Genomic DNA, 561,964 nt, shown 5'->3' with positions numbered 1-561,964 from the left:
TTAGAGAATTGTAAGATAGTGCTGTGGAAGCACAGAAAAGAGGTCCAAAGCAAGCCCCTTTCTCGGAGGAAGCGTCCAGAATCGTCTTGAAGAACAATTAGGAAATGTTCAGGCTAAAAAAGACACTGAATGTTACTTTAGGACTATGAATTTTTCCTTTGATTGATGAGAACTCGTCTTCGCCAAATGATTCCAAGCAAGAAAGCAAGGTCAGATTTGCGTTTTCCGACCACGGTCGTGCAGCAGCTGTTGCAGGCTCAATCTACGTGGCGCTGCATCCCGCAGGCATCTCAAGGAAGGTTGCGCAAACGCCCAGGGCCGTCAGCCTACAACTCCCGGCAGGCAACGCTACCGGGCTCCTCTCGCCCTCGTTGACCGCCGGATTCCGTAGGAGTACTCTGGGCGTTTCGTCAGTGTTTACGGTTACTCAACCAAATTAGATGTGGGTTGCAGACCCAGGAAATAAAGAATCATGGGCCTGTGCTATACTCGGCTCTGGGAACTTCGCTTTGGGTCCATCCTTAGCCCACAGGAACCTAGATATATTTGTAGTTTCCTAAGTGATGATGTGATGATGGCCAGATGGGGTGGAAATTTAGCAGGCCTCCTTAAGTGTTCCTCTGCTTATTAACCTACCTTCTTCCTCCAAGGAATCGACACATCTACAGCTTAGATGAATGGTCATCTCATCCTGCATAGCCAGTTGTCTACTGATATCTCCTCTCAGATGGCTCACCAGCATCTAAATGAATCTATCCAAAATGGAACTCTTCACCCTAAGCCCCTTACCTCCACCCTGATCTTTCTGGTTTAGACAGGTGGTTCTAATCAGACCTTTGATTCCTTTGTTCTCCTTGTCCAATGCAGACCTGTTGGTTTTATCACTTGTGCCTACCACTGTAGTCCAAGTCTCTTTTATCTCTACCCTGAATGACTCCTTAATAACCTCCTTAACAGGTTTCCCTACTTCTGTTCTTTTCCATTCCCATCTCTTTTGCTTAGCAAAGGGAAGGCACTTTTTAAGAACAGAGCAGACCATGCTCTTCGTGTACTTTTTAACCTTACATTAGCTTTTCATTGTACTTGAGATAAAATCCAAACTTCTTACCATGTCCTCTGCGGTCCTTGTCAAGAAGGGGGAAATTTTTAGGATAGGTGAACTATTTTGAGTTCTTATTGCTTGACTAATGATGAAATTGACAAAATACAGGTTAACAGGAGAAAAAAACAACATAAAGTTTAATTGGAACAGAGGGAGTCTCATAGAAATGGGACCTAGGAAGTGGCAAAGCAGGCAGCTTATAACTTTAGACAAAGAAGCTATAAATTTGTGAAAAATTGACAAGACAGCCTTAGTTTTGGGTGATCAATTAGTGAAGAATCTATAAACAGTTTAGGTTTGGGGTAGCAAATTAAAAGTAACAAGATTTGTTTAACTAGGCTTCTTGCCTGAATTCCCTGTCTCTGGCCAGAGGATGTCCTTTTACCTCCAGATGCGGGGAGTGCACCTTTCCTGTGAGAGATTATTTCCTTCTCCCAGGGATACAGAGAGTCAAAGAATCCCTCTAGCATTGGCCATTTATTAAGTAACGTTAATTCCAAATTATCAAAATAATATCAAGGGACTGTCTCCTGAGAAATCTGTATGCAGGTCAAGAAGCAACAGTTAGAACCAGACATGGAACAGACTGGTTCCAAACTGGGAAAGGAGTACGTTAAGGCTGTATATTGTCACCCTGCTTATTTAACTTATATGCAGAGTACATCATTCGAAATGCCAGGTTGGATGAAGCACGAGCTGGAATCAAGATTGCCAGGAGAAATATCAATAACCTCAGATACGCAAATGACACCACCCTTATGGCAGAAAGCAAAGAAGAACTAAAGAGCCTCTTAATGAAAGTGAAAGAGGAGAGTGAAAAAGTTGGCTTAAAACTCAGCATTCAAAAAACTAAAATCATGGCATCGGTCCCATCACTTCATGGCAAATAGATGGGGAAACAGTGGAAACAGTGACAGACTTTATTTGGGGAGGGGGGGCCTCCAAAATTGCTGCAGATGGTGACTGCAGCCATGAAATCAAAAGACGCTTGCTCCTTGGAAGAAAAGCTATGACCAACCTAGACAGCATATTAAAAAGCAGAGACATTACTTTGCCAAACAAGGTCCATTTAGGCAAAGCTATTATTTTTCTAGTAGTCATATATGGATGTGAGAGTTGGACTATAAAGAAAGCTGAGCACCAAAGAATTGATGCTTTTAAACTGTGGTGTTGAAGAAGACTCTCAAGAGTCCCGTGGACAGCAAGGAGACCAAACCAGTCAATCGTAAAGGAAATCAGTCCTGAATATTCACTGGAAGGACTGATGCTGAAGCTAAACTCCAATACTTTGGCCACCTGATGCAAAGAAATGACTCATTGGAAAAGCCCCTGATGCTGGGAAAGATTGAAGGCAGGAGAAGAAGGGAACAACAGAGGATGAGATGATTGGATGGCATCAGTCACTCAATGGATATGAGTTTGAGTAAGCTCTGGGAGATGGTGAAGAACAGGGAAGCCTGGTGTGCTGCAGTCCATGGGGTCACAAAGAGCCGGACACGACTGAGCGACTGGACTGAACTGAACTTTGTGGTACAGTGGTTAAGAATCTGCCTGCCAATGCAGGGGACACAAGTTCAATCCCTGGTCCAGGAAGATTCCACATGCCTCAGAGCAAATAAGTCTGTAGACCACAACTACTGAAGCCCATGTGCCTAGAGCCTATGCTCCACAACATGAGAAACCATCTCAATGAGAAGCCCACACACTAGAGAGGAGCCCTCGCTCCAGGAAACTAGAGAAAGCCTGCACCCTGTACACACCCGTGTGTGCGCATGTGCTTGCTAAGTTGCTCCAGTCATGTCTGACTCTTTGCAATCCTATGGACTATAGCCTGTCCATGGGATTCTCCAGGCAAGAATACTGGAGTGGGTTGCCCTGCCCTCCTCCAGGGGATCTTCCCAACCCAGAGATGGAACCCAAGTCTCATGCCGCCTGTATTGACAGGCAGGTTCGTTACCACTAGCACCACCTGGGAAGCCCAACAAAGACTCAGTGAAACCCCCAAAATTAATTAATTGATTGATGAAAAATATGGCACCGAGGTACATTTTGGGGCAGCCTACCATGGGCCCCAACACTCTACTGATCTAACCTTGGCCTGCACAAACAGCTCCAGCCATTACCACGTTCCAGAGTTTCTAAGTTCTTTCCTGCAACTATACCTTTGTATTTGTATTTCTATACAGCCAGACCTGTACCACCTCCCTACAGCCGTCTAGTTTGGCTCCTTGGATGCCTTACCCATTCTTATCTTTCAAATCTCAGCTCAACTTTCTCTTTAAAAAGGCCTTTCTTGACTATCCTATCTAAATATATAAACATTTCTCCTATAATTTTCTATCTCAAGACCCTCTTTATTTTCTTCATAACTCTTATTACAATCTATAATTACATTACAATATATTGTCTATCTACTTTTCTAGAATGTAAGTTCTGTGATTGTTTTGTTCAATATTGTTTTCCCAGTATCTTGAACGGAGCCTTACACAAAGTAGTCACTAAATAAATGAGTGTGTGCATGCATGCTAAGCTGCTTCAGTCATGTCCGACTCCATGTGACCCTATGGACTGTAGCCCACCAGTCTCCTCTGTCCAATGGGTACTTGAAGGAAATTGCCTAACTTCTCCCAACTTTGGTTTCCTTATCTGCAAAATGGAGGTAATAATGATTACTATTATTGTAAGAATTTAAATAATAACATATATAGGAGAAGGAAATGGCAACCCACTCCAGTAATCTTGCCTGGAGAATTCCATGAACAGAGGAGCCTGGCAGGCTACAGTCCATGGGGTTGCAAAGAGTCAGGCACGACTGAGCAACTATCACTCACACTCATTCTTAGTAGTGCCCTTCCTAAATACCATGGGGAATACAGTAGTTTCTAGAGAAGCACTTTGAGCACTCAAAGCTTTGTTTTCTAACTGTATTCCTCAGCCACCTGCCTTCCAGTTACTCCTGTGGTTCTAGTGTATATCTTCTGAGAATTAATAGCAATGTTTCGAAGCAAGGTTTCACACTTAACCGTGATTAATATAGTTTATGCCTGCATATGCTCTAGATTTGGAGGATGGTGATACATTTGATAGGAGAGAGTATTTAGATTAGCTATTGTTATATGCATTTTGATACATTTTTAGCTTCTCAATAAAAGGTGATTTCATGCTTCAGTGAATTCTTCACAGATTTTAAAAATAATGTATATGTGTAAATACAAGTATTTTACTAGAAAGTAAATGTCTTTAAGGAATTCCAGGTGTATAACATGGCCCCATAACTTTCTTCGTGCGTAAGGAGGCTAGATAAATGGTGCTTGATGATAATGTACTCCATCTCCTATTGGAAAATTAACATTATTTACCAAGAAGAAACTAGGGGAGTAGGGGGCAGAGATTTGCATTGCTGAAGAGTCAAAAAACCACTGAAGATAATTTCTACATGCAAGAAGGAAACATGTATATTGAGAGCAAAGAGAAGAATGAATGAAGGTGCATGATAAAGCTTTTTTTTTTAATGGTGAAAACTTAATGGTTCATTACTGTTTCTAGAGTTTAACTTCTAATGGGCAAGCTGGGGATTTTAGGTACAGTGATCCAGTTTAGTTTCTCAAAGCCTAGCTGCTATAGCCACAGTATAGAATCTCTTCCTATTAGACTGCTACTCCACTGAAAGGTTGCAGTTACCTAGAATTCTTTTTAAGAACAAACTATGGTTATTTTTAAGTTGTTGCTTTGAGGGAACTGAAGAACCTAATATAGCCCCTGGCCAGTATTGCTCCGAGGTCTCAAGTGTTATTTCTCTGGGAAACTTCGCATAAGGTACAGGAGCTTAAAAGTAGCTTTGTCTTCTTGCCTTAATTCCTAGAAACTATGTACTGGGAATTTCAGGAAATAAACTATGATTTGAGGAATTCAAACACATGGCCTATCTTACTTTCATTTAATTATTTTGAACAACTGAAATCTTGCTAGACGCTGGTTTCTCTGACTGGGTCTTTGTAGCCAACTGCTTCTTATTCAGTCACCTTTTCAGTAATGGGCTGTCAGATAACCAACTCCTTGGTTCTTGAGACAGCATTCTTTTTCTATTAAGATTTCAGTTCTGTCTTTGAATCCTGACTGGATGTCTCTGTTCTTACATTCTCTTGGCTTTTCTTCTTTGATCCACTTGTCAGTGTTATCGCTTGACCTCCTCATGGTTTCCTGTTCAAACCAGAGGGAGTTAGGTAGTTGATGACCAACAACTCCTGCCTTGTGGATCACGTTTTATTAAATTCTGCTTTTGCTGAGATACTGAGCATACTTAAATAACAACCCAAACATTTAAGTTTCGATAGGAATGGGTTGGTTTATCAAGTAGGACAGTGTATTTGTCCTTTAGGAGGAAATACTCAAGAGATTACTCTCTTGAAGATGAATGGGAATTTAACTTTACACGGCTTAGGACAACATGACTGACTGAATAAATGATGCTAAAGTTTCTCCTGGGTCCCAGAATTCAAACCATATTTATAAATGTATAATTCAACTACTGTACGGTTTAAATGGGCTTATTGGGCTAGCCTGGGAAATAATACCGTTTTTACCATTTTCTACAGAGAAAGTATTTTCCAATTTATGTATCAGACAACTCAATGAACTTGTAAAAAACAACCAGTTTTTATGTTGGAACCATCTGTGCAGCAGTTTCTTTACAGTTGTACATAAAGTGTTTTTACTGTAAAATTGAGTTAATGTATACAAATAGACCTTTATGCCATAATAAAGTTACTAGTACTTACTTAAAAAAAAAATATATATATATATATATATATATAAAGTACCTGGCACATGATAAGCCAAAAACAAAAAAAATTTCTTCTTTTCTTTCTCATTGGTAAACATCTAAACAATACTTAGGGAATTCCTTGGTGGTCCAATGGTTGGGACTGTGCATTTTTACTGCTGGGGCCTGGTTAGATACCTGGTCCTGGAACTAAATTTCCACAAGCTGGCCTGCACGGCCAAAAACAAAAACAGTGTTTACACTAGCAATCGTTTGAGTTGATGCAAGAAATTCAAGAGTCTCCATTTGGTAATAGTTATAGCTGACATTTATCTAGGGTTCTCATGCGTTAGACTATGAAATACTTTGTGTGCACCATCTTATTTAATCTTCAGGACAACTTTTTGAAGCAGAAACTAGTATTTCTCACTATTTTATGAAAAAGAAGCCAAGTTAGCATATTTTCTATAGTCTACATCTAATAAGTAACAGAGAAGGACTTCAGAATTCTTTCTGAGCCCAAATCCCAGATTGTTAACTGCTATCTTCCTCACTAATTTACCTCGGTTTTTCATGTGGTCAGTGTGGTTAGTGTTCTTGCACCCCATTTTCACCATACGCTTATTGAGTTGCTTGTTATGAGCCAGGCATTGTATAAATAGGTTGAATTGTAGTTCCTGCCCTCAAGACCAAACCTAATGGAGATGGTTTCGGTCTTATGGACATTTGTGAGAGTTTTGTTACACTAGGCAGGTTATTTTACACTGTCTCTGTAGAGCTCAACCTACTCAAACTAATCAACGCCTCTCTCTTGAAAATTTGCTCATGTTTAGAAATTATTTTTAATACTCTAAGAATAGTTAACGTAAATTCTACCAATGCAATATCATTGGCCTTGTGCATGTCCTGGCATTTTCTCTTTCAAGAGCCTGTATATTTCCTGTAAAAATTATTTTTAATTGAATTTTATTTCTCTGAAAGTAAAACATGGACATTATTTTAAAAGTTAAATACGTTCTAAAGGGCTTATAACAACAACAAAAAAAAGCTATTTTCCTGCCTTATCTCACCCCAGTTGCTCCAGACCTCCATGTCAGAAATAACTACTTTCAACTTAACTACTTTTCTAGCATTTACACATATTTCATTTCTGTAAAGAATTTGTATATACTATGACCTTTTGATTAATCAATTTTCAACTTTATTTATTGACTTCCTCTTAACAAAAGGTAGAATCTTACCATCCCCTCTGCTTTCCCTTTGCCACTCAATATTACAATTTTTCTTAAATCAAAGACCTGTATTTAGGTTATATGCCTATTCATAGCTGAACATTCCAATCTAGTGAGATTATGTTTCCTTTGCTTTTTGCCTATCCTAAAGTTAATCGTTGCCCAATTTTGTTTGATTAGCTTTCCTTGCCTTCTTAATTCTTCCTATATCCTCTCAGGAAAACTTTCCACCAGTTCAGTCACATTAGAAATCTATCAGTTTCAAATTGAGCTGCTTACTGTCTATGCCTGTACCGGCTGCCATCCTAGGGTTTCCCTTGGTTATTTTTGCTGTTGCTGTTGTTTTGGCCATGCTGAGCGGCAGATTGGAGATCATGTTTCTGGATCTGATCTGTGTACACTTTCTTGGTTTACTCTCTTATTTACTCCTGTAACTTCCTGAGAAACAGTACAGAGGAGATAAATTTCTTGAGAACTTGCTTGTCTGAAAGTGTTTTTATTCTACTCTGACTCATGATTTCTAGGTAAATTATACATAGAATTCCAGATTCTCAGTACTTTTATGTCAAGTTTTTTTGTTTTTTTGAAGGGGTGTATTAGCTTCCTACAGCTGCTGTAACAACTCACAGGAAACTTGTTGGTTTTAGAACAGAAACTTGTTCTTTCACAATTCTAGAGGCCAGAAGTCTGAACAGAGTTTCACTGGGTCAAAATCAAGCTGTCAGTAGGGCCAGACTCTTGCTGGAGGCTCTCCGGGGAGAATCTGTTTCTTGTGCCTTCGAGCCTTCTGGTGGCTGCTAGCTTTCTGTTGCTTGTGGTACATCACTCCAGTGTACTTCCATGCTTTCTCCTCTATGTGAACTCTCCTTCTGTCTCTCTCTTATAATGATACATGTGATTACGTTTAGGGACTACCTGGGTAATAGTCCAAGATGCCCTCATCTCAAGTTCCTGAATTTAATCACATCTGCAAAGTCCTTTTTCATTTCATACGGTAACATTCAAAAGAATTAGGATGTGAATCTTTGGGGGTACAGTTATTCAACCCACCACAGGAAGGATATCATAAAAGTCCCTTATTTATTCTGATATTGTTCTGTTAAATGTCTTAGTGCTGATGAGGATTCCGAATTTATATTCTAATGTATTTTTTAAAGAGCTTTGGTTAGCCAATACAAAGATCCCAGATAAGATTAAAGGTAGCTATAGTCTGTTTTCTATCAAAAGTAGATTTCTCTTTCTGTGAGCTGCCATATGGGACTCTCTAGCTGTCAGTGGTTTTATTGTATAACCCATTTATATTCATCACAAACATAATCATCTAATATTTGTGTAATTGTCTGGGTTGTATAACTTGAGTTAGATTTTTGTGAGAAGTCATAAAACATGGCTAGAGTAGGAGATAGTGATTATTCATTAATTACATTCTCACTAATCACTTCAGAAATAACAATGTTGGGCTTTGAAAAGCTCTTTCACTGATTAAAATAATCAATATCTGTTCTATAATCAGTATTTTGTCCACAATCAGTAATTGTTCCACAAATACATTTAAAATCTCAGTGTGGAGCTATTACCTCACATATACTAGGATGGCTATATTTCTTTAGAAATGAATGATAACAAGTGTAAGAATGTGGAGAAATTGGAATCCTCATACACTGCTGGCAGAAATGCAAAATGGTGTGGCCACTTTGCAAAACAGTCTCGCAGTTCCTCAAAAGTTTACACATAGAGTTACTGCATAAATCAGGAATTCCACTTCTAGGTATACACTCAGTAGATTTGAAAACAAAATGTCCACAAATGTTCAATTGCAGTGTTATTCAAAATAGTAAAAAAAAAAAAAAAGTGGAAACAACCCACATGTCCATCCATTGATGAATGGATTTTTTTAAAATGTGGTACATCTAAACAATGGAATATTTACTATTCTACAATAAAGAGAAATAAAGTACTGATAGATGTTTCAATACAGATAAACCTTGAAAAGATTATGCTAAGTGAAAGAAGCTGGACACAAAAGACCACATTTTGTATGATTCCATTTATACAAAATGTTCAGAATAAGAAAGTCCATAAAGACAGAAGGTATATTAGTGGTTACCAGGGTCTGAGGGAGGACATAGTGGAGTGATGACTGCTGATTGGGTTTCTTTTGGGGGCGATTAAAATATTCTGGAGTTAGATAGTGGTGATGTTTGCACAACCTTGTTAATATACTTGAAACCACTAAATTATACACCTTTATATGGCAAATGGTATGGTATATAAATTATATCTCAGTAAAAAAATTCTTCAGCATGATTTTTGGTATTTGCAAGAGAAGTACTTCTGCATCTTCTCTGCAGTGATTAATTTTTAAACACAAAATGTGCTTCTGGCAAAAATATGACTCTAGACATAGACTTACATCCTTCACAAAAAAAGAATTTGTTGTGCATCACAGATATAGATTGATTTTTGTTTTGTTTTTTGTCTTTTTGGTTGCACTACACAGCTTGTGGGATTCTAGTTCCCCAACTAGGATTGAACCCAGCCCCCTGGCAGTGAAAGTGTGGAGTCCTAACCACTGGACCACCAGGGAATTCCTTGTAGATTGATTTTTGATCCATGGTTTGTTGAATCCAAAGATGTGAAACCCGTTGATTTGGAGGACCACCTATATCATACCATTTTGTATAAGGAATGTGAACATCTACAGATTTTTATATCCATGAGAGTCCTGGGACCAACGCCTGTGAGAACTGATGGATGATTGTATATACCCAAAAAACATTGAAAACTTACATCTGCCCAGAGACCTGCAAGTGGATGTTTATAGCAGCTTTATTCAAAACTGTCAGAACTTAAAAGCTGACAAGATGTCCTTTTAGTAACTGCTATAGCCAAAGAAATTAATACTGTTCAGTGGTAAAAAGGCATGAGCTACCAAGCCATGAGACGACATGGAGGAAATTTAAATATGTGTTTCTAAAAGAAAGAAACCAATTAGAAAAAGCTTCACACTGAATAATTCCAACTATATGACATTCTGGAAAGGCAAAGCTATGGATCCAGTAAAAAGATCAGTGTTGGCCAGGGTTTGGGGGAGGTAGGGATGAATAGGCAGAGCACAGAGGATTTTTAGGGCTGTGAAACTACTTTGTATTATTCTATAATGATGGATACATGTCATTATATTTGTCCAAATCCATAGGATGTCCAACACCAAAAGTGAATTCTAATGTAAACTATGGACTTTGGGTAGTAGTGATGTTTCAACGTGGGTTTATCAATTGTAATAAACGTACTTCTCTTGTGGGGGATGTTGATAATAGGGCAGACCATGTACCTGTACGGGTGGGGTGTATTTGGGATATCTCGGATTATTTCTCTCAATTTTCTTGTGAACCTAAAACTGCTCTCAAAGAATAGCTTTCAAAACCTTTTAAAAAAAGTATCTTTGGTCATTTCACAGAGCTTTAACTTTCATCGTTAAAATAAAGAAAAGTGTATTAAATAGGCATCCTATTGTCCTAGTGCAGAATTATATTTTATTGAAATATAAATCTGTGTTTTGTTCTCACTGTATTTTCTTCCAAGCAGGGAGCTAGGCCTTTTTGAAGAATAATTTAAGGATGGCACGTGTTTGCTACTATCTTGGACTTTCTATGTGAAACCTGTTGGAAGTTATTAGTAATCTGGAGAACTTAGAGAGTTTTATATAAACCACTCACAAACATCTGATTTTCCATAGTAATTAGTTTATACCTATGATTATTACTATAGTTTTTATGTCCTTAAGTTTTACTCTAATAACTATGATAGTGGATATGATTTTACAACCATGATTTTAAGTGGTATAAGAAATATCACATTGTTTTATTTAAATGACATTAAATGTGAGTTCTGCTTCCACCTGGAAACTTCAACCTTGATTACTCTTGCAAGTTCCTCACACAACTCACACTATGCGATGTGCAAAGGCCCAGGGGTTCACACAGAGAAAAACACGTGGGGAGAGCCCTCCACGTTTTGATTTATGAGTTACTTCTGATATGTCTGTTGTGCAACTTGCCTCTTAAGACTGGGAATTCTGCTGCTTTGGGGCCACCATTAGGACAAGGGCATTTTTGCTCCAGAACTTTGAAGACAGTGTTTTCTAGGTTCTGCTACTGCTGAGAAGTCTAAAAGTCATTCTGACTCCCGAACATTTGTTGGTGGCTTCTTTTCTCTCTCTCTCTCTGGAACCTTAATAATCAGTTCTCTCCCTCCAACGTGCTGAAATTCTGTAATAACCTGACTTGGTATGCATCTATTTTCACCCACCGAACTGAGCATTTGGTGGATCCTTTCAGTTTGGCAACTCATTTCCTTCAGTTCTGGAAAATAATTTTGACATATTCATTGAACATTTCTACTATGTTTTTTTTTTTCCTGTTCTTTCTTAAATTCCTATATGCGTGTAATAGATTCTCATTACCTAGTGATAACTATTAGTATTTTTTTTATTAGTATTTTTTAATGATGATTTTCCTTCTTTCTTTTTTAATACTTATTTATTTACTTTTGGCTGTGCTGTGCTGGGTCTTCGTTGCTGCAAGGGTTTTTCTCTAGCTGTGGTGAGCCGGTGCTCCTCCCTAGCTGTGGGGCTCGGGCTTCTCATTGCGGTGGCTTCTCTTGTTGCGGAGCACAGGCTCTAGAGCGCGTGGCCATCAGTAGCTGTGGAGCGTGGCGTTAGTTGCCCCGAGGCATGTGGGATCTTTCTGGACCAGGGATCAAACCTCTGTCTCCTCCATTGGCAGGCAGATTCTTTACCACTGAGCCACCAGGGAAGTCCTACTAATATTTTGATATATTTTTTCCAATATCTATACTTATATTTTTAATAATCAAAATCATAGTTAAATATGTAGTTTCACATCGTGAATTTTTTTTTTTCACATCCTGAATTTTTATTTAACATAACTTATTCTTCCAAGCTCTAAAATTGTCTTCATAAATATTTTTATTTGTATGACCTTTTAAGGCTCTTGAGCAACATCTATGCTATTCTTTAGTGAATAATTTTGGGAGTAATTGACTTTAGCTATCATTTTCTCTTTTTATTCTTTTTTAAATTGTTTTCTTTTTTTTTTTGGCTATCATTTTCAGTGATTGCCAGAATCATGTTAGGTTTTTTTTTTTTTTTTTTTTTTGGGTAACAGACTAGATCTTACTTGCAGCCCCTACAGTGGAAGTATGGAGTCTTAACCACTGGACCACCAGAAAAGTCCCCATGTTAGGTTTAATTATTGTATATCTATGGGGTATGAATGCCAAAGAGAACAACAACAAAAAAGCCCTGAAATGCTTAAGTATTGAGTATCTCCAAACCCAAATTTTGGTTATTATTTATAGTGCATTCTAATAGTAGCATCTCAATAGCAAAGATTAGTTGGAAGAGAAAGGGAAAGAAGTTTCCAGTACTCTGACTGTCAAATTCCAGAACATTCCAGACTCCCTCTTGTCTTGAACCTTTGTGATTGATGTTTACACTGTCTAGAGTCTTTTCCCTCATCTGTTTCTATAATTGGCTCCCTCTTACCTTTCAAGTCTTAACTTGAATATCACTTCCTCAGAGAATCTTTCCCCAAACTATTCTGTCTAAAGGAGACCCTTAAGCTCTCTAATGAAACCCCATTTCTTTCTTTCTCCACATAGCAAAAGGAAATGTTGAAATTTTACACTTCATGTTTCCCTTTATCAGCTGTACCCCAGGACTTTTCCCCTGGAGATAGAGCATGTCCCAGAGAATTAGGAAATGCAAAGAGAAAAAACAATATTCAGTATGTGTAATTTTCAAGCTAGGCTCTTAAGGGGAGGCCCTGAGAAGAACCCGAAGTAAGGTAGTAACAGAGGGAGAAACAGGTAACTGCCCCTCCACAACTTTCAACTCCTAAGTGGTACCTTGGACGGACAGAAAGTGATGTAGAAGGAAGAAGCTAATGGAGGTCAGGGACTGTTAAAACACACTCACATGCACACGTACAAATCCCAGGAGAAAATCTGGTGAAGAGTTAGCCCAAGAAAAGGGCCACAGAAGCTGGCTCTCCATTGGCAGCTGCCTATGTAGTCCAAACACTGAACCCCATGCTCTGAGCTTTCGTTGAGCATCCACCTAAACTGTCCCATGTGCACACTCAACAGCCCAGGGCATGCATAAACCCTCTTAATATAAATGGTGAGATCTTTGTTATCTTCCTCCACCCAGAGAGGCAGTAGTGATGATGGAGGGAAAGTCCCAAAACTGTGATTTGGATGGCACTGACAGCATGAACTGTGGTGTTGGAGAAGACTCTTGAGAGTCCCTTGGACTTCAGGGAGATCCAACCAGTCCATCCTAAAGGAGATCAGTCCTGGGTCTTCATTGGAAGGACTGACGCTGAAGATGAAACTGCAATACTTTGGCCACCTCATGAGAAGAGTTGACTCATTGGAAAAGACCCTGATGCTGGGAGGGACTGGGGGCAGGAGAAGAAGGGGACAACAGAGGATGAGATGGCTGGAGGGCATCACCGACTCAATGGACATGAGTTTGGGTAAACTCCAGGAGTTGGTGATGGACAGGGAGGCCTGGCATACTGTGATTCATGGGGTCGCAAAGAGTCGGACACAACTGAGCGACTGAACTGAACTGAACTGACAGTGTGAAGATCCATCATAGTTACTCTAATATTATTTTAATCACATTATATAGTTATATAATGTATTAATTTACATGTTTATCTCTCTTACTATAGTATCAACCCCAAAAGAATAGAAACCTGGCTGCTCTTTATCCTCAACATCTAAAGCAAAGCCTGGGCCTATATTTGTTGAATGGATAAATGAAGAGTACTCTTAACTATAGAAAATATGACTTATAGATTTTTACATTAATATTTCGAGTACTGCACATAAAATAACTCAAACTTACCATTAAGGACTAGCAAGAAGGAGTCATTTAGGAAAACTTTTAACAAATTTTTAATTAATAAATCACTGATCTATAAACATTTTAAAAAATTCGTATTGCATTTAGGTATTTTATTACCATACTACTGTACTTAAGACTAATATACATTATGAAACTCTTTATGATGGAAAATTTTAAACATATACAAAATCAAAGAGAATAGCATTATTATATCCTTCAGACATCTATTATCTTGTTTCAATAATTATCAGTTCCTGACCAAGATTTCCCCTTTTCCCTCATCTTTCACTGAAGATGGAATTATTCTGAATCAAATCCTAGGCATATATTATTTCAGTATGTATCTCAAAGGACTCTATAAGAAAAAAAAAAAAGCTGCTGTGACCAGCCACTAACATAGCCCCCAAAGTAAATTATTTAATATCATGAAAAATCTAGTCAGTGTTCTTAATTTTCTTATTATCTCATAAACACTTATTTTTCACAGTGGGTTTGTTCAAATCAGGATTTAAACAAGAACCAAGCATTTCGTTTGGTTAATATGCCTCCTCTTGCTTTTCATTTTTTAAAAAATTTATTTATTTTTGCTTTCCATTTTTGAAGATCTGTTTTTGAAGATTTTATTGAATTATTGAAGTATATAAATCATAAGCTAAATTAATTTTGAAAAACTGAACACACCCATGTAAAACACACCCCACAAGCTCCTAGCATTCTCTCTTTCAGTCATTGCAGACCCCAGAGCAACCACTAACCTGATTTCTAATATTACAAATTAGTATTGTCTGGTTTTCAACAGGGCTTGAAAAAGGATGGACTCATATAGTTTATACTCTTTTTTGTTGTTGTTGTTGTTTATACTCTTTGGGGGCTGATTTCTTTCATCAGGTTTGTGAAATTCATTCACATCATCCAGTATTCCAAAGTGTGACTATTCTGCAGTTTATTTTTACTATGCATTTTACTGTTGATGGCACTTGGATTGTTCCCAGTTGGGGACTATTAATACTTACGCTACTATGAATATTCTAGTACATGCATCTTCGTGGATATATGTTCACATTTCTGATGAGTATACAGCTAAAGGTGGAATTGCTGGGTCATTAACATACACATATGTGTAGCTTTTGTAGATACTAGTGAATGGTTTTCCATGCCTATTAGTCTCATGCCATTAACATATTATCTCAATTACTATAGCTTTTAAAAAATTTTTTTTATTTATTTATTTGGCTGCACTAGGTCTTAATTGTAGCTTGTGGGATCTTCAGTTTTCATTGCAGCATACAGGAGTTTTTAGTTGCAGCATGTGGGATCTATTTCCCTGACTAGGGCTCCAACCAGGGCCCCCTGCATTACGAGTGCAGAGTCTTAGCCACTGGACCACCAGGGAAGTCCCTATCTCAATTACTATAGCTTAATAGTAACTTTTAATATTTGGTAGTGGGAATTTCCTGACAGTCCAGACATTAGGACTCTGTTCTCACTGCTGAGGGCCTGGGTTCAATCCCTGGTCAAAGAATTAAGATTCCACAAGCCTTGTGGTACAGCAAAAAAAAGAAAAAAGAAGAAAAGAAAAAATTTGGTAGTGTAAATGTTCCAGATTCTGTTTCAAGACTGGCTTGGGTCTTCCTGGCCCTTTGCATTTTCATTTAAATTTTATAACAGCTTGTCATAGCTCACCAATTCCAACTCCCTTTTAATTCACAGGCTTCTCGTTCCTCTCTTTATTTTGCAATTTATTTGCAAAGAAGAAATAAATCATTTGTTGTGTAATGTTACAAACATTCTAAACTTTGCCAATTGTATCTTTATGGTGTGATTTAACAGATTTGTCCCCTGTTATTTCCTATAAATTGTAGTTATACCTAGAGGCTTAGTAAGATTCAGCAAACATGTATTTGACAAACACTGTGTAAGCATTGTGCTTGCTGCCAGGTGAGATACAAAAATGACTAAGAAATCATTCCCAATCTATTGCTTCTTATACATACGGAAGATTAAGATTCAAGTAAGTGCCTCTAGAGAGTGGTTATTTCCAGTAGGGTATGTGAAGAATGGAACTGAAGGAAAGTTTTGTAAAGGCAATGCCTTTTCAACAGCGGTTGAAAGAGCACTGACAAGTTCATGTTGTTGTAAGCATCAGCTGGGGGTTTCCCAGGTGACTCAGTGGTAAAGAATCTGCCTGCCAATGCAGGAGATGGGAGTTCGATCCTTGGGTTGGGAAAATCCCCTGGAGAAGGAAATGGCAACAACCCACTCCAGCATTCTTGCCTGGGAAACCCCATGGACAGAGGAGCCTGCTGGGCTACAGTCCATGCGGCTGCAAAACAGTCGGACACAACTGAACAACTAAACAACAACCTAGCATTACCTGTGACGGTTGTGTGATTTGGAGTTGGTGAACAGGCAGGGGTAGAGGCTAGAACGATGGGGGTGAATAATGGCCCCCCAAAAGACATGGCTGTGTCCTAAACCCAGTAGCCTGTAAATGTTAACATTATTTGGAAAAAAGTGTCTTTGCAGATGTAGTTAAGAATGAGACAGGATCATCCTGGATTACCTTGCTGTGCCCTAAATACAATGACAAATGTCCTATTAAGAGACAAAAGAAGAAAAGACACACACAGGAGAAGGCAATGTAAGGATGCCTATTGGAGTAACAAGGCCTGAAGCCAAGGAGGTTGAAAGAGGCAAAGAACAGACTTTTCCCTAAGACTGTCTGTAGGGAGTGCCGCCCTGCCAACATCTTAATTTTGGCCTTCTGGCCTCCAGACTGTGAGAGAATAAATTTCTGTTGTTTTAAGCCACTAAATTTGTGGTAATTTACTATGGTGGCCACCAGAAACTAAACCAGATGGGCTGGAAGGAGACTGCAGCATTATGACATTGTACCTTACAGCACTAGGAGGGCTTCCTCCTTTCTGCTACCTCAGTTATCATCCCTCCCGGGTTTACCTTTAGCTGAAACTAAATGGTCAAAAAAGATCCCCAAGAACCTCACTGATGAATTATCCACTTAAGGGATCCTTCCTCCGACTCCCCTTAGAAGCAATAATAGGATTCAGGACACTGTTTTTGGCTGCAGTCTCGGGTCTGCCACATCAGGAACCTAAAAGCACTTAAGTTAGGGAAGTGTCTCTGTGTGTGTTTTCAGTCTCTCAGACGCTTCCAACTCTTTGTGATCCCAAGGATTATACCCCACTAGGCTCCTCTGTCCATGGAATTTTTCCAGGCAAGAATTCTGGAGCAGGCAGTCCTTACCTCCTCCAGGGGATCTTCCCCACCCAGGAGAAGATCTTCCCTACCTCTCCTACATCTCCTGCACTGGCAGGATTCTCTTTTTTTGGGGGGGGGGGCGGTGCTGGGTCTTCACAGCTGAGCCAGCTTTTCTCTGGGTGCAGGTGGGGGGTGCGGGCGGGGGCGGGGGGCGGTGGTGCTACTCTCTAGTTGCAGTCTGCGGTCTTATTGCAGTGGCTTCTCTTGTTGCAGAGCAAGGGGTCTAGGGCACCGTGGGCTCAAGAGTTGCCACCACACGGCTCTAGAGCACAGACTCAATAGTTGTGGCACTAGGGATTAGTTGCGCCCCAACATTCGTGATCTTCTCCCATCAGGGATAGAACCCATTTCTCCTGCATTGGCAGGCGCTTCTTTGTCACTGGGTCACCTGGGAAACCCCAAGTTAGGGAATTGCTAACCCTGATTGCGCTTTTCTAAAAAAAAAAAAAAAACCTGTAAAATAACGTAAAGGAAAGTTAAATTCATAACAACAATTACATTGTTCTTGGATGCAAAACATCATAAAGTCATCGAGAAAAAAGTCTTACAAATAGTGCCTGAAGTACACTGAATACTAGTAGTACTACCCATACTTTATTATTTTTTTTAATGTAGTAATAGTACAGAATGGTAGTTTTTATTCTGGATTTGTAAATCCAGGAAGGCCTTGTTTTGCGGTGGCCGGTCCCATGTCCACCTAGGTCTTTGAAGGGTTGCTAGTTTCCCAGGGTGGAAACTCCCCTCAGGTCGCGGCCTCTCTCTGGGGGACTCTCGCGTTTAACTTCTCCCCAGTCCCCTACCCCACAGTCCACGTCCCCATCGCGCTCTAGAGGGAGCCCGCGGGCCGCGCGCCAGTCGCCGATTCGTTTCGTGGGAGGTCGCCTCGCCGGCGGACCTTGTTCCAACACCTGCACCGCCGGGACCGACAGCCAATGGGGGCGCCTCCGCAAACATGGCCCCTTGTGCCCTCACAGTATTCGTGAGTCCCCTGCCCCTGGCTAACACAGACCAGATACACATAGCCGCCCTCACGCGTGAACCCGGCGTGACCCAGCAGGGTCCCTCTTCGCCCGGGGAAGCCTGGTGGCCCGGCTCCCGCAGCCCCCCGGCTACATTCCGTCCCTCCCGCCAGCCGGTGTCTCGGCCGCCCGCCGTCCACGCCTTGTCGGGCTCCAGGGAAAACCCGGAGAGGCGGCCGCTCGGAGGCTCCCGGGAGGCGGCGCGGCGCAACAGACTGAGCATGCGCAGTGAGCGAGGCCGGCTCGGCGCAAGAAGGAAGCGTTCGCGGTGATCCCGGCGGCTCCGCTGGGGTATGCGGTACCGGCTAGCGTGGCTGCTTCACCCCGCGCTGCCCAGCACCTTCCGCTTGGTCCTCGGCGCCCGCCTGCCGCCCTCGGAGCGCCTCTGTGGGTAAGCCGAGCGGAGCGCCCGGGCCCTCGGGGCCCGCGGGTCACGGTGGTTTGGAGCTCGGGTTGCAAAGTGGTGATTCAGCACTTAAAGCCGCCGCCGCTGCCTCCCCTCACGCCGCCGATCCCAGCGGCCTGGGGCCCGGGCGGCCGCGCTGAGGCCGCCCGGGGGCCGGAAGGGCTGCTCGCGGGGCGGCAGCGAGGAGCCTTGCCCGGGAGAGAAGGGCGTCCCTCAGGCGGTGGGGACGGACGGAGGCTGTGACCTGGGTCACCCGGCGTGTGTCACAAGTGCGGGGGGCGCGGGGCACGGGCGCGGACAGTCACCTCGGCCCGCTCCCGGCAGCCGCTCCGGGCCGGGCCACTCTCGGGGGAAGTCTGCGTGTGAGGGGCCAGGAACCCGAGGCGGACAGTCCGGGGACACCGCTTCTCACCTTCCTCTCAGCCCCGCTCTTTCCTGTGCGGACTGAGTTTCCACTCCCGTTTGGAAATGCCAGCCCTGGGAAGTGTAAAAGTTTGCCTGCCTCCGCCTTAGCGAGCAGCCGAGTGTTGGCTTTCCTGTGGGGGGACTGTGGGAGCCGAGAGACACCCTGGAAGCCTTTACAGTGGCTCCCCCGCTTTACACCTGAGACCACCGAGGCCCAGAGAGATTGTGTGATTTCCCCACAGATGCAGAGCTTGTGGCAAAAACCAGGATTGGGACGCAGGTTTCCGCCATCCGGTGGCGTGCTCTCTCCACATGACTGTTCTGTGTACACTAGAAATTTTCAGCGTTGTAGCGAACGCTGAATAATAGCCTTTACTGTGAATAAAGGGGAATTGGCAAAGATGGGCAGTATTGTCTTGCCCTACTTAGATACACTATTTGAACTCCTCCTCTGGTTTGAAAAATACCCTGAATCTACCAAGTGCAGGGCACAGTGATGATCCTCTGTGTAATGAACGTGGCCTGCCTTCAAAGTGGTTGGAATGGATTGAGATGCCACGAGAGTATAGCTAGTAAAAAGGGGTGTACTTGAGAGGGTCGGAAGACTGGGCAGTGTGTTTGAGGATCACGGTTGTGGGGCAAAGATGGGGTGGTCTGGGCTGGCCTTTGAAGGAAAGGTGCGTGGGGATGGGTAATCTTTCCTGGGTGTGCATGTTTGTCTGTGTTGGGAGCACAATGAGCAGATTAGTCAGAGCCTTAAAGAATTTCCTTTGGGGAATCAGGAGGAAACAAGTACTGTGCTATAAAAGTAGGATGATGTTAGCCTGGCCTTTGGATTTGAGTTGGGCTCTTTCTAGTGAATAAAAGGTAGGGAGCCATTAAGAGTTTTTGAGGTGGGAAGGGATCTTGATGAAGACTGCTAGTTTAGGATTTAATTTGGTGGCTGTGAGCAGGATTTTAAGGAAGTTGGAACTGGTTAGGACTTAGTCTTTCCTGCCTGAACTAGGAGAGTAGTAATGGTTCTAAAGGAGGCCAAATGCAAATGAAGAATCAGTGGAACTTTTCCCTCTTCTGTTTCCCACTACACCACAGATTCCACTACAACATACAGAAAGATCCTGAGTTGAGAGAGGGAAGTGGGGGTGCTGAACATAGGCAGGGTACCTCCCTGGGCCTCCTACATGTAAGAACACTTCTTTTGTTTTTTTTTTAAGAACACTTCTTAAAATTATTGCTAATAGGTTGTACAGAATTTGTGATTTTTAAAGAAAGCATCAATTTTAAGTTTACACAACTACAAAGTTTGTAAGTTCTACTTATAATTCGATTTTCTTTTTTTTCTCCTCCTGTTCCTCACTTTCACTGATGAAGCCCAGGGCATGAACTTCAAAGTAAAGTGGTTCTCAGAGAGGGAAATTGGAGATTCAAAGCACAGTAATTGAGATCATCCATCTAGAAAGTTCTTCACTAAAAATTACTGGCTGAGGCTAGTAAGGAAAATGCAGGTCGAATCAAAGGGGTCATGGTGTAGTTTTAGGAAGGAGCATACTAACATCTGAAGTTACCATATATTTAAATCTTAAGGAAGGTAACCAGCCCTACTTTGCATAATAGGAATGTGTTAAAAGATATGGTTATGTAGCTGTTTACTGGAAGAACTGGGATTTAACCCATGTCTGTATGGTGCCAGAGCATGAGCTCTGAACTGTTATTTTATTCTGCCTCTGAACTGTGGTATTCGAGAAGACTCTTGAGAGTCCCTTGGACAGCAAGCAGATCAAACCAGTCAATCCTAAAGGAAATCAACCCTGAATATTCATTGGAAGGATTGATGCTGAAGCTCCAATACTTTGGCCACCTGATGCAAAGAACTGACTCATTGGAAAAGACCCTGATGCTGGGAAAGATTGAAGGCAGGAGGAGAAGGGAGCAACGGAGGATGAGATGGTTGGATGGCAGCATTGACTCAATGGACGTGACTTTGACCGAACTCCAGGAGATAGTGAAGGACAGGGAAGCCTGGTGTGCTGCAGTCCTTGGGGTCTCAAAGAGTCGGACACTACTTAGCGACTGAACAACAACTGCCAATGTTTGGCCATTTCTTTCCTGTTCTAACCTTTTGAGAAAGAGGTGGTCTTAAGGCATTTGTATAAGATTAATTCATTTAGAAAGCAGCCTTATTTTTCCCTTTGTAGCCATATTGGATAAGTTGGGGCTCTGCCAAATTATCTGACCCTGGGGGAACCTGCAAGTCATAGCCTAGTCACCGGCAACCACTTGAAACACCTGAGCATCAATCATCTCACTTTACCGGTAGCTCTATTTGCATTTCTTTGTTCTACAGGCTTAGGAAACAGTGGTGTGCCAGGTGGGACTACCTGTTGAGATTCAGACTTTTAAACCACTTTCAACCAAAACAATGACTTTTTAACAGTTTAAAAGGACAGGATGCCCTTGAATATCTTTAGCCACACACTTTAAAAGTTGCGTTCTACTGTCTGCCTTAAAGGTTAGAGTTGGGCATGGTCTCATTAGGTAGTAATGTGGGGAGCAGAAACTCATTATATGTTTCCTTGAGAATTGGTATCCTTTCCATTTTTTGTTTGGTATTTTAGCTCTCCTAAAGCAGGTACCACAGGCTCAGCCTACCTTTCAGCCAGGATGATAAGGCTAAAGCACGCTCCTTCCATAGCATTAGCTCCTTTAAGGTATGTTGGGTTCTGGAGGCTTGGGCAGGGTATTCCTAATTCGGTTGTTTTTGTCCTCACTCTTTTCTGTCTGTTCAGTCAGCCTTACTTAAATATCAATATTCTGTAGTGATTATTCACTGTGCTCAATGCTGTGGGGATGCAGGGACAGTTGATAAATTCTGTTCTCAAGGAGCATTCAGTCAAATTGGTTTGAGTAGTTTCACTCCTTCATCTCTGACATTTTACTGAACATCTCTACTTTTGTGTTCTGTTCCTTCTTTCAGTTTATTTTGAAAAACAACTCAGTATTATTATAATAGTATTCTTTTAAAATGGTACTTGTAAAATTCTTGTAGAGTTAAAAGCTATAATAGCTTTTGTTCCTCCCAAAGAACTATGTGTTAAATATTTTCTCTTTGCCTGTTAAGAATATGTTACTTAAAAAGAAGTGTGACTCACGAGCTGTTCCCTGAGGGGAAGCTATCACACTGCCTGACTTTTATCCCATGAATGAATCAGTGGTATTCCTTCAAAACTGGTTTTCTCTGTTGATTTTCCTAGTTTTGCATATGTTGGTGTTATCATTTCCTTAGTTTAGCTTGAAAATTGGAGTAATCTTTGAATCTCTTTCCCCTTCACTGCCTATTCCCAAGATCAGACTCTCGAATCTTTCATCCTGAAGTTTCTTGGAGTAGATTTTATCATCCATCAGAATCGTAGTTCAGGCCATACTAAATCTTCAGTGACATCTCACAGCTACAAGTTTTATAACTGATTTTTTCCCAGCCTCCTGTCTCTCTATTAGTTGATCCTTATCATCATATTAGTCCTACTAATACACCACTTTTCCCATGCTATTGACTTGTTTAGACACCACCAGTGGTTCTGCCCTATTTCAAGATGAAGTCCAAACTTCTTTTTTTGTTTTAAATCCAAACTTCCTGACCCAGCATTTAGGCATCTCATAAGCTGGCTTTAGCCCAACTTTTCTACCCAGCTTCACTCGTCTCCAGTCAGACTCACTAATTTACTGATTCTTGCACGTGACCTGTTCATTCTCATTCTGGAATGCCCTTCCCTCTTTTTTTTTCCCCTCTTTTCTTTATATGACTAAATCTCTCCTCCTTTTTAGACACTATAGAGGTCACACAGTTATCTTTCCTTTTTCAGAACTTAATGATTTTAGGATGTTTTGAAATATTCATTTGACATTTAACCATATACTGCCTCATTTATATACTCTTTTAATTATTTAATATTATACATGTCTGAGTATATAGGATGAAAAAGAACAACAAAATGAATACCTGTGTACTCACCATCCAGTTAAGGAAATTTCAGTAACTTTGAACCCCTCTGTGCTCACCTCCCATGGAGAGATGATGTTATTCTATATTTGGATAATCATTCCTTGATTTTTCTTTATTGTTTTATTAATTTTAATATATTCCTAAACAGTGCATTGTTTAGTGTTGTCTGCTTTTGACCTTTATGGAAAATTTTCTTCTCTGAATTACTTCTTTTCATTTAACATTGTTTCTGAGATTCATTCACATAGATTTATGTGTTCAGTGTTGAAAGACAATCTTCTGTGAATATGTCACTAATTATTTTTCTATTCTGTTGTTGATGGAGATTTGAGTTGTTTCTTTTTTTTAAATTTCCTATCACAAATAATCCATGTGGTAGGCTTAACCCAGTACCCAATCCTCTCTACCTACATTCACTAGGATGCTCATCCAGTCACATGTACATGCTTTGTCCCATTTGTAGCCGCTAACCACATGTGCTTATTTAAATGTAAATTAACTAAAATGAACAATTCTGTTCCTTAATCACCCTATCCACATTTCAAGTCATAAGTGTCTTGTGGCTGCCATATGGGGCAGTGCAGATACGGAACATACCCATCATCACAGAAATTTTATGAAACTGACCTGATGTGTATTCGGGCAATTGTCAAATATATATCTCAGGCCAGAACCTCTCCCCTGAATTTCAGATTGAGGTAATAAATTTCCTGCTTGACATTTTCCTTTGGATGTCTGATATACATCCTAAACTGATCATACCCCAAACCTCTCTCCAGATCTTCTACCTCATCACCTGCTTCTGCCACAGTCTTCTCCCTTATCTCAGTTAAAGACATCTCTGCTCTTCCACTTGTTTAGGACCAGCAACTTGGAATCATCCTTAACTACTTTTTTGTTCTATGTCCCTCATCCAGTCAGTCTGTATATCCATATTCAGACTCTTCTCACTGCCTGCACCCTTTTACCCGGATTACTATAATAGCCTCTTAACCAGTTTCCTTGCTTCTGCACTTGCCATTCTACATATAGCCTGCTCTTGTCACCACTGGCAGCATGGTCTTTCTGCCAAGTCATATATCTTTGCTAGGGAATATAGAAAAGTGTGTAGTTGATCCCCATTTTGTTCAGATTTAAAGTCCTTTTAATGGTCAAGAAGGGCCTGTGGGGTCTGGCCTTTCGATACCTCTCTGATCTTGTTTGCAAAATGCTCTCACCTCATCCAGTCACACCGGCTTCCTTGCTTCACTCCATCTTGCTCAGATTATTTGCACTGTCGTCCTGCCCAGAATGCTTGTGTACCAGTGAGGTGACAGTGGGCTTCACAGAGGAAATGGTATTTGAGCAAATGTTTTTGAAGGAAATATAAAATTTGGATGAACAGAGAGGGGAAAGAGAGAGAATATTTTAGACAGAAGGAATGGTATTAGCAGAGGCTCAGAAGTATACTGTCCAATTCACAATATAATCAAGGGACGATGAGATTTTATCCTAAAGGAAATAGAGAGCTTCAGATCCTTTTGAGTAGTAGAGTGACATATGTAAGCTGTGTTTTTGGATGATTAATCTGGCTGTGTTGGGAAGCACAGTTGAAATGCAGGCAGAGATCGACAAAGGGTAAAGAAGTAGTGCAAATAACAAGGAAAGGAGAGTGTCTGCAGAAGATATGTGTGAAAGAAGATGCAACAACTTTGATTGGGTATGGGAGGGGATGGAGGAATCAAAGAGGCCTAACAACTTGGGCCTGAGTAACTTTGAAATTAGCTAGGAGGGATCACCATGCATGCTAAGTCACTTCAGTTGTGTCCAACTCTCTGCGACTCCAACTGTAGCCCGCCAGGCTCCCCTGTCCATGGAATTCTCCAGGCAAGAATAATGGAGTGGATTGCTACACCCTCTTCCAAGGCTTCTTCCTGTCCCAGGGATCGAACCTGCATCTGTTACATCTCCTGCGCTGGCAGCAGGTTCTTTACCACTAGCACCATCTGAGTGGGGCTTCCCAGGTGGCTCAGCGGTAAAGACTCTGCCTGCCAACTAGAAGATGCAGGTTCGATCGTTGTGTCAGGAAGATCCCCTGGAAAAGGAAATGGCAACCCACTCCAGTATTCTTGCCTAGAGAATCCCATGGACAGAGGAACCTGGCAGGCTACAGTCCATGGGGTCGCAGAGTCGGACATGACTTAGCAACTAACTAAAGAACCACCACCACCAGTGTAGGAAAAGCTCTTCTGGAATGATTCAGCTGTAGGCAGTGGGAAAAGTCCAGCCAGATGAGATGTCAGCGCTGCCGGGTGGGTGACTGGTGTTCTAAAGAGGACAGGTTTGTCACGTGCAGCAGCAGAGCATGATAGTGCAGGCAGGTTGACACTTCAAGAGCTGGCTGTGTGGGGAAGTTGAATGACTTGAGGCCCCTCAGGGCTACGGACCAGACTGAGCAGTTCTAAAACCCGGCAAATGATGATCCAGTTTGTAGATCGATAGCTCAGGGAAGAGTTCAATTGAAAAATCATGATGTAGGACTTCTCTGATGATCTAGTGGTTACAACTCTGCACTCCCAGTGCAGAGGGCACAGGTTTGATACCTGGTTGGGGAACTAAGATCCTGCATGCCACACAGGGTGGCCCCTTCCAAAAAAAATAAAATAAAGATTAAAAAAAAATCATAATGATCCTTTGCCCAGCATTACAAGCTACTTAATTTTAGGATGTATAGAGTTACATCTGGGGCCAGGAGCTCGGAAGGAGCAAGAGCCCCTGTAATGGTGTTCCTGGCACATAGTATTGTGTCTTGCTCATAGTAGGAATTCATTATTTGTTGGATGAATTTGACAGGGACCTAGGCTCCTGGAAATAGGAAGCCCTAGTGATAAATGTAATTCAGCTTTTGCTTATAATTCGCTGTTTCTGTCCTCTAAATGTCAATGTAGCCAGTAACTAGTATTTGTGTGTGTGTGTGTGTGTTTCTTATTATAAAGAAATTAGAGGCTGTAGTGTATTTCCAAGATTTCTTCCTGGTCTGAGTTATTCATAGGGACAAAGTGGCTTCAAAAGGGATAGGACATGAGACAGCACAGTGTGGTGGAAAAGAGCTCTCCCTACAAAGGCTCGGTTCAGCTGGATTCTAGTCTTGGTTTGCCACGAGCTTGGCTGTGTGATTGTGGGTTGCTGGACTGATCATCTTTAAAGTTCCTGCTAACTCCATGAATCTGAGACCTCATGTTGATAAAATCTCTAATCTCTGTTAGAACCTCAGAAGGAATTTTGCCTTGCTCTCTAGCTGTGCCTTGGATCTGAGAATAAGCAGGTTCTCATAATCATTTGAAATCATGATGCTGGTATAATTGAATTGCTGGCAGTAGAGATTGTATTGTTTTATGAAGTGATATATAATAAATAATATTCCTTTGACAACTCATCTGATATGTATCAACATTTGTAATCAATTGGTGCTCTTGTTTTAATTGTTTAAGTATCTCTAGTTTCCTTTGTAGTATAACAATAAAGTCTCAATCAAGATCAGTTTATGAGGAAGGTAATAATGCCTTTTTCTGTATGTATTTGTTTTATTTTTAAAATTTTTGTTGAAGTATAGTTGCTTCACAGATAATACTTCTTATTTTGGAGGTTTCTGTCACAGAAATCCAAGTTCACTTGCAATAGTAACTGGATAAAAAATATCCAACAATTCAGTGGCTGCCATAATGGGCTCTGCAACTCGTTTGTTTGTTTGTTTGTTTTTTCTGTCTACAAAAGAAAATGGCTTGTGGGGCAAGCCTGGTGTATAGCTGATTTTCTTAAGGAATGAGATTCTGGATTCAGTACTTGAACTGGTGATTTTTTGTTTTTTTTTTTTTTTAAGAATACATGACGTGCTACCTGCATGTTGTTAAACATCAAACATCCTGCCTTTTAAGGAAAAACATAACGGATCTATTTAATACATAGCTAGTTTAAAAAATTTGTATTTATCGAAGTAATACAGGCAGTTTTTAAGAGTTCAGTAGTACTAAAAGGTTTACAGCAAAAACAGCAGTTCCTTTCTCTTACCCCGTCCCTTAATTTCTGCTCCCCATAGGCAACCACATTCAACTCTTTAAGCTTTTTATTTTGAAATTTATTTTAATATTTTCAAATAATATGCTAATACTGTTACTCTTTGATTTCTTCATTTTAGAAATTATCTGTTGATTTGTTTTTACAATAGATGGAGATTTAATTTTTTTTTTTGGCCTTACCTTGAAGCTTGTGGGATCTTAGTTCCCCAACCAGAGATTGAACTTGGACCCTTGGCAGTGAAAGCGCAGAGTCCTAACCACTGGACCGCCAGGGAATTCCCTAAATCAAGATTTAACTCTCTTCTCTTATCCATCCTTCTGACAAGTTATATCACAAATTTTGGATATAGTAGTCTTCTGTATTTACATTATTATGACTTGGCAAATAATATTCACTACTGGGCTAAATAGTGTAATCTGATTACATTCTTTTTCTTGTTCATATTTTTTGTCTTTGCCTTTTGTCATTTTTTGGTTACTTATATTTCTGCTTCCCAGTTGCTCCCACAGCCACTTAGTACAATTTCCCACATGACAAAACTTATTAAATGATCTATTGATTGCATGTTTTCCCCTTGGAGTCTTTCCTTCCAGACGCTTTCCCTTCAGCTGCAGTCTGGCCTAGTTTTGCTCCAGGCCTGCAGCAAAGTGGTTGCCTGGAATTTCCCTTTTGTTTCTGTCCTGTACCAAATCTATTTCCTGAATCTCATATTTTGTTCTATCTTGGTTTGCTCCTTCATTCAAAAGATACCTGGAGTATTTGAAACATGCATTCTAGTAACTACTTGAGAAAGAAAGCATGTACAAGATAACTTTTTAAAATATCTAGTGATTTCCTAAACTGAAAAGCATAGACCTGAGTTTTAGTATGAATCTGCATATCTGTAAAATAAATCTACAGAGATGAGAGAGAGGATCTGAATGGCTTTCACTCTTCCATCTGGAGCTAGAGTTGTAGAATTCTGAATACTTGAGAGTGAAATGATTTTACAGATTATTTAGCAAATGGTTAAAGCAACAAATTTTTGAAGAGACCCTTTGTGGAACTTTGACAAAAAAAGACCTAAAACTTTTGCTTGTTTCTCCTTTTTTTCAGTTGTTCTTCTCAGACTTCCACTATATTTATTTATTTTTTCAGCTTTATTGAGATATAATTGACATACAGCATGGTTTAAGTCTTAGGTATAGAGCATAATGATTTGACTTACATATATCCTGAAATGATTACTACAGTAAGTTTACTGAACATCCATCATTTCATATAAATACAAGATTAAAGAAATAGAAAAGAATATTTTTCTTTGTGATGTGAATGCTTAGAGTTTACTCGTAGAACTTTCGCATATAGCATTCAGTTCAGTTCAGTTGCTCAGTCATGTCCAACTCTTTGCGACCCCATGAACCGCAGCATGCCAGGCCTCCCTGTCCATCACCAACTCCAGGAGTCCACCCAAACACATGTCCATTCTGTCGGTCATGCCATCCAACCATCTCATCCTTTGTCGTCCCCTTCTCTTCCTGCCCTTAATCTTTCCCAGCATCAGGGTCTTTTCCAATGAGTCAGCTCTCTGCATCAGGTGGCCAAAGTATTGGAGTTTCAGCTTCAACATCAGTCCCTCCAATGAACACCCAGGTCTGATCTCCTTTAGGAAGGACTGGTTGGATCTCCTTGCAGTCCAAGGAACTCTTAAGAGTCTTCTCCAACACCACAGTTCAAAAACATCAATTCTTCTGTGCTCAGCTTTCTTTATAGTCCAGCTCTCACATCCATGCATGACCACTTGAAAAACCATAGCCTTGACTAGATGGACCTTTGTTGACAAAGTAATGTCTCTGCTTTTTAACTTGCTGTCTAGGTTGGTCATAACTTTCCTTCCAAGGAGCAAGCGTCTTTTTAATTTCATGGCTGCAGTCAGCCTCCACAGTGATTTTGGAGCCCAGAAAAATAAAGTGAGCCACTGTTTACACTGTTTCCCCATCTATTTGCCATGAAGTGATGGGACCGGATGCCATGATCTTAGTTTTCTGAATGCTGAGCTTTAAGCCGGCTTTTTCACTCTCTCTTTCAGTTTCATCAAGAGGCTCTTTAGTTGTTCTTCACTTTCTGCCATAAGGGTGGTGTCATCTGCATATCTGAGGTTATTGATATTTCTCCCAGCAATCTTGATTCCAGCTTGTGCTTCCTCCAGCCCAGCGTTTCTCATGATGTACTCTGCATATAAAGTTAAATAAGCAGGGTGACAATATGTACTTGATGTACTCCTTTTCCTGTTTGGAACCAGTCTGTTGTTCCATGTCCAGTTCTAACTGTTGCTTCCTGACCTGCATACAGGTTTCTCAAAAGGCAGGTCAGGTGGTCTGGTATTCCCATCTCTTTCAGAATTTTCCACAGTTTTTTTGTGATCCACACAGTCAAAGGCTTTGACATAGTCAGTAAAGCAGAAATAGATGTTTTTCTGGAACTCTCTTTTTCGATGACCCAACAGATGGCAATTTGATCTCTGGTTCCTCTGCCTTTTCTAAAACCAGCTTGAACATCTGGAAGTTCATGGTTCACGTATTGCTGAAGCCTGGCTTGGAGAATTTTGAGCATTACCTTACTCGCGTGTGAGATGAGTGCAGTTGTGCGGTAGTTTGAGCATTCTTTGGCATTGCCTTTCTTTGGGATTGGAATGAAAACTGACCTTTTCCAGTCCTGTGGCCACTGCTGAGTTTTCCAAATTTGCTGACATATTGAGTGCAGCACTTTCAGAGCATCATCTTTCAGGATTTGAAATAGCTCAACTGGAATTCCATCACCTCCACTAGCTTTGTTCGTAGTTATGCTTCCTAAGGCCCACCTGACTTCACATTCCAGGATGTCCGGCTCTAAGTGAGTGTGAGTGATCACACCTTCGTGATTATCTGGGTCGTGAAGATCTTTTTTTGTGCAGTTCTTCTGTGTATTCTTGTCACCTCTTCTTTTTTTTTTTTTTTGTCACCTCTTCTTAATATCTTCTGCTTCTGTTAGGTCCATACCATTTCTGTCCTTTATCGAGCCCATCTTTGCATGAAATTTTCCCTTGGATCTCTCATTTTCTTGAAGAGATCTCTAGTCTTTCCCATTATATTGTTATCCTCTGTTTCTTTGCATTGATCGCTGAGGAAGGCTTTCTTATCTCTCCTTGCTATTCTCTGGAACTCTGCATTCAAATGGGTATATTTTTCCTTTTCTCCTTTGCTTTTCACTTCTCTTCTTTTCACAGCTATTTGTAAGGCTTCCTCAGACAGCCATTTTGCTTTTTTGTTTCTTTTTCTTGGGGATGGTCTTGCTCCCTGTCTCCTGTACAATGTCACGAACCTCCGTCCATCGTTCATCAGGCACTCTGTCTATCAGATCTAGTCCCTTAAATCTATTTCTCACTTCCACTGTATAGTCATAAGGGATTTGATTTAGGTCATACCTGAATGGACTAGTGGTTTTCCCCAGTTTCTTCAATTTAAGTCTGAATTTGGCAATAAGGAATTTATGCTGTGAGCCACAGTCCGCTCCTAGTCTTATTTTTGCTGACTGTATAGAGCTTCTCCATCTTGGCTGCAAAGGATATAATCAGTCTGATTTCAATGTTGACCATCTGGTGATGTCAATGTGTAGCATAGAACAGTGTTAATTATATTTATCATGCTGTAAATTATATTCCTAGTACCTATTTTTCTCATAATAGATATGTGTACTTTTTGACTATCTTTATACAATTCCCCCTTCCCCCATCCCTCTGCCTATAGTTACCACAAATCTGATCTCTTTATCTATGAGTTTGTTTGTTTTTGAAATGTAATTGATCTCCAACACTGTTGCTGTTACACAATATTATAAATTGATATTTCTATACATTTTAAATGATCATCACAGTAAGTGGTTACCATCTCTCATCATACAAAGATAGTACATACTTATTGAATATATTCCCCACACTGTACATTACATATCCATGACTCATTTATTTTACAACTGGGAATTTGTGCCTCTTAATCTCCCTCACTTATCTCTCTTTTCCCCACCGACCCACTCCCCTCTGGCAACCGCCTATTTGTTCTCTATATCTGTGATTCTGTTTCTGGTTGTTCATTTGTTGTGTTTTTAAGATTCCACATACGAATCAAATCATATAGTAGTATTTGTCTTTCTCTCTGACTTATTTTACTTAACGTAATACTGTCTAGGTCCACCTATGTTGTTGCAAATGACAAGATTTCATTCTTTTTTATATAGTTGAGTGATATTCCATTGTGTGGGATATACACACATGTATACATTTATCTCTCATATCTTCTTTATTCATCTATTGATGTGCACTTAGATTACTTCATAACTTGGCTATTGTAAATAGTTTTATAATGAAACGATATATCCAATAAGGGATTAGTTATATCCAATAAGGGATTAGTATCCAAAATGTACAAAGAACTCATACAATTCAACATCAGAATATACAACCTGATCAAAAAATGGGCAGAGAATCTAATACTTTTCCAAAGAAGACATAAAGATGGCCAACAAGCACATGAAAAGATGCTGATTGTCACTAATCACCAGGAATGCAAATCAGAACTACAATGAGCTAGCACCTCAGATCTGTCAAGATGACTATTATCGAAAAGACAACAAATAAAAAATGTTAGGATGTGGAGAAAAGAACCCTCGTACACTGTTGGTGGAAATTAAATTGGTGCAGCCACTTTTAGCATCCACCGGTGGATCTTTGCAACACTTATTACTGTACTTAATGGTGATTATTTCCCTCTTTATTTATTAATTAAAATTCTGTGAGAAAGAACTTTCTCCCTCATTTGTTCACTTATTCATTTTTATCAGTATGGATTCACAGATATTTATTTTATTCTATTGGTTAAAATTCACTGCTGCCATTATTTGTTACACAAATTGTTCTAGCTTTGACCATTAGGAGCATCTTTGGGTTGGCTACTGTATACTTTCAATAAGGTCCCATCCTTTTTAGAAAACTTCTTTACTTCTGGTTCCACAAGATGTTTCAGGCTCATCTTGTATTTTCTTTGCCCTAGCCCTGAGGTCAACCACTTGTTTCCTTTTGTTGGAAAATGATGTCTAAGGATCACGATCTGGGCATTAGATGTAGTTACAGTCGCTGGGTGTTATTGCTTTTAGTGGATGGTCTAGCTATCCCCATACATACACGTATTTATATTTCTAAATCTGTATGTATCCTAAGTCATGAGTTTGTGTTGGTATCTCTGATTCTAATTTAGTATTACAAAGCTTATTTTAGTCTTTTCTTTTTCCTTATTTAGAATTTCTTCTTCTGACACTGAGTATACTGAATTTCATTATCTACAATTTGTTTACTTATTTGATCAGTTCTGGTATACATATAAGGTACTTTCTTAACCCATACCTCTGTAGGAAACACTTTTGATAACTATATCATAACATTTACATACAGTTCTTTCTATATTGTATCCAATCAAAATACTATTTCCCAATTAGTTGTTAGTTTATTTCTTTCCCACCCTCTTCAGTATAATTATGTTAATTTTTTATACAGCTAGTTTCTCTCGTATTTTTATTTTATTTAGTATTATTATTTTGCGCATTCACATTGACTGATTTAATGGCTTATTTTTTTTAATGGCTTATTTTTATTGTTTTTATTGCAAAATGTATATATATATTTTTATGACTTACCATTTTAACCATTTTTAAGTGTGCAGTTCAGTGGCACTAACTGTATCACATCAGTCTGATTACTTTGTTTGCAACCATCACAACCCTCCATCTCCAGAACTTTTTCATTTTCCCAAACTGAAACTCTATCCAACAAACTCCCAGTTCCCCCTTCCCCTCAGCCCCTGGTGACCATGATTCTACCTTCTGTCTCTGTCTCTGACTACCTTAGATATCACATGTAAGTGGAATCAGACAGTCTTTGTCCTTTTGTGACTAGTTTGCTTCACTTAACATAACGTCTTCAAGATTCATTCATGTTGAGATTCTGTAAACTGTACTTGTCAGAGTCTTGGGAATTCTTGATATTATCACTGCCACTAAGGGGCCCTGAGACGGAGACTCTTGACTTCTCTGCTCCTCTTGAACCAGAATAGTTTTGTTTTATGAATTTATGAAATCTATAAGATTTCAGTAGAGGAAAGCATATTTTTAAAAAATAGTTTAAGAATAGTTAAGAATTATGAATTCATAATTATTCACATTATGAGTAGTGTTCAAGCCTCTACTTTAATACTTGGTGATCAGGTGCTTCTAACAGGACCTGGTCAGTGAAGACTATATTTTAACTGTTCATTAGTTACATAAGCATCAGTGACTGTCCTTACGCCTTCCACCATTAGACTTAGTTTTGCCTGCTGAGGCAACACAAAGTGGGTTTACTCGTTTTGAATATTTAGCCTTGAATATTTGAACATTGTTTTTATAGACTGGTCATGGTATTGTGAAAGAGTCCATTCTGATACAGATCCTTTGGGCACTGGGCGAGAAAATAGATAATTATTCTTTGGCTTGCATTGCTTTTGGGATTCTGGAACCACAAGACCTGAACTCTGCCATTTACCTCTTTGTGACCTGGTAATCATTATTGCCCTATTCAAGCGCTTTTCCTCAGCAGCAGAATGAGGACAATAATAATAGTTATCTCACAAGTTTTTGGTGAGAATGAAATGAGGAAATGCATGTAGTGTGTATGTCTTCATCATATAGTTCAGTTAATGCGAACTAATGACAATAACAATGCCACTGTTGCTATGAAGAGCAGAAGTGTTATGTATTTATTTTATTTTTGAATGCAACAGCAGGGCTATAATTTCAAAGTTGTAGGCAGCCACCTAGATGGGGCTTGAGGGAGAAGTTTTTTTTTTTTTTTTTTTTTAAAGTCTGTATCTAAATAGAATCAGTGTATTAAAAAACAGAGATATCACTTTGCAGACAAAGATCCATATTGTCAAAGCTATGGTTTTTCCAGTAGTCATGTGTGGATGTGAGGGCTGGGCCATAAAAAAGGCTGAGCACCGAAGAATTGATGCTTTCGAATTGTGGTGCCAGAGAAGACTCTTGAGAGTCCCTTGGGCTGCAGGATCAAACCAGGCAATCCTACAGGAAGTCAACCCTGAATATTCATTGGAAGGACTGATGCTGAAGCTGAAGCTCCAATACTTTGGCCACCTGATGTGAAGAGTCGACTCACTGGAAAAGGCTTTGATGCTGGAAAAGATTGAAGGCAAAATGAGGAGTGACAGAGGATAAGATGGTTAGATAGCATCATTGATTCAGTGGACATGAATTTGATCAGACTCCAGGAGATAGACAGGGGAGCCTGCTGGGCTATAGTCCATGGGGTCACAAAGGGTCAGACATGACTTAACGACTGAACAACAACTGCAAGCCCGTTCAAGTCCACTGAGTTTTATCTCTTCAAAGATTCTTTCTGTGCTGAGCTGAAAAGGGTTTAATACAAAGAATAAAGATGACTTAATAGTCTACTATTCAGAGATAGGACTTTCCTGGTAGTTCAGATGGTAAAGAATCCACCTGCAGTGCAGGAGACGGTTCAATCCTTGGTTTGGGAAGGTCCCCTCGAGGAGGGCATGGCGTCCCAATCCAGTATTCTTGCCTGGAGAATCCCCATGGGTAGAGGAGCCTGGCAGGCTACAGTCCATGGGGTTGCAGAGTCGGACATGACTGAGACTAAGCACATCCATAGATAACCTTACTGAACATTTCTGTGGGTATCATTCCAGGGATTTAGTCACTGTACATAAGTTAAGCTTTTTAACTTAATGGAGTGGTTGAGAAGAACATGATGTTTTGATGTCTAAAGACTTAGGTTTGAATCTTGGTCTTTTTATTTAATGACTGTGTGGCCCTAGCCAAATAATGGGAATAATGGGATCTACCTAAGGGGTTTGTTGAAGGTATAATTCCCATAAAGAATTTGTACTGTATAAAATATTGACTGAGCATCAGGAAGAGACTGTCCCAGTGCCCTGGCTGTGCTCCTTTTAAGGCAGATCCTATTACTTGTGCCTTTTCACGCTGTTCATGGGGTTCAAGTTGGGAAAACAGAACATCAAGACTGTGTATTGTCACCCTGCTTATTTAACTTCTGTGCAGAGTACATCATGCGAAATGCTGGGCTGGATGAAGCACAAGCTGGAATCAAGATTGCCAGGAGAAATATCAATAACGTCAGATAGGCAGATGACACCACCCTTATGGCAGAAAGTGAAGAAGAACTAAAGAGCCTCTTGATGAAAGTGAAAGAGAGTGAAAAAGTTGGCTTAAAGCTCAACATTCAGAAAACCAAGATCATGGCATCCGGTCCCATCACTTCATAGCAATAGATGGGGAAACAATGGGAACAGTGAGAGACTCTATTTTGGGGGGCTCCAAAATCACTGCAGATGATGACTGCAGCCATGAAATTAAAAGACACTTGCTCCTTGGAAGAAAAGCTATGACCAACCTCGACAGCATGTGAAAAAGCAGAATTACTTTGCCAACAAAGGTCCGTCTAGTCAAAGCTATGATTTTTCCAGTAGTCATGTATGGATGTGAGAGTTGGACTATAAAGAAACTGAGTGCCGAAGAATTGATGCTTTTGAACTGCGGTGTTGGAGAAGACTCTTGAGAGTCCCTTGGACTGCAAGGAGATCCAACCAGTCCATCTTACAGGAAATCAACCCTGAATATTCATTGGAGGGACTGATGCTAAAGCTGAAACTCCAATACTTTGGCCACATGATGCAAAGAACTGACTCATTAGAAAAGACCCTGATGCTGGGAAAGATTGAAGATGGGACGGGAAAGGGATGACAGAGGATGAGATGGTTGCATGGCATCACTGACTCAATGGACATGAGTTGGAGTAAGCTCTGGGAGTTGGTGATGGACAGGGAAGCCTGGTGTGCTACAGTCCATGGGTTCACAAAGAGTCAGACACAACTGAGTGACTGAACTGAACTGAATTACTTGTACACTGTTTTGCTCACTCAAGGACAAGGTTTCTACAGACTCCTCTCTTTGTCCTGCATAATCAGTTTTCCCCCTCTCTTCATTTAAGCCTTTTCTGATTAGACCTTTAAAAATAAATACGTGAGAGTTTAATGCATAGAGCTTTTTGTGTTTTGATGAGGTTGTCTCCTGGTTTTAAGTGGATTAAATTGGTTGCAGTTACACATTGTTTTTGGATGTTCAAGTCAGAACTATAAACTTGGGTCTTTCATCCTTAGCACTGTTGACATTTTGGGCCAGATAATTTCAACATGAGCATTATGCTGTACATTGTAGAATACTTAGCAGCATCCCTGGATCTATTCACTAGTTGCCAATTGTACCCTTCCACTGTGACAGTTCAGTTATGACACATTGCCAAATGTCTCCTTGGTGAGCAAGTGGTTCTGTTGAGAACCACTGATTATAAACAGTGGCCCGCCTATAGTGATTATAAAGGGATAATTATTTACCTGTTTTTCTGTGGTCTTATAAAGTGACATCCTATTACCAGGCTGTCAGGGAGATGACAGTATACAACTGGAATTAGCATGAACATCTGTTAAGAATGTTAATAATAATAATATGGTGGTCTATTTGCTTCTTACCACCCTAGGAAAACAATAATGGTGATTATAAGGTTACAATTTTGGGTGTCTACCATGTACCAGACACTGCCTGAGAGTAGTTTGTTTGTATCTGTTGTACAGGAGAAAAGCTGTAAGGCTGTCCAAGGCTGATGCAGCTGTAGGGGCCTCTGTCAAGTCAGTGCACCCACATGAACATTTCACATGACCCTTGACTGGCAGTACCAGATGAGGCCCCGAAGCCCTGTTTGACCAAAAAAATTCAGTCGGATCCAGGATCTGAGCAGCAAAGGGGTCATTTGGTAAAGGTGAGGGTATAGAATTACTGAACACTGTCTGGAAGTGGTCACTGAGTCAGTATTAAGCATAGAGAATCATACAAAGGCAGAGGACAGGTGAAGCTTTCTGAACCAACATTATCTGAAGAAGGTGGGACTCTTTTTCTCTCAGATTCAGGGTGCACATCTTGGTGGAACTGAGTGCCCCTGAGATACACCACTCTGTGTAGAATGTGAGTGTAGTTTGCTTTCTTCGGAGGGCTGTCTTGAGAGAGTTAGTTACAGGTTATAACTCTTCCTAGATTGATGTGAAGTAATCTTCAGAGAACATGTAGGGATCTCTGAGCCATCCTTGCAGTTCTGAGATCATGGAGGAGGATGATCCATACGTAAAATTTACATAAAATACGTAAAATGTTCGCTTTATATAGTATCCATTTCTGTTTGTTTTAAATTAAAGAACCCCTCTACTTCAAATCCAGCATTCAAGGTTGTTGTTCAATATAAGTGTTGAAAATTATTGATAGGAGAATTTATTTATTCAAAGTTTAATCATTTTGCTTTTATTTGGATTGCACTTATTGCTTGTTATTATTCATTATTGGGAGTGTCAAGTTTTATTTTAAAATCTTCTCTGGGGTCTAAAGTAATTACCGAAAGCTTGCTTTCAAAGCAGACATAGTGAGTAAGGATTTATTAAAAAGTTTAATACATTTTATTGTTGACTCTGTTAACTGATGTTGTGCTTTACCTGGATCTCCTAGTTGTTGTGGCCTCGATGACATCAACAGAAATAATTGTCTCAGGACACACCTGAGAAGGTTCAGGTAATTATTATGTTACAATTAAACATAGTTAATTGTTCAATTGTTAATAGTTCAATACTATTTTTTCTTATGAGCCTTCTTAGTTTAGCACCTGTTCGATATGGCTAGCTACTTTTCAGTCTCCAAGTGGTACTATTTCCAAGGTGACTTTTGGTGATCTTTCTAGCCTTGAGTGATTCATGTATCTCCCTTCTCTTTTATTTTACTGTTTTATGATATTTTAAAAAACCCTGTTTTAGCTTTTAATTGAAATATATCAGAAGTGTTCAGCTTGATGAATTTTAACAAACTGAATATACATGTATAACCAACATGATCAGCATCTCTGAAGCCCCGCTCATTTTTTCTTCTATTCACTACCCCTTACCCGCAAGGGCAGCTATCACCCTGACATAAAGGCATAGCTTGATGTTACTTCTTGCACTTTAAGTGGGAGAAAAAAGTATTTACTCCTTAGCATCTAACTACATTCACTCAGCCTTGCATTGTGTGCTCAGTTGCTTCTGACTTTTACAACCCCGTGGACTGTATGTAGCCTGCCAGGCTCCTCTGTGCATGGGATTTTCCAGGCAGGAATACTGGGGTAGGTTACCATTTGCTTCTCCAGCATTCCCAACCCAGGAATAGAATCCATGTCTCCTGTGTCTCCTGCATTGGCAGGTGGACTCTTTACCACTGTGCCATCGGGGAAGCCCAACCTTACATTAGTGAGATTCATTCTTATTTTTTTGTTCTTCATTCTAGATTATTCGTTTTCATTGTTGTATGCTATTGTATTGTGTGAACATACCACAGTTTATCTGTTCATCGTGATGGACATTTGATCTTTCTAGTTTTGGCTCTTATAGATAGTATTGCCATGAACATATAAATGCATTTCTTTGGGGGCATATATCGAATACATCAATTGTTAGGTCATATTGTCAGTGTATACTACACCATTCTTTGAAAATGGTTATGTCAATTTGCATCCCCACTGGTAGTGTATGAGAGTTTGGGTTACCCTCTGACTTCTCTGTCACTGGTATTTTTTAACTCTCTTCATTTTAGCCATTCTCATTGGTATGTAATGTTATCTTAGAATATTTCCTGTGGCAAAAATCAGCTGTAAATTTGAGGCATCTGGAGGCTTTAATCTGTCAAACCAAGCTCATGCACGGCCCAAAACCTCGTTTGTTTCTCTTCCCCAAGTAGAGTCCTTCTTCTTGAGTCAAGCATGATCTTTAGACTGCACTCAAAATGAGCAGATACCTCCAGAGAAGAAAGCAGGTGAAGATGCTATGGTTACCTCAGAGGGCCCTCCCCTCTGGCACTGCAGTTTAGCCAATCCTCACTGCTTCCACAACTCTCCAACATCTTTGGAAATACGATTTTGTAGTTTTTGTGGCTTTTTCTAGTTGCTGAAGCTGAATCAGTTTGCCGTGACCTATTATATCCTACCCAGAAAAGGAAGTTGTCAGTAGGTTCTTGGGATTTTCTGTGTGCTCGACTATGTCACCTATAATGTTAGTTTTTTTGCCCCTTTCTTTCTCATCTTTTTTCTCCCCCCTTGCATTATCAGACTGGTCATAATTACCGGTACAGTGTTTAATAGATGAGGTGATAGTGGCATCTTATTGCAGGGATGGTAAATGAATACATTATTTCACCATTGAGTATAATTACTGTAGTTTTTGTTGATTTTTTTTTAGATGAAGGGATTCTCTTCTATTTCTAGTTTGCTGATGTTTTTAAAAAAAATACGTGAATGGCTATTGGAAACTTTTTCTGCTTCTACCAAGATGATTACATGATTTTCTCCTTTTTTCCCCATTCCCGTGGCTGAATGTACGCTTCTGAAACATAAGTCACCCATAACCTTACCACATCTACTGTAATATTATTTTCATATTCCCTTTCATCCATGAGACAGTTCTATACAGAGAGACAGCTCTATTTAAACCTGCTGTACATTTAAGCCCACCATATATCTTCTATTTTATTTTTCATTAGCAAAATAGATAACATAGTTCTCAGCCCAGAGACCACTTTGACAGATTGGAACCATTCTTTCAGGCTCCCACCACTACCTATCTCTGTTTTATACAGGGAGGAATGAGTGAAAAACTGAAAAATTTCCTTAAAGCATTATTTTGATCTGTTTTAATTTTTATTTCCTTGTTTTTATTATTTGGATTTTAAGGGAGGAGAATGGGGTCAGGGAGGGGCTGAGTGGGTGGTAACTGGGAGCTGGGGAAGAAAACTCCTTAGGATTTCCTTAAGCATCACCTGCTCCTCCTCTTCCCACGCATCCTCTTTACAGTTCCAGCTTTCCACAGATGAGTTGTGTGAATCCCCTTGGGCAAGTCACTTAGTCACTGAGCTTTTGTTTCCTCATCTGGAATTGAAGAGAATAGCCATGAACAGCTGCTGTGACCTGCCACTTAGGGAGAATGGAAAGCTTCAGTGAGCAGTTTGTAAAGCATATCACACTTTCAAAATGAGAGTGGTTGTTAGGAATAGTTTTGTACAGTGGCATCTATCTCACATTTTCTAACAACCTGAAAGCTACCTGTTGAAAGAAGGATGCTTATAACACCCTCAGTCCCCAAACTACAACTGTTAAGAAACCTGTAGTTCCCTGAGGCAAGAGGTATAAAATGGAGGTTTTGTTCATTTGCTTAAACCTTCATAAAATTAATTGTTCATAGCTAACCTTGTCACTTTTGGAATGAACAACCATTGATATGTATGTACCAAAACTTGCTCCTTGTAAGGAAAGCTATGACAAACCTAGACACCATGTATTAAAAAACAGAGACATCACTTTGCTGACAAAGGTCCGTATAGTCATTTTCTAGTAGTCATGAACAGATGTGAGAGTTGGACCATACAGAAGGCTGAGCGCTAAAGAATTGATGCTTTCAAATTGTGGTGCTGGAGAAGACTCTTGAGAGTCCCTTAGACTGCAGGGAGATCAAACCAGTCAATCCTAAAGGAAATCAACCCTGAATGTACACTGGAAGGAGTGATGCTCATGCTGAAGCTCCAATACTTTGGCCACCTGATGCAAAGAGCTGTCTCACTAAAAAGACCCTGATGCTGGGAAAGATTGAAGGCGGGAGGAGAAGGGGATGACAAAGGATGAGATTGTTGGATGGCACCACCAACTCGATGGACATCAGTTTGAGTAAGCTCCGGGAGCTGGTGATGGACAGGGAAGCCTGGAGTGCTGCAGTCTGTGGGGTTGCAAACAGTCAGACATGACTGAGTGACTGAACTGAACAAAACAGAAGATTCATTGATAGGATTTTGTTTATACCCAGGTTTATGATCTCTCTGATGCATGAAGTGAGATACACTGGTCCTGTAACTGAAGAGCCATGGGGTAGTTGGTTCCCTGAGACGTTAGTTTTTAGATCAAGTAACATGAATAGTGTTGAGGGGTTATGTGGTCTTATAGTGAGACAGCAAAAACTCATACCACCACTGGCTTGAAATTCTGTCTTAACTAACCTCTGCCTTGAATGGGGAAGAAAGGGTGTTTGTGGGATGGTTCTGATTCCAGACATTTTCTCTCTGGGCACCTCCTCCACATTCAGGAGAGCCAAAGGTAAGCTTCATTTCCGCCTATGGTTTTGGGAGTGGGTGGATGGATTCCACAGAAGGGAGGTTTTGATTTATAGTCTATTAGCCCAATCATTTACCTGTTCAGGTTTATAGGTCATCCATTTAAAAGTTAGTAATGGATCAGGTCTAATTTTAAATATGTCTGGGTCTATGGGACTGGGTAGGGAGCAAACAGCAAAGTAAAATTGCTCAATCTTCTATTAAACTGGCTGTGAAACACATAGAGATATGAGAGAAAAAGACTTTTTTCATCTGAATAAAAGATTATTTGCATAAAAGTGTTTCTTTTGGTATAGGGATTTTTAATTGATCTATTATATTTGGGAATTTATTTTTTTGCAAACCTGCAATTTAGGCCTAAATAATGGTCCATGATCTTGCAGTGGAAGTCCTGGTTGTAGTTCTGTTAACATCACAGTTGTTGAATGCTTCACAGTTTTTCTTCAGCACCATTCTTTTGCTCAGGTATTCTGTTCCTCTTGTTTGGCATGCTTCTGCTCACCTGCTCTCTTCCTGTCTTCCATCCTAGAAAGGGTTAGATGCCCCTTTTATTATTCCCACAGTGCCCAGGGATAACTTAGTCCATCTAAAAAAATAATGACTTGTTTTCATCTTTGTCATAAGTCTGGGTTCCTTTAGAGCAAGGGCTCTGGTATCATCTTTGTGGCCAGCATACATGGTGTGATGTCTGAACCTTAACTGTTTGGACATCAGGACACTGAGGTGGGAGAGGACTGGGAGTTAAGAGCTAAGTCCTAATTGTAACTTTTTGCCCTGTGATCTTGGAAAAGTGATCTTCAATTTCCTTACAAGTAGCTCACCTTGTTATCTTTTTATTTTTTTTTTTTAATTTTTTATTTTTTTTTTTTGTTATCTTTTTAAAATGCAGATTCTGGCTCAGTAGGTCTCTGGTGGTTTCCAAAATTTTGCATCTTAACAAGCGCCCAGATAAAAATAAAAAAAAGGAAAAAAAACAAAAAACAAAAAAAACAAGCGCCCAAGAAGAGCTAGTGCTGCCAGTTCAAGAACTGCAGAAAACTAGACAACATCTAAAGGCTTTTCCAGCTTTTACCATCTGTAATTTTAGTCATTGTTTTAAATTCTGAACAGAATTGCAAGCTATGCTGTAATTATTAAACATCTCTCCATCTCCAGTTTATCAGAATGCAAAACACTGGCAATTCTGTGCCTTATTATGAAGTTGTAAGACAATGTCTGTAAAATTGAAGGTAAATTTACTACTCCCAAGATTTTGACTTTGACAGGTTAAAAATATCAAATAGATGTCTGGAAAAGCATTTGAGTTAGCACTAGCGTGTTATCTAAATGTCGATGCTTGCTTGCTTGCTCTTTGTTTGATGCATATTGGAGAACACTTGCAATAAATAAAATGCTAATGAGGGAGCTGAAATGGGTAGACATGTGATCTCCTGAGTATAAATACAGAGCCAGGCAAGCTGTTGAGGAATTCATCATCAGAGGAGGAGTTCCTGATCATTTCCTTTAGTTCTCCAGAAGGTGAGAATCAAATTATTGTAAGACATATTGATAGAAATGCTTTGGGAAAAGGCAGATTGTGTCAATTGAATATGGATTGCTGGGGATGGGGCTTGTTTGAAAACATTGCTACTGTTTCTTTTGAGTGTAACTTCCTTAAGAAGTCAGATATTTGACTTAGGAGCATTGCCAGCTTAGAAATTTATAGCTCTGTTGATCTTGTGTACAGATGTTGAAAAGTAGTTGAATTAATTTTGATTTTTTATTTACAGAAAAAATCTACCTCTTCCACACCAGGAGTATTAAACAGGCATAGTTTCAGTGTCCAAATGAGTTATATATGTGCCTGTGATGGGCTCTGATCACTTTTTTCCCCTCTAACAAAATGAAAATCTGGACAAAAGAAATTAAACCCTGAGGAAAGTACAGAATGTAGCATATAGTTGAGGGTGGGTATCTTAATTATGATGAAATTTTCACCTCCTACAGAATAAGACAATTTTTCCTACCAAAGTGATCTGTATTTCATTTCCTAACCGTAGTTGCGGATTGAATGGAAGTTTTAGAGCTTATTTATCATCCTCATCATTGCATTTTAATCATTTGTGACCCTTGGTTCCCCTAAACCTAACTAGCTGGGACAAGCACAGTAGAGGGATTTGGTTATAAGTGGTGGCAGTGAAACCAAAATGAATAGCCTTTGGTTTTTGCTCCTGGAATTCCAGCCCTCTTGCTCCTTCTGGTGGAGCTTCATAGGACGGAGCTTAGGCGTTTTCTGTGGTGCACATGGAGCTTTTTTTTACTGTTGCCTTTTAATGCCGTCCTTTTTGCTGGGGGTCTTTTTTTTGGGGGGGGGTCTTAATGGAGGTTGCCTCGTGGCTTATTTAATCTTAAATAAGATTATTTAAATGGAACTCATTTTTGAGGTCGTAATGTATGTTGAACCCAAATTGAAGTTTTTGAAGCCAGCTGTGAACCAGAGGTATTTGCTGCAGTCCAAACAGATTGTCTTTTGGGAAATACCTTAACCAGAATTATTACTGTTACGACCCTCTTTGGAGGCTTTAGCTAGAACATTTTTTTTTACCCTGAGAATTGTTTTTAACAACACAAAACCATTTTTAAAGACTTTACATTTAGACATTTTCATTTGTCTTTGATATTGAACTTAAGTAGCTTATGGCTAATGAAATAGAAAGGAGTTGTTAATATTATATAATATGTGTAATATATAATATTATGCCTTTTCACTTCCAAATTGCTTTTGAATTTTTCATGGTGGCCTTATGACTCCAAAATGTTCATATTATATTTTGTTTTGTTTTTAAAGAAACTACTTTTTACTGTAAAATACAGCAAGATTATTAATACTATAAAGTACTTTTTTAAAATCAGTATTATATTTTATATATAAAGTGAAAGAGGAGAGTCAAAAAGTTGGCTTAAAACTCAACATTCAGAAAACTAAGATCATGGCATCTAGTCCCATCACTTCATGGCAAGTGGATGGGGAAACAATGGAAACAGTGAGAGACTTTATTTTGGGGGACTCCAAAACCACTGCAGATGGTGACTGCAGCCATGAAATTAAAAGACGCTTTCTCCTTGAAACAAAAGCTATGACCAACCTAGACAGCATGTGAAAAAGCAAAGACATTACTTTGCCAACAAAGGTTCATCTAGTCAAAGCTATGGTTTTTCCGGTAGTCATGTATGCATGTGAGAGTTGGAATGTAAAGAAAGCTGAGTGACAAAGAATTGATGCTTTTGAACTATGGTGTTAGATAAGACTCTTGAGAGTCCCTTGGACTGCAAGGAGATCCAACCTGTCAATCCTAAAGGAAATCAGTCCTGAATATTCATTGGAAAGACTGAAGCTGAAACTTCAATACTTTGGCCACCTGATGTGAAGAACTGACTCATTGGAAAAGACCTTGATGCTGGGAAAGATTGGAGGTGGGAGGAGAAGGGGATGACAGAGGATGAGATGGTTGGATGCCATCACCACACAATGGATATGAGTTTGAGTAGGCTCTGGGAACTGGTGGTGGACAGGAAAGCCTGGCGTGCTGAAGTCCACGGGGTTGCAAAGAGTCAGACGCGACTGAGTGACTGAAGTGAACTGAGCTGATGATTATAGTATTGTGCTCCAGAATTCCAGATACTCTCCTCAAAAGAAGATCTAGGGGACTTTTAAAAATTTTTTATATTGGAGTATAGTTGATTTGCAGTGTTGTGTTAGTTTCAGGTATATAGCAGTGATTCAGTTATACATATATCTATTCTTTTTCAGATCCTTTTCCCATATAGGTTGTTAAAAGCACTAAGTAGAGTTCCTTGTGCTATACCTTAGGTTAGGGGACATTCTTACTAAGAGTGAACCTCTTTGGTTTATCAGTTATTACCCAGAAGACTAGTTACTGATGATTTCATAGAGAAAGATATTCTGATAAAAGCAAACTAGATTTTCCCTTCCATAATCTCCAGAGATTTCTAACACAAAAAAATTGAAATTTTATCCAAAATTAGTTGCATGCCTGTTTATGTCCCCTTTGCTTTACCTTTATTATTTTTTTTAGAAATTTTATTTTTTAAAATTTAGTTTTGGCTGTGCTGGGTCATGTTGTGGCTCACAGGTTCTTCGTTGCCATGAGCAGGATTTCTGTAGTTGCAGAGAGTGGGGGCTACTCTCTAGCTGGGGTTCCCTTGTTGTGGAGCACAATCTCTAGAGCATGGGCTCAGTAGTTGTGGCACACAGGCTTAACTGCCCCAAGGCATGTGGGATCTTCCCGGACCAGGGATGGAATCCAAGTCCCTTGCATTAGCAGGTGGATCCTTAACTACTGGACCAACAGGGAAGTCCTGATTTACCTTTAAATCTGGGTGTCTGTCAGTTGTTAAGGGGCAGTTAGATCCATTTCTTTTGTGTTCCAGGTGAAAAGCAAATATGTTAGCACAGGATCATTTTTTTCCTCTGTAGTTTTGGAAAATTGTTTTGCTTCACCTGATTTGTATTTTGACCTGCTAATATAACAGGCTCAATTTTGGTCTCTTAAACAGTTCCCAGCATAGACAAAAGTAGTGTTTACTCTTAGTCTCAAAAACATACATATTGCAGATTTGGAAAACCCCTTCACTGCACTCACACGAACTTATGGGTGCAGTGAAGGGGTGGGTCCCTTCCCATCACTGTAACTCCAGCCTTCCTCTAGAAGAAAGGAGAGGACTAGCAGTGAAGGGGAAGTTCTTTGTAAGAGAAATTATCTAACATGTCTGTTACGATCATTGAACTGTTCCTACTGTGGCATTCAACTCTTCACCGGATTACAAAAATTTCTTGGGGTCCTTCCAGCTCTTCGTTTGTTTGTTTTTGTGTGTTTACTTTTGCTGCCTTCATAAGACAACCCAGGTCTCTCATTTTTATTAGGCCTTCAGAGGATTTTTCCCTCAATGGTGTTGTTCCCTAGGTTCTGAGCAAGTGACTGTCAGTCCTGTGAGTTCCAGATCTCCCCTGTCTCTGAACATCATAAGTTTGAGCAGTGTTTTGGTTGACCCAATAATAATACTTTCTCAATTTATCACCTCACTTACTCTCGTAGATACCCTTGAAGTATGTTGGAAAGCAGTTATTGGTATTTAAAAACTTTTCTAGGTCAGCACAGTAATCAACTTGTGGCCCAATCCTGTCACAAATCCCCATTGATGTGTTCTCCTAGATACAAATGTGGCTCAACAGAAGCAATACTTTTAGCACTTATCTGAAAGAATGATGGTTAAGATGGAGGAGAGGAATGATTATACTCTATAGATAGACTCTAAAGTCTCCTCTAGAGTCTGGATCAAATGGCAGAGTAGGAAGATCTTGAGCACACCTCCTTCCATGGACACACCAAAACTGCAACTACATGTAGAACAATTATCTTTGAGAATCACCTAAGGACTAGCAAGAGGGATTTTCAGATTTGTTATGGCGTGCTGCGATTCATGGGGTCGCAGAGTCGGACACGACTGAGCGACTGAACTGAACTGAACCCCATGGTAGCCACAAACAAAAACCTATAGTATAATACATACACAAAAAATAAAGAGGAAGAAATACAAACATAACTCTAAAGAAAGTCATCAAATCACAAGGGAAAGGAATATGAGAATAAGAAAGGAACAGAGAAGAATTACAAAAACAACCAGAAAACAGTTAACAAAATGGCAATAAGTATATTGCTAAAAATAATTGCTTTAAATGTGAATGAACTAAATGCTCTAATCAAAAGACATAGGATGGCTAAGTGGATATAAAAAAAGACCCCATTTATATGCTGCCTGCAAGAGACTCACTTCAGATTTACACACAGAGACTAAAAGTGAAGGGGTGGGAAAAGATTTTATGCAAAAAGAAATGTAAGAAAGCTGGATTAGCAAAACTTACAGTAGACAAAATAGGTTTTTAAACAAAAACTGTTACAAAAGACAAAAAAAGACAGTAAGTCCCCTACATACGAACCTTTAGTTAAGTTTCCAACTTTCAAAGATATAAACATTCACACATACAATCACGTAAGTTAGTTCACGGGTCTGGTTTACACTGTCACATGCTTGTGTCCTCCACAAGTGGTTTTGCTTTTGTGTACTTTACAGTGTGCATACTGAGTTGCTTCAGTCATGTCCAACTCTTTGTGACCTTGTGGACTGTAGCCCACTAGTCTCCTCTGTCTATGGGATCCTCCATGCAAGAATACTGGAGTGGGTTGCCATTCCCTTCTCCAGGGGACCTTCCCGACCCAGGGATTGAACCCAAGTCTCTTATGTCTCTTGCACAGGCAGGCAAGTTCTTTACCACTAGCACCACCTGGGAAGCCCACTGTGTAGTACTGTATAGAGAAAATAAGAACCATTGTTACTCTAAGTTTAAAAAGCAATTCGAACTTTTTTTCTGCATTGAAAGCTAGAATTATTCATTTTATATTTGGATCTTAGTGTAACTTTGGAATATGAATTTATAACTGAATCTTGAAGTGTGAAACCATGAAGTAAGAAATACTAATGAATCAATGTAAGTAAGAAGTGATGTGCCAATCATCACAAGACAGGTACAAAGAAATGTGAGCAAAAAACAACAACAAGTAAGTGTTGGTGAAGATGTGGAGAAAAGGGAATCCTTTGGTGGGCTATAAATTGGAGCATGCACTACAGAAAACAGCATGGAAGTTTCTCAAAAATTAAAAGTAGAACTACCATGCAGTCTAGCAAATTCTGGGTATTTATCTAAAGAGTATGAGAAGACTGATTTGAAAAATATTGGCAGTCCTATGTTCGTTGTGGCATTATTTGTAGTAACCAAGATATGGAAGTAACCTAAGTGTTTGATGGATGAATGGCAAATGGCAAGATTTCATTATTTTTCATGGCTGAGTAATATTCCTGTGTGTGTATGTGTGTGTGTGAGGTGTGTACAGCACACACACCTACAGGATTAGGTGTGGACCTACAGGAGTATTATGCTAAGTGAAATAAGTCAGACAGAGAAAGACAAATACCATATGATTTCATTTATATGTGGAATCTAAAAACAAATCCAGTGAACAAACAAAGCAGACTCAGAGATACAGAGGGAAAATTCTTGGTTTCTAGTGGAAAGAATGGAGAGGGAGTTGGGCAAAATTGGTGAAGGTGATTAAGAGGTATAAATTTCCAGTCATAAATAAGTCAATGGAAATGTATGGAATATAGTCAGTAATATTTTAAGAACTTTGTCTTGTGACAGATGGTAACTAGACTTATTGTGTGATCAATTTGTAATGAATCACTGTTGTACACCTGAAACTAATATTGTATGTCAGTTGTACTTCGTTGTATACATTTTTTACTCTGATAATATACGGGTTTGCTTGTTACTCCTTGATCATTAAAACAAAAAGAAACCACAATCCAACAATAAGTTTTTTTCTTTTCAGTTTCCAAAAAAAGACTTACAGCAAAATGAATAATCCAGCAATCAAGAGAATAGGAAATCATATCATCAAATCCCATGAAGACAAGCGAGAATACCGCGGACTTGAGCTGGCCAATGGGATCAAAGTACTTCTTGTCAGTGATCCAACAACAGATAAATCATCAGCAGCACTTGATGTGCACATAGGTACAATTTAAAATTGTGAATTAAGCTTTGTGCAGTTTCATTGACCTAATGTTTAGTTATTTGGACTCTCCATATTTGTGCAGTGGAGACCTGGCAGTTACCAGATTGATGTATGTTACTGTGTACAGTAGCCCTGTACAGCCTTTGGTAATCTACCGTCGTCTACGTTAAATCACCCTGCCTTTACCAAGCTTCCTTGGTGGCTCACATGGTAAACAATCCACCTACAATGCGGAAGACCTGGATTCACTCACTGGGTTGGGAAGATCCCCTGGAGGAGGCTTGGCAACCCAGTTCAGTATTCTTGCCTGGAGAATCCCCATGGACAGAAGAGCCTGACGGGCTACAGTCCATGGGGTCACAAGGAGTCGGACTCGGCTGAGCGACTAAGCGCACACACACCTTTACCAGGAGGGTCTTATTAGGTTTCCAGCAAAAGTGACTTAGCAGCGAGGAAATTCATTCCTATCCTTTACAGTAACAGTTCTGCTGACTTTTATTTCATACACACTTGATACACTAGGAATAGCATATTTCCTAAATTCTTGTGTACACTTTTCTTCCACATTTAATGCTGCTTTAATCAAGTTACTCCTTATCTATGTGTACATTTAGTTTTTTTCCTCTCTGAAACAACTTTTTTTTTAATTCAATGGCATTTTAGAATTGGGAAAATAAGATAATAACCATCGTAAGTTGGACAAATGATTATTGCCAAGCACAATTCAGTGTGCCTTGCAAATTGTCATCTAATTTGAAGTCGCTCAACTCTCTTAAGGGAAGTATATATACAAATAGTGACTGAAACAAAATATTTTGCTCAGCCTTTCCCAGCTAGTAGACGTGCTAACTTGTGCTCTTAGCACCACCCTATATTGTCTCCTTCAGTAAAATATAAAAGCTAGAATTTTCTAGCTCTTACAAAACAGTGAATTCAGCTCTTTCTCTCAGTGTGATGTGTGAGGACACTACTGTCCAGAGAGGTTAAGCATCTGCTGAAAGTCACCAAGTAACTGATGTCAGTCTGATGACGACAGATTTTAATTTCTTGGGCTCCAGAATCACTGTGTACGGTGACTGCAGCCATGAAATTGAAAGACACTTGCTTCTTGAAAGGAAAGCAATGACAAACCTAGATAGCATATTAAAAAGCAGAGACATCACTTTGCTGACAAAGGTCCATATAGTCCAGATAGTCAAAGCTATGGTTTTTCCAGTAGTCATGTATGGATATTAGAGTTGGACCATAAAGAAACCTGAGTGCTGAAGAATTGATGCTTTCGAATTGTGGTGCTGGAGAAGACTCTTGAGAGTCCCTTGGACAGCAAGGAGATCAATCCTAAAGGAAATCAACCCTGAATATTCGTTGGAAGGACTGTTGCTGAAGCTTTAATACTTTGGTCACGTGATGCAAAGAGCCAACTCATTAGAATGATTTCCCTGAGGCTGGAAAAAATTGAAGGCAATAGGAGGAGGGGACAGCAGAGGTTAAGATGGTTAGATAGCATAACCGATGAAATGGACATGAATTTGAGCAAAAACTCCGGGAGATAGTGAAGGGTATAGGGGAGCCTGGCATGCTGTAATCCATAGGGTCGCAAAGAGTCAGACACAACTGAGCAGCTGAACAATGACAACAAATTGATGTCAAAAGCTAGGGCTAGCATGTAAGTTGTACCATTTAGAGTAGCCTGTACTTAACTTTCTGTGATTATGGTTGGAGTTACCATTGCTAACAGAAGTTCCAAATCACCTGTGATTCATCTGTCCTTGATATCTTTCAACATATAAACAAATGATTTATTATATATATTTTTCCCCTTCTCTTTCAGGTTCGTTGTCAGATCCTCCAAATATTGCTGGCTTAAGTCATTTTTGTGAACATATGTTATTTTTGGGAACAAAGAAATACCCTAAAGAAAATGAATACAGCCAGTTTCTCAGTGAGCATGCAGGAAGTTCAAATGCGTTCACTAGTGGAGAGCATACCAATTACTATTTTGATGTTTCTCATGAACACCTAGAAGGTGCACTAGACAGGTAATGCTGAAAATACCCTGTGAATCATCCCACTTTGTTGAATTATCATGTTAATAACAATACTTAATATTTTTACAAAAATGTCTTCACAGCTTTATAGCTTAACAAGATATTTTAACCAGTATTTTGTTGTTTTGTTTTGTTTTTTAACCAGTACTTTTTGACCCCTGGGTTTTATAAATAGAAAATAATAAGTGATGTTATATATTTACTTTGTAGTAGAGGAGAAATAATGGCATGACTTTAAACCAGCTTTCAGGTCTACAAAATGTTTTTTTGACTTATAAAATTTTCACCAGCCTTTCCCATTCTTACTAGTATTGCATATGAAGCATATGACGAAGAATAAACTGTACTCATGTCATGGATATCTTTTCAAACATATTTCTGTTCTAGAACACAAGAAATTAAATATTCTGTTCTCCTTTAGTTCCTCAGTCCTCAAGGATATTTAGTGGATACAGAATGTTTTGACCTGCTGTTTCAACCCTAGGGATATTTTGTGAAAGTATTTTCTGGAGCAGCCTCCATTAGGCTAATTAAATTTCTTGGTCAATTTTCTGAGCGGCTAACAGTATCTAATTTTTCATTATATCAATGATTTGATTCATTGTTTGTTCAATGTGTAATTTTTCCCTTGGTGAATTTTTATAGTTCTCTGTGTTACCAAGAAGGTGTAATTCTGCAGCATTTTTGATGGATTTATAATGAAGTTTGATTTCACAGTTTTTAATTCTCAGCTTTAATTGCTTATTTAAATTAATAGTCATTTTTTTCCCCAAATCTAATAGTTTGAATTTGGTCTGTAGCACAAAGAACATTAACAGAAGAACAAAGGCATGGGTTCAGGATACAGGACTGGGTCAGAGTAGTCTGTTTCTTACTTACTCTATCTTATGTTTCAGTCTTTAGGCAGCAGCTTTGAGATGTAATCATCTTTTGTATGTATTCCCAGAAGACTTCCATTAATGAGTTCCTTGGGATCATACACCGAATTTAATTTCCTGCTTTACAAATGCCTCAGCAGATGTTCATATAATAGATCTCTGTATGATGGAGGATGTCTGTTACTTGGATCAGAATGGAAAAAAAAAAGCTACTTGTATAGGGCATCTTTTAAAAGTACTGATTATACTTTGTCAGAATCATGGCCCTTTATGTGGCTTTGTCCAGCTATGGTGTGTAGCTATTAGGTACTTTTCTCAGCCTGAGTGTATTGAGGTAGGTGAAAGTGGTTATATGTCCAGAATTATCTGTTTCCATATATCTTTAATTATAGGCTCCAGATAGAGTTTCCCTTTGGATTGGTATGTGTAAAATACTTAGCACAGGACTGTATTCACTATGTGCTTAAAATAATACCAAGTAATGGTAACAGCTTCTTTGATGGCTGCACCGTGAGGTGCAGTTGCTGAGATGTTGTCTATAAACCCAGGAGTCTCTAGGCCCACTGAATAGTAGTCCCATTCAGACAGTCTCTGCTCTCGGCTTTATCTGAATTCTGGATGTTGTTTTTATAAGATGGGGTCTAAAGTTTCTTAAGAAGAATTACTATAGGAAATCATGATTTAAATTGCAACCTGGTGTAGGAGAGTTAATTTATTAACTAAAGGCATCTGAGTTCAGCTTTTGTACTACTATTAAAGAACAGCCTCAAGAAAAATATAATAGGTTACTTATGTTAAAGTTACATGCCATTTTATTTGTCAAACCACTGCTTTTAAATTTTAAAAATTCTCTTAATATTTCATAAAAGTCCATAATTATATCTTAGTCAAAACTACTGTCATGTCTTTTTCATACTATTATTTTCTTCACTAATTATAAAGTTCTTAAAAAGGAAAAATATTCAAATAGAGCCTTTTAAAAATAGGTCACTTAGTTTGTCCTAAAAGTCTTAGTGAAATTGCACTTAAAACTAAATTTAATATTTATTGCCTGAGAACTATCAGCTGCGTTTTCCTTTCTTGGAGAATTAGCCATGTACAACAGAGATTTTTATAGACATCCCAAATTGCAAATTTTAAATAGATTAGATTGCTGTTGTTTTATAAATCTGCCCCACTGTTTTCCAAGTCTGCCCTGACTTTTTATTGTCGTATTGTGATTTATAATAGGAAATATATATTTGGTCTTTGTCCCTTATCCTAGACCATAGCTCCTGAAACTCTTGGAATTTCCTTAGTGTTGAGAGCCATAAAGTTGTATTTTGTTATTTTAATGAAGTGACTTTAGGAAAGTCCCTTGATAATTTGAGGCTAGGGGTTGGTTGCTAGGGGAATCAGCCCTGTATTTAGAGGGTTGGAACTTTCAGTTCACAAGCTGGAGGTTGATTTCAGACACCAGTGCCCAGTGATTTACTCAATTCTGTTGAAGTTTGGAGAGCCTACAGATTGTTGAACACGTGGAGATGTGGGGAGAGTGGCCTACCTAGAGGGCATGGAAGCTCTGTACCCTTCCCACATACCTTGCCTTACGCATCTCTTTCATCTAGTTGTTCCTGAACCGTATCCTTTTTATAATAAATCCAGTAATCTAGTAAGTAAAATGTTTCTCTGAGTCCTGTAGCTGATCTAGAATATTAATTGCACCCAAGAAGGTGGTTGTGGGAGCCTCTGATCTATGATCTATAGTGGTTGGTCAGAAGCCCAGGTGACAACCTGGACCTGTGGTTGATGTTTGAAGTTGGGGACAGAGGGTAAGGGGTGAGAGGGAGGGATGAGTCTTGTAGGACCTGTGAGATCTCATGATATCAATTGAGTTGAATTTTAGGATACCCAGCTGGTGAACTGCTTGGTGATATGGTAACAACACATGGGAATTGTCAAAATCAGAGGTTAATCTTTTTATATTTTCACTAATTAGGTAACATCTGGGGTAGAGTTCCCTGAATTTACATATGTATAATGTTATTCTTTTCTTATATTACTTAGAACGTATGTTCCTTTTTTCTTGGTAGTAATGGTAGTTTTCTCTGATTCTGTAGAATTCACATTTCCTAAGTTTCAAACATTTTTTAAAACATTTTTCTGAGGCCACTCTTAAAATAACAACTTTCAAATTGTTAATTATGTTTCACACCCTTAGATTTGCACAGTTTTTCCTGTGCCCCTTGTTTGATGAGAGCTGCAAAGACAGAGAGGTGAATGCAGTTGATTCAGAACATGAGAAGAATGTGATGAACGATGCCTGGAGACTCTTTCAGCTGGAAAAAGCTACAGGGAATCCCAAACATCCCTTCAGTAAATTTGGAACAGGTTTGTCAGCAGCGGCTTTAATGCATTAGTTCTCCTTAACCTCATTTAAACCATGGCCTCTTTGCCCAGGATTGTATTTTACAGTTAGGATAGAAGATTGCAGAACTCCTTAGAGTTTAGAGCTGATAAGTGGTTGTTATATCATTGTTCCTCCCTGGTGTTTCTTTCTTTCTTTCCTTTTTTAAATAATTGTTTATTTGCTTGCATCAGGTCTTAGTTGCATCATGCATGAGGATCTTTTGTTAGGGCGAACAGACTCTCTAGTTGTGGTGAGTCGACTCTGAAGCACAGAGACTTTGTTGCTCTGTGGCACGTGGGGTCTTAGTTCCCTGACCAGGGGTCAAACCTGTGTCCCCTGCATTGCAAGGCAGATTGTTAACCCCTGGGCCACTAGGGAAGTCCTGCCCTAGTATTTCTTAAACCATACCCCTATGTGTATGTTGTTTGGCAAGTCTTTGGGGAAACACCTATATTTGACCTAAAAAAAGGGTTAAAGCTTGGGTATTTGAGCTTTATGGAGAAGGTGATAGGTTAATGAGAAGGAAGAGTAACAAAATATGAAACAAGTTTATTGGATAACAAGATATAAAATTATATTTAGGTTTTAGAAATAGTAAGAATGAAGTGTAATAATTCTTTTAACAGATGAGTAACATTTTGGCTAGTAGTTAAAAAAAAAGGATGTCAATAAGAGTTAGGCTCTTGGCTTTGGATTTTTTTTAATTGAAGTGTAGTCAATGTACAATATTATATAATTTTCAGGTGTACAACAGAGGGATTCTGGCATTGGACTTTGAATGTAATATATGAAATGATATTCTTGAAATTGTAATAACAGTGGCTTAACCAGTTATTTAGCCCTCTAGAGGGTACCTCTGGCCATCCCAAACAAATAGGGGTCTAGCTATTTCAGGAGTAGAGCAATTAAAGAGTTGTGAGTAGATATTAACCAGCATTTCAAAGAGAGGAGATAATAGAGCTCTTTATTCTGAATAAATAGAATGTCCACTCCAGGGCTTATTGAATCCCCTACTCCCATTGCCTCTGCCTCTACTATCTACAGATAGATAAATGCATGGTGTCTGCTCCAGGCCTGACTGTAGAAGACACACAAGGTCCCTGCTCTCCAAGTGCTGCAACATCCTAGTAGAAAATTAGAGATGGGATGACAGGGAGTAGCATAAAATAAATTTGGAGATTCCTGATTTTGTAATTGTACCCTTTTTCTTTATTCAGTTTTTCATTAAAAAGTACATCTAAAATATTTAAATAATACAAAACTATGTTTTAAAAAAGCAAAAACAAAAAGTTGCCCTTTTCTTTATTGACTGTTGCCATTCCCACTTTACCAGATGTGATCATTGTGAAAGGTTGCTCTGATTTTTAAAACACTGCTTTGGGGATTACAAAATAGCATAAAAAAATAGATTGTTTAGTGTACTTAAATTTACACTTATAAGTTTATTTTGGGGACTTTTGAAAAAGACTATGAAGCCAACTTTCTTTCAGTTTGGATACCAGTCTAATATATCCAGCAGCAGCCAGAGAATTAGCATAGCAAAATAGGAGTCTTTAAAAACTCCAGTTAGAAGCAGCAATACTGTATTCTTTAGACCTGTAACACTTGGCACCTTGTATCATTGCTAAGGTGAATATTGTGGTCCTTAAAATGCCTATGTAATGATTAATTTTCTGAAAAGTGGCTTTTATAGAGGACATGAACATACATGGTATATCAAGAGGGAATATGAATTTAAAAACCAAATTTCAAAATCACTACATCCAATGATTGTTGTCCTTTAAATAGTCCCTTTAGCAGGTGAGGTGCTTCCACCAACAATGCTGCTATTGTCAGAATGTGTTAGAACTCTTTTTTGCGAGTTGCCTCCTTTAAAATGGTCTCACTGGTGATAAATCACAGTCAGTATAATCAGGAAGCAGCCACAGATCTTCCAGAAATAAATCCAGTGAATAAGGTGAGCAGTATTGCCTCTGGTCACAAACACAAAACAATCTTAAGATATCTTACAGGAAGGTTTCAGGAGTGATAAGTGAAGAAAAACATTGAATGGTCAATTATATAGAGGTGGAGTTTGAGAACATATTTGTTTTCATAACCTCTGACAAGGCTAGGTAGTTAGTCAACAAAGTATGAAGTAATATAAACAGCTGAGAGATGAGTTAGCCAGACTTAGTACAAAAGTACAGAAAATGTGATGTAAGTAATGCAAATACTAAGTTACCTGTTGATTTTAGAAATATAAACTAATGTTGAGTTTTTTTGGAGTAGAGGTTCTGTCCATTATTAAGGTTACAGACAAGTTTGAAAATGTGATAAAACCTGTAATAAATACCCTTACTTAAAGTTATTCTTGCAGAACAAACCTTGTCAGAAATTCATACTTAATTTACGTTTATTATTTTTTAGTAACTTCCAATGATTCTATGAATGTGGCCCATTTTGTCCATCTAGGGAATGTGGTTTATTATTTTAATATTAATAATTCTTTAAAGCTAGGTGTTTTTAAATGAGCAAAGGTCAAGCATTGTGTGCTTTTAAGAAAACCTTACAACAAAATGCTTGTCCTTAACAGTACTTTTTTTTTCCCATTTATTTTTATTAGTTGGAGGCTAATTACTTTACAGTATTGTAGTGGTTTTTGCCATACATTGACATGAATCAGTCATGGATTTACATGTGTTCCCCATCCCAATCCCCCCTCCTTTAACAGTACTTTTTCATGTACTGAAAAGTGGTCAGTGGCTTTCAAACTTTTCTTTATACAACCCACAGTACATTTTACTCATGGCACATGTAAGCCACTGCAGCAAAAGTTTTACCAAACACTACCTATCTTATATTTTCAGATGTAGTCTGGTACCCTCTGTTATATTCTGTTTTTTAAAAAAAAATTTAGATCTTTCAGTACATTAAATTTATTTCCTCACAATCGAGTGGGTTCCACAGTTTTAAGTAATTCAAAGTGATAGGCAGTCATTTCAGTAGACTCAAGAAAAGCATTTGTTAAAACACCTTCATGAACAAAGTAACAAAAAGGCACTCATTCATGAACAAAACAACAAAAACTCTTTGAGTTGATAAAAGCCTATGTCAAACATCATGATTAATTCTAAAGTTTCAAAGGGATTTCTGTTGAAAGACAAAAACAAAGAAGAATACCTTCTAATCACTTTTTTTGTTCAGCTCTGCTATAGGTACTAGTCATTACAGGAAATCAAGGGAGAAAACAAGTGATAAGTAAGAGGTTGAAAGGAAGAAAGAGAAAACATCTTGTTTCCATATGATATGATTGCATAAAAAATTCAAGATCTTCAGATCAATCATCAAAAATAAGATTTTCATCACTGTTGCCAAAAGAAGAGAAGCACTAAAATTGCATTCTTGTATCGTGTATGCGTGCTCAGTCGCTCAGTCGTGTCTGACTCTTTTCTGACCCCACGGACTGTAGCCTGCCAGGCTCCTTTGTCCATGGGTTTCTCCAGGCAGGAATACTGGAGTGGGTTACCATGGCCTGCTCTAGATTGAACCTGAGTGTCTTGAGTCTCCTGTATTAGCAGGTGGATTCTTTACCACTAGCGCCACCTGGGAAGCCCCTTTCTTGTATCAATAGTAATCAATTAGAAAAATACTACAGGAAATATTATTTCATTCATAATATAAAAATAGCTATAAGGTATTTAGAAATAATACTAACAGAGGAGCAAGAAATATATAATGGATATAAAAGAGTGTCTGAGTAAATGGGAAGATAAACCATGTTCATGGATTGGTAAACTCAGTATTACAAGATACATTTCACCCTGAATTTATCTAAATCTAGTATAGTGCCATTTGAAAGCCTGAGGGTTTTTTTTTTTTTTTAATAATCTTATAATCCGATTATAAATTAATAAGAGAGAGTAAAAGGCCAAGAATAACTAAGATAATTTTGAAGAACAACAAAGAAGACACTACTAGGTACCACTACCAGGTACCAAGACTAGTTGTTAGAGTAGTGAAATTGATGCAAAGATACATGAAGATAACAGTAGAACAGATTATGAACCCTAAAAGCATATCCACAAATGTTTGGAAACTTAGACATAAGACAGAGGCACATGACAAATGAGTAAGGAAAGGGTGGACCTTTCAATGACTGGTGCAGGGGTAGCTACTTATTCATGTAGAGATGAATACAATTAGATCTCATCTCACGCCATGCACAAAAATAAACTCTAGGTTGATTGGGCCTAATTATAGAAAAAAAAACTTTATATAACTTTTAGAAGAAAATATTTTTTTTTAATTTTTATTTTATTAGTTGGAGGCTAATTACTTCACAACATTTCAGTGGGTTTTGTCATACATTGATATGAATCAGCCATAGATTTACACGTATTCCCCATCCTGATCCCCCCTCCCACCTCCCTCTCCACCCGATTCCTCTGGGTCTTCCCAGTGCACCAGGCCCGAGCACTTGTCTCATGCATCCCTCCTGGGCTGGTGATCTGTTTCACCATAGATAGTATACATGCTGTTCTTTTGAAACATCCCACCCTCACCTTCTCCCACAGAGTTCAAAAGTCTAGAAGAAAATATTTTAAAAAAAATATTAAGATAGGAAAAGTTCTCAAGCGTACATATCATAAATCATATTTTTAATGGTAAAGCATATATTTAAATATAAATTTGATTACATTAAAACTTAAAATTTCTGTTCAATAGAGACACAAAAAAGACAAGCACATACACAGTGAAGATTTTTACAAAGCAGTATAGCAGATAAGAACTTTTGTAAGTAAGTAAAAGATAAAAACTTACATAAGTAAGTAAGTGAAAGGTAAAAGCAGTTCACTAGAGAAAGAGAAATAGACAAAGGCTAAATTATTTAGAGTCAGTTCCTTTGTTTGAAAGTCATTTTTGTAGTTATGTGCTAGATCTGTCTCCATACACATGTCTTCATTAACTCCCTGTGTGATCCGTCTAGCCTCAGACTTTAGCCAGGAATCCCACCTCCCACTAGCAGATTCCTAGGTGGTGTAAAGCTTGTACTCTGATGGTGGGCTACGCTGAGGTTGAATCATTGTTCTACCACTGACCAGCCAAGAGTGGGCCACTTTCTTAACTTATGTAAACCTCAGTTTCCTCCCATGTCTGGTTAGTGTGAAGTGGTTAGCCAAAAGTCTGGTCCTGATGGTGCTCAGTAAATGAGAGATTCCATAATTACATAATGATAGAGGATCAGTGGCATAGTGGTAAAGAATCCTCCTGCCAGTGTAGGAGACTCAGGTTCAGTCGCTGGGTCAGGAAGATCCCCTTGGAAGAGGAAATGGCAACCTACTCCAGTAATCTTGCCAAAAAGAATCCCATGGACAGAGAAGCATGGTGGCCTGCAAGTCCATGGGGTCATAAAGAGTCAAACATGGCTGAGCGACAGCACACACATACAGCTGTGAAAAAGAGCAAAATTCTGAAAAAGTCTTTGCCATGAAGTGAGGGGCAGCCACAACTTGATGCAGTGGGTTTGATGCAGTGATTGTAGGACAGTGTTATTAGAGAAATGTTCTCCTGTTCTCTTTTTAAAGCTGAACCAATGGTTGGTGATGACATTCCCTTTGCCCCTTCTTTTGTCACTCACATATACCTTTAGTTACAGTTCCATAGTTCCTGATAAATTTTATGCCTTTTCTCTGCCCTGTTGCCTTAAAAAAAATTTTTTTTTCTCTGCCCCTCCATGGAATAAAAGCAGAAGCAGTTGAATTTTTAAAAGTTGTTTGGAACAGGAAAGGAAAAATTTAGTTCTGATTATTATTTAGTGATCTGTTTCTCTAAACCTAACCCAGGGAGGTGGGAGAGGGGTTCAGGATGGGGAACACGTGTAAATCCGTGGCTGATTCATGTCAATGTATGGCAAAAACCACTACAATATTGTAAAGTGATTAGCCTCCAACTAATAAAAATAATTGGGAAAAATAAAATAAACCTAACCCAACAGACACTGTGGGAGCAACTGGGTTTAGTCAGTCAGAGAAGGAAATAAAAGAAAAAAATCAGGATGTGGGTGAGGGAAACAAAACAGGCACTCCTTGATGGAATGAAAGACAAAATGGGAGGGCACCTGGAAATAGAGGGTGGCACTGTATTTAGATACAAGTGACGTTTTTCTTTCTTAATTGTTACGTAACAATTATGTTTTGTAGCACATACCACAAAGGGTTTTAGGAATCTGAGTACAGTATTATACATATGCTCAGATTCTCTCTTTCTCTGTTGACAAGTAATTTTTTAAAGGTCTTCTACATGTAAAGTGCATTAGAAAATGCAAAGAAATGTAAATCAATGTCTTTGCACTAAAGATACTTCTAGTTTAGTTGGAGAGGCAAGTCAAACTCAGAATTTCACTGGAGTATAATCTCAGACTTGATTTTCTCTTCTTTTTTCCTCCTTGCCAATTTTTACTGAGTGCTGCAGTAAACACTTTGCCTGGATTATTTAACTTAATTCTCACAATATCCCCAGTAGGTACATGCCCTTATTATTTCTGTCTTATAGGTGAGTGAACTAAGACTTTAGAGAAGTAATTAAATTGTTTAGGGTCACTCAGCTTTTGATTGCTAGAGCCAGGTCTGATGCCCTTAACCACTGTACTATTCCTCCTGCTTTATGATTGCCTAGAAATAAATTCTCCAGAATCTCAGAGGCGGTGCAAGTTGAATTTTCCTGAAGGGTGGGTAGGATTGTCTTAAGCAGAGGAAGAGTCACTCTTAGAAGAAAAGGCAAAGGAACTATTATTTATTGTATGAGCATTAAGTGCCACCCACTGGGCAGGCGTTTTACCTAATATGATTTCACTTAACCTTCACCACCGTACTGAAATTTTCATCATCCCATTTGACAGATGCCGAAATTAATACTGACAGAATAAGTAGACCAAAGTTTCATAGCCTTGTGGGGGACACAGGGAGGAGGGAAAAGAGGGAGGCTGGTAATAGAAGTGTCTGTAGGTTATAGGATTCAGTATCCAGTCAGCCTGAACTTCAAGTCTGTGTTTCTTGTGATAATGTTAGTGAAAGTGAAAGTCACTCAGTCGTGTCCCATTCTTTGTGACCCCATGGACTATACAGTCCATGAAATTCTCCAGGCCAGAATACTGGAGTGGGTAGCCTTTCCCTTCTCCAGTGGATCTTCCCAACCCAGGAATCGAGATAATGTTAGGTTGACCCCCAAAACCATGATGAAAGGCAAAGACCAATGAGTGAGCCCAGTGTCGTTTGGAGAACCTGAGTTAGAGAAGTTTGGCTATAATAAAGGATGCTTTTGTAGGAAAGAGTAGGGAAATGGATTAGAACCAAAAAAATATTATGAAATATCAACCAGAAGATAGTTGAACACACCATGATACACTGGGATGATTATAATGACACAAAATTTAGACCCCAGTAAAAGTTATTTACTTTTTACTCCTTTTCGTCTCTCCATTCCTTTCTAAGTGAGCAATTTGGAACATATAAAAATAGACAAAATATTGTTAAGAACCCTGCATATACATTACTTTGCCCCTGGCCAGTCCTGTCTGACCCACATTCCCAGTCACCATCTTACATTGTTTTGAAGAGATCCCAGACATCATATCATTTTACTTGCATATATGTCAATATATGTCTGTAAAGATAATGACTCTTTTTTAAAAACATGGTAAAAGTACCATTATCATTAATATCACCAATTATGCAGGTAGTGTTCAAATTTCTAGTGGTCTCATGAAAGTTTTAATTTTTAAAATTTATTTGAATTAGGTTCCACTTAAGTTTCAAATAGTCTATCGGTTTCAGATAGTCATCTCTCCTCCACTGCCTCCCTTTGACTCCTGGAATTTATTTATTGAAAATCAGGATGTTAGTTGTGTAGAACTTTTCATAGACTAGCTTTTGCTGATTGCATTCCCAGCAGCATAGTTTAATATATTCCTCTTTCTTTTATATTTCCACAAGTTGGCAGTTGGATATAGAAGCCTGATTAGATTCATGTTTATCTGTTTTTTGAAGAAGGCTTCATAGATGGTGATGTGTTCTTTCATCGGGGGACATATAGTGTCTAGTTTGCTCTCTGTTTATGTTGATACAACTGTCCTCAAATGCATCACCCCTGTAATTTTAATTGTTACTTTTCTCATATTGATTTGCTTGAGTACCACCATAAAAAGAAAATCTCCTTTTCTGCTGTTTGGCTCCCCAGTGGTGCAGTTATAGAAAAAGCAAGATAAATGTTTGATTCGTTCCCTTTATTTACCAGTTTTCAAAATGTTGAGTTGGTTTCCTGGCATCGTTGAATGATGACTAATTTATTTTTTTTTTAGTACCATGATAATTCAGATATAAAAATATTTGATATGATTTAGCCCACTTATTTATTACTCTCCAGGTTTTTCCATGGCTTTTGTTAGTACCTTTTTATTTTTCCCTTCCTAGGAAATGTGTCTATGGAAAACTAGAAATTTAAGTGTACAGTTACTTTATTGTGGCCTTTAAGAGGCTTTCACTTCAAGTCCCCTTTCTTTAGTAACTCATGTCTTACACTTGCATGTCCTTACCCAGATGCAGAAGAATTGTCCTGTTTAATTTTTTAGGAAAATTCACATATCTCCTAAGACTTTGGTTTCTTCCAGGATTTTTAGAAGATTTCTATAGAAGGAAGAAAGAGCTTTAAAAAAAAAATTATAATAATTCCAAGTAACTAACTGTAGATATATTAAACTAACCTTCAGGATCTTGAGTTTTCAGAGAACAGTTCAGAGTTTCATGATTATAACTAATAAATAGACTTTTCCTTGAGAACCTATGAGACATATAGTTGGAGATGACTTTGATTTCTCATATTTCTAAAACTTCAAACTCAGTCTTTCCCACAGAGTATAAGAATTATTTGGCTGGCTTTAGAATTTTCCAGGAAAATACATTCTGTTTACTTGAAAATCAGCACTCATATTCATTAGTATTGAGTTTGTAAGCCTTTTTTAAAAAATAGGATTTATAGTTCTTGTGAAGAACTGGAGAAGGAAATAGCAACCCACTCCATTATTCTTACCTGGGAAATCCCATGGACAGAGGAACCTGGTGGGTTATAGTCCATAGAGTTGCAGTCAGACATGACCGAGTAACTGAGTACACTAGTTCTTGTGATGAAAATATAGAATAGAACTTACTGATCTTACAGTGTACAAAACTCTCTTCAATATCCATTACCACTTTTCATAAACTTCATAGCAACCCAAGTTCCTGTTAAGTAATTATTGTCTGATAGATGGTATGCTGAGTCTTAGCACAGATTATTCATTTAATCCTCATAGCAATCCTATGAGATTGGTTCTCATGATTCTTATTTATGAATAAGAAAAGTGGAGCTTAGAGAGGTTAAGAAACTTGCCTGTGCCTCACAGCTAGGGTCAGGGTTTGACCCTTTTTCTTAACAACTGGGCAGGTATCCATGTTGAGATATTTGTAGACTTTTCCAAGGCTGCTTAATTAGAAGAGGATGGAGTCAGGATGAGAAACCCTGAATCTCCCAACCGCCAAGTCAGTGCTCTCTCCTAGCAGGCCCAGAGTGGAAGGTCCCTGTGAGTCAGCAACCCTGACAGCCTCAGTCTTCTGCTGGAGCTTACTCTTATGGTGACAGAGCCAGAAAGGTAGGATTCAAGATTTATATAGCAGCATTTTAAATTTGATAGAAGTGCCCCTGCTGAGTTAGTGCTAAATGAGGACAATATATGTGTAGAGACTGAACTGGTATTTGTTATCCCAGCCGTATTCACATTGCTGTCCACATATAGATTCTTAGGCAGAGGAAGGTTATCTGGACCGTTTACCAAGCTTTTTTCCCTACTTTTTTTTTTCTTCCCTACTTTAATGACATGGATCCTATGCTATATTCAGAAGCCAGGAGTCCCTCCTACAATTGAAATCATAACAGAAGTAGCTTCTACTGGTTGTCTGTTTTCTGCTATACAACAAGTATGATATTCAATTCTTTAATGTTTTTACAGATTTATTATTTGCCATAAAAGAGATCAGTACAAAAGCTTTGCCCAGGTCATTCTTTACACACTATTGAAGAAATGGAACGTTTCAAGTATGGTTTGAGCGTCTGTTGCACAATTCCCCAATTGCATTTTCCTCCCTGCTCCCAAGAGATAACATTGCTAAGTCATGCATTTATTTCTAAGCAATGTGTTGTATAGTTTTTTAGTTTTATAAAAACGGTATTTTGTAAGTAATCTCTACAACTTGTATTTTTTCATTCCATGTATATTTGTAGGAGTTATCCATATTGGTGAGTGTGTTTCTGATAAATTTTTTTTGGCTGCTTTCTGAACAATTTATTGAATACATTACTATTCTTTGTCCTTTTTCCTGTTGATTCAATAGTGCTGCTATAAGCATTCTTACCCATGTTTTCTTGTACACAGAGTCCTCTAGGGTTTTAGGAGTGAAACTCTGGGAGTGGAATTACTGTGTATTAGGATATGTACATCTTTAGATTGCACAGATATTGCCAAATTGTTTTTTATAGTAGTTGATCCAGTTTGCACTCCCTCATGCAGCATCTGAATTCTCATTTCACCACTATGCTTGGTATCATCAGACTTTTATTCTGTTAATTGGTTGTTAAATATTAGTCTTGCACTTTTTTACACCTTTTTTTTTTTTTTAATTTGGTGTAAGTCTACCAATGTCAGGACAGCAGATTGAGCCTAAGGAAGCCTTGTTCAAGGTCATGTAACCAGAAGACTTATGACCCTGGATTAGCTGATAGCTCTGCTCACACCAAAGCCAGTGCTTGTTCCTCTGCGTCTCCCTACCTGGGGATGATGCTTCTGATAGTAACAGAGTCTGCTCAGTAATTTAAGTATTCTCTGTGTTATGTCCTGCTTTTCTGTTCATTTCCTCAACTGTTTCTTGAAAACTTCCACTAGCTAGCCTTCTTGTTTTTAAAAAACTTTTAAAAAAGATTTTAATAAAAGGGTTAATAAACTTAATAACTAGCCTGACTCTTTGGCCCATTTACTCCTAGTATTCATGTTTTTCTGTCAATGTATTAAGAGCTGACTGTCTGACCCCAAGAGAGTCATAGTGGAGACCATTTCCTCTTTCTAACTCAGGAGCGTCTTAGGATACAGGACTGGCATTCTGGGCTGTGTTCCCAAATGGACCAGAGTTCCCTTCCATCATTACATATTAGAAAGCCTGAAAACATCTAGGTAGCAAATAAATGAATATGTAGATTTCACAGAATGGAATCTTTTTGGCTAAAAGCCACTTTTCAGAGCAAATGTGATTGAGTCTCTATTTAGCCGTTTGGCCAGAGATACAGAATCACTAGATTTTTGTGCCTTAGTTGAGCCAGGTTGCTGTTTACCAAAAAGCTCCTTTGGCTCATTTTTCTTTTAATTTGTTGTTGAACTATTAATATAATAAATATACTGAAAAGTGTGTGTGGCTCTGATAAATTATTGTGGTTATTTTACTTTTGCTGCTATTTGAAAAATCTGTTGAATGAATATACTGCTCTTATTTATATACAGCTCATTGAATTTTCAAAAACCTCAGCAGACCGTAGACCCAGCACCAGTCAAGAAACAGATTACCAGCACCTTTTTGTACCCATTGGTAGTCATTATCCACCTACCCATTATCCATCTATCCATCACATCTATTCTGACTTTTCATGACTAAGATTAGTTCTGCCTGTTTTTATGTTTTACATAAATGAAATAATACAGTGTTTCTGTGTCTTGTGTCTGGCTTCTCACATTCAACCTGAAAGTTGTGAAATTCCTCCACATTGTTGCATGTGAACAGTGGATTATTCATTCTTTTTACAGTATAGTACTGTTGTGGTCCTCTGGCTCTTTTTACTATGGCATTGTCAGTATTTTTCCAGTGATATATATCTTAGTGTATTCAGGGTATATTTATGCTTTATCTTTGTGTTGGTTTTTGTTTTTTTTTGATCTCCATTTTTATGTTTAAAATATTTATTTATTTGGCTGTGCCAGGTTTCGGTTGTGGCACGCAGGATCTTAGATCTTCACTGTGGCATGTGGGATCTAGTTCCCTGACCCAGGATCGAACCTAGGCCCCCTGCATTTTGAGCACAGTCTTAGCCACTGGACCAACAGGGAAGTCCCTATCTCTGTGTTCTTAAACGAACCTAAAGATAAAGGGTAGGGATTAGAATGGTAAGATATTCAGGTATATTAAAATAAAAGCAGAATGAGCTAGAATTAGTCAACCTGAAAGAATTTTAAGTTCTAGACAAAGGCCATATCCTTTGTCTCTATATATTTTGATTTGAGGTTTTAAGAACCAATATATTGACCAGATTGTGAATAGGCACATCAAATCATACTTGACACTGAAAATGTGATTTCTGTCTAACGCTATCACACTTACAGTCTTGAAATAAAATGTGATTTCTCCAAGCTTGGGTGTCCCAGTGTGTCGATTTTAATGCGCATATTGTAAGAATCTGTGCTTTGCAGTGTGAATGAGTAATGAAGCTCTAGGGCCTAGTCCCTCTGGAACTGAGGCTTCTAGAACCTTTATTTAGTAAAAAAGGGAGGTATATACTCAAGTTTCACCTTAATATGAGAGAACTTTTAACCATTACCCAGAAACAGAGCTTTTTGTTGTTGTCCTTTTCTTTCTTTCCTTCTCTGAGGAGTTAGGACTCTGGATACTTTCTAGATCATCTGGATTCCTCAGGTAGAATGAGGGGATGTTTTAGGACCTCAGGCAGAGCAGATCTGGAGTGAAACTGGATCTTTCTTGAAACTGAGAGGACTGGTGAAGAACCTGGAAACTTGATTAGCAGGTTGCTGCCAGTGAATATGAGTACATTTGATTGCTTTCTAACTAGAAAAAGGTTACTGAGTACTTGCTGGACTGTTTCTTGCACACTCCACTAGATCTGTTGATTGAAGCATTCAGGGCATGAATCTTGGCTGAGAGTACAATGCAGCTCTTCAAGGATAAAGACTGGATCTGAGAACGCCATCTGGTGGCTCTCTCTGGATCCCAGTTTAGTGAAAGAGAGATTCTCTAAATGCTAGTTCATCAGCCACTATAATAACCCAAGCCGGAGGAAAACACGTCGAGAATATGTTCTGCCAGGACCCCATTTAGTTGTATAAGTGAGAACAATAAAAGTTACTATACTAGATTTTAAGATATTTCTAGTCAAGATGCCATTTTTAGAGAGATACCAAAATTACTGAAATTCCACCTCCCAGCCTTTAAATGGCAAGATCTTTATTAGAAATGTAGTACTTAGACAGTTGGACTATTTGCTCTTGACACACACATTTTATCCTAATTGAATTAGTTATTAAATTTCATAATAGATCTCATAGAGGTACTCTGTATACATCGCTTGAGACTTACAAGAATAGCATTGCATCCTATTTTTACCAGTCTAGATCAAATTCATGAGAATTCACATCACAAATTTAATGCTTCAGCCAAGAATAGTACATTTCTTTCCACAAGTAACTTGGCAAGTTCTGAAAAGATCCCTCAGTGACTATGTTCAATTATTTTGGAGCCACCTAGGGAATTGGAAATTAAAGTAAGTGTGAATGGAGGCCATGTGGACCTCATTTTTGTCTTGTAAGTGCTCATAATACCTACCACCTCATAGGAATTTTAAGAACTATAATTTTTATAAAGCACTTCAAGTTCCAGAGGGAAAGCTCTATAGATAAAATTTTACTAGTTTGTTCTATACTGTCCCGTTTATCCAGGTTATGGTCAAACATACTTGACTAATCATTATGAAAGTGTTTGTTTGGACTCTGTTCTTTGAGTTTACCTTAAAGCAATGTTAATAATAATTGTGAAACTTTGAAATTCACATATTTTGCTTTTTATTAGAAATGTTTTTCATTCCTTTCAGGTAACAAATATACTCTAGAGACTAGACCAAACCAAGAAGGCATTGATGTAAGACAAGAGCTACTGAAATTCCATTCTACTTATTATTCATCGAACTTAATGGCTATTTGTGTTTTAGGTCGAGGTAAGAAATATTAAAATTTTTTCATTGACTTGGGTTATCTGATTTTCCATTCCATTTTCACTTTTTCAAGTATTGGAAGAAAGATATAAGATATTTCCTATTATCTGTTCAGAGGCTTTGCAGATGATCTTCTTGGAGAAAATGTGGAGGGGAATTTGTTTTTAAATCACTTCGTTCTAAAAAGAAGCTTGTTGTTCAGTTGCTCAGTTGTGTCTGACTCTTTGTGACCCCATGGATTGCAGCATGCCAGGCTTCCCTGTCCTTCTTCTCCTGGAGCTTGCTCAAACTCAGTCCATTGAGTCGGTGATGCCATCCAACCATCTTGTCCTCTGCCATCCCCATCTTCTCCTGCCTTCAATCTTTCCCAGCAACAGGGTCTTTTCTAATGAATTGGCTCTTCTCATCAGGTGGTCAGAGTATTGGAGCTTTGGCTTAGGTGATTTTAAATGGAGACCTGAAGAAAATACAAATTAATATCGATCGTTGGAAGTTGGAGCTTCCCTGGTGGCTCAGACGGCAAAGCGTCTGCCTGCAATGCAGGAGACCTGGGTTTGATCCCTGGGTTGGGAAGATCCCCTGGAGAAGGAAATGGCAATCCACTCTAGTACTCTTGCCTGGAAAATCTTATGGACAGAGGTCCATGGGGTTGCAAAGAGTTGGACACAGCTGAGCGACTTCACTTTCTCTTTTGGTGCTCTATGCATATAAAAGCAAGAAAAGGAAGGGTAAAAGATAAGATTGAGAGATTTGACCTTATAAAATTCAGAAAACTAAAAAATGAAAAGGCAGATGATTATAAACTAGGAAAACCATGAGAAAGCAACTAAGGTTTGATTCTAAAAGTGCAAATTAATGATAATATGTTGTTTCCCCTATTAAATTACCATAATCTTGGTTTGGATTTTGTTTTAACTAATACCCATTATAAAGAGAGGTATTCTTTTGTGTTTGTTGTGTATACAATTTATGCAATTCCTCCACAATTTACAGAGGAGAATTTAAGATGCATCACCCTTAAAAAATACATTTTTACTTTTAGAAGTGCAGTCTAAGGAAATCATCAGAGTTGTTCAAACAGGTGATGTCCAAAGATGTTTCAGTATAGTATTTATTAGTAAAAAGTTAGATGCAAGCTAAATGTTCATTAACAGGACATTGATTAATAGTGATGTTATAGCTATAGCATAGAACATCTTACAGAAAATAGCATCCCTTCTCTCACTTTCTCACCTCCCAGCTGTTTTATTGTTCTTTAAAACATGTATCAAACATTTATCTTTAAAAATTATCACATATTTAATATTTAAAGAAATATTAAACATTCTTTATTGTCTGCTGTACCAGAATGTAAGTCACTTGAGAATAGAAACTATTTTGTTCACTGATTTGTCTGGGTTAGTGCTTGGTACGTCATAGGTACTCAGTAAATAAATATTAAATGAATAAGTAGTTTTATGACAGTGTATTAATAGCATGGGATAATATTCTTAATGTATTAAATAGAAAACAAAAGCACTCTATAAAAACTCTATGTGCTGTATGATCCCATTTGGGGATTTCTTAAAAGCTCTAATAGACGTAAGTGGGAGACATAAGACAGCATAGAAAAACATACCAGAAATGTAATAACGGGCTGTAGTAGTTAAGAACTCACGCTCTAGAGTCTGAGAGCTTGGGTTTGAATTCCTAATACACCACCTACCCAGTGTGTGGCTGTGAGCTAACAAAGTTACTTCTGTTCCCTGCTCTTCATTTTTGCATTGTTAAAATGGAGGTGGTACCACATATTTGTTGTGAGGTTTATGATATAATGCAGAAAAAGTGCATAGTACCTGGTGAACAGCAAATACTCCATAAATGGTAGCTGTTTGCAGCATTCCATAATCATGAGATTGTAGGAGACTTTTGTTTTCTTCTTTTTTTCTTCTTTTGCTTTTCTAAGTTTTCTAAATTGGCAACTGTTACTTTTGTAGGTAGAAAATAAACTCCTATGTTTACTTTAACTTGATAATAGAATGAGGATATAAAATGGGTCCAAGGAGAAGGCTAAAAAAAAAAAGTATGTGTTATATTCTATGTTCTTTCTGAAGTTAGGTAAGTCTGTGGAGTGTAAAAACAAAAACATCACTTGGTATTTAGAGCTTAGTCCTGGGAGTAGGTTTCTCAGCGTATTTTTGTTCATGTCCTCCTGAGATAAAACACGTGATTTCAGTAAGCACTTACTGGGCAAGTAATAATGACAACAGATGACTCAGACATGAACCCTGCCCTCAGTGTTCTTGGTTTAGTGGAAGTGACAGAATGAGCATCTGAAAGAAACAAAGAGTTTCTTTGTTCCAGTTTGGTCTCTGGTGTGACTGGTGTGACTGACCTTCTGTGCTCAGCTGAGCGGATTTGATGACAGGTCTGGGAGAGGTGTCCTTACAGTACAGTGGTGTGTGGAAGAAACAGGATCTCTTAGAGGATTAATGGATAATCTGCTCCTTCTAGGAGGAGGGAAGAGGAAGAGTAACCATGTGGCAGAATCTCTGTCACAAAGGGCCAAAAAAGTTTTTCTTTGTTTTCCCGTGAGGTCCTCTCTCTCGTTGTGGCAGCACCAATTACCTGGACACTTGACAAATAGGTAGCTGTCAAGTGGAGACCCTAGGATGGCCAAGTCCTGGTAATGTAAAGATGAATGGGACTACTCTCTGGTAGCTCACAGCCTAATGGTGAAGACAGATATTGCTTTATGGTACAGTTGCCTTACCTTTAAAAAGCTACACGGTGAATTTGTGCTTTGAAAAGGAAAGGCATATCCTAGTAGAACCTTGCTGTGAAGGGCCCCACTGTCGTCAGCATTTCAGGTTGACAAATCATTGTTGGCCACCCCCTTTGTTTCCAGTTACATGTCTAATCTGTCTGTTTCTTTATGTCTTTGTGTCAGATGTCTCTGACATCTTTCACTCAAGATACACCCTCTTCACTCCTGAGTTCACTGTCATGTAACGGGCAGCCACGTGCTGGGCCTTTTATTTGGCTCTGGACATTTTAAGGTTCTTCATACAAGCCCAAAAAATTGAAGTAAAAATGCATATGTTTTATAAATAAAGTACACATACCCACATTCATAGACCTAAAAGAGAACTTCACCGTATATATATAGACAATTGTCAAATAGTGATTAAGTGTTTTTTACAGAGTTCATGGAGAAGTTCAAAATGGGTCATAGAATATCAAGGGAAATTTCTTATTTGATTCAAATGCTTCCTGACAGTAATAAGTGATGAATGTTTATACCATTTATAAATAACCTATTTTTGAGGAGACAGAATCAAGGTGAGTGGTTATCTTGTTTATAAAAAGATAACCTTTTCCACTTTTTTTCTTTTTAGAATAATAGTAATACGTGTGCATAGAAAAAAATTTGTCCCAAACAGAAATATATAAAAATGGAAATCAGTTCTTCTTCCTCATCTCACCTTACGAACACTGTGTCCTCTTCAAAGATAGTCACCTTAAATCATTTTTTGTTATACTTCCAAAAGTAGAATTTCATTGATAGATTTAGATTTATGTATATCTGTTTAAAAATTAAATGAGATTATACTACATGGGACTGAAATCTGCAGTTTTCACTTAACAGAAATTTGAGATATTTTCATGTCAGCCCATACAGATCTCCCTCTCATTGATGACTACCTAAAATTCCAACGTAGAGATGTCTTATAACATGTACACATTGATAGATGTTTCAGTCACTTCCAGTTTTTATTGTTTTTATAAAAACAATACTGCAGTGAACATCTCATGTATATAACTTTATAAACTTTGCAACTACATTTCTCTATAAAAAATATAGATAGATGATAATATAGAAGAATTTCACACACATGGCTATATAATCTTAGGCCAATTACAAATCTTTGCTTGAGTTTGACAGAGTGTGATACAGAATCATATGATGTTAGACCTTGGAACAGACTTGTGATCACCCTACCCAGCTTTCATGTTTCATAGAACCTGGAGTGCTTAACCAGTTTGTCTAAATACTCTGACATAATTTGTTGGTGTTAGAGTTGGGGTTAGAATCAAAGTCCTCTGATCCCCTGACCCAGGATTCTTCTCACCATTTTATACTATTCTCCGTCAAAATCAGTTACTTACAGATACTAACATTTGACCTTTAATAATAGGTTTAGACTGTTAAAAAGTTATTGTTATTGTCTGTCAGCCAGTGGTTTAGTATGTTTCTGTTGGAAATTGTAGATAAAATAGTCAGTTTCCAAATGCCACTAATTATTTGTTTCTAATGTTTATTTTTAAATTATTTCAAGATAATATTTGTAAAATAGTTTTTTAGACTATAAAGAGGCAGACATTTGTGAGGTATAATTGTCAATATTGCATAACTACAGAAGTTATACAGACTCTGGTAGGGTTTAACTGAATGCTTCAACTTATCAGATGGAGTTTTTAAAAAATTCCTAGGCTTTCCTTTTTGTAGTCCTGAGATTTTTCAGGAGATCCTAAGGTTCTTCCCACCAGCATTATTGAGATATAATTAAAACATAATATTGTATAAATGTAAGGTATACAACATAGTGATTTTATACATGTACACATATAATCCTAGGGTTTTAAATACTACCCACTAGGTGTTATGATTAGTTTAAGTCCTATTTCCATTGTCTGTTTTCTTGTAGAATCTTTAGATGACTTGACTAATCTGGTGGTAAAGTTATTTTCTGAAGTAGAGAACAAAAATGTCCCATTGCCAGAATTTCCTGAACATCCTTTCCAAGAAGAACATCTTAAAGTAAGTTCATGTATTGCTAGTATTTTTTTTTCTGTTTTAAATTTATGGACATAATATATGCCTAGTTTGCCAAAGAGTACATAGAACATTTTAGAGGTTTCATTATTTATATGGTTTTTAATATTTGTCTGGGTAGTCAAATGAAATCAGTTTCACATATACTAGAGACATGTATCACCAAAAATGTAACAATATGTTCTGATCTTTTCATGCTAAAAGTAGTTTTCGTAGCTATAACCTTGGCAGACTGTAGAAGCTGGTAAGCAGTGCCAGAAGGCAAGCATCCAAAAGTATTGAGCCACATGGTCCAGGGGACCAAACATGGACCGCATACCAACTGTAATAAAATCCCACTAAGAAAGAGCCCAGGTCATTTATTTCTGTTTGGTCAGTATCATTTTCTCTGACAATTGATTCTGTCCTGAATTTTGGGATTCTTCTGTGAAAATCAGGGTGGTGGTTGTTTGTTTAAAATCAGTATTCTTCATAGTTTGTAAATTCTTTTTTTTTTTTTTTTGATAGGATTTGTACATAGCTAATCTTTTGTGGTTTGTTTTTTTCCCCCAGCAACTTTACAAAATAGTACCCATTAAGGATATTAGGAATCTTTATGTGACATTTCCCATACCTGACCTTCAGAAATACTACAAATCAAATCCCGGTCATTATCTTGGTCATCTCATTGGGCACGAAGGCCCTGGAAGTCTGTTATCAGAACTTAAATCAAAGGGTGAGTCTCTTGGGTCCCAGCTTCTGAGGGTAGTACCCCATCTCCATCATTTTTTTTTTTTTTTTTTTTTACTCTGGCTCTCATTTCTCCTAAATATTTCCCTGTGAAGGGATATTTTCAGATGAGACTATTTAGAGTTAATGGGAGAGTGAGGTGATGGTTGTTAGTATGCTTTTTTTTCTTCTTTGGGGTTTTTGTTTTTGTCTTTTTTCATAATTTGTTTTACCCTTTTGGTATTGAGCAGTGAAGTTTAAATATTTCAAAAGATATTGTGGCCCATGTTTGAAATAAGATAGAGGTTAAAAAATGTAAATTTCATATTGTATATTGTTTACCATCTCTATGAAATGAGCTGAAACATTTATCTACTCTTATCCATCAAATCCATCAAAGGGTGTATTAATACTAGGATCAGTCAGTAGATTTCCAAGGTTCCTCTCCACTCAGACTCTGTATATAGCACTTAAGCACAGTAGTCTACTCTTGATTTGGGAAATGATTTGAGGAGTCCCAAGAAAAACTCCCAACCCCTAAAATTCCTTGAATCTTTTGCAGTGCCTGAAACTGCTTTTCTGAACTGATTTTTGCCCAGTCTTTTCTGCAGAATGCCCTTCTAGTCTCTTGGGAATGTATAGAATGAATTTTTTTTTTTAATTCCTTGTCTTAAAAGAAGACACACAAGCAATCACGTTGATTTCCTTTGACTGTTACAGGCTGGGTAAATACTCTTGTTGGTGGGCAAAAGGAAGGAGCTCGAGGTTTTATGTTTTTTATCATTAATGTGGACTTGACTGAGGAAGGATTATGTAAGTATTGGCCATTTTTGAATGAAAATTGATTTTTTATGATTAACTTTTATTAACTTATTTATGCTCTGGATCTGTTTTTTTGTTGTAAAGCTATAAAAACTTTAATTCATACTGTTTTATCTGTTGTAACTTGGCCTCCATTTCATGGGTGATTTTCCCTCCTTAACATCTGATCATTGTTGCACTTGTAAAATGTGTACTTGACTTTTTATTTGCTCATTTATTACTCCAAAGTCCCTTCTGTCACAAATTCCAGATCTTGGAAGGCCATGTAGGTGGGACCCTAAACCTAGTCACAGGGAGGTGAGAAGTCCATTTCTAAGGTCTTCTACCTACCTGACTTACCTTAGGAGTAAACTCCTTGCTTTGAAGGATTTGAAGACTGAATGGTTTTTAAGTGTGCATTCTTTTTCCAGTACATGTTGAAGATATAATTTTGCACATGTTTCAATACATTCAGAAGTTACGAGCAGAAGGACCTCAAGAATGGGTTTTCCAAGAGTGCAAGGTACTTTTGTTTCACCAAAATTTTTTTTATGGAAAGTTTTCAAGAAACAAGTATATGTGAGTTAATTTAAATGTAAGGCCCAGTGAAATTTTTAAAGTTTTTATTGTTCCTATTTTAAACTCTAAAATTTTGAAATGCATAGTAGCTTTAGTTAAGGCCTAGTCTTAACTAGTCTGATTGGTTACCTGACACACAATTAAGGGTTGAGGCATCAAGCAGCCTCTTTTTAGGAGGAAGAGGAAAGAAACAAATAGATTGCTTTTCTATCCCTGAGAAGAAAGCCAGGAGCTTCTTGAGCTTTTATGTACCAGTGTTTACTCCAGTTCTCTGAAGCTGTATCTAAAATTTGTATTGAACTCTCAAAGAAACAGTGAATTATTATATATATTATTGTGTTCTTAAAAGTGATTTTTATTGTTGTATGTAGGGAAAAGCCTGTCCTTTTCTTTCTTTCTTTCTTTTTTTGCATAGAACAAAAGGTATTTGTCTTTTAAATTTTTAAAGACTTCTTTTAAGAGTTTTTTTTTTTAACATCTACTCTAAGATCTATTCAAGACTGAAATGTGTTTTGTTTAAGGGTGTAATCTCTGTTTGTGAAACTTAGGACAGTAACTTCTAATCAGGCTACAGTTCGCTGAGAGGGTCAGTAAAATCATCATCTATGCAACTGATGAATCTCACAGGGTTCCTTCACAGTTTTCCTAATTCTTTGACTAATAGTTTCAACATTTAGCCTATAGAATCATGTTCTATATTTGTTATTTTCATTTGTGTTCTGTACATTTCTAAATCAAGCATAGCCATTTTTTCAGAAAGTGTGATAGTTACATATGGAGGAAAATGGGAGGCAAACCAACCCCCACCACCAAGGAAAAAAGTATTTCTAAATAACAGGTAACTTATGTCTAATTGGATTAACTTTTCATTTTAGGACTTGAATGCTGTTGCTTTTAGGTTTAAAGATAAAGAGAGACCACGGGGTTATACCTCTAAGATTGCCGGAATATTACATGTAAGTTTATTGTTATTTTACTCTATACTTTGGCACGTAGAGTGTTTCAGTGATCCTGTATATGTTACTTTCAGTACTATACAAATCATAAAAATTGAAGCTACAGTGTCAAACTTTAGACTTTGTAGCAACTAGTAAACTGTGATGTGAAGACATATTTAAAATCTTAATTTTCATCATCCTGAAAATCATCATCTGTAATATTTTCATTACATAGACATCATGCTTACTGGCTTTGTTCTACTATGTACTACTTATGTGAAAGCTATAAATCACCCACTTTTCTCTGTTTCTGTTGCTATCACCCTAATATGAGCTACCTTCATTTCTTACCTGTATTACCATCATGGACTCTTACCTTAGTTCCGTGTTTGCTGTCTCCCCAGCTTTAGTGTTTTTTCCCTGCCTCAATGATCGTTTGAAAACCCAAATCAGATTATTTCACTCCTCTGTGTCAAGCCTTTCAGTGGTTTCCCATCAGAGTTGAAATAGATCTAAATTTTTACCTGACCCATAACGATATCTGACTCCAGCCTCTCACTTGACCGAATTCCATATCACTTCCCCTCCCACCTCTCTCATTCCCATTCCACTCCAGCTGTCCTGGCTCTTTGTCTAATCTTTAAGCATTTAGTTTGTTCTTCCCTCTCAGGGCCCTGTCATTTGCTGTTTTTTTCTGCCTGGAGCACTTACAGTCTTTGCATGGCTAGGTTCTTCTCGTTTGGGTCTCCACTCGGATGTCTCTCCTTTAGAGACGCCTTCCCTGACCTCTCAATCATGACCCTGCCCCTTTTAAATTTTCTTTGTAGCATTTTATCAGTATAATGACAGTATTAGTTTGTTTATTGTCCTTCTCCCTCCCAGTTAGAGGCCCCTGGTAGCTCAGACAGCTAAAGTGCCTGCCTACAATGAGGGAAACCTGGGTTCAGTCCCTGGGTTGGGAGGATCTCCTGGAGAAGGAAATGGCAACCCACTCCAGTATTCTTGCCTGGAAAATCCCATAGACGGAAGATGCTGGTAGGCTGCAGTCCATGGGGTCACAAAGAGTCGACCACAACCGAGTGACTTCACTTTCACTTCACTTTCCTCCCAGTTAGAACATGAGCTCTTTAGAGAGCAGGGACGTCATTTGTCTTACCTACCATTGTACCTACGGCAGCACCTAGAACAGTGCCTGGCACAGAGTAGGGTGTTCATTACATACTTGTTGAATGAATGAATCAGTCTGTCTCAGTAATTTGCCCTTACTAAAAAGCATCTTTCACATTATTTTTCTTTAGTAACTGAAAATATAAGGCATTTTTCCTCCATAACAACTTTCTAAATGCTTGTCTGATTTCATTCATAGAAGTTTGAGTAGAAATTCTATTAAAAAATATATGTACTTTATGTTAAGAATCCTATAGATGTCAGCGTTTAATCACCAAATTTTTTTTATCAACACTTAGTTTTTAGCTAGAGGTATTACTTGTTCTCTGAAAAAATGTACTTTTGTTCTCTATAACGTAAGTGTATTTGGGGATTAACTGTAAAATTATCCCACAATATGAAACTGCTTAAAGTGTGGTAAGAAAGAGAAAAGATTCAGAAATCTTTACAATGAAATAAAATTTAATTGGAGGGAAGCAGGGGTGTAAAATAGAGGATTTTATGTGTTAGAGATCTGTTTGCTTTAATAAGTTAAACTGTATCATAGCCTTGCACATTTTACTTTTGTATTTATTTTCCTTTTAAAAAGTATTATCCCCTAGAAGAAGTGCTCACAGCTGAATATTTACTGGAAGAATTTAGACCAGATTTAATAGAAATGGTTCTCGATAAACTCAGACCAGAAAATGTCCGGTGAGTCACTCTACAGATTTTACTGTTACATACTAGATTTTCAGTGATAGTTAGAATCTGAAAATTTGAAATTGTGAATAAAATGCTTTTAAACTTTTTATCAAGCATGATTACAAAAGTAGAGAGAATCAGTATAATGATCCAATACCAAACTTCAGCAATCAGTACATGGCTAGCCTTTTTGATCTTTATCCACACTTCTTCACTCACCCTTCCTCCAGTCTTGATTATTTTAAGTCAGTATCTTGAAAACATGAAGATTCTTTTTAAAAAAAAAAAACAACATAATCATAATTTCATTATGAATAAGATATAATAATAGATTGTCTTAACCTGGCTTCATCGTAACTCTAACTCCCAAAATGTCAGCTCATTTGTCTGGTTTTATAAGCAAGTGAGGACACCTTCTGTTTTTTTAAGTGAAAGTAAGGATTACAGTCTCAATGCTTCTGACTGGCTAGTGGTTAATCAGGAAATCAAAAATTGGAGGAGCTGTTAGGCTAACAAATATTTCTGTTAGAGGAGGATCAGCCCTAAAGAGCTTATGAGCTACCCCATGATATTTCTGCCTTAAAATTGAATTTCATCTATATTTTCTAAAAGTCAAGAATAAAAGGTATACATTTGATTGGCACATATTTTGCATATTTTATTTTTCTCCCCTTTTGAGCACATATTTCCAGAATTCTGGGAACTTGGTGATTGAATAAATATTTTTTTGGAGCAGTCATTTTACGAATAAAATCAACAATCTGATAGAACTTTTTGAAAAGATCTTCTGACAGAACTGTTCTATCAGTCATTTTCCTAGTTACCATTGTTTGAACTTTTTCAGACATATCCTAGCAACAAACAGTAGAGAGATTAAATTAAAGGAAATATTATTGGTGGTTATACAAAATCAGTACATGTGGTAAAATGACATAAAACTATACACACACATTGTACCAACAACAATTTCCTGGTTTTGATATTATAGGTAAAATGTAACCATTGAGGGAAACTGGGTAAAGAGGCCACAGGACCTCCCTGTACTATTTTTGCAACTTCCTAACTATAGAAGTATGTAACTATATAAAAATAAAACATTAAAAAATTTTTTTAAGTATTTACAATAGCAACAAAGGCATAAAATACTTAGGAATTAATTTAATCAAACAGTGCCAAGAGATATTAAAAACCTTGCTCATAGATGAGGAGACTTGATTTTATTAAAATATCCATCCTCTCCAGTTTGATTCACAGACTCAATGTAATCACAATCGAAGTCCTCGTAGGCTTTTTTTCCTTAAGCTATTGGTAAGCTGATTCCAGAATTCATATGGATCTACAAAGGACCTAGATTACTTGGAACACTTTTACACAGGAAAAGAAAAGTTGGAGGACTAAAACTGCCAGATCTGAAAGCTTACTCTAATGCCATGGTACTTAAGACGATTATAGTACTGTCAAAAAGACAGACAAATAAATCATTGATTTTTGTGCCTAGATTTTTGTGCCTTTTTTCTTCTTCTGTTGTCTATCTTTTAAAAATATGATGTAATATTGTGTACTACTAGTAAGAGGGTAGAATTTATCTAGTTGAATCCCTTGTAAAAAGTGATGAAACTGAAGCCCGGAGACTTGCCTAATTTAGATCTTAACTGTGATTTTGGCAAGATCTCAAAGAAAGAGAGTCATGGTATCAACCAGAATTTGTTTCTGATGGCCAGGTCTGTGCAGTTCCTACCAATTCTTTTTTAAATTCATCACAGTTACCTGTGAAGCCTCTTCTCATTTTTGGCTGTCTTCCCTCTTTTCTGTCTCAGGGATTGTTTGCAAAGGTGTCATGAGAATTCGTCCCTTGGGAATGATACTGCCTTTTAATGTCTATAGTCAAGATTATTTCTGAATGGGTCCCGTCAGCAGCGGCAGCTATTCTTTCCTCTGAACACTTCTAAGTGACTGACTTGAACTCAGCAGTCAGCATTCATTCTAGCCCACTGTTTCTTTTTCTTAGTATTGTAAGCTTCAGTATGAAACTAGCGGATCGCTTTCTCTCATATTCCCAAGGATCCTGTCAGTACCACGTGCTATGCTGTGCTTCATTGCTCAGTTGTGTCAAACTCTTTGCGACTCCATGGTCCGTAGCCCACCAGGTTCCTCTGTCCGTGGGGATTCTCCAGGCAAGAATACTGGAGTGGGTTGCCATGCCCTCCTCTGCTAGTACCATATCAGTAGCCAATTCTTTGTAGATGGAATTAAAGAATAGCATTGCCCCCCCCGACACACACATTTAGGAAAAAACTCACGGAGACTAGGTTGGTTTTTTTTATTAGCATAATTAGGTTTCCAGCAGATGGTCTAAGGTGCTGCAGTGTCCATGCCAGTTTTTCTCAGTTGTCTGCAGTTAAACATACTGTAGCTCTCTGTGGTGTACCTCAGTTATTGTGCTTTTTTCTCCTAATTGAGATCCTCTTGTGCTTCCACACTCTGATTTGTAGATTTCTGTATGTTTGACATGTGTCTAAGCTGTCTCTTCTGTTATTTCCCCTTCATAATTTGTTTGAAAATACATATTCTATCATTTTATTTCAGTTTTTAATTCCTCAATGATATGCTAATTCTTGGCCTCTCTTTTTGTTAGGCCAATATTTGGTATTTACCTAGTTTGAGGAGCCTCATGGTAACATTTCACCTGTTACCCATACACTTTACTTTGGTATCTAACTATCCAAATCCCTCAGGGTTATACCTAGTAAATTGTCCTTCTCCCCCCTTTTTAACTTACTCGTAGCTTACATTGTCTGCTTCTTTCTGTGTCATATGGTCATCCTCCAGAACATTTGGCAGCTTTCCCTGAGTTTTTTTCACTTTCTCGCTCAGAACTGAGTTTAAAGTTTCCTTGTTCCAGAAGGCAAGTCCACTGCTGAATGAATGCCCCAGTCTTCATAAGTTGTAATCAATCCCCTTGTTCATTATTCTGATACATGGGGCTGTACATGCTCTGATTCAGGGAAATCAGAGCCATCTATGTAATAAACTTTTTCAAAATCAAGCATGTCATGAAGAGAAGATGGGCATGCCACCTCTCTACCATGTAATTCTACTTCCTAACACATTTTTTTAGGTGTCTCCCTAAGAATTAATCCATTCATTCTTTGAGAAATCAGCAGGGGTGGAAGCAGTTTCCATGACTGAGTCTTAGCTGACTCTGTCATGTATTGAGTGAATGTCCTTAAGAAACATCACATACTCTTCATGTGGCCATGTGAGCTCTGTGCACATTACACGTACCCCTCATAAAGGATTCTCAAATTGCCAGCATGGATACAATAACCGAACTCTTTGATCTGTTAGACCCTTGGATTCTTCTGTGTGTTTCTGTGGAACATATTCTTATTTAGCATGTTTTCTAGAACACATAGTGGTCAGTGGCAGCTAGACCAGATCCAGAATACCATAAACTAGAAGATTAAGTCAGTCGTTCTAACAGACAGGTGAGTCAGATTGCTTGTAATATTGACCCTGAAGCAAGTGAGAAGGCCAAATCTAGCCAGGTAGACTATTTTATCTAGAATGAATAAGAAGTAGACGGTGGTTCTGACGTTCAGGCACTGGGGTTGAGGCAGTCCAGGGATGGGCAGGTGTTTGGAACACAGATTAGGATTCTGAAAATGAATGGGTGTTCAGTAGAGGGGAGTTTTGATTGAAAGGAGTGGACTTTGAGCTGTGATACTGACATTCAGAGACTGGAACCTAACCTCTGGGAGGATAAGTGAGAACAAGCAAGAATAGACATGAACTTAGTTGTCTGAACTGGGACATAAAGAAGTGAAACCAATAACAGGACTGACTACATGGCAAGCCTTCCAAGCTATTGGCTTAGCACTCTGTCAACACGATTCAAAAGGGTTGCTCCCAGTCTGGTGTTGAGCCAGCTAGTCAGTGTGAAATGATTCTAACTTTGATAATTAAAAGGCAGCAACCTTCCCTAGGACAGGAGCTCCACTGGTACAGAGCTTCTTCAGCTTCTTTGCTTATAATCTTCTGACATTTTACCTCTGCCTTCCCTCCCTAAACTATTTTTTTCCCCTTCTCATTTCTCTTCTATGAAGTTCCTACTATCCCATCAGAGAAAGAAATGTTTTTCTTGGTCCTGTCACCATCTTCCCCTGGCAGCAAGAAGGCCAGTGTAAATATAATACATACAGTTAATTGATGGCAGTGTCTGGCAGAAAAAAAAACAAAACAGAGTACAAATTAGCAAGTTACAGTGAAAGAATGTTTTTAGTTTTTTTGATTCTCTGAATGAGCCAACAAGTTTTCTAAGCCATTTTTGTAACCTTGGGCCTGAGCTGTTCCTAGGAAGGAGTACTTTGTTGTGCTTTTTCAAAGACTATTTTTCAACTGACCTTTGTTCCATTTTTTTTCCCCTAGCTACTCTTCTTTTAAGATTCTAGTCAATAGCATTCATAACAAGAATCTTCTTTGCAAGCAGTTTTTCACACCCAAAATGATGGGCTATAATCAAAGGGTAACAGAGACTATGATCAGAGACTGCTGTACGTACATAGCCATTTCACCTAAGCCTCATAGAACTTTACTTGGTCTTAGAAGCCCAACACATTCTTGAACATTTATTCATATTTTCATGAGTCGGATTCTATAAATTTATGTATACAACATGAATTTATAGATTTTTTTTTTCCATCTATTTCTAGGGTGGCAATAGTTTCCAAATCTTTTGAAGGAAAGACGGATCGCACAGAAGAGTGGTACGGAACGCAGTACAGACAAGAAGCCATACCAGACGAGGTCATTAAGGTAGGGCTCGCCCGTCTGTGAGGGAGCCCGATGCGTGAGGGACACAGGAGCGGGAGGCCCCCGGGTCAGCCAGTTCCCAGCCCAGAGTGTGGAGAGCCGTGGCCCAGCGCTGTCTGTGCCCTCCCAGGTGGCGTCAACAGGGAGGTAGAGAGCTGGAGCTTAGGACTTAATGAAGAAATGACACTACAGCTGTCTTCTCACATGTCTGTCAGACCAGCAGGACTGTTAAACAGACTTCAGCCTTATGCAGTCAAAGATTATTGGAGTTCACAGTCCACAGGGATGCAAAGGCACCAAGACAGGCAGGAAGAGATGGAAATAGGGAACCTAAAAGACAGATGCAAGGGTTTCTGAGAGCTCGTGACCTTGCTCTGAACACACATGGGGAGCAGTTTCTGGGATTCATACTGTCTTCACCTTAGGAGGGGCTATATTTTATGCCTCATATTGTATTATTGCTCTTTTCGTCAACATAGGATCATCACAGTTTGTTTCAAAACAGGTATGTGTAGTAAATAGTATGTTGCTGGTGTTACACATCAGGAGTCAGGATTTTGTTTGTGAGTCTTATCTACTTGTCTAGTGCTTTTTCTTTTTTGGTTTTCATTGGCTATGTAGCTTTGAGATTGTGTCCTTTATTCATGCGAAGACATCAGAAAACCTTACTCTAACTAAATACTAGTTAAACTTTAACAATAGACATTTCTTAAAGGTAGCAGGGTAATGACAAAATAGAAAAAAGAAAAAGAAAGTCATTACTGATACTTCTCTGACATAGCTACAGCGCAGGAGGAAATGACTGAAATCCTTTAGTGTGTGAAAATGTGCATCTTACTAAGCTGTGAGGGTAGGTGATCTCCCATGGGTTAGTGCTGGATGTGAACTAACCCCAAAACAAGAGAAAACCCCTGTTCACCAAATTCTGACCGTGACAAACCTGCCCCAAATGGAAATGAAAACAAATTGATCTGGAAGCTCAGCGGTGAAATTACTTGCTGAGTGCTTACCATTCCCTACGATTCAGCCATTCTGGAGACTTAAGTTGCTACTTATAAATAATGTGGTCAATTTCCCTACCATCCCAGTGCCAAAAGATACAGATGCAGGAACCAAAATAGAACTGCAAGAGCTGCACAGCTCTGCGACATCAACTGGAGACCAGATTACTGAACCCAGAAGCATTGGCAGTTGGTTGCTTTTTTTTAAGTAATAAAAAGTCTTACAAGTCAGAATTCATCAGTTGTGGCCTGATCAGTCTCACTTAGCTTTTGGAAGTAGCCCATGGAACAGACCCAGCCTGCAGGTTGGGTCAATCCTATTCTACAGTTAAGCTGACTTAAATCTCAGATTTGTCATTAACCTTAGGCTTGAAATACTGGTCCACTTGGAAATTCACATGGTCATCTGGGAGAGGAGTGGGCCAGGCTTCAGAAGTGAAGTGAAAGAAACCCTCTTTAACCTAGTTTTCAAGCTATACATGCAAGTAACTTAGTGTAGCTGAAAGTTTAACTCTTAGACTAACCACCTCTTGTCTGGCAGTTGTGGAAGTATGTCTCTGTGCAGGTTATTCTCCATTCTCTAAAGAGCTAGAGCAAATGTGATCTTCATACATTAGCCTCCGTGTTCCATAGTCTCCAATTGTTCCTTCATGTCGGCTGGTCATTTTAGAGAGGTGTAAAAAAGAAAGATGGATAGATAAGTGTAAAACCTTGATTAGTTCCAGAGATTCCAACTCAAGTTTCATGAAAAGTCATTGCTAGATTTTGGAAGTAGCCTCTACATATGGTGGCAAAGAATGCTGATATTTATTCCCTTATTGTTTCCCTGGATATTAAGCAAAATGAATGTTTTAAACTCTTAAATCAGATTCTAATCACTTTTGTTTGTGTATTTTTTCACTCTTCATCCAGAAATGGCAAAATGCTGATCTGAATGGGAAATTTAAACTTCCAACGAAGAATGAATTTATTCCTACAAATTTTGAAATTTTGTCATTAGAAAAAGAAGCAACGCCGTACCCTTCTCTTATTAAGGTAATATGTTAGAATCAGTTAAAGTTAGGGGACAGACCTATTACATGGAGGGGACGAGAGAGAGGGTTTCTTTCATTTGGTACTATGTTGATTTAGGGGGCTCCCACCCCAGAGATAACAAGATTTGCAGAGATAATAACTAAAAAAAAATATTAAAAGGCTAAAACTGTCAAAGCAAACAAAACTGCTGTATGGCATAGAATCTAGGGAATTGTTTGCTTTGCAGAAAATAAAGTAGTAAGTCTGGACTATAATTCGTCTGTTGAAAGATATAACTCAGTGTTGAAAGCCTTTCTTCTGTGTTCACTTCCTTACCCAGTAAGGAAGTAGACTTATGCTGCATCATGAAAGTTAAAGATAAGAAAGAATCTCTAAAGCCTGGAAGAGAGCATATCCAGGGGAAGCTGTTGGATTTCCTGCCTTTATAAACAATTCTTTCTCATTTTGAAAGAGTGGCTGTATGAAGTTAGTGGAGTTATAAGTCCATGGAATGAATGATTGAGAAGGGAGTTTTCTTCCTCCAAATGTTCTTGTCATGTCATTATTTCACACCTTGGGTAGATTGTGTGGGAAAATGGATCAAATTATTACAGCACATCCTCTTTTCTAAACTTCAAAACTAACTCTTTATAAACTTACTTCCATAGACAAACATCTTTCTTTCCCTTCAGAAGACCTAACATTAAGTCATTGAGACAAGAGTGTTTAGGACTATGAAATTTATCTCAAGTAACTAGATTACTAGTGAGATAGTCACTTTTCTTTTAAAAATTACATTTTAATGAGTTAAAGGTTAGGTTATTCAAAGAGAAAGCTTATTTACTTTTCCTAATTTTTTGTGTGTTTTAAATAGGTCATCTTAGGATAAAGTAAGGAGAACACTAAACCATTTATGTCTCTTCTCAGAGTTTCAAAGTAGTTTCAAGTGAACTCTAAGACTTTATATAATTTGGTATGAATGAGTGAGTGGAGAGTCGAGGGAGTGGCTTATTTATTCATCCTTGGCTGTATTAGTTATCCATTGCTGTGTAACAAATTATTCTAACATTCAGCAGCTTAAAACCACAAACATTTATTTTTTCTCATGCAGCTTCCAAGAGACAGGAATCTGGAAGTTGCTCTGTTGGGTAGTTCTGGCTCAGGGTCTCCCATGAGAGAGAGAGTCAAGCTGTTGGATGGAGCTTTGGTCGACTGAAGGCCCAACTAGGGCTGGAGAAGTCTCCACCATGTTCAGTTGTGTGGTTTAGGGAAGATCTTAGTTCTTCACTGCATGGGCTTCTCCATAGAGTTGCTTGACACAGCAGCTGGTTTCCCCTAAAATGTGAGATCCAAGAGGGAAAATGAGTGATTGAGATGGGAGCCGCAGAGTCTTTTTATAGTCTAATCTCAGAAGTGTCATACCATCACATCTGCCGTATTCTGTTGGTCAGACAGAGACCAACCCTGGTCTAGTGCAGGAAAGAGGACCACACAAGGTTGTGAATTCCTGCAGGCTGGGATCTATGTGGCCCACCTTGGAGGCTGGCTGTCTCATACCTACCCCCCAAGGGCTCTTGCATCTGCCTTCTAACATCGAGAAAGATAGGGACAAGATAGTTGGTATTGATTTCTCTTGTCTGTCTCTTCCTCCACTGGGTCCCCATCTCTTTGCCCCAGGGTGAGATAAGAGGGTAATTTCTCTCTGCTGCTAGAGTTACCAGTCATCTCTCCAGCTTCCCATCTGCTGTCTCTTGGAGAGTGCTTCAGAGCCATGGGACAGTAGCCTCTCCAGAACAAAACTCAGCTGTTGCCTCTGTTCTCCTCCTCTTGAAGAGAGATTTGATTGAAGATTTTTGTCAAATGTGCCTATATTTCCCTAAATATATTGTGTTTCCATCACAGGATACAGCTATGAGCAAACTCTGGTTCAAACAAGATGATAAGTTTTTCTTGCCCAAGGCCTGTCTCAACTTTGAATTTTTCAGGTATGTAAAATAAATCTAGCTACAAAGCTTCCTATAAAAATAAATATTTCTAAAAATTTTCTTTGCTTCCTTAAGTACCTATGTCTGGAAATAAAAGGAATTAGAATTATTTAGCATAGACCAGGGAAGGCTGAATCTTCTGTTAAATGGTATTTTAGGAGCCAAGGTTGTTAATTCTTCCTTTCCTTTGAGGAGCACACTCTTCAACTGAAATGATTTATGTTAGCTATTAGGAGGATCTTCCTGACCTTGAGGATTTTGAATCTGGGAAGGCTATAGATTCACCAGAAGTTCACTGAAAAAAAGATTAAATAATCCAGGGTGGTTTTTTGTTGTGGTTTTGGTTTTGTATTCCTAGAGCTTGTCCAGAAAAAAAGGTAGTAGTTACTAAATGATCTTGAGTCCCTTCCAGTCCTTTAATTGTCTGGAGCCCTTAGATGTTGCGTCCTCTATTTCTGACTTGGTAGAAGATGTTTAGTAAAATTTATGAATAATGCTACTATTGCAGTGATTCCTCAATATAAATCTTTAGTTCATCTCTGTCTTCTTTATTTGTGTGATAATGTTATCATTCAATTCAAATTTTACTCTGTGAGTTTGTACTCTGTAATTTTATATTTCTAAAATTCAGTGGTCTGTGTTTATTTAAAAAAAAAAAACCCTATCGTCATCTAATAATGTTCACTATGATGATCAACTTTTTCATTAATTTTTGTTTGATTTCCTTGGCATGAAATTAAAGCTGAGATGTGTTTTAAATGTTTTGGAAGAGGGAAAAAGAATCTCTAAGTAGAATGTTAATAGTTCACCAACAAGTATGTTGAGATTGTAGAGATAGCAACATTTTTTATTTATAGCCTGAGATTCATAGATTATCTAGAGCTGCACAGAGATTGTTGCTTTTTATTTTGTTTTTTAAATATCAAACCTGAACTTTCTGATTATAGCTTACTATTGGCAAAGAATATTACAAAGCTGGTTTTAGTTTTTGATAGTTAAAAGTGATATTTTTTAACGCTCTAAGCAGCTTGCCACACTTTGCCATTTGGCTTTTGTGATTTGGCTTCAGAATATCTTTTGAGAGACCATTTGACATTTTTGCATTCTCTAAACTTCCCAGCGTAGTTCTCAGAATTTAAAATGTCTGCTTCCCACCAGTCCATCTTGGTGTTCTGGTCTCTCTAGAAGTAAACGTTGTTAAGTTTCTTGTACGTTCTTATAGAAATTTTCTGTTTGTATACATCCTTTTAATCTTTTCAGAAATAGGATAGTATCATGCATACATATAGGTTTTAAAACTCTGTGATCCATATTTAAGCACATAACATCTGGTTACAAAATAATATGTTTTAAATGAACAAGTGAACCAGGATTTAAGCATTCCACTTGAATCATGTTCTCTTTTAAAAGTTCATTTAGGACTCTCTCCAGTTCACCAGCAAGGCTGGTGTTTCAGAACACTTCTTGGGATTGTGTTCTGAGCTTTAGCCCTATGGCTTTGAACTCCTAGATCTGGCTTTGTCTGGCTTTTCACTTCCCCCTAAGGGTGGCTGTGGGGACAAGCCCTCTTGAGGATTCTCTCTTGTTTTGGTGCTTTTGTTTTTGTGAGCTGTGCCAGTAAGTTTTCTGAACTGCTGTTTACCTAAAGAAGGAAATCTGTCATTGTGTATAATAAATACTTAAAAAACTAAATGACAGAGTACTATTTAGATTTGCCAGGTAGAGAATGTTTGTATAGCTTTGGGATTTTCTCTTTGATATTAATTTCTCTGGGGCTAAGCATTTTACCCCTATTTCTACTTCATTATCAGCTTTTGATAAAATTGTTGCTTTGCTCTCAGTGCATTGGTTATATTTACTGTGCTATGGATAAAATGAAACTTGTAATTTGCTGCCAGACAAACCAAGCCAAGAGGCTGCCTCAAGTCCTTTGCACTGGCTGTTTCCTCAGACTGGAAAGTTCTCCACTGAGATATCCCCAGAGCTTGCTCCTTTGCTTCTCAGGCACAGATGTCACCTTATCAGAGAGGCCTTGATTAGCAATTTTATAGAAATTAGTAATCTTCCTGTCCTACCTATCACTCCTTTTCCTCTTACCCTGCATAATTTTTCTCCATAACACCATAACCACCTGATGTATCATATTTAAATGTGTTATTTGCCTCCTCCAACTAGACTCTAAACTCTGTGAGGTCAGGAACTCTGCCTGACTTGTTCCTTCTTTATTCCCAGTACCCAGAGGAGTGCGTAACATTGTAGTAAGAATGTAGTACATGTTGAATGAAGGAATCTTTTACTTGCTTGTCATAAAGGTAAGCAGTGTAACATAGTCAAGTGAATAGTTCATTTGACTTAAATCTGAATCCTAATTCTGTTCCTACCAGGCCAGGTGACATGAGGAAAATGATCTTATTTGAGAAATGAAGATTTAAAATTAGGTGATCTCTGCAGTCTTGCACTCTAATTGTTTCCTCTCTCTTGTTGCTGTTTCTCACTTAAAAATATCCCTGTTTTATAAAAAAAAATTTCCTATGTTAATATTTTTTTCCTGGTTCTGGCTGCAATTATGTGATGGATATTATCTATTCCTTTACTGACAGTGTTCTAGTCTGTTGGTTTAGGTGGAAACTCAGAGATGTGTTAACATTTTCACAGGTGTCAGTTTTTCTCTTTCAAGTCTCAGTTTGTCTCTTTGAAGTTTATGTAATCATAGCACACACAAACTTCTCAGTCTCATCCTTCTGTCCACCGTGGGTATGTATGGCTTGCTTAGAGGAAGAAAGAGGATGTGCAGATGCTGTGTCAGCTCTGTCGGCCATGCCTTCTCCTACCAGCCTAAACGTAGGCATACATTTTGTCCTGTTCCTACTCCTCACCTACCCAGTGTTTCTGACTTGTCAGTTCTACCACGCCATCTGGGATAATAAGCAATTCCTTTTCCCTCTTCACTACTACCAGTGCACATGGCACATTTCAAGCTTCTTTGTTAGACATCTTGTTGTTGTTGTTGTTGTTTTTACTCATGAGAAGAGACAGATTCAAGAATTCAAAGCGTATCTTCAGGAAGTTATTTTAACCAGTGTTCAGGCCCTTGATCCATCTCGAAAGGCCATATCACATTGGGAAGTAATAAATCAGCTATTTTACTGTCAACATTTTCTTCCAGCCCATTTGCTTATGTGGACCCCTTGCACTGTAACATGGCCTATTTGTACCTTGAGCTCCTCAAAGACTCACTCAACGAGTATGCATATGCAGCAGAGCTAGCAGGCTTGAGCTATGACCTCCAAAATACCATCTATGGGATGTATGTAAGTACCCACGTCTTAGAGCCTTCCACTCATCAACATTTTTTATATTGATTTGATGGAAGCATTTTTGATTGAGGGTATGAGTTTTAATTTCTTTTTAAAAAATCTTTGTGGCTAATCATATTTTCTTATCATTTAATTTTTAAGTTAGCTCTTAAGTATTCAGCAATATACCATTCATATTATGCAAATTTTCCTTGATTTCTTTTTTTTTTAAACATCTTTCATCAGATCATCATATTTTTCTCCTCAAAACAAAATTGGACCCTGATTTAGGTTTAGATCTCACCCATTCTGTATCTGAAGTCTTGGTCTTTGACGATAGAGAATGAAGTCTTCCTGCCATTGTAAAACAGAAGGTTAGCTTATACTGTTTCCCTAGAAATTTAGATCATGAGGCTGCATATTCATACTCTTCGGTCATGTTTCTTCATTACCATGCCACTGCTTGAGGTATCAAAGCATTTCTTTTGTTTTTCTTTTTGTTAGTCGCTACATTTATGCTGATCCTCTCCATTGCAACATGACATACCTGTTTATCAGGTTATTGAAGGATGATTTAAAAGAGTATACATATGCAGCACGCCTCTCAGGTTTGAGCTATGGCATTGCATCAGGAATGAATGCAATACTTGTAAGTAAAATGAAAACCAAAGAAAAGGCGTCACACCGTTTAAGCATTATGTTGAGCTTGGGAAAACTATTAACTTCTGCATTTTAAACCAAGAAGATTGATGGTTTTTTCCTTGCACCTTTTTAATGGTTGGAGAACTCAAGTTAGTGTTAGTTCCACTAACAAACGATTTAGTAAGAGTTTAGTGCATTTTGTGAACATGTATGTATGCTGCATTTATTTGCATGTTCTTCTGCTTGGAACATTTAACATATTAATCCTGAAAGCATGTTGTTCTTCCCATGTATTTGAATATATTAGCATCTGTAAGTGAAAGATACCTGTAGTTGCTGTTGTGGTGCTCAGTTTTACTTATAAGCTTCTTTGTTGTTTTTTTTTTTTTTTTTTCTGTTGACAGTAGTAGTAAGTTCCTGTGTTCAAACACATCTGACATTTTTATTTAATTTATTTTGTAGCATTAACTACTTTAAATGTGTTTTAAAATAAGCATTATTAAATGCATCGCAAGAAATAACTAGATCCTTTCTGTTGAAATCATTTCTCTTGTGTTTCCAAACTTACACCTCATTTCCAAATTAACACTCCTCTTCTGGCACACATTCATCTTCACTTTTCTTGAAAATGTATTGTATGCTTCCATAAAAACTAAAATGAGAGCATGTGCTGTGTGCTCTAATTCTATACAAAAGGTCTTAGGTTTTTAAAATTTTATTGCAGTGACTTTTTTTTCTTCACACAAGTAACTTTTCTGGTAGTTTCTGTTTAATGTATAAGAATGTATGTAACTTAACCATTCTCAGAGACCAGGGAAATTTGGAGCCTAGGGAACAAAGTAAAGTTCAAATAGGAAAGTAATAATCTATGGCTAATTTTTTACTGTTGACTTTTAGTAGCATATTACCATTCAGTTAATCATTTTAATTTGTGACAAAATGGGCTTCCTGCTAGTTGTCAGTCTAGTTCCCACAGTTCATGATGTGCTCTCCATGGTCAGTGACCTTCACTCTTGCTGAGGTTCTTGCCTATCAGTTTTCATCAGGTAGAGACTTCCAGAGATATTCTAGTTGCAGTGTATTCTCTACTGCTGTGGGTGCCACCATGTGGCAACATACAGTAGAAAATAGGCTTTCCCTGCTTTTCAAAATGTTATGGTTTCAGAGACTATTAAATTGTCCTCAGGCAAAATCCAGGTGGTACATACAGGGTATCCTTACTTCACATCTGTTTTGCCACTAGCTTTTGGTACATCAGCAGAACTCATTAAACAAGCAAGAGGTATGACATATGGATCCTTGTTGGGCAGCTCAGAACAGGGAAAGTGGCAAAATGCCACATAATACGAAATTGGGACTGCCTGATTTCCTAAAAGATGATTTTTTGAAATATTTAAATATAAATACTTTGGGGGCATATCCAATAGTTTGCTAGATAATATTCCCCTATGATGTTTACCTTCTTAACACACCTATAAAAACCTTAAGCCTGCCATTCCTTAGAAATTCTTTTAGAACATTAAACTTAAAGTACATTCTATAATTAATGTGATTTAATGAGAACTTGAATTTTGATGATATAGTGTGTGCTGCCATAGTTTGGCACCAGGTAAGTTTTCTTGTTATTGTTTTTGTTTAGGAAAAGCAAAAATATGCTTTTGGGTCTTAGTAAATAAAGATGATTAATGTTATCTTCCTAAATGTTAAACTATATTTATGAGAAAGGAAATTCATTAAACTTGTTTTATTTTTATTTTGATACACCTGGTTTGGGGATTTCCTAAATGTTTAAAAGTCAAATTTAAGTTGTTTCATGGTATTTTTAGACTTTTAATATCCTGAACTCTTTCTGTAGCTCTCGGTGAAAGGTTACAATGACAAGCAGCCAATTTTGCTAAAGAAGATCATTGAGAAAATGGCTACCTTTGAGATTGATGAAAAAAGATTTGAAATTATCAAAGAGGCAGTAAGTTTTCTGAACTTATTTTTATTTTTTTAATTCATCAGGTAATATTGCCATGTTATGAACATTGTTGAGAAAGAGGTGAGGAGGAAAAGAAGCATTCATAACTCTGTGTTAGTCATTTCATCCTATCTTTGCTAGATCCTATATTTTTCCCAGAAAGAAAGCCTGGGAGAGTCTGGTGAACACCTGGCCTTCTTCTCTATAGGGCCTAAGAGCTAGGAATGCACTTTCTTTCAGAAGGGAAACTGAGGTAGATCTAGTAGCTTTCAGGGACTCCTTAAAGATTTTAAGATTTCAACCTCCATTTAAGAAGAAGCTTGATTCTACAGGCTGGGACTTCAGCCTGACATGATAGCCTTGTCACATTAGGGCAGACTATTTAGGCTTGATGTATCTGCCACTTAAATTCAACTCATAGCTGGCCCAGTAGTGGATATATGGGATGTATAGCTGCTTTAAAAGCCAAACTATGACCTTCATTGTACACCCAGAGAAATTATCATCAATTTTCAACTGAAGATTCAGTAGTATATATATACACACACACATAGCCATGTTTCTTGATTAGGCTTTGGGGATGACGTTGTAGTGAAGAATTAAAGGATGCCAAGAGATGGAGGCCTTGAAAACTGGGGATAGCTTCTGAGGGATGAATGAGGTCCCACAGTGAAGGCTGTACATGTGAAGGAAGTACATGTCAGATGCTGGGGGTAAGGGAGCAGGCTAGACAAAGGAAAAGCATGCTCTTTATTTTAAGGATCAGAGGGGAGTTTGTCTAATCACATAACTTCAAAAAGGAGGAAGAAGCCAATATCCCACATCCCAGTAGCACACAATTTATGCAAATTGAAGTTTGATTATAGCTGCTCTTTGGAAATGATTTTAAAAGGATGGGATGAAATTAATAGACCCCTGTCTTCCCTCACTAGTATATGCGATCTCTTAACAATTTCCGAGCTGAACAGCCTCATCAACACGCCATGTACTACCTCCGCTTGCTGATGACTGAAGTAGCCTGGACTAAAGATGAATTAAAAGAAGCCCTGGATGGTGAGACTCTTTCTGCTTATAACTTGATGCTTTCTTGATTGTTTTCTAAAATCATTTTGGTTTATCCTATTACCTACTGTTTATGCTTTCTAATAACTTATAGTTCCATTAAAAAAGCCAGCTGTGTATACTTTCTTTCTTTTCTTTTTTTTTTTTTGACAAAAACAGTGGTAGCCTTTGAAGTGGCTTTTGTATTCAGGCAGTTTAACCATATTTGCTTTTTTCAACATGGACCTACAACAGTTAGTTACTACTGTTCATGGATTTCTGCAAATGACAGTGTTTTGACCCAAGAATTTACCTTGTTAATATTGAAGTTTTCAGAAAAGGAATAAAGGGCTGAGCTTAAAAGAAAAGTCTTATCACATAGAAAGAATGCTTCAGCATCTGTAGATCTAGTCAGTTTGGTTAAAAAGTGGAAATTATGTAAATTAGCCTAAAGAGTCATCTTTTGTTGCTTTTTTCCTAAAATGTTAAATCTAATTTTCAGAGGTTTTGCCTGAAAGTCCTAGATTCCTCAAGGGCAGTGAATTATGCCTTCCGTTTGTTCTTTTTATTTAGTATTCATATTATGCCCTCAGTGTGTGTCTAACGAATGTCTATTCAATGGAATGAAATTACTTCCAGGGTTTTACTGGAAAGAATGTAGACTGATATCATCCTTTATTGTTGTTTTATCTTTTCCACTTCTCAGCACTGTGCTACCAATTAATCTTCCTTCCTACATGCTCAGTAATAAGAAAAAAGAATACTGTTGAATTTTTAATAATCTTTTATGACAAATCATTACTTATTATGTATCACTGTGCCTTTGATGTCTTCAGTGACAAGTCAGGAGCAAAGTATTCAAGGTCATTATTTTATTGGTTGCCTCAGGCACTGGTTAGGAATATAGATTATAAAGTTGATTAACTAGAACAGCATTTACTGACTGCCTGCTCGGCACCAGGTACCAGACTGCAGGTGCTTGAGATTTAAAAATGATCAGTAAAAAAAAAAAGTAAAAAAAAAAAAAAAAAAATGATCAGTAAGGTGGGGTTTCTTGGATCAAGGTGCTCCAGTCTATTGGCAAAGCATAAATGTAAGCAGATTATTTTTGTAGTGGCAAAGAGACTGAGTGCTGAGGAGGTCTAGTGAAAGGGCCTTCTAGGGCAGTGCAGTGGAGTGGAACACATATGTACTTTGGAATTAGGTCAAGATTCAAATGCAGCTTTGCAGCTTACTAGCTTAGTGACTTTGGACAAGAAATTTAAATTCTCTTAAGTTTAGTATCTTCACCTTTCTCCCCGCCTTGGCCACTGTGCAGCTTGTGGCCTGACCAGGGATTGAACCTGGGCCCTTGGCAATGAGAGTATGCAGTCCTAACTACTGAACTGCCAAGGAATTCCAGTTTTCTCACCTTTAAAATCAGAAATAATAGCATGTAATTTATAGTTTATAACATCTATAAAATGCCTGATGCATACATACATGGTAAGCACTTGTTAATTCCCTTCCTATGTCTGTCTTTAAATTTTAATCACTAGCATTAGCATCCATTGTAGCATTTATTAGCATAGTGTCCTAACGGAAAAGCGACAACTCTTCTTTACTGAAGTTCAGTTCAGTCGCTCAGTCATGTCGGACTCTTTGCGACCCCATGAACCTCAGCACGCCAGGCCTCCCTGTCCATCACCAACTCCTGGAGTTTACCCAGACTCATGTCCATTGAGTCAGTGATGCCATCTAACCATCTAACACCAAATCAGTGGATAAAAGTTAAGTAAGGACAAGATATTTGTATAGTCTCAAAGTATTTCCTCCAAAATAAGTATTTAAATTATAATGAGAAAAGTAGGCATTAGTGGGGTGGCTTCCCTGGTGGCTTTCCCTAGTTGCTTGAAAAGTATACATTAGTTACTTAATTACAACCAAAAGATTAAAATGGTTCAGGACTTACAGGACAGACATCTGGCACACAACATCATAATGAGGTGGTCAGTGTTTTCATCATCTGTTAGAGCATGTCAGCATCACGTGCCCCCAATGTGAGAAAGACACATTACCTCTCAGTTGTTCTTCCTGCTGCTGCTGCTAAGTCACTTCAGTCGTGTCCGACTCTGTGCGACCCCATAGACGGCAGCCACCAGGCTCCCCTGTCCCTGGGATTCTCCAGGCAAGAACACTAGAGTGGGTTGCCGTTTCCTTCTCCAGCGCATGAAAGTGAAAAGTGAAAGTGAAGTCGCTCAGTCGTGTCTGACTCTTAGCGACCTCATGGACTGCAGCCTACCAGGCTCCTCCGTCCATGGGATTTTCCAGGCAAGAGTACTGGAGTGCCGTTGCCTTCTCTGGGTATTCTTCCTAGGAGTACATAAATCCAATATAATAATTGAGTCATTAAAGCCCAAATAAAGGGCATTCTGTAAAACTAGCAGTACTGCTCAAAAATCTTAAAGGTTATGAAAGACAAAGAGAGACCAAGGCACTGTTAAGGATGGGAGGGAACTAAGGACTCATGACAACTAAATGCAAGGTAGGATCGTGGATTAAATCCTGGAACAGAAAAGGGTTCGGTTCAGTTGCTCAGTTGTGTATGACTCTTTGCGACCATGAACCACAGCATGCCAGGCCTCCCTGTCCATCACCAACTCCCAGAGTTTACCCAAACTCATGTCCGTTGAGTCAGTGATGCCATCTAACCATCTCACCCTGTGTTGTCCCCTTCTCCTGCCTTCAGTCTTTCCCAAAATCAGGGTCTTTTCAAAAGAGTCAGCTCTTCACATCAGGTGGCCAAAATATTGGAGTTTCAGCTTCAACATCAGTCCTTCCAATGAACACCCAGGACTGATTTCCTTTAGGATGGACTGGTTGGATCTCCTTGCAGTCCAAGGGACTCTCAAGAGTCTTCTCCAACACCACTAATTCAAAAGGGTTACCAGTGGAAAAACTGAAATCCAAATAAAGTAGATTTTTTAGTTAATAGTATTGTCCCAGTGTTAACTTCTTAGATTTGATCAGCATCCTATGGTTGTGAAAAGTCTTAACGTTAGAGAAAACTGGGTGAAGGGTATATAGGAGCTCCCTATGCTATTTTTGCAACTCTTCTGTAAGTCTCAAATTATCTCAGTTTAAAACAAAAAAAAAGACCTCATAGGTGGAGCTTACAATTTCTTACACCTGTTTGCAGATGTCACCCTTCCTCGCCTTAAGGCCTTCATACCTCAACTCCTGTCACGGCTGCATATTGAAGCCCTTCTCCATGGAAATATAACAAAGCAGGTGGGTGATTGAGGTTTTAGTAATCTTTTATGGATCATTGCAACAGAAATTTTACCCTATTTAAGACCACTGACTAACCACCACAGTGTGCCTCATTAGTGTTGACTCGGCCTTCTCTGCCCTCTGCAGGAAGATAGGGGAGGGTATACGAAGAGTTGAATGATCCTGGTTAACTGTGGACCTACTTTCACGGCTGCCTTCTCTGTTGTCTGCCTCGTGTGGTCACTGGAGAAAATGGGAATAATGGTCCCTACTCTAGAACAGCAGGACTGTATAGTGGATAAGAGCATATAGTGTGGAATCAGCCTGATTCAAATCCTGACTCAGCTTCAAATCCTGACTCAGCCAGTTACAAGTTATATAATCTTCTGAAAGTGTCTTCATCTCTCTGTGCTCAGTTTCTTTATCAGTATATTATGTACAAGGATTAAAATAAATAGTACATTCCAAGTGTTTAGCACATGGAAAGCTAAACAGAATTTAGAATTCCCATGGTAGTCTGTCTCAAGAGCCCATACTCTCTGCCACTCCACTATTTTGTCTCCAGAACAATATGCCAAGGTTGGGTGCTGTTAAGTGGCTGAGAAAGGATTCTTCCCTGGGTCAGTTTTATTCAGAATAAAGCCTCATGCTTACGTCTTTTGCTTTGCTGTAACCCCAAATATCTGTGGTGAGGGCCATTCACTTAAACCAACTTTCCATCAGCAATTCCGCTCCAACATCGAGATTGGTGCCGATGATTGTCTAGGTCTCTCTTTCTCCTCACTACCACCTTACTGACTCTGTTGCAAATCAACAACTTGTTTTTATCTATTTGAGCAGGATCAAATGTAGTTAAGGTTTAAAATCCACTTTGATAAAGTTAGTTAGTTTATTTAACACACATGTTGTTTTCATATTGCATGGGCTGCTGTCTAATCAAGATACATTTATGGGTTTGTAATGTGCCATGACCTGCCTTTCTCCACAGGCTGCGTTAGGAATCATGCAGATGGTTGAAGACACCCTTATTGAACATGCTCATACGAAACCGCTTCTTCCAAGTCAGCTCGTTCGGTACAGAGAAGTTCAGCTCCCAGACAGTAAGTGGAAATGTTCTGTCTTTGGGAATGGACTGCTTTGACATAATATTGTGTGTGATTACAGGTGGGTTGAAGTCACTCGGATGATAAAATATAATTTTATGGTAAAGATCTGCTGGGACTCTCTACTAATTTATAACTTAAGATAGATAATTCTGCAAGAAAATTATCTATAGGAGGGCCAAAGAGGTGAAATTGGAGGCAGGCAATTATTTTGATGAGAATGATACTGGGAAGTGACTGGTAATTGAGTGTAGAGGAGTGAAGAAGTGAAAAAAAATCACAGAACTAAAGAAGTATTGACTGGGAAGCATGTAATAAAATTTATTTATAAAAAAAAATGGAAATTAGAATTAGGAGCCCATAGGAATTGACATAAAGAATTGATAATAATATATGGGAGTTTGCAGTGTTGGGTTACTTTTGCATTAACAGTGGTTTCTTTTGATACAGAACTCATTAAGCATTATTTTCAATATTGTTCAGAATTGTATAGTGGAAAGTATATTAGACCAGTGATAAGAAGCATTGGTTTTTTTCCTTAAACTTTTTTTTAAAAGTAATTGCTTCCTCTTCTGACCTCCCGGCACAGGTTTTCTGAACTTTCCTTCTTTAAGCAACTCAGCACTTCTCTCACATTGGGATTGAAGTGCATCTCCATCTCCCTTGGTAGGCTGTACATTTCTGAAGGGTTGGGGTCTGTGTCTGGCTCACTTGAGCAGCTACTAAAGCGTTACCTCAGGATCTCTTTGTTGAATGTTGCAAGACACCTGAGCACTGTGCCACTATTCTGCATAGCCAGTCATCACAGACCAGGTGATGGCTCATTTTGAACTTAAGCTTCTTCCTCAGTCACTATAGCATGGCAGAGAGGAAGAATCAGGAATTGCCATTCAAAAACCATTGAATGTGGTAATCAGGCAATTACTAAACATTGTATTTGCTCAGTCACATTTACTGCTCATGAAATAGTTATCATAAATCATGGCCATCTGTTTATAACTTTGATGAAGTACTTGATCAGCATATCTCAGCTTTCCATCATGCAACTGTATGTCCTTGGATAAGTTGCTCACTTCTCAGGGTCTCAGTTTCTTCATCTCTAAAGTGAGATGTCAGACTGGGGCATCTCTATGCATTGTACACATATGTATAAATTTGTGAATTGACCTTCAGTGTGGGTGTTGGTAAACAATATTGAATTGAATGCTAAATAGATAATGGTACAACTAGTGGTTTAAAAAATTGTTATGCATGGTTATTAAAGCATAGGTTGTATCTCTATTGAGTTTCTTATAGATATTAGCTAGTTCCCGATACAGGAGACCCAAGTTTGATCCCTGGTGTCATTCCACACGCCCCAGGGTGACTGAGCCCATGTGCCACAGCTGCTGAGATGGCTTGTCACAACTACTGAAGCCTGCATACCCTAGTGCCCACACCATGCCACGAAAGAGGCCACCGCAATGAGAAGCCTGCAAACCGCAACCAAGAGTTAGCCCTTGCTCACCACAACCAGAGAAAGTCCTCGAGGAGCAATGAAGACCCAGTGTGGCCAAAAAAATAAATAATTATTTAAAAAAAAAAAAAAAAGATATTAGCTAGTTCTAATTTAGTGTGTACACTGTATTGTAGATTTCATTAACTATGATCTCAATTAGCATTAAAATTTACTTAGTTATAAAGTGGATCTTTTACAAGTGTTCTGCCCTTTAAAGTCACTGAGTGTTTATGAGGGCCTCCCAAGTACAGATCACTGTATTAGAATTCCCTTGGGTAAGTTGAGTTTCACATTCTTAATGAATTAATTGCAGTTTGGAACTGCCAAAAGACACCAACCAAACTGAACAACTTCATACAGACAAACAAAACAGTAAGTTTGTTTAAAGAAGTTTTTGAACATGTCGCTCTCTTATTGAAACTTCCTAGGAGGATGGTTTGTGTATCAGCAGAGGAATGAAGTCCACAATAACTGCGGCATTGAGATATACTACCAAACCGACATGCAGAGCACCTCAGAGAACATGTTTCTGGAGCTCTTCTGTCAGATCATCTCCGAGCCTTGCTTCAACACCCTGCGCACCAAGGAGCAGCTGGGTGAGTGGGCAGCAGGGCAGCAGGGCCCCTCCTTGAGGAGCAGCTGTTGTCCTCAAGAACGCCCCCCACATGTGCAGCCCCCGTCAGGATGCTTGTGCGGACTCCACTTCTAGAAGATAAGCAGTTACTATCTCATGGACAGTAGAGCAGTTCTTAAGGAGATGACGTGTGTTTCCATCACATATATATCTATACAGAGGTCATTTTGGGTGGGGGAAACAGATGCTAAGGGCAGGCTGTTGCGGGTGACAAGGTGGGAAAGAAGCCATCCAGAGATGCTTAGATTTACTGAATTTTAGGTTCCTTAAGAGGTCAGGTATTTTTTATTCATCTTTGTATCCCAAGCCCGGGGCACATAGAAGAAGTCACAGTAAGTGTCTTTTGAGGAAATGTTTCGGGCAGTTTTAGGCACTGTTAAAAGCCTTGGAGATCCTGGAAAATTTGATCAATTTGATCAAAAAATGCAAGCCCCAGTAATGTGCTTTGAATAACCAATGAATCAAAAAAAAAAAAAAAAAAAAAACACAGGCTCAATGAATAACCAATGAAATAGGATTTGGATGAGTCTCTTTAAGAGACTCATCCTTTTTTAAACTTTTAAACTTTTTTAAACTTTTAAACTTTTTAAATCTTTTTTTAAACCACCATAATAGATGCTGGACTGCAAAAATGGGTAAGTTTTAGATGGTCTTTCCCTTCATGGAACTTACAGTCTCATCAGGAAGGCAGACCTGTAAGGAATAATTGTAGTACAGTGTAGCAAATGCTACTGAGTGTTCAAACTCTAAAGGCGATGCTGAAGGTAGTGAGGTGTGGTGCAGAGCAGAGGAGGCAGGCCACAAGTGCGTCTAGGAACGATACAGATGGGAGGTAGCAGAGGAGCTCACAATGGGAACATGACCTTCAGTTACTTGATCTCTAAAGATTTGCAACCTGAATGAAGTTGATCCAGGGGTAGGTTATCTAACAAGAAATGCAATAGTGAAGGCAAGTTCACATAAGGAGCTTGGATGTGAAAGGAAACCAAGCTAGGACAGTGGTTAGGGGATGAAATGAGTCCAGCATTTCATAGGGATGAGAATAACTTTAACATGGATTGAAGGGAATTAACTGACAAGACAGTGAGGTGCTTGGGAATGTTGAATAATGAATAGGGGTTTGTGACCTTCAGCTTTCTAACTGTTCTTCAGAGAGCTCTTCTGCCCTGTCCTTAGGAACTGAAGATATTTTCATTGCTGATTTCTTCAGAGGTGAATAATATAAAGTCCTAAAGTAGATTGTATTTGCTTTGACAGGATAATTTTTGAAAGATTAAAAGTGACCCATGTCTGAGATGCCATGGTCCTGACTGGCTGGTGTTTGTGTTTCAGGCTATATTGTCTTCAGTGGGCCACGCCGAGCCAACGGCATACAGGGCTTACGGTTTATCATCCAGTCAGAAAAGCCACCTCATTACCTAGAAAGCAGAGTGGAAGCTTTCTTAATTACCATGGAAAAGTCCATAGAGGACATGACAGAAGAGGCCTTCCAAAAACACATCCAAGCATTAGCAATCCGTCGACTAGACAAACCAAAGAAGCTATCTGCAGAGTGTGCTAAATATTGGGGGGAGATCATCTCCCAGCAGTACAATTTTGACAGAGGTAAGGCATGATCAGGGCCCCCATATTCACGGCATGGAAGTGAAACATTTGAGGGCGTTGATGCCATTCTGTGAAAGGGTATTCATTTCATAGGTGATGTTTCAGGACAGTTTGGGACGAGGTGGTAGCACTTCTAAAGGACTTATATTTAATGTAACAACAATTTCCTATTAGAAACTTTTTTTTTCTCTCTCTCTCAAACTAGGGCTGAATCTATCTGTATCTCATCACAATGCGCTAATAGTAAATCTGATTTCACTTTATTCGGTATGTCTCTGAGACTCTGAGCACAGATATGTAAGCATCTATTTCTCATAGCTCTAAACAGAAAATGTGCAGATTGAACTCTCTTGAGACAAGTGCTGTCCTAGAGGCACCAGGGTTCAAGCATCTGCCTCTAAGGATCTCCCCAGATTTATCAGTGCTTTTAGATTTAGAAGAGCTATACTCCCCAAAATCTCCTGCTTCTCAGGGTCCTTTACCTTAGAGCAGAGATTAACTTCAGCTACACTCGAAGTCAGAGGGTTTGGGTCATAGTCTCATTCTGACACAGACAAGCCAAAGATCTCAGCCAGGTTGCCTTTCTGGGGCCTCTGTTTCCTTATCTGTAATTTTTCTAGCAGTTGGATTCACTGTTAATGATGATAGTAACTCCCAATTACTGAGCATTTGCCCTGTACCCTGGTATTATGTGATTGTCAATTAGGTGGTTTTTTTTTTTTTTTTTTTTTTAATTAGGTGGTTTTTATACCCAATTTCCAGATGAAGAAACTGAGGCTCAAAAAACCTGAAGTGACTAGACCAGGAACCAACAGCTTACCCATAGAGAGCCAGGGTATCCTCTTACTTTTTACTTGAAATTTTTTCCCTTACTACTTTCTAGAGCAATTGATCACTCAAAAAGATGGATATTTAAGAGTGTTGGAGTGAAGAATATTGTCATTTAGTATAGTATTCTGGGCTGCTTAAAATGGAAATTTTAATAAATTCTTGTTTGATTTCTTTTTCAGATAATATAGAAGTTGCCTATTTGAAGACACTTACCAAGGAAGATATTATCAAATTCTATAAGGTAAATTCACTTTACATATTTAGACTTTGACCAATAAGAAAATGTTACATGCTTTATGTTGTGTGTTGCCACTTTGAACCCATTCAGGCAGGATTTATGAAGGCATTTTTATGGATTTAAGTATTTTCAAGACTTATAACTGTTAGGAAAAAGAGACAGTCCCTATTGAACTTAGTATTGTTTTCCTCTCCGTCTGGACCAAGGACTATGGTGGCCCTTCCCAGCTTCCAGACCACCTACTTAGGTTACCCTCTTGTTTTTTCTCTCTTTTCCCCACGCCAACCCACAGAGAGCATTGGTGAGCTTATCATGGAAAGAAAGAGTAAAGAAAACAAATAGAACTTGAGAATCAGATTATTTTCCAATCTCTGCCAACTATAAATCTTCTCCACTGATTTAGGTGTCACTGAGGAGCCTGGTGGGCTACATTCCATGTGGTCGCAAAGAGTCAGAGACAATTGAAGCAACTTAGTATGCACCCTTGGCTCCTTTTAAAAATAAATGACCACTCGCCTTTTTTTTCCAAAGCACTTAACTCCTTTTTTATTTTTTATTTTTTTTTGAAATTTAATTCACATACCACACAATCATTTATTTAAAATGTGTAATTCAATGGTTTTTAGTATATTCATAGTCACTCGTTAGTCACAAAGTATGACCATAATCACCTAAGAATTTTGAAAAATTTTCTCACCCCAAAAAGAAACCCCAAAGCCTTTAGCAATCGCCTCTCTCCTCTTCTTTCCTTCTGTTAGTTTCAGGTATACACTAAAGTGATTCAGTTATTCTTTTTCATATTCTTTTCCATTACAGGTTAACTGAATGTAGTTCCCTCTGCTATACAGTAGGATGTTAATTGTTTGTCTATTATATATATAGTAATTTATATCTGCTAATTCCACACTAGAGATATTGTTGTTTTAAGTGCCTAATAAAGTTTATCAGGAGAAAAGAGAGGTACTGCCATTAAAGTTATCCCAGTTCTGCTCTAAGAGGTTTATACTGTCTAAATTTTCCCCACCGTAACAGAATTTATAGAAGGGTAACATAAATTTTAAATGGGCATAGAATGTGTGTAATAACCATGCTAAGTGCAGAGATTAAAAATTTATGTAGCAATAGAGCTGTACCTAAGGGGTTACATATATTCTTTGTAATGTACTGGGGCATCTAATTTGTGTAAAATACTTTTATGTCTATTTTTTAGGGCAAGGAACAAAATTCTACTCTGTAATTACCATAGTGCCTTAGAATTATACCCTACCTAGTGTCCTTAGCCACATCTCCTGGTTCATACCTGATGTATTAGACACCGCGTTTTTCATCAGGAGTTCAGTCCTGCCTTGTGCTGGTTTCTCTGGAAGGGATAGTATCTGCTTTTCAAGGTCATTTTTCAGGGGTATATCTTAGCTGTCAATACAAGAGTCGTGTTTGCAGTTCTCATTAGAGCGACTTTGTGAAATTAGTTGTGCAGTGAAAGCTAATCATTTCTAATCCCCTGCTGTTGGTGCTGTGTGGGAGAGTAAGGAAAAGCAAATGACTCCTGAGTTGGAAGTGCTGATACTTTCATAGAGGAAACGGTGACTTTGCACCATCTACCCGTTATTATACCTATTCTCCCCCCAGAACCTGTGCAAAACGAAAAGGCTCCTGGTTTCTGTATGTGCAAACAGATATTCATACAGCCAGTAACACCTTAGCAAGAAGAAAGAAAGTAGCAATTTTAGGTTCAAAATTTGACAGTAAATGACAGTATTTTGAAGGTACCTTTCTCAGCAATGGGATCTGAGCCGTTTTTGACTGTGGAAATGACTGACTGGTCAAGTCACCATCCTAAATGACTCTTGCTCTTCTGCAGTGATAGTCTTTTAAAAAACATATTTTGACAAGAGGGAGGCTAGGCCTGTGAACGGATAGTGCATATCTGGAAAACCTGTGTACCTTTCACTCAGTTTTGCTGTGAACCCAAACTGCTTTAAAAAATAAAATCTATTAAAATATCTGTATATGTGTATGTATGTATGTATGTAATAAAAACACACATTTAAAAAATAAAAACTATATAAGAATCTATTCTGATATATTGGGTTGGCCAAAACATTTGTATGGGTTTTCCCATAACATCTTATGCTTTTCGTGCAGCTCAGTATAAGCGCAGGTAGTCTTTGTGTCTGTGGAGAGAGAGGTGCGGTGGGACTGTGAGGGACAGAGTTGGTGTGGGAGCAGGGCTCCCACGTGTCGGCTGCCAGGCAGAAAGCTGTCCCAAGCCCTGCTCAGAACTGCTGGCCTCACTCCGTGGTCTGTGGGGCAGGAGCGGGAGCATATGGCCCCTGAGCACAGACTCAGGGCTCAGCTCCGTCACCAGCTAGCTAGCTTTGTGACCCTGGCCAAATTCTGTAAGCTTCCGTATTTATGAAATAGAGGTTAATTGGAGTATTCATTGAAATGAGGTATGTAAAGTGATTGGCATTTAGCAGCATTTACTGAATAGTCTCTATTGTTGTTATCACTTTATTAGTAATACGCAACCTTAGGGTTTTTAAATAGTTTAATCAGAATGCTTCAAATAAGAGTATGTTTTCCTCCTTGATACTATAAAGTAAGTACTAATTGTGATTGATTTACTACTTAAGACTGTTACACTTTGTGAGGTTGGTTACTTGTTCTCATTTTGCCTATAAAAGAGGGTGCTCATGTTCAGCACTTTTTGGTTCCTAAGACTTGTATTTTAAGATGTTTATTAGTTACGTGTGTTCAAAAAGAATGATGACCTAATATAACATACTGTGATGTTTCCAGAAGAAATGATGATTTATCTTTCCTTCTATTATTTGAAATTCTATTTGAAATTATTTGAAATAATATTCTATTATTTGAAACAAATTCCATTTCTAAATTCTATATTCTATTTCTAAATTTTATATTCTAAATTCTGTATTCTATTCTATATTGAAACAAATTCTATTATTTGAAATTACAAGTGGTACCTGATTATTGAATTTGTGAAAATAACAGTTATAAGGTGACTTTCTTGTCTTAAAAAGTGAGAGTATTTATTACCAAGCTTACACTAAATCACGAACAGGGTTTCCCTAATATACGCGTGTCCTATAAGATACTAATGGGGTACCTGGAAAAAAGAGTTTTGTGACCATGTAAGTTTGAGAATGACTCTTCTTTATTCTCATTCTTGGGGAATCACAGAGCATGTTAGCTTTTTAAAAAATTCTAAGAGGGACTTCCCTGGTGGTCCAGTGGCTAAGATTCTGTACTTCTACTGCAGGGGGTATGGGTTCAGTCCCTAGTTGGGGAACTTAAGATCCTGCATACTATGCAATGCAGCAAAAAAAAAAAAAAAGTTCTAGGAACCCCCGTAGTAAAGATTTATTTAGCCCAATATTTGTTTAGTTTTGAATAACAAAATATTTCCTAAACTGATTTCACTATGGACACTTTTTTTTTTTTTTTTTGGTACAGAATACCTATAAATGTCTCTTGGGACTCTAGTGTTCCTTAGAATAGAGTTTGCAAGAAAATGCAATTGGTTGGTTTTTAGAAAAATGAGGATTGTCCAAAGTTGGTCAGGAAATTGAACAGTCTGAAACTGAAGAGGATGTTCTGTAACTGATATAGGTTAAGAGGGCAATGAGGGTTTGGGTGAAAAGAGATCAAGACTTACATCTTTGGGGTGGGTAGGAGTGGGGAGGAGGCTCAGGAGGGAGGGAACATATGTAGATACCTATGGCTGATTCATGTTGATGTATGGCAGAAACCAACACGATATTTTAAAGCAATTATCCTCCAATTAAATAAATTTAAATTAAAAAAAAAAAAGAAAGAATACATCTTTGGAAGCAAACTTTACTCCAGTAAGTAAGATGCTCTCAGATGAGACAAACCTGGGCTGAGCTCCTAAAAGAGGCTGTTCTGCCAGCTTTGCTTTGCAACTTCAGCACGGCTTCCATTGCAGCTGCACAGGACCAGGCTTACAGTAACTGTTCTGTAAATAACTGTGAGTCAGTCTGACTTTGCTGCTAGTCTCTTCCTCTGAGGATACAAAATATTACTTCTGGCTGAGGCATCAGGAGAAGCTTCATCACAACTTGAGTCTTCCTTTTGGAAAAGACATAAATATGGACCTATCATTAAGGGAAGAGTGAGGAGACACTTCCCCACAGGATCCTTCTGCCAGCGTACCACTCCTGGCATTCTTGGTAATGACTAAAGGGAGTCCCTCCAGGCAATGTGGTGGAATTGAGAGAACGAGCATACTCACTTCTGACCCCATCCCCTTATGAGTTGTGTGGCTCAGCAAGTTGTTACGCCTCTCTGTGTCGTAGAGTCTGAGTCTCTAGAATAGGAATCATGGTGATGCTTAGCTTAAGAGAATCAACTGGTTTAACACAGGAAAGAGGCTGATACAAGGCGACAGTCAAGAGATGTTATTTCTCTCCTCTCCTGGTAGGGGAGGAGCCGCAGCAGTGCCCTGGTACAGAACCTGGGGAGGTTCCTGGGGAGCGCGCATTGTGGTCATCCCCTACCTAAGCTCAGGCCATTGTCTCTGCACACACCTCAGATCACTGGGTGCAGCCCTGGTCACACCCTGATGAGTACTAGGCTGGGTTTTTAATTCCAGTCCAGGTACCTATTAGTCATAGGAGCATGAACACTCCAGTTTTCTCATCTGTACGATGCCTACCCTCCTAATGTTTGTAGAGTTTAAATGAAATACTGTAAGTGAGGGGAGAGAAAGGGACACATCTTTTCTGTTTCTGACTGTGTGCAGGATCACTCTTTATGGTCGTAAGACAGCACCTCATTTTAAGTTCCCTAGTGGGGCAAAAGCATGACCTTGCTCTCCTTCCCATCCAGGAAATGTTGGCGGTAGATGCCCCGAGGAGACATAAGGTATCCGTCCATGTTCTTGCCAGAGAAATGGATTCTTGTAAGTACTGAGAAGTGACTTTTTAAAAGGGTGTTTTTCAGCACATGATAGCTATCCCATGCCGTAGCCACATCCCTTAGAGAGCACTAGGAAGTAAAGGAGCGCAGAAGGGGAGCTACCTGGAGACAGGGTCTGCTCTATCAAGGCAAAAGGGAGGGGCAAAGGGAGACAAGACCGTGAAGGGGCGAGCCGGCACCAGATGGCATGGTGCCGAGCTGGCCACAGCTCTGTCAGAGAACACAGCCAGTGCTGGCAGGACATCTCCGAAGGAGCGATATGGAGCCGCTGCATGTGGGGAGGGAGGCGAGCAGTCTATCTGCCCAGTTCTTCTCATCTCCTGTCTCTGACCAGCTTGGCCGATGACTCCCCCGACTTTCTTGGTGGTTCTACTGGGTCCTTTCTGGTGGCCAGAGCCTCAGGGACCAGTGAGGTCAAAGCTGGGCAGTAAAGCCGCTACAGCCAAGGCTGTTAGAGCACCATGAGGTCCTGAACCATCGCTGGGGACCTTCTGCACGGGGGGCAGGACAAGCTGACAGGCCTTGGGAGCACACAGCCTGGAAGGATCCGAGAGGACATGAACTGGGCCTGGGGCAGTTTTTTAGTGAGCTGAGTCTGGTTTGGTTTGGTTTGTTTGCTCTTGTGTACAAATAGCGGTGAGTGCAAAGCATTAAACCTTTCTTTTTTTTTTTAAATAGGTCCTGTGGTTGGAGAGTTCCCATGTCAAAATGATATAAATTTGTCACAAGCACCAGCCTTGCCACAAGTAAGAAACATAAATGTCGTGTTAGCTTGCACTGTTAGAGGACTTCCTACTTAAAAGGAGCTTGTTCACCAGGACACATAAGACCCAGAGGTTTCAGGCCACCAGGTATCGGGGCATGTACTTCAGGTCCTCCTTAAAGGCCAGGTTGCCATTCCTTCACTCTTCAGCTGGGAAAACCAGTGGCTTTGCCCTTGTCGGCCTCATCTACTAGCTTGAACAGTTGTGTTACTCTGCAGTGAGTCATCTCCAGCCACATTTGTCCCCGCATTTTCCTTGGCGCTTGTGAATTTTAATCATTTTGAACAGTTGGCATTTACTTGGAAGAAGAGGAAGCTGGCAATATAAGCAGGCCCTTGCCAGGTGGGCACACTGTCCTCTGCCACTCCACCCAAGCCACAGTCCTGAGCCCTTGGTGTGCCCGACCTTGAGCACCTAGGGGAAGCCAGAAGTCTTCCCTCTAACCCAGAGACCCACTGGGAACTCTCACCATAGGTCTGCATAGACCCTCTGACCCTACTGATCCAGGAAGAGAGTCAGCAGGTATAATATGTAATACATGGTGCAGAAACTAGTGTGTATATGCAAAAATAAAGTTTATATCCTGTTCAGTCTGCATAAATACACTAAGAGAAAACTTTTTTTTTTTTTGCAGCCTGAAGTGATTCAGAACATGACTGAGTTCAAGCGTGGTTTGCCACTGTTCCCCCTTGTGAAACCGCATATTAACTTCATGGCTGCAAAACTCTGAAGATTCCCCGTGGGCGGGAAAGTGCAAGTGGATGCATTCCTGAGTCTTCCAAGGGCTAGGAAAACCATCTTGGCCACTTTAATAGTTTCTTGTTCACTATTAGAGAGACAGAGGAAAAAAAGAAAAAAAACTTGTCAAATGTCATTATGTAGAAATATTAAAAATCCAGAGTAATTAAATTACAAAATCTTATAGATGTAGAATATTTTTAAAATACATGACTCTTAAATATTTTAAAAGTTTTCATTACTAAGAGAAATGTCCCTTATATAACAATACTTAAAATGATGAATGATATTCCTATAGAATCTTCCTTCCTTATTCTGTAAAATAGTCATTTGTCAGAAGAAAAATGTTAGCTTTTTTCTAAAAGCCTCTAGGTTGACAGAAAAGACTTCAAAACATATAGAAAGGTAATACATTTTTAAAATTGATTCTCAATTTTGCTTTCTACTTAATAGTTTCATGTAAATAATGGAGAACATTACATTTGGCAGATAATGAACAAAGCAATGTAATTTTCTTTTATTAGTGAAATTGCTGATTAAGGCATGGTTTTAATCTTTTTATAAAATTTGAACATGTTTTTTATTCAAACTAGTAAAATGCTGGAAAACTCTAGAACACCCTACTTATTTACAGTGCTAGAAATACAGACTTACCTGACATCAATTTTGTCCCAAACTGAACTTCTCAGGATTACTGTGATTTGTTTCTTTCTGGTTGAATTATATTGACATTCTTGTTGTTCATACTTGGTTTGCGGTGTTCCATCAGTGTCACTTTTTTCCCATCAACACATTGCTGTATTTATTTAACAAAGACAAATAGGGTCAACTTCAGATCCCACTGAGTGTGTGACATGCTTTTCCAACATCAGCTATTCTAAATATCTGTAACTTTTTACTACGGCGAAATCGCAGTCAGTATACCAACCAAAATATCTGCACTATTGTGAATATAAAAGGCAACATGTACAAAGACACCTTTTGGGGGGTACAAAAAGGAAAGCCTTGGATTCTTAAATAGTGTGATCTCCATAGAGACACTAAATCCCTGTTTTGCTCCCAGTCTAATATTGCCTTAAGAGTTGTTTTTTGAATATATAAACACAAACATACAAACACAAAGATGATGACTGGAGTGAGCTTTTAAAAAATAATTTTTCTTCATGAGATACAATTATAGATGAAATTGTTACCGTATATTTAACAGCCATTTTGAAATATTTACTGTTGTTAAAACTTAAAAAGAAATTGGAAACACACAAGCACTAGTAACAATAAGTGGTCCTGTTGTTGACTAACTCAGGCGAAGTAAAGAATGGTATTTTCCAGTGACATTTTACTTCCATGTGAGTCGATTTACCAGGACTTCTTTCTGTAGAGTCACGTCTCTTTCACATCTTAAGTTTCACATTCGCCATTTTTCCAAATAGTCTGAATTTGGGGCAAGAATGATAATCACAACCGTGGAGGCTGCTTTTGAAAGCGGGGCTCCATTTCTACTGTCAGATAAATGTGGTGCTGTAACTGTCTTTTTATCCCTACCTTCAAGAGCTTCCTTGTACGAAGCTTGTCTTTGTCCATCAGAAGGTGTGTGAGTCACCATCACTCCCTTCTGGTTTTATGCATTTGTAGACTATGCAGCTTTTCATCAAACTGCAAATATATATGAGAGGGGTCGAAAATGAGTCCTGAGTGTATAAATCTACCACTGGAAGAGTAAATAACCCACCTAAACCTTTTCTGTGGAAAATTATGTGCTATCGGGTAACTTAGCTCTTTACAAAAAAAGGTGGGGGTGAAATTTGAGTGTCATTTTTGTGAGAAGGTCACGTGAAGAGCTCTGAGAGGCGTCCCAGGTAGTCTCCAGGAAAGGGAGGTCGCTGGTGAGCGTGCTCCAGTGTTGTCTGCTGTACACGTAGGCTCTCCAGCTACTGTTGGCTCCCTCAGGCTGACTTACACATTCAGCTCAGTAGGTCCAAACTAGTCCACGAGCAATAACAGACTACCTGGACACTGCTCTTTCCTCAGCATAAAGGAGATTTGTGAAACACATTCAGGTGTCAGTTACCCGTGACTTTTTAAAAAGTCTTTTTCACGAGTTGATGTGGAAGAGAGAGCATGTGACACAGTCAGTAGGTGGTGGAGTGCTAGGGTAATCCTGTTTACAATAAATTGCCTCATTTTCACCTCTGCAGTTTGCATTTGTATTATTTTTACAGTTTTCAGTGGCCGATCCTCAACCTGCCTCTCAACATCCCGATTTGACAACGTTTCTTTTTCGTTGTTCCTAATGCAAAAACAGTGGGTTTTTTGTTTTTTTTTTTAAGTGAATCTAGGTAACAGTGACTTACTGTTACCCCTTGAGTCAATTTCACAATCTTAAGAGCAGATCACTGGTAAAATAGAAATCTTGATGTTAGAGGCTGAACTCCTTGCTGTGTGTTGTCATTGACCCCAGATCCAGAAAGATTTGTCCTGAGCATTACAGGGAGAAAAATGTTAAAGGTAGAAAAAATATTTCTCTCCTCTACAGCTAGGTTTCTGCATCTTCCTGCCACATCTCCAGCAAATACCTTGTCCGATCCCTGGCTTCTTACTCCCTGGTCAAAATAATCTTTCTACTCAGGTGGTTACCAGCTGGCTCAACAGGGCTTTTCAAGAGGAAATCTGCTTGTTAGTCAGTTTCCAACCCAGGACAGTAGAGCAGGGCACACAGTCAGCTTTGTGCCCGGGAAGACACGGCTGCACCATCTGAAGGCCACGAGCCACCCCAGACTTTGTGACTTGGTGCAGTTTCCCCTCTCTCACGATGCAGTGTGTGTGGGGAATCACCTGGTCTCCTTCCCATGTTTGCAGAATGTTTATAGTGGAAATCAAGGATTCTCACATACTCATCTTCCCTTGTAAGGGTGTTTCTGCCCTCTTAACCCCGTAGGCTCCTGGATCCCTAGTATTCTGTGCTGCCCGTCCGATGTTCCTTCATTGACCTTGTCAGCCTAAACATGGAACACTCCATGGTGTCTTGTGGCAAAGCTTATTGGCAGTATGAATTGCTACTTTTCTTTCTTCAAATATAGTAACAGCATTTTGAATAGTTCATACCCTAAGTTAACATTAACTGACATTGTAAAGTACTTCATAGACTATAGACCACCCACACAGACATCTCCCACAGTTGATCTTCCACAGTAATCTTTTTGAAATGGGAGGAGGATGATTAAAATCATCATCATCATCATCATCCCAGGTTTTCAGAGGTGAAAATAGGCTCAGAAAGTTTGAACAGTTTGCCCAGGACCGTGTGGGAAGCACAGATTCAAACCTCCACTCAGATCTTTAAACGCTAGTTCTCATTGTTCCATGTGGATTTCTTGTAATAGTAGGTGGTGGTGGTTCAGTTGCTGAGTCGCTTCTGACTCTGAAACCCCATGAACTGCAGCACGCCAGGCTTCCCTGTCCTTTACTATCTCCCTGTCCTTTACTTTGATCTTTAATCACTAGTTCTCATTGTTCTATGGGGATTTCCTGTAATAATAGGTACCAAGTCTATTAAGGTACCTGTGGAACAAAGTAGAAAGGTGGTTACCTACACTTGTGTGAAGCTTTATTTTTTCGCAGATAACCACCTTGGTCTCCCAACCTTTGCCTGTTTCAAAGGGAATAAAACCAGGTCTCAGAGTCTGTGTGGCTGTCCTGTCTGGCCTGTGTCATTTCCCCTCTACTGGGCTCTCCTGTGACCAGTTAACCACCACAGCATGCAGGATCTCCCTCCCTCTTGGAGTTAATCCAGACCCACACCTCCTGACCTGCCCTTAATTTAAGTTCTCCTTCCTTTTGCCCCTGGAGTGATGAGAAGACCTGGAATCCTTCAAGAAATTCTGAACAAGGATTATGAAGAAGAGTCAAGTTCTCCTGTGACCCCACCACTCCAAGACAGTCGTGGGTTTTTGGTGGTGGTTTTTTTTTTTGCATTGTTACTTTGCAGTCTTTTCCTCTTGCATGTAGACTGGGGTCTTGTATTCAGTGTTATGACTTTTTCCTTCCATTGTCTGTCTATATTGGATAATCTTGGGAAAATTGTGATATTTGTTGTTGTTGTTGTTGGGTTTTTCATGTCTTATACTGTAGTTTGTTTATCTGATCCTCTTTGTGGGATGTTTACGGTGTTTTCAAACTTTGATCCATGATAAAACTCCTTGTGCAGAGTTTGTGTGTGATTTTCTGGTCATTTCTTTAAATCACTGGGTTGTGGAATATGAATATATCATTTAACTTCTTTTTGGAAAAATTTTAAATCTAGAGAAAAGTTGGAAAAATAGTATCGTGCCCTCCCCACTGTATTCACCAGTTTAATCACATTTTCTGCACACATTGCTCCCTCCCTCCCTCCCTCTCTTTCATCAGGTTGCAGATGTCATGGCTCCTCACCCCTAAATACCTGATCAAGTTTCTGCTAGTAACATGGTTGTTGTGTAGTCAGGAATTGGGCCTCACCCAGAGGTAGGTCTGGGTTGTGTTCTCTTTGTTTAGATGTTACATACAAGTAAATATGACAACTTAGATGAAAGAAGTACATATCTTGAAAGAGACAAATGACCAAAACAGACATGAAAAGAAATAGAAAATGTGAATATTCCCTTAATCTGTCTTAAAGTGAATTAATCCCTTTTCCACAAAATTCCAAACCCAGATGGCTTCAGTGGTAAATTATATCAGACATTTGAGGGTGAAATTTTAGCAATTTTACATTTTAGAAAACAAGAGGGAACACTTGTATGAGGTCAGCATTACCCTTCTACCAACCTCAAAAAAAAAAAAAAATCCAAAAAAGATATTTCAAGTATAGAAAGCTCCAAACCTATTACCCTTTTAAGAGTCCTGAAAGGCTTAAACAAAATGTTAGCAATTTGTATCCAGTGATGTATAAAAGAATATACAGTTGATTTGCAAGTACTATATCAATATTACATGGTAATAGGGTTCTCCCAGGAATGCAAGGTTGGTACAATATTTGAAAATCAATTATGAGTAGTATTATTTACCATAGTGACAAAATTAAGGAGTAAAAACCACATAATCATTTCAATAGGTAGAGTAAAAGCATTTTACAAAGTTCATACTAACAGCTCTCATTAAACAGGAATAGAAGCGAATTTCCTCAAGCTAGTAAAGGGAATTTAAGGATACCTACTGGTGACATAATATGTAAGGATAATATATTGATGAGTACTTTGACCCTAAGAGTTGCACCAAGATGAGGTTGTATGTTCTCACTACTTTTTTCAAACTTGTAAATGAGGTCCTGGTCAGTACAATAGAGATTGGGAAGGATGAAGCAAAACCATTCACAGATGGCATGAGCACACACAAAAATAATTGAGGACTACAAAGTGCTACTATTAATAACTGAATTAACAAGGCTGCAGGAAATCAACACATCAATTTTATATCAACAAGTCAATTTGTGCCATCTACAAAATTAAAATATAATTTATAAGAGCACCAAAAAAGTATTTAGGGGCAAAAATTTTTTAAATGTGAAGAACCTGTACCCTGAAAACCTCAAAACATTGCTAAAGGAAAGACCCTAATAAAAGTACAAATGCATCATATTCATGGATTGTAGGCCAGTGTTTATAAGATATACATTCTCCATTGAGCTATAGATTCTTAGAGAAGTGCTTGTCAGAATTCTCACAGGCAAACATGTACAGGCTGACTTTAAATTTTGCATGGACATACAAAGAACACTGAATAGCTAATGTACATCTAAAGAACAAATTTATCCTTCCTAATAGCAAGGTTTATATGCAACTATAATCCAGCTAGTGAGTCCTGGCCCAAGATTGACATATAGATCAAAGGAAGAGAAAGAGTCCAGAGAAAGAGCCCTATGTTGATTTCAATTGATTTTTGACAAAAGCATCATGGTATTTGATGGGGAAGAGTAGGCTTTTCAACAAATGGATCAAAAACAACTGGATATCCTTATTGGGGGAAAAAAAGTGAACCTTAACCCTTACCTCACAGTATGTACAGAATTTACTCAAAAAGGACTACAGATTTAAAGATTAGAAAGTTAAAACTGTAAAAGTTCTACAGGAAACACAGAAAATCTTTTCAAAGTTTGGTAGGCAAACATTTCTTAGGATGCAAAAGTCAATAACCATCCAAGGGAAAAAAAGTGGACATATTGAAGTTTCTCAAGTTTGAAACTGTCTTCAAAAGACACCATTTTAAGAAAAGAAAATGAAAAAAGAAAATGGCAAGCTGCTGACTGGGAGGAAATACAAAAATGAGACAAAGGAGTTCTATGTAAGAATATATGAGAAACTCAAGACAAAAATGTTGGGAAAGAGTTCAGTAGATGCTTCACTCAAAGATATGATCAACAAGTACATGGAGAGATACTCAACATCATGAGTCATCAGGGAAATGCAAACTAAAGCCAGCAGGAGAGCAAAACTACAGTGAGAAGGAAGGTCAGTGATTACCTGGAGACGGAGGTCAGGAGATGGGCTTAAAGGACATATGGAAACTTTTTTAGAGAAGACGCATCCACCTCCTCAGTGATTGGGTAAGTCTCTCCTGTCTTGGTTGATGACTCTTGAGTTTTACTCAGTGGTTGGTAAACTCCTTGCTATATAAGGAGTAGGTTTTCCTTGAACTGAAGATGGTTCGTGAAAGTGAAAGTCGCTCAGTCATGTCCAACTCTTTGCGATCCCGTGGACTATACAGTCCATGGAATTCTTCAAGCCAGAATACTGGAGTGGGTAGCCTTTCCCTTCTCCAGGGGATCTTCCCAGCCCAGGGATAGAACCCAGGTCTCCTGCATTGCAGGAGGATTCTTTACCAGCTGAGCCACAAGGGAAGCCCGTTCAAGAAGAGGTACCTGAATTCTCAGTTGGAAGACACTGGAAAGGCTGCTCAGTTGAAAGACCTGAAAAGGTTTGGACTGGGTACTTAGGTAAGTTAACCTGGTGTCTTTCCTTGAATTGGGTGCTTTGAGTTTACTGGAATAAAAGTGAACATAACATGAGAGCTTTTAGCTCCGAAAACAGAGACAAAAAGCTCCTCCCAGCTGGTTACAGATTTCTCAGGCAACTGAGAAATTTACAGGAGGCAAACGTTCATACCATGCAGTGGTCCCACAGGGAAACCCACTCCTTAATGAGTGAAGACACGTTCCTCTGGGCTGCACACATAAGAACAGGCCACCCAGTGCTCTGAGCACCCATGTTGGTTTTAGTCTGCTGGCGTGAGAAACCCAGACACCTTTCCAGGAGGAACTTGCATTATCTCCCTGAGCCTTTAAAACATAAATATTCTACCTGATCTTCTTAGGCATCTTGCTCTACGTTTTGAGAGCTTGGTTTGTTATCAGTGAGAAAACTCTTCTTGGTCTCTGTAGTCTGGAAGGTACTCCTATGGTGTACATTTGGAAGCCAGTTGAATAGACTGGGATTCTGAACAGTCTCTGACTGGCCCCACTAGCTCTCAGCAGAGTTTATCATAAGGGATCCCAATCCATAAAGGGCCTTTATCATGTCAACTTTCATTGCATCCACCAGTATAATAAGGGCCTTTACTTTGATTATTTTTGCAAATAAACTTTCTAGATCCTGTGAGGGCTGCATCCTTTGTACAATCTTTTGGGGACATCTTTCATGTCTTATTTAAGACCCTACTCCTCAATGGCTATGATGGATCCTTTAAACTGGAAAAACCTTTTAAACTGATAAAATTTTAGAGAACTGTGTTTGTAAACAGCCATTTTATCGGTAGCCATGGAAAGACCATAGATTAATTTTACCTGCTTTGAGCTTTATATAAATGAAAATTTAAAAATATAATTTGCTTGTGCCTGACTTTGTGCAAAATTTCATGTTAGATTACCTATTTATCATGTATGTAGCTATAGTTTTTTCCACTTTCATTGTTATACAGAATTCCATTGTATGACTATATCACCATTTATTCATTCTACTGTTGAAGGAAATTTAGGCTTCCAGTTTTTGGTTATTTATAAATAATGCCATAAATGTTCTTAAACACGTCTTTGGGTACACACTTATATGCCTTTCTGTGGGTCAACCTGGGAGTGAAATTGCTGTGTCATAGATATCCATGTATCTTCAACTTTAGGAGATGCCATCTCTCATACCCCTCCCCACCCCACCTCACCAGTGGCCTGGTGGGGAGGGGTATGAGAGTTGTAATTTTTCCCCATCACTTAGCATTGTTAGTCTTTTCAATTTTTAGCATTCTGATAGGTATGGCAGGTGAATACTTTGTAGTTTTGATTTGTATTTATTTGTATACTTAATGAAGATGAGCTATGCTTTGTATAGTTACTATTTTAATATTCCCTTTTAAGAAGTCTCCTGTTCTGACTTTTTTTTTTTTTTTGTACTGCCAGTCTTTTGCTTAGTGAGTCTTAAGAGTTGATCTGAGTTCTTTTGTCAGTTATATTCATTGCAAATATTATTTATCACTCCCTGGCCTGCCTTTTCAGTCTTTCATTAGCATGTACTTTTCTAGTTGTTTTCGGGGAGGGCGAAGAAACATCTGGTCAACCATTGTGAGAGGCAGAATTTGATCTTATTTTAATAACTAAAATCGATCTATTGTCAGTGGGAATTTGAGAAAGTTTTTTGGAAAAGATTACAAGTTGAGAAGGAAGCCAATTCTGGCAATGTAAGATTTAATGAGCAAAAAGATGCAGGGAAAATCAGGGTCTGTGTGCCCCTAATTTACTCTAGGGCTCTGTGTTCTTAGGCAGGTGTTTGTACTCACGGGAAGAGGGAATACTCATTTTAATAAGTTCTTGAGAGAATTAAATGACAAAATATGTGAGAAAGTTTTTGGTAAACACATAGGGTATCAAAATCAGGCTGAAATTACTTGACAGTTTTTCCCAGGGACCAGTCTGAGTGAATGAGTGTGTTGAGTGAGTGACTGTGTGTGTGTGGCGTGCACACATCCAGCACATATTGGGATTATTGCACCACTGGACATCCTAAATTAAAACAGTGCCTGAGAATTATCGCTGATGTTGCAAAGATACACTTATCCACCAGAGGGAGACAAAGCACTTCTCCATGAAAAAAGTCCATCCATAAAACACGTTCTCTGACTTCACAGCTGCATCAGTTCCTATTTTTATGCAATGTGCCAAGCAGGCACAAATATGGAAAGACAGGCAAAATTGTCCTCGGTACTGTTGCTTGCCAACCAAAAAAATTCTTGCCAGCACTGGCAAAAATTCTTGGAACTAACTTAAGAAATAACGTGGAGAAAAATGTATCTTATTCACCCAGAACTAGCATCTATTTAGAAATATTTTCAATTCCTTTTCTAGCTCACTTTTGACATCAAAACTGAAAATAAAAAAGGATGGATAATATTTTTCATATTTTACAGAGTGGAAATTTTTGAAATAAGATTACTCTAGGAATTATGCAAATAGAAATCAACATCAGCATGAGTAAATTAGCTTAAGATATGTTCACAGGATTTTAGGAAATATGCAGACATAATAATGAATGCTCATTTCTAAATGTGAAAGACTTGATTGGCAATTCTCAACTTTGATTTCACCCATCTCCTTCCAAGCTATAAAAGAAGCTATAAAAACTACAATCTTGATCTCTGCCCCCTTTAAGCTGCAGGTGGTCAATGAGATGCAGGTAGAAACCACAAGGGAGGACTTCCATTCTGGGATGAAATGATAAGACTTAGCACAGGAAATTTCTTTTCTCCTTTGTTCCCCCTCCTCCTGCCCCATCTTCCTGGGGACACAAAACTTGGTGGTGGGATAACCATCCCTGTCCATGAGATGACAAGTGTGAGGATAAAGCCAGTATAACTAAGGATGTCAGAGAGGACAGGCAGGAGGAACCTGGTCCTTCCTTGATGAGCATTATCTGAAGCAAAACCTGAAGTCTGACATGTCATTTGGTTATAGAGTGAATATTTTCAACAGACTGGTCCTAGGAAAGTTAGGAAGTCCCGTCGCCCTGACATAGCCTGTGATTCCTTCAAGGTCGGCACCAGGTTAAAGTACACAGACCCTGCTGTGACTGAACACACAGTCAACAAAACAGAAATAGTAAACCAAGTAGTAATAGAAAACAGGTATTTGTATCAACACAGGCCTCATTTGGCCTTAAGGGTGGACAGACAACAAACAAAGGTATCTAACTGGAAAAGGAAATGGGAAAAAGTAAGATTTCTACATTTTGATTAAGCAGAGTAGCAATTTCCTATTTCACGTCCAGGATATTGAGAATAATTGCTGTTCCATAGTCCAGTGCAGGGAGATTTCATGGAACAGAGTTATCTGAAAATCAAGGGTTGTTTAAAGGACTGGGGCGAACAGATGGGAGTGAGATATTATATGATGTCTCCCTGGAAAAGTCGTGAAGGTGTGGGTGGCTTCTCCCTGGAACCGTGATACACCGGCTCCATGAACTGCCACGGGACAGTGAAGGTGCATTTCCAGAAGGCAAGAGGTAGAAGAAAGTAAATCCTTTCAAATGTTGAACTTTATCAGGGCCTGCTCCTAATGCTCTTCTTTCAGGCTTTCATTAAATGCTGGTAACTCTCAAATCCTCATCTCCAAAGCAGATCTTCTGAGTTTTCAGACTCATTTCCAACTGCCACCTGGATGTTTGCACAGTCTGTCAAACTCACCATGTCCAAAAAGGAACCTCTTAAAATATCTTTTCTTCCTGTGTATTCCCTTTCCCATTCTGTGTGTTTTTTGGACAGTTTTTATTCAGTGCTGACTATGTGTCTCTCACTTTGCTAGTGCTAGGGGTATAAGGAAGAATAAAGTCAGACATGGTTCCACTCCACTGCATTTTCAGCCTAGAGGGACAGACTACCACTAAATAAGCACACAGATAATTACGTATTTCAGTCCATCTTGTGATGACAAAGGAATGGACACCAGAGGGAACTTCTAATTAGGAAGAATATTACCTACCTGGTCACCCAGGGTGTTGTCCTCTGCTTTCCCTCTCTTACCATTTACACACAACCAACCAAAACATTTTGCCTATTTGACACCCTAAATATTTATCAAGCCCATCTCCTATTTCCCTTCCTCATTATCCTAGCTGAGACTCTATCTTCTATGTGGTATCATACAGAGTACCTTTTTTATTTCAATGGAATAAAACTAGAAATAGAAGAAAAATAGAAAACTCACAAATATGTGGAAATTAAACAACATACACTTAAATAATGGGTCAAGGAAGCAATCACAAGGGAAATGAGAATAGCATGAGAAAAATGGAAATAAAAATTCAACATATCAAAAAGTATGAGATACAGCCAAAGCAGTGCTAGGCGGGAAACTTATAGCTGTAAAGCATACAATAATGATTCAGAAAGCTTTCAAATCAATCGTTTACATTAAATAGCTAGACAAAGAGGAGAAAACTGAACCCAAAGGTAATAGGAGAAAAGAAATAAAAAAGATTAGAGAAATGATAAAGAATAGAGAGAATGAGCAATATCTAAATTTGGTTCTTTAAAAAGATCTACAGAATTTGTTAGCATGGAGTTGTTAATAATATTCCTCTATTGTTGTTTTAATGTCTGTGGGATCAATAGTGGTGGCCCTTTTTTCGTGTCTGATATTAACAATTTGTGTCTTCTCTTTCTTGGTTAGCCTGGCTAGAGGTTTATCAGTTTTAATGATCTTTCAAAGAACCATTTTGCTTTCCTTGATTTTCTCTATTGATTTCCTATATCCAGTTTCATTGATCTTTGTCCTCATTTTTATTCTTTTCTTCTATTTAGTTTGGATTTAGTCTTCTGGTTTACTAAGGTGGAGGCTTAGGTTTTAGATCTTTTTTCTTTTAGACCTTTCTTCTTTTCTAATACATGCCTTCAATGCTGTATATTTTCCATATTGTTAATATCACTTTTATTGGTCCTACCAGTTTTTATAAACTGTATTCTCATTTAGTTAATAAAATTTTTTAAAATTTCTCTTGAGACTTGTTTTTTCACTTACGTATCAACTATATTATTTAATTTTTGCTATTTGGAGGTTTACCAGCTACCTTTCTGTTTTGATTTCTAGTTTAATTCCACTGTGGTGTACAGTATTACATTTCTGTTCTTTTGAATTTGTTAAAGTCCGTGTTCTGCCCCAGAATGTAGTCTATCTTAGTGAATGTTGGACGTGAGCTTGATAAAGATATATACTCTGCATTTGTTGGGATGAAGTAATCTATAGATGTCAACAGATACAATCAATGCTGGTGCTCTTCCTGTCAGCTACATCTTTACTGATTTTGTGCGTGCTGGATCTGTCCATTTCTGATAGAGGGGTGTTGGAGTCATAGTGGATTGGTTTATTTCTCCTTGTAATTCTATCCATCTTTGCCTCACAAATTTTGACTCTGTTGTTAGGTCCATCCCTGTTAAACACTGTTAAAGCTTCTTGGGGAATCGACCCTTTTATCATTATGTATGTCCCTTCTTTATCCCTGATAATTTTCTTTGCCTGGTTCTGCAGCGGGAAGGCCCGAGCTCGCCCTCTGCAGATTCGCCTCTGCACTCTCTCCACCGCTTGTGAAAGGGACCTGCAGCCCCATTGTGTGAGGAACAACCAGAAACTGTCACGAAATGTCTCGAGTTGCTGTCAGCATTCTGGGCCTTCTCCGTGTCCACATCCCCCGCTCAATGGCTCTCGCCTTGGTGCACCATCTCCGGGGTGAAACCCTTCGCTCTTCCTCCGAGCTCCTCGCGTTCTGCAGTTTGGCCACAGAGTCGAAGCTCTTCCCACCCTCAGTGGGCAACTTGTAAGTGAATTTGTCGTGGTCACAGTCTCTCCTGGCGCTCTGCCGGGCTCCGCGGTCCGAGTCCGGGGAACAGGGGCTCCAGGCGCGGGTGAGGCCGGAGTGCGGTGGACACTCGGCCGCTCAGCAACCCCGACGCTCGCGCCCGTCTGGGCCGTTAAGGATGTTGATTCGTTACCAAACCGCCTGGAAAGCTGGTCACGATTCAAACATCATCAGAGATCATCCAGGTATCACAGGATGAATGGTTCTTACTTTGGTATCCACCTTACAATTCATTTAATGTTTGGGAGAGGGTAATTTTTTTTTTTTTAATGTATTCTCTTACCAAAAAGAGGGACTAACTAATTTCTAGTGCTGCTGCTACTGCTGCTAAGTCGCTTCAGTCGTGTCCGACTCATGTCAGTTTATTTATTTCCTCTAGTTTCTCAGGCCTTCCCCGTCCCTTTCCATTCAGTCGTTTCATCTTTCTGAAACACCATTTTGTCCTTCTTACCCTCTTTCTCCATTCAGGAGCTCTATCATCTGACTTCTTGTTTCACCAGCCTCATCATCTCCCATTTTTCCTACCTCACCTTCCCCTTGACCAACCCTTGTACTTTCCCACTGTCTGCTGCTGCTGCTAAGTCACTTCAGTCGTGTCCGACTCTGTGCGACCCCATAGACGGCAGCCCACCAGGCTCCCCCGTCCCTGAGATTCTCCAGGCAAGAACACTGGAGTGGGTTGCCATTTCCTTCTCCAATGCATGAAAGTGAAAAGTGAAAGTGAAGTCGCTCAGTCTGTTTGACTCTTCCAGACCCATGGACTGCAGCCTACCAGCCTCCTCCGTCCATGGGATTTTCCAGGCAAGAGTACTGGAGTGGGCTACCATTGCCTTCCCCAAATTTCTAGTGCTAGAGCTGCAAGTCAAGACTTGTGAGTGGCAACTCGATACAGAGGTCTCATGCATGTGCGGGACCTCCACTTAGACTCTGGGGCCCAGCAAATGGGTTTGAATTATGGTCAGATATTTATCAGTTGTGCGATCTTAACCCCAATTGCTCTCTAAAGGATTGTTCAGTTAAGTCTGCAAAAGGCAGTTGGATCTTGGTGAATAACAGTGGATTATCAGCTTCATCGGAGGGTCACTCCAACTTAGCTGCTCTTCAAGATGTCATTTCTTTGTTGGAGCAAAGCAACACATTCTTTGGGTCTGGTATGTCTGTCAGAAGTAATTTACCTCCTGAATTTAGTTTACAAACATAAATAATACATGTCATTGTAAAAAATTCAAAACATGTAATAATGAGCAGAAAGAAGAAGGTAAAGGTAGCCAGAAAGCTGTACCCTAAATTAACTCACAGTATTCAGGGATCCTAGTGGACAAGAGGCTCACATTGTTGGTATATCGATTCTCACTTGTTCCCCTCAGCACAGCCTTACCACCTCCAGGGGGAGGCTGGGACCCCCGAGTCCAGAGCTTTGCTGAATGAGCATCTCCAGGGAATAAACCTCCAGTCTTCAGCCAGTGGCAAGGGGATATAGACTCCAGCCCCTCTGTGTTCAGACTTGCCTTGACTCCCCCAGTTTTCCACCCACCTGATCACAACAGGGGGCCTGACCAGGGATCGAACCCAGGCCACCTTCACTGGGAGCACAGAGTCTTAGCCACTGGACCATCAGGGAAGTGCCTATTCTGTTGGTTTCTGCTGTACATCAACATGAATCAGCCATAGGTATATGTATGTCCCCTCCCACTAGAGCCTTCCTCCCACCTCCCACTGCAAACTAGCCAGTGGAAATTTGCTGTATCACACAGGGAGCTCAAATCCAGTACTCTGTGCTTCCAGGCTCTTATTGCTATTGTCTCCCTGCCACTTTTATTTTTCTTTATGGTTGAACTTTTAATTGAATCTGTTTACTCTTATTTCAGTAGAGTTATAAGAGGGAGTAGAGAGAAGTTTTTTGTTCATTTTTTGATGATTAGTGGGAACTATCTCATAAAATTCTCATATACATTTTAGGTACTATTTAAATTTAATCTAGTGTCCTAGAACTTGTTGAGCTGAGTAACTGCTTTATGTGTATGTGTGTGTGTATTGAGGCTAAAGGGGCATCAGTGCTAGACAAATGTTTAATTGACCCTAGTTTTGTACTATTACCATAATTAATCACAAATGTAATCTTCTTTGCTCCTTTTCCCTCATATTTTATAAATAGTTGTTTTTAAATCTATTCTTTACGTTGGCCTTAAATCTATGTCAAAGTTTCTTCCTTTCCAATAACAAATAGAACCTGCCTTGTCTGGAATGTAAAAGTTTTTCAAAATACAGTAGGACCTTGACCTTTTTTGTTAAACATGCTTTTGTCCCATGTACACATATTAAGAAAAATTAAACATTAAAAGCTAAGAAAAATTATAAAGAAAATGAAATTTAACAAAGCTCTTGCAGATGAAGGATTATAAAAATCTATAACATTTCTCCATTTATTTTCTATTTCTTTCTGTTATGAATTAAAAGTACTCTCACATAAGTCCATTTATGTCTATAGTCCAAACAGAATTAACAAATGTTAAGTGCCAATTTTATTCAAATATTTGTTTATTCTAGATTCTCTTGGGTGCAAATGACAGAAACTCATCTCAAACTAACTGACTGAAAGGTAATTTATATTTGAATACCTGGGAGTTTCAAAGATTTATTCAGCTCTAGTTATAACTGGATCAAATGGGGTGTCAAATGATGTTGTCTGGATTCAAGTGTTATATCTATCTGTCCATCACAAACATTGTTTTATAAAAATTTTATCAAGCTGTTGACAATAATATTTAGACAAAGATCTAAGCAAGTGTTTCATATCAGGTGGTTCCCTCAGGAGAGTAATTTATCTCTTGGGTTTTCCTTCTAGTTGTGTAGATTAGAGCCACAGGGTAATCAGTCTGGTAATTTTACAATCAGTTCATTCACTGTTCCCCGCCTGATCTACTTGCTCTGTGGACACTTGCGTGTTGCACCCTGCAATACCTTGAATGTCTAAGCTTACCCCAGCCTTATCAGCCATAGTGGGGTGGAGAGGTTGCTTCAGCCTGTGGGAGATGAAAATGCCAAACTCTTGCTTTCCTAATAAGACATAAGTCAGCCAGTGTCAGCGCTCTGTGAAGACTCTCCCCAAAGTCTCTCCATTCCTCTCAGATTAAAAGTTATTTATAGAGAACCAAAGTTTCCCCCTCACAACATTCTCTTATTCCTAGGGGAAACAGTGCAGGAGGGGATGCTGGGCGAGGAGGGGCCGCTTGCCGGGATCACCCAGTCCCCACCCCAGCTGGGAACAAAGCGAGGCTTTCTTGGACCCCTTGGAGCAGAAGAGGGAGTGGAGGGAAGGGGAGTGCTTGGTCTAGATAAGGGGTGTGATGCCAGCAGCAGCTGGCACCCACGGCCTGCACCCCACACCAGCTGCAGGGTTAGCAGGAGGGGTCCACTCTGCCCAGTCTGTCCCCCAGTCCGCAAACAGGCAATCCTGTCAGGAAAGGATGGCTGGGAGACAGAGAGGTGGGCAGTGATGGGGGGGCTCCCTGTGAGGAACTAGCTGTGACCCAGATCGTGGTGGACCCAGGGACACGATGGGGAAGAGGGTGGTGCACAGTGGTGCTTTCAGACAAAGGCCCTCCTAGATGGAGATGCTCAGCGTCCCTGTCACCAGGAAGGCCCACAGCCCAGGGGACCCCAGGGGGCCCTAAGGTCTCTGCAGCCCTCCACACTCCAGGTCCCAGAGGGTGGTGGGGAAGGCGACGGCATAGACCTGACAAGGCGACAGACACCCTTGCACAGCACCTTGTGGAGAAACCTCTGCTCTGGGGAAGGAGGAGAGCTCAGGGCTCGGGGTGGAGGGAGGCCGGAGCCCCTACCCCTTACCTCTGCAGCCCGAGGCCCAGGGTCAGTGGGTGGGTGGGGGCAGGTTGCACCGGTGGTTTGCTTGAAGGAGAAGTTGAGGGGAGCAAATTGATTATAAGTGAGCCTGGGAGGACTGGACAGAGAACTCTCCAAGCCCCAGTCCAAGCCCCTCCCAAGAAACCCCACGATCAGTCTCCATGGTCCCAGTGGAGTGGAGAGGGGAGGCAGCCCCTGGCCACCAGCCTCCAATCTCTGCACCCCCAGCCTTCCCTTTCCACCTGGAGCGTTCCTCCGCCCTGCTGGCCTGGGCTCCCCGCCAATCCTGAGTGAGAGTGGTGACTCCGTCGACTGAGCAGCTCTGAGTAAACAGCTGTGTGTCTCACTGGAGTTGCCTGTGTTCATCTTACAGAGCTCCGCGCTCAGTGGAAGAGAAGAGGGGATCATGGCAGGAGCAGGGCCACACAGAAACACTGGCTGAGGTTTGGTCCAGGCGTGTGAGCGTGGCCTCAGCTCAGAGCAGCCCTTTCTCTGGTCCTCCAGGGGTGGATCTGGAGGCAATGAATGCTCCAGGAGGCCGTGGAGATGCTTCGACTGTAACTTCGACAGCAACTACTCTCTTGGAGCAGCACCTGACCCGCATCATCTCCTGTCTCTCGAAGCAGCTTGTGGTCTCCATCCTCCATCTGCCGTGTACTGGGCACAGCTCACTGTCTTATCTGCCTCCGCTGCCCACCACGTGAAGGTGGAGGGTCTTCCCTCTGTCTTTGCTTTCAGGTTCATTCAGGTTCCTTTGGCAAACATCAATTTCTTCCCATAGATTTGAACTTGAACTTCCTGGAGAAGCTCCACGGGGAGAGACTGGGGTCTCACCTCCTTGCAGAAGCCTGGGGTTTGGCAGCTGTGAGGCCACCCCTGTGGACGGAGTTCCCTTTGGACAGACCCGGGGCTCCACTCCCCCTGCTGACTTTGCAGGGAGAAGGGTGAGTATGGGGACAGGCTGGGGCTGTGCTGACTGTGCTGGTGGAGAGGGTGCTGTTGGCAGGGGACAGGGGTGGTCGTCTTCGCTGCAGGCAGCTGGCTGTGCTGTGATCCTCCGCCCTCCAGATCTGCCTTCCTCCTCTGAATGCTCTAAGTAGCAGTTAGAGGTGGGGATGTGCTGCGTGTGGTTGGTGGGGACCCCATCCCCTCACGTAGTGGGTGGGAAGGAAGGCTGCTGTTGGTTAGATCAGCTGAGGGCTGAGGCTTCAGCGTGATTCGGCAGCCCTCCAGCTCAGATCTCTTATAACCCAGGGGGGATACTGGAACATTGCCTCCTGTTTCTGGCCTATCAGTGAGTCCTGGATCTCCATCTCCAGGTGTAACCATGGATGCCATGAAGTCAGTCTGCCCAGAGTCCTGATAGCCAGAGAGTGGCTCCATGTAGAGCTTTAGTTCCTCATATCCATGACCCACAATAATCCATGGAATCATCACAATTTGCTCTTATTTTTTACTGAGAATCAGAGATTTCTTAAAACAGCTTTTCACTCCATAACTATCCATCCAAAAGTGAACCTAATGTATTCTGTTCTAGTACCCCTCTGGCAGCTCCTTGAAGTTCTGTCCATCAAAAGGCAAGAATCCATCACACTGTAGCCAGGATGACTTCCTGTGGTTCTTACTACGAGAGTTCCGGGGCAGCATGAGGGGGACCACCCCAGAAGGTGTCCAGCTTGTTGTAAAAGGTGAATTTGTTGCTGAAGAAGTTGAAGTCTGATGTTCGTGTTCATATCCAAGAGCAGATTTTCTGCTTGTAAAGCTCTGTGGCCAGCACCCTCCTGGTGACCACACAGCACACACTACTGAGGACTCTGCCTTCAGCCTCTCTGCTTTCCTACTGCCCTGAGCCACGGCTGCTCACACACCTCTCCTCCACTAGCATCCTCCGAACAAGGCGGGGAGTTTTCTCAGCCTCGGTCACTTTAGAGATTTCACTTTGTTGGGATGATCCAAGCCTTCATGATTCCTGCTTTGTGGGACTGTCTCCGGAGGCTGGAAGAGTTCTGTCCAGTCTCATTAACAATTTTCACGGCTGTCACTTTCCCAGCCGGGATGTGCTGGAGCCCAGCCTCCCTTGCCGACGGTCGCGGAGGTCTGCAGGAGACCATGTGAATCTGAGTGTCTCCTCAGCAGAGAAGGCTCAGGGGCCCCTCAGCACGGCAGACTCACTGCTGTGCTTGGAGTTGAGGTGTCCTAATGTCAGCTTACGTTTGGGAAGAGCTGATGAGAAGCTTGGTCCAAATCAAATCGGTTCAAAATTTACCCCATGAACTGGTCTTTATGGCAAATCAAAACATGATGCCAGAGAAGGATAAAGTGGAACAAAAGGAAATAGCAAGAAACTAGCTTTAAGAAAGAAAAACTGTGGGAAAGGAAAAAATGATAAAAGTGAAAATTAAATCTAAAGAAGTGAAAAAATAATATAGGGGGAAAAAATAAAACCCCCAAACCAAAATAGACCAAAATGCCAAGGAGGAAACAAGCTGACTTTGGTCAAAGTCCCTGAGGTCACTGAAAAGCAGCTTATTTAGCCAGAAGGACTGATAAACTGGTCCTAACCAGGTGCTTATTTGAAATTCTTAGAATTCCGAAACAATAGCTCCTTATGAGGTCATAGGAAGAAATAGACCTATCAATAGGTTTAGGGAAAATCCACAGTGATTTTCTCATTTTTTGATCTCAGGTTGAGACTATTACTCTTTTTTTTTTTTTTTAAAGTGAGGCCCCCAACATGCTCTTTGTATTCTGTCTGCATCTTGTTAGAAATGAAAACCTGTAGGATGTTTCAGTGCCTCTAGTTTGAAAAGTTGTAATTTTGGTTTTAAAACTGGTTTTAAAAAGAGCTCATGATGCCTACACTTAAAATATTCATTTCTTTTTCTTTAAACTCAAAATGATGGCTCTCAAAACAATGCCATAACCTAACTAGCATCATGATGGTGTTTGAAACTGTTCTGTTGCATAATATGAAATGTGTGTGTGTGTGCTCAGTTGAGTCCGACTTTCTGAGTAAGGTACATTATTAACATCTATTAGGGAAGAGAGTTCTCAGACTTTATTTACAGTCTTGCCCAGTTCTTAGATTCCCCCCTCCCATGAGCCAGAGAGCTCCCTGCGATGGCTTCAGCAGCTTTAAACGTAGGGGTTGCAGCTGTGAGTTGAGAAAGCATGTCGTCTTTTTTTAAGCCAAAAATACACAGTGCTCTGCGTCCCTCTGATGCAGCATGAAGCGGGTAGGGGTGGCTGGGTGTTTTCACCGGTAGTTCAGAGGAGGGAACTAAGGCACTCCTGCATGATTTTTTAAAAATTTTTTAAAAAATGTTTATTGACTATAATACAGATACTGAAAAGTATCTGAATTATACACATCATCAGTGGTGATGATCAGTGGTGGCTGCTTACAAACTGAACTCTTCTACTTAGCCAGCATCCAGATCAAGAAACAGGTTGTCATCAGCTGCCCTCCCCTCAACCTCCCACAAGCTCTTATCCGATCACTTTCTCCACAGTGGTAACCACTACTGTGTCTTCTAACTGCACAGATTAAGTTTGCTTGTTTCTGAACTTACATAACTGGAATCACATAGTGTTAGGCCCTTTGTGCCTGCTTCCTTTGCTCGCTGTTTTTATGAGATTCATTTCTTTCGTTTGTTATTCTGAATACTGTAGAGTCATTGTCACTGGGCATTTGGATAGTTTTCGGTTTGGGCTGTTAAGAAAGAGTGCTGCTCTGAATATACTTTTCTAGTGTTCGGTGAATATTTACATGGCTTTCTGTTGGATATATACCTGGAAATGGGGTGGATTGCTTAAGAGGGCTCCATGATTTTTAGTTTTGGTAGATACCACATGTGCCAGTTTACATACCCACCAGCAGTGTATGAGAATTCTGTTTCCTCTCTAATACCTAGCATTGCCTGCCTCTTATCTATGGGTATGTGAAAGTGTGGCATTGTGGTTTTAATTTGCATTTCCCTAATGCCTAATAAAATAGAACACCTTTTCCTCTGCTGATTGGCCATAACTTTCTCTGTAAAGTGCCAGCTAAAGTCTTTTGCCAGTTTTTCTATGAAGTTGACTGCACTATCCCTTAGTGTTTTGTGTGTATGCTTACATACTTTGGATGTGAATTCCCCGTTGAGTAGGGCTCTGTATGCATTTCCTCTCCTCCTCATCCATCTCTGAACTCTGATGCTACCTCCTACTATTTTACTCATAGATCACCCCTTTCCAGCAGTTGGCTTTGTATGCTTTGAACATGCCATAGCGGGCACTCTCCCACCTCAGGGCTCCCATTTCCGCTTGGAATGTTCTTTCCGAGAGAACCACATAAATCTCTTCCCTGTCTCCTTCAAGTCTTTGCTCCACTGTAACCTTAGTGAAGTCTTCCTTAATTTGCTTTTTGGTCTTGCAATACCTCTTACACATCCTATCTGTTACCCCTATCCACTTAAAGAACAACCAACCAACCAAAAAAAAAAACACAAAAAACTGTACTTTGTACTAACAAAGTGTTCAAATACACACTGAATTAGAACATATAAAGGTCTTTCTTTGTGTATCTTATCATCCAACATCAATAATTAGCAACATTTTATAATTTTATTTTATCCATAAATACTTTAGCCTGCATCTTTCATAGATAAGTACCTTTATTTTGGGAAAACATAGTTACTATGCCATCATCGAATGTAACAAAACTAATAGTATATAATAGCAGTCCACATTCAAACTTCACAATTGTTACAGTTAAGTTTGAATCAAATGCACACATACAAACTGCATGCATTGCTTTAAATTATTCAAAATATTTATTTTACACATTTAGTGCTTATTATCTATCTCTCCCATTTGAATATCAACTCTATATGAGTGAGATTTTTGTCTGTTCTTTGCTGCATCTTCAACACCTAAAACTGTTATTGGCACATAGTTGGGCTTGAATAAATGTTTGTTGAATGAATGAATGAAAGAATGAAGTTGGCAACATGAATCTAAGGACCCAAGGAGTTTGTCAGCATAGTCAGATCTGTTTGTTTTCCAGCTCTAAAACTTTAGGCCACTTTAGGCAACTTTCTGAGCTTCAATTTTATCATCAGTAAAAAAGGACCAAACATCAGCTTTGCAGGGTTATTGTGAGAATCTGACAAAATACGTGTACAGTGTTTGGCACCTAGCGCACACTCAGTATAGCTATTTTTATTTTTTATTGGAACTTCCTTTTATTGTTTTTCAGTCTCTGTCTTGTCCAACTCTTTGTGACCCAATGGACTGCAGCACACCAGGCTTCCCTGTCCTTCACTGTCTCCTGGAGTTTGCTCAAACTCATGCCCATTGAGTCGGTGATGCCATCCAACCATCTCATGCTCTGTTGCCCCTTCTCCTCAAGCCCTCAATCTTTCCCAGGATCAGGGTCTTTTCCAGTGAGTCAGCTCTTCACATCAGGTGGCCAAAATATTGGAGCTTTAGCTTCATCAGTCGTTCGAATGAATATTCAGGGTTGGTTTCCTTTACAATTGACTGATTTCATCTCCTTGCTGTCCAAGGGACTCTCAAGAGTCTTCTCTAGCACCACAGTTCGAATGCATCAATTCTTCTGTGCTCAGCCTTTTTTAGGGCTCCCGAGACATAACGGATGTAAGGTGTGTAGTGAAGAACTTGGCCTTACCCAAATTGGTCTGGCCTTTGTCCCTGGTTCCTGGGAGGAAACATTTAAACCTCTGGAATTTCCCAAGTGATGGGAGTGTCTTTGTTATTCTTGGTGGGCCCCTTAGCTCATGCCAGATAGTTCATGCTAATGAGATGACTCAGGCCAAGTGATATCAGTCTGACCTCCAGGGAGTGGGGTGGGGCTGGAATCTAAGTTCCGTCCCATGGACAATAAATCAATGACTCATGCTTATGGGATGAAGCCCCAATAAAACCTCAAGACACTGAAGCTTGATTGAGTTTCCCTGGTTGACCACACTCCATGCATATTCTGTACATTAATATCAACACCAGGAGTATCAGACATTCTGAGGACAATAGAAGCTTTGCACTGGGAACCCTCCCATACTCTTACCTCTGTATCTACTCTTCTGGCTAATTTTGATCTCTGTCCTTTCCCAGAAATAAACTGTAACTGTGAGTATAACATCTTTCAGTGAGTTCTGTGATTCCTTGCAGCAAATCACTCAAGGGCCCAAGGGTGGTTTTTGAAACCCAGACTTGCAGTTGGTATCAACGGAGGCAGGACCCCTGGGTTCTGGCCCAGGCTCAGTAGCTGGCTGGCTGTGTGAACTGGCAAGAACTGCTTGGCCTCACTGCCTCAGTTTGCTCATCTGAAACAAGGATAAACCAAAAGGTCTCTTGGCTCCCATAGCCTTATGATTAAATGAAGTTCTTTTCTTCTCAGTGAGCATGTGTCTCTGCCTGTTCCTCACACGCAGACACAAACAGATGTATGCAGAAGCCAGTCAAATGAGGGGTCACAGCCTCGTCATGTTAGGTGAAGGTGACAAAAGACCCTTTTCCAGGACTTTCCTGGCAGTCCAGTGATTACGGTTCTGTGCCTCCACTGCAAGGGGTGAGGGTTCGATCCCTGGCTGGGGAACTAACATCCTGCATGCCACATTCCATTGACCAGAGCCTATGGGAGGCAGCCCAGGAGTCTCATTCTGAGCCACCCTAGAGCAGCCTGTTGCTGCTGCTGCTGCTGCAGCTAAGTCACTTCAGTCGTGTCCAACTCTGTGCGACCCCATAGACGGCAGCCCACCAGGCTCCCCCATCCCTGGGATTCTCCAGGCAAGAATACTGGGGTGGGTTGCCATTTCCTTCTCCAAAGCACGAAAGTGAAAAGTGAAAGTGAAGTCACTCAGTCGTGTTTGACTCTTTGAGACCCCATGGACTTCAGCCTACAAGGCTCCTCTGTCCATGGGATTTGCCAGGCAAGACTAATGGAATGGGGTGCCATTGCCTTCTCCGAGATCAGCCTGTGGACCTGCCCAAACATGGGAGACAGAGGGTGCAGCCATGATTAATAGATCCCACAGCTGACAGAAACTGCATGAATGAGCCCAGTCAAGACCCAAAGGAACCACCAAAATCACCTGAGGACTTGTAGGCAGTGATAAATTCTCATTGTTTAAAATCGAGTTTGGGGGTGATTTGTTATGCTGCAATAAATGAGACATGAGGAAAACCTGGGCACAATGTTCATCGATTCCTTGCAGCAATTAGAAAGAACTTCTAAAAATCCTTACTTCCTCTGATTTCTTTTCTGGGCCCTTAATATTCTCCTTTGCTGTATTTACATTATCTCTCCCTCAACTCCAAAGTAACCCAGTCCCCACTGGCCTTTGAGAAGAATGTTCTAGACTTCTGTCTACTACTTCTCAACATACATATCCTTCCTGCTCCACAGGCAGCTCCTCCCAGAAGCTCATGATATGTTTTCCTTCATTTAAAGGCTGAATAATATTCCACTGTATATATGTACCACATCTTCTTTATTCATCTGTCAGTGGGTTATTTAGGTTGTCTCCATACCTTGGCCATTGTGAGAAGTGCTGCAGTGAACAAGAGGGCAGAAATCTCTTTAAGATTCCACAGATGAACCTGTGGACATCATGCTAAATGAAATAAGGCAGTCACAGGAGGACAACTACTGAATGATTCCACTTGCATGTTCATTCAGTTGCTCAGTCGTGTCCAACTCTTTGTGATCCCATGGACTGCAGCACACCAGGCCTCCCTGTCCATCACCAACTCATGAGTAAACATGAGTTTACTCAAACTCATGTCCATTGAGTCAGTGATGCCATCCAACCATCTCATCCTCTGTCATGCCCTTCTCCTCCTGCCTTCAATCTTTCCCAGCATCAAGGTCTTTCCAAATGAGTCAGTTCTTCATATCAGGTGGCCAAAGTATTGGAGTTTCAGCTTCAACATCAGTCCTTCCAATGAATATTCAGGACTGATTTCCTTTAGGATGGACTGGTTGCATCTCCTTGCAGTCCAAGGAACTCTCAAGAGTCTTTTCCAACACCACAGTTCAAAAGCATCAATTCTTTGGTGCTCAGCTTTCTTTTTTTTTATTTTTATTTTTTATTTTTTTTGGTGCTCAGCTTTCTTTACAGTCCAACTCTCACATCCATACATGACTACTGGAAAATCATAGCTTTCACTAGATGGACCTTTGTTGACAAAGTAATGTCTCTGCTTTTTAATATGCTGTCTAGGTTGGTCATAACTTTTCTTCCAAGGAGCAAGCGTCTTTCAAGTTCTTGGCTGCAGTCACCATCTACAGTGATTTTGGAGCCCCCAAAATAAAATCTGTCACTGTTTCCATTGTTTCCCCATCTATTTGCCATGAAGTGATGGGACCAGATGCCATGATCTTAGTTTTCTGAATGTTGAGTTTTAAGCCAACTTTTTCACTCTCCTCTTTCACATTCATTAAGAGGCTCTTTAGTTCTTCTTTGCTTTCTGCCATAAGGGTGGTGTCATCTGCATATCTGAGGTTACTGATATTTCTCCTGGCAGTCTTGATTCCAGCTTGTGCTTCATCCAGCCCAGCATTTCTCATGATGTACTCTGCATATAAGTTAATAAGCAGGGTGACAATATACAATCTTGACGTACTCCTTTCTTGATTTGGAACCAGTCTGTTGTTCCATGTCTGGTTTTAACTGTTGCTTCTTGACCTGCATACAGATTTCTCAGGAGGCAGGTCAAGTGGTCTGGTATTCCCATCTCTTTCAGAATTTTCCACAGTTTATTGTGATCCACACAATCAAAGGCTTTAGCATAGTCAATAAAGGAGAAGTAGATGCTTTTCTGGAATTCTCTTGCTTTTTCTATGATCCAACAGATGTTGGCAATTTGGTCTCTGGTTCCTCTGCCCTTTCTAAATCCAGTTTGAACATCTGGAAGTTCATAGTTCACATACTGTTGAACCCTGGCTTGGAGAATTTTGAGCATTATTTTGCTAGTATGTGAAATGAGTGCAACTATGCAGTAGTTTGAGCATTCTTTGGCATTGCCTTTCTTTGGGATTGGAATGAAAACTGACTTTTTCCAGTCTTGTGGCCACTTGCAAGAGGGACCTAAAATAGTCAAGCTCCTAGAAGCAGAGACTAGAACAGTGGTTACCAGGGGCTGGGGGGGAGGAAGGGGAAATGGGAGTTTTCCAACTGGTAAAAGTTTCACTTATACAAGATGAATTAGTTCTGGAGATCTGCTGTACAGCATAGAACCCATAGTCAACATACCATATTATACATTTTAAATTTAAGAGGGTAATCTCATAATCTCACAAAAAACAAACCAAATGAAACAAAAGGGACACAAGGAAACTTTTAGAGGTTCTGGCTATGTCTGTTACCTTAATTTTGGTGATGGTTTTGCAGGTATACACATATGTTCAAACTCATTAAATTGTATGTATTACATATGTGTGATTTTTATACATATCAAATATACCTCAATAAAGGTTGTTTTTTTTAAAGTCAGTAGTTCATGATACAGGTGGAGTCAATCCTTTCCAGCACAGCAGTATGCTGTGGGCTTTGATTAAACTGGCCTGTTGGTTCATAGGAAACCCGTGAAGCCAGTTTCGATTTCTGTAGCATTGGGGGGACAAGGGAGGTTGCTGGAGAGGATCCTGGAGTTCCGGGAGCAGACGCTTAGGAATGAGAGGAAGCCCCACTCTCACTCCAGCCTCTGAGCCTGTGCTCTGGTTCTACATCCTGCCTCTGGAGGTCTGCTAGAGGTAAGTGCTGTTCTGAGGGCCCTCAAAGTAGCTGGTGGCCTAGACTTCTGGAAACTCATTTCCCAAGCGCACTTCCTCCCTGTATTTCCCCTCTCCCACCCTTCCTGCGTCAAGGAATCACCACTGTCTCAGGGTACATCCCTGACTCAGGCTCAAGAATTGCCAAACTGTTTTCTTGAGAGGGAATTGAGAAGGAGAAGAAAAGTATCTGGCATTTTAATAGGATCCCTCTGGTGGCTAGTCTGCCAGGGAGAAAAACAGAAGCAGTGACACCAGCCAAGAGGTGAAAGATGTTGGGAGTTTGGACTGTGGATTGGGTCAGCCGGTGCCAGCAGTGTGGTGAGATGTGGTTGGATTCTGGATGGTATTTAAAAGGTAGAGACAGCAGGATTTGCTGATGAGTTAGATGTGGGGAGTAAAAGAGAAGGTCTTCCTCTAAGCATAACAACCTCCATGTTGTCTCAAATGGAAAAAAAAAAATTTATAGCTGAGTAATATTTCATTGAATACACACACTTCACCTTTACCCATTCATCTATTGCTGGGCACTAAGTTTGCAGTCCATGGGGTCGCAACGTGTGGGACATGGCTGAGCCACTGAACTGATTCTTCCATATTGGGTATTGTAAATAATGCTGCAACAAGTATTGGGATCTATGTATCTTTTCAAAATAGTGTTTTCATTTTCTTTGGGTAAATATCCAGGAGTGGAATTTTTTTAAAAAAGCAAACAAACTAATAGAACAGAAATAGATTCAGAGATACAGAGAACAAACTGGTGATCGATCACCTGAGGGGAAGGAATGGGGGACAGGAGTGAAACAGGTGAAAGACATTAAGAGTTACAAACTTCGAGTTATAAAATAAATAAGTATGGCTGATTCAAAGAATAAAAAAAAAAAAAAAAAAGAAAATGGCTAAGATAAATAAATAAATAAATAAATAAATAAATAAATAAGTCACAGGGATATAATGTACAGCACAGGATATTTAGTCAATATTTTATAATAACTTTGTATGGTGTTTAATCCATAAAATCTATATTGAATCACTATGTTGTACCACCTGAAACCAATATAATATTGTAAGTCAACTGTACTTCAATCAAACAGAAAGGCTTCAAGGGACTGTGGTTAAGCAGTTAAGATTCCTTGCTTCCACTACAGGAGGTGTGGCTTTGATCCATGTTTTGGGAGCTAAGATCCCTCCCGCATGCCGAGAGGTGTGGTCAAAAAATAAATAAAATTTAAAAACATATTTTTAAAAAAGGCTTCAAGATTTTGGGGCTGAGCAACTGGAAGTGCAGAAATTAAGAGGTTGGGATGAGGGGAGAGGAAGGTAAAGAGCTCAGGATGCTGGATTGAAAACCCAGAAGTCAAAGTTGTGATACCAGTTCTGCTAATCAGATACCAGCGCTAATCACAGCTCTTACTGACCACTTGTGTAGATACCAGGTCCCGTTTGAAACTCCTGACACACATCAGCTCATTCCCCTCACAGCACCCTGTAAGGAAGATTTCATCACTCCTGTTTTGCAGATGACATGAAGTGGGCTCTGAGGGGCTAAGTGACTTGTTGCCCAGGGGCACAGAGTAAAAAAGCCAGGGCTCAAATCCAGCCTAACTCCAAAGCCCGCGCTTGCGAGCAGACATGCAGCTGCCTCCTGAATCCTGCCTCCCCTGGCTGGGCCTGATTCTGTAAATGTCTCTCCCTGTCTGACTGGGGACATTTAGTGCTGACAGTCAGTGCCCTGGTTTTGAGATTTGGCTGCAAATGAAAGCAGGACACAGAAAGTGGCAAGATGACCCATATTCTCAGCTTGAGAACATTGTGATGTATTATGAATGGGTCCTTCTGAAGTACAGTTTGAACACCTAGTTAAATAATAATTCATTCTCTGGTATGAGACATTTTGAATGATAGACTCTAATGGAATAATATTATTACTTGTGAATTGGAACATTCCATTAAATGTGACATAACATTCTTTTCCATTGTCCCCAGCTTTCTCCTTCGGGGGAGCAGGAAGTGGTGGGGAAACCTTAGTTTCTATGGAAAACAGAGTTTCCCAAGCCCCTCACATGCAATGTTTTTTTAAATTAAAAGTCAACCACTTAAAAAAGTCAACCACTTTACTATTTTTTTCTACATGTATTATGCCTTGCTTATTTACTGACTTCTTTCATGTTAAACAAATGCTGTATCATTCTAATTCTTTTGCTGTGTTTTTTTTTTTTTTTCTATTGATTTTAAGCTATATTTCTTTGGGTTAATTTCTCAGTGGTTGCTCTAGGATAGTGGTTCTTACTAAGGTGATTTCCCACCTCCAGCCATCTGAATAGAATTTATTTAGAGATATTTTTATTTGCCACAAGTGAGAGTAGGGGCATTTTGCTGGGATGAGGCACAGATGCTGCTAAAATCCTACAATGCAAAGGACAGCCCACCACAACAATTATCTGACCCCAAATGTCAGTAGTGCCAAGATTACAGTACACATCTTAATGTATCACAAGTATTCGAGATTAATACTGACATGATTCAGGTAAAATACAGAAACTTTGTTCCAATAAAGCAATATTTCCTTCCCCTCCTTTGTGCAAAGGTCACATTTATATGCCAGGAATCCAACAATACAGTGTTAGAATTTTTATGCATTTTTGCATTTCTTGAATAGTTTTGAGATATAACTTATGTCCCATAAAATCCGCATGTTCGAAGTGCACAAGTCAATGGTTTCTATTATGCAATCACATTTTACAAGAAATTAACAGAATTGAGAAGTGTTCATATTTAAAAGAAAAGTGAAAGTGAAGTTGTTCAGTCGTGTTCTTTTCTTTGCGACCCCGTGGACTTTGGCCTACCAGGCTCCTCCGACCATGGAATTCTCCAGGCAAGAATGCTGGAGTGGGTTGCCATTTCCTTCCCCAGGGAATCTTCTCTTTTTAATTTGCCTGTATGTTTAACATTTTCCGGGCACTTCATTTAAACCTGTGAATTCAAATTTCTGTCCGTGTCATTTTCCGTCCCTCTGATGGGTTTTGGTCTTTCTTCCTTTATTGATATTTATTCATCTGGCTGCCTCCTGACTCGGTTGCAGGGCCCAACCTTCATTCCAGCAGGTAGGATCTTGCGTGGGGGCGCGTCGGCTCTTTGTTGCGCATGCAGGCTTCGCACCCGGGCTCTAGCGAGCGAGGTCTCAGTGCTTGCCTCCGGCTGGCTTAGGCTCCCCCTGGTATGTTGAATCTTTAGTTCCCCCACTAGGGTTCGAGCCTGCCTCCCTTGCATTGGAAGGTGACTTCTTAACCGTTGGACCACGAGGGAAGTCCCTAGTATTTCTTAAAAGGTTGGTCTGCTAGCAACAAATTCTCTCAGATTTTGTCTATATGGAAGCATCTTTTTTTTTTTTTCCTTCGTTTTTAAAGGATGATGTTGCTGATTCTATAATTATTTGTTAACTTTTTTTTAGTTCTCTATGCCATTTCACTGGCTTTTGGACTTTTCTGACCATGAATTATTAATATATTTTTGTATTGTGGTTCCTCTGTACACAGTAACTTTTCTGTTGCTATTTTCATCATTTTCTCTTTGTTTTGGCTTTTAGGCATGTGTGTAGGCATGATGTGTCTAGCCATGGATTCTTTGTGTCTGTTATTTGAGGTTTGTTGAGCTTTTCATGAAATCTGAAACATTTTTGGCTATTATTTTTTCAAATAGTTGCTATATCTCTTTCTCTTCTCTACTTCTGGAACTCTCTTCACATGTCAGTTGACTTGCTTGATATCCTTCCACAGGTCTTTGAGGCACCATTCATTTTTCTTCATTCTTTTTATTTTTCCCTCTTTATTCATCAGATGCGAAGAGTTGATTCATTGGAAAAGACCCTGATGGTGGGAGGGGTTGGGCGCAGGAGGAGAAGGGGACGACAGAGGATGAGATGGCTGGATGGCATCACCGACTTGATGGACATGAGTTTGAGTAAACTCCGGGAGTTTATGATGGACAGGGAGGCCTGGAGTGCTGCGATTCATGGGATAGCAAAGAGTCGGACATGACTGAGCAACTGAACTGAACTGAACTGATTCATTAGATTGGCTAATTTCTACTGAACTGTCTATCCTTCAGGCTGGCTGATTCTGATTTTGCCTTCTGCCCTTTCAAATCCATTGTTGAGCCTATGTGAATGAAATTTTTCATTTTGTTTTTCTTTTCTACTTTTCTACTCTAGAATTTCCAACTTGTTTTGTTGCGGTCTAGTTGATATTTTCTCTGAGATTCTTGATTTACTGAATTATTGTCATATTTTCCTTTAGTCCTTTAATGATTTCCATGAGTTATTTGGGCATATTTAAAATCGTTGCTTTAAGGGAATACCCTTCAGAGCTTTCTGAAAGGTTGTCGCCTGAGTTATAATCTTCAGGTTGGTTCAAATCAAAATTTCCATTTCTTTCTTCCAAACAAACAAAACACTTCCAAAACAGTTGCTAAAATCAGTGTCTGGGTTCATTCAGAGTCTGTTTCAATAGAGAGGTTTTTTTTCCTTTTGTGGACCATACTTTCCTGTTTCTTTGTGTGTGTCATAGATTTTTGTCGAAAGCTAAAGAAAATTCAGTGTTATATATTCTATAGCACCTAGAGATTCTGATTTCTTTTCCTGAGGGCTTCTTTTAGTTTGTTTCTTCGTTTGTTCTGTTTTGGTTTGACTTAACCTGCACAATCTGTCTTCCTCTCAGTGTATAGCAGTTAATGTCTCTGCTCAGTATTTTTATTCTTATTTTTATTTTTAGCCTGACTTCCTAGGGGAAACTCTGTGTCAACATAGCTAAGTAGTCAGCCAATGATTCTGGCAGAGGTTGTGTTTAAATAACTTGGGCCCAAAACATTTTTACCCTTCTCTGATGGGTCTGTGTGTGGGGTGAGGAGGGCATTCAAAGTTCAGGCAGTTCTCAAGTCGGCTGTAAATTGGCCGTGGCTTTTACATTTCCCTGGGCCCTCCTGTGTCTCCCTGAACATGTGTGTAGTTTTCCAGTCAGCCGGAGATATGTGGAGAGCTTATTTAGGCCTTCTATTGCCCTATCTCTTCCAGAGGCTTCCTATTGAACCTCTGGCTGATCCACTGCTCACCCTACCAGGGACCACAGCCCCAGGCCAGCAAGCCACAGGCTTTCTGTGTTCCTTTCATTCTGGGCGTGGTGCCTTCTGACAGTGCTACCAAGCATGGATGTGTATTTTTTTTTGTGGCCATACTGGGTCTTTGTTGTTTTGTGTGGGCTTTCTCTAGTTGCAGCGAGTAGGGGCTACTCTCTGTTCAGGTGCACGGGTTTCTCGTTGCAGTGGCTTCTCTTGTGGAGACGGAGTATAGGCTCGTGGGCTTCAGTAGTTGGAGCTAGTGGGCTCAGTAGTTGTGGCACACAGACTTAGTTGCCCCACAGCTTATAGAATCGTCCCTGACCAAGGTCAAACCTGTGTCCTCTGCATTGGCAGGGGGATGCTTATCCACTGGGACACCAGGGGCGTCCTCAAGCACGGAATTTTCACTCTCCATTCAAGTCAAGTTTGCAGCCAGCCTGTGGTTTCCCATTCCTATCCTGCCCTTGTAAATCAGATGCGCCTAACCTACCAAGCTGGGTGTGGAATGGGAGCCATCCTGGTCAAGGAGGCTGCAGACTCCTATTGTTCTTACACAAAGTTGCAGCAAATTCCTTAGGAATAAGCATCTCTCAGTTTGTTATTTGCATTTGGTTGATCTCCATCCAGAGACTTGAAATGGTTTGATTTTGATAATTTTCTCCTTTTTTTTTTTTCTTGTGTTTGGTGAGAAAATATTTGCCTACCTCTTCATACTGTCATAACTGAAAGTCTCATTTCTGCACATTTTAAAGATTTTAATATCTGTGGTCAAACTTCTCTCCAAGAGGCTTCTCTTGCACTGTGGGTGCGTGCTAAGTTGCTTCAGTTGTGTCTGACTCTTTTGCGACCCCGTGTGCTATAGCCTGCCAGGCTCCTCTGTCCATGGGATTCACTAAACAGGAATACTGGAGTGAGTTGCCATGCCCTCCTCCAGGGGATCTTCCTGGCCCAGGGACTGAACCCACATCTCTTATGTCTCCTGCATTGAAAGGCAGGCTCTTTACTACTAGTGCCGCCTGAGAAGCCCTACTTGTACCAGTTAGATTCAAAAGCACAAGGAGACAGACTTGTACCTTTTATATTGGTCCTAGTTATCCAGACATTGCCTAACACTAAAGAGGGCTCCTTTGCTGGTTTTAGTAATAAAACTCATTCTCTTTAACGGCAGAATTGTTAGGCATTTGGTGTGTTTCAAAGCCTGGTACATAAGTAGAAGTCAGGAGGTGTGACCTAAAGAGTTTCAAATAATCATAAATAAATGAATATCCTTTGTGTCTTTCTTTGCTTCTCTTTCTTGATCTGTTGCCCTTCAGTTTCCATGGGAATATGGGTTTGGGAAGAAATCGAATCAGATTGGCTTATGCTGTTAGCTTAGAGAGAAGTGGCAGGTGGAGGAGTCAGGGTCTTAAAAATGGCGTATCTGGCCCTAGTAAGCTTTGGTGAAATGAATTCAGATTTCACAAGACAAATAGAATTTGGTAGTTTAATGATATTTTAAAGATAAAACATGCATGATTTTTTAAAAATTCTCAAACAGTATTAAAAACTGCATATGCTAAAAAGTCTTTCTCTCAACTCTGTCCAATTCCCAATTCCCCACCCTAGTGGCAATCACTATTACCAGTTGTTAGCATTTTCTTTTTTTGTTGTTTTTTTGTTAGCATTTTCTTCAAGACATATTCTGTGTAGATTCAAAAGAGAGAGTATGTGAAAGAGAATCGGAGATCCCCTTTTACACAAAAGGTAACTTTTTTTGCTCAATAATGTATTTGTGAGATTATTCCGTATAAAGTATTATTGAGCTCTCTCATTTTATTTTTTTAGGTTTGTTAATTTTGAATTTTAAAACAATTTCAGGTTTAAAAATAAAACTATATAGTACAAGAATTCCTACATAACCTTTCTACAGCTTCCCTGAATGTTAGCATAATCTATAACTACAAGACAATTATCAAAACCAGGAAATGAGTATTGTTGTAATACTACTAGTAATCTCCTGACCTTATTCACTTATCTCTGATTACCTCACTAATGACCTTTTTCTGGCCCAGGATCAAATCTAGGATACTGTATTTAGTTTTCATGTTTCTTTGTTTTTTTTATTTTTCTGGTCTTGGAAAGTTTCTCAGTTTTGTTTTCTGGTTTTGTCTTTCATGACTTGACACCTTTGACGAGCACAGTCCAGTAATTTAGAGAATATTTCTCAATTGGGGTTTATAAGATGTTTCATTATGGCTAAATTCAGGTTCTGCATTTTTAACGTACTGCCATGAAAGTGATGTGTTCTTGTCTTTGCACTGTATCGAGAGGCATATGATGCTGTATTGCATTACCAGTGATGCTAACTTTGAACGGTTAGTTGAGGAGATGTCTGCCTTATTTCTCCACTGTAAAGTTACTGTTTTCCCTTTTGCAGTTAATATGTATCTTAGGAGAGCTACTTTGAGACAGTGTAAACATGCTGTTTTTATCATACATTTGCCCATGATTTTGGCATTCATCAATGATCCTTGTTTGTAACAGTTATTACTGTGTTATTTGCCAAGGGGTGATTTTCTATATTTCAGTCCTTCCTTGTACTTTTATTTAATTGGAATTCTACTCTAAGGAAGAGTTTTTCCTTCTCCTATATTTCAAAGCTTATTCAACTATTTATATCATCAAGGGCTTATTCATTTTACTGTAGTCAATAATTCATCATTGTCATTAGTTTGTTATTCAAACTGTAACAGACTGGGCCATTAGAAGCTCCTTCAGTTGCCTCCTGACTCTGATTCTTTCTTCTAAGTCCCCTAATAATTTTGAATAATAATTAGAATAACTTAAATTTACACTTCATTCTTTCTAAAGCAATTTCATATTTATTGTCATATGATCCTTATGATGAGGCTTTTTATTATTTCTGCAAAAGATGGAATTCTTTGTTTACCCAACCAAGCCTTGTCAAGGACAGAGCTGCATACACCTACCCCCAACCACAGTCCTAGACCAGGGGTGGATATCTTACTCAAACAGCCAACTCAAAGGCCAGCTAATAGCTTGTAACTTATTATATCCTTGCCCTGACAGATATGAAATGGTCAACCCAATGTCTTCTCTTGGAGTTGATTTAAGAGATTGGAAAGTCAGAGTCAGTTGTTGGGCACGCAAACAGGAAGGAAGAGTGGAGGACACAGTGAGAGCTTGCAGAAACCATCCGAGAGACACACCCACCCTGCCCCGGAGAGAGACAGGCAGAGAGCTTCCCATGAAGCCCTGCGGCAGCCCTTGCCCTGTGCTTGGCTTCCGTGTCATCTCTCATCTTCCCACTCGGTATCAGCACAGACACTCTACCCGGGTCACCTGAGTCAGCTTCAATATTTTGTACCCAGAAGACCATGAACTAGAATAATCCCCATTTCAAAGAGGAAAGCCAGGCTCGAGATGTGCAGCATCTTGCCCTCATTCCTGCAGCTGACTGGCTACAGAACTGGAAACTGAGTCCCTGCCTGCTGCTGCATTCTCTCCAGATCTCCGACACGACCTTCAGGGGAGGTGTTTTAGAGGATCCTTTTAAAGTCCTGGTTGGGTTTCTCTAGCCCAGAATAGAATAAGGAGACAAGAAAGGGAGGCTGGCCCACGCTCATGTGAGGAATTTCCCTCAACTAAATCTCATTATAAGTGTCCTTCTCTCCCAAAGGACAACCATGGGTCATATTGATTATCAAAGGTCAGAGAAAGAAATTTGGTTTTAGAGATTTGATAGGTCCAAGACAATTTGATCCAGGTGTTCTGGTCAGAGAAATGTTTTGACTTTCAGTATTTCCAAAGCTTGTTTCCCTAAATAGGAATAAAGTCAATGGAACCTGGCGCCTGCCAGCCAGCCCTGTTGCTTGTGGGTCAGGGGTAGGCTGCGGTGAGGTATATCTTCATGTCCTAGGGCATGGCATGAGCTGCAGTTCACCTCTTCCAACTTCCCACATAGGATCAAGGAGCACCATTACAAAGCAAAACAGACAAAAAAGAGATAGCAGTAGCAAGTCATGGGCCCAAAGAGGTTCTGAACCCCTAATAATCATCACCAGCCCCATCCATCCTAAGGAAAAAGTACAGACTATGAAAGTCTCCTTGATATTGGGCTGGAGTGGGCTTAATAAATCAGGCCTCCCTAAACCATGCTGGCCGGTTTTGTCCAGGACCTATCTCCCCAACATTATTATTTCCCCAACAACACAGGGGCCCAACTAGTAAGAGGGGGTTCTGGGTTTGAATCTTTAAAACCTTAAACTGTCACCCTGCATTTATTGTCCAGGAACCAGTCAGGGCACTATCAAAGCTGCTGCTGCTGCTGCTGCTGAGTCGCTTCAGTCGTGTCCGACTCTGTGCGACCCCATAGACGGCAGCCCACCAGGCTCCCCCGTCCCTGGGATTCTCCAGGCAAGAACACTGGAGTGGGTTGCCATTTCCTTCTCCAATGCATGAAAGTGAAAATTGAAAGTGATGTCGCTCAGTCGTGTCCGACTCTTTGCAACCCCATGGACTGCAGCCTACCAGGCTGCAGGATGGAGATCCATGGGATTTTCCAGGCAAGAGTGCCGGACTGGGGTGCCATTGCCTTCTCTGGCTATTGAAGCTACTTGTCTTCATTTTAGGAAGTGGAGGTAAGCTGGGTGCTGATAGAACCTTTCTCTTCAATCCTTTTCCTTCACCTATAATGATTTCACAGTTTTTGTACATATTTGTGCACATACACATATTGTAGCCTATTTGTTCACCTAACACCATCATTAACATTTTCTCACATCAAAATTTTTCATAAATGTTCTTTCTAACGACCACATCATAACACCCCCCTAGAGGTTGTGCTCTCCTCCTTGATTCCCTCCTCTCTCAATGATTCAGAATGTTCCTCTGTTAGCATTTGGATAGTTTTCCCCCACTGTTTTATTCTGAAATATCAATATATAGAAAAGTTCATGTAACACTAATGAATAGTTTCACAAATAATCCAAGGTGAGCTCTCTTATGACTACTTCTCAGGCTAAGAATCAGATGAAAGCCAGTCCCCAGAGCCTACTGTGTGTTCCCTCCTTCCTCCAAATGTTCAGCTACAATACTGTTAAAGGTCAGTGTAATATGTTTTTAATGATCTAAGGACTTTGCACCGAATTAGAGGAGCAACCTTTGTTCAAAAAGGGACATCTCCTTTTCTTAGCCTTTGCATATAGCTCAGAGGCATCTGACTCTCCAGAGTTGGTTAAAAATTGCACATTTTTTTTTTTTTTTTTTGCAATCATTTAAACACCACAACTTTGCCCTAATACTCTTGCTCAGAGTTACTGGCTTTCAAGTCATTTCTAATGATCATTGCCAGATGCCTAGATCTGCTTGTCCTGCATTCTGATCTAGCATCCCTGTCCCTATAAATGGTTCCCTTTTATGTTTTACCCTGACTCTTCAGATCTCCCCAGTGCTCTTTCTTCCGGACCGTCTCCTCATGTCTAATTACCTCTGTCCTGGAATCTCTGTCAGGCAGTTCTCTCTTCTTCAGTAATGCAGACATTAACCCACTTCAACATCCACTAATTAAACTTTTTTTTTCCTGCCCCAGCCAGACAGGAATACTCTCAAAGTCATGTAGAGGGGATTCAGGCATTTTTGTCATGCTTCCCTCCTCCCATATGTACCTCCTACTTGGAAAAATGAGGCTCTGGTCTGAAAACCGCTGGGTGTTACTCCTCCCTGAAAACATTTTGATCTTTCAGTGTATTTTGTTATGGCTTTAAAACTCCTGGGAGTGTAAGCATCATACATGTCCCCCACTCCACAGCACCCCTGGAGGGAGCAAACAGTTCAGTGTCCTGATAGAGCGGTTCCTACTGCCCCAGCTCCTCAGAGGGGACACAGAGTAAATGTCAGAGAAAAAGCCGAGTGAGATAACTGCAAAAACCATATAGCATAAACCAGAGATATGAGGGACAGGGGGAAAGTAACAAGGTTTTAGAGATAGGAAGGAAAAACAAAATCTGTGAACACTTTAGCGACACAACCTAGGATGTCTCTACTGGAGGTGTGCTGACATTGATCCCCTCTTGTCCCCTGAGTCCACCCATGCTTCTGACTCTCCTCCAGTCAAGTGATCTTTAGGCCACGGTCATTTGAGGTTCTATCCTTAGTAACTGATTATTTGGAAACATTGTCCAAATCGGAGTCATTCTTATTCCTGGCAACTTTTTAGTATCTTTTCCTCATTCTCGCTCTGGCCTCAGCTTTTCTCTCCCATTCTGTCTCTTCTCTTGTTTGGTTCAGAATTCATGAGAGAGAATTCTTGGGACAGGATGTTTAAGAGTCACCACCAGAGTTCCTTGAAATGTTAGATTTGGTTACAAGTGACAGAAGCCCAATCCAAACTGGCTTAAGCAGTAACAGGAATATACTAGCCCTGAAAAGTCCAGGGGAATTCCGGAATCCAGGGCCACTTGATTTAAAGGTTCCAACAAGATGATTTGGACAGTCTTTACCTCTCAGCTCTACCAGCCTTTGGGTTGGCTCCATTATAAGAACCAGGGTGCATTTCTAGAAGACTGGGGAATAAATGCTCATGGAGAGGGTGGAAAAGCCATAGGTGCCTGCTGCATAGGCTTAGGAGCAATAAGCATATCCTAGCACAGTGATTTCCAAACAGGATAATCTGACTATCAGATTCATGTTGTCTCTAGTGATCTTTTTTTTTTTTTTAGATGCAGAGACCCACTGAGTTAGAATACCTGAGTGTGGGGTTTTGCAATCAGTACTTCGTATCTACCTTCCCCATTGACAGATTTGTAGCCAGGTTGAGAATTACTGCTGCAACACGTAACTGTGGTTCAGGACCAAGGATAGCGGCCCATGTGTCTTTCTATCACCAGGATCAGCGTGGACTTGCTCTGCTCATGTAAGAGACACCTGGGTAGAAGGAGAGGTGGGGGAGTCTCCAAAGAGACCTCTCCTGTATAAGTGCCTCGTCAAGGCAATCCCAGATGAGGAATGTGAAGCTGCCCTTCTTTGCCATCCCAGTGCTTGCATCCTGCTTTTTCTGTCCCAGAGCCTTTGTGCTGGCAAAGCCAAGTGCTTCCTTGCCCCTTTGACACCTGCATTCAAGGCCCTGTAAATTTTAATCTCTATTATTCCTTTTATATAGCAGTAAATCTATAGCAGGTTTCTGTGAAAGAGGCACCACTTAGAAATAGGAATGCAGCTGCTGTCTTAACATTCCATCTTTGTCCATAAAGTTGTGTAACAGGGGGAAAAGGCTTTCTTTTAAACATTCATTGGCTTTAAAAGATAATGATGTTACAGCAAAGGCCTCTCTCAGATCTCCCAGATGTCATCAGCTCCAAGAAATCTGGTCTAGAGTGAAAAACTTTGTCCTGCTGCCAACAGAACTGTCTGTCTGTCCACATGTCCTGAGGAAGGATAGGAGGAGGCAGACTGATGGAGAGCATCCTGAGCTGGAACCCTGGGGATGCCTTTTATGGCTCTCCTAGAGTCCATTCCTCTTCCTTCTCTGAGCAACACCCCAGATTTCTTTTGGAAGAATCACCTCTTCCCCAAGGGGAAATTGATCAGAGATGAGGTGTTCTTTAGGTGGTCTGTCCACTGCTTCCCAGACTGTAGCATGCACAGATATGGGGAATCTCTTGAAAAGCAGATCCAGATTTGGGAGGTCCAGGATGAGGCCTGAAATGCTGCATTTCTTGCAAGTTCCCAGATGTTGAAGCTTCTGGCCCATGGGCCCATCCTCAAGCATTTGGCTATTGAATGCTTCCAGATGCCAGAACCAGAACCTGAGTGTTGAAGAACTTGGACTTGCTTCCTGCCCCTGCCTCATGTTACCTGCAAAATCCTGCCTGTTTCTGGTCCAGGCTCTCCAGCCACGCCTCCCACCCTGTGAGCTCCCAACATCTCTGCCTCCAAATCCTCTTTACTTCCAGCAGCCTTGGTTTCTGAGAGATGCCAACCAGAAACCCTAAGCAATGTGGTCTTTGAGCCTCAGTTTTCTAAACTATAGAAGAGGGACACTAATCTCTAGTGGGGAGGTATTCATGATATTAAAGTGACCAAGATGCAGGCCCCACCCTGAGTGAGATGCTGCTAGTTCCCCAGAGCCCTTAAGCAGAAGCCCCACCAGGAACCCTCAGGGCTCTTCCCTCACACCTGCCACTGCGCAGGTCCAGTGGCATTTAGGATGCAAGAACAAAGGAAGCTATTCAAACTTTCAGCTAAGAGATTGATTTTTCTAATTACCAGTTAATGTCATCCCTTCTGGGCCTCAGAAGGCCTGTTTATTCTTATTTAAAATGCAAACTGTTCAGATTTTCTCATGTAACTAGCTTAATGTAAAAGTCTTCACACCCTGAAATGCACTTTAATTAACTGACCTGTCAGGTAGAGTAAGTATCATTAAGTGGGAATGATATAATTTTTCTTAACCACTAATTACCAACTAAATACTGTTTTCTCAATTTACTCTGTTTTTTGCTTTCTTGAGAATGATGATAATTAGAATGATAGTGACTATTTATTAATCTTATTGATGATAAAAATTAAGAACCAATATTTAATGAGTACTTAGGTGTGCCAAGCAATAAGACAAGCATTGTATGTGTGGACTCAGTCACTAAATCGTGTCTGACTCTTTGTCACCCCATGGACTGTAGCCCGCCAGGCTCCTCTGACCATGGGATTGTCCAGACAAGACTATTGGAACAGGTTGCCACTTCCTTCTCCAGGGGATCTTCCTGACTCAAGGATGGAATCTGAGTGTCTCTCATCTCCTGCATTGGCAGGTGGATTTACCACTGAGCCATGTAGGAAGCCCCCTATGATATAACACAGTGTTATAATTCTCACTTTAGAGCTGAGGAAATTGAGGTACAAAGGAGTTTGGTAACTTGCTCAAGCTACAGACTGGTGGAACTGGAACTGGTATCAATTCAGGCAGAGTCTATCCTGGTAACCGCTGTACCAGACTTGAGAAATGCTTGTACAAATGTGTAAAAAGGAAACAACCAAAATGGATTGGGTACATAGGACTGGTATATCCAATACCGTTGAACACTATGCAAATATTAAATAGCCAAGACAGAGTTACATGAATAGACATGGGGAAAAGCCCAAGATATATTGTTTGTGAAAGATAGCATGTTACAGAATAGGTTTATTATATTAAAAACAAAAATCATATAGATGTCTTAATGTGTGCATGCTTACTCGCTCAGTCATGTCCAAGTCTTTGTGACCCCATGAACTGTAGCTCTCCTGTCCCTGGGACTTCCCAGGCAAGAATACTGGAGTAAGTTGCCATTTCTTCCTCCCAGGGATCTTCCTGACCCAGGGATTGAAACTGCATCTCTTGCATTAGCAGGCAGATTCTTTACCACTTTGCCACCTGGAAAGCCTGATGTCTTAATATCTATGTAGAGAAAAAGGAAGATGTATAAAGCATATCTATAAAGGAAGATATACACCAAACTAATTCTAAAAATTAGAATGTGGAAGGGAGAAAATTTTCATTTTAAATTTTGACATGCATCTTTATCAATTGAAGATTTTTACAGCAAGCACATAATATTTAGGACATTAAGAAAACAGAAAAAAAAATTGCTCTATAGAAAAAAACCCTGTTAACATTTTTACCAAAGGAATATATTAACTTTATAAGGTGAAAAACACACAAAAAATGTACATTTTACAAAAGGATTTTTCCCTTGGTAAGAAAATGGAGAAATCTATAGCATCTTGCCATTAGAATCCTGGTTGCAGTTTCCCCCTGTAACACAATTCCTTACTCCCAGGATTAGTGTTATTCAGAAGGTGGTACCTCCTTTCCTAAAAACCACCCTACAATTGAGATGAACTGTGCTGGGTGTTTAGGGACTGGCCACTTTTTCAATTGGAATCTTTCACTGGGGCCTGAACTTCAAAACACAACAATCAAAACAAAGGGAAACAAAATCCCCTAAGACTGAGGTATGGTTTTTCCTGGTTTACCCATAGTTTATGGTACCCGAGGAATGCTCAGCAAAATATAGTCATCAGTCTCAAAGACTTCACTGAGTTATTTTTTAAAGAGATGATGGAAAGATTAAAAAATGGAGAGATGCTAGTTACATGTGGGAAACGGAGTTGAGAATATGCTTTGTTGACCTAAAACAAATGGACCACAGGTTATTTCTCCAGCAAAAATGGGTTTACTTGAGGTCAGGAAAGAATTGTAGTTTGGGGTCAGCAACCAAGTGCAAATGCCCCCACAACCGCAGAAGGAGAAGACTTTACAGAGGAGTGAGGAGGAGGGCTGTGCAGAGACCGTGGCCTTTCACTGGCAGAGTTGTTGCCGGGAAACAAGGGACGAGTCTTCCTTTTTGCTGTTGAGCCCCACTATCATCCAGACCACGAGAGCTCACCATTCTGGTCTCTTTACTCTATTTTGTTTAAGGTTTCTGGTTATTAATTTGTATTTTGTTTTTTTGTTTGTTTTTTTACAGATTCAATTGAAGTGTTTAAAACAAACACATGATATTTAGAAAATTAGGAAAGAAACAGGACAGGGCAGACTTTAACTTCTTATTTTGTCCTTTTATGTTTGACTTTTTATAAATCATAGCATACAATACTGTTATAATACTTTATTTTTATTAAAAAGTGATATATTGTTCATGTGGTTTCTTGAATGTGTAGTATTGGAATTTTCTTAGACTATTTCTAAGTTGACATTATGAAGTGTTTTCTGATTGAAAAAAGTGGAATTTGGCCATTTCTACAATCCTTCACGTTTTTAGACAGTGATTACCTTCCACAGGATGTGTCAGATTTGTGAATTTCCAAAGACAGCCAAACACTGGTGGAGAGAGATTGAAAGAATTTCCTCCTGGCACCTCTATTTTCAGAACTGAGAAACCTATACTAGTGCCTGGTAAATAGGGCATGTTAAGGAGTACATTCTCCAAGTGATAGTTTTGGCAGAATTGTAACCACATGAAGGACTGCATAAGCACTTTGAACTGGAGTCCCAGGAAAAGTCAGTTCTCTGAGAGTAGGGCCCCCTGTACTGATCTGTGTAGCTCCAGTCACCTGGTCTGGAGCTTGTCCTTCACAAAGAATGAAGGGTAAATAGGTACCACGTACAAAATCTACCCACTGTGCAGACTCGCAGACAGACTTGACTTCTCATCTTGATGCAAGATAAGAAGTTTAATTTGTTGGTCTCGGCTGAGTTGCTTCACTAAGCCTCCATTTCCTGCCCTATAAAATGGGCATAATCATAATTATACTTCGTTCTCAGGACTTTATAAAGATTTAATGAGGTAATGTGCAAATTGCTTAGTGGAGTGCCTTGCACATGGTTAGCAATCAATAAATGGTAGCTCTAAAGTTGTTTTTCTCCTTCAGACTTCCAAGTTTTGTTTTATTAAAAAAAAAATGTTTTTTTGGCCACGCCGAATAGGTTGCAAGGTCTTAGTTCCCTGACCAGGGATTGAACCTGTATCTTCCCCCCACAGTGGAAGTGCAGCATCCTAACCACTGGACCATCAGGGAATTCCCTAGACTTCTTGTTTTAAGGATGAGAATATAAGGCCTTTTTAGCCTTCCAACAAAAGCAAACCAATGAGGAATAAAAATAATCTATATCTTTGATGAAATCCTAACTACTCCTGTCAAAAAGCAGATAATGGAGTGGGAACTAACCAAGTAGAGGCAAGGTAAAAATACAAGTTCCCAGAGAGAACAACTGAGACTGGGAGTCATAACACCTCAGAAGGGGGGGTGAAAGCAAATTAGAGTTTTTTCAAAGAGCATTTAGACAAAACCACCTCCAACAATCAAGTGAGACTCACTCCTTCACTCCCACAGGATACCAGAGGTGTATTCTTTGGAGAAACTGAACCTAAGAAGTTCAGAACTTAAGAGCAGTCAGCACGTGGAGGGCAGCAGTTGAGGGCCAGGCTGAAAATGAGAGTCGTGCAGGACCGACTGCTCGTCGGGGAAAGCCCTAGTCCCCCACCTGCTCTCAAGAACACCTGCAGCTTGTCTGTTCACCCCTGACAGTGGACGGCAGGGCCTGTGGGGAGAACACTGAGTGGCTTGAAAACACTGCCTGGAATATTAGATTGGGTTATTTGTCTCTGGTGGCTCAGATGGTAAAGAATCCACCAGCAATGCACCTGGGTTCTATCCCTGGGTTGGGAAGATTCCCTGGAGGAGGGCGTGGCAACCCACTCCAGTATTCTTGCCTGGAGAATCCCTGTGGACAGAGGTCATCCCCCCCAGGAAAAGTTGGCTCTCTATCTTTTCACTACACAGTGAAGTGCACCAATTGACAAGCATTTCTCATCCCTCCAGAGCTCCCGGTCAGCTGTTTAGTGCAGTATTTTAAATATGAAAGGATCACCAGGCTCTCAAGGAAAAGAGCTCAGAGGAAACGAGGCAATGCACGGAGTGAAAGAAAACATTTAAAAAAACAACAACCTAATAATATTCTGAGACGATATTACATCCACAAGCCAAGGTCAAAGACAGGATGCTATTGCTAGATGGAAAATTTAGAGAATAATTAAGAGCTCTTAGAAATTCAAAACAGGATAGTCAGAATGAAAATTGCAACAGAAGGGTCGAAAGTTAAAGTCAAGTAACTCTTGAAAAAGTGTTGGATCATCAAAGGGAGAACATAAAATTAAAGCATTGATTCAGGAAATTAAATATCTGACTAATAGAAATAGCCAAAAAAAAAAAAAAAAAAAAAGCAAGAAAAGATATCAAATGAAGGGGAGAAGGTTATCAAGAAACAATTTAAGGAAATTCCCTATAAACGAAGGGAATGAGTCTTATGATTGAAAGAGCCCACTAAGTATCCATCACATGGTCACACAGTTTCAGAATGCCAGAGATAAAGAGAAGTTCCTAAAAGCATTTAGAGAAAATGCAGGTCATGGTCGAAGGATCAGGATTAAATGGCATTGGCCTTCTCAACGGCAGCATTAGAAGCAAAACACAATGAAGTAACACTTTAAAATTCTGCAGGAAAATAATTTCTGAGCCAGAATTCTTTCAATCAGTGTAAGAGCAGAATATATTTTAAAACATACAAAGTTTTGAAACTTCCCTGCTGGTCCAGGGGTTAAGAATCCCCCTTCCAATGCAGGAGATGTGAGTTCCATCCCTGGTCAGGGAGCTAAGATCCTGCATGTTGTGGGGCTATTGAATCTGAGCTCCACAGCAACTGAGCTCGCATGCTCTGGAGCCCACACGCCACAGTGAAAGATCCCACATACCTAAATAAGACCCAATGTAGCCATAAATAAATAAATATTAAAAAAAAACCCCTATAAAGTTTCAAAAAAACTTTCTTTGTGCATGAGTATGTACTCAGAGAGAGGGAGAGAAAGAAAGACAGAAACAAAAGACAAAAGAAGAAATAAGATCAGGAAAGGAAAAAGGAATCCAGTACCAGGACCACCTAAATGGAGATTTTGTGTAAACTAGAGAACAATCCCCCTTTTCTAAGGATAAATTAGGAAAAAAGATCCCCTCTGGGCAGTTGCAGCTGCCAGGATGCCCAGCTTGTTAAGCCAAGGGTAGACTAGATTTCTACTCTTTGTCGCTTCAGTTCAACTCAGTTCAGTCGTTCAGTGGTGTCTGACTTTTTGCAACCCCATGGACTGCAGCACGTCAGGCCTCCATGTCCATCACCAACTCCCAGAGTTTACTCAAACTCATGTTCATTGAGTTGGTGATGCCATCCAACCATCTTATCCATCCCCTTCTCCTCTTACCTTTAATCTTTCCCAGCATCAGGGTCTTTTCCAGTGAGTCAGTTCTTCGCATCAGGTATTGGAGTTTGAGCTTCAGCATCAGTCCTTCCAATGAATATTCAGGACTGATTTCCTTTAGGATGGACTGGTTGGATCTCCTTGCAGTCCAGGGGACTCTGAAGAGTCTTCAGCACCACAGTTCAAAAGCATCAATTCTTATTTGCTCAGCTTTCTTTACAGTCCAACTCTCACATCCATACATGACCAATGGAAAAACCATAGAGTTGACTAGACAGACCTCTGTTGGCAAAGTAATGTCTCTGCTTTTTCACATACTGTCTAGGTCGTTCATAGCTTTCCTTCCAAGGAGCAAGCATCTTTCAATTTTATGGCTGCAGTCACCATCTGCAGTGATTTTGGAGTCCAAGAAAATAAAGTGTCACTGTTTCCATTGTTTCCCCATCTATTTGCCATGAAGTGATGGGACCAGATGCCATGATCTTAATTGTCTGAATGTTGAATTTTAAGCCAACCTTTTCACTCTCCTCTTTCACTTTCATCAAGAGGCTCTCTAGTTCTTTGCTTTCTGCCAATAAGGGTGGTATCATCTGCATATTTGAGGTTATTGATATTTCTCCTGGTGATCTTGATTCCAGCTTGTGCTTCATCCAGTCCAGCATTTCTCATGATGTACCCTGCACATAAGTTAAAGAAGCAGGGGGACAATATACAGCCTTAATGTACTCCTTTCCCGATCTGGAACCGGTTTCCTGATTTGCCCCATCAGCTAGGCACAAACTGAGGCAGCTCTTTCCACAAGGAGGAGAACTGAAATCCTGTGATTTCAGTCATGACAAACCTAGTCAGCAAGTCTTACAGTTTGGAGCAGGAAGACAAAACGCTCCAGGAAAAAAGTATCTACAAAAAAATGGAACTAATATATTAGAATGGAAAGTACTATTGATAGTTATATGGTAGGTGGTATAGAATTGGGGAAAAGTTTTTAATAAGAACATACAGGGTTAGTCAGATTTAAAAAAAAAGAAGTAATTATGACCTACAGGGAAAAATGAAGAGATAATAGGAAAAAAGGTGTGGCTTCAACATTAAACAATTTACATAGTCCTAATACTGTGACATAACTATATGTTGGGGAAATGGGGAGATGGGAAAATAAGTTTGTTGGCCTTTTAAGAGAGCTAATTCCTACATGGTAGAGTGAGAAATCAATAGATAATGGTGAAAAAAAAAAGGATAAAACGAGAAATGACTGTGGAAATGTATTATTTGGAAATATATAGATAGATGCTTGGGGAAGTACCTGAAATTGTTGAGGCTATATCTTAGGGAGTGAAATTTGAAGATTTGGTGCTTGCTTTTGGTGTTACTTTGATGAAAATAAAAATGAAATTTAATAGATTTTCGTGGGAGTTCCTTGGAGGTCCAGTGGTTAGGGCTCAGTGCTTTCACTGCCATGGCCCGAGTTTGCTTTCTTGTTGGGGAGCTAACATCCTGCAAGGCTCACAGTGCTGCTAGATAGGTAGGTAGATAGATGAATTTTTAGGCCCAGGTATGAAATAACTGCATGTGAATAGCAGTACTTGAAAATTTTAATTTTTTTAAAAATTTTTTATTTGGCTGCACAGGTCTTAGTTGAGGTGTTGTTGCATGTGGGATCTTTAGTTGCAGCAAGTGAACTCTTAGTTGCAGCATGTGGGATCTAGTTCCTGACCAAGGATCAAACCCAGGCCCCCTGCATTGGGAGTGCAGTGTCCATTTAGCCACTGGACCACCAGGCAAGTCCCAGAAATTTTAATTTTTAATCAAAGGACCTAGAATTGTCAGGTCAAATTCAATGCAGTTGTTCTCACCAAGGCTTTAGGCAAATAAGATGTTAATAGAAGTTGGTCCTTGGCATCAGCACTTCATGCCTTCTACTTTTTGACAGCTCAGTAATTCCTGGAACTGTAGAGAAGACTCCTATGGACCATGGGGTGTCTAAATGTCCCCCTCTCCCCAGAATCGCTTATCTGTAGAAGCTGCAAAAGAGATGCACTGACCAGGGTCTATTCCTATTTCTTTTATTAACTGTTGAGCCTTGCGGAAGACCATAAAATCACTGGAGCTCATTATCTACTACTGGATGAAAAATCATCGTAGAGATTCCTCAGAGGAACTGTAAAATTGTTTAAATTGCATTTGGTGAAAATGATAAACATAGCACTAGTGTGTAATGTATGAAAAGAAAAAAATTTTTATAAATATGAGTCAGTTTAGGATAACTCATTTTGAGGTTGAAGAAAGTGAGTCAGTCATGTCCAACTCTTTGAGACCCCATGGACTGTAGCCCACCAGGCTCCTCTGTTGGTGGGATTTTCCAGGCAAGAATACTAGTGGGTAGTCATCCCCTTCTCCAGGGTATCTTCTTGACCCAGGGATCGAACCCTGGTCTCCTAAACTGCAGGCAGATTCTTTACCCTCTGAGCCGCTAGGGAGGCTAAGTTGTGTTATTTCTAACCACAATTTAAAAAGGCACTTTTTGGAGCTATAGCGAGTACTTTGGTGAGAAGCTTTGAAAAGAAATAACCATCATTAATACCTCAGGAAAAGAGGGATGTCAAACTGGTTAAAATTTTGCAGAAAGTTTATGGTCTTGATTAATTACTGTAAGAAGAAGAAAAAGAACCACTAATTGACATGGAATTTACAGCAAAGCCTTCAAAGCCTCTTAGAAATTGGGCAAATTAAATGAATGGCTGTATGAACTAGAAGTAAGAGCTTTCTTATAAAAATAGACTGCGAGCTCCATGAGGGCAGGATTCCTGTTTTATTTCATTCATTGCTGTTGCATACAGGGTAGTCATACAGCAGTTATCTGGCAGAATAAATGAAATGCACTCTTTGCTATAAATGCTTATCTTTTCTGATTTAGTAATATAAATATAGGACTTTATGTATAGTAATAAATTTCTATATGTATAGTAATAAATTTCTGTATATATATGAGGAAATAGAATTATGATTTGAATTATCACTATCCAAATAACTAAAAGTTGGGGTTGCTTGATTGTTCAGCCAAAACCATCAAATTCTTGCCAGTTACTAACACTCTTTTACAGCAGCCTGAGGGCTGAGGTAGCACATTTGGTTGAACCTCAACAACCTTTGTTAAGAATCACATCACGGTAATGAGATACTATTATTGTATTCCCACCAGTGTGGCTAAAATTAAAAAGACTTGTTGACAGATGTCAGATTAGGTTTGCCTCTTGTGAGGGATGTCTTAACTGGGAAGAGGGAATTTTCTCAGGAGAGGGAAATGTTCTGTATGGAGTTGATGTGGTCACACAGGGGAATACAGTTGATCCTTGAACAACATGGGCTTGAACTTTGTGGGCTGACTTACATGTAGATTTCTTTTCAATAAGTTATGTGTATAAAGGCCCACTGAGTTGTTACCTTTAAAATTGTTTATTTTACTACATAAAATTAAAACAAAAAAAATCTCACATAAAATCACTGACATGTGGGAGATGTCATAGTCTTGAAGAATGAACAAATAGAGTAGGCAGGGAGAAGAGAGGAGACCATTTAGGGCACTTACCCTCCATGTTCTCATCTGCTAAATGGGAAGAATAAAGACTGTAGATAAACAGAAAACAAGTTCAACTGGAATTGGCTCACAGGTGAGTCATCTAAACAAAAAACAGTTGAAATTGTCCCTCTTTTGCCCTGAAGACTCAAGCACTTGCTCTCCTCCATCCTTGAAGACCAGTTAACTGAAAAGTTTTCATAAGTAGGCAGATGGTACAATGTCCATTTATTAAATTATGGTGAGAATTACAGTTCTCGTGGATAAACTAGAATACCTGTGACTTCATAATCAGCACATTCTCACCTAGTGATTAAGCAGTGGGGAAAGATGAAGAGATCATTTTATTAATTCACTATGGGTGCCATCAAGGCTAGGATAGGACTCCAAAGATGCAGGGAGCATCTCCTTTAGTCTGGTCTCTGTGAGCAATAGAGAGTTGTGTGGTGGACATGGCATTAGGGCAAGAGGAGCTGAACAGCTCCAAAGTGTGTTGGCTTCAGGGTGTGGGACCTTTATGCCTCCTTCACCATAGGGATGTCCTTAACAGTTGAGCCAGAAATACTTGAGGTCCACCCTCTAAGATGCCTCACATCAGTATCTAATGGTTGTCACTGTGTGTCTCAGTTATTTATTGTTGCATAACAAGTCACTTCATTTAGCTTTACTGGCAATTTCATGTGTCAGAATTCAGGCAGGAAGTGTTTAGCCAAGTAATTTGTCTCTGATCCACATGGAGTTAACTGGGACAGGGCTGGGGCTGGCTGGGGCAGGAGGATTCATTTTCAAGTTGGCTCCACTCACATGTCTTCCTCACCCTCCTCTCTCCTTGATACCATCTCAAATTATGTATATATTCATATATATTCTATGCATGCATGCTCAGGCACTTCAGTTGTGTCTGGCTCTGCAATCCTATGGACTGTAGCCTGCCAGGCTCCTCTATCCATTGGATTCTCCAGGCAAGAATACTGGAGTCGGTTGCCATGTCCTCCTCCAAGGGATCTTCCTGACCCAGGGATTGAACCTGCATCTCTTATGTCTCCTGCACTGTCACATGGGTTCTTTACCACTAGATATGGGAAGCCCCATATGTTGTATATACATAATATATTCATATATATTGTATTATATATATTCAATATCTCCATCTATTTGAAGATATTGAATAGGAAATGCCTGTTGGAAATTTATGGGTGTAATTTGGGCTGGAGATACAAATTTGGGGATTATTACCATATTGCTATTGGTGGATCATGTGATGGATGGTCAGAAGTCTGGATGAGTTCACTTAGGGAATGTAAATGAAAAAAGTTCAAGACTGAGCCCTGGGGCTCTTCAAATGTTGGAGAGATAAATTAGATTTAATGAAAGAGACTGGAAATGAGCAGTCAGTGAGGTAGGAAGAGAATCAGGATTGTGGTACCCCAAAGCCAAATGGAGAAAAAATTGTTTTTGTGACTTCCCTGAGAGTCCAGTGGTTAAGATTCTGTGCTTACATTGCTGGGGGTGTGGGTCTGATCCCTGGTTGGGGGACTAAGATCCCACATGCTGTGAGAAATGGCCAAAATAAAACTGTTTTAAGAATGAAGCTAAGACTGTCAAATACTTTATATAAATTAAGTGAGGTGACCATTGGATTGATCACTGGATTTAGCAATGAGATAATTGGTGACCTTGATTAGAGTAGTTCTGGTGAAGTGTGGGATGTCATGGGTAAAAACACAATTGGAGTAGGTTCAAAAGAGAAATGGCCCAAATGTCTATCAGTGGGAGAATGAATAAATCATATGTGATTTTACCTGTACAATGGATTACTCTTTAGCCATAAAAGGAGTGAAGTACTGAAACATACTACATCTTTTTTTAAAATTGAAGTATAGATGATTTACAGTGTTTCAGGTATATAGCAAAGTGATTCAGTTATATATCCATATATATATATTCTTTTCCAGATTCTTTTTTATAATAATTATAAGATATTGAATATAGTTCCCTGTGCTTATAGTAGGTCCTTATTGTTATCTACCTAGTAATTTATATATTGTGCATCTGTTAATCCCAAATTGCTAATTCATCCTTCCCTGTCTTTCCTCTTTGATAACCATTAGTTTGTTTTTCGGTATATGTGCTGCTGAAACGAGCACAATAATAGCTGTTTTTTTGTTTTCTGTGTCTGTGAGCATATTTCTGTTTTGTAATTAAGTTCATTCATGTTATTTTTTAAGATTCTACAGATAAATGATATATTTGTCTTTCTTTGCCTTCACTTCACTTAGTATGATAATGTCTAGGCTCAACCACATCTTCTTAAACCAGTCATCTGTTTTTGGGCATTTGGATTTTTTCCATGTCATGGCTATTGTAAATAGAGCTGCTATGAACATTGGGGTGCATGTATTTTTTTGAATTTAGAGCTTTTACCTTTTTTGGGATATATGCTCAGGAGTGGCATTGCTGATATGGTATCTCTAGTTTTAGTTTTTTAAGGAGCCTCCATACTGTTTTCCACAGTGCTGGTACCAATTTACATTCCCACCAACAGTATAGGAAGGTTCCCTTTTCTCTGTACCCTCTCCAGCATGTGTTATTTGTAGACTTTCTGATAGTAGTCATTCTGACCAGTGTGAGGTGATACCTCATTGTGGTTTTGATTTGTTTTTCTCTAATAATTAGCGATGCTGAGCATTTTTTCATCTGCCTGATGATCATCTGTGAGTTGTCTTTTTTGAAGAAGTATCTATTTAGGTCTTCTGTCCATGTTTTGATTTGGTTGCGTTTTCTGATATTTAGTTGTATGAGCTGTTTGTATACACTGTATTTGTGTCCTATATAATGAGATATTAACCCTCATTATAGTTTTTTTTTTATTAGTTGGAGGCTAATTACTTCACATCATTATAGTTTTAATTTGGATACTTATTACGTGTCCGTTAGTTGCTCAGTCGTGTCCGATTCTTTGAGACCCCATACACTGTAGCCTGCCAGGCTCCTCTGTTCATGAAATTCTCCAGGCAAGAATACTGGAGAGGGTTGCTATTCCCTTCACAGGTGATCTTCCCGACCCAGGGATTGAACCCAGGTCTCCTGCATTTCAGGCAGATTCTTTACCGTCTGAGCCACCAGGGAAACAATACTATGAATCAGGCTAAATACCCTTTTATATATTTCAATATACTTTATATATATTTTTTGTAATCTGATGACATATTTTGATTATTTAAAAAACTGAGTTTTGTTTATTGATTCAAGGAGATTTTATATGTAAATGAAATTAGTTCTATATGAGTTTGGGCTTTCAGGTGCTTCAGTGGTAAAGAATCCACCTGTCAATGCAGGAGATGCAGGTTTGATTCCTGGATAGGGAAGAATCCTCTGGAGGAGAAAGTCACAACCCGCTCCAATATTCTTGCCTGGAGAATCCCATGGACAGAGGAGCTTGGTGGGCTACAGTGCATGGGGTCGCAGGTTCAGACATGGCTGAGCACAGCGGCCTGTGCAGAAGTCAGGTTGTGACCTTCAGGCCTCATTTGCCCCACCAACCAGCTCCAGCCTGCTCTCTGGCAAGCTCCCCCGCTGCTCCTGATACAGTTCTGGCTTCTCCCCACCAATGCCCTCTTCAAAGAGGCCTGTCTCAGCCGTGCAGGAGTGGGGAGGGATGCTTCATTACCTTACTGTCCATTCTTATTCAGCCTAGAGGCAGTGGCTTTTTTTTTTTTTCCTGGGGTTTTTATTGCCCTGCTACTTTTAAGTCCTTTTTTACTCTTTGAGTATTTTGTGACCACCAGGCTCCTCTGTCCATGGGATTTACCAGGCAGGAATACTGGAGTAGGTTGCCATTACCTTTTCCAGGGGATCTTCCCGACCCAGGGATCAAACCCTGGTCTCCTGCATTGGCGGCAGATTCTTTACCATCTGAAATACAAGGGAAGCCATTTACTTCCTATTAGTTAACAGACAATTCACCCTATTACATTTTCTCTGCTCAAATAACTGGTTTGATTTCTACTTCCTGATTGGACCCTGACTGATGTATACTTAAGGACAGTACATCTTCTAAGGTTTCAAAGTATTCAACAGTGGCTCATGAATGCTGTTAATTGTGGAATAAACAAGTAAAAACAAACAACCCCCTCCCCAATATGGATCTCACATTCTTGTGGAGGTGGTATCATAAGACTAAGATCTGTAGTATATAGACTCTTAAACATCTCAAAGCAGGTTTATTTCTCATTTACCCCAAGATAGTGCCTGGTTCATACAGGTGCTCAACAAACATCTGGTGAAGCAGGATTATGTTGTTGACATCCAGTAACCTTGGTAGGCTTGTTAGCAGTAAGATAAATCCACATGGGGTTGACCAGAACAGTCAAGCCTCTGCTGGAGTCTTTTACATTCAGCTGCAAACACATCTCTTCCCTTTGCTCTTTGTTCCAGGAAGGCAATTAAACAAGACTTTTCATCACTCCACCATTTCTAATGGGTATGTGGGTTGGAGGTAGCCGAGAAGAGGCAACCTTGAGATCCCAGGGAACCAAAGAAAGGTTATGGGCAAAAAAACCCTCTAAATTGGCAAAATTTAAATCTAAATTGGCACAATTGGCAAGGAGATCAAGTCAATCCTAAAGAAAATCAGTCCTAATATTCATTGGAAGGACTGATGCAGAAGTTGAAACTAACACTTTGGCCACCTGATGGGAAAAGCAGACTCGTTGGAGAACATCCTGATTCTGGGAAAAATTGAAGGGAGAAGGGGATGACAGAGGATGAGATAGTTGGGTGGCATCACTGACTCAATGAATATGAGTTTGAGCAAACTCCAGGAGACAGTGAAGGACAGGGAAACCTGGCTTGCTGCAGTCCATGGGGTTGCAGAGTCGGACACTACTGAGCGACTGAACAACAAATTGGCATAGCTTTACTTTCTCTACCAAAGTGTTCTCACTTAATTCTCACAATAATCCAAGAGATAGGTTTTATAATCTTCACCTTATTGATGAGGAAGTTGAGGGTCATCTGAAAGGTAATTTACCCTACAGTTAGTTAAACATCAACTAAAATATGCATCCAGGACTGAAGATGAAGTTTCTTGGTTAGTCTGTCTCTCAGATGGTGGCAGTGAAATGATTTTGACACAATTCCTATGGAGGGGAGTATTTGATGTACTCATTCTAGAAGATTCTAATCTTCATGGCATAAGACCACCCACAGATCTCATCTAATCATAGTCTTAAGTGCCTCTGAGGGTGGGCGAGGGGGGTTTCATTTTAAAAATCAGAGCATATTTGGAATTTAGGCTGGCTTGCTTATAAAATTAAGATAAATTTCTTTATAGTTCTCAAAAAATACAGATTACTTGTATTAAGAGCAAATCTCACTAGTATATCAATTACTATGATTTAAAAAGAATTATGTAGGTATGGAATAAATTATGTTTTGGAAGTTGTTCAACAGACAAAATACACCTAGAGAACATAAAAATTCTTTATTTAACCTAATCCAGCCAGTGTTGAGATAGTCTATGTTAAAAACAAGACATTTAAAAAAATTACAGCACAGTTAGCAAGGCAGTGACTAATTAAGTCACTCAGTTTAATTTTATATTCTTCACAGTCATTTGATAATCATGTAATGATGAACAATATTTTCTGCCACGTTTGAGATAAATTAATTTCTGCAAACAAGAGAATCCTACTAGTTGTCACTGAATTTTATAAAAGAGGTTTAAAACATTAACATTTATAGAAATAACACAGTAAAGCAATGTGAAAATAAATTGGAAAACACAAATATACCCACCCATCCCCAAAGTCTAGAGCATTCCTTTAATCTGTCCCCTGGTGTTTCTCTTACTGCCTCATTCCCTCTTCCTAGAGTTCAGCAATTGAGACACTACTACTCTGTAGGGGCTATTATGAGCTTAGTTAGGGTGCCTCTGTTCCTTTCTCAGTTAATCCTAGAAACAGTCTTCTGAAACAAAGTATTGCTCATATTTCAGAGATGAGGAAAACCATGGCTAAGAGGTAAGTTGCTTGGTCAAAGTCATACCTATAATTATTAAAAGTATAATTAGGATTTCAACCCAGGTCCACCCGACTTTAGTTAGCCCATGATTTTGTTGCTATGGTGGTGTGGGCCACTTTCTGAAGAGGCTGGTACATGGTACTTCTTGAGCTCTTTAGATTTCCAAATGTTCCATCCCGAGGATGAGGCTCCTCTGGTCCCCAGGCACTTGCGATTCCCTCCAGAGCCCTAGAAACTCCTTCTCCCTGCCCCCAAAGGATTAGAGCTGCTCCTTTGGCCTCACAAGCCCTGACGCCAAACAAGCCCAAGCAGTTACTCCCCCATTTTGGGCATAAAGTATTAAATGGAGAACTATGTGCTTGTATAACTTTAGTAAAGGCTGCCAGAAGCTGCTTTATATAACAAAATTATGCAGGAAATATCTTTTCATATCGAAAATTAAAGAAAAGCCAGTATATTTGATAATTATAGCTATATAATCTATTTTTATATATAATCATAGATTTTTGTATTTCCCCTTCAGAACTGTAGCAGGGTTCTTAATAAGGCTGTCAGTCAATATTCCCTTCCTAAGTAAATACAACTTTGAATGTTCAATAGTCATTCACATAAATTTCATGTTATTACTCAAAATTAAGACATTCGTACTATAGAAAGTTACCAGTCTTAAATTACTAAATTAGCATACATCATTGCAGTCTAACAAAGCTCAATCTATATTTGCACAATCCTAAAGAAAAGTGGCCACTTCATTGGTAGGGGGGAACATTCATATTGTCATGCATTAGATACTGTGAACTAGAAAATAAATAGGGTTTTTGGAAATATCTTTAAAAAATTTAATATTAATTCCTGAAAATAACTCCAAGACCATTCAGTTCGCTGAACATTAAAAGGGCCACTACTGAACAGCTTAAAATAAATAACTGCTTTTGAAAAATGAATATAAAACTACTTATACAGTGATTATTAAGGTGCTAGCCTCGATATGACAAGCAATTTAAATTTAAAAACATTAGTAATTTTTTTTCCTCATAATAATCTCACAAAAACAATGACCTTAATATTTGCTCAAGACTTCTTGTTTTCATAATTATTCCTCACTGACTGGTATAAAAACAAAGAGCTCAAGGCCTCACCTTGGTTTACTCACTGCTGGTTTTCTGTCTGTTGAAATTAGACTGTAAACTACATAAAAGGAGGAACCAAATCTGTTGTGTTCACCACTGTATCCCACACAGCACTTTGCATAGTGCCTGGGCAAGCAGGAGGTGATCAACAAATACCTGAATAACTGAATCGATGAGAGAGAAGAGTAAAATAACTATTGATTTTCTGCAAACCGTTCTCTGTGCTCAAACTACTATAAACTGTCAGTTCTATTTTCTAGAAATATGAATTTAAAAAACTTTCTCCAGTGATGGAAGGACTTGATATCTGTGTCTCTGTGTTAGTTTGTCTGTCCGTCTCTCTCTCTGTCTCACACACACACACACACACTGAGATGTCAACATTATATAAATAAAATTTAATAGTGAAAAAGTGATCTGGAAGCCCTGTGAATTTTTACCCTACACATTTTGGAGGACATCACACGGGTTAAGAAAAACACAACAAAATTGCATTTGTTCAGATAATCATTTGAATGTTTACATACATTTTTGGTTTGTTAATTATTTATAACTAATTTACATTTCCTCATATTAACATATACTTGTTTAGCTTATAATCAAATTATGCCAGTGAGAAAAATCCTCACAGTACCTTCATTGAGTTGCTAATTCTAAGAAAACACTGAACATGAACATGTACAAAAGAGGCATTTGAATAAAACAGCATGTGTATTTTTAAATATTTGCAGTTTGATCTTTACATTTCTGTCTTGAGGAAAATATGAACAAAACTCAGGTTCACCATGCTAAGATAATGGTTCAGATGACCGCCATGAAAGAAGTACATAACAAAACAATGAAAACAAATCACATCCTTAGGTTCCGTGATTACTGAGAGGGTTTCCCCTGCCCTAAGTGCTTTATTATATTTCTTAAAAATATGAGAGCAGCAGCTTATTACAAGTCTCCACTACTGTGCATCAATGATGGAATCAGAACAACACAACAGATTCATAAGAATGAGAGGACTGCAGAACAACGAGAAGTCACAGTTTTATGCTTCTTCTTGCTCTGGATAATTTAGAATTTTGCGGTGTGCCTGACGTAAATATTGCTGCTGTTTGAAGTAAACCTTGAACGCTCCTTTAATGGCAACAAAAGCAATTCCACCCTAAAATAAAAAGAAAAATTAGCTTTTTACAATGCAGATTTATAGAAAATAAAAATGATTTTATCACAAAAGACATTGTCATTGTTGCTAATTCAGATGGCTGCAAATGAAACAGTACTCTTTTTTTTTTTTTTTAAATCAGAGACGGAGACAGACACTGCAGGTAATATGTCAGTGAAAAAAGTGAGTGTCAGTTGCTCAGATATGTTCCACTCTTTGTGACCCCGTGGACCTCTGTCCATGGAATTCTCCAGACAAGAATACTGGAGTGGGTTGCCATTTTCTTCTCCAGGGGATCTTCCTGACCCAGGGATAGAACCCATGTCTCCTGCATTGTGGAGATTCTAAAGACAGATTCTTTACCATCTGAACCACCGGGAAGCTCAACAGGTCAGAGATGCCTCTATCATCTCTGAGTAATCTTCCTTCTACTTAGTTCTAATGCTCAGGCATTATATGCAGGCTACCTCCAGAGAGGAGAAGTGGAATAATAATAATGACATCAAAAAACATAAAGGCTTATTTATTACTCTGTGCTAACATTTCAAATGAATGATCTCATTTAACCCTCATAATTCTGAGGTAGCTACCATGACTATTTCCATTCTGCAAGCACAGAGAAGTCAAGCAATTTTATTTAGGTTTCTCAGCAAGGTAATGTCTCTGATAGGATTTGAACTGGGCAGTCTGACCCTAGAGCAGAAGCGCTTCACCAGTATTTTTTGGGAGTGATGATTCATGCCTAATTGAGGACAGAAATCACCCACAGCGTAGTTCCAGAAGACCAGAGCTACTATAGTGGATCCTCCTCTTTTTGTTGCTTTTGGATAACAGTGGGGATCAAACAGAGGCTTAAGGCACAGGAGCAACAGTATAAATATATATATAGTCCCATTCTTTTTTTTTTTTAAACAAATATATAGTTCATTCTCTTTGTATAGTCACTTGAAAAAAGTAGTATTAAAGCCATCTTACCAAGATTGTCCTTTGTAAATTAGAGTTAACACTACTGAACATTAGTTTACCAACTATTGTCGCAATAGTAGGAAAAACAAGGGCTCCACACAAAATTCGGGTGGCAGAGACATGATCTGCTAAAGGATTAGCTTCAGCTGGAATTCGAGGAACAGGACAACCAATCCCTAGAGAAAAAGATGGAGGGTATTAGTGCTAATAAATCTAAAGCTAAAATATCTTTGCATGGTAGGATTCATCCACAAGATTAATTTGGTATGTTCATTACCACCATAATTTAGGGCCTTACCTGGGAATATACTGTTCAAAATTTGTAGTTTATTTGAGTATTTGCGCCAGAGTCTAAGCACATAGTCCTCCCAGCGAATCATCTTGCCTAATATCAGCATGACAGGAATAGTAGGAAGTCCAATTAAAAGGAATAAAGGATCAGCTCTCTCCATAACATCCAGACCTTCTTTATGACCTACAACCTGTGAAACAGACAGCATTTGCTTCAATCATTGCCTTGTCTAATGAAGGGGTGTATGCTTGAGTGCATGCTTGAATTGCACTACTGCTTGAGTAGTTTTAAACTACTAAATTTAGAAACAAAAAGTTTAAAAAATAAGCCAAAGCTGTTTCATATTAAATTGGCATAAAAGCTTTAAAACCCACATTGATTACATTTCAATGGAGCGAAGGGGATTTCTGCTTCTTGCTTATGTTCCTCTTATTTAATTTGGTTAGCTTGGGTTGTAATTTTAGGTTCTCATGTATCTTCCCAAGAGCATTTGTTTTCCTGCTCTTCCTACCAGGAGGTAAGCACAGCCAGCCAAGGGGTGGGACCGATCTTCAGTAGATGGCCTGAAACCTCATTTCTCTTTGGCTTTCTCCCTGTTCAGTGGGAGCGAGTGTAATTTCTCTGGCTGGCCAAATGCTGGCTCTACAGACCAAACTCAAAAATGCAATTCCAAGGTCTAGATTTGAGGGAATGCAATAGAAGGTCCAGTTTTGGCTATAGGTTCCAGGCAGTTTTTCTAATCCAGGAACCCAAAGGTGCCTTTCTATGGGGTTGTAAAGCTTAAACAATCCTTTTCCTCTCATCTGGGTCTTGGGGTTATTTCTCAATTGTTTAAGATCTGAGAAGGCAAAAAGGACATGATTAATTCTCATCTGTGAATCTCCACACCTCCCCTCCTGGTAGAATTCTTTTGACTTGCTCATCAATCTTGGCTTTACATGTCTCTCAACATGGCCATTCTGTTGGTGAGTGTCTTACTTTTAACTAGAATATGTCCCTGGAGTCTCTTTCACAGGTCTCAAATGACCTTTCTCTAGCCAAAAGTCTCAACTGCTCACAAATTAAATATATTTCTCTAAGGGATTATTCTTGGCAGTTATGACAGGGGAGACTATGTCAGAACTTCAGGGTTTGAGGCCATCCGGATATCATAGGTTGATATGAGGATAGTATTATGAAGGATTCTATATAGTTTTTCTGTATACACTTGAGGATTACAACGTGAAGAAAGAACTGTTGATACAGATAATCTGTATCTTTATCTGTCTATATCTCTGAGAAGGATGAGGGAAAAGGAAGGAAACGCAAGGAGAGAAGGGAAGAAAGAAGGTAGGGAAGACTAAAAGCCCTACAGACAACATTTACTTGGGAAAACAAACTCATGAAAAAGTAAATGGGATCTTTTTTTTTTTTTTTCAAATGAGCTGTCCTTTATGTCAGCTATTATAGCAGATTATTTTTTTTAAGGTGGACTTCAAGATGTGAAATAAGGAAGCTGACAGTGATCAGGGCAAATTAAAATTCTAGCCAACAGACTTGATTCAGGTAGAAGCAGTTTATGAAACTATGGGAGCGTACCAAAGTGGACATTATTAAAGCTTCAACTAAGGATACAGCCCAGATTTCTGTACATGACTGATTTATCTAACCAAGATGTAACACTGAAGAGTACGGACCAGCCTCTTCCACATGGTCAAAACCCATGGTGTCAATATCTAACATTCTTCTGTGTCTCCAGGTACAGCTGCCCTAAAGTGAATTAGTCTGGTTCATAATATTTAATAAACACATATCCCACACATTGAGGGCAAAAGTGGATTAGCCCACACTGTCCTTACCTATAATGCTTGCTCCACGACACCATTTTTTATATCATTATTTTCAACATTATGATCACTTTATAACTAAATGTGACTTAAAATACTTCTTGAGTGTTAGCAAATAAATTCAGAAAACTGAAAAATTCTTTGTTGGGTTATGCCTTCTTTTTAGAATTTAGGTTTTAAAAATATAAAGCAGAGTGTGTATTCAGGTATGGACTATATATAGTAAAGGAAAATTTATTACTCATGAGTATCATTAAAATCTTCTAAACAGGTGTCTAAGGATGGGGAAATAAAAAAGAAAATAGGGCAAATAGTGAGCAAAAGTCCATTTTCCCATGTGTGCTCAAGAGGCATGCTTTGTGCATTAAGTTGAGGCTGACCATTACATGCATACTCGCATGCATTCATTCAACTGAATATTGATTATTCATAGAACTTGGTGCTGGGAAATAAAAGGTGAACTAAAGAGACATCTTTTGGAGGTGACAGACAATCAGATCAAACAAGTGTACAAATATAAATGTTAAGGAACTAGGATAGTATAACATCTGCAGTGTCATACTACTTGCTACCACAGGTCAGAGTCAAGGGAATAAATGAAAGCTGAATTAAGCAATGGGGCTGATTTAACTTTGGTCAAAAGGAAACCAGCAAACCTTGTGTAGAATCATGTACATTCTGGTTTTATGCCCTAAGATGGAAAAAGAGATTATTTTTAAGACTTAAATTTTGAGGTTAGATTCAGGAATGATAGAATGCCTTTGCTAAGAATTTCTTATCCATATATAAAATCAAACCTATGGAATTGTAGGTTTAGAGAAACTGTAGGCTAGTCTCCATAGTCAGCTAGGCCTGCAGTTCATCAAAGCTGAAAAACTAAGAGTTTTAATTAAGGTCTGATCCTTTAAAGCACCTCCTATATAAAACCCTACTTTTAAACAGTAGGCTGGAACAGTGATGAACTAAAAGGTCTTCTTAGCATTAAGGATAATTAAACATAACATAATTAAGAGCAGTCAATTCTGTGGTGGTTCTACACTAGAGGCAGATTGGTTGGATTGACAAAGAGAATGTAGTTAAAACAATCAAGAGGCTCCCTTAGCCATCCAGGTATGATGGGGGTGGGGTGGGGGAATGACAGTAAGTCAGGCATTAAAGACAGTGGAAAGAAAGCCATAGATGTTAAGACATATCAAAATGGAAATTGCTTGGACTTGGTCAGTGGACTGAATATAGGGCTATGAAACAGAAAGAGTTAAAGGTAATCCTAAGAATGTAGGCTATTTATTGAGTAGATGGGAAAATAACTGTAGGAATCAAAGAAACACAGAAATTATAACAGGGGATAAATTCAGGCTTCAAACTGAGGAAAAGACAAGTCTGATTTCAATAATACTGAGTGTGAAGTCACAAGAAGTCATTTAAGGAGAAAGGCCATGCTGCTGTTATAGGATTGATTTTACGAAAATATTAAGATGAAAGACATAATCTGAACACAAAACTCATGGTTAAGACAGGTAGAAATCTTTAAGGAAAAGGTATAAAGAGAAGAGTCAAGGGCTTGGGACTAAATAAATCTTGAAATTTAAATCTCTAATTTCTATCAACAATGATGTAGCACTGTTTTGTAATAGCAAAAAACTAGAAGTAACTAAGTGACTCATCAATAAGAGACTGTTGAATGGTTGAAATTCTATACAAACAATGCTATACAGATTTCTCTATACTTTGTGAAAAGGTCTGTAAAATTCACTGTTTTTGGAAAAAGAGGGATTCAGCTCTAATGTTTCCTTTTGGGGGAAAAGAACAGTGTGTGTGGGAGAACATATTTTTTCTTACGTATGCACACATAAAGTCTGGAAGAAGGTTTGGGTTAGGCAGTGGCTACCTGGGGAGAGGGGAACCTGGGCAAGTGAAGGACGGGAGTAAGAAGACTTTCCCCTAGAGAGCTTTTTTATATATTTTCTTATTTTTAAGCCATGGCAAAGTTATTACTTGGTCAAAGTAATAATTTTTAAAACTCCTAACAAAAATCGATTTTTTAATAGATCTTCATATCAAAAGTAACAGCATCTGATAGAATAAAAGTGAACCTGCATCACTGTCACTGCTCCGTAAGTCACAGCCGTCCAATAGATGGAGCCAACCATTATTCCTGCTGCAGCAAATGGACAGGCTTTTGAGATCAGTCTATCTGCAAGATCCAAGACGTAAACAACTGGACCTATAATATAAAGAAAACAAAGTTTCAACATAAGACAGTTTAAAAAAGATCTGTTCAGTATCCACAGACACAACATATTTTTATGAAGTTGAATGCACTGATGCTTTAGAAATAACTTTTATTATAACAGTTATAAATGTTATAAATGTAATGGGAACCTATATTTAATAGATTTAGAATTTCTCAGTCATTTGCATGAATAGCTAAGTTTCACTTCCTAAACCCTAGGAAATAGCCTCTTCAAATTTTTATCTTTAATAGTAAACCTAAGATTAACGCCTCAAACACAGCTGCTTTTTATAAAGGAAACTAGTTCTCTTGTTTCTCTTAATGACATTGAAGACTACAGAATGACATAGCATTTCAACCTGCTCTCCATAAACAGTTCCTGGCCACAGTTAGAATCTATATAGCACTTGGTAAGAGTGTCACTTTTTTGACTTCACTTACTACTTCCTTGATAGTGTGTGAAGGTAACCAAGGCCATTTTCCTGTAGTTACACAAGTCTATCTTACTTTGATATCCCATTTAGTTGAGTGTTATTCTCTAACAAACAATTTTTAATGATCATGCCAGTTTTTGTGGCATTCTAACAGCTGAATGTGCCAATTATACCTCTATTATTATGTATTTACAAAGTCAACTTTGGTTACTACCTCCTCTGGTAGTTATCTGGAATAACTACCTGAAGGAAGTCTAATAACTGCCATTAAGCCTGATATAATTTAGCTCTAGAATCTCCTAGAATAGCAGAAAAGCCTCAGAACAGATTTAGAGCAAGGCCTAATGAGCTGAATATATAAGTTTAACTAAGGGATCATAAAAGTCTTCACTTAGTAATCATCATATTTGTTGAATGCTCTCTATGTACAATGTACTTAGGACATTTCCTCAGAAATGTTTAAGAGCTGTATCTACCCCTGAGAGCTTGCAATCTATAGGAGGATGCTGTACACAAAGCCAATATATTTTTCAGTATACAAAGAAATTCACATAGCAATATCATGATAAAATCACTACAAGAACAAGTATCCATCTACGGAGCTCTAATTCATAGTTCCTGATTTCTGGAGCCAGTAATATCACTAATCACTGTGAGAGAGACCATACTGTGAAGAAGAAAGGGCACTAGGAGAGATGTCAAAGGGACCTATGATTTAAATTCAGCACATAAACTTACTATTGTCAAAGTCTAACTTACATAACATTTAAAATCATGACAGGTTATCTTTTGGGACCAAAGAGAAAAGGTAAGCCTAGTGCAGTGCATACTGACTCTACATTCTACACGACAGCAGGCATTGTGTGATACATTACATGTATCATTAATCAATCTCATAATGTAGGGTTTAACCCTTAAAACACAAATTTGCTGGGTTAAGTTTGTAACTCCCTCAGAAGGCACAATAAAAAAAAATTTTAGTGAGTCTTCAAAGATCCCTGAAATGCTAGTACCAAAAGTTAAAGCCAATGGGTATACATAAAACCTCAAAACCAGCTTTCAAATTCTCTACTGTTAATTCTTTAGTCAGAAAATTGAAGCCACAAGAGAACTACAGACTCTTTACAGCACATTTCCACCTACCAACATCACAACTATCCTATCTGAAGTCAGTCCCTTCACTCTTCAACTCAAAGACATGGCTCCAGCAATTCACTCCTCCCCGCCTACAGCATTTCTCCCCTATCCTTTATTGGATTATTGTCATCAAACATGTCATTATTTCTTTTACTTAAAAAACAAACACACACCTCTTTTCTTGATCCTTTCTTCCCACTGCTCCATTTATTTGCTCCCTTTACAACAAAGTTACTCCAAAGACTTCAGTTTCCATTTTCTCTCCTTCAATCCTCTCTTGAACTCACTCCATCAAAACTGCTCCTCAAGGTCACTAACAAGCTACAAACAGCTAAATCCAGTGGTCCAATCTCAGCCTTCCTCTTATTTGGCCTACCACCAACATCCAACAGATGTCCCCTTTTCCCCAATATATGGTTCTTCATGGCATCTCCAGGACTTCACCATCTCTTGGTTTTCTTTCTATCTCACCAGTCACTAACTTTTCAGTCTCCTTTCCTGGTTCCTCTTTTTCTTGATCTCAGTGAGGCCCATCCTGTCAACTTCTACTTCATCATACTCCATATTTGATTACTCAGCTATATTTTTCTTTTTCCCAAAGCATCACCTAACATACTCTAATTTCCTTATTGTTTCTACCTACTAGAATAGGGGTTGAGAAACTATGGCCCATGGGCTGAATCCACCTTGCTGTTTTTGTAAATGTTTTATAGCAACATGGTGACATGCAAAGGCTACAATACAGCTAGTTGACTCTTAAACAACACAAGTTTGAATTGCATGGATCCACTGATACTGGGATTCTTTTCAACAGCAAATACTATAGTTCTATATAAGGCTCTATTGGTTGACTCCGTGGATTCGGAGGGATATGGAGGAGCTGTGGATGGAGGACTATAAGTTTATATGTGGACTTTCGACCACACAGAGGGTTGGCAACCCCTCCCCCTCCCTACACTGTTCAAGGGTCAGTTGTATTTACTGTTTTTTTTAACAGAAAAAGTGTTCTGGCTCCTGAACTAGAACACAAGATCCAAAGTGAAAGTAACCTTTTTATTTTGCTTATTGATGAATCCCAAATTCCTATGATTCTCAAAAATTTGCTTAACTTTCTACTGAGGTACTTAAACTATGAAACGAAAATCCCTAGGTCTTCCTTTTTCATTATTTTGTATGAAGCCCAAATTATGAGATTATTTTCTACACAGTCAGAATCAGAATCTATTAGAAGAGAAGGTATTTCACCTGCTTCCAACTGACCTCCTCCCATCCCCTATCTTTTCAAAAAGGGTGCTTGGAAAGAGCTACTGATGGAGCAAAGTAATAGGTCATTTAGATGAAAACATAGTTCCTAAAAAGTAATCCATCACTACCAATTTTATCTGCTATGAACACAGACAATATAGAGATGTCTGAATTCTTTCCTTTAAATATCTCAGAAGGTTTCAACACAATAAGCTCGATTTTCAATTTTCTTCTGAATCACTGGATATGAATTCTTTCTGTACAAACTGAACAAACAAACAAATCCTCATACTTCCTTCTGGAAATTTTTTACTCATCCCTTGTGTCATATGCAACAGATGTGCTCGATTAAATGAAGACACTAGCTGCATTTTATAATTCCTATTTCCAGTTTTTCTGACAAAACTCTGTCTAGGCTTTTGTCTTTTAAGTTTTTTTTGCCTAAACCTCTCAAGTCTCTTCCAGACAGACTAGTCCAAGATTAGTTTAGTATTTTAAAGGAGAATAAACGCCTAGTGGTAAACATTACCACAGAAATATAAACTGCCAGGTATGTCTTTCTGACAGCTAAAGATTATCTAGGAATATCTTACTTGATGAATAAGAATAATCACCAAAATCCTCTGGATGTAGTCCCTCAATAATACTTTTCTTATTAGGAAGCTTATCATGTGTTACTATCCCATGACTTGAGGTCATATAAGGAAAAGTGTAACAGTCACTAGATTCTTCTCATTGTTAATATTACAGTGCAAACAGTTGCAGGAAATGAGGAAAGCCAAGACTCTTGCTCTTGAAAACCTCAATTCTAATGGAGAGGAGGAAGTATGACTGAATGTAAATCACAAGTTAAATATTTAAGAGCATAAAAAAGTTTTAGTATTTTAAGAAGGCATTAATGAATTTTTAATACTCAGTTGGCTTCATCACTTATGTTTCCAACAGTACTGTATTTACACAATGAATGGCAATTGGAGAAGCTATGTATAAATACAAGTTTTGAATTCAACAATTTAATTGTTGAATAAAAGGTCGCTAGGGAAACATGGAATTAAAAGAAAATCTATTGTGAATTCTTTTGTACAATAAAGCTATAAAGCTCCTGTAAAGAAAATAACTATACCTAATATTTTGGGTAAGTTCAGATTTTCACATTTCAGATTTGAGTGACATGAGTGAGCTGAGAACTATTGGGAAAACTCCTAAGTCCATGTCTACTGAAAAGAAATAATCAGTTTTATCTGGCAGACACTGCAGAAGTAGATATATCGTAATTGTTGTGTTGTGATTTAAATTCAAGTCTATGTATGCATGGTATTAAAATTTATGAATTAATGACTGAAGGACAGATAATACTTAGTGTTCAAAATCTCCTGGCACTGTTTACAGTCACACCCAGAATTCCCAGGCCCTTTCTTGGGGAAGAAAGGTATCCTCAAAAACACCTCTGACCAATTCTTGAAAAATAATTTCTAAATGCTGCCAGAGTGCTAAAGTTCCTAACACAAAACATAATTTAATGCTTCACAAGGTAAACTTTTATAAGCTCCTGAGAAGGCAACAGCTTCCATGAACTCCAAGGTTTCTATTAAGTAGCCAAATTTATAAGAGAGATTGCAGAGAATTAGCTTTGATCTAGATCCAACTCAAATGCCAACCTGCTAAGCCAAAATATCAACCCCACTTTCAGGTTCAGAATTGTCCAGAACTGCAGATTTTGGAGGCTATCAAGAGTCTTAACAATATAGTTCTAAACTTCTTTCCTTGCACAGCAAGAGTCTTAACAAATAGTTCTAAACTTCTTTCCTTGCACAGTCTTTCTGGAATGTACTGCCCCTACTTTGGTTAAATCTGTATGAAAATCCAACTTCCCAATGAAAACTAACCTAACCTGATAGAGCGGACTAATTGCTCTACCCCACCCTGTTCATGTTTCATGAAGCTTCCTTTACACACTATCCCACAAAATGCACTTACCCCTTTGCTTGTGCATAATGTTAGTACTTTATGTTCTTGTTCAATGTTTGTTCAGTTGTCTCAGTAGCCTTTATGTCTGTCCATGTCAGCATCATCTTAGACTGAAAACTCCCAGGGGGCAGGGGCCATGTCTGTTTAACTCGTTTTGTACAGTGCCTAGGATAGAACCATGTACAGATAGGTGCTTAAAAAATGCTCTTTACTGACGACTGGTACCACTCTCAGGGACTCTCTAAGCTACAGCTATCTTCAGCACATGGTACCTGGCAGGATATCAGGGCACTCTGGCCTGTTCTACAGGGCATTAATTAGAATGTAATGGCATAGGAGCTAGCTGCAGCACTCTGTGGCAAGTATTTGACTCTATCCATTGTTAACACACAACTTAATATCACTACCACCAATTCAACTAAGAGTTAAAAATACGTGGGAATTTTGATGGGATAGTAAAGAGCTTTAACTCTTTCTCTAGTGTTCATCTCTGTTTCCAACACTAACACGCCAGAGGCTAGGTCTAAGAGCCTCAGACAAGCTCATGTAAGTTTCATCTTTAACTGCTCTGCTTGTAGGCTGAGGTGTTACTATTTTTTTAATGTAAAAACAAACATTCTGCAAACTCAGGCTTTAAGTTACTTTGCCTAATAACAAGAAGCTAGTCATTAGGTAAACAGAAGGATATGTTTTGGACAATTATTTATTGAAGCAAACTAGTAATAATTGACCCCAAATCCCTCAAAATAAGCAACACTGAATAAAAGATTCAGAGTCAAAGGAGATGAGTACCATGTCTCAGTGTGTGTGTGTGTGAATATATATAGGGTATGACCAAGAAAAGTAACTAAAGACCATCAAAGTAGTTTAGAGTACATAGTTTGTGCCAAGGGAAAGCTTAAATTTTTCCTCATTAGAATAGAATAGCCCATAGAATATATGAAGGCTATAAAGTCAACTACTAAGTACTTATTAAGCACCTATTGTACACATAGAATTTTACTATGCATTAAAATGTAAACAAAATTTAATACACTAGCCTCTGCCTCCAAGGAGCTACAGTCTAGTTAGGGACAAACAATAAATACACATTAAACAACTGGAAAATTTTATAAAAAACTGACCAATTTAAGACAGTATCATACAAACTATACAGATACATGTTAACAAAATTTTAAGATTATAGAGAGGGTAAGGATACAAAGAGTTTTAATATTATTGTATGTATTTACTAATCAACAGAAGTGAATCTTGACCTTGAAGTCTTTGATCTGAAAAGTCTATGTTAAAAGACCTTTTAACTAGAGATAAAAGATTTTATTCAAAGGGTTTATATATTTTTTAAAAAGCTAGTAGGCTATTAAGAGTTAATTGATAGAAAGTTGGACAGATGTTTGAAAACACGACACAATAGGTAGGAAGTTCCTGGTGAGAGACATGCTAAAATGAATATGATGTTTTAGGAAAACTAAGAACATTTAAAGTCAAAATAAGCCAGAATAGAATCCACGAGATGTTGTATCCAAAGTAAGTATAAAAACAGAGAAAGCATCAATCTAAGGCAGCTTAATATAAAAGAGAGTTGAGTTAAAAATGATAAAGAAATATTAAACCTTATTAGAGAAAAAATGTTTTGTCTGCTTTTAGGAGAAACCATGCCTGAAGGATTATTCTTTGAATTTCAAACTTAAAAGCTGAAAAAGTTAAGTCATGATAAAAGGACCACTACCAATTATCATTAATACATAAAAACAGATGGCAATATTAATTATGCACACACTACATATATACCAAGGAACGGTTATTTTTTCTTTTTGTTATATATTTTTGTCTTCTTCAAACATATATTTAAAAAATTTTCCATGATCGGAATATAGTTTTATTAATTAGAAAAACTACTTTCTAGAGAATAACAAAAGGTTATCATAAAATTCAGGTAACCATACCCCAAGGAAAGTCAACCTGACATTACTGTTTCATTTTCTTTTCCCCTTTATATGAGAAACTCACAGTAGGCTCCTCAGGAGGCAAAACAACAAGGTGGGTGAGGATTCAGTAGGGTCTACGGTGTGAATTTTGACAAAATGCTATCTCTGGACCTCAATTTCTACATATGTAATGATAATGAAAATAATATCTACTTGAGTTTTTGTGAAAAATTAATGCATATAAAACTCAATACAGGATATAATGTTACACTGTAATAATGTCAAGCATTAGTTCTTTCAAAAATGGCATACTAAGTATAACAGAACTCTGGAATAGAGGTATAATCCAAGACAGATGTTTGAGGAAAAATTTATGGAATAAGGTTCTGGAATAAAAACAGACTGTTTCAGGAAAATCTTAGGTAAGAAATAAAGGATAGATCTTTTCTGCCTAAAGGTCTAGGACAAGGAGGAAGAGGGAAATTCATGGAGCCAAGAAATCTGGCAATGGAGAGAGAGAAGACACTAGACTATAATTAGTAATTACGTCAAAAAAATTTTAAGATTCTGTAATTGTGTTTTGGACCTATAATTCAGCTACCTGTATTTACACATGGTGTACACCCAAAAAGGTTTACCCTGTTGGAAGATACTTATTAAAACAAATTTATATTTAAATTTTAGGGAACAAGACTAAAAGTGATCCAGCAATAAATACAAGAAATGCTTACTCTGAAGGTATACCAGTCATCTGCTTCATAAGAGGGTATATGAATGAGGGCCAAAGAAGATGTAATGAGATAGCTAACTACAAACTTTAACATCAGAAGGTACTCAAAGACTGAATCATTATGGAATAGGATTTTGGTTTTTAAATTCTGTTATTTTGATCATCCATAGGAGTTTAGATATAAAGCAAAGTAAAAATAAACACTTCTCTAATGGCCAAGTGTAAATATTACTAGAAACTATTTCTATGAAGAAAGTACTTGAATTATTAAGTCTAAACTGGTTTTCAAGTAATGAAATAAGACAACAGTATATTTTATGAGAGCAGTCAGGTGTAAATGGCTGGATTTACTAATAGGGGGCTGTGTGGTTAGAGGAAACAGTATAGACTATTCTTAGAGAGTAACTGATAGCTTAGCAAACATTAAAAATGTAAAATTCTCATTAAATTGAAGCCATGAAAAACTTCTTTAAATTTGGGGAAAATGTATTTAATGTATATTCAGTACCCTGCTTCATAATGTATATTTAGTACCCTGCTTCTATTCAAAAAAGAATACCCAGCATTCTTTTTTGTTTTCCAATGGTTTAGCCACTTCATTCATACAGAAATGTAAATTAAAACTGTAAAATAAAAACCTTTCTTATCTAATAGATTATACTGACAAACTAAAACGTTAGCCAATCTATTGGCAAAGCTATAGGGGTACAGCTAGACTCATCCATCACTGGTACATGTAAAATGTTATAGTACTTATGGAGGGGAATTTGGTAATAGCCAGCAAAAGTATATGTGCAATTCACACTTTGACTTAGCAATCCTTTCTCAGTTCATCTTTAGTAAGTATTCTAAGCTAACAAACACACAAAAAAGGAGAAGTACAATATCATTCTTCTGTACCATCTAATGAAATAATAGATCTGGAGTTAGTGAATGAAAAAATAATCAGTCAATGCTAAAACCAGTAGGTGGAAGCTGACAGGGAACACTACTGGATGGATCAGATGGTAACACCTGTGTCCACTGATCAGTCTTATCATAAAAAAAAAAAAGACAACTACACATTTTTTCCAGCTTTACTGAGATATCACTGAAACAACATATACAAGTTGAAGGTTTAGAATGCAATAGTTTGATAATATATATTGAGAAATGATTACAATAAGGTTAGTTAAAACCTCAATCCTCTTGCACAATTAACATTTTTGTGGTGATAACACTTATGATCTACTCTCTTAACCTTCATTTATATAATACAGGGTTAATTATGTCACCATACCATACATTGATCCTTAGAACTGATTCAGCTTTTAAATGGAAGTTTGTACCCCTTGACCATATCCCCCATTATTTCCCAACCACCAGTCCCAACGATTCTACTATTTGAATCTGGGTATTTTAGAGTCCACATATAAGTGAGAACATATAGTATTTTCTTTCTCTGACTTATTTTGCTTAACACAATGACCTTAAGATCCAGCCATGTTGTTGAAAAAGTAGCATTTCCTTTTTTTTTTTTTTTAAATGGCTGAATAGTCTACTGTATATACACACACGTTTTCTTCATCATCTGTTGATGGACCTCTAGGCTGCTTCCGTATCTTGGCTATTGTGAAGAATGCTGCAGTGAACGTGGCGGTGTAGATTATCTCTTCCAGACAGTGATTTCATTCCTTCAGATACCTACTCAAAAGTGGGATTGCTGGATCACATGATAGTTAAAAGAATTTATTTTTTTTGGAATCTCCATAGTTTTCCATAGTGGCTGTACCAATTTATATTCCCACTAAAAGTGCACACACTATCCTATTCTCCACAACCTTGTTAACATTTGTTGTCTTTTTGTTAATAGTCATTCTTACAGGCATAAAGCAACATCTCACTGTGGTTTTGATTTTCATTTCCCTGATGATTAGTGATGCTGAGTATCTTTCATGCATCAGTTGACCATTTGTATGTCTTACACGGAAAATTTTCAAGATCTTCATCCATTTTTAAATCAGATTGTGTGTGGGTTTTGTTTTTGGATGTTGAGTTGTATGGGGGCTTCCTTGATGGCTTAGAGGGTAAAGAATCTGACTGTAAAGTAAGAGATGCGGGTTTGATCCCTGGGTCGGGAATATCCCCTGGAGGAGGAAGTGGCAATCCAATCCAGTATTCTTGCCTGAAAAACCCCATGGACAGAGGAACCTGGTGGATTACAGTCCAAAGGGTTGCAAAGAGTCAGACATGACTAACCATGCACACGTACATACATTGAGTTCTATGAATTTCTTATATATTTTGGATAGTAATCCCCTATCAGATAGATGCTTTAGGATGATTTACAAATATTTTCTCATTCCAGGGATTATCTTTTTATTTTGCTGTTTCTTTTTGCTGTGGAGAAATTTGTTAGTTTGATATAGTCCAATTTATTTTTGTTTCTGTTGCTTATGAAGAAAAAAATCCCCAAAATAATTATAATGGATATAATTATAATGGATGTCCAGTTAGTCAAAAAAATAATTGCCAAGACCAATGTCAAGGAAACTTTCTGATGTTTTATTCTCAAACTTTCACACTTTCTGGTCTTAAATTTAAATCTCTAGGGACTCCCCTGGTGGTCCAGAGGTTAAGAATCAATCCATCTTCCAATGCGAGGGACATGGGTTTGATCCGTGGTTGGGGAACTAAGATCCTATATGCCATGGAGCAAATAAGCTCACATGCTGCAGTGAAGAGCCAGTGAAGACAAAAAAAAAAAAAAAAAAAAGAAATTGAATCTCTAATCCATTTTGAGTTACCATGTTGCTTAACAATAGCTTTGTAATAAAGTTTAAATCAGTAAATATAATGCCACCTCCTCTGTTCTTTCTCAAGGACTGCTTTGGCTATTTAGGATCTTTTGTATTTCCATACAGTTTTAGGATTAATTTTTCTGTTTCTGTGAAAAATGCCACTGAACCTGTAGGGATTACATTGACAAGCGAGATGGTTTTGGATAGTATGGACATTTTAACAGTATTAATTGTTCCAATCCATGAACAAGAGATAGCTTTCCACTCATCTGTGTCTTCTTTATTTTTTGAAATGGAGATTTAAAAAAATTTTTAAATTATCTTTGGCTGTGCTGGGTATTCATTGCGGTGTGGGCTCTTCTCTCGCTGCGGCAAGTGCAGGCTACTCTCTAGTTGCAGTGCACAGGCTTCTCATTGCAGTGGCTTCTCTTGTGGCGCACGGGCTTCAGTAGTTGCAGCAAGTGGGCTTACTTCTTTCTTTTCAATTCAGATGTCTTTCTTTTTCTTGACTAACTGTTCTGGGTAGGACTTCTAGTATTACGTTAAATAGGAGTGGTGAAAACAGACATTCCTGTCTTGCTCTTGATCTTAGTGGGTATGCTGCGTATGATATTAGCTGTGGGTTTGTCATATACAGCTTTTATTATGTTGAGGTATATCCTTCTATTCCCAATTTGTTGGGAGTTTTTATCATGAAAGGATGTTGGATTCTGTCAAATACTTTTCTGCATCCATTGAGATACTAAGATTTTATCTTTCATTCTATTAATGTGGTATACCACACTGATTGATATGCAGATACTGAAACATCCTTACACCTCAGGGATAAATCCCACTTGATCATGGTGTTCAATCCTTCAATATGCTGTTGAATTTGGTTTGTTAATATTTTGTTGTGAATTTTTACATCTGTATTCATCAAGGATATTGGCTTGCAGTTTTCTTATAGTGTCTGTATCTGGCTTTGGTATCAGGGTAATGTTGGCTTCATAAAATGAGTTTGGGAATCCCTCCTCTTTAATTTTAAAGAGTTTGAGAAGGATTGGTACTAATTCTTCTTTACATGCTTGGCAGAATTCACCAGTGAAACCATCTAGTCCTGGTCTTTTCTTTGTTGGGAGCTTTATGATCTCCTTCCTTTTTATTGGTCTGTTCACATTTTTTATTTTTCATGATTCATTTTTTGTAGGTTTTATGGTTCTAGGAATTTATCTTTACTTTTAGTTTATCCAATTTGTTGGCATACAGCTGCTCACAGTACTTTCTTAACACATTATTGACCAGAGACTTTTCTATATTTACTTACATAACAAACTGTTGGCCACAGGCATTAGGTTCTGTAAAAATCCCCCCCCGCCCCCCCCCCCCCCGCCGTCAGTAATGTGTTAAGATCCTTTGTATTTTGGAAGTGTCAGTTATATAATGTTTCCTCTTTGAAATACAACTAAACATATGTACCTCATGTTGTGATGTAAAAGAAGTACACAGAAACATCTATGAAATATTCTTGAAAAAAAAAAATCACAGCAACCCCATCAAAGAGATCTAACCAGTATATAAGAAATGCAAGGAATAAAGCAATATATTTCTGACATATTCTTGGTATGGGTAATAACAAAACCCCCAAATGGGAAATTCTTGATGACAGATGATCTTTTTATTCAATGAAAAAATTACAAGGAAGGTAAAATACTCAGTTTTACAAGTCACACTAGGTCTTGGGTCCATACAAAGCCAGAGTTTACCCTCAAACCCTCAAAAGGGTTATATAAACCCTGGATGAAAGGGTAATAAGCTAGAAAAAAAATCCACAGGACAATAAAATGAGCCAACAAAGAAATTTGTCTTATTTTCATACGATGGAAAGTACAATGAGGAGGAGAGTTTCTTCTAAGAATTTGTAAACATAGTCAATTAGCATGCTGATTTCAGGTTAGAAATCTGTCTGTGCTATGGGAGAAAACCCAAACTCATATTAAAATGATCCCATATGAGCAACATCCCTTGGCACCTACCAACAGCAAATGCAAATCAGTCTAGAGTTCCTTCACCTTTAGGATATGCATAGCCTACAAATATAAATACAGTTCCCACTTAAGAGAAATAAAGCATCATGGGCAAGAGCCAGAAGAAAACAAATCAGGCTACCAAAGGCTAAATAATGAAACTATCAATCTGATCATTAAAAAAAAAACAAAAACAAATAATTCTAAATGAAAAAGAAGCGAGAGACTAAAAGATCAGGCACATTTAAGAAACAATTAGAACTTATAGTGGGAACCCCACCTCCCCCCGCAGATCAGACACTGCTCAAGAAAGAATCTGAGAAAAGGGTAACTGTTAACGAAGAAATTATAATGCTACAGGAGAGACCAAAACATGAAAAACACAGAAGAGACATGAAAAATAAAATGTCTAACATAACTCTCATCAGAGTTCTAGAATATGAGAACAGAGAGAATGGGGGAGAAGCAATATTTGAAGAGACAAAGCTAAGACTTGTCAAAGATAGTCACTTAAAAGGAAAGTAAGACATAAAACTTAGTAACAAGTACAGGGGAAAATTTAGTATGAGAGGAAAAACCATTTCAATCCAGATGATGATCAACTAAAGGGGAAAAGAGAAAAAAGGAGAAATAGAACACATTAAATTTGGCAGTAAAAATCCAAGTATATGAGTATCACAGTAAGTGTAAAAAAGAATTCAGAAGAGTTGAAAATAAAAGGATGAGAAAAGATAAGCATATGCAACATTAAAACAAAAAAAAGCTGGTATGAGGAGGGGGCAGAAAGAGTAACTTTTCAGTGAATAAACCTGACAAACACAACCTTACTGAGATGATCAAGGTCAGTATCACAGGTGAGAGGTAACACTGATAGTGTGTGCCAGTAACATGATCAAAATGGTACTTCATCTCTGTGGTCTTGTACCCTAAAACTTGTAACCCCAGTAGATGATGGAAAAAAACATGAGAGAGATCCTGACTGAGATGTTATATGAAACATCTAATCAGTAGTCCTCAAAACTATTAAGGTCACCAAAAACAAGGAAAGTCTGAGAAACTGTTACAGTCAAGAGGAGCATTAAGGAGACAAGATTAAATGTAATATAATATCCTGAAAAGGATCCTGGAACAGAATACAGACATTAGGGAAAAATTAAGAAAACCTGAATAAAGTATGGACTTCAGTTAATAATAATAGCAGTACTGGTGCATTAATTATATTAGGTTGGTGCAAAAGTCATTGCAGTTTTGCACTGTTGAACTTTGCCATTTGATATTAGAATACATTCTTACATAAATGTGGTTATATTATACATCATTTTAATGTGCATATCTCGCTTTGTTTTTCTTGCTAATGACTTATTACTTGTTGTGTATATTTATTTTAGACTATGGAAATAATGTTAGACAAAAATTAAATTCAAGCGATTTTTTTATTTGAGTTCAAAATGGGTTGTAAAGCAGTGGAGACCACTCACAACATCAACACATTTGACCCAGGAGCTGCTAATGAATGTACAGTGCAGTGGTGGTTCAAAAAGAGAGCCTTGAAGATGAAGAGTGTAGTGGCCAGCCATCAGAAGTTGACAGTGACCAACTGAGAGCATCATCGAAGCCGAGCCTCTTAAAACCACACGAGAAGTTGCCAAAGAACTCACTGTCGACCATCCTACAGTCATTCGGTATTTGAGGCAAACTGGAAAGGTGAAAACGCTCAGTAAGTGGGTGCCTCATGAGCTGACCGAAAATTAAAAAAAAAAATTGTTTTGAAGCGTCATCTTCTCTTATTCTATGCAACAACAAGCCTTTTCTCAATTAGGTTGTGACGTGTGATGAAAAATGGATTTTACACAATGACAGCTGGTGACGACCAGCTCAGTGGTTGGACATTACAGAAATAAACGTTTCTCACTGGCAAAAATGTGTTGATTGTAATGGCTCCTATTTTGATTAATAAAGATGTGTTTGAATCTAGTTATAATGATTTAAAGTTCACGGTTTTAAACCACAATTACGTTTGCACCAACCTAATAACAAATGTACCATAATACATAGTGTTAATAACAGAGGAAAACTATGGTATATGGTTTCAGTTTAATTTTTATTACAGCTTTGTTTTCTATTTCTGTATTTTATTGTTCTCAACTAAGCATTAATTCAAACTTCTAATTCAATGCTTCTGTTAATATGGTATATATGCAAGCTCTCCATACTATCTTTGCAACTTTTCTGTAAATCAAAAATTGTCCTAAAATAACAACAAATCAATTTTTAAAAAGCTGGTGTAACTATATTTTCATTCTAGAGTTGGCCCTCCATATCCAAGGGTTCTGCATCTGTGTATTCAACCATATGCACACGGAAAATATCTGGGGCAAAAAATTCCAGAAAGTTCCCCAAATCAAAACTTTAATTTGCTGCATAATGGCAACTATTTACTTACCATTTACTTTGTATGAGATATTTTGAGTAATCTAGAGATGATTTAAAGAATATAGTAGAATGTACATCAATTATATGTAAATACTATGCCATTTTTTAAAAAGGGACTTGAGCATCCATGGATTTTGGTTTCTGCAGGGGTCCTGGAACCAACCTCCTATGGATATCGAGGGGCAACTATATTATCATATCTATATTATGTATAAGACAAAAAAAATTCTTATAGACAAAACAGTCCTTAATGATAAAAAGCTGAAATCACCAGGGTATTTTATTTCTAAACCTGAGGGATAGGTAAATGAATGATAGTTTATTAGTCATCATTCCTCATATGTATTTATGATATATTCCTTCTCAACAAATTTCATCGTTAAAAAAATAACCCGAGTGAACATTCTGCTGAGTTTTGATAAATGCTAAGGCAGCAGTTATAATTAGTTCTGTATATTGACAGCAGCATGTTGGCAAAGGCAATGAAAAGGCAGGCACTCCTCCAATACACTGTTGGGATGATTAAATAGACATAATCTCTACAAAAGCCAGTTTGATGGTATCTATTAATGTTATAACTGCACATACTCTTTGACTTACAGCAATTCCGCTCTAGTCATTTATCTTACAGAAATATTTGCACATGTAAAATTGTTTTATACAGCTGTTGATGACAGCACTCTTTGTAGTAGTAAAAGATTATACAACAAAGTCTGTATGTCCATCGTTAGGAGCCTGGTTATATAATCATACATCTATGTAACAATACTATACAACTACAAAGAGAAAGAAAGCTCTTTATGCACTAATATAAAAGCTCTTTATACACTAATATCTACCATATATTGCTAAGAAAAAAAAAGCAAGCATAGAACATGATGTGTAGTATACTAAGTCTAGAACCTGTTGTGCTCCATGTAACCATGTGCTCCATATTCTGTTTGCCTCTCCAAGTTTACTCCTCCTCTTTCTCCACCCTGCTTTGTGTACTGGGAAGCTGACCAAACAAACTGCATCCTCCAGGTAACCTTGCCCACTTCCTTCTCATGTGTTCAAACAATGAGTGGAATGGCTAGGAAATCAGAGGGTGGTAAAAGTGTCAGGGCAATTTCCTTACCCTGGCATGTTGGTTGTATGCAGCCTGCCTTTCTCTAAGAGCACAGGTCCTATTGAGCAGCCAAAGCTCTTGTCAAGTTCTGTTAACAGATCCCCTGCCTTATACCTTCAGACCTAGGAATGTAAATGGTTTTCACCGTTGCCAGTCACTGAATATTTCCCTATCCCTTTTGTTCCTTTAACTCTACCCTAATGTTTATAGATTGTGTGGGGGTGTGTGTGTGTGTGTGTGTATGTTTAGGGAGGAAGGGGAAAAGAAGGAAAGCGTGGGATGGGGAAAGAGACAGACAGAGCGAGAAAAAGAGAAATGAGAAGCAAGGGGAAGAAAGGATAAGAAAGAAAAAGAGAAGCACCTTGGAATGGAACACCAGAGACCTATAACAGTGGTTGCCGCCAAGGAAGGAAATTTACGTGGCACTGTGGTTGGTGGACATGGTAAAAAGACTTTTCATTAAATACCCTACTTGGAATCTTGGTCCATGTAAATCTATTATCTGGAAGGAAAATATGTACTTTGATTCCAATAGCATCAAATCACAGAAAATCTTTGTTTACATATAAAAAATGTAATCTATTAACATTATCTCAAATTAATGCAAATTCCCAGTCTCTCTATTGTTATGGTACATGAAACTACTACTTATCCATATAAGGCCTGATACCTCACTCACTGACTGCAAGTAACATAAAATTCAGCAATTTAAAATCCTGGCTCCTTACTTGCTAGAAACCCATGCACTTCCATTAAAAAAATACGCTGAGTCTGTTTCCTTTAGCTGTAGAATAAGGACAATACCTACTGTGAGAGCTAATACAATCAACGTAGTGCCTGGCAAATACTCAGAGTCTGTTAGTAAGTGATAGCTACTGATATCACTGTTAATATTATTAAAATAAAACATTATAAAATAAAATAGTAATAACTATTAATTTTACTTGCTAGATTCTCTAGGAAAGTTTTCTCTCAGAAATCATTCCTATCATCCCTAGAGAATATCTTTTCCTTTTAAGCTTTACATGCCACCTAACATTTGACAACCAGTTTTTGAGGGTATTATTAGTTATCCTCAACTCTACACAGAAGTTTGAATTAATGCTTAGTTGAGAACAATAAAATACAGAAATAGAAAACAAAGCTGTAATAAAAATTAAACTGAAAGTAATCTAAGAATTTACACAGAAGAGTGGAGACGGCAACACTGATATCAGTTGAAATCAACTTTAAGACAAAAATTGTTACTAGAAACAAAGAAGGACATTTTATAATGGTGAAAGGGACAGTCCATCAGAAAAACATAACAAATTAGGAACATTTATGCACCTAACAATAGAGTGTAAAATAAAACAAAAATGGACATAACTGGAGAAACAGACAATTCAACAATAGCTTAGACTTTAATAGCTCACTTTTAATGATGAATAGGTAAAAGATCAACAAGGAAACAGAAAAGTTCAAAAATTTATGAGTCTTTATCTTAAAGACAACCTCTTTAACAAGTGGTGCTGGGAAAGCTGGTCAACCACTTGTAAAAGAATGAAACTTGAACACTTTCTAACACCATACACAAAAATAAACTCAAAATGGATTAAAGATCTAAATGTAAGACCAGAAACTATAAAACTCCTAGAGGAGAACATAGGCAAAACACTCTCCGACATAAACCACTCTATGACCCACCTCCCAGAATATTGGAAATAAAAGCAAAACTAAACAAATGGGACCTAATGAAACTTAAAAGCTTTTGCACAACAAAGGAAACTATAAGTAAAGTGAAAAGACAGCCCTCAGATTGGGAGAAAATAATAGCAAATGAAGAAACAGACAAAGGATTAATCTCAAAAATATACAAGCAACTCCTGCAGCTCAATTCCAGAAAAATAAACGACCCAATCAAAAAATGGGCCAAAGAACTAAACAGACATTTCTCCAAAGAAGACATGCAGATGGCTAACAAACACATGAAAAGATGCTCAACATCACTCATTATCAGAGAAATGCAAATCAAAACCACAATGAGGTACTATTACACACCAGTCAGGATGGCTGCTATCCAAAAGTCTACAAACAATAAATACTGGAGAGGGTGTGGAGAAAAGGGAACCCTCTTACACTGTTGGTGGGAATGCAAACTAGTTTACAGCTGCTATGGAAAACAGTGTGGAGATTTCTTAAAAAACTGGAAATAGAACTGCCATATGACCCAGCAATCCCACTTCTGGGCATACACACTGAGGAAACCAGATCTGAAAGAGACACGTGCACCCCAATGTTCATCACAGCACTGTTTCTAATAGCCAGGACATGGAAGCAACCTAGATGCCCATCAGCAGATAAATGGATAAGGAAGCTGTGGTACATATACACCATGGAATATTACTCAGCCATTAAAAAGAATTCATTTGAACCAGTTCTAATGAGATGGATGAAACTGGAGCCCATTATACAGAGTGAAGTAAGCCAGAAAGATAAAGAACATTACAGCATACTAACACATATGTATGGAATTTAGAAAGATGGTAACGACAACCCTATATGCAAAACAGAAAAAGAGACACAGAAGTACAGAACAGACTTTTGAACTCTGTGGGAGAAGGTGAGGGTGGGATGTTTCGAAAGAACAGCATGTATATTATCTATGGTGAAACAGGTCACCAGCCCAGGTGGGATGCATGAGACAAGTGCTCGGGCCTGGTGCACTGGGAAGACCCAGAGGAATCGGGTGGAGAGGGAGGTGGGAGGGGGGATCGGGATGGGGAATACGTGTAACTCTATGGCTGATTCATATCAATGTATGACAAAACCCACTGGGGGAACAAAAAAAAAGATCAGGGGAATATGTTTGGAAAAAAAAAATAAAGTAATTATCATAATATTAAAACTAGTTTATACAGTATATAAATATAATTTTATACAATTATATGTAATATATGATATTTATATAGAATATAAAACTTCATTCATATAAAAAAAATTTGAGTCAACTAGATATTTATACCACACTCTACCACAACCACCAACAGAATGCACATCTTCTTAAGTGTACATGGAGTATTTGCCAGGATAAAGCTTGCTAGAACATAAAACAAGCCTTAATCATTTAAAAGAACAGATATCAAAGTATGTTCTTTGATCACAATGGAATAAAATTAGAATCAATAATAGAATGGCATTTGGGAAATTTACAAATATGTTAAAATTAAACCACACACTCCTAAATAATCAACAGATCAAAGAAGAAATCCAAATGTTGCTTAGAGAAATTTATAGATGTAAATGACTATATTAAAAAACAAGAAAGATCAAGAGAATGAAAAGACAAACTACAGACTGGGATAAAAATATTTGCAAAAGATATTCCTGATAAAGAATTGTTATCCAAAAGACAGAACATTTAAAACTCAACAATAGGGAAAAAAATGATCAAAAGACATTACCAATTATGACACCTTATCAAAGAAGATATGACTGCTAATAAGCATATGAAAAGACATTTAATCATTAGGGAACCGCAAATTCAAACAATACAATATAAATGGCTAAAATCCCCAAAACGGAAAACAAGTGCCGACAAGGATACAGATAAACAGGAACTTATTGCTGGTCAGAATGCAAAATGTACAGCTATTCTGAAAGATAATTTGGTAGTTTCTCACAAAATTAAAAATACTCTTCCCATATGATCCAGCAACTACACTCTGTTATTTACCTAAATAAGCTGAAAATATATGTCCACACAAAAACCTGCACATAGCTGTGTACTACAGCTTTATCTGTAATTGCCAAAACCTGGAAGCAACAAGATGTCCTTCAGTAGGTGAACAGAAAAATAAGCTGTGATATGTCCAGATACTGGGATATTATTCAGTGCTCACAAGAAATGAATTATCTAACTATAAAAGGAATACAGAAACTAAGGCTACATACTATATGATTCCAACTACATGACATTCTGAAAAAGGCATATGAAAACAGTGAAAAGATCAGTGGTTGTCATGGTTTAGGGAAGAGGATGGGGTGAATAATAGGTGGATTTTCAGTGCAGTGAAAATACTATGTATTATACTATAATAGTGGATACACATCATTATATATTTCTCCACACCCATAGAATGTACAATACCAAGAATCAACCCTAATATAAACTTTGGACTTTGGGTAGTGGTAATGTGTCAATATAGGTTCATCAGTTGTAGAAATTTATCACCCTGGTGAAACACATTAATAATGCAGGAGGCTTAAAAACCCATGGACAGAAAAGCCTGGTAGGTTATAGTCCATAGGGTCGCAAAAGAATTGGGACATGAAGTGACTGAGCACACATGCATGTGAGGAGGCAGGGAGTATATGGGGTGTTTTTGTACCTTCCTCTCAATTTTCCTGTGAACTGTTCTAAAATGCAATGTCTGTTTTAAAAAAGATCTCAAACCCTTAATCTATCCTTATACTTTAAGAAACTAGAAAAAGAAAATAAAATTAAACCCAAACCAAGTAGAAAGAAATAATAAAGACTAAAGTGGAAATAAATGAAATAGAAAGAGAGGAAAAAAAAACCTGTAAGTTTGTTCTTTGAAAAGATCAACAAAATAAACAAATCTTTAGCTAGACTGATCAAGAAAAAAGAGGTAAGAGTCATATTACTAAAATAAAGTCATGAATGAAAGAGGGGGCAGCATTAATATTAACCTTACAGAAATTAAAAAATGAAAAGTTCAGGACCAGATGGATTCACTATCACCAAACATTTAAAGAATTAACACCAATCCTTCACAATCTCCTTCCCAAAAATATGAGAGAAAAGATCACTTCCCAACTCATTTTATGAGACCAGTATCATCTAGTTCTTGAAGCACTGAAAGACACCGAAAAAAAAAAAAAAAAAAATTACAGACCAATATCTACAGACAGAAAAATTCTCAAAATACTAGCAAACCAAATCCAGTGATATCTAAAATGGGTTATACATCTAAAATGGGTAGAATTTATCCCAGAAAGGCAACACTGGTTAACCATATGATAATCAATTAATGCAATATACCATATATCAGTAGCATAAAGGACAAAAACTACATGATCACTCCTATAGATTCAGAAAAGACATCTGACAAAATCTAACACCCTATCATGGTAAAAAAAACACTCAACAAACTAGAAGGGAAAATCTTCAATCTGATAGAAATTATCCATGAAAAACCCAGAGATAACATACTTCACGGTGAAAGACTGTTTTTGCTCTAAGATCAAAAATAAGACAAAGATGTCCTTACCACTTCCATTTAACATTGTTCTGGAGTTTGCAGCCAGGGCAACTGTGTTGTGCTAGGCTTAGTTGCTCAGTCGTGTCCCACTCTTTGCGGCCCCATGGACTGTATCCTGCCAGGTTCCTCTGTCCATGGGGATTCACCAGGCAAGAATACTGGAGTGGGTTGCCATGCCCTCCTCCAGGGAATCTTCCCAACCCAGGGATCAAACCCAGGTCTCCCGCATTTGCAAGTGGATTCTTTACCGTCTGAGCCACCAGGGAAGCTCAGGGCAGCTAGGCAAGAGAATGAAATAAAAGCAGCTAGATTGGAAAAGATGAAGCAAGACTGTTTCTATTCACAGATGACATGATATTATATATAGTAAATCATAAGCAATGCACTAAAATACTATTAGAACTATTAAATGAGAACAGCATGGTTGCAGGGTATGAGATAAAAAAACAAAAATCAACTGTATACTGGGGCTGCTAAGTCACTTCAGTTGTGTCCGACTCTGTGCGACCCCATAGATGGCAGCCCACTAGGCTCCCCCGCCCTTGGGATTCTCCAGACAAGAACACTGGAGTGGGTTGCCATTTCCTTCTCCAATGCATGAAAGTGAAAAGTGAAAGTGAAGTCGCTCAGTCGTGCCAACTCTTCGCGACCCCATGGACTGCAGCCTACCAGGCTCCTCCGTCCATGGGATTTTCCAGGCAAGAGTACTGAAGTGGGTTGCCATTGCCTTCTCTGCAACTGTATACTACATACTTGCAATAAGCAATCTGAAAATAAAATTAAGAAAACAACTGTACTGAAAATACTATCAAAAAGAATGATAGAAATAAATTTAACAAAACAAATTTTGGGGAGTAAGGTATAGACTACTAGGTATAAAATAACCTATAAGGATACAACATGGAATATAGTCAATATTTTATAATAACCATAAATAGAGAATGACCTTTAAAAGTCATGAATCACTACACTGATCTGTAACTTATATAATGTAGTATAGCAACTATACGTCAATTAAAAAAAATAACCCCAAAATCCTTTACTTAAAAAAAAAAGGAACGAATGAAATATGAATAAATTTAACAAATGAAGAGACCTGTACACCACAAACATACTGTCCCTGGATCCTTCTGTTCAGCTAAACAAAATAACTATCTCGTCTTAAAATGCATACAAATATTTTATTATTTTTTGAAATATTTTATTTTTAATAGAAGACAAACTTCTCAGCTGATGTTCTTTTCCTGTTTTAAATCTATGCTTCTTTAATATGCACATAAACTAATGATTCCATGAAAATGCAGATCATTAACTATAACTAGGGGTGGAGCTAAGGTTCTTCATTCTTTTAATTAACTCATTTAGCTGCAACCAGCCTTAGTTGTGGCACATGGGATCTTTGATAAGGCATGTGGGATCTTGGTTGTGGCATGTGGGATCTAGTTCCCTGACTAGGGATTGAACCTTGGCCCCCTGCATTAGGAGCACTGAATCTTAGCCACTGTATCACCAGGGAATTCACCAGGTTTTTCTTCCATAACAGCTCCCAGACGATTCTAATGTTGCTGGTTCTGAGACTATATTTTGAGTAGTTTTTAAGTGCCTGTAGTTACATACAACTGTCCTGGTTCACCAGAAAAAAGCGAATGAGAGGAGTGAAAGTCTGATGAACTGTCTAAGTTTTCCATAGCAAGGCATGGTATATTCCCTGCTGACAATTAAGGACAGACACTTGCCACCAGCCTTCCATTCTGGTCCCCAATAAGTACCAGGAAAGATGCAGACTTTGGCCAGCTAGTCAAACAGACTGAGGCTAAATCCATAGGAAAACTCTTTTTTAATACCTGCTACACAAAGACCATCTCAAAGAATGTTAACGATCAGCTCTTCCTCTCTGAATCTTTTCTCTTGTCTCTTATTCCTTCTTTTGGCCAGTGTCTCCTAAGTGTCTTTGGGGGATCAATGGTGGTCCCTGGCAATCAACTGGTTTACTATAGACAATTTGGTTTAAAAAAAAGTGATAAAAGCTTTGATCACAAACATTTCATAAACTGAAAAGATTAATTATGACTTTCAAGGAAATTCTTTTAGGTTCTTAACTGTTATGTTCCAAGGGTCACATATGCTTTACAAGGTTAAGAGGAGACTGACTGTTTCAGCTAACAAACTTCGACATCATGAGTTGTTTACACTGGCTAAATATATTACTTTGCTGTTGTTCTTATCAGTGCGTTGTCTCTAATTTAAGTAATCAATGCCTCAAAAGCATTCACTGAAGAGTAGAAGTGGTGAAAACATACTTGACTCAAAATGATAAATAGTATGATCTTACAGAGTGAAAACAGTAGGATCTTAGAGTGGGCTGTGACCAGTGAATTACAAGTTATTAGTCTGCACTAGGGGATCTCCTTATTCCCATCAAAGTACAACACATTTTAAAACAGGGACTAAATAATTATAAAACAGTAATAAGAAGCCACTGAAGTCTTCATACAATTTTTAACCACTGTAGTAAACCAACTGAAACCTGCATTACAAATTTTGTCATTGACAGCAAAGATTAAAAACTGTAAAAGAACTTTAACTTATTTTAACAAAATCAAGTGTAACTATAGTCATCTGCAAAATTAATGACAAATATGCTCAGAAAGAAAACAATCTACTGGTATATTTCTGTATCAGATGACACTACTGGACATTATATAACAGGTGTCATATTCAGTGAGTAAGAACAGTTAGTATCACAGATGTATGCTCTTAAATATTTTATGAATGACTACAAGAAATCACTAGTATTCAAAGTATGAATCAACCCTTGGCATATATATAACCTGTAAATAATGAAATAAAACTTTAATTCTGATTATCAATGAAAACATGCTTTAGAGAAGGGATTTTCTTTTAACCAACAATTATCTTTGAACCTTAACTTGAAAACATACACTAGGATCAACATAGCCAAAAGCACTAGTTGTGTGTAGCCAGGAACATTATGGCACCTAAAAGTCAATTCACACAAGGCTTCATTTATAGGCAACAGCTGGCGTTTGACAGTTAAATTTTCCATTGAGTCTGTTAAAGATTGCATAGAAAATTGTGAATATATATTCAACTGCAGCCCCTGAGCAGATATCCTCGGCATGTTATGTCAGGAAAAAAGAAGTAAGCACAACACTCTGCTTTTTTATCTTGTCAGGAGGAAAGATGCTACCAAAAGCTATTCAAATGAGGATATATATTTCCACCCCATGACACTGATAAGGTCAGTAAAAAAATTTCTGTGATTATCTGTGGCTTACTCAAGTGGCAGATCTCTGTGAGACATATAGTATAGTGAATAGCTTGAACCCATCATAGCTGAAATTCTTCAGGATAAAATACAAAGACCAAATCATGATACACACAGCTTAACCGTAGTTTGACTTTTCCAACATCTAGCCATGCTCTGTCCTTGTTGTACAATGAAACAGGTGTCTTTATTATTAGTATACTTAGAAAAATGTATTCAGTTACCACTCTAGACCTAAAAAAATGTATTTCCTAGAACTGAAATACACCATAAGGACAGATTTACCCAGTGCCACTTTCCAAACTGAAATATTCAACTTCATTGCTGAGTGCCATACATTTGTCAACTCAACGTTGTAGGTAGTTTTCAGTGAGATTTCTTGCAATAATTTTGGTATTCATCCATCTGAATATCTAAAACATCTAGAAGAATCATCCTATACTTGCTGCTGAAACATCCTATACTTGGTTGTTGGAAATATTCAACCATCTATAGTTGAAAAGTGGGATTATCTGATTTAGCAGAATAAGGAGGACAAGAAACTGCAGCTTTGACTTCCGTGAACCAGGTATCAATGTGGTGAAAGATTGCAGCAGTAACTGCTTTACATGACGTGTAAAAGACCCATCAGTGAGATCCACAAAAGCTAAACGTTCAAAAAATGGTACTTTCTCTACTACACTATTTTTCTTTCATAGAACACTATCACTTCTTCCTATGCATTATGTTAGAGAAATATAGACAACTATGGAAATTTTTATTGCCCTTATTATTAATCTTCTCATATTAGAAAAGCACATCATCTGCATTTATGTAGCTTTATTAAAAAAAAAGGTCTGATTTCAATATGTATAGCACCTAGAAAAAAATAACATATCTAATAATTTCCAATTTCTCCTTGAAACATTCCTCCACAAAGTCATTTTTGCCTTTGGACCTTCCGAAAAACCAAACTGCTTTCAAACACTTCTTGATTGTAGTCAAGGATGATATTAAAAATGTTTAATAACATTTTTATTATATGGCATGGCATAACCACCAGAGAGAATGACACCAGTTTGTAATCACATGGCTGTATTGAAACATGCTAACTAAATACCAGTGTTAGTTACAGCTTCCTTTAAACATTTCTGCTACACTTATTTCAACTCTAGCCTCATTCTCACCGACTATTGGTTATTTCTCGCTGGCCAATTCACAGAAAAAGGAAAGTAATTTTAACAAAAGACAGCCATATAAATTGTATTCCAAAGATGAATTTAACACTGTATTTTATTAAATATTTAATGTCCTTACTTTTATTCCTTAATATAAAAATTAAGAATAAGTATTAGAATAACTATTGTTTTCTTGCTCTCACACCACTGGTTTCCAGAGAATGAGGTTCCTTAGCTTTTTATTATAGCTGTGTTACTTGATTTTATCTACATAATTAGATATCCAAGTTCTTTATCCATTCAACCAAATGAAAACATTTAATACACAAATGGACAGATTTTGGAATATATTAAGTATAATGTAAACTGTTAGCAAAACAAATAAATATCTGACATTTAGAGATAAAACAGAAATGGAATAGAGAAACTCACAAAAAAACAAAGAGATGAGTCACTTAAAGATAAACCAAGGCTCTTAAAGAGTCACATACAATGTAAGAACATGATATATATATATATATATATCTCTGTGTTGGTTTTAGGGATCTTCTTACCCAACTTTGGAAAAACTATTAAGTATTCAGCATTGCACTGAGGACATGCCACTCTGGCTGTACTGTTTCCTCTTTGTTTTTCATCCACCCAGCGCTGTAGACAAGCCTGGTGGACCCATTTTGTAGATCCTCTGCATCTGCATGGTCTCACCCATTCAGCTGTTCTATCATCTTCATCAGTGGCAAAACACACCCAGCAACTTCTGTAAATTAAGAGAGAAAACAATGATATTATCATTAACACTCCAGCCTCCTTTTCATTGCAGCTCCACTTAATGGGATGAACCTACTATATTATATTATAGAACCTTAAATTCTATATTAAAAGACTGAGGGGAAAAATAACCAACACATTTCCAGTACAGTAGTCTCTCCTTTTTTCTGTTTTTCCTTCTGTTCTGCAGAGTCTTGTGTTTTCTGAATTTTGTTTTTACATAACTTCCTCAATCTTTCTAGTAATTTTTCACCTTCTCAAATGAACCAGAATGCAGAGACAATCCTCACGCTGCTTTTATAAGACCTGATAATTCTTGAGGAGTGGTAAGTACAGGAATATGTGGAATTCAGTGTATCTCCAATTTCAACAACATTAATCTCTCTTTTTAAAATATAAATTTATTTATTTTAATTGGAGGCTAATTACTAATTGTAGTGGTTTTGCCATACATTGACATGAATCTGCCACAGGTGTACATGTGTTTCCCATCCTTTCAATTCTGGTTTCCTCAGTATGTATGCCCCCAGCAGTGGGATTGCTGAGTCATATGGCAGTTCTATTTCCAGTTTTTTTAAGAAATCTCCACACTCTTCTCCATAGTGGCTGTACTAGTTTGCATTCCCACCAACAGTGTAAGAGGGTTCCCTTTTCTCCACACCCTCTCCAGCATTTGTAGCTTGTAGACTTTTGGATAGCAGCCATTCTGACTGGTGTGAAATGGTACCTCATTGTGGTTTTGATTTGCATTTCTCTGATAGTGAGTGATGTTGAGTATCTTTTCATGTGTTTGTTAGCCATCTGTATGTCTTCTTTGGAGAAATGTCTGTTTAGTTCTTTGGCCCATTTTTTGATTGGGTCGTTTATTTTTCTGGAATTGAGCTGCAGGAGTTGCTTGTATATTTTTGAGATTAATTCTTTGTCTGTTTCTTCATTTGCTATTATTTTCTCCCGTTCTGAAGGCTGTCTTTTCACCTTGCTTATAGTTTCCTTTGTTGTGCAAAAGCTTTTAATTTTAATCAGGTCCCATTTATTTATTTTTGCTTTTATTTCCAACACTCTGGGAGGTGGGTCATAGAGGATCCTGCTGTGATTTATGTCGGAGAGTGTTTTGCCTATGTTTTCCTCTAGGAGTTTTATAGTTTCTGGTCTTACGTTTAGATCTTTAATCCATTTTGAGTTTATTTTTGTGTATGGTGTTAGAAAGTGTTCTAGTTTCATTCTTTTACAAGTGGTTGACCAGTTTTCCCAGCACCACTTGTTAAAGAGATTGTGTTTTCTCCGTTGTATACTCTTGCCTCCTCTGTTGAAGATAAGGTGGCCATAGATGCGTGGATTTATCTCTGGGCTTTCTATTTTGTTCCACTGATGTATATTTCTGTCTTTGTGCCAGTACCATGCTGTCTTGATGACTATAGCTTTGTAGCTTTGTACCTAAAGTCAGGTAGGTTGATTCCTCCAGTTCCATTCTCCTTTCTCAAGATTGCTTTGGCTATATAAGATTCTTTGTATTTCCATACAAATTGTGAAATTATTTGTTCTAGTTCTGTGAAAAATACCATTGGTAGCTTGATAGGGATTGCATTGAATCTATAGATTGCTTTGGGTAGTACACTCATTTTTCACTATATTGATTCTTCCAATCCATGAATATGGTATATTTCTCCATCTATTTGTGTCCTCTTTGATTTCTTTCACCAGTGTTTTATAGTTTTCATTACATAGGTCTTTTGTTTCTTTAGGTAGATATATTCTTAATTATTTTATTCTTTTCATTGCAATAGTGAACGGGATTTTTTCCTTAATTTCTCTTTCTGTTTTCTCATTGTTAGTGTATAGGAATGCAAGGGAATTCTGTGTGTTAATTTTATATCCTGCAACTTTACTATATTCATTGATTAGCTCTAGTAATTTTCTGGTGGAGTCTTTAGGGTTTTCTATGTAGAGGATCATGTCATCTGCAAACAGTGAGAATTTTACTTCTTCTTTTCCAATCTGGATTCCTTTTATTTCTTTTTTTGCTCTGATTGCTGTGGCCAAAACTTCCAAAACTATGTTGAATAGTAGTGGTGAGAGTGGGCACCCTTGTCTTGTTCTTGACTTTAGGGGAAATGCTTTCAATTTTTCACCACTGAGGATGATGTTTGCTGTGGGTTTGTCATATATAGCTTTTATTATAACATTAATCTCTTAACCTCTTGAACTTGGAGAACAAAAGTATTACACAAATGATTTCACATATGGTCTCATTCAATTTTCACCTGAGAGAGGAAAAAACCCAGTCATTGCTCTTTCTGGTAAAGTATGACTATAAGAGAGAAAGATGATTAAATTTAAAAGCACAAAGGAAAGAATAGATGAAGACATCAGGATAAATTGTTTTTGGACAGTGAGATGATAAATTTGGGCTTACATGTTTCCAATATAGGTATGAGTGGCTTTCCTTTTTTCTGGGAATTAAATTATATTTATTATATTTGAAACCTAGAAATCTCAAGTCTGGGATGCCTGTATTATAAAAAGGATCTTTATTGAGATGGTTAATTTTTAAACTTTTTCCCATTTTGCTCTTAGGGGTACTTCATGAACTCTTTCTTGTGGAATTAGGTTGCAATTCCTTATTTTTTCCTCCCAATTAACACAAGTTTTGACATCTATTTCCATTAGGGCAAATATTACAGTTTAACTCAATGACATCATTCACTCCCTTCTATTACCACTGCACAAGAGGAAAACAACTGCTAATTAAAGCTTGTCACCTACTGTGCACTTTTCACTTAATTAGATAAGTTGGCTTCTGTTACAAAACTAGCTTAACTATGCTCAGTGGGAAAGACTTATATAGTCAGGTACTGTAGATAAGTCTCCAGTCTTTGTAGATCAACATGAATTTTAATCACATGCATCAATTAAAACTTCTTAGAACAGGGGGAAAAAACTGAACTGAATACATGGTAACAATATCCAAAATTGTGTTTTTACTCAGCTTTCAAAATCAGATTTCATATGACCTACCTAGGTAAAACTGGAGGGAGGTAACATTTGTTTAGCATGCTTGACTGTCTGACTCACCTCAGCCAATATGTCTGGGCCCTCGTGCTATATTAAGGTTAAACAGAAATGTCTCCTCCTTCACCTTATTTTTGTTACCTTTACTGTGGTAAAATATACACAACATAAAACTTACACTTTAACCATTTTTAAGACTACAATTCAGTAGCACTAAGTCATTCACACTGTTGTCCAACCATCACTACTACCTGTGATTTGACTGGGTTTCAACCTAGTTTTTTCATAAAATTTTAGTTGACAAGTATAGAGCAAATAGGCCAGTTATTTGCAGTATTAGTATATATATTTCCCCATAACCAAGGTAATTTTGTAAATATATTTGTTTATCGCTGGCAGAATGAAATGTATTATCTTGGTAACAAAATATATGCAGAAATATCTAGAAACTAGACTTCTAGGTTCTTTTAAGTTTTTCATATCAACAATGGAACATACATGTAGCTCAATTAAACGGAATCATAAATTAAGCCAATTTCCAGTCATCAGGAAAAAACAAAATGTAAAAATATTAATTCAGTTCAGTCACTCAGTCGTGTCCAACTCTTTGCGACCCCATGAATCGCAGCAAGCCAGGCCTCCCTGTCCATCACCAACTCCTGGAGTTTACTCAAACTCATGTCCATCGAGTCGGTGATGCCATCCAACCATTTTATCCTCTGTTGTCCCCTTCTCCTCCTGCCCCCAATCCCTCCCAGCATCAGGGTCTTTTCCAATGAGTCAACTCTTCGCATGAGGTGGCCAAAGTACTGGAGTTTCAGCTTCAGCATCAGTCCTTCCAATGAACACCCAGGACTAAGTATTAATTAGGTTGAACCAAATGAACTGCCTATATTTATGTTTTTAACTTGTATTTAAATGGCAGTTTCACATATCAATCTAATGGGAATATTTGTATAGCTATAATCCCTACAAATTCTGGATAAGAATAACCCTATTTCCACACTGCCCCCCCACCCCAATTAATATGAAAAATTTCAAACTTTGAGTATACAGCTTAAAAATTTGGATTTTTAAGGTAATGCTCACTAGAGATTAACTGAAATTATTCTATAGAAGGGATATTTTAAAAAAGAACCCTATTGATAACAATACTCCCAAAAGGTTTGCTGATTTTCAACATCTACCAACTTACCACATACACTTTCCATTTATTCTAATCACTTAACATTACATCTGATGGTCATCTGAGATCAAATAGTACTGCCCACAATATGTAAATTCTCAATAATACCACCAAATTACTCCATCTAAAAATTATAATTTAGATGCAAATAAGTATGAAGACTTATAACTTAATAGTACAAAACAAGCACACAAAGAAATTGCCAGTAACATACACTGTGCATTAACTGATTCCATGTAGTTTCACTGGTTCCATGAAGCTGCATAAAAAAAATAAATGGATGCATGTACCTATCCAGAAAACTCTGTAATTTAATTTGGGCTACATCTAGCAGATACAAGATATTTAAAGTTCCAGTGAAATTACCAAAGGTATATCCTTCCCTATTTTAAGAAGAAGGAAGGATCAATCTGGATAGATCAGAGAAGGCTTCAGGAAGGCGTGACAGAAGAAAATTTGCAGGGACAAGTGATTTTATCATAGGGATTCTCAAAACAAAGTTCTCTAAGACCAGCAGCTCAGAATCACTAGGAAACTTGCAAATTCTCTGGCTCTTCTCCAGACCTAGTAAATACAAAACTCGACAGGAAGAGGGCCTAGAAATCTCTGTTTTAACAAACCCTCAAGGTGACGAGATATTTAGTTTGGGAACTGCTAGTACAGAAAAATGGCAGGTTAAAAAAAAGCAAAGAGACTGGAGAAAGCAAGCTGTGTGAAAGGGATAATTACTGGACTTAAGGTAGAAATAATAACTTCTGATGACTATATTTTTAATATAAATAACAGTACAGAAAATGTTAAGTTCTAAAGAATTTGTTAACTGATACACAACCTTAATAGGTTTATGAGTTTAACCTACATGACATGGAAAGAACATTAGTCTGTGAAATAAGGGCCAGGTATGTGGGAAATTAAAGAGTATAAAAATGGTCACATGGACAGACAACCTATAAGACAGTTATTAGTCTTTAGGGCTGGAAATGAGGGGAGGAAACAATGTCTGTATAGAAATCTTTTCTTAAGTCATTAAAAAAAAACTTATAATAGTCTGACCAGGAATATCACCTAAGAAGGTTTTATAATTATGCTTTCACTCGTTGCTTCCCCATACCCTACTCCCTCCTTGATGCAATCTATTTCAGCTACTTATTCCCCAATTCCCTGCCTTCTTCCATTTAAGGAGAAAAGAGGTTGTTTGAAAATGATGGGTTTATAGTTTCTCAAGATCTCAGGAAAGTAGAAATTTGTGGTTTAATGTACAGCATGATTTCTCTTTTTTAGGAGCAAAAAGTATCCCACACTTTTAAAGGAAAATCACTCTTCCCTCCAGCATCAGCCATGTGTGCAGTTTATTTAGGCAGTTAGTCCCACATCCCCAGATCCTGGAGGAGTAATCCTTAGATTGGTTTAAGGGGAGTATCCCATGTCCTAGAGTCCTAGATTACAGTAACGAGTCTGGGCCCATAAAGCCGGTTTTATTAGAGTGAACTTCAGAATTTTTGCTGGGCAAGTTGGTACACAGACTTTCTTTTCCTCTGGGCTTGAAGGTAGGAAAAATGAGGAGCTAAATGAGGGTGTGAGGCTTTGCTGCCAGGAAAGTCACAATGTGGAGCCTAAAGAACCCAGAGGAAGCTAAAAGATAGAAACTGATGACTTTGTCTGAGACATGGATCAAGCTGTGCTTAAAGCTAAATATACCCTTGCACTGTTCACTTACATAAACCCATAGGTTTTGTTTTTTTTTTTTCTTGTTTAACCTGTTTGGGGCAGATCTTTCAGGTGTAACCCAAACAATCTTGTTATAGAGTGTGAGAAATTGGAAATAAGAGATAGCCCTGAACAATTATATGATGTGAACTCCTAAATAGCTTTTATAATGACACACAGGTGTTTTTGTCAATGGCTTTATTTCCTACTGACCAGACTTGAGCAGGAAATACTTAAATAAATCTAATTTCCACTGCCAAGTACTTTGAGTCGTGCAAGTTTTTCTGTTTCTCACACAGAGCAAAAATACGCTCCTGATTCTGGCTATTAGATCAAGTCATTTCTTAGGAACAGCCAACAAGGATAAAACCAAACACTTTGAAATTAAAAATTCTTACTGACAGTGCTATAATATTTCTACTGCAGGATCAATTTAACTATAATTCTACTTTAAGTTATATTTTAATATTATAATTTATGGGATGGCAATTTTAATACCCTTAGAAGAAAGAACAACTGCTCTGAGGCACACCTCCTCTCCTCCCTCCCCATTATTTTCTTAATAAATTTGAGCATTGGATTTTAATGATTAAAAAAAAAGGTGAGAACAACTGGCTATTTGCCATTTCAACAGAAAAAGCCAAAAACCTTTCAAGTGAACACCCAAGGAGAGGTTGTAATTTCTGACAAAATTCTAATTACGAGCTTCTCTTTGAGTCATTTCCTACCCTTGTTCTCTTCAATCCTCCATGTCTCAGAAAGCAGCGATCAGTGTGATGTACAAGCATCATCTGAGAACTTGCTAGAAACGCAGATTTTCAGGTCCCACCCCAGACCTGCAGAATCAGAAACTCTGATGGGACCCAACATTACATTAAAAAAAATTATTTATTTTAAATTTCTTCAAAAATTATTTTTCTTTTTTGATTGTGGTAGAACATATAACATAAAATTTCCATCTTAACTATATTTAAGTGCACAATTCAGTGGTATTAAACACATTTACAGGTTGTGTTACCATTACCACCACCCATCCCCATATAACTCTTTTCAACTGGTAAAACAAATTCTATTCTTATTAAACTCCCAAGCCCCTGACAGTTACCCTTATAGTTTCTGTCTTTATAACTTTGACTACTCTAAGAACCTCACACAAGTAGAATCATCCAGTATTTGTCTTTTTATATATTCCAGGTTCATCCACATTGTAGCAGATAATACTGCACGTTATCTTTCCTTTTTGAGGCTGAATACTACTACTCTATTGTATGTATATACATCACATTTGCTTATCCCAGTCACAGTAGGGATGCTTTCAGGTTTTAGTTATTGTGAATAATGCTGTTATGAACCTGGGTGCACAAGTATTTCTTTGTGATCCTGTTTTTAATTTTTTTTGGATATATACCCAGAAATGAAATTGCTAAATCATATAGTAATTCTATTTTTAACTTTTTGAGGAGTCATCAATGTTGTATTTTAACAAACCCTTCATGTGACGGATTGTGAGACCTAAAGTTTGAGAACCTATGCTTTGGTCATTCTTCCTTTTTCCATATTTCTTCCCTTTGTAAATTTTCTCAACTCACCATAACATAAAAATGAAATCTGATTTTACATTCAATGTAAACACTTTTAAGCTATTTGATTTTTAATTTAAGTATTAAACAAAATGCTTCAGATCTTTTTTTATTCTAAAGGAAAAAAGCTAGCTAAATTTGGGAAAGAGATTTTGTGAGTTCAGGATATTCTAACTGGTTAAAGAATTTGGGCTTTGGAGTCAGACTGTTTGAGTTCAAATTCCTACTTACTAAAAAAAAAAAAATCCTACTTACTGCTTATTTTAGGTTTAATGACAATCTCTTTCAGAATTTCTGTAAGTCAGGGGGTTCTTAATCTGGGGTCCACAAAAAATTTATGGGGTTAATAAATTTGGATGGGGAAAAAATTACATTTTTAAAATTTTCACTAACTACTGAATGAGATTCAATTTTCTTTCAATTATGAATCTAAGTAAATCATAGTAACATTAGCAGTACAGCAATTAGAAATTAGAACAGTGACCAGTATTTTCATATTATAGCTGTCCAGATCCCCAAATAACATTTAACCCATCACTAATCTGAAATTAATTATCAGAGTCACCAATAATAGATCTTACATTTGTGTTAAAGCTCCTATTACTATGACAGATTTTTAATATTTTGTCAGGTGTTATTTCTACGTAATTGGTTCATTTCTGACCTACATATTTTGTTTTATTCTTTCAAAACATTCTGAGAAGGAACTCATATGCATAACTAAACTTCCAAAGTAGTTCTCAGGATAAAAAAAGGTTTTATGTTATAATTCCCTATTGTAGAACCTCCCCTACTCTGTTGGTGGGAACTAAATTGGTACAGCCACTATGGAAAACAGTATAGAGGGTCCTCAAAAAACTAAAAACAGAGTTGATGTATGATCCAGCAATCCCACTCCTGGGTATGTATCCTGACAAAACCGTAATTCAAAAAAGATACAAGTACCCTTATGTTCATAGCACCACTATTTACAATAGCCAAGACATGGAAATAACCTAAATGTCTACTGACAGATCAATGGATAAAGATGTGGTATGTACACACATGTACATGGATGGACACACACACACACACACACACACACACCCCCAATAGAACAGTTTCTCACTGGCACATAAATTGACTAGTATGGTTATCTAATGAATACTATTCAGCCATAAAAAATGAAATAATGCCATTTGCAGCAACATGTGGAGAAGGCAATGGCACCCCACTCCAGTACTCTTGCCTGGAAAATCCCATGGATGGAGGAGCCTGGTAGGCTGCAATCCATGGGGTCTCCAAGAGTTGGACATGACTGAGCGACTCCCCTTTCACTTTTCACTTTCATGCATTGGAGAAGGAAATGGCAACCCACTCCCGTGTTCTTGCCTGGAGAATCCCAGGGTCAGGGGAGCCTGGTGGGCTGCCGTCTATGGGGTCGCACAGAGTCGGACACAACTGAAGCGACTTAGCAGCAGCAGCAGCAACGTGGATGGACTGAGATTATCATACTAATAAGTCAGAAAGAGAAAAACAAATACCATAATAACATCACTTACATGTGGAGTCTAAAATGACACAAATGAATTTACCTATTAAAAAAAATAGAAACAGACTCACAGACATAGAGAACAGACTTGTGGTTGCCAAGGGGGAGGGATGTACTAGGAGTCTGGGACTAGCAGATGCAAACTAATATATACACAAAATGGATAAACAATAAGATCCTACTGTATAGTATGGGGAACTTTGTTCAGTACTCTGTGATAAGCCACAGTGGAGAAGAACAAGGAGACTGTATGTAGGTGTGTGGCTCAGTCACTCTGCTGAACATCAGAAATTAACACAACACTGTAAATTAACTATACTTCAATAAAGTAAATTAAAAAAAGATTCTCTATTGTAAAGGATTAAACAAGTGATCCTGAAACAGCATAATTGCCTGGCATATATATAACCACCAAATGAACAGCAGTAATGATGGCACAGATAGACAAGAAAGATGTTATCAACTTTATAGTTGCCTAGATTTTATGGATGCATTTTTTTACCTAAATTAGCTCATAAAGTAGTTCTGCCTGGCATGCTGGTATTTAGTGGAAAAAGTCCTGGATTCCTAATCATTCTTTAGTTTTTCAGTAGGCCAACACCATTGCGTAAAATATTCATTCAAATCCACAATTCACGTTCTTCCATTCTTCTTTTTCCTTCCACTAGGTTTTGTAAATGCTGCTTGCTTGCTGATGTCAGCAATTACACTCACAATTTATAATACTTCCACACCTTTCTGCCAGCCAAGCTGAGGCTCATTAGTTTACAGATTAAAAGGAGGTCTAGGAATTATCACAACTGGTTCAGAGATTAAAGAACAAATCAACTATTATACTATGAAGACATGAGAAAGAACTAAAGTAGACAAATCTAAAGTCTATTACTTATTCCTTAAAATAAATATATGGCCTTATTTGTACTGGTAATATCACTGATCTATATGCATAACATGCCTCTCTTTATTTGAAAAAAAAAAGTTAATTCTATGTGACTTTAAACTTAAATTCAAACATTTTCCAATTATAAATCCTTCTTGATAGCAAAACTTATAGTTTGAGGAATACATATCTAGTTTGTCTTAAATCTAAGAATATTCAAGATTTCTCTGAGATTAACTTGAATGTACTAAGTACGTTCACTATTTGATGTCAGAAGAAATACATTTAAGGAACTTACAGTCTAGTTAAGGAACAAATATATGCAGAGAAGAATCACATAAAAACAACCACACAGAACATTAAGTGTCAAGAAACAATGTTGGTGACCAGCTAATACAGAAATCTGATGATGACCATAAGAAACACAGGATGAAACAGCTGAGGTTTCATGAAAAGGCAGAACTACAATTGAGATGACAATCAGGGAACGAAAAGAATAAGGTTATCTGAAGTAAGGATAATAGCATAACCAAGCTTAGAGAGAGAAATGAGCATATGGCCATGGACCATGAGAAAACCAATGTAGTTGGAGCAGAAAAGTTTTAAAATAAAGCTAGATATTACAAACCAGTTGGGAAAGGATGGATGACAAAGGTAACCTACTTCATAGGGTTCATATGTGACTAAACCAGTTTATATGGTTAATTATTTAAAAAGTATATGGGGAAAAAAGGGGAGAAAACTTTACTTATCAATAGAATATTATGTCACTGGTACATAAATTAACTAGTATGGTTATCTAATAAAACAGCTGACAGTAAAGTCTATCTTTGCAGACTTAGACTCCAGGTATTTATCTTGGATTATCAGAAAGATCTGGAAAATCTGCCCTAGAGACTACTGTGAGGAAAAATGGAGGGTAGCAGAACAGAAGAGTTCCAGAATACAGGAGTGAAAGCAATGAAACAAGCTTTAAAAATTGTTATTGTTGTATTATATATGGTGCCTTACCAATGTATTTGCATGAGTGTTTTAAGGAAAGAGAACATGTCCTTAATTCAAAACATGTTTAGTGAACCATGCAAGGAATGCCTAAATTTAACAATGGAAAAAACTGTAAACTGCTTGATTTGTCTCAGGATTAAAAGTATCACATCCCATGTATTCTTAAACAAAAACTATACCATCAACTAAAAACCCCTTTATGTCTGTCCACCCAAGTGGAATGGAAGTTAAAAGTATCTGAATTTATCAAAGAGCTACCACAATTATTAACACATTATGAAAGGGGAAGAGAAATATACCACAGTGAAAGCAATCATTTATTGAGCATATATTCATGCCATGCTCTTTATCTCTGATCTTCATAAAGTCTGCACACATAATTATTTTCCCCCTTAAATAAGGAAACAAAAGCCCAGAAAGGTTAAACAGTCTGTCCAAGGCTTGATGGTTAAATAGAAAGGCATGAATGCAACCTACGCCTCAACTCTAAAACATCAGATTTTTGTAAGTTATATGCCATTAAAAAGAAAAAATCAGCTTTTTTCACTGCACCATACTGCCTTATGGATAATGTATTCTGAGAAATTTTTCCATTTCTCATTTTCAAGGAAATTATAGTTAGTACAAGTCATTATGTGTTTCATTTTTGCTAGGGTACTTTTAAGCAGCCATAAGGAGCTTTCACTAGAAATCTAAACCTCTTACAGTGTACCCTAATGTGCCATATAAATGTTTCCACCTCTCATCTTATAACTATGGCATATAAGGAGCTGGGAGGCATATATATATATACGGCATGTAAAGAACTGCTACAAGAGTCTGAAGAAGAGTGGGAAATAATTCTGGCTGAAATAGTCAGAAAAGCTTTATAAATGAGGCAGAAACTAAACTGGATCTTGAAGAGTGGGTAGAATTTTGAAAGACAAGATGTTGAAAAGAATACACGACAGTGTGCATATCAAGCTGGCCTGGGCAAAAGATGTATACTCACGTACCTCACGTACTCACTTTTAAACAGAAGCAGAGCTTTAAGAAGGTAGCTAGTGCCAGTCATGTACTCTGTGTCTTAAACATACTAGAGAGCACAATAAATATGACTATGAAGGGTCTTGAAGGCCAAGTTAAAAAATTTTGAACTTAACCTTAGTAAGCAATTAAAAAAATACAGGTTTTGAACAAATGAGATATTTTTAAAATGGTGCTTCAGCAAGATTATTCTAAGCACTGATATGTCAGAGTGAAAAGACAGCATGATTCAACAGTGTCGCCAATGTACATTCCCCTTCTTGAGAAATGGAACAGTTTCTGTTCTCAGTGAACTCCCTCTTGAATGTGCATGGTGATGGTAATAAAGGCTCTGAGACATGGGATTGATGCATTAAAAAAAATTATAATTCAGAGTGATGTACTATAATGAGTACATAAAGGTTCTATGGAAATTGTGGAAGAAGTAACTCACTGCCTGAAGGAGATGTACAATGCTTCAAAGTGATAACTGAGCTGAATTCTAAAGATGGTTCAGAGTCAGCCAGGTGTCAAAAGGGAGGAAGTCCTCTAAAGCAAAAAATAAGATATACAGCAGAATATATTCAGAGGACAAGGAAGTGCAGTGCAGAAGAGTATGGTTAAAGTAGGTTAGGGCTGGACTGGATTAATAGAGCTAAGTCTCTTCACAAAGTCTTGAAAGTTTAGAATTTATCCTATTGGTAATGTACAGACTGGCATGTTTTAAAGGATGGGAATGACATGATTATAACTGTGCTCTGGCCAATTCTGGTACTACTCTGTAAGTCAAACTGGAAGAGAAAAACTGGAGTCAGAGAAAGAAGAACCTATAGTATTTGATAAGCAGATGGATTTAGAGAGGAAAAAAAGCAAAAAAAGATGTAGGTTTTATGACTGGTAGATTAGAAGAATGAGTCAGAAATTGGGAAGTCAAGATAAGTAAAAACCAGGGAAATAGCAGTTGTTTAGTTTTAGATAGGTGAAGACACTAGTAATACTGTGTATACACAAATGGAAATGTCTACTGGGCAGCTGGAAAGCAGACATTAAAATGTGGGAAAGAGGTCAAGAATAAAAACATACATTTGGGAGTCAATCAAAGGTGAAAGTGAGATAGTAAGTCATAGAAGTATATCTACTTTTCGAAGAGTTACATGCTGAGAACTGAACCATACTTAAGTGATTGAAGACAGTAAGTGATATGTAAGAGAGGGAAAAAGTAAGACAGACAAATAATACAGCAGACTAGAACACAGTTTCAAGTTAGGGAGTGGAGGTCACCAGTTTCAGCTTCATTAAATACATGTCAAGGACATGAGGACAAAGGAAAAAAGTCATTAGGTTTACTGATTAAGAAATTATTAGTAACATTTAATATACTTTTAGTAGAACTACGGATAAGAAAGGTGGATGAAAGTCAAATTACAACGAGAAGTAGTAAGAATCTAAATGTTACTAGAGTAGTTCAGTTCAGTCGCTCAGTTGTGTCTGACTCTTTGCGACCCAATGGACTGCAGCACGCCAGTCCTCCCTGTCCATCACCAACTCCCGGAGTTTACTCAAACTCATGTCCACAGAGTCAGTGATGCCATTCAACCATCTCATCCTCTGTCGTCCCCTTTTCCTCCCAACTTCTAACTTTCCCAGCATCAGGGTCTTTTCCAATGAGTCATTTCCTCGAATCAGGTGGCCAAATTATTGGAGTTTCAGCTTCAACATCAGTCCTTCCAATGAACATTCAGGGCTGATTTCCTTTAGGATGGACTGGTTGGATCTCCTTGCAGTCCAACGGGCTCTCAAGAATCTTCTCCAATACCACAGTTCAAAAGCATCAATTCTTTGGTGCTCAGCTTTCTTTATAGTCCAATTCTCACATCCATACATGACTGCTGGAAAAACCACACAGCGGTGACTAGACGAACCTTTGTTGGCAAAGTAATGTCTGCTTTTTAATATGCTGTCTAGGTTGGTCATAAATTTTCTTTCAAGGAGTGTCTTTTTATTTCATGGCTGCAGTTACCATCTGCAGTGATTTTGGAACCCCAAAAAATAAAGTCTCTTACTGTTTCCCTATCTATTTGCCAGGAAGTGATGGGAACAGATGCCATGATCTTAGTTTTCTGAATGTTGATCTTTAAGTCAACTTTTTCACTCTCCTCTTTCACTTTCATCAAGAGGCTCTTTATTTCTTCTTCACTTTCTGCCATAACGGTGGTGTCACCTGCACATCTGAGGTTATTGAAAGCTCTCGCAGCAATCTTGAATCCAGCTTGTGCTTCCTCCAGCCCAGCATTTCTCATGATGTACTCTGCATATAAGTTAAATAAGCACGATGACAATAAACAGCCTTGATGTACTCCTTTCCCTATTTGGAACCAGTCTGTTGTTCCATGTCCAGTTCTAACTGTTGCTTCCTGACCTGCATACAGATTTCTCAAGAGGCAGGTCAGGTGGTCTAGTATCCCCATCTCCTTCAGAATTTTCCACAGTTTGTTGTGATCCACACAGTCAAAGGCTTTGGCATAATCAATAAAGCAGAAATAGATGTTTTTCTAGAACTCTCTTGCTTTTTCGATGATCCATACTATGAGTATCCATACTCATATCACGAGTAGTATGTTAATACAATAGATAATATATGTATACTCTTTAATTGCTGAATATCACAGAATTTAATATTTAAAAAAGTAAATTGCAGACTGATATATTTAAATTTTAGAAACAAAAACAGAACTGTGAATTACATATAGTATATATAAAAGCATTAAACAAAAACTGGAAGAACATAAACCCACTTATGATAGCGGACTGGGGATGGGAGAAGATATGGGACTGGGGGATAATGGCCAAAGGGGACTTTATCTGTAATGTTTCTGCTTTTTATATAGAGATGGAAGCAAATACAACTAATTGCTAATGGTTCTTAACTCCAGGTATTGTTCTGTAAATGTAAAAATGGGATTGTAATATGATTGAGGAAAGATGCCAAAGAGAATGAGAAGCTGCTTTAGTGGAAGCTAGAGACAGTTTAAAACTCAGAAGGTAATACAGCTCAATCCTATGAGGACATCTACAACCTCTAAAGGGATGTCCATGTTGTCGGTAACATCCTGTGAGAGAGGATTCTAACTCACTTGCTACTGCAGGAGGCCTGTGGGGAGCAGATTATTCTGTCAATGTTCCTCCCATCTGACTGTTCTGGGGACAATGACTCCGTTCCTTGCCTACTCACCATGTGCGATTAAGTGATGCAAAACAACCTCAACAAATTCCTAAGTGTTCAATGTGAAAGGGGTACACAAAAGTCAAGTTTCCAGAAGCATCTCTCACCAGGCTTTAAACCTGAGGTCCATTTCTGCAGTTTGTTTACAGTATTCTTTGTATTGTCTATACATTTAATCCTCATTTTGAGAAGTAAAAGAGAAAATGAGAAAGTATAACGGTGACAGAGTAGACATAACAGACTTCTTAAAAAAGTATGGCAATGAAGGAAAGGAAAAGAAAATAAGATTCAGAGAGTCTGATGTAAACGGTTTAAATTTATGAATGGTTATAATTTCAGGGCAATGATTTGTGACCCCAATCATTCATGACATTAGAAAACCACCCCCTTACCACCACTCTCAATTTAAAAGGTTCAGATGATAAATTTACATAAAACAGCTGCTTACTGTTTATAAAAATGAAAGGCAATCAAAATATATATCTATATAGACTCTTTCCAGCTGCAAATATGGCAAGAATAAAATTTATTTTAAGATAAACAATTGCTAAACTAGATTTACTTATTCACAAAGGAAAAGCAATTGAACGTCAGCTCTTAGTAAGCTATTAATTAAAAAATCGTGAAAGACTGAATGTATAAACTGAACATACCATCATGTTTGTAAATATAATCTTTATTTTATTTGACATCTGTGGAACACAAACCTCACTAGAATTAAAGCTCCACATGAGTATTTCTGCTTATGTTCACTACCACCATATACTGAGGGCTTAGAATGGTACTGGGCAAATGGATCAATATTTATTAAATCAATTCAATGAATATAAACTTAATAAACTATTAAAATATACTTAATCTTAACCTAGAACCGAAACAATGTTATATATATTTCCTTAATCTTCTCAAGGATAGAACTTGTACTGAAGAAATAAACAAAGCCAAGTTTCTGAAGTAAATTCTGTCCCTCAAAAATTGCCACCCAAAGACCAAGCAAGGGGGAGGCAAATTCAAGCAAGAATTCTGGGTCCTAACAGGTTGACATATTTTAGTCTCTTGAACTTGTCAGTATTCTTCAAATGAACCCATCAAGTATCTCTGTATTCAACTTGCAAGGGGGCTAGCCCAGATTAAGATGATAGTAAATACAAAGGAGATGGGGGATACGGTGTGTGTGTGTGTGTGTAAATTGCTAATTGATTGGTTACATTAGAATCTTTTTTTTTTTTTAATATTTATTCATTTGGCCTCATGTGTCTTAGCCCAATGCACACAGGCTTATCTCTAGTTCTAGCACTCAGGCTTAGTTGCCCCGCGGTATGTGGGATCTTAAGTTTCCCTAACAGAGATCAAACCTACATCCCCCGCACTGGAAGGCAAACTCCCAATCACTGTACCACGAGGGAAATCCCAGTTACACTAGAATCTTAAGTACCTTCTGTGTGCCTAACATACAAATAGCATTTTATTGTTGTATAAAGTACTTATACAGAAAGACTGTACAAGAACAACAACAAAATACTTACACTTGTTCTTATTTATACAGTCCTGTAAGGTAGGACATTACCATTTTTTAAAGATGATGCAGAACCTCAGAATTTAAATCCAAAGTCATATAGCCAGTAAGTGGCAAAATGAGAATTTCAAGATTTCTGTCCAAGCTTACCTCTCTAAAAAGTACTATCCCTTATCATGAACTAATCACTCAGGGTTTAGGGCAGTGGGAATTCCCTGGTGGTCCAGTGGTTAGGACTCTGCTTCCACTGCAGGAGGCCCAGAGTCAATCCCTAGTTGGGGAACTAAGATCCCTCAAGCCGTGTGGCGCTGCCAAAAAAAAAAAAACCCTTTAAAAATGATTTTCAACCACAACAAACATCTGGAAAGCTTTTGAAAATACCCATGCTCAGGCCCTACCCTCCAGAAATCTGTGAACTAACTGGTCCTGGGCAGAGTCAGGTATCCATCCATATGTTAAAATACTCCTCAGGTGATTCCAACATGGAGCCAGGTTGCAAAATGATCTTTGAATATCATCTTAAGAATCTACCTTGAGATATGTCAAAAAGGTAGAGAAGATGAGGGAAGCCAGTATTATAGTCACCTGTTTCAGTATATGCAGCCAGAATTTCCAAGTTTCTGTTGAGACATCGTAAATGTCTTGCTGGCGCTCCTTGGGTTTTTTACTTTTATGCAAATCTCCAAAGAGTGTATGAAAGCCAGATCAGTTTTTGGACACAAAAGTCAACTACATAAAAGTGAAAGCAGCAGGCTCTCAGAGGGGGTAAAAATTAATTACAAAATACCCAGCACTAAAATAGGGTCTCTGATTGGAATTGGCAGTGGCAGAAAATCGTCTCCTCTGGGCATATTTCAGTAGTCCTACATAATTTGCCAGTATGGTAAATTATTAGAACACTACACAACTGGGGAGAATGACAAAAAGTTCATGCATTTGCTCATAAAAGTATTTACTGATGACTTGCTTTGTACAGGGGGTTGAAGAATTTGAAATAATGACGCGTAAGTTTCTGCCTTCCAGGAGCTTGTAAACTACTTATATAAAAAGGGAGTAGTCAATACAACTTGACCTGAATGCTCTCCTAGAACAAGGGCTGGATTAATTACTGGGTCACCCCAACTTAAAAAAGTCAGTACCATGATTTCTATCAACTTAGACGTCTCAAAATTCTAAGCTCCAAAGGAAATGTCTGTCACTCTGGAAGAAGACGGTACTTTTGAGTGATTTGTGTTCTGGGTGTGATCCAAGCATAATTTTATTGGGTATAATTTCATTTAAGGGAGGCTCTTCATTTAACACTTTCCAGTTGGATTCATTCTCAGTACAGAGCTCTACCACACACTGAACTGGGTGGCGAGTGGTCTATTGAGAGTTGTAGGCAACGAAAACATACATTAGCCAATAACATTGGCGTTGCCAGGAAGTTATATCCTTAGTGGAAAATGTGGAGTAAGGGTCTCCAGAAACTCGTGGTAGAACCCAGAGACTAGAATTTCAACAGCAGAGGGCTCTGCAGCCGATTTCACAGAAAGTTTTACCGACTGGAGTCCCCCCCCAGGAACTTGCTCCATGACAAGATGAAACTTTCTCAGGGAACTCAACGCATGGTAAAATACGAGAAATGTTCAGGGTTGGATTTATGTCTGTTTCCCATAACTTCTACTCTGGTCTGACCGTTAAAGTCCCTTGAGGATACTCTTGACCTTATAGTTTGGGGTTGGGGATACGGAGGAAAAGAAGAATGAAGTTTGCCTATTAAATTTTCCAAACGAATGCTTATTTTTCCTTGGCTTTTGGAAAGAGTGTTAAAATTGGAGGAGGATCATTCCCCAGAAAATTAGTTTGGGTCTTCCTGCCAGTGACATCTCGGACAAACACGTTACAACACAGTTTGGGGGGGAGGGGAGAAGGAGAGTGAGAAAAAGAAACTAATTCTCTGGGTTCACACAAGCCCCTCTCACTTCGCAAAGGCGTTCCGACGAAACTAGAGGCCACTCCTTAACTAAGTTTCGCTTCAAGTCTACGCACCCAGGCCGCCCGCTCCGTCCCCCCGCAAGTACGGCCTCCAAACTTTCGGCCCCTCGCCCGGCCCCCAGGCCGTAGAACTCCCGGCACGCCGGGCTCCGCTCCGAAGAGCCCCGAGGCCGGGCGCGGCAGGGCCGGAACGAGGGTCAGCGGCTCGCGTCCTCCCCAAAGGCTGCCCGTACCTGTCCAGCATCTGCTGTAGGGCTTGGTCCGGCATCTTCGGCGGAGCCGGCGCACTCGCCTCTCCGGTGAGCCCGGTCAGGGCCGGGCCCAGGACAATAGCACTGAGAGGCGGCGGACTAGGCCTCAGTCCGGCGGCAGCCGCGAACCCGCCACCCAGCCTCCCGGGGCGGCTCCGCGAGCCCGGCGGTGGCGGTGCGCGGCCCGCGGGCGTCCGGAGGAGGCAGTGGGGAGCGAGGAGGAGGAGCCTAGGGCGGGGAGACGGCGATCGCGGCCGGGGTTCCTGCCCGTCGGCCCGGGGTTCCGGTCCATGGACCGCGGGCGCCGAGTTGCTGCCGGCGGAGGAGCTACCTCTGTGAGGTAAGAGTCACCGCCTCCGTGCGCGCTGGGGTCACGACGCAAGGCGGCCCAGAGCAGCCTGGGAGATGTAGTCCTCGGACCGTCCCCGCTAGAGGCTGCACAGCCCGCCCGGACCACCGCCGCCGCGCCCGCCGCCGCCCGGCCGGCGCCCTCCCGTTTCCTTCCTCCAGGGGGAAAAATGTCCTGCGGGCCGCTTTCCAAGAAGCAGCAGGATGTGCCGCTCCACTGTCAGTAGCATCAAGGTCAGCTCTCCCTGCCTGTTTTCTCTCAGCTCTGGTGCTCAGGTGGGACCGAGCCAGGTGAGGGGTGGGATCTAAAGGGCCATTTCTCGGCGGGGTCTCCAGTCCCGGCCGCGGCGTCTGGGTGGGCCGTGGCGGGGGTGGGGGTGGCAGAAAGCGTCTTCGGAAGCCCTCAGCGCTGGGGCCAGCCTCTGCAGCGTCTGAGCCCATTTCGGGGAGTTACACAATCCCCGCAAGGGGTCGGATGCTCTAGTGCGTGAGCTTATTCCTGAGGGGTCGGGAGGGCAGGGGCTGCCTTGACCAGATGGTTCCCACCCGAACCTCTCAGGGTGTATCTCAGGGCGGGGGGAGAGGGGTGGGGTGTGTGTGCGTGTGTGTCGGGGGGAGATTATTCCCTCCCTCTCTAGGAACCTTCTAAAATGTGCCTGGGCTTTCAAGGGCTCGCCGATAGTCTCCAAATGGAACATGGTCGTGAATAAACAGCTCTTGCTTACTCAGCTGTGGGTTGTCAGGGGTGTTTGTTTCTCTGTCGGCTGCTGGTCAGTGTTAACCATTTCTAGTCGCCTTGACACCTCCAAGCAGGTGGATGCGTGTGGGGGAGAGATCAAAAGGAAAAAATCATAAATCGCTCGTTGAGTTATTCTCTGACGCTCTAGGGACAGCTTTGGCGGGAGGAAAAGAGCTGTTGGCTAAAAGGAAGGCGTCTTTTGGACGACCTGTGGCGTTCTCTAGTGCTGTGATTGGTAGAACGTTTGGTAGTTTCCCCCTGATTGTGCCTAATTTCTGCCGCAAGATGTTTGATTTTTCTTTACATTAAAATGTGTTTTTAAAGCTCTTAGTTTTTACGTAGCATTTTGCAATCAGCTCTTAATTTCTTGCTTACAGTCTGCTTCCTGAATATATTTGAGCTAGAGTGTACATCGTCAGGAAGAAAAATAAAAATAACATGTGACCAGAAGTTATTTGGCCTCTGCTTTCTGAAAGATGCTTTTATGAAAGACTTCGGGAATTTACACGACTGATTATAATTAATGTTTCACCCTTTTCTCATGAAATGAGAAGCAGGCCCATGACAGGGAAGGGAAATAAGTAATTTATTAAGGCGTTTGAGATTTTAAATTCCTATTTATTACTACTTCTACTGGGTAAGTCTTCTCTTACTGTGTGTTTATCTGTTAAAGCAATTGTCAGCCAGAAGGAAATGGATACATACATGCTGCTCAAAAAACAGAATTTTATTCTAGCATATTGATTACATAGATTAGAGCAGACTCCATTTAATTTTATGACTTACATTAAAAGGAATTTTCACCTCATCTTAGAATTTCTGTTTGAACTTCAAACTGGAAAATAATGTGGTACAGTTCTATTGCTAGCAAAGTGGTGTGCAGATTATCCTTTTTTAAAAAAAATTATATTAGCATTTTCATGAAAATTCTGCTTCCTGGCTGTGTCAAAAATCCTTTGAAATAGGAAAAAAAACTTTCTGTTACTCTTCTTAAGACTGTTAGGGAAAAATGAAGCAATTAGCACCTGACCTAGTAATCCCATTCCTCAGTATCTACCCAAGAGAAATAAAGATCTATATCTACACCAAGACTTGTATGCCACCATTCATAGCAGCATTATTCCTAGTAGCCAAAAAGTGGAAATAACCGAAATATCCATCAACTGATGAATGGATAAACCAGTAAATCCTCCTGTACAGTAAATCTGCCTGCAATATAGGAGACACAGTTTTGATCCCTGGGTCCGGACAATCCCTTGGAGAAGGAAATGGCAACCCACTTCATTATTCTTGCCTGGAGAATCATGGACAGAGGAACCTGGTGGGGGCTACGGTTCATAGGGTTGCAAACAGTTGGACATGACTGAAGTGACTGAGCATGTACACACACACACCCAAAATGTTATTAGCTGACAACAAGGAATGAAGTTCTAATACATATGACAATGTGGATAAATCTTGAAAACATGTTACGTGAAAGGAGCTAGTCACGAAACACCACATATTGTATGATTCCATTTATATAAAATGTTAAGAATAAATTCATAGAGACAGAGTAGATTAGTGGTTGCCAAGAGCTGGAGGGGCTGGAGAGAAATGGAGAGAGATTGCTAAAGGTCATGATGTTTCTTTTGGGGTTGATGAAAATGTTCCAGGGTTAGAATGGTGATGATTACACAACTTTGTAAATTATATTGCAAAAATAATATAAAACAAATTTAGATTCTGGTGATGCTGACACAAATCTGTAAATAGACTTTAAAAATTTAATATGAGTTAATTTTATAGTATGTAAATCGTTGTTTGGTTGCTAAGTTGTGTCCAACTCTTTACGATCCCATGGACTGTGGCCCACCAGGCGGCTCTTCTGTCCTTGGAATTTTCCAGGCAAGAATACTGGAGTGGGTTGCCATTTCCTACTCCGGGGTATCTTCCCATCGCAGGGATTGAACCTCCGTCTCTTGGGTCTAGTGCATCTCCTGCATTGGCAGGCAGATTTTTTACCACTAGCCCCACTGTTTGTCAACTTAATTTTCCTTGGCTTTAGGATTTTCAGATTAGAATTAGAATAACTGGAATCATAATTTATTCTGATTCTGAAGTAAAAAGTTCTTAATTGCTTAGATCTCAGTTTGACCCCCTCCAAATAAAAAGTTGAAATGCACTTACCTATTTTACATAAAGATTTATGGTAAATGATATTTAACCAAGAGATTAATAGCATGACCACAAAAATATTTTCCTAAGTGTTATGTTTTGAATTAATCTACTGAAAATATTTAAAGATTCTCCCAACCTTGTAGGATTAGGATCAATAATGTGGAGTTATCCTAAAGAGCTATGAAATGTATTAATAATTTTATAATGGATTTAGAAATATCTGAGTATAGAACTGTAGGATATTTAAAGTAGTATATTACTTTAATGTTCTACCCTGACACTTGTTTTGAACTGTCTGCCAAGGTATCCTAGAGACAGTCCAAAGAAATAATATAAAATATCCAGGTGTCCTCCAAGGAGAATTGTCAATTGCCAAATTTGCTGATAAACTGCAGGTTGAGTTCACACTGCAGGTTACAGAATATTCTTCATTAATTTATTTAGCAGACATTTACAGAGTATTTGTGATGTGCTTGGGTACTCTAGTCACAAATTAACCAATGACTACCCTTTAAGAACAAAGGAAAGCTATGACAAACCTAGACAATGTGTTGAAAAGCAGAGACATTACTTTGCTGACAAAGGTCCATATAGTCAAGGCTGTGGTCTTCCAAGTGGTCATGTACAGTTGTGAGAGCTGGACCATAAAGAAGGCAAAGCACCAAAGAATTGATGCCTTCAAACTGTGGTGCTGGAGAAGACTTCTGAGAGTCCCTTGGACAGCAAGGAGACCAAACCAGTCATCTTAAGGGAAGTCAACCCTGAATAATCATTGGAAGGACTGACGCTGAGGCTGAGGCTCCAGGATTTTGGCTACCTGATGCGAAGAGCCGACTCATTGGGAAAGACCCTGATGCTGGGGAAGATTGATGGCAGAAGGAGAAGAGGGCATCAGAGGATGAGATGGCTGGATGTCATCACTGATGCAAGGAACATGAACTTGGGCAAACTTCAGGAGATGGTGAGGGACAGGGAGGCCTGGTGTGCTTCAGTCCATGCGGTCACAAAGAGTTGGACACGACTAAGTGACTGAACAACAACAGAGAACATAAAAAACTACCTAACGATCAGTCAGTTCAGTTCAGTTACTCAGTCGTGTCCGACTCTTTGCGACCCCATGAATCGCAGCACACATCACTAACTCCCGGAGTTTACTCAAACTCATGCCCATTGAGTCAGTGACGCCATCCAGCCATCTTATCCTCTGTCGTCCCCTTCTCCTCCTGCCCTCAATCCCTCCCAGCATCAGGGTCTTTTCAAATGAGTCAAATCTTCGCATGAGGTGGCCAAAGTATTGGAGTTTCAGCTTCAGCATCAGTCCTTCCAGTGAACACCCAGGACTTATCTCCTTCAGGATGGACTGGTTGATCTCCTTGCAGTCCAAGGGACTCTCAAGAGTCTTCTCCAACACCACAGTTTGAAAGCATTAGTTCTTTGGCGCTCAGCTTTCTTCACAGTCCAACTCTCACATTTATACACTGGAAAAACCATAGCCTTGACCAGACGGACCTTTGTTGGCAAAGTAATGTCTCTGCTTTTTAATATGCTGTCTAGGTTGGTCATAACTTTCCTTCCAAGGAGTAAGCGTCTTTTAATTTCATGGCTGCAGTCACCATCTGCAGTGATTTTGGAACCCCCAAAATATAAAGTCTGACACTGTTTCCACTGTTTCACCATCTATTTCCCATGAGGTGATGGGACCAGATGCCATGATCTTAGTTTTCTGAATGTTAAGCTTTAAGCCAACTTTTCCACTCTCCTCTTTTACTTTCATCAAGAGGCTTTTTAGTTCCTCTTCACTTTCTGCCGTGAGGGTGGTGTCATCTGCATATCTGAGGTTATTGATATTTCTCCCAGCAATCTTAATTCCAGCTTGTGCTTCTTCCAGACCAGCGTTTCTCATGATGTACTCTGCATATAAGTTAAATGAGCAGGGTGACAATATACAGCCTTGACGTACTCCTTTTCCTATTTGGAACCAATCTGTTGTTCCATGTCCAGTTCTAACTGTTGCTTCCTGATCTGCATACAGGTTTCTCAAGAGGCAGGTCAGGTGGTCTGGTATGCCCGTCTCCTTCAGAATTTTCCACAGTTTATTGTGATCCACACAGTCAAAGTCTTTGGCATAGTCAATAAAGCAGAAATAGATGTTTTTCTAGAACTCTCTTGCTTTTTTGATAATCCAGCGGATATTGGCAATTTGATCTCTGGTTCCTCTGCCTTTTCTAAAACCAGCTTGAACATCTGGAAGTTCTTGATTCACGTATTGCTGAAGCCAGGCTAGAGAATTTTGAGCATTACTTTACTAGCGTGTGAGATGAGTGCAATTGTGCGGTAGTTTGATCATTCTTTGGCATTGCCTTTCTTAGGATTGCAATGAAAACTGACCTTTTCTAGTCCTGTGGCCACTGCTGAGTTTTCCAAATTTGCTGGCATATTGAGTGCAGCACTTTCGCAGCATCATCTTTCAGGATTTGAGATAGCTCAACTGGAATTCCATCACCTCCACTAGCTTTGTTCGTAGTGATGCTTTCTAAGGCCCACTTGACTTCACATTCCAGGATGTCTGGCTCTAGGTGAGTGATCACACCATTGTGATTATCTGGGTCATGAAGATCTTTTTTGTACAATTCTTCTGTGTATTCTTGACACCTCGTCTTAATATCTTCTGCTTCTGTTAGGTCCCTACCATTTCTGTCCTTTATTGAGCCCATTTTTGCATGAAATGTTCCCTTGGTATCTCTCATTTTCTTGAAGAGCTCTCTAGTCTTTCCCATTCTGTTGTTTTCCTCTATTTCTTTGCATTGATTGCTGAGGAAGGCTTTCTTATCTCTCCTGGCTATTCTTTGGAACTCTGCATTCAAATGGGATACTTATATTTAAAAAAGTAACCAAACCACTTACATGTGAAATACTACGTGAGGATACGTGGCAGGATATGATGAAGTGCCAAGTGAGCGGCCTAGAAGTACAAAGTGAGGTAGCAGTTTAGAAGAGACTGTTGTGGGTTGGTGAGTTAGAAAACTTTGTGAAATAAGGGAAATTTAGGTGCCACCTTGTAGCAATAGGAGGAATTAGGTAGGTAAAGAGGTGGAAAAGGATTTTGTGTTTAGATAAGGATGAAAAGATGTGGAGAGGAATTAACTTCTGTAAATGGCACTGTACATCTCTGTTGAGCAAGAGTGAAAAATATGGTTGGTTGGTTAAGTCTGGAATAGTTAAAAGGCCTTGAAACCATTAATTCTGTTGACAAGTATTTATTGAACAAGCAATATTTATGTGACAGGCACTAAGCCAGGCACTGAAGATACTACTGGACAAAGACATAGCAACCCACTCCAGTATTCTTGCCTGGGAAATCCCCTGGACAGAGGAGCCTGGCGTACTGTAGTCCGTGGGGTCACAAAGAGTCAGACACGACTTAGCAACTAAACAACAACAACTAAGCCAGGAACTGGAGGCACAATATTGAGAAAAACAAGTACAGTTCCTACCTCTGTAGAGTGTACTCTTTATCAAGGGAAAGAGATATAATCATGTAAAGTCAGTTTTTAGTTTGCAAATGTAGTACATGATATTATTAGAGATAATAGTAGGATTTTGACCTAAACAGGGCGATCAGAAAATTTTTTCTCAGAAAGTGCCCATCATGATAAGGCCTGAGGAAGAGCAAGAGTTAATCGAACAAAGGGAGGAGGGAAGAGCATCCCAGACCAAAGAACAGCTTGTGCAAATACCCTGAGAAGGAAGAATCTTGTGATGAAGAATAGAAATGGAAACAAAAAGGGGGCTTGGGGCAAAATGGGACCAGAAAGGTCAGTCAAGTGACAGACTCGGAAGAGCTTTCTAAGCCAATTTAAGGAATTTTGCCTTTATCCTAGAAGCCTATGAGAAGAGGAGTTTAGGCATTCTGTAGGAAATGGAGAGTTAACTTGTAGTGGTTCCCAAACCTGCTGTGAGTCAGAGAATTACCCTGGTAATTCTGATGCATGTGCCTTGTAGTTGTCCCCCTAAGTGATTACTAGACCAGTGGTGTCTCTGCAGAAATACCGTAGTGGTTGAGAGCCTCAGCTCAAACCTACATTTGAATCTTAGCATTGCCACTCAGGGGCTCAGCAGTTTTGGGTGGGTTACTGAATAAGCTACAGTTTCCTCATCTTCAGGAGAGTTACAGAACCTACCTTACTGGGTTACGAGGAGGATTAAATGAGAAAATCCATTTAAATTGTTGAGGACAATGCTGGGCACATAGTTAAGAACTCCATTGATATTAGCTTTTAATTATTACTAAAAATTCTCAAGTCAGGGTAACAGTGATTTAGGGGGATTAATTTTGCAGTGGTATGCAGAGTGGGTTGGGAACAAAGGCAAGTTAGGACTGGCCTAGGTTTCAGTAACTTAGCCATGGTCTGTAGCTGTTTCAGAAGTTTGCTTTAACACAGCTATAAGTTCTTGAAGAGCCTTATATAGGCTAAGTCGTTTTCAAATAGATGATGTTCCTGGGCCTCTTAAAGGACTTGTATAGGGACACCTTGATCTCCAGAATATATTTTACTGAGCGTCTATGGGATTTGTTTGAATTGACCTTTTCTTAATTCTGGACAGAGGCTTCACTGGCCACTTAGGACAGTCTAAAACCTGTCTATCTTCATTTGCTATGCAGAGAATAGAATTTTAACATCTTATATCAACTCTAGTGAAAAAGATATTTACAAAAAGTGATTGATTTTACAAAAAAACCATCATCCATTAATTAGTCTTCTCTTCCTCCTCATCAATACTGTGGAAGAACCATTACTCTTCATTGGCCTTGCTTAAACTCCTCTCTCTGGGTCAGGTGTCCCTTGGATAAGTGAGTGATATGTCAAGAGTAGGTAAAAATCACAGGATGACATGCTACATCTTCCTTCTTATATCTTGTTCCAGGAGAATCAACTTTATGTGAAAATATATATATAAAGAATTATATTCTTGTTTTAAATAAACATGGATGTCATAGAGCAGCAGTTCTGCTGATAGTTGTCTCAGAGAAAAACACGTTACATGATTGAGCTGCAAGGTGAACCAGCCACTCATTTTTTACCTGAAAGACTAACAATAAACATTTAAAACTTCTGTGCTGTTAAGAAAATGAAAAGACTTTGACTCATTTAAGAATGAGAAAAAATTTTTGGAAATCATATGTCTGAAAAATGACTTATATCTAAAACATATAAAGATTTCTTGTAACTCAACAATAGAAAGGCAAATAACTCAATTAGAAAACGGACAAAGGATCTGAGTAGACATTTCTTCAAGATATACAAATGACCAGTAAGCACCTGAAGGAGATGCTCACCAACATTGGTCATTAGGGAAATGGAAATCAAAACCACAATGAAATACTACATCACTCTCCCTCGCATGGCTATAATAAAAAAGATGAATAATAAATGATTAGTGGTAAGTGTTGGTGAGAAGTGAGGAAAGAAGCTCTGCTGATTGGAAGGTAAAATGGTGTAGTCATTTTGGAAAACAGTCTGGGACTTCCTCAAAAAGTTAAACAATGTTTCCGTTTAACCCTAGGTATATGCCTAAGAGAAATGAAAACCTATGTCAACACTAAAACTTGTACACAAATGCTCATAGCAGCATTTTTCATCATAGCCACAAAGTGTAGCAACCTGAATGCTTATCATTTATGGATAGGGAAAATGTGTCCATACAGTGGAATATTATTCAACAGTAAGGGATGAATTACTGTTACATGCTATAGCATGGACAAAGCTAGAAAACACTGTGCTAAGAGAAATAAGTCAGTCCAAAAGAAAACATATTCTGTGGTTCCATTTACATGAAGTGTTCAGAATAGGTAAGTCTGTAGAGGCAGAAAGTAGATTAAATGGTTGCTGACAATTGAGGGAGCTGGAGTTTTGAGGAGTGATAACTAAAGTGTGTGGGGATGTGCACCTATTTTTGAGGTGATGAAGGTATTCTAAAATTGATTGTAGTGATGATTGCACAACTCTGTGAATATATTAAAAGTCACTTAAGTGTACACTTTAAATGGGTGAATTATTTGGTGTTTGACTTGTATCTCCCTAAAGCTGTTGTTTAACGTTGTTGTTGTTGAGTCACCAAGTCGTATCTGGCTCTCTGTGACCCCATGGGCTGCGGCACGCCAGGCTTGCCTGTCCTTCACTGTCTCCCTTGAGGTTGCTCAGATTCATGTCCGTTAAGTCAATGATGTCATCCAACCATCTTATCCTCTGTCACCCCTTCTCTCGCCCTCAATCTTTCCCAGCATCAGGGTCGTTTCCAGTGAATCAGCTCTTTGCATCAGGTGGCCAAAGTATTGGAGCTTCAGCTTCAACATCAGTCCTTCCAATGAATATTCAGGGTTGATATCCTTTAGGATTGACTGGTTTGATTTCCTTGCAGTCCAGGGGACTCTCAACAGTCTTCTCCAACACCGCAGTTTGAAGGCATTAATTCTTTGATGCTTAGCCTTCTTTGTGGTCCAACTCTCATATCCATATATGACTGCTGGAAAAACGATAGCTTTGACCATATGGACCTTTGTCGGTAAAGTGATGTCTCTGCTTTTTAATGCGCTACCTAGGTTTGTCATAGCTTTTCTTCCGAGGAGCAAACGTCTTTAATTTCATGGCTTTAATTTCAGTCACCATCTGCAGTGATTTTGGAGCCCAAGAAATAAAATTTGTCACTGTTTCCACTTTTTCCCCATGTATTTGCCATGAAATGATGGGACCAGATGCCATGATCTTCATTTTTTGAATGTTGAGTTTTAAGCCAATTATTTCCCTCTCCTCTTTCACTTTCATCAAGAGGCTCTTCAGTTCCTCTTTGCTTTCTGTCATAAGGGTGGTGTCATCTGCATATCTGAGGTTATTGATATTTCTCCCAGCAATCTTGATTCCAGCTTGTGCTCCATCCAGCCCGGCATTTCACATGATGTGCTTTACATAGAAGTTAAATAAGCAGGGTGACAATATGCAGCCTTGATGCACTCCTTTCCCAATTTGGAATGAGTCCGTTGTTCCATGTTCAGTTCTAGCTGTTGCTTCTTGACCTGCATACAGCTTTCTCAGGAGGCAGGTAAAGTGGTCGAATTTAAGAATTTTCCTTAAGAATTTTTAAGAATTTTAAGATTCTTTAAGAATGTCTTTAAGACTTTTCTACCTTCTGTTGTGATCCACACACAGACTTTAGTGTAGTCAGTGAAGCAGAAGTAGATTTTTTGGGGAATTCCCTTGCTTTTTCCATGATGCAGCTGATGTTGGCAATTTGATCTCTGGTTCCTCTGCCTTTTCTAAATCCAGCTTGTATGTCTGGAAGTTCTTGGTTCACGTACTGCTGAAGCCTAGCTTGAAGCATCTTGAGCATAATCTTGCTGGCATGTGAAATGAGTGCATTTGTGCGATAACTTGAACATTTTTTGGCATTGCCTTTCTTTGGGATTGGAATGAAAACAAACCTTTTCCAGTCCTGTGGCCATGGCTGTTTTCCAAATTTGCTGGCATATTGAGTACAGACTTTAACAGCATTATCTTTTAGGATTTGAAATAGTTCAGCTGAATTCCATCACCTCCACTAGTTTTGTTCATAGTGATGCTTCCTAAGGCCCACTTAACTTCACAGGGACATGCCCTTTCGTTGCTCCACGTAGCTGGAGGACATGCCTGGCACCTTGTTTATCCCACTGCTGGTCCTCTTGAGTGTATAAACCTTCACTGGATGTAGGTGTTGATCAATGTACTGCCCAGGGGCCTGGACAAAGGCCCTGTTGGAGTTGTGACAAGGGGGGTCCGGGGAAGGCTGGAGCCAGTCGTGTTGGAGGATGCCCAGGAGTGGAGAGCTCCCTGGTCTCCCCTGGCTGCCCTGGGGCCGATCTGCCGCCCAGATGGATTATGACGGGCCACACCGCTCAGTGTGCAGACACCGGTTGTTTAACATAACAACAGGTGAACCCTTTAAAATCCATTGTTACTTGACTGGTTTAATAACTTAGGACCTATCAATATAACATAATATTATATAGCTGAGCTATTTCTATGTAGGCCATAATGAAAAGTTGGCAGAGATGTAGTATTCAGCAGTTAGGACTTTTTTGTTCCACAGAAATCACCTCTAGCTAATTCAGTCCCCCTTGGGGACATTTGTTAATGTCTGGAGACTTTTTTTGATAGTTACACTAAGGATGCTCTTGGCATTCAGCAAGTTGAGACCAGAGATTCTGCTGAACATACTATAAGGCACAGAACAGCCCCTCACAGCAAAGATAATGTAGCTCAAGATGTCAGCAGTGCTGAGGGTGAGAAGTGCTGAGCTAACTTAAGCAAAAGGCAATTTATTGGAAGAAATTGGGTGAGCTCACAGGATTGAAAGTAAGGCAGGAGAACCAGGCTGGAAGCAGTCAGGTAGCAGCCACCACTGACCACCTTCTTGCAGGAACATTCCATGCTCTCATATGGGTTCAGCTCCCTCCAACTGTTTGTATTCTGCTCACAGATCAAAATCTGAGGAGGGAACATCTAATCAGTCTTCCTTGCCACTTGGCTAAAGGAAGGCAGTATACCTTGAGTGGTGGCAATTCCTCAAAAGGAAGTCCATACATTAGCAAGCACTTATTGAACATATGGTTATGATTAATGTACTGTTTAGGTGCTGGGAACAGAAGGGAACAAAAGAGACAAAAATGCTCTTATGGAGCTTATGTTCTTAGGATGCTAAATCAGGGAAAATCTTTAAGTAATAACTTAAAGAAGGTTGAGTATTTGCCAAACACTAAGGCCAATAAAAAGATACATAGGACTTTTTTTTTTTTTTTTAAGTATTACCTCTGGATAGTGAAACTGAATGTCGGGAGAGGAACCTACTTTTCATTTTATTCCCTTTCAATGTTTTCATTTTTTCCAGGAGCCTGTATTTTATAGTTACAATTTTTAAATTAAATTAAAAAAATAATCAGTGCAGGTGAAGGATGAGTAAAGGCCTTTAAAAAGTCATAGTATGGGGGGTTCTTTGGTGACCTAGTGGTTAGGATTCTAGGCTTTCACTGTCATGGCCTGGGTTCAGTCCCTGGTCAAGAACTGAGATGCCTCAAGCTATGTGGCCAAAAAATGTCACAATATTATGATGGTTCTGTTTATTATGGAAAAACAGAAAGAAAGAGAAAATCTGACAGAAAGTGTAGCCTGTAGTCACTCAACAAATGTTTGTTGATCACCTACCTGCTTTAGGTCCTTTTTGGACAAGGTAGAGTATAGGTAAATAAGCCATCAAGCAGCAGCCACCTGTGAGGCAGTCTGTGAGGTGCTGCATCTAGGAGGGTATCGAAATTTGAAAAAGATCTGAGAGCGGCTCTCAACGAGTGCTTGTTGGCATCTACTTAAGGAACACTTAATATATGGACCCATTACACACGTTATCCCAAATCCTAACAGTGACCTTAACAGATAGATGGCTGTGCCTCCTGTATCACACAGAAGAGCGTGAACAGTGGAAAGATGAAGTCGTAGCAAATAAGTGGCATAGCAAATAAGTGGCATAGCAGAATCCAGAGACATCTGACTTCACTGGAGAACAGTGTATGAGTATGCAAATAGTGCAATAACAAGTAAAGAAGAAAGCAACTGATTGCAAGAGCAATCACAGATCCACCTATGATTAATCTTTGAACAGTTTTACAGATAGGCATCCCAGAAGCTCAGAGAAGGGAAAAGAAGTAGCTGCATGTTGGAGAGGTCTGGGCAGGCTTCCTAGTGGAGGAGTGGTTTGAACTGGGTCTTGGAGGAGGAGTATATGGATGTGTAAAAAGGCAGTGTGTGAGTCTTTACTAAATGCCTGCTTGAGTCTAGAAACATCTTACCTAATCCCCGTGATTCCATTTGCGAGGTGAGGAAACAGAGGCCTCCCCTTAGCCTCACTCCCCTGCAAGCAATAGGCAATTAATAGGCATTAATTTTGGCGGTTTGATGGGTGTGAAGTGAAATTTCATTGTTATAGTTAAATGTTTACTTCTATTTTATAGCTTCTGAGTTTTACCTCTTGGGTAAGATGAATTAATGATGGCAGATAAAATATACGCAATATACTAAAAGACCAGGATATACTCTTTGGGGAGAATAGATATTCAGCATAAGTAGTTTTCTTCTACTAAAGATTTTGTGAATGTATTATAACTGATTTGATACCCTACAGCTGAAATCTCAATAAGTCTGAGAAAATTCACCTATACATTTTATTCAGCATCATTTCTTGAGCTCCATCTGTGTACCAGGCACCGTAGAAAATATTGGAGATACAAAGATGTGAATGATACTTGTGTGTTCTTGTCATCAGATTGTTTACAATTTAATGAAGAGACATATTGTCACATGTTTACAATACATGGAAATCTGTGAAATCTAGGAGTCCTCCTTCAGTCATCCTTCTCCCTCACCTCATCCCCCTACCCTTCAGTCAATCATCAGGTATGGTCCGTTTATCTCCTAAATGCTTCTCAAATCCATTAATTTTTTCCATTGTCCCTCCCTTCACCCCAGTCCAGTTGCCTGACATCTCTTACCTTGGACTGCTTACTAGTCTCATTATCGATCTCCCCACCTATGCTTTCATCCCGCTTCAACTGATTTGAAAATTGACCTCTCCAGTTTACTTTTTCTTCCTTTGATTCCCAAGAAGAATGACTTGTTTAGAAATGTAGAACTGATCATGTTACCTGCTTGAAATCCTTCTCTGGCCTGTTTAAATCCTGGAGAGAAGGAGCCAGTAGAAAGCATAAATTTAGCGATTTGGAGAAAAGGGGAGTAATCCATAAATTATGCCTTTTAAGCTTCATGAGGGCAGGACAGGACCCTACCTGTTTTGTTCACTCTTGTAACCCCAGTTCCTTGCACAGAGCCTGGCCCTTGGCAGGTGTTCAGTAAATATTTAGTGAATTTTTAAAAGGGAGAGACACTTGTAAGGCTAGAATGAACACCGAGATGTTTGGAATTGGAACTATCAGTACAAACTCTTTATTTTATAAATACAGATACATAGATAAACACACACAGATGTGTGCATGCATACTCTTTTGACTGTATCTGCTGGTAGGGCCTAAGGCATTTACTTCCCAGAACCAATGACTATATCTAGTACTGTTTCCAATACAGGTAACAATGGTTCTTTGGAGAAATTGCTAATTTTAGACTGGTAGGAAAAGTACGTCAACCTGGAACATCTACAGTGCCAGAAAGTAGGGATGTGCTCAAAAAATGACAGGGCCATGTCAAAAGGGCCTAAGTGTCAACTTGATGGGGCCCCAGTGGCCAAATCAGGGACATTTTGAATACCCGTATAAATAATAATGAATTATAACCTATAGAATAAAATATGAATCTGTGAGTCTTTGCTGATAAAAATAAATGAATAAATCAGGGGAGAAGGAAAAATTCTTCCTTATAGTGGCATTCCAGCTAATTAAAAGGGTTGATAAAAATAGCAAATCACCACTTGCAAACACTATAGGAATAACTGATACAGGCAAGATCATTGATGGATGCTAAAATCAGTGGGTAAAAATATGTTGATAAACAGGATGTTCACATAGTCAGAAAGTATCTTCCCAAAGATATTTAAGTAAAAAGGAAAAAACAGTAGCTTTATAGTGGAGAAATCTGGCAGACAGTACCTTAACCAAGTGATCAAAGTTATCACCACCACCATGGGTCGTGTCCACATAACCTTTCTTTTGAAAGGAGACATGTGATTTCTGTGATATTATTGCCAAAAATGCATGATATGAATTTGATCATGAGGAAACATCAGATACACCAAAGTTGAGGATCATTCTACCAAGTAACTGGCTAGTGCTTTTCAAAAGTGTCAAGGTCAGGACTTTCCTGGCATTCCAGTGGTTAAGACTCCATGCTTCCCTCCAACTAATAAAAAAATTTAAAAAAAAAAAAAAAAAAAAAAAAAGACTCCATGCTTCTGCTATAGGGGTCACAGGTTTGATCCCTGGTTGGGAAGCTAAGGGCTTCCCTGGTAGCTCAGATGGTAAAGTGTCTGCCTACAATGCAGAAGACCCGGGTTTGATCCCTGGGTTGGGAAGATCCCCTGGAGAAGGAAATGGCAACCCACTCCAGTGTTCTTGCCTGGAAAATCCCATGGACTGCGGAGCCTGGTAGGCTACAGTCCATGGGGTTGCAAAGAGTTGGACACGACTGAGCGACTTCACTTCACTTCACTTTGGGAAGCTAAGACCCCACATGCTGTGCCTTGTAGTAAAAAAAAAAAAGTGTCAGGGTTATGAAAGACAAAGACTGAGGAACTGTCCCATATTTAAGGAGACATGATAACTAAATGCAGTATGTGATTCTCAGTTGGATTCTGAGAAAGGGCATTAGTTGGCTAGCTGGTAAAATATGGACCAGAAATAATAATTATTATTTTTAGACTGCATTAACTTTATTTTTTTAGTTTAAAGCACAGGTTGTTTTCTTGCAAAACCAATTGAAGCTAGTGATAATATATATTATTTCTTGTCATTGGTTTGATGTCTAAAAGATATTTTTCCAAAAGTAAATAAACATAGTAGGGGAAGTTCAGGAATTATGCTAAAAGGAAATCCAGTAGTTTATATCAATTAAGCAAAAAAAAATGAATAGTTCTGGAAAAACATACATGAAATTTAAACAATTATTATTGATTAATATCTGACACAGTGACTTTTTAAAAATTAATTTAATTGGAGAATAATTACTTTACAATATTGTGATGGTTTTTGGCATATATCAACATGAATTGGCCACAGGTGTACATGTGTCCCATGGCCCCCCCATCCTCGACCCCCCTCCCCAGACTGTAAATTAGATAATAGTACTGAATCAGTGTTAATTTTCTGATTTTGATAATTATACTGAGGTAATTTAAGATGTGAGCATTTGGAGAATGTGGGTGAAAAGTGTAGGGAATTTTTTTTGGTAGCAGTTTTGTGATTCTGAAATTATTTTAAAGTGAAACATTAAAAGTAAAAGAAAACCCTGTTTCTAATGGTTTCATATGGCCTTTGCTTACTTTCTCTTGCTTAACTTTACTCCCCAACACCTTCCTCTGCTTCACAAATGAACCCAGCTCTAGCATACTGGCTACTGGCTTTCTTCTTTAGCTCCTTGAATACACCATGCTTCCTCCTCTTCAGATCCTGAAGGTAAGAAGCATAGTATTCTCTTTGCATGAAGCATGCTTCCTGTGAACTTTCTCCTTTAAGGTTCATCTTATTGACTCTAGAAAACCCATCTCTGACCCCCTAGTTCAGGTCCCAACATTATGTGGTTTTATAACATCAGGTACTTTTTCATTGCATTTTAATCACAGCTGCCATGAAATTGTTTATCATGGAATTTACTATTTAAAGTCCTTCTCATTCACTAGAAATTCATGTTCATGAGAGATGGCAGGATTGTCTTTTTTTGCTCAATGTTATTTTCCTGGTGCCCTACACAGTGGCTATTTGAGTAATTAATGCAATTCATGCAATGGAGCATCCCCCTCCCCCACCCCCAAAAAACACAACTTGGATGAAATTGGGCATAGGAGATGTTTTAAGTTTGAAGAAATGAAGGTGGGGACCAGAATTGTTGGCAGTGACAAAAAAGTAGAGATGGAGGTGTCTTATCATGGAAGGTGCCTTAGAACTTGATAAGGGAGGAGCAAGTCAAAAATGACTGGTTTAATCATCAGCTCATAAAGGTACACAGTTGAAATGACACTTTAGTCATTTTTCCAGCAGTATTTTTTGAAAGTGTGTTCCTAAGCACTTGAACATGAAGTCTCTGTGTTTAATAAAAATACTTTATGTGGTAAAATGTTGTTTTATGTATACATACCAATTGGCATGCTAATTAGTGTATTTGGTATACTAAAAGTGCTAATAAAAATACTCTATCAGTTCAATTCGGTTGCTCAGTCGTGTCTGACTCATTGCGACCCCATGAACCGCAACAAGCCAGGCCTTCCTGTCCATCACCAACTGCCGGAGTCCACCCAAACCCATGTCCATTGAGTCAGTGATGCCATCCAACCATCTCATCCTCTGTCGTCCCCTTCTCCTCCTGCCCTCAATCTTTCCCAGCATCAGGATCTTCTCAAATGAGTCAGCTCTTCATATCAGGTGGCCAAAGTATTGGAGTTTCAGCTTCAACATCAGTCCTTCCAATGAACACCCAGGACTGATCTCCTTTAGGATGGATTGGTTGTATCTCCTTGCGGTCCAAGGGGCTCTCAAGAGTCTTCTCCAACAGCACAGTTCAAAAGCATCGATTTTTCAGTGCTCAGCTTTCTTTATAGTCCAACTCTCACATCCATACATAGTCATGGTAAAATACTATGTGCCTTGATAAATATTAAATGATAGAAATGACCATATGAGAATACTGGAGTGTCCCTTTGCAGTAGGTACTGTGGTGTTCCAATCCAGAGCCTTTTTTCATCCCTAAGCTGCTGGGAATTTTAGTTCCTGATGGTGAAAAGCTTTGTTTTTGCTAGGTGTTGCCTTAGGTTGCAGAGAACTGCCTCACTTTAGGTTATCCTCTCAGAGGCCCACAGCCAATGACTGGCTGATTTAAGATGCAAAGACGCAGCCTTCTTGCCTCGTTTGAAGACAAGTCTGAGGGACCTGTCCCACCTAACACAGGTATTGGCTGAATTACAATCACTTTGCAGTCAGTGTCTCTCTCTGACTCTCCTGATCATCCTAATTTCATTGCAGACGTATTTGCCAGTTGCGTCCTGCCTCAATAAATCACTTCCTTGAAAAACTTGGTCTCAGAATCTATCTCCAAGGAACCTAACCTATGATACTATCTAATTAGTCTTCTCCCCCAAATATACACCAAAAGTGCCCAAATTAAATGTACACTTTGAAGAATTTTCAAAAACTCAGCTTCATTTTTATCAGAGAAAGAACAAGAAAATGAGTTTGGATAGAGTGAGAACCACCTACATTTATAGCTTTCTCATGGTAAAGGGAAGTTGAAAGTTTCTTGGATTTTAAAAGAGCAAACAGTTTTGCTCTTTTGGTTGACTGCAGTGCATTCTGAAATGAGAGGAACATTCTCAATATGCTTCATTTAAGTGAAATGAGGAAAATAATGAGTATCAGGGACCAGAGGAGAAATGGAATCATTTCACTAGAGGAAATGATTCAGAGAGAGAGGGAAAATGATGATCTTCCTGAAAGTCAAATATCTATAAATCAAACATGTCAAAATATTGCTAAAACTTTGAGTAACCAAGATTTTTCTGGTAATCAAGCTCTTTATAGCACTTTTGATTTTAAAGTAAAATTTTAAGAATTCTTCCATGTTTTTGTTTATCCATAATAAATAGAGCTTTCATGGAGAGTGTTTAGTTCCCCTTCTGTTCAATTCTTTCTGTCTCTTCACATCACCACCCTTGTTCTCTCCTGCCTGAGTGATACAATAGCTGGCCTCCTAATCAACTGTCTCTCTGTTTCTACTCTTAGCCCCACCAGAGTCTGATTTTCACACACAAGATGATGGCCTTTTAAAAGTATAAATTAGATTATACCACCGCCCTGCTTAAATCTCTCCAGAGGATTCCCATCACACTTGGAAAAAAAATCCAAAATCTTAATTTAGCCTAAAAGGCACTGCACCATATGGCTCCTGACTGCCTCTCAGACCTCATCTTGTACCACTTTCTCTTTGTTTACTTGTTCTCTGGCTACAATAGATTAGATGTTCCTCTAAAGTAGGGGTCAGAAAACTAAGAGGGGCCAAATTTTGTTGGAAACCTATTTTTATACTGGCAGGGAACTAAGAAGGGGTTTTACATTTTCAAAGGATTGTAAAACAACTTAAAACAACAGGAACAAAAACAAAGAAGAACATGCAACATGAGACCTTATGTGACTTGCAAAGCCTAAAATATTTGCTATGTGGCCCAGTTACAGAAAAGGTTTGCCAACTTCTGCTTTAAAGGCTTATTCCTCCTGCATTAAGATCTTCACATGAGCTGGTTTCTTTGTGTCCTCCACTACCAGTCTTCACGTGGCTGAAAGAGAAAGTGTTGCTCAGTTGTGTCCAACTCTTTGCTACAACCCCATGGACTGTAGCCGGCCAGGCTCTTCTGTCCATGGGATTCTGCAGGCAATACTGGAGTGGGTTGCCATTCTCTCCTCCAGGGGATCTTCCCAACCTAGGGATCAAATCCAGATCTTCCGCATTGCAGGCAGATTCTTGACTCAGCTACCAAGAAGTCCTTTTAATTCAGGTGTGAACTTAATTCAGGTGTCACCTCACATTTGAGGCTTTTCAGTCAGTTCAGTCACTCAGTTGCGTCTAACTCTTTGCGACCCTATTGACTGCACGATGCCAGGCCTGCCTATCCATCACCAACTCCTGGAGCTTGTTCAAACTCATGTCTATCGAGTTGGTGATGCCCTCCAATCATCTCATCCTCTCTCATCCCCTTCTCCCTGCCTTCAATCTTTCCCAGCATCAGGGTCTTTTCCAGTGAGTCAGTTCTTCACATCAGGTGGCCAAAGTGTTGGAGTTTCAGCTTCAGCATCAGTCCTTCCAATGAATATTCAGGACTGATTTCCTTTAGGATGGACTGGTTGGATCTCATTGCAGTCCAAGGGACACTCAAGAGTCTTTTCCAACATCACAGTTCAAAAGCATCAATTCTTCAATGCTCAGCTTTCTTTATGGTCCAACTCTCACATCCATGTATGACTACTGGAAAAACCATAGCTTTGACTAGATGCACCTTTGTCAGTAAAGTGATGTCTCTGCTTTTTAATATGCTGTCTAGGTTTGTTGTAGCTTTTCTTCCAAGGAGCAAGCATTTTTTAATTTCATGGTTGCAGTCATCATCTGCAGTGATTTTGGAGCCCAAGAAAGTACACTCTGTTTCTGTTTTCATTGTTTCCCCATCTGTTTGCCATGAAGTGATGGACTGGATGCCATGATTTCAGTTTTTCGAATGTTGAGTTTTAAGCCAGCTTTTTCACTCTCCTCTTTCAACTTTATCAAGAGGCTTTTTAGTTCCTCTTTGCTTTCTGTCAAAAGGGTGGAGTCATCTGCATATCTGAGGTTATTGGTATTTCTCCGGGCAATTTTGATTCCAACTTGAGCTTCATCCAGCCTGGCATTTTGCATGATGTACTCTGCGTACAAGTTAAATAAGCAGGGTGACCATATACACTCTTGACATACTTCTTTCCCAATTTGGAACCAAATTTTCCAATTTGAGGCTTTTAATGGCTACCTAATATAAATACCCTACCAGAGTCCCTTAATCACATCACCTTTTTTGTTCTTTAGGCACTTATCTGGTATTTCTTATTCATTTTTATTTTTTCAATAACCATTTCTCCCATGTAGAAATACCTTTTCTCTCTCATATACTACTTTTGAGTGTTCTTGACCTTGCATTTTAGATAAAAGAGAGGGATAGTAAATACTGGGAGCCTATTGCATGGTTGGTGCTCAGATGATGTGTTGAATGAGTGAACTTCCAGATTATTTCTGCAGATGAAGTTTAGGGCTTGTGCTTTCTCTTTTGTCCTCTCTGGGAGGACCTACAAGTCAGACTGCAATAAAGAGCCACTTTGGAAGGGAACAGATAAACTTCTCTTTTCCTTTTCCTTGCTTTCCCTAGGAAAGCCCATTGATAGAAGAGTGGGAGATTCTCCCCAAAGAGGTGTCTCAAGGACATCTTATTTTAAGAAGAAAAAAAAAAAGAGGAAAAAAGTTTCTTCTTTCAATGTTTTAATTTTTAAGAAGAATTTTTTAGAATGGTATGACTCGTCAAGGTCACATTCTCTAGGAACCTCTGAGGCTTTTGGGTGAAGGTTTAGATAGGGCCCCTGCTTGATAAATGGATTTAACACAAAGAGGAGCCAGGCCTGTGCTCAAAAGAGAAGCTGAGAACAACGTGAATAGGGCTTGTTCTAAGTGATCAGGTATGATGCAGGATGATAAAGGCCCAATAAGCACAGGTCCTGGATTTTTCTGGAGTTTAATTATTTCAGATGATTAGGACACCTGTTTTGACTTTTGGTTGAAAAAATACGGTCACTAAAGCAATGGGAGGCAGTAATTGTAAAGAAAATGTGGGCACTGTCCTCTGGGCATGTCAAGATGTGAGGGATAAGAGTTAAGCTTTAGAACTTGAGGTCTGGAGTCAAAATAGACCTGAGCTTCTTCATCCACTGGGCTTCCCAGTTGGCTTAGTGGTAAAGAATCCGCTTGCCAGTGCAGGATACAGAGGAGATGTGGGTTCGATCCATGAGTCGGGAAGATCTCCTGGAGAAGGAAAAGGCAATCCACTCCAGTATTCTTGCCTAGAGAATCCCATGGACAGAGGAACCTGGCTGGCTACAGTTTGTGGGGTCGCAAAGAGTCGGACATGACTGAGTGACTAAGCACAACATGTAAATAAGTGATCAAATAGTATAAACATCATCGTCACCAGATGGTGAAGAAATTCTCTGAAACTATAGGTGTTGAAACTAATACTAGTACTAATAATAAATCTGTACTCTCTAGTAGTTTAAGAATATATCACATTGATTTCTGCTCCCATTAGTAGGAACTCAAGATATGGAAAGAGGTAAGGTAAGAAATGTCTGGATAGCAAGATCATTGTTGTTAGAAGAAGCATAGGCTTAACACAATTTGTTTGACTCTCAGTATTAAGTGGTAAGGAGACAAAGAAATCTGTATGTGTGTAGACCTTCCAGATAAACCCATCTGCTTGTCAGTGTTAGCTTTGGATTTCATACATTGACCTCTATTACTTTACAGTTTATTAAAAATGCCCTTGTACTTGCTAATATAATTCTGATTAGTTAGGTAGGGCAGCTGTTATTATCTCTGTTTTATTCTAGAGGAATCAAAGACTAAGAAATTAAGACCATGGGTTTTAGAGTCATATTGCTAGGGTTTTATTCCTGGTTCTTCCACTTCCCAACAGTGTAACCTAGGGTGAGTTACCTGAATTTCCCAGAGCCTCGGTATTTTTTGCCTGTGAAATGGGAGTAATGAAGCTCTATACCTCTTAGGATTGTATGAAGTTAGTCATTATGTAAACAAAGTACAGGCAAATAGTATGTGCTCAGTGAATATTTGTAATTGTTATCTCCCAGGGCCAGGCAGCTAATAAATGGCAATGTTAGTCTCTAAATTTAGATAATTGGATTTCATACTGCATGACTTTTCCGCACACCACCTCCCATAATATTAATAACGTTGACTCTCTGCCACTGTGATGATGTATGATGCATAACATTAGGACAGGTGGTCTAATTTGTTTTTCCAAAAGTGGTAGGAGATCCATCTAAAGTATCCCTGTTGGTACAGTTGGCACACATATCTGTTTCTCGGCTTCCTCAATAACAGGACAGCTGTGGCTTCAGGACAGAGATACACCAAAAAGCTTGGGACTGTGTTGGAGCAAAGTGCTAAGGATACCAGTCTGCCACATGAGAAGTCCGAGACAGCCTACAATAAACTGAAACAATGGGAGATTTGTAGCATAGTTGAAAAAGCACGTGAACTAGTAAGTTGGAAAACTCGAATTCTAATCTTGGATCCACCACTTATGGCTGTATCTTGTAACATCTTTGAGCCTCGGTTTCCACTTCTTTATTCATTATTTATTTTTCTAGCTTTATTGAGGTATAATTGACACCCACATATTTAACATAGGGATCCCAGTAGTCACCTTTGGTGCTGTCACCTGTTCATACAGTTTCTTTGTGGAAATGAAGAAAAGGTGCCTTTTCCTCTAGGCAGATAAAGGTCTGCCACTAAGAGTCATGAGCCTGGTGAGCAGAGCCTGTGAGAGATTTCAGTCTCCACTAGCCTCCTTGGCCAGCTTTCTGGTGCACTGCAAAAGCAAACACGAGGGCCCTGTTAGTGCTATTTCTCCACAGCAAGTGAGATAATAAGTTGGAGTCTGGTAAAGTCTAATCCCCTCTGTGAATGTAAGGCACTGATATCACACAGTTTCAGATACCAGGATCTAAGGGTGACGTGGGTAGAAACATTGACCATTGCCCTTCCCTTTGGTTCTGGTGATCCTGGTGACTCATTAACTTGTACAACACATACTGCATACCTGTATAGAGACTATGGCCAAGAAAGATTTTGTCCATGTTTTTCAGGCCTGGACCAGCCTTGTTCTCTAGATCTAAGACTGAAATCAGTTCTTTTGATGATTCATCCTCTTGGGAGCAGTCATGTTTTTAGAACATTCTGGAGTGGGACTGGATCCTGCCCATAGATAGAATCTGCAATCTTTTGGTTAGAATTTATCTTTGGTCTTCAGGCAAAGGTCATTGAATAAAAGCTTTGTGTCAAGGGGAGAAAGGAAAGTTGTTCAGTTGCTCCATTGTGTGCGACTCTTTGTGACCCCATGGACTGCAGGATGCCAGGCTTCTCTGTCCTTCACTGTCTCCCAGAGCTTGCTTGAACTCATGCCCATTGAGTCAATAATGCCATGCAAGCATTCTCATCCTCTTTCTCCCCCTTCTCCTGCCTTCAGTCTTTCCTTGCATCAGGATCTTTTCCAATAAGTCAGCTCTTCACATCAGGTGGCCCAAGTATGGGAGGTTCACCTCCAGCATCAGTCCTTCCAACAAATACTCAGGATTGACTTCATTTAGGATTGACTGGTTTGATCTCATTGCAGTCGAAGGGACTCTCAGGAGTCTTCTCCAACACCACAGTTCAAAAGCATTAATTTTTCAACATGCATCCTTTTTAATAGTCAGTCCAAATCTCACGTGACTACTGGAAAAACCATAGCTTTGACTATATGGACCTTTATCACTAAAGGGATGTCTCTGCTTTTTAATACACCATCTAGGTTTGTCATAGCTTTTCTTCCAAGGAGCATGCATTTTTAAATTTCATGGATGCAGTCACCACCTGCAGTGATTTTGGAGCCCAAGAAAGTACACTCTGTTACTATTTTCATTGTTTCCCCATCTATTAGCCATTAAGTGATGGGACTAGATGCCATGATCTTATTTTTTTGAATGTTGAGTTTTAAGCCAGCTTTTTGACTCTCCTCTTTCAACTTCATCAAGAGACTCTTTAGTTCCTCTTTGCTTTCTGCCAAAAGGGTGGAGTCATCTGTGTATCTGAGATTATTGATATTTTTCCCGGCAGTCTTGATTACAGCTTGAGCTTCATCTTGCCTGGCATTTCATATGATGTACTCTGCATACAAGTTAAATAAGCAGGGTGACTATATACAGCCTTGACATACTCTTTTCCCAATTTTGAACCAGTTGATTGTTCCGTGTCTGGTTCTAACTATTGCTTCTTGACCTGCATACAGTTTGCTCAAGAGGCAAGTAAGTTCGTCTGGTATTCCCATCTGTTTAAGAATTTTCCACAGTTATTGTGATCCACACAGTCAAAGGTTTTTAGCACACTCAATGAAGCAGGAGTAGATGTTTTTCTGGAGTTCCCTTGCTTTTTCCATGATCCAATGGATGTTGGCAATTTGATCTCTGGTTCTTCTACCTTTTCTAAATCCAGCTTCTATGTCTAGAAGTTCTCAGTTCACATGAGATGACCTGGCTTGAAACATTTTTAGCATTACCTTGTTAGCATGTAAAATAAATGCAATTGTGTGGTAGTTTGAACATTCTTTGGCATTGCCTTTCTTTGAGGTTGGAAGGAAAACTGACCTTTTCCAGTCCGGTGGCCACTGCTGAGTTTTCCAGATTTGTTTGCATATTGAGTGCAGCACTTTCACAGCATTATCTGTTAGGATTTTAAACAGCTCAGCTGGAATTCCTTCATCTCCACCAGCTTTGTTTGTAGTGAATCTTCCTAAGGCCCACTTGACTTCACATGCTAGGATCCTTGACTCTAGATGAGTGATCACACCATCATGGTTATCCGGGTCATTAAGATCTTTTTTGTACAGTTTTTCTGTGTATTCTTGTCAGTTCTTCTTAATATCTTCTGCTTCTGTTAGGTCTATACTGTTTCTGTCCTTTATTGTGCCCATCTCTGCATGAAATGTTCCCTTGGTATCTCTAGCTTTCTTGAGAAGATGTCTAGTCTTTTGCATTCTATTGTTTTCCTCTATTTCTTTGCGTCGTTCACTTATGAAGGGTTTCTTATCTCTCCTTGCTATTCTTTGGAACTCTGAATTTAGATGGGTATATATTTCCTGTTTTTCCTTTGCATTTAGCTTCTCTCCTTTTCTCAGTTATTTGTAAGGCCTCCTCAGACAACCATTTTGCCTTTTTGCATTTTTTTCCTTGGGGATGGTTTTGATCACTGCCTCCTGTACAATGTTATGAATCTCTGTCCATAGTTCTTCAGGTACTCTGTCTATTAGAGCTAATCCCTTGAATCTGTTTGTCACTTCCACTGTATAATCATAAGGAATTTGATTTAGGTCATACCTGAATGGCCGAGTGGTTTTCCCTACTTCCTTCAGTTTAAGTCTGAATTTTGCAATGAGTTCATGATCTGACCCACAGTCAGCTCCCTGTCTTGTTTTTGCTGGACTATCTAGAGCTTCTCCATCTTCAGCTGCAAGAAATATAATCAATCTGATTTCAGTATTGTCCATCTGGTGAAGTCCACGTGTAGATTCTCTCTTGTGTTGTTGGAAGAGGGTCATTGAATAAAAACTTTGTGTCAAAGGGAGAAAGGAAAGTTGCTGAACCATAATTTACTCTCTCTTCACACCCATGAAGCCCAAACTATCTGCTTGGCTGTTTATATCAAGTAGGACAAGAGACAAAACATGGTCCACTAGAGAAGAGAATGGCAAACCACTTTACTATTCTTGCCTTGAGAACCCCATGAACAGTATGAAAAGGCAAAAAGATAGGACACTGAAAGATGAACTCCCCAGGTCAGTGGGTGCCCAATATGCTACTGGAAATCAGTGGAGAAATAAGTCCAAAAAGAAAGAAGAGATGGAGCCAAAGTAACAATACCACCCAGTTATGGATATGACTGGTGATGGAAGTAAAGTCCGATGCTGTAAAGAGCAATATTGCATAGGAACCTGGAATGTTAGGTCTGTGAAGGCAACTTGGAAGTGGTCAAACAGGAGATGGCAAGAGTGAACATCGACATTTTAGGAATCAGTGAATGAAACTGGACTGGAATGGGTAAATTTAACTCAGGTAACCATTATATCTACTGCTGTGGGCAAGAATTCCTTAGAAGAAATGGAGTAGCCATCATAGTCAACAAGAGTCCGAAATGCAGTACTTGGATGCAATCTCAAAAATGACAGAATGATCTCTGATCATTTCCAAGGCAAACTATTCAATATCACAGTAATCTAGTCTGTGCCCCGACCAGTAATGCTAAATAAGCTGAACAGTTCTATGAAGACCTACAAGACCTTCTAGAACTAACACCAAAAAGATGTCCTTTTCATTATAGGGGACTGGAATGCAAAAGAAGTCAAGAAATACCTGAAGTAACAGGCAAATTTGCCCTTGGAGTACAAAATGAAGCAGGGCAAAGGTTAGTAGAGTTTTGCCAAGAGAACGCACTGGTTATAGCAAACATCCTCTTGCAACAACACAAGAGAAGACTCTACACATGGACATCACCAGGTGGTCAATACCGAAATCAGATTGATTATATTCTTTGCAGTCAAAGATGGAGAAGCTCTATACAGCCAGCAGAAACAAGACTGGGACGTGACTGTGGCTCAGAACATGAACTCCTTATTGCCTAATTCGGACTTAAATTGAAGAAAGTAGGGAAAACCACAAGACCATTAAGATATGACCTAAATCAAATCCCTGATGATTTTATAGTGGAAGTGACAAACAGATTCAAGGGATTAGATCTATCAGACAGAGTGCCTGAAGAACTATGGACGGAGGTTCTTGACATTGTACAGGAGGCAGGGATCAAGACCATTTCCAGGAAAAAGAAATGCAAAAAGGCAAAATGGTTGTCTGAGGAGGCCTTACAAATAGCTGTGAAAAGGAAAGAAGTGAAAGGCAAAGGAGAAAAGGAAAGATATACCCATTTGAATGCAGAGTTCCAAAGAATAGCAAAGAGAGATAAGAAAGCCTTCCTCAGTGATTAATGCAAAGGAATAAAGGAAAACAATAAAATGGGAAAGACTAGAGATCTCTTCAAGAAAATTAGAGATACCAGGGGAACATTTCATGCAGAGATGGGCACAATAAAGTACAGAAATGGTATGGACATAACAGAAGCTGAAGATATTAAGAAGAGGTGGCAAGAATACACAGAAGAACTATACAAAAAAGATCTTCATGACCCAGATAATCATGACAGTGTGATCACTCACCTAGAACCAGACCTGGAAATCAAATGGGCCTTAGGAAGCATCACTATGAACAAAGCTAGTGGAGATCATGGAATTCCAGTTCAAATCCGAAAAGATGATGCTGTGAAAGTGCTGCACTCAATATGCCAGCAAATTTGGAAAACTCAGTAATGGCCACAGGACTGGAAAAGGTCAGTTTTCACTCCAATCCCAAAGAAAGGCAATGCCAAAGAATGCTCAAACTACCGCTCAATTGTGCTCATTTCACACGCTAGCAAAATAATGCTTAAAATTCTCCAAGCCAGGCTTCAACAATACATGAACCGTGAACTCCCAGATGTTTAAGCTGGATTGAGAAAAAGCAGAGGAACAAGAGATCAAATTGCCAACATCCACTGGATTATTGAAAAAGCAAGAGAGTTCTCAAAAAAATCTACTTCTGCTTTAGTGACTATGCCAAAGCTTTTGACTGTGTGGATCACAACAAACTGTGGAAAATTCTTAAACAGATGGGAATACCAGACTTCCTGACCTGCCTCCTGAGAAATATGTATTCAGGTCAGGAAGCAACAGTTAGAACTGGACATGAAACAACAGACTGGTTCCAAGTAGGGAAAGGAGTACGTTAAGGCTGGATATTGTCACCCTGCTTATTTAACTTCTATGCAGAGTACATCATGAGAAATGCTGGGCTGGATAAGCACAAGCTGGAATCAAGACTGCCGGGAGAAATGTCAATAACCTCAGATATGCAGATGACACCACCCTTATGGCAGAAAGCGAAGAAGAACTGAGGAGCCTCTTGATGAAAGTGAAAGAAGAGAGGGAAAAAACTGGCTTAAAACTCAACATTCAAAAAATGAAGATCATGGCATCTGGTCCCATCACTTCAGGGCAAATAGATGGGGAAGCAATGGAAACAGTGAGAGACTTTATTTTGGGGGGGCTTCAAAATCACTGCAGACGGTGACTGCAGCCAAGAAATTAAAAGACACTTACTCCTTGGAAGGAAAGTTATGACCCACCTAGACAGCATATTAAAAAGCAGAGACATTAGTTTGCCAACAAAGGTCCATCTAGTGAAAGCTATGGTTTTTCCAGTAGCCATGTATGGATGTGAGAGATGGACTATAAAGAAAGCTGAGCATAGAAGAATTGATGCTTTTGAACTGTGGTGTTGGAGAAAACTCTTGAGAGTCCCTTGGACTGCAAGGAGATCCAACCAGTCCATCCTACAGGAAATCAGTCCTGAATATTCATTGGAAGGACTGATGTTGAAGCTGAAACTCCAGTCCTTTGGCCACCTGATGTGAAGAGCTGACTCGTTTGAAAAGACCCTGCTGCTGGGAAAGATTGAAGGTGGGAGGAGAAGGGCATGACAGAGGATGAGATGGTTGGATGGCATCATAGACTCAATGGACATGAGTTTGAGTAAACTCTGGGAGTTGGTGATGGACAGGGAAGTCTGGCATCCTGCAGTCCTTGGGGTTGCCAAGAGTTGGACAAGAATGAGCAACTGGACTGAACTGAATTGAGGGCAAGAGACTCTGCTTGTTTGAGTCACTAATTAGAAGACAATTTAGAGTCAGACAAACCTGAAATTAAGTCCTAGTTCAAACTAATTTTGTTATTTCGGACAGGTAAATCACCTTTCTAAGTTTCCATTTTCTTGTCTCAAATTAGGGACAATAACAGTACTTACTGCATAGATTTATTACGTGGGTTAAATGAACTAATAAGCAGAAAGCGTTTGGCACACTGTGTATGTGCCATAAATGTTACCTCTTATTACAAGGCTCCTTGCAAGAGTCTCTACCTGTTTTTGAGGGAGAACAGAGGCATGAGTTCTAGTGCCTTCTCTTAAAAAACTTAGAGTTCTGGTTGAGGAGTTAACGTAATTATACCAGAAAAGGTAAATAGAAATGCACAGCTATAAATGTGTGGTACAGATTCATGCTCTTTTTAGGAACTGGGGTTTGAACTCGGCCCCAAAGAAAGGTAAAATTAGAATAAGTAGAGAGGATGAGAAGGGTACACCATATGGGACCAGTAGCATCCCTAGGGTTCAGTAGACATATTTACCTGGAGAAGCGGGGCCAATGCTATCTAATAACATAGGTTTGGATTAGGAGGGGAGAGTTCTAAATACTAAGGTAAATGTTTGCTCTTGCCCAATAGATAACTATGAGTGATGTGGTGAAACTTGAACATGAAATTTTCCAGCTGGCAATTGGAATGCTTTTGGGAAAATGCTTAAAGCTGTAGCTAAACCTTTGGGGATGGAGGTTGAAATTCTGGAAGCTGGTGATACTTCTGCAGCAGCTCCTCAAGAGGTGCCTGTTGACTCCAGTCTAATGAGGGCAACTCGTGAACAGCATTTAAAGTGAAATGGGGAAGCTGTCAGGAGATTTGAAGAACAACTTAAAAGATTAGGTAGGGTTTGCTTTTTTGAAGTCTTCTGAAAGAGCTCATGGCCTTTCACAATAGTATTTTAAAATGAAAAATTTAAATATAAAATGGCAGTTATTTTAGGGGAAGAATAACTAACTCATATAAAGATTAATTATATTTTCTGAAATCATTCTGCAATTTTTGCAGTCTCCAGAAGGTTCTTGTAAGTGAGTTACCATGACAAGAGAAGGAAAATGATGAGGCTGTAGTTGACTGAAGGAAGGTGCGTGCATGTTCCATCGCTCAGTCGTGTCCAACTCTTTCCCGCCCTGTGGACTGTAGCTGGCCAGGCTCCTCTGTACATGGGATGAAGGAAGGTATGCTGTATCAAAAACAGTTTGTAGAGGAGAGTACCTTGTGGTTCAGTTCAGTTCAGTCCAGTTCAGTCGCTCAGTCGTGCCTGACTCTCTGTGACCCCATGAATCGCAGCACGCCAGGCCTCCCTGTCCATCACTAACTCCCAGAGTTTACTCAAACTCATGCGCATCGAGTTGGTGATGCCATCCAGCCATCTCATCCTCTGTCATCCCCTTCTCCTCCTGCCCTCAATCCCTCCCAGCATCAGGGTCTTTTCAAACGAGTCAACTCTTCGCATCAGGTGGCCAAAGTATTGGAGTTTCAGCTTCAGCATCAGTCCTTCCAGTGAACACCCAGGACTGATCTCCTTTAGGATGGACTGGTTGGATCTCCTTGCAGTCCAAGGGACTCTCAAGAGTCTTCTCCAACACCACAGTTCAAAAGGATCCATTTTTCGGCACTCAGCTTTCTTCACAGTCCAACTCTCACATCCATACATGACCACTGGAAAAACCATAGCCTTGACCAGACGGACCTTTGTTGGCAAAGTAATATCTGTGCTTTTTAATATGCTGTCTAGGTTGGTCATAACTTTCCTTCCAAGGAGTAAGCGTCTTTTAATTTCATGGCTGCAGTCACCACCTGCAGTGATTTTTGGAGCCTAAAAAAATAAAGTCTGACACTGTTTCCACTGTCTGTCTGTCTATTTCCCATGAGGTAATGGGACAAGATACCATGATCTTAGTTTTTTGAATGTGGTTAGGAGGCTCAATTTGCCATTGGATAAAATCTAAAAATAGTTTGGGTTGGTTTTTTAAGAAAACAAATTTAGTTCCTGTTTATGTTTACAAATTTTTGATGCATAAAACTTTTTATGTAAAATATCTTGGTCTACTGAACATTATTCAGACCCAAGATTAACATGGGTACTTGAAATATTTATGAATATTTGGGATTTTTTATTGAAATATAACTGCATATAACATTATATTACTTTCATGTGTATAACATAATGGTTTGATATTTGATCATTGCAAAATGATCACCACAATAAATCTAGTTAACATTCATCATCACTAATAGTTAAAATTTTTTTTCTTGTGATGGGAACTTTAAAGATCTATTTTCTTAGCTACTTTCGAATATACAATACAGTCTTATTAACCATAATCCCTGTGCTATATATTACATTTTATAACTAGAGGTTTGTACCTTTTGGCAACCTCCATGAATATTAGGTTTTAGATTTAGTACAGTTGAAGTCTAGAAACATAGGGAACATAGATGAAGTCTGCTCATCTTTTTTTCTCTAACAGAATACATGTGCTCAGTTTCTAAGTCGTCTCTGATTCTTGATGACCCCATGGACTGTAGCCCACCAGGCTTATCTGTCTAAGGGATTTTCCAAGCAAGAATACTGGAGTGGGTTGCCATTTCCTCCTCCAAGGGATCTTGTTGACCCAGGGATCAAACCCACGTCTCCTGCTTCTCCTGCATTGGCAGGCGTATTCTTTACCACTGAGCCATCTGGAAACACACATGTACACATTTACATGTCATTCTTTGAAATGAAATCTCCAACAAACATAGGATGTAACTACATAACCATATCTTTACTATTTCATCATCACATGAAATTATGATAAAGAAGAACGATAAAGTAGTAAACATTAGGATGCTCAAAGAGACTTAATCTTATTTGCTAAATCAAAAGAGTAGAGACATCTTTCTACATTAGGTTATTGTCAGAACAGTAACTATATTATTTTTTGTATCAGTTCAGTTCAGTCACTCAGTCCTGTGTTAGACTCTTTGAGACCCCATGGATTGCATACAGTATTCATACACTGTTTTCATATTAGAAGCTTAATTCTTTAGGAAATACAAACTGCTGAAGCTTAAAAATTTTGCTAATATGTATCAGATGCTTTAATGCTATGCCTTTCATCAAGTCCTGTTTTCTTTAGAAATATAACTTTAAGGAAACAGAAGTTTGGAAAATAATGAAAATTTATAAACAAATGTCCTACAACAGGAGAAAGGGTAAATTAATCTCACCAAATTTTAGTATGGAATATCTTCATTAAACATTAAATATCGTGTCTTTAAACTAGTGTTTTTGAAATGCCTTTAATGGCAAGAGAATTTCACTTCATCTAAAGTTAAGGAAGTACTTTCAGTTTCTAAATTGAAGTACAATATATTTTCTCCTTTGATTTATCTCTACATTACAGGCCTGGAGCCTGAATTCCAAAGATGAATATGGTCCTGATCCTGGAGCTTTTGGAGGAAAGACAGATGTGTAAACAGATAATACTCAAATATGAAGAATATTATGATAAAGATATGTGTGTGTGACAGAGGTGTATATAAAGAAAGGAGTGGGCACTTTTGCCTACATGGTCAGGGTCAGCTCTCTTGGGTGAGTAGGAACAGGTTATCAAGAGGTACAAAGGTATTTCAGGCAGAAGGAATATGTGCATAGGCATTATACTACACAGCACAGTCCATCCAGGGACCTGTAGCAGTAATTTGGTATGGCTGGGAAGAAGAGTAGAAGATTAAGGTTGTATTGTATCCTCTTGGCAAGGGAAAAGTAATTAGAGTTTAGAAAGGGGCATAAAATGGTAAAACTGTGAATGATTACTCAGGCTTTAGTGTGGAGGCCACATTTGGAAGAGTGCTTATGAGAGACATTCCCTAGAGAAGGAAATGGCAACCCACTCCAGTATTCTTGCCTGTAAAATCCCATGGACAGAGGAGCCTGGCAGGTTACAGTCTGGGGGGTCACAAAGAGTCGGACAGGACTGAGTGGCTGAGCACAGCAATGAGAGACATTAGGATGTTACTGCCACAGTTTAGGTGAAACATAGTGTTGCCTGTGACTGCAGAGGGGGAAATGTTAAGCAGAAATTTGAAAGTGAAAGTGAAAGTGGCTCACTTGTGTCCGACTCTTTGCGACCCCATGGACTATACAGTACATGGAATTCTCCAGGCCAGAATACTAGAGAGGGTGGCCATTTCCTTCTCCAGGGTTCTTCCCGATCCAGGGATCGAACCCAGGTCTCCTGCATTGCAGGCGGATTCTTTACCAGCTGAGCCACAAGGGAAGCAGAAATTTAGGAGGCAAAATTAACAAGTTTTAGTGACCAATCCCTGATAGCTCAGTTGGTAAAGTATCTGCCTGCAATGCAGGAGACCCTGGTTCGATTCCTGGGTTGGGAAGATTGCCTAGAGAAGTGATAGGCCACCCATTCCAGTATTCTTGGGCTTCCCTTGTGGAATCAGTCCTGAATATTCATTGGAAGGACTGGTGCTAAAGCTGCAACTCCAATACTTTGCCACCTGATACGAAAAACTGACTCATTGGAAGAGACCGTGATGCTGGGAAAGATTGAAGGCAGGAGGAGAAGGGGATGACAGAGGATGAGATGGTGGGATGACAGAGGATGAGATGGTTGGATGACATCACTGACTTGATGCACATGAGTTTGAGCAAGCTCTGGGAGTTGGTGATGGACAGGGAAGCCTGGCATCCTGCAGTCCATGGAGTCCCAAAGAGTTGGACGTGACTGAGTGACTGAACTGAACTGAACTGAACCCAGTCCAGCATTCTTGGGCTTCCTTTGTGGCTCAGCTGGTATAGACTCTGCCTGCAATGCAGGAGACCTGGGTTCGATCCCTGGGTTGAAAAGATCCCCTAGAGAAGGGAAAGGCTACCCACTCCAGTATTCTGGCCTGAAGAATTTCATGGACTACACAGTGCATGGGGTCTTAAAGAGTTGGACACAACTGAGCGACTTTCACTAGCGACCAATTGGACTTGTCCATCAGTGAGGTGGAAGAGAAAGGACGAAATCATGTCCAGATTCTTAACTTGATTGACTACATGGATGGTGGCACCATTTAACAGGATTTAGATAAGTAAACCAGGAATATAGGCAGAAGCACATTTGTGGGAGAAGTGCTATAGGATCCTAAGAGAAGTTGTTGCTTAAATAGCGGTTTGGAGCTTAGTAAAAAGATTTGTTCTGGAAACCTAGATACTGGGGAACTCAGTTTTCCAGTTCATGAATGTAACACTTTCTTTTGGAGAGAGCAGAATTAGGAGAACTCTGGGGGAAACTGTATTTAGAGGCCAAGAGAACTGAGAATAAACTTCAGAAGTGAAGAACCGGGAGAGCAATATCTTCACAGACAATGGATATTGTGTTAGTTTGCTACTGCTCTGTAACAAAGTACCACAAGCTTAATGGCTTAAAGAAACTCCATTCATTTATTAATTTATAGTTCTTTATGACTGGGGTTCTCTGTTTAGGGTGTCAGATTCACTTTCAGGTTCATTCTTCATGTTGGCTGAATTGCCTTTGCAGGACTAGGGTTCCTATTTTCCTTCTAGCTTGGATCTTTGGAGGGCCACCTTAAAATTCTGCCTACTACAAGAGTGTTATGAAGGATAAATGGCAAATAAAATAAGAATTGAAAAGTTGTCAGTTGGTCATTGATGAGTAAGATCAGTAGCCAGAGCAATTTTTGTAGGATGGTAGGGCAGAAGCTAGATGCAGTAAATTTAGGGAGTCAACTGGAAGTCAAAGGAAGTAAAGCTTGGATTTAGAGGTTTCTTTTAAGTAGCTTCTCTAGAATGGGAAGGAAAAGCCTGGACATAATTAACTCATGAAATGGATCTCAAGGAAACAAGATAGAATGAACTCTAGACTACAGATGGAGGGATTAATGTGGACTTGTAGGGGAACTTAGCTTCTTTTGAGGCAGGAGGAAAGCAAGTATGGGTGGGAATATGGGTAAATTTGTAAAGAGGGAGGGAGGCAGCTGAGAAATTGAGGAAATTACTGCATAGTATCCTCAGTTTTTCCATAGAGGTTAGAGACAGGGTCAATAAAAAGTAGGTGAAGTTTTGGAATTGCTACTTTGCAGCTAGGTTTTTCATAAAATTGTTAAATGAATGAGTGAACAAAATTAAAACTAATGGACAGAGAGGTAAGAAGCATAAAGAACCCCAGGTGCTCTTCAGAGTGCTCACCAAACCACACCTGAGTCACCTGGCTTCCCTTTGCTCCCTTTCTCTTGTTCCATTCTCAAACTTATTTTGATCTAGAATTGCTTGAGAAGTCCTTCCTCAGATGCTATGGACTTCCTTTCTTTCACTTAGCATTGCATTCATGCAGTTCATCTAGGTTGTTCTATAAAGTTGGAGTCTCTTCATTATCTTTGCCTTATGATATTCCATTATGTGACTCTATCATGACTTACTTATTCAGTCTGCTATAAATGGATATTTGGGTTGTGTCCAGGTTTGGGCTATTATGAACAATGTTGTTTTGAGCATGTCTTTTGGTGAACATCTATTGCTATGTTTATTGTGTATATATCTAGATGCAGAATTGCTGGGTCATAAGGTGTGTGGAATGGGCGAATTTTATTCAGATGACCATTATATCTACTGCTGTGGACAAGAATCCCTTAGAAGAAATGGAGTAGCCCTCTGAGTCAGCAAATGAGTCTGAAATGTATTACTTGGGTACAATCTCAAAAACGACAGAATGATCTTGGTTCGTTTCCAAGGCAAGTCATTCGGTGTCATAGTAATCTAAGTCTATGCCTCAACCACTAATGCTGAAGAAGCTGAAGTTGAACAGTTCTATGAAGACCTACAAGATTTCTAGAACTAACACCAAAGAAAGATGTCCTTTTCATCATAGGAAACTGGAGTGCAGAAGTTGGAAGTCAAGAGATACCTGGAGTTAACAGGGAAGTTTGGCCTTAGAATACAAAAAGAAGCAGGGCAAAGGCTAACAGTTTTGCCAAGAGAATGCACTGGTCATAGCAAAGCACCCTCTTCCAACACAAGAGACAATTCTACACATGGACATCACCAGATGGTCAATACCAAAATCAGACTGATTTTATTCTTTGTAGCCAAAGATGGAGAAGCTCTATAGTCAGCAAAAACAAGAAAGGGAGCTGACTGTGACTCAGATCATGAACTCCTTATCGCCAAATTCAGACTTAAATTGAAGAAAGTAGGAAAAACCACTCAGCCATTCAGGTATGACCTAAATGAAATCCCTTATGATTATATAGTGGAAGTGACAAACAGATTGAAAGGATTAGATCTGATAGAGTACCTGAAGAACTATGGATGGAGGTTCGTAACATTGTACAGGAGGTGGTGATCAAAACCATCCCCAAGAAAAAAAAAGGCAAAATGATTGTCTGAGGAGGCCTTACAAATAGCTGAGAAAAGAGCAGCAAAAGGCAAAGGAGAAAAGGAAAGTTATACTCATCTGAGTTCAGTGTTCCAAAGAATAGCAAGAAGAGATGAGAAAGCCTTTTTAAGTGAACAATGAAAAGAAATAGAGGAAAATAATGGAATGGGAAAGACTAGAGATCTCTTCAAGAAAATTAGAGATAACAAGGGAACATTTCATGCAGAGATGGGTACAATAAAGGACAGAAATGGTATGGACGTAACAGAAGCTGAAGATATTAAGAAGAGGTGGCAAGAATACACAGAACCATGATGGTGTGATCACTCACCTAGAGCCAGACATCCTGGAGTGTGAAGTCAAGGGGGCCATAGGAAGCATCATTATGAACAAAGCTAGTGGAGGTGATGGAATTCCAGGTGAGCTATTTCAAATCCTAAAAGTTGATGCTGTCAGAGTGCTGCATTCAATATGCCAGCAAATTTAGAAGACTAAGCAATGGCCACAGGACTGGAAAAGGTCAGTTTTCATTCCATTCCCTAAGATGGGCAATGCCAAAGAATGTTCAAACTGCCAAACAATTACACTTATTTCACATACTAGCAAGGTAATGCTCAAAATCTTTCAAGCTATAAGCACTTCAACAGTATGTGAACCAAGAACTTTTAGGTATAGAAGCTGGATTTAGAAAAGGCAGAAGAACCAGACATCCAATTGCCAACATCCGTTGAATCATAAAATAGCAAGAGAATTCCAGAAAAACATCTACTTCTGCTTCATTGACTGTGCTAAAGCCTTTGACTGTGTGGATCACAATAAACTGTGGAAAATTCTTAAACAGATGGGAATATCAGACGACCTTACTTGACTCCTGAGAAACCAGTATGCAGGTCAAGAAGAAACAGTTAAAACCAGACATGGAACAATGGACTGGTTCAAAACTGGGAAAGGTGTACGTCAAGGCTGTATACTGTCACCCTGCTTATTTAACTTGTATGCAGAGTACATCATGAGAAATGCTGGACTAGATTAAGCACAAGCTGGACTCAAGATTGGTGGGAGAAATATCAATAAGCTCAGGTAGGCAGATGACACCACCCTTATGGCAGAAAGCAAAGAGGAACTAAAGAGCCTCTTGATGAAGGCGAAAGAAGAAAGTGAAAAAGCTGGCTTAAAACTCAACTTTCAAAAAACGAAGCTCATGGCATCTGGTCCCATCACTTAATTGCAAATAGTTAGGGAAACAATGGAAACAGTAAGAGTGTATTTTCTTGGGCTCCAAAAATCACTGTGGACTGTACTTCAGCCATGAAATTAAAGATGCTTACTCCTTGGAAGAAAAGCTATGACAGACCTAGACATTAGGTTAAATTATTAAAAAGCAGAGACACATTACTTTGCTGGCAATGGGCCATATAGTGAAAGCTATGGTTTTTCCAGTAATCATATATGGATGTGAGAACTGGACAATAAAAAAGCTAAAGACTGAAGAATTGATGCTTTCGAACTGTGGTGCTGGAGAAGACTCTTGAGCGTCCCTTAGATTGCAAGGAAACCAAATCAGTCAGTCCTAAAAGAAATAAACCCTGAATATTCATTGGAAGGACTGATGCTAAAGCTGAAGCTCCAATACTTTGGCCACCTGATGGGAACAGCCGATTCATTGGAAAAGACCCTGATGCTGGGAAAGATTGAAGGCAGGAAAAGAAGCGATGACAGAGGATGAGGTGGTTGGATGGCATCACCGACTCAATGGACTTGGGTTTGAGCAAACTCCAGGAGATGGTGAAGGACAGGGAAGCCTGGTGTGCTGTAGTCCATGGGCTCGCAGAGTTGGACACGACTGAATGACTGAACAAGAACGAGAAGGTTATGTCAATATTTGCTGTGATAGATCCTAGTAAATAGTTTTGCAGTGTAGTTGTATAGTTAGTTTCAATTATACTTCCATCAGCAGTGTTTGAGAATGAGTTGCCCTACATCCTTGCAAATATATGGTATTTATGTCTTTTCCAGTTTTTGCCATTTTGGTTGTATTTTGTATTTCTTTGGTGACAAGTGATGTAGAGCACATTTTCATATGCTTTTTGAACATTTGAGTATCTTTTGTTGAAGTCTTTTGCCCATTTTTCTTTGGGATGTTCACTGTTATTAATTTGTAAGAGTTCTTCATGTATTTGAATTATAATTATTTTGAATATTGCATATATTTCTCCCTTCCTTTGATTTTTCACTCTGACTTTTGGTAAACAGATGTTCTTAATTAGTTTAGTTTATTAAATTTTTCCTTTATATTTATTGCTTTTGTGACCTGTTGAAAAAATTTTTGCCTACTCTAATGTCATGAAAATATTCTCATATATTCTTTTAAAGACTTTCTTGTTTACCTTTTACATTTAGACCCACAATCCATCTGGAATTGATTTTTGTGTATGGTGTGGTAAGAATGAAGGGCTCTTTTTTGCCTTATGGATATTCAGTTGACTCCAGTATCCTTTATTGAAAAGACCATCCTTTCACCACTGCAGTGTTACTGTTTTCAGAAATCTGGTCACCATGTTACAGGAAGGGGGACCCCTTTCAGGGCCTTAGCGTGGGCTCTTGTGTAACATTCGGAAATGAATTGTCCGAAGAAATACATGTGCTGACAAAGCAAGAGCCTTTATTGTTAAAGGGTGCCTGAGTGGAGAGCAGGAGGATGAGGGAACCCCGGAGAATTTACTCTGCCATGTGGCTTGTAGTATTATATTTTGTGGTTAGTTTCCGAGTTGTCTATGACCAGTCATCTCTGGTCCATAGTCAGATTCAGGGTCCTTCCTGGTGGCACATTGATCTTTCAGCCAGGATGGGTTCCAGCACAAAGGATTCTGGGATATTGGTTGTCTCCTCACTCTTTTGGCCCCTCCTGAATTCTGGTTAGTTTTTGGAGGCAGCACCATGTTCCTTATTGGGACCTCTTATTGTGGACAACTCAGGCAAGCAGTTATCATTGTGTGTGGCCAAGACAAGTAGTTAGGTCAACAGTTACCTAACAACTATACATTTGTGGATCTGTTTCTGGACTTTTTGGTCCATTTGTCTATTTGCTTATCCTTATGCCAGGACCACACAATCTAATTACTATTGCTTCATAATAAATCTTGATATCTAGTAGTGTAAGTCCCTCTAAGTTTTTTTGTTTTTTTTTCACCTAGGTATTGTTGGCATTCTTTCCCTTTGCGTACAATTGTAAATTTAATTCAACAAATATTTACTGAATACCTATTTATTATGTCCTAGGCACAGTGATGTATGTTGCGAATATAGCTGTTAATAAGATAGGCATGGTCCTTCCTTTAGTTGGAGAAGCCACTCACATAGAGATGAGAAGAGGGCCTAGGCTAGAGTCCTGAGGAACTCAGTACTTAAAGTCAGCAAAGAAGACTGAGAGACAGCATGAGCGTGCATATGGGGGCAAGCAAATAATACCCCAAAGGTAAGAAAACCAACAAAGAACAACCTGAAGAAACCAAGGGAAGAAGGTCTATCTAGAAAGTGTGGTCAATGTTGCTGCAAGGTCAAGCAAGATAAGACTAACAAAACATCCTTTGGACTTAGCTCTGACTGTCTATTGCTATAATGAAGTAGTTTCTGTGGAGGGCAGGGTGTGTGTCTTTATTAGATTGTAAACTCTTTGACAGGAACAAACTTCCTGGTTTAATTAGTGCTTAATAAATATTATTGCTTGATGATCATCCAATGATCTATATACTACTGAGCATCCTAAGGGCCAAAATGGTTATCTATTTTATACCACTTCCCATTCTTGCAGCTGATGAAAAAGTTAATTGCTTTTTTAATGTAAATAGAGAATAATTTTAATACTTAATCAAACCTTGGCTATTTTAGATAATCCAAAACTATACTTCATCCATCCATTCATTCATCTATTTATTCATTTATCCAGCAAGTATACATGGAGCACAGAGAAGGCAGTGGCACCCCACTCCAGTACTCTTGCCTAGAAAATCCCATGGACGGAGGAGCCTGGTAGGCTGCAGTCCGTGGGGTCACTAAGAGTCAGACATGACTGAGTGACTTCACTTTCACTTTTCACTTTCATGCATTGGAGAAGGAAATGGCAACCCACTCCAGTGTTCTTGCCTGGAGAATCCCAGGGGCAGGGGAGCCTGGTGGGCTTCCGTCTATGGGGTTGCACAGAGTCGGACACGACTGAAGCGACTTAGCAGCAGCAGCATACATGGAGCAACCACCAGCTACCCAGGACTCCTGAGAATTGTATTGGAGATGTAAGTAGGGAAAGAAAGGAGAAAAGGAAGCCTGGAAAGATGTATTTGACCCAAGTATATCTCAATGAATTAACTTTGCAATAATTGCAAAAATCTCTATTTTTAGAGCTTTCCATGATTATTCAAAAGGAGTCTGTGGTTAAGCTTTGTGACTTAAAGACAAAATTTTAGAAAGTGCTTCCTTTTTGGTTAAATAAAAAACAAGGGTTCAGGAGAGAAGGTCTTTTTTGGGAGTCTTCCTATAATTTATTGTTTGCTTGGTATGTATTTATACCTTGGTATATAAATGTATGAGTCATTTTCTTTTTAAATTTGAGTGTTTGTTTTAGGAATGGAAGAGCAGAGATAGTTCATTTTCAAATACAATAAAATTATGTTAAGTATAGGCAGTGCTAATTTATTTTTGTCATTTATCAAAGGGTCAGAGACCAAAATTTATTTTTCTTCATTGTGTATTATTAGTAGACCTGTACCTGGGATCAGATGGATTGATAAATGCCCAATTAAACCATTTTTAAGTACACCTGAGTAACGATTTTCCACCTTACCAATAAAATCTTGGCATATTAATTTTAAATAATCTTTAAAAATCGATTTCTTAAAACAAGTCTTCATATGGATTTTATGAGGGAACTTTTGTTTTTTTAAACTTTATTGAAGTACTTGAAAATGTAGAAGTTTGGTAGATTAGGGAGGTCTTTAGGAGTAAGATTAACTGAGTTCATCCTTACAGACTCTGGAATGAATATCGTAAGTTTAACACATTGGTGGAGGAAAAATTTTCTTTAGAAAGATAGAGGAAGGAAAAAAAGGGGGGAATACAGTAAGTTCATAGTAGGAATAAGAGGACCATTTATGTAGTTCTTTTAAAAAGAGCTTGTAGTAGATTGATTCAAAATGATTTTTTCTTCTTAAATTGTTTTGTTTTTTCCCTTGAAAATAAGTAGAAATAAAGACTGACTGCTGCAAATTGGTAGTCTCTGATAATACTACTTTAGTTCTAATTGGTGAAGAGGGGAAACAGAGAATTAAGATAGTTTAAAATGATGTTTGACATTTTTAGTTCTTAGTTCAGTCAGCACAGTCAAGTGACTTTATTCTGAACCCCTTGCATGAAGGGCATTGAACCAAATCCCACAAGCGATAATACCTTCTGCCTATGTGAGCAAACTGGTAGTTGAAGTATTGCTCTCAAAAGCTATATATAACACCAGTTGATGTTAAGATGTTGTGAGATTCCAGCCTTGGGGTAATGAGGTTAAGATAGGAAAAATGTACATCAGGGGAAAAAAAGTTTTAAAAGAAACTGTATCTACCTTCTGCTTTGAATAAAGATGTCACTGTCCTATGCAGTGAAACAATACACATGTCAAATTATTTTTTAATATTTAACTAAAACACTGTTTTAGCTTTAAAGAGTTGAATTTTATTTGATTAATCATTGTATGAATAATGCAAAGTAAACTTTAATTTTGACAAGTAAAATAAGGATGTGAATGATTTAGAGCATATCAGGTAGAATCTTGAAATAAGTGATTTGTACCTTCATTGAAAATCAAATAGAAATCTTGGTGGATAGATAATGTCCAAAATTTATGACTGAAACCTATCTTTAACCTGGCCTCCAAGGTTAATATCATATTTAATATTAAGGTACTTTTCATTTTATAATATTACATGTATTAAGTATGGTCAGATTTTAAGTATCTTTCCTAGTAGTCCATCTCCTCCCTTCTTTATTCTTCCCCACCCCACCTCTTTTGGTGTGCTTGGGTTCCTACTGCTGGCTACCCAGTCATTACCATTCTAATACCATTTAAGGTAGCTCCGCTGGGTTTATTTATTTGAGTCCTGTAATCCAGTTTCTCTTTTAACCTGGCTTCTGAAATCAGTTGACAGACCGGTTTATTTTTCTCTTAACAACTCGTGATTTAGATTGGTTAGGAAGATAAAATGTAATCTGGCACAACCTCTTTCCCTTGGAATCAGTATGTGAAAGGCTTCCTCCTTGCGTGGCTGAGCGTGCTTAAGTCGGGCAGAGTACCTAGTGAAGGACTTCAGCCCCCACAGTTCCCTGTGTGCGCATGCCCTCTCTTCTTACAGTTGTCAAAGTGCTTTTGCCAGAGCGGTCACATAATCAACGTGAAAGAAGAAAATAAATACTGTACACTTTTAAATTTTATCGATCCTTAAAAACTGGACCCTCAAAGGTAACTGCTGCTGAGAATTTGTTACTTGAGATTGGGTGATTGCATGTAAAGGAAGATCTATTGTGTGTGTGGTGGGGGGAGGGGAAGGAGGTATCTATTTCCCGGACTTTGCTGTAAATAAGAAAAAAAGAAAAAAAGACTAACAAAAACCCACCCAGATGGACAGACTGTACAAACAGTTACTGACATTGCATATTAACTTTGTAAATGTTATTTTAATCTATTGCTTATCTTTTGTTAAAAAGGGTCTTATTTATTATAGATGGGTCTTGACCTTGACAGAGTGAATTTATGCAGAAAGTGAAATTAATGTCTTTAAGAAATGTTAAGAAGAGAAATGGGTGTTCCTAGTATGATACAATTTCTTAAATATATTCATATTACTTATAGGCTTAAAATAGTCTGAGTCTAGCTTACTTTGTGGCTTTTTTTTGGTATAGGACAGCATTAATTTTTCCACTATAAACATATAGTTTAAAGTGAAGGCATTAACAGAAGGCATTGGTACTAGCATCAGAAAAGCTGAGTGATATTAAAATTATAATCAAATGCATATTTCAGCCATGATGATATGGCTATTGTAAAGACAATTCTAGCCCACTGGGAGAGACTCAAATCCCAGATTATAATGGTTTACTGCAGCACTGCTTAAACCAAGTATAAAAATGTCTCTTTATATGTCCGTTTTCTTTGGCAACAATAGAACTTTGTGTTGCTGTGAATCCAAGCTCTGCTTGCCTCTTTGTCATATTTACAATACTGATCAAAGTCATTATTTTAGACCAAGGGAATTAAGGAACACAAAACCAATCTTAAATAGGTTTTATTGGTAGTAGTTGGCCATTTATGATGTGTATTATATTGGCTTGGGTTCTTTTGGAGGGGTGGGTTGGGGAGGGAGGAGTTAAGGTGGCTGTGAAGCTTTTCCTTGAGCCCACTATTTGTCTATGTATGAAACTTTAGAATGAGATATTAACCATTTTGAAGATATTCTTCAATAAAATAGTATAACTACTTTTAATCCCATTTCTTAGTCTGACATATTTTGCTTAATAGTTAAGAGCAATAGCAAATCCATTTCCCAACACATTTATTTTACAGCAGTTATTATTGTGAGAATATCCAAAGGCAGAACTTCTGTGTGTATCTGAATGCCATTTTAGGAGTGTCCTGAGAAAGATGCTTCTCCATGTATCTGAGTTAATTAACTGTATTAAATATATTAATAACTCTGTAGCAATTATACTGAATCACCATCTAAAAAAATTATGTATTTGGTCATATGCACCTTGAACATCTCAAAATATTTGTTTTCAGGGTCTCGGCACTGTAATATTCATATATTTAAAGCAATTAACGTGTTCTAAAGGACAAATGAACTCAGTGATAACTATGGGTATGGAAATCTGGTTTTGAGCGATTACTATTTTCATCCTTGAATGATAAAACAGGCTGTATGGCAGAGGTGAATATAGCCCTTCTATGCGAAATGGAAAATACCATACACTCCTTATATGGCTAAATGAAGCAGTGATGGCGATGCACTATAATTACAATGTATGAGAATTTGCGACTTTGTACTGTGCTATTTTTAACACGTTAGCTAGCATATGGTAATTCAGGGTCTTCAAACCATAATCTTTCACTGTTAATACTAGTGATAAGAGAATAGGTTCTAAATTTGCCAAAGTCTTGTGACCAAGGCAGCAGCAGGAGGATTCAAAAAATGAAAAATCTGGCAACCCCAGTATAATCTTGACTTCATACTTAAATCTGAGGGATTTTTTAAAGCCCCACCCCCACTTCATCTCATAGACAGTCCTCCGCCCCCCTCCCTCCTTTCTCCTTCTTCCTCCCTCCCTCCCTCCCTCCCTCCGCGTGTCTCTCTCCCTCTCTCTCTCTGACCTCAAATCCAACGAGAACATTTCTTCACTCTGCAGAGAAATTCTCAGGCTCCTGTTGAGACCTGAACTACTGAGATGCCAAGAAATCTCTTGTGCGGCAGAATTGGAAACGAGAACATTGGAGAATAAGCAAAAAAACACACCCATCTAATCCTTAGAGTAACAAGAAGCAAGCACTTGCAAATGTTTCAGTAGATTTTTACCTCTTTTAAAAGGATGTTGGTTTTTTGTTTTTTTTTTTAAATGTCTCCTAACAAAATGGAGTAGCTGCAGCTACTGGGAGGCCAGAGAATGGTTGTGCAGTTGAGTCCTCCTAACAAATGCCAAGGATTTCCTCCCTCGTGGTTCGCTGCGGCTAAATGAAACAATTATCGAGGCAAGAAGGCAGTTTGCTAATCAAGAGGGATAAGACTACTGTTTCTTTAAAGTGCCCGAGCGGGGAAGGGGGAAGAAAGGGTCGTGTGTGGTGTCTTTTTAACCTTGCTGAAGGACGCAGCTGTATTTATTGACGTATGCAAATAGCTGGGGGAGGGTGGTGCTTGGGAAAAAACAGGAACCAGAATCAGTTTCTCATTGCAGGGTGAACGCTCTGAGTTCCGGTGAAGGGGAAAGAGACGTGGCGAAATTGCTGTCTTTCTGTCTTATAAGCACATCTCTTACTAATACAGAAAAGGAATCTAGACATCAGAAAGGGTGAAGACGCTCTCACAGTATTTTTAGAGACTTTGCACGAGCTCCCCCACCCCAGCCCGACCTGTTCTTCTAAATGGGAGATTATGGATTTGCATTGCAATTGGCTAGTAGCGGTGGCACTGGATTTTCGCAACTAAAACACCCGCCCGCTCCAGCAAGCGGCATTAACGAACACACTGACAATAACGCGTTTCTCTTTTTTCCCGTTTCAGCTGCGCAAACCATGCAGGATGATTTACTGATGGACAAAAGCAAAACCCAGCCCCAGCCCCAGCAGCAGCGGCAGCAGCAGCCCCAGCCCGAGCCCAGCACCGCCGAAGCCCCGTCCACGCCCCTGTCCTCAGAGACCCCCAAGCCGGAGGACAGCAGCGCAGTGCCGGCCCTCAGCCCCGCCGCGGCCCCGCCGGCCCCTAACGGCCCCGACAAGATGCAGATGGAATCGCCGCTCCTGCCGGGCTTGGGTTTCCACCAGCCCCCTCAGCAGCCGCCGCCACCACCGCAGGAGCCCGCGGCGCCGGGCGCGTCTCTGTCGCCGTCCTTCGGCAGCACCTGGTCCACGGGCACCACGAACGCGGTAGAGGACAGCTTCTTCCAAGGGATCACCCCAGTCAACGGGACCATGCTCTTCCAGAACTTCCCGCACCACGTCAACCCAGTCTTCGGAGGCACCTTCTCCCCGCAGATCGGCCTGGCGCAGACCCAGCACCACCAGCAGCCGCCGCCGCCCGCGCCGCAGCCAGCGCAGCCCGCGCAGCCCCCGCAGGCGCAGCCCTCGCAGCAGCGCCGCTCGCCTGCCAGCCCCAGCCAGGCTCCCTACGCGCAGAGGGGCGCCACGGCGGCGTACGGTCACCAGCCCATCATGACTAGCAAGCCGTCCTCCTCCTCGGCCGCCGCGGCCGCAGCCGCCGCCGCCGCCGCCTCGTCCGCGTCGTCCAGCTGGAGCACGCACCAGAGCGTGAACGCCGCCTGGAGCGCGCCGTCCAACCCGTGGGGCGGCCTGCAGGCGGGCAGGGACCCTCGCCGGGCGGTCGGCGTGGGCGTGGGCGTGGGCGTGGGGGTGCCCTCGCCCCTCAACCCCATCTCGCCGCTCAAAAAGCCCTTCTCCAGCAACGTGATCGCGCCGCCCAAGTTCCCCCGCGCGGCCCCGCTTACCTCCAAGTCCTGGATGGAGGATAACGCTTTCCGGACCGATAATGGTAACAATCTGTTGCCATTTCAGGTAATGCTCCGGTGCACCTGCGTACGCCTTCCTTCCACTCCGCTCCCCTTTCCCTGTTTTCCCGGCCATTTAATCGGCCACTGATTGTGGGTCTTTAAAAAAGGCAGCGATTGCCAACTCCCCTGCCCTTTTCCGAAGCCTTCAGTTCACTGGGGGTGTTCCCCTCCGGGGACGAGGGTGGGGGAAACGTGACTGCTCGAGGAATCTTAGGTATGCACCCTGACGAGATAGAAAGGGGCCTTTTTCTTTTAGCCTATTTTATCTCTGCGTCGTGCTTCTGCCTCTTCTTTTGACCTTCTTTGACAGGAAAAGCTGCAAGTGTATGACAAGGTGCCGGCATAGTTCCAGGCTGAGTAGGCTGAGTGAGATTCCTGTCATTTTCAGTGGCTACACATTTCACGTTATGCAATCCTGGGCTGAGGGTGTCTCCGGAAAGCCGTCCACTCCCAAACCACTCTGGCCCTACTCTTCAAGGGGTTAACAGCCCTGGAGTGATGCTATTTCAGACAGTTGCATATGCTCAATTAAACTAATGTGAACACATGTGTTTATGTCTCGCTAAGGTGCTGGCATCATTAATAGCAATCAGCATATTGCCCCTGCCGGGAAAATTAGAATGTGAGATTCCAATAAACACTGGAACTGTATCAGGAACCAAGATGGAAGAGTGGAAATTCCAGGGGTAACCCTTCCCTTGTTATCTGAGTCTAAGAAGGGCTTAGAAATTTTTTTTTTTTTTTATCCGGAGGAAAGAGACAATAGGACGCGACCTTCAGAGCCATATTGCAATGGAGTCTATTTGCTAGCTAGCACTGAAATATTTAAAGCTGCAGTGTCCTTCAGTTGGGTTACTTAAGAAGACAGTGCAGATCAATTACACTATTTGAAACTGGGCAAAGTGAAAGTCTTGCAACTTTAATGAAAAATGAGCCTTGTGTCTTGGTGTTAAATGCCAGTGAAAAACTCAGGAAGTGCCCCAGACAAAAAGGTTGAATGGAGTGTCCTTATTCTGTACTTGCTTTCTGATCCAGTGCGTGGCCACATCAGTTGGCAGTGTGCTGGACATCTTGAGTTGGAAAAGGGTGGTGAGGGTGAGGGTTCACTGGAGGCCTTTGTTCTCAGGAAAACATTCATCCTTCACTTACAAACTGATTTGTCCATAGGCTTCTAGGCTTGGTTAAAAAAGAAACGAGTGAGGAGGGCTCTGGATAAGACCCAGCTTGGATCTTTGGATCCAAGGAAATGAAACAGAAATCCTTTGAGCATTGCTGAAAAATGGCAGAACCAACATTTGACAGAATTAGTTTAAAGCATCAGGTGCAATTGGAACCTGATTTTATTGCTCTTTACATTTCAGATGTGATGTTTGGCGTGGCTCCCATCCATGAAGGAGGAGGTTGGGATATTAAGCACATGACGCTCTAAGCTAGAGCAAAAATTTTTAACCTCGTCAGTTCAAGGGGGTCCCTGACACCCGTAAATTATGTGTATGAGAATTTTTAATGAGACAGTCTTACCAGATTTTTACAGGATTGCTTCAGGGATGGAAGAGTCCATTTCTCTATGTGCTTATTTGTGTGTGTGTGTGTGTGTGTGTGTGTTGGGGTCTAGACAGGCAGGCTGCTTTTGATAGGAGAGCCCCTCTTTTTCTAACAGTCTCTCTTTTTATTCTGATGCCCTCTACCCAAATCTAGTTTTAGAAGATAACCTAAAATGTAACAGAGAGATTTCGGGCCTGGAAGCTGATAGTGTAGACAGGAGCTATCTTTTTCTAAGAGTAGAATCTGAATACAACTAGGTTTTGATTAATTATTTCCAGAAATGGGGACTAGGGAGAGATTAAATCCGTAAAATTTCCCCCAAACTGATATTGACAAGTAATGTGGGGATTGCCAGTTGTTTCTTAGCAAAGCGTTTACCAGCCATGCTAATAAGAGCCAGATGGACTGGATTGAATTTGGATTCTTGTTTTTTCATCCCTGGTAGTGCTATTGAGTAGGGAAAGATGGCCAAAAGATTTGTAGGAGGAGAGATTTGATTGAAAATTGAGCTTTATAAATTTGGCCTTAGGAAGAATTACATGGACTTTATGTCTCTCTCTTTTTAAAAATTATTTAAAATGGAGCTTCAGGGTTTTGAAGCAATATTAGAACCAGATAGGAGTAACCTGGCTGTGTTTTGACTTGGAATATTATCAGACTAGGTTTCTATTGATAAATATATCAAGTTTAAAAAGACAAAAATACCTTGAGCCTTGAGTGCAGAAATTTATATGTTTCTGTATGTATTTGAATCATTTTTCTACAAAAAGAAAATGCCTTAAGTAGTTCTTAATGACTTTAAAAAATTATTTTGATAAATAGGACTTTTTTTCTTTAAATCTAGGAGTTTATTTCATAGAATACCAACTTAATTTGTTTTTATTCCACAGACTGTTTGAGCTAAAAGGGGCTTTCAATAGTGATCTACACTAATGTATCTTAATATTAAAAAAAAAAAAATCCTTATCTCCTGCCCATTCCCAACAGTGCTGCTTCACTCTTTTGCCAACTATAAAATAGTTTTTGGAACTTTTCTTCTGTGGTTTATATTGTGAAAGCAGTCACTGTATTTGAATGTGCTTTTTCAAACTACACATGCTTTCTTGTGCCCTTCCCTTAATTCTAACAAAGTTGATTGGTTTCTCTGCGTTAGGGTGGCTCCTTCCTTAGGGATTACTTGTATCTAGAAGCCACCTCATTTCTATAAATAAGGAAACTGAGGTCCTGAGGGGAAACGTGGCATAACTAAGGTACTAGCGCTTTGGCTAATTTTGTTGATGTGTGTTCTTAACTTCCCTGTAGCACTAGTCCTGTCAGGTACAATTTGTTTTAACATCAGGCTCTCTTTGGGCTCCATTCAAAGGGACTTACTTATGGAACTATCTCATCAGGTTCTCTATCTGGCTCTTAGTGGTGTACCACCCACCATCAGAGCTCAGGAGCAGTGAGTTACCCCACGTGGGGTATTATACTATGCTTCATTCTCTTATTTATGTAAGAAAGAGAAGCCTAGGTTTGTAAACGGACTAGAACCAGAGGTATTTTCTATATGTAATGAATTTGGGCTTAAATACCGTTGTTGTCCAGAGACATTTAGAAGGGACTTTTGAGAGCACGTATTTCACTACTCAGCTCATTTTCCAGAAGAGGAAATGAAAGTTCAAATGGCTTCCTCAAGTTCAGGTGGGTAGTTTCTATCAGAAGCAGATTTTGGAGGCAGATTGCTAAGTTCACATCTTAACTCTGCCAGTTCTTAGCCTTGTAATCTTGAATAAATTGTGTATACATGTTTATCCTCAAGTTTATCATCTGTAAAATGGAAGTAATGATAATTACTTGCTTCATAGGATTTCAGTGAGAAGCTACATATAAAGTGCTTAGCACAGTTCTTGGCCCATAGTAAAGTACCTTATAAATGTTGAATTATGATTATTGCTAATTATAATGGTGACCAGAGGCTTTGTATGATCTTATCATAGTGTGGATTACTGCTTTTTCATCCTGTGCAATCTGAAAAACCCCAAACTTCTGTGTAATGTTATTTAGTCTTTTTTTCATCTGTCTAAAGGTACTCTTTGGTTACTGTAACAATGAGGTGATTGCCCACTTACCTATGAGCGAGGCCCTTTGCTAAGCACTTCATATGTAGTTTCTTTTCGGAACTCCCTTAAAGCAGAGGATTATTATTAGTCTCATTATCCTGACAAATTGAGGGTTAGTGCTTTTACATTATTTCCTCACAGTCACATAGTAACTCCTCACGGTAACTGGCAGAGTTGGGATTTGAACCCAGGAGATCTGCCTCCAGAGCCTGTGGAGGTGTATCATACCTCCAGGACATCAGTTAACCACGCAGGAGACTGAGCGGCATCTGTGTTTGACTTTATGATATAGTTTGGAAATCGTGTTGTTAAAATATTTTTTTATAGTGAGAAGCATAGGAAGAAAAATACAGTGCCCATCCATATGCTACCATTTAGATTCAACAGTAGTTAAAATTTTCCCTATTTACATATTTACTTATTCTGTATATTTTTGAATTTGTATTTTTGGAGAAGAGTTCAAATTATATTCTTCTTCCTCTCTGCATTTTTATCTTTATCCCACCCATCTTTTTCTATCTCAGATTGAGAACAACTCTATAGATTTTATATTTTCTGGCATAAATCTACTTAAATGTAATTTAGTGTTAATTGTGCTGGTGGGTTGTCTATAACAGAGAAGGAAATTCCTTACATGAATTCATGGGAATATAAATTATTAAAAAAGTAAATATGCCTATGCATAATAAATTTTGAAGAAACATCAATATTTTCAACCTACCTATTCTGCTTTTTTTTTGAAACTGTCTTTTCAGGAGGTAAACTGTTTAGTTTACTCTTGCTTTTCAGTAAGGATAGTATGTATGGCGTAGATTTAAAGCTAGAGACCCTTCCATAGTTGGTTTCTTAACTACTGCTCTAATGCAAAACCACTTAAAGTCCACCCAATTCCACAAATTGTTTCAGAACTTATTATGGTATGGTTAATATGTATGCCAGAAAAGCCGCAGTATCTATATTCTATTTAAAAGAGGCATTGGTTAGGAAATATTGGAAGATTTTCTGTACTACTGAAAACATTAATATATAAACTGTATACTTTAAAATTGCATGTAGAAAAGGACCTAGCTTTAAACTTTTCATGACCTTGTAGCAAGTTGATATAAAAATATGCTCTCAGAATTGTAATGAGTTTAGATATCCTCTAAGACATAATTTTCTACTTAAATAGCTTTCTCCATTGGTTGGCCTATTTTGCTGTCTTCCAAAGGTTGCATAAGGGGTAATGCTTATCCACTTGGAGGATGTCATTGCTCAGATAGTTTTTGTAGCGTTTTGATCTGCAAGTGTCAAAAGAATGTGCTTAATATGAAATATTAAATTTTCATACAATATGAAAAATTTGATGAAACCTTGTGGATTTTACTGAGGAAGGGAATGGAGGGGAATATAGAGTAGTGGACAGCCTTTGAAGTTTGGAATGAGGAAGACGCTGGTTGAAGCCCCAGCTCTGTCACTGGTGATTAGAATCAAGTCATTTATACAATGATTTCTTTTTCCAAAAGTCTGCAAAAATGGAAAGAGAGCCTGTCTTCTGGGTTTGTTTTATGAGAGAATGTATACAGGTGTCCAGAAAATTAGATACTGGTATGGCTCTTAAATGTCTGCCTAACCACTGGTAACTAGAGACAGTTCGAGTTTAATAGAGGACATGCTTGCTGATAGCCAGTAGTCCAGAGTTAAATGCTAGTGGGCATCTGGAAGTGGAAAGGGCCTAGAAAGATGTGTCCAGCAGCGACAGAAGAGCAACGAAAGGCTGTGTGTGTGTTATGCTGATTGCCTGTCCTAGAAGCCAGTCATGGTGCTCTGAAGGTATAGGCTTATGTCACAAGGATGGTGTGTATTTGTAACTACCTGCTTCTTCTGTGGCTAAGTCACCAATGCAAATGTAAGATTTTGGTTGTTCTGCAGTCCCAAAGGCTCTGATCTGAAGCTCCTTACCACCACTACCCCGAAAACCACGCCGGACTCTGTGGGGAGCAGGATAGTTATGAGAAAGAGAATTCAGTATAGAGGCCCAAGTTTGGATCTTGAGAGTTGAGGATTATATTCTAGCTTCAAAGGTGCTTTCCCGGAGAGATCACTGTGCTTGCAGTAGAAGCCGGCTTCATAGGGAATTTTCTGCAATTGCTTCTTATACCTTGTGGGTGGCTTGTTCTGTGGGCATCTGTTACGCTTCAGTTCTGTTACATTTAGCTTTCATATCCTTCGGTGTTCATTACAAGTGTTAGGCATGTAAACTTCTTCTTAATGTGAAACCATTGTAATGTTTTGACCTAATTTGATGTAGGGAAGTAGTAGTGAATTAAAATAATACAATAAATTAGCATATTAGAATCAAGACCACTTTTCTTTCCCCAGAAGCACTATTACATAATCTTCAGAAATAATGACTATATGATATGAAATGTTATTAGCAGTCTTCAGAGTTAGAGAAACAGAAATGGGCACCAAAGAGCCTTTATATCATTTGAAGTGATCATAAAATAAATGTACACAGAAGGATAGAAATGTTGTGTACTGATATTGTTTTGATAAGACTTGTACAGCCAAATATCTTCATTCCTCAAGTGTTCAAACTTATTTCAAAGGCAAGGTCAAGTACAGGAGAAAAAACTTAACTCCCTATCTTTAGGAATTCAGTGCAGTGAATTAAATGGCCACTGTGACCAACTGAACCAGCATCTAGAAGTTCACGTGCACCTGACAGTAGGTGCTCACTAAATGAATGAATAAACATTTAAATACAAGTTGCTGTAGTTTTGTCCTTTCCACATGTTTAACATTTTCAAGACAACTTCTCCACTATAGCATTTCTCTACAAGGTGTTCATAGAATATGAAAACATAGACAAATGTACAGAATGTCATAAAGGATATCTTCACATAGTTTCTAGGCTGTGACTCTGTTTGTAAGTTTGGTATGCTAAGAAGTAAGCAAGGGTCTTGCTTTGACGTAAGAAATTTTTGGCAACCAATAGAGGATAACATTAACTTGTATCCTATGAACTAAATTTTTCTTTATTTCTTCACTATTAATCAACTCATTCTTTCGGAGTTAACTGACCCTGTCATGGTGATTGGTTTTATTCCTGTCTTCCCAAATCAAGTTATAAATATTTGAAGTGACCAGAATGAGGGTCAGAATACTTCTGACAATAACACTTAGAAGTATTAAGGTGACAATTCTTTGGTCTAAGAGGTTGACAGAGAAGTAGATTATAGTTGGCCCGTTCATCTTGTCATTCATTTGAAGATTGTGAGATTGGAAAGCAGAGATGTAAGAGGCAAAAGACATTCTATCTTAGGTATATGGTAGAGTTTGGGGACTAAAGGATTTAAATACTTCAGAGGAAGCATTTTAGTGATCTGACATTCTAACCCCCTACTCAAAGTCCAGGAGACCTAGTTCTTAGGTTTCAGATAGCCAGCAGTTAAAAAGGACAAGAAGTGAATGTGCTCAGAAGCACCTCTCTTTTGCAATCTGTTGTGGAAATTTTCCTTTCCTCTTTTGAACTAGAGACATATAAACTAGATATGCAGGGGATTAAAAATAGTGAAGACCAGTGAGGTTTATGAATAAAGATTGTGGGGAAAGGCCGAGAGACAATTTTTGGATCATGAATCCATTATTTATGTGTTTGCATTTGATTTTATGGGTAAACTATTCAACTCTTTGCCACATTGTTATTTAAAGTGATTATAATCAATGGTAGAATCCTGTGTTCAGATAAATAGCCTATGCGGTATTTTTGTTAATCACATATCTATTACAGAATTCCCTGATCAAAGAGATGGGATTTGTATTAAGTTTCATTTGGCATCTTTGTTAACAGTCATAATCCATGTACTCCAGCTTGTGGGTGTTGTATTATTTTTGATGTCGTCTCCAAACAGATTCAGCTAACAAATACAGGGGACCCTGCGTGTCAATCACTGGCCTCACCCTTTTCACATAAACTGTTTTGTTTAATCCTTACACATTCTAGTGAATTAGGGATCATCCTCCTCCTAAGACTCAGACTATCACCAGCCTAGTAAGGTGACAGAGGAGGTCTTCTGACCCTATGTCCACTTCTCTCGTTTTACTACACCTGCTTGTCTGTTACCACTTCACACTCTTTCAGTGTGCTGTTTCACTCTTTCCCCAGAAATTCCCTGATTCCCTTCATCCCTCATTTCCTGTAAGCACTCCTTACTCACTGAAATGAGGTGAGGTTTTTGTTTCCCCACACTAGAATGTAGGTTTCACAAAGACAAGGACCTTTTTCACTGTTGTGTTTTTGAGGTTGTAACGGTACCTGGGATATTTTAGGCACATGGTAAATATTTGTTGAATGATTCACATTTTCAAATGATCGATAAGGTATTACTGGTCATTTGCATGTAGTTAGCCCTGTAAGAGCAATTTCATCTTATAAACATTTAACTGGCTGCTACCCGAGGTCAGGCACTGCGGATTAAAGCTGAGCTGTATCCTGTCCTCACCCAGCTCCCTGACAAACGCGAGCTAAAATATAGGATGGTAAGTTTTATAATGGGGTGATATCATACAGCAAAGAGAATGTGTGGTTGAATCAGAGGAAGGACACATTAAATTGTGGATAGGGGGACAAGGGGTGGGCTGGAAAGGCTCTAGGAAAGTCTTTTGTAGTTAAAAATATTTTCAAATGTTTTCTGATTTTGAGAGTAATACATGTTTGTTATAAACTTGAGGGAAAAAGATTGGCCATAATTCTTTCACCCAGAAACAATTATTCTTAAAGTTTTGGCGCATTTTCTGATAATTCTGTCTTTAATGTATTATATGTATAGTATATTTTAAATGGTTGAGATGATTTTGTTGTAAATAATTTTATTTCCATATTTTTTTAGCTTTTCATACTATTAAATTTATAAACATTTTTTATTATTGCATAATAGTCCATCACAGGAATCCATTGCAGTTTAACAAATTATTTTTGTATTTGGAGGATTTCACTTTTCAGTTTTTAACTGTTAAACATAATGGTGTCATGAACATCTTTGGGCATTTAAAATTTTTATGTAGAGGTGAGTGGATAAGATTCCATAGACAGACCAGGACATCATGGTTGGCATTGCAGCAAAGATTTATTTTAATCAGAGGGAAAAACAGAGTCACAGGAAAAAACACACACACACAACATGGTGTATTGAGGAAGCAGAAGACAGCATAGCGGTGAGACTGGTGGGAGATGAGGCTGGAGATGTAGGTGGGGTCAGATCACAAAGGACATTCCAGCATTTCTGCGCCTTCATCTTTTTTCAGTAGGAACACTGAAGGATTTTTAAGCTGAGAAAGCCATTGCAAGGCTTCAGTCTGGCCGGTGAAGTGATCAATCTTTGTTTCAGAAAGATTATTCTGGGATATGGATGGTCAGGAACTGTACTTAAGCAGGGAAACCAGTTAACATGTAAGGACCTCAAGTGATTGAGAATTGAGAGGAAGCCACAGGCTTGAGAAGTGAGTTAGGAAACCAACTGGAGGGAGTGGTGATTGCTTGGATATGGGTAATAAAGGAGAAGGAGGAGTTTAGAATGACTGTTCAAGTTTTAGTTAGGCCGCTAGGAAGGATGATTTAGAGGTGAAAAGGCTTAATAGTGGCAGATTAGAGTTTTCATGACTCATAAACCCAGATGGGTTTAGAGTGAAGGAACTTCAGGAGGGAAAGCTATGTGTTGGGAATGTCTGAGCAAGTGATTTGACATTTCTTATCCACCCATGCTTTTGTGTGTCTCTTAATGCATGGGAAGGAAGACCTTATTAAGATAGATTACTTTGTGGACTAATTAGAACATGAAATCCGAGAGAAGAAATAACTACCGTTCTAAGTCAAGAGTTTTTTCTGATTCTAGTCTTGATTTTTTTTTTTTTTTTTATGGTACTCTGAGAATTAGAATATGTGTTAGCAGAGTAGTCATCTTGTTTATGGGTTACAGCTAGGCATCGCAAAAGCTATAAGGAATTGCTAACCAATCTATCTTATGGGAGAGTAACAAGAATTAAGAGAAACGGGACCTGGCATTCTTTATTACTTAAGTTGAATAAACTCACTTGAGAGGTCAGTATATGTTATTAGCCAGACTGAAATATCACTGATAAGGTCTTAGCAAAGTTGAGATTAGATCTTATGGAATTTAGCTCTTCTGTACTAATAAAATGCTTAGTTTTTTAAATGGGTGTAAACATGATGAAATGTTTTGAAGCTTAAGATCCCTAGAGCCACAGGGAGATGAGCTCTCTGAGAGGCTGAAGGAGAGATGGGGACAGGGTATAAGATCCACCAGAATTTTGTGTTTATTCATTTGTATTTCTAGGGAGAGAAGTGGGCTTTAACATCCATTAAATTTTCAAAGGAATGCATAACCTGAAAATGATTAAGAATCACAGATGTAGAATAAAAGCGCTGTCAAGGCACCCAATACACCTTTAAAAGATGAAAACTTAGGCATCTCGTAAACTTTATCTTTCTCCCTCATCAATAGCTCAAAGGAATTTTCCCTAACTATAATTTGAGAACTTTCTAAATAGAAGCGATCTAACTCCTCTTTTATCTAGCTTTTTCTGGAACACTAAAATTAACTTTTCATCATAATTTTTTGGCATTTATTTAATTGGTTTATATATATTAAATCACATACTTAGAATAACACTAACATTAAAAAGATTAGGGGACAAACTCATCATTTCTAGGTAGACTTGTAAGTAACCTGGTAGGACAAAAGTTTATGGGCTTATTGATCACTGGTGTTGAACATACTATGGGCTCTTTTTTTTTTTTTAATTGGAAAAGTGGAACTTTTGGGTAAATCTGGAGAGTAAATTAAGCACAGCTTCAACTATAGTAGATGCTCATGTATTGAATAAATAAATGGACTAGAAATCTTTTCATCTGTTTTTGTTTTCTATTTTTTCCTTTTTTTTTTTTTGGACTAGAAATTTTTGATTCAAAAGAGGGCTGTTGATACATTTCTAGTTCAGTTAGAAATACTGCATGCAGAAATTGCAAATATATGTGACCTCCTTTCCTCAGAGAAATATTTCCCCTCTCCCATTCATGTCTTTGTTGTTGCTTTTCCTACTGTTATAACCTACTGAAGAGAATAGAGAGTAGACTAGTGGTGGTGGTGGTGGTGGTGGTTTAGTTGCTAAGTCGTGTCCAACTCTTGCAACCCCATAGACTATAGCCCTCCAGGTTTCTCTGTCCTTGGTATTCTCCAGGCAAGAATACTAAAGTGGGTTGCCATTTCCTTCTCCAGGGGATCTTCCCAACCCAGGAATTGAACCCTGGTCTCTCCTGCATTGCAGGCAGATTCTTTACCAACTGAGCTAGAGGAGAGGGTAGAAATTGAAAGTTTAGACCGGTAGAGGAGCAGTTGTCCTAAATCTCAATGATAGACCTGTAAGATACCAAGACATCTTAAGTTTATCATGTAGAAACAATGTTGCCTGCATGATACAGATGTTTTGTTGTTGTTGTTTAGCTTTGTAACCAATTAACTACTTACAGGCTAGTGTGGACACCTAATTATCACCTATTACTTAGTTTCTATTCGTAAAGCACCATTTTAACAATAGAGCATTTTGGAATACAGTGTCTTTAAGATGTATAACATGAGGGCCTGGTAAGAAAAAGCCACAAAACTTCTGCCAGTTCTGAGTTTTTTCACAGCATCATATTCTGCACACACTTAAACCAGAAAGACTGTTTCGTTAGTTTGCTTGTTTGGGGAGGGAGTTGCTGGGTTTTCTTGTTGTTGTTGGTTTTTAATGGGACAGTTTAAATTGAAGCTTTACCAGGCACCTCATTGCCATCATGTTCACTCAGAGTTCAAAAGGTATCTGAGGGGGGAGGAAAGCTTAAAAATAATTGTCTCTTAAGCTGCAAAAACAGTCTGAATACTTTGAATCATTTTACAATGCTGATGAAACATTATTTTGCAGTGTTTGTCAAATTAAATTTTGTGTTGATTTTAAGCAGAATAAAGACAGACTAATGTGCTAATGTTTCAGGCCGTTGCAAAGTGTAAAACTTGGTGAATGGAAAATTTCAAACCCTACTTTCAAAGGCTTTATAAATTTAGCATTTTAGAGGATTTGGGACTGGGTGGGGAGATTGATTTTATCATTTTGACCTTGAATTCCTCAACATTCCAAAGACATGAGCTCATCTGAAGGTAGCAGAATTATTTAGTTAACAGTTTTAGAGTTTACTGCCTACTTCCTACTTATTTGCCAGACGAGGTGATTCCATTTGACCTATCAACTTTGCTGTGATCTAGTATGTAAAATGTTATTCCAGTGCAGCTATTTTAAAGTTGATGAATCATCCAGGTATAACACAAGATTTTCATTTAAAAATACAGTGGGATATTTTATATTCTAATTCAGGCCTAGGTTCTGTTAAATGTGAAATACAGAAGGGGATTTAAAGGATAATATAGTTTCGTTTCAAACATGGTAAGGCCTGGAGTGAGGAGGAAAGGAAGAAGCATCTCTTGAGGGTGAAGGTATCCCGTCACACTGAGGGTTACAATGGAGTACGGAAGCAGACGAGGGAGTTGTAGTGACACATTCTCTTAGCGGGATATGAATAATAGAGAATGTATTGAATACCGAGACGTCCAAGGACATTGAAAGACATTGAAGAAGATTTCAACGAAGAGGACAAAGCAAGGTAAAAGGATGCTTCAGCTCTTGTTACAACAATTAAATATTCAAAAAGGCAGCCACTTTATCCTATCCAGGAAGTTAAGCAATTGCCCATTTTATATTCCAGTTTTACACAAGTAAGCCATAGGCAAGTAAGCTGACATCAGGGATTTATATTAAAAAAATTTCTTCTAGGGAATGTCAGCAGCAAGTTCAAAACCCAGTCTTTTAATCTCCTGTGGCATGATCATAATATTCATGATGCCTCTAAGACAGTTCGTTTGTCCTAAACCATCAAAGAAAGATAGACCGTGTGTTCAGCATAATTTGCATTGTGTATATTATTAATGATCTAGTCTAATGACTTCACACAATAGTCAGAATTGTAAAAAGATGGCCTGTGTAGAAAAGATATGTTCTGTAGATCTGTATTCTGTAGAAAAAGCTGTAGAAACTATCTATGCTGTGTAAAATTCCTATATACTCTTTTATATATTTTCTCTTTATTATAAATCTATAGAAATTCACATATATGTGGCAATGCTGTTAATTGGAGTTTGAATTCAGTATTTACAAAGTACATACTATATTCTTGGACTGGTATTAGGTTTTATGGATGACTCTAATTATCTGAATCCTATCTCTGGGAACTAACATACATGCAATGGAGCTTAACATAAAAAGCAAAGACCAGATTGTGTGATGTGCTAGTTGCCATGAATGGCCAAGTAAGGGCAAGAATAATTTGGCCTAGAATTTTTCTTTTTTAAGTGGTAGGGAATTCCTTGGTGGTCCAGTGGCTGAGACTCTATACTTTCACTGCTGAGGGCTCAAGTTTAACCCCTGATCAGAGAACTAATATCTCCCAAGTTGCGTGGCCAAAAAAGAAAAGAAAGATTTTTTTAAAAAATTTAAAAAGTGATTGTGTTCTTGTCCCTGTAGCTCCATTTTAAAGGATAAATAGAATTTGACTCAATAGCATGGAAATCCAAACTAAGGAAAGAAAAATGAGCTATCAGCGGGCTTATTGAAAAGACTTTTCTGATGAGAGCTGGGAACTTTTAGGTCTTACTGAGAGATAAGGATGGATTGGTTGTTCCTTAAGATTATACATAAATAAATATTTTATTTACTAGATTCCACTTGGTTTTAAAAAGCATTAAGAGAACTTAGATTAGAAGTGGAAGAGATAAAGGATGCCTTTCTTTGGGAAGGTGGAGCAGAGAATTAGACCAATACTGAAGATGCCTATCATGATGGTGACAGTTTTGAATGTCTGGCTATAGAAAGCAGGGTTGCCCTGCAGACACTGGGGAGCCCTGAAGGACTAGTATGAGAGCAGTAGCACAATAAAAATAAGTTTTTAGAATGATGAGGCAGACAGTTTGAAGAAATGTGTGTGCCTGCCCCAGTGCAGCCTGGGGGCAGGGAGGCTGGTGAGAAGGCATGATAACCTTGGGTTTAGCATAGATCTAGGGAGGTATATCCTATCACCAAATCTGGTGATATATCTGGAGATATATCTGGTCACATCACTTCATGGCAAATAGAAGGGGAAACAATGGAAACAGTGAAAGGCTTTATTTCTTGGGCTCCAGAATCACTGTAGATGGCGACTGCAGCCTTGAAATTAAAAGACACTTGCTCCTTGGAAGAAAAACTATGACAAACCTAGACAGTGTATTAAAAAGCAGAGACATTGCTGACCAAAAAAGCTATGGTTTTTCCAGTAGTCAAGTATGGATGTGCGAGTTGGACCATAAAGAAGGTTGAGCACAAAAGAATTGATGCTTTCAAACTGTGGCGTTGGAGAAGACTCTTGAGAGTCCTTTGGACTGCAATGAGATCAAACCAGTCAGTCCTAAAGGAAATCAGTCCTGAATATTCATTGGAAGGGCTGATGCTGAAGCTCCAATAGTTTGGCCACCTGATATGAAGATCCAACTCATTGAAAAAGACCCTGATGATGGGAAAGATTGAAGGCAGGAGAAGGGGATGACAGAAAACAAGATGGTTGGATGGTATCACTGACTTAATGGACATGAATTTGAGCAAGCTCTGGGAGATGGTGAAGGATAGGGAAGCCTGGCATGCTGCAGTCCATGGGGTTACAAAGAGTCGGACATGACTGAGCTACTGAACTGAACTGAATTTTTCCCCACTGTTTATTCTGAAATATCAATCTATAAAAAAATTCAAATAACACTGATAAATCATTTCACAAATAATCCAAGGTGAGCTCTATTATGACTACTACCCAGGCCAAGAATCAGATGAAAACCAGTTCAACAAGGGAGGTATAACTGAGAAAACTTACAAAGGGAGGTATGTCAGGAGTGCTGATGGATGGGGTTGAGGAATTGGAGTACAAGATTCTTCTGAGCTGTTATGCTTAAAACAGGCTTTTCTCTCCTCATCTTTCTCTTTCCCTTCATGGCTTTACCCCAGCTAAAATGTGGTGACAGTATATTTTCTACAGCCTTCTCTACAGAGGTCTTTATCCATTAAAAGGACTAAGGAAGAGCATGGCCTTCCCCCCTTCTCTTTGGCACTTGCAGAATTTTGCCACCTTCTGTCTGAATTTTATCATTTGAAGCTTAAGAAATCAAAATTGCTGTTTGCCTGTTTTCTTCTTAAACTCCCAACAGGGATATTTTCACTTCTTGAATTCCTGTCCCCAAATAGGGTGAGTGTTATGTTACTGAAGGGCTGTTCAAGTAAAGATGAGCAGCAGGCATGGAATTAAAAGTCAAGATGCAGAACTGATGTAAGGTCAGGTCCTGGCAGTGAATGAGGGTGTCTCTTCATGCTATAGTGTTCCCTATAACACCTTCTGTTGCTCTTCCTTCACAGAATTCACAAAAGAGTTGTCTTAGATGTTCAGCAATTTATGTTGGCTCACTGTAGATTGTAGACTTGAAGGCAGGCTGGAAAACAGAGTCTCTGCTTATAATTTTTTTAGTTTTTTGAACACATCTCTCCCTTTTACATGTGTGTGTACACATATAGACACACAGTCTGTGGAGACATTTTGAATAGACCATTTAATTATGAAGTGGTATTAGTGATCTAAAATAAAAGTAAAATTTTCTCTTTGGTTTTGGAATACTGTTTTCTCAGTGGTCATTCTTAATCATTCTTCATTTGTTAATATGGACTTGATTTGAGTATTCATTGAGAGTGGGGAAATAAGAAACTTGTTGAAAGTGAAAGTAAAACTGCCGAAGTTGCAAGATTGATTGTTGTTCATCGTATTGATAAATCAAGTAAATGTTTTTTTGTCATAAATGCATAGTTCCCAAGTTAAGATTTTTATTCTGATTTTCTGTAGTTAGGTTGCCATAGGATTTGGAGGGTATCTGATGTCTGTATTTATTAAGAAAATCTTCTAATTTGCTGATGTGGAGAACTCTGAGGAAGTTTCCTCACAAGAAAATAGTTAAACTTGGGTGGAATGGATGATTATTTTACAGTAAGTAGGAATGTGTTACTTGAGATTAGTATGCGTGCAATGGTGAAAAGTTGGAAATTGAGTCTTATGTATGGTTTTCTGTTTAGTGATTTGAGGGTATATTTAGCTTTTCATAAATACGGCTTATTTAAGTGGCTATAATTCTGGAGTTTAAATGTCGCCATTGAAAGGAATCAAAATGGCACAATGTAATTCACTACGTAATTCACTCTGTACTGGGCAAACTTGGTGGACGTCAACTAACCTGCCACCTTATAATCAGCTCTAGACGAGGGGGTTTACCCTGGCCTTTGGACTTAAATTGGTGTTTTACTGAGTTCTAAGACTGAGAGGGCTTTCCTGGTGGTTCAGTCGATGAAGTATCCACCTGCAGTGCAGGAGATCCTTGGGTCAGGAAGATCCTCTCTAGAAGGAAATGGCAGTCCACTCCAGTACTCTTGCATGGGAAATCGCATGGCCAGAGGGGACTGGCAGGCGACAGTCCAGTGGGGTTGCAAAAGAGTCAGACATGATGTAGTGACTAAACTACCAAGACTGAAAGAAAAGTAGTAGAGATGGCCACATTTGTTTCTTCCTTAAAATTCCACTCATTTCTACTCTAAATTGTCAGGAGTTGGGTACAAAACAAGAAAATAATAAGGATTCTACAGTCTGGAAACTTAGATGATGTTTCCAGCCTTTTTATAAAACTCAGAAACCTTAGTGAAACTGATACAGTATACCTGTTGTCTAGTTTAATGTTACATACTCCTACTCTGTAGCAGGAACTTTAGTGCCCATGTGATCTGCTCTTTCACTTTTCCAGAAGAAGGTAGATTGCTACAAGTGTGGATTTCAATTTAGATAATTTAAATCATTAGACAGAACAACCTATATATGAGTACTTTTTACTGACTGTTCCTGTTACACCTCCTCAGTATGACTTATTGCATTTTACAACTCTTAATTCATTGACTTTGTTAACGCCACATACAGAGACCACCAGGGAAACCAGTTGATCATACAAAGCCAGATTTTCTAAACTTGCTGAGCCAGCACCATCCTGACAGTCTCATGAGTGTCTTAAAAGTGGGGGAGTTAGTGTACATAAGTAAATTTTGGAGGCTGAAGTTAGTTCAATAACCTCAGTTATGAGGATGACACCACCCTTATGGCAGAAAGCGAAGAACAACTAGAGAGCTTCTTGATGAAAGTGGAAGAGAAGAGTGAAAAAGTTGTCTTAAAACAGCATTCAGAAAACTTAAGATCATGGCATCTGGTCCCATCACTCCATGGTAAATAGATGGGGAAACAATGGAAATGGTTAGAGGCTTTATTTTTGCGGGCTCCAAAATCACTGCAGGTGGTGACTGCAGCCATGCAGTCACTTGCTCCTTGGAAGAAAAGCTATAACCAACCTAGACAGCATATTAAAAAACAGAGACATTACTTTGCCAACAAAGGTCTGTCTAGTCAAAGCTGTGGTTTTTCCAGTAGTCATGTATGGATATGAAAGTTGGACTGTAAAGAAAACTGAGTGCCGAAGAATTGATGCTTTTGAACTGTGGTGTTGGAGAGGACTCTTCAGAGTCCCTTGGACTGCAGGGAAATCCAACCAGTCCATCCTAAAGGAAATCAGTCATGAATATTCATTGGAAGGACTGATGCTGAAGCTCAAACTCCAATACTTTGGTCACCTGATCAAAAGAACTGACTCCTCGGAAAAGACCCTGATGCTGGGAAAGATTGAAGGTGAGAGGAGAAGGGGATGACAGAGGATGAGATAGTTGGATGGCACCACGGACTCTATGGACATGAGTTTGAGTATGCTCCAGGAGTTGATGATGGAAGGGAAGCCTGGTGTGCATGGGGTCACAAAGAGTTGGACATGACTGAGCGAGCGACTGAACTGACTGACTGAGGTTAGTCATAGGGTGGTTTTAGGTCAGAAATTAGCATAGTTTGGGCAGGGATTGGTGAAATTTGTAAACTAGTCTAGCTTCTGGAATAGTCAGTGATTTTAACTTTGGAATATAGGAATTCAAGCTGAGTTGTCATTAAATCTGTCTGTAGCTGCACTGCCCAAAGAAATGGACTGCAAGGCACATAGAATAATTTTCAGTTTTCTAGTGGCATATTTAAAAAGTAAAAAGAAACAAGTGACATTAATTTTAGTAATATATTGTTTTTAACCTGCTATATCCAAAATATCATTTCAACATGTAACCAGTATAAGAATTACTAATAATGTATTTTACATTGTTCTTTTCATACTATGTTGCAAAATATAGGATGTGCTTTTACACCTACAACACATCTTAATTTGTTCTAGCAACATTTCAGTCACTCTGTAGACTCATGTGGGTTGAGGCTACCATATTGGACATTGTAAATATATAGTCTTAGAACAAATGGGTCTGAGTGAACTGATGTTTAGAGCAATTTTGTCTTAGTTTGTGTTTTATGTCATGATCTGGTACAGGATGTCTGTACTACAAATCATAGTATAGTTCCCCCCCATCCCCCCCCCGCCCAGGGCACCTGATTGTTTTTATTTTCTTTCTCTCTTTTCTTTTTTTTTTAATTATGAAAATATGACAACACATTTACAGGAGACTTGGAAAATACAGAACAAAATTGCATTTAGTTCCACTACATATTAGAATTTTTTTAAGTAAAGTAAAAATTTTATATAGTTTTATAACTTGTGAGTTCTATTTTATTTCTTACTTTGATGCATAAATCTGTGGTTTCCATTAGCATGCCATCATTAAGACAACAAATAGAGAGATACAATATATAATCTACAAAGAAAATATAAGAGGTTTTTAATATGCTTGACAGACTGTCTACTAGGCTAAGTCTTTGTTTCCATCAGGTAGAATGTTTCATCAGATTTTCGAAAGCTAGTGAGTATTTTGAACAACAAATATTTCCCAGAAATTACTAAATGCATATATTGTACTGACACTGTTTCTATTAATTTTATGTGGTACTTTCTTTACAGTTGACAAAAACATTTTACATGCATTCTTGTTATCACTAAAAATATTTGTAGATATTATCTTTGAGCTTTTATGTTTACATTTTGAATGAAATAGTTTTAATATACGATAGATGATTTGTCAACAAAATTAAAAAATTATTCAAATGAAAAGTAGTTTTGGAAGCACTGTATATCTTGAGGTTTTATTCATATCAACGATTTTTCCAAGTGACTACAGATTGTTCAGTAGTTTAGGTATTAGTCAAAGAGTATGTGTGTGTGAGGGGAGGACTGTATGTGGGTATGTGTATACATAATATTTTCCCTCCTTTCTTTTGATCTCCAACAGTTTCCCTGTCTTCTATTATTTCAAAATAATTACTGTAGGTTTTTCATGTGCCATATATATAGAGAGAGGGGGCTTCCCAGATGACACTAGCGGTAAAGAACCCACCTGCTAATGCAGGAGACATAGGAGACTCGGATTCAATCCCTGGGTCAGGGAAGATTCCCTGGAAGAGGACATAGCAACTCACTCCAGTATTCTTACCTGGAGGATCCCAAGGACAGAGGAGCCTGGGGGGCTACAGTCCGTAGGGTCGCAAAGAGTCGGACACTGCTGAAGTGACAGCACACGCGCATGCATATAGAGAGAGATGTATGTATATGTATTCAGTTCCACCTGAATACAATTTATTTGCCACTTGCCTCTTTCACAGTTCATGATGTAAATCATGCCTTACTTTTACCTGAGTTCATCATTACTTCATGAAAAAGGAATTAAGTTTCATTCTGAAAGGCCATACTGTGCTATATGACACCCTCACTTCCCTAGGTGATGATAGAGACAAGTAGTATTCATTTGTTTATTTCACATTTGCCTGGTGCTACATTCAGTTGCATAGTCTACTAAGTGCTTTGCCGATATCTTCATAGCATCCATGTAAGGTAGGTGTTATTGTTATCCTCATTTTTCATATGAGGAAAGTGATTCACAGGAAGGTTAAGTAGCTTGCCATTTCTATTGAAATGTGAGTGCTTTTCAATGTGCTGTGATTTACAAATTTTTACTTTTGCCTATCTACAGAGCAGCAGAGTTTTATCATTCTGGCTGCCATTAGTCATCCCAATGAAAAGACTGATTTTCTTTCTTTTTGGCCCTGCCTCAGGCTTGTGAGATCTTAGTGTCTTGACCAGGGATTGAACCTAGGCCATGGTAGTGAAAGTGCTGAGTCCTAACCACTGAACCCCAAGGGAATTCCCAAGACTGATTATCTTTTGTATATGGTTGTACGAATAGTGAGTTCTTTCTGCTTTTTCCTTTTTAGTTCTTCTTGGCTTTTCTTTCTTTTTTCCTTTCTCAACTTGTGCCTTGAAATCCGTCTTTTGAGTCTTTCCTTTTGGAATACTATACACACCTCATAGTCTCGTTGAATGAGGATAATCAGAACAGCCAGTCCACTTGCTTGTTCTTTCTTGTCTCCAGAAGCTATATTATATTCTAGTGACAGTAGAATTCATGGAAAGAATATCTATGTATATACACACAAACATGTATTTGTGGTTGTATATTTATTTATGTCTACATGTAAATTTTTTTACTTTGGTATCTCAGTTGTTAGGCTGTCAAATTCCCACAAGATTTTGGAAATAAAATTAATTTTCGTGAATTGAGTCAATTTAAGACTCTCCAAATGTCTTCACCTTAAAACAAGGTCCTACTTTAATTGCGTTTAAAAAGCAAGTTAAGTGAAAAAGTTTCACTTAAAAGTAAACACTTCCCTCAAAGTAGTGTTTGAAACACAAGTTGAAGTAAAACATTAGGGTTTTTTCAGTCATCTAATAGATGTGGGAAAGATTTAAAATTATAGGCAGAAAAAAACCACTTTAGAAGTATTCATATTTTTGCTTTCTCTTGTTCCTGTAGGATTCAGCTTAATGAATAAGAAACAATAATATAAAAAGGTACAGCTCTTTTTCATACATATACCCCTCCACACCAGGAATGATAGAAAAATAATGGCTAGATAATAACAAATGAAAAATATTAACTAGGAGTGATTACCCACTTAGACACAGAAGAGCACATGGTTTTAAAGCTTAGGATTGCCTGGGTTTGACTCCTATCTAAGACACTTTCTGTTTGATGTCTTTTTGCCTCAGTTTCTAGTAAAACAAGATAATAGTATTTATCTCCATAGACTCTTTCTCTTATGAGAAAAAAATGAGAGGAAACATGTAAAGTGCTTAAAACAGTACTGGGCACATAGGCAGTGTTGATCAGTTCTGCTAGTATTTAATTCCAGGAGTTTTTGTTAGCCCTGTTGCTGGTTTAATAAGACGACAACGTTCTGGGACACGTTGAAATGGAATTGGGCATGCTAAGTAAGTCTCAAAAGAACACCCTAATGAGGTTCAGATGAGCTGAGGTGTGGGAAAATGCTTTCAGAGATGTAAAGTACTCTGTAAATAAAAGGTAACAGGAGGAAATCAGATTACTTGTTGCTTTAGGATGCTTGTGAATAAATATTTGCATATCTGACTTAACAGATAAAGGTAATACTTTCTTCCAGATCCCCAAAGTTGAATACCAGGGGAAAGATTTAAGGCCACAAAAACATAGTCTTTAAAATAAACTTGGACTGTTTTGTGGTAGAATATTATTCTGAAGTTGGGCACATTCACATACAAATTAACCTGATACTGTCCTGGAGAAATGGTTTCCTAAGCTATATCCTTATTGTTAATAGTATTTACAAATGAGTCTTATCTGTTTATAGCCTATACCATATATTTCCTTTGAGGAATCTCTTTGGGTCCTTCCAGATTTCTTGAGGGAGTTGGACCCAGGTGTCTGTGCAAGCCTCTGTGCCTCTGCCCTTCTTTGTCTGGAAACATTTTTGATGTCTCTGTCGTTTGTGCTCCCATAATTCCAAGCACAGAGCTCTGTCATTGTGCTTACCTCATTATATAGTAATTACCTGTAAGCGAGACAGCTGGCTTCTTGTGGACAGGCTGTGCCTCACTTAACTTCTTAATCTTTAATGCTTGACATATTAAAGTTTTTAATAAATGTATGTGGAATAAATGTAGAAAAACAGCCCTCAGCACACTTGGCAAAATCTTGTTAGCACTAACATTTGAAAGTGATAAAGCTGTTCTTCTAAAAAATATTCTGTGATGTAGATATTTTGGAAATTCTGACTGAACTTCCTTTAATCTAAATTATTGCATTTTACTATATAATCTCTAAAGTACCTTAGAGTAGCATTACAAGAATGATACGGGTTTCATTTTTTTTTGTTTTGTTTTGTTTTACGGGTTTCATTTTGAACTAAAATTTTTTTTTAACCTTCCAAATACCAAATATTTTAATAAATGTAGATGCTTTGCATTTTAGATACTTTAACCAGTTCACGTTAAATGTGATAACATTTAAATGGAAGATTAGGCTGAGGATTTATAGATGTTCTTTCCTTCCTGGAATTCTTACATAACAAATAATTTTTTGTGTGTGGTACGCCTTCTCCAAGCACACCTAATTTGTATTGAGAACTGAATTTAAGATTTAGTTTCCTCGTCTGTAAAATAGAGATTAAAATATCTACCTCATAGGAAAATTGTAAAGATTAAATAAAATAACCGAACTAAAGTACTGAGTACAGGGTCTGGCACATATTAATTATCCATTATATGGTAGCTGTGACCTAATAAATTCTACAAGACTTGTAATGAAAACCAGTATACCCACCCATTTCCCTCTCTCTAGAGATAAATTGGAAGCTATTTTTGTAAATCAGCATTGTTATGTCAGAGCCAGTGGTCATAAAGGGGGAGTAAGCCTGTTCAATTGGAGAAGGAAATGGCAACCCACTGCAGTGTTCTTGCCTGGAGAATCCCAGGGACGGGGGAGTCTGGTGGGCTGCCGTCGATGGGGTCGCACAGAGTCGGACACGACTGAAGTGACTTAGCAGCAGCAGCAGCAGCAAGCCTGTTCAAATTAAAAAAGAATACAGCTTTAAAAATGGTTAAGACAGAGCTTTTAACTATACTTATCCTATTATATTTGTTGTTAGTCTGTTTTTATTATTGGTCTCATCTGGACTTGGATGAGATTATACAGTAAACTGGAGAAGCAGGGTTTGGTGGGGGTTGTTTTTCCCTCCTTCCATTAAAAGAGAGGGATTTGGAAACAGAAAACATAATGCACTTCTCTTCCTTTGGTTCCAGTCCATCAACATGGGGTGAATTTTCATGGTACTCACCAGGTTCCCCGCTTAAAAATAAACACACAGCACATTGGTGACATCTCCAGTGGTGACCGGTGAGTGACAGCAAAAAGCTAGAGTCCATAGCTCTTAATCTACGTGGACACTGGGCATGGCATCATCTGTTGGTTTCTGAAGGGGAGAAGAACCCTGAACAGGTGCTAGCCCAAACTGGCAGAGTTGTTGCTTTATTGTTTTCTTTGCCATAAGACTATTTGCATTAAAGCAGCTGTATTTTGCTGACCAGTTTTTAAATACAGGGATCAAAGGATAACAAGGGGCCAGAGCAGAAGCATTCGCGTCGCGGCCCCTGTCAGATTCTGGTGAATCTGCAAATTCTGCTGTCACCTCACCTAACCGTTGGACCCAAACAGTTGAACAGCAGCAGAGCATGTTTTGGTGTTTATGAATTTAGATATATTTTATGGCTTAGTAGTGCTTTTAGGTAGCTACTGGAGCACATCATTCTTAAAAGGTTGTAAATGGGATAAGCTGGGTCTCTGAAAGTCACGGTACTATCAGTATAAGACTGAAATCTCTGGGATTAAAAAAGAAAAAAACTGGTCAGAAACAATAGGAGACATGAAAAGGTGCTGTTTGTGGGTAATATGGTTAGCAACTGCTTGAGGGTTTCCAGAGGAACATTAAAGACATCGTTATAAACAGAAATGAAGGGATTTACCTGGCAGTCCAGTGGTTAAAACTCCATGCTTCCACTGCAGTGGGCATGGGTTTGATTTGATCCCTCGTTGGGGAACTAAGATCCCACATGCCACGAAGTACAGCCAAAAAATGAAATAGAAATGATACATACTGTGACAACGGATGGCATTAGTTATATGACTGGCAGGAGGGTTGCCTTTTGGAGAAGGCAATGGCAACCCACTCCAGTACTTTTCCACTCCAGTACTGCCTGGAAAATCCCATGGACAGAGGAGCCTGGTAGGCTGCAGTCCATGGGATCGAGAAGAGTCAAATACGACTGAGCGACTTCACTTTCACTTTTCACTTTCATGCATTGGAGAAGGAAATGGCAACCCACTCCAGTGTTCTTGCCTGGAGAATCCCAGGGACGGGGGAGCCTGGTGGACTGCTGTCTATGGCGTCACACAGAGTCGGACACGACTGAAGCAATTTAGCAGCAGCAGCAGCGTGGCCTTTTGAATTTCACTACTGTGTGATTTAGATTTCATTACCTGGATCCTTCAGTGGCTCCTGAATGGAACATACTTTGCCTTCTTCAGTCATAGCTCAAGAAGTTGTTAGGACTTATGTGCTGTGACTAAACTAGATGATTTTCAGGCAGTATCATAATTCCTATTCAAATCTTAGGAAAGCTTTTTTCTTTTTTTAAATAATAGTTTTATTGAGATATAATTCATAAACCAAGAAATTCATTCATCCTTTGAGTATATTTACTAAATTGTATGTCAGTCATTTACTATCTAATTTTAGAACATTTTCGTCATGGCCAAAAGAAACCTGTACCCAAGAGCAGTCACTCCCCATTTCCCTCCTGACTCTCCTAGCCCTAGGCTATAACCAGTCTACTTTTCTGTCTCTGGATAATTTGCTTGTTTTGGACATCTTCGATAATTGGAATTATACGTGATTCTTAGTGACTGGCTTCTTTCACTCATCATAGTATTTTTTTTTTTTTTTTCATCATAGTATTTTTAAGGTTTGCCCATGTTAGAGAACATCAGTATTTCATTTTTTTGTTGCTGAATAATATTCCACTTGAAAAAAAAAAAATATTCCACTTGGTGGGTATTTGCATAGTTTCCAGTTTTTGGAAATTGTAAGTTGTTTTATAAAGTTTTGTGAGCATTTATGTACAGATTTTTGTATGGACATGTGTTTTTGTTTCCAAATTGTTTTTTCCAAAGTGGCAGTACCATTTTGCATTCCCACCAGCAATTTATGAGAGTTGTTCCATGTCCTAGTCAGCATTTGCAGTTGTCAGGATGTTTTGTTTATTTGTTTGGGTTTTAGCCTCTCTAATAGGTATGTGGTTCTTTGTTAGTTTTAAATGAAAATCTTGCAGTATGAAGCCATTGGGAGGATGATTTAAATGTAAAGCAGTCATTTAGTGAATGCCTGTTATATGCCAGGGCCTCTAGTGGGTGGTGAAAATATGGAGAAATAAGGTATATCTCTGCTCCCATGGAAGTTATAGTTTATTGAGGATAACAGGCATTAGTGTTGATTATCTGGAGTTTTAGGATGTTGGGGTTGGGAACACCAGTAGAATCCAACAATACCTGGAAATGGTCAGTTTTGTGGATGGATTCTGACATTTATGGTCAGTAACAAGAAAACAATATAGAGAATATATGTACCTTTGCATAATATTCTAAGATAGGTTTTGGTTGTGAAGGTCAAGCTTCCCTTACGTTGTCATGTCTAATAATCAGTTACTTGGGATGATATTCTGCCGCCTAACAGTTTTGGGACAACACCAGCACATATGGGACACCACCTAACATTTGGGACAACACATATGCACAATAACTAGGAAAAGGGGAACTTTAATTTTCAGAGTTCCTTGGACCCTGCTCTTCTAACCTCTCTAGTTACCCCTTTCCCTTTCTGTGTCCTTCCTAGGTCTGACTTTCTGCCTTTTACCTAGCATACTGCTAAACTGTATAATCACTCTTTTTAAAAGTGCTTATGTACTTAGGTCTGAGCTGTTTACCACAGTCAGAAGTGGTAGCAACAAGCATTTGTACTTTTTGTCCAGTTGACCCTGTCAGTATTTACCCAGCTAGATCTGGCCTCAAAGTGAATGTCATTTATGGTGAATAACATTTTAAGAGCCATGTTTCCCTGTGTCTGATAAACTGGGCCTCTTACTGCATCTTGTGGCAAACCAGTGAGGAGAGCTGTGCAGGAAGATTGGGGTGGCAGGGAACAGGACGAGATGAGGTGAAACTCCTGGGTTGTCCTGCAAGTTGTCACACTCATCTCGTTTTTGAGCATCTCTCAGAGCAGGTCAAACTATCCTTTTGCTGTTGTACAGCAAGGAAAAAATATGATCTGATGAAAAGTTTGAGTGGTTGGAATTAGTCATCCTTACGAAGAAAAGGATGAGAAAACTTTGATTTCTTTATGTACGGCTGTGTTGCAGGTTCTTGAGAATTTCTTGCATGGAGAATTGATTTGACAATAATGTTAAAGAATTTTAAAATTCATAGCAGGTGCTGGGGTCAATTGTTTTTTTCTGAAGATAGGAAAGTGAGAGAGATCTCAACTTTGTAAGGACTTCGGGTTGGATAAAAGGTGTATCTGCTTGCTATTGAGTGACTGGGGGAGAGTCTACAATCACATTTTCCAGAGGGCTACAAATATGATAATCTCATTTGGGATGGTTAAAATTGACTGAAGGACTTGATACCTACTGAAGATGAGATGAAAATCTACATTTGAAAAGTTATTTTTTTTTTCTCTTCCCCATAGCTTAGTGACATTGATTTTCCTTTATGTGAGAAAGGTTGTAATCTTTGGGCAAATGTTTATCAAGCAGCTTGGTACTATAGTAAAGTTCAGTTTGATATAGGGACCTCCTGCTTTTGATATGTTCTGGCAAATAACAGCAGTATTGGTTTAGAACTATAAATTCCTAGACTTCTACTTTGTGATAAATAGAAATTTTATATTACTACTTATCTAATTGTTTCCTATCCCACCTAATATTTGTTATGAAATGTTCTGTTTGTTCTTTCTGGTACTCTTAAGCATATTCTATGCTTGAGATTACTACATGCTGATCTTTAGCATGTATTGCCTCTTGGAGTTTTACTCAGGGCTGTCAGATTCCATAGATCCTTATGTTTCATTAGTAGTGGTGTCCTTCATAGAAACCAGGGGTCAGGATACCATTGTGCCAAAGTAGCCAAGATCCATCTAGTCAAGGCTGTGGTTTTTCCAGTAGTCACGTATGGATGCAAGAGTTGGACCATAAAGAAGCTTGAGAGCAAAAGAATTGATGCTTTCGAACTGTGGTGCTAGAGAAGACTCTTGGAAGTCCGTTGGACTGCAGGGAGATCAAACCAGTCAATCCTAAAGGAAATCAGTCCTGAATATTCACTGGAAGGACTGATGCTGAAGCTCCAATACTTTGGCCACCTGACATGAAGAACTGACTCCTTGGAAAAGACCCTGATGGTGGGAAAGATTGAAGGCAGGAGGAGAAGGGGATGACAGAGGATGAGATTTTTGGATGGCATCACTGACTCAATGGACATGAGTTTGAGCAAGCTCTGGGAGTTGGTGATGCACAAGGAAGCCTGGCATGTTGCAGTCCGTGGGGTCACAAAGAATCCGATATGACTGAGCAACTAAACAACATCTCAGAAGCACAGTATTGATCAAAGAAAGCAAATAGCAAGACAGCATGCATATTTTCACATTTAGCAAAAAATAGCAAAATAATATATGTTTTCTATGTATGTATGTGTGTATATTTTAAAAAATCTGAAAGAATATTTGCCAGAAGTATGTAGTGGTCTTAGAGAGTGCAAAAAAGGCAGGAGGATTGGCAGTTTTTGCTTTTTCTGTAATATATTGTGTGTGTGTGTTTGAGAAGAATATATTCATATTTTTAATTATGTAATTAAATATCCATTTAAAAATAGGTAAAGTGTATTCATTTCCCTTAAACAATGTTTATAGTATAGGACAGGGAATTGAGATAGTTTCAAATAATGTAAACTGATTAGATAATAAAAGCAGTATGGCAGAAATTCAGAAATGGCTAGTTTTGTGGGTTCTTGCTCATGGGTTGAATGCCCTTAACCTTGAAATATTTTATCCTACGTATGTTGGAGCCCTATGATAAATAGAAACACCTCCTTCAGAAATTCCTCCTCTTTCTTTGATATCATTTCACAACCCCATTTATCCTTTGCTAGCCCTTTCAGACACCTGTCCTCCTTTTGATTTTTGATCTTGTCTCTGCCCCATTGCTCCCAGCCAAGCTCCCATTGTTCACGGGACTCATGGCAACTGATCAGTATAGAGCATTGGAGCATTACTGGTGTGAACTTGAAAGTCACATATCTGGGTTCACATCCTGATTTCTGACCAGCTTTGTGACTTTGAATAGTTATATAACCATGATTAATTTTATCATGTGGTTCCAGAGCTGCTTTTTTTTTTTTTTTCCTAAATGCTCTCTTGGCCCCTTGCAGCTTTGACTTTGTATCTCTAGGAGAGGAAATGTCTGGGGATAAGCCAGAAAGGTTTGGAAAGGGTCCTGGATTTCTCTCCCAAGAAAAAGGCAAGTAAATGAAATAGGGCTGGTAGAGGCTTACCTGAGGCTGTCCTGGAGGGTAGATCAAACTTCCTCTTGAATTTAACAGTTGTCAGTAGAACCAGGGTCATTGACCAAGGGCAAGTGAGGGTTAGGTTGCCTGTGTGGGAGAGTGGGATCAAAGAGTCCTCTCTGTGATTGTGTCAGGATTAGGTTGAGGTGGGTGTTTGTGGAAAAGATTTAAGGTGGAAGGAGTAGGAGGAAGTCAGGGAAGCAGTACAGGGAGTCCTGGTTCTGCCTAGTTACCTTGAGCCAGCTCCTTCTGTCTCCAAGATTTAATTGCGTAATTTATAAAATGGGGTAAAAGCTACCTACCTCACAGAGTTGTGAGGGAAGACATTTAGCATTTTTAGAACAGTGTCAGGCACATATTAAGTACTTGGTAAGTGTATTAACATTAAGTCAAGCTAGGGGAAGAGGGAAAGCAGGCCTAATGAGCTGTATAGTGCGGGTGGGCTGCCTCTGTGTACATCTGATAACACCTGTCCTTCCTTATCTCTGGACAAAAGAGTCAGTAATGGGAAACATTATTTATATATGTACTAATACATCCTGATATGTTTGCTTGTTAAAAACAAGCTTTAAAAGGTGTTTTCCCAATTTATTACTCCCTATACCTGGAAACAGAACTAATGGGAAAAAAGACTTTATGTGATTATTTGCCATTTGTCACCTGTGTTGTTAAATGATAAATTGTGGTCTGATTTTCTGTGTGCATAATTTCTGATGAATTTCAATTCACATTTTTTAGTTTTTCTATCTTTTTTGTTCCTGGTTAATCAGTTAATTCAACAACGTTTACTACTTATAAAACTAAGAAGGGTGAATCGTATGTAAATATAAATTGATGAGGCATAGACAGAATTAATTTTAGTAAGAAAGTAAGTCTCTCAGCACTTATTGACATTTGTTCAAGTAAGAAGCTGATGCAGATTCCACTGTGCATTTCACTTGTTTCATCTGTTGAACACTAATATTCCAATATTAGTACAGATTTCAGTATTAGTACAATGAGGTACAGATACCTCGTTGTACTTTGCCATCTAGTACTCAAAACAGCCATGAAAAGAGATTTCTTTTCACTGCCATTTTGTAAATGTAGATGATCAAGGCTTAGACTTGTTCAAAATGACATGCCAGCAAGTGGCAGAGCCAGAATTTAAAAATCAGATGTCTGATTTCAAAGTCTGTTCTTTTAAAAACTAGGCCACCAACTGCTTCTCTCACCCACAATCAATTAGGAGACTACAAAGCTGACCCTTGTCAAAGTGACCCAGCTGGTTTATTTCTTGCTGCTGTCTAGTCTCTCCCCTCACTTTACTGTCCCATTTTAGTGATCAGATTCACGGGTATAAAGGCTTAACTTGAAGAGTCATCCAGTCTGGTGGCTCTCAAATCTAGCCAGTCATAAGAATCACCAGGACATTAATTTCTTTTTTTAAAAAAATGTTTATTTTTGATTGCTCTGTGTCTTCGTTGCTGTGCACAGGCTTTCTCTGGTTGTGGCGAGCAGGGGCTGTTCTTTGTTGTGGTGCCTGGGCTTCTCATTGCGATGGCTTCTCTTGTTGTGGAGCTCAGGTTCTAGGCACACAGGCTTCAGTAGTTGTACACTGAACTCAGTAGTTATGGCTCACAGGCTCTGGAGCGCAAGGTCAGTAGTTGTGGCGCTTGGGCTTAGCTGCTCCGTGGCATGTGAAATATTCCCGGACCAGGGATCAAGCCCATGTCCCCTGCATTGGCAGGCAGATTCTTATCCACTGTACCCACCAGCAAAGTCCTATTCATTTCTTTTTAAGTTATAATTAAGTTGCTTTTAGCCAGAGCCCAGGAACCTGCATTTTAACCATTCTACATGTGATTTTAACCATATGACAGGTTGGGAACAATTTTAGATACGTGAATCCTTCTCCAAGTGTCTGCTGCAGTTTTCCTGACAGGCAGTCATCTAATATCTGATAGTCCTCTGACAGAAACTCACTGCCGCCTTGCCAGGAAGGTCATTTCATTGGTAATTGAATGCAATGCTATGCTTCTGTAGAACTTCCGTTTACCATCCCATATAGCTTAGATCAACTTCTTTGGACCTGTTTTTATACTTCTTAAGTATTGGTTTGGAGGTCAGATCCAGGTTTGAATCTTCTCTGAACCTTACCTTCCTTGTGTAAAAAGAATATGTTATCTACCTTGAAGGATCATATGAAGAATTAAATGAAAAAAAGAAAAAATACACTGTCCTGGCTGGAAAGATTCTAAAATGCCTTCAAACAGCCATTTTTTAAAAATAGTTCCTTCACCTCATCAGCCTTTTTGGAAGTAGTCCCACATCTGCAGGGTTCTAGTTAGAAGTGTGGATACATATGATAGAAGGCTCTTAGACACAATCTGGGATTGTCAGTGCCAGAAATAGTCTGTCCTTTTGACTACTCTTCAGCATACTTTTTTACTTCTTGCTTTGGGCAAAGAATATGATACTTATTATTTTGGGTACAGATAAGCTTGCATTTCTGAAAATTAAGCTTTACTCCATAAATAATTGGAGTTTCCACTGATATCTTGAACCCAAAGCAAAACAAGCAATCAGCAGCAAGATTCTAAAGGCAAAAGAAGGGACCTTCTTAAATTATATAGGGACCAAAGTGGAGAACCAAAGAAAGTATTTCATGCCTCTTTCTTATCCATTAGTGCACAAGTAACTGCTGAGTGTTAAAAAGGAAAAAAATGGAGTGTAGGCAGAGAAGGGTGGGAGGGCAGCAGTAAAGAAAGAAATGTTGGACTTCCCTGGTGGCTCAGTGGTAAAGAATCAGCTTGTCAATGCAGAAGACAGTGGTTTGATCCCTGATTTGGGAAGATCTCCACTAAGATCTACCTCTTAGTGGAGAAACCAAGCCCATACACCGCAACTGTTGAGCCTGTACTCTGGAGCCTGGGAGCTGCAACTACTGAGCTCACATGCCACAGCTATTGAAGCCTGAGTGCCCTAGAGTCTGTCCTTCTCAAGAGAAGCCACTACAATAAGCCCATGCACCGCAACTAGAAAGTAGCCCCCGCTCTCTGCAACTGTGCAGCTAGAGAAGAGCCCATGCAGCAGCAAAGACCTAACACAGCCAAAAGTGAATAAGTAAATAAAATTATTAAAAAGCAAAGAAATGATGAGTGCTAGCTCTTTGACAGATACAATGTGAGTAAAATGAATACTTAACTTCTTTCACCCTAATCTTCCCAGATAAGATCCCATTTTGCCAATGAGAATACTGAAGACTTCAAGAATAAATGAAGACAAGCCTAATTGCTGGTTAAATAACAGGTCCAGATTTAAGACACGATTTTATAGAATGTGATTTGAAAAAGAATTATACACACACAAATATATGTCTTTTTTTTTTTTTTTTCCTTGACTGCACTGCATGGCATGGGGGATCTTAAGTTTCCCGGCCAGGGATCGAACCCATCTCTCCTGCATTGTAAGCATAGAGTCTTAACCACTGGACTGCTAGGGAAGCCCCTGTATGCTCTTTAAGACATAGATGTGACTTAGTTTTCATTTTACTGTTTACATTCCTTTGTTAAAACACCTGTCATACTCTTATTTTAACTGGTTATGTCTCCCTCTACTAGTTACTTGCAAACAGGGACTAGGTTATAACATTCATCTCTGAATCACCAGGGTCTGGCCCTCAGCTTGTCATTAAAGGTTTGTGAGAAAGAAATTTCTCTCTGTAGCATCTGAAAATATCTGTGCCCTCTACCTCATGTGTGAATTTAAAGACATCTGTACCCTTCTTCATGTGTGAGTTAAAAACAAGTATTGGATTGGAAGGGATATTATAAATAATCTAGTTCAATCCCCTCATTTGTATAAAGGAAGAAATTTCAGGCACAGACTGGAGAGGTTAGATAATGATGTCCAGAAGCTGTTCGTTGATTGTGGTTGTTGAAGCACTTTTGCTTCTGGTTCTCAGTTTAGGGCTCTTCTTGGGTCCTTCAGCCAAACTTATTGCATTCATTCATTCAGTTACCCTCTGGGTTCCCACTTTATGCTCAGTGCTGAGGAAATGCCACCTTCCTTTCCACCTCCATGGATAGGTATATGGCCACACTTTCTAGAAACCAGAAGGAAACAGCTCCCCAAGATTTTAAGACTTAAGCTGGAAAATGATGACTCTAGCTGAGGTTTTTACCTAGTGTATCCCTTTTTGCTCATCTAGGCAGTCATTTTGTTATTCTGTTGCTCAAAGGGGAGGATAAGTGATCATTTGCAAAGCTGGATAAACTCTTCAGGACCCTGAAAATAATCTCTCATTGCTGTAGTTTGATTTGGTGTGGTTGTTGAGGTTTATGACTGTATTGCTTTTCTTTAACAAAAGCAAACTAAATCTGTTCTATAGTATTAAGTTAGGCCATGAACCACACTTCCTTTTAGGCTCATACTACTAAAAATAATTTGTAGGTGATGGTCTCCCATGGGCTTAAATGAAACACAGTAGAACAGTTTTTTCCTTCACTTAGTTTGTGTTAGCTCTCTGTTTTCAAAATGTTGTTGAATCTAACATCATGAAAGCACACAACCTTGGGTTAAAGGTTTTTTCATGCAGTTTTTCAAAAGGTAGTTTTAGTACTTTGGACACATTTTAATTTTTATAAAGTATATCTAATGTATGGAAAGAAAGTGAAGTCACTCAGTTGTGTCTGACTCTTTTGCGAACCCATGGACTGTAGCCTACCAGGCTCCTGCCTCCATGGGATTCTCCAGGCAAGAGTACTGAAGTGGGTTGCCACTTCCTTTTCCAGAGGATCTTCCCAACTCAGGGGTTGAACCCGGATCTCCCGCATTCCAGGCAGACGCTTTAACCTCTGAGCCACCAGGGAAGCCCCAATGTATGGAACTTAGTAATAATTATTAAAGATGCCCAATTCAATTAATTACACTGAAACTATAGCCTCCTTTTGATTTTTCAGGGAAATGTTTCTGTTGGTAGACTGAGCTCTTAGTGTCTTTCTCTAGGGAAAAAAATTTCTATTCATTTGAATAGAATATTCATTTGATAGTAGAGGCCAAGTGTGAAGGGTAGAAGGCAAAGTCAATTCACTTGACTCTTTCTTGAATTTACATTTTCAGTTCATTTGAGAGAAAATTGGTCTGAAGTAGTGGGGCATATACATTAAAGAATTATTAGGGAAAAAGGTACAATTTAATTAATTATGAAAACATATTAAACTTCATGTTGTCAAGTCATTATTCTTAATGAAAAGAATGACTGTGTATTATTAAAACTACCTGGAGTTTTGATTCATGTCATTAATCCATGGCAAGAAGCAAATGATATGGTTATTAACTTTATGAAGTAATTTTATGTATTATTTTGTTTTTATTTTTAGGACCGGAGTCGGCCCTATGACACTTTTAACTTGCACTCGTTGGAGAACTCCTTAATGGATATGATAAGGACTGATCATGAGCCTCTGAAAGGTAAACACTACCCTCCCAGTGGCCCACCAATGAGTTTCGCTGATATAATGTGGAGGAATCATTTTGCAGGTTAGGAATATTCATATGTCCATTCCTTGCTTGGTGTTTTAAACAAAAATCAGCTTTTTATTAATTGTGTTTTGTTTTTCTTTTTTGTTTGTTTCTTTTTGTTTGCTTCTGTAAAGCATTGTGGAATGTATTTAAAGTTGATTTTTTTTAAACCTGGGTTCAGCTACCTACCATAATCACGGTTGACTGCTTTAATCATAATGTCTGGCAGAAGCATGTGTTGGGTAGCTGAGGTCGTGGTTTATAGCATGAGACCAGAAGCCAAGTTTTCTGGGCTTTGTGTATTTGAAATCCTTGGCCGAACCTGGATTAATTCATTTAAATCCAAGTCTACTGCAAGGAAGTATGAGATTAATCTCCAAAGGCTAAGTCAGAAAACTTTGTAGAAAAGGGTTTTATTAAAATACAATCACTTTCCCAGGGCAGGAAGTATCACTACACAGTCTTTAAGAGCAGGTAGTGACACTTTGCATTCTTTAAGGCTGAACACAGGGAAAATGTTTTGGATAAAATATAAGGCATAAAGTCCCAAGGTCAGCAATATTAGGATTTCCTATTTTTAGAGCTCATGTCAATTCAGGAGAGGGGGTGATATTACATTCTTGATTACAGATAGTTCTTGTTATGGATTATAGGAGTTCTTGGGGGCATTATGATATTTTAAAATACTAAAATGAAATTTTTCTGTGGAAATAGCCATTGTACTTGGGTTGAGAGCCTAACTATCTGAAAACTGGAAGAGTCAGCCACAGGGACACTCATCTTATGTGAACCCTTATGTTCTCTAGAGTTGTGAGGAATGTGATCCCCTCTGGTTCTCTGCAGGCTCTTATATAGAATATGACTGGCTGGGGACGTGACAGTCATTTCCTCACGCCACACCAAATATCTATTTCATCATTTTCTTGTCACACTCATGATTTTCTGCTGCTTTCCTCAATTTCTAGTGAAAAGAAAGTAGTTAACAGGCTGTGAAGAAAATAAAAGATTTTGAGAAAAGCTATATTTTAAGGCCTTCAGAAGTAGGAAAAAAAACTGCCTCTCTTTTTGTCATTGTTATATTTAGTCACTGTTACCACATCTTTCTTCAGTAAAGATTAGGTACATGGTAATTTCACTTAGAAGTGAGAATGGTGTTAAAAAAAAACCACATAATATTCACAGACTGTTTTGTGTTTTTAGTATCTTCTAAGGCTACATTTGTCGTCCTTCTCTACCAGGAACAGCTGTAAGCCCATCCTATTATTCTAAAGAAGTCAGCCCTTGTTCTTTATGCATGTCTGTCTTGTCTTGGTCTGTATTCTTCTAGCAATAAAAGTTTATGAAAAGATATTAGATTATGGTCTATAAAATAATTTTCTAGAGTTTTTGTGAATATTGATTAAGCAGGAGCTGTCATGCTCTGTTGAGAGTAGCACTGCTAAAGTGCGTGGAGGGTACCGTATTGTGGACCAGGGTAAATACCTTATTCCACTTTTGGTGCCCCCCCACCCTTTTTAAATTTTTAATTGGAGAGTAATTGCTTTACAATGTTGTGTTGGTTTCTGCCATACATCATTGTGAATCAGTCATAACTATACATACATATATATATGTATATACATATATATATATAAATATATATCCCCTCTCTCTTAAACCTCCCTCTCCCTGGCCCCAACCCTGGGGCCCTTTTTTCTTATCTGTCCGGATACCTCTGCATAAATTTCTCTAGTACACTTGCAAATGTGAGGTTTCATCTGTAAAAGGCTTTTGAATTGTACGTTAAGATAGAGTGTGACCTAAGAAGCTGGAAGGCATTTAATATGTGCATTTTTACAGTCTCAATATGGTTACAACTTCACAATTCATACCACTCACAGTGATTTCCTATGAATGAACTACTTCGCATGGTCAGTTACATCACCATGTTATTGTCCCCTAGTTAGGGTGTTTGAACTTCCTGCTTCTGTTTTCCAACTGGGAGACTTTTACATATGGTTATAGCACCATGTGTTTGATCCTTATTACTTCTAAAAACATAATCATGATGCCAGCATTTTAAGGGAAAGATTTTCAGTAATTTTTTACTTTAAAAATGGAACACATTATAATAACGAAAAGATAATTTAAAAAATAAAAGAAACATTGTGATGGTGTATCTTTTCTCCCCCTGCATAATAAACACTATTTTTATCTGGCCTTTATAATTTATTGATAGACCTTAACTTTGGACTCTTAGGTTGCTTCTAGCTCTTTCTCCATTATAGGTAATGCTGCCATGAACGAGTTCTTACACGTAGCTTTTTTTAAAGATATATTCATAGAGAGGGTCTCTGAGTCAAAAGATGGAAATATCTAGGTGAATCAAGCTTTAAGAGAAAGGTGATAGGCTAGGGTACCTATCATGTGGCTTCTGTATGAGTCTGTCCAAAAACACTGCTCCTTATCTATCCTTTTCTTCCTCCTGCCGTTAGTATCCTCTTTTACTTGAAGACTATTTTGAGGCTCTCTAAATTCAAGTTAGAAAGTCAGTTGGTTTTTTTGTGTGCTTATTTGTTTTGGTATTTTGCTCTGGATCTCGGTTTTCTTTAGGAAAAAAATACATTCTCATTGTAAGAAATTCAAATGGTATGTAAAAAGACAAAAGAAAAGTGAAAAAACACCTGAAACTTACTACCTAGAGATAACAAAGATTATTATTTTTATTAAAATTTTTCCAGACATTTTATATTCTCTCTATAGGGTATGAAATTTCAACTCAGACTTTCTGACTTTTCAGTCATTCAAACCTGGGTTTGAATTCTGGTTCTGCCTTTAGTTGGCTATTGATCTACATAGATTAGTTAGCCTCTTCAAAGCCTTAGTGTCTTCATCATTAAAATAAAGCACCTAGTTCATAAAGTGAAGGTGAGATAAAGACCGCAGCAGTGGTAGTGGTGTGCCTCTGCCTGACTTAGGTAATAAAGGAAGTCTTTTTGTCCCCACAGTATTTACTCCTTCCAGCTAGGCTGCAGCTAAATGTTGAAGGCTTTTAAATGCAAGCTGTCAAAATTGTGACTTTGCCATAGATACAAGTAGTGATTACTGAAGGATAAGCATTCTGTCATTATAAAAAACTACCTAAGGGAGAAAGAAAAACAATCCTCCTAAGTTTTATTGGCTTTCCAAAATTTTTTATCTGAATAGTGTAAAAAAAATAATTAGGTAGGATATTACATTCCTGCAAAATGAAAGTATTTCATGATGTACATAAAGTGAACATGAGGAAAATAAGTTCACAGTGATATTTCATTGTATAAATGTTTTCAGTAAGAAATCCTTTTATTCAACTTTTCTCTTGAATCGGGGTGGGGGGAGAAGGATAACTGAGGCCTTAGTAGGAAGAGTTGTCCTCTGTCCTCTTTTCTAGTGGACATAGGGAATGCTAACTCTTCTCCTGACTATGAGAATTAGGGGGATTTCTGGCATCAAGAGAGTTAGGATTAGAGGTAAGGGAAAGGTTCATCCCTATACCCTCCTGAGTTGCTACTAATGATGAAACTTTACCTCGCATCCCATTTAGCCTGCATGTTATGACAGAGGAGTAAGCTTGGCTGGCTATTTGGGGGTAGTGCCTGATGAAACATTTAGCATTACACAGCCTTACAGAAAATTGGCTCCATTTCTGAAATGTTGAGGTCACCTTGTTTTAGAAAAAGTGCTCCTTCATTACGTTTAGTTGATTCAGAAAAGTATACGGTCTCTTTATTTACTTGAATTACTGTTCCAGTTCTGTTTTTGTACTACCTCCCTTTGGCCCATATCAGTCCGTCTTGTATAAAAGTTAGCTGATTGCAGAAACTGTTAGGGCACAGGTTCTATGTTAGCAAGAAGTGATTGTTTTTGTTCTACACAAAAGGGAAGACAATACATAGAAGTTGAGTGATTTTTTTTTTTTTAAGTAGGTAACTCCCATTAATTTGTCCAGTGACCCTTTTAGTATATCACTATAATCACCTGAGAGTAAGAAAAAGATTAAGGGTACTTAATCCTGGATATACCTCTGGAAATTTCTGGCTTTAATTGTGCTAGAGTACAGCCTGAAATGAGGCAATGTAGGCACAAAGAAATTGATAACATACCAAAAATTATTCACTGCTGGTATGCAAAGAAACTAGGATTTGACCTCAGGTTGAACCTCATTTCTTTTGCTTTGTGGTTCTTTGAAACATATTTTAAATGGTATAGTACCATACTTTTATAATTTTCCCTTAAAAGGGATTTGAAGCACCATTTTATTGTATTCCTACCTAATGTATTATTTTATCTTATAGATAGTTTTTTTGAGACATTGTCTCTAAAACTTTATTGGGAAAATTGGTAGGAAATAGAATCCAGTAGAATGTGCATTGTCTTATGTTTTCTAGAACACAGCACTCACATTCTGTTATATAAAGGTCTCGAAAGGACTTGACTTTTTAGAACATATGGGAATGATTAGAGAAAGATACAGCAGTTGTTCCCTATCTCCTAATGGTATTGCAGAAGTGAAGAGGTGACTTTCATAATCAATTACGAATTAACAAAAATTCCAGTTTTTACTTTGGACTTATATAAGTATAGGTTTAGTTTGACTCTGAAACTTTAAATAACAGTAGAGACAGTTTTTTATAACTAGCTTCTTAAATGTGAATGTGAATTGAGCTTATGAGACTGTGATTTTTACAGTCTGAATAACTGTATGTAACCCTATTCTCCAACCTTGCCCCCTTCCTCTCCCACCCCCATTTATCAGGCCTTATGCAGTGGGGAAAGTGGGACACAGTCTCAGATTTCCACAGCATCATTTAACTCAGTAAAACCAAGTATGCCTTCCAGTTTTCGAAACCTTATATTTTACACTATACTTAAAAGATAGCTAGCTGACAAGAACAGTTTAAAAATAGCAGACCATGGACAGGTGACAAAATGTCACGCTGGCAGCACCAGACTGCATTAACAAAAATCACCAGATGTCACACACTTGATTCTATTTTCACAGCTGATTAAACAGCAGTATTTGTTGGACAAAAGGAAGAAAAAAGAAATGGCCTCATCTGAGTTTGGAGTCAGTTTTTCTTTCGCTTTTGATATTTTCTCTCTCCTTCAAAATCCAAAATAACCATAAAACTTAAGGCATGCAATATATTAAATTTAAAAAATATTATAAAATAAACCTCATTTTAGATAAGAAACCTTTACACATATATACTCCTAAACTGGCAGACTATAAATCAAAATGCTAACAGAGCTCGTCTTTAGTTGATGATCTTGTTTTTTTCACTTTTCTGTATTGTCTCATTTTCTCCAGTGAAAATGTATTTTATAATCTAGACATTAATTTTTGAAGAGTAGAGAAAGTAGCTTAAAGAAGCCATAAGCAGTTTACTAAAAAGGATTTGCATATTGTTGGGAAAAATTAGATTACATTTAAGTAATTGATCATGATGGATTTGACACTGAACTCGAGTTTCTCATAAAATCTCTAGTGGATGATCTTGATCTAGAGATCATTAAAGTGACCTCGAATTGGCCAACAGTAGTAGGAAGGATACCAGAAAGGGCAAAAATTTTCTTCTTTTCAGCAAGTAGTGATACTTTCATTTACAAAACATGGCCTAAGGCTCTTGTTTTGCTGCATCTTTAGAAAGATTGAATTGGAAGTAATCAGTGTAGAGGATGATAATTAGAATCGAACTATAGACTTTCCTTTCAGCTTCATCTTTCCAGGCTGAAAAGTTTAAAGACCTGATGGAAAGAGTATAAACAGGATCCAACTTCTGGAGGACTACAGAGAGGGGTGCCCCTTAATGTTAGGGAACATAAGGAGTCCCAGAAACATAAAAACTATTATTTGATGTAGTAGTAATAAACTACACAATTCTTTACCATAAATGATTGTAGCACAGGAAATAGAAGTTTAATGAGCTAAATCTGGGCTTGCTTGGTTTTCTTGATAGCCCTTTATAGTTATGAAAACATTTAGAGAACATCCTTGCTTTATGGGAACAACACCAATATCTGAATATTCCTAGGTCAGAGATTGAGAGACCCTCTCAATGCGCCCTTTTCTTAAATTCTGATTGGCAGTGATTGTATTTTTTAGGGCAGATTTTTCAGTGACTGGTTGTTTGTTAAGTTTGAATACCTCAGAATATGATAAGTAAATCGTATCCACCTCCTTTTTCCCAAATAATTAATACATCTTCCACTCTTAAACCCCTGAGGCTATTAGTTGAAACATTTGATTCAGACTTGGCATCTTATAGGCCAGAGAGTAAATATTTTAGGCCTATGGGCCATATGGTTTCTGTTGCACATTATTCTTTGTTTTTTAACTTTTGTGTTTGTTTTTACAACTCTTTAAAAATATATAAATGATTCTTTGCTTGACGGCATACAGCATACAAAAACAAGCATCTAGCCCCCTGTTACTGTAAGAACAAAGGTCTGGACATAAGTATTATGTCAAAGGTCATTAACTAGTTAGTGATAGGGGCAGCACAGGAACCCTAAATTTTTGGCCAGTAATTGTTCCCCACTATATCTGTTATGTAAATTTACATCTTTCTTCTGCTCGCCATTTTGATCATTATGTTGCATTTTCAGCCGCTTTGAAATGTTTGTCTTTGGATTCTCTCTAAGCTTCAAGTTTATATACTACTTTGAATTCATTATTTTGCTGCTTGAATTTGAAGGGCAGTATAAATTGTTTAAATAAAATGTGTAATCCAGGGAGTTGGCATGTTTAAATTGGAATGCGGGAGATGCATTAAAATTTCCTATTACAATGGAAGCTTCTTTTTTGTTTTGGTTTATTTTATTTGTTGTTATTGAGACTTTGGCTTTGTTTTAAGATTTTTCATGTGTATGTCTTATGACTTGATTTAAAACTGTTGTAACTGCTGTGGGCTTTGATAGCATTGTTTTTAGCTTAATCTGTTTTAGTTTTTTGTAATGTTCATATTGTGCAATATATTTGTGATTATATTTAAGCATTCTTTTCTTTGTGCTTAAAACAGAATTGTTTTATGTTTTAGGACGCATGGGAATAAATTTCCATCATCCGGGAACAGATAATATTATGGCACTTAACAGTAAGTCTCCATATGAAATATTCTGTAAAATTAGCAATCAACAGCATGTAATTTCCACTTTCTCAGTTGTTCATTACATTTCAGCCTGCCACTGACTGCAGTGAAGACCATTATTTTATACCAGTGGCTTTCAGAGTGTGTTCTCAAAGTGTGATCCGTGGACCATGAGCGTCAGCATCATTTGGCAACTTAGTAAATATGCAAAATCTCAGTCCCCACTACAGATCTTCAAAATCAGAAACTTGAAGGATGAGGCCCAGAAATCTGTGTATTACTAAGTTCTATAGGTGGTTCTGATGCAGGCTAAAGTTTGAGAACTGCTACTGTGTACAAGGGACTGAAAAATTACCATCCTGGGAGCCATATCTGGCCCCCTGCCTGTTTTTGTAAATGGTTTTGTTGAAACAGCCACACCCATTCATTTATGGATTGTCTATGGCTACTATTGTTCAGGGCTTCCCTGGTGGCTCAGATGGTAAAGAATCCGCCTGCAACACAGGAGACCTGGGTTCGATCCCTGGGTCGGGAAGATCCCCTGGAAAAGGGCATGGCAACCCACTCCAGTATCCTTGCCTAGAGAATCCCCATGGACAAAGGAGCCTGGCGGACTACAGTCCATGGGGTCGTAAAGCGTCAGACATGACTGAGTGACCTTCACTGACTATTGTTCTACAATGGCAGAACCAGAAAAACCCTAAACTGTTTATTGTCTGGCCCTTTACAGAGAACTTTGCTGACCTCACTGCATACTGTTGCACTGGGGGAAGGAAGGAGGGCAGGACGAAGGCGGGAGATGAAAGGAGAGAGGGACTGGGCTAGAGAGTATGAATACATAGATCAACTTATTGTAACTCAGAATCTTCTCATTGTGGTAGATAGCCAACAGGTGCTGAATTTAAACTGGACATCAGGAGTCCCCCGTTAGTGGAATTTGCATAGGAATGTGTCAGTAGCTTTGCTGCTTAGTGATAGATTTGTCAATATAGTTGTTGGATTGAGCTCTGGAACATCAAAGCCTCATTAGTCAGAAAGTCATATTAAAACTGCAAGAAATGCTTGGCTGGCATCAACTCTCCTTCCTAGTGTCTATGGACCTAATAGCTTTTCAGAAGAACAGTTCCTAAATGGAAACTGTCCCTTGTCTAAAGGACAATACAAGCCATTGAATCCCTCAGGATATAAGTTTTCTTTTCCATCAAATGAGTGATATCAGGTTGTCCCTTCTCTTCCTCCCTGACATACAAGCTGACTCTCAGTACACATGGAAGGCATACTGGGTCAATCTACTGTTGTCTACAACATTACCTCTTTTCTTCTTGCTTGAGTAAGGATGGTGAAATGCCATTGGTGTTCCCTACAACATATTTAGGTTATCTCTAAAATATATATTCCATATTTCTCTTGGTTCTGACATGTAGCCTGCCTTCCAAGGAGCTCTGCTGAGAACCACTGGCGTTATTTGATAAGGCGGGTCCTAATTCGGTCCATGCGTTTGTTCTAAATGCTACTACCTCCTCTTTTTGGAGGTCTTGAAAACAATGAAAATTCCAGACTATCCACCTTTATTTTTTAATTTCTAGAAGAAAGGTCACTTTATAGTTAGATTCTGCTACCTCTAACTTTTATCCTAGAAGTAGGTATTTTAGGGTGAGGATTAATAAACATGCTTAGCTTGCTGAACTACAGAAATTTTGTGAACCTTTGTGAGAACACTTCAGTTAGACGATGGGATTTAGAATTGAATGTAAAGGGAAAGAACAACATGATAGTGTATCTGCTTAAAGGAAGACGTGTGTATTTTAGAAAAGACCTAATTTGCCATGGTATAAGTCTTCTTCTGCAAGAGGGAGAGGATGTAATTTATGATTTTCTGTGTAAAAAATGAAGCTAAAGGACACTTTTCTTTTTAAAAGGTTTTGATTCTCTTTGATTTGATTCTCTTTAATCTCTGCTTTTAAACAAGAGATTTCGTTTCTGTTCTTTCCACTTTGTACATGTTGTTTAAATCCCCCGTTTAGCCTTGAAATTTCCTCGTCTCTAAGAGAAAGAGATTGAATTAGGTCATCTTAATGATTGCTTTCAGAATGAAGATTCTGTGATGCTGTAATATTTTTTAAAGTACCAAAAGGGTCATTTTGTCAATATCTGTATCAAATGTTGATGAATTATGCATATTTACAACATTATGGCAGATACCAGGGCACATCCATCTTCAAATGACTATGGGTACTGCCCTGTAGGCTCCTGAGAGTAAACCATAAAAAAAACCAGGGTTTGACATTTGCATTACTTACTGTCAGTTTGCTTTCAAAGTTGACTTCAATTTGAAATGCTAAGAATAAACAAAATATTCTCCTTGGTAGATACTTATGAGGTCTACAGGTTTTGACATATTTGCTGTGATAAACCTTTTTTTCCCCTTGTATAGTTGGACCCAGCCCACCTGGTAACTTGTATATAACATGCACAAACACACATGTGTATTTTTTGTCTTCCCTTTTATGCCTAAAATTTGTCAGCCTGGCAGTTACTGTCCTGTGACTGATCTGTACTTATTTTCCCTCAACCTTCATGTAGATGAGGTCACAAATCAGATTGAGATGAGGTCACATATCAGTAAATCTTTATTAATTCAGAATTTGTGATTATTCAAAGAGGCTGGGTTGAAGTTGAACTATATTTTCAGGCCAGAAGGGACTGGCTGAGAAAATTAGAGAGAGTTTAGTCAATGGTTAAATTTTTTAAAAAAGGAAATGTAAGTCAGTTGTAGTTTTTTTTATTACCCCTGTTTGCTATGCAAAATTGATGCTTCCCAACTTTGTTCGTAACACTGCCGTGTGCTAGATCTTCAGAAAATCTCCCATTCTTTTACTTTCTTGATCTTGCTCAAACCCAACACTCTCCTGAAGGTACCGTGTTGTCATGTTTCCTGACTTGAGGCAACAGAGAGAGGTGTCCTGGTGAGCATTTTCATATCTCATTTCCACTCCCCAGCTTTGAATAGGCCAGGTTCCCATTTTGGGGTATTCCTAGTGCATGTCTTCCAGCTGTACCTTCCTCTCAGAATCACCACTGCCAATGTCGTCTAGAAGCCAGAAAATGGAGCTTGGGAGAAGAGGGTAGCTATAGAAAACGGTAAACCGGTAGACATTTAGAGTGTGGAAAGACTGGCAGTATTTGTGGAATGCCAGAGAGTCTCCTGATTTTTCCTATTCAAGGCTATGAATCGGGACTTCCCTGGTGGTCTGGTGGTTAAGAATCCACCTTATAATGCAGGGGATGCAGGTTTGAACCCTGGTCAGGGAACCAAGATCCCACATGATGCAGGGTGACTGAGTCCATGCCCATGTGACACAACTAGAGAGCCTGTGTGCCACAATCAAGGCCCAGTGCAGCCAAGACAATAAGTAAACAAATGTTAAAACAAATAAACAGACAATGAATCTAGTAAGAATTAGCTGACCAACCACTGGGGAGGAAACTTAAGAGACACATCTAAATTTTAGCTGGTCCCCAAAATGATAGTCCTCAAAATCAGAGAACTACAGAAGCAGAGATGGGAAGATTCTGATCCGTCGGTAAGTTCTGCCACTTGTCTGGTATTTCCAAGATATAGTTTGTTTTGAAACAGTGTGCCCCTGCCTTTTAAGCTGTTCATGTATTTTTTTTCTTGTTTTTTTTTTTTTTTTTTTTTTAGTTTTTTAATAATTCTCTCTTTTCATCCTCTTTACCCTTATACCAAAAACACTGCAAGTTTGCATAATGTAGTTTTATTTTTCCTTCTTTAGAAGGAAGGAGACTACTGAGAGTGCTTCCAGCTATATATGTAGTAGTTTTATCAGCCATATTTTTTTCTAACAGTTAACCTAAGCTTGTGTGTTTTCTTTGGTGTGTTTGTGTGTGTGTGTGTGTGTGTGTGTGATTACACTCTAGGTATAGAGTGTATACCTAGTTTTTAGCAGTTGTGGATTTATAAGGGATTGATACTGCCTTGGTGCTTTTTCCTGTTACGATGATCCTCAGAAAAGGATATTGGTGCCTTCATTATCAGTCAAATGAACCAAAGTTATGGTCAAATTAATGTTCAAAACCAGAATGCCTGGTGCTGTGATTTACTCTAGGAAAGTCACTGCAGATCACTGCCAAGTATATCCACTTTGTTCCTTTTGACTGGTCAGCTGCTGTTCTTTCAGGTAGAAAACCAGCTTGGAAAAACAGTGAAATACCGGAAGATGCCAGATGAGTACATTAGAAACGGGAAATAGTATGGCTTGGTGGTGGTTTAGTCAGTCAGTCATGTCTGTCTCTTGAGACCCCATGGACTGTAGCCTGCCAGGCTCGCCTGTCCATGGGATTCTCCAGGCAAGAATACTGGAATGAGTTGCCCCTTCCTTCTCCATAGTATGGCTTAAGGGACAGTGTCACTCAGCTTCAGGGAGATACCTTCCAAGCAGGCTAGGAGGCTTGTGAAACATGGAGATGGAGCAATAAATTAGCATAGTCAAGAAAAGCATTGTCTAGAATCAGATCTGGTCCCACCTTATAAGCTATGTGACTTTGGGGCCACATTCTTACCTTCTCTGCCTCTGGTTTCTTCACCTGTAAAATGGAGATAGTGATCACTAGAGTGGCTGTATATAAATCTTTTAAAGTTTAGTGTAGCCGCCTTGTATATAATGCTCTGGTGAACTGCTGTTGTGATTGCTTGCATCAGCTTCATGGCTGCCTTTTAGGATTTTCTTTTCTTTGCATGTTAGACTTCCAAAACATATCTTACATTGGTTGTACTTAGATAGATGTTTTCCTAATGGAATTTAAGGCAGCATGCCTACAAGTCACTCACAGGCTAGAGTGTCTGTCCTTGGGTGTACTACATCTCTTTTTGTGTGAAGTTTTTTTCTACATGAAATGCTACCTGCCTCTGTCCCATGACCGAAACATGCACCTTCCTTGGGGCTTAGAGTTGCTATACCTTTCATGATGTTTGGCACTTTCAAAGGTGCTATACAGTGATATTTGGAATGTAAAATGGGAGAGCTATTTTAGACAGCAGTTTGGCAGTTTCTTAAAAAGTTAAACATAACACACCTACCATAGGATGCAGCAGTTCTATCTTAGTATTGACTGATGTCCACACAAGGACGTGTATGTGAATGTTTAAAGCAGGGTTGTTCTTAATAGCCAAAATTAAAAGTAATGCATATGTCCCTCAGCTGGAGAATGGATAAACAAATTGTGGTATATTCACACAGTAGAGTTTTATTTAGCAATAAAGAGGAACAAATTATTGATTCATTCAGCAACATGAATGACTCAAAATAGGCTGAATTTTAAAAACTAGAATAATATAGCATTCTAGAAAGTGAACACTAATCTATGGTGAGAGAAAATACAGCAGCTTTAAGAATATTTTGAAGTAATATCATCCCCCTTTTTTCAGAGAACAAAACTGAGGGCTTAGATCTCAGAGGAGTTGTATGATAGGGATGGCTTCTGGTTGGCAAGTCTATGAATCTCCTAAGTATCTCTTTAATTAAACCAACAAGAAGACAGTTATGATACTCTGAGTACCTCATTGTTTTTGTGAGATTTAAATGACGTTGGGCACATGTACAAATAAGGTATTAATATTGGTATGTTTGGAAAGTAGAGAGCATAGTCTTATTTAGAATAGAGGGCTTTTTTTTTTTTTTTAAAGACAATAGCTCTGTAATGTAGCATAGGTTCAGTTTTATCTAAATTAAAAATTTTCATGACATTCATTGTTTGATATTTCTCACCTCGTGACTAGAGTCTGTTCCAGGTTTTAAGAGGTGAATAAGAAATTTGAAGTGTCACTTTCCTTCTGACAGGGAGAAATCATTGTTTGCCATCACTCTTCCTTATCAAACTTTTGAAAACACTGATAAATTGAGGCGTCCCATAATAAAACTTTGGATGTTTGAAGACCTAAATTAATATATTAAAAACAAAACAAAACATTGATCTGCTTGAGAAACTCTGAGGTCATTTATAGCTAACATGTTATACAGCTGACGCACCAAGAAACCTGGAGGTTAAGATTATGTTGCCTTCCACTTTGCCCTCGTTATTAATGCCTTGAAAATATTTTTGAAGACTCTGCCTCTATTTCTACTTGAACTGAGGGCAGCCAGCGCATTTGTTGAATCAAAAGGGGCAATGTAAAAGGGTTTTGGTATGAACTTTTTGCTGGGCAGACTCCTCTTCCCCCTCCCTTTCGTTCTCTGTTGGGAGTGATCTCCTTGGGGAGCAGCTCAGCTGAGAGGAAGTGGCAGAGAGGGAGCGGAACATGTGATGCTTTGATGCTAAAGTGGGAATAAAGCCAGGTTTGCTAGAATTTCAGATGGAATTTTCCAAAATTTGAAGAGTACATTGTATTTCTGCTCACCATGAGTGGATCTAAGTAGTGGGGTTTTTTTTTTTTTTTTTTTTTTTTTAAGCAGAGTAATAAGATAGTGAAGGAATTATTTTGAGATTCTCAGATTTAAAGATACTGTCTTTGAGTATTTTGAACTTTTAAAAGACCAGCTCCCTGTTTCTATCTGAACAGATTTAGAAGTAAAATTAGTATATAATTGTGGAATGAATATATTATAAATGATGACTAATTTAAAAAGCAGAATAGTAATCAGAAGGACATGTAATGATCTATATCTTTTAAGCATTCAAAATTCAAACTGTTTTGCATAGATGCTGCACATGAACATGGTAGGGATCTAAGGACATTGTTGTTTTATTTTGAGCTTCTCATTTAACAAATGGGGAAGCTGAGTTTGAGACTGTGTGGTTGTATGTTAATGCTACTGCTTTCTCAATTTGTCCCATCCTCTCCTTGTAGGAAGCTACTGTTTAGGCACAAGGGGCTCACCCGGTTGCTCAAGGGGTGGGATGGGGTAGAGGGTGGGGGAGAGGTTCAAGAGAGGATTTATTGAGCATACATTTATTTATGAGGCATGAGGGATAATATACATATGTCCCTTCAAACAATAAGTTTGAGAAGGGACATATGTACACTTATGACTGATTCATGTTGTTGTATGGTAGAAGCCAACATGATATTGTAAAGCAATTATCCTCCCCATTAAAAAAAAAAGACTATGAATTGGCTAGGGTGACATGATGGAGCCAGAACCTTCTGCCTTCAGGTTGAAGATGATAAACTTTGCTTCAAATAATTCGTTGTTAAAAGTGGTTGTATTATTTTCATACTAGTTTAACACAAACACAAATTCAGTGTTTCTGGAAAAATATTACTTGTTACCTCATTTATGCCCTGAATGCTCAATAAGTCCTCTTTTCCCCAAACAGAGTGATATACCTAGTCTACATGGCCTGGCACTAAATATTGTAAAGAAGTGAAGTCTGAAATATTCTTGACTTACTTTGCTGGGTTTTGGAAGAATTTCTCTTCCAATGTATAAATATGTCTCAAGTATCAGGATTTGGGTGCTCTAAATGAAAAATAAAGATTCAGGAAACTGAAAATTTACCTGCTTTCCACTGTGGATTTCCCTATCTGCTTCCTGCACTTCGGTCAGCAATAGAACCTGGACTTCTCATTTATAACACTCGTCACCCTTGCAGTGAACTATTTAATGTTGGTATTTCCCTTTAATATGTACTCTTTCAAGAGGGCAGAGACTGGCTTCTGTTCATAGCTGTTTGTTGGCTTCCGGCGCAGTGCCCAGTCCGTGGAGTTGGTACTCAGTCTGCGAGACTGGAAGAGGGGAAATGATATATCAGTTGTTCAGTCGCTCAGTTGTGTCTGACTCTTTGTGGCCCCATGGACTGCAGCATGCCAGGCTTCCTTGTCCTTCACCATCTCCCAGAGCTTGCTCAAACTCATGTCCATTGAGTTGGTGATGCCGTCCAACCATCTTGTCCTCTGTCATCCCCTTCTCCTGCCTTCAGTCTTTCCCAGCATCAGGGTCTTTTCTAATGAGTCAGCTCTTTGTATCAGGCAGCATCAGTCTTCCCAATGAATATTCAGGATTGATTTCCTTTATGATTGACTGATTTGATCTCCTTGCAGTCCACGGGACTCTCACGAGTCTTCTCTAACAGCACAATTGAAAGGCATCAATTATTCGGTGCTCAGCTTTCTTTGTATCCCAACTCTCACATCCATACATGACTACTGGAAAAACCATAACTAGACGGACCTTTGCAGGTAAAGTAATATCTCTGCTTCTCAATATGCTATCTAAGTTTGTCATAGCTTTTTTTCCAAGGAGCAAGCACCTTTTAATTTCATAGCTGCAGTCATGATATCGCAGACTGTGAAAAACACAGTATAACAGCCTTAGAGAATATCTAGTCCACCTTAATTTCTTCCTAAAGATTTCCTTTAACATGGACTTGCCTGGTGGTCCAGTGGTTAAGAATTGCCTGCCAATGCAGGGAACAGGGGTTCAATCTCTGGTCCAGGAAGATTCCACATACCGCAGGGCAGCTAAGCCTGTGCGCCTCAACTGCTGAAGCCCACGTGCACTGCCACAGGCGAAACCACTGCAGTGAGAAGCTTGCACACCACAACTAGAGAAAGCATGCACAATGAAGACCCCACACAGCCAAGAATAAATAAATAAAAACGTTGCTTAAAAAAAGAAAATATTTTTTAAAAAAGATTTGTTTTGACTGTCCTTTTGGAAGATGGTACTGTCATGTATGGATCTAGTAATTAACAGTTCATAGAGTGCTTTCACAGACCTCTCTCTGCCTTTGAAATGCTTTAAATGGTTTGCAAGACATGGTCAAAATTTCATGTTTCACTCCAGAATTATTCTCCTATCCAAGCAAAATATGGCTCTGTGATAGAGCAGTCTGTGCAGCTGACTGCAGGTTTTAAGATAAAACTGGAGACTTCAAAGGATTTTCTAGATTTCAGCACGTTTTAGGAATACCCTCTGATTTGTTTCCTTCTGCTGTTGGGGCCCGTTGATAGAAAACAGAGAATTGTGGTCATTCATCTCTTTATTGCATCCTTGTTTTAAACATGGCAGTATCTTCATTTTCTGGAACTTGCTGATGTCATGCAGCCAGCAAATAGCCATCGATGGCTTAGACACACAGATTGTTCTGCCAACCAGTCCTTTAATCCAAAAAGAGCAATGACTTCTGTCCTTTTGGGTTTTTCCAGAAAGATCACTCAGGTTTCCTTTAGTAGCAATGAACTAAATAATGCTTTATTGATGGTAGAGAATTAGTGCATTTCTGAAAATGATCACTTTTACTTTCAGAACATAGCCTCTCTTGTTAGTGGCAAGAATTTTAACACATTGTCACTTAAGCCTCTGGTATAGGTAGACTGTGAGTCTGAAACTTGAATGAAGACTTAGAACGCAGATGATCTGGAGGGAAAATTTATTACCCGAAACTTTGCCTTCTCTTTTTTGTTAGCCTCCATGCATGCACATACCGTTGTTATATGACTGAAGTTGTTGTTCCTGTTGTCTTGTTTTTCCAGACAAATGTAGTGGAAATAATGCAGTTGGGAAGGACCAGGCAGATCTGGGCTTAAATTCTGGACCCATCACTTACTTGTTTCCTTGGGAAAGTTGCCCGTGTTTTTTTATTTTAAGTGGACATGTTAATCCCTTCTTTACTAACAATAAGGTTAAGTATGCAATGCTCGATTACCAAACCTGGAAAGAAATACACACCTAACAGATGTTAGTCTCTTATCTTCCCTCTTCTACCCATTTATCCCCCTTTTTTCCTTTTGGGTTAGCAGTAATTCTTAATCTTGGCTCTATAATCAAAATGGAACCAAAGGTGGCACCAGGGAGGGGAATGAGCTTTTCTCTGTGGTGCCAGAGTTCTTCCCACATTCTCAGGTCTGTTCTTTTCCATAACTTTCTTCCATGAAGGAGCTCTCCTGCCCACTTGAGAGGAGCCTTGTTGGTAGGGAAGAGCCAAAGAGGCCAAGTAAGGGGCCTGGGCACAGCAGCAGCTGTTTTCGTCCACCCTCTCCTTCCTCTGTATAAATTTCCTACGTTATCTGGGGATTCAGACGTGTAGAGTTGGCAAGTGTTGGCTGTCCTGAACAATCTAAAAGTTGAGTGAATAAAAGGGGCCTCATGAGATTTTGGCATAGTGAAGATGCTTTATTGGCAACATATGCCAGATATTTGGGTGCATGCCGTAGGCATTTTCAGCCCTGACTTTGACAGACTGGTCTATGTAAAATATAAAATACTCTGGTATGTGATTAGGATCCTCAGAACTTTGCTTGATTTTCCAGCTTTGGGGGAGGGCAGTTGGTGTGCCATTTAGCAATGTGCTACTGAAATTAAAAGGAAGTTGGTAATAGTTACTCCCATGGAAAGCTCTTAGGCCACAGGTGCGAGGGTGCAGGGGTGTCAGCTGATGCCAGCTCATGTGCATGTCCACGCGCTCTAACCAATGATGGCAGTGACGTGCAGAGATTCTTTACCTAGATTTGTTTCCACAGAAATCTTGTCAGATGATCAAATTTTAAATGATCTTTCTCTGTTTCAGTGAGAAGTTTAAGACATGGACCTGGAAGTTCTGACGTGATTACTTTGATAGCATGTCACTTATTGAGAGGTTTAATTAGTAACTTATATGGTAAATGTAGTTTAGAATTTAATACGAGGTGTGCATGGACACTGCGGGATGCAGCCTTGAATTTACCATTTTGGACAGGATAGGAAAAATAATAGTGGATAGAAATAGAAAGGGGAGTTAGGAGTTCCCTAGGAAGTAAAAAAGAACAGATGTTAAGATGTGGGTATCTAGATCCTTATGTTAACTGGATAAGTGATTATATTATAATGATACTATCAGAAGAATAGTTGAATTGGTGTGACTGGAATATATGAGTCTGATGTGTGGAATAGTGGGAATGAGGATCTGCAAGGTGGTCAGAGGTCAGATGGTGAAGGGGTTTGGTGTTTGTTCTCCTGAGAAGCCTGGACAGACAAGTATTGTCTTACTGGAAAATTCGGTTTATCTGAAGGAGGATGTTAAGGGTGATGTGGGGTATGGAAAACTGTTTCTTATGAGGAATAGCTAACTATAACTTCACTGGAGAAAAGAAAACTAAAAGGAGATGAACTAATGATCCTCAAATAAGGGGCTGGTGTCTATGGTTAAGAATAGTAGTGAGGCAAGTATAAGAAAGAACTTTCTAACCAGAAAGAATTGTCCCACCATGGAGCATAAGTCTCCAGTTTTCAGTTATGTTCTCCGGAATCCCTGCACCTGAGGAGATACTTTAAGGACCACTATGGAGAGGAATATCTAAGAGGTGGGGCTCTGAATCTCCATGTTGCTTCACCCTGAACAACTATGTTCAGGGAACAGATGTATTTGTTAGGATATGTTTGTTGGAGGAGAGAGGATTCTGCTAATACTTAGAATAAAAGCTTGGGGGAAAGATGACTCAAGAGACTGAAGTGAGCCTCTTTTTTTTTTTTTTTTTTTAACCTTAGCTCTTTTTCTTTCACGTTAATTTTATTTTTGGCTGTGTTGAGTCTTCGTTGCTGCTCAGGCTTTCTCTTGTTGTGGCTGAGTGGGGGCTACTGTCCAGCCGCGGTGTGGGGGCTTCTCATTGGGGTGAATTCTCTTGTTGCGGAGCACAGCCTCCAGAACACAGGCTTGGTAATTGTGGCACATGGGCTTAGCTGCTCCTGGGCATGTGGGATCTTCCTGGATCAGGGATCGAACCTGTGTCTGCTGCATTGGCAGATGGATTCTTTACCACTGAGCCAGTAGGGAAGCCCATCAAGAATACCTTGATGAAGTTATTCTAGCAGAACCAGGGAGAATATCTGTGTTGGTTATAGAAGTAATTCCTCTTTTGTTTGGAAGGTTGATTAAATATCTATAAGTTTCCTATAACATTTTGTAAGCAATGAGACAGAATATTATGGTAGTAATAGCACTACCATATTAGTGAAAACTTGAGTGAGATGTCTCTTTTTATTCACCTTGGATTATGAGAGGAGCTGGAGGGCTACAATCCATGGAGTCGCAAAAGAGTTGGACAAGACCTAGCGACTAAACAACAACATAATACCAAGAGCAGACTCTTGGAGGATGAGAAATTTGTGGAAATCCTAAAGGGAATTTTTGTGTATTTTCAGGGCCTGTACAGGTTTGAAATACTGGCTGTTTGATCTTGGTGGTTAGGAATAAAAGCTTTGCAAGTGTCCACTGACTGATGTATTACTTTACTAGGGATCCTATAACAAATATCATAGACTGGGTGGCTTAAATAAAAGAAATTTGTTATCTTGCAGTTTTGGAGACTGCAGGTCCAAAGTCAAGGTGTTGGCAGGGTGGTTTTTCCTGAGGCCTTTCTCCTTGGCTAGCAGATGGCTGCCTTCTTGCTGTGACCTCACATGGCCTTAACTCTGTGCATCGGTGCCCCTAGTATCTCCTCTTCTTGAAAGGACAGCAGTGCTTGTGGATTAGGACCTTACCTTTATGACCTTATTCAACTTTAATTATCTCCCTAAAGACCCTGTCTTCAAATACAGTCACATTGCTGGTTAGGGCTTCAACCCTTGAATTTTAGGGTGAATGGATTTCAGTTCCTAACAACTTGTAAATGAATCAGTTGTACTATTTCCATACTATGGAATACTACTCAGCAATAAAGAGAAACAAAACACATGTGATAACGTATGAATCTCAAAAACATTATGCTAAGTAAAAGAAGTCAAACACATTGATTTCCACTTATATGCAGTTGTATGAAGAGCAGACAAAACTAAGAAAGTAGATTAATGGTTGCCAGGGCCCATGGTTCAGGGGATAAGATAACAGCCAAAGGGCACAGGAAATGTTTTAGGGAGATAAATTGTTCTGTATCTTAATTATGATGGTACAAGTTACATGGCTGTATATGATTACCAAAATGGATCAAACTGTAAACTTACAGTGGAGGAGTTTTACTGAATATAAATAATACCTCAACTTAAAAGAGAAAAAGAGTAAATGCTTTAGAGCCAGTGTGAACCTGAATTCCATCCCAGCCCTGATGTTTATGTAGCTGAATAACTTGGACCAGTCATTCTCTTTGGGCCTCAGTTTGCCCCTCTGGAAATATACATTATGGTAGTTGCTTTGGGAATTAGAACATAAGCATTTAGCATATAGTGCCTGGATCACAGTAAATTATTAGGTTGTTATATGGTATTTCTTTTCCTTTATGAAGTATGTAAGCAACACTAGTATTATACTTGCCAGTTATTAGTGTTTTTTTTGAAAAGATTTTTCTGAGAAAAATGGGTAGGAGTTAAAGAGAAAAGAGTAGGAAGAAGGGATTTTGAAACATGCAAATACTTTATGGGAATGTAGCAGATGAAAATGTATCCCATCCCTTCAGGCATCATTTTAGCTGCTAAGTTTATGAATAAATTGATCTTTTCAGTTATAAATTGCCAGATTTGAAAGTTATTGAGCTAAAACTCTCACCTGCCAGTATAAAGACAAAGATAGAGGCAGTGCATTCGTGGGACAAACTCCATCACTCCTGGTCTTTGGGAATTTACAGTCTTAACTAGGAAAAGGGGCATATTTTTATACTAACTTTAAGATCCTAACCCATCTTAGGTAGATTTTTTTTTGCATGACTAGTACTTAGATGGAAGCCAAAAGGGAGGGACCGTTAGATGTTCTAATAGAATTTAAGTTTGAATATTGAAATGATATTAAAAAAATAAGTTTACAAGGTGTTCTTAAAAACTGATTTTATTGCAAGTAAAGGAATTAACAGCTTGTCCCTGTGGTCAGCAGTTTTGACAGATCTTTCCAAGACAGTTAGTAAAATGTTGTGTTAAGATCTTTGTATCTTGTTTGTTTTCCTAAGTATAGCATCTCAGGGACTCTACTTAATTTCCTGAAATGGGTGCGTGCTACTTTGATCCACAAAAGAAAGAAGATAGAATTCTCTCCTACCCCCCTCATGGCATGCACAAGTGTTTTTGAACCTCTATAGTTGAATCTGTATATGATGTTACTTTGCTGTAGAAACTTCAGCAACTTTGGATGAATCCATGGAGATGAAGATTTAGTTTAAATTTTAAAATCAGATCACAGGTTGTCCTTAGAGAGTCACGTGTGTGAGGGTAGCCGTATAAAACCTGGTGCGGCCCAAGTCTTAACTGACGGTCCATTTTATGGCAGTGCCTCCCGTGCCTAACAGAGCACCGTGCTGGACATGGGCGTGCCAGTCACAACCTGCTAGTCCTTGATCGTGTAAACTTATTTTTAAAGTAACTGGCATATCCCATATCCCATAGTACATGCACCCTTTTATATTTATTGTGATGGATTGCAAAATATGTTTTTTTCAGTTTTGGATTATTCAGGTTTATGCTTTGAAGACTACAAAAATTTAACATTTTGGACTTTCTACATTAATCTTTTATCCCAGGGAATTGGTCTAAAATGTTTGTAGTATTTTTTTTATTGAAGTGTAATTATATACCAAACAATGCACAGACCATAAATTTATATGTAGCCTGATGTATTGTCACAAACTTAACACAAATTAACCCATACCTAGATCAATACCCCAGAACCCTACCTCAGGTTTCCTTCCAGTTAATACCCCTAGCCAAAGGTAACCACTACCTTGACTTCTAGAAACTGAATGTAGCTTTTTTTTTAGTGAGGTCTAAAGTTGTTTAATACATAATGAACAGTAGAAGAATTTTATCTATAATGGTGATGATTGCTAATAAAGAATTAAAGTTTCTGGAGGAAGTATATAGAACTTCAAAAATGTATCATATCTTGTCATATCTGGTATAAATTTACTCTTTCATACACTACATTACTAACATAGAATACTGAACAGTCACGTTACTTCCTTTATTTCTATGTGGGATCATTTTGTGCTGGCTCATGTTAGGTTTATGTATTTAATACTCTTTCTTGTTTAAAAGCTATATTTGTTCTCAGGGGAAGCACTGCTGCTGTGCTCCCAAATTTCTCTCCTTGGTGTTCTTTTCATTACCTCTCCCTTAGGGAAGAGTTTGACTCTAATTAGTCTATTTGCAAATAGCCCTTATGAGCAAATTTTTAATCACCAACACAGGTGGCCTACATTCAGAAGGCCATCATGACGTGCATTACTCCCTCCTTTGATTGCACATATAGCTAACAAGCCATATTTGCTGAATACTAACTTGATACAGAGCATTCTGCCCAGTGCATTAGAGAGTATTAAAAGAAACATAAGATAGCGAACTTCCTCTAGGAATTTAACAGTATAGTGAGGTGGTTGAAAGTGTGGACTCTGGAGCCAGAGTGCTTAATTCATATTCCAAGTCCACCACTTCCTAGCTGTGTGATTTTAGGCAAGATACTTAATTTTGTGTCCCATTTTCCTCATCAGTAAGAAGAGAGCAAAAGAATACTTAAGTCATAAAGTTGTGGACTCTATTAAATGATATTAAAATATGTTAAGCATTTTGAGTTATTTCACACACACAGTAAAAACTCATTAAGTTTTAGCAGTTACAGTAAAAATTACCACAGATATCATAGGTAAACTATTGAAATTGGGACCAAGGTAGCAAGTAATTATTCCACAGTGCATGATTAAAGCAAATTGAAGCATCTCAGATCACTGCTTTAAATTGCTTGATCCAGCCAGTCCATCCTAAAGGAAATCAGTCCTGAATATTCATTGGAAGGACTGATGCTGAAGCTGAAACTCCAGTTCTTTGGCCATCTGTGCAAAGAACTGACTCATTTGCAAAGACCCTGATGCTGGGAAAGATTGAAGGTGGGAGGAGAAGGGGCCGACAGAGGATGAGATGGTTGGATGGCATCACCATCTCAATGGACATGAGTTTGAGTAAATTCTGGGAGTTGGCGATGGACAGGGAGGCCTGGCACGCTGCAGTCCATGGGGTCACAAAGAGTCAGACACGACTGAGCAACTGAACTGAACTGATTCCATGTGCCATCTTTGCCTCCATATTATCAGAGTCTCCACACTGATATAAACTATTGTCTTTGATTAGAAATGGAAAAAGAGAAGAACCTGTAAAAATCATGAACCGTTTAAAGAAACTTTGTTTAAAACTCCCAAGTATTTGTGAAATAATAATCTATTTTGCAGTTTCAATGTGAGAGATAAATAAAACCTCTTTCAAGGCAAAACAAAAATAAAAAACTCACAAGAATGTCTTTTGCAACTCTTCCCCGTTCCCAGTTCAGGATGCTCTTCCCCTCCCCCTTGACTGTTTGGTTTTATTCACTTTGTGTTCTCTAGTACCTGAATGTTTCGCAGTTAAAGACTTAAGTGAACAGCATTTTCGTTTATCTTTCAGGGATGTTAAAGTCTGATGAGTCATTTGTACCTTAGTATCATAATCAAATTCTTTTTCGTTGAGTATCTGGCCAGAAATCAGATAGAATGAAAGAATGGGAATGTATTGTTTGGGAGAGAAATGAGTAATTTTGAAATACAAAATGTTTTATTTCCTCTCTAAATAGAGGTTTTATAGTGAGGAGTGTTGGGCAGCCTGACATCACTGGGGATGGGAGAAAGGACAAAGAAATAAGTGGTAGGATGTCAAAACTTATTTTCCTCTCTCTTTTTTAAGTATTGTCTATTAGTGTTAATTTACCCATGTTGTTTATTATAAGTGAAGCAGGCTTTGGGAAGAACCAAGCTAGGAAACTGCCATTTACTACATATTCTGTGGGAAGATGAATTCCAGGTTCCAAATAAGGAAAAGTATAAATGTTCCTAAAAATCTTTATTAGAATGCATTCTGTTTGTAAGTGATGTAAACAGTAAACTCTATGTAAATTCAGAAGAGGTATTTTTCATTGAAAGTTAAAGCAATAACAGAGTTAGGGAGTATGTAGAGTTTGAATAATCCTTTTAATCTGGCTAACCCTTTTTAATATTTGTGTCATGGGAAAGTGAAGAGGCCAAAAGTGTGTTGATGAGGGTGAGTACGGTGTCTGAAGAAAAATGGGAACTGGAAGAAGATGAGGTTAGCAACTGGTATTTCAACTTCCTAGCTGAAAAGTCTGAATTCTTAGGAGAGAAGTAGTTTTCTTTAGTTCTGCCTTATGCTACAAGTGTAACGCCAAATTATCCTTGGTTATTTTTGATTTAAAGTTAATATGGTAATGTTTCATGCTTTTAAAAAATAGATTAAATAGAGTTCTCATTTAAGTTTTACTGAATGAGGGATTTCAAATTTGAAAAACTTTCCACTTTGAAAGTCATTTTAGATGACAGGATCTCCTAGTAGTATATGTATGATGACAGTTTAGCTCTGTTAAACATTGTAACAATGTATTTTGTGGGCCTTGAGTTTTGAAGGGGAAGACCATCTTTAAAGTGCTCTATTCTTCAGCATGGGATGTACCCATTGTCTCCTTTCTGCTTTTCCCATTCATTTTCTAGATGAAAAAATACTGTTTCCTCCACTTGTAATACTGTATGGAAAGTAAATGAGGAGGCTTAGAGAAAGCTTACAGTAACACATTCTATAAAGCAACAGCTAATTGTGTAAAATTTTTATGCAGTTTTCAGGGCAAACTGTGAAGTGTTTGTGTGTGTGTGTCTATGTGTGTGTGAAGAAATTTAGAATGACCACCACACACCACAGTTTTTACTTATTTAGGATGAATGTTTTTTTCTTCAAAGTGATGTCTGGTGGTAGTACATAGTACAAATGAAGATTTAGAAGTCAGAAAATAATTTCATAGAACTCTATTTATCTATATCTGATATAGATAATGGGCCACAATGTAAATCCTTATAAGATGTGTTAGACTTAAGCATCCATTATATCTTTTCCAGTGGCTGCCACATCCAGTTGGATTTCTCTTTAAGATTGTGATTTAACTTGTGCTTCATAAAGGTTTTCTTTTTTTAATATAATATGTCTGTAGTCAAGTTGAACAGTATCTCCAGATTAATTCCGAGAATACTTAGAAAAGGTTTGTGTGAATATTTTTTTATTTCTAAATTCAGCATTTTGATACAAATACCCATGGTTTTCTTCTGTGTTTACATGCAGCCAGGAGCTATGGGCGAAGACGAGGTAAAATTTTTTTAATGAGATCTTTTGCTTGCCAAATTGTGAGTAAATATGAGTGTGTGTGTGTGTTTATACTCGTGTGTGTAAAACAATAATTATGGTGTGGTATGATGTTCTAGCTTAATTATTTTAGTGAAATAATTCTCTTATCTCTTTTGTTATAATTATTTTTCAATGTTAGTTGGTAATTCGTTCTTTTAATCCCGATAAAGACATAGCAAAGACTATTTCTAACTGGAAGTTTGTGTTATATGCTTTGTTGTGAATGATCTTAAGGGAATAAAGGCCAAGCATATGTATTTTGTTCTTGTTTTGTTGTCACTGTGTTCTTTTCACAGTACTTAGAAGTTAGGCTTTAGAGGGCAGTTCTCAATCTTAGTAGATTGACTGGTGAGTTTTTTTCTGTGTTATATCCAGAGACAGATTTACCTTGAAGCTAAATGAAGCCTGAGTTTCAGGTACCCTCACTTTCATGGGATCCCCTCCAAGTTTTCTGCCTTATCTTTATGTTCTTTTCTTAAAGAGAGGTCCTCTACTTATATAGGCTCTAAGCTCCATAAAACTTGCATTCTCCCCTGTCCACACCCAAGCAAAGTAATATTGCTTTCATTTGTGTATTGCTATAATCTTTGTAAAGCATTTCCATATCTGTAATTGGTTAAATAATATTACAAAGTAGGTAAGGTAAGCCTAATATAGTAGAAAGGTATGAAATTCAGGGTCAAAGACTTAGGTTTGGAATCACTAACATTTGGTATCCTCATCTATAAGTTATAAAGTAATAAAATCAACCTTGTCCAACTTCAAGAATGTTAATTAGTTAGGCATCCCTGGTGGTCTAGTGGTTAGGACTCTGGCTTCTATTGCTGGGGCCCTGAGTTCAATCCCGGATCAGGAACTAAAAAAAAATCTTTTTAAGAATGTTAAGTTAGTGAATTATAGTATAAAAAATGGAAGAGGAAAACTTATCCATATAAACTAAACTAAAAGCATTCCACAAATGCCGGTTGCTTTGGTGCTCATTTGCAAAAGCTGGGAGAGATGAAGTAATTTGCTTTGTGATCTCAAGTTAAAGTCAGAGACAAGGCCGGAACCTTTGTCTTTTGGCTGCTTGTTGGGTGATGTTTATCATTCATCAAGCTGTCTCTGACTCTGTAGATGAGTCCTGAAGAGAAGATAATAATATTAAATTGGTAATATTTATTCCACAGTAAATATTTGTTGAATAGGTGAATATCAGCAGGACTTCATATGTATTTGAGTTACCATTGAAACATTCTGTCATGGTGGACTCACATGGTCAGTTTTGTTTTCATATGATGGTGAAGAAAAACATTTGTATAATTGGCTATTTTTTAATTATGACAAGGTCATTTAACATTTTTTCCTCTTAGAATTTTAAAATATCAAGTATAGAAAATAACATTACCATAATTATTATGTAACATATCTTTTTTCTTGGTGCTAGGAAATTGATTGCTCCCAGGGAAGGAATAGAGAAGGACAGCATCTCAGGGGTAGATAACAGGGACTGTTCTCATCTTAGGCACTGATCAGTCCCCAGATCTTGTCAGTATATTTCCTCTAGTTTCTCAGGCCTTCCCCGTCCCTTTCCATTGTGTCGTTTCATCTTTCTGAAACACCATTTTGTTCTTCTTACCCTCTTTCTCCATTCAGGAGCTCTGTCATCTGACTTCTTGTTTCACCAGCCTCATCATCTCCCATTTTTCCTACCTCACCTTCCCCTTGACTAACCCTCGTGCTTTCCCACTGTCTGCTGCTGCTAAGTCACTTCAGTCGTGTCCGACTCCATGCGACCCCATAGACGGCAGCCCACCAGGCTCCCCCGTCCCTGAGATTCTCCAGGCAAGAACACTGGAGTGGGTTGCCATTTCCTTCTCCAGCGCATGAAAGTGAAAAGTGAAAGTGAAGTTGCTCAGTCGTGTCCAACTCTTAGCAATCCCATGGACTGCAGCCTACCAGCCTCCTCCGTCCATGGGATTTTCCAGGCAAGAGTACTGGAGTGGGGTGCCATTGCCTTCTCACTGTCTAGCCATTGCCAAGTACTGTCCATCCTTCCTCTCATTTACTTAACTAAAACCTATCTTTAGTTCATGCATTCAAGCCTGACTCAAGCCTTACCCCATCCAGGAAGCCTTGCCCAGTGGCCTTACAGGCCGTGTTTTCCTCTGCTTCTGTTGCCTTACTTTCCTTCTGCCTTTTCTGTGTGCCCTCATTCTTCAACGGGAGATAAGTTCTTTGAGGACAGTTGTCTTGTGTGCCTTACACTGTGACCTACATATAGTTAGCACTTACTGAATGCTTATTGATGAAGATTGTTTTGAAGTCAGACCCCATGTTTATGCAGACCAGAATTTGACTTTGTATTTTTTAATATTATTATATATATTACTTATTATATACTTAAAAATCATAGTATATTATATGCTAGGCATCAAGAATATAAGATCACCTATAGTTTCTAAACTCCTGAGAAAATAATTACTCTTCCTAGTTCCGTGTTACCTTCCCCATTTTTATTTGTAAGATTTGACTTAATCGTTTTCAGAAGCCATGATATCTTTCCATCAAGTGCTAAGCTAAACTCTGCCTAGAATGACTTGGTTACTGCTCTGTATAAGTCTGCAGTTTGATAGTTGTAGATGAAGAAGATAATGACAGAAATGTGTGTGTGTGTCTGCACATACACACACACACATGCGTGACAGAGAAAGAGCGTGAGAGAGCAGTGAAATACTTGAGTGTTGACTTTCTGTAATGAGAAAAGAACAGCCAGTGATTTTTTGTTCCATGCTTTTATTTAGTCTTCTGTTCCCAAAACTGAAAAAGAAGAAACGTCATCTTTTAAAAATGCGGTAACGTAGTCATACAGGATGGGGCAGGTATACTCATATTTACTCTCATTTTCTGAAATACACTCATCTGGACCAACATTACATGGTATAAATTTGATGATCTGGCCGATTTCCTCACACTTGTTTATTTGTATGATCAAGGATTGTATTAGTGCTTGATTTCTTTCCTGTAAACAAAATTTAGGCTTTCCCCTAAAAGCATAAAGTGAACTTGCTGTTGTGTGTTGGCTGTAACTTATATTCTATGTTTTACATACATGTTGGTAAACATTTTAGGACTAGAGGGCAGAGGGAATTATCTGTGACAGTTTCGAGACCTGTCAGCAAGATTTAGGCCAGTGAAACCTTCCGTCTTTTCTGATTAAACCTGGAAAGGCTTCCTGGAACAGGTAGAATTTCAAGAACTCTTTGCATGATGGAAGAGGAATAGGAAGTGAAGCACTCCAGGTATCTGATTCAACTTAAAAGAAAGCTCTGAGGTGAGACTGGCATGGCCAGATGCTTGGAGCATGTGTCTGTGAGTGTATGCAGTGGGGGCCAGCTGGAGAGGAGAACCTGGCAGTGAGATGATCTGTGCTACCCTGATGAATGGTTTTTGACACAGATACTGTCAGGCTTTAGGAGCAGGGTTTCATGATACAAGTAATGAAGACAGGAGAGAATTTGGACATTGGTTGACAGCTTGGATGGGGCATCAGGTATTGGAGGGTAGACTTTGGCAAATCAAGTGCCTCCAGTAGTACAGTTAAAGCAGTAGCAGTTGGAAAGAACAATTAGGTGTGAAAGAATAGGATTTGAAAATGAATATTGATTGTACCCCATGGACTATATAACCTGCCAGGATCCTCTGTCCATGGAATGCTCTAGGCAAGAATACCAGAGTGGGTATCCATTTCCTTCTCCTGGTGATCTTCCCCACCCAGGGATCTAACCCAGGTCTCCTGCATTGCAAGTGGATTCTTTACTGTCTGAGCCATCAGGCAAGCCCCAGTTGTTTATAAAGAATTTAAATATTCAATTGTATTTCCCATTGATTCCCACTTTTATTTTAGAGATGTGTTCCAATAGACAAGTGTTGATTTCCCTTGTGGAATCAGAATGACAGCAAAGAATCTTAACATTTTTCTTCTATAGTGTTCCGACTTTCACAAGCTTTTATATGTGTTTTCCCATACAGCTGCAGCCCCTGTTAGAAACTAGCCTAATAGCTGGTGTTATATGTGATATTTGCCTACACATTTTACAGCACACTTGATTAAAATATATGTTGTGTTTTCATCTCATATGAGTTTTTATGGTCTCTGGGAGACTTTTGTCCATATGCAGAGATGTTGGCTATGCCAGTGCTCTTGATGTTTCACAGAATTTCTTAGTTAAAGAGCAACAAGGAAAATATGAAAGATTTTTTTAAGTAATGTGCATGAGCAAATGGAAAGAATGATTTGAGTTACTTTACTATTGGATTTACTGTGGATTGGTGTTACTATTGTAAAATGTAGTTCTGTGTATACTTAATCCATAAAAATCTATTGAAATTAATGGATGATTTAGTCAATAACAAAGGTTCTAAGAATCCAATAAAACAAACTCGTGTGTGAATTTGGTGTTGTCTTTCTGCCAAAAGCCTGCCCAGGGGAGGAGAGATCAGCTGTATCAGTGAGACCATGGTACAAACATGATATCCTGCTAATTCAAATCAGGTTCTGCAAGCTTTTTTGTCTAAAGAGGAATGGATGGTTTCAGAGTGAAACATGGACAGCTGAAGAAATATCTGTTCATAGCTATGGTATCTGAAGTATTACTGCTTATAGTAATAGGGAAATGTGAGCATAGGAGATGGTGAGTGGAATAAGATCACTATTTTTTCACTTTTGCAAAGAAGTTGGTCTGGAAGGAGCCTACATTGATTATGAAGGAGGGGTTCTGGGCTGTCTACCCTAATTTCATTAAATGTTTGTGTGCCTACTGTGGGTCAGATGGTGTGCTAGACCCTAGCTGTCTCTCTTCTGCGTATTCACTCTAGTGGAGGAGAGAGAGATACATTTTTATAGTCAAGTATTTTTGTACTCAAAAGTTTTGTTAAGTAGTAGGAAGGAAAAATGGGAGGATCCTTTAAGGGAGAATGGTTTGCTCTGAAGAGATCTTGTTTAAACTGAAACCCTAAGGATGGAAAGACAAGATGGAAAGTCTGGAACGACTTATTTATCTTTAAATAAATGTTTTATTTTGGAAATTTCCACATACACAAAAATAGAATTGTTTAATGAACTATGCATTCATCACTTAGCTTCAATGATTTATCAACATTTTTGCCTATCTTGTTTATTATATTCTCCTTCCTTTTTTCCTTTAGAATATTTTAAAGGAAATTCCAGACATCAAAATACAACAGTTTTAAGAGGCTTGAAGTGTAGTACTGATAAATGTTTACAGCATTGATAAACCTTGAAAACATTATACTAAGTGAAAGAAGGCAATTACAAAAGACCACATATTGGATGGTTCCCTTTTGTGAAATGTCCAGAATAAGCAAATCTGTTGAGACAGAAAATAGACTAGTGGTTGCCTAGGGCTGAGAGGGTTCCAGGAAAATGGGGAGTGACTGCTAATGGGTTAAAAGGATGAATTGTATAATAAGTGAATTTTTTGTGTGTGTGAATTATTTTTTAATAAAGTATTAAAAAAGAGTAGTGGAGAAGGGGAAAGGAGCTTGAGGCAAGAAAGGACTTTGTGTTTTTGAGGAAGTATCAGTAAATAGAGCCCAGAATGGCTGAACGTGGTAGGAGAGAAGGGGGTATATTAATATGAGGTTGGGGGGAAGAAAGGAAATCTGATCTCACTGGGCTTTAGCTCCTGGTAAGGATTTTGAATTTGATCCAGATACAGGAGGAAATCTATGAATGTTTTAAAGCAGGGGCAAGTGATGAGATTTATGTTTTTAAAAGAGCACTCTGGCTTTTGTTTGGCGTGGAGTGAGAGGAGAAGTGGGTTGTCTAGTTCAAAATGATGGTAATAGTCTAGGCCAGAGATGATGGTTTTTAAGATAGGGTATTGTCAATGGAGTTGGAAAGAAGTGAACAATTGGAAGGTGTGTTCTGGGGACAGACTCAACCCTCTCTAATGGCATTAGGCTGAGGAATTGAATGTGGAGAGCAAATAAGAAGGAAGACTCAAAAATGGTGTTCAGGTTCTAGCTTGACCACTTGAGTGAAGTGTGATGCCACGTATCGAAATAAGACTGAGCAAGAATAGGCTGCAGGTAGAGGTTGAGTTCATTTATAAATATATTAAGGTTGTGATGCTTAAGAGTTAACCACATACTAATACCAAATAAGATGTATTTTTATCTATTTGTATTCTAGTATTAGGGTTTTATGCAAGATTTTTGTGTAATCGAAGGAATGCTGCTACCCTCAGAGATGTGAAAACCTTTCATCTAGTTCAAATCTCTCATTAAGTAAACAAAACTCAGATAAGTGAAATGTTTTATCCAGGGTCACAGAGTAAAAGCCTAGCCTGAAACTTGACTACCTTGGTGGCAGCTTTTTTTTCCCCCTGCCTAAGGGAGACATGCCTCATGAGCCATTTACTAAAACATCCCCAGAGTAATTCACTTCTGAGTTCTTTCCAAAACTAAGACGAAAAGGATCAGGTTTGGAGTGGGAATATTGGGTGAAGAGTACCCTGGAGCTGCTGGATTGACAGTAGAGATGTGGGAGTTCAGAGGGGAGGTCTGAGCAGTCTTGGCAGCACAGCATGGCCAGTGGGCTGCCATTCTGCTTCTTAACTGAAAATAGGTATCAAAAAACCAGACCATTGGTGGAAGAGAGAGCCTAATGGCCAAAGTGCAACAATTAAGAAGTATTTCTCCTGCTTTTGCTGACTTACTGAATATGAATATTTTATGTGAAAGTATGAGATTCTAAAGCAGATTTATATGCTAGGTACGTAAGACTATAAGTTTTAGTAAGTAACGTGACTTACTTAAAACGTTTTGCTCTTGGGAAATGTTTTTATTAAAGAAAAGAAACATGTCAGAGAGCTACTAGTGTTAGTGAAGTGGAACCTCTCACGGGACACAATTTGGGTATAGCCTCTTAAGTTTGTTTCTAGTAACACGTGTCCAGGAACTAAAATTATACCAGTCTTTGCAGGGACTGTTTGTCGTGGGGAATGATTTATGCCAACCAGATGAATGCCTGGACAGACTAGAATGCTAGTGTTTCAACTTATCATGGAGATGGATGTCAGAAATAAAACTTCAGTGGCTGGTTATTTATCTAGTAGTTCAAGTCACCTTTTCATAATAATTAATTAATTAATAGAACAGTCCTTCAGGAGCTTATAATTGGAGCACAGGGAAATAAATTGTTTTCAGGATCTGGAAAGATCAGATGAGCCATTCTGTCCCACAGAGTCATCCCAGCAGTATGATAAGATCCTTCTCTCTCCTTTTGGTTTGCACTGGGAAATGCAGTGCATTCTTAATCTACCCTTCTGTCTTTTAAATGCTTCCTGCAGACTGACTTTTTGTTCTGACAGGACTTGAGGCAGTCACGTTACAGTAAGGTGGACTAGATTATAGATTTTATATTCCATTCCTGAAGATACTTGATTGAATTTGCATGTTTCCCAAGGCTCCATACACTTCACACAATGTCTCTCTTCGTGGCTGTTTGCTACAGACAGATCATCTGCTTTTCAGTGGTTCTTAAATTGGAGCATAGGAGTCACTAGGGAAATTTGTTTAAAGTGCAGATTTTCAAGTTTGACCTCTTTGATTCAGATTAAGTAGATCCGGGGACTGAGTTTATTCTTAGGTCTTACCTACAGTTAGAGAAACATCATATATGTGTGAATTCTTAGCAGTTTCATTTCCAGGGGCAAATTCTTTACTGAAGTCTATGATACTCCACATGCTAAGACAGAAATTTACTTTCAAAACCTTGGAAAGTTTCTTACGTACCCACAACCAATTTTTAAAACAGGTCAAACGTTTGTAGTTAACTCTTTTTAAAATTTATTTATTTTTGCCAAAATACCCTGGGGAAACTATGGTTATGTTGGCTACACAGAAAGAAACTTCTCTTTGTTCCAGAATATCTTGACCATCTGCTGCTTCTCCTAGCTGCTCTGGTTCAAGACTTCCTCATCTCCCAGGTGGATAAGTCACAGATTTCTTCAGAACTGCACCCCATCCGTCCTCTCCCTGGGTGCACATTGTTAATGGAGGTTGATGGTAGCTGTTGTTGGATTTGGGGTAGAGGGAAGAACATGGTCAGGTTGTGACAGGATGGAAGATGGATGAGATGGGAGTATCAATCTCTAGGGAGTGAGTACGTTTTTTTGTTTTTTTAAAAAAAGCTAGTATTAGAATGAAATAGCAAATTTGGAAAATGTGGAAATTTGCTTTTACAGTATAGAGTGTAATATGTAATACTTGAACAATCAGAAGCAAGAGAAGAGGTCTCAGTCTTCTGGGAACAGGATCCCAGAAGGATCCTTGCCGTCCTCAAACCCATTGATTGTGTTCCACCGTTTATTTATTTGCACATGGTATTTTCCTTTTTTGTCTGCTGCCTCACTGTTCACACTTACTGAATACCTATTTTGTGTGCCCTTATTAGGATGTGAAAATATGGTGGTGAACAAGATTAAATTGGCCCTTTGTCCTAACAGAGCTTACAGTTTCATGGGGTTGGGGAACGAGATACCAAGTAAAAACCCATATGATAGCATAATGGTAACTAGGGGGAAAAAATGTTAGGAAAAAGTGCTGTGAATGGATAGGAACGGGCATCTAATCTAATCTAGAAGGTCAGGAAAGTTCTGATTGAGTTTCACTGACTTTTTAGCCTAGACCTGAAGAATCAATAGGACTTAATTAGAAAACTGGGGAGTTGAGAGGAGGGTGTTTGTTTTGGGTGGGGGAGCACCTTTTCCTTAAGGCCTGAGGCAGGGAGGAATAACAGAAATACCTGAGGAGGCCTGTGTCATTGGAGGTTAGTGAACCAGAGGGAGAGGCAGCAAGTCTTTAACGTAGGAGGGTTACGCAGAGGCCTTACAGTTTACAGAGATGTTTTTATACTTTATCCCCAAATTAGGGGTGAGGGGTTTTAAGGATGTGGCAAAGAGTGTGGTCATGTTCAGATTAATATTTGAAAATGGTGACTTTGGCTGTTTTGTAGAGAAAGCATTGTGGAGTATAAGGTAGGAATTAGCAGCCTGAACAAGTTGTTGTATAGACTCTTGAGGCTGTTAGTTCAGGGGAGAGATGATGGTAGTATGGACCAGGGTGTTAGGACTGAAGGTAGAGAGAAAACTGAATGAAGAATTATTTTGTAGCATGAGTTGGTAGGACTTAGTGAGAGATGATTAGATGTGGAATATGAAAGAAAGTGATGTCAGGATTGACTCCTAGATTTCATGATTCAATTGAATGCGAATAATAGTTTTTCATTGAGATTGTAGGGAATGCTAGAGAAGCAGGCTTGGCGGGAAAGATAAGAGCTGTTTTGAAAGTTCTTTCTCTATGGATTCTTATTCTTCATGTTTGAAACTATGACTCCCACAAGATTCTGCTCAAAATTGCCCTCCTATGAAATCATTTTTGAAGCTCTCTGAAACCCCTGCCCCTTCCATTTTCCATAGAGCAGTAAATTGTGCCCTTGTGTCATTTGGTAAAGTCTTTTCTTAGTATTTCCATCTCTATTTGATAATTGGGCTTCCCAGGTGTCTCAGTGGTAAAGAATCGGCCTGCCAGTGCAGGAAACTTGGGTTTGATCCTTGGGTCAGGAAGATCTCCTGGAGGAGGAGATGGCAACTCACTCCAGTATTTTTACCTGGGAAATCCCATGGACAGCGAGCCTGGTAGACTCCTTTGTCCATGGGGTCCCAAGGAATCGGATGTGACTAAGCACGTATGCAGGCACGTATTTGATAATTTATGTGCTTGCCTTTCTCTCTCCCCAGACTTGATTTCTCGGGCAGGGACTACCAAATAGCTCTTATTTGTTTGGTATTCGCCAAATGTGGATAAACAATTCTACAAGTGTTTTCCACTGAGTTACATAGTATGTTAAGATTTCCTTTATCTTAAATTCAGGTAATACTAGATTAAGTTATTTTACTACTGAACTTTCCCCAATCTTTGTATTCTAATATGGCTTGTGAATCTCTGGAAAGGGCTTAATGTGTGTAGTATTTTCCAATATTATTTAGTTCTCCCAACCTCTCCCCCACCAGCTTTTGTTTTCTGAGCATCTCATGTTACTATTATTGAGTGTAGGAGTTGGTGATAGGAACAAAGGTGGGAAATGCTGGTTTGGATGTACGCTTGTCACAGTAGGGACATAGTTCACTGAGTGTGGACTACATGAAAAGCAAACCCGACGGGCATGGGCGAACATCACTGGATGTCTTTGGGAAGCTTGTTTGGGCTATAGTTGTTGCAGATCTAGTTCATTTACTCCCACTGAACAAAACAGACATCAGGGGATGAGAATTTACTGTCTGTTGTTTGCCCCTGCCAGGCTAAAAAAGCTAGGTGACATGAAGTGACAAATTTTGTTCTGTTTCTTTGTAGCTAAGCTGAGAAGAGTGGAACAAAAAATTCTTTGGTCCTTTTATTTATTAACTCTCAACATCAAAACAGTGCCTTTCTTATACCACCTGGGGTGTTCATAAAAATAAACAGAGTTATATTAGTAACTCTTTTTTTATAAAAGAAATAAATGTTCAGTATTTTTCTAAGGCTATTTATATTCTATTGGCTATAGTGACGCAGAACCTAGGTCTCAGGGAAATATAGAGTGGAGAGACTAAATGAGAAAGATAGTGTCCTTTTTTTGAATAGTGTGTGAATTTATTTTAGAGGGGAGTTTTTCTCTTTTTCAAGTTAGAAAGTTCAAGATACTTCATTTTTGGAAAGTTTTACCAGGAACTCACTGACTCAAACAGGAAAAAAAAATTTTTTTTAAACTTAAATTTTATTTTGTAATGCCACATGGTACTATTATGTTGTGTTTATTAACAAACTTTAACTTCTGGCATCTTCCTTATAGTCATGTGGAGAAGGTAGGGGCCTTTACTTCTCAGACTATAGAGTTAACAGTGGAAATCATTTTTTTGAATGATATAAAATACAGCTTAGATTAGTCACAACCACATCTACATCTATATAGCCACATCTTAATTTATATGTTTTCATTCACTTGCCCCACCTTTTATTATTGCAGACATTCATTTCCAAATGGGAGTAGCTTGGAATGGCAGGGACAAATTGACCATTTTTAGTCCTGTTCTCAGAGAAATTATCAGCTTCTGTCATCAGTTTAATATTCCCCCACCTATCAGGGCCAGTCTTTAGAACTGAACCTCTGAGGTTACCATAAAGAGCCATCAAAATCTGTGAATAAAGATTTATTTTATTCTTCCCTTTAAGAAATGCCTGGGGAAAGGAAAAATAATTGCTGAATACTTTTAGCAGCAGAGATAGGGGCTGTATGAGTAAAATGTAGTAATATTTTTTAGCAGCAAAAAACAGCTGAGGTTTTTTATGCTTCCTGTTTAGTATCAATCTAGTCACTTCTGTGCTGTACATACCTTAACACAAAAAATGATGCTATACATGGAACTCTGGTCAATGTTATGTAGCAGCCTAGATGGGAGGGGGGGGTGTGGGCGAGAATGGATACACGTATATATATGACTGAATCCCTTTGTTGTTAACCCGAAGTTATCACTACATTGTTAGGCGGCCATACCTCAATACAAAATAAAAAAGTCTTTTAAAAAGAAAAAAAATGATGCTATAAACTTGTCTATACATGGTAATCTGCAGTTGCTTATTCTATTGAAAAAAATCACAGCTTATGGGGCTTCCCTGGTGGTCCAGTGGCTAAGACTTTGCCCTGGCAATGCAGGGGGCCTGGGTTCGATCCCTGGTTAGGGAACTAGATTCCACATGCCACAACTAAAGATCAAAGAACCTGCATGCCCAGCACAGCCAAATAAATACTTTTTAAAAAATCACAGTTTAGGATGTATTTTTTGGAATGTTTCACTCTGTGCTTTGGCTCCTAATAAAACATGTGTTGTCCAGGAAACTGCTATTAACCATAGAAACTCCCGCATTTGTTTCAGGTCGATCTTCTCTCTTTCCCTTTGAAGATGCCTTCCTGGACGACAGTCACGGCGATCAGTCTTTGTCATCTGGCTTAAGTTCTCCCACTCGCTGTCAGAATGGGGAGCGAGTAGAGCGCTACTCTAGAAAGGTGTTTGTTGGAGGCCTTCCTCCTGATATTGATGAAGGTACCATGCACTCACTATGGCTTAATAAAGTCCAGGGTTGTTACTTGTGTGATCTGACCCTACCTCTCCTCTCGAAGACAGCTTTAGGACTTGCATGTCTTAGTGTCAGGAGATGAAGATGCCCAATAGATGGAAAAGAAAGAGATTGTGCACCTCTGGTCTGCTCTTCAGACATGGCAGTCTCCAAACAGCTTCTCATTTGCTTGTTATTAATTTTGGGTCATATTTTTAAATGATAGTGAGAGCTAATATTTACAAAACTCTTCCAATAAGCCCATTGTGTGCTAAGTGCTTTATATTATCTCATCTAAACTCCACAGCTCTCCTCTAAGTCATCTCCTGCCAACTCCATTTTGTAGATGAGGAAACTAAGGATCAGAGGGAAACAGTTCTGTAACTAGTGGTGCAGTTGGAATCAAAATCCATCTGATTCCAGAACTTTATTCCTATCCATCACATCATACCATTTCATATTGTAATGTAGATACCTGTAATGAAATAACCCCTCTTGCCTTTGAAAGAATTGAGGCTAATTAGAATATTTCTTAATAATATGTTTGAGATACTAGCAATCCAAAAGGGAGTTTCACTAGTGCCTAAAGCTGGTCAACACATAGTAGGTTGTCAGTAAATATTTGTTGAATAGAAGAATGAAATAGAATTGTGACAGAGTTCACTCAAGGGAAGAAAACAACTCTAGTTCTAATAGGCTTTGGATCTGCTATAAAAACATTGTTAAAATAAAATTGTTTTGCCAGTGTTATTCAAGCTATAATATTTCTCTTAATTTATCATGGTTTTCTTTTTTTCATAATGAGAGAAATGGTTTTACTTTAGGCTTACTGCTTTGAAGTTGTATACAGCTGAAGGCTCATTTTTCTCTAAACTATTCTTTTACTAGTGTTAATCTCATCTATAGAGATACCTGTTAATGAAAAACCTCTTGGATTTTTCTTTAAGACAAAGTTGTTGATCATGGCTGTTGTTTAGTCACTCAGTCATGTCTGACTCTTTGCGACCCCTTGGACTACAGCACACCAGGCTTCCCTGTCCTGAGAGAGTGGCAACTTAAACCTGATTAGGAGCTCAGTTATAACCTTCTGCTTTGAATCAAAAGTCAGAAGGAAAAGATAAATCTGTTCAACTATAACTTTTGAAACATTTTCTTTATAGGATGTGTGGTAGATATGTGTAAGAGAAAGAGACCATTGGCTTTTAGTTTTTTCATATCCTTAAGTCACTTATTGTCCCTGCTCCTCACCAAAAAAATAGTATCTATTTCTAAAAGAATCTTATATTAATAATAATAATCTGAGATTAATAATCTCAGAGATTACTTCACATAAGTAGAAATGTGTTTTAAATATTTTGTGTATTTTGCCTTTTTTTTCCCCCAAAACAGAGAACATACCTATTTTTAGAGTCTCCTTTTTCCTTGACAGAGCAGTCACCTTTGCTAATGTCAGATTTTTTTTCTTCCAGATTCTTTATATCAGGCTTATTGAAAGTGAAGGGAAGTGAATTATAGTTTGAAACACATTCTGCATGGTTGACAGTAGATAACCAAATGTACCCCCCTAACAATGGTATTTCACTTAATAAGTTTGACTTCTGTAAAGAATGCTCTAGAAAACAGCTCTCAAAAAACATTTTAAAATAAAAAGATATGTTTGATGCTGTTCTGTTTGCAGTATTTTTTTCTTTTCTGCTAATATTCCTTCTTTGTTTTGTAGATGAGATCACTGCCAGCTTTCGCAGGTTTGGACCTCTTGTCGTAGACTGGCCTCACAAAGCTGAAAGCAAGTCGTATTTTCCTCCTAAAGGTAATGCGCTTAAAATGTCTGCACTGTTCACTGGTTGGAGAGCTAGCATGATAGTTCAATAAAATGCAGCATTTTAACTCTGGAAATAGCTTTTGACTCCCCCCCGCCATTAAGAAATCATTTTAATGTTGATTGTCTTGGAGACTGTTCCCCCAGGAGCGTACTGATTGTTTCACGGCATCTACTTTTATTGACAATGAGATCCTGTGAGTCTGCTGTGAAGGAGCCTTGGCTAACTTTTCATTAATTGAAGGAAAAGATCTAGCGTTTTGAGGATTGTCAACATTGGAGAAGATTATTTTGAATAAAATTTAATTTGTAGCCCGTGGCCCTGTAGTTTTATAGGTCTTATGAAACCCCAAACTTGGAAAAGCTAGTGACAGGAGAATGACATTATATATGAAATTACCTTTATCCATGCCTGTATCTTATGTGATTTAGCCTGGTGACGGGTAGAGGGCGAAGTAGCATGACCTTGCTTCCCTTTCCATGACCTTGCTTTCCTTACTTTTGGTAGGCCTTTTTGATAGTTTATGAGGGCATGAAAATATATCACTTTGTTTATAGTTTATCATTTTATGGAATCTAGGGAACTTTTCTGATGGTATTAATTCTGGGTATGTTCCTACATTTATATTGAAGAGTGTTTTGAGTTACAGAGAAAGTTTTCTTCTTGTGTTATGGTCTGTATGTTTCAAGACTGTCCTTCATCTCTGAGGAACTGGGCTTTGATGGGTGTTATTGTGTAACAGTATTCACCACAAGAAGATGGAGTCCAAATACCTGTCCTTCCTGTGCCTTGTACAGGAATCAAATTATAGCTTAGCCAAGGAACGGCAGGAGGCTTCCTTTTATGTCTGGTTTATTAGATTTGTCACCTGTACTTCTCCCCACTCTATTGCCTATGAAAATAATTTATTCACTAAATATAAGGTTATTTGTTTGCTTTTAACATTCTTCTGTTAATCCTCTACAATAATTTTTTAAAATTAAAATTAAATTTTATATTAGTCTAAAAAGATAAAAATCATCAAGCTGATTATTTCAGTGAAGGAATGTATTCACTTTGTGGTGCATATATGACACTAAAGAAATATTTAAAACATATTTTTAACAATGCTTAATGGTTCGTTGAGTCAGAATCTTGGCATTTCAGTGAATGAATGAGTTCATCTCACTGTGCTGCATGTAATACACTCTGTAAAGTCACATGTATAAAAAGATGTTCCTGAGAGTACTAGTTGCACATGTGAATGAAGGCAGTGTCATTTCAGGGAAAGACTGTATCCACCATGCTGTGGTGCCTGTAATACACTCTGTAAAATGACATGTATAAAAGACACTTCCTCTCTGCCTCCCCGAGTATGTATTTATTCTTGAAATTAAATGTCAAATACATCTTATAAACAACCAACAATATTGTGCTTTAGACATGTGTAAAAGATATTTTTCAGAGTGCTAGTTGAAAAAAAATCATTCTGAGGTTATAAAAATGATTCTGGGATTAAAGGTGCAGAATGATCATTGTAAAAAATAAAAATGAAAATAAGCACATCTATGATCATGCCCAAAGAAAATTAACCCAAATATACCTCTGTCAGAGATGATCACTGTATACATTTTAGTAAATATCTTTCTTATATAAAAAAAAAATCTTTCTTATATTTCTTTATGAATACATACATTTATATGAAATTTAAAATTTTTAATTGGGGTCACACTATATATGCTAATATTTAATAACCTGAATTTCCCCCCAGCAGTGTCAACATCTTTCTGTAAGAAGCTTACATGATCCTATGACCTTGTTTTCCTTACTCAGTCCTATTGAGGACATTTAAGTTGCTTTCAGTTGTTTTTCTCATGGATGCTGCTTCAGTGAATATCCTTGTGCCTTCATTGTTTTGCTTCTCTCTAATGACACCTTAGGGTGAATTTCCAAAAGTGAGGTACATGTTTATACATATTGCCAAGCTGCCCTTAACAAAGATCATACACATATATATTCCACTGGTAGTACCTAATTTGTGAAACTTTGTTCTGTTGACGGTCTGGAGATATGGCTCTTTTTCAATCTTTGCTAATCTCATGGTTGAAATAGCATCCTTTCTGGCATTTTTTCTCTTATTTAGCCATTTGAATTTATTATTTTACTTTATTTCATCGACATTTCATTTCTGTCTGGGGTTAATAATGGAGTAAGGCACAAGAAAAGATCCACCTTTGTTTTTCCAGGTAGTATGCCACCTGTCCCAGCTGTCATTTATTGACAGTTCCTTTTTTCCTCATTGATTTGAATCATTAGAATTCAGTATTGGTTGAAAGGTCATCTCTTTTGTTTCTCTACACTGAATTTCAAAGACTTATTTTTTGAAAAGGTAAAGGATTTCATTAGTAATTTTGTTTACATGTTACAATGATAGTATTTTGGATATATTGGATTAAAATATATTAAAATTAACTTCACTTGTTTCTGATTTTTAGCTTTTTAAATGTAGATATTGGAAAATTTTATATTACATATGTGACTCATATTTATTGGACAGCACACCTGCAGAACATGAGTCAACAAAAACTCTTTGTTTAGCCTGTGAGCTAAGGATGGTTTTTATATTTTTAAGTGTTGTAAAAACACATACACAGAGAAGAATAGGTAATAGAGATTATATGTGGCCCTCAAATCCCTTTGCAGAAAGTTTATTGACTTCTGTAGCCCAGAGAATTGTTTACCTTCTGAGACATCCAGTGACAAAGGAGGCATTTATTTCAGAGGAAGTCTATATTTGTAGACATAAATAATTATTAAATTTTGTTCTTCTGTTGGAGATGATCACTGTAAAAGTAACAGTGAAAATAAGCATATATATGGTCATACAGTCTTTACCTATTGGTCAGTTGTGTCTGATAAAGTAAAACAGAGTAAGTCATTGTTGTGACATATGTTTTTGGTACATCAAGGACTATCAGTTCCCCTTCAAGTCTTCTCTTTTCCAAGCTAAATATTTTCACATCTCTACTCATATTTTATGTGTAATGGACCACCATTATTCTTGTCTGCCTTGTACATTATTCTCGTATGTGTGTCATCTCTGCAGCATCCTACTTAAATTTGTCTCTGAGAGTTAAAGAGAAAACATTTGGGGTGGTATGAGCAGTATAGAGCTTAGCAGCTCTATGAACTCTCCTTGGTTTGGGTGCCCTTCCTTTTTAACAGCACAATAACATAGAATTGTAGGACATTAGAGAAGTTGCTCTTACTTTACGACTGAGGTTAAGTGTTGAGATGGACTAGTGAGAGCTAGGCCAAGAAGAGAATCTGGATCCCCTGATTCTGGTCCTCAGGCTTGCATCCTCAGAGAGCAGCTTGCCTCTCTGGTGATTTCGGGGTCAAGGAGGAGAAATAATTATTAAACTTTTGGCTCCCGTTGTGTTTTGCTCTCAGCCAAAGTCTGAAGGTTGACCTATTTTGGAAGGACCTAAAGAAATTTGGTGTTAGTCCAAGGTTGAAGTAACTTTGAGATTCTGTGCCCATTGCTTTGAACACTGGGGACACCTAAGTAGTTTATTCCAAACTGTTTTGTGCCTTGTTAATAATGCCCCCTCGTGCTGTTTCTGCTTTTCTTTGAATTCCTCAGGTTTTAATTCAGGTCAGTGCTTTTTTGGTAATACTCCTCTTGTCAATTATACTTTTCTTAGGTCCCCGCAGCTTGGGCATTAAGCACAGTTTCTTTGGCTTTATGCTTTAGGCTTACATGTAGATAAGAGGAAAATAAGAACCATACGCTATGAAGTCCTTCTGTCTTTTTCTCAGAACATATGTGCCTAATGAAATAAACAGAATCATTCGTGTATCTGGCAAGTATGCCTGTACAGATTTGGAGTACGGTTTGTCAAACCATGGCCATTTCACTGAACTATGGAGAGCTTAATATCTATGTAAAGAAGCAGTGACCACATACATCAACTGTTCTCTTAAGTGTTGTTGGGCCAGCAGAGTGAGAGGGGATGGAGACTGGGGTTCTCGCCAGCAGAAAGCCACTGAAGCATTTGATCAACTCTTTGAGGATATGCAGAGCCCTCTGGAACAGTTTTTCTGTGGGCCACAAGCAGGTCATTGTATGGTGTTCTCCAGAACACCTCTAAAAGGAAGGAGGAAGAAAGCATGGAAATCATATTGTGTCTTAATGATGTATTCTCAGACCTTCTGAACTTTATTATTTTTTTTTTAATTTTTTATTAGTTGGAGGCTAATTACTTCACAACATTTCAGTGGGTTTTGTCATACATTGATATGAATCAGCCATAGATTTACACGTATTCCCCATCCCGATTCCCCCTCCCACCTCCCTCTCCACCCGATTCCTCTGTGTCTTCCCAGTGCACCAGGCCCGAGCACTTGTCTCATGCATCCCACCTGGGCTGGGGGTCTGTTTCACCATAGATAGTATACATGCTGTTCTTTTGAAATATCCCACCCTCACATTCTCCCACAGAGTTCAAAAGTCTGTTCTGTATTTCTGTGTCTCTTTTTCTGTTTTGCATATAGGGTTATCGTTACCATCTTTCTAAATTCCATATATATGCGTTAGTATGCTGTAATGTTCTTTATCTTTCTGGCTTACTTCACTCTGTATAAGGGGCTCCAGTTTCATCCATCTCATTAGGACTGGTTCAAATGAATTCTTTTTAACGGCTGAGTAATATTCCATGGTGTATATGTACCACAGCTTCCTTATCCATTCATCTGCTGATGGGCATCTAGGTTGCTTCCATGTCCTGGCTATTATAAACAGTGCTGCAATGAACATTGGGGTGCACGTGTCTCTTTCAGATCTGGTTTCCTCAGTGTGCCTTCTGAACTTTAGAGTCCTCTGGGGGAAATCACAAAATAACACAGTTACAAACTATAATAGTTCTCTGAAGGAAAAATGGAGAATGCAGTGACTTTTAGAAAGGGGACTTCAATTTAGACTGAGGATATAGAGAGTTTCTTTGAGAAAACAGGGATTAGGTAGGACTGATTATTGAAGAGTTAGCTAGAAAGTGTAGGGAAGCAATTTTCAAGCAGAGGAGTACCATGTGGGAAATAGTAAGAAAAGGGCTTTATTTCCTTTGAAGAAATGAAGGAAGTGTGGTTGGAATGCTGTGATGAAGGAGAAAAATGATGCAAAAGAAAGCCTTGGAAAGAAATACAATTTTTTTCCCTTCCCTAAATTTCTCTAGTCTCCCAGAGAGAGTAGATATAAAATATTTCTGCTGTGTTTGGGGTGAAGACAGAATGGAGTTGGGTCAAATAGAAATATCAATTTAACATACTTCCAAATAGTTATTGATAAAACTAAAGCAAAGTCTTGCTTTGTGTTTTCTGCATTTGATTCTCAATGATGAAAAGAAATTCAACTCTAGTCAAAATATTGAGGAATTTTCCTGACATTGCATCCTCATGCTTTTTAGTTCTGAAATAGCAGTTGAAATTGTGAGTGCTGGAAAGAGAGGTTCTCCCAAATGTTAGCACATGAACCAATCCCTGCATTCATACAAAATGCTAATCAACATCACTATGTAAGTAGCTTGGGTGCTAAGGGAATTCGAAGATAGTTACTACAAGTGGATAGTGAGAGAACAGAATAAGTGCAATAGAGGGCCTGTGTCCTGGTGCAAATGATCAGGTAGCATTGAGATTATCAATCCATCGAATATTTGTTGACCATCTGTCTGTGGAAGAGTCTATACTCTCTGGCCTTGCGGGGCATCTAGAGAAGAAACCATTCTTGTTTTTTGAGAAGACTGAAGTTTTTCAGAGGAGACATGAGAACACAGATGTGAAACATTAAGTAATGGTAAAGACCATGAATTTGGGAACTAGACTTCTTGGGCTACCCCACCTCTTAGTTGTATGACCTTAAGCATGCTGTTTAGCCTTTCTGTTCCTTAGTTGCATCACCGGTAAAAGAGAGGTAATATGAGTACCTACTTCATAAAGTTGTGATGAGGACTGAAACGGATGAATCCATGTGTAGTACTTAAAATCGTCCTGGCATACAGTGGATTTTATGAGTGGTGTTATTTTTATTAAAGAAAATACAGATCAACTTGTGGTTAATGATAAATGAGTAAAAAAAAGGTTCTAGGCATCCAGAAGAGGAATAGATTATCATGGGCTGGGGAATTCCCTGGTGGTCCAGTGGTTAAGACTTCACACTTCCATGGCAGGGGCACAGGTTAGATTACTGTGGATTGTGTGAGACCTGAGTCTTAAAAGCTAGACAGGGATAAAAGAGGCAAAATAATGATAATTATTCTGGGGGCTAGAATAAGGATAATTAGGATGGCAAATGTTTATTAAGGACTTGTTGTCAGCTAGGCAGTGGGTTACTATTTTCTGTGCTTAATCTTATTTTAAACTCCACAATATAGGCGCCCTTATTAGCCCCATTTTAAAGAGTAAGAAATCAGAAGAGTGTAATTTGTTCACCATCACGTGTTAAATGATAGGCCCACTGAATGGGAGAATCGTTGGCACTGTTGAATGTAGGACAGTCAATAGAGAGAAAACCAGTTTGGTCTAGTGTTGATCTGATTAAAAACATATAGAGTTTGGTATGTCCTCACATCTTATCTGAGAGGAAATTCCTCATGGATACTTGACATTGTGGCTAGGGAGTTTGGGAAAAGAGTCTGAAGCTGGAGGTACACATCTCTTGAGAGTCAACTTTATAGAGAGGAGGGAGAAGAAAATGAAAAGCTGTTAGTAAGTTCTGTTAGGAATCAGAAAGAAGAAGAGGGCACGGCAGTAGAGATGAAGGGGAGTGAAAGACTGGCGTTGTGTCTGTGACTATGGCGGCTAAAGGAAAGACGCTTCAAGCAAGAACAGTCAGCACCAACAGATACTTCAGGGTTACTGAGAAGTCCTTCATGGAGTAGAGATGCGTGTGGCCCTCTTGTCAAGTACAGGATCATAGTAATTTCTGTTGTTATCCTAATTCTAGGCCTTAGTATTGTAATGAAGTAGAAAGCAATCTGTTTTGCAGTGAACAAGTGTTATTTTATAAGGAAAAAGAATAATTCTGCCTCCCTAGCAGAGCCACTGTCATCGTTTTTGTTTCTGTCCAGTCTTTATTCATATATATCTTTTTTGTGGGAGTATAATAATAGCAGAGATACAGTTTTTTATTCTCCTTCCTCCCATGTTTCTGCTTAATTTTCATATTTTTTAAGTGGCTGCCTCACCTATTATTACACCATAATTTACTTGCTTGTTGGTCATGTAGGCTATTATAAATAATGCCTCTGTTAATATATCCTTTCATATGGTTCTTCTTTAGATAAATTTGCAGCAGAAGCTTAACCAGAGATGAAAGAAATGAAAGTCCTAATGACTCCGGATTTGATATCACATGGCTTCCCAAAGCAATTTTCTTTATGAAGTTTATGCTAATTTGGACATCTGCAGCACATTTTTTTGCTTAGTTCTAAGTCAGATGAATGGTACATTGCAGTTGTGGACTTACCTTTTTGCCTATGAGTTTGGAATGTAATGGACCCCTACAGAAGCCAGAAACCACATTGATCCGACTCTTGTACTTGAAATTTAAACCTTTTCCTCTTGGGTCTTCTTCGTCTGTTGAATCTTGGCTATGTTTTGACATCATCTCTGGTCATTTTCTGCCTTACCTTCTCTGGCCACACTGGCTCCTTTGCTCTTCCTTGAGGTACACAAAGTCTTCTCAGGGTCTTAGTCTTTTGTCTGAAACTTCCTTTTGTCTGAAACCATCTTCCCCCAGATTTCTAAATGGGTCACTCCTCTCTTCCCATAGACAGACTCTGCTGAAATGTCACCTTCACAGAGAGATCTTTCCTGACTTCCATATCTCAAATAGCAGCCCCTCTATTCTCTTGCTCTCTAGTCTTCACCCTCATTTTATTTTTATTTTCCACCCTCATTATTTATTTTTCCTTGTGATAAGGCATACTTATCACAACCTGAAAAAAAATTATATGTGTTTTTTGTTTTCCAGCTTGGAATGTAAATTTTATAAGACCAGGGTTTTTCTTCTCTGCTTTATACTCAGTACCTTACACACCTGGATCAGTGGCTAGGCTTCAGATATTTGCTAAATGAGTGGATTTTATCTTTGCAAATGATGAGTTCATTACTTGTGCAGAGAGAAGCAGAGTCCTTCAAATGTTAGAACTGCCCTAAAGAGCATCTCATTCTTAACCAACCTTTATTTTAAACCGGGACTCAAAGAGCTAATGTGTCTTTTGCTAAGAGCACACAGCTCTTGTTAGACAGACTTGAACCTGGCTGACCAGTAGTATATACTATTTCACCTGGTGAATTATCAAAAAAGTAATCTTTGTTTTGCTAGGGTGTGTAATTTGTGGGAAAGGTAAATAGATTTAAACTATATAGTCTGATAACTTATGCTATTATTTGCAAGGCTGGATTTTATATAAAATTAGCAACTTAAGCTATATGATCCATGGTAACACTTTTATAGCTATTTAAAACTGAAAGTGATCTTTGGTTTTTTCCTGAGTTCTTCTCTTCTGTTGGTCACACTTAACTAGCTGGAGGTATTTCCAAAGAGCTGGTTTAGGTGGAGGCTGTAGGTCTGAGCTGCCCTTTAGCTGTAGCTTAACCAGAGGATTCTGCCTTTTGGGTGATGCCACCCTGTTTCTGGTCATGAGTGCATTGCTCTGTAGGCAAGGTCTTTGACTGCAAGGATCAGAGAGTTCTCTTGTGCTGCTTCAAATTAGGGTTATGGTTATGAGGAACAAGGAAAGCCCTGAAATAGGAGCCATGATACAACCAGGTGTCATGGAGACTGTGCTCGAGGGTGGCAGGCTGCAGGGATTTGAACGGTAGGCACTATTAATTCTTCCTTGTAGTGTTCCACATTATCATGAGTCAGCTCTTCTCTGCATATATGCTCCTTTCTGTGCTTCCAGCAGGCAAATTGATTTCATATTTCTAGTTGGAGTCCAGAGAGAGGGAATCTGATCGGTTCAGTTCATCTTTTAACTCCTTGCTGTAACATAGGCCATCCTAATGGTAGTGACCTTAGAATCCTTGCTGCTGCTGCTGCTAAGTCACTTCAGTCGTGTCCAACTCTGTGCGACCCATAGACAGCAGCCCACCAGGCTCCCCCGTCCCTGGGATTCTCCAGGCAAGAACACTGGAGTGGGTTGCCATTGCCTTCTCCATAGAATCCTTGAGTGCTTAATAAAAAATAGAGCAAATGGCATAGTTCTGCTTCCTGGAGCGTGGAGGTTGGGCATGGCAAACTTTTGTGACAGTAGATGTGTTTCTCATAACTTCCCTCATCACCTCCTGGGAGAATAGCCCACGTCCAAAGTTGCTATTACTGGAGTGACAAAAAAAGTCTGCCTACCCTCAACCTCTACCCCTGGTTCCGTACCAAGCAGCTGCTCCCCGTCTGCCAACAGTCTCACCTCCTGTGGTGGGGCTGAGGCCAGGGAGAGGAGCTGGCATCTCCTGGGCAGTGAGCGCAGCTGCACTACCCCTGCTGGCAGAGACCTGTGGGGCAAAGGCAAGGCCAGAAGCCAGCTGCAGATGTTGGACGGGCAGTTGACCACATGGCTCTGAAGCTGTGTGGAGACGTTGGTGGTTCTGGCATCCTCAGCCACACGAAAGCCCGCGTCGGCCCCAGCAGTTCAGGTGCACAGCCAGGTAGACGGAGTAGGGACGGTCATGCATGTTTATGCAAGAGTGACCCGTGGGCCTTGCTCTCTGACTCTCGCCCACCTTGAGTAAAGTATGTACTTCTAAGTGGCCATTTCTGCTGATCATGTATTTTCTCCACACTGGTCAGGCCGACTTAACTGCTAGTCCTTGTGACCAAGGTCATGCAGTCGTGGAAGTTTACACAACACAGTTTGTGAACCTGGCATAAACCCGGCCACGTAGGATTCACACTGACTTTGAGCTGACTAGCTAAGCAGATGCTGTTTAAGGAATAGGAAAGAGAGTTCTCCTTGAAAAGGGCAAAATAGGTCATTGTGAAGCTGCAGTGGGCTGGACTCACAGCATCTCATTCCTTTTTCCTTCAGTTTGTCTAAATCTGGCTTTTGAAAGGAAAGTTTTCAAACTTCACATTTTTTTTCCTTGTAGCGTAACTTGGATGGAAATAATTCAGTGTTGTTTTAGGCCCAGATTCCAAGTTTTTCCACCTTCTGAGTTACATAAACTGATCAAGTTGGGAACCTAATGGAGTTTTAGCCTGTACTTAACCTTTTGTAAGCTTTTGAGTAATACTTGGCCTTTTTTTTTTTTTAAAAGCATAGTTCCTGGCTTATAAAACTCATAGTCTCTGATGAATTATGAACCCTTTTTTAATATTTAATTGATAGAATTTTCATTCTCAGGATGAATTTTCTTATTAAAAAATATGGAAATTGCATTGCAGAGCAGCAGGAGTGGGCTTTTTGTTCTGTTTTGTCCTGTTTTGACAGATGGAGCAGTTATATTGTTGCTTTTAACAGCCTAGCACACCCTCAGTTTAAACTGTTCTATTAAATACCTCTTTCTTTTGCATTATATTACAGATGTAAGAGTTAGTGTTTGATTTTAAAACATTAATAATTTGAGAAACTGTATAAAAACAGGCAGTAGGAATGTACAGACCATGGAACAAAGCCAAGTAGCCACTTGAATAACAGAGACACTGTGCCCTCTGTCTTAGCAGGATCTGTCGTACTATCCCCAGGCAGAGGTGCTGGGAAGGGGCAATGTTTATTAAATTTGGAGAAGCCAGAGTCATGTCCGATGAGAACTTTGTTTTGGAGACAATGGAATGTAGGAACCAAAATGCCAGGTGTGAATTTGGTAGGCTGAGGCAGAGAGAATTGTTTTAGAAGAGGGTGTGGCTTGGGGCAGGACTTGCTGACAGGAGTTGGGATAGGGCTAAGACCGTGAGCCAGCAAGCCCAAGAGAGGATGTGTCATTTGAAAGAGTTCAGAATGGGAAGCTGACTGAGAGGATCTGGGGAAACATCTTGAAAGCTGAGAGCACAGACTTGGGTTGTCTTCCAAAATAGAACGGATAGACTTCATCTTGAGAAAGGGAAGCTGTGACACCAAGAAAACCTCTTGGCAGCAGCATTAAGAGCTCATCGGAGGAGTGTTAAAGTGCACGGAGAAATTAGATTGTCAAAGTTCAGACAGTGTACAAGCAGGGTCGGACTAAAGCTTCATCTGCAGGGAAGTGTCTCCTGGGTTAAAATGGAGAATTTGCCAGTTGTCTAATGAGACAGGACAAGCAGTGGGGCAGGAACTAGATATTTGTGGACTCAGTCGTGGGCACCAGCAGTTACCAGCTAGATGACCTTGAGCAAGTTATTTAATCCCTGAACCTCAGTTTACTCATCTGAATTAATACTATTTATTGTCATTAAAAGGATTATATGAGACAGTGTACATACGCATCAGTTTCACAGAGGTTAAATAATATTAGTGTCCTTCCCCCAGTTGAAAATATGTTGCTCAGTAAAAACAAAACTGCCCAACTAGTTTGACCAGTTCCTTCCCACACCCCCAGTCTGATCTCAGTTTTCTTGGTCAGGTGCTTGTTGGAACTGACGGTGACTGGAACTGACAGATCTGGCAGACTTCACAAGGACCTCTTTATATAGGGAATGTGTGGTTATGTAAACGCAGCAGACTTGAAGCCCAAATGCCCCAGGTCACTGCCCTGGACTGCAGGACTTTACTAAGAACACAGGAAGCAGACTGCCAGTTTTCACTTCTGAGGTGGTTCACTACCCATCAGACTTTTCTTGTCCACTCTCCCCTTCCTCCACACCTTCTGCCAAGCAGCAAGCCCACCAAGCAACAGTTACTAGTGTAATAGAAAATACAAAACAGGCTTGAACAAAAATGTTTTCCCCTCAGCTCTATGTAGCAAAGATAGCCAAAGAAATATGTTTGGTTCCAAATCTCAGGGAAGTGTTTAGGAATCCATGGGCAGTACCTGCTGAGCCATCTCTGCATCTTAATTAGGCTAAATCCTTCCCTTGGAATCTCCTTCTCCAGTTTTTCATGTAAGACTTGTCTCCTATGCTACCACCGACAGAAAGTCTTCCCTGATTTCTTCATCCATGTCTTCTTCACTGAAAGATCTGTCTTCCTTCTATGAAGTCCAACTTTTAAAAATACATTTTAGAAAGTACTTCTAAGGGCCCTGAATGCTTTGTTCCTAGGTTAGCGTTTTCTTGATACTTATTCTTCATGATCTTCATGTATTGGTTTATAAATTTCTGGAGTACAAGGATTTGCTCATGCTAGAATTCTCCTGCATTGCCTAGGGTGCATAGTAAGTGTTCAATACATCTTGGAGGTCATATGTTCTCATCCAAGATGGGGCTGAATAAGGAATCCACTTCAGAGATCTACCGTGTTCTCCAGGCAGCAGGCAAGGGGGTGATGAACTGCTTCATCCTTTTTCACCTGCCACCCCCAATCACATACTCTTAACTAATAAACTCTACTCCCTGGTTTCCAAAGAAGCCAATCCTTTGACCCTTCCAAGTCTTGGCCTGTGCTGTCTCCTGAACTTGGACTGCCGTTCCTTCCTAGAAAAGCAATTATCCTCCAATCCTCCAAATCCAGTTTACGATATGGCTTTCCTGATGTTTGGGCCTCTCTGCTACATTTGTTTCTCCTCAGTGTTTTATATAATATAACCCCAATCTAACACTTTTCTTGTTCCTTAGTCACTTATTTACAGGCTGAGTTTTTCCAGGGCAGGATTTCTTTCTTGGCTTATTTATCTTCATAGCTTCAGTGCCTAGTGTCCTACCTTGAAACTCCTAAACATTTTTGGTTCTGTTGAATTGAATCCAAAGGCAAAGACTCCTGAGGCAAACCAAGTAAGTCCTCTGACCTCAAAGCCAAGGTCAGGGAGAATGTTTGGAGCAGACTCCCTGTGCCAGAAAATGTCTGAACCCACACAGCTCTGACTGGAGAGGTGTCCTTCAGGTCTCTCTAGGAAGGTCACAGGAAATCGGGGAGCCAGGGTTCTATGCAGGGAGTGAGATCTCTCTCTGTCCAGACCTTGGATCCTTCCTTCTGGTGCTGATTTCCTGTCACCAGAAACTGGCCCTCCCTGGTCAGTCACCATTTTATGAATGCAGCTGCAGCTCAGGGCACAGCTGTGCAAGTTGAAATTGTAGTTGATAACTTAAACATATAAATCACTAAGAGCGTTAGTTGATTTTAAGAAATATTAGGTCTTTCAAAAGATCACACACTTCTTTAGAGATTGAGAGAGTATATTACCCTCTTTGCCAGAAAGACCTTGTGGTTCTAATTTTTTCCAAAAATTTTTATTTTGAAAAATTTCAAAGCCTACAAAAAGTATAAGAGTACAGTGAATGCCTGTATAGCCTTCCTCTAGATTCGCAAGTTAGCATTTTACTTCATTTGCTTTTTCTTTTTTTCATGTCAGTATGTGTATATGTATGTGAAAGTGTTAGTTGCTCAGTTGTGTCCAACTGTTTGCAACCCCATGGGCTATAGCCCGCCAGGCTCCTCTGTCTGTAGAATTCTCCAGTCAAGAATACTAGAGTGGGTTGCCGTTCCCTTTTCCAGGGGATCTTCCTGACCCAGGGATCAAACCTGGGTCTCCTGCATTGCAGGCAGATTCTTTACTGGCTGAGCCACCAGGGAAGCCTGTGTATGTATATCTACCTATATTTATTTGTTTTTGGCTTCTGTGGGTCTTCCTTGCTGTGTGGCTTTTTTTGCTGTGTGGGCTTTCTCTAGTTGCGGAGATCTGAGGCTGCTGTCCAGGTGCCATGTGTGGGCTTCTCATTGCAGTGGCTTTTTGCGGAGCAGGGGCTTTAGGGTGCGCAGGCTTCGGTAGTTGTGGCTTCTGAGCTCTAGAGCACAGGCTCAATAGTTGTGGCTCATGGGCTTAGTTGTTCCACAACATGTGGAATCTTACTGGATCAGGGCTCAAACCCGTGTCTCCTGCACTGGCCAGCAGATTCTTTACCACTGAGCCACCAGGGAAGCCCCTTTGTTTTTTGGTGAATCGTTTGAGAGTAAGCTGTAGACAGTAAGACTGTCACCTCTAAATACTTCACCGTATCTTCTGAGAGCAGGAGGTATCCAGATTGTTCTAGTCATGTCTTTTAGAGTTTTTTCTTTTTTTAAAAAAAAATCCAAGATCTGGTCAAAGTGTAGCCATACATTTAGTTGTTCTATTTCTTTTAGTCTACTTTAATTTAGATAGTTTCCTAGGCCTTTTGTCTTTTGTGTCTTTTGATGGGTTCATGTTGGATGCTCTATGGACTATCACTTAATTTGAATGATCGGTTTATTTCCTTATAATGAGATGCAGGGGAAACACTGTTAGCAGGTGACATGCTGCACCAAGGACATAATACGAGAGGCACATTAAGGTCAGTTGGCCCTATTGTTGTTGACGGTCAGTATGATCATTTGGTTATGGTGTTGTCGGCCAGGTTCTTCCTTTGTGAAAGAACCTTTTTGTCCCTTTGCAAATACTAATTAATCTTTGAAGTGATACCTTAAGATTGCATGAGTGACTTATATCTCCTCCCAAATTTACACAATGGTTTTAGCGTCCACTGAAGATTCTTGCATAAGTTGATGATTACTATGAGGATAATGTTCATTTTATTAAAATCTAATTTAGTGAGATCTGCTGTTTAACTCCCTCAAGAGCCTTCATTCTAAATACGTTACCTAAAAATACATTGAAAACTGATGTCTTTACTAAATATGAAAATTTGATTGACCTAAATAAAACTAAAACTAAACTTTTCCTGATTATTTTGAAATTCATCATTTTAACTTTTCTTAATAGAGTTTTCTTTTAGCTGAGATTGTTTGGTTTTATAAGCTCTTAATATAGTTTCTGTGGGCTCTAGGGTGGATGTATCTGCATAGACCTTAAATTGTAGGACTAAAGCACAGGTGACCACTTCCTGCCACTAAACCACTGTCAAATGATCACTGTCACAAAAGTGACAAATAATAAATAGGCGAGTACTTGTTTGCTAGTGGTATTAAAATTTTTATGTCATCATTTTTAGGTGAGACAGTACAACTTAATGGATAAAGAATGAGACCACCAGAAGCTGACCTAAATTTCAATCCCAAATTTAATCCTAGGTTTTAATCTGAGGTATCCCATAACCTCCCAGAGCTTCAGTTTTCCTCATCTGTAAAATGGTAATAACAGCAACTGTATTTACCTCAGAATTACTGTGAGGTAAAGTGTTTATTTTTAGCAAAGAGGATCCTGTATTTTAAGCACTTAATAGCTGGTGTTTGTGGTGGTAAAGTTGGTGGTGACTGTTATTTGTACTAGAGATCAAATATAAAAAAATGTAACATGAAAAATTATGTATTCAGGAACTTAGGAAGCTTTGTTTTTGAAAGGTAGCCAAGAACATTTTGGAGGTTGTGGTAATGCATTCTCAGGTGTTAGGGAAAATTTTTTAAATTTATCCTTCAAAAGCTTGGCCAAATAAAATGGAATTATCCCTGTAAGTCCCTGCCCTCATGCTATACCTGTTTCCCCAGAGAAGCGCATTGGTCAGTTCAGGCTTGTCCCCAAATCCCTCACAGCCCTCCTCTTCCTCTCCAACCTCTTTGGCGCTAGTGGGAAAGCAAGCAGTTTCCTGCCACCCATTCTGCCCATAACCCAGGGTGGGGATGGTGACCATGCCAGGAGTTCCTACTGCTTCCTCAGAGCCCAGATTTCCATGAACAGACTGGCTCTGAGTTGAGGGCCTCTGATAGCTCATCACACTTCATAGGCACCTGGGTAAGAAGGTCACCATTTCGGAAACTTGATTTTTTATAACCCTATAATCTCTTGGCTGGCTCACATGGCACGGGAAGATGGAGGGAATTATAATTTTGAGGCCAAGGTTTTTTTTCTTACACCTTTCAAACCAAACTAATAGAAGAACCTGCCATCATCGTGACAGTTTGAGTTTGATTTTTAGGTATAATAGGCTTTTATTTAAAGACTGTATTAAAATCAACAAATAATACCACATTGGATCATTCTGTCTCCTGACAAAACTAGCTAATGATATATGAAAACAAATATTCAGTTACCTTATTGTTTGTTTACAGTAATTTTTCAAGCTGTCATTCAGAAACCTTTAAGGTTTTCCTTTAGTATCTAGATTACTTGCCTTTATTCACCAAATGCTTACAAATGCAAAGAAGAGTGTATCTCATTCATTTGAACTCTGATTTTTATAATGAGACCATATGTAGAACTCAGTTTAATTTTACATATCACAGGGACTTCCCTGGTGGTCCAGTGGCTAGGACTTCCTGCTCCCAATGTAGGGGAACCGCGTTCGATCCCTGATCAGGGAACTGGATCCCACAGGCCACAGCTAAGACCTGGAACAGCCAAAATAAATAAATACTTAAAACATTTTACATAACACAAAAATGACTGAAAATGCAATAAAAGAAAAATTGGCACTTGCACAATATCCTAGTTTTCAAAGCACCTTACATATGTCATCTCACAACCTTCATCTCTGTAAGATAATCAGGGCAAATAACTAGTTTCTTCATTTTACAGGTAAAAGAGACAAGATTCCTTGTCTAGTTCTAGTTCATGATTTCACCACTTAAGTGGGTATTGGAACAGTCAGCATCAAACAAGTCACTTAATCACTCTTCAGGTTTCTTTTTTTTCTTTCTTTCTTTCTGGCTGCTCTGGGTCTTCGTTGCTGTGTGGGGGCTACTCTTCATTAGGGTGCAGAGGCTTCTCATTGCGATGGCCTCTCTTGTTGCAGAGCACAGTATATAGTGGCAGTCAGGCTTCAGTAGTTACCTTTCGAGGGCTCTAGAGCACGGGCTTACTTATTGTAGCACAGGGGCTTAGCTGCTCAGCAGAATGTGGAATCATCCCAGACGAAGGATCAAACCTGTGTCCTCTGCATTGGCAGGCAGATTCTTATCCACTGTACCACCAGAGAAGTCCCTCTTCAAGTTTCTTTAACTGTAAAACAGAATTTAAAGTAGTGCTTGCCTCACAGAGTGTTGTGAAGTTGAAAAAGTTAATACACATAAGGCACTTAGAAACCGCACCTGGTGCATAGCAGATGCTCAATAAATGTTAGCTACTATTATTACTACACAGCTAGTAAGTATGAAGACTAGGACCCCAATCCAGGCGTGCTGAGTCCCTAATCCAGAGCTCTGTCTCCAGTGCCATGTGGAATTTGCCTTTTAGTAAATCATTGATTTAATTTCCATCTCACGTTGACCTTATTATTCTTGAAGGCATCTTTTTCTGCTTTGTTTGCTTTGACCTCAAATTTCTGAAGATCAAAAGGGGAATGTGTTTGAAGTTTTCTTCCTTCCTGATTTTTTTTTAATCCTCTGACTTCTGTTGTCGTCTGGGTTTGGTTGACCTTGAGGTATCAGAAGGTGTTTTAGTAGGTGAACATCTCATGAAGTTGTTTTCATGGGTTTGTTGGGGTGTCTCTGAATTTTACTTTGGTTGAAAGGCCTGGGATAGGAGGCAGGGTTGGCTGCACTTGAGTTACACCCCTTCTCTGTGGTGCTAAGAGAATGTCTAAGAGTAGCAGCTTCAGGGAGTAGAGATCATTTGTTGTAAAAGAGCCATTCTGAAGAAATTGGTAAAGTATTATGGCATATTCTCTGAGAAAGGAAAAGAAGTTGTAGATCTTTTTCTTGGTAATAACTTTGTTAACAGGCTTTTACTTGTGATTCTCAGTTGTTTTTACTCTGTCTACCACCAGTGTTGACATTTATAGCTGTGAAACAGGCCTGAGTGAAAAATCTGTGTACTTTTGTGGTAGCTACTCAGCTGCTATGGGGCGATACCCTCCCTTTCCTCTGATGCCCAAGTTGAACCCAGTGTGGGATGTGATGCAGAAGATTGTAGGAGGCAGGCAGCAATGTACAAGAAAGGTGCAGCCAGCTCCATGGCCCTGCAGAGGCAAGGAGCTAGCTGAGCTTGTGCACTGAGCTGTCCCATCCCCAGGCCTTTTTGATGTGCTGCTGCACTTACTGTACACACGGGGTCCTCTCCAAAAACAGGATGTTCAGTATGCCTCTCAGGACCTTTATGGAAGATTTGCACCAAGATTTAACTTGGTGAGGCAGGAGGTTTGAGAAGATGTGCTGAGACCTCCTCTTTGTGATCTTTGCATTTTTTTAACCCACTGACCTCTAATACTCTCCTTGGCAAGTTTAATTAATGTTCTCACATTAAATGAAAACACTGAACTTTGAATAGATTCCCTGGGGCTTGGTAATCATTTGATATTATTTCCAAAAGAGAGAGGCTATGAAGAAATGGTGTATTATCCTTTCTGGTTTTTCAGTTAAGTTTGATTGTTCTTGCCTGGCCACCTGCTGAATCCTTTAGCCCATCCAGCCTGGAAGCGAAGCCCAGGAAACAACTCTGGGTCCCTCCACATAGGCAGTCTCCTTCTCGTGGCTCCACACCCATTCCTGTGGGCCGGGTGCTTTCCCCTGTGTCCTGTCGTCTGCCTGTTGCGTTGGCCACTCCTGGTGTGCTGTGTCATGGTTGATCTTTGTCCTGTTGTGTTTGCTTGGATGCTCTGTATAGTAGATGAGGAGTTGGAGGAGAAGATAAACAGTACCCATTAGTCATTGTCCACTGCCACTGTCATTACATGCTGCTCAGGACTCCAGCGAGCTTCGCTTCTAGGCCAGTCGATTAGCTTCTTTGATGTGTGCAAAGCTTCTGAATGTGGTGGTTCTTATCCTCCTTCACCACTTAGATCTTTCTGGCCCTCAGAGTGCCAGAGGAGGGCCTTATTGCTGATCATTTCCTTTGAGGTCACTAGCAGGACTGGGAGTAGAGGTGACAGCTGAGAGACTTAGCAAAGCTAAAGGGATTGTAGAGAGGTCAGACAGTTGAACTCAAGTTTAGACTAACTCACGATGGACCTTTGCTTAGCTGCCAATGTGGCAGCATGTGCCAGAGCTGGCCCCTTCAATACATATTGTCCTCTCTGATATCTTTGCTGATTCTCTCAAGTCAGCTTCCTTGCTTGTCTGGGCTCCCACAGTACTTTATATTTCCATTTATCTCCCTCAGCTTTGTAGCAAGTAGTTAATTGTTTTAAAGTCTGTTTCTTCTACCATGTAAGTCTCTGGACAGCTGGAACTTAAGTCTAGTTCCTCTCACTATTCCTCATAATCCATAGATTGTGTGTCGTCTGTAACAGTTGCTCAGTAAATCTTACTGAATGGGACAAAGCTCAGCATGTCTATGGACATCCTGCAGCTCATGTCCATGTTTGCAGATCATGTACTCAGCTGTGAGGCAGGAGAATATCCTTGAAGAAACAGAGCATTACCATCAGACATAACATATAAAGACAACACTAGCCTATTGCTGAGCTTCTTCTTTTTTTTTTTGACAACTTTCATTGAGATATGATTCTCAGTTCACCCATTTAAAATGTATGGTTCAGTGGTTTCCAGTATGTTAACAGAGTTACGTAGTCACCAACACAATCAATTTTAGCAGATTTTCATCATTCCCATAAGAAACACAGTATCTATTCCCTCCACTCCCCCAGCCCTGGACAGTAGACCACTAATCTATTTGTGTCTCTATAGATTTGCCTATACTGGGCATTCCATAAAATATATAGTATTTTGTGCTTGGCTCCTTTCAGTTAGCATAGTGTCTTCAGCACACATCCAGATTGAAGCACGTGTCAAGCATAGAGCTTTATAAAAATTGGAGGCCAGGTGATGCTTGTTTCAAGAGCAGTTGTGGCTCAGGCCACAGGTGAACCTCTTGTTGTTGTTGTTCAGTCACTAAGTTGTGTCCAACCCTCATGAAAGTTGACCAAACCTATATAATGAAAATTCCATAGATGTGACCTGAACTTGCTTCCCTGAGTCATTTTAGAAATCAAGGTAAAATGTATGAGTATCAAATAGAGAGAGTGCGAAGAGTTGACTCATTGGAAAAGACCCTGATGCTGGGAGGGATTGGGGACAGGAGGAGAAGGGGACGACAGAGGATGAGATGGCTGGATGGCATCACCGACTCGATGGACATGAGTTTGAGTAAACTCTGGGAGTTGGTGATGGACAGGAAGGCCTGGTGTGCAGCGATTCTTGGGGTTGCAAAGAGTCAGACATGACTGAGCAACTGAACTGAATAGAGTGCCTGGCACATGAGGGTCTCAGTGACTATTTCTTCCCTATGTCCTACTTCAGGTTCTTAGATTTTAGTAAGAACTTACCAAAGTGAAACAATAGATGAGTTTTTAATTGGTACTTTGAGTCTAATTTACTGATTCCTCCCCCCACCCCTTTGTTTTTGTCCTCCCCAAGGCTATGCCTTTCTGCTGTTCCAGGAGGAGAGCTCGGTACAAGCTTTGATAGACGCCTGCCTAGAGGAAGATGGGAAACTGTACCTGTGTGTGTCAAGCCCCACCATCAAGGATAAACCAGTAAGTAACGTGCAGCCATCTGTTGCTTTTCCAGAGCATGTATACAATCAGAATAGCTGATCACCTTCTCCTTGTCATGAGAATGCTGGGAACTAGGATCCTCTTACCCAGGGTGACTTCGCTATGTGGTAGCGCTGGACTATTGTTGATGGGGAGCTAATAACAAATTTCTCAGTTTTTGGTTTTATATGTTTGGGACTGCATGTAAACAAATGTGCCCTTGTCTTTCACTTTACAGTTCTTTTAAGCTAATTCCTATTGAGAAACTCTGAATTGAAGTAAATAATGCCCTTAGTGGTTTTGGCAGCTGGTTTCTGTCATTATTTCAGATCAAGGGTAGGAGTGATTTATTTATTTTTTTAAAAAATAAAAGATCATAATCTTTGGTGTTTATGTGATTTTGAATGCAAAGCTTTGTGCTGGGTGGTACCCACAGCTGGCTAAATAGAGCCTTCTGGGCCAGGAGCTTACACTCTAGAGTGAATAGCTTCAAACAGAGAAGGGGTGGGGAAAGATGGGGAACATGGACCCAACGCCATAAATAATGCACACTTCTACAGAATTTGTGGTTGAGTCTGTGGTTTCTGAGCCAAAGAGTGTGAGTGAATAAGTCAGTGGGTGAGAAAGGAAGACCTTTCTCCTGACAGAGGGGATATCAGTGGAAAAGAGGCAAGACTGTTCAGGGCAGAAGAAAAAACTTGAATAATACGGCAGAAGTAAACTCCAGGAAGTGGGGAGGAGTAGGGAGGCCTGGCGTGCTGCAGTCCATTGGATCGCAAAGAGTCGGTCATGACTTGGTGACTAAACAACAATGATCCCTAAGGAGGTTGGGATAGGGGTGAGACTTGTGTGTCAAGGCCTGATACTCAGAGTGGGAAATAGAGTAAAAACAGTAGTGTGGACTAAGGGGCCAAGGCACATGTTTACCACGGGGCCTGCAGCATCCCTGTAAGACTTAACCAGAGGTGTGGGCTTGGTTAACAGCAAGGTTTACCCTCAGAAACATGTATGGGGCAGCAGTTGTGGTCAGATGTACAGCTCCCAGTTTGAGTCTTGATTCTAGCATTTAAATATCTGCTTGACTGCATAAGTCACCTAATCCTTGCTGCAACTTGGTTTCCTCACCGATAAAATGAGAAGACCAATAGTTCCTCTCTGGGATGTTGAGAGGCTCAGATAAGAGGAAAATGTGCGTGAAAGCATTTGATGAGGTCGGGTACTTGCACAGTGCTGCTACTCCTACATGGTGCTAGAGGACTGGGGAGCGCGAGATCAGCGCTTATCTACTGAGCAACATCTTTTGAAAAAAATGGAACAGGGTGTATAATTGTTTGCAGAAGAATGATGCCAGGAGTAGCCACCTCTAAGTGGGAGAAGGCAGCATGTAAAGCAGGAGAGAGTTACTAAGGAAAGGAAACCCTGAGTCATGTCACAATGATTGACGTAGAAGAAGAGGCAAGGATTTCAGCAAGTTTGAAAGTACCTCTGTAACTTTCCATTTCTGGGGCCATTATCCAGTTTCTATAACAGCAGTAAACAACATTGGATAGGGTAGCTATTCAGGTAGCTATACAGAAAAACAATAGAAAATAGTAGGTTGGGAAAAAGAGTAGGGGGCCTTTGTTAACTTTGGTCTTAAATTAAACAGCGTGGAGAGGCTGTGTTGAGGGAAACATGGGGACTGACTGGAATGGGAGTGTGTTTCTTCTGAGATAATAATAAGAAAGCTGCAGTAACTTGTAAACCTCTTTGGAATAATATGAAATTAGACAGACTGAGCCTAATTTGGCAAGGTGAGATGTCAGGGGAAAATGGTCACCCTTCAGAGAGGCTGCCACTGACACATCAGTGGAAGAGGTGTGGGGGTGAGCTCGGCAGTGTTAATGTGGGGTTGGTTGTACACTGTAGAAGGGGATTTGAGATATGTTTGTATCTATCAAATGACAGAGAGGTAGAGGTACATATTGAGAGAGTTATACCCACAGGAGATAAAGAAGCTGTTGAATTGAGGGGAGGAGCCTGGAGATGAGTAGACAGAGCTGTGTACCTTAGCAGGGCCATGCTCTGGCTGTATGGGAGGAGATGGATCGTGTGCTTGGTCAGGGAAAGCTCACCCCAGGACTGGACATCCCTGTGAGAGGGGATGAGCAGACAGAGGTGGTATGGAGGCAGCACCATTACTGTTGAATATTTTCATGCCAAATATGCATATTACCCTTGGTATGAAGGACTTTTGAAATTAAATAGTGTAATTATCTGTTTTGGAAATGTTTATAGGGAAACTAACTTCCATTGTTTGTGTCTCTACAAATTTCTTCCTTATTGCAGTTTCCGTTTTCTGAGCTCAAATGAAGCAGTTTTATTGGAGCTTGGTGAGTTCTGAGAGGTGGCTGCTGATCACATATTTCTTTGACCCAGGCATACTCAGAATTTCCAGCATAAGCAATTTAAATTAAACTTAGCATGGGAAACATGAAAGTCCCCAAATGCCTATAATTCTAATGAACTGGATCCCATTTGGGGTTCCGGCTCTTTGGCTCCATTTTTGAAACCTTCTCTTTCTTGGCGTTCGCTCCACATCTTCCACTCCCAGCCTTATTTGGCCACACTTCCCCCCCCATTCCTACCCCTCTCCCCCTGCCCAGATTTCAGTACATTCCACCTCATCTTGGATGCTCCCACAGAAAGTGAGAGCTGGGTTGAACCTTTGGGAGTAAATGAGGACCTCGGCTGTAGCTCTAGGTAAAGTCAGCCTCTAGAGGTCACTCACCAGACCAGAGCTGTGACTCTCTCCTGCTTTTCCTGCTTTTTAGCTTGGCCGCCTTTCAGGTTCTTAGTGCCCTCATTCTGTTGTTGAGTTCTGTCCAATCCTCCCTGAATTTCTCCTGGGAAATATACCCCATGTTCCAGAGGGATCTCACAGATTTTCTCTCCTTTGCCTCTCCCTTCTCCACAATCAGCCTCCCACTCCCTTTGTGTGGATTAGGTTAATCACATGCTTTTCCTAATACAGTGCCTGATAAAAAGCTTTCCCCTTACTTACCCTTTCTGAGATTGTGTTTGTTTTTTAACTCAAATGAATCTATAATTAGTGGATTTCAGGTAGTTCTATTTCTGGTCAGTGATTACCTTTCATTAAATGACTCCTCTCAGACTACTCCATATATAGGTCTGATCCTGAAAGATGGCAAAAGAAACTGTATTTATGGCCTGATAATTAACCCCTCAGTCTTTTTTTTTTTTTATAGTTTTTATTGGAGTACAGTTGATTGACAATGTTGTGTTAGTATCCGGAGTACAGCAGAGTGAATCAGTTATCCACGTACATATATTCACTCTTCTCAGATTCTCTTCTCATGTAGTCCATTACAGAGTATTGAGTAGAGGATCCCTCAGGCTTAAAGAATGAAAGACAAATTGGCAAGAGCAGGAGTAATTGCACAGTCTCTAGATTTGTGTGTGTTCTTCCCCCTCCTCTGGCAAGAGCAGTTCCATAGCTCACATGTCCCAGGCATCCCAGAGGACAGCTGTGTCCTTGTCCATGCTTCCGGTGAAGGAGGCAGACACTGACAGTGGTCCCTCTTGTTAAGGGGACTCTACTTTTTGAATGTATAAATAGGCGGAACCTGAAGGTTCAAGACAGCAGACTGATAGAAGAGGAAACCTGAGAGGGTCTAACAGATGGAGGGGCTGAAAACGGTAACCCTGAAAAGGAGGTGAGGAAGAAGACGTCATGATTCTTAACTTCTAGAACACTTTGGCCAGAGATATGGGCTAGCAAACACCAAGGGAGCGTCAGAGAAGTTTCTTAATTCCTCCTCCTTAAAGTTTATAGCACAATCACAGTTTATAAATATCCTAAAACTTGATGGATCGACATTGCTATATATTTTAAAAACTGTCTTACCAAACTGACGTGTGCTTATGTAAGGCCAGTTCTTCAGGTTATTGTTCAGGCCATCCATTTAAAACTAGAAAGACAAAAATTGAAAAACAAATGGTGGAGGGAAAAAAAGGAAACTGGAAATAGAAGCTGGTTTATTTCTTTAATTTTTAATTCTACCTAATCTATCATTCCAGTGTCTCCTACCCCCATTTATATATCAGAGGAATCTCTAGAATTTTTTAGTCACTTTTTAAAGTTACAAAAATAACTGGGATTATTTTGCCTAGGATTTAAGACTTTTCTAGTCTGACTTCAAATTTTTTTCCAACCTTAACTTTTTCTGCTTTCCTCCTGAACCCCATATTCCAATCAACTAAAATATTTCTACCCCCATTTCAATTTCTAATTCCTACCCTCATTTTCAGACTCCTCTCAAATGTCATCTCTTTTATGAAGCCTTCTCTGATCACTGCACCATTCGATAGTGAATCATACTTTCTATTATAGCTATCTCCAGCCCACATATAATTTAAAAAATGCTATGCCCTCCTTTTTCCCTTCAAACCATATTTGAGTGCCTACTAGGGGCAAGACCTTAGTATTGGTTACTGTGAATCAGAATACTTTGAATTAGACATAAAAACAAGTGTTCAAAAGCTTAATAGTATAATGAGTAGATTTTTAAAAATGTGTAAGTACACAAATTTATAGAGCCTGGTGAATAAAAGGTTCTCAAATATTTGTCAGATTAAGAAAAATAATGACTATAATGAAGGTAAAATGTAGATTAAATATTTTGAACAATTCATATGTAGCATGAGTGATGAAAGAAAGCTTCTTGGATGAAGTGTCTCTTAAATGGGGCTTTGAAGAATGAAGCGAGTTTGGAGGTTGACCAGAAGTGTAGAGATGTGAGGGAATAGACATTTTGGAGAAACGTAACAGTATGAACACAGAAATAAGAAATAATGTGGTATGAATGCAGAACACTTCAGATGGAACACCAATGTATGAAGGGAATAGAGGGAAATTAAATTGGGAAAAACAGTTAAGGGCTTATAGGGCAATCTTGATTGATGGCCTCAGTCCTTGGGTTTTGGTATATTTGCTCAAACTCTTTCATTCCCCACCTACTACTTCCTAAGACAATAACAATAATTTTATCTTGACTCAATCAAATCTGGTTTTGTGTACTATCTCAACCTTGGAAATCTTTAGCACTCTGATCTTCTTGATTTATTTATTTGTTCCTTGGGTCCTCAGGCTAAATTCCTGCTTTGGGCACCTCCCATCATAAGAATTTCTCCAAAGAAAGAATTCCTCCTCTAAAATGAGAGAAGTACCTCCTATTCATAAGTCCCTTTTTTTTTTTTTTTTTTTCCCCTCCCTGAATCTCTGAATTTGCAAATGGGTCCAGGGTTTCATAGTGCTTAAGTCTTTGAAAGTTGTTATTCCTTTCTAGAAAGGCCTAAAAGATGCTGCAGTTGCAGTGTACAAGATGGTAACTAGGGGATGAAATAGCCAACCCCATCCCCTAAGGACTGTATTCAGGGTTTTCCAAAGTGTGTTCTGAAGAACACTTGTCTCATCACACACTGGTCTCTTGAGAGGATCACTGACAGAAGGTTTGCCCTTGATAATAACAGGTGTTGCTTACTGGGCACTTTTGTAGATTTTATATCCGCTTTCTCCTTTAATTAAAGATTTAATAGCCAAGAACATTTGGGAAACATTGATATATTAAAGTTCTGAGGAGTTTTGCAATAAATAAATGTGTTTAAGATTGTTTAACCCAGCATATTATATACCTCTCTGGGGATTATACTTGTGAAGATTCTGGTGGAATTAGTATTCCGTGAAGCTCGCTCAAAGAATAGGCTTCGTCCCAGGAAAAACTTAGGTAACTTGAGCTTTTATGTGTACATTCCTCTCAAGAGTTTTAGTGAACAGCATGCCAGGGACAACATCCTTGCCCTAGCACCATGGAGCTGAAAATACACATTTATGTAGACATTGGACAAAATTGTCTGGCTGCAGAGTACGAGCGCCTGAGGCTATGAACCTAGAAGTTAAAAAATAGCTGACTATAGTGCCAGTTTCATTGTTAAATCATTTTCGAGCTTTTCTAACTGCTGGTTTTGTTAGTAGCTTTAAGAAGAGTCTATGGGTCATTTCTTAATGCATTGAGAACAGGCCATATGAGATTGGAAAGGAGAGAGATTAATCGCTCACAAAAATGTATTTTGACTTTTGAAGGAAGCAGACTTTTTGACTTTTTGCGAAGTCTATTTGTGAAGTCTAACTATTTGACTATTTGCGAAGTTTGACTATTTTGACTTTGACGAAGTCTAACTATTTGCAAAGTCTTAACTATTTGACTATTTGCGAAGTTTGACTATTTTGACTTTTGTGAAGCAGAGCTGGTGGCCAGTGGCCTGGAGGACAGGGAGCCTTGCAGGCACACGGCATCACTGCAGTGGAAAGAGTGTCTATAGACTTGGGGTCAGAGAAACCTGTTTCAGTCCTGAGTTGGTTTCACACTGACAAGTTTCTTTGTCTTTAAAGGAGGGATAATTTTATAGCATAACAGTTACGGAGAGTTTAAATGTGACGGTGTGTGTAAAATGCCTAGCACCATGGGGCAGTGTAGGTGCTCAAAAGTGCTAGTTTCTTCTTTCTTTCAAAAGAAAACCATCTATTATGCTTATACTTTCTGAGTGATGTGGGAACATCAGAAGTGGTGACAAGCACTAGGTAATTCTGATCACTGAGTGGGTCCCCTGGTGGCATCAGAAATTTTCGCAAATTAGGCCCAAGCCCTGGGGCACCCACTGGTGAGCAGACATACTATAATTCCATGTCTCTGGAAGGTAACTTTTGGTGGAGTGAGGAGAGTGATCAGGCAGCTATAGAGGGTCAGCTCCTGGACCGATTCTTAGAGCACCACTGTCTGCCCCTCGGGAAAACCTTCGTTAATTCACCATTATACTAAAGAGCTCAGAGCGCTCACTAAGGCTTGGCTACTGTGCTGAGCAGTCGGGACCCACATGGAGAAGTGGTCTCAGCCTTAGAGGCCCCTGGAGTCCGATGGAGAGAAATAGCCATGTAACAGTAAGTGGAGTAAGGAGTCAAAGTGCTATGATGGAAGTATTATAGACAGCAGTTGGGTGGGGGAGCCAAACAGCAAAGTGATCAGGTGTCCCTGGGGGCTTCCCTGGTGGCTCAGATGGTCAAGAATCTGCCTACAGTGTGGGAGACCGGGGTTTGATCCCTGGGTCTGGAAGATCTCCTGGAGAAGGGCATGGCAACCCAGTCCAGTATTCTTGCCTAGAGAACTCCATGGACAGAGGAGCCTGGAGAGCTATAGTCCATGGGGTCTCAAAGAGTCGGACACAACTGAGTGACTAACACACATGTAGGTGTCCCTGAGGGGGTCTGGAAAACCTTTAGCGGGAAGGTGTTTCCTTGAATCTTATGAATGTTAAGTCCAGATATTAATCATATCATCTAATTGATAATGGCTCTATTATATCAAGTGTAGAGCAAGAAGGTGTACGTCATCATTTTCGGGGCACAGTTTATGCATGCTCTATTTTTGTACTGGGTGCCCTTATGAAACAGTGTGCAGAGTGCAACCGAATTGTTCAGCAATAACCGAAGGTCCCAGTGGAGCCGGTGGTTTCTGCGCATCAGGCTCTGCAGCCTGGCAAAGATGGCACCAGTTTCCGTCTTGTACCTGCACTATTTCCGGATACTGGTGGTGGGCCTTGGAGCATCCTAGGACGGTGTAAGAGAATTTCCTGGGATTACTTTTGTCTCCCTGTGTAGGAAGAATCCTGGCTATTTTGCTGAGGTTCTCCGGGGCCAGCAACCCGTTGGTGCCTGAGGAATAATCTTCATTTGCTTTGAGTCCCAGTGGAGTTCTGCCGGGTGGCCCCAGACCTGGCCAGGGTACAGGAGTCATATCAAGGCCAATGGCTCTGAGCAGCTATTAAGTCCTTTCTGGCCACTTAACTGTAGAAGATACAGGGAGGGCATTTCCTTTTCCTCTCCATTGGGTGGAGGACAGTATTTGAGAATAATAGGTAGCACCCAAACTCCTCAAAGGTGGCTGAGCTGTTTGTTAGTGCATTATGTGGTGAAAATTAGGTTGAGGTGAGATACCAAATACGAAAATACTTTGAAGAGTCTCAACCACAATTATTGCCGTTATGACTCTTAGTTTTATAGTGGTCATAATAATAAAACAACCCCTTGCACCGTGGATGAGATAAAGATGCCTCAGAAACCACAGACTAGCTTATCTGTGATACTATGGGGCACTCCAGTCATTCTGTGAGGGCTGTGATGCTTAAAATAGAAGTGCTGACAGCCGGGGCGGGTTCGGGTGCATTACACTAGAGCTGAGCTGTCGCAGCTGTATGTCTGCAGACCTCGGTTTAGCTGACTCATCCTGGCTGTCAGAAGAGCTGGGATGCTGCTTACTGGGGAGAGCAGTCCTGATGGTTCTGCGCTGTTGTTTTTTTGATTCACGTCGATTAAAAGGATGATTGTAGGATTAGGGAGAGAAAAATGGAGACATTTTCCTGAAGAGCTTGAGTAGGAGTTTGAAGGGTACTGAAAAGAGGAAAAAGGAAATGGGGCTGGGTTGGGGGGATGCTGAACTATAAGCTTTATGGGTAATTTGTGGGAAAGAGAACAAATGGCCTGAAAGAGGTGTTTGGTCAGGTAATTTCCTAAACTGACCACCAGATTGCACTGTTGGCTCTGAACAGTTTGGTTGCTCTTTGGAGCTGCCTTGAGCCCAGCAAATGAAAAGGAAGGCACCACACAGTAGAACCCTTCAAGTGGTAGGTATTTGTAACCTAAAGAGAGGACCAGAGCAGGTATAGGATGAGATGTGCAAAGTGAGCTCAAGATAACATTATTTACTGGTAGTGTGTGCTTAGTAGCACAGTCGTGTCTTGACTTTTTGCGACCCCCATGGACTGTAGCCCACCAAGGTCGTGTCTAAATTCTAAATAGTGATCTGAACTGAGAGAGTTCCAGAGCTATAGGGAGATTTGGTCATATTCAGAAACTTGAAGCCCTAAGACTTGTATTTAAAACTGTTCTTGCTAAAACTGTTCTTATCCTGTTATTAAAGATACAATAAAAATGCATTTTTTATTTAACTTAGTGGCTTTTGCAAATTTTCAATGACATTTTCTTTTTAGGAAATAATGTTATAGCACCCTATCAAAATAAACGACCTGCATTATATTTCTTAATTTTTTCCCCCTAGAACTTAGCCTAACCTTATCCCTATTAATGACTCTGTTTTAAATAAAATGAAATTTAAGTTATTAGGTTGGTACAAACATAACTGTGCTTGCAGACTGTGAATTTTAAATCATTATAACTAGGTTTAAGCACATCTTTATTAATCAAAACAGGAGCCATTACAGTCAACACATTTTTGCCAATGAGAAATAAATTTGCTTATTTCTACAGAAGAAAAATCCATGCTTTGGGATTCAGTGAACTCTTGGAAAGCATTTTCTGCCTCCTGCTGGTTTTAGAGACATTTTCCCTGCAAAAAGTTGCCAAGTTGTTTGAAGAAGTGGTAGTCGATTGGTGAGAGGCCAGGTGAATGTAGTGCAGGAGGCAAAACTTTGTAGCCCGATTCATTCAACTTCTGAAGTGTTGGCTGTGTGACGTGCATTCAGGCATTGCTGAGGAAAAGAATTGGGCCCTTTCTATTGATTAGTGCTGGCTGCAGGCATTGCAGTTTTCAGTCCATCTCGTCAACTGCTGAGCATACTTTTCAGATGTAATGGTTTTGCCAGGATTCAGAAAGCTGTAGTGGATCAAACCAGCAGCAGACCACCAAACAGTGACCATGACCTTTTTTGGTGTAAGTTTGGCTTTGGGAAGTGCTTTGGAGCTTCTTCTCTGTCCAACCACTGAGTGGTCGTCAGCATCTGTCATATAAAATCCACTTTTCATCACACATTACAGTTCAATCAAGAAATGGTTCGTTGTTGTTGCATAGAATAGAAGAAGATGACACTTCAAAAATGACAATTTTTTTGATTTCCGGTCAGCTCATGAGATACCCACTAAAAGAGCCTTTTCACTTTTCCAATTTGCTTCAAATACTGAATGACCATAGAATGGTCAACATCAAGTTCTTCTGCAACTTCTCGTATAATTGTAAGAGGATCAGCTTCAATGATTGCTCTCAGTTGGTCGTTGTTAACTTCCGATGGCCAGCCACTGCGCTCCTCATCTTCAAGGCTCTCATCTCCTTTGCAAAATTTCTTGAATCACCACTACACTGTACGTTCGTTAGCAGTTCCCTGAGACAGATGCATTGTTCATTTTGCAAGTTGTCTCTGCTGCTTTACGACCCATTTTGAACTCAGTACTAACTGTTGCTGTTAATATTAAGTTGTTTTAGATTTCTTGAAAGCTGTTGAAGTCACTTTATGGTATAAATTCGTATATTTATGCTGTCAATCTTTATGTTTGGTTTTTGCCTTTATCCTTAAAAAGATTTTGCCTTTGGAGATAAGCATTTATACAAAGCCAATTATCAAATCAGAAGATAAAAGTTTAGAAGACCAATAATTCAGCTAGAAGGTTTATGGTCCTCACCATAACTTCCATTGGAATACATGCTTAAAAAAGGAACTGAAACTAAGGGAAAACCATTTTTGTATTAATATTTTCTCTCATAAGTGCTTATGAAACAAAACATTCCTTTGTGAACTGTGTGATAACTAAACCTTTCTAACCAGAGATCACAGACTGGAGCCTACAGAAATGATCTGGCCTGCAGTTAATTTTGTCTAGCCTGTACAAGTGACTTTCACATTTGAATGAGTTCCCAACATTCAGAAATCTTGGAGTTTCACATAAAAATCTGAATTTATAGCTATTTTTGAGAAATGAAAAAGTCTGACAACACATTCGCAAATGATAAATACTAGCTGAGAGAAGTGTCTACTTCCTTTAAAAGGAGTGGTTTAACATGGCTGTATTTAAAATAGATAACCAACAAGGGCCTACTCTATAGCACAGGGAACTCAGCTCAATATTCTATAACAACCTAAATGGGAAAAGAATTTGAAAAAGGATACACGCATATATGTGTAGTTGAATCACTTTGCTATACAGCTGAAACTAACACAACATTGTTCATCAAGTATAATATAAAACGAAATAAAAGGAGTGGTTTACTCCATAGTGTCACTGCCTGCCTACTAACTGTTGTCCTGGTAACCTGACATGTTTATGCTACCTGTCTGGCCCTACAGACGTTCCGTGCTGTGTAACCCTTGCCGTGTGGTTGTGGCGCAGGCAAAGGGCTCGTGGGTGCTGTCTGCCAGATAGCCTCTTCCTGGAGTCACCTTTGTAACCAGATGTGATCAGGTTTCTTCAGGAAGTGGTACTGGAACCATGTCAATTTCACTTAAAGTAATCTTTTCCTTATCTTTTCCTTAGGATGTTAGGGCTTTTACTGCCCAGCGTGTAGCCTATTTGACAACATAGTAGAAGAATTGTTTTACAAAGACATATATACACACACAGAGTAGTCACTGTGGATGTAAAAGTTGTTTTGCCAGGGGAAGTTTGTGTTGAATTAAGATAGAGGTCTAATTTCAACATTTCTCAAAAATAATTATTAAAGAAATAAAGATAATAAAAAGTTCTTTTATTTATATTGTATTCCTTTCTACAAAATATTTGAGTCAGCTTACAAAGTATGGGACTAAAAGAGTAGAGAATCCTATGTGTTTGTGTGTTTGTGTGTGTGTGTGTGTGTGTGTGTGTGTGTGCTTGTGTGCGTGTCTTGGGACCAGAGAATTTATTCAAAGAGTAAGTCAGAAAGATAGAACATGAATATTAGACCCTGAGGTCTGAGAATAAACTTTAGAAGATGGAGAACATTCCTGAGTAAGAATGGTCTTATATTTCAGAAAGAAACTGGAGTGTGAATGAAACTTCTTAATGCAAACAGCACCACAATATTTCTTGCTTAGCACGTAGACTGTGCTGATGTTGGCCCGTGTTGACATTTCTCTGAATCCGCGGTGGCGTGAGCTTTGAGGAGCTGTTTTGTGATGGCAGCTGGGAAATGTGGGTTTTGTGAATATGGTTAATCATTACTGTCTCCCTAGTCTTCTTCCTGTATTTTTCCCAAGAATAGGGTAAGGGAATGGGTTGTGTGTGATGTAATGAAGGGGTGGGGAGGGTGTTAGAGGGAAGAAGAGGCAGCAGTGAAGCATCTCAGCAGGCGGATTTGAGATCTTCTGCAGAGTTCTTTGAAGTAACAGCAACGTCCAGCTATTGTGTGAGGCTTTATTTTCTGTACTTCTGATTAAATGAAACCAGAACACTATGGATATTACACACGAATTGTTTTTATTTGTGAGCCATATGATTGAATTCAGTTATCATAAAGTAAATAGAATTACCAGATCCTGAAGCTACCTTAACTACCTTACTAGGGATGAGACTAGAAGAAAAAAGGGCTCTGTACAGAAAAAGATTTGCCTTGTCTTTTGTGTGTTGACATTAGAATCCTTTTTTTTGGTGTCAGGAGATTGTGTTTTTAATTAAACATTAATAAGGAGCCCTCATGAAGGCATTTGAAAATGATGTTTTATGGTATTGGTGAATCTGTCTTTGTGGTAAATATCAAGGGATTGATAATTTAGTCAAACAGACTAGATTTTACAAGGAAAGAACTGGATTTTCTTTTCCCCCATGTGGAGATTTTATGGTTTCCAGTAACTGGTAAAGGCAACTGTGTCATAAAAGCTCCAAAAGTTGTGTAGGGGGTAAATTTTGTAACAGTCATAATGAATGTGTAGCCTGTTTCTAATGAGCAATGCCAGTCTTGGAGTTGATTCAAGGTGTTTTGAAAGTGTCATTGGCAGATTTATCTTTCAGATAGAAGAACTACTGGATATAAGGCAAGCCACATAAAAAATTGTCATATATATTTCCTTGCATTAAGTGTTGGTGGTTGAGCAATGGGAAAAGTAAAAAATTTTGTTGATACTAAGGAAATTAAAGTTCAGCTGTTTTGTTTCCTATCGTAATCAATGAGGTGAAAGGAGAGGCATGTTCCTTAAAAACCACTGCTTGTTTCTTCGCCCTTACAGCTGGCCTGCTTGAACACATGGCCAGCTGAGCGCATGGCCAGGTGGTTTTCAGTCCGTGCTGAAACTGGCCTTTCTGTGTGAGTGGGTTTTTTGGTGGTGGTTTTGTTTTAAGCTATTCTGTGATAGTTCAGTTATGGATTGAAAGGAATATGTTTTAAGGTTACGATTCTGGTGAAATATTTTATACGATAAGGAGAGCATAGTATAAACTATGGACAGGGAGTCAGTCCCAGTGAAGAGACATTACCAAATAGAAAGAAATATGTCATAGAGATTTCTTTTCCTACTCTTTGAAAATTTACTTGAATTTCTAGACTTAACTTTATTTTACTGGATTTATTTAGGAAAATCAGATCAACCAAAAGTAGATAACTCTGTGCCCTTCAGTATTTGATATTGCTGGTAATTGTGTGCTAACTTGTTAAACTGTGTTAAATCATATTGCTGAAAGATAAATGTTTTCATTTTAAGGGGTGATAATTTAAAAGCCAGAGATATAGATAATTTTTAGAAAATATTCTAAAAGTTCCTATTCCCTCTTTAGGTGAGCTCTTAAAAAGCTAAGTGCTATAATGTGACAGGTTATGAACAGTTAAACGTGTTAAAATGGGTCTTATTCAAAACCCAGACTCTTATCTATAAAAGGCTACCCTTTTTTAAAACCACAGGTGGTTTCTGAAGGTTTCACAGCATATGTCTAGAGATTACATTAACTAATAACTGGATTTTGTTTGGGTTGTGTATCTTGTACAATGCACAAATCAGTGGGTTTATCTTTAGTCACCTTATTCTCATTTGGGGTTAATGGAAATGAAGTAAGGACCAAGTAAACGACTTTTTTTCAGGTGCAAATTCGACCATGGAACCTAAGTGACAGTGACTTTGTAATGGATGGTTCACAGCCTTTGGACCCCAGAAAAACTATCTTTGTTGGGGGAGTTCCACGACCCCTTCGAGCTGGTGAGTGGAAATAGTAACACCACAACAACAAAACCAACAACAACAATCCCCAGTGTGTTTAGTCTTCAGTATTTTCTAGGCTTCTGGTCAGCCGTACACAGTCTCCAAAAAGAAGGCCATCATATCAGTTCCACTGAGCTGACCCTTAAATGTTTTCTGCCAAGATGTTGTATTTTCTTATGCTGCAAGAGTGAATTTCATTAAACTGTTATTTCAGAGGGTTGGATTCTAATTAGTGATTCCCTGTTCAACCAATTATTTAAAAAATAATAGCAGTGAATTTGGCAGTGTGCATTGTTAGCCAGTTAGTATTGTTATATATAACAGAAAAAGAAGTAACCCCATCAGAAATCTGTCCAGGGCCAAACCACTGCTAGAAATTGTGTTACTGGAAATCAGACTGAACTCTTCCCAAGCAAAACAGATTCCTGTTTTTTTCTTATGTACTTTGAAAAGTGAGTTATGTATTTGAGCATCTTTATTTTGACTTCATGAAAGCACTCCTGTTTTTTGTTTTTTAAGTTCCTTTCCAATGATTAAATAATTGTGCCTGCTGGAATTGGGCAGAATCCTAATCGACTGAGGCACCAAAGACAAATTAATCGCTTGTTAGATCAGTATGATTGCCTGTGGAATATAGTAAAATTATTTGTAAGAACAAAGTTTGTAAAGTGCTTTAAAATAGCTGAGTTCATTTTTTTAAACTAAGATGAAAAAATAAGGTAACCATTGCCACTGTAGTAGCAAAGGGCAGTGTTATCTCATGTTAGTGTAAACAAGTAGACTTAATTCTACTTAAAAAGTAAAAGAAAAAGCAGAGATCATTAAATCAAACTGTGAAACAGAATTATGAAATGTCCCTACAGCTCTGTGCCTTTGGTGACTTCTTAATTCTGAATGTTCCTCACCTTTTCTAATGCATTTATTCAAATCTCAACTCCAACCTACTGCTAAAAGTTTAGGTCTCTGTAAAGATGTATTCATAATTCTATTTTGAAAGACCTTAAAACAAATTAATTATGACTGGAGTTTATAATTTTATGGTATTTCAGAAAGTCAGGTGTCTTGGGTCTTTTTCTCATCCTAGTGGCAAACTTGCCCAAAGAAAGCAAGCAGAGCAGCAGAGATGCTTTCCCCTTTATCTGCCATCAGAGAATAAAGTCTAAGCAGGGCCAGCTCAAACGTGAACAGCATTATGAGATGAGGGCCAATGCAGCCCTTTGTTTCTAAAGAGCTTGTGCTTTTTAAAAAAAAAAAAAAGTGTGAGTAGGGGCGCTGTGTAATATTCCTGGCTTTTTCTAACTGGTGATATGCTTAGGAGTGGAAAGAGAAAAATCCCCTTTCATAGTCTTTAAATTGCAAATATATTATTAAAAAAATGGACATTCCTTGCTAGTATTCTGTTCTTTTTTGGAACTAAAGACAAACACAAAGTAGTTTTAATATCTTAGCCCTTTCCCTTTTTTCTTAGATGGGAATCTGAAAAAAAAGTTTTCTGAAAGAAGAGTTCCTGCAGTTGTAAAAATAACAAAACTGACTTTAATCTCATGTCTGTTTTAAGACACTATAGTTTATAACTAAATTGCTTTTTTCAAGCTTATTCATCCTTTATTCTTTCTGTTTAAATTATTTGAAAGGATAGATATGGACCTCTAATTGTGATCATCTGTTTTTCACGGTTCTGTGATCACACTGACAGCACAGCAGGAAACCCAAGAGGCTGAGTTGTATTCTTTCTTTAACATTCTGTGTCTGTAAGATGATACATGTTCTAGAGTTAAACAGGAATTATATTTAGTTACCTAGTCAGAAATTGGATTTTGTGTTCCCTGCCTAGATAATACATGTTTTATAAATTTCAAAGTTCATTTTTTAAAAAGAAAACTAATTTGTTTTAAAATTTTGTTTTTGCCATTGTTGGATATTAATCTGTAGTCACTTAGTCTAATGAAGGTTCCCCCATGCCAGCACCTCCTATAAATGTAGCTAGTTTCTAGAAGGCTAAACAAATCTACATTAGCATCCTGGAATTTTACTCTATCCAAGACTTCCAGATTGGAGGCCAAGCAGTCTGGATGAAAAGAGTTAACATCTTTAGCTTTTATCCCTGTGCATAGAATTGAATTTCTTTGGAACACACTGAGCTTTGTGGACCGGTGTGTGTCTTGGAATAGAAGACTGTTTTTAAAAGAATTCAGTTTGACTTTGCTAGACAATCTTATATTGAATACAGTGCAGTTCACTTAAACAGTAAACATGTATTGAGCACGCACTGTGTTACTGGCGCTGAGAAAGTGCACGTCATACCACCCTGAATGGACATCCCACTCTTGTTGAACCGGTCATCACGTATAAAGTCAAAGATTTAAGAAATGTGCTAATAGAATACTAACCCAATTAATTGAATACTAAATTATTTTCCTTAACATAATAATGCTCAAATTTTGGTTTTTAAATATGTCAGGGCATTTTTTTCCAGGAGTATTGTGGTTTGAATTCTGGAAAGTCTTAGAACTATTTTAGGCACTATATAGACGATGATCCTAAACTAGATACTAGTGCTGGTACTCAACAAGTGAGATTTTGTGTGTCCAGATTGATTTTCACCTTATCCTGGGCCAGAAATGGTCCTTCAGCACATTACAGTGAATAAAACATCATCACTCAAGAATTATCCTTTTGGATCTCATAAGGTTTTTTGTCTTTGATATTTTCCCATTGTAAGACAGGGACCATTATCTCTAATAAATGATAATATAGTCCTTATCCCACTAAACAGAAATGCACAAACACTTCTGAAGATACAAGGCAACCTGTTTTAAGTGGATTGTCTTGACTGAGTTTAGGTTGTTCCTTCTGATCTTTTGACAGGCGTGACTTTTAAAAATTCAGGTTGGTAAAAAAAAATCTGGGGCCTAGAAAAATTAGCCTGAAAGTAGGAGAATATCGATGAAAAATCTCGATGAGTTTACCCAAAGTTGGATTGCCTGATTGTTGCCTTTTCTAGGTCAAGTAATTTCTACTGTCTCTTGTCTCTCCCTTCCATCACTCCTGTCAGTGACAATGGCAGGCCAAGGATGGTTTGCCTGAAGTCTCCTGCTGTTTCCAGATCTTGCTTTCCTTCCATTTCCTCTCTCTCCCCACCCCCACGCTAGGAAAGGCTGTGGGTAGACTCGTCATGCCACCGTGTGGCTAAAGTGTACATATTCTTCAGAGAGTCAGTATGAGGAAAGCGGTGATCCATCTCTCTTGTCTGTCTCTTCTCCTGCTACCACCTGAACATGCAAGAGCATATTGCCACTCTTCATTCAGGTGTTGTAAGCAACATGTCTTCCTAAATCTCAGTGCAGAAATCTCCCTGTTGCATATCCCTATGGCATGAGAACCTTTCCTGACTGCATGTCTTTGCTCTGAGAGCAAGTAAGTGCCAGGCTTGGGAGTTTTGAGGAGAGACCACCAGGAAAGAGTGGAAAAGGAGTGTACTTTCCCCTGGTTTGTAATCATGAGTATCTTCTGACTGGAGCTTCTGAACCTAGACATCTCATTTGGGGGCTGCCTCAGTAATCCAACTTTGGGAGCCATGCATTTCCAACTTTCATCAGGCTTGAAAAACCCTCAGTATTCCTTTCTAGTTAGAGGCATCTGTGAGCTGTTCCTCCACTTTTTGACTTCCTCCTGACAGTTTATCTGACCAGGTCCTGCAGAAAAGATCAGTCTTGAGTTCCTGGAGCCTGCCAATTGCCTGTCATCTTTGAATCTTTCACCTTCTTAGCTGTTGTTCTGATGAGTCTCTCTTGTTTGTTTCTCCCTTTCTGCTGTGGATCCTGGTATTTTCTTCTCCTCATTCTGCCCTCCCTCCCCCGCACCCACCCCAACTGTTGTGAGGATGGCTTTTCTATGGAAATTCTAGGGGAAAACATTTTTTTGAGGTAAATATTCACTAATGTATGGCATACATCTACAGAATATGATGAATTTTTCTAAGACCATTTATTCCACACATTCTGTGCAAACATTCTGGTAGGCCACACATATTAGGAATCACATCCTGATTTGTGATTTAGGAAAGGGGAATATTATAACTATATCCTTTTTGTTCAGTGAAGTGGTAGCAGACAGAAATCTTCTTATGTCAAATTGGTCAGCACTAGAAGCTTTTTCTTTCACCCAATCCCAAGTTCAGAATGAGTTGTCTCAGATAAACTCCACAGTTAGCATACTGACTTAATTCACTGCACTGCCCTTAAGATTAAGGATTTTCTAGTGTTGATCGGTGGTTGTGAGCTCCCTCCTCTAGGAAAGCACACCCTCACCCACAGCTGATGTCAAAGGTTGCCATATTAGTGGCAGTTTGAGTAACATTAACTTAAAGCTAAAGTAAGACTGGGATGAACTGGTGCTTATGGAGCAGAAACCAGGCCAAGTTAATATTAAGCAAAGATCTTTGAGTTAAGCAAATGTTAAAGAAAAACAACCCCTGGACAAAATGAAACATTTGAGCGCCACTCTGTGCCCAACAGTATGCCCAGAGTTCTCATATATGTTTAATCCTCATGAAAACCTTGTGAGGTTGTAAGTGGTAGACTTTTCATCATAGAGATAAGGAAGCAGAGTTCAAAGTGGGTGATTAGTCAAGACCACAACAATTAAAAAAGCTAAGGCTCAAACTCATATCTCCAGACTTCAAGTCTGGGACTCTTTACACAGAGGGAAGCTGTTTTATCAGGCTGAGATCTGAGATTCTGTCTCCATAACGGTAATAACAGTCAGCCTGGTACCAGCTCGATTTAATCAACTTAAATACTCTTATCGCTCAGACTTACTTGGTTGTTCATACCATTTATTGAAAATATTCATAACTTCCCAACATCTCATGCAGAGTGGAAGCTTATGAGCATTTCCTCTACTGAAGATATTTGAACCGCTTTTGTGATCCAACCTGGCAATTGTAAACTCAGAAAGTCCACCTTCGAGTTGAATTTTCCTTTCTTTCAGAAGTGCAGGCCTCTTTGTCACCCTGAGGTGCCTTATGCCTCTTTCCTGTCTGCTTTGTTATTTGCAAAGAGGAGAAATGGAGCTTCTGGATTCATGATTTAAAATCTGAAAAGATGAATGTGTTAGTATTTCCCTCAGGAAACCTCATTCCTGCTCTGTCCCATTTGGCTCTCACAGTATCTTGGACTTCTACATTGCCTTAGGCTAACTTTGAAATCTAATTAAACCGTAGGAACAGGACCCCGGGGTGGGGCAGGATGGGAGAGTAATCATGATTTTCTTTCTGTTGAGCTGATCCCTTTCAGATCTTTATGAAAAATTGGGAGCAAAACAGGAGCCATAGTTGGGGTTCAGATTCACCTCCAGGGCATGGCCACCACAACCCAGAGGAATTCACGGACATACTATATGCTACATACAACTGCAGTATTTTTGTTTCCCTCTCTAGTCTGGGACACAGGAAAGCTCATCACAAGAGCCAGTGTGTAGGTTAGACTTGTAGTAGTGTACTCTTCTCATGCAACAGTTGTTTATGAGCTGATCTGAGTTACCATAAAAGCATAGAACATCTTAACCAAAGTACAGAATGCCCTTGGTTATGGCTATCAGAACTCCTAATTTCCCACCCCTGTGGTGACCAGACAGACCCTGTTAACACTGCCTGGATGGGAAAGAAAAAATAGAAGTGGTTTGGAGACATCTGACTTCCTCACAGACTCTGTCTGTGCCTGCTGTCACCTCTATCTGTCTGAATTTCAGCCTCTGGTACCCTCATCTTCCTCAGGTTAAATGTTAAGAACGTGCTCCTGGGAGATAACGCTGTCCATGTTGGCTACCGAGGATGGTTTCACATGAGGAATCACTGTCATACATTTAGTAGGTGGTTTGACTACATTTTCCGGATAAGACATATCCTTGATCAAGGAGTCACATTTCAAGAGCAGGATGGAGTTCATAATGTATAGATAGATAGATGAAGGTTTTAGTTGACTTTTACCAGATCCTTACTGCTTTTCTTCTGTTTTTCTCTCTTCCTCCCAAGTAGTCAAAATGGTAGCCCTCTCGCTGGCTCAGCTTCCTCCTCATTCAGAGGAAGGGAATTTATATGGAACTTTCCTACATTAACTGATCATGCTCACTGTAAAGAATCCTTTAAAACCTAGCCTCTACGAGTAGTTGTATATTATGACATCTGTAGGTGATTTGTATCTTCCATATAAAAAGTATTTTCAGATTAGAATTTTGTAGGACTTGAGGAAAGCTTGCTCTGTGTTTGTTAGTTACCTATGTAGTAGGTGGATTAAATTACTCTTTTTTTATGTTGTTTTTACCAACTGGTTACTTTTCTCAATAATTAGAAATGCTGTTTAGTACTTAAGTGACATCCCTCTGTTAAACGTTTGAGTCTAGCATGAGTTTAGGCAGCAGGAAGTACGCTTTTAATGAGGACTTGCTGACTGAATAAGGACCAAATACAAACAGCAGCTGTTGAGTTATTATTTACTTTTCTTCAAGGATCATCAGACTTTTGAGGTTTTTGTAGTTAAATACAGGTTAAGGTAGAGAAATGAGTAATCTTCATATTCTCCCCCCCAAAAAATTTTCTGTAGTCACCTTGGATTCTTTCTTCTAGCTTCTTCATAAATTGTCCTTCACTTGAGTAAGACTTCATTGGCTAAAATGCCTGCAGACTTTTGGATGGCCAAGAAAATGACTGCACATAAGCTTCTAAGTGGAAATTATTAATTTATATAATTTTCATAAAAGCGTAGGTGAATGAGGGTTTCTTTTCCCTAACAGAACTGCTTAACTGCCAATAGCATCAGCCATGACTGAATCTTTGGGCCGAGAAGATGATTTTCCAACAGCCAGATTCACAAAGTGCTTGTGGAAGGTGCTGGGATCTTCCAGTCTCAGTAGATGTCTCTGCCATCTGCAGGTCCCTAAAGTTCCTTTGGAGACCAAGATGCCTTAGAAGAACCTCTGGTTACAGTAGCTCTTGTCTTCAGCCAGAGCTTCAAGCTCTCTTTCTAAATTAGACACTTTCTTGAGTCCTTCCTAAGGGTAGAAGACAAGTGCATTCAATCCTTTGCGAACATTCGTCTCCCGGCCATTCACCAGGCTGAGGGAGTGTTCACTGTCTTATTCTATTCCAGAAGAAGCCAGGTCTTTGGGAAATTAGTGTTTAATTTCCAGGCCCCAAGGTTACCTATTTTACTAAGCCAACTTGGCTAATAAAGGAAATTCATTAATGACTAAGGTAAATAAATTCAACTTTCAATTTCTTCTTCTCTGTGACTGGAATAACATTAGCTATGTGAGGAAGTCCTTAAGCCATCATAAGTTGTTGAGACAAAGTAAGAACCCACTGAATTCTAATATTCAGGATACATACATGATTCTTGGGCTTCCCAGATGGCTCAGTGGTAAAGAATCTGCCTACCAAGCAGGAGACTCGGGTTCGATCCCTGGGTTGGGAAGATCCCCTGGAAAAGGAAATGGCAACCTACTCCAGTATTCTTTATTCCTGCCTGGGAAATCCCATGGAAAGAGGAGGCTGGTGGGCTGCAATCTATGGGGTCACCAAAGAGTCAGACAAGACTTAAAAACTAAACAACAGGGACTTGATTCTTATTGCACTGTTTGAATGAATGTGATTTCCGGATCCTGCCCCAAGACTGAAGCCAGGGTCCACTTGGGCTCTAACCAGCAATGTTTCTTTGACTGATATGACTCAGTAATTCTGATCATAATGGGATCATTGGGGTAACTTTCTGCTCTTCTGTCTTTAAAAGCACTTATTCTCTGGCTTAATGACTGCTAGCTTATTTACTCATCTTCTGAAAATTACCTGTTGGTTGTTAAGTCATTCTTCCTATTAGAAATAGAAGCTTAGAAATCAGTTACCAGTATTAAGCAGTCTGGTTTGAAGAAGTCAGAAAGACAGCCTTTCTTTCACAGTGACATAACTGTTACAGCAGTACATGGCTCTCCTTCTGTTCATAGAAATCTGGTGGAGTTCTTGCATCGTTCAGCCCTTCAGCCCTTGAACCTGCTGCAGAGTTCTTCTCCTGCCCTTCCAGCCTGTGCAGCTGTCCTTCTCCCCCAGATACTGATTCCTGTGGAGCTCAGCTGTCTGGGGGCCTTTGCACGCTGGCTGTGGCCCAGGTCTTCATCTGTCTTCCCTGTCCACTCCTTTCCAAATACCATGTGTAGGTATTTGAGGAAGTAGATTCTTGGGTCATTCCCTAGGAGTAGGGCTAAGTCTTTTGGACTTAAAACCACGTGAGTGGCCTGAAAGGAGTGGTCATACCTGGAGGAGGTGCCATCCAGTATCAAGTAAACAATTAACTTCAGGCAGTTTGGATCCAGGTAAGTAACTGCTGTATGTCTCTCCATGGTACCTTCTGATGAGGACAGTTGTAGCATATCAGACCTTTGGAATGTCCAATTTCCAAATGCCTTCTGTCCAGGTGTTTTGCAGATATCCAAAGAGCTCTAGTGAAGAGTGCAGACCAGACCTCTGAATTTATAGCAGGACACAGGATGGGTGTGCTTTTACTGCCTTTTAGCAGCTTAGTGTTTCCTGGTGATTATAAGCGCTCAATAAATGTTTATTGCTGCTATTATCATTTTTAGTATTGTTATTTAGAATTTAGTGTGAGAAGTTAGTATGGAGATTCCTCAATTGAAATAAACTCTAAAAATCTTTTATTTTTTAGAAAATTGTGGAGAGTTATTTCTAGGCTGTAAACATATTGCCTCTAGAGTTAATTCTTTCTATAGCTTAATCTTAATTTAGAAGTGTGACTTTAGTAATTACTTTCAGCCCTAGGGGTCAGTAAGTAGACTGTTTCTTATTAACTTGTCAGGGCACCTGAAATGCTTTGCCTGCCCAGGGTCCACTCTAGTGGACTAAGCAGTTAGAAATTAGAAAGGAGGGTTGCCGATAGATCATTTCTTTTATACTGTTGCTGAAGTTCTCATTGTGTAAATTTGTGTGTGTGTGTAAATTCTTTCTTTCTTTCTTTTTTCATTTTGTTTTCAAATATCCTATGAGGAGCTCCCCTTCTTGAGTTCTAAGACTGGTGTGGACACTCTTCATGATACTTAACATGGGTTTTCCATTTCTTAGTTACACTGCATGATTCTTCCATGTAGTCCTTCCTTCTCCTGGGCAAGAGACCCTTCTAAACATTTATACCAAATGGTGTTTATTTTCTTGCAGTTGAACTGGCAATGATCATGGACCGTTTATATGGTGGTGTCTGCTATGCTGGCATTGATACAGACCCCGAGTTGAAGTACCCGAAAGGTGCTGGCCGTGTGGCATTCTCCAATCAGCAGAGTTACATTGCAGCCATCAGCGCTCGCTTTGTGCAACTCCAACACAATGACATTGACAAACGGGTAAGCAACTGCTTGGGGTATCATTGCCATGGGAAAGAAATGAAAGTTATTCCATGGGCCCCTGGGGAGAAAAACACCTTATGTGGCGTTAGTCCATGAGTCCATCTAGGCTCCCTGAAAAAGAGAATACTCTTGGTATTTAAGGCGTTAATGAACTTTCTGTTTCCCCCATCCCTGGGGTGATGTTACACTTATGAAAGTAATGCTGCACAATTTAGCAAAACAAACCAGTGCTGTTTAAAAGATGATGCCGGGACTTCCCTGGTGGTCCAGTGGCTAAGACTCAGCACTCCCAGTGCAGGGGACCTAGGTTCCACCCCTGGTCAGGGAATTAGATCCCACATGCCACAACTGAAGATCCTGTGTGCTGCAAGGAAGTCCTGGTGGAGCCAAATAAATAAATAAATATTTTTGAAGAAAAGATGATGCCAACAGCACAGTAACAAAGATTGAGAGCCTGTTTGACCCACGTGGTCCTCTTCAAACAAAGAACTTGAACTAACATGTAATGTTAACTTTCAGGAGTATACATAAGATTTTGAAGTTCCGATTTCTCTTAAACTTGCAAGATCATATGTGATAGCAATTGCTGGAGCTATTGATAGCAGTAGCTGCTTGCTGTCCCCTCTAGTCCCCTCTCCAGCGCTCTGTCATCCTCCTGCTCATCGCAAACAGACATATCCCTTACCTGTCTCCTTGCTCATTGACGTTGCCTGCCTGGCCAGTCGAGGCACTCAGGTTTGCCGTCATCCAAACAGGAGACAGTAGAGCTGGAGAGCATTGGTGTGCTCAGTTGGGTTTGGGGACAGACGCAGGTTTAAACCCCAGTTCTGCCACTGTTTGGAAGCTTGGGGGACTAGGAGTTACGAGCTAATCTGAGACCTGACTGATAGAATAACGGAGCAAGGGGAAAAACATCAAGCCTTAAACACCTCCATATGCAATTGTCCAGTGGCTGTTAATGCTTCCAGTCAAGGCTGTTTTGGGGGCACACACTGGATGGGAATAAATAAAGTAGTAAATCTCTTACCAGGTGTCAACTCCTCTCTATGGTTGACTAACTGGTTTTGTGTAGCAGACCTAAGTGTGTTAGGAGGTAAAAGTTTCAATGGGGGATGGATTTTTTTTAAGTCAATAAGCTAACATTTTCTTTAAGACATACATCAAATTACGAAAGCCAGTGCTTAAAATAAACAATCTATTTGTTACATCACTGGGATCTCTATAAGTAGTGGTGGTTCGTTTTTTAATTAAAATGAATGATTATTTTAGAAAATCGTGAAATACTCTAAATCAGTGGAAAGTCAGGGGTGATAAAGATTCAACTCCATTCCTAGTTTTCAAGCGCCCACAGCACCCCTTTGGTAGCAGTAATTCCCCTACAGACTGTGAGCTCCGCAAAGCTGGGCATGCTGTCTGTCTCATTCTCTGCTTCCCCACTGCTTAATGTGTGGATTCAGTTGTTGTCGTCGTCTAGTCATTCAGTCGTGTCTGACTTTTTGCGACCCATGAACTGTATCCCACCAGGCTCCTCTGTCCATGGGATTTTCCCAGGCAAGAATACTGGAGTGGTTTACCATTTCCTTCTCCAGGTGTAGATACAGTAGGTGCTTGGTAAACCTCTGTTGGATTGACAAATGGTGCTCTGTGGAGGGTTTTATTAACTTCTGCTGCTGGTGGACTTGCTTGTGCCTATATGTTTGTGAATCTGAAACCCCAGATTCTGTTACATTTAGACTGGTGTTGCCCTGGTCAGTGGTGAATCCCAGGCAATAAACTTAACCTGAAAAGCGCCTGTGTTCTCATCTGTATCCAAGTAGCTTTCTTTTTGTTCCCCTCTGAAGCCAGAAGGCATGAGACTGCTCAGGAAGCAGGTCCTAAAGATGATAAAAGATTCCACTTTTCCTTTGCTACCACCCTAACAACCTCCTGTCTTACTCCTTAGTTAGAAGGAAGTGCATTTACTCCAGGGTGTATGGTATTCTTTGAACTCCTGCAAGAATCGTAGAAAATTCAGGCACTACTTGTTTTATTGCCTACCTCTGCCCTCACCTCTGCTATACTCATGCCCTCAGCATTGATGCCCACAAGACTTAGACCTAAGTAAGGAAGAAAGAAGTGACGTTTCTTTTGCTAGCATAATCACAGACCATGCTATAGAAAAGTGTTTGGCTCATCAAACTTCTCAGGAACGCCACTGACTGTTTCTGCTCTCTGCATTTGGATTACCTAATACCCTCCATACCTTAGGATGGTCCTTGATAAGCATTTAGGGTAGCAGCCAGTTGTAATAGGAGTATAGAGTTTGGAGCCAGAACAGATCCCAGTACATTTAAACCTCTGCTGCACCAGTCACCAGACCTCTGGTGACCCCAAACAAGTTACTTAATGCCCAGAGCCTTGGGTCTTCATCTGTAACTCCTGGGGAAAGTCTGAAGATTAAATGGGATTTGAAGACTGAACATCCAGAGTCATATGGCAATTAAGATGTTTACCTGGCACTTGCAGATTTAACAGTATTCATCTTGTTGGAAGTGTACTTACACTGATGTTGTTAATATTAAATGGCTTGAATTTTATTGTTGTTCTGCTGAAGATGCAGTGAAAAGTTACGCTGGTTAGTGAAAAGAGCCCTGGGCAGAGCCAGATGGCTGGGGCTAGATGTGGTCCTGTTCCCAGTGGGCTGTGTGATTTTGAGCAGGTCACTTAGATTCTGAGTTTCAGAATAAGGACAATAATAGTAATAGCTTTGGGTACCCCACTAGATTGTTGAGAAGCCTGGAAGAGGTACTGAAGAAGAAAGCGGTACATACAGTGTGACTCACTGGACGGGTGTATAGTGGGACTGTTGTGATGCCACATGGTGTCAAAAGGGGTCTATTGGTTCCTTCAGTGCCCTGGAATGAGAATCATGTGAGTGGGAAAACTGAAAATTACCACAAGTGATGGATTCCCTTCTCTCCCTGTCTCCCAGCTCCATCTTCATGCTCTTTGTGCTGACCAACGTGCAGACCATATTCTTTACTCTGAGAGATGGAGGCCAGCTTCTGTCTTGAGTGGGGCTCCTTCTCACTGGTTTTCTGTGAATATTGCACTCCCTTCCCCCAAATATTACTCTCTCCTCTTGTTTTCTTCTTGCTTTGAACATAGCCAGCAATACCTTCAGGCTTCCCTGGTGGCTCAGACAGTAAAGAATCTGCCTTCAGGAGACTCAGGTTTGATCAGGAAGATCCCCTGGAGAAAGAAAGAGCAACCCACTCTAGAATTCTTGCCTGGAGAACTCCATGGACAGAAAGCCTGGTGGGCTGTAGTCCATGGGATCGCAAAGAGTTGAACACTACTGAGTGACTAACACTTTCATTTTCAGCAATACCTTATTTTGTTGCCTATGGTACTTTGAGTCTCTGTTAACTGCACCCTTTGCTGTAGATGCTTTTTTAGGTTGATTTCACTTTTATATTTATGTGTCTTCTAAAGGTTGATTTGAGCTTTCCAGAGAGTTCCCATTTTATAAATAAGCAACATTAGTATTTCCTTAGGTTAGGCCCTTTTCCCTTGCCTGTGAATATAAAATATGCCAATATACAACAGTTATAGAAACAGTCCCTCCTGTAACTTCTGACACTGTCATCTCTGCTGTCATCTTATTCATCCATGTCACCATCTTTAGCAAGTTCAGTTCAGTTCAGTCACTCAGTCGTGTCTGACTCTTTGCAAACCCATGAACCACAGCAAGCCAGGCCTTCCTGTCCATCACCAACTGTCGGAGTCTACCCAAACCCATGTTCATTGACTCGGTGATTCTGTCCAACCACCTCATCCTCTGTTGTCCCCTTCTCTTCCTGCCCTCAATCTTTCCCAGCATCAGGGTCTTTTCCAATGAGTCAACTCTTCACATCAGGTGGCCAAAGTATTGGAACTTCAGCTTTAGTATCATTTCTTCCAATGAATATTTAGGACTGATCTTCTTTAGGATGGACTGGTTAGATCTCCTTGCAGTCCAAGGGACTCTCAAGAGTCTTCTCCAACACCACAGTTCAAAAGCATTAATTCTTTGGCACTCAGCTTTCTTTATAGTCCAAGTCTCACATCCATACATAACTACTGGAAAAACCATAGCCTTGACTAGACGGACCTTTGTTGACAAAGTAATGTCTCTGCTTTTTAATATGCTATCTATGTTGGTCATAACTTTCCTTCCAAGGAGTAAGTGTCTTTTAATTTCATGGCTGCAATCACCATCTGCAGTGATTTTAGAGCTCCCCCCAAAAAACAAAGTCAGCCACTGTTTCCACTGTTGCCCCATCTATTTGCCATGAAGTGATAGAACCGGATGCCGTGATCTTAGTTTTCTGAATGTTGAGCTTTAAGCCAACTATTTCACTCTCCTCTTTCACTTTCATCGAGAGGCTCTTTAGTTCTTCTTTATTTTCTGCCATAAGGGTGGTGTCATCTGCATATCTGAGGTTATTGATATTTCTCCCGGCAATCTTGATTCCAGCTTGTGCTTCCTCCAGCCCAGGGTTTCTCATGATGATGATGTACTCTGCATATAAGTTAAATAAGTAGGGTGACAATATACAGCCTTGACGTACTCCTTTTCCTATTTGGAACCAGTCTGTTGTTCCATGTCCAGTTCTAACTGTTGCTTCCTGACCTGCATACAGGTTTCTCAAGAGGCAGGTCAGGTGGTCTGGTATTCGCATCTCTTTCAGAATTTTCCACAGTCTATTGTGATCCACACAGTCAAAGGCTTTGGCATAGTCAATAAAGCAGAGATAGATGTTTTTCTGACTCTTTTGCTTTTTCGATGATCCAGCAGATGTTGACATTTTGAACTCTGGTTCTTCTGCCTTTTCTAAAACCAACTTGAACATCTAGAAGTTCTTGGTTCACGTATTGCTGAAGCCTGGCTTGGAGAATTTTGAGCATTACTTTACTAGCGTGTGAGATGAGTGCAATTGTGCAGTAGTTTGAGCATTCTTTGGGATTGGAATGAAAACTGACCTTTTTCAGTCCTGTGGCCACTGCTGAGTTTTCCAAATTTGCTGACATATTGTCTGCAACACTTTCACAGCATCATCTTTTAGGATTTGAAATAGCTCAACTGTAATTCCATCACCTCCACTAGCTTTGTTCGTAGTGATGCTTCCTAAGGCCCACTTGACTTCACATTCCAGGGTGTCTGGCTCTAGGTGAGTGTGAGTGATCACACCGTTATAATTTTCTGGGTCGTGGAGATCTTTTTTGTACAGTTTTTCTGTGTATTCTTGCCACCTCTTCTTAATATCTTCTGCTTCTGTTAGGTCCATACCATTTCTGTCCTTTATTGAGCCCATCTTTGCATGAAATGTTCCCTTGATATCTCTAATTTTCTTGAAGAGATCTCTAGTCTTTCCCATTCTATTATTTTCCTCTATTTCTTTGTATTGATCGCTGAGGAAGTCTTTCTTATCTCCTTGCTATTCTTTGGAACTCTGCATTCAAGTGGGTATATCTTTACTTTTCTCCTTTGCTTTTCACTTCCCTTCTTTTCACAGCTATGTATAAGGCCTCCTCAGACAGCCATTTTGCTTTTTTGCATTTCTTTTCTTGGGGATGGTCTTGATCCCTGTCTCCTGTACAATGTGACGAACCTCCGTCCATAGTTCATCAGGCACTCTGTCTGTCTATCAGATGTAGTCCCTTAAATCTATTTCTCACTTCCACTGTATAGTCATAAGGGATTTGATTTAGGTCATACCTGAATGGTCTAGTGGTTTTCCCTACTTTCTTCAATTTAAGTCTGAATTTGGCAATAAGGAGTTCATGATCTGAGCCACAGTCAGCTCCCTGTCTTGTTTCTGCTGGTTGTATAGAGCTTCTCCATCTTTGGCTGCAAAGAATATAATCAATCTGATTTCAGTGTTGACCATCTGGTGATGTCCATGTGCAGAGTCTTCTCTTGTGTTGTTGGAAGAGGGTGTTTGCTATGACCAGTGCGTTCTCTGGCAGAACTCTATTAGCCTTTGCCCTGCTTCATTCTGTACTCCAAGGCCAAATTTGCCTGTTGCTCCAGGTGTTTCCTGACTTCCTACTTTTGCATTCCAGTCCCCTTTGATGAAAAGGACATCTCTTTTGGGTGTTAGTTCTAGAAGGTCCTGTAGGTCTTCATAGATCCATTCAACTTCAGCTTCTTCAGCATTACTGGTAGGGGCATAGACTTGGATTACCATGATATTGAATGGTTTGGCTTGGAAATGAACAGAGATCATTCTGTCATTTTTGAGATTACATCCAAGTACTGTATTTCAGACTTCTCCTTTTGTTGACTATGATGGCATAGTCTTGACTATGATGACATTTCTTCTGAGGGATTCCTGCCCACAGTAGTAGATATAATGGTCATCTGAGTTAAATTCACCCATTCCAGTCCATCTTAGTTCGCTGATTCCTAGAATGTCGATGTTCACTCTTGCCATCTCCTGTTTGACCACTTCCAATTTGCCTTGATTCATGGACCTAACATTCCAGGTTCCTATGCAATATTGCTCTTTATAGCATCGGACCTTGCTTCTATCACCAGTCACATCCACAACTGGGTGTTGTTTTGCTTTGGCTTCATCCCTTCATTCTTTCTGGAATTATTTCTCCACTGATCTCCAGTAGCATATTGGGCACCTACCGACCTGGGGAGTTCATCTTTCAGTGTCCTATCTTTTTGCCTTTCCATACTATTCATGGGGTTCTCAAGGCAAGAATAGTAAAGTGGTTTGCCATTCCCTTCTCCAGTGGACCACATTCTGTCAGACCTCTCCACCATGACCCGGCCGTCTTGGGTGGCCCCACATGGCATGGCTTAGTTTCCACTGAGTTAGACAAGGCTGTGGTCCGTGTGATCAGATTGGCTAGTTGTCTGTGATTGTGGTTTCAGTCTGTCTGCCCTCCGATGCCCTCTCTCAGTGCCTGCCGTCTAACTTGGGTTTCTCTTACCTCGGACGTGGCGTATCTCTTCACCTCTTGGGCAAGAGGTGGTTTTTAAATTTTTCTTTTGGTAACAACTTTATACCTTTTTGAAGTATATGAATTATATATATATATAATTTTATTTATATATATATATAATGTGGTGCTACAAATCCAGCACCACAATTCGAAGGGATCATTAGAGGCAGGGAATCCTACTTATTAACCTGTGCTCTTCAAATTCACAGGAACAAGGTAGGCTGGGCTGTTGGCAAATTTCTGCTCCCTTCTATGTATTAATTAAGGTCCCCCAAGAATATGTCACCTGTTGGAGTGGGCTGATAAATCTACACATCAGCAAGCTTTATGCCACAGTATGCATAGCAGTGAGAAGACTCCAGAGGTGGAAGAAGCTTCTAAATGGTGGTTCCTTACAGCAGGGCTCCCCACCATCCAGGCCATGGACCAGTACCTCCTGTCATATCAGCAGTGGCATTAAATTAGAAACAAAGTGCACAATAAATGTAATGCACTTGAATCATCCGAAAACCACCCCCCTCAACTCAGTCCATGGAACAGTTATCTTCTACAAAATGGGTCCCCGATGCCAAAAGGGTTGGGGACCACTGTCTTACAGATCAAGACTGCTGGCATGATCTTGACTCTGCCACTGTGCCCAGAGGTCTGAATGGGAGTACTTTGCACATGGGTGACACTCAGTAAGTGTGTAGAATAAATTAGGATGATATATGAGTGAGCAGGGGCTGGGAGCAACCATGGAAGGCTGTCAAGGGTACTGGAGTGAGTCATTGTCATCTCTCACCTGGACATCTACAGTTGCTTCCTCATTGGTCTCCCCAGTTCAACTTTAGCCCATCTCCAATTCATTCTGTACATTAAAAACTAAAGCAATCTGGGCTTCCCTGGTGGCTCAGTGGTAAAGAATCTGCCCACAGGATGTTTCAAGAGAACAGCATCGAAACATGTATATTATATATGGTGAAACAGATCACCAGCCCAGGTTGGATGCATGAGACAAGTGCTCGGGCCTGGTGCACTGGGAAGACCCAGAGGGATCGGGTAGAGAGGGAGGTGGGAGGGGGGATCGGGATGGGGAATACATGTAACTCCATGGCTGATTCATGCCAATGTATGATAAAACCCACTACAATATTGTAAAGTAATTAGCCTCCAACTAGTAAAAATAAATGAAAAAAAAAAAAAAGAATCTGCCCACCAATGCAGGAAATATGGGTTTGATCCCTGGTCTGGGAAGATCCCACATGCTGCAGAGCAACTAAGCCTAATGATCCACAGCTACTGAGCCTGTGCTCCAGAGCCTGGGAACTGCAATTACTGAGCCTGCACACCCTAGAGCCCATGCTCTGTGACAAGAGAAGCCACTGCAGTCAGAAGCCCGTGCACTGAACCTAGAGAGTAGCCCTGCTCACCACAACTAGAGAAAAGCCCACGCATCACCGAAGACCTAACACAGCCAAAAATAAATAAAAAATGAAAAAAAAGTCTAAAGTAGTCTTTTAAAAATCATGATTTGAATCACATCTTTCTCTCCTTGAAATCTTTTGATTATGTTCTACTGCCCTTAGGTTCAAGGTCAAAGTCAATTAACACTGCCTACATGACCCTCTGTATACTACATACTGCCTCTGCTTCAGCTCCCATTTCCTCATCTTGGTCTTTTTTTCTGTTTTACAGGGTGATTATGGATAGTTACCTCTCCCTGCCTAAAACTCACTTTTCCTTCAGGTCTCAGATTACTTGTGACAATTTTAGGAATCCTTTCTTCAGTGGTGTTTTCAGCTTTCCCATAGATCATTGTCATAATCCCATATGTTATACCTTTGTGGCATTCAGTACCTCTATAATGAAGCAGTCCTAAAGGAAATCAAACCTAAATATTCATTGGAAGGACTGATGCTGAAGCTGAAGCTCCAATACTTCAGCCATCTGATGTGAAGAGCCAACTCATTGGAAAAAACCCTGATGCTGGGAAAGATTGAAAGCAAAAGAAGAAGGGAATGGCAGGGGATACGATGATAAGATAGCATCACCAACTCAATGGACTTGAATTTGAGTAAACTCTGGGAGATAGTAGAGGACAGAGGAGCCTGCCTTGCTACAGTCTATGGGATTGCAAAGAGTCAGACACGACTTAACAATTGAACAACAACAAAAATGTTTAATGTCTATCTATGCTTCCAGACCGTACAATCAGTGAGGGCAATGATCGTGTCTCTTGTATTAACACCTGTATACTCAATAAGTGACACACAGTGGATCCACATTAATTAATTATATTTGAATGAATGAATGAGTCATTGAATGAATGAATGCTGATGATTTGAGAGCTTCCTTTGGCATGTCCAACTGTCCACCAGAGGGCACTCTGCACAGCTTTCTTAAGTGCATTCACTTGAATTAATAAAGGTGTTTAGGTTTTGCTGTTTGGCATATCAAAAAGTATTCTTTAACACTTATAATCCATTAAAGCTGGACTTTAACTTGGGCATGACCTCATCTAACCTGGTTTATTTATAGCAGAGGAGAACATAGGAGAGGCTTGGAGACAGACTCTCAAGACACCTATCATTAATTGACTTGAGAGCTACCTCTGCTCATGGAACTCCCTTCCCAAACCTTGTCATTCATTCAGGATCTAATGTTTCTTTAACTCCACTTCTTTCCTTTCACACAAACCAGGGTAGGAGCTCCTGAATTGTATTATAGGTGCTTTTGTTTTATATGTGTTTCCATAGTTCATGTGACTTTTCAGCTGATCATACACTGCACAGAGCAGGACACATCTGGAGTCTGCTCTCAGGGTTTGCCAGTATGTCTATAAGTTATTTTGAACATTAACAAAAGGAGTTTGAAATTTTGTGTTGCAGTTGTCTTGCTTTTGTTTTTTGTGTTGTCTTCATATTAAACCTTTTTTCAAGTCAGTGTGAGCCAATGCAATTCCATTGGACTGTGACATTTAGTGAAACTGTGGCATTTTTGCTGTCATAATGACTCTTGTTATTGAACATTATTATAAATGAGACAAATGCAATTCATGCCTCAGTTTTTACTTCAAATGAGATGTTAATAATAGCTTGAAAAAAGTCCTTTAAGGCTTATATTTATGCATACTTTATGGCTAAATGTTTACCAGTTATTGGCCAATTGGTTATTTGTCCCAATGGCAACAATATCAAGGTAGTATGATACCCAGCACAGGGTTCTCAGTGTTTCTTTGCCTTGGCATACACTCTTATGGGTAACAGAGGCTCCCTAAAGCTAATGGGGGTATTTATGTATCTAAGGGGGAAGGTACACCTCACACCCACTCCTGTCCTCACCACCCCCAGAACCACGCTATAGTGAAAAAGTGTCCCGGCTTGGAAATTGGGAGATCTGTTTATACTCCTGTCTCTTCTCCCAGTCACAGTGTGACCTTAGGCAAGTTACTTAACATTTTAGAGGCTTGATTTTAATGATTTTACTGTCCCAAGATAGTAAGAACATCTAGCCTAAAATCTTCAGGTTTATTACACAGGTAAACAGTGAAGGTGAAGAAGTGCTCTGGAAAGTTACCAGGCTATACAGATGTTGATTTACATTGTTGCTGAACCTGGCCTGTTTGAACAGTGCTTTTATCTCCTAAGCCTATGTCCAAGGCTAACAGTTAATTCTTTTTTTCCTTTAAAGTTCCTGCTCAGTTCCACTAAGAATCTTTAATATAAGGATAATGAAATAGTTGAAGTTGACACTAAAAAAAAAAAATTTACCATATGTGCCAATCTACAGACAGACTAGTTAGATGTTAGTCAAGACATGCATGTAGACACTCAAGTTTCATTTAAAGATGTCAATACCTGGATGCATTTTCTATTTAAAGGATTGAAGGTTTTTCCTCTTTTTAGTCTAGAAAGAGGTATTTCTATAGTATCTTTTCTCTGATAATACAAAGATCTTGAACCTGAAATTGAGTAAAATGTTAGGGTTAAATTTTACTTATGTTCTTTTGAACAGTGTTTCTGTGAAGAACTGGGACAGTTTAAAGTATTTAAGTACAACAAGGGCAAAAGAGGGCACCTGTACCCATTCTGTCTGTTTTAATGGTATTTTTAGAAGTGATGCCAAATGAGCACTTAAGATTTGAAAGCTCTGCTAAATCCAGTTTTCTTTATAACTCAAGTCTAGGTCACTTACATATGAAAGATTTTGCAGTGTGAAAAATGAGATCATTAGAAAATGGGTAGTCTTTTTACATGGCCATTTTTCTGCCCTTTGTCTACTCTCCATGGTCCTGAGAAATTTGTAAGGATAGAATCATTTGAGTCTCCCTTAATCTAACAAAAACATAGGATTTGATTTATGTGAGCTATTTCTTTATAAAAATCTCAGGGATCCCCCCCAGCTGTTGTTTAGTACCACTTGACCATGTTGTCTCCTCAGAATTTAAAAGTCAAAATGTTTATAACTTGAAATACATCATGCAGTTGACATTGAGTATCATTTACCAACTCGATCTGTAGAGCCTTTTTACTAGTAGGAAGGATAGTAGACTAGAATCAGCTAATCTGAAGTTTAGTCTTAACTATACTTACTTACTGTATACCTTGAAGGAAGGACATGCGTGTATGTCTGTTAAAGTGGTTTTGAAGGCAGGCTGTAAAGCACTCTGTCAATATACAGTCACACGATAACACATTAATTAACATGAAATCGTAAATGACTAATATTTGAGCTCTTCTGGAAGATCATTAGACATCTGGTTAGAATTTCACATGATAAAAAGAGTTAAATATTTCAGGCAAGGTAAGAGTAAAGTTGGTTAGTTATTTGAGTTTTTGAAAGAGGAGGAGGAACTCTCAGTAGGAAGGTCTTCCCTGCCCAGGAATCTAGCCCTAAAATTAGGTCTTCAAATCATCATTTTGTACATTGTTCATAAAACATGAATCCATTGGATTTTTAATATTTATTTTACCAAAGAAATCCTTTTCTGAGTCAAATGAGTTTGGAAATGCTTTCTTAAAGGAAGTTAACCAGGCCGGTTTACTCTGGGACTTCTTGGAATCTTTTATATACTAATCTTCATAGTGAACACACCCCAGAAGGAAACAATATGCAGTTTTTCACAAATGTTTTGGTCATAGAATTCTTCTAAAATGTATCATCTCTTGGGAATAATGTTCTAGGGAGCCCAGTTGAGTAATTACAGTATTTCAGCTTCTTTTCTTCTTTCATGCTCAAATTCAAAAGTTTAATAAACAGTTGATTGTTTTTCCCTTCCTTGGCTCTTTTTTCAAGTTTGTTCCACACACATATAGTTTCTTTCTTTTTTTTTTTCTTATTGTGGTGACAAAACACATGAGATCTACCCTCTTAACAAATCTTTACATGTATGCTACAGTACTGTTAACTATAAACACAGTATTTTACTGAACAGATCCCTAGAACATTTTCATCTTGTATAACTGAAACTTTATAAGCTTTGAACTGCAACTCCCCAATTCCCTTTGCCCCCAGTCTCTGGCAGCCATCTTTCCACTTTCTGCTTTCTGTGAGTTTGATTACTTAGGTAACTCATATAAATCAGTATTTGGAATCATTCAGTATTTGTTCTTTTGTGACTGGCTTATTTCACTTAGCATGTTGTCCTTCAAGTTCACCCATGTTGTCACATGTGAAAGGAGTTCCTTCCTTGTTAATTCTGAATAATATACCACTTTATGTACATACTACATTTTCTTTGTCCATTCATCTCTAAGTAGGCATTTCAGTTGCTCCTACACTTTGGTTATTGTTATTAATGCGGCAGTGAACATAATAGGGCAAATATCTCTTCAAGATCCTGTTTTCAGTTCTCTTAACTATCCAGAAATGGGATTGCTGGATGGATATCTTTTATCTACAAAGGTTGGGGTTGGGCAGGCAAACAGCAGCTGCATATTTAAGGATGCTGGGGAGGGCACTGAAAGTGTGATCAATATTCCCTTTAGTATTTCTAGTTCTTCATCTTTTGGTTATTTGATTATTTATTGTATCTTTCTTATATGTAGTCCCTATTACAAGAAGGGAAAATAGTTTTGAAATCAGTATCCCATGAGGGTTGGACCATAGAGAAGGCTGAGTGCCAAAAAATTGATGCTTTCAAACTGTGGTGCTGGAGAAGACTTGAGAGTCCCTTGGATAAGCAAGGAGATCAAACAAGTCAATACTAAAGGAAATCAACCCTGAATATTCATTAGAAGGACTATTGCTGAAGCTGAGGCTCCAGTGCTTTGGCCACCTGACACGAGGAGCCGACTCGCTGGAAAAGACCCTGATGCTGGGGAAGATTGAGGGCAGGAGGAAAAAGGATTGACGGGATGAGATGGTTGGATGGCAGCATCGACTCAATGGACTTGAGTTTGAGCAAACTCGGGGAGGTAGTGAAGAACAGGGAAGCCTGGCATGCTGCATTCCATGGGGTCGCAAAGAGTCAAACACAACTGAGTGACTTAACAGCAGCAATACCGTTGGGAAATAATCTTCCTTTGCCTCTATTTTAGTTTAGTGGAGAGGACCTGGGAATCTGACTTTGCTAGCTAATTTTGAGCTTTCTGATACTTTTATTTAAGGAATGTTGTGATAGTTAAGCCATAGCCCAGGAGTGTTTGCTTTCAGTAGCTTATTTTCCAAATAGCCAATTTTTTATTTAATCAGATGTTATCTACTGCACTTTTCTTTGCAAGCACTTCAAGTTCTTCACATATTTAATCATTTTTTTCTCTCTTCATCTAAAAACACAGTGGGCCTAATTTTAGCTAAAGACTGTCAAAGGCTTTGTATTTTTAGCCTTCATGACGATTAACCTGACCAGTAACCATACTCACATAGTGCTGATAATACTACACCTTCTCCCTGGCCACAGCTGGAATAGATCAGATAACTCAACACCAGAAGAAGTGAAGGCTCTGACAACCTGTTCCCAGACCATTTCAACTTCTAACCATAGTCTGGAACTCCCACAACCCAGTCTTTAATTTTCTGCTCTTACTTGTTTTTGCCTTGATCTGGCTTTAAAGTCTCCCAGCAGTAGCTGTAGCTATGTTTGATTTGACCCTTTGAGAGGAAGCAACACCCAGGAGTGAGTTCAAATATTGTCTGAAATAATACCACATGGGCTTATTTTGAAGCACTAGGAGTCTCAGAACCTTTGACTAGAAATAGTTTTTTAAATAGAGTTTGGGTCACCTAAGGAAAGAGAAAGAAATAATTCCTCTTCTCTGAACTGCATGGGATGTTTTTGTCTTGTTTCTCCTTCTGTGGTCTCAACCCCTCATCTCTTCTGTCCTTCGCACTCTTTTTGTCTTCTACCATGGAATTGTGATCATTTTTAATATAACTGTTTAGAGTGATTAAATGTTCTTCTTTCCTTCCCATATTTGAGTATAGAGGTTGTTTGCTGCTGTTGCTAAGTCGCTCCAGTCGTGTCCGACTCTGTGCAACTGCATAGATGGCAGCCCACCAGGCTCCACCGTCCCTGGGACTCTCCAGGCAAGAACACTGGAGTGAGTTGCCTTGTCCTTCTCCAATGCATGAAAGTGAAAAGTGAAAGTGAAGTTGCTCAGTCGTGTCCGACTCTTCACGACCCCATGGACTGCAGCCTACCAGGCTCCTCCGTCCATGGTATCTTTCAGGCAAGAGTACTGGAGTGGGGTGCCATTGCCTTCTCCAATAAAGGTTGTTTATGAGATTATTAATGGATAAAAGACAGCCACCATTTTTAAAGTATTTACCTCACTAAGACATTCAAGTTCTTTGACCCCATAAGACAGGATTATCAGTCAGTCAGCAGTTTCCTGATGAGTGCTTCTTCTTATTTGGAAGAGCTGGCCCAAACCTCTAATATAGTAGGGGAAACTGAGGCCCGCAAGGTTATGATATAGCCAGTTAATGGATAGAGCCATAGGGCTCTGCACTTCTACATCCTGTAGGGTTGAGGGGGTGGTGATGCCATGGCAGTCATGCGTAGATCTTTAATGATTTTCTTACCCTTTGTTCTCCACACAATCCATTCTTCTGCCACGAAAAATTAGTTTGGGCTGATTTATATTCTCGCCTCCAGCCCTACTCCCAAGCCGCATGGAAGGAAACCAGAGTAGAGAGTGAATCTATGGATTGTGTAGGATTTTGTCAGCTGGACCTTTCTTTGTTTCATGGAAAAAGTTATCTTAAGGCCAAACAGAACACTGACAGATCTCTGTGTGCTCCGTAGACATACACAGCATAGGTGTCAGCATTAGCACACGTAAGAATGTCAAGTGGTGGGAAGAGGACAAAGATATTTTAAAACCTTTCATCCCCTAGCACTTAAAAATGTGAAAAATGGTCAGTCCCATCCTTTGAAAACGGAAAAAGAAGATAAAATTTAACCCATTTCCACTATGTTTTGCTTAATCTACCCCATATTTCTTCTAAAATTACTAACTGCGAATCTACTCTATCTGGAAGGTTGTGGGTAAGTTTGTTGCTAAGGAAAAGCTATTTTCACATTGATGCTTTAATTTCCTAGGCATCTGTCGTCTACTTTCTGAACAGCAGGATTCCAGTTCATAGTCAGTTGAAAAACTAAAAATTTATCTTTAAACATTCTCAATATTGCCTGCCAGTGGAGGACTTTCTTTAGCAACTGTTACGACACTGTGTTTAGTGGGGAGGATGGTAATGAGGTTATTGTGGATTTTAGACCTGGAAAGATGTATTCTATGACACATGCCAAGAAGATTAGGATCACATTATGTTTAAAGCTTTGAGTTGTTGCTATTGTTAAGTCACTAAGTGGTGTCTGACTCCTTTGTGACCCCATTGACTGTAGCCCACCAGACTTCTCTGTATACCAAATAAAATGGTCTTTCCAGGAAGCATGCTGCTCCAGATGATAAGAAATGGTCTACGTGACTTCTGGGCAGGCCTTCCCAGACAGTTATCCCTATTAAATTATACCTTATTCCTCTTCACTTGGCCTTTCTCTCCAGTTTGTCCACTCTGACTCCATTATCTGAAATCACTGCTGCTCCTCCTCTGCTGGACACCTGTAAACAAGCCTTAGCTTCCTTGGGATGGCTGAGTATCTGACAGACTTAATTTGTTTTTTTCCCATCACCAAAGGGCAGACTGCAGCAGGGTCCATCCTGTAACTGTTCTTAACATAACCTTTAACACATAATTCAAGCTGAGCCTGACCTTGGCTAATACCTCCTTTCTCATTTCTGCAGCCTTTCAGGTCCAAGGAGAGAGAACTCTGGACGTGTTATCCTGGGTATCACCTGGGTATCACCTGGGTATCACCTCTTTGCTACCAAGAGCTATTAGTCATTGCTTTATTTACTTTGGGAGGTCCTTTTGTTGACTGATATCAAGACTACATACTGAAATATTTTCCCTAGCTTGTTAGAAGCACAGCAGCATTAGCATTGAGATCAGTTTATTATTAAAGTATGGCTTCTTCCCATCTATATCATCCTGCATATATTATTACCCTTGTCCATCTTCCTATAGCCATTTATCCAGCATCCCACGTCAGTGTTCCTTATCCTTAATAGTTACCCCTCATCATTAAGTTGCATCCTTGGGCATACTCATCTCCATTAGGTGTGTGTCTGAACTCAAACATTTCTCTCTACTGGAAGTTTTCATTTCCTGGTCCTAAAAACCTTTTTGAACAAGAAGGTCAGCTTGGTGATTTCATTGGCTCTGTGTCAGGCTCTAGTATTTGAACTTTAATGATAGTGTAGATCAGTAATATGATTCCAATATACCCAATATGATTCCAGCAGGTGGGTGTCTCCAAAGTGTCATAGCTTAATGATACCTTCTTAATGGTGATTAACAGACAAACCTGTTTTTATCTTACTTAAAATTTAATTTAAATTTTATTCTATTTTTGGAGGATAGTTGATTTACAGTGTTGGAGGAGGAAATGGCAATCCGCTACAGTATTCTTGCCTGGAAAATCCCATGGACAGAGGAGCCTGGCAGGCTCCAGTCCATGGTGTCACAAAGAGTCGGACATGACTGAGCATGCACACACACGCACACACATTGAAGATTTACAGTGTTGAGTTAATTTTAGGTGTACAGCAAAGTGATTCAGTTATATATACATCTGTTCTTTTTCTGTTTTTATTGTAATAGTTATGTGTTGTGTATTAGCGAAAAATCGAATTTAGATAGTCAAGTAAAACATCAAGTAGTAGTACAGATGGTGTTTGGATATGGCAAACACTGCAAATGGTTGGGAATGCCTTTAAGAAGCTCTCAAGTAGACCATAAACTGTTTTGAAGGAGAACTATGTCTTATTCTCCATTATATTTCAATTTTTAATACAGTGGCATACAAGGAATAGGTGGTGATTTAGTCACTAAGTTGTGTCCAGTTCTTATGACCTCATGGACTGTAGCCCACCAGGCTCCTCTGTCCACAGGATTTCCCAGGCAAGACTACTGGAGTGGGTTACCATTTGATTCTCCAGGGGATCTTCTCGACCCAGGGATCGAATCTGGGTCTCCTGCACTTGCAGGCAGATTCTTTACCAACTGAGCTACCAGGGAACCCAAAAGAGCCTAGGTGCTCCATAAATACTCATCAAATAAATTAATCCATTTGAGTGAAAATAATTACTCTTCTTTAACTTAAGGACCACCTAACAACCAATGTCCTTCATGCAGCTACTTCTCTTTGTTGATACATATTGTCATATGTATACCCTGTGACTCCTACCCTTTGAGAGGTTGTGGTGGTCCAAAAGTTACATCCTTTACTTTTCAGCTTTATTCAGAGTCTTATTAATGTATTAGTCTCAGCAAATGTGATTATCTAGCTTTTAATCCAATTAAAAAATTATTCAAAGTTGCAAAATTATAAAGAGTCTTCAAAAGGTATTATTAGAAGTGATAGCAGGCAGACACATTTTGAAGGAGGTGACAGAAAAACTGTCCACTGCATTGTCTTACCTGCACTACTGTAAAGGATGTTGGTAGTACCCTTTGGTTGAGAGGGGAAAGAATAGATAGTACATTTTAGGAAGATTTCTGTCAAAAAATATCAAAATTCAAGATGTCTAGCACGGAAAAGGAAAAATGTCTGCTTCATGGAAAAGTAATATATGAGAAATCTGTTATTCCTTAAAGAAGCTGATTAAATAAGGCATCAGTGTGTGCCTGTGCCTGGTGCCTCTGGACTGATAGGGCTTTCTGACAGATCTTCTGAGTATTGTGTTTACTGGATCCCTCAAACCCCCATGTGTTGAGGAATATTGGTACCAAGCTCAGCTGGAAGCCTGAATACACAGAAAGGTGCAGTTCAGTCCAGTTCAGTTGCTCAGTCGTGTCCGACTCTTTGCGACCCCATGGACACACCAGGCTTCCCTGTCCATCACCAACTCCAGAAGTTGATCCCATGGACCACAGCCTTGTCTAACTCAATGAAACTATGAGCCATGCTGTGTCGGGCCTCCTAAGACGGACAGGTCATGGTGGAGAGCTCTGACAAAACGTGGTCCACTGGAGAAGGGAATGACAAACCCCTTCAGTATTCTTACCTTAAGAGCCCCATGGACAGTATGAAAAGGCAAAAAGATAAGACACTGAAAGATGAACTCCCCAGGTCAGTAGGTGCCCAACAATGCTACAGAAGGTGCAGTTTATTCATACTGCATTTTCAAGAATCAGCACGAATGTATTACTTGACCTAATGTCGGTTTAGTGTTTTTCAGTTTGCAGTAGGTGTTTGTAACCATTATTCCACTAGATCCTAATGTCCCCCTGCTATTGAAATCCCTCCAAATGAAGCACTAATTCAGTCTTTCTTGTAGCTGCATGATAGTCCTTGGGGTAGATGTACCACATTTTATTTAACCATTTCCCTATGAAATGGAGAGCTTCCCTGGTGGCTCAGTGGTAAAGAATCTGCCTACAATGCAGGTTCGATCCCTGGATCAGGAAGATCTTCCCTGGAGAAGGAAATGGCAACCCACTCCAGTATTCTTGCCTGAATCCTGTAGATAGAGGACCCTGGTGGGCTACAGTCCATGGGGTTGCAAAAGAGTCGGACCCGACTTAGTGACTAAACTACCATCTATTCCTTGCATGCCACTGTATTAAGAATTAAAATACCCTCCTAGGTACAAAAGCCCCTCTGTGTCCCCTGTTTCTTGTTTGTAGAAAGAGGCTTTAGTCTGCTAGGCCTTCCCTGAGTTCCATGGAGCAGACTCAAGTAGTTACTAATTAGAGGAGTGAGGGAATGCAGTCAAGAAAGAGAAGGCAGTCAAGAAAGTACAGTTGAGTGATAAAACAGGGTCCTACTTCCTCCTCAAGGGAACTCACAACAATATGACACATCTTTGAGTTGTTCAGCAAGAACTAAGACCTCCCCCGCCCTGACCCCAGCCCCTAGGTGGAGGATGGTGACTACTTGCTGACCACAAGCTGGTTGGAACCAGGTTGATAATTAAGACTCCTGAAACACCACCTTGTTACCTCACTACCAACCAACCAGAAAACGGTCATGCCCCCTGCAACCCTCACCTCAAATGTTAGCTTTTAAAGCCCTTCCCTTAAAGCCATCAAAGAGTTCTGGTCTTTTCAGCATGAGCCTCCCATTCTCCTTGTTGGGCCCTGCAACAAATGCTGTACTTTCCTTCACCACAGCCTGGTGTCAGTGAATTGGCTTTGCTGTATGGTGGGCAAGCAGACCCAAGTTTGGTTCCATAACACTAGAATTTCTGAACGCTGAAGATAAAAAGAAAACATTGCATGTTTCCATGTGAAAGAGCTAGTTACTATTACTATCTCCTACGAATGGAAGAAAAAAGAAGGAAATTGGCATCAGAGTTTTCATATGCAGCACTGGGAGCTTGAACATCTAGGAATACTATCAATCAATCTGAAAGAAAAGGATAAGACCCCCAAATCCTTTGTCTAGTCAAGATATCATTTCTCTGTCAGGAGACTTGTAAGTTTTTAAAATTTGGAATTTGAATAAAGGAAAGGACTGTAACCTTGGCGGGGAAGAAAGAAGACTTGAAAGAACCCTAGTAGCTTTATGCTTTTCTAGGAGAAAAGGGAGAAAACAGTCACAGTTTGAACAAAAGTTGTAAATTATTTGTAATGAAACAAACCATAAAGATAGAATCCACATAAAGAAATACTTAAATGTAAAAAATTGATACTCTTATAAAAGAGATTAGAAACCTAGAAGCTTCAGAAGGAAATAAATATATTAGACTATGTAAAAATAAAATACATTTAAATGGCAAAGATGCCCTGAAAAAAGTCAACAGGCAAATTATGGATTTGAAAAAAAAATTATTTATACCATACAAAGAACTCTTAAAAATTGGCTAGAAAAAGACATACAACACAGTGGTATACTGGATAGAAGATAATTCACATTAAGAATTCATAGGCGGTCCACCTAAAAAGATGTTCAGGTTTCTTTGTAGTCAGGAAGAAGAAATTTAATGTCATTTTATTCTCATCTGGAGAACATTTAAAAGAGGTGATAACTGCTTATCATTTGCTGATAGAAATGTGAATTGCTACAACCCTTTAAAGAGGCAAACTGGCAAATTCTTCAAAATGTGTGTACTCTTTGACCCAATAATCCTACTGCTGGTTGCTGTTAATGTTATAATCCCAGTGCTTAGAAGTAAAACCACAGATGTGAGAACATATGAAAGGTATATTTATTGCAGAATTGCCAATAGAAGCAAAAAACTAAAAAAAACAAAGTAACTGTACACACATTGGCGTTACCCAGCCGAACTTGGGTCCCCTCACCCATGGCAGAGTAAAGCCAATTCACTGATGCCGGGTTGTAGTGAAGTGTTTATTGCATGACCAGTAAAGGAGAATGGGCAGTTTATGCTCAAAAGACCTGAACTCCCTGATGGCTTTCAGGGAAGGGCTTTGAAAGGCAGCATTTGGGGTGAGGGTTGCAGGGGACATGACTTTGTTCTGGTCAGTTGGTGATGAGGTAACAGGGTGGTGTCTCAAGAATCTTAATCATTAACCTAGTTCCAACCAGTCTGGGGTCTGTATGCTTATGGTCAGCATGTAGTCACCAGCTTCCTCCTGGCTGAGGGTCTTAGTTCCTGCAGAACAGCTCAAAGATATGTGTCATATTGTCATGAATTTCTCTTAAGGAGGAACTGGGACTCTTACTTCTTGACTGTTTTTTCTTTGTTTCTATATTTCCTCACTCCCCTAATTAGTAACTGCTTGAGTCTGTTCTTTGGAGCTTCGGGAAGGAGACTAAAGCCTTTTTCTTCAAACAAGAAACAAGATACACAGAGAGGCATTTTCACCCAGGAGAGCCCCACATGGTCTTGCTCCATTGCAATTTCCTTTTTTTTTTTTTTTATATACTCCTCCATCCTGAGAGGAACAGGAAAGAACATAAGGTTTTAGATAGAGAGGATAATCATAACTGGACAGGGGAAGTAGGTTTTAGGCGGACTTGGTTTCCATATCTGGGATACACCTAGGGGTGTGTTTTTTCTCATTGGTCCAGACTGGACCTGGTGGAGTTTTTGATATGCAGTTTCAGGACTCTTGTCATCTAATTACTTTCCCTCACTTTTTCCCCCTTCTTTTGGAACTTTGGTTATTTAGGTTTATTTAAGTTATGTAGGTTTTGTTATTAGGTTCTCCTGGATCTATTCTCAAATTTTTCTTGTTTTTCCCTCATCTTCAAATTATTTTTTTTCCAGAACTATGAAGTATTTATACCCCTTGATCTTCTAGCCCACTAAAGTGAATCTCAACAAATGTTATCCTCTCTTCAATTCATCTGATAATTAGTCAAAAAGTCACAGTTTTGATGTATTTACTTATAATGTCTTAAAATTTTTTATTTTAATGTCTTAATAACAGACATTTAATAATATTTTATATAATATTTTTACAATTACAATTTTTACAAAATAATTTTTACAATATTTTATATAAATAAAATAACTTTCATTTATAATGTCTTAATAATAAAAAGAGTATTGTTCTGTCGCAGTCATGTCTGACTCTTTGAACCCCATAAACTGCAGCACACCAGGCTTCCCTGTCCTTCGAGAATAGTGTAATGAACCCCATCATTCAGTTAGAACAGTTATCAACATACAAGGTTCCTGTCATTCAGTTTGAATCATTATCAACTTGTGACCAGTCTTGTTTCATCTACATCTCTGCCCACTTTGCCACCTTCACTCTAGATCATTTTGAAGCAGATCCCAGAGGTCATATAATTTTTCATATTGAAATAATTCAGTGTGTATCTCTAAAAGGTTCTCTAAAAACCAAAACTGGAGTACAGTTTCCTTTTGGGTGATGAAAGTGTTTTGGAACCATACAGAGGTGCTGGTTACACAACATTGTGAATGTGTTGAATGCCAGAGTAAATCCCGCTGGGTAGCCAAGGGCTGGGACAGGTCATCTCCAGCGGGCCTTCAAGCAAAAATCTCTGGCTGGCTGAGGACCGGTGACTTGAGCTCATGGTTAGAGACAGAACTCCAGAGGAGGCCGGTGGAGGGGCCTTCAGAAGAGAAGGACCAGGAACATAAGAGTCCAGTCCCAGCAGCCCTCACGCCCCTGCTCATCCCACCCTGTCCCCCGCAGCCTCTGGGTACCCTGCCCCAGACCCTGCTGGAACCTCCTGGCCGTGTCCAGAGGCAGCTCGACCCGTCAGGCAGTTGGCTCATGTCAGAAAAAACATGGGTCCCTGTCTCCACAGCCCCAGTGGCCACAGAGCTAGCCTGCTCTTGCCCAGAATGGCTCTGAGGTTGGTGTGAGAAAGAGCCTGATCACACAGAGACTTGCCTCCTTCCTACTTATTTCTAACATTCACCATGAAAGCATGAGTAGCATTCCCGGTCTGAGGTTCTAGAAAGAGAACATGGGGGAAAACTGGGGTAACTTTTGTTCTTTCTCTCTTCTGGTTTTTATATAACATAGCATTGCTTCACTTAGAATAAAATGCCCCTTGCAGGACTGTGGTGAAAAGTCCTCTATTGAAGCTTCCAGTCTTGGAGGGAGATTAAGGCAATAAAATCTAAAACTAAAACAGCCTCAATCGTTAGAGTAGTTTCTTAATATCCCCTTGTCCTCCTTTCCCTCCCAGTCCATTGTAAACAGTACTGAGAGAGGTTAGTGTTTTGAAAGCTTGTGTTTAAAACGTCAAAGCCCAGAGCCCCGTTGGTCACCCTTTAGCCGGCCTTGCCAGCCTCTGGGCGGGGGGGACTTCCCCTCCACCCAGCTCCTGCTGTTTGCCTGCTTTGGGGCTTTGTGCTCGCTGGTTCCTCTCCCTGAAACACTGTTGCCTATCACGCACCGCGCCGGGTGCTGCCAGCCTTCAGGATTCAGCTCACGTGCTTTTCCACACACTTCCTCACCAGCACTCTGATGCAGATCCTGTAATGCCCATACAGATACACGGACATGTGTGTGTCTGTGTATCACTGTTACACCTACTTTACAGACCCACAGATGGAGCCAAGAGGAGCGCGGAGAGAGGCTAAGAATTTACCTGTCATCGCACAACTAGCACATCAAGGAGAATCTCCCAAAGTCCATACACTCAGCCTCTGCTGATAACCAGCTGAGTTCAACACTGAGCCTGACTGAGACATATTAAGCCACGTTATAAGCTCTCGAGAGGAAGAAATGTGAGGAAGCTTTGCTAAAATCTTTTTTCCTGTCTTTCCTCTTTGGGTCCAGGTGGAAGTGAAGCCATATGTGCTGGATGATCAGATGTGTGATGAGTGCCAGGGCACACGCTGCGGTGGGAAGTTTGCCCCGTTCTTCTGTGCCAACGTCACCTGTCTGCAGTATTACTGCGAATACTGCTGGGCGAGCATACATTCCCGCGCCGGGCGGGAATTCCACAAACCGCTGGTGAAGGAGGGAGGCGACCGCCCTCGCCACGTCCCGTTCCGCTGGAGCTGAGCCCAGGGCAGACCCAGCTACAAGTACTGGAGTAGATAACAAGGAGGGAAAAGAGAGGGCACTGCCTCAGGGCTTACAGTGTTCTGGAAATCTGTGCATTTGTTCTCGATTTTTAAAGAAGAAATGGGTCTTTTTATTATTATTATTATTTACAGTCATATTACTGAACTCAGTGTCCAGTATAACACAGAATTGCAGAGTGTGTAACGGTACTGATTTGCACTTTGATTCTCACTTTTGTCTGCTTGGTACCTTGATTCCTTACACCTGATTTGTCACTCGTAGACTGCCATTCTCATCAGCGGCCATCAGGTTGATGTCTGTGATTTTTTTTTGTTTGTTGTTGTGTTGTTGTTGTTGTTGTTGTTCTGATCGTTTTTGAACTGGAGCATGCACTTATTTTCAGAAACTTAGAGAATCGCCCCTAGGAGAAGACTTACCAAAGGTAATACTTGTGAGTAGGTGGCAGATGTAGCAAAAACTTCACAACAATTCAGCAATCATTAGTTGGGGTCATTTAGAGTAAGGATAACCCTTAATGAAAATAAGCCTTTAGTTGCTCTCTATTTTGACATGTAAGGATACCTCATAAGCTGAATCTTTACTTTTCCTTCATGTTTGATTTTTGTTTTGCTGAGGATTTTGGTTAGATCTTTTAGTGTTATGTAAATTTATGCTGCAATAGCTTTTGCTGCTATTAAAATGGTATTATTAATACCATAATACTCTATTCAGGCTAAGGTATCAATTACAAAAAACCCAACAACACACTTTTGTGATTTAGGGATAGAATCAGCTGCCGAAAGGAGATCAGAATAGACTTGAGAAAGCTTCAAAGGAAGGTCACTATTTCTGACTGCATGTTTACTTAATCAGGTTGCTGCATGCAATAAATTTTATATCTGATGTCTAGTATAAAACCTTCCCACAATGCACAAATTAAGAATCTATATAAGCTATAAAATACTGATTTTTAAAAAAAAGTTTTTTTTCATTCAAAGAAATGGTAATTGACTGGAGGAAGGCATGCCTCAATAAATGGAATGCTTCTGAAATTAGGAAGAGCCCATAACAGAATGACCTATATTACAACCAATATAAAACCTAGGTGTAGGATATTCTTAAAGCAAATTTGTGGATGGTAGATGAAGTACTTTGCGGTGCTCTGTTATATATTGTGCAATTTATTTTATATAGTAAAGTGATTATGTCTAACTGTGATCAAACTTTAACTGTTTAAAGCCTCTGTGTCAGACATTAACGAACTTGACAGTTCATAACTGGTATATTATTAACTAACACATGAGCTCTTAGTTACAATCTCCTAGTGCTTGCACCATTTTACATAGCTTCAGACCTTGTCCAGAAAACCAAAGAGCTCATCTTAGCTTACAAACACTAGGAATATATACAGTATATAGAGATAAGTTGTCAATTGACAAACTAGGCACATTTTAAGAAAGTTGTGTGATCGTGATGCTAAAGAAATGTCTGGACAAAATAAGATGGCCTGAGCAGGGTTGGTTGTCTGGGTGAGAAATTAACTACTTAATTCCCTGGATTTATCCTGTAAAGCTTGAATAGAATTCAGACCTGCTAGTACTACCATGGACATTTTTTTAGCATTCACTCTTGGGCTGCAGATAGTAATATATAAACACATAATGATTGTGAGACTATGTAAGTCTTTTTTTAAATCTTCTTCCTATGTTTTGGAATTCTGGGGACAATCTGACTGGATATGACACTGCAGAATAGATTTAAGTCGCTGTGTTTTATGTGCTGTGATGTCCTTGTACTGTCTTAAGTTAGTAGCCCTTTGTTTTGTTTCTTCAGTGTTTAGTTGCAGTTACCAGCTCTCAAACTATAGTTTGTTTTCAAAAAGAAAAAAAAACAAAATAGTTTTTTACTGGATTAAAAATGCTTATTAGAATTCTCCCCCTTTGAGGTTACCTCTGGGCTTTTTGGTAATAATTGCTTTTTTCCAGCCCAGCTGTGGTTTTCTGTTTGTTTTTTTTCTATGTTTGTGGTTTTTTTCATCTGTACAAGAAATTTTGTTATGCACTACTACTTTTTGTATTTTAGACAGTTTTCAAAAGTTGGCTGAAGATTTTTTTGTTTGTTTGTTTTTAAGGAAAAAGGCATGCTTTCTGACTGACATGATCTTTTGCAATACCTCAATTTTGAAATATAGGAAAGAAAATGATATTTTCTAAGTAAGTTTATTCAGAAAAATATATATTAATTTAATTCTGCAAGAAAAATGATTTAACAGATGGGTAACTTTATTTTTTTCATGCTTATTTGTGTTTTTGAAAATGAAGAAGTTAGAGCTTTATAACTATAATATTAAAGATCATATCTAACCTACAGAAATCTACCTAATTATGTGAAAGAAGCAAAACTTTTTGAAGAAGCACCCCTCTTTATGTACTAAAGTAACACTGAGATTTAAAAAAAAAATGCTGGAAGATTGTACAGCATAAAGCTGATGTGAAGGCGAAAAAACATTGTCATGAAGAATAGGTTACAAAAAATAAACTCCATTTGGTGCTGAAAGTTGTGAATAGGTGGTGGAAACTACTTTCCCTTAATTTGTATATTTATAATCAAGCGTTGATTGTGCACGACTGACCAGGATTGTGAAAGAGTTCTTCTGTTTGTATTTTTTTAAAGAGAACTTTTTTTAGTTTATTAAATTATAACATGTTCCCTTTTGTTTTGTAAATAAATGTGCCCCCAAGTTGTTAATGTTATATTAAAAGAGAGGGTCCTTCGAAAAAAATTATTTTTTAAAAACACAGAGGTGTTCTGACCTGCAACTTAATGGGAAGCCCCCGGGTATCACAGGTCCTGCTGTGGCCTTTCCTTGATGTGACACTTGAACTAGTCGATTTTTTGAAGGCTATAACCTAACCTCGACTATTTGTTGTTATGTGCAATACTGTTTGTACTGTTTGTATAAAAAATAGAAAAAAAAAGAAAAGAAAAAAGGCATAAATCTTTATTGCAGATTTATTTTCATTGCAAACTTTAGACATTGTGATTCACTGAAATCATTTTTCTACTGTCAAATATGTACCTTTTCTTCATGCTGGTATTTTTTCAATAGTAATGTAGCCTTTGTACTGAGACAAATTTTCATTGTTATTTTTAGAAAGATTTTTTGCTAAGAAAAAAATTAAACATATTTACATATTTTTCATTTTATTTCGTATTTTCTTTAAGGAGTGCTTTCTCAATCATTAATAGAGTTGTTTCTGGGAGGGACTTTCATATCTGGTCAATGTCATAATATTATTTTGTATTTTTACTTGGAATAAATTAATTTTATGATGCTAATTCTTTAAAAGTTTATTTTTTTCATTTTCAGTTATTTTTGAAGCTAAAACCTTTGTAATATTGTTACTAAAGTGTCTAGTTTTTTGAAATGCAAAGCTTTATGTATTAACTTGCTGATGTGGTTTACAATAGTGTGACAACGATGAAAATGGTTGGTTATGTAAAGTGATTGGAAAATGTAATGGATAATTGGGTAATAAAATGACAGAATGAGCAGAACATGTGAGATTTTGACAAGCCTTTTCCTTTATTACAGTGGTTTAGTGTAAGACTAGGGATGTCACAGTACAGTTCTCTGGGGATGTCACAGTAGATTTATACAACACCAGGTGCAGCCAAATCTGTGGCCCTGATGATGAAGTCACCCGTTACTGAGATCCCACCAGGTTGAGAACCTGGCCAGGTCAACAGAGTGGTTCATTGCTTTCCCCCCTCTAACTCTTCATTCTGTCGTGTGTGTGTGTGTGTGTGTGTGTGTGTGTGTGTGTGTGTGTGTGTGTGAGAATCTGCCACTGACTGCTGTCCACGTATGACAGTACCTTTCACCAGGCCAAATCTTTGCCTTGTATTTACAGTGGTGACAACTGAGAGTGAAAGGAAGTCTCTTGAGAGGACCAGCCCTCTGGGTGGCTAGACTTGGATCGCAGTGTCTTGCCCAAGTGACCTCCCCGAGCACATGGGTGACCTGGCGAGGCGGCACACTCGGAGGTCACCACTGTACGCGGACAGCCTCAGACTTCGTCTTCCTCCACTCCCCACCCCCCACCCCCACCCCGCCTGCTCCCTGTTAATGGTGGCCCTTGTTTGTCCCTTACTGTGGCAACACATCTGGCCACTCTGAGCATGATCTGTCTGCCCTCCTGCTTCTTTTCCAACACCCACACTCACCTTGAAGCTGTGCTATTAAGGCAGCGTGTCATTGTCATGGCACCTAAAATTAAAAATCATACAACTGCAAAACTGGTGTTGCGTAAACAGAACATCCTATGACTTGCTCTAGACAGAGGGTGTGCTTCTCCCAGTCCTTGATGGCTTCCTCCAGGGCCCTTGTCAAGGAAGCATGGTTATCAATGACTCAGAGAAACACATGTCCAGAGTTGGCTCTTGGGTATGCTCTATGTATTCAGTTTTGTAAATAATATATAGATTAGATCAAGTTGTGATGTAAAATTTTAACTCAAATTGGATACTACTGGTTGGAATTTTACATTAACTACAAATAAGTGATTAGGAACAGAAGAAAAGAAATTGGAAAAATTTTGCTTAGTGCTATAAAGATTATGCTTAGATTTCTGCCTATATCTTGTGTTTTATAGCTTGTTAGTGAGGCATGGGCTAATGCAGAATGTACTGCATTTATGCAATTATTAAATAACTGCTAGTTTTCATTTTTATCTATTATATTAGCAACAAAATGGCATTTAACTGGGTAAAGCTCCTACCTAAATATTTGAGTATTGTGACATCTCTACTTGCAAGGTTTGAGTGAAAGATTAGTCACAGATTAGTGAAAAAAGTTATCTTTTTGTTAAAACTGGCTTATTCGTATGAATTGTTGCTTTTTCACCAGTTTGTATGGTATGTCATCTAACATTTTCTTTTTTTTTTTTTTTATAATAACCAAACTTCTCTATCTCAGCTGCAATAGTGTTCCATTTTACCACAGAGTATTTTATAATTAATGCTGTTGACTTTATACCCCAAAAGGGTCAAGAAATGGATATGTAATTTGGGAGTGTTTCAATTTGTATGACAATGAAGTTAATCACAACAAGTAGAAAATCTGGGTGCTAATACAGGACAACTTCTGCTCTTTTTCTTTTCTGGATATAGTTCTGTTGGGGTATAAAGTATTAGGTATTTGTATTTTTGCTGTCAAAATAATGGACATAAATTTTAGAGTGTTCACAGCTAAGATCTCTGTATTTGTTTTTCAACTAACAACTAATTTTAAATGTATTGTATCTTTTATTACCTGTTCTCTTAGATTGTTTTTGCTAGTAACCCTTACTCAGCTTCCGCCTTTGGGGCTTGGACTGATAATTGCTTGTGTGGAACTGCAGTACTGTGACTAACCATGGAGCTCAATGCAGCTATTGCTTACAAATGCTTAAACTTTGTAGTTTGGACTTCTTTTTTTCTGTAATAACAACTTATTAAATCTAGTTGTATGAAGTACTGACACTTGTCATCCTTTGCACTTGCTAAGGAGTAGCTTGGAGTATATGGATTGCGTCTGAGAACATCTACACACTCCAATTTGCTTGATGAGCTTTTTTGGGGGGCGGGGGGGCGGGGGGCACAAACTCCTTTACAGCAGGTTCAGTACAGCAACATTCACCTTTTTAATAACGTGAAAAACACTCGTTAAAAAAAAACACTAGTGTATTTGAAACAGGACGGTGTTTGTTGACACGAGTGAGTGTGTATGCAAGATTTTAAGGTGCAAATGGGCTTTCATGCCAGCGCTTGCCACGGGAAACCAATTTTCAAAATCAAAACCAAGAACGTCAATGAAAACGTAAGTACGCCCCCTTCTGTTTTAATTTTTACGCTAGGCTCTCAGGGATCCTCTCGGAAAATGGGTCTTTTTACAATCCTGTAGTGACTTTGGACATGCCAGAAGCTCTCTTGCAGGCAATAACTTCGGTCCTTTTAGAAAACGGACCCTGAGTGGCCGCACGAAAGAATCCCTGGGGCGCTTTTATACCATTCAGGTGCCGGCATCCCAACCCCGCGCTGTTCAATGGTGAGTTGTGGGGTCTGGCGCAGGTGTTTTCCGTCCCAAGAGCCTCGGGCGCCCGGGGGGGCGGGGCCGGCGCCAAGCAGCGCCCCGCCTCTCGGGGTGTCCCGGCTCCGCCCTCCGGCCGCTCGGCTTCGCAGGGGAGCTGGCCGGGCGGCTCGGGGCGAACAGGCTCCCTGTCGGGCCTCCACGGCCCGCCTCGCGCCCCTTCCCGCTGCTGGTCCCCAGAACCGGCCCCAGGGTGCCCTTCCCCGGTGGCCCCCGCGCGTGGCGGCGTCCCGCAGGTAAGCTAACCCGCGACTCATGCTCGCTCCCACCCGCCGCCCCCTGGGCTTCGGACTTGGGGCGCTGTGGCTTCAGCACCCGCCTTCCGAGTGGCGGGCGGCGTCCCGAGGCCTGAAGCTCGTGCGGGAGGCCCGGGGTTCAGCGCAGCCGCGTCTGCGGACTCCATCGACCATTTGGAGCTCTGTGACGGTACCTTGTGCAGCCCCCTCCAAAAGGGGGAGAGGATTACTGTTTCAGGTCCCTTTTACGCTTCGTTTTCCAAAAATATATTATGCCCTAAACAACAAATGGAATCCTATTTTCAGAATGTTAGTATGCTTTGGGCCCCATCTCCAGGCATAAGGATTCTGGGATCCTGGCTCGGAGGCGGCGTAGGTAAATGAACGGTGCTGAGATGACGATCAGCTGGCTATTTCCAGGAGAAGCCGGGAGGCTTGGCATTTCTGGGGCCTGTGGTTGGAAGCGGCGGTTCTGAAGCAACCCCCTGGCTGGATGCTAACTAAGCCCTCGCCGAGGGGATGCGCAAGACAGACCCTGCCTGCTAAGAAGGCTGGGGTTATGTCTAAAGTACCTGCTTTCCAGAAAGAAAAAACCTTACACGCAAGCGCTGATGGACAGCTTAAAAATTGTACCAGACCCATGGCACGTTGGGGTCACTTGGACACTTAAATTGGAAGACAATGTCTTTTTAACCAGAGCAGGTGTACTAAATAGGTTCATGATTACTCATGAGATGAGGGGAGTCCGAATTGAGGTGTCCTGTCCTTCAAAGGACTGTTGGTAAGGAAAACTGTTGGCTCTAATTTAGGCTCAGTGATTAGAAGCCTGTGAGTTAACTGGCAAAAGACAGATTAACACGAGAAAAGGCAAAGCTTGTTCATATTCACATAAATCCAGCAAAGAAGTGCTTCCTCCAAATTAGAGGTAGATGTTTATAATCTAATTTAATAGGGGAAGGAAGGGGGAGAAAAGGAATTCTATGGGAAGATCAAATGGTTTATTTTTTAAATCAGCTTTCCAATGCAATTGTTTCTTAATTTGCAAATTAAAAAGATAGACTATAGTTGATTTACATTATTAGTTTCAGTGTACAACATAGGGATTCAATATTTTTATAGATTTAGGGAAGATGAGTTTTTAGGGGAATAAATGGAAACTCAAAAAGTTTGTGATAATGTTTGTTTATGCAGGTGCAAGCGTTTTCTCTGTTCTTTGGTGAGTGCAACTCCCCAGGAGAGAGCATTGATTGATTACAGCCTCACTCTCAGAAGCTTCTGCCTTTAGTCAGATAAGGGAAGCTTTGAAAATGCTTCTTTTGCCTCTGCTGAATTTCACATGTCTTAAGCTTAAAATAATCTTCGCATCAACTCTGGGAGCCAAGGGATCCTCACAGATAAATGGCTGGAATGACTCACTAGGACAGGTAACTGAAAGTTACCTCTGTCCTGTCCCATTACATAGTATTGTGAAGGGAACAAAATTCCAAGTCTGGGCATTGTTTGTGTTTAGATAAAGACAAATATGTGTAACTGTTTGTACCCGTGTAAGTGTGTAGCTTCACCTTAGTATTTAATTCTGGCCCACGATGTCATGGCGTTTTCTTTGCTGTTTCTGGTGGAATCCTTGGTTAAGATGGTTTCGAGCTGAACTGCTAATGCTAAGTATAAGGGAAACATTCCAGCTTGTCATCGTCACTGGAGGCCTGACTCCCTGGTCAAGTTCTGATCCCTAAGGCAGGGAGTTATCTTGTACACCTGGTTTCTCCTTTCAAAAGGGCCCTTCTGCTCAATTTCACTAGTCTACATTATGAGCGAAAAAACCACAGTTTCAACACATACCCACAGAAGGACTAACATTTAAAAGACCAAAACTATTAAGTATCAAGAAGAATCTAGTTAAGTTCTGATAGAGGTATAAAGTGGTACAACCATATTAGAAAACTGTTTACAAGGGTTGAATGTGTATATCCTGTGACTATCTTCTCACTCATGGGCACAAGCATGATCCCAAGACACTATGAGAAAGGCAGCTTTATTCCTACAGCCCCCATCTGGATGCTGTCCATATGACCTGCTCATTAGAATGGATACAAATGGAATACTGTGTAACAGCATAAGAATGAAAATCTACAAATGTATGCCACAGACTCAATGTTGATCAAAATCAATGAGACAAAGAGTACATAACCTATGACTCCCATGTATATAAATGGGGAAGGAATAACTGAAACGGGGCATGGAAGTGGCTGCAGGGTTGTGGTAACTCTCTTGATCTGGGTGTTGCATACAGGGTGTGTGCAGTTCGTGAATATCCACTGAGCCATACACAGAGATCTGTGCACTTTTATGTGTTTCAGTGGAGCATTAAAACCAAAAGGGAGGCTCTGTGAAAGCTAAAAGCTGATGCTTGGCACAAATGCAGTTCTTTTCAGGCAACCTTCCGACCCCTGGACCAGATTTCTCTTCTGGCTGTTGGCTGCTACCAGGAGCCCATCCATACTGGCCTGCTTTCCCAATCACCCAAACCTCAGTCTCCCTGCTCCCCATCTTCCTCCCTCCCATCTCTAGGCTCCCCTCTACTCTTCCTTAAGCTTACCAACACCCAGGAGGATTTGTTTCGATTTAGTCAATTTGGAAAGAGAGATGGAAGAGAGAAATGGAGTTTAAAAACCTCCATCCACTAGTCTCTGCATTGATGGTTGAGCCTCAGACATTGAAAGCCATTTAATCTCACACGTACATATGCTGACTGACTGACATGCAGTCTTGTTTAACATGCAAGATCTGTTGACCCCAATTCCATATTTACATAGCCCGATTGACATTTTTTAATATTTACTTTATTTTTTGGGGGGGGTCTTAGTTGCAGGGCACAGGCTTGGTTGCCCTGCAGCGTGTGGGAACCCAGTTCCCCCACCAGGATTGAGCCTGTGTCCCCTGCATTGGAAGGCAGATTCTTAATCACTCGACCACCAGCAAGTCTCTTGATTGACTTTTTAACATTATACTTTATTTTTAGATACATGTAGATTCAGATACTGTTGTAAGAAATAAGACAGAGATCCCATGTATTCTTTACCCAGTTTCCCCCTACCATCTTGCAAAACTGTATTAAATATTATGCCCAAAATACTGACATTGATACGGACAAAATGAAAGCATTTCCATCACCATAAAAATACCCACTACCCTCCCTCTCCCATCCTCCTAAATCCATGGCGATGACTTATCTGTTCTCCAGTCCTGTAACTTTCTCATTTCAAGAATGGAATATAGGGAATTCTCTGGCAGTCCAGTGGTTAAGACTCCATGCTTCCACTTCAGGGCAGCACAGGTTTGATCCCTGGTCAGGGAATTAAGATCCTGCATCCAGCATGCTGCTCAACCAGAAAAAGAAAAAAAAAAAAAAAATGGAAACATATAGTGTATAACCTTTGGGACTGGCTTTTTTTTATCATAATTCTCTAGAGATTCATCTTGGTTGTTGTATTTATCAGTAGTTTGTTCCTTTTGATTCAGTTCAGTCGCTCAGTCATGTCCAACTCTTTGAGACCCCATGGACTGCAGCACAATAGGCCTCCCTGTCCATCACCAACTCCTGGAGCTTACTCAAACTCATGTCCACTGAGTCATTCAACTATCTCATCCTCTGTCGTCCCCTTCTCCTCCTGTCTTCAGTCTTTCCCAGCATCAGGGTCTTTTCAAATGAGTCACCTCTCTGCATCAGGTGTCCAAAGTATTGGAGTTTTAGCCTCAACATCAGTCTTTCCAATGAACACCCAGGACTGATTTCCTTTAGGATGGACTGGTTGGATCTCCTTGCAGTCCAAGGGACTCTCAAGAGTCTTCTCCAACACCACAGTTCAAAAGCATCAATTTTTCGGTGCTCAGCCTTCATGGCATGGATGCACCATGGTTCGTTTTAACCACTTGCTCGAAGGACATCTGGATTGTTTCCAGCTTCAAACTATGAGAGAGAAAGCTTCTGTAAACATTCATGTACAGGTTTTCGTGTGAATGTGTCTTCACTTTCTCTGGGGTAAGTGCCCAGGAGTGCAGTCACAGGATCGTATGGTATTTTCATGTTTACTTTCGGAGAAACTATCAAAATGTTTTCTAGAGTCCAGTGTACCTTTCTACACATTAATCGAAATGTGTGATGATCCAGTTTCTCTGTATCCAGGGTTTGGTTTTGTTGCTGCCTTTCAGCTTAGCCATTCTGATATGTGTGCGGTTGCAGCCATTGTTGTTTTAATTTGCACTTCCCTAGTGGCTAATGATGGTGAACATGTTTTCATGTGCACATTTGTCATCTCTGTGTCCTCTTCAGTGAAACGTCTCTGTTGTTGCCCATTTTCTAATTGGTTTGGGTTTTTTTTATCATTTTTTATTCATTTTACTTGATCAAGTAGTTCAGAGTTCCCATACACCCCTTTCAGTCCTCTCCCCTCAGGTTGCCCGTATTAATACCTTATCATATGATAAGCATATGCTTAACTTTGTAAGAGACTGCCAGGCTGTTACAGTTGATCAGCCAATGTTGATAAATTATTAACTAAAGTCCACAGTTTACGTTAGGATTTATTCTTTTTAATTTATTTTTATTGATGGATAGTTGAACTAGTTTTGTTAATTACTTCTATACAGCTAAGTGACCCAGTTATACATATTCTTTTCCATTATGCTTTATCATAGAATATTGAATATACAGTAGGACCTTGTTGTTTATCCATTCTATATGTGTGCGTGTGTGTATATATATAGGGTTTACTTTTATGTTGTACATTTCTATGGATTTTGATAAATGCATAATGTCATGCATCCACCATTATAGTACTATGTAGAATAGTTTCACTGCCCTAAAATTTCTGTGAGCTTCCCCTTCCCCCTTGCAGTCACTCTTCTTTTTACTCTCTGTATAGTTTCAGCCTTTTGCAAAATGTCATGTAGTTGGAATCATACAGTACCTAGCCTTTTCAGACTGGCTTCTTTCACTTAGTAATATGCATTTCAGTTTACTCCAAGCCTTCTCATGGCTTCAAAGCTCATTTCTTTTTAGTGCTAAATAATATTCCATTGTCTAGATGTACCACAGTTTACTGATTCTTTGAACTGCTGAAGGACTTCTTGGTTGCTTCCTGTTTTGGCAGTTATAAATAAAGCTGCTATAAATGTGCAGGTTTTTGTGTGGACAGAAGTTTTCAACTAATTTGGGTAAACACCTGTGAGCACAGTTGCTGGCTGGATCATATGATAAGCATATGCTTAACTTTGTAAGAGACTGCCAGGCTGTCTTCCAAAGTGACTGTACCATTTTGCACCCCCACCAGAAATGACTTCCTGTTGCCCTACCTCCTCCTCAGCATTTAGTTCCATCAGAGTTTTGGGTTTTAGCTATTTTAAAAGGTGTGTAGTGGGATCTCATTGCTTTAATTCACAGTTCTCTGATGATACATGAGGTTGCTTTTTGTGTGCTTATTTGCCATCTGTATTATTGATGTGAAGTCTTTTGAAGTCTGTTGAGTTCGTTAGCCTATTTTTTACTTTGTTTTCTTATTGTTGAATTCTTTAGAATTTTTTTAAAATTCTAAAGAATCTTTAGAATTCTTTGTGTATATTAGATATAGGTCCTTTATATGTTTTGGAGATAAAGTTCAACTTAATCAATTTTGTCTTTCACGAACCATGCTTTATGTTGTATCTAAAAACTCCCAAACCCATAGGTCATCTATGTTATTTTCTGGAAGTTCTATACTTTTACTTTTAACATTTATGTCTGTGATCTACTTTGAGTTAATTTTTTGTGAAAGGTGTAAGGTTTGTGTCTAAATTCACTTCTTTGCATGTGGATGTCCAGATGTTCCAGCACCATTTGTTGAAAAAATCATCTTTTATCCATTGAATTGCCTTTGCTGCTTTGTCAAAGATTGGTTAACTGCATTTATGAGGGTCTGTTTTGGGGCTCTACATTTTGTTTTATCAGCTTCCCAGGTGGCTCATTTGTAAAGAATCCATCTGCAATGCAGGAGATGTGGGTTCGATCCCTGGATTGGGAAGATTCCCCAGAGAAGGAAATGGCAACCCACTCCAGTAATCTTGCCTGGGAAATCCCATGGCGGGCTATAGTCCATGGGGTGCCAAAGAATTGGACATTCTGCTCCATTGTTGTATTTGTCTGTTCTTTTGCCAGCACTACACCATCTTGATTACTGTAGTATTGTATTAAAGTCAGGTAGTGTCAGTCTCACAACTTGGTTCCTTTTCAGTGTTGTGTTGGATATTGTAGATTCTTTCCTTTTATATACAAACTGTAGAATCAGTTTATCAGGATCCACAAAATTCTGGCATTTGGGTCGGGACTGCGTTGAATCTGTAGATCGGCCCAGGAAGAACTGATATCTTTAACAGTTGAGTCTTGTTATTTCCTTTTTTTTAGAATATGTAGTTTTCCTCATAAATCTTGCACATATAGTTTAGATTTATACCTAAGCATTTCATTTCGGGGTGATAAGGTTGATATATAGAAAAGCAATCAACTTTTTATTTTTTTAGCCTTATATCCTGAAACTTTGTTATATAATCTCTCACAAATTCCACGGGTTTTTTGTTTGGTCAATTCTTTGAGGTTTTCTGCATAGACAACCCTGTGTTAAATGCAAACAAAGACAGTTTGATGTCTTCCTTCCCATTATTTTCTTTTTTTTCATATTGTTTTAGCTAGGACTTCCGGTATCCTAGTGAATAGGAGTGGTGAGAAAAAGACATCTTTACCTTGTTTCCAATCTTAGGGGGAAAGCGTCTAGATTATTAGCCTTAAGTATGATGTAAACTATAGGTTTTTCATAATTGTTCTTTATCGAGATGAGAAAGTTCCTCTCTATTGCTGGTTTTTATAATGAATAGGTGTTGGGTTTTGCCAAATGCCTTTCCTAAATCTTTTGAGATGATGATACAGTTTTTCTTGATTTTTAAGTAGTGAACCAGTCTTTTATACTTGGAATAAATCCCACTTGGCCATGGTGTATATAATTTTGTTTGTACATAATTGGATTTGATTTGCTAATGTTTTGTTGGAGATTTTACATCTGTGTTCATGAAAGATACTGGTCTACAGTTTTGTTTTCTCGTAATGCCTTTATTTGATTTTATGTTAGAGTAATGCTTGCCTTGTAGAATGAGTTGGGATGTGTTTCTTATGCTTCTGGTTTCTGAAAGACATTGTGGAGAATTGACCTCATTCCTCCCTTCAGTGTTTGGTCGAATTCATTAGTGAAACCACCTGAGTCTGGTGCTTTCTGTTTTAGAAAGTTATTAACAGTTGATTCAGCCTCTTTAATAGATGTAGGTCTATTATCTGTTTTTCCTTGTGTGAGTTTTGGTAGATTGTACCTTTCAAGGAATTGATCTGTTTCATGTAAATTATCAAATTTATGGGCATAGAGATAGAGTTGTTCACGATCCTTTATTAACCTTTTAATGTTCATAGACTCGGTGCTGGTGGGTTCTCCTTCACTTGTGGTATTAGTCATCGACGCCTTCTCTCTCTCTTTTTTTTTTTCTTTTGGTTAGCCTAGCTGGGTAGAGGTTTATCAATTTTATTGATCTTTTCAAAGAACCAGCATTTTTGGTTTCATTTTCTCTATCTTCCTGTTTTCAATGTCATTGATTTTTTTGCTCTCATTTTTAATTTATTTAAAAATTGTTATTGATGTATGGTTGATTTACAATGTTGTGTTAATTCTTCTGTATAGCAAAAATGACTCAGTTATGTAAGTATACGCGCGCGCGCGCGCACACACACGTATGTATATTCTTTTCTCTTACGGTTTGTCACGCGATGTTGAACATGGTTCCCTGTGCCGTACAGTAGGACCATATTGTTTGTCCATCCCATATATAATAGTTAGCCTCTGCTAATCTCAAATTCTCATTTTTCCCCTCCCCTCGCTGTTCCGCCGCCCCCGGCCTTGGCAACCACAAATCTGTTCTCTGTGAGTCTGTTTTTGTTTTGTAGATACATTGACTTGTATCATATTTTAGATTCTACATATAAGTGATATCATTTGGTTTTTGTCTTTCTCTTTTTAGCTTCCTATGATGATCTCTAGGTCCATTCATGTTGCTGCAAATAGAATTACTGCATCCTTTTGATGCAGAGTCATATTCCATTGTTTATATTCACCACATCTTTTTTATCCATTCATCTGTCAATGGACATTTCGGTTGTTGCCATGTCTTGGCTATTGTAAATAGTGCTGCTATGAACATAGGAGTAGATGTGTCTTTTCAAAGGTAGTTTTTTCTGGGTATATGCCCAGGAATGGGATTCTTGGGTCATATGGCAACTCTAGTTTTTTGAGGAACCTCCACATTGGCTGCACCAATTAACATTCCTACCACAATGTAAGAGGATTCCCTTTTCTTCACATCCTCTCCAGCATTTGTTATTTGTAGACTTTTTAATGATGGCCCTTCTCACTGATGTGAAGCTGTGTCTCATTGCATTTCTCTAATTATTAGTGATGTTGAGCATCTTTTCATATGCTTTTTGGACATCTGTGTTTCTTCTTTGGAAAAATGTCTATTTGGATCTTCTACTCATTTTCCGATTGGGTTGTTTGTTGTTGTTATTGACTTGTATAAACTATTTGTGTATTTTGGATATTAAGCCCTTGTCAGTCACATCGTTTGCAAATAATTTCTTCCATTCAGTAGGTTTTCTTTTCATAGAAGAGGTGTTTTTTATGTTTTCCTTTGCTATGCAAAAGCGTGTAAGTTTGATTAGGTTCCACTTGCTTATTTTTGTTTTTATTTCTATTGCTTTGGGAAACAGACCTAAGAAAACATTAGTACAATTTATGTCAGATAACTTTTTGCCTGTGTTTTCTTCTAGGAGTTTTATGGTGTCGTGTCTTATGTTTAAGTCTTTAAGCCATTTTGAGTCTATTCCTGTGTATGATGAGACTTCATTGATTTTCATGTGGCCGTCCAACTTTCCCAACACCACTTGCTGAAGAGACTTTCTTTTCTCCATTGTATATTCTTGCCTCCCTTGTTGAAGGTAAATTGACTGTAAGCGTGTGGGCTGTCTATTTCTGGGCACTCTGTTCTGTTCCATAGGTTTGTAGGTCTGTTTTTGTGTTATTACCATGCTGTTTTGATTACCATAGCTTTGTATTAGGTTTGTGCAAACATAATTGTGGTTGTGGACCATGAATTTTAAATCACCATAACTAGGCTCAAGCACAGTAATCAAAATAGGAACCATTACAATCAACACATTTTTGCCAAAAGAAATAAGTTTATTTATTCCTGTGGCATAAAAATACATGCTTCAGGATTCAACGAACTCTTCAAAAGCTTTTTCTGCCTCCTGCTGGTTGTGGAAGGGTTTTCCCTGGAAAAAGTTGTCAAGATGCTTGAAGAAGTGATGGTTGGCAAGAGGTCAGGTGAATATGATGGATGAGGCAAAATTTTGTAGCCCAGTTCGTTCAACTTTTGAAGCATTGGTTGTGTGACATGCAGTTGGGCATTGTTGTGGAGAAGAATTGGGTCCTTTCTGTTGACCAATGCTTACTGCAGGCATTGCAATTTTTGGTGCATCTCATCAATTTGCCGAGCACACTTCTCAGATGTAATGGTTTTGCCAGGATTCAGAAAGCTGTAGTGAATCAGACAGGCAGCAACCACCAAACAGTGACCATGAGCTTTTTCTGGTGCAACTTTGGCTTTGGGAAGTGCATTGGAGCTTCTTCTCGTTTCCAAACACTGAACTGATCATTTCTGGTTGTCGTTGTATAAGATCTGTTTTTCATCACACATCACAATCCAGTTGAGAAATGGTTCGTTGTTGTTGCATAGAATAAGAATGTGTGTGTGTCTGTTAGTCGCTTAGTCGTTTTCAGCTCTTTGTAACCCCATGGACAGTAGCCCACCAGGCTCCTCTGTCCGTGGAATTCTCGAGGCAAGGATACTGGAGTGGGTTGCCATTTACCACTCCAAAATAAGAGAAGCACTTCAAAATGACACTTTTTAAATTTCCAGTCAGCTAAGGAGGTGCCCACTTATCAGTCTTTTTCATCTTTACAATTTGCTTCAAATGCCAACCACTGTAGAATGGTTGGCGTTGAGTTCTTCAGCAGCTTGTCATGTAGCTGTAAGAGGCTCGGCTTCGATGATGGCTCTCAGTTGGTCGCTGTCAACTTCTGATGGCTGGCCACTGCACTCCTCATCTTCAAAGCTCTCGTCTCTTTTGCAGAACCTATTGAACCACCACTGCACTGTACGTTCGTTAGCAGTTCCTGGGCCGAATGCACTGTTGACATTATGAGTTGTTTCTGCTGCTTTAGGACCCATTTTGAACTCAAATAAAAATCACTTGTATTATCTTTTTATCTAACATCATTTCCATAATCTAAAATACATAAAAAATAAATAGCAAGTAATAAGTCATTAGCAAAAAAAGTGGAAAATAGGCATTAAAATGATGTGTGACATAACCACATTTAAGAATGTATTCCAATATCACATGGCAAAGTTCAACAATGCAAAACCGCAGTTACTTTTGCACCAATCTAATGGTGTCTGAAGTCTGGGAGGGTTATGCCTCCTGCTTTGTTCGTTTTCCTCAGGATTGCTTTGGCAATTCTGGGTCTTTTAGGTTGTGGTTGTTCCATCGCCAAGTCGTGTCTAACTCTTCACAACCCCATGGCCTGCAGCACACCAGGCCTTCTGGTCCCTCACCATCTCCCAGAGTTTGCTGTAGTTCATATCCATTGAATCGGTGATGCCATCCGACCGTCTCATCCTCTGTCACCCTCTTCTCCTCCTGCCTTCAGTCTTTCCCAGCATCAGGGTCTTTTCCAGTGAGTCAGCTGTTTGCATCTGAGTTGGAGCTTCAGCTCCAAGTATTGGAACTTCAGCTTCAGCATCAGTCCTTCCAATGAATATTCAGGGTTGATTTCCTTTAGGATTGACTGGTTTGATCTTGCTTTCCAAGGGACTCTCAAGAGTCTTCTCCAGCACCAAAGTTTGAAAGCATCAGTTTTTTGGTGCTCAGCCTTCTTTATTGTCCAACTCTCACATCTGTACATGACTGCTGGAGAGACAGTAGCTTTGACTATATGGACCTTTATTGGCCAAGCGATGTCTTTGCTTTTTAACACACTGTCTAGGTTTGTCATAGCTTTCCTGCCAAGACGCAGTCTTCTAGTTTAATGGCTGCAGTCACCATCCACAGTGATTTTAGAGCCTGGGAAGTGGAACTCTGTCACTGCTTCCACCTTTTCCCCTTCAATTTGCCGTGAAGCGATGTTACCGGATACCATGACCTTAGTTTTTTGATATTGAGTGTTAAGCCAGCTTTTTCACTCTCCTCCTCCACCCTCATCAAAAGGCTTTTTAGTTCCTCTTTGTTTTCTGCCTTCAAAGTGATATCATATGCATATCTGAGGTTGTAGATATTTTCCCTGGTAGTCTTAATTCCAGCTTGTAACTCATCCAGCCCGGCATTTCATATCATGTGCTCTGCACATAAGTTAAATAAGCAGAGTGACAATAAACAGCCTTATCGTACTCCTTTCTCAATCTTGAAGCAGTCAATTGTCCCATACAGGGTTCTAACTGTTGTATCTTGACTCTCATTCAGGCTTCTCACGAGACAGGTAAGATGGTCTGGTAGTTCCATCTCTTTATAAGTTTCCCATAGTTCATTATGATCCACACAGGCAAAGGCTTTAGCGTAATCACTGAAACAGAGGTAGATGTTTTTCTAGAATTCCCATGCTTTCTGATGGGAATGATTCTGCGAATGTTAGCAATTTGATCTCTGCTTCCTCTGCCTTTTCTAAACCCAGCTTGGACATCTGGAAGTTCTCAGTTCCCGTAATGCTGAAGCCTAGCTTGGAGGATTTTGAGCATGACCTTACTAACATGGGATATGAGTGCAGTTGTCCGGTGGTTTGAACATTCCTTAATACTGCTCTTTTGGGGAATTGGGATGAGGATTGACCTTTTCCAGTCCTGTGGCCACTGGTGGGCTTTCCAAATTTGCTGACATATTGAGTGCAGCACTTTAATAGCATCATCTTTTAGAATTTTAAATAGTTCTGCTGGAATTCCATTGCCTCCACTAACTTTATTGGCAGCAGTACTTCCTAAGACCCACTTCACACTCCAGAATATCTGGCTCTAGGTGAGAGACTACACCTTTGTAGTTATTTGAGTCATTAAGACCTTTATTGTACAGTTCTTCTGTGTATTCTTTCCATCTCTTCTTGATCTCTTCTGCTTCTATTAGGTCTTTACTGTTTCTGTCCTTTATTGTGCCTATCTTTGGAGGGAATGTTCCTTTGTTGTTTCCAATCTTCTTGAACGTATCTGTAGCCTTACCCTTTCTGTTGTTTTCCTCTATTTCTTTGCATTGTTCATTGAAGAAGGCCTTCCTGTCTCTCCTTGTTATTCTCCGGAACTCTGCATTTAGTTGGGGATACCTCTCCCTTTCTCTGTTGCTTTTTGCTTCTCCTTTCCTCAGCTATTTGTAAAGCCCCTCAGACAACCACACTGCCTTCTTGCATTTCTTTTTCTTTGGGATGGTTTTGTTCATCGCCTCCTGTACAATATTATGCACCTCTATCCATAGTTCTTCAGGCACTCTGTTTGCTAGATCTAATCCCTTGAATCTATTCATCACCTCCGCTATATATTCATAGGAGATTTGATTTAAGTCATAACTGAAGGGCCTAATGGTTTTCCCTGCTTTCTTGAGTTTAAGCCTGAATTTTGCTCTGAGGAGCTAATGATCTGAGTCACAGTCAGCTCCAGGTCTTGTGTCTGGTGACTGTATACAGCTTCTCTGTCCTCGGCTTCAAAGGATGTAATCAATCTGATTTTGGTATTGACTATTTGGTGACGTCCATGTGTCAAGTCGTCCATGTGTTGTTGAAAAAGGGTGTTATGACCAGTGTGTTCTCCTGGCAGAATTCTGTTAGCCTTTGCCCTACTTCATTTAGTACTCCACGGCCAAACTTGCCTGTTACTCCAGGTATCTCTTGACTTCCTACTTTTGCATTCCAGTCCATCTTTATTTGGTGTTAGTTCTAGAAGGTCTTGTAGGTCTTCATAGAACTGTTCAACTTCAGCTTCTTCAGCATTACTGGTCACGGCATAGACTTGGATTACTGTGATATTGAATGGTTTTGCCTTGGAAACAAATTGAGATCATACTGCCTTTGATGTTGCACCCAAGTACTGCATTTTGGATTCTCTTGTTGACTATGAAGGTTGCTCCATTTCTTCTAAGGGATTCTTGCCCACAGTAGTGGATACAATGGTCATCCAAATTAAATTCACCCATTCCTGTCATTTTTAGTTCACTGATTCCAAAGATGTCGATGTTTACTCTTACCATCTCCTGCTTGACCACATCCAGTTTACCTGGATTCATGGACCTAACATTCCAGGTTCCCATGCAGTTCTGTTGTTACAGCATCAGATTTTACTGTCATCACCAGACACATCCACAGCTGAGCGTCACTTCCGCTTTGGCCCCGCCGCTTCGTTCTTTCTGGAGCCCTTAGTAGTTGTCCTCTGCTCTTCCCCAGTAGCATATTGGACACCTTCTGACCTGGGGGGCTCATCTTTTGGTGTCATATCTTTTTGCCTCTTTCTACAGTTCATGGGGTTCTCACAGCTGTTATACTGGAGCGTTTTGCCATTCCCACTTCCAGTGGATCACGCTTTGTCGGAACTCTCCACTTTGACCCGTCCACTGGGTGGCCCAACACAGCATGGCTCATAGCTTCATTGAATTATGCAAGCAACTTTGCCATGACAAGGCAGTGATCCATGAAGGGGTGGGTATTTTATGGTTCCATATAAATTTTAAAGTTATTTGTTCTAATTCTGTGAAAAATGACATTGGTAATTTGATAGGGATTGCATCAAATCTGTTGATTGTTTTGGGTAGTATTAGCATTTTAACAATATTCTTCCAATCCAAGAGCATGGTATGTCTTTCCATTTCTTTGAATCATGTTTAACATCGTTTATTATTTTATAGTTCGCAGCATAGAAGTCTTTCACCTCCTTGGTGAGGTTTATTCCTGAGAGGTTTTTTTGGATGCAGTTTTGAAGGAGGTTGTTTATTTACATTCTCTTTCTGATATTTTATTGTTAGTGTAAAAAAATGTAACCAATTTCTGTCTGTTAATCTTGTATCCTGCTACCTTGTTGAATTTATCAGTTCTGGTAGTTTTTGTATAGAGTGTTTAGGTTTTTCTGTATATGTTGTCTGCATATAATGACAATTTTACCTCTTCCCTACCAATTTGTCTTCTTTTATTTATTTTTTCTCTACTTGCTGTAGCTAAGACTTCCAATACTATGTTGAAGAGAGTGGGCATCCTTGTCTTGTTCCAGATTTTACCATTGAGTATTCAACTGGCTGTGGGTTTGTCATAAATAGTTTTTATTATATTGAGATGGGTTCCCTCTATACCTACTTTGTTTGTTTTTATCAGGAATGGATGTTGAATTTTATCAAGTGCTTTTTCTATATTTATTGAGATGATCTTGTGGCTTTCTCCTTTCTTTGGTTTATGTGGTGTATCACACTGAACCATCCTTGTGACCCTGGGATGAATCCAGCTGGTCGTGGTGTATATCTGTTTTTATGTGTTGTTGGATTTGGCTTCCTTTTATTTCATTGAGAATTTTTAGATCTATATCCATCAAAGATATTGGCCTGCAATTTTATTTTTTTATGTCTTTGTCTGGTTTTGGTGATGGTGACTTCCTTTCATTTTTTTCTTCTGCTTGCATTAGGTTTATTTATTTTTCTTTCTCTAGTTTACTAAAGTGAAAGCTTAAGTTTTGATTTTAGATCTTTTGTCATTTGTAATATAAAATATTATAAGATGATAATTTGTATTTTCATTTAGTTCAAAATATTAATTTGATTTCTCTTGAGAGTTTTTCCTTTGCCTCATGTGTTATTTATAAATAAATATGTTGTGTAATCTCCAAATATGTTTTGAATTTTCCAACTATCTTTCTTCTGTTGATTACCAGTTTAATTCCATTGTGATCTGAGAGCATGCTTTGTGTGATATTTGTTCAAGTTTGTTGAAGTGTGTGTTATGGCCCAGAACATGGCCTGTCTTGGTCAATAATCCATGTCAATTTGAGAAATATGTATATTCTGCTGCTGTGTTTGTTCAGTCGCTCAGTCATGTCCAACTCTTTGCAACTCCATGGACTGCAGCACACCAGGCCTCCCTGTCCACCACCAACTCCGGAGTTTGCTCAAACTCACGTCCATTGAGTCAGTGATGCCATCAGCCATCTCATCCTATATTGTCCCCTTCTCCTCCTGCCTTCAATCTTTCCCAGCATCAGGTTCTTTTCCAATGAATCAGTTCTTCACATCAGCTGGCCGAAGTATTGGAGCTTCAGCATCAGTCCTTCCAGTGAATATTCAAGGTTGATTTCCTTTTGGATAGACTGGTTGGATCTCCTTGCAGTCCAAGGGACTCACAAGAGTTTTCTCCAGCACCACAGTTCAAAGGCATCAATTCTTTGGTGCTCAGCCTTTTTTGTCGTCTAGCTCTCACATCTGTACATGACTACTGCAAAAACCATAGCTTTGACTATATGGATTTTTGTCAGCAAAGTAATGTCTCTGCTTTTTAATACACTGTCTAGGTTTGTCATAGCTTTTCTTCCAAGGAGTAAGTGTCTTTTAATTTCATGGCTGCAGTCACTGTGCAGTGATTTTGGAGCCCAAGAAAATAAAATCTGTCGCTTTTTCCACATCTGTTTGCCATGAGGTGCTGGGACCAGATGCCATGATCTTTGCTTTTTTAATGCTGAGTTTTAAGCCAACTTTTTCACTCTCTTCTTTTACGTTCATCTAGAGGCTCTTTAATTCCTCTTTACTTTCTGCCATTAGGGTGGTGCCATCTGCATATCTGAGGATATTGGTATTTCTCCAGGCAGTCTTGATTCCAGCTTGTGCTTCATCCAATCCGGCATTTTGCATGATGTACTCTGCATGTAAGTTAAATAAGCAGGTGGCAATATACAGCTTTGACATACTCCTTTCCCAATTTTGAACCAATCTGTTGTTCCATATCTGGTTCTCATTGTTACTTTTCTCAGGAGGCAGGTAAGGTGGTCTGGTATTCCCATCTCTTAAAGAGTTTTCCACAGTTTGTTGTGATTTACACAGAGACTTAAGCATAGTCAATGAAGCAGAAGTAGATGTTTTTCTGGAATTCTGTTGCTTTTTCTATGATCCAAAGGATGTTGGCAATTCGATCTCTGGTTCTAATCCCTTTTCTAAATCCAGCTTGTACATCTTGGAGTTCTTGGTTCACATGCCATTGAAGCCTAGCTTGAAAGATTTTGAACATTACTTTGCTAATGTGTGAGATGAGTGCAATTGGGTGGTAGTTTGAACATTTTTTGGCATTGCCCTTCTTTGTGATTGGAATGACAATTAACGTTTTCAAAAGTCCTGTGGCCACTGCTGAGTTTTCCAAATTTGCTGGCATATTGAGTGCAGCACTTTCACAGCATCATCTTATAGGATTTGAAATAGCTCAGCTGGAATTCCATCACCTCTACTAGCTTTGTTTGTAGTGATGCTTCCTAAGGCCCACTTGACTTCACATTCCAGGAGGTCTGGCTCTAGGTGAGTGATCACACCATCGTGGTTATCCGGGTCATTAAGATCTTTTTTATGTAGTTCTTCTGTGTATTGTTGCCACCTCTTCTTAGTATCTTCTGCTTCTGTTAGGTCTAATTCTATATCCTTACTGATTTTTTGCCTGCTGGATCTTTCAGTTTTTGATGGAGATGTGGTGACACCTCCAACTATAACAGTGGATTTATCTGTCTGTCCTTTCAGTTCTTTCAGTTTTTGTCTCAAGTATTTGGATGGTCTGTTGTTAGAGCCATGTCCTAAGCATAGTAATTCTTCTTGGAGACTTGATTCATTTATCATTTATGTAATGCCCCTTTCTATTGTGGATAATTTTCCTTATTCTGAAAGTTGCTGTGTCTAAAGTTAATGTAACTACTAGAGCTTTCTTTTTTATTATTTGTTAGTTTGTTTTTGGTTGTGCTGAAACTTTGTTGCTGCATGCAGGCTTTCTCTAGTTGCAGTGAGCAAGGGCTATTCTTGGTTGCGGTGCCCGGGCTTCACGTTGCTGGTGGCTTCTCTTGTTGCAGAGCTCTGTCTCTGGGACATGCGAAGTCAGTAGTTGTGGTGTGTGGGGCTTAGTTGCTTCACGGCATGTGGGATCTTCCTGAACCAAGGATTGAACCCATGTCCCCTGCATTTGTAGGCAGATTCCTATCCACTGCACCACCAGGGAAGTCCCATATTACAGCTTTCTTTTGATTTGTGTTAGCATGATGTATCTTTCTTCATCTCTACTTTTAAAAATTTCTTATTTAATTGTGGTTAAAAAAAAAACAACCCACATAACCCAGCACTACCACCTGAACCATTTCTAAGTGTTCAAGTAGTATTAAGTATATTCGTTGTTGTGCAGTGGATATTGAAAACTCTTTCTTCCGGTAAAACTGTAATGCTATACCCATTAAGCAACAACTTCCCACTTTCTTCCCCCCGAGCCGGACAACCACCATTCTGCTTCCTGTTGCTATGATGTTCACTACTCTAGATGCTTCATTTACATGGACTCATACAGTATTTGTTTTTTTATGACTGGCTTGCTTTACTTAGCATAGTATCTTTCATCCATATTGTAGCATATGTCAAAATATCCTTTTTTTTAAGCTGAGTAATATTCCATTGTTTGTCGGTACCACAGTTTATCCATTCATCCAGCTATTGATGCACACTTGGATTGCTTCTACCTCTTGGCTGTCATGCATAATGTTGCTATCAAAATGGGTGTGCAACTGTCTCTTTAAGATTCTGCTTTTAGTTTTATTGGATACTCAGAAGTGTTTTTGCTAGATCAAGTAGTAATTATATTTTTAATTTTTTTGATGAATCACTATACTATTTTCAATAGTGGCTACACCATTTTATACTCCCACCAAAGTTCACAAAGTTTCCAGTTTCTTCACATTATTGTTAATACTTGTTGTATCCTGTTGTGTTTTGTTTTAATGATAACTACCCTAATGAGTGTGAGGGGATTCCATCCCTTTATTTCTTTCTAATCTATATCTTTAAAGTGGGTCTCATGTAGATAACATATAATTGGGACTCATTACTCTGTCTACCTTTCAATTGGTGTATTTAGGTAATTTACACTTAATGATTTTTGATGCAGTTGAATCAGTATCAGTTATATTTATAGCTGTTTATTATACATAGCTCTCATTTTTGGTTTCTTCTAAAATTTCTTCTTTTTCTGCCTTCTATGCATTTATCGAGTAAATCTTAAGATTCCATTTTCTCTTATTTCTTAGAACTTCAATTGTACTTCTTTTACAATTTTTTATTACTAGTGGCCCTAGGATTTGCAGATTGCAATTATACTAATCTAAGTCCACTTTCAAATCACACTATTCTGTGCTTCACGCAACTCTATGAACTGTAGCCTGCCAGACTCCTCTGTCCATGGAATTCTCCAGGCCAGAATAGTGGAGTGGGTGGCCGTTCCCTTCTCCAGGGGATCTTCCCCGGGATTGAACCCAGGTCTCCTGCATTCAGGCGGATTATGTACCATCTGAGCCCCAAGGGAAGCCACGTGGGTAGTGCGGTTCCCTTATGATAGTGTGTTTCCAGCTCCTCCTCATTCATCCCACTTATATATAAACTATAATCATCAAATACATTGTTGTATTATTTTGAATAGTTACTACTAGATTAAGAATTTTGAAAGTAAAAGATTTTATTTTACTTTCCTTCCTTTCATGTTCTTCCTTTGTATATATAGACCTGTGTTTTCTGGCCGTCATCATTTCCCCTCTCTCTGAAGAATTTCTTTTAATACTCCATGCAAGGCAGGTTGGCTGGTGACAAATTCCGTCAGTTTTTGTTTATCTGAGAAACTCCTTATTGCTCCATTTTTAAAGGATAATTTTGCTTGATACAGACTTGGTGGGTTTTTTTCTTTCACCATTTTAAATATTTTATTGCACTCTATACTTGCTTGCATGGTTTGTGAAGACAAGTCCAATGTAATTTTTATTATTGTTTCTCCATGGGTAAGGTCTCTTTTTGCTTCTGGCTTCTTTCAAAAGCTTTTGTCTTTGATTTTCCACACTTTAAATATGATATGCCTAGGTGTAGATTCGGGGGTGAGGGAGTGTTTATTCTGCTTGTGTTTTCTGAGCTTCCTGGATCTGTGGTTTGCCTTGTGATGCTAATATTGGAAAATTCTCAATCATTATTAGTTAAAATATTTCTTTTGCTCCTTATTCTCTCTCCTTCTGCTATTCCATTACACATATGTTACACCATAATTGTTTCTTAATTCTTGAATAGTGTTGTCATTTTCTTTTTTTTTTTTCTCTTTGCATTTCAGTTTGGGAAGTTTTTATTGACATATCTTCAAATTCACTGACTCAGTGTCAACTCTACTCTGAGCCCACCAAAGGTATTTTTCATTTCTGTTACAGTGTTTTTGACTTCTAGCATTTTCTTTTTAAAAACATTTTTATTGTTTAAAAAAAATTTATTGCAGTATAGTTGCTTTACAATGTTGTGTTAATCTGCTGGACAGCAAAGTGACTAAATTATTTATATATGTACATATATGTGTGTGTGTGTGTATACATACATTCTTTTTCATTTTCTTTTTCAGGATGGTTCATCACAGAATATAAATATGGTTCTCTATGCTATACTGTAGGACCTTGATGCTTATCCAGTCTATGTATGATAGTTTGCATCTACTGATCCCAGACTCCCACTCCATCCCTCTCCTTCTCTTCCTCCCCCTTAGCAACCACAGTTCTGTTCTCTATGTCTGTGAGTCTGTTTCTGTTTTATAGATAAGTTCATTTGTGTCTTTTTTAAAATCCTGCATACGAGTGATATCTTAACGGTACCTGACTTTCTGTGTGTGGCTGACTTAATATAATCATCTCTAGGTCCATCTGTGTTGCTGCAGATGATGTCATCGCATTCTCTTTTATGACTGAATAGTATTCCACTATGTGTGTGCCACATTTTCTTCATCCATTCACCTGTCAGTGGGCATTTGTCCAAATAATACAGGTTGTTTCCATGCCTTGCTTGGTGTAAGTAGTACTGCTATTAACATTTGTTGTTGTTGCTCAGTGGCTAAGTCATGTCTGACTCTTTACAACCCCATGGACTGTAGCACGCTAGGCTCCTCTGTTCTCCACTGTCTCCTGGAGTTTGCTCAGATTCATGTCCGTTGAGCCGGTGATGCTATCTCCACAACTGAATATTGTTTCCATTTTGGCCCAGCCACTTCATTCTTTCTGGAGCTGTTAGTAATTGCCCCCCACTCTTCCCCAGAGCATTATTGGACACTTTCCGGCCTGGGGGGCTCATCTTCTGACGTCATAGCATTGTGTTTTTTCATACTGCCCGTGGGGTTCTCCAGATAAGAATACTGTAGTGGATTGCCATTTCCTTCTCCAGCAGACCACGCTTTGTCAGAACTCTTCAATGTGACCCATCTGTCTTGAGTGGCCCTGCAAGGCATGGCTTATAGCTTCACTGAGTTATGCAAGCCCCTTCACCACCACAAGGCTGTGATCCACGAAGGGGGCTGTTAACATAGGGGTGCATTATCTTTTCAGATTATAGTTTTGTATTGGTATTATATGTCCAGGAATGAGATTGCTGGATCATACAGCAACTCCTATTTTTTATTTTTTGAGGAAAACGCCTTGCTGTTTTCCATAGTGGCTATACCAATTTACATTTGGCTCAGCAGGTAAAGAGTCCACCAGCAATACAGGAAACACAGAAGATGTGGGTCAATCCCTGGGTCAGGTAGATCCCCTGGAGTAGGAAATGGCAACAACCCACTCCAGCATTCTTGCCTGAAAAATCCTATGGACAGAGGAGCCTGAGGGGCTGTACAGGCCAGAGGTTTGCAGAGTTGGGACACAGCTGAGTGACTAAACAGTATAAAAGGGTTCTCTTTTCCTCCACACCCTCTCCAGCATTTTTGTAGATTTTTTTTAGTTCTTTTTTCAAAAAATTACTATTTTATTCATTTATTTATTTTTGATGGTGCTGGGTCTTTGTTGCTGTGCTCAGGCTTTCTCGAGTTCCGGCCAGCCGGGGCTACTCTAGTTTCAGTGCACAGGCTTCTCCCTGTGGTGGTTTCTCTTGTTGCTGAGCGTGGGCTTAAGGTGCACGGGCTTTAGTAGTCGCAGCACATGGACTCAGTGCCCGGAGGCATGTGTGATCTTCCCAGACCAGGGATCAAACCCATGTCCGCTGCATTAGCAGGTGGATTCTTAACCACGGGACCACCGGAGAACTCCACCCATTTTTTAGTTGGTTTTGTGTGTGTGTGTGTTGTTACTGAGTTATATGAGCTGTTTGTGTATTTTGGACATTGAACCCTTCTTGATTGCATCATTTACAAATATTTTATCCCATGGAAGTAGGTAAATAGGCCTTTTAATGTGAGGTTTTCTGTCTGTTTGGCTGTTAGGCTCTCTTTAATGTTTGTTGTAGTGTTGGCGGCTTCAATTTCCTCTAGTGTCCTTGTCTTTGTCTCCCCTCTTTCCTTTGGATTATCTTTTCATTTTGTTTATGGTTTTCTTTGCTGTACAAAGACTTGTAAGTTTGACTAGGTTCCATTTGTTTATTTTTGCTTTTATTTCTATTGCTTTGGGGAACTGACCTAAGGAAACATTGGTACAATTTATGTTAGAGAATGTTTTGCCTCTGTTCTCTTATAAGGGTTTTATGGTGTCATGTCTTATGTGTAAGTCTTTAAGCCATTTTGAGTTTATTTTTGTGTATGGCATGGGCGTGTGTTCTAATTCCATTGGTTTGCGTGCAGCTGTCCAGCTTTCCCCAAACAGACTGCTCAAAAGACAGTCTTTCCTCCATATGGTATGTTCTTGCCTCCTTTGCTGAAAAGACTGTCTTTTCTCTGTTGTGTATTTTTGCCTCCTTTGTTGAAGATTAATTGACTGAAGGTGTGTGGGCTCTCTGTTTCTGAGCTCTGTATTCTGTTCCATGATCTGTATGTCTCTTCTTGTGCCAGTGCCACGCTGGTTTGATTACTGTAGCTTTGTAGTATTTTCCGAAGTCTGGGAGGGCTATGCCTCCTGTTCTTTTTCCTCAGGATTGTTTTGGCAATTCTGGATCTTTTATGTTCCACATAAATTTTAGAATTATTTGTTCTAGTTCTATGAACTAGAATTATGGGTAATTTGATAGGAATCTCCTTAAATACATAATTGCGTTGGGTACTATGGCCATTGGGCTTCCCTGGTGGCCCAGATGGTAAAGAATCTGCCTGCAATGCAGGAGACCCGAGTTCAATCCCTGGGTTGGGAAGATCCCTGGAGAAAGGAATGGCAACCCACTCCAGTATTCTTGCCTGGGAAATCTCATGGACAGAGGAGCTTGGTTGGCTACAGTCCATGAGGTTGGGAAGAGTCAGACATGACTGAGCAACTAAGCAGCAATATGTATGGCCATTAAATTTGTATTATGATAATTCCAAAGTCTGATAATGATGCTTGCTTTGTCCCTTCAAATTGTGTCGTTTCTTGCCTTAGTCTGTTTGTAATTTTTTGTTGAAAGCTGCACATGACATATTGGGAAATAGATAAATAAGCCTTTACTGTCAGATTTTGTCTATTTGAGTGGAAACAGTGGCTGACTTTATTTTTGGGGGGCTCCAAAATTACTGCAAATGGTGATTGCAGTCATGAAATTAAAAGACGCTTATTCCTTGGAAGGAAAGTTATGACCAACCTAGACAGCATATTAAAAAGTAGAGACATTACTTTGTTAACAAAGGTCCATCTGGTCAAGGCTATGGTTTTTCCAGTGGTCATGTATGGATGTGAGAGTTGGACTGTGAAGAAAGCTGAGCTCCGAAGAATTAATGCTTTTGAACTGTGGTGTTGGAGAAGACTCGAGAGTGCCTTGGACAGCAAACAGATCCAACCAGTCTATCCTAAAGGAGATCAGTCCTGAGTGTTCATTGGAAGGACTGATGTTGAAGCTGAAACTCCAGTACTTTGGCCACCTGATGCGAGGAGCTGACTCATTGGAAAAGACCCTGATGCTGGGAGGGATTGGGGGCAGGAGGAGAAGGGGACGACAGAGGATGAGGTGGCTGAATGGCATCACCAACTCAATGGACATGAGTTTGGGTAAACTCCGGGAGTTGGTGATGGACAGGGAGGTCTGGCATGCTGAGGTTCATGGGGTTGGAAAGAGTCAGACACGACTGAGCAACTGAACTGAACTAGGCTCTGTTTAATGTTTGCTGTAGTTGTAGGTGTTGGGGGCTTCAGTTTCCTCTGGTGTTCTTGTTTTTGTCTCTCCTCTTTCCTTTGGGTTTCCCTAGAAACTATCTTTTAAAAAAGTTTTTGGGACTTCCCTGGCAATCCAGCGGTTAAAAATCCATGCTTCCAATGCAGGAGGCATGGGTGTGACCCGTGGTCTGGGAACTAAGATCCCATATGCCACGTGGTATGGCCAAAGAAACCCAAAAACAACTTTTTGAGATAAAATTCATATACAGTTCACCCATTTTAAGTGTGCAATTCAGTTATTTTTTTTTATATATTCACAGATATAGCAACCATCACCACAGTCAACATTAGAACATTTTCATCACAGAGAAATCTGACCCCATTCCCTGTCACCCACATGATACCACACTCCCAGCCTTAACTAATCACTAATTTTCTGTCTCTATCTCTATATAGGTCCCCTTCCTGGAAGTTTCATATGAATGGAATCATGTAGTATGTGGTCTTCTGTGACTAAGCTCTTTCACTTAGGAAAATGTTTTCAAGGTTCATCCATACTGTCACATATATCAGTACTTTATTCATTTTTATGGCCAAAAAACCTTTTGTCAAATGTATCCATTTGTCAGTTAATGGGCGTTTGGGTGGTTAAAGCTGCTGTAAACATTTGTGTACAAGTTTTTGTGCGAACATGTTTCATTACACTCAAGTATGTAACTCGGAATGGGATTGGTTTAACTTTTTAAAAAACAGCCAAACTGTTGTCCAAAGTGGCCATACACTTCGCTCTGCATCTTCATCAGCAGTTCGTATTGTCCTGTTTTAAAATTTTCACTTATTCTCGTAGGGGTGTACTTGCAGTGGATCTAGCGCTACACACTGTTGGAAAAGACCTTGAACCTCTTTCATGTGCTTATTTATCGTCAGTATGTCTTATTTGGTGATGTATCCGTTCAGATCTTTTGCTTGTTTTTAAATTGGGTTGCTTACTGAGTTTTACAAGTTCTTTATGTATTCTTGATATGTTCAGGATATAAGCCTGGAATCAGATATGTGATTTGGAAGTATTTTCTCTCATGCTGTGACTCTTCATTCTTTCTAGTCTCTTTCTTTTTTTTTTTTTTTTTCTAGTCTCTTTCAAATAGTGGAAGTTCTTAATTTTTTCCAAAGTACAACTTTTTAAAAACATTTATTTATTTTTGGCTGCAGTGGGTCTTTGTTGTGGCGAGCAAGGGCTAGTCTTCATTTTAGTAGGTGGGCTTCTCCTTGCGGCGGCTTCTCGTTGGAGGACACAGGCTCCGGGGCACGCTGTCTTCAGCAGCTGCAGCTCTCGGGCTCTAGAACGTGCTCTCAGAAGTTCTGCTGCTACATGACTTAGTTGCTCCAAGGCACCTGGGATCTTCCCACACCGGGGATCAAACCTGTGTCCCCTGCATTGGCAGGCAGACTCCCAACCACTGGACCACTAGGCAAGTTCAACTTATTTTTTCTTCTATGGATCATGCTTTTGGTATCATTTCTAAGAACTCTTCACCCAACTCACAGAATTTTTCTCTGATATTTTCTGTTTCTACAGAAGTTAAGCCAGCTTTAGGTTTATCATGTTTGTCCATGATTAACTTTGAATTAAATTTTGCACAAAACGTAAGGTATGTTTGGAGTTGTGAGGATTTTTTTTTAGCATATGGATACAACTTTTGAAAAGATTACCTTCTCCATTGAATTGCTTTAGCACTGTTGTAGAAAATCAATCAGTAATTTGTGTTATTATATAGAATTTTAGTATCATTTTTTGTAGGCAATCAATTCTGTTCCAGTAATTTGTCTTTATGCCAGTACTACACTCTATTGATTACATTTACAGTAAGCTTTGAAATCTGGCAGTTTAAGTCTTCCAACTGTTCCCTTTTCCATAGTTGTTTTTTATTATTGTGGTTCTTTTGCCTTTCTAAATTTTATTTTGGCTGTGCTGGGTCTTTGTTACTGCACGCAAGCTTTTCTGTAGTTGTGGGGGGCACTCTCTAGTTGTGGGGGCCACTCTCTAGTTGTGGGGGCCACTCTCTAGATGCGGTGCTTGGGCTTCTCATTGCAGTGGCTTCTCTTGTGGAGCACGGGCTCTAGGCACACAGGCTTCAGTAGTTGTGGCACATGGCCTTAGTTGCTCCATGTCATGTGGGATCTTTCCAGACCAGGGATGGAACCCCTGTGTCTCCTGCATTAGCAGGTGAATTCCTTACCACTGAGCCTCCAGGGACACCCTCCTTTGCCTTTCTATATAAATTTTAGAATCAGTTTTATTTCTACAAAATGTTCTCCTGGAATTTTGATTGGAATTGCTTTGTGCCTATAGACCTATATGGAGAAAACTGCAGTCTTAACAGTTTTGAATCCATGAATGTAATGTGTATCTCTCTTTTTTAAGATCTTTTTTATTTCCTTCATGAGCATTTTGTAGTTTTCAGCACACAGACCTTTTAAATATTTTCTAAGACTTGTTTTATGGACTTCGGTGCTATTATATAAATGTTTAAAATTTTCAGTTTCCAATATTTTATTGCCAGATGTATAGAAATACAGTTTAATTTTTGTATGTTGACTTTGTATCCTGAGAACTTCCTAAACTCAATTCTAGTAGCTTTTCTTGTAGATTGTTTGGAATTTTCACAAAGATAATCATTGTAAATCAAAAGTTGTATATCTTATTTTCTGATGTGTGTGCTTTTTTTTTATTGTCATATTACACAAGGAAGGGCCTCAAACATATTTTTGATCTATCTTTATGCCAATACTACACTCTCTTCAATAGGAGTGGAGAAAGTGAACACTGTATATGTGATTTTAATTTTTTTAAAATTTGCTGGGACTTGCATTATGACTCAGCATAGGGTCAGTTTTGGTGAATGTTGCACATAAGCTTCCAAAGAATATATTCTGCAGTTATGTCGGTTGTCATGTTTGTTAACTGTATTATTCAAATTACTTATACACTGTTGCCTTTTGTTGGGAATGGGAAGGTCTGCTTATTCTACTGAAGGAGGTGTGTTAAGATCTCTAATATTCCTATCCATTTCCTTTTAAGTTGTTGTCTATTTGTCCTTTATGGATTTTAAGGTGTATATCAATTTGGAGTTGTTAAAACTTCCTGGTTAACTGAAATCACTTTATCATTATGAGATACCCCTCTTTACTCCAAATAATAGTTTCTGCCTTGAGGTCTACTTCTGAAGTTAATGTAACTGTATCAGCTGTTGGCTTAGGTATCCTCTTTCCTCACTGGTTTTTAAGCTTCTCCCATTGTGTTTGGTTCAGTCGCTCAGTTGTGTCCAACTCTTTGTGACCCCATGGACTGCAGCACGCCAGGCCTCCGTGGCCATCACCAACTCTGGGAGCTTACTCAAACTGATGTCCATTGAGTCAGTGATGCCATCCAACCATCTCATCCTCTGTCGTTCCCTTGTCCTCCTGACTTCAATCTTTCCCAGCATCAGGGTCTTTTCCAATGAGTCAGTTCTTCGCATCAGGTGGCCAAGGTATTGCAGTTTCAGCTTCTGCATCAGTCCTTCCAATGAATGTTCAGGACTGATCTCCTTTAGGATGGGCTGGTTGGATCTCCTTGCAGTCCAAGGGACTCTCAGGAGTCTTCTCCAACACCACAGTTCAAAAGCATCAATTCTTTGGTGCTCAGCTTTCTTTATAGTCCAACTCTCACATCCATATGTGACTATTGGAAAAACCATAGCTTTGACTAGATGGACCTTTGTTGGCAAAGTAATATCTCTGCTTTTTAATATGCTGTCTAGGTTGGTCATAACTTTCCTTCCAAGGAGTAAGCGTCTTTTAATTTCATGACTGCAGTCACCATCTGCAGTGATTTTTGGAGCCCAAGAAAATAAAGTGTGTCACTGTTTCCATTGTTTCCCCATCTATTTGCCATTAAGTGATGGGAGCGGATGCCATGATCTTAGTTTTCTGAATGTTGAACTCCAAGCCAACTTTTTCACTCTCCTCTTTCACTTTCATCAAGAGGGTCTTTAGTTCTTCTTTGCTTTCTGCCGTGAGGGTGGTGTCATCTACATATCTGAGGTTATTGATATTTCTTCCAGCAATCATGATTCCAGTTTGTGCTTCATCCAGCCCAGCATTTCGCATGATGTACTCTGCATATAAGTTAAATAAGCAGGGTGACAGTCTACAGTCTTAACATACTCCTTTCCTGATCTGGAACCTATCTGTTGTTCCATGTCCAGTTCTAATTGTTGCTTCTTGACCTGCATACAGATTTCTCAGGAGGCAGGAAGGTGATCTGATATTCCCATCTCTTGAAGAATTTTCCACAGTTTGTGGTGATCCACACAGTCAGAGGCTTTGGCATAGTCAATAAAGCAGAAGTAGATGTTTTTCTGGAACTCACTTGCTTTTTCGATGGTCCAACAGATGTTGGCAATTTGATCTCTGGTTCCTCTGCCTTTTCTGAATCCAGCTTGAACATCTGGAAGTTCACGGTTCACTTACAGTTGAAGCCTGGCTTGGAGAATTTTGAGCATTACTTTGCTAACGTGTGAGATGAGTGAAATTGTATGGTAGTTTGAACATTCTTTGGCATTGCCTTTCTTTGGGATTGGAATGAAAACTGACCTTTTCCTGTCCTGTGGCCACTGCTGAGTTTTCCAAATGTGCTGGCATATTGAGTGCAGCACTTTCACAGCATCATTTTTTAGGGTTTGAAATAGCTCAACTGGAATTCCATCACATCCACTAGCTTTGTTCATAGTGATGCTTCCCTCTTGACTTCGCATTCCAGGATGTTTGGCTCTAGGTGAGCGATCACACCATTGTGGTTATCTGGGTCGTGAAGATCTTTATTGTAGCATTATTCTGTGTATTCTTGCCCCCTCTTCTTAATGTCTTCTGCTTCTGTTAGGTCCATACCATTTCTGTCCTTTATTGTGCCCATCTTTGCAGAAGTGATCCCTTGGTATCTCTAATTTTCTTGAAGAGATTTCTAGTCTTTCCCATTCTATTGTTTTCCTCTCTTTCTTTGTGTTGATCAGTTAGGAAGGCTTTCTTATCTCTCCTTGCTATTCTTTGGAACTCTGCATTCAAATGGGTATATCTTTCCTTTTGCCTTTCGCAAAAGAAACTCTGCTGCCAAATGGTTATATCTTTTCCTTTGTCTTTCGCTTCTCTTCTCAGCTATTTGTAAGGCCTCCTCAGACTACCATTTTGCCTTTTTGCATTTCTTTTTCTTGGGGATGGTATTGATCCCTGCTTCCTGTAAAATGTCACGAACCTCTGTCCATAGTTCTTCAGGCCCCCTGTCTAATAGATCTAATCCCTTGAATCTATTTGTCACTCCCACTGTATAATCATAAGGGATTTGATTTAGGTCATACCTGAATAGTTTTCCCTACTTTTTTCAATTTAAGTCTAAATTTGGCAATAAAGAATTCATGATCTGAGCCACAGTCAGCTCCCAGTCTTGTTTTTGCTGACTGTATAGAACTTCTCCATCTGTGACTGCAAAGAATATAATCAGTCTTTTTTCGGTATTGACCATGGTGATGTCCATGTTAAGAGTCTTCTCTTGTGTTGTTGGAAGAGGGTGTTTGCTATGACCAGTGCGTTCTCTTGGCAAAACTCTATTAGCCTTTGCCCTGCTTCATTTTGTGCTCCAAGGTCAAATTTACCTGTTACTCCAGGTATCTCTTGAGTTCCTATTTTTGCATTCCAGTCCCCTGTAATGAAAAGGACATCTTTTTTGTGTGTTAGTTCCAGAATGTCTTGTAGGTCTTCACAGAACCGTTCAGCTTCTTCAGCATGACTGGTTGGGGCATAGACTTGGATTACTGTGATATTGTTGAATGGTTTGCCTTGGGAACAAACAAACATCATTCTGTCATTTTTGTGATTGCATCCAAGTACTGCATTTTGGACTCTTTTGTTGACTATGAGGGCTACTCCATTTCCTCTAAGGCATTTTTGCCCACAGTAGTAGATATAATGGTCCTCTGAGTTAAATTCACCCATTCCAGTCCATTTTAGTTTACTGATTCCTAAAATGTCGATGTTCACTCTCCCATTTGATGTCATCTCCTGTTTGATCACTTCCAATTTACCTTGATTCATGGACCTAACATTCCAGGTTCCTATGCAGTATTGTTCTTTAGAGCATTGGACTTTACTTCCATCACCAGAGTAGGACATAATCAATGTGTTGTTCATATGAATGTCACTCAGTTTTTTATTTTTCAAATGTGAAATAACAATATATGTGATTTATTTGTATATATCAAATAAGTGTTTCATTTTTGCCTGTTTTTAGTATATATAAATAGACTCGACTATACATATTATTTTTGCATTCAACCTCAAATTTTTGAGACTTATCCATGTTTTATTATACTCATTTATTTTTCCCTGCTGTATAGTACTTCACTATATAAATAATACTGCAGGAGATCTCATCTGGTCCCACACATGTCTTACAAATACTGTCTTCCCTAAATTTATATTTCCCGGTTGACCTTTAAGTCAGCGTCTCTACTTTAATATAAGGATCTCAATTTAACAATCAAAAGATAATTCTTGATTTCCTACTCTCCCCTTTCCCAATCTGTTCCTTTTTCAGGGTTCCATATCTCCTCATGACACCATTTACCCAGCTCTGCAAGAGCCAAAATGGAGATGGAGACATAGTTGGTTTTTTTTTTTTTTCCCCAGACCTGTTTTGTATTACGTGCAGTAACATCAAACCATCCATTTACAAATTTTCTGGTCTGCAAGCAGCTGGAATGAACTAGGCTTGTCTTTGGGATCATGTTGTTTGCGTCCACTTTCGTTAATAAAGAGAAAAGAACCACCCAGCCGCGGGAACAGAGGGCAGCACACGGGTCCCAGCCGGAAGGCAGCAGGAGCGTGCCACACCTGGACACGCAGTGTGGGGACGAGGCCAGCTGCTCTTCATTTGTTTCCAGAGCACATTCATGTCAAAGAGTGAACAGGCTGTCATCACAAGTCAAATGTATTATAATCGCTGAGACCTTCAGCCTGAGAAACAAATCTTTGTTTTTCTAAATACTTTACTCTGAAATAAATTTACCAACAAATCCCACAGATTTAGTACGAACAGTACAAATCATATTTGCTTTCCACTTTTCCTTTCTTCAAACACCAAATAAAATGCAGGTGAAGATGAAACACGACTGGAAACTGATCTACACTAACTGATGTAAACTGAGGCTTATACTAACTTTAAAAAGAATCTAAAAAACTATGGTTAATGTGAATCTACTTAAAGCATTTGGGTACTGCTTTTCAAGTAAGTAACTGTCCTACTGCTAGAACGGGTCTCAGTGGGGTGAATGGATTGTTAAGAATTAACCTTTCCAAGGACTTCCCTGGTGGTCCAGTGGCTAAGACTCTGTGCTCCCAATGCCAGTGGCCTGGGTTTGATCCCTGGTCAGGGAATTAAATCCCACATGCCACAACCGAGAATTCGAAGGCTGCAACAAAGACCCAACACAACCAAATAAATGAATATTAAACAAACAAAAAAAATCTTTCCAAAACCCACAAGGCAGATGGCTTGTTCTTTATTAACTTTGATCACAGACACTTCCCCAGTTTTCCATAAAATGCTCTTGATACTGCTGTAGTATCATGGCATAAAAGATTCAAAGTGCCACGAGACGCAAGGACTAGTTTTTTCATTGTAAACCATGATGCTGGGTAATGTTTGGGAACATCTGATATGGATGGTCAGATGAAAGATACCAAAATGTTACACATTTAGCTTTACATTGAGGGATTAGCAGGGGACAGACTGACTGGACTGCAGTAAATATGGTAGGGTATGATGAAGCTTTCTTTATGGTCCAGCTCTCACAGCTGTTGTGTGACTACTGGAAAAACCATTGCTTTGACTATATACATCTTTCTGGCAGATTGAGATCTCTGCTTTTTAATATGGTCTAGGTTTGTCATAGCTTTTCTTCCAAGGAGCAAACATCTTGTAATTTCATGGCCGCAGTCATTATCCACAGTGATTTTGGAGCCCAAGAAAATAAAATCTGTTACTGTTTCCGATTTTTCCCCATCTATTTGCCATACATAAAGTGATGGGAGTGGATGCCATGATCTTAGTCTTTTGAATGTGAGTTTTAAGCCAGCTTTTTTCACTATCCTCTTCTCCCTCATCAAGAAGCTCTTTAGTTCCTCTTTGCTTTCTGTCATTAAACTGGTATCATCTGCAAATTTGAGGTCACTGATATTTCTCCCAGCAGTTTTGATTCCAGCTTGTGATTCACCCAGCCCAGTATTTCTCATGATGTACTCTGCACGTTAAATAATTGGGGTGACAGTATACAGTCTTGAGGTACCCCTTTCAGTTTCTGTCAGTTCATCTCTGTATCCCATCTGTATCACAGATGATTTTATAAGATCAATCTCCCAAGTCACATTCTCTCTTTGCTTGTTTCTAATCTCCATCGATAACCATCCAAAATTTTGAACTCCAGTAATTTTTTTTCATTTATGAATGTTTCAGATTTGCCTAGCTTTTAATGATAGAAAGTTTGCAACATCTATTTGCAGAACCATAGATGGACCCAGAGATTGTCATACTGAGTGAAGTCAAAGAGAAATGTCGAATGACATCCCTTATATGTGGAACCTAAAAAGAAAGGATAAAAATGAACTTATTTACAAAATAGAAACAGACTCACAGCCTTAACAGAACAAACTTGTGGTTGCCAGTGGGAAGGATGGGGGAAGAGAAAGTGAGGGAGTTTGGGATAGACATGTACACACTGCTATTTAAAATGGATAACCAACAAGGACCTACCCTATAGTACATGGAACTTTGCTCAATGTTATATGGCAGCCTAGATGGGAGGGGAGTTTGAGGGAGAATGGATACATGTTATCATATGTATGGCTGAGCCCTTTTGCTGTGAGTGAGCAAATGAGTGAGTGAAAGTTGCTCAGTTGTGTCCGACTTTTTGCGACCCCATGGACTGTAGCCCACCATGCTCCTCTGTCCATGGGATTCTCCAGGCCAGAATACTGGAGTGGGTAGCCTTTCCCTTCTCCAGGGGATCTTCCCAACCCAGGTCTCCTGCATTGCAGGTGGATTCTTTACCAGCTGAGCCTCCAGGGAAGCCCGAGCCCTTTTGCTGTATACCTCAAAACATCACATTGTTAATTGGCCATACCCCAGTTTAAAAGAAGAAATGTTTTAATTTGCTTAACTTTCAAATAATGTTTTCTATATTTTCATATCTAATTATTATTTTATGGTCTTTCAGATTATTCTCTGTGCAGTTTTTAAATAAAGAATTCTCCTATTTGCATCTGCTGACTCTTCCTCCTGGTAGTTCATGGCCTGCTGTAGATTGTGTGTGAGCGTAATCTTAGAATCTTCCCCCCATGGTAATCCTATGGGACCTGATCTGAAACTGCTTCTATAGGGCACTTTTGTATTTGCTTCTGCAAGGGTCCTAGAGTTGATTGGTTAGTTTTTGGCTTGTGGTTCCTACAGCTATATGCTTAGCATAAACCCAGCCTTAAGCTTACCTGTGGCGCAGGTATTCTGGGATTCTGATTTCTCTTGGATGATGTGGGGATTTGGGGTCACGGACAGTTCTGCCTGTCGTGTTTCAATACATGAACTCTCTGAGGCTTTATGGAGAGAATTAAGTTATAGTTCCTCTTTCTCCTGTAAGCCAGAAACCATGGCTCTTGCCCCTACACAGATAATAGGATCTCAGCCTCTATATTCGTCAACAGAACTTCACTGGTTGGAGGGAATTTATCAGAGATTGGTAGGAACCCCTTCTTGAAACAGGAGGCAATTTTAAAACACATTTGGTTGCACCGGATCTTCACTGTGGCATGCAGGACTGTTAGTTGCAGCATGTGGGATCCAGTTCTCTGACCAGGAATCAAATCTGGGCCCCATCATTGAGTGTGCAGAGTCTTAGCCACTGGACCACCGAGAAGTCCCAGGAGGCAACTTTTAAAAATTCTTATTGAAGTATAGTTGCTTTACAATGTTGTGTTAATTTCTACTGTACAACAAATTAGCTATATATATATATATATATATATACACCCTCCCCTCCCCTCTGGATTTCCTTCCCATTCTGGTCACCAGAGAGCATTAAGTAGGTTCTCTGTGCTATACAGTAGGTTCTCATCAGTTATCTGTTTTATACATAGTATCAATAGGCTTCCCTGATGGCTCAGTGATAAAGAATTTGCCTGCAATGCAGGAGACTCAGGTTTGATACCTGGTGTCGGGAACATCCCCTGGAGCAGGAAATGGCAACCCATTCCAGTATTCTTGCCTGAGAAATCCCATGGACAGAGGAGTCTGTCAGTCCACAGTTTATGGAGTCACAAGAGTGAGACATGACTTCGCGACTGAACGCCGACAACAGCAATCAGTTCTGTGTGTGTCAACCCCAATCTCCCGGCGCCTCCCCTCCCCCTTGGCATCTGTATATTCCTTCTCTACTTCTCTATTTCTGCTTTGCAGATAAGATCATCTGTACCATTTTTCTGGACTCCACATATATGTGTTAATATACAGCATGTTTTTCTGACTTCACCATGCATGACACTCTAGGTCCATCCATGTCTCTACAAACGACCCAGTTTTGTTCCTTTTTCATGGCTGAGTGATATCCCATTATGTAAATGCATCACGTCTTTATCCTTCCCTCTGTTTACGGACATTTAGGTTGCTGCCATGTCCTGAGTATTGTAAATACTGTTGCAGTGAACATTGGCGTACCTGTGTCTTGTTGAATTCTAGTTTTCTCTGTGTATATGCCCAGTAGTAGGATTGCTGGTTCATATGGTAGTTCTATTTTTAATTTTTTAAGGAACCTCCATACTGTTTTCCATCAATTTACAGTCCCACTAAGGAGGTTCCCTTCTCTCCTTACCCTCTCCAGCATTTAGTTTGTAGATTTTTTGATGATGACTATTGATGATGATTATTCTACCCAGTGGGAGGTGATACCTCATTGTAGTTTTGATTTGCATTTCTCTAAAAATTAGCAATGTAGAGCATCTTTTCATGTTTGTTGACCATCAGTATGTCGTCTTTAGAGAAATGTTGAGTTCGATCTTCCACCCATTTTTTTTTTTTGGATTGGGCTTTTTTTTTTTTTTTATATGTTGAGCTGCATGAATTGCTTGTATATTTTAGAGATTAATCATTTGTCAGTTGCTTTGTTTGCAAATATTATCTCCCATTCTGAGGGTTGTCTTTTTGTCTTATAGTTTCCTTTGCTGTGCAAAAGGTTTTAAGTTTAATTAGGTCCTATTTAATTTTATTTTCATTATGCTTAAGTGGGTCAAAAAAGATCTTGCTGTGATTTATATCACAGAGTGTTCTGCCTATGGTTTCCTTTAAGAGTTTTATAGTGTCTGGCCTTACATTCAGGTCTTTAATCCATTCAGAGTTTATTTCTGTCTGTGGTATTATGGAGTGTTCTAATATCATTCTTCTTCATGTGGCTGTCCAGTTTTCCCACTGGACCAGCAGGTAAGTCCCAAGACGCAGTTTTTGATGTATGACACTGACTTGTTGGATGGCAAATATTTTTTGTTAATTGGCACAACTCAAGTTTTTGCTTTATAGCCTCACATTGTTTACTCTGGCACTTAACACATGCTCCTATAGTCAATTTCACTTAGATTCCACTGATGCCAGCAAGTGTTCTGGGATATTGAGGAGGTCTGTCTTTAATCAGGACATGTAAGACTGTACTGAGATTAAGTATCTGGAACAGTGCTTTTTTTTTGATACAGTGCTTTTTATTTTTCTGTAATTTGTTATGTTCTTATAGTCTCCCCACTTTGCCTCTAAGTGGTCACATTCCCAAATAGCTTTACTGTGTGCTATACAGAATGGATGTTCTGTATAAAGTCAAGAATTTCCTTTTGGTCTTCTATTGAATTTGACATAAATTCTCAATAATGAAAAAAATAACCATTAGAAAGAAAAAAGATGTTTTTTTTTTTTTTTAAGGATGTATCTAATCTTTTGCTTTTTCTAGTGATCATTTCCTACAAATAACACACAGTTACACATATTTTACAGTTAAATCTTTTTTTTATTCTCTTGTGGAATGCTATGTTTAATGTTACAGTATGGTTGTCAAAGCTACTGAAATGTGACACATGTCCATGTCTAAATGCTGCAGAACAGTATAACTTTAAACAAAGTTATTTTACAGCTGAGGTCTGATGGTTTTTAAACCGATGCCTATGTGTATGGCCAGCCACAAACCTGGGGGATGTCTATTTCCTGTACATGTATATACAAATATATCCATACATATTTATATGCACACAGGCATGTATTAATTTATGTGTGAAATTTATAAAATTATATACATACACATACATGCATATCTATATACATATACCCACCCTTGCTATGGAGCTCACTTTTCTAACACTAATCAGCTTCATGCCCAATTATTGCTGCCCAGTATAACTACATGATTTTAGTGCCAATACCAAGCACCTTTTCAGATGCAGGACAGGTATGCCTGTGCATATAGATATGTGTATTGATGTATGTTTGTGTATATAAAGGAATCATTTCTCCCTTTTATGCTTCAGTCATGCATTACTACAATAAACAGTCTTTTCACCATAGGTTTTGAAATTCTAAACAGTGTAAAATCTACTTCTGGAAAACTGTATATGTTCATAGTTACAAAAAATATATTATATATATGATTGAAACCTATTGAGTACATATGTTCTCTGAATCTGGCTATATCCTAGCCCTTAGATAAATTAAAAAAACACCCTCTTAACAGGATGTTATGATAGGCTTAAATAGAACATTACCTGTATTTAGAATAGTTGATAATATTTTAAAAGTTGACAAAATGATGTTAAAGATTTGAAAAACACTATGCCTCTGCATTAAATATATAAACGTTTCCACCAAGGGCCTGGTTCAATTCATTCTAAGATTCTCATGTTCCAAGCATTACCAATAATTGTAGTCATTATTCTTAAAATTATGGCTCATTAAGGCTTTTATAAAAAAAAAAAAAAAAGCCCTAGTTTTTAATCATTTATAAAAAACAAGTTCTATTTAAAAGAAAACATGTACATGAAGACTAAAGTACGCGGATACTATCCTGTACAAAGCGTGACTGTGTAAGATCGGCGGCGCGTTCCCAGTAAGAACACCCCACGCAGCACGTGTAAACCTGGCTTGGTTCCTCTGCTCTGCAGCTATTCAGCACGTAGAATTTAAACCATTTTTCACATTAACATTTAAATTTAATACAGTGCAAACGTTTGAGAATAACTTGTTCCCCCCAGTGAAACAAGGACCAGCGTTATGCTGAATATTCTTCAGATCTATTTACAAATTGAGCTAAAAGTTCACCATAAACTTTGAAATTTGCTGAATATCAGCAGAAATGTTACTGAACTAGCAGCAATTGCATTTACAATATTTGATAGTTATTTGAGAGAATGCATAAAATTTTCCAGGCTGTACTCTGAATCATATTGCTCTTGATCCCAAAGATCACTCAGGTTTTCAAGAATTGATCTCATGCTTGTTTTTCCAGAAGTAGAAGTGTCAGCTTTTTCTGCTTTGCCATCCTTTAATTGGAAGAAAGATAAAATGGAAGATTTCAAAAATTTTATTTTTCTTTAAAATACCACAGTTGTTTCTAACACTGCACTTTTCCAACAGAGTTGAAAACACTTCAAACTATGTGGGGAAGCTCATGATCTCATAAGATAGCCTATTCTGTTTTCCACTGCCCTAATAATTTACTGTTTTATGCTTTTTATTTGAGAAGAATTTTAAGAACATTGCAAAGAACTCATTGTTATCTGTGTCAGACTGGGCTCTATCATTCTTCCTCCCTGTATATAGATTACAAAATTAGATATGTAAATTATCAGCCTTTCCCCAAACCAATGCAGAGTAAGTTGTAGATATTATTTATGCCCCTTTACCCCAAGAACAAGGACATTCTTATATAACCAGAGTACAAAGTACGAAAATCAAGATGACCTCATTTTTCAGATTTTGCTAGTAAGATGGTTTATGGCAACAGCTCTTGCTTCCTTGGAAGACCCCTTGAGCCCAGAAAGAAGTCACCCATAAGAACATTCTAATGAAATAAAAATAGATTTGAAGCAATCCATGTTTCTTTGAGCCTTTTTTCTAGGTTACACAGATCTTGTTCTCTCTACCTTATCTTATATGACATGCTTAAGGAACCTTTCTCCATTCTGGCCACCTTTTGGGGACTAATTTGTTACTGCCACACCCAGAATCAGACAATATTCTAAACATGGCTTAACATACAGAGGGGAACTACTTTCTCTAAAATTTGGACGTGCTAACCCTGTTATTACAGCTGGTTTAACTGCATTATATAAAGCCATCTCTTACCATAATTTATACTGAGTGTACAATTGATTTTCTGAACCTACACAGGACTTGAAATCAACCCTATTCATTTTACATTATTAAACTGACAGTATTTCCAGCTGGTGCATTCTTTGCTAATGGATTGTTATCTATTAGTTCTGTCATCCACAATAACAAAAATACCCATTATCTTCATACCTTTGTGGTAATATAGGCATTGTTATCCTGCCAAGGCTGAAGATGCTCAGAGAAGTTAATTTGCTTCGAGTCACCAGATAATAGGAGGCAGGGCAAGGAATGGAGAGTCAGGTCTAGCTGACTCGAGATAGTTCCTACCCACTAAAGGACAGCTAAGGAAAGAAAACCCAGGGAGCACTCTAGAGCCATCAATCAGAAAGTCAGAACTTCAAACATTCCCTAGTATCTGACAGTTTTATCTGGACATCAAAAATGCCCTCAAAGGGTTATCTAGTTGATACTAAAGTGAACACCTTTGCTGCCCCTTTTAATACTTTTACCAAGTAGTGCCAGGAAGTCTGTGAACACATATTATAAATACAAAAATTGTATAAGTTCTTTACCTTATCAAGAGTAAACAGATCAAGGAGTTGATCTGTCCCCATACTCTGCAAACTAGAATTCTCTTGGCTAATAACAGTATTTGCTATGTTCATCTTGAATTTCTGCAAACCCATTATTTTCTCTTCCAGTGTTCCTCTGGTTATCAATCGGTACACATTAACCACACGTTTCTGAGTGAGAAAAAGAAGCAACTGTAGCACAAATAAATGGATAAGCTTTGAGATTTACCAAATCACAGGGGTTTGTATGATGATACTTGACTACTACTGAATTAGGATTGCGGGGTTTTTTTTTAAATCTGTGCCCAAGACCTTAAAATGTTTGCAATCACAGAATATTAGGAATGGATAGTATCCCAAGTTTTCTTGGCCCAAGCACCTCATTTAATGTGTGAGGAAGTCGTGCAACAAAATTAAGTGACTTGCCTAATGTCACAACACTTATTAACATAAAAATAGGAACTTAAACCAAGACTTTGTCTTTTGGGGGAAGTATTTTTCCCAGTGTGCAAGTTAACACCTGTGAGTGTTGACTTTTTACCTGCCCAATGCGATGGGCCCGGTCCATGGCTTGTAGATCACGCATGGGATTCCAGTCATGCTCCACAAATACCACTGTATCAGCGCCTGTTAAGTTAAGCCCCAGGCCACCAACATGAGTTGTAAGTAAAAGAACATCTATGGATGGATCATTGTTAAACCTAAAAACATAGATATTAAAAAAATAAAATTAGTACATTGCTTCCTAAAGTTCTAATAATAGACACTTTAAAGTTTAATATTAAAGAGCACAAATAAGAACACTGCTTTATAAATCCATGATATAGCCATTTCTGTGACCACCAGAGCTGAGACTACCTTCTTTTAAATATACACATCTTTAGTAATAGAAAAAAAAGGTATTCTAGAACATGTTAGAAATTTCATACCTAGCAATTAAGTCCAATTGCAAAATGTACTTGAGTAATTTTAAAAAACGGAACACTAAGACAAAACCCAACTATGAATCTTTAACATATGGAGACAGAATAGTGTGGGAAAAGGTCAGACCAGTCAGGGAAGGCAGAAGATTAGGGTGGTAAGGGTTGCTAAAATCATACTAGTCCTAGAAGATATTGACAAAGGACATGTAGTAGCTTCTAGGAAAAAGAAAAACTAACATTACCGAGCTATCATTTATTACTGACTCTGAGACAAACACTGGGCTTTACTTTATATGCTTTACATTATTTGTTACAGTAGCTCTATAAGGATATTACTATTTCAAAAAGATCCAGGCTGTGTGGATAATAAACATTAGTGCTCAAGAGAACACTGCTTTGATGGTGGAGTTTGGAGTCAAAGCTGGATTTTAAGTTCTTTCATAGGTCTCTGTTTTGTGCCTTAAGATCTCTTAGGAATGCCTGTTAAAAATGCTTTGAAGTCAGCAGCCTGCATGACAGATCCTAGGAATCTGCAGTTTATAAACAATGAACCACTGAGATTTCTAAAGCAGACCACATGTAAGAAACACTGCACTCAGAGACTGCTTCCAAGCCAGGCCAGCTTCCAGCTTGTTCTCAGGGCGGATGGAGAGATGAGGCAAGAGCACAGTTAAGGCGCCTGTCTGCCACCTCTCACCCCCGACCACCAAATGCAGGTGAAGGGGAAATAGTCACCTCTCTGTTCTGGTGCCTTAAACTTCTTTCATGCCCTTAAGGATGCTTTCCTAATACAGTTCTTTCCCCCTAGCTAAACAAACTACTCAATTACATTTCTGCAGTTCTGTATTTTAAAAAGGTAAGGATTTAGTTGGGTTGAATAATATAATAATAAAGCACACTTTCAGATATTTAGTCAAAGTAGTTCGTGGGCAAACTTGTATGTAAGTAATGGTAATACACTTACCGTGAAACAATGGAATGCCTCTGACCAGGAGGTATGCTACCATCCAATCTCAAGTAAGTGACAGAGGGTAAATGAGGTTTGAGAAGATCATGTTCTACTATATCAAGCATGCTTTTAAGTTGACAGAAGATCAGTATCCTGTGCTGGGCCACTACAGACTCTGTGCCACTCTCGGAAGTACTGCCATTTCCCAAACCACAGTCCAACAGCAACTTGAAGAAAGAATCACTTGTTATATACAGGTGTCCCATAAAAGAAGGCAATCAATCTCACTGAAATAAATGCTTCTCTTTGTGGTGAGAAAAGGTTAACTTACCTGTAACCTGAAAAACAGGTAAGCATTTTGGGCTATTGTTATGTAATATTTTCTACTCTAGCCCATGTGAAATCAAAACTCTTCATCCATTAGTTATTCTCAATAAAACTTAAGCCAGAAAAGCTACAAAAAGCTAAAACAATAACTGAAGTCTAGATTTTAAAACAGGCTTTTTTTTAAGGGTAGATAAACTAAAAGCTGAGTTTTGCAATAAGGAGCTCACAATCTGTGGTATGATGTACTACAAGTGGTATGAGTAAAATGGCAGAGTTAAGTAGTTTCTAGAAAAATAAATTCAAATGGTCCACAAGACCATACATTATAATCAGAGTGATAATCACAGTGACAAAAAAAGAAATCTTGAAAACAGCAAGGGAAAAGTGACTCCCACCACCCCTGCACTGCATGATTTGTGGGATCTTAAGTTTCCTGATCAGGGATCAAAACCCAGGCCCTGGCAGTGAACGTGCCGAGTCCTGATCACTGGACCACCAGGGAATGCCCAGAAGTGACTTCATGCGAAAGGGATTCTCAATGAGATTAACACCTGTTTTCTCATCAGAAGCCGTAGAGTTCATTATCAGGAAAGTGAAAAGAATCAACAGAATTGGAGAAAGTATCTGCAAATTACATATCTGATAAAGGCTTAACATCTAGAATATAAACTCCTAAAACTCAACCAAAAGAAACAGTCCAATGAAAAAAATAGTCGAAAGACTTCAACAGGTATTTCTTCAAAGAAGATATGTCTTAATAAGGACATGAAAAAAACACCATTATTAATCATTAGGGAAAACTAATCAAATCAACAGTGTGACACCATCTCATACCTACAGTGATGGTTAAATTAAAAAAAGGAAAATCTTGGTGAGGATGTAGAGAAATCAGAACCCTGGCACATGGCTTGCAATGTAAATGTTACAGCCACTGTGGAAAGGTTTGGTAGTTCCTTAAAAAGTTAACCATAGACTAGCTATGTAATCCAGCAGTTTCCCGCACATCTATACCTAAAAGAACTCAAACAGATACCGATAAGGTGATGTTCACTGCGGCATTATCCACAATAGCCAGAGGTGGAAACCACCCACGTGTCCACCAGCACACGACTGGCTAAACAAAATGTGGTTTGCCGTGCTGTGCTTAGCTATGTCTGCCTGTGACCCCGCGGACCACAGCCTCCAGGCTCCTCTGTCCAGGGGGTCCTCCAGGCAGGAATACTGGACTGGGTCGCTGTGCCCTCCTCCAGGGGACCGTCCTGAACCAGAGACGGAACCCTCGTCTCCTGCCCTGCAGGTGGATTCTTCACCATCTGAGCTACCAGGGAAGCCCACAACGCGGTGGCGGTGGTGGTAATAACAGCAACGACAGAATTTTTATTTGGCCATAAAAATGAAGTACTGATACATGCTGTGACGTGAAGGAAACTTGAAAATAAGTGAAACTAGCCAATCACAAAAGAAGAAATATGTGATCCCACTTACATGAAATATTTAGAACAGGCATATTCATACAGACAAAGTAGATTAGAGGTTCCCAGGGTTATGGAAAGGAAAGTGGGAAGTTACTGCTAATTGGTAGTTTCAGGCCTTCTCTGGCAGCTGGGTGGTTAAGACTTCTCACTCCCTATGCAGGGGGCACGGGTTCAATCTAAGATCCTGTGTGCTGCATGGTGCAGCCAAAAATAAATACAGGTACAGAGTTTCTATCTGGATGATGGAAAAATTCTGGGATAGTGGTGATGGGTACATAACACTGAATGTAATTAATGCCACAGAATTCTACATTTCAAAAACAGTTAAAGTGGCATTTGCTATACTTTACCACAAGTTTTTTAAAAGCTGTATCAAAAATTTAACAAAGCAAATTTTTTGAAAATGGTAAACACATCAGTAATCTTTTGGAAAAGCAAATTTACCTACTGTTACAGATCAGGAATGTGCAACATACATCTAACACTTAAAAGATGTACTTACTTGTTTCAAAGCTGAGAGTTTAGGGGCATGCTGAATATCATGGAGAGAAGAATTCTGAGCGGCAAGTTTTTCAGTAGTACTCTTGAACTCTGGATGCTGAGGTGTTAAGACTAATGCTGGATGGTTGCACAGTTTTCGTAAGTACTGTAATGCCTTTAAGAGAGAAAAAAGTATATATAAGTCTCCTTCACATGACACAAATATTTGTATCTGTGTCTTTTCCTGTGCTACTGCATCTGTGTAGAATGCCTTTCTTCATCTTCTTACTACTTCAAGAACCAGTTCACATATCTTATCTGTGATGTCTTCATCTATGCTTCTTGTGCAATTTGTGTTTATTTCTGTGAGAGAATTTATAACATATAAATTGTATTGTGATGTCTATCTTCCCTACTAGACCCATGACCTTCTCATGACACAAGGTCTTATTAGTTCCTATAGCTAACCCTTTTGAACTGGAAGTGCCTGATAATGTTGCTAGATGATTCTAGAATTAGACATCATTTCCTAAAGGAAGGTTCCTCAAACTTTAGTGGGTATGAAAACTACACAAGACCCTTTTAAATTTGTAAATCTCTCCCCTCTACACAGTACTTTGATTCAGCAGGTCGGTGGTGGGAAAGGGAAGGCAGAACTATGTAGTCGGGTTTGAGAATCAGAGCCCTCTAAGGTCTTCGTTTCCTTTCTCTGATTCAGCCATACCCTTGTCTTTTGTCATTTACTTGGCCTATGATTGGGTCTCATTTTTGGCACACAGATTTGCATCAGTAAGCTCCACTGTTGGGCACTATGATAGAAACTGGGAGAGGTATGAGCTTTCAAAATCGCCTTTTCCCATTTCTATCTTTAAAAATGCTGTAGTGTTTTAATATCTTGTTGACAAGGGGGGGCGGGTTGGAAGATATTCTACAGTGGAATATTTCAAAAGGGAAAGAAAAAATGAGTTGACGCTTTCTCTTTGTCCTCAAGCACATTCATCATCTGTCTCAGGACTTCTGTACTGTATGTAATATCTCTGCCTGGAATCATTTCCTCCCACGCATCTACATGCCTCAACCTTCATTCAGATTTTTGCTCAAATGTCACCTTCTCAGTGACATCCCTGATCACCCTGTTGAAAAACTACAACCTACCCTGACTCCTATTCTGTATAAGCCCATAGTTGATTTTCTTTTACATGATACATTTTTTTTATATTTTTCACCCCTAGGGTCTTGTTCACTGCTTTAATTAACCCCTGAGGTTAGAAAAATTACTGCCTTGTGGTAGGTATTCAAATATTTTTTGAATAGGAAACAAAAATTCTCTATTTTAAAACTCTTCATGTAATAACATATTAATTTTAATATTACCTATTGCTAATTATGAACATGAAAATTAATTAAATTGGCACTTTTACCTATTTTCAAGAATGTATACACAAAACTGAAAAAATTAGATAAACCCATATTTCAGTGTTTCATATAAACATTGCTGTACTGAAGCGCGTTCTTCAGCAACATTTACAAAGGGGGCTGTAACATGTACCTGGAACACATGACCTGTAGCTTTAAGCTTTGGTTTCTCGGTTTCTTCAGAAAGTGCAGCTGAAGAAACTGTTTCATCAACGTCGCACTTGGCACGAGACTTAGCAAAATCCTCATAGAGTTGAACCTGTAAATTCCCCCACAAAAGCAGTGAGTATATTTATTTTCAGTTGTTCAAAACATAACTAGAAAAAGTCAGTAAGAACAGCAATGTAAATTAGCCCTCATCAAAGAAAATAAATTACGCAACCTACTTGAATATAGATGATCCACTGCATCGTGGTAAATTCCTTTTAAATTACATTTAGAAAACAAGTTTAACACATTGTTCAGCTGCTAAAATATTTTTCAAAAAATAGTCAAATAATCCTAAATTCAATTTTCCCACTCTATTCAAGAAGGTAAATAAGTTACGGATAAAAGAGAACCTGAACCCTTACAAGTAAATGAGGAAATCTTCCTTAAGTGAAGCTACATGGTCAAGACCCTAACAGGTATGTTTCAAAAGACCAAGTTTTAAAAAAGATACTAACCACAGAACCCACACCAAGTTTAAAGTATTTCCTTAAGAGTCTGGGTTCCTGACGTGTATATGTTAAAACGATGTGAAAGGGAAGAAAATCTACAGTGCTAAAGAACAGAAGTCAGAGAATAAAAACCTGTAGATGCAAAACAAACCCAGATGTCACTTCCCTCTCCAGCTCCCTTCCTCCAGACTACTTAAATGTGTTTTATGCTGATGTTATATACCACTATAATATCTCAGGTTTTTTCATATGGCACCTTTTCTTTATCATACTTAAAGTCTTCATCTCATTACCTCTAAAACTTTTCTTTCAAGAAATATTAATCCGATTTTTACAAACAAGGGATAGAGGCCGAGAGGTGATGTAGATAATATCACAGAGCTCTTAGCATTTAAATTAATGTTTTGTCCACAAAACTGAAGTTGGATAGATAAATACTAAAAGGTTAACTGTCTATATATACTGGAGGGGAAAGGGGCTATTTTGCAGATACGTCTGTGTATCTTTTATTCATTGGAACCACACTGAAATAGACTGATGCTTACTAACCTAGAACACAACATAAACATTCAAAGAGAAAATTCTGTTTATAGGCCATATTTTACTAAGACAAGAGATAGCTTCCCCTTAAAAAAATACCACACACAAATACTACACAAGGAAAGGCATACGATAAGTGCCTTTGACAATGGTCTCTATGTACAAAACTAGAACTGGGCAGAAGCCAATACTTCTCTTGAAAATTTACTGGCAATACTTTAGAAGAGATGAGGTCCCACTTCCCAACTCAGCCCTGATGTATACACCTATAATGCTGCTGTAAGGAAAAGACATCACAGGCAGACTTCTGGCCCTAAAAAAACACTGGCTTACTTCTTTATCACTGGCTTACTTCTTACTTCTTTATCATTTTAATGTTCCAACTTTTTCAATTAACTTGAGACATATTACAAAGCAATTATGACAAAAGATTTTGTTTTAATGCTGTGTTGAAAATGCACAAACCCAAATGTGTGCTTATATACGCAAACAGATTCATTTAGGTTTTATCTACACTTGTTTGAAACAGAATATTCCTGAAGTCTAAGGAAGTAGAAGCTACATGAGAGCAATAAAACCAAAGGCTAAACCCCTTTACTCACTACTTTTGTGACTTCTTCAAAGCATTCTAGTAATAAACACAGCATCAACAACCACAATCACCAGATTCCTAACCTGGAGAGGACTGAGAGTACAGTAATAGTCTTGAATAATTTTGGGTGGTAGATCCTGTAAAACATCTTCTTTCATTCTTCTCAAAAGAAATGGCAGGACCTGGCGGTGCAGTGCATCCATTGCAAGGACACCTGTTAATAATTATTAACAGAATTAATTTTATTCTATTATTCTCTTATTAATTTCTCTAATAATAAAATTAAATGACTTCCCCCAAAGTAGATATAAATTATATTCACTTGCATAGAATATATAATGGTATCTCTTTTTCCTACCTGCTTCTTGTTCTCGACTGGAGCTTCGAGCATCCCTACTTGCTAATATAGGTTTACCATACCGAGCAGCAAACTGGCGTTCAGTTCCCAAAAATCCTGGCATGAGGAAATCAAATAATGACCACAGCTCCAAAACGTTGTTCTGAATATAAGAAAGGAACACCAGTTATCTTGTGTACTAGGATTATTTCCTTACACTTAAAAATGGAACATTAATGAAAGCCCACTGTAGTAACATAGATGAGAGAGATTATCACTATATTTCTGGATATGAGTCTATATTTTATTGTGTAAAATCTGGAGAAAATACTCTATCCTATTTAGAGGAACTTTCAAGTCTTTTCCACCACAATAAGCCTTGGTGCACAGTACCAATCTTTTTGGTCAGTTCTATCAAGTAGTAAACAGAGCAGTAAGATGAATACGTTTCTGGTTTTTTTTGAGACTAAGATTAACAGCAAGATTTAAGAAATCTGGCCAACATCACCATTTATTCAACGCAGGAAAACCTAGAAGAGTTTGGTTATAGGTCATGTCTACCCAGTATTTATGGGTCATGAGAAAAGGCACAGGTTCTTTCCAATTCTACTTGGAGTTTCACAAAACAAAAACCAAAAAACACCCCCACACTTTTCCATTTTGGATGCTTCCCCAGTATGTGTGGATCCTAAGGTACCATCCTATCTGTTTACCCCTTCCAGAAGCCCTTCTCACCCTGCTTAAGCTCTGGCTCACTGTGGTGGGTTGCCCTCCTGAAGTGAAACCCTTCTAATTGCACTTGGGCTTTGCCTCCTGACAGATGGGCTACCAAAGCCTAAAATCACATTTTAAATATGAGATTTAAAACCTGGTTTGCTCAGATACTGCTACATACCAAATGAACCATTATAAAAGCAAGATAATTATTGGAAATTATTCCAAAAACTAAAAAAAAAACCCTCTTCTTTAATTCACTGTCAAATGCCAAGTAAAGAAAAGGTAAATAATTACCTGGATTGGTGTTCCAGAAAGAATAATCCTATAATTAGCAGTCAGTTGTTTTACTGCTTTTGACAATTTTGTTTTTCCATTTTTGATGACATGGCCTTCATCAAGAATACAGTAGTTAAATTTAATATTTCTAAGGAAGAATAAACAAAAAATAGCATCTTTTACTACATGTCAGGAACAATACAAAGAGTCTTTGAGGCAGAAAGATACTAATTCTCTCTGAATTTGACACTGTTTTCTTTAAAAAATTTTAATTCTTACCTAAAGAAATCTATGTCATTTCTCACAACATCGTATGAAGCCACTATGAGATTGTGCCTTTTCACCTGGTGCTGTAACCTGCATTTAAAAATAAGTAAGATTAGAAAATGGGGAATCTGCAAAGTTTGTAATATACTTTCAAAGGGGAAAGCACAGATGCCATTGTACAAAGTGATTTCAATCTGCCTACCAAACCCAATATTCCTTTCTGCTTACTCTACACCCATGACCCTGCTACCTGAAGGCCGTTCTCCTTACAACTTGGTCATGTGGCCCTAACTCAGTCTGATGAGAAAAGGGGTGAGCACCTGACTCACAATGTGAAGGTCATTTTAGCTTTATTTGCCAAAACCTCTTCCTTGGAGGCACTATTCCTTCATCATTCCACGTTGTGCTGGGGGCCGAGCGTGAGCCATCATCAATCACATGTCCCCATAATCACCAAAGAGGTGAAGCATTTTCATCAGATCAAGCCATTCACAATATTTTATTCCCCAATCATGGAGGTTGGTTTGAGGACATGACGCAATCAAGGCCGGCTAGTCTGAGAGAATATCTCTGTTCATTACAGTTGCCAAGCTATGAGAATGTAGGCCTAAGACTGTCCATGACCTTTTATCTACACCAACAATAGACAAAAGTCCAGTAGAGACCAACAAAACAAGCTATGCATGGGGAAGAACAGTAATTTAGATGTACCTGAAGCAAGAATTCACCCCAAGATGCTCAGTTTAATTAATGAATTTCCTGTTTGCTTAAGCTAATCTGAGTTTTTACCACTTATAAATGGATGAATTCCTTTATAGTAAATTCTTTAAGAGTACAACTCTTGAGCTGCCTGTGTTCAAAACTTCATTTAATTATACCTAGTGACCTTCTATTTAATTAGCTGAGTGATATTCTTCTCAGGCCCCATGTCTTAGACTCCCCATCTGCAAATTGGGAACAATAATAGTACCCATACCTCATAAGGTAATTAAGAGAATACATGGTATTACATAAATGTAAATAAAACTGCTTAGAATATCTAATGCCTGACCAGTAAGTGCTCAGTATATGTTAGCTATTAATTCACAGAAGGGCAGCAAATCTACAGACTAATCAGAAATCTGGGACTATCCAAGCTTTAAAAGACAAATTGAAATTAATGATACACCACTCTTCAACATCTGTATTTAGGAACAGATGTATTAATAGAACTACAGAGTTGTATGGGATCAGGGCAGCTAGAGCAAGCCACTGTACACCAAAAGCACTTTTGGGGAGAGGGAAGAAGGAAGAGGTAGCTTTTAGGGAAAGTGCATAGAAAATGAAGAAATAACAGAAACACCTAGGAGATGCTATGATCACAAGGTTTTAGGAAAGGCACCAAGAATGGTTTTGGTTCTTGAAAGCTTCCTAGCTCAAAAAACTTAGAGCCTAACTGATTGTTGACAGTGGTTAATGTCCTTACACTTTGTATTTATTTTATGATTTATTTGGCTATGCCATGTTTTAGCTGTGGCTTTTAATTATAGCACATGGGATCTAGTTCACCAACCAGGGATTGAACCCAGGCCCCCTGTACTGGGAGCACAGAGTTTTAGCTACTGCACCATCAGGAAAGTCCTGAAACTTCTTAAATTTTGATGAGTCTCACTGATTATATTTTTATTATGTTCATTTACCTTTCTTAAATAAGTTAAAGTAAGTTTCTATGTCTGACAACCGAAAAAGCTAACTAGAATTCATTTTTAATAAATTTTATTCTTCCAAACTACTTAAAGCAAAAGATTAAACATTTTTTGGTTGTACAGTTCTTACCTTACTCTTTCAGTAGGAGGTCCAGTATAATGCAGTGGATTGAGATATTCTCTGGAGCAAAATTTACCTACTTCATCCACCCAATGACCTGTTAGTGTTGGTGGACAAACCACCAAGGAAGGAAGTGGCATACATTCTGCCAATTTTGATCTTGCATATTCCTGGGCCCTTTACAACAGCAAAACACAATGAATTAACCAGTTTGTTTATATTGCTCAGCATCTGAAAGCCTTCTGTTAAAATAACATTTAAAATTACCTGTGACAGTGATCTCCTGCTAGAATACAGATGGACTGTAAAGTCTTCCCTAAACCCATGTCATCACACAGAATTCCATGAAGCTTATACTTATTAAGAAATGCTAACCAGTTCACACCATCCTGAAAGGTTGGGAGAAAGAGAAAAATGGTAAATGTGAACAGATCATAAAGATATTTTTCTGTAAAGAACATGTTTACAAAGACCAAACACACTGTATTTTTACCGGCAGGGAGAAATAAATGGATACAAGACACCAAACAGAAGAATTTTTAATTATTAAATCAATCTTTATATTCTTTAAGGTATATTTAAAAGGAATAATCAGTATTTAGAAGATAAGTATAAAACTTTACCTGTTGATATTTTCTGAGTTCAGCATTGATTGGTACTGGAATCTTGTAATTTTCTAACTTTTTCCCATCTAACAACTGCTCCAAAAAGTGTCTTTCCTTGGCTTTCAATTGGATTAATTCTTCTGACATATTTGGAGGATCTGGAATGCCTGCCTAAAATGATTTTTTAAGTGTATTAAAACAATTTGCTACTATCTATTAATTTGTCCATCCCCAGATTATGAAATTATTTCAAGTCTTATCAAAATGTAAATGCAGAGATAACACAATATTGTAAACCAACTATTCTCAATTAAAAAAATACCAAAGGTAACACACGCAGGCGCATGCACACACGTATATATGCAAAGAAAAACCAATTCAAAAATAGTATCATTTTAATGACTGGAAGACAAATATTTAAGAATTTGACAGGTATTAAAAGCACTATATAATGAGATGATGAAATAAGCACATCTAAGATATTTTAAGAACACAGCTACAACTTATCTTTCCCATACCTTGTGTTACTTGGTAAAGACAAGATTGTATTGTTTAAGTGGAATGCTGTTACTAGAGCCTCTCACTTTTAGTGTTAACGGTTAGCCAGGGTACTGGTTCTCAAAATGTGGTCTGCAGACCCCTCAGGATTTCTAAGACCTTTTCAAAGGGTTACTGACTGCAGCTATTTTATAACAAAGGATAAGACACTGTTTGCTTTTTTCACTGTGTTGACTTTTGCTCTGATACACAAAAGTCATGGTGGGCAAGACTGCTTTTGCCTCAGGAAGAATCAAGGTGGTGACACCAAGCGTACGAGCAGTCACTATTACTTGCAGCCATGCACTAGCCTTTTTTCTAAAAAGCTGGTTTCACTTAAGAATGTCATTGAAGCAGTAAAAATAATTTTATTAAACCTCAACCTTTGAATGGCACATCTTTTTAACATTCTGTGCAACAAAATATGAAGTATTCCATAAAGCATTTCTGCTGTATACCATGAATACTGAAATACAAAATATTTAGGAAAAGCACTTGTAAGATTTCTTAAAATTGTGAGTTGACCTAGCTATTTTTTACAGAATGAGTTTACTTGAATGGACTGACAAACTATGGTTATTCTGACTTGAGTATCTGGCAGATTATTTTCTTTAAAAAATTTGGTCACTTCAAGGAAAATGAGTGGCACAACTTGTTGCCAATGATAAAATGCAAGCTGTCAAAAGGAACTGAGCAGTGCAGGTGCTTCCCAGTATTTAGAGATTTTCTCTTGGTGACACTAATGAGTCCGTTTTGTGCTACTGTATGCTGATATGAATCAACCTTTAAAAGATTTACATAACTCAGTGAGCCAGTGTTCTCCAAATGACCAATGCATGTTACAAAGCACGCATCTGTAAAAGGCCTATTCAAAAGTCTAATGGATTTATTCTTTAAATGAATTAATAAATCTTTTCCCACTTCTCACTTTTAATTTCTACTACAGAAAACATGATAAAAGTTCTTTGAGGTCTTAAATTTTTAAGAGTGTAAAGAGGTACAGAGACCAAAAAGTTTGAGAACTACTGCCCTATGATTAAGAAATTTAAACTTAAAAGTTAAGAAAAGTAACATTCTGAGAACAGAACTTCAATTAAATTCAAGTATGTTTCTTATAATACCAGAAATAGTATCAGGAGTGAGATATATATACTGTCTTAAAATGATTATATGTTATATTTTCTTTTTTTTTTTTTATTTTTTTTTATTAGTTGGAGGCTAATTACTTCACAACATTTCAGTGGGTTTTGTCATACATTGATATGAATCAGCCATAGATTTACACGTATTCCCCATCCCGATCCCCCCTCCCACCTCCCTCTCCACCCGATTCCTCTGGGTCTTCCCAGTGCACCAGGCCCGAGCACTTGTCTCATGCATCCCACCTGGGCTGGTGATCTGTTTCACCATAGATAGTATGGTTCATAGATAGCTGTTCTTTTGAAATATCCCACCCTCACATTCTCCCACAGAGTTCAAAAGTCTGTTTTGTATTTCTGTGTCTCTTTTTCTGTTTTGCATATAGGGTTGTCATTACCATCTTTCTAAATTCCATATATACGTGTTAGTATGCTGTAATGTTCTTTATCTTTCTGGCAAACTTCACTCTGTATAATGGGCTCCAGCTTCATCCATCTCATTAGGACTGGTTCAAATGAATTCTTTTTAATGGCTGAGTAAAATTCCATGGTGTATATGTACCACAGCTTCCTTATCCATTCATCTGCTGATGGGCATCTAGGTTGCTTCCATGTCCTGGCTATTATAAACAGTGCTGTGATGAACATTGGGGTGCACGTGTCTCTTTCAGATCTGGTTTCCTCAGTGTGTATGCCCAGAAGTGGGATTGCTGGGTCATATGGCAGGTCTATTTCCAGTTTTTTAAGAAATCTCCACACTGTTTTCCATAGCGATGTTATATTTTCAAAAGGGGTTTTGTTTTTTTGCCATGCTGTGCAGCTCAAGGGATCGAATCTGTCTCCTCTGCAGTGGAACCTCGGAGTCCTAAACACTGGACCACCAGGGAATTCCCTCAAAAGGTTTTAGAATTAACAACTTAATCAAGATAGAAACTAACATTTTAACACATTCAATATCCTAATGATAACCATCAGAATGAGGCGTTTCTGCACAGTGGCTTTACATGGAAGCAACAAATCTGCATCTGGTCCCATCACCTCATGGGAAACAGATGGGGAATCAGTGGAAACAGCGTCAGACTTTATTTTTTTGGGCTCCAAAATCACTGAAGATGGTGATTGCAGCCATGAAATTAAAAGACGCTTACTCCTTGGAAGGAAAGTTATGACCAACCTAGATAGCATATTAAAAAGCAGAGACATTACTTTGCCAACAAACGTCTGTCTAGTCAAGGCTATGGTTTTTCCAGTGGTCATGTATGGATGTGAGAGTTGGACTGCGAAGAAAGCTGAGCACCGAAGAATTGATGCTTTTGAACTGTGGTGTTGGAGAAGACTCTTGAGAGTCCCTTAGACTGCAAGGAGATCCAACCAGTCCATCCTGAGGGAGATCAGTCCTGGCTGTTCATTGGAAGGACTGATGCTGAAGCTGAAACTCCAATACTTTGGCTACCTGATGCGAAGAGCTGACTCATTTGAAAAGACTCTGATGCTGGGAAAGATTGAGGGTGGGTAGACAAGGGGACGACAGAGGATGAGATGGCTGGATGGCATCACTGACTGAATGGACATGAGTTTGGGTGGACTCCGGGAGTTGGTGATGGACAGGGAGGCCTGGCGTGCTGTGATTCATGGGGTTGGAAAGAGTCAGACACGAATGAGCGACTGAACTGAACAAATCTTCAGGCATTTATCTTCATGGATTTTTTAATAAATAACAACCAGATATAAGGTCGTACTTCCCAGGTGGCGCTAGAGGTAAAGAACCTGCCTGCCAGTGCAGGAGAAATAAGAGATGCAGGTTTGATCCCTGGGTTGGGAAAATCCCCTGGAAAAGGAAATGGCAACCCACTCCAGTATTCTTGCCTGGAGAATCCCATGGACAGAGAAGCCTGGCGGGCTACAGTCCATAGGACCACAAAGAGTTGGACACAACTAAAGTGACTTAGCATAAGGCCATACAATGAGGTACATTTCCTAACAATGATTAGGATTCATAAATATTGTTCAGTGCCAGGAACCCTTCCATTGATATCTTCCTCACTCCAATTCCTATAAAAGCAGCAAGAGTTACTAACAGTGCAAGTTTGAATAAAAGCTTCTATCAAACCCACTGCTTGAAAAAACAAACAAACAAACAAAAAAACCCCACTGCTTGATAGCCCCTGAATCCTTGAAAGAAAAGTACATGATGATTCTTATGAAAATGTAACAGAGCGAATCAAGATAAAGTGGAATAGGAATTAACCTGCATGACATTCTTGTTTCTACTGCTGTGTCTTCAAATTCATAGCATCTAATTTGTCATTAATCCTATCCAGTGTGTTTTTATTTGTAATTGTATCTTTTAACTCAAGAAGGTCAATGTGGGTTGTTCTTATTTCCTCCAGTTCACTCTTTATTACATTCATGCTTTCCCTCTACCTTCTTGAACATATGGAGCATATTTTAATGACCTTGTATACTAATTCTGTTATCTGGGTCATTCCAGGGTCTGCTTCTATTGACTGACTTTTCTCCTGGGTGACTTCTTTTTTTTCCTCTGGCCACACCACATGGCTTGTGGGATCTCAGTTCCCCAACTAGGGATTGAACCCTGGTCATGGCAGTGAAAGCCTGGAATCCTAACCACTAGGCCACTAGGGAATTCCCTCTGGTTAATTTTTTGATGTGTGCTGAATATCCTAAGTTTTATGCTGTTAGATGCTGAACTTTAGGGGGTTAAATATTTTAGATTTTTTAAATTTTTTCTGGGATGTAGTTAAATTATCTGAAACCAGTTCAATCCTTTAAGGCTTGCGTTTTTAGGCTTTGCTAATGTGGGTTCAAATCAATCTTCTTGCAAGGGTTAATTTGGCCCCACTACTCAGGCAGTGTACTTATGAAGACTGTACTCAGTACCTATGGTAGGTCCTTTGACTCAGCTTTTTTTTAAAAAACCAGATATAGTCAAACTCCACCCACCCCCCCCCCCTCCCCGAGAGACTGTTCCAAAGTATTATGCTCATACTTTTCTAGTAGAATATAAAACGGTACAGTTTTCTGGGAAAACAGTTTGACAGTTTCTTAAAATGTTTAACATCAAAAAAAAAAAAAGTTTAACATCTTATGACCCAGTAATTCCATTCCTAAATGTCTGCTCAAAAGAAAGAAAAGCAGGGACTTCCCTGGTGGTCCAATGGTTAAGAATCTGCACTTCCACTGAAGGGGGCACGGGTTTGATTCCTGGTCAGGGAACTAAGATCCCATGTGCCTCACAGAGAAATCAAAAACAGAGAGAGAGAGAAAAAAAAAAGCTTACACCCAAATACCTTATAAGTGCATGCTTACAGCAGCATTACTCATCATAGCCAAATGCCCATCAACTGATCAAAGGATAAACAAAATGCGGTATTCCAGTGTATTATCTGGCCTAAAAAGGAACCACTGGACACACAATGCAGAATGGATGAAATGCATATATACTTATTTCCTGAATTACAAAAATCCCATAAAAATATATTAACTGGCTAAGTGACGGGGTACTGGCTTTTCTCTTGCTTCAAGTCACTTCTATTTCCTGCATTGGCCACATATATTATTTCTGTCCCATAAATATACTCCAAAATTGTCCAACTTCAGCCTTGCATTCTGCTTTCTCCATAATCCAACAGACATATCATTTGCTTTTTACACTTTCAGTTACCATCTCTCAAATTTACCTTTCATGTAAACTACAGAACAGAATTTTAGGTATTACCCGGGATACTCAGGAACACAATTTATTTCTAGAATAGCATCTAGAAATTTAGCATCACCTAAAGAATTTTCATTCTTTTAGGAACCATAGTTTTATTTAAAATGGTGTTAAAAAAATTACCTATTAAAACATAAAAGTCTAAACACTTATAATGTTAACATATTCAACATCTTTTTTTTAAAACCTGTTCTTTAGAACGTGTTCTTTAAAAGGTGTTACAATTATTATGAAGTTATTGAAAACACTAAGTTCATAAACCAAGTTATCATCAACTTACCTCAAGTGGCATGAGTCTAATTAGTGTTGCAAAGCATTGTGTAGCCATGAATCTTACGCTGTCCGTCTGATCACTCATCCTTCCCAACACAGGCACAACTAAGAGTACAATATATGGGACAATACCAACATCCAGTTGTTCCATTACACCTGAGTAAGTTACTAAGGAAATTTCTAACTGGTTCCAGGGTAGAGGTTTTCATAAACAAACTGACACACCAAGACTGTGACTTCTAAAACAGTTCCTCATGCTTACCTGTATTATGAGAGACTGATGATCCCTCAAGGTCTATGATTCAACTGTAACAGCATTTATACAGGGTTACTTTTTAAAAAAATTATGTAACTTTCTCATGATTAAAAAGATGATTTTTTTCATCTGAGGAATGCTAGAGGAAATCTAAGATTTTTTTCCATAGAGAAATTCCTACAAGTTTCTAGAATTCACATATCAAAATAAACTGATTTACATTGCAAGCAAGGGAGCACAAGCAAGTGTCAAAGATTAATTCCAATTTTCCCACCAGGATCTTAACAACCCTGAGCTGGAGACAGCAGGTCCAGTGAGTTCAGTCCCATAATCTTTAGCATTTCTTAGCTAGAGTTTCTACTGGTTTGATCTATATCCATCTTTCTTGCTCTTAGACCAAAATATCTTTTAGGTATTTTGAGTTAAACAATGTTAGTAGATGCCATACCCTTGGTAAAAAAGCTTGTCTGTATATTTCCAGTTAATCATTTTGCCAATCAATGAACAAAGCAAACAGTAAATTTGTAAGAACTACCTACATAGTATCTGATTAATACGGGGTTGGCCAAAAAGAGTAGCATAGCATCATATAGAAAAAGCTGAACAAACTTTTTTGGCCAACCTAATATTTAAAAACATACTGACTATAAATTTTTTGCTTATAAAAAGATCTCTTAAAATTAACAGTAATTCTTCAATTTTTTGTGTGAATACTATCATAATAAAATGTAAATACAGGTATAATATAATGCAATAAAAATAACACTTTGAAATGTAAAAAAATAGTTTTCTTTTTTTTGGAACAAGGTAGGTTGTGTGCACATTTGTTTTTGGTACTGTTTTTTTTTTGGCTTGTTCTCCTCCCACCCCCCCAATCCCAACATGGCTTGCTCAGCAGTGAAAGTGTAGAATCCTAACCACTGGACCGCCAGGGAACTCCCCGAATATGTCTGAATAAATTTTATTTTAGTCACTTTTAAATAAAGCAAATATAATTTGAGTAGTTTTTCAAAGTGAAAAAGGATACAGGCTAGCGCTTCAATTGCACCCTCTTGTTTGATATTGTCGTCAATTGCTCCCAGCCATGGAAGAACCTTCTCCAAAAATATATTCATTGTTTCCATGGTAGCTATTTTGCTCATGACGCCCACACAACGAGCAGCCATGTGCCTCACTGCAGTGCTGGGATACTGAAGGCACATGTAAAGATGAGGCAAATGCAGTACCAACTAAAAACAAAAAGTTTAAGACAAGTCAGAAGATTCATTAGGGAATTTAATGTTTAAAATACAACTATAATGACCTTTACTCAGAGGTTCTCAATATTCCAAGTGATGCTAAATCCAAGAATTATCTCCAGTTACCTCAAAACACTGTCAGAATATCCTCAATAAAAATTTAACCTAAATCTACATTATTATAATGCTTTTAAAAAGAATAGATAGGTGCAGAACTTCTCCCCTGTTCAATATTCTCTTAAGCATCAGGGAACACTCAATACTTTCCAAAATTCGTAGGGAACACATCAAAGGCACTTGCATGATTCTCCTACTGAGGCTAGGAAAATGACACTACACATCATCAGCCCCCTCCAAATCTGGCTTAGGTTTAAGTACATACTTTGTATTCACTGGGTTGGGTGATCCTGATTTTGTTCTAGGCACCATACTCTGATAGTTATTTTCCACTTTAACTTCCTGGCTTTCCATATGCAATATAATCACAAGAGCATGACATATCCCATTATTAAATGTCTGATGCACAGAAGCCAGGATTAATGCTGATGAGAGTCAGGTACTTGCTCAACAAACTAGCCTTACAGTTCAACTGAATGCAACCTGTTTGATCATGGAGCACATACAGATGAATTCCGCCCTTCTTTACTAATGATAAATTCGCAAAATTTAACAAGAATATGTTTCATTACTATATAAACAGAAAAATTTCCCTCTACTCTCTCCTATATGAATAAAGGATTGATGCTAGCACCTTTTACGATGTTATAAATTGCAGAGAGCTTCCTATTACAGTTACATGGAAAGAATAGTATCAATACTTTCTTCAGTGGAAAACCAGATAATTAATTCTTTGATCTATGTTCCTCCTCCCTCTATTCTAATTTTTTGGTGAGAGATATTTTAACAGTCAAAAAATAAACCCATGTTCTATCTTTGCCACTGACTAGTTTCATCTCAGAGAGGTAACTTCCTCCTACCATTACATTTATCTAGGGAAGGTTTTATCACCTGTATTCTTCTGTTCTTGGACTATATTATTAAGATGGTATAGATGAACAGGGATGCAGCTTTCTTTTGTGTTTGCAGCTGGCTTCAGTGTGATCAGAGCCCTGTTCCTACTGCCCTATATTCTAAGCTCTCAGAGTAGGTTTTCTCTCATTCACACACCCAGCTCTGCCTCAAAGCCTGGAAGAGTTGTCAGGAAAAGAAGGAATCTAGTTATAGCATCTAGAAGAAAATGAAATCATAAGGGATGACATCATAGTTGCACTTTTCATTCAAGCCTTAAGTCTTTCTAATAAGACTACTCATTTTATTAGGAAAAAAACTACACTTGCATTAGTTAGTTACCAGGGGATGAAGCTCAGAATCCATTGACACCGCTGCTGTTTCAAAAACTTGCAGAGAATTCACCAGTTCTTGGGCAGGGCCATCTCCCTTTTCCAAGAGGGACTTTCCATCTATTAGGATACAATGATTTAAGTGCATATTACCTTACAAATAGTTTTTCAAAATTCAGAGCCTACAAAAAGTCTTAGCACTCCCCCAGCTACTGTGGAAGAGTCTCTTTTGCTTTATAATATAAAATGAAATACCACACCCTTAATTTAACTGCTGAGGTGCTAATTCTAAAGAACTAAAGAAGCTTAACATAATGATCCATTTCAAATCTCTAAATACATAACAGGAAAAGTAAAAAGCAAGAAAGTATACAAAATGATATGAAAATCAATGTTTTTACCAACCTTCTATTTAAAAACTTACCAGCTGGCCTGGGATAAATAGGCACAGGCATTGTTACTTTATAAAGACACATGTAATGGATATACACTGAAATCTGTTTAAATCCCAACTCGGAAAAATATGTACACACCAAAATTATGTATGTCGATTGTATTCCTCAATGGGCCAACCATAGCATCCCAGAGATGTGGCAACTTCACTGCCATTTCACCACCAAAATGCTTCACTATAGTTGTCAAGGCAAACTCAGCTCCTCTCCGTTGTACCAAGTAAGGCTTCTGAGCCTAAAAATTAAATGTAAGGTGAAAACAAGATTTCAGAAAAAAGTATAATGGTTTCAAAATGTTATTAAGAAAATTTAAAAATCAGTGTTAAGAATTCAGTGTTACCATTAACCAATGAAGCAATTATTGGACACACTTATTATAACTATAAAACACCTCTCAATAAATTTACATAGGCATAAAATCCTCAGCTAGATTTTTACATCCAAAGTAAAATACTTTTGGGGGGTTGGAGAAAAGAAATAGAAGAATACGTGCTGTTTCTAGAGATAGTCCTAAGTGACAAATTTTTTTCTTCTTTTCTCTACCCCAAAGAAACTTACCATGACCTGCCCTTATTTATATTTGCTTAAGGGATAGCATGGCTTCCCTGATAGCTCAGTTGGTGAAGAATCTGCCTGCAATGCAGGAGACCCCGGTTTGATTCCTGGGTTGGGAAGATTCTGTGGAGAAGGGATATGCTACCCACTCCAGTATTCTTGGGCTTCCCCTGTGACTCAGCTGGTAAAGAATCTGCCTGCAATGCGGGAGACCTGGGTTCGATCTCTGGGTTGGGAAGATACCCTGAAGAAGAGAAAGGCTACCCACTCCAGTATTCTGGCCTGGAGAATTCCACGTACTGTATAGTCCACGAGGAGGTCGCAAAGAGTTGAAATAGACTGAGTGACTTTCACTTTCAAGGGACAGAATATAAGCATCTGTTTAATTTAACAAGATTAATATAACCTCATACTTAGCAGTAATTTCATAATAATTAAATACAAAAAAAGTCCCCCCAGAAAGATACAATTATATTTTTAAGTGAAGGAACTATGCAAATCAAAGTACACATTTTTGATTAAAATTAAGATGAGAATATAGTTAGTGAAAAAGGCTTCATTCATAGAATATTTTAAAAGGAATACAGACAATAAGATTTTGGTTTAAAAAAACAAACTTAAAATAGGCCTATACTTTATAGAAATATATTAAACACATGCCTTTTAGCACTGATAGTTTATTGCTCAACTCAGGTAATTCCTATGTCTTGCAACCAGTAGAGCTACCTAGAGAATTCCATTGTTAAAATGTGACTATAAGATTTTTCAAAACCAAACAGTTAAAAAAAAAGTTTTTCTTTTTTTTTTTTCAGCCACACAGCAGTGTGAGATCTTAGTTCCCTAACCAGGGATCAAACCTGCACCCTCTGCACTGGAAGCACGAAGTCTTAACCACTGGACCACCAGGGAAGTCCCACCAAACGTTTTTTTAAATTGTCTCTAAAAACTGTACTGTAGAGCAAGTAGATCAATGAAATAGAATAGAAAGCCCAAGGAGATCCTTACATATAGGAAAGCAGGATATATAATAGAGGAGCTATTATCATCAACTAGGGAGGAAAAGATTCAATGGTGGGATAACTGGTTGTTCCTATGGGCAAATAAATTTAGATCCCTACCTCACATCACACAATTAATAAATTTCAAGTTGACTAAAAGGTAACAAGTTATTTGACACTATGAACTTATCCTCTGAATATCAACAGTAATTCCTAACACTGATAAGACTGAGAAAAGTTAGCTTTCACTATTACTTAACATCTCCGTAGTCACTGTTACAGGAGTGAATTAGTTCATATTCATGAATGACTTATACACCCACTACTGAGAGGGTTTCTTGCTAGCAAGATAATCAGAAAGCTATATTGGTAAAAATAAGAAGCTTGAGAAATTTGAAGTTTGTAGTTTTTCTGAACTCTGTTGCTGGAGTACGCCAAAAAATTATTAGCTCCAGTTCATTCACTTAAAAATATAATTCTAGAAGCTGATATGACAATTTAGCTCTCAATCTAATCTGTAAGAAATTTTGCTTTAAAATCAGAGTATTCAAAGAAGAAAAACTATTTACCTCATCAAGTTCAACAAGGAGGTTTCCACTACCTCCTGCAGGAAGATCTGCTATTTGAGCTTTGACGGCTTTGGGGGTAGGACCTCGCCTACTTGTGATAGCAAAAGCAGCTTTCTGATGACGATAGAGTGTAATTATACCCCGGTGCTTGGTGACAGTATGATGCATTCCATCTTTTTCAGAGTTGGATCCTATTAAGGAAAAAAGTCAAATAATCCTTAAAGCATAATATAGGTGACCAAATGTTTCCTGCTCCAAAAGATACAACACATTTTCAAATTGTCTTTCAAGCCTCAATTTTTATAGGCCAATGATATTTTCTCTAGACAATGAAATGGTCACAAAAATCAGTAATATGCAACATTAAGTTAAACATTTTGATATCTGCATAGGACCATACTTAATACAACCAAGGTTGCAGAATCCTGTTAACAACCAGAAATATCTAATGCAAGGCTGACTGTACCACCTTCTGTTAAAAGTACATTAATTCTTTAAAAATGAGTAACTATTTCCAGGCATAAAAAGACACATTAAAAAATACTGCAAGTAAGTTCTCTCTTAAAAAAAAAAAAAGTCTATAGTAACCATAAATTCAGAAACACCAACCAATGCATAATATTGTTGCCTCAACTAGCTCTCAGGGAGTGGATGGGAGGAAATTAGGACTAAGGCATGTGACAAAACATTGGTCCTTGAGACTAGACTACAAAGAGCAGTTATTACTTTACATATACATTTTCTGGAGGAAAACAGAAAAGCTGTTTAAACACTATTTGATAACAGAGTCCACTTATCTCATAAGACATGTACTAAATTATAGAAAAACAGAATTTTATAGGAAGAACTTTCAGTCACCATTGGATACAGTTAAGTTTTCTAGCCCTGTCAACAGTAAACCCTATAATGATGATCTTGAAAGAGAAGTTAAGGGTTAATACCTGTCTTATAGGATTTAGTCATCTTAAATGTGAGAACTTAGAGACCTCAAAGATATCAGGTCTTTTATAAATAACTTATGAGTTAAGAGGGCTGTGATTTTATTAGCAATAAGTGCAAATTCTCTCAAAATGATAAAAAGCTCCAACATAAACTGGATTTTGCTTAAATTATACCTGTAGATAACTGTAAACAAATTTAAATGGTTAATTCTTTCCCTACCCCCAAAAAAGGTTTAGATATATACCTTTAGAATTTTCCTGGCCACTTTGTGCTGGTACTGGACATGTGACAGAAGGAGTTAGATATGGGTCCACACAAAGTGAGCTACAGAGATTTTTAATAATTTTTGAATTGGGACAGGGAGTCCTTGTTGTGCACTGCTGAAGTAGTTTGGCCATGCATTGAGCCGCGTAGTTCTGCACTAGCGTATTCTCTTCCTTTTTAATTGTCTCCATTAATGGTTTGATAATAGGATTTAACTTCTCCGGAAGTTGCTGCAAGCTCACAACTGCACATGCAGCAAAAGTATGCACTCTCAACTGCAACACTTGCCACTCCTGGTTGGTCTCTGTAACTGTCATTTGGACCTGCTGTCGTTTACTATCTAACTGCTGTAATACTTGAGGATTTAAACTGAAGGATGATGTGACTTCATTAAAAACAGTAGTGACCTATTAAAGAGAGAAATCAAGAATCATTAATGACATCAACCCCAAGTAGCCTGTAAATTCTTAAAGGGAGACAGCAAACTTTGTTTCAATTGTAAATTCTACAATAATTAGTACATTTTAGTATTCAATAAACTAAATGTCTAAAACCTTCCAAGTAAACTTTATTTTAATTTGACTTAATTTAACAATGTATTATACTTTTTTAAGAAAGACACAATCTCTTCAGAGACTTCTTATATTTAGTAAGTTTGAGTGAAAAATCATACATAATACCCACATAGTACTTTGGTGAAATAACACTGTGAGCAAATATAAACCAGTTCTTTTAGAATGGTGTAACAGTTGTTAATTCTTTAATTACCAAAAACTGCTTGAAGCTACGACTGTGGCATCAGACTACTTTACAAGCTCCATTAGAAGATTGTTCATTACATCTTCTTAAAACAACTTAATGAGATGTAACTCACATACGGTACACTCAAAGTGTACAGTTCAATGGTTTTTACTATACTCAGAATTGTACAATCATCACTACATATTTTAGAACATCTGCATCATCTCCAAAATGAAACTCAATACCTATTAGTAGTAACACCTCATTTCCTCCATCCTATGTAACCACTTATCTACATTCTATCTTCACAGATTTGCCTATTCTGGACATTTTCATATAAACTAATATATAATCTTTTATGACAAGATTCTTTCATTTAGCATCTTTAAAGGTTCACTGATGTTTTAGCATGTATAATTACTTCATTCCTTTTTTTGGCTAAATAATATTATACTACATTGCATTCTTCCATTCATTAGCTGATGAATGATTGGGTTGGTTCCACCTTAGTTAATATTACAAATAATGTTGCTATGAACATTTATGTACAAGATTTTGTGTGCACATGTTTTTTAAATTACCATTTAAAGATAGTAGGATGGCTTATATAACAAAAATAGTCTTCTTATTTGATAAATAACTGGAGTCATAAAAAGGCTCTATAAATGGATCCAATCTGATCAATGTTGGTCAGAAAAGTCTGTAACATTAAAGAACTTAACTTTTAAAAAATGGATAACCCAATTTTTCAGACTTAGAAATGATCAACTTTCTTATGGGCAAGACTGGATAATGCCAGACTCATTATGAGAAGCAAAACAGGCACACAGATAAGATCTTCTTTTATCACTAAAAATATGAAAGACTTTAAATTGAGCTTTATCTGCTTGATCATGATCTGTTCTCTACAAAGAAACATGATCATATACCACTTCTAGCTTATATTCTCCACTTTGCTTTGTCTGTTTTATGTGTTCAAGCTCTGCATAAGATTATTTGAAACATGGTTTCACTACTAAAAGTTTAAAAACACTGTCCTAAATACACTATGCTTCTGTCAATTTTCAATGATTATAGGCGGCTTAGGTGAAGCTTTCCAATTTCCATTCATTCAGTCAACGAATATTTAATGAGTAATACTAAAACATTAGTAAAACCAATGTCTTTATACACTCAAAAAAAATGTTGAGACTAATGTGGGAGATACACAGGTAAACAAAGACAATATAACATGAAACTAAGGTAAGTGCAAGTTTCTGTGGTAGCACAAGGGTAGCTTAACTCTTCTCAGGTGACAAAAGCAATGAAAGCTTGTTAGAGGCAGTTAACACTTATGCTAGGTTTTTAAACAATAGTTAAGTCTGGAGTTATGAGGACATCTTGGCAAAAAGAGTTGAGGTAGTGAGTGGAAGTCGAGGCACTGTTCAAGGAATTGACAGCAGTCATCATAGCTTAAGCACAGGGTTTAGATGAAAGAATGTCAAAAAATGAACTTGGGATGAGCATGGAGGGTTGAGGGTAGAGACTTTTCGGCAAAGGCAAGAGTTCAGACACGGAAGAGAGAATAAGTGAAGCAAAGAAAGTGACCAAGGGTGGTGTACTTTTGCAAGAGAAAAACTAACTAGGCTTAAGTGGAGGAAGTTTGAGAAATAATAAGAAAAGAGATGGGGAGTTTAGAGGTGGTGCTGAAAGTAAGAAAGGAAAAAACCAAAAGGAGAAAGAAAATAATGTTTTTAAGTAGGGGAGGGATGTGTTCAGAGTGGCACTAAGAACTTCACTAGTCTGGCAACAGCAGGCAGGGTGAGATGAACCAGAGACGGCCTGGAGCCTTCGAGATGAGTCAGGACCTAGTCATAAAATACTAAGGCCTTTGACTGGGTTGTAGTGATGGAAACAGACAAAGAATAAACACATGAAACTTTCTGAAAGGAAATGTTAACAAGATTTGAGACTGTGGATAAAAAGGGCTATTTTCTGTTAAAAAATAAATTCCAGTTTTGGTGGTGTTAAGTTTGAAATGACAGTGAGATATCCAAACAAAAATGCCTAATTAAGATAAAAGATAAGAGAAGATAAAAAGATCAAGAGAAGACAGTACAGCCCATGGATAAAAACTAAATTATGCGAATGGTAAGAGACAAAGGAAGACCGTCAGGAAATGCCTGTATCTGGCAGGTAAGAGAAAAATAGGAATGCAAAGAAAGATACAAAGAGCAACTCTTAGCCAGGGTCAAGATTAATCTTTTAAAACCGTTCTTCCCTCAAATATGCTCTTCTGGAGACTCTGGTATCCTAGGTCAAAACCACTGGACTAAGGAAGTTGATGAAACAGAACAACAGTTCCACTAGGGACTAAGAGGTCTGAATAATAAAAGCTTTAAAAGGCCATGTAATAGCTTTAAAAAATCTTGTCAGAAACATTAAAAAGGGACCCCCAGACCTTAAAGAAAATTTGAGATTTTATTCTAAGAAAGCAAAATATGGGGGAGGGGAGGCAAAAAAGGAGAAATTATATAAAAACAATAAAGAAGACTGGAGCAATTTTAGCTTTTTCTCACAGGTGAGACCAAAAACAATTTCAACTATACTGTGGTTTTTTTTTTTTTTAAATAAGAAAGGGGGATAAGAAATGAAATATGCTCCTTCACAGGATCAACTCAAGTAAAGTAGCTGAACTTCTGATTCTATAACTCAGGAATAACTCTTTCACACTACCTAACCTCAAAGACTTACTAAATACAAAGATACAGTAATGAAAACACTGTTGCTGGCATACAGAGACAAACAGAATGAACAAATAGAGCCCAGATACAGAACTACACATCCATTTCAAATAACTTTTGACAAAGGAAACAAAGCAATACAATGGGAAAAGGAAAATCTTTTCAATAAATGCCAATGAAAAAATTAGGTATCTAAATGAAACTATGCAGTCTCTATTTAGCACTATATATAAACATAAATACGGAGGATTAAACATTAAAACTACAATGCTTTAGAAGAAAATGTGTGTGAATACCTCCGCCACTTGGAGATAAGAAAAGGTACCTTAGATCACAGAACACAATAACCATAAAAGAAAACAACTGATAAACTAGACTTCATCAAACTTAAAAATACCTGCTCATTCAAAGACAAAGCAAGCCTCATATTGGGAGAAAATATTCTAAAAGCATCTATATGATAAAGGATTGGTATCCAAAATATATAAAAAACTCCTACAACTCAATAATAAAAAGACAACCTAATTAAAAATAGACAAGAGCTGAACACACATTTTGGAAAGGAAGATCAACAAATGGTGAATAAGACATAAAAAAGTGTTCCACTTATTAGTCATCAAGGAAATGCCAAGTTAAAACCACAATGCCACTGTCACACAACCACCAGAAAGGCAAAAATTACAAGGAGTGACCATCACCAACTGTTGGTGATGACGTGGAACAACCAGAACTCTCGTATACTGCTGATTAGAAGGTAAAATGATATAGCCACTTTTGGGATAGTGCAATTTTTTATAAAACTAAATAAACATCTCAGCCTATGACCCAGCAATTCTGTTCCTATGTATTTACCCAAGAGAAATGAAAACATGTCTTAAAAAAAGCTTATACAAAAATGTTTATAGCAGCCCTGTTCATAACAGCTGAAAACTTGGAGCAGCCCAAGTGTTCATCAAGAGAAGAAGGGCTTACACTTAATGTGGCATGTTTATACAATCAAAGAAAACTCAGCAATACAAAAGAATGAACTACTGATACATATAACACCACAGGTGATTTTAAAAAACACCATGCTGAAAAAGATCCTTACACTGAACAGCACAGAGTGTATGGTTCCATTTATATGAAATTCAACAACAGGCAAAAGTAATCTATGGTGCATGAGAAACCAGAACCAGGGTTCTCTGAGGGCAGGAGGCTGACTGGGGAGTGGGTATGGCACGGGCTGTATCTTGACAGAGGTTTGGGTTTCAAAGGTGTACATTTCTGTTAAAATTCATCATATATTCCATTGAAGATTTGCACAATTCATAGAACATAAGTTGTACCTCAAAGAAAGAGCAAATCACCATAAAAACTAAATTTTAGTTAATGACACAAAAAAAGAGCAAAAAAAGGGAAAATCCTGAAATTTAGTTGAGGTGTAGCAATAGCTGTCTGCAACTTATTTAGAAATACATCAAAAATATGGATTAATGGTTGCATGTTATAATTAATACACATATGATAAAGCAAATTTAGTAAAGTGTTAACTGTGGAATCTAGTTGGTAGGTATATGAGTATTCATTGTGTAATTCTCTTATGCTTGAATGTTTTCACTTTAAGTTGGGGGAGGAGGAGAAACACTCAGAAACATTTTTCTTCCCCCTATATTCTGCCAGTCTTAGACAAAACTGAGAAATGAAAAAAGGCAACAGCTTTTTCTAATAAAGGTGTATTGGTTTGTCAAAACTGAGATGTTAAAAAAAAAAAAAAAATCCCTTTCCCATTCTCTTGTTTGAAGAAAAGTCAATACAATGAAATAACCTTTCCAAAGGGAATTTAATTCCATTAAATTTTCCACCTAATTACTCTTACTTTATTCTGAATATATGATAGGCTACCAAGCCACAAATACATTCAACAAATTAAGTGTTTTTGTGGTAAACATGACATTGACAAATTTCTTATCTTATTTCATGCTCTAAAATTAAGAAATTCACTTCTTTACTCACCAGGTCATGAGCTTGATCAATTGTAAAAACGTTGTTGTTTACTCTATTACCAACTTCAATATGTGCATCAGCTAATGATGAAATGAGCTGTTTACACTCATTCTGCATTCGTGTAAATGGAACGGCAATTTCATCATAATATAAATGTTCTGAAAGGATATCAAGTAAACGTGGCTGCACGGCTAGGGTAACAGCTCTACACTCCTAAAATATAACAGACAACAAATATTCATGGCAAATATGTAAATATAATTCTAAAATGCATAATCTTCACTTGCAAACTACCAAGTCTAAATTTCTATTGTTTTTTAATCTATATTCTGTTATCTCCCAGAACATAGTTAGTTTCACAGAGAAAAGGTATCACACCCAAACTACTCTAAAATTTTAATATGAACAACTACAGAACATGCACATGGAACTATTACAATTCCATTAAATTTTCCACCTAATTACTCTTACTTTATTCTGAATTTATTCCAAGACAGATTTAAAAATATACAACTGTAAAAAGAAATCAGTCAGGAAAGAACACTTAGCATGCACTAAAAAATGTTATTTAAAAACTCATTAGATTTCTTAACAATTGAACCCATAGTTTCACATGCCATACTGTAGAAATGGATATATAATTTAAAAGCTACTCACCTGCCCCCAAATTTAACTAACCCTTCCCACTCTCTCTGGTTGTTGCCTGCCCCAACCAGAGGGGGAATGACCTCAGTGGTGAGCCATGAGGGATTCTGTGGGATCTGGGTGATCAGCCTGGGCTTCACAGAGTAAGTCCAGAGAAGCTCTGTGAGGGTCCAGAAACCGAACTGTCAACACTTGCTGCTGAGTCTGAGAGGCACAAAAACACAGCATCACTGCCTCTCCAGCACACCACGTCCTGCCTAAAAACAGATGAGCCTTGCTTCTTTCCAGAGGCAAAGCTGGGGTTTCAGTTGCAATAGAGCATGGCTCAATTACTTTTAGACACAGCTTTGACAAACTGTTAAGAGGCAGTAACAAGCAACTCTCACAGCAAGTGCAGACAGTTAAATTTCCAGAATTCCAGTCAATGGAATAAACAAAGCCAGCAGGAAGTTTCTTTGATTTACAGAAGCAATTCTTAACACAAAATCAATACGTCTTACTAAAAGTTAAAAATTAAAGGGGCTGCAAGGGAATGGTTTATTTGGAAACACAAAGATTTGGGTTTAAATGTGCTGATTTTATTCTTCCTGTGACCAAAAATCTGCCCTTGCTACTACTCATACAAATGGACTTCTAGCTCTCAAAGCCTCTTATGTTTTGTAGTTCTCAGGTACAAAACTGGGGGTTCTAAGAAAAAAGGCTAGGGTTAAGGGCAAATGAGAGAGAAACAATGTTTCAGTATAATCTGGAATACTTTTCTATAAATGTTTAATTTTTTTTATAGAGAAAATTTTCACTTTTCTGTTTGTAAAATACAATGAAAATAATCCTAACAGCTAATGGAATCTAGTTTAGATTGTCTTCATTTATTTGGGGGCAAAATCTTACCTTCTGTAAAGCAGCCCATTCACAGATTACCAAAGCTACACTAATTCTCTGTAAGGCAGATTTGGAGTTCAAATGGAAGAGTAGTAACTGGCCAAGGGATTCAGCTGGTTTAATTTCTTGGGTTACCACATTTACACTTGGATCACAAATACAGCAACAAAGGGCTCCTAACAACCTAAGAGGGAGAAAAAAAGAAGTTACTATAAAAGTTACTTTATAAAATTATAAAATTACTTAATATAACTATTCTATATAATTACTTTATATAATTATGAAATTACTTTATAAAAAAGTTTCCCTTACTGAAGCTATAACTTTTCCCAGGGAAGACTTAACTCCTATCTTAATCTTCATAAAAAAATACAAATCCTTGGAGAAGGAAGTGGCAAACCACTCCAGTATTCTTGCCTGGGAAATCCCATGGATAGAGGAGCCTGGAGGGCAACAGCTCATGGGGTCACAAAGAGTCGGACATGACTTAGCAACTAAAACAACAAAACAAACAAAGGAGATTTTTAGGCCTGAAAACAGAGTTATGTGGCCTAGGTGTTCAAATTTTGTTGTGGACTGTGCAATTGTTGGGTTGCCTTCCCAAACAAATTTTAGTATCTGCCATTTAAGATGACTTTACCTAAGCTTAAATATTAAAGTATATGTGCACCAAAAAAATACAAATCTTATTTTTAAAACTTCAAAATAATGAAAATGTTTTCTTACATTTTAATTTTTTTCTTACTCTAGTATGATGAAGGGATTGACAGATACATGGAAGGAATCTTTTGTTAAATGACTTTTGAATTTATGTATACTCACTTGGCTGCCATCATTCTGGCCCGCATAACAACAAAGTCCCTGGTGGTGGGGTCTTCCATGATGGTGTCTGCACCTGCAATGTACTCCTGAAGTACTTCTTTATTCTGGCTTTGGCCCTGGCGCACCTTACCACCTGTTTTTTCCTAAGTGAATAAGGGGGGAAAACAATAATTAAAGATTTACCATTAAAATTTAATAGACAACATAAAAAATAATCTCATTTGTTACAATTCTACTAGAATACAGTTCTTTCACAAAACTTTAATGGATAAAAATTACTATGCATTTTGTCAAGATTCCAAAAAAATAATTTTTCCTTCTGTTACAATAACAATATCACACTTATAATAAAGCAATACAGATTTCTTAACACAGTTACTGTATTAATAATTATGAGTTGAACATACAAATACCTTATGTTCCTCTACACTTACTTTGGCTCTAGCTTTTACTTCCAGCAACATATTTAAATCAATAGGTAAATGAGAAGGCTGCATCATTAAGCAAAGCCACGCACCCATCCATGGACAAGCAGCCGCTACTACATACTGAACTGAAGCCTTGCTCAACAATTCCATCCAAACCTGCAGAATGAGACGGGAACAAGAAAATGAAATTTTTCTAGCAAGGCCTAATAAAACCTAATACTTTTAGTGATACTGAATTGAAAAAAAAAGGTAGGAAATAGCACAAAAATTAATTTTAAAATTCAACATATAGGTTTACTTTGAAATACTGTTTTAGGGTAGATGTTTGTATACTAAAAAAAAGTAACACAAAAGAAAGTTTTTTAAAAAAGAATACAAAGTATTTTCCTCAGTATTTTATGAAAACCATTTTTTAAAATACCCATAGAAAAGGTTATCAAAATTTCAGTAAATATCTGGAATCCTTTCTTTGTATCATAAAGCTCTATATGCAATCCTATATTCAATACATGCTTCAATATATAACAACTCTGGCTAAATTTAGATGAGTAATACCCTTAGTATATACTAGAGTAATATCCTAGTAATATCTAGTATATCAGAGTAGTGAAAGTTGCTCAGTTGTGTCCAACTCTTTGTGACCCCATGGACTTTACAGTCCATGGAATTCTCCAGGCCAAAACACTGGAGTGGGTAGCCTTTCCCTTCTCCAGGGGATGTTCCCAACCCAGGAACTGAACCCAGGTCTCCCTCATTGCAGGCAGATTCTTTACCAGCTGAGACACAAAGGAAGTCCAAGAATACTGGAGTGGGTAGCCTATCCCTTCTTCAGCAGATGTTCCCCACCCAGGAATCAAACTAGGGTTTCCTGCACTGCAGGCAGATTCTTTACCAACTGAGCTATGAGGGAAGCCATATCAGAATAATATACTAGAGTAATATCCTAGTATAAATTAAAAACAATGTAAATCTTGATTCATGATCTTACTCAATAAAGCACTTTAAAAAAAAATTATTTATTTATTTATTTATTTATGGCCATGCTGGGTCCTTGGTGCTGCAGGGGCTTCTCACTGCAGTGGCTTCTCTTGTTGCAGAGCAGGGCTCTAGGGCACAGGCTCAGTTGTGGCGCGTGGGCTCAGCAGCTCAGAGGCATGTGGGATGCTTCCTGATCAGCGATTGAACCCAAGTCTCCTGAATCGGCAGGTGGATTCTTTACCAGTGTGCCACCAGGGAAGCCCTAAAGCACTTTTCTTGATGCTTAACATTAAATGGGCTAGGGCCAGCATGTAGAAACACCACCAATGTTAACCCACAGCTGTTAACAATGAGCCACTTCAGAGGCCAATGATTCAAGACTACGTTAACAGGTATTAAAGGCACAACAGTGCCATTTTCTCCCATAAATATTATTAAACATATCAAGTGGCTATTCTTTATAGGTTCCAACACTTATGACCAATATTTCCAAATAAAAGGAAAAAGTACAAGTTTAAATTATGACAATCAGACTCTATATATTACCAATAAATCTCAAAAGATACTCTATAGGACAGATAAGCATCCTGATAGAAAGCAAAATAAGTGATGTCTTTTCTTCATTTTTTATTTTCCGTATTGAGGCTATGAAGAAAGTGCTTAAAACACCTGCCTAATGGGTCACACAACTAACCAGAACTTAACCATTATAAACCATAAAAAGTCTATTTCCTTGATCTCCAGACTATTCAAATGTGTTGATTTCTAATTTCTTAAACCCCTGATCGACAACTGTACAGAATTATGAAAAAAAAAAATTTACATCTCCCAAGGCACTGGGAAAAGGAGTACAGATATATTAACCACATACCTTGTGAATGAGGTCCAGAATTTCCTGGCTGCTTTCTAAAACACAAAACTGAAATATGTGTCGAAGCATATCAGGAAGGATAGGTGTAAGCCAAGACGAAGAGTTCTAAAAACAAAAGCAAAATCAAAATTATAACATAATTCTGCAGCGTTAGCTTATTTTAAAAGTTTTAAGTCAAATAACAGAAGTACTACCATGAAAAGACTGTTATGACTTCATCAAAAACATTCAACTGGTAATAAATTTTGACAACATTCTGAGCAAAAACACCTTATTATTCCAATGATTTGGAGAAATTAAATGGCATACAGTCTCTAGGAACCTGGAGAAAGTCTGATTATGATTAACAACACTGAATTTTGCTTCTAATAAACTGAAATCATCCTGTATATGGGAGCAAGCTCTAACCAGTGACATCTCTTTGGTTTCATTGTGTATCACTGCTCTGTCAGGGAAATTTGATAAATGATCACACTACAGTTGTGCTAGGTAATCAACTTAAGTTGTATGTGCTCATCATTAAGGCAAGAAAAGAACTGTGAGATGATATCCAATCTAGAAAATTCAACTTTGAGTTCACTACTAAATTAAGGCCAAAGTTCCAAATTTATTTTGGGTTAAGAACCCTCTGAAAAAAAAAGAACCCTCTGAAAATCGGGTTCTGCACAAAATCGGAAAGACTGCACAATCTTCTCTTAGAAAAATACACTTATATACATACTTATGTATAATATTTTGCTTTCAGCTTCAGGGATTTCCTTAAGCTCAGGTTTAGAACCTCAACCTAAGGAATTTCTCAACAAATCAAAAGCCCACCCAAATCAAGCAATCAAATGGTACTTAACTAAATCCACTGTGTGCTCAGAATTGTAGAAAAGGAAACTCATGTTGTCTACTGTTCAAATTACAAGCTTGTTGAGTAAGAACTAAAAATTTTATTAACTAGTTCACAGTACTTAACATCACATCCTTCCACAATTTTTAAAAAATAAAAACTATGTTGTCTGGAAGAAAGCTGAGCACAGAAGAATTGATGCTTTTGAACTGTGGTGTTGGAGAAGACTCTTTGGACTGCAAGGAGATCCAACCAGTCCATCCTAAAGGAGATCAGTCCTGGGTATTCATTGCAAGGACTGATGTTGAAGCTGAAACTCCAATACTTTGGCCACCTCATGCGAAGAGTTGACTCATTGGAAAAGACCCTGATGCTGGGAGGGATTGGGGGCAGGAGGAGAAGGGGACGACAGAGGATGAGATGGTTGGATGGCATCACTGCCTCAATGGACATAAGTTTGGGTAAACTCAGGGAGTTGGTAATGGACAGGGAAGCCTGGCGTGCTGCAGTTCACAGGGTCGCAAAGAGTCAGACACGACTGAGCGACTGAACTGAATTGTCTGGAAGAGACTGAGAGAATTTGGAAAATGTTTAACTGAAATTCCAGAAAGTGAGAAGGTCTAGGGATACTGCATAACTCAGAAAGCTACCTACAGTTCTCTTGCCAGTAGGAAACTAATAATGCTGGTCTTTTTTTCACATGTTTCTCAAAATGGTTTGAAAGAAATTTAACACAGACTGCAAAATCATCAGCTGGGGGGAGCCTACTCACTGACGGGAGTTGCCTTAAAGAACTACTTTTCATTGAAAGGGAAAGGGATATTAGAAAGAAGAAAAGTTCTCCTTTCCTCAGCAGAGAGAACAGCAATTAGGAAAGCTGTAATAGCAATAAGCAAATAATTTAGTATTAGTCTCCTATAATTTCTTCTCATTTCCCCCTACCATATTTACCAATTCTCTTAATCCACCCCTAACCTCATCAGTGGAAATCAAAACAGTTGCTTGTAGATCCCAAAGCCATACCTATAGGTGAAGATTTTTTCCCCCCTATATTAATAAACTGTGAATGTAATACAAATTGTAGTAGTCTTCTCATACTATAAGCTTTGTTACTCTAGTAAATTCTACTTTTTAATTATTTTAAAAACAACCAAAGGAATAAAGAAATGAAAGAAGACAGGGTGTTTTTACGGTAGATAAACTATTCTGTAAGATATAATAAAGATCATCACACATCTGTGAAAATCAACAGAATGAACATGCAACATCAAGACTGAAGCCAAGGAAACTCCCTGGAGGTCCAGTGGTTAGGACTGTGCTTTTACTGCCAAGGGCCGGGGTTCAATTCCTAGTCAGGAAACTAAGATCCTGTAAGCAATGTGGCACAGCCCAGGAAAAAAAAAGTGAAGCCTAATATAACTATGGATTGGTTGACAACATGTCAACGTTCATTCACTAACTGTAACATGCTGGTGTGCGACGTTGATGGTGGGAGCAGCTACTTGGGAGAGGGTAGGAGGTATATGGATGGGCACTCTGTATTTTCTGTTTAATTTTGCTTTATAAAGTCAAGTCAATAAAGAGGAAAATAAAATTTAAAAAATAAAGAGAAACCAAAAGCCCAACCAGATAAAAAATCCAACCCAGAATATGCAGGTCACTATCATCACAGGAACGAGTATTTTTAAAAATGCAGATTTCTCCAGCAACACAACATAAAGTCTGCCTAGCAGAAAATACAAGTTACAAAATAAAGCTGAGAAAACAGCTGAGGCTGTTCTATCTGAACAACTGTTCTATCTGAACAACTGTGCAAGCATCTCCTTTTAGATATTATTACAAAAAGTTACGCACTTCAGCTCACTATTAGTATTTTCTCCAAAAATCACTAAGTACAATTTGGCCTAGCCAGAAACAACCTGCCTCTTGCAAATCTGAAAGTTGGTCCACCTGTTTTCATAAATTTTGTGCCTGTCTTCCAGTAGACACTGACTTAGGCGGGTAACCTAATGTTGCTTTTTATTTATAGGTTTATTAAACTGAATTGGTTAGGAGTGGGGTACAGTGAGGGGTACAATACTTTAAGCTGCTTAGAAATTAACCATGTTGGGATTTTCCATACCAAAATTTTAAAAAAATAGTCAATGGAAAAAAAAAATAGTCAATGGACTTCTAGTATGCTACTAACTAGGAGTCTACTAGTCACAAATTTCCCTTCTAATCTTAGGCAAAGTCTGGAAAGTTTTGATGACTTCAGTAGTAGTCTAGCAGAGTATAATCCAAATTACAGAAAAATTCCTACCACAGACTGTTTACTTCACCAGGTTTAAATTAACTATAACCTATACTACTACAACTCAAGTTATAAGTGAATTCATGTTTTAAGAGAGCTTTTAAAAAATATTTTGGTTTCTGTTAAATAATTGTCACAGTATTAGCACTTGATGTCATTTTTATAATGAGGGTCAGATGGAGGAGTTGGCATCTGTGGGAATACTCAGGGGAATGACTGATAGTTATTTAGGATAAAGAGAATGGGGCAGTTTCTGTACAGCTCCTTTATTCAGACTGGTGTTCCTGCCTTCACTCTGCCTTTGTGGAACTCAGAATAAGGAACGCTGATGACAAACAAAAATAAGACCATCGGACATGTCACTATATTTACAAAATCAAGGGGAAACTTTTAGCCATCTACACCCCTTACACTCAGTCCTTTGGCCAGACCAGTTTCCCTTCCTCTTTAGTGCCGTCATGCTCACTCCTGCTTCCGGAGTTTGACACGTGTTCTTCCTCTGACTGTTACCCTGCTCTTCAATCTGGTTAAACTCCATTCATCCTTCAGATCTCAGTGTCAACTGTACTTTCAGCAAGACACTTCCCTGACCTTTGCTCACCTCACTAGTCAGGATCCAGTAACACTGTCTTCTCCCCCTACCAGATCCTGGCCTCATTATGTAATGATGGCTTTATAAAATGGCCACTATGTAATTACAAGGACTTGTCTAGTTGTCTTCTCCTGTCTTGCTTAGCTTCCTGTTTGAAGCTCTACAAAAGGAAACAGATCTCCTCTTACCAATCAGTATCTAGAAAATTGTAGGCACAAAGGAGGCACTAAAATAACATTGAACAAATCCACCTTGATTATGAGAACAGTCAAAGTCACAAGGAATAGTTGGTAATATGCAAAATTTTCCACAATTGTAGGCTGGTAATAAATCCATAACTGGCAAAATTGGCATCTTAGGTGGGATAAGATCTTGCCAGCACCATTTTGCTATGGCCCCTCTTTTATCTTCCACAAGCACACCCATAAAATGTGTAGATGTGGGGGGAAGCAGCAATCTGATTATCATTTACCATGAACACCTGATTCATGTCAGTAGGTATCATCATTTCTATCTCCATACCAAATAATATGGGGTTGCAGGGAAGAAAATCTGGAAAGAAGCTACCACAAAGTTATGAATCACGCTGAGTTCTGAGCTCCTCTACTAATTTGGTCTGAAATCCTATTTTGGCCCACTGCCAAAAAACAAAACCTAATTCTATAATTAGACAACTTGTAACGCCTTGTTTTATTGATTTGTCCAACCAATATTTACTGAAACTCAGATAAATATTTAAACTTTGCTCTCTCTTCATACTTTTATAAAATCTGACCGATACCTAATTATGCTAATGTTCTCAAACGCCAACTTCTCAGTCAACTCTGGTTTTTTGGTCTTTATTCCCTTCTCTACATACGCATACATTAAATTTTCTTACATCCTGGACTAAATATGCCCCCAAATTCCAACTCAATCTCATGTATATCTTCATGCTAAATATATGCTAGTGCTTGCCTTTCAAATAAAAAATACTTTATGTACTGAAATTTTCAGATAACTCAGAAGGTGACTCTGATGCAAACAGAATGGAAAAGCTTACCCAGTCAACAAAATATGGCTAAACTAGAGGTTAATGTCCAGAATACATTTTCCCAGTTGAGTTCTGACTAAAACCACTATTAAAGATAGCAGTTATCAACACTAATTAATCTAGACATTCCAGTAAAGTAATTCACAGACAAACATATACATTCATAGATAAACCTGCATGAATAAATACAGTCTATAGAAAGTAAAAACAAGTAATGATCTACATGGGAACAGAACCTAAAAAAAATGAATATATATGTATGATTCATTTTGCTGCACAGCAGAAGCTCACACATGATAAATCAACTATACTCCAATAAAAACTAATTTTTTTTAAAAAAGGAAAAACAAATGATAAATTACTTCACTTTGTCAAGTTCTCAGTTCAGCAAAAACAAACAAACAAACAAAAAAAAACAGTTACATCCTGATTTTAAGTCATTACCAAATAAAATTAATTTGGTTTACCTAAGAGTTCTTATTTCATACTCTCTGAGAAGCTAGACTTGCCAATACTTTCACATGTTGACATAAGAGATAAAAGGCACAGGGATTAAACAATTTATCTTCAAAGATGCCAAGGTATGTCATAAAAGAATCTAATACAAATGAGATTTCAGAAATTTCCTGGCAGTCCAGTGGTTAGGACTTCATGCTTCAACTGCCCAGGGCCCCGATTCCATCCCTGGTCAAGGAATTAAGATTCTCCAAGCCATGTGGTGCAGGCAAATAAATTTTTAAAAAAAGAGAGAATTTATAAATAACTTATTAACTGTGGTTCTATACAAAAACATTTTAGAGACAAGCATATACACATACATACTTATGATGGGATAAGTATGATTCAGGGATAAGTAAGATTCAGGCTATCTTCCTTATAAAGTCTTACGGTTTTGCAAAACAAAACAAAATTACTAAAGATAAGCATATGAAAAGATGTTCAACATCATATATCATTAGAGAACTTCAAATTTATAGTGAGATACCACTATACACTTACTAGAAAAGCTAAAATCAACAACACTGACAACATCAAATGCTGGGAGAGGATATGGGGCAACAGAAACTCTTAATTCATTGATGGTGGAAATGTAAATTGGTACAGACATTTTTAGAAGACATTTTCTTATAAAATTAAATATATTCTTAGCATATGATCCAGCAATTGTGCACTTTAGTATTTACCCAAGTGCAATGAAAACTATGCCCATACCAAAACCTGCACACAAATGTTTAAAATTTCATTCAAACTGATAAAAAACAGAAAGAAATGAAAATATCCTTTAATAGGTGAATATATGAACTCTGACACATCCATACAATGCAATATTACTCAGTGATAAAAAGAAATGAGCTAAAAAAAAAAAAAAAAAAAAAGAAATGAGCTATCACGTTATAAAAAAGACATGGAGAAACCTTAATTTTGTAATGCTAAATGAAAAAGAAGCCACTCTTAAAAGGCTATATACGACATGTGTGTGTGGCTCAGTCGTGTCCAACTCTTTGCCACCCCATGGACTGCAGCCTGCCAGGCTCCCCTGTCCACAGAATTCTCCAGGCAAGAATACTGGAACAGGTAGCCATTTCCTTCTCCAGGGGATCTTTCCAACCCAGGGATCAAACCCAGGTCTCCTGCACTGTAGGCAGACTCTTTACCATCCCAGCCACCAGGGAAGCCCACATACTACCTAACTCCAACTATGTGGGACTCTGGAAAAGGCAGAAGTATGAGAACAATAGAAGAGTAGCGGTTGCTAAGGTTTTGAAGGGAGGAAAAGTGGAAATGACACAGGCATTTTTTAGTGCAGTGAAACTATTCCGTATGATACTCTAATGGTGAGCACATACCACTGTACATATGTCAACCCATAGAATCTACACTATAAAGAGTGAACCCTAATGTAAACTGTGGGCTTTAGTTAATAATGTATCAATACTGGTTCATCAACTGCAACAAATGTACTACACTAATGCAAGATGTTAGCTAAAGGGGAAACTGTGTGCATGTGGGTAGGGGCATACAGGAACTATGTAGTTTTTGCTCAGTTTTTCTATAAACCTAAAATTGCTCCTAAAAGTAAAGTGTATTAAAAAAAACAGAAAACAACAACAACATGAAGGGAAGAAATTTGATAATTTCAACAGGTCTATCTAAAGTGAATTTAAGAATATTTACATTAAAAAAATTTAGGTAAAACTCAAAACCGAAAAAAAAAAAAAATAATGTGAAAACTCAGAACCCATGCCAGCAGTTCTTTATATGAACCCATGCCTGATCAACTAAGCATTATATTAATAAAATGGACGTGACAGCTTTTTCTTAGAAGATTCTGATCAGATAAAAAAGATAATGTAATAGGAAATTTACAAATGTTGATTCATGGTAGTGCAACACAATACCGCGCTATAGATTAAAGTAGGTCTACATGGAATATTCCTAATTCACATAGGAATGCATGGTTGGTGAACACAAGAGAGACATTTATCCACAGTATTAATATATTGTAAAAAAAAAAATTAACCATTGTTTTTTAAAGACCACTGGCTCAAACTGCAGCACCTATAAATAACAGCATAAAAAATGGATTCCTTATGATGTTTCCCTAAATTCTAGTATTTTGTTTGACCTTTAACGCTATTTTTAAAACAGGAATGTGAAGCCTTTTACAGACAGGGCAAGGATTACTCAGCTCATAACAGATTTCTATTTACCCAGTGATATTACCTAAAGGGTCTCTGTAGGCATTTCAATGTGTTACTACTTGGAAATAAAAAGGCTCTTAAGACTAAGTATTCCTTAAAAGGAAGTAAGTGCCTAGCAATTGTATTATCAGTCTTTTCAAGTCACACTGCAGAGCTTCACAGGTAGCTTTCTAACCTGGGATGGTTTTTGCCAACCATCCAACTGTCAACCACACAGAGCAGGCAAAGAATGAATAATATGATCTTTGACAGGAAGGGATGATTCAATCTTTCCTTCAACAAAAACTTGCTGAGAGCCACCTTTGTGTTAAGCAATATTCCATGGGCTGGGAATACAATCTATAACAGTATTAAAATATTTCTGCCCTTATGATGATTATATTCTTATGTATCTAACATAGTCACCATACCAATTTTACTAGCCCTAGCATTCTCCTGATCTTTATGTGAACCAAGGGTAACCTGGTGGTCAGACGGATTTTACAAAATTAATCTCTAAAAATTTCAAGATTACTGTAGTTATTAGTTCTTACCTGGTCTTGTGTTGATAACAAAGTGAACAGAGTTTCCAAGGCCGCTCTTCGAACTGATGATATAGTGTGATGCAAAAAAGGCCAGACCCGTGGAACTAAAACTGTGAGTGATTGCTGAATACTAATAAAGAAGGCACAGATTAATCTTATTCATTCTTAGTTGAAATTCTGTTGATACATCATCTAAATATCATTTCCTTATGGACCTAGCCACTTTTTTGATGAATAAATTCTAAAAAGACAATATAATTTTCCTATGAACACTTGCTTAACACCCTCATACAAAACTGTTATTTTAACACCAGAATAGACAGAACAAATGCAGTCATAAAGAGTAGCAGAAACACTGCCATGAGGTTTTTCTGTGGCACCAATACCATGAATCACCTCTATCCAATTGGAACTTTTCAGAATAACTGCACTTATTCCCAGTCTGTTCTTACTCAGGAAAATGGGACATGTATCTTAGTTGATAGTCAGCCTACACAAAAATCAGGATTGTTAATCCTTACTCCTTTCCTACTGTTAACTCCAATGGGTAACCAATAGGTGCACAGAATTTATATCCCCCTTTGGGGCCATCTCTATCATATATCAAAAGAAGCAAGAGATGGTATGGTAGTAGCTTTGGAATTTGTTATCCTAATCTAGCATTACTAAACTAGGAAAACTCAAATTATCTTCCTTCTCACAGATTAGATTTTAAATGTGAAAGCAAGCAAAGGCACGAGTTGGCTAACAACTTGGACCATAGGATTCCTGTCACATCCATGAGTCATTTATAAAAGTTACCTCAAATTAGCAAATTATTTATAAGTAGCATTTGAAATATACACCTCGGTAGAAAAAGACATGAGGAAAAAAGAATATGTCAGTGTAATTATCTGTTCTTTTGGTTCCTCTCAGGAGAGGTCCATCTTTTAATGCTATTTTCATTACTTGCAGATTTATATGAACATCACCTTTTACATTTATTTACACATCTAGTAAATTTACTTATAAAATTACAACTTAAACACATGCACAAACAGACATAAAACAGACTCAAATATGAAAAAGCATTATAGCAGGTCTTGTTAATAGAGTAACTCTTCATGCTCCAAATACATGCTGCATTTCTTCTTACATAAGCTGGAAAGAATCTGCCAAATATCACAACATATGAAGCACATTTTCTAAGGCAATTTTGAAAAAAAAAATAAAATAAAAAACTACATTATTCCACACTGAATTAACAGAATTTTCACTACATTCTTCGATTTTTTTTTTTTTTAACATTATCTAGCTTTTCCTACACTGTCCACTTGATTATATACATACATTTTTAAGTCCAAAGCCTTTTTTTTTTTTTTTTAGGGCAAGTGCCAACAAACCAAAGCTCACAGTTCAAGTTCACTCTATGTGAGTTTTTAAATAAAGTTTTATTGGATTACAGGTATGTTCATTCCTTTATGTATTATCTACAACTGCTTTTGTGCTACACGGGCAGAGTTGAGTAGCTTTAACAGAGATCATATGGCCACAAAGGCAAAGCCTCACTATCTGGGCAGGAAAAGTTTGCCAACCCCTGATATGTAATAATAATAAAGAATTCTTGCATTTTGCTGCTTGAGAAAGGCTTTCACACAGATTAACTCATTTAACTCTTATACCAATGAAAGTGTCTGAAAATTAGGAAACACCATATATGCACTACCATTTCAATTTTTCTCTTCACTTTACAGGCACTTATTTTGCTATTCCAATTGTGGGTTGTCCCACTAGCCTAAATTTAACATTGAAGGATGACCACAGGTCAGTATTATTTGAAACATTCTCTCCATGTTTTTCACACATCAATGATTTTCATTGGAAACAAATTTACTTACAGAACCAGAAATCATTTATAATCATAATTACATAAACATTCATTGACTACACTCACTAGCCTAAGAAGAGTAATTAACTTTCTCATCTGTAATTTTTTTTCTATATCTCCAAGGATACTTATTTAGGAGCCAGTCTAAAAGGTAGGGAATACATTAGCTAAGCTTCATTTCAGATATCAAGACAAGAAAATAAATGACACTAAATTTTTGGTTTACGTCTTTGCTTTACCCATTCTCTGCTTTTGAACATTATATTACATTATTATGTATTCTCTTCCTGATAAGTGATTATTGAAATCAAGAGAATATTTCTTTGTAAACATTATGAAGAAAATGCTTACAGAGTAGCAAAATTTGGAAATGTAAAACTGATGTTCACTGATAATTCTATTAACCACTGTCACAAAGGCTACACAACTCTATAGCTTAGAACAAGAGGTGAAAATAAAATGGGTAATTGTTTATCTAAAGTTAACTATCATAGGATGAACAAGTTGAAAGATTATATAATGGAATTAACCCAAGAATATAGCCTCTCTTAAGTTTCTGCCCCGAAAGAGCTGGCGGCTAGAGAATGAAGAAGGAAAGTCCTCCTGAAAATAACTGTCTTTGGCATCCCCAACTTACAGTGCTGTTCTAAAAGACACTAGACTATCACATTTTTAATTATCTGGAACTGTATGTAAACACTTTCTACTTTATTGCATTGAACAGAAATAATTACCTGCATTGCTGAACCTGAGGATAAGTTAACAAGGATGACAGAAGAGTCATAATACTATTTGTTGATGCTGTTAGATCATCTAGTTCCAGAAGAGCATCCCATAATGTATTTATAATGAAAGGTACCTATAAGATCAGTTATCAAAAAAAAGTTATTAATTTTGCAAGAAATATTCACCAGCCATGCCAAACTATATTTCAGGAGTCACTACTGATTCAACAACATATACAACCCCAATGACCTTGGATAATCCCAGTTCTGAGTAAAGTTAAGGAGGAAACATTATTCGTCTTTAACAATTCTCTACCCCTCTTTTTAATGCCACTCAGCTCTACTTTGGCATTTACCTTTCTAGCGAGGTTCATAACAGATGGAGAATTCAAGAAATAAGATATCCCAACTGTATTTTCCATAAAAAAAAAAAAATCATAAACTTTGAAAACAACACAGCTAAAACATACATGTCAGGACCCTCTGAGCAATTTTAATATAGTTAAAACGTCCTTAATCATCATGAAAAGACAAATTTAGTTTCTGAGCTTTCGAAGTACTCTCAAATACACATGTTCTGGTTTTAACAATAGAGGGAAATCAGATGGACCTTAAAAGAGGCATTTCAAAAATGAAAACATAATAAAAAATCAAGTCAAAATCAAAATCAAAACAAGCAAAAATCTCATGTGCCTAAAAACCAGGAATGAAATGAACAAGGAATGGTTGCTTTCTTTTTAAGGAAGTTCTCAACATATTCTGTACATGAAAGGGAAAGATAAAAAGACACAATTCACTCTTCCCAAGAATATATATATCAAGATCTGATGCACCAGAGGGCTGTCGTAAGAAAAATGGAGAATGTAAAAAAAAAAAACAACCAACCTCAATGTTTTTTCTAACACGCTATACAACAAATGTAAAAGGCTCTATAGGAAAAAAATGTGAAAACATTACTTTTTGTGTCTGCAGATCCACAAGGCTTTCTACCACAGGTACTAATGATGCTGCAGCAACAGCTCTGACATCATCATCAAGATCCTGGAGTCCTTCAATTATTCTAGTTAAAACTTTAGGCAATAAAGTATTAATTACATCCTGTAAAAGAGTACACCAAAACAGATTAATTTCTATAGTACAAGTGATGTGCTTAAAAATCTTTTATTAAATTAACATACAAAAGTATAAATTCCAATATTTATTTTAAAAGAATCATGTAAACAGAAATGAAAAACAGTGTCATTAGATGCCTATGTAATTAATCTCATTTGAAAAAGAACATAACAGTATAAATACTTCATTATTCAATGTGACTTGAAACATCAGAACATGTTTTCAAGGCAGGAGCATGAATTCCCAATGTGAATACACATACATATATACTCCTGCGCTAGAACCTGAACTTCTATCTCCTTCAATACCACTGACATCCAAAGGGAATATGAGAGAAAAGAAAAAAGAAAGCCATCTCTTCCTGCTTCTCATTACTCCAAACTACCCTCTTTTCAATTGCCCCAACACAGTGAGCCCCCAAAGGCTACTCCTGTGATCATACACTAGAAATCTCACCAAGAATTGGTCTTGCTATGAAACAGAAACAGGTTTCCAAGCATAATTCTCTTTTAATTCATACTTAAATTCTTATTAGCATCACCTGTCTCTATGATACTACCTCAAGAAAGCAAATCTTAAAGGACTGGCTTATCTATAACACTAAGAATCTAGAGCCATTTCAAAAAAAAAAAAAAGAATCTAGAGCCATTTCATTTAATTAATGAGAATGAACTAAGAGGGGAAAAAACTCTCCAATACATGCTTCAAAAACTGAAGTGTTTACCTGACGAACTGCCAAAGCATACTTTATTCCTAGCAGACCACCATGTCTAACTTCCCACTGTTCTTGTGTAAGTAATTTAAGCAGCACATCCACAGTCTTATGAACTCCTGTTTCATTCATGTGTTTTAACACCACACCTAATGTTTGAGCACAAGTTTCACGAACTGGAGCCACCACCTAAAAATGAGAAAGCAAGAAAATTCACATTTGCAAAAAAAAAATATATATATATATGTGTGTGTGTGTGTGTGTGTATATACATATTTGAAGAATCTGAAACCTCATTGGGTAAAGCCTCCCTTAGGAGATACTTACTTCATCAGAAACAAAGTCTCCAAATCTGTCTAAAGCAAACACACAAAGGAGTCTAATAACCAAGTCTTCCAACCACTCTTGATGCTGTTGAATCATCTGTTAAAATAATCACTTTTTAATAACGTATTAAAACGTATTAGGAAAACAAATAAATAAAACGTATTAGGTCCAAAAACTAAAACTAAACCGTTAACAGCAAACTAAAACAAAACACTGGGTCAGATTATTTTTTAGCTGTAGGAACAATAACCAAACTATGGAATAGTCCCAATTTCTATCTTCAATATTAACCACATCTTCTTTGATGATTATTTAGATATACTGTACTAAAATCTATAAAATTCATGAATTCTATTATTTTACTTCCACTCCCAGAGAAACTGAGAAACCACTTAAGGTTGCTGCAGTATCAGTTACACCTATTCAGTTCGGTTCAGTCGCTCAGTTGTGTCCGACTGTTTGCAACCACATAGACTGCAGCACGCCAGGCTTCCCCGTCCATCACCAACTCCCAGAGCTTGCTCAAACTCATGTCAATTGAGTCAAAGATGCCATCCAACCATCTCGTCTGTTGTCCCCTTCTCCTCCCGCCTTCAATCTTTCCCACCAGCATCAGAGTCTTTTCCAATGAGTCAGTTCTTTGCATCAGGTAGCCAAAGTATCTATTATCTAGCCTATCACTACTGACTCCATGTTACACCAGTCATATTGCTTATTGACCTTTAAACTATACGCTCATTCATCTTACTCTACATTCTAATCCATTATACCCTGCTCAAATATGAGTGCTTCTACATACTTTTCCACTCAATATTTCTGAACATATCTTTCCCCTGAACTCATTCTTTCTCTATCTATAATATAAATAAACCTCTTCCTAATTTTTTAACCTTTTTCCTTATGTTCACCCCTCCATATTTCTTACTATTTACCTCTCATTTCTACTTCATGGCACATGCTCTGCTACTTTCCTGCCTGAGAAAGAGGATATCTACTGAAATCTGATGATAATTTTGATTTACTACACTTACACTTACCTCTTCTAAAGTGCTATCTCCCATTTTACCACCACTTTTCCCATGAGCTTTAAGGATTTCCCTAAGTCCAGTGCCTGCACCATGTCGAACCTAAAAAGAACCAAGAAGCAAATATCGGAGGTTAAATGCTTAAGAAACAGTGTTTAACTTTTCTTCAATATGAAAAAGGGATACTAGATTTTTAAGAAATTGGAACAAACTGAGTGGGACTTCAAAAAACTGTGTTTTTCTTCTATTATCCAAGAAGAATTACATATATTTATCTCACAAATTTGATTATATGGATTTTATTTTTTTTAAAGGCAAAAAATAGCTATTCTGAATTCTTTCTGAGATACTAATCTGCTTGGCTGTCACTCTTCTACTCTCTACTTGCATTCAGCATTATCCACAGCAAAGGAGAGAAAAGAAGTATCATATAATGTTCTTTATAATCCAGACACCAATATTTTAGAATTAAATACCTCAAAACTAAGTTCCAAAGCCACCAGTGTTAAACATCAAAGGAAGACAATTTAAATAAAACGTCTCACGACTAGTACTTTATTGTAGCCCTGAAGCCTTCTGCGTGCCATCTGGAAGGGAGGAAACGTGCCCCTGCCACTGCCCCCACTTATTAAAGACCCCAGGTGAGTTAAAACGTGAACAGCTTTGAACAGAAGTACATCTGGGAGCAGAAAGCTAAAGGTAAAGCTAAAACTAAAGGTATTCCAAAACAGTGTTTTAAAATTACTCAGAGACCAACCAAAGAATCTTTTGAGATTACCAACCCTCAATTTCAACGAGAAGAACTACACTTTCATCTCTTCTACATACTGAGACCTGTTCAAGTTCTTCTTTGAAGAAATATTTCTGAGGCTAAGCTACAGCTTGAAAACTACTGGTCTTAATCAAAACTGTCCACTTCCAAAGGAAATTTTTTACTGTCTGAGAGAGATATGCAACTCTTTATGAAGTGCCCTGACAAGTGGTTCTGAGAGGGACATAGGGGAAAAATAAGGATTCTGACAAGACAGATTATGATTGATATGGTTCCTATCATTGGTGAAGAAAACAAGAGTTGAGAGAAATTGTAATGAAGAAATCCTACCTCCCAGGAGGGATTAAAAAGGTCATTGCAAAGTTCTTCACAAAAGCTTTCCAAAGGCCATTCATTTGTCTGAATAAGAAAAACCAAATTAATATTAATTTAAAAGATCTATTTTATGCTAATAATTTAAGTGTATTTATTTGTAGGACTAATAATAATAGGCTTTTAAATAATCAAAAAATTTTACTAACAAAAAGTACTTAGATTTTTAATAACCAAATTTCTCTCAATTAACAGATTATTATATTATATACCATGTACTAACACATTAGTATGAAAAAATTATAAATGATTTCAAAGGATGCTTCGGGGTATTTCAGTAGTACCTCTTCAATTAAGGGAGAACTGTCTGGAATATTATCAATCAGAACTTTCGAATCAACTGCAGACTGATTAATAACAACATTTGATATCTTTCGTCTCTTTTCTTCTGGTTCCCCATCAGTGCTATCATTGCTTTAAAAAAAAAAAAAAGTCACCATTTATTTAAAAGAAGTGAATACAGAACACTGTGAACCACAATGAATATAAGAAAGTAAAGACAGTGAGTTTACCCACAGAGCTCTTTCCTACAACAGGATTAGGTAAATAAGCCTGGATTATTACCTACTATTTGGCTTAGCCCTCAGCCAAAGTAACAGATGATGTAATATGTGACAGTTCTCACCTTACAAAAGTAGCAGTCTTAACTTGTAGCCCTCAGGCCATCTCTCTGAATTCACTCTCTAACACTCTTACTTCTGTCTACTCATCCCGGCCATACGACCTCTCTGTTTCTTGAATATTACATGATTCAGGTATTCATACTTGTTCCCTTTATCTGGAATGCACTCCCCTTGGAAGATCTTCAATCCTCATTCAGAGCTTGTAATTATTATGAAAAAAAATCTGCATATATGAATCTTCCTGGGGAAGTTGTCCTAGTCTCTAGTAATAGTAAATACGCTCCCTGACAATTGAGCAAAACAATCCAAACACAGCTAAAGGCAATGTCATCAAAATGTTTTTGGAAATCAAGCAGACCAAGATTTAAGTTAACAAACATCACCGTTTTAAATAAGCAAAAAAATGGATCATTATTAGAGCAATGTAAATCAAAACTACAATGAGGTATTACCTCACACCAGTCAGAATGGCCATCATCAAAAAAGTCTACAAACAATAAATGTTGGAGATCATGTGGAGAAAAGGGAACCTCCTTGCACTGTTGGTAGGAATGTAAATTGATACACCCACTAAGGAGAACAGTATGGAGATTCCTTAAAAAATTAGGAATAAACTACCATATGGCACAGCAATCTCATTACTGGGCAAATACTCTGAGAAAATCACAGTTCAAAAATACACACGTACTCCAATGTTCACTGCAGTACTATTTACAAAAGCCAGGACATGGAAGGAACCTAGTTATCTATTGACAGATGAATATAAAGAAGTTGTTGCATATATATATATATGCACACATACAATGGAATATTACTCAGCCATAAAAAGGGACAATTATGAGTCAGTTGTAGTAAGGTGGATGAACCTAGAGCCTATTATACAGAGTGAAGTAAGTCATAAAAACAAGTATCATATATTAATGCATATATACAGAATCTAGAAAAATCATACTGATAAACTTACCTGCAGAGAAGGAATGGAGATACAGATGTAGAGAACAGATTTATGAACACAGCGGGGGAAGGAGAGGGTGAAACAAACTGAGAAAGGAGCACTGACGTATTTACACTACCATATGTAAAACAGCGAGTGGGAAGCTGCTATATAACATGGGGAGCCTAGTCTGGCACTCTGGGACGACGTAGAGGGGTGGGATGGGGGTGAGGTGGGAGGTGGGCTCAAGAGAGAGGGGACACACACACACACACAGTTATGACTGATTCACACTGTTGTATGGCAAAAGACAACACAATTTTGTAAAGCAATTATCCTCCAATTTAAACAAATTTAATTAAATGGTATAACAATAAATAAATATATAAATGAGCAAAAAAAGGATTACTACCTCTTCTCATTCGTTTCTACTGCATCCCTGGATCTCTGTTTTGCAAATAATTTGGCCATTCTTTTAGCTTTGTTCTTTTGTCTATTGCTCATTCCTGTTCGAAACTCTGAGTCAATCAGTTCAGCGGCCTGGAGAGTCTAAAAGAAAAAAAGAATGTGCAGTTTGAACTTCTGAAGTTAAAATATATACCCACAGCCTTAGCCTCAGAAGAGGACTAAAGTCTGTAAGTTTCACTATATACAAACTGACTGCATTCTTCTTTGACAGATTTATGCTATTCTGCTGTATCAGTCAGTTCAGTCGCTCAGTCGTGTCCAACTCTTTGCAACCCCATGAATCACCAGGCCTTCCTGTCCATCACCAACTCCCGGAGTTTACTCAAATTCATGTCCATCAAGTTGGGGATGCCATCCAGCCATCTCATCCTCTGTCGTCCCCTTCTCCTCCTGCCCCCAATCCCTCCCAGCATCAGGGTCTTTTCCAGTGAGTCAACTCTTCACATGAGGTGGCCAAAGTACTGGAGTTTCAGCTTCAGCATCAGTCCTTCCAATGAACACCCAGAACTGATCTCCTTTAGGATGGACTGGTTGGATCTCCTTGCAGTCCAAGGGACTCTCAAGAGTCTTCTCCAACACCACAGTTCAAAAGCATCAATTTTTCAGCACTCAGCTTTCTTCACAGTCCAACTCTCACATCCATACCTGACCACTGGAAAAACCATAGCCTTGACCAGACGGACCTTTGTTGGCAAAGTAATATCTGTGCTTTTTAATATGCTGTCTAGGTTGGTCATAACTCTCCTTCCAAGGAGTAAGCGTCTTTTAATTTCATGGCTGCAATCACCATCTGCAGTGATTTTGGAGCCCTAAAAAATAAAGTCTGTCAATGTTTCCCCATCTATTTCCCATGAAGTGATGGGACCAGAGGCCATGATATTAGTTTTCTGAATGTTGAGCTTTAAGCCAACTTTTTCACTCTCCTCCTTCACTTTCATCAAGAGGCTTTTTCGTTCCTCTTCACTTTCTGCCATAAGGGTGGTGTCATCTGTTGTATAGCTGTACCATAATTTCACTCTCTTCTTCCTTCTTCCCTATTCTTCCAGTTGCCAGGAAAAGCTCATGTGTTTCTTAACTTTATGTCATAGATGTGGCAAAAATGTATAATCCTGACTCCAGTGAGGACTTTGAAGAGGTGAAACTTTAAAAAAACCATAATATAATCTAAAAGTTGTAAGCATGTTAGTCGCTCAAGTCACTCAGTCATGCCCGACTCTTTGCGACCCCATGGACTGCAGCCCACCAGGCTCCTCTATCTGTGAGATTTTCCAGGCAAGGATACTGGAGTGGTTTGCCATTTCCTTCTCCAAGGGATCTTCCTGACCCAGGATCGAACCCAGGTCTCTTGCACTGCAGGCAGATTCTTTCCCAACTGAGCTACCAGGGAAGCCGTAATGTAAGCATAAAGAATGTCAATTTTTAAAAAAATTATAATCATCTTCTACTGAAAAAAATGGAAATAACTATAGCCATAAGTAACTAGCTTCCCAGATGGCTCAGCAGGTAGGATTCTGCAGCAATGCAGGAGACACAGGAGACCCAGGTTCAATCCCTGGGTTGGGAAGATCCCCTGGAGCAGGAAATGGCAACCCACTCCACTATCCTTGCCTGGAAAATTACATGGACAGAGGAATCTGGCAGGCTACAGTCCAAGGAGTTGCAAAGAGTCGGACACAACTAAGAATGAAGACCTGATAAGTAACTGGTCTTTCCCTCTTAACCACTCACTGCATACCACTTTTGCTCCTTCTTCCATTCATAGGAGACATTATTAAGCCTGTGAATAAAAATGCTTTAATACAAGCCTAAAAATCCTTCTGCCCTTAACTAATATAAGATTCAACTGAAATGTACACTACCACAACCAGTCAGAATCACTGGTGCTGGTGCCCTGCTATAGACCTGGTCCAGGGACCACTAGCATATATACGAGACAATGGAGCAGTGATGAAAACTACAACAATAAACCTCAGCAACTCTTCCCAAAGGTCCCTGACATCTAAAGCCAACCAAATTTGGATCCTGCCAAATTTGCTGCTGCCATCTCCTATTCAATTATTTTGTCTATAGCCTATTTTCTCTAATATACCTACCTATTAATTTCCCTACACAGTATCCAATTACCACCCTGTGATCACGTTTGTTTTCATTTATTTTATTCTATTGTTTTTTATTTATATCTTATGCTTCCATTCATACTCCATCTTTCTGTTCCTTCATGTTTGTTATTATATTTTCTGCCTCTTTATACTCTTCCCTCCAGAATCTGCTCTTTTCCCCTCCTTGTCTACAAAAGTCCCATCATCATCACACACTCCTCAATGCTAAAAAACTTACTTACAAATTCTAATGATTTAGAGGACAACTAAAATAACGGCAAATAAAACCATTCTCCACTTAAGCAAAAGGGAAGGCCAAGGGAATGAGAAGACATGGGTCTCATGTAAAGCAGGCCAAGAAGTAAGAGCACTAAATCCCCTGAAAGGTAATATTTCACATGTATGTACATTCTTCTGAGAAGAGAGAGCCACAGCTTTTACTGGAGCTTAGGAAGACTTTAATGTATAAAAAAAGAAGCACACAGGCATCCATTGGGGATTGGTAAAACAGAAACAGGAAAAATACAGAGCAAAATTATGGTACAGCCACAAACAGAAAGAAGCTATAAAAAAACCAATTTGATCAGTCTGTATATACAGACTGGTGTGGATGCATGCTTAGTCATGTCTGACTCTTTGTGACCCCGTGGACTGCAGCCTGCCAGGCTCCTCTGTCTGTGGAATTTTCTAGGTAAGAATTCTAGAGTGGGTTGCCATTTCCTACTCCAGGGGATCTTCCTGATGCAGGCATCAAACCCATGTCTCCTGTGTCTCCTGCATTGGCAGATGGATTCTTTACCACTGGGTCACCTTGAAAGCCCGCACAAACAGGCAGACATGGATTAAAAAGGACTTGTGCATATGCAGAAAATTTCAGGAAAAAAAAGACAAATAATTTTAAAAGGGTTGCTGTGAGACACAGGGAAATGTGTGTCCGTCATTTATCAGAAAGTAACTTACTTCATATCGTATGTCCTTTTGCACTGTTTGAAAGTTTTCATCATGTTTGCTTTTTCTCAAAAGAATCAGCTCTAAAGATTTCTAGTATTAGCATATCTAACTATGATAGCCCTTACTATCTCCTACTCTCTGAAATATTTTCTTCATTGAAGAATAAAGGAAAGAGCAACTGGTGCAACTAGATTTCTCAACACCAATTTCTCCTGAAAGGTCCACCACAGCTTTTATCTAATAGTCTAGCACCTATGAGGCAGGCAGACGCTACCTTCTACCTCTTCAGAACCTGTTACTAGAAATTCAACTCATGGAGATAGTAAATTATGGTGATACTAAGCAACAGTGAGCAGAAATAAGGAACACATTTTTTAAAAATTGCAATTGCATAGCAAAATAAAAGCAGATCCTCCATATTAGTTGCAGTCAGACAACCAAAGGTTTTACCTACAGGTTGTTTGTTTACAAGGGCTGCTGAAGTTGGGGTATAATCCAAATCTTCATCATTAAAGAGCTCTTCAGTGCTCATTCCAATGGCTTCTCCCATATTAAGGCCAAGTTTTTTCTGTAATAGCTTTCGTTGGCGTGCTATCCTCTCCTTAGGATCCACTTCACCTTTAAACAAAAAAGAAATATATTTTCTTCAAATCAGTTAAGAAGCTTTCTAATACATGAAGATCAAACTCGATAAATTTAAAAAAATTTTTCTGTTAGAACACCTCTCTTGACAATAAACCACACCACTCACAATTGCTGAACATGTCATAAACTTTATTACCTAATAGAGCAAGTATTTTACTGAATCTTGGCAAACAGCATTCTAGCTAACGAAAACACTCTAGGAATAATATCACTCACTGATGTTACCCCACTGCCCTACTGTCAATTATCAAGTATATATAAAATGAGATCTATTCCTATGAAGATAAACTAATCTTATTATTTTATAGCTACCCTTTGTACATTCTCTGAAATATCTAACCAGGCTTTAAAAAAAAAAATCTAGACTCTATTTGACAGAAAAGATCTCAACAAATACATGCTTATTCCAAGTGTGGCCTTTATAGTATTCTGAAATGACATACTCCTCTATTTATTTAGTTACCTATTTGATAGCCCAAATAAAAGACAAAGGCATAAAAGTAGATTTTGAATGTTCCAAGTAAAATCCCTCAATATTTCAGTATCATTTTAAAAATAAAAATTTGGGCTTAAAATATTTAAGCTGCAAGATATGGTTCTATCATGATTATCTTCCAATAACAGCTGACTAAGTTCTTTTGGACTACCCCTTCAAAGATAACAAATTCTAGCTATAAAAAAAAAAAAGTCAACAGCCACCTGAAGGCACTGGAAAGAGAACAAAAGTAGGCATATACTTGGAGGAGTTACCAGTGTCTGGAAGAAAGCATGGCATTAAGTGACTTTCCCATTTTTGAACCCTTTTAGCCTGAAGGCCAGTGTATGGTATGTTGGGCAGTCATATCCTACATTTAAAAGTTGTGCAAAAACCCAGTATGTCTGGCTTAAAGAACTAGAGGAGAGAGAGTCAGGAACAGCATAACCATTGGAAAATAGAGAAAACCCAGAAAGGAGAGAACCAGACAGAAAGCCAAATCTCTGGATGATCTCTGAAATACGCATGGACAGCACAGACTTCAAATAGTCCAAATAAAGCTAAAAATTGAATTGAGATTTGAATTGTTGCCCACCACAAATGAGACTGAGTTTGAAATTTGAGTTTCATCAAATTAAATACCTATTAAAACAAGCAAGCAAAAACAACTAAACTAAACCAAACAAACCAAAACACTCTCTGGAAAAATAAACAGAATCCAGCCTGCAGTATAAACATTTACAATGTGAGAAATACAATCCAAGTTACTGACATACAAAGAATCAAGAAAAGTAACCCATCCCAAAAGAAAGCCAGTTAATGGAGATCAATTCTTAGATAACCCAGATGTTGGAATTGGAAGACAAAATTTTTAAGCAACTAATATAACAATATTCAATGTAAAGTAATATTACACAAACTATTTTTAAAAACAGAATCATACACTTGAAAAGGGTGACTTATATGTGCAAAATGTGCCAGTTTTTTTTAGGTAAGTCTGGAACTAAACAATACTTGAAAATTTTAAATCAACAAATGTGCTTAACAGCTTAATTGAGATAACAAGACAAAGTATAATGAATTCAAAGGTAAAGCTATATAAAGTCCCTCATCTAAAGAACAGGGAAGGGGAGGAAGATTTGAAGAAACAAATGACTTAAATATAAAAATAACAAAATAATTCTACTAACAACATCAAAAGCAAAACTTAAGAATTTATATTTTGAAAACTAAAAATATTGGTTTAAGAAATTAAAGATCTCAATAAATGGAAGAACATTCACTGTTCATGGATCAGAATACCTAATAGTAAGACAGTAACACTTCTCAAATTGATATACAGATTCAAAACAATTTCTATCAAAATATCAGCTGGTGTTTTACAAACACTGACAAACTGATCTTAAAATTCGTACAGAAATACAAGAGACCAAGAATGTCCAAAATAATCCTGAAAAAGAAAAACAAAGTTGGAGGTTCATACATCTTGATTTTAAAAATTACCTCTAGAAAGCAACAGTGTTCAAGACAATGAAATACTGACACAGACATCAATCAAATAGAATTGAGAGTTCAGAAATAAGACTACATGTTTGCAGACAAGGGTGCAAAAACAATCCAATGGGAAAAAAAAGAATCTTTTCAACAAATGGTGTTGAGACAACAGGACAGCCACATGTAAAAGATATTGGGGACTTCCTTGGTGGAACGGTGTTTAAGAACCCACCTGCCAATGAAGGGGATACCAATGGAATCGATCCCTGGCCCAGAAAGATTCCACATGCCACAGGGCAACTAAAGCTCACAAGCCACTAGCAGCCCGCGTGATACAATTACTAAAGTCCATGCACTTAGAGCCTGTGCTCTGACACAAGTGAAGCCGCCACAGTGAGGAGCCTGTGCACCACAACACAGACGGGCCCCCCTCACATCTAGAGAAAACCTCTGCCCGACAATGAAGACCCAGTGCAACCAAAGAAATAATAATTAATTAACCAAATAAAAAAGCCTCAAAAAGAAAAAAAAAGAATTGTTAGGCTCTTAACCCCACAACGTACAAAAATAAGCTCAAAATAGATCAAATACCTAACAGTAAGAGTTAAACTATAAAACTCTCAGGGAAAACAAAAGGGTAAATGACCTCAGATTTGGCAAAAACTTCTAACATATGATATCAAAAAGCTTGAGAAACAAAAGGAAAAAGATAAACAGGATTTCATCAAAATTAAAAGCTTTATGCTTCGAAGGTTAGGAAAGTGAAAAGATAATGCATAGAATGGGAGGAAATATCTGTCAATCATTTATTAGATAAGAGGTTTACATACAGAATATATAAAGAACTCTTATACCTCATTAATAAAAGAATAGATATCCCACTTAAAAATGGGTGAACAACATGAATAGACAACTTTCCAAAGAAGATATAGAAATGGTCAATAAACACATGAAAATATGTTCAACATCATTAGTCATCAGAAAAATTAAAATCAAAACTACAATGAGGTATCACTTTATAGTCACTAGTATAGATATAGTCAAAATCAGTGAATAATAAGCAAACACTGGCAAGGATGTGGAGAAATTGGAACATTTGTATCCTGCTAGAGGAATGTGAAATGGTGAAGCCAGTCTGGAGAACAGTCTGGCAGTTTCTCAAATGGTAAAACAGTTACCACAAGCCCCAGCAAGTCCATTCTTAGGTATCTACATCAGTTCAGTTCAGTCACTCAGTCATGTCCGACTCTTTACAACCCCATAGACTGCAGCACGCCAGGCTTCCCTGTCCATCATCACCTCCCAGAGCTTGTTCAAACTCATGTCCATTGAGTTGGTGATACCATCCAACCATCTCATCCTCTGTCGTCCCTTTCTCCTCCTGCCTTCAATCTCTCCCAGCAACAGTCTTTTCTAATGAATCAATTCTTCGCATCAGGTGGCCTAAGTATTGGAGCTTCAGCTTCAACATCAGTCCTTCCAATGAACATTCAGGACTGATTTCCTTTAGGATGGACTGGCAGGATCTCCTTGCAGTCCAAGGGGCTCTCAAGAATCTTCTCCAACACCACAGTTCAAAAGCATCAATTCTTCAGTGCTCAGCTTTCTTCACAGTCCAACTCTCACATCCGTACATGACCACTGGAAAAACCATAGCCTTGACCAGACGGACCTTTGTGGACAAAGTAATGTCTCTGCTTTTTAATATGCTGTCTAAACCCACTCTAGTATTCTTGCCTGGAGAATCCCACGGACAGAGGAGCCTGGTAGGCTACAGTCCATGGGGTCGCAAAGAGTCGAACATGACAGAGCAACTTCAATTTCACTTCCTAGGTGGGTCATAACTTCCCTTCCAAGGAGTAACCATCTTTTAATTTCATGGTTACAAGTCACCATCTGCAGTGATTTTGGAGCCCAAGAAAATAAAGTCTTTCACTGTTTGCATTGTTTCCCCATCTGTTTGCCATGAAGTGATGGGACTGGATGCCATGATCTTAGTTTTTTTGAACACTGAGTTTTAAGCCAGCTTTTTCACTCTCCTCCTTCACTTTCCTCAAGAGGCTCTTTAGTTCCTCTTCGCTTTCTGCCATAAAGGTGGTGTCATCTGCATAGCTGAGGTTATTGGTATTTCTCCCAGCAATCTTGATTCCAGCTTGTGCTTCATCCAGCCCAGCATTTCACATGATGTACTCTGCATACAAGTTAAATAAGCACGGTGACGATATATAGCACTGACATACTCCTTTCCCAACTTTACAACAATCCACTGTTCCATGTATGGTTCTAACTGTTGTTTCTTGACCTACATACAGATTTCTCAGGAGGCAGGTAAGACGGTCTGGTATTCCCATCTCTTTAAGAATTTTCCACAGTTTGTTGTGATCTGCACAGTCAAAGGACCATGATATCTACTACTGTGGTAAGTATCCCTTAGAAGAAATGGAGTAGCCCTCATAGTCAACAAAAGGTATCTACATAGAAGAAATGAAAACATACATGTACAAAAATCTGTACATGAACATTTATTGCAGCAGTACATAAAAGCCAAAAAGGTAGGAACAACCCAAATGTCCTCAAACAATGAATGAATACACAAAATGTTACATTCATACAATGGAATGTTATTCAGCCAGAAAATGAAATAATTTCGTATCTATTAGTATGGCTGCTACCAAAAACCAAAATAACAACAGCTGATAAAGTTATGTGGAGAAATTGAAAACCTCATAGATTGTTGGTGAGAATGCAAAATGGAGTAGGCACTATGGAGAACAGTATGGAGTTCTAAAAAAAAAAAAAAAGGGATCAAAAATAGAATCACCTATGATCCTGTATTGTCACTTCTGGGCATAGACCCAAAAGAACTGGAAGCAGGAATTTGAATAGATATTTGCATGTCTGTGTTCACAGCAGCATTATTCACAGTAACCAAAAGGCAGAAGCAACCCAAGTGTCTAATGACAGATGAATCGATAAACAAAACATGGTATAAACATACACCAGAATTATTATTCAGCCTTATTAAAAAGGAAGGAAATTCTGACACATACAATACCAGAAGAACATGAAAGGAGATTATGTTAAGTGAAAAAAGTCAGTCACAAAAGGATAAATACCATAGATTTCACTCAGATGAAGTACCTCAAGTAGTCAAATTCAAAGACAGAAAGTAAAACAGTGATTGCTGGTGTGGGGCCAGGGGGTTGAGGGGAGAAAGGGATGGGAATTATTGTTTAACCGGTATAAAGTTTCATTCTGCAAGATGAAAAGAGTTCTGGAGATTGGCTGCACAACAATATGAATGTACTTAATACTACTGAGCTATACACTTAAAAATGATGAAGATGGTAAATTGTATGTTAACTATATTTGATCAAAATTAAAAAACGGATATACCCTATAAGAGTAATAAATACTATTTAGGAAAAAAAATCTAAACAGTACTAACATGTATACTACAATATAGATAAATGTTGGAAAAATTCTGCTAAGTAAAAAGAAGTCAGTCACAAAAGACTACATACGATTCCATTTATATGAAATGCCCATAAAAGGCAAATCTATAGATAAAGGAAGTAAATTAATGGTTCCTTAGGGCTGGGAAGAAAAAGGAGGGGAATAGGAGTGTGATAAAGATATGGATATGGAGTTTCTTCCCGAGGTAGGGACAATGTTCTAAAATTACACGAAACTGTAAATATACTAAAACTCACTGAATTGTACGCTTTTAAAATGGGTGATTTATGTGGTATGTGAATTATACCTCTCCAAAGCTATAGTAAAAAACAAAAAAAACAAAAAAACAAAAATTAAGGCTGCTCTCCCCAGAGGGAAAAACACTAGGCATCCAACATGAAAACTTCTGGATCATAAATTCAGTACACTCACAAAGCTCCAAATCAGTCCTCTCATTTCAGGGAAAGTTCTATTGGGGAAAATAACCAACACAACTGCAAAGGAAATAAACTGGCACCTATGCCAATCATGTACGTGTCATTTATAAATATGTAGAGATCAACACAGGTGAACAGACATTTAAAGAAAACCTAATTAGAGGGTTTTAATGAGCACTCTTCAGCATGCTATGACTTATCAGCATTAAAAACTGAGTTCTAGGGGGAAAAAAACTGAATTCTAAAAAAATTGGGGTTCCCAATCCTGCTTACGTATCAGTCATCTGTGGAGTTTTTTCTTTTAATATACAATTTCTCAGAACTCTCCACAGATGTAGTAAATCAGAATCTTTAAGACATGAGCCAAGTACACTTTCTTTTTTAGTGACAAAAGTCACACTGACTTTTTTCCCTAGATGAGGGTCAATAATCTCTCATGATGTTTATGGGAACATTACTAAGACTAGTAAACTAATTAGTAAACTTAGAGATAATTTTTTTCAAATTGTAAAGTTTCTGAAGACTTCTACTTCCCTTATTTAAAAAAACTATGTTTTTCTGGAACTTAAGCAAATTCTCCTCTTTATTCTCTCCATAAATAACTACGCTAGATTTTTCAATAGAAAGCATATTAGGAAAGAGGAAATGAGTATCCTTTTTTTTTTTAAGATGAACAAACTGAAGATCATTTCATTAACCTAGCTAGATAGATATGCTTTGACTAATGATTAATTAGCAACAAAACACTGTTCTGTTTTGGTTTAAGTCAAAAAAGCAATTTATTTACTTACAGAAATCCATTAAAAACATCAAGGTTTTTTCCACTCAAGGCATCAATCTTGAATGGCCAAAACATTTATTTTATATCCAGATGGATTCTGTAAGTTTAAAGATAATGGGAAAATTACCTATCTAAGACTTATTTTTCATTTTTGCTTTGGTTATTAGCATCAGTAGATCCAATTATTTAAATATTTAAAACATATGATAAAAAGAACTGTCATAGTCTCTTAAATTTCAAGAATTCTGAAAACATTACCACAATTTGTGCTAATCCTGGATTTTAAAATCTACTCAACTAAAGCTCCTGGGTACCACTTTGCAATTTCTATACTAAAATACTAAAATATTAATATATATGCTGACATACTAATATCTATTAATGATGCATATATATATGTGGATATATATATATATATATAGCACACATATTCAATTAGGGGATGAAAAATATTCCTATTTGTTTTAGACAAGTGCTCCTGGTCACCTTCCCTATGCCCCACATCTTAAACTGCAAACTTCCGTGAATCACATTTCGTGGCATCTGTTAGATTTTGTATGACTGATAACATAGCACACCAAGTAACAAACTGATTTGAACACACATTTCAGACTTTTTTTCTACAGGACTACTACATACCTGATTTTTCATCTTGTACTTCAAATTCTGCACCAGCAGATCCCAAAAGTGATGCCCCATGTTGTAACAATCTACATATATCAAATCTGTCAAAATTCAATCGATCTGTAGTAGATGAGTCTTCCATAGCACTTTCTGAAGTAGTTTCTAGATGAGGTTTAAAAACATTCAATTTGATTATACAGCCAAAGTGCAGAATGAAAGAAAATAGCATTACTTCAGGTGGGTGGGTAGTATTTTAAGAAAAGTAAAATGTAGAGGAAGTAGAAAAGCTATTGTGGATTTATTTATGATCAGTTCTTATTTATGAAAAAACTATTTAGCAGACGGCTCCCTTTCTACAACTATCAGAATGTTAGTGGGTATGTTACTTTTTGACTATATAAACACAATATTACATGAAGAAATATATACCCATGTTGAAATATATATATTAAAAATCATGTTATCTGTTAAACAGCTGAAAGATACCAAGGTAATTTATCACAGTGATAAACTGAAAGATAAACATATTAATATAAATTTTCATAAATAACACTAATGAGCATCATCACTCCCTATACCTAGGAATATCTAGGACATAAAAACTACTCAATCAATAGAACTCATTTCTCTTAATATAAGCAAATTATAATCTGGCAAACTGTTAAAATTAAATATCTATCTGGGGCCTAAAACTATTTATGAAATGTTCTATATTCCGCCCAAAAAGGTTATGCCACTGTAAAATTTTATATATACTATAAATTGTTCACTGACAACAGTTTGTTTAGCTGGCCATTTGCGTATAATTCTCTACAAACTAAAGTATAACTGCTAAACTGAAAGGGAACTGCTATGAATTTCTTAATGTTTTCTAATGATGACAATATATTTAATACTATACATGTGATACTAATGATACTATATATTTTAATGCTAGTGTAACTAATTTAAAGCTTTTTGGGGGGATGGAATTCTCTGGCAGTCCAGCGGTTAAGACTCCATGTAGTCAATGCAATGGGCTTGGGTTCAATTCCTGGTGGGGGAACTAAGATTTCATTAACAAGGTTGTGCTGAAGGGGAAAAAAAAAGTTTTTTTTGAAAAGAATTTAAGTCCTAGTATCTCTATATACCAAAATAAGCAGGGGTAATAAGTTGGAAAGGAAATGGCTCTTTTCTAAAACAATTTGTAACTTCTTCTGGTTATGTATTTCTTTCGATGAGAGAAGACAAACTAACATAATTTCTCAAAATAATAGGTGCAGCAAATTAAAGTAAAAATTATAGATAAGACAGGATAAAACTCATATTACTAAAAGTGACTTGAAAATGAAATGCAGTTACACCATATTAAATTCTCACTTAATTAAAATGTGTAACTTTATAAATTTGTAAAAGCATACATTCATTTCAAGTGTCATATATAACAGGCAGTCAGAAAACAAGTAATTTCCACTAAAAGACATCTAAAAGGCATAAAAGGACTAAAAGACTGACCTCTCCAAATGTCCACACATAATTGTGCTTATTTAAATTTAGTAAACAACTACCCTATTCTCACAGCAACAGGAAAAATTTGACTGTTTTAAGCATAAAATATTTATACTTAATTGATTTTATTTTTTAGGGCATAAATCCTCGAGGGAAGTAATAATCTCTGCAAATCAACCATATTGTAGAATTAATAATTTAAAATATATATGAGAAGAGATTGTCTAGTACAATTTTTAAAACATGGTGAAAAAACACCTTGTTCAATTTTATTTCCCGACAAGACTGCACCTAAAAGTATGAAAATTAAGCCTTTAAAAGTGGAATTACTAAAACATAAAATGTATAGTTTTTACTACAAACTACTTTTTCCTCTTAAAAGCACCTTGTTTGGTTCTTGGCACGGGATTCCATTCAGGTACATTTTTCACTATAGCTTCAACAGCTTGTCCTGCTGCAATCCGAGTATCCCAATTTGTACTCCTTAAATATATCAACACCTTAAAAAATTGTAAAATAAAAGTTACACACCAAAAAATATTGTTTGTTCAAATAGTCAAAAGAGAAGAACACAAATATACTTATTAATTTCTAATTTAGCAGCTCTCAAGTTTATACAAAACACTTTGCAATTATTAAAATCATTGATAAGACTTTCTATCAGTCACAAGAAATATCACTACACTTTAAAAAAAGGAAATGGGGAGGGGACTTCCCTTGTGATCCAGTGGTTAAGAATCCGCCTTCCAATGTAGGGGGATACAGGTTCAATCCCTGGTTGGGGAACAAAGATCCCACATGCCATGTGGCAACTAAACCCTCAAGCCGAAACTGCTAAGTCCCTGTGCCACAACTAGAGAGAAGAAAGATCCCAAATGCCACAAGCAAGAGCAGACATAGCCAAAAATAAATACAGTTATTAACTTTTCAAAAAAGGAAACAGGAAACGTAATAAAAGAATGCTTAAGTGCATTTAAAAAATAAGTTTTTAACATACTAGAAAAGCAAAGTGCATATTAGTCACTAAGTCCCATTACTCAATGCAAGAGTTATAAAACCATTAGAAAAGTAAGTACAGCAAGAGAGCAAGATATAAGACCAATACAGTGTACAAAAATCAACTGTATTTTTTTACACTTTCAACAATCTGAAAATGAAATTAAGAAAATGATCTCATTTATAATAGTATCAAAAAGTATAAAATACTTAAGAATAAATTTAAGCAAAAAAGTGCAAGACTTGTATACTGAAGACTATAAAAAAAAAATTCAAAATACTATTGAAAGAAATTAAAGAAGACCCAAATAAACGACACCTCATGTTCAGGGATTAGAAGACTTAGTATTATTAGCATAGTAATACCCTCTAAACTGGGCTTCCCTGGTGGTTCAGAGGTTAAAGCATCTGCCTGCAATGTGGGAGACCTGGGTTTGATACCTAGGTCGGGAAGATCCCCTGGAGAAGGAAATGGCAACCCACTCCAGTATTCTTGCCTGGAGAATCCCATGGACAGAGGAGCCTAGTGGGCTATACTCCACCGGGTCGCAAAGAGTCGGACACGACTGAGCGACTTCACTTTCACTCTCTAAACTGAATGTGGATTCAACAAAATTTCTATCAAAATCCCAGCTTTATTATTTTTTTTTGCAGAAATAGACAAGTTGATCTTAAAATTTATATGTAAATTTAAGATGCACAGAATCACCAAAACAATCTTGAAAAAGAATAATAAAGTTGGCAGATTCACATTTTTTGATTTCAAAGCTTACTACAAAGCAACAATAATCAAGACAGTGTGGCAACGGCAGGACAGATACACAGATCAATGGAAAATAATTTAGTTAAAAAATAATACTATGTGTCTATGGTCAACCAATGTTCAACAACAGTGTCAAGACAATTCAATGGGGAAAAAAGGATCTTTTCAACAAATAGTGCTACAGCAACAAAATAATGACTTAAAACCCCTACTTCATGGTTTCTCTGGTGGCTCAATGGTAAAGAATCTGCCTGCCAACACATGAGACAGGTTTGACCCCTGATCCAGGAAGATCCCACATGCCTCAGAGCAACCAAGCCTGCATGCCGCAACTGTTGAGTCTGTGCCCGAGAGCCAGGGAGCACAAACACTGAGCCCGAGCGCCTAGGGTCCGCACTCCACAAGGGAAGCCACCGCAATGGGAAGCCTGTGCACCGCAATAGAGAGTAACCCCCAATCACTGCAACCAGAAAAAAGCCCGTGCAGCAATGAAGACCCCAGCACAGCCAAAAATAAAATTATTTAAAAAAAAAATAATAATAAAGTAAAATCCCTACTTCACATCAGACACAAAACTAACTCAAAATACACCAGAGCCTAAAAATAAGACCTAAAACTATAAAACTGTTAGAAGAAAACATGGGGATAAACCTCTGTAACCTTGGATAAGGCAAAGGTTTCTTAGATATGATCTCAAGAGCACACAAGTCATGTGTTTAAAAAAGATAAAGTCAACTTCATTGTAACTAATAACTTTTGTGCTTCAAAGGATACCGTTAAGAAAGTGAAGACAACCTCAAGACTAGCAGAATGCATTTGCAAACCCCATATCTGATAAGGGGCTTGCATCCAAAATGTATAAAGAATCTTACATCTCATCAATAAAAGAACAAATATGCCACTTAAAAATGGTCAAAGGATATGAATAGACAGGTCCCCGAAGAAGATACAGAAATGGTCCATAAATAAATGAAAAGACATTCAAATCATTAGTCATATGAAAATGCAAATCAAAACTATAGTGTCACTTCATACATACTGGTATGAATATAAACAGTCAGTTAACAGTTATGTGCTGGAGACTTCCCTGGTAGTACAGTGGTTAATAATTTGCCTGCCAATGCAGGAGACACAAGTTCGATCCCTGGTCCAGGATGACTCCCCATGCCATGGAGCAACTAAGCTTGTTGAGCCACGACTACTGAGTCTGCGTTCTAGAGACTGCGAGCTGCAACTACGGAAGCCTTCGTACTCTGGAGCCTGTGCTCTGCAACAAGAGAAGCCACTACAATGAGAAGCCGGCACACCACAACTAGAGAGTGGTCCCTGCTTGCTGCAATTAGAGAAAGCCCACATGCAGCAACAAAGACCCAGCAGAGCCAAAAATACATGAACAAAATTAAAAAAATAAAAGTGTTGGCAAGGATATGAAGAAATCAGACCTCTCATACATGCTGTTGGGAATGTAATATGGTGGAGCCAGTTCCTGGCTGTGGTCTGGCAGTTCCTCATAAAGTTAAACACAGTAACCATATGACCCAGCAATTCTACTCTCTAGTATACACCCATGTATGAAGACACACATCCATACAAAAACTTGCACACAAATTTTCATAGCAGCATTATTTATAACAGGCCAAAAAGTGGAAACAACTAAAATGTCCATCAACTGATAAAGAAATAAGTAAAATGTGGTATATCCAACATTATCCCTATCTATACAAAGAATGATAATTTGGCAATAAAAAAGAATGAAAAATGAAATATGCAAAAATATGAAAGAAGGCTTCCCAGGTGGCACTATTGGTAAAGAACTTGCCTGCTAATGCAGGAGACACAAAGAGACATGGGTTTTGATCCCTGGGTTGGGTAGATCCCCCCTGGAGGAGGGCATGGCAACTCACTCCAGTATTCTTGCCTGGAGAACCCCATGGACAGGAGCCTGGCAGGCTACAGTCCACTGGGTCGCAAAGAGCTGCACACGACTGAAGTGACTTAGCACACACAATATGAAAGAACCTTGAAAATAACATTTAAGTGAAAAAACAATCACAAAATACCACATATTTAATATAAAATGTTCAAAACAAGCAAGTCTATAAACAGAGGGGATTAGTGGTTGCCTAGGACTGGGTATGGAAGGGAGAGTGATAGAGAGTGATTGGCATGAGGTTTCTTTTGAGGGAGACAAAAATGTTTCAGGGCTTCCCCAATGGCTCAGTGGTTAAGAATCTGCCTGTAAAGCAGGAGCCACGGGTTTGGTCCCTGGGTAGGGAAGATCCCCTGGAGGAGGGTATGGTAACCCACTCCAGTATTTTTGCCTGGAGAATCCCATGGAAAGAGCACCCTGGTGGGCTACAGTTGGGTTGGCTACAGGTGGGCAACATAGGGTTGCCAAGAGTAGGACACGACTGAAGTGACTTAGCACACAAAATGTTTTAAAATTAGATCGTGGTGATAGTTGCATGTATCTGTGGATTTACTAAAAATCACTGAATTGTACACTTTATCTGGATGAATTACATGGTATATAAAATCTATTCAATAAAGCTATTTTTCACAAAAATAAAACCGAAGGCAATAGGAAAACACTGTGGGCAGAGAGGGGATAGGAGATGAGAAAGTGCTAAAAACAAACTTTGCCTCTTTTAAAATTAGTTGATGGCAGTCAAATGGTGAGGTCTGAGTTAAGAAGGATAGAACTCACTTGGAAGGCTGCAAACTTTTTCTCAGTTCGGCAGAGGTTAGTCTTATTCATTGTTTACAGTCTCAGTTCATTCAGTCTTCCATCTCTTCCCTTGGGATGAGAAGAAACGGGTATGCCTCTCTATCCCCACATCTAACACACGAGTATAGTATTGTCAAATGTGCATCTTTCTTCATTCTGAGAACATGGAACCTGTAGATGTCAAATCACTATTTCTCCATTTACGTCTTGGTTAGAAAGTTCTGATAGTATCTAAGTGAGGAGTGTGTTGGAGAGAGAGTTGCTGTTCGCCCCGATGACAGGAACAATAGAGGGCAGATTGTGTAGGATGACAAGGGCTTAGAACTCCTACTCAGAGGAACCAGGGAGGGACAAATCAGAACTAGAGGAGGAGGTAAGACTGGTGGGAATAGAGAGATCTTGGGTATTCCAATATTTGGGTTATCATATTGCTTCCCATCCCATCGGCTCTCCACTGTCCCCACTCCCACTAAACACACATACCAAGCACTCCTGTTTTTATTTTGCATGCCAAAGAATTAAATACATGGAATTTGCTGCTTACTATCCCTGGGTTGGGAAGAGCCCCTGGAGTAGGAAATGGTAACCTGCTCCAATATTCTTGCCTGGAAAATTCCACAGACAGAGGAGCCTAGTGGGCTGCAGTCCATGGGGTCACAAAGAGTTGGATATGACTGAGCAGAGCACATCATACAGTCACACTTCTACAAGACCACAGAAATCAGTAAAAATAAAGCAACTGCTTAGGGAAAGAACATGGGCTAGGATTATGAAAACATTTATCCACCAAAGGAGAAAGCCTCCACTTTCAAAGGGCTAATAACTAAGAATGTAATGACAACAAGCTTCTCATATATTTCCACCATTACCCATGAGTACTCATCCATTTGAAGACTGTCAACTGATATAATTATTAGCTGCTAAGAACAAGTTAGACCACTAACAAACTAGATTAACAACTTAGTTCATTACGACACTGAATCAGATTCAAATTTGTTCCACAGGCCAAAGGTTCTTTATTGTCAAAACCCTTCGACAATAAAACTTGACATAAAAAACAAAGTACTTTAAACCTTATGACAAAAAAATAGTAAAAAATTTTAAATATTTGGGAAAATACTGGACTTATTTAATGAATTTGAAGACCACAAACTGTCACTAATAAGACAACTTCCTTCTCTCCTTTTATGTTTTTACCCATGGATAAATTTCTACAACTGTATTATACTAAAAGAGAAAGCAGAGTCCTTACTTTAGATAACAGATTATTCAGCTCGTGGGGATGAAGCTTCACCACTTCTCCAAGTTGCTGTGCAGCAGCTTTCCTTGTAACTGGAGTAGTGCCAGTGTCCAGCAAGATAAAAAGACGGTCAAGCCTAAAATAACAAAAATATAATGGTTATTCTGAAATGTGTCCTCATATATGTTTGAGTCAATAAATGTACATATTCAGCATCTATGAAGAGAGAGTTATGGCTGAGTTGTAGGAGATAAACTAATCTACTCCTAAGGAACTTGCTATGGAGGTGGAGTGAGTGGGAAAGGCAAGTAAACAAATAATTAGAATATAGGGTATAACACAGGAATTGTACATGCATATACACGTCCAATAAGCACATGTCAGAAAAGGAAAAAGTGCTTTAAGAAGCTGGGATGTAGGCAATAAATACTATATCCCCAACTGTATAATACTAAAAGGGCTTTCTAAAAGAAATGGTGTATGAATTGGACCTTAATGGTAGCAAAAAAAATTCAATACTGGTGAAAATGAGGCGGTAAAAGGGAAAAGGGGGAGAAACATCTGGAAGAGGGAATAAGAAGAGAACAGCAGTAAGACAAAGGAGGCTATATTTAGAGAAGTGAGTAACACAGTCTGGTTGTAATTCAGGGTACACTTAAGAGAATAGTAGAAGATGTAGCTACAAAAGCAGCTAGAGACCAACTGTGGAGACCCCTGAATTATAGCCCAGCCATGAAAGAGACTGATCAGGAAAGACATGGGGGCTTCCCTGGTGACTCAGTGGTAAAGAACCTTCCTGCCAATGCAGGATACACGGGTTCCATCCCTGATCTGGGAAGACCCACATGCCAAAGACAAACTAAGCCCATGAGCCACAACTATTGAGCCTGTGCTCTAGCGCCGGGGAGTTACAACTACTGAGTCCACATGCTCCAACTACTGAAGCCCTTGCATCCTAGAGCCCCAGTTCCACAACAAAAGAAAGCCCATGCACCACAGCAAGAAGCCTGCGCACCAGAACTAGAGAGAAGCCCCCACTCACTGCATCTAGAGAAGAGCCCACTCAGAAAGGAAGACCCATCACAGCCAAAAACAAATAAATAAAATTATTTTTTAAAAAAGAAAGTCATGGAACTGGAGCTATGCTTCAGGAAGGTTAGTCTTGCAGCAGGGTGGAGCAAGAAGTAAAAAGGAAACTTTTATGAGAACTTTTAGACCTGAACTACAATCATGGTTACAAGACTAGAAAGAAGTTGGTGAAAAGGCTGCAGAATTACCATGGTAATGTCATGGAAATGAAAGGATTCTGAGACTCTGAATCTTAGAAATGAAGATGTCATTAAAGAAATGGGAAGAACTAGTAGAAGAAACGTTTCTGAGGAAAGATGACAAGTTTATTAGTGGCAGGATCAGGAAAGCAAGGGGAAAGCAAAAAGAACAGCTGAAACAGAAATCTGATGTTCAGAAGAAAGTTGAGACGAAAGGTATATAGATACACGAGTCATTTGTATAGAAGTGACAGAATGGCAATAAGATCTCTGAGGAAACAGTTTGTAAAAGACAAACACCATTATGGGCCAGAGCCACAGCACCACGATTCAAATCCAAGTTCTGACACGTATCCAATAGGTAGTTTGGAATAAAATCACAATGTCTTACACCTGGAATAAGTGGGGGGAAATGGAAAACTGTGTCACTTTGTTTCTGGGATACAGGAAAATCCTAAGATTTGAAAAAGAGAAAGAAACCAGTAACTACTATCAGCTGTCCATGTGTCATAGGTCTAGCCCTTCCACCACAGTATTAATCAGGTTCAATAAGGCAAATGGATACCACAGGTAAAGAAAGGAAGGCAGTCTCATATACAGAATAAACGGGTATTTATACAAGATGAAGGATGAAAAGGGGCAAGGTGATATTAATTGTGCCCCAATCCTATATGAGGGGAGATTTCGAGAACAAACCTTTACATCTCATCTAATGAGGAAGAGAAAACAACCAAGGTCCCAAAGTTAAGCATGACTATTAAGTATTAAGAAACTGCAAACAGGCTCATCTTTTACTTCTGGGATTATTTTTCTTTTACAAAGAACTAAAAAATTAGAAAGCAAAGCTCTAAAATCCCTTTATAACAAAATATAAAGCTATAAGGGGTCACATGAAATAAGCAGGGTCTTTTCTTCTTTTGGAGGGGGTTGCTGCTGTTTAGTCATTGAGTCTGACTCTTTTATAACCCTATGGACCATAGACCTGCTGGGTTCCTCAGTCCATGGGATTTCCCAGCAAGAATTCTGGAGTGGTCTTTTCCTTCTCCAGGGGATCTTCCCAACCCAGGTATTGAACTCACATCTTTTCCTACATTGGCAGGCAGATTCTCTACCACTGAGCCACATGGGAAGCCCTTTGGAGGGGGCAGTATTTATCAAACTAGCCAGTTACTAATAAACACAAAATCATTGTAACTAGTAAAAAAAAAAAAATACACACACACATACACATATATATACACAACTGGGCTTCCCTTGGGGCTCAGCTGGTAAAGAATCTGCCTGCAGTGCACAAGACCTGAGTTCGATCCCTGGGTTGGGAAGATCCCCTGGAGAAGGGAAAGGCTACCCACTCCAGTATTTTGGCCTGGAGAATTCCATGGAGTGTATAGTCCATGGGGTCACAAAGAGTCAGACATGACTGAGCAACTTTCACATATATGCAATTAAAATAGGCTTTTTTCACTCAAGAAGGCTAAGGGTATCATGAAAACTTTTCAACTGACTCAAAACACTAAGAGGCAAGGTTCAAATTTTACAGTTAAGGGTATATACAGTTAAGGGTATTTAAACAAAATATGAGGTAATTAAAGCCAGTGACATAAAGAAAAAGAGAGTAATACAACACAATTTTGGCTTCCTATATACTGAATGGCACACAGTGATTATAAAGAAATTAATTCTGAAAAAACACTGTGCATAGACACACCCTACCTTTTGACATAATATTTCTCTTTATCTATCCAAGGCTGCCTAAATACTTGCCTTCATTCATTTACTCTTCAGGCTTTGCTACAGGATTTGGTGAAGAATGACTCAGAGATAATGGGACAAAGGGGAGGAAAAAAATCTTCTGACAGTGGTTTTCATAAAATTCTAACACTAAGTCAGATCCCAAATCCTTTTCCCATTAAAATGACCTCCCTCATACATCCCATACATAACTCTAAGAATGCTCTTTGATGTATTTTCATCTTTATAACTGATTGTAATGTTAAAGTTACTGAAACTGTCTCTGAAACTTCACAACAAATATATGCCTATTGCCAGGACTAATTCTGAATGCCTCTACTCAATGAAAAGAAATTTGCAAAAAGAAAATGTAATATCTATGAACAATTTTCTATCAAGGCAAATAAATATTCATTTTAAATCTATATTCTATGGCAAACAAAATTATCAAAAATTAAATGTTTTATTATAAAAATTATGTCTTAGGTCATATTTATACAACAATGGACTTATATCTGTATATGATGCATGTATTCTTTATAACATAAACTGTATGTATACAGTTTACATAAATCCAGGACCTTCCTAGAGGAAAAGTTACAAAATGGTAGAACAACTAGACTGGAAGTTAGGCGATCTTTAAAAGTATTACTTTTGTCACTTGTTAGAAGGCTTAGAGAAGAAACTCACTTAACTTCATTTAACCTCTTCTTTTATAGGGTAAAACTAGATTTAGTCATATTTCATACCTTCACATCACTGCAATTGTTTATAGTTTTTTTTCCCCCTTAAATACCATGTTTGTCATATCTTTGATTTATCTGATGCAAAGTTCCTTAGACTGAACCTCTGGATAGATTTCAACTATTGGATTGGCCAAAAATTTTGTTTGAGTTTTTCTGTAACATCTTACAGAAAAACCCAAACTTTTTAACCAGCCCAATACTTCATAACTCCTTTTCAGTGATGGAGTTCCTGCTTTTGTGATGAAAAGCAAAGCTGGCTGCAAAATGAACACTCTAAGGAAGTGACAATACTAACCTGTTTGTAAGTCCATGTATAAATAGTTAAAATTGAGTTTTCCAAGTTTCCCCCCAATCATTTCCACTTTCCTCAAGTCCCAATTGCCATTACCTATTCCTTAAAAATGAATGGACTGAGTAGATCCCTAGGTTATTAGAATACAAACTATCTCACCTCACTTATTACCTTTCAAAGGTCTTTACACTCATCCTTTCAATTACAGATGAAAAGACAGTCGTTATTTCTCTTCAAGACTTGCATAATGTCTCGCCATTTTCTTCATACCATCTTCTACCCTCATTCAACTATCCTTTCTCTAATATCTTACATCACTGCCTTATTAATCTACTCTCTTCTGTCTTTAAATATAAATATAAATCTTCTGTCTTTAATAAGATAAACTGCTTGACCTCCATCTTCCAGAACACTCTTTTTGCTGCCAAGCATCTTGAACAAGTGTTTAAAATCACTTCTTTTACCTTCTCACCACATACATTTTAATCCCCATAAATCAAGTTTCTATCTTTCTCTACTACTGAAATAGCACATCTGAAGGTCACCAATGAAATTCTAAGCTCTAAAACCAATAGCTTTGTTTTTTGTAAATCCAATTTTCATGATTCTTCTGTGACATCTGATTTCAGTACGTACCCCATTCTTAAAATACATTCCTTCCTAAGTTTTCAAAACATTCTATTACCCTGTTCTTCTCTGATCTCTTAATTCTTTCCATGGTTTCCCTATTCTTAACATGCTTAATAAGAATATTCTCCCAAATTCAATCCTTGGCTGTTCATCTCTCATCAGTTTCTCCTGCAGGAAACTGTAATTTGTTTAAACTATAACACAGAACAAATAATCCCCAAATCTAGCCCATCTGGGAGCTCAAATGCAAACTTTCAACTGCCTGATGAGCAAAACTCCATACTAATAAGATCTCACTGCTAAGTTTACTTCCTAGAACACCCTGTGATCAAACTTTATTATAAAACTTTCAATGGCTCACTCTTACCTACCAGGTAGTAATCAAAAACAAGAAAGTATCTCCCAAACAAGGGCCATTTTGATTTCCACAATTTTGTCAACACTGTTTCTTCTACTTGGAATGTCTTCTCTTGGTCCAATTCTTCAGCTCACTCCCACCCATTCAGATTCAGTTCAAGTTCTTTACCTCCTTGACACCATCTCATGGACTACTACATAATTACATCCTCTTCTAAAATCCACAGGGATTCTCATTTTGCATAACCATTTTGGAATTTATTATACATTTTTTGTGTCTTTACATTAATCTGTCACATGTTGTCCTATGCTTATGAGGCTTCACCTTCTTCAATGATTCTTTTTGTCCCCCACAATACTGTGCAAAGTGTCTTTGCACAGAATTCAAATATTTGTTGAGTACCTGGTTGTAATTAAAATTATAGATAAAGAAAAATTCATAGGTTGAAGCACCATTTTTAAACAAAGAGAGTACTATATATTTTTTTTGCTTCCTTTGAGAAATATCTTTAATCTGTTACAGCTATACTACACAAAAACAAGTTATAAAAATAACAGAAGTGATGCTAAAGCAATGTTTCAGTAAGTAAAAAGATGAGTACAGCAGTACTTTAGCAATCTGAACATCAAGGCAGTTATGGCTGCTGCAAAGAGCAAGCTGAAAACGACTGGGCGGTAGGCACTGTATTCCTTCAATAATTTCTACCCTTCCTCAACTTTCCTTTAGTCCTCTGCAGAAACAGTCCTGCCCAAAGACCTTCTACTCCTCTAACTTAATGCTGAATTTGCCTCACAACCGCACAGTTCCTCCTGCCTCTGCTTTCTGCAAAGCCTGATACCCCAATGCCACGTCATGTCACCTCTGCTCCCTCACAGGTCACCTGCCCTGAGGGTACATCAGCTCATCCTCTCATCCAATTCCAGACCTATTCTCACCTCTCCCACCTTTTGATAGTGCGATTTGATTCCCTGAATACAAGAATGGGGACACAAGGATGCTTCTTTGGTGCTCCTGACTCAAAGCCCCTTTTGGAGTTTTTCATTCTTCTCTCCAGGATAACAGACTAGATGCCACACAAGAGGAACAACAAAGGGATGAGCAGACAGGATCTCACAAGAGGGCAATCTGGCCTGTTACACCAGGATAGCCAGCTCTGAGGCAAGCGGGTGAGCACAGGGTCAGGACACAATGGGAAAGGCTGGTGTGATGAACAGGCAGGGGAGAGGGAGAGAGGACATGACACAGAGCCAGCATTATGCTGGAGGGCAGACGGGGCCCTTGATGAGGGACAAGTCTGAAGGAAGCCAGGTGATCAAAAGAAAAAGAAAGTTAAAAGAAGGGCTGATTGAGGGAATACAGTACTTATCACAATACTTCTTTTGGCTAAAGCTTATGTTGCATAACAGCTAATAGTAAAAAATGCTACTCTTCATTCTCCAAAGGACAGACATATGGAGGAGAAAGAGGTAATAGATGTCAAGCTGAACAGAAGATACCAAAGACTGTAGAATAAATAAAACATGGTGCAATTATATTTGACAGTATCCACTGATTACATTAAAAAAACAACAATCATGGCATCCGGTCCCATCATTTCATGGCAAATAGATGGGGAAACAATGGAAACAGTTACACACTTTATTTTCTTGGGCTCCAAAATCACTGCAGATGGCAACTGCAGCCATGAAATTAAAAGATGCTTGCTCCTTGGAAGAAAATCTATGACAAACCTAGACAGTGTATTAAAAAGCAGAGACATCATTTTGCAACAAGTCTGTATAGTCAAAGCTATGGTTCTTCCAGTAGTCATGTATGGATGTGAGAGTTAGACCCTAAAGAAGGCTGAGCACCAAAGAATTGATAATTCTGAATTGTAGTGTTGGAGAAGACTCTTGAGAGTCCCTTGGACTGCAAGACCAAACCAGTCAATCCTAAAGAAAATCAGTCCTGAATATTCATTGGAAGGACTGACGTTGAAGCTGAAGCTCCAATACTTTGGCCACCTGATGCAAAGAGCCGATTCACCAGAAAACACCCTGATGCTGAGAAAGATTGAAGGCAGGAGGAGAAGAGGATGAAACAGGATGAGATGGTTGGATGGCATCACTGATGCAATGGACATAAGTTTGAGCAAGCTCAGGGAGATGGTGAAGGACAGGGAAGCCTGGCATGGTGCAGTCCATGGGGTCACAAAGAATCGGACATGACTGAGTGACTGAACAACAACTGGTTATGAATCTATTGATGATGATAATCTGGCCCATTTTCAATTGGATTTTAATTCAGAGAAATAACTATAAAAGACATGATCCATGTTTATTTTATGAACCTGTGATTTCAGAAAACTGCTCTAAAGACTGCCTAGAGGGAAGAGGGGAATGAGAAGATAGGAGTGTGAGATTAACAGACACAAACTACTATATATAAAACAAATAAGCAACAAGGATGCATTGTACTGCACAGGGAAAGACAGCCATTATTTTATTATAACTTTAAGTGATATATATAAAATATTGAATTGCTATGTTATATCCTTGAAACTAATACAATATTGAAAATTAATGCTACTTCAAATTAAAATAGAAAATGTGGTTTTAAAAAACTGGCTGTAATTTAACTTCTCTTCAGCTGTTTGTGCTATCATAATTAAAAAAGTAAGAATATAAAAAGGAATAATATGCATGCTAAACTATAAAAATGTCCTAGACTACTACTTCAACATCAATAAACAAATATATATTGCATTTCCACTATCTGAGGATGGAAAAAGAAAGTGTTTAAGATATAACTTTCGCAATCTATTTCCAATCTCAGTATTCTCAGAATAAATTTAACTACTCTAAAAAAATTATGCAAGGTCAACTGACAGAGTATGTCAGAGATGGCTTTGTAATTGTAACTAAAAGGGAATGATCAGTCAAGTTTGTCCATTTTGTCATGCATTTTTTACATTTACTATGTGAGGCTTTTCTTTTCTGTGTTACTTAGGGAATAAGAACATAAATATCCGGTATCAACACTGTGCTTAGTCCTACACAACGTCATTAAGCAAGGAAGTTATGGTCAAAAGAAATTGCCTAGACTGATGTTTTAAAATGTATGCCTTTAAGTTCCTACTGTGGGTTATTTGAAACTATGTTAATGCTACAAGAAAGTAGATTAATTTGAAATACCACAGAGAACACAGAACAAATATGAAGATGTGAAACAACACCAAAGCCAGATGCAAGGGCAGGTGTGTGCCAGATATTTATATTCTCCCCACACCCCCCGAGAACAGGAACTCCATGAGAATGGGAAATTCATTTTTATTCTCTGCGGTATCTCCAGCACCTGGAACACAGAAAGCACTCTGTAAATACTTGTTAAATGAGTGCTGAAAAGGACAGCCAAGGTGCACTATTTCCTTCAGGACACTTTTTTCCCCCTAACCTCTGCCCCTTGTATGACTTTATCTTAAACACAAAAATCTAGATTTTTCAGGGGAAAAAAATGTGTAGTGGATTAAAACTTCATTTCAAAGTGTACATTTTAAAATGGTTAAAATGGTGAATTCTGTTAGGTGTATAGTACTTTGAGAAACAGACTAAAGAAACAGGGAGGAATTTAATCAAAGGGATTAAAATGGATACACTTATATAACACCTCCTCTACCTTTCATAGCTTTTGGTCCCCATTTTTAAAGTACAAAATATTTAATATATTACAATTTACAACAGTGTCTTCTCTCAATCTTATAATGGATAGAAATTAGTAATAATGGAGGAATAGGCCTAGCAAACAAAAAACACTTGTGCTCTCCTACAGGTGTATTCTCCTACAGGTAAATGTATTAGGATTTTCCCTGTCAAGAGCAAGGACCCCCACATCAAGAAGCTTCCCTTTACTGTGCAGAATAGGTCACTGAAACAATGTTTCTCTGAAGCATCAGCAGTATTGAGAGAGAATTAACACAACAGAGCAAAGTTCTGCTCACATGTAGCAATTTGTTTCTTCCATAAGAGGGTATGTTCAGAATCTTTTCTGAACACAGCATCATTTTTAAACTGCAAAGATGTGTGTCACAGACTTAAGGTATAGCTTCTAAAACAGTCAAGTCATAATTACTGTCTACATATTTTAGACATGACCTTTATAGCAGAGATCACTGATGGAAAATTCTCTAAATTATATTTTTACATTCTCTCTATATGATCAAGGAAAAACTAAATTCATGATAGCTAATTGATGCATAACAACAACCAACTGTGGTATAAACAGGCAAAGGTATCAAAAACAATCTTTTAAAAAAATCTGTATTAAGCTATGGAATCCAACATTGTTACAGATTCACCCACCACCTGTAATGAACTAAACTTTTAACAATCCCTCTAACATTACCTTTACTGTTGGTGGCTCAACTCCAATTAGTGACAGATGATAGAGGGAAAGAGTCTTACAAAACAACATAGTATTCAAAGATTTAATAATTATTATTTAAATTGCTTGCAAACAACACTGAAAGCCTGTAATATATACTAATTTGGGGTTTTTTTGCTTAGTTGACGTTATAAGAGCAAGTCAAGTAGCTAGTGAGTGTGGCTGACTTTCCAGCATTCACTTATTAAGGGCAACATGTCCTCTCACATGTGTATACTCTTACTAGGGGTCTAAAGGAGTCACACATTTTTAGTAGTATTTCACTGCATTTTATGGAGAACTTCAAATGCTATCATTGTATTTGCAATTTTAGAGTCACAAAGATTTGTGGGATTTTTTTTGGGGGGTTGTAGCAAGATTTAACTCACCCATAGGGGATCAAGAGTTGACCATACATTTTACCATTTGCTACATTCTTATAATTCAAAGTACTACATTAAAACTAAGCCTTATAAAGGCTAAGTGTGGGACTTCCTGGTGGTCCAGCGGTTAAGAATCTGACTGCCAATACTGAGGACAGGAGTTCCATCTTGGGTCTGGGAAGATTCCAGATGCCTTGGAGCCATCTAAGCACGTGGGCCGCAACAAGAGAAGCCACTGCAATAAGAAGCCTGCACACCACAACTAGAGAAAGGCTGCTTGCAGCAACGCAGATCCAATGCAGCCAAAAATAATAATTAAAAAAAAACTAAGTGGGGTCTAAAAATTTTGATTACACAAAATGCAGAATTAAATTATATCCAATTTGCATTATAAAAGACCATGCTATCACAGAACTGTACTAGACTATAAATTTATAAAACTAGTTCTGATGATATTTATCGTTTTTTAAATTATAATTCTGGTCAATATTCAAACCTATAATGAAAGCTTTTCTCTCTTAGGGAAATTTGTAAAACTCAGAAGCACTTACTGAAAAACACCAGAAATACTCTACAAAAGTTACAGAAAAATCATGACAGGAATTAAACAAGAAAACAATCACCCATTTTTTAAAAAGTATATTGAGCACCTATGAGAAAAGGCACTCGGGAAAGAAAGAGCAAAGACATTCACTTCTCTTACAGAGTTGATGTTAACTCAAGCAAGAAAGCGAACAATTAAACAATCACAAAGTATGATAAATATGACTGGCAAGACAAAATCTCACCAGCTGAGATGAAGTAATACCAGAGAAGGCTTACCAAACAAAGTGACACATGTATAGGCTTAGGGTTTAGATCTAAAAACTAAGGTTGGGGGTAGGAGGAGAAGGTAGGAATTAATGTTCTAGAGACTAGGAGGTGAAAAAGAACAAAGATTCAGAATTAAGAAGAGACAGACTCAAACAACTTGACAAGATTAAGCTTAAAAAGGTAAAGCAGGAACCAGATCACAAATGATCTGGTAAGATGTGTTTGTTACAAAATTTGTCCTTTATCTTAAGGCAACAGAAAACTAAAAAGTTTTAACAGGAAAAAAAAAAAGAAGGCTACATTAAAATTAACATTAGCAAACAATAATATAAGTGAAGCAAAGAATAAATTAGAAAGAGACACCAATGGAGGCAGGAAGAGCAGAATGGCTGCGGTGACAGGTGTCTTGGATTAGAGATGATGGTGGTATGGAGTAGGACTGTGATAAATAGCCTGGAAAGAAAAGATTGGCCAGAGAAAGGTTAGAAAGGTAGAACTGACAAGATTGGATCTGGGGACTGGCTAGACTGGGGGAAAGGAAGGGAGGACTAAGTCAAATATTATTCCTGGATCTCTGGATCTGGCGATCTGAACTTAACATTTCCCTCCTATTGGAAATATTTAAAGGTTATAAAAACATTACCATTTTTCAGTCACACACTGATACAAACAGTGCAAAAAATATTTTAGATTTGATTCTCGCAAATGATTTTTATCTCTTCAACCATTTTCAACCTGTTCTACAATAAAATATTAAAATGAGTCTGTATGTATGTGTATGTGGTTATTCATGTCAGACTCTTTGCGACCCATGGAGTAGTCTGCCAAGCACCTCTAATCCATGGGGATTCTGCAGACAAGAAAACTGGAGTGCATTGCCATGCCCTCTTCCAGGGGATCTTCCCAACCCAGGGATCAAACCCAGGTCTCCCGCATTGTAAGTGGATTCTTTACTGTCTGAGCCACGAGGGAAGCCTAAGTGAGTCTGTATTTCACACCAAGAAGAGAAAGGAAATTTAGTTCATAAACGTGTGCTCAGTGCATGGAGGAGGTCAGTTTAAAATTAAACTCTGTTATTCAGAGTGAATCCTCATATGAAAAAGTCAAGGACTTGTAGTATCCCCAAATCATAAAGTGTCTCAAAAGTGTTTTCCATGAACCTATTATATTATCAAAATAAGCCCAGGACTAGTTCTTTTATAAAACCATGACAAGTTTTCTCTTTAAAGTAGAATTTAACAGAATTTTGGCAAGCTAAATAAAAAAGATCTACAGAAAAAAAAAGCACCACCTTTTGAAATCCAATGTCAAGAACAAAAAGCAGCTGCTTTGAAAACTCATTCATTAAGAAATGTAGGTGCCCTAAACTTCTGTAAATACATTTGCATTAGTCAAGCAGATTAGGTGCTCTTTAAACTTTCATTTTTTTCTCTATTTTATAGAGAATACACATCACAAGATAAGAATTTCCTCACACTGAATGGAATCAATCTATGAAATAAAAATTAGATGCCCCCTACTGCAGGTACCTTGCAATCCCTCACACTCAACTCTACTGGGTTTCTCCCACACACTTTTTCATCAGTTATCTAGGGAATCTGTGAAGTATGGGCTATCCTTTTGCTTGCAAAATAGGAATCTGTTCAATTAACTCTGAAAAATGAACAAAAACTATGTTTTCTGAACTGTCATCATTTTTCCCTTTCAGTCTATATGGTAGAAGGACCCATTTCTAACAAACGTGGTGAACCCTTCTGTCTGCTATCAGAGGGGCTATCCCCTACTTACGCATATAAATGTCCACTAACGTCAAGGCTCTGACAAAATGTACTCCCCACCCAGTCTCTCATATTGGAGAAAAAGACGACTTTCCTGCTACCTATACAAAGAAATGTCTTGCTGGTCTCCCTATAGTTTCCCATACTTTCCTATCGAGGGGCCATCACTTTAAAATAATTTAAGATTCGTGATACAACTTTCACGCCTTGGTTAAAGAAGATGATACTAATAAAATAATTTGCTAAAGATTACAAAGCTGACGACTGTTTGTGTACTGCCAAACGAAACGAAGAACCATACTATAATGTAAGAAAAAAGTATTCAGGAAAGAACATATCCCTAAAGCCGTAAACACAAATTTTAACATAATTAGAAGGTCACTTAGATAACTAACTCAAAGTCTCCCCGACTTCGTCAGTTACTACCAAGTTTTCCCGTGAAATGGAGATTAGGGGTCGGCCTTAGAATACTAAGAAAGAGAAAAGATTCTCCTAGAACTGAAAGAGGGAAGAGAAACCAGAGAAGAGAAACATGGTGAGGAAAGAGAAAAACTAGCTCTAACGTGCCAAACGGTCTATTCAGCAAGAAAAAGGCATTCCTGAACTGACTGACGTGGAGTAACCCCAGTCCAAAGCCCCGCAGACTGAGGGGAGAACTGCGGAGTCTAGGCAGGAAGGCGCCCGAGCCCAGTGACAATGGGAACCTCCTGTTCGCTCTGGAGGAATTAGACCCACCTGGAGACCGCCATGGCCGGACGCCGGCGGTTCGGAGCTCCCCGCGAGCGACGAGCCGCGCAGCCGAGGCGCTAGTTTCCAGGGAGCTGAGCGGCGCAGGCCCAGGCCGCGGAGCACAGGGGAGCGGCCGATGCGGCGCGGAACGTCCCGGCGCGGGCCCGAGGGCATCTGCCCTGCCGCCTATCCGAGCTCTTCCCCGCCGCGGCCGGGGAGCAGGGGGTCTCAGACAGCGGCGGAGGCGGCAGTGCTCCGACCCGCACGACTTCAAACCGGGTGCCCCCAGCCCCGCTCTTTGCTGACGCAGGCGTCGGCACGCCGGACTGAGCGTCAGCGCGCCGGAAGTGACGTCAGCTCACCGCGAGGTGCTCCGCTCTGCTGCTGAGCCGAAGGAGTACGGGCTGATGCGGCCTGGCGGCACCAGCTGCCAAAAGGACTGTTTGTGCACTTCCGGGGGGGTCGTTAGTCTTCAAGGACTTAAATTTTACAGAAGGAAAAAGGTCGATCTAGCCGAGACTCTCAGAGTTCAAAACCTTTACTTCTAATTCTTCATCGCCCCCGATTCTCATCTCACCAGACTGCTCCTAGAGAAAACAGAATCCACAGGTCCATAGGATGGTCTAGTCCAGATGGCGATCCCAGTGGGAGGATGAAATCCACAAGAAGACACGGCTCAAATGTTTGCCGTGTAACCGTCGTATGTTCTGCATAGGTATTAGAGGGAAGAACTTCTGCCAACCATTTTGCCAAGTTTGGTATCTTAATTGTTTACCTTGTTGGTACCATCATTTTCTCAACCGTATTTGAAAACTGTCAGCCGTTTATTTGTGTCTTTTTTTGCTGTGTAGCTGTTCAGTCTCTTAATTTGTTAGGTTTTCAAGCGTTCTCTGTCACCTAGTGCATGCCCTTATCACCTTAAACTTGATTTTTATGATAGTAGTCAAAGTAATATTTCTCCAGCTTCTTCAGTTGAGCCCATCTTAAAAGCCGCCAACAGATGAATCTTCAAGAAACACTGCTTTCATCGAGTCACTCCTCTGCTTATAAAACTTGTCCATTGGCTTGTCATTACCTGGAGAAGCTTTGCCTCAGCCCCTGAGTCTTTTTCATACATAAAATAAGACTAATGAGAAGTACTAGAGAAATAAAATGAGGTCATGAGGCTAGAAGAGCTTACAAGAGTTTATAAAGTGTAAAGGGAAAGAAATTTAAAAACCTATGTGCTAGACATTTGGCATGTATTATCTCATATAATTTATAGGTTAATCCTGTAAAGTAAGTTTTAATCTTCACTTTATAGGTTAGAAAACTAAGCTCAGGAAGGTTAAGAAATTTGCCCAAGAGCCAAGCTACTAATAATATATACTGTTCATTCTTAAACAAATACTAATTTGGCCCCTGTTCTATGCCAAACACTCTGTTAGGCAGTATTTATACTATTAGACAAAAGCTGATGTTTAAATGCCTTCATATTTAACCAGCTCCTCCCACCTGCCTTCTCAGTTCATCTACCACCACTGAAACTAACAAGCAGGTACATTTACTGATCATACACTACATTAATTTATTCAGCCAAAATTAAGTACCTACCACACGCTAAACTCTATACTAGAGGTTAGGGCTTCAGAAGAAACCAAAACAGATAAGGTGCCCACTGTAGTTGAACTTACTTATTGGAAGGAAAAAGAGTGAACAAGTAAATGAGAAAATATCATGTTTATATGCTATGTAAAACAGAATGATAGGATAGAAACCATGATTAGAGACTCCAAACTGGGTAATTAGGGGAAAACCAAGGAGGAGCTTAATCTGAGGCCTAACAGGAGGGAGTCAGCTATGTGAAAACCTGGGGAGTCTTCCAGGTAGGGGTAAAAGCTTCAGGTAAAAAGTCCTCAGGTAAAAACCTAAAAGAAGCTGGCTATCTTGGGGGACAAGATGGGACAGGTAGAAAGGCGCCATTGTAAGGAATTTGGATTTTTGTCTAGCAGTAGTGAGGTAGGAGATAGATAGGCTCCAGGTTAGACATTTACAACTGGCCTCCTGTTTGCATTTCATGGGATACAAAGAAGTGGGTTTCAGACTGGATACTTAAAACTAGCCTCTTGTTTACATTTCCTGAGACAAGATGGAGGGACTCTCGTGGAGGAATTTACAATCAGCCTCTTCTTTGACCTCCAAAATGGAAGTAACAACAGAAACGGTAAATAACCAGTCTTTCTCTCTTGTAAATACCTTAAGGTAATAGTCATGGCAATAGTCAAGGTAATAATCATGGCAAGAACAGTTAAGTCGCTCAGTTGTGTCCAACTCTGAGACCCCATGGACTGTAGCACGCCAGGCTTCCCTGTCCATCATCACCTCCTGGAGCTTGCTCAAACTCATGTCCATCAATTTGGTGATGCCATCCAACCATCTCATCTTCTGTCATCCCGTTCTCCTCCTGCCTTCAATCTTTCCCAGCATCAGGGTCTTTTCCAAGGAGTCAGTTCTTCACAGCAAGTGGCCAAAGTACTGGAACTTAAGCTTCAGCAACAGTTCTTCCAATGAATAGTCAGAACTGATTTCCTTTAGGATTGACTGGTTTGATCTTACAGTCCAAGGGACTCTTGAGAGTCCAACACCAAAGTTCAAAAGCCTCAATTCTTTGATGCTCGGCTTTCTTTATAGTCCATCTCTCATATCCATACATGACTACTGGAAAAACCATAGCTTTGACTATATGGACCTTTGTCAGCAAAGTAACGTCTCTGCTTTTTAGTATGCTGTCTAGGTTAGTCATAGCTTTTCTTCAAAGGAGCAAGCATCTTAATTTCATGGATGCAATCACCATCTGCAGTGATTTTGGAGTCCAAGAAAATAAAGTCTGTCACTGTTTTCATTGTTTCCCCATCTATTTGCCATGAAGTGATGGGACCAGATGCCATGATCTTAGTTTTTTGAATGTTGTTTTAAGCCAGCCTTTTCACTGTCCTCTTTCACTTTCATCAAGAGGCTCTTTAGTTCTTTGCTTTCTGCCATAAGGGTTGTGTCGTCTGCATATCTGAGGCTATTGATATTTCTCCTGGCAATCTTGATTCCAGCTTGTGCTTCATGCAGCCCATGGCAAGGACAAACAGGGACAAAACCCTGTTTGAGTAAAGGATTAAGGGATCTCCATTCCCCCCTTTTGGGGACAAGGGAGACAGTATGTATGTGCAGAAAGGCTCACTGGAGTCAAAAGTCAGGGGATAATTTCAGGCCATAATGAGTCTTGCTCCTCCCAGAAGCCTTCACTTTGAGGACCATCTTGGCTGAGGGGTGCATGCACACCTCAGGGGAGGGTCCTGAGACAGATCAACCCGTGGCCTGTGGGGGAACAAAGCAAGATGATTGGCCTGAAAGAAGACAAAGACCTGGAAAACTGTCCCCTAAAGGATTTAAACTTCCCAAAGGCACGGCTCTCTTCTGAGTTTGCCCATAATTTTCTTTTCAAATAAACTTTTTACTTACTCTTTATCTTCTGCCTTCTTGCCTGAATTCATTCTTTATTAGGCAGGCAAGGACTAGGGATTCTAGCCTTAACTGCTGGCCCCTGTGGTCCAGTGGTTAGGACTCCCAGTCTGGGAAACTAAAATCTTGCTTCCAGCTACTGCTCACTGCAAGCTGGCCAATTACCACTGCATGCATTTGAAATCAATAGGAAGTCATAGGAGGGTTTTAAGCATGGAAGTAAAATGATCTGATATGCATTAAAAAAAAAAAAACCTTACTCTTTAATATCCAAGAGGTAATTAGATACGATATGTAGTTCTAAATGACATATAGAAGAGAGGTGTTACAGACTGGTAAGGCATAGTGTAATAAAAATATTGAAGTCAGAATAGCTTGTTTTTAAATCCTTCCTCACCACATTTAATAGTTGTGTGTTCAGGGAAGTTGTATAACCTTTCTAAGCTTCAACTGCTTCTGGAAAATGGGGACAATAATAGCACCTTATAGGGTTGTTCAGTTCAGTTCAGTCGCTCAGTCATGTCTGACTCTTTGCGACCCCATGGACTGCAGCACGCCAGGCCTCCCTGTCCATCACCAACTGCTGAAGTTTACTCAAACTCATGTCCATTGAGTCAGTGATGCCATCCAACCATCTCATCCTCTGTCGTCCCCTTCTCCACCTGCCTCAGTCTTCCCCAACAACAGGGTCTTTTCAAATGAGTCAGTTCACATCAGGTGGCCAAAGTATTGGAGTTTCAGCTTCAACATCAGTCCTTCCAATGAACACTCAGGACTAATCTCCTTTAGGATGGATGGGTTGGATCTCCTTGCAATCCAAGGGACTCTCAAGAGTCTTCTCTAATACCACAGTTCAAAAGCCATCAATTCTTCAGAGCTTAGCTTTCTTTATGGTCCAACTCTCACATCCATGCATGACTACTGGAAAAACCATAGCCTTGACTAGATGGACCTTTGTTGGCAAAGCAATGTCTCTGCTTTTTAATATTCTCTCTAGGTTGGTCATAACTTTCCTTCCAAGGAGTAAGTGTCTTTTAATTTCATGGATGCAGTCACCATCTGCAATGACACTGTTTCCACTGTTTCCCCATCTATTTGCCATGAAGTGATGGGACCAGATGCCATGATCCTAGTTTTCTGAATGTTGAGCTTTAAGCCAACTTTTTCACTCTCCTCTTTCACTTTCATCAAGAGGCTCTATAGTTCTTCTTCACTTTCTGCCATAAGGGTGGTGTCATCTGCATATCTGAGGTTATTGGCCAAAGTTTAAAGGAAATAATGAATATAAAGCATTTAACCAAGTGACTATAACTTTAAACACTCAAAAATGTTATTAACTCCATTGAGCAAACTTTTTGTTAACTATGCAACCTTAAGCAAATGACTTAAATTCTATGTCTCAATTTCCTCAGCTGTGAAATGGGGATAAAAATAGTACTCATACACAACCTTTGGGGTTTGCCTGGTGGCTCAGTGGTAAAGAATCTGTGTTCCAAGGCAGTAGTTGCAGGTTCAATCCCTGGGTCGGGAAGATTCCCTGGAAAAGGAAATGGCAACCAACTCCCGTATTCTTGCCTGGGAAACCCATGGACAGAGGAGTCTGGTAGGCTACAAGTCCACAGGGTTGCAAAAAAACATGACTTAGCGGCAACTAAACAACAACAACACAACCTTTATCTGAGACCTTGGTTAAATGGTTTTCTGAATTTAGAATGTTTTAGATTTTGAGAAGTCATCCAATGCATATACCTTGTCACGCCCCAAAAGCTTCTAGGGCAGTACCTAATAATCAAGTACATTTACAGTTTTGCAGCAAAACGTATGAATAGCCATACTAAGAGGACGAAATAAGAGACTCTATATAGCTGCATGGCAGGGACTTTCCTGGTGGGCCAGTACCCTGTGCTTCCAATTCAGAGGGCATGGGTTCCATGGGGAACTAAAATCTCACATCTCGCATGCCATAAGGAACAGCCAAAATGTAAATAAATAGAAAATATCTTTAAAAAATAACAACATAAATAAATAAATAGCTGCATGGAAGTTTAGGTCAGGTTTTGCTCCCAAATGAATTTTTTAAAAGTGTCATGTTCATGTGTTTTTCAATTCCAGAAGTGTAAATAATGGATCATGAACCTGTACTTTATAAAGTAGTTGTAAGGCTCAAATGAGCTGATACATGATACACTAAACAAATACTAAGTGGTAAATAAATTTTAGCTATTTTTTTTTAATCACCAGAAAGGTGGCTTCAGAGATCAACGGCAAAAGAACTATTAAATAAAGAATGTTGGACCATTGGCTCTCCATGTGGAGGGGAAAATCAAATCCCTACTTCATATCATATCTCCAAACAAATCTTAGATGGATTAAAGTTCTGAAATTGAAAGCACAACTTGGAAACTATTAGGAGGCTATGTTGAATATTTTTACCTCAGGGTAGAAAAGGATTTCTTAATGCACAGAAAATTCTTAACATTCAGGAAAAAAGAAAAAAAAAAAACCCATAAACTTGAACTGACTAAACTGTAAAACTTGTATATTGCAAAAGAAAAGTATCCAAGGGGAGGGGGAGGAAGATTGGCTTTCCTTGAGTCTCTTTTAAGAGCAGGGAAAAACTTTCCCAGAAGCTGACAGCAAACATGGACAAAATATACAGACTTGTGTCACACCTAAAACTAAACCAGCCTCTGGCAATGGGGATGGAATTATCCTTAGACCAGCCAGGAGATGGGAGTGGAGTCAGCTTCCCCTGAGAGAACAGCTCTCCTGGAAAGATGAGCTGGAAAGATGGCTCCTTTGCCACCAGGTGTCACACACCCAAAAAGAAGAAAGGAAACAGAGTGGTGCTTGTTTCAAAAAAGCAAAAAGCTTCCACCAATTCTTAATAGAATTATATCTCATGACCAGAACTGTCTTATATGGCCACCATAACTTCAGGGAATTCTAAGAAGATAGTGGAATGATACTTCCATAAACTTTATACTTCTTATATGATCAAAGAGACTTTGATATCAATATTAGAGTATAAAGTGTCCAGTTGTATTATTTAGACTATTATGTCAAAGTCAGTAGATTTACAATTACATTGTTGTCTCATGCTAAAAACAAAAATATATTTTAGATAAATAGGTTAAATTTTAAAAATAAAAATTTAATTCAAAACGCATAAATATTAAAATTTATGCATATCAAATGAAAGGTGTTATGGATGAGAACTATGCCTTTCTGTAGTCAGGTGAGAGAAGAGCAATTGTGATTGGAGGTGGAAAATGACAACTTGCACAGCACCCAACCACAGGCCTAGACCCAGGACTGCTTGAAATAAACATATGGAGGAAAGCACATATATGGAGATTGAGGATCTTGAAACTTGAGTTTTAAAGATATCAACTTAGAAAAAAAATAATAATAATATCAACTTAGGCCTAAAAACTTCTTGAAAAGTTTTTGGTATTCTCAGGAGTACACACACTTCAGTATAAAGATCACCACTCTAGGGAACACTCCTGTACACAAGATCTTGTTCACTGCAGCGTTATTTATTTAGAAAACCTGTGTTCTAAGTCGCTTCAGTCGTGTCAGGCTCTTTGCGATCCTATGGACTGTAGCCCGCCAGGCTCCTCTGTCCACGGGATTCTCCAGGCAAGAATACTGGTTGCCATACCCTCCTCCAGGGGATCTTCCCAAGTTAGGGATCGAACCCTCATCTCTTATGTCTCCTGCACTGGCACGAGTGCCACCCGGGAAGCCCATACTTTGCAGAGTGGTATCCGAATCATCTGGAAAGCTAATCTGCTTTGAATGTCTCATTAATTATCAGCAGGCAATTGTTTTGACTTTTGAGGAACACATATGCTGCTTACAAGAGTCTCCTCTGCTGCTTTTTTTTCCTTCATCCTCCTAATACAGTCTGTATATCTTGTCAAGAAAGATTTACAGTAAGCAGAGTCTGTTGCATAAAACTGTATTGATAATAATATTCATGGAATGACCTAAATGTCCATCAGCAGAGTGATGGCTAAATTGCATGTGATATAGTTGTATGACTGGATACCAAAAACAGCAATTAGATAACCAGATCTGCATATACCAATATGGACAAAGCTTAAAAGCGTAAGCTGAATTTTAAAAAGCATGCTGCAGAACATTTACACTATCATATGATTCTATAAATTCTAAAAGCTATATTTACAAAGCTACACTGTTTGTATTTTCAAATTATGAATTATTTCCAACATACAAAAAAATACAGCAAATAAATCCCCATATGTACGCCCTGCTCAAGTTGAACAAATGTTAATGTTTTACCATATTTGCGTCAAATAAATTTTCAAGAAACTAAAGGTGTGACTGAGGTCTTTTACTCCTTTCTAATCACATCCCCTCACTACCTTCCCGGAAATGACTGTTACTGTAAAGTTTGTGTGTGTACTCCCTGCCCATGTTTGTATAATTTTGCCACACAAATGTGTATCCATTAACAATAAAAGTATAATTTATAAGCTTGCTTTCATTAATTAACATTGTTTCCAAGATCGATTACATCATATAAAAACCCATAGCTTATTCATTTCTCCACTGATTGACATTTAGGTTTTTCCAATTTTTCATTATTATAAATGAAGACACAATGACTGTACTTGACATTAGTTTTACATACATGCATAGACAAGTATAAAATTTTTACAAGTGGATTCTAAGAATACACTCCAAACTTATGATAAAATGCTGGTTACCCCTGGGTGGAAGTAGGGTGGGGAGCAAAATGAAATTTGTGAAAGGTCATGGAAATGTAAAAATTATACGACCTTTGTTTCCTTTAAAAAATTATGTAACACAAATCTGAAGAGATACTAATATACATTAATTTTAACTATAGGAATGATAGTTAATTTTAATGGTAATTTCAAAATAGTTTTATTTTCTATTTCTATTTTTTCCAACATTTATCATGGAATTTAAAAAAAAATACAGAAAAGTTGAAGAAAATTATGCAGTCAACACTCATATAACTATCACCTAGATTCTACAATTAATATTTTACTATATTTGCTTTATCATATAACTCTAATACTCATTTCTATTCATATCATCCATATTAATTTTTATATGTTTGAAAATAAGTTGCAAATATAAGTATACTTCACCCCTAAACACTTCAGCATGGATATCAACAACTTGGGTTTAATAATTGTTTAGAGGCTTGGAGTTGTTCTTTGGGAAATTTTTCATACAATGAAATACACAAATCTTAAATGTAACCCAAGCCTCTATCAAGATATAATATATTGTCAGAACCCCTATAATTTTTTTTTAAATCCCTTCCTGGTCAATACAAGCCTCACTCATGCCCCAGAGGCAGCCCTGTTCTGATCTTTTTCCAACATTTATTAGTTTTGCTTGTTCTTGAAATTTATACAGATGTGGAACTTAAAATAGATATGGTGGCTCAGCCAGTTAAGAATCTGCCTGCAATTCGGGAGACCTGGGTTCAATACCTGGGTTGGGAAGATCCCCTGGAGAAGGCAAAGGCTACCCAGTCCAGTATTCTGACCTGGAGAATTCCATGGACTGTGTAGTCCGTGGGGTCACAAAGAGTCGGACACAACTGAGCAATTTTCACTTTTATTTATTTATTTAAAAAATTTTTTTTATTTCTCTTTTTTTAACTTTCACCTTTAATATGGGCTCTTTTGTGTTTGGCTTCATTTGCTCAACATTATAGTTTTGAGATTAATCTGCTTAAAAATCCCTTTTGTGCATCAAAGGATACTATGAGCAGAGCCAAAATGCAAGCCACAAAATGGGAGAAAATATTTGCATAATGTATCTATAAGAGGTTAATATCTAGAATATATAAGGAACTCCTACAACTCAGTAACAACAAAAAAAAATCTAATTGAGAAACAAAAGATTTGAATAGACATTTCTACAAAGAAGATACACACAGATGGCCAAGAACCACATGGAAAGATGCTCAACATCACTAATCATCAGAGAAATGTAAATTAAAATTACTTCACTCCCAGCAGAGTGGCTATTATAAGACACACATGCAAACACACACAAGATAACAAACAAAAAAAAGTAAATAACAAGTATTGGAAAGGATTTGGAGAAATTGGGACACTTGTGCCCTGTTGGTTGGAATGTAAAATGGTGCAGCCACTATAGGAAACTGCAGAATTTCCTAAAAAAGCTAAAAAAAAATAATAATAATAACATATGATCCAGGAATTCCACTTCTGGGTAGATGACCAAAAGAACTGAAAGCAAAAACTCAAACAAATATTTGTACACACATATTCATAGCAGCATTATTCACAATAGCCAAACGGTGGAAGCAACCAAAGTGTCCATCAGCTGATTAATGCATAAGCACAATGTGAATTATACATACGATGGAATATTATTCAGCCTTAAAAAGGAAGGAATTTTGACACATGCTACATCAGTGAAACCTGAAGAAGTCAGACTAAGTAAAATATACTAGTGACGAAAGGACAAATGCCTCTGAACCACAACTAGAGAAGAGCACACACCGCAACGAAGACCCAGCACAGCCAAAACAAAAACAAAACCCAACAAACCAAAGGACAAATGCTGTATGATTCCACTTGCATGACGTACCTAGAGTAGTCAGTTCGTGGAGACGGAAGGAGGAGGAGGAAGGGAGGAATGAAGAGTTAGCATTTAATGGGTACAGAATTTCAGTTTTGGAAGAAGAAAAAAGTCCTGGAGCTGGATGGTGGTGATGGTTGCACAACAGTGTAAATGTACCTAATGTCACTGAATTGTACACTTAAAATGGTTTAAATCGTTAAAATTTGTGTTTTGTGTATTTAATGACAATTTACAAGAAGTTATGACAGAGGATGAGATGGTTGGATGGCATCACCAACTCGATGGACATGAGTTTGAGTAAACTCAGGGAGTTGGTGATGGACAGGGAGGCCTGGCGTGCTGTGATTCGTGGGGTTGCAAAGAGTCGGACACGACTGAGCAACTGAACTGAACTGAACTGAACCCCTTTCTGACATGGCAGAGCACATCTGTGTGCCCCCTCTGTTCTGGGGGCAATGTTTCTGACAGGAAGAGTGGTCTCAGATATCTATCTCCCTTAATAATTAGGACTTTCCCGTAACAAACTTTTCATTGTAATTAGTGAAAAATGTCACAAGATGTCACTCTTTAGCTGAAAAATTATTCCTATTTGGTTCGTTAGCCAGTAACTATAAGTAATGCCAGAGCACCAGATAAAAGCCTGTATATAGTACTTTGCTTACACAAACAAGGTTTTCTGGGGAAGAGAATCCATTTTACATCTGTGAAATGGATTAATAAGCTATTGTTTATAAAATCTATATTAATATTTCTTAACTTCATTGGTACTAATTGTTTTTCAGTTTAAGTTGAATTGGTGTAAATCAAGACCTAACTAACTTTGCAAGTGATAGTAGTGAAATGCAAAGCTGAAATGTAAAGATCTTTGATCATTTATAGTCAGGTGGCTTCTGGCTTTAACACTAAATGATGTGTGACATTGGGTAAGTCCTTTAATCTCTCTCATTTCACCAGAGTGGTAGAAATGGCCTTCCTTAGGTCAACATACACTATTGGATGTTTACTTTGTGCAAAAACATATTTAAATAAATTCTAATATTAAAATATCCTGATTTTTATGGTAGTAATCAAGTTGCAAATGTTGAAATATAACACCAATGGGAGTTCAGTAACAGAAAATACTGTCCACAAGAAGACATTAGGAAGTATAATGAGACTTCTTGACCTCCTGTAGGAGTATTTTAGGAAAATATTTACTTGTATCAAACAATTATAGTCAGAGGTATAAACTCTTGAATTAAAAAATATCACATGTATTACTGAGAACAGTTTTAAAAAGATAATGGAGTATCCTGAAATGTAGAAAAAAGTGCTTTGTTCAAATGTAAATATCTTTAAGATTCAAGAACATGTTAATTCTTAATATGTATACCTACAGCTGATTCATGTTGAGGTTTGACAGAAAACAACAAAATTCTATAAAGCAATTGTCCTTCAATTAAAAAAAAATCAATAAATTAAAAAAATAAAGATTGGAGAAAGAAAAAAAAGAACATATTAACTCTTAAAGATTAACCATTTGAATTGGTAATATTATACTATAATAACAATTTTTAAACTTCTAATTTCTGTAAGAAGTTAAGTTTGATTTATAATACCTAAAAATAATCAAAAGATCAATGCTCACCCCTGGGTGAAATGCTGGACAATATAATAAGTCAATAAACTAGGATATTACATTTTTATCAGTAGTAACAGTTATTAGGATTAATATTATTAGGATGAGAAAAATTATTTGAAATCATGGGTGAAAATAAAGAACTCAGAATGATATAAAAATCAGAGTGTAAATAGTGCCCAGTTTAGGCTATTTACAGTTGTTTTTGCTTTATTTCATTTTATTTAACTCTTAAAACTCAGATCTTTCTGTTTTAACTTTCATTTCCAAATGATTAAACATGTAAAAGGAGAGGGGGTATAGTAGCTAAAGGGTATGGGGTTGCTTTTTGTGGTCATAAAAATGTTCCAAAATTAACTGTAGTGATAGTTGCACATATCTGTGAATATATTAAAAACCACTGAATTTTACACTTTAAATGGGTGAACTGTATAAAAGGGCTTCCCTGGGAGCTCAGACAGTAAAGAATCTGCCTGCAATTTGGGAGACCTGGGTTTGATCTCTGGGTTGGGACGATCTCCTGGAGGAGGGCATGGCAACCCTCTCTAGCATTCTTGCCTGGAGAATCCCATGGAGAAGCCTGGCAGGCTACAGTCCGTGGGGTGGCAAAAAGTCGGACACAACTGAGTGACTAAGCACAGCAAAATGGTAAATAAAGCTGTTATTAAAAGGGGAAGGAAGCACTATTCAAACATTTTTTCCATTACTGCAAATATAGTTATGAATGCCTATTTTTAGAAGAGTATTGAGAACAACTGATTTGGAGGGAGAGATAAATTGGAAGTATGGGATTAACAGATGCACACTGCTGTATATGAAATATACAACAAGGGTTTACTGCAGATCACAGGGAACTATATTCAATCTCTTGTAATAAACTATAATGGAAAAGAGTTTTTATAAGGAATATTGCTATATATGTATAACTGAGTTACTTTGTTGTATACCTGAAACTAACACAGTATTGTAAATCAATGATAATTCAGTTAAAATAAATACAGTTCAAGTAAGAAAAAATAGGTAAGAGTGACGTTAAAATTCGCGTGATTAAACCCTGGAATCAAAAAAGATTTATATTTCATGTTATAGCATCACTTCCATCATACGTGTGTGTGTGTTTGTGGCGCGGTGATGGGAAATCTCCCAGTGAAAGAGAAGTTTGGGAGGGGCGTAGTGGGGGAGGCCCCTTCAGTTCCATTGATAACACGTTCATTCACTGGGAGTCGGCTAAAACAGACTAATCCTTCACGCAGTAATTCGCCCCACCTTAATAAGGCCCTGCCACCTCTCCGAGAATTCGGTAAGTTCAAAGTGCAGTAAAAGTGCATTTTTCCAAAGAATAATTTGAAACGATATTGTATATAATTACTGGAGGGTGAAGAGAGGGGGTAGAGGGGGAAGTCGTAATTACCAGGCGTCGCTTTGCTGTAGTATTTGCACTGGGGAGATAACCTCAATGCGCAAATAGTTTCAAAAAGATTGTTTAGACAGTAATTGGCTTTTTCTCAGGAAAACTTTTCAGAAGGGCCTTTCGCAAGCTGCTACTGCCCCCTGGAAACCAGCGCCCAGGGAGTCTGGGGAGGAGGGTTGGCAGATGCCTGTCCTCTGTCAGTAGCCGTCTCTGCCTCTGTCCCCAGGACCAAGGATGCTGCTCTCCTGGCCCCGCTACCGCTGAAGCGCCCAGGGGGTCCCTGGAGAGCCGACCTGAGAGCAGACACCACAAGCCATGAGTCCTCTGCGGTGGCGAGCGTTCCTCTCGCTTCGGCTGCTGCTGGGCGGCTGCCTCCTCGCGGCCGCCGGGAGAAAGCAGGGGGCGGCCGGCGTCGCGGCCGAACCGGCTTCGGGCTCCGCAGGCGGCTCCTCCGGCCGCTTTGTCAGCCCCGAGCGGCACTCGTGCAGCTGGCAGCTCCTGCCGCCCGCCCCAGGGCCCGAGGCCGGCCGCGAGCTGGCGCTGCGCTGCCAAGGCCCGGACGGGGCGCGCCACCAGTGCGCCTACCGCGGAGAGCCGGGGCGCTGCGCCGTCTACGCCGCCCGCCGATCGCACTACTGGAAGCAGGTGCTGGGCGGGCTGCGCAGGAAGCGGCGGCCCTGCCACGACCCCGCGCCGCTCAAGGCCCGCCTGTGCGCCGGCAAGAAGGGCCGTGGCGCGGAGCTGCGCCTGGTGCCCCAGGCATTCCCAGTCGTCAGCCCCAAGGCGGCGGCGGGCTTCCCCCGGGATCCCAAGCCCCGGGCCAGGAGCCGGGGGCAGCCCCGAGGGCCCGCGCTGGGCCCCGCGGCACGGGCCCCGCCTCCCCCGAGCGCGTCGCCCAAAGGGAAGCCCTCTGAGCAGAAGCCCAGAGGGGGCAAGAGGAAGGCGGCCTGGGACCCAGATGAGCAGCGACCACTGGGGACCGGGCCTGATCCCGACGGGCTGGACGAGAACGCGAAGCTCACGGACACCTACTGTGCTGAGAAGTGGCACTCTCTCTGCAACTTCTTTGTCAATTTCTGGAATGGCTGAGGATGCGGGCCTGGGGAAGCCTGGGGAAGAGGGGTGGGGGGCAGGGGAGGTGGGTCTATGCCCAGCCGGGGAGGTAAAACTAAGGGCATCCTAGGCCAGGAGATGCAGGAGAGTGGGGAAGAGTCCAGGTTCTAGAAGGGGACTGGGGGGGGCGGGGGGTAGAGTGGGGGTGGGGGTAGGGAGCTTGGGATGGGAGTGTAAAGGGTGTGGACAGTCCCTGAGACAGCAGAGAAGTTAAAAATTATTGAGTCGAGCCTGATTAAGAGCAGAAGAAAGAGTGGAAACAGACGTAAGTAGGCATACCTTAAATGTGCAAAAACTGTTCACTGGGGAGAGAGATGGGTACAGAGAGAGGCTGAAAAAAGGAAGTGGGAAAAAGTGACTAAAATGATGTGACTCCTGTGGGAAGCAGGATACAATGTACACTAACACATTTATATTACAATTGATAACCTGAGCCAGACTGAATTTTCAGTGTCTTCTCATCTACTCGACTGACAAGATTACCAACTTTTTTTCTCTTTAGGAATTAGTATGAACTTGGGTGCTGTCTCCAGTCATAGATGATCCCTATAGGGATCAAAGCCAATGGGAGCTCAAAATTGATTCCAGTGAAAAGATTTTCCAGATGGATTTGCCTCTGAATTCTTTTAGAAGTATTGCTTTTAAACAGAGTGATGCCTGGCATTCTGAAACTTTCCCATTAACCTTCCAAATTCAGAAGTGAATTATAGAAGTTGGTTTTAAAAAATAATTCTCTTTGTGTTTGACCATGTTTTTAAAAACAGCTAAAATGTAAGCACACATCTCAGAATGGAAGTCATATCTCTGTTTCATGTAATTAATTGTTAACATATTCCATTTTAAATAAGATGTAATAATAGACTTTGCACACATTAGGTGCTCAATAAAAACTGTATGGCTAGATTTAAAGAACTGGCAGGACAATGGAAATTTTTATTGCATTTGATCTAGTTCTGACTATACCTTGAAGTTAAGTTCCTAAAAATATCTTGAATTGCTGGGGGAAGACAAGAAGTAACAAGTCTGCATAAGGGAAAAATCACAAACTGACAAACCTGGGCCCTATCATTCTTCTGTTTGCCCTGCATGTAGTTATATCGTTTTTCTGCTCTTCCTCCCTTCCTCCCAGTTGGGATTTGTTGCCAGCATTGAAAATTAAATAATTTCATATAAAAAGCCAGATGTTTGAATTCTCGTGTAAAATTAGATCTAACAACATTTGACACACTTTTCTACATGGCAACATGATGCTGAAGTTGGCTGCCCTCTTTAGATTAGATATATTTTCCTTAAGATTTATTTATTTCATTACTTTTGGCTGTGGTGGATCTTCGTTGCTGCCCACAAGCTTTCTCTAGTTATGTCTAGCAGGGGCTACTTTTCATTGTGGTTCAAGGGCTTCTTACCGTAGTGGCGTCTCTTGTTGCAGAGCAGGGGCTCTAGGGTGCAGGAGTGTGGTCTTCAATAGTTGCTGCAAGTGGGCTCAATAGTTTCGGCTCCCAGGCTCTAGAACAAGGGCTCAGTAGTTGTGGCATCCGGGCTTAGCTGCAGCATGTGGGATCTTCCCAGACCAGTGATCAAACCCAGTGTCTCTTGCATTGCAAGGTGGGTTCTTAACTACTGGACCACCAGGGAAGCCCCTAGATATATTTTCCTGAGTTTTTCCACTGCTCCTGCACACCTTATCAGTCGACTTTATTCATTTATATTATAGGGCTCAACCTCTGAGACATTTGAGCCACCACCAGGTAGAAGGGTTTTTGGCTGACCTGTTCTTCTCACCTCTTATCTTTTAAAACAATTGTAAATGCAACAATCTGAGAGATACTGAATATCTCCTGAACTTCTCCCTCCTTGAACAGCCCCTAGAAAATGTAAACTTTTACCTGTTCTGTACATTCTTCACACAATTGCCAAAACATTGAGATGACAACCACTTGAAATCAGAGTGTTTCTGCTTTTGGAGGCTTGGGGACCATAGCTGCCCTCCCAGCCCCATGGCTCTCTTACAACTTCAAAGAGCAGTTCTCCTTACTTCCTGCTGGATGCTTAAGGGCTTCAGAGCTTTGAAGAACTTACCCCAAGTTTGTCCCTCCTGTGACCTCTGACTCACCACATTCAAACTCTTCCCCATTTCAATTGTTAAAAACAGGCTCCAAAGCTCTCCTCTCCCTTTTGTAAAGCAAGGCGGCTGCTTCAGCCATATTAAAATTATTCAGTGGTCATTATATACAGAAAACAGCAGAACTAAGATAATGTAAAGTGCCACCAATAATGACTAGCCAAGGCAAAATACCTCGGGCTTCCCTGGTGGCTCAGACGGTAAAGAATCTGCCTGCAGTGCAGGAGACTTGGGTTCGATCTCTGGGTTGGGGAGATCCCCTGGAGAAGGAAATGGCAACCCACTCCAGTATTCTTGCCTGGAGAATCCCATGGATAGAGGAGCCTGGGGGGGGGTTGCAAAGAGTTGGACACAATTAAGTGACTAACACATACACACAAGGTAAAATACCTAAGAATAAACTCAATGAAAAAATATGCAAGAGCTACATGTAGAACACAGAAATACACTTGAGGGCAGAACAGAAAGCCCTGAGTAAATTAAAACATATATGGATTGTGATTATGAGTATTATTAAAGAAGGCTTAATATTCAAAAATGTCAACTAATCTACACATTTAAACACGATAACAACAAAATGCCAAAAGGATTTTGTGGTGTGAGAACTAGGTAGACTGATTCTAAAGTTCCAAAGGAAAACCAAAGTGAATTTGGGGACTGGATGGGTGCAGGGTTGTATGTTTCAGAGAAGAAGAGAAAAAAAGAATGCTTTCATTAAGGGCACAACTTGAAATGGCTAAATACAGAATCTCCCAAAGGACTGTCAGCAGCACAGTGCAAAACAATGTAAATGACGTGAGGGCACTGTTTCTAGGTAACCACAGGGACTCTCCATAAAAGGCCAGAAACTTCCGACCAGCACTTCAGTTGACAGTTGCCGCCTTTGAGTTGGGTGGTCATGTGATCGTGGCAGGGCTGAGGACCCTAAACCTTTGATCCATACGTTCTTTTGTTCCCACGCGCATAAAGATCACAATGAGGACGATTCTTCTCCACATGGAGACAGGGAGAGGGCCCTTATGCATTGATTTTAAGATGTAGGTAGAGAGGTTGAAGGGAAGAAGACTTGTGTGGGATCCCCAGAAGGGTGAGAGGTCACAATTTACATTTAATCAAGTGTCAGTACTTCTTGGGAGTTTCACAGGATGAAATATTTTCCAGTATTTAGAGGCAGCTCTTTACCTTCTCTCTTTTCTCCCTTCTGATTATTGCTCAAGGCTTGGGAGGGCTCTCAATTATATTTAAAAAGGCAAAGCAAAAGAACACACAACACAACAGAACACACACACACACACACACACACACACACACACAGGATTAGAGTACTTTGAAAACTTATTGTTGGCAGTGTGCCCCAGAGGAGGAAGCTGGTTAGGACAGTCACATCTTTTATTCCTGAGCTCACATCAACAGTCTCCACCATGTGGGTAGGCAACCAGCTTCTTAGACGGCTTTGGATATTCCTGCAAAGCCCTGTAAAAATCCACAACATAAACCCTCAGTAAAATCTGGAGGGTGAAATCACGTTGAGTAACTGTGAATGGCTGGCACCTACAGTTATAAAAACTTTGAGTGAGTCACTGAGAATGAAGGAGGACCTCAGTGCCAGATGACAGCATGCTTGCCTGAAAGCAGGTTGGCTGGCTTAGAAAGGCTGGGGGCGGACGGAAGTTGGGAGAGCTGAAGTTATTTGCAGGAGGGATAATTAGCCTCATGGGACCAGCCGGTAGCATGTAAGAGGGCGGGGGCTGGAAGTGGCCAGCAGGGGCATTGGACTGCAGCCTCAAAATCTGGCTACTGTTTAATGGTAAATTTGTTCAAAATAGTAGAGGAGGCCTTCTCTTTTAATAGCCATGAAGTTTCATTTGCCGTTTAAATAATAACTATAGTTTAATGTCAATGATCTTCTTGAATTTTGAAAATAACAGACATAACCATTTAGACTGGCTGCTGCTGCTGCTAAGTCGCTTCAGTCGTGTCCAACTCTGTGCAGCCCCATAGATGGCAGCCCACCAGGCCCCTCTGTCCCTGGGATTCTCCAGGCAAGAATACTGGAGTGGGCTGCCATTTCCAGGAATGGTGTGTTATTTTAGTAATGAATGCTGGTTCACAAAATTCTGTATCAATAGCATAAAAGTTTCTTTGTTTATCATTCTATTGTTTTAACTCAAAGTTTGCCATTAGATCCTAGTTGAAATTCATAGTCTTTCCTGGTCCTTGTTAAATACTGAAAGTGAGAGCTCAGATCTAAGAGTGAGAAGGGTTAATGAGTTTGTGAACTTGCCTTGGTGGCCTGTTCCCAAGTCTGAACCCTGCATGTGTTGGGGAATAATGGTTGCCTATTAACCTCCCAGGTGAACAGCTGGTCGGGATCAAAGGCACCCCCTGCACTGTGTGGTTTTGCTCAAACTGACTTCCAACTTAACCCCCAGGAAAAGGGCCCTGCTAGGTCCCCAGGGAGCAGTGGGCTGTGCTAAACCAAGAAGCACATCTGAAGGAAGGTCTGTCCCACTAGCGTTTCTTTGGAAATATGCCAGGGGAGGCTACGGGGGTAAGGAATTGGTTCTCAGAGCTGTGGAAACAGGGATGGGAATACGAGGATTATTTAGGCAGAGACATCACACCAAGTAGCATTTCCCTCTTTAGGTCCTCCTCCAACATTTGCAGAGTCTGGAGCAAGAATTCCAGCGGAGCGAAGTCCACTTACTGTATGTCTGAATAGTAAATAATCATGACACAAGCTAGAAAATATAGTCTATCCTCCTGTCTCAACTATACCTTTGAACAACAAAAAATTAAATATATACATATGATAACTATAATTTTTATATGATTAAAAGTTGGTAAATATCAAAGAAAATGAATTCACATATATGTGGGATTTTCCTGGTGGTCCAGTGGTTAAGACTCTGTGCTTCCCCTGCAGAGACACAGGTTCGATTCCTGATTGGGGAACTAAGATTTCCACATGCTGGATAGCAGGGCTAAAACAAAATAAAACAAAAAGGTCCTTCCTTGGTGGTCCAGTGGTTAAGACTCTGTGCTTCCAATGCATAGGGGTGCAGGTTCAATCCCTGGTTGGGGAACTAAGATCCTACATGCCATGCCATGAAAATAGTTTTTAAAAAATTAAGTTTAAAAAATGTATTGCAAGGAACATCTTCACGCTGGAAAGATGTATTTGTCATTTTCAAGGATCCTTATCCACCCCCCTCCAAAAGTTCCAGAGGTCTCCTCTTTTTCATCTAGCTTACTGATTTCATGGATGCAATCTTCTTTATCAGGTAATAGTCCAAAATAGCATTTGAGGTTTTGATTTCTGATTTAAAAGAGATAATTCTTTTAAATTTTTAATTGCTTTGATTAGTCATTACTTCTCCACTTGGTAGTTAAATATTCATTAAAGAATTTATATGTATTTTTTTCACATTCTGTATGGTCTTAACCTACAGCTTAGGGTTTAAAAAAATAAACAGATCTCTCTGAAAATGTTCCATTTCCTTTTTTCCTCCTATGAGTTCCATTTGGATATTTTCTCTCACAATCTTGACTAGTAATTCATTCTCAGTGATCTAAGGGATTAAAAAATAAAGTAATATGGATAAACAACAAGGTACTACTGCAGAGCATATGGAACTATGGTCAAGCTCCATAGTACACTCTTGGGCACAGTGCACAAATTTAAACTCCAGAAATATGCCAGGGAGGTTGAAAATAATCACAATTGTATAACATAATTACTGTAAAAAGAAAAAGCAAACGTAAAACATTAAATTTTACTGGATTTTGGATTTTTTAAAAATTTAGTTAAAAGTTCACAAATTTATTTTGTGAACAATTGAAAAATTTTAAATATGGCCTCTATTTTAAGTGGCATTATTTAAGCAGAGTTAAGTATCTTAGGTGTGATAACAGTATTATGGTTATAAAGAAAAACGTCCTTATGCCAATTCCTGCATGTGAATTATTTCAGGGCAAAATGTTAGATCTGAAATTGTAAGTAATTCAGAAGAAAGAAACCTCTATGCAGATATATGATAAAGCTAATGGCAAAATGCTAACAAATGGTGAATGCAAATGAAGGGTAGAGAAACGTTCATTTGTCTTGTTGTATTACATTTTCAACTTTTCTAACCCTAACCCTAATCTAGCCCCATGATTATCTTAAAATGTTTTCTAAATTATTTGAATTGCAGTGAGAAAATGTCCTGAGAAATATAACTATCTATGGTGATTAAATGATGAGAGTGGGGGAAAAAAGAAGGCAACACTAAAAGAGCCATGAGTGTATCTAGAGGAAAATAAATTTGGCAAACCAAAGTACTGCGCATGGTCCTTGGGAGCGAGGGATGCTCCGTACCTCCGGTGACGTATTGTGCGTGTCCGGAGATGCTCCGCGCGCCTGGGAATGCTCCACCGCGGGCGCGCACAGGGTTAACTGCAGGCCGAGGGGCCCGTGCATCGTATGCCCGCCCACATTCCGCCACTGAATGGAGGCGATGGTCTGATTCCGGTGGGGTGATGTCGCCGCTCGCATCCAACATTCCCACTGGCCAGGCCCCCAGCCCCTCCCGGGGCCGACCCTGCGCTCCGCAGTCACGTTATCTTCACCACCATTCACGCGGCCCGACGGGGGTTACAAAGAGGGACATTAAGAAGTCTGAGGACGTCGTCGCAGAATCTAGAAATGCTGGGCTAGAGACGTGGAGACAATTACTGGGGTTCTGAAGGCCCCCGTCGTCGACCAGCCTAGTAATCTAACTCCTTCCGTGATGTGACAGGGGGTCCTGTGTTTGCAGATCTGTTCCTTTGTCTGAATTTTGGAAAGAAAACTTGGTACAATTTGAGAAATGTGTGTGTGCGCGCGCCCTTTCATTAAGTCCCTATGAACCAAACAAAAGAGACCTTTCCCGATTTGCCCTTGTCTAACTTTATAAAGCATATCTTATAAAATATAAGCTTTTAAAAAAAATAACAGAACCGGTTTTTAAGTCGAGAGACCTAAATAAAAATAATATATTACGTTCATATATCGTGCTCCACCAAATCTAATAAATTATAATTCTTCTTGTAATAACTGTATCTTTGATAACTTCAGCTGGTTATATTTCCTAAAATATTTTATAGAATATATAAAACATAAAATAACATGAATGCTTCATTTCTATCACCTATCCAACAACCATGAAAATTAGAGAAAGTGTGATTAAGTGGGCAATACAAAGTGACATTTATTATCACTAGAGAAAGTAAACTGGCTTGTACAGAATGAGTAAAAGGAAATGTCCAAATAGAAAATTCATTCACTCCTTCAACTAGTACTTAGAGAACCGACAATGCCCCAGGCTCTGGCGAATCAAGAGTGTGTGGGACGCCCTTGCCTTTCAGAATCTCCCAGTATTCTTGAGAAAGAGCACTGAGTGAGGGGCCAGAATTATCAAAGAGTTAAGTACCAGGTGCTGCAGGAGCCCATGGGAGGGACATACAACTGGGTCAGGGTCATGGATGTGTGTGGAGGTGACAGAAAGGGGGAATCAGTGAAGGCTCCCTGGAGGAGGAAATACTGAGCTGAAATCTGAAGAATGAAGTGGGGCCTGTGGTTCCCTAACTTTGTGGACATTAGCATCACCTGGGGAGGGACCTCCCTGGTGGTCCAGAGGCTGACTTCAGGCTCCCAATGCAGGCGGCCAGGTTCCATGCCTAGTCAGGAAATTAGAGTTTGCATGCTGCAACTAAGTATCTCACATGCCTCAACTAAGACCCAGAGCAGCCCCCGCAGCCCTCTCCCCACCAGGGGGAAAAAAAAAGTCCTCTGAGGAGCTTCAAAAAATCCCTGTTGCCAAGATCACACTCCGATTAAATCAGAATGTCTAGGGGTGAGAACCTGGCAACAGTGTTTTTAATAAGTATTTTAAAACCCAGGTAGCGCAAGGTACAGCAAAGTTGTGGGAATTACTAAGGCAAATGGAGGGAAGTTTCCTGAAGGAAAATGTTTGCCCACCAGGCATGTAGTAGTTGTTAGTCACTGTTCTTGCTTCCAGCTTCTCCTCTGTACCACCTGCCTCTAGTACACATTTCAGGAAATGTTTATTGAAGTTGGAGAAAAAGCCAATCAAAATCTGGACATATGAGAAAAGCAGGCACTCCAAAAGAATGCCGGCTGTCACTCCTTAGGGTCTGAAACTTACAATGGTAGGTCCTCCCCTAAAGACAAGATAAAACGCAACATTCTGACAACTGTGGGGGAAATGTGTAATTGTCATTTCATGGGCAATGGCAACCCACTCCAGTATTCTTGCCTGGAGAATCCCATGGACAGAAGAGCCTGGTGGCCTACAATCCATGGGGTCGCAAAGAGTCAGACAGAACTGAGCAACTAACACTTTGACTTCAGACAACAGTTACAGGATTACTGTTTCTATCTTGAAAATGGCTGCCCCCTCTTTACTAAAAAAAAAAGCACCACGTCTGCTGTTATGGGTACATTAATCATGAACTGTCAAGAAAAACCTGAGGAGGTGACCACTGGAAAGAATATTTCTCCAAATGAGTGGAGGTAAACCGTGTGGAGCAGAAGCTAGGGCTCTTCCACCCAGGGGCCACTTTCTCTGCCCGCTGCTCTAGGAGCAGGATTTGCCCATCAAGCGCTCCTAGCTAAGCATTCTCTGAGATGCCATTCTACCTGGGCATGAAATAGCCTCTTGGAATTTACCTCTTGTTATATAAATGACTTGGAAATGAACAGAGATCACTCTGTTGTTTTTGAGATTGCATCCAAGTACTGTATTTTTGGACTCTTTTGTTGACCATGAGGTCTACTCCTTGGACTGCAAGATCATCTAACCAGTCAATTCTAAAGGAAATCAGTCCTGAATATTCATTGGAAAGGCTGATGCTGAAACTGAAACACCAAATACTGTGGCCACCTGATGCCAAGAACTGACTCATTGGGAAAGATCCTGATGCTGGGAAAGGCTGAAGGTGGGAGGAGAACGGGACGATAGAGGATGAGATGGTTGGATGGCATCACTGACTCGATGGACATGAGTTTGAGTAAGCTCTGGGAGTTGGTGATGAACAGGGAAGCCTGGTGTGCTACAGTCCAGGGGGTCGAAAACAGTCAGACAGGACTGAGCGACCGAACTGACTGATATACATGGCAGTTCCAAGCCTGCATGCAGTGCCCGTGTGCTCAGTCGAGTGGGACTCTTTGTGATTCCACTGTACTATAGCCCGCCAGGCTTCTCTGTCCATGGGATTTCCCAGGCAAGAATACTGGAGTGGGTAGCCATTCCCTTCTCCAGGGGATCTTTCTGACCTAGGGATCGAACCCGGATCTCTTGCATTAGCAGATGAATTCTTTACTACTGAGCCGCCTGGGGAGCCCAGGGCACTTTAAAAGGGAGGGGGGAAGAAAGCCTCTTGTAATTCAGATTGAGGCAGGCGGCAGTTTTCAGTAGATCAGAGACCACAGAATAAGAACTACCCCCCCGCCCCCAGGGGTTGGGTACTATTCTGACATTCCAGGGGGCTTTCTGAAACCTGAGGAAACTAGCGTGTCACACTCCAGGAGAGGCCCAGAGAATGAACCTTACAGGGCTCTATCTTATAAACCTTTAGGAACCTTTGCATCTCTGCAGGAAAGTCAAATGTAAGGTATTTATTTATTCCACTCCCCCACCCCTCCCCGCTTCAAGCACTGGTTGCAACTGTGACCCCATGGGATTAACAATCCCTGTGACCTAGATTCAAGTCACAAAGATGCTCCTCAGTCAGGGTTGGGAATGGTCTGGAGAGACAGCACTCTTTTTATTAGTTGTCCCATACATGATGCAATAAGGAGTCCAAGCCTCTGAAACCAACCAATCAGCATAAATCCGTGCAAAGTGGAAGCTGACCTGAAATGAAGCCAGTTCCAAGCAAAACCCATGGACAGGGAAGGAGAAGGAATGGAGGAAAACAAGTGTGGATTTTGCATCAGGCTTCCCAAGGGTAGCTGGGAGCTGTTGCTAAGCCCTGAAAATCAGTCAGTCAGGCTCTTCCAAAGATCTTTTTTCTCTTGAGCACGGTGTGGGAACGCCTCCTCCCGTTTATATGCAGTCTATAATCTGCCAAGTGTTTTCATTGACATGACCTCATCTGAGCCTCACAGCCACCTTGTGAGGTTGGCAGGGCATGCATGATCTTCCGCCCCCCTCTCCCCTGCCGCCCGCAATTAACATTGTGAGAAACTAAGGCTTAGGGTGAGTGTCCTGTAGGGAACAGCTGCCCCTGGACCTGTCTGACTTAGTGTTCTTTCTACTCACTTGTATTTCTTCAGTACCATTAGTATTGGGTATCAGGCTCAACATCAGTAGCTCTTTTTAAACCACCCTCAGACCTCATGAAAAATATGGATTTTTAGACCTCACTTGGATCTTTCCAAAGTCACCATCTGGGGCAGCATTACCCCGGATTTTTAACCTGCACATTGCCCCGGTGATTCTGCTAAGAATCACTTTCGGTAGCTTGTCACCGAGATAAGATCCAGGAGGGTTTCACTTTGGTTCGCAGTTCCTGTGAGCTCTTGGGTCTAGTGTTTCCTTAGCCTTGCACCACAAATTAAACAGTTCGTGTTTTAAAATGAATGAACCTATAAAAATTACTCCTTGGCTTCCCCCTCCTTTATCCCAGCATGGCCATTATGGTTTTGGTTCCGGGCCAGAACAACTCTTTTAAAGAAGCCAGCCCTTGGGCCTCCCTTCATCCTTTCAGACAGTGATTTGCAGAAAATCCAAGGCAGCCATCTCTTTCCTCTAGCATCCTAGTCTTCAGAACTGTCCCATGCTATTTATCCCACTTTCTCCTACCTACCGCCCTTACTCAATTCTCATCAATCTTCCCTGGGCCTTCCCCCGACTGCTGGAGCCCCCAGAGCTCTGATTTATAGCATAGTTTCGTGCTTGGAATTATAGGAAAGCATAAGCACAGCTCTATACATGGGTGTCTCAACAGCTCCCTAGGCTTGGCCAGCTTCTTTCTCAATTGCAAACTCTTAACTGGCCCCACACCCCACTTCCCTCATACAGATGACATCCCAAGTCCTTCAAGGGATAAATGATTGCCTTTCACACTGAATCAGTCTTCTCGAACTCAAGGTTAGCTGAGCTTGCCCCTGCTGCTGCTGCTAAGTCACTTCAGTTGTGTCTGACTCTGTGCGACCCCATAGACAGCAGCCCACCTGGCTCCACCGTCCCTGGGATTCTCCAGGCAAGAACACTGGAGTGGGTTGCCATTTCCCTCTCTAGTGCATGAAAGTAAAAAGTGAAAGTGAAGTCGCTCAGTCGCGTACGACTCCTAGTGACCCCATGGACAGCAGCCTACCAGGCTCCTCCATCCATAGGATTTTCCAGGCAAGAGTACTGGAGTGGGTTGCCTTTGCCTTCTCCGGAGCCTGCCCCTAATCCTTGTTAAAATGTCCAGATACCCTGGTTACCTATCATGTGCTATCTTCGCCTGCTTCCTCCAGGTACCTCCAAACTTGGCTCAAGCTGTCCGTCTAGTCAAAGCTATGGTTTTCCTGTAGTCATGTATGGATGCGAGAGTTGCACCATAAAGAAAGCAGAACGCCGAAGAACTGATGCTTTTGAACTGTGATGTTGGAGAAGACTCTTGAGAGTCCCTTGGACTGCAAGATAAATGATCCTAAAGGAATCAGTGAATCCTAAAGGAATCTGTCCTGAATATTCATTGGAGGGACTGATGCTGAAACTCCAACACTTTGGCCACCTGATGCAAAGAACTGACTCATTGGAAAAGACCCTGATGCTGGGTAAGACTGAAGGCAGGAGGAGGGGACAACAGAGGATGCGATGGTGGGATGGCACCACGGACTTGATGGACATGAGTCTGAGTGAGCTCCAGGAGATCGTGATGGACAGGGAGGCCTGGTGTACTGCAGTCCATGGAGTCACAGAGTCGGACATGACTGAGCGACTGAACTGCACTGGGTCTCAGAGCCTTCAGCATCCCCCCAAAAATCCACTCAGGCCTTGAATCAATGAACTCCCAGGGATATCACTGCACTCATCTCAAACATATGTCTATGGCATTGGGCAGGATGATGGAAAACAGTCATGAATAACACTGATGTGGTTCCTGTCTATATGAAGTTGGTAGCCAATTTGGAAAGGCAGTTGAACAAGGGATCAACCATTGTGGCTATCAACTCTGGATGCACATTAGATCAGGGCTTATCCATGAGATGGGATGAAATATGTTGGTGGCAGTCCTGGGGAATCAAGAAGTATTCTCCAAGCTTCTTACCTCACAGGGTATTCTCGTAGCATTTCTTGCCTTCCATCCATTCCTTAGAGGGCTCCTGTGGAACTTCAACTACACAGATAACCTTCTACCACCCATTCCTGTCTCTATGACTGGGGCCTGAGTGGGTATGTGGTGCTCGATGATGACTGTACTCGGTGGGTCTCACAGTGCAGAGTATCACTCCTCGCACACTCTCTCCAGTGGGCAGCTCTGAAGACTTCAGAAGGCAAACGAAGAACTGTGAATGAGGATTTGCCTTTAAACTTTATTTGGGGGAATGCGGGCTAATGCTTTTATTATCTGTATTAGGGTCTAATCAGGTAAAAAGAAAAAAATAACACATGGGAACTAACATCAGAACAATGAAATACATACAGCTGACAAATATTTAACTCCCACTTTCCTCATTTATATATATATTTTTCATTTATTTTTATTAGTTGGAGGCTAATTACAATATTGTAGTGGTTTTTGCCATACATTGACATGAATCAGCCATGGATTTACATGTGTTCCCCATCCTGATCCCCCCTCCCACCTCCCTCCCCATCCCATCGCTCTGGGTCTTCCCAGTGCACGAGCCCTGAGCACTTGGGATCATTATAGATAAAACCTCAAAGTTTGCTATGAAAATTAATGGTTATTTTGGTAAAAAGCCTATTATGTAACACCACACAATCAGTGGCATTTATTATTTCTTTTAATCTCTGAAAAGGCTGGAAAATGCTGTTTTATGATTCACAGATCTACAAATAAATCTCCAGAGAGGTTGTACCAATGCACACTCCCATCTGCAGTCCACAAGAATACCTATTTTTAGCTCCTCCACCACAGAGCATCATTCTTAAAAACAAAAGTTGACAATTTGATAGATAAAACTGGTATAAAGTTATTTTAATTTTCATTCATTTTATTAATTCTAGTGAACTTTTCCCATCATATTTGTATTTTGTCTAAATCTATTTTTTACATATAAAATTTAAAAATTTAAATGTAATCACGTGTCTTCTGATTTACAACTCTTGCTTTTCCGCTTGTCTTGAGATTATATAATTCACCTTTATCACCTTTTAGTTCTATTTCTAAAAAGTATTTTTTAGATTCACATGGAATTTATTTTAGACTATGTTGTAAAATACCTAACTTAATTTTTCCTTAAATAGTTAATTTCTTCTATTAGGAAGATGTAATTCATTCTCTATAATTCTATATAATTCATTCTTTCCCTATTGACTGGAAATACCATTTTCATTCTCTCAATAACGTTAACCATCTCTTATAATAACTGCACGTATTTTAATTATAGCCTTGTAGTATGTCATAGTATCAGGTAATGTGAATTCACGGGGGAAAATCTTGATACTCATCTTGTTTGTGTGTCACACACTTGTTTGTGCACACTGTCGCCTCAAGTAAAACATACTACTTTGGGTAATGCAACCTAAGTGGAGATACTTTATATGATGGGACAGGATGCAGTCATTAAAAAGCTTTTCCAAGAGGAGTTATACTTTGGCTATAATGTTAAAAGATTCAGGTTAAATAATATGATCTGGCCTTGTTAAAACCAACAAGTTACCTGTCTATATGCATAGAAAACAGATTGTAAACAAATACACTAAAATGTTTAGTGGCAAGCTGTTTATAAGTAATAGGATGACAAATAATTTTTAGCTGTATCTTAGCTGTATCTTTCAGCCTTTCCCAAGTTTTCTACAGTGAATGTGCTTTACTGTTACAAGCAAAACAATTAGTAACTAAAATTACTGAAATGTTTTAAGGTCCACCCCCAGTACTGGTCAGAAAGATTGGGGGAGTCAATCGCCCTCACCCCCACCCCCAGATGATACTGGATCTTTCTCTCCAGAGGGAGTCATGGATGGGTATCCAGCCCTGAAAGAGCTCAACCTCTTGATCAGAGAGATATTGCCATTACAACACATTAAATGCCAAATAGTAGCATCTAGAATCTCCCAATGACCCTTTGTATTGCCAGCTGAGAGAGGGCTGTGGGTATCTCCTCCTACTCCCCTCTCTGAACCCCACCCAGGAGGGCTGGGAGGAGGTATGCAAATGATGGCATGTCTCTGACCTTCTAATCCTATCAGGAATGCTTAGGGTGTTAATTTGACCTTGTTTCACAGCTCATAAATCTACTTGGGGGCAAAGCTGAGCTGCCAGATGCCATCAAGCAAAAGCCATCTAAGGTTGGCAGTTGGAGTAAAACAGCCCAGACCGTGCCTCCATAAAGTCCATAAAGAGCTTTGTGTGTGGGGGACTGGAAAGTAGCTGTCTCACGTTTTGATACAAAGGAACAAAACTGTGGGAAATGTGCACTTCTGATGATCTGGACTGGTGGTCTCCCCCATGCCCCGCCTGCCCACTGAGCCATGATCCTCATTCACTCACTATTCTTTGCACACAGATGGATCTATCTTGTTCCCAAACAACTGCTTGCAGACTCCTGCCAGATTAGTTTATTTAATCCCTGTCAGTAAACACAAACTAATTTCTCGCTACCAGGGAATCTGCTAGCCTTTTTATATTGAAATCTACTAAACTTCAGGCAGGTCGTCTCTGTCTAGATTCATTCTCCCATTATTTAGTGGTCAGAACAGAAACATTCTCCTTTTTCTGGGACAGAACATCGCCCCAGAAGAGCCCCCCCCCCCCCCCCCCACTATTTTCTCTTAACAAAGGTAGGGAAGAAACTAACAAGTCAGTTTCAACCTCCAGATTACAGCTTCATCCGGAATCCATCTGTTCCTCCAACTGGTCAGTTCACAATTGGGCTGATTTGAAATTCTAAGTAAAAACATCCTTTCCAGTATCTGTTTCAAGAGGGGAGGCAATGAGGCAGGCAGTTAAAATTTCAACTTCCTTCTAGGTCCAAGCCTCTTTGAAGGCATGCTGGTGCAGTTTTCTGCCTTCAGAGTCATAAAGTTCCTCTGACAGATTCTGCACATCAACTAGGGTGAGGAGGAGAGCTGGCTCCAGGAGAGACACACAGCAGTTAATCCCCCTGAAACTTACAAAGTACCAGCAAAGACCTACCCACTCTGCATCTCCACAGGGTAGAGGCAACCAGTGATATATTTCCAGAACCTAGATGAGAAACTCCTGTCTCCCCTGGGCTGATTTACTGGCTGCCAAGAGCACAGCATCTTTGGAGGGTTGCAGGAAACAGGCAAAAGGAAATGGGAAAAAACGTACCAGCCATGGTTTTGGGCAAGTTTAACTCTGGAGCTCCAGTTCCCTTCATGTGGGATTATCTGGTTTATGATGCAGATATCTAATACATGGTAATTGTGGTTACTGATAGAACTGATAGTGAGTTGATAACTGTGATTTTTGGTATTACAGGTGGTAAATTTAAAAAATGATAACTATGATTATTGGTGTTGTCAGTAATGGATTTGATAAATAACTTGTTATTGTTGCTGCTGGTAATGCCA

The 561,964-nt window shown here is 38.9% G+C and overlaps 6 protein-coding genes, 1 long non-coding RNA gene and 1 other non-coding gene across 19 annotated transcripts; 5 read left to right on the top strand and 3 right to left on the bottom strand.

The window, feature by feature from the left end:
• The first annotated feature begins 18,523 nt into the window (after positions 1 to 18,523).
• IDE (insulin degrading enzyme) lies at positions 18,524 to 111,785 on the top strand. 6 transcript variants are annotated; one of them, XM_043925170.1, is made up of 27 exons: positions 18,581 to 18,725; positions 36,933 to 37,117; positions 37,852 to 37,914; positions 48,972 to 49,156; positions 50,989 to 51,196; positions 54,284 to 54,453; positions 68,405 to 68,527; positions 73,213 to 73,325; positions 73,893 to 74,055; positions 74,769 to 74,861; positions 75,281 to 75,372; positions 76,304 to 76,384; positions 78,123 to 78,226; positions 82,930 to 83,032; positions 84,943 to 85,065; positions 86,947 to 87,029; positions 90,196 to 90,340; positions 92,823 to 92,933; positions 93,863 to 93,983; positions 97,150 to 97,241; positions 98,212 to 98,323; positions 100,253 to 100,420; positions 101,791 to 102,063; positions 103,074 to 103,135; positions 108,008 to 108,080; positions 108,776 to 108,843; positions 109,496 to 111,785. In XM_043925170.1, the coding sequence occupies exons 4-27, from the start codon at positions 48,997 to 48,999 to the stop codon at positions 109,589 to 109,591; spliced, it is 2,937 nt and encodes a 978-aa protein (XP_043781105.1). In that variant the 5' UTR covers positions 18,581 to 18,725; positions 36,933 to 37,117; positions 37,852 to 37,914; positions 48,972 to 48,996; the 3' UTR covers positions 109,592 to 111,785. The 6 variants fall into 6 exon arrangements, with proteins under 6 accessions (XP_043781101.1, XP_043781104.1, XP_043781100.1 ...); XM_043925166.1 differs by lacking the exons at positions 36,933 to 37,117; positions 90,196 to 90,340 and adding an exon at positions 90,830 to 90,974 and having other exon boundaries at positions 18,524 to 18,725; XM_043925165.1 differs by lacking the exon at positions 36,933 to 37,117 and having other exon boundaries at positions 18,528 to 18,725.
• A 1,154-nt stretch (positions 111,786 to 112,939) lies between these two features.
• LOC122708732 lies at positions 112,940 to 122,058 on the bottom strand. Its single transcript, XR_006345295.1, has 3 exons — positions 122,048 to 122,058; positions 116,492 to 116,498; positions 112,940 to 113,070 (listed from the first exon to the last, which is right to left on the bottom strand). It is a non-coding gene; the product is annotated as an uncharacterized LOC122708732 (long non-coding RNA).
• A 41,986-nt stretch (positions 122,059 to 164,044) lies between these two features.
• Positions 164,045 to 217,478, bottom strand: MARCHF5 (membrane associated ring-CH-type finger 5). The gene is made up of 6 exons (XM_043926635.1): positions 217,298 to 217,478; positions 198,232 to 198,434; positions 172,059 to 172,189; positions 168,146 to 168,329; positions 167,857 to 168,023; positions 164,045 to 166,881 (listed from the first exon to the last, which is right to left on the bottom strand). The coding sequence occupies exons 1-6, from the start codon at positions 217,330 to 217,332 to the stop codon at positions 166,765 to 166,767; spliced, it is 837 nt and encodes a 278-aa protein (XP_043782570.1). The 5' UTR covers positions 217,333 to 217,478; the 3' UTR covers positions 164,045 to 166,764.
• A 57-nt stretch (positions 217,479 to 217,535) lies between these two features.
• On the top strand, positions 217,536 to 408,629 carry CPEB3 (cytoplasmic polyadenylation element binding protein 3). 7 transcript variants are annotated; one of them, XM_043926632.1, is made up of 10 exons: positions 217,536 to 217,655; positions 263,164 to 264,170; positions 297,882 to 298,041; positions 305,082 to 305,138; positions 335,230 to 335,397; positions 337,131 to 337,220; positions 357,603 to 357,721; positions 371,608 to 371,722; positions 380,946 to 381,127; positions 404,834 to 408,629. In XM_043926632.1, exons 2-10 carry the CDS (start codon positions 263,175 to 263,177, stop codon positions 405,059 to 405,061), a joined length of 2,115 nt encoding a protein of 704 aa, XP_043782567.1. In that variant the 5' UTR covers positions 217,536 to 217,655; positions 263,164 to 263,174; the 3' UTR covers positions 405,062 to 408,629. The 7 variants fall into 7 exon arrangements, with proteins under 7 accessions (XP_043782567.1, XP_043782569.1, XP_043782565.1 ...); XM_043926634.1 differs by lacking the exon at positions 217,536 to 217,655 and adding an exon at positions 217,719 to 217,897 and having other exon boundaries at positions 297,882 to 297,972; XM_043926630.1 differs by lacking the exon at positions 217,536 to 217,655 and adding an exon at positions 217,747 to 217,897.
• TRNAC-GCA lies at positions 250,782 to 250,853 on the top strand. The gene has a single exon. It is a non-coding gene; the product is annotated as a tRNA-Cys (tRNA).
• A 450-nt stretch (positions 408,630 to 409,079) lies between the features above and the next one.
• Positions 409,080 to 442,901, top strand: LOC122708546. Its single transcript, XM_043924765.1, has 3 exons — positions 409,080 to 409,205; positions 411,063 to 411,430; positions 441,477 to 442,901. The coding sequence occupies exons 1-3, from the start codon at positions 409,080 to 409,082 to the stop codon at positions 441,646 to 441,648; spliced, it is 666 nt and encodes a 221-aa protein (XP_043780700.1). The 3' UTR covers positions 441,649 to 442,901.
• Positions 442,902 to 446,952: 4,051 nt separating this feature from the next.
• On the bottom strand, positions 446,953 to 532,140 carry BTAF1 (B-TFIID TATA-box binding protein associated factor 1). Its single transcript, XM_043925220.1, has 38 exons — positions 531,828 to 532,140; positions 518,708 to 518,831; positions 513,354 to 513,468; positions 511,496 to 511,642; positions 504,023 to 504,186; positions 500,463 to 500,599; positions 498,778 to 498,907; positions 498,452 to 498,520; positions 497,362 to 497,451; positions 496,325 to 496,420; positions 496,010 to 496,186; positions 495,130 to 495,270; positions 494,182 to 494,306; positions 491,590 to 491,710; positions 483,602 to 483,706; positions 481,759 to 481,908; positions 481,325 to 481,467; positions 480,512 to 480,686; positions 478,988 to 479,191; positions 473,509 to 473,935; positions 472,323 to 472,513; positions 470,282 to 470,435; positions 469,759 to 469,868; positions 468,198 to 468,399; positions 466,922 to 467,070; positions 461,248 to 461,400; positions 460,892 to 461,013; positions 460,634 to 460,801; positions 458,831 to 458,908; positions 458,570 to 458,699; positions 457,580 to 457,721; positions 457,305 to 457,435; positions 455,564 to 455,689; positions 454,037 to 454,189; positions 451,748 to 451,959; positions 450,402 to 450,561; positions 449,861 to 450,031; positions 446,953 to 448,495 (listed from the first exon to the last, which is right to left on the bottom strand). The coding sequence occupies exons 1-38, from the start codon at positions 531,839 to 531,841 to the stop codon at positions 448,352 to 448,354; spliced, it is 5,550 nt and encodes a 1,849-aa protein (XP_043781155.1). The 5' UTR covers positions 531,842 to 532,140; the 3' UTR covers positions 446,953 to 448,351.
• A 12,650-nt stretch (positions 532,141 to 544,790) lies between these two features.
• FGFBP3 (fibroblast growth factor binding protein 3) lies at positions 544,791 to 546,061 on the top strand. The gene is made up of 2 exons (XM_043926931.1): positions 544,791 to 544,858; positions 545,196 to 546,061. Exon 2 carries the CDS (start codon positions 545,285 to 545,287, stop codon positions 546,056 to 546,058), a length of 774 nt encoding a protein of 257 aa, XP_043782866.1. The 5' UTR covers positions 544,791 to 544,858; positions 545,196 to 545,284; the 3' UTR covers positions 546,059 to 546,061.
• The last annotated feature ends 15,903 nt before the right edge of the window (positions 546,062 to 561,964 follow it).

The sequence above is a fragment of the Cervus elaphus genome, chromosome 15 (genome assembly GCF_910594005.1).
Source record: "Cervus elaphus chromosome 15, mCerEla1.1, whole genome shotgun sequence".
Lineage (NCBI taxonomy): Eukaryota > Metazoa > Chordata > Mammalia > Artiodactyla > Cervidae > Cervus > Cervus elaphus.
Note: the sequence above shows the minus strand (reverse complement) of the source record. Positions and strands in the feature narration are given on the sequence as shown.

What these genes read in the sequence shown, in the direction of transcription:
- IDE (XM_043925166.1), top strand. Translation starts at nt 18,628, where the DNA reads ATGCGGTACCGGCTAGCGTGGCTGCTTCACCCCGCGCTGCCCAGCACC. An exon ending in CTAGAAGGTGCACTAGACAG is followed by an intron (nt 51,197 to 54,283) that starts GTAATGCTGAAA and finishes TCACACCCTTAG; the next exon opens with ATTTGCACAGTTTTTCCTGT. An exon ending in TACCAGACGAGGTCATTAAG is followed by an intron (nt 83,033 to 84,942) that starts GTAGGGCTCGCC and finishes CTCTTCATCCAG; the next exon opens with AAATGGCAAAATGCTGATCT.
- MARCHF5 (XM_043926635.1), bottom strand. Translation starts at nt 217,332, where the DNA reads ATGCCGGACCAAGCCCTACAGCAGATGCTGGACAG. An exon ending in CTACAGCAGATGCTGGACAG is followed by an intron (nt 198,435 to 217,297) that starts GTACGGGCAGCC and finishes CTTAATTTACAG; the next exon opens with AAGTTGCTGGGTGTGTTTTG. An exon ending in GAGCAGTGACAGTGATGCAG is followed by an intron (nt 168,330 to 172,058) that starts GTTCACTTTTAT and finishes TCTGTTTCACAG; the next exon opens with GTTGTAGGTCATAAAGAAGG.
- CPEB3 (XM_043926632.1), top strand. Translation starts at nt 263,175, where the DNA reads ATGCAGGATGATTTACTGATGGACAAAAGCAAAACCCAGCCCCAGCCC. An exon ending in ACAATCTGTTGCCATTTCAG is followed by an intron (nt 264,171 to 297,881) that starts GTAATGCTCCGG and finishes TTTTATTTTTAG; the next exon opens with GACCGGAGTCGGCCCTATGA. An exon ending in CCACCATCAAGGATAAACCA is followed by an intron (nt 357,722 to 371,607) that starts GTAAGTAACGTG and finishes ACTTTTTTTCAG; the next exon opens with GTGCAAATTCGACCATGGAA.
- LOC122708546 (XM_043924765.1), top strand. Translation starts at nt 409,080, where the DNA reads ATGGGTGACCTGGCGAGGCGGCACACTCGGAGGTCACCACTGTACGCG. An exon ending in CCCTGTTAATGGTGGCCCTT is followed by an intron (nt 409,206 to 411,062) that starts GTTTGTCCCTTA and finishes CGGTCCTTTTAG; the next exon opens with AAAACGGACCCTGAGTGGCC. An exon ending in CGCGTGGCGGCGTCCCGCAG is followed by an intron (nt 411,431 to 441,476) that starts GTAAGCTAACCC and finishes TTCCTTTTTCAG; the next exon opens with GGTTCCATATCTCCTCATGA.
- BTAF1 (XM_043925220.1), bottom strand. An exon ending in TTTCTGGAACACCAATCCAG is followed by an intron (nt 457,722 to 458,569) that starts GTAATTATTTAC and finishes TCTTATATTCAG; the next exon opens with AACAACGTTTTGGAGCTGTG. An exon ending in GGGCCCATCGCATTGGGCAG is followed by an intron (nt 450,032 to 450,401) that starts GTAAAAAGTCAA and finishes TTTCTCACTCAG; the next exon opens with AAACGTGTGGTTAATGTGTA.
- FGFBP3 (XM_043926931.1), top strand. Translation starts at nt 545,285, where the DNA reads ATGAGTCCTCTGCGGTGGCGAGCGTTCCTCTCGCTTCGGCTGCTGCTG.